The sequence below is a fragment of the Hemiscyllium ocellatum genome, chromosome 19 (genome assembly GCF_020745735.1).
Source record: "Hemiscyllium ocellatum isolate sHemOce1 chromosome 19, sHemOce1.pat.X.cur, whole genome shotgun sequence".
In the NCBI taxonomy this organism is placed as follows: Eukaryota; Metazoa; Chordata; class Chondrichthyes; order Orectolobiformes; family Hemiscylliidae; genus Hemiscyllium; species Hemiscyllium ocellatum.
In genome coordinates this window covers 51,541,968-52,046,151 of record NC_083419.1, presented here as the reverse complement: position 1 = coordinate 52,046,151, position 504,184 = coordinate 51,541,968, and the positions used below count along the sequence as shown (strand labels likewise).

Here is a 504,184-nt window from a genome sequence, read left to right as displayed (position 1 = left end):
CCGAAGGGCCTGTTTCCACACTGTAAGTAATCTGTAAAACAGGTAATGATGGCTGTTTCCTTCTTGGGCGTTAGTTAACTAGACAGGCTTTCCTCTTAATTCCAGATTATTTTTTAAATTGAATTCAGATTCCACAATCTGCTGTAGCAGGATTCAAACTTATGTCCCTGCAACATTATTTGCGTCTCTCGTGATAACACCTCTAGGCCATCACCTCTCATTCTTGTGGACTCTTGTATAGTGTTAAAGTCTTCCTGCACTCATTACTCCTGTCTCTCTTCAATTGACTTTCCTTCCAGGAGGTGCATTATAGCCAGTGGGGAGGATGAAAATGGAATGTTGACCTTTAAATAACATTATTATATGAGAAGTGTAGTTTTCCCACTTAAGTTGATTTTCCAATAAATTTAAAGCTCTAAATAATCCACCTGTACATCCCTTATTTAAAATTTAGTATCAGATTGGATTCAGCAAAACCATCTGTGCACTGACTTATTAAACCCAGTGTTGAGATACCTTTCTTCCCAAATAGAACATAGAACATAGAAAAATACAGCGCAGTACAGGCCCTTCGGCCCTCGATATTGCGCCGACCAAATCCTACCTAACCTACACTAGCCCAATAACTTCCATATGCCTATCCAATGCCTGCTTAAATGACCATAAAGAGGGAGAGTTCACCACTGCTACTGGCAGGGCATTCCATGAACTCACAACCCACTGCGTAAAGAATCTACCCCTAACATCTGTCCTATACCTACCACCCCTTAATTTAAAGCTGTGTGCCCTAGTAACAGCTGACTCCATTAAGTTCAAGAATACACTGATGCTGCCTATCCTTTTCTTACTGCTCCTCTTTGGCTGTATTTCCTCTTGGTGTTAATATTTCTTCTCCTTCTTCAGTTTGTGCTATTTCTTCATTTCACTGTTTAGCCAAGTAATGTCACAGGACTCATAGTTCCAAGTACTCTGGAGATATAGATTTAAATCCCACCATCGTCGATGATGAAGTTTCAGTTCAATAAAATCCGTAAGTGAATGTAACCAGTCCGTTATAAATACCAATCTGGTCACTAATTCCATTAAAAAAGTGCTGTTGTGGCACAGTGGTAGTTTCCCTATCTTTTAACTAGAAGGTCCACTGAATCTATGACTCTAACTCCCACTTGAAACTTATAAATATTAATAGAGAGACTTGGGTGTACTCATATAAGAAATGCAAAAGATTAGTGTACAAGTACAGTATAGCAATTAAGAAAGCAAATAGCATGTTGGTCTTTATTGCAAGGGAGGATAGGTTAAAGAAGGCATGCTACAAATTTTCAGGGTTTTTGTGTACTTTTGGTCTCTGTATTTAATGGTATTCTTACTTCAGAGATGGCAAGGTTCACTAGATTGGTCCCCAGTTTGAGGGGATCTTAAAAGAGGTGAGGTATAGTCACACTGGTTTAATTTTCCAAAATTCACAAGATTCTAGAAAGACTCCATCAGTCTGAAAAATGGCAAATATAACTTTTCTGTTCAAGGAAGGAGGTGGCAGAAAATAGGAAACTATAAGCCACTTAGCCTGATGGAAGTCATCCGGAAGGCATTGGAACTGATCATTAAAGAGGTAAGTGCTGCCTACTTTGGAAAATCCATGGTAATCAGGAAGAATCCGTATAGCTTTGTGAAGATTCGATCATGTTTAACAAATTTGTTGGAGTTCTTTGAATGTGTAACAAATACTGTGAGTAGAGAGGACCCTGTTGACAAAGTGTATTGGGATTTTCCTGAGGCATTTATCAAGGTGCCAGATAATTGTGTAAAGTAGGCAAGACCATAAGACATAGGAGTGGAAGTATGGCCATTCGGCCCATCGAGTCCACTCCGCCATTCAATCATGGCTGATGGGCATTTCAACTCCACTTGCCAGCATTCTCCCCGTAGCCCTTAATTCCTTATGACATCCTTGTGGTGTTAGGGGCAAAAACATTAGGATTGATAGAATCTGTCAGAAGACAGAGTGTATACATAACTGGATCTTTTCCTATTGTGGACGTGACAAGTATATCCTGCGGGGACCTCCACTGGGGCTTCAGCATTTAACAATTTATATCAATACCTTATTTGAGGGAGCAAAGGAATGGAAGCTGCATTTGTAAATAGCACAAAGATAAATGTGGAACTCTGTTGTGAAGAAAACATAAGCATGTTTCAGCTGGATTTAGATAGATTGAGCGAGTGGGCAAAAATCTGGCGGATGGTATGTAATGTGGAAAATGATAGTTATTCACTTTGGCAGAAAGAAAGAAAAGCAGAATACTTTTGAAACAGAGAATAGAACATAGAACATAGAACAATACAGCGCAGAACAGGCCCTTCAGCCCTCGATGTTGCACCGACTTGTGAACTAATCTAAGCCCATCCCCCTACACTATCCCATCATCATCCATATGTTTATCTAAGAACTGTTTGAATGCCCCTAATGTGGCTGAGTTAACTAAATTGACAGGCAGGGTATTTCATGTCCTTACCACTCTCTGAGTAAAGAACCTGCTTCTGACATCTGTCTTAAAACAATCACCCCTCAATTTGCAGCTACGCCCCCTGTACAGGCCGATATCAGCATCCGAGGAAAAAGACTCTCACTGTCCACCCTATCTAATCCTCTGATCATCTTGTGTGTCTCGATTAAATCCCCTCTTAGTCTTCTTCTGTCCAAAGAGAATAGACTCAAGTCTCTCAACCTTTCTTCATAAGACCTTCGCTCCAGACCAGGCAACATCCTGGTAAATCTCCTCTGCACCTTTTCCAATGCTTCCAATCCTTCCTGTAATGGGGCAACCAGAACTGTACACATTCCTCCAAGTGAAGCCCCACTAGCATTTTGTATAGTTGCAGCTTGACATCATAGCTCTGGAACTCAATCCCTCCACCAATAAAACCTAACACACTGTATGCTTTCTTAACAGCACTATCCACCTGGGTGGCAACTTTCAGAGATTTATGTACATGGACACCAAGATCCTCTGAACATCCACACTACCAAGAATCTTTCCATTGACCCAATATTCTGCCTTCCTGTTATTCTTCCCAAAGTGAATCACCTCACATTAACTGCATTGCACTCCATTTGCCATCTCTCAGCCCAATTCTGCAGTTTATCCAAGTCCTACAATCTGCAACATTCTTCCACATGAGGAGAAAGTGAGGACTGAAGATGCTGAAGATCAGAGTTTAAAAATGTGTTGCTGGAAAAGCGCAGTAGGGCAGGCAGCATCAAAGGAGCAGGAGAATCGACGTTTCGGACATAAGGAGTCCTGAAGAAGGAATTATGCCTGAAACGTCGATTCTCCTGTTCCTTTGATGCTGCCTGACCTGCTGCGCTTTTCCAGCAACACATTTTTAAGCCCACATTCTTCCACACTGTCCACCATTCAATCGATGTTAGTGTCATCTGCAAACTTACTAACCCATCCACCTATGCCTGCATCCAAGTCATTTATAAAAATAACAAACAGCAGTGATCCCAAAACAGATCCTTGTGGCACACCACTAGTAACCGGACTCCAGGCTGAATATTTTCCATCAACCACCACTCGCTGCCTTCTTACAGAAAACCAGTTCCTAATCCAAACTGCTAAATCATCCTCAATCCCATGCCTCTGCATTTTCTCCAACAGCCTACCATGTGGAACCTTATCAAAGGCTTTACTGAAGTCCATGTACACCACGTCAACTGCCCTAGCCTCATCTACATGCTTGGTCACTATGAGACATGACCTGCTCTTGATGAAACCATGTTGACTATCTGAAATCAAATTGTTACTTGCTAGATGATTATAAATTTTATCCTTTATAATCCTTTCCAAAACGTTTCCCACAATAGACATAAGGCTCACTGGTCTATAATTTACCTGGGTCATCTCTACTGCCCTTCTTGAACAAGGGCACAACATTTGCAATCCTCCAGTTCTCTGGTACTAAACCTGTAGACAATGATAACTCAAATATCGAGGCCAAAGGCTCTGCCATCTCCTACTTAGCTTCCCAGAGAATCCTCGGATAAATTCCATCTGGCCCAAGGTAGTTATCTACTTTCACACCTTCTGGAATTGATAACGCCTCCTCTTTACTAACCTCAATCCTTTCTAGTCTAATAGCCCATATCGCAGTCTTCTGCTCTACAATATTCTCCTCTTCCTGAATGTAAACAAATGAGAAATATTCATTTAGCACCTCTCTGATCTCCATAGGGTCCACACACAACTTCCCACTTCTGTCTTTGTCTGGCCCTATTCCTACCCTAGTTATCCTTTCTTTCCTCACATATCTATAGAAAATTTAAAGGTTCTCCTTTATTCTACCTGTTAAAGACTGCTCATGTCCCCTCATTGCTCTTCTTAGCTTTGTCTTTAAATCCTTCCTCGTCAATCTGTAACGCTTCATTGCCTCGTCTGAACCATCTCGCGTCAACGTCACATAAGCCTCCCTCTTCCGCTCAATAAGAGATACAATTTTTTTAGTAAACCATGGTTCCCTTACCTTATCTCTTCCTCCCTACCTGACAGGGACATACCTATCAAAGAAACGCAATATCGTTCCTTTAACCAGCTCCACATTTCGATTGTCCCCATCCCCTGCATTTTGTGACCCGATTCTGTGCCTCCTAAGTTTTGCCTAATCGCATTATAAATGCCCTCCCCCCATCTATAATTCTTGCCCTGTGGCATGTACCTATCCTTTTCCATTGCTAAAGTAAACATAACAGAATTATGGTCACTCTCTCCAAAGTGCTCACCTACCACTAAATCAAACACCTGGCCTGGTTCATTCCCTCTTGTCGGTCCTTCGACATACTGCACTCCTGCACTCTTTAGACAAAAACTGACCCATCTGACGTACTAGAGTTATAGTATTTCCAGTCAATGTTGGGGAAGTTAAAGTCCCTCATAATGCCCACACTGTTCCTTTCACTCCTACCCAGAATTGTTTAGCCAATCCTCTCCTCCACATCCCTGGAACTTTGTGGAGACCTATAACAGACTCCCAGCAGCGTGACCTCTTTTCTCCTGTTTCTAACCTCAGCCCATACCACCTCAGTAGACGAGTCCTCATCAAAAGTTTCTTCAGCCACTGTTATGCTGTCCTTGACTAACAAAACCACATCTCCCCTCTTTTACCACCTTCCTTGATCTTAATGAAAGATCTAAACCCTGGAACCTTCAACATCCATTCCTGACCCTGCTCTATCCATGTCTCCAAAATGGCTCTCTCCATTTCTCTGGAATGATTGTATAATTCTCAAGTGTTGCGGAATATAGGTGTTTTTAGTGCATAAGTCACTAAAAGTTAATATGGTAGGTACAGCAAATAATTAAGAAAGCTAATGGGATACTATCTTTTGTCACAAGAGCAATTGAACATAAAAGTAAAGACATTATGCTTCAGGTATAGAGGCACCGGAAAGATCACTTCGTAAATACAATATGCAGTTTTGATTTCCTTATTTAGGGAAGGATAATGCATTGGGGGCCTCTCAAGAGGGGGTTTGCGAAGTTGATACCTGGAATGAGTGTTTTTTTTTCTGAGGAAAAGCTGTCAGACTGGCCTTGCTTCCACTGAGGGTTGACTTGTTTGAAGTTGATAAAATTCTAAATGGCCTGGACAAGGTGACTGTGGAAAGGATGTCTTCTTTTGTTGCAGTGTCCAGAACTAGAGGACACTGTTTAGAATTTAAGGGTTGTTGTTTCTGGACAGGTTGGAGGGGAACATTTTCTTTCAGAGCATTGAGTAACTTTTCAACTCTCTGGCTGCGAAGATGATGAAGATGGGTGGGTCATTGAATATTTAAGACTGGTTAGACATGTATGTTGTTGAATGGTGGAGCAGGCTAAGACCATCAGACATAGGAGTGGAAGCAAGGTCATTCGGCCCATCGAGTGCACTCCGCCATTTGATCATGGCTGCTGGGTCTTTCAACTCCACTTACTCACACTCTCCCCATAGCCCTTAATTCCATGCGAGATCAAGAATTTATCAATCTCTGCCTTGAAGACACCCAACATCCCAGCCTCCACTGCACTCCGTGGCAATGAATTCCACAGGCCCACCACTCTCTGGCTGAAGAAATTTCCATTCTAAATTGACCCCCTCTAATTCTAAAGCTGTGCCCATGGGTCCTAGTCTCCCCGCCTAACAGAAACAACCTCCCAATGTCCGCCCTTTCTAAGCTATGCATTATCTTGTAAGTTTCGATTAGATCTCCCCTCAACCTTCTAAGCTGTAATGAATACAATCCCAGGACCCTCAACCAATCATCATATGTTAGGCCTACCTTGTAGACCCGGGTTCAATTCCCGACTCAGGCTACTGACTGTGTGGCGTTTGCACGTTCTCCCCGTGTCTGCGTGGGTTTCCTCCGGGTGCTCCGGTTTCCTCCCACAGTCCAAAGATGTGCGGGTCAGGTGAATTGGCCAAGCTAAAATTGCCCGTAGTGTTAGGTAAGGGGTAAATGTAGGGGTATGGGTGGGTTGCGCTTCGGCGGGTCGGTGTGGACTTGTTGGGCCGAAGGGCCTGTTTCCACACTGTAAGTCTAATCTAATCTAATCTTTCCAGGGACCATCCATGTGAATCTCCGCTGGATACACTCCAGTGCCAGTATATCCTTCCTGAGGTGTGGAGCCAAAACTGAACTCAGTGTTCAAAATGGGGCCTAACTGGAACTTTATAAAGTCATAGAAGCACATCGCTGCTTTTACATTCCAACCTTCTTAAGATAAATGACAGCATTTCATTTGCTTTCTTAATCACGGACCCAACCTGCAAACCAACCTGAAAAGAATCCTGGACTAGCACTCCCAGATCCCTTTGTACTTTGGCTTTATGAATTTTCTCACCATTTAAAAAATAGTTCATGCCTGTATTCTTTTTTCCAAAGTGCAAGACCTCGCACTTGTTCAGGTTGAATTTCATCAGCCATTTCCTGGACCACTCTCCAAAACTGTCTAAATCTTTCTGCAGCCTCCCCACCTCCTCAGTACTATCTGCCTATCCGCCTAACTTCATATAAACGGCGAACTTCGCCAGAATGCCACCCAGTCCCTTCATCCAGATCATTATTATATAAAGTGAGCAGCTGCGGCCCCAATACTGAATCCTGCGGGATCCCACTTGTCACCAGCTGCCATTCTGAAAAAGAAACTTTTATCCCAACTCTGTGCCTTCAGTCAGACAGCCAATCCCCAATCTATGCCAGTAGCTCACCTTGAATACCATGGGCCCTCAGCTTGCTCAGCAACCTCCTGCGAGGTACCTTAAAGGATGCCTAAAGGGGCATTTGCTTGACTGGTTGTATGGTGACACACCGAGTACATTGGGTTTATATTCTCTGGAGTCATGCTCGAGGTAGTGGAAATGTTGGAAGACAGCAGGATCTTCCCCTTCCATCCATTGCTAGTATTCTGCAGGAACTGTTTCATCTGTGATGCACTGGTGAACTCCTCCATTATTCCTAACACTACCTCATTCATCCAAGTTATATAGGGAAGTACTCAGACCATATCATACTGGCAGTGGTGTTTGACCTAAGAAACAACATCACTTACCTTCATCGTTCTTCATGTTATATCTCTTCTATCATGTTCTTGCTAACATTTGTCTTTTAAATATCTTTGAGCTCTACTCACAGCTGACCTCTCACTGAACTTTGAACTGCCAGAAAACCTGGGTATGTTATGCTCGATCTCCTTCACTGTGAATTGGAGACACCTTCCTGATGGCTTTGCCAGGTGTAGCAGGTTTAACCCATCCATCCATCCACACAACCTCTGTCGGGTACAATTTATCCTGTTCTTTCAGGAAGCCAGGTTATGATCCTGGTCTGCAACTCCTTGTGAATTCCACTTCTTTCTCTCAGTGGGTAGTTATGTCTTTTTTCATCAGGACGACAGCAGAAAGTTTATCTCCACTGCTTCCCTCTGCTGAGGCCCTTTCAAGAATGGGGATGCACAAACTCACAAAGTTGAGTTTTATTGCAATGGTTTCCTTTCGGATGGAAACAGAATTTAGGCCCACAGTGGGGAGCACCAGTGTTCAATTGGGATTAAATGTACCTTGACCCAGTACTTACTTGAAACCCTTTGGGGATCTGCCACTGATGTTACAGCAGGCTTAATTGCTCCAGCTTTTGAGAGTTTTGGAAAAAGTGAAGGAGTAAAGCAGATCCATGATTTGGGAGCTGGTTTCGAAAGTCCATGGAGGTTAGTCTTCCAGAAAGCCTTGGAATCTTCAGGAATTAGAAATTATTTATGAGGACACTGCTGCAAGTAACAACAGAATAGACAAAAGGGCACTTTTAAAGAAGTGCTATTTTTTAAAAGCATCTCATAAAGTCTCAAAGTGTGGAAGCAGGCCATTTTATAAGATATAGGAGCATTGAGTCTGCTCCACCATTTGGTACGTTTCACAACCCATTCTCCCCGTAGCCCTTGATCCCTCATTGATCAAGATCCTACGTACCTCTGTTTTAAATTCACTCAATGACTTGGCCTTCACACCCCTCTGCAGAACTGAGTTCTACAGAATCAACAATTTCTGGCTGAAGACATTCCTCTTCATCTCAGTTCTAAAGAATCATCCCTTCATTCTGAGGCCGTGCCCTCAGGTCGTAGTCTCTCCTACATGTCCACTCTATCCAGGCCTCTTAGTATTCTGTAATATCTCTGCAAATCTGAACAATTTTGTTGATTAGTTTCTTGGGTGGGGCACTCAAGGCAGAAGGTCATATGATGAAATTTCCAGCATTACATTTAGTTAAGAATTGGGAACCTTAGCTCTCTATTACAAATCAATTCATCATAGATTCTATTAAGTTAGGTTCAACTCAAGGGTTTTTACCCGAAACATCGATTATCCTGCTCCTCAGATGCTAGGTGACCTGCTATGCTTTTCCAGCACCACACTCTTGACCCTGCATTGGGTTGGATATAGTTCTTAAGGCTAAAGGGATCAGAGGGTATGGGAGAAGGGTGGAACAGGATACTGAGATGGATGATCAGTTATGATCAGATATCGGATGGCAGAGCAGGATCAAAGAGCCAAATGGTCTACTCTCACTCCTATTTGGAGAAAGTGAGGACTGCAGATGCTGGAAATCAGAGCTGAAAAATGTGTTGCTGGAAAAGCGCAGGAGGTCAGGTAAGGAGCAGGAGAATCGACGTTTCGGGCATAAGCCCTTCTTCAGGAATGAAGAGGGTGTGCCAAGCAGGCTAAGATAAAAGGTAGGGAGGAGAGACTTGGGGGAGGAGCGTTGGGACTGCGTTAGGTGGAAGGAGGTGAGGATGAGGGTGATAGGCCGGAGAGGGGGTAGGAGCAGAGAGGTTGGGAAGAAGATTTCAGGTCAAGAAGGTGGTGTTGAGTCCGAGGGTTGGGACTGAGATAAGGTGGGGGGAGGGGAAATGAGAAGGCTGGAGAAATCTGCATTCATCCCTTGTGGTTGGAGGGTTTCTGGGCGGAAGATGAGGTGCTCTTCCTCCAACCTTCGTGTTGTTATGGTCTGGCGATGGAGGAGGCCTAGGACTTGCATGTCCTTGGCGGAGTGGGAGGGGGAGTTAAAGTGTTCAGCCATGGGGCGGTTGGGTTGGTTGATGCGGGTGTCCCAGAGGTGTTCTCTGAAATGTTCCGCAAGTAGGCGGCCTGTCTCCCCAATGTAGAGGAGGCCACATCAGGTGCAGCGGATGCAGTAAATGATGTGTGTGGAGGTGCAAGTGAATTTGTGATGGATACGGAAGGATCCCTTGGGGCCTTGGAGGGAAGTGAGGGGAGAGGTGTGGGCACAAGTTTTACATTTCTTGCAGTTGCAGGGGAAGGTGCCAGGAGTGGAGGTTGGGTTGGTGGGGGGTGTGGATCTGACTAGGGAGTCACGGAGGGAATGGTCTTTCCAGAACACTGATAGGAGAGGGGAGGGGAGGGAAAAATATCCTTGGTGGTGGGGTCTGTTTGGAGGTGGCGGAAATGACGAAGGATGATACGATGTATCTGGAAGTTGGTGGGGTGGTGAGGTCCAGTGGGGTTCTGTTTTGGTGGTGATTGGAGGAGCGGAGTTCAAGGGCGGAGGAGCAGGAAGTGGAGGAAATGCGGTGGAGCGCATCATCGGTAATGTCTGAGGGGAAATTGCAGTCTTTGAAGAAAGAGGCCATCTGGGTTGTACGGTATTGGAATTGGTCCTCCTGGGAGCAGATGCGGCGGAGGCAAAGGAATTGGGAATATGGAATGGCGTTTTTACAGGGGACAGGGTGGGAGGAGGTGTAATCTAGGTCGCTGTGTGAATCAGTCGGTTTATACTAAATGTCCGTGAGTCGGTCGCCCGAGATAGAAATGGAGAGGTCTAGGAAGGGGAGGGAGGAGTCTGATATGGTCCAGGTAAATTTGAGGTCGGGGTGGAAGGCATTAGTAAAGTGGATGAACACCTCTGAGACACCCGCACCAACCAACCCAACCACTCCGTGGCTGAACATTTTAACTCCCCTCCCACTCTGCCAAGGACATGGTAACACGACGCCTGGAGGAAGAGCGCCTCATCTTCTGCCTAGAAACCCTCCAACCACAAGGGATGAATGCAGATTTCTCCAGCTTCCTCATTTCCCCTCCCCCACCTTATCTCAGTCCCAACCCTCAGACTCAGCACCGCCTTCTTGACCTGCAATCTTCTTCCCGACTTCTCCGCCCCCACCCCCTCTCAGGCCTATCACCCTCACCTTAACCTCCTCCCACCTATCGCATTCCCAACGTCCCTCCCCCAAGTTCCTCCTCCCTACCTTTTAACTTACCTGCTTGGCACACCCTCCTCATTCCTGAAGAAGGGCTTATGCCTGAAACATCGTTTCTCCTGCTCCTTGGATGCTGCCTGACCTGCTGTGCTTTTCCAGCAACACATTTTTCAGCCCTCACTCCTATTTTCCAAGTTTCGAAATTCCCATCTTGTCAATTGCTGTACTACTCACTTTCTGTCACCAGAGGGAGCTGCAGTAAGGCTTTTGCAAAAGAAATCTTCACTACATTGCAATTTATTATCAAGGTTATGTTTACTTTATTATGTGAACCATCTTTAACTTGTTCATTCTGTTGGCGTGTACGTCATGAAATTTTAATGATCTTGCACATCTCCCAGGGCATTGTTTAGGGATGGTCAACAGTTTGCAGCAGTAAAAAATGAGGTCTGCAGATGCTGGAGATCACAGCTGAAAATGTGTTGCTGGTCAAAGCACAGCAGGTTAGGCAGCATCTCAGGAATAGAGAATTCGACGTTTCGAGCATAAGCCCTTCATCAGGAATGAGAGAGAGTAGCCAAGCAGGCTAAGATAAAAGGTAGGGAGGAGGGACTAGGGGGAGGGGCGATGGAGGTGGGATAGGTGGAAGGAGGTCAAGGTGAGGGTGATAGGCCGGAGTGGGGTGGGGGCGGAGAGGTCAGGAAGAAGATGGCAGGTTAGGAGGGCGGTGCTGAGTTGAGGGAACCGACTGAGACAAGGTGGGGGGAGGGGAAATGAGGAAACTGGAGAAATCTGAATTCATACCTTGTGGTTGGAGGGTTCCCAGGCGGAAGATGAGGCTCTCCTCCTCCAGCCGTCGTGTTGTTATGTTCTGCCGGTGGAGGAGTCCAAGGACCTGCATGTCCTCGGTGGAGTGGGAGGGAGAGTTAAAGTGTTGAGCCACGGGGTGGTTGGGTTGGTTGGTCCGGGATATCAGAGAAGCAGGCAACATGTGATATTTGCTGTATGCTTCCGGCCTTCTGTGACTGATAGGGTCTGCAATGCATCGTGAACGATGTTACTATAATTATTTAAATGTTAGTTTCTTCTGACTTTGTGAGCTGTGTCCCTTTTGCTGGGGTTGTGTTGTTGGGGGGTGTGGGGGGGGGGGGAGCGTAATTCTGTTTCAGCTCTATCTCTTTAATTTCAGAAAGAAAATCCATGTGCAGTTTGGTGTTAGCAATGGAGTAACCCTTTCATATAAATATTCCTGCCTAAGCCATGTTTTCTGAATAGTGATGATGAGGAGTAGGCTTGATGGGAGTTTCTGTGCTCTATCATTTTATGAGATTCAAATACTTTTGCTACTCATGATAAATTAAAGATCCATTTTCACTGTATCTAAGTACATATGACAATAATCAAATCAAATTTCTGCTGAACCTATTTACTGATCATTCCTGGTTGGGTCAACTATTGATGGCCTGATCAGCAAGGCAATCATGTTAGTTATCTTTGATGCAGAGTAAAGGCCATTATTTTTTATTGGATTCGATGCTTTTCACATATGTTTGGAATGATTGATGATGCTCTTGGGAGCTGCCAAACTCTGCTGTCAACCTATTACATTATGAGAACCAAAGGGATGTGTGACAACAGCTTTCCGCATATCAATGCCTGAGACTTGGGAAGCTGATATGATTATTTCACCCCGTGGCAGTTCCCTGTCACTGAACATTTTAAAATATGAAGAGGAATTTCTAACATTCTTGGAGACAATATATCTTCAATCCTACCACAGGCTGATTGAGAAGAATTACTATGATAAGACTGGAAACTTTGATTCCCAAGAATAAATGGACTCAGAAGGTGAACTCCCTGAGACAAGGTAATATATGGCATGGGGAAGGCCCACCAGCACCATAGAGAACAGCAGTGAGATGGTTGTGATATACAGCTGTTATAATATCTTATAACTATGGGACATCTGGAACAACAACTTGCTCCTTATAATTTCCATATGCAACCTTTCAGAACACTCTATTCATCATGAACCAAAGGGGCTCATGACAGCTCAAAGTTTTTCATCGTTTCGGTAAAACTTTAAGTTTGCAACGAAAATATGATCAAAATCATTAGTTTATTACAAGAAATAAAAAGTATCCATAACCAAACAAAAAACGGATTCAATACTGCACTTCCCTGTAACCAATCTAGCTTTTATTTGCCCTGCTCAAGCTAGGGGCAGGATTTTGGCTCCAAGCTCTGGTGAGGAGGTAGTTTCTAATGTTGCTGGTTGACAATTCTCAAGCTATTTTCTTAGAGACGGGATCGGCGAGCAGCTTGCTCAGCTGATTGACAGATCAACGAAAGAGTCTAGGTTCCAGTCAGTCAATGCCCCATTTCTCTCCCCCTGCCTCCTCAGTGTCAGGGGCATGGCAGCTGGTTTGGGAGCAGCGTTCCAGGAAGACTATGGGGCATTGCACTACCTTGGGCCATCAGCATTACTGCAATCAGAGGCCTTTCTGGAGAAAGACTCCTCCTTCCTGATGGAAGCCAAGTTGTTTTGCCCTTCTAAATTCTTTTTCAATTGCCAAGAAAATTCTAAAAGTGGAGACTCCCTCCCTCTCTCCTCTCCCTAAAACAGGTTGTGGAAGGATTCCTCTTGGCCCTTCGGTTTTGAGAGCTTGATCATTGACCTTATTTGGACACACTCTCTGGTTGGTAATTGGTATTCTAGGTAAAATTCAGATCCGTGCTCGACCGTGTGATCGAGCCATGGTTGATGCCAATGTAATGGTCCTGACCCAATGCGCAAATTCCTGCATTAGGCTCTTCACTCTTCTTAGACCATAAGACCCTAAGACATAGGAGTGGAAGTAAGGCCATTCGGCCCATCGAGATCACTCCGCCATTCAATCATGGCTGATGGTCATTTCAACTCCACTTACCAGCATTCTCCCCATAGCCCTTAATTCCTCGTGACATCAAGAGTCTATCAATCTCCGCCTTGAAGACATTTAGCGTCCCGGCCTCCACTGCACCCTGTGGCAATGAATTCCACAGGCCCATCACTCTCTGGCTGAAGAAATGTCTCCACATTTCTGTTCTGAATTGACCCCCTCTAATTCTAAGGCTGTGTCCATGGGTCCTAGTCTCTTCTTTAAGAACAGTTCAGCCTCAAGTCCGTTCACTGTGTCTTCACAGCATTTTCTGACCACTCGAGAGTTCTGATTAAAAATTCCAAAAAGGAACCTCAGTAACAATCTGGCGTAGGCACCAGAATATAAAATCCAGCTCTGAATCAGTTAATGGTATTTTCTTCAGCTATAGCTTTGGCTGGTTCTCCAGCCTCTGTCTAAAGTGTCATCAATGTGAAGTATCAACTGTACTTGCTTTAAAGATTATTAGAAAAAGTTGAAGAAACCATGTTTAACCATGTTCTGATGTTTTGTACAAAGCATTAGGATTACTCTTTGAAATATCTCCATGGAGGTATTAAGACACCCTTTATTACATGTGTACTTTACATGGACTTTGACCAGCTAGCTCAAAGCCAGTCCCTAAAATAAGCAGACTATAGTATATATCTGTCAGCCAAGGCTCCCTGATTGACCCAGATTAGCAGCCCCAATCAGGGAACGCATACTCAGTGAGATCTATCTACCTGGCCAACCTTGTAACAATCATGATATTCTTAAAAATTGGCTCAGTGAGGGTATTTGTTCTCAGTAATTTTTATTTGAGGAATGTGACTAAGAAGCCAAACCTTTTATCAACCCTGGGCGATTGACATAGTTGCATGAATTCCCATGCTTTCCCTTTAAGAGGTTATTTTGTCCTTATTTTTTGAAGAGAGGTTGTAAGGCAGAGGTATTGAACTATCTTGGAGAAAGTAACCAACCTGTGAGATCTACTGGAATTTTTTAAGGTTGGAACAATGAAAGTAGCCTGTCTGTGGCCAGACCTCACAGACCAGGCTTCCGAGGCTTTTTTAGTTTTTAGGGTTAGTTTTAAGCAGAAGCCTTTGGGGTCTCAAAAAAGTTGGAAGTTTCAGTGAGTGTCTCCCAGCTGCTACTTTCTCTGAATTTTCTCGATGTTTCTTTCCTTCCTGGATTGGAGAACTGCGTGTGAGAATCTGTGTCTGAATTTGCCAAGAGCTGTGCTTGCGGATTGTTACTATATTGGAACCGTTAATTAGTAATAGGTACTGTAACTATTATTTGGTTATGTTTTATAATAGTTAAGTTATTCCAAAATCTTTATTTTCTTTGTATTTTAACAACAGTGTTTAAATAAATTGTGTTTTGCTTAATGTGGTGTAGTTTGACCAGTTGCATTGCATCCGGAACACACACCACATCTACCTTTAAAATAAGAAAAAGTTAGGGTGTAGGCTACCTTCTTAAAATATTTTGAGGGGGCCTGATCTGGTCCTTAACATGTGCTATTTGCTACATGTGCAACTTACTGAGTTCACAACAATATGTTTGGAAAGTGCAAAAACTTCAGGCTTGGATTTGTCTCTAGATCTAATTTAGTTTGGGAACATGGTCAGTGTGGATTGTTATGTTCAAAATGTCTGTTTCCATCCTATATGTCTCTACAATTCTATGACATAGACAATTGCTGAAAAGCATTTTTCAGGCATTTTTAATGTAATAAATCATACAGTACTTCTAAACTTAAGCAAATTTCTGTCAATCTAAATCAAAATCTCTGACCTGGCTCATACTCTGTGTGCCAGCTGGAGTATTTCACTGAAATCTGTGCATGTATTTGGAGAGATATCATCTCTTTGGGATAGGGGAAGACAAGATTTTCCAGAGAGATATCAGGGATGGGATGTGTGGAGGAACTGGAGAAAGTGAAACTGCTCCCCTTGGAGCAGAGAATGCCATGGGGAGTTTAGGGTTCAAACTGTTGAGTAGTTTTGACAGAGTGAAAGGGCGGCACGATGGCTCAGTGGTTAGCACTGCTGCCTCACAGCGCCAGGGACCTGGGTTCAATTCCCACCTCGGGCACCTGTCTCTGTGGAGTTTGCACATTCTCCCCGTGTCTGCGTGGGTTTCCTCCAGGTGCTCCGGTTTCCTCCCAAAGTACAAAGATGTGCAGGTCAGGTGAATTGGCCATGCTAAATTGCCCGTAGTGTTAGGTGCATTAGTCAGGGATAAATATAGGGGAATGGATCTGGGTGGGTTGCTCTTCGGAGTGTTGGTGTAGACTGAATGGCCTGTTTCCACACTGTAGGGAATCTAATCTTAAAAAAAAGAGAACAACTTGGCAGGAAGGGTGGTAACCAGGGTACACAGATTTAATATAATTGGCAAAATAGGCAGCAGAGAGAAGAGGAGGTACTTTTAAAACAGTGAATTATGATATGAAAGGGAGGGTGCCTGAGTTGATGGTGGCAGTGTGTTCAAAAGTAATATTTGAATGGAATTAGATTCACACAGCTATTATCAGAGCTATAGGGAAATCAGCAGGAGGCTGGGATGGATTGGATCATTTTTATTTTCAAATGATCTTTCTGTTCTGGAGGATGCTGTGAAACTCAGTGAGAACTGTTACCCTGTCAGTTTGAGATATAGAGGCATGTACACATCTTCAAGAGTTTAGAATTAAATCTCGACATTGCTGAATTGGTAACTAGCATTTGGTTTCTAACAAACCTTACCAAATACTAATAATAAGTTGATGGGAAAAAATAATAGTCTGTGTGCACTTTTCTTGCTGTACTTCAATTATACTGAATGTGATGCAATAATTTTATTTCAATATTCATTTAGTGGAATTTATTTTATTATTAAGTTACTGTATACTTTTGATTATGTTTGTCATTGAACACAGTCAACTGGAGTTATAATTGTGGTTGTGTAAATGCTTAAATGTGATACGATGCAGAGAACTTTAGGTTTGTAATCCAGAATGTACAAACCACGATTACAGTTGATGTTATCTGAGATGATGTGGACTGCAAATCTGACAAATTCTTTTTAGGATTTATAATGTCATTGAATAATTAAAACAATGCAATCTTTGGATGATGCTTTCTAAACTCTTTCCCAAAAATAGTTTCTCTTCTACTGGTAAATATAGACTGAGTATGTTTCTTCAGAAAGCACATTGACTCTTGCAATGGAATGGTTTGAGGACCGATTGCAAGGATTTACAAGCCCTAAAGCATGAAAGTGAAATGTCTCAGATTTGTTTGCTTGTGATCAAATTTCCAGGCATGCTTCTTCCCTAGAAACATGTTAGGGCAGTTTTCTGTTTCATGACTAATTCCTTTCAATGAAAAAGTGAGATGGACCGACGGCAGTAGAGAGACACAGTCAGGCACTCACTAATGCCTGAGGTGACAAGATGGACAGTCAATTATGAATGTAAATCTGATAGAAAGTGACTGGGGTTATACTCCTGTCTAGACAGAAGAAATCAAAGCTCCCTCTTGTATCATTGAAGACTCTGGTACTGAGACACAGTCACTCTCTTTGAACATCTGTGCCTGTGCCAGGGCAGTACAATCTGGCAACACCAAATTACATTGCTGATGGCACCATTCTGACCTTGCATTCCAGGGGTAAAAGCCATGTTTCTATGAAGATGCTGATTATATTTTATATTTAACGTAAATTTAGGTGCATAACCAAATAAATTTGAAAACAGATGACACAGTGTTTAAAACAATGACACTATTAAGGAATGCATTACTTGTTGTGACTTTCAACATTTGTAGTTCCAAGTTGTGTAGACCAAGAGATTAAGGTTACAAAGACTAGGGCTGCTTAACACAAGTTCATTCCTCATTCTAAATAGAAAAGCTACAGTAGAATTGACTTCTAACTCTGTAGAATTACTAACGGCAAAAAGCGAGATTTATATTTCCCACAGAGGTTAACTTTGAATTAGACAAATGTTATGAATTCACAAAAATTGTTAATTACTTAATATTAATTTGTTCTAAATCTTTTTTTGATTCATCAAATTACAGCAACACAACTTCTTTCAGTTATGGTCATTCACTCTGATCTGTGATATTTGTTTTTTTTTCCCTAACGTTTCCTATGTACTATCAAATCCATAATCCTTAAAATAATTTAAAATACAGATATTTGAACAGGGAGCTTCAGAATTCACCAGTGCTCTGGTTCAATTAGATTGAAGGCTAAATCCTCTAAAGACATTTAAATAAAAACCATTCGGTGCACATCAGCCACATTGATTGAGCCACAATGGATGCCAGAAGCCTGAACAAAAGGCCCTGCACAATTGAAATGCCTTTGAAGGTGCGCAGTACTTTCTTAAAGATGGAATGTGCACTGATCATTACTTGATTTCAACTGAAACTTGCCAGACATATGTCTGGTCACCTTGACTACAGTTTATGCAACAGATGTGCAAATAAAGTTAAATATTTATCAAGTGACAGGTTGGGCACATTTTCTTTTAATTGAATAGAAAACTTATCACAGAATCACAGAATTGTTACAGTGCAGAAGGAAGCCATTCACCCTATTATGTCTGCACTTGTTCTCCGAATCAGCAGTTCACTTAGTGCCATTCTTCCTCCACCTCCACATAGCTGCGTATACTCTTCTTTTACAGATAACAGTTTAATTCCATTTTGAATGCTTCAATTGAAACTGCCTCCACCACAGTTTTAAGCAGTGAAATCCAAATCATCACCACTCTTTCTCTGTGAAAAGGTTTCTCTTCTTGTGTGATCCTTATATTAGTGCTGTCAAAAACTTTTTTTTAAAAATGGACTTCAATCCAGCGCTGTGCATTGACTCCTTCAGCTATACTTCCCACAGGGAACCAACAGAATGCTTTTGCTTTGAAATGCTTTCATTGTTTGACAACACACACAACTGAAAAGTATGCTCAATATACTTACTTCAATAATATATTAGACTTTATGAAATGGAATATGAATCAGAGAATACAATTAAGGCATTGCTGAATTTACTCACAAATGACAACAAATAATGAATAACAATGTCCTGAGCAGAGTGACGCAAAATACATTGGGCTTACCTCAATTATCTAACACTTGCAGTTCAAGGTACAGAGTCACAAGTAGGAGCTGAATATGTTGCTGGATAAATGTGGGATACATAACCTAATGATAGGTAGGAATATTTATGGCTGGAAAAAATATTACAAGTAGTGTGCTCTGGTTGTCTTTAAGTCAATGGTATTTTTAATCTAGTTTAGTTAATTGATAATTAGCTTATGTACAAGTATAACTAGAAAAACCTCTACATTTTTAAATGATACAAAAATAAGAAATTTAGCAAAGTCAATAATTTGCGTCCAGGTGAGGGATGTTTATAATTTGAGTACAGCAACATGGTGGCTCAGTGGTTAGCACTAATACCTCACAAGACCAGGGACCCAGGTTCAATTCCAGCCTCAGATTTCTGTCTGTGTGTCTCTGGAGTTTCTTTTGGGTGCTCCAGTTTCCTCCCACAATACAAAGATATGGAGGTTAGGTGGATTGACCATGCAAGGTGCAGGGTAACAGGGATTGGGTGGGGGGCTAGGTGGATGTCCTTCGGAGGGTTGGTTTGGACCTGATGCGCTAAAATGGCCTGCTTCAGCACTATGTCCTGGGATTCTATGAAGAACTGCTCCAATACCTGACAGATGCATGTTACTATCAGCACCTTCCAAATCCACAACCACTTCCATCTAGAAGGACAGGGGTAGCAGATACATGGGAACACCACCACTTGCAAGATCCCCTCCAAAGTCACTCACCATCCTGATTTGGATATATATATCCTTCACTGTCGCTGGGTCAAAATCCTGGAATGGCCTTTCTAGCAGCAATGTGGGTGTACCTATGTCAAAAGGAACTGCAATGGTTCAAGAAGGCTCTGCATCACCTTCAAAGCAACTATGGATGGGCAATAAATGCTGGCTCAGCCTGTGATGCTCATACCCCAATAGTGAATACAAACAAGCGTTAATGCTATAAAGAAAGGAGCAAAACAAGGAAGAAAGAGAACAGCAGTGAGGCATGTGGGGCAGATAAGAAAACCAGGACAAAATCTTCCCACCCTTCAATAATATTGGTGCTGGCAAGTCACTTGGGAAAATAAGGTGATATCTGCAGAAATTAGATCCTCAATATCAATGCAGGTGTAATTCTGTAACCACATCAAGATGTGAATCTCACTAGTGAGCAGCAAGAGACCTATTTGCATCAATCTGAATGTATTACTATTCCGTCTCTACCTAATCTCACCTAACAAATTAGACTGCAACATTTCCCAACTCCCATCCCATGTACCAGATTAGCCTCAAATATCCCCAGGTTCCTACCCAACCCATCCATCCTGCTAACCTTACCACCCCAGGGCTGGTTATTTGAGGTGGACATGCCTGGAGTACTCAGGCACTGTCACCACCTTGAAGCCATGTTGCTCCAAAACATGGATAATCCCATCCCTTACATTATCTTAATTCTAGCCATGGTTTACTGTGTGCCCCTCCTTTACAAATACAGTTGCCTTCCACATTGCTATGTATCCTCCACACCCTACCCCCACAAAACCTACAGCTTCCAATCCCATTTCCTATACACCTTTCTCTACATTCCTCTACATGTATTTGGGTACGTGTGACAATATAATCTAATCTAATAGGTTCTTAAGACTCTGTCCTATGGCAGTGCCACCTCCTCTTCCCACTTTCCCCTTTCTCTCTGCAATGAGACGGATAGACTGATCATGTTCCACCCCTCACCTGCAGCTTTCTGGAGCTGAACAGAAAAATCTGCTTTGAGAAAATGTCGATGTCTATTATAAAGGATGTAATAACAGAATAGTTTGAAATATATAATATGACCAAATAGAGTCAGCATGGTTTCATGAAGGGGAAATCATACCTGACAAAGATGATGGCCTAATGGTCTTAACATTGGACTGTTACTCCAGAGAGACCCAGGTAATGTTCTGGGGTACCAATCCTGTCATGGTTATATGGTGGAATTTGAATTCAATAAAACTCTAGAATTAAAAGGCAAATGATGACCATGAAGCCTTTGCCAATTGGTTGGGTAAACCCACTGGTTCACTAATGTCCTTTAGGGAAGAAAACTGCCAACTTTACCTGGTTTGGCTGATATGTGACTCCAGAATCAGAGCAATGTGGTTGACAGCCTTCTAGGCAATTAGGTACAGGCAATAAATTCTGGCCCATGAATTAATTTTTAAAAAGGCAGAATAACTGAAGGGGAAGCAGTAGATGCAATATATTTAGAGTTACAGGAGCACTTGATAAGGTACCATGCATTAAGTTACTTACTAAGATAAGATCCCATGGCTTTAAGGGTATATTAACAAGAATAGAGGAGAGAGTTGGGGTAAGGGGAGCATTTTTGGAATGGGTACCTATAACTAGTGGAGTGCCACAGTGTGGCATCCTCAGATATTTTCAGTACATATTAATGAGTTGGATGAGGAAAGTGAATATACAATTGCCAAGTCTATGTATGACACAAAAATAAGTGGAAAGGCATATGGTGAGGATGACACAAAGAGTCTGCAGTAGGACTTGGAGAAGTAACAGGTCATACCTTTAAGAATGGGATGAGGAATTTCTTCTGTCAGATGGCAGGGAATCTGTGGAATTATTTATCTCAGAGGGTTGCAGAAGCAGGTGATTAATTATAGTCAGTGCTGAGATAGACAGATTTTTAATCAGAAAGACGGTCAAGAGCTATGGAGAAAAGACAGGAAAATGGAGTTAAGATTATCAAATCAGTCACAATCTCATTGCACAGCACGGAGGACTAGAATGGTCCAGATGGCCTACTTTTGCTCCTGTGACTGATTGTTTTATGGTCAAATAACAGTGTATTTAACTTAATGTGAGAATTTGAGGTATTGCGAAGAACAAAAGTAATGGTACTCTGTACAGTGGGAATACAGGTATTATTGCAATCTATTTCCAGGAATATGGGTTTTGTGAGCCATTCCAAACATATTATGATGTAGAACAGGACAGCAACATCTGAAAACATCTAAAAATATCAAACTATTAAACCTACATTAGAAAAAACTTGCCAGAAGTCAGTGTACATGCTCCAGTCCCTATTTACTGCTCCAAAGCATCATACAAACACCTCAGTAGAAACCAACAGCTCTTGCAAACTCAACAAGAGTATTTCCAAATGTAAAGCTTCCACAACACCCAGGCAATAAACCACATACTACAGCCAGTCTAGTATCTACTGTTAATCCTATGACATACCTAAATATGTGTGCAAATGATATGCAACCACTGGAAGAAATCATATTTCTTTAATAAGTTTTTTGATGAAATAATGGAGCAAATTGCTAAGGGTAGTGTATAGACAACTTTTAATCAAACTGTTTAGCAATGTTATTACACATCTCTGGAACAGGTAGGACTTGGAATCCAAGGCACCTGGATCAGAATCAGGGACACTACATTCTGTTTCAAAATCTTAAAGATTGATTGTGTTTATATGTACCTTCAAAAGATATTTGACCAAGTAGTGCCTTACATTCCTGTTAGAAACATTAAACCATTGATACAGCATTGCCTAAAATGTAGAAAGCTAAGTGGTAGTTTCTCTGACCGAAAGGAGCACACATTGTTATTTCCCAGAGATCAGTATTCAGGCCAATTCTCTTTTTGTTGTTAACTAGTTGGTCCATTAGTCCATTGGACCAAAGTTGTGCTGTTTATTTTTACATTGAATGAGAGCGATTAGCACTGCTGGTCAGACAGGTGTCAGGGATTGCTTACTGGGATCACCATTTACTGGGATCAGTATCTAGTGATGTTTCACTGAAAACTTCTCTAAGAATGGTGGTAGTGAAATACAAACCAGTTGAAAAATGCCAAATGATCTCCAACTCTGTAATGGGAAGATTAGGGTGTTCAGCAGCAGCAGCAGTCCTGCACAGTCCTGGGTTGTTGTTACAAAATTCTTCCACCTTCTTAATCTGTCTCTATTGTCATCCAGAAGAAGACTTTAAGCATGCTTCACTTCTTCAAATGTTGATCGAAACAAGTCCTCAATTGGAGAAGCAAATGATGCGTTCCTTTCCCAGCTTTCTGCACTTCAATCATTTCAAAATTGCTCAATTTCTTTCCTCCCGTAAACCATTCCTGCACTCAGCACTGTTGCAAATGCTGTTTAGTAATAGCTACTGCAGTGCTAAGAAATTAATGTAAAGGAAATTCCTTTTAATCAGGGGATTATGGTAGTTCGACTTTCATTGGTCTAATCAATGTAGGAACTCATGGCAATCAGTTTGGTGTTTCACCACCATTGAAGGCCTCAGTAAAGCCCTTACTCCTGTGCTCCATGGTTGTTTATTCCTTTATTCAGAGAATTATGGTAGTAGCCTAATGAGCTCAAAAGGTCATGATGATAATTTTGGTGTATCACACTCTACATCACATAGCTCCAGTTGGATTATGTCTATCTCTGTCTCTGTCTCACACACACACAAATAAAAGATGGTATACAGGATATGTTTACATGTTTACAGTTGTTACAAAACTTGGAAATATTGTAAAGAGTAGGGAGGAAATTAAATAGCCTGCAAGACAAGACAAATTGAAAAATTAGGCAGAGAAATGAAAGATGAATCTTAATGCACATAATTATGAAGTGAAACAATTTGGAAGAAAGAATAAGGAAAACAATGTAAATTAAATGATACAATTTTAAAGGGATACAGAACTATAGACACCTGGGGATATTTGCAGAAATCTTGAAGGCGGCACAACAAGTGAAGACTGTTAAAAAGGCTTGTGGTATTTTTGGCTTTTTAATAATTGAATAGAACAGAAGAATAAGGAGGTTATGCTGGACCTTTCAAACCTAGTTCAACTTGAAGTGAAGTATTGTATTTAAATCTGAGTACCACACCTGAGGAAGATCTTTTTTAGAATTAGATTACTTACAGTGTGGAAACAGGCCCTTCGGCCCAACAAGTCCACACCGACCCGCCGAAGCGCAACCCACCCATACCCCTACATTATCCCTTACCCCTTACCACTATGGGCAATTTAGAATGGCCAATTCACCTGACCCGCACATCTTTGGACTGTGGGAGGAAACCGGAGCACCCGGAGGAAACCCACGCAGACACGGGGAGAACGTGCAAACTCCACACAGTCAGTCGCCTGAGTCGGGAATTGAACCCGGGTCTCCGGGCGCTGTGAGGCAGCAGTGCTAACCACTGTGCCACCGTGCCGCCCACAAAGATGTCAAGGCCTTGGAGATGACCTACAAGAGATTTATTAGAATGAGACCAGGGCTGAATGAATTTACTCATATGAAAAAAGACCTTAACGCTGAAGTTGTTTTCCTTAGACCAAGAAGCATAGGAACATTAGAACAGAAGTAACATATCCACCTCCCCCAACTCCCCACCGTGTCAAGCCAGTTCTGCCATTCAACTAGATCACATTTACTCCATATATCTATCTTTGTCATAGATCTGCTGATATCTTTTAGCTGATAAGAATCTATCAATCTCAGTGTGAAATTCTGCAGATAGAGGAGAAGTTCCTGTATTCTTCTCACCTTCCATCTGTAAATGGACGGACTTATTTTTGAAAAGACTGCGGTAAGTTTCCCAAACCCTAGATGGCAATACGCATCATAGAGTTAAACCAGGAGTATTGTGTATTTACACATTCAAACCTGGAGTGGTCTTCACACGTCAAGCACACAAGAAAAGCACAGGAAAGGAAGGAGTTTTAATTATATGGTTATTTAAACCAAAAATGCAGTTCATAATTCATGTGCATATTAAAGTCTTGTGTGAGAGGTTACCTGAGCTCAGGATAAAAGTTCAGGTGCATCCACATGCCTGAAGACAGGAGTTGCAGAATTCTTTTAAATTGGGAGATGACACAGCAATCTGATGCCTGTATACTGGGAAACAGTCTGCTTGCCGGGAAATCAGGAAATCTTTCTAGAAACAGAAGCCTGATGCCATGCCTTGTGTTGTTTGTGTTATACAGACTGCCCAGGGTATTAAACAAACACTGATCCAAATGTTCAGTAAGGTCTAACCAAAACTCTTCAAAATGCAGTGGAGTTTCACCATGATGATGCCATGAGCCATTTTGGTTCACAAAGGGAGTTTTTATCTCTCTGATCAAATTGAACATCTTTGGAGTGAATTGTTGCTTTTCACCCTTTGCAGGCATAAGGAATTTTGGTATATCACTTCTGTTATCAATCCTAAAGTTAAAAATCACACAACACCAGGTTATAATCCAACAGGTTTAATTGGAAGCACACTAGCTTTTGGACCAACGCTCGAAGAAGCGTCGCTCCGAAAGCTAGTGTGCTTCCAATTAAACCTGTTGGACTATAACCTGGTGTTGTGTGATTTTTAACTTTGTACACCCCAGTCCAACACCGGCATCTCCAAATCGTTATAAATCCTAGCTTACAGTCAGAGGATTGGTCCACACAAGTAATAGGTGAGAAATTCCCAAAGGTGATCTGCCTTGTTTTGGCCTTCTACAATCCATGATTGGAACTTTTGCTCAATTTGCAAGTCAGGTGGTGCGTAGCCATCTTAAAAGTCCTGCAAAGTTCATTTTCAAAACAAGAAGCAAAGTACAGCTTTTGAACAATTTATAATATATTTTATGATAAAATTAGCAATGGATTTATCATTTATTGTTTGTGAAAGAAGGTTCTAAACTTCAACCAGCTTTTGTGCATATGCTAATTTCACCCATGTATCACCAAACGCTTATTTTGTGGCTGTGCCCCTTTGGCCTATACTCTTCAACCAGCATAAATATTTTTGTCCAATCTATCCTATCTGTTCCATCTTGTAAACTTCTATCATATCTCTTTTTACTTTCTAAATTCAGGCACAATAATCCTTCTTTATGTAATCTCTCCTTTTAATTTTTTAGGGTCGACCCAGTGAATCTACAAAACCCTACTTTCAAAACCAATACATCCTTCCGAGTTTGCAGAGCCCAGGACTACTCTCGATATGATGTGACCAGGGTTTTGTATAGCTAAAATGTGACTTCTAAGCTGTTGAATTCTATTCCTCTATTTATGAAAGCCAGCATTTCATTAGCATTCTTGATTATTTTCTGGAAATATTCTTGATATTTTAATTACCTGGATCTCCTCGTCCCTCTGTGTCTCCACTGTTTCCAACTTTTCACATCCACCTAACTGTTTGACTGTAAATTTGGATATGGAACTTTACATCTTATAATTTAAGTGATTAAAGGATACAATGAATAGTTGAGGCCTGCTCAGATCCTTTCAGACTACCACTTGTCACATCTGGCAAATGTCAGTAATTGCACATCATTCCACTCTCCGCTTCTATCTGCTCAACCAATTCCTAACAATATTAATATATTTTTCTTCAATTCCCTTTATTTCAAGTTTAACTATTGTCTCAAATTAGGGACTTCACGAAATGTTGTCTGATAGTCCCAAAATCAGCATCTACCCCATTATTCAGTTTGTCGATTACCTTTTCCATTCCTTCACTGTCAGTGGGTCATAAACCTGGAACTCCTTTCTTAATAGCACCATTGGTGTATCTACACCTGATTTCAAGAAGGGGTGGACCACCACCAGGGGCCTTATCATCACCTTTTCAAGGGAAAGCAAGAATGGACTATTATTACCGGCCTTGCCAGTGATGACTACATTCATCAAAGAATAAGAAGAAAATTCAATCAGATTTGTCAGGAATGACCATAGTCTTGCAAGACTAGCAAGGCTAGGAAGAGAGTTGACAGAGGAATTCAAAATCATAAATGAGTTACAATACAGTGGCAATGAATCAGCACAAGAGATTATTAATTTAAAACAATGAATAAAAAACACCAGAGGAAGCAAAAAGCCTTGTTCCAGGTATACCAGAGAAAGAGTAGTTTTGTTCTGGGATGCAGTCTTGAACGAGTAAAGGAAGCTGCGTCAATAATAATATCCTAAACAAAACTAGATAACACTTAAAAGAGAAAAATACATGCCTGTGAGGAAAAAAAAGGGTAACATAATTGTTTAGATAACTCTCTCAAATCACAGTAGGTTGAATAGCATCTGTACCATACCAAAATTCTATAACCATGTGTAATGCTCTTATTTCAAAGGAATGGAGATGGGTAGACACATGACTGATGTGAGACATATATACAAGATGCAGCCTTGACTTGATATCTCTGAACAATTCCCATTAACTGAATGATTAATTCTTCCATCATTTTGACAGATGAGTGTTCAACAATAAAAAAGGAAAAGAAAGACTGTTCTGGTTTGGTGTCATCCCACATGTGACATTAAGCCAAGTCTTGACTTGCATAACCAAGAGCAAATATGGCATATGAAGTCAATGTTGGAGTGTTCGATGGGGACAGTGGCTTCTCCATTCCCTGCTCAGGGTCTACTGTAGTTCTTTCCTCTTTATCTTAATACAATACAGTCTTTTCTGTAGGTGAGATGTGCTATATACTACAAATTGTTTGCCCAGTGATTTACTGCTGCCCTTTTCAACACTCACGGGATGCTCAGAAACACAGTACTGCCCGAGAGCCCTTGAGACAGTTTAATTTTCTCGAATAGTGTAGGCTCCACAGTTGGATTTTTTATGTTTTCGGTAATTTATCGGGACTAAATGGCACATTGGCTGCTTTAGAAAAATGAAAATGATTACTATTGCAGATGACTTATGATTTACTAACACTTTTACTGTAGCTAACAGTATCCCAGAGGGAAGTTATGAAGCCCCATGATTCAGAGTTTGAAAACACATTCACAAACATTACTTTGTCCAATCCTCATCGTTTTACAGAAATCCCCCCCCCCCCCCCACAGGTGATTTCATTTACAAGATTAATAACTCTGGTGGTATCTATAGCGGAAACCCGCCTTCAGTTTGCAAATGAGTTCCCAGAAATAAAATGACTTTTCCCCTCGAGAAGGTGAGACGGCTGGGGAGTACAGATATCTAACCTGTATTTTCAGAACAAAAATAATTGGATAGAGACTGAAGTCACCTTGGTCTCACTTTCCAATCACGAGAATGGCTACTTTCCTCTTTAAAAGCTTAAGCAGCTATTAAGATGGACAAATCGCGAGTTAAACAGTTGGAAATGTAAATAACAATTTCAACAGTTGATTGCTCGTCATTGAAAACGCGGATTGTAGGTCCGGGGGGCGGGGGAGGAAGAGGAATGAGACAAGAGGGATAAAACGCTTTCTGCCTTGTTTTATTGTACCGCCACTGGTTTAGAGGCCTTTCCCAACACGATAGGACTGATGAATGAAGCCTGATATGGCTGAGCCCTCCTGTGGCTTCCCATTTAATAAATCCGCACATTCCCCCCCCCCCCCCCCCCCCCACAGAAGAGAGCCGACGTTTCTGTGATTTTCACGCCTTTCTCCCCGGGACAACTCTTCAATCGCGCCATTCTTCCTTTGTGTGGAGGTAATGAAGTGCTCTCTCTGAAAGCGCCGGTCTCGATGGGACCCATTGGGGTGGTGATACCAAAGTCTGATACAAAGCGCTCACTCAATACATATGTATTTATATAATGTGTGTAGTTAGATGGATGATAAAACGGCGTTATAAAGAGTGTGTGGTTTATATTGTGGATTTTTTGTTTTGGTTTTGCCAGCGGGGCTATGGGAATGCAATGCACCATATATTTGAAGTTTATTTAGACGTCTTGTCGAATCCTGAATCATTCACTCAACAGATGTCTTTAGTGCAAAACTTGTTCACTGTTGTGATTCAATTTTTGCAATCGGCTAAAGGTGGCGTGTCTCCACACCCCCTTTATTCAGTTATGAGAGAAAGGCTACATTTGACGTGTATTATGGCATTAGAAAAAAAAGTATGATTTTTTTTGCTTTGCATTTGTGACTTGAGTGGTGTATCAGGGCATCAGTGAAGTTGACCAGGAGGAAAGTGCCCTGACATGCCCAGCGAAGCGACACAATGCGGGGTGGCTTCACCGTGATGGAACCCCATCCGCTTGAGTTCCAGTAGATTAAAACGTCTCTCTTCCCCAGCCTCGTCCCATCTTTCTGAAAACGTCCGTGTGTTACTGGATGGACCGTGCGTGCATTCCCATCCCCACCTGTAGCCGACCTGCACCGCCCGGCCGCCGCCGGCAGGAGGCGCACGACTTTAAGAGTGGCGGGAGTGGGAGGCGCGCTGCCGGCGTGGGAAAAGCAACATTGGGAATGGTTTGGTTCATTCATTCATTCAGCACGCATTCTTCAGCGGGTTTACACACACACACACACTCACACATTCTGTCCGCATTGTGTACACGTCGCGCAATTAAAATTAATACCTTATTACTGGTACGCCGGTTGCTATGTACATGTAACCCTTGTTTAATAAAGTCGGGACAGTGGCTTCTGGAGGGACTTGAAGCTTTTTAAAAGGCGTTCCTACACAGGGCGAGGACGGAACAAAATCACGTCCACATAAATGGCTGCATTTCTCCAACGTGTACGTTTGCCGGTGATTTCTGTTATTTTTGGTGCTGCTGGGTGTTTAGATTTAAAAACTTCATTATTGCCGCTCACTCCCCTGAAAGCATGCGGCTGTGTGCAAATGGAGAGCAAATTATATTTGGTTGAAAGGTTGGAAGGGCGGCGCGGAAGCACGGCCAGGGTTTGTGTGGATGGATGCTATTACAGCACCAGAAGACTCTTCCCCCCCCCCCCCCCCCCCCCCCGCCATCATCCCCCCCATTCCCCCCATCACCTCCCATCACCCCCCCATCACTCTCCCCCATCCCCCCTCCATCCCCCCCATCATCCCCCCGGCCCCCCATCATCCCCCATCTCCCCCCGCATCACCCATCTCGCCCCCACCCCTATTACCCCCGTCCCCGTCAGCTCTCGACACGCTCCGAGGGAAACCTGCCAGACTTGTGAAAATACACTGAAACGGCGGCTCCCTCTGATCTCCGTAAGGGTTTGCAGAGAGACAAATACACTGGTGCAATTTTCCATTTCAGTCAAATAAACAGGCTGCAGTTCCACCTGCATGTGGGAACCGCTCCAGCGACATGGATAATGAGGCTTTAATGACAGGGAAGAGCACAATCTTTATATTTGCGATTTCACTTTCCAATCACCTTGTTCATTGGCTAGGAAAGGAATTACACTCTCCATCAGACGAAGAGGAACTCAACCCCTTTTATTTTGGAAACGTAAGCACAGAGTTCCCTTTCACCTCAATGCCATGATTCCTGCTCGGTATCAGCAGTGATTGGACATGCTACTGGGCGCAGAATCTCCAGTTTGCTGTTTTCACTAAGGAAAGCTCTTCCTTCTTGCCATTCCTGATGCATGCTGGAGACGCCGACTCTCCCGCTCCTCGGATGCTTCCCGAGCGGCTGTGCTTTTCCAGCACCACACTCTCCAACTCTGCTCATGGGGAGCTCCTACTGTATTTAGGCGGCTGCTTATAAATCAGTATCCGGGCCAACTGAGGCATGTCCTTTTGCCCTCCGTTCCCCTTACCTCGTGTACACAACCCATTGTCACATTAAAATCACTGGGTAAGATGCCACAAGAATAATAGCGATACTCACTCGGTTGGACACCTTCCGTTAGTCATGCGCCTTCTCAGCCGTTACATTGTGGGGCTACTAGCTCAGCAATGAGATGGAGGGGGGATACAATTTCTTTTGGTTAAACATTAGCCTTACCTAGACCATCCCCAACAACAAGCGGTGTCCTCGCCATCGATTCAACACGCCTCTTGCCGGTATCACGTTAAACCAAATTGCTTTTGTGACCTCAATATTAGCCTCAAACTGGGCTTCCACTCTCCATCAAGAAAATACTTTCACCCTGCCTCACTCAGCTATGCCCGGGGTCAACTAAACAACTACTACTCATCTCTCTCCCAGTTCCCATAATTTAAACGTCAAACTATAAAGACTGTTTTATTCATACTCTAGGCTCAGCCTCATCCTTTTCCCTCACCATCGGGGATGATGCTATGGACATCTCGGCTATACGCTCCTCATTACTAGCACCACGCCAACATTAACACCCTCTTTCTGAACAACTCCTTTGGTTAAACGTTAATGGGGTACCTACTAATGTTCTGGCTCTCCCCGTGGCTCTGTTTCTTCATAAGAAACAGACAGTCCCCGAAAACCTCGATCCAACTCGTTTTCAAGTTCACTTTGTAGTCAACAGTTACGATTAAACACCGGGATCTTAAAATGAGACAGGGATCAGAACACCTCGCGAGTTGAGACTAACCTGCTCGCTTATCCCTCAATGGACCGTAGACTAACAGGAGATCCCTTCTGAACTTTAACAGGTCGGAGAAGAGCGCTTGATAATTTTTGCTTTGTTGACAACTGAGCTAGAACAAAAAAACAGTCCTGGGTAAGAAATTAATTTTAACTGAAATTTTAAATTCGTGACGATTGTAATTTTCACTGGTTTCTGAAAGATGAGTGATTTGGAGATGCCAGTGTTGGACTGGGGTGTACAACGTTAAAAATCACACAACACCAGGTTATAGTCCAACAGGTTTAATTGGAAGCACACTAGCTTTCCGACCTGATGAAGGAGCGTCGCTCCGAAAGCTAGTGTGCTTCCAATTAAACCTGTTAGACTATAACCTGGTGTTGTGTGATTTTTAACACTGAAAGATGAGGGAAGTCATGCTCTTGTTTCGTCACCGAATTTGGAAAGCACAATAAACTAACATAAACTAACAGCCAAACGTCCCAGTTGCGTGTGAACCTACAATCAATGGTTAATGATGTCCGCAGAGAGCACAAAATTAATGACTTTAACTCATCGCTAAGATATTTGATCTAATAGTTATCGGGGGGGGGGGGCGGAAGCAGTCGCTTTCATGTCCTGACTTTTTTCCCAAGATCCACCCCTCCCCCGACAAAAAAAAGCTGCAAATAAATCGGACACTTTGACAACTTGTTTGTATCTCTTACCAGTATCGATCTGCGTTCGAAAGTTTTCATTCATCCAAATTATTGGACATTTGACAGGAAGTTAGCAGAAAGATGAAATAGTGACTAAGATGGTAAAAAGGGCTTAGCTTCCCCCTTGCATTCACAAATACCACTTAATGCACCTACAGGGCTGTTTATGAGAGTGTTGGAACCTCATGTTATAATATTTGTTTCGGAATTTAACCATACCCCTTTGTTCTGACCCTCTAGGATAAAATCGCCCTTTGGTTGTCAGGGGAGATCGGAGTTGGACACTGGCGCCTGCCGACTCGAATTGGCTGAGCGCTGGAAATTCCTCACGGACGGATTGTGAAATCCCAGCAGTCGTCAGGCTAACGTGGAGGAATCACAGGAGGGAGAGATACTAGGAAGAGAGGAAGGTGATAGGAAGGAGGTGGATGCCAGGAGGGTGAAGTGGACAGCCTGGGTCTGTGAGCAGTGGGGAGCTGTGAGGAAATAGCTAGAGACAGATAGAGACTCCAACCAGCGACTGCCCAAACCCCCCCCCCCCACCCCACCCCCGCGCTCTCCCCTTCCCAGCCCCCTGGACGCGCGCTCCTGCGAGCCACCACTTCCCCGGACGCGCGCACAGGGCGTTTGGAGGGGCTCGTGCACGTCCAGAGTGGGAGCCTTCCTCCTTCCCCCACCCCCTCCACATTCCAGACCCCGAGCTCGCACGCGCGCGCCCTGCCAGCAGTCGCGACATGACCGTGCGAGCGCGCCCCCGCGGCGCGCCCCCCAACACCCCCCCAACCCCCCTACCGACGCTCCTGCATGAAAATGAGGCTGTCAGCTGGTCAATGTCTCAGTCCAAACGCGTCTTATGAAAGAAACACTCAGCATCGAATCATATCATTATGGGCACTGTTTGTTTTTCATGGGACTTTTGTTTGTTTTTCATCCTGTTAAATACTTGTCGTTTCTTGGGATCTGGGGCGCTCGTCGGTAAGAGTTCCGAAATATCTACCTTCTGACTGTGTGTGTGTGTGTGTGTGCAACCCGTTTCCTTTCTGAAAATGTTGCAAAAGGGAAATTTCACTCTGTTTAATTTCAGCGAGGAGGGTGTGAGTGCTTGTCAGTGGGGGAGATGTGAGGAGCTGCCAGTGAATGCAGGTTTGCAGTCTCCCTTTTTATATCGTGGGCTTTTGATGGAGTTTAACAGTTAGATCCTAGTCAATATGTCCAAATCTGTAGCTAACTACAAACCCTCCTTCTTTGGCGAGAAAATGTTTGTAACGTCCAGAGGTACCAACGCGCGTTAATTTTTACTTTTATTTCTGGTCAAGGGACAAAATAAAATACCTGAGCGAGGCACGGAACAAAGGAGTCGCATTTTAATGCTAATCTGCGACTCCTGTTCAAGTTTTTTTTGTAACAGTTTCTGCGTCATCGAGTTTAATAAAACATTATTTTTGTGGTAAACGCGCTCTGCATGTTTTGGAAACCATCTGTGGAGATTTCCTTTTGAAAGTTTGTGTGCGGTCGTTGAGAATTGTTGAATTTCTCTGCGGGTTTGGTTAATGAGAAACCTCGGACACACGATCGGCTTGACTTTTTTTAAAAAAAAGTCTTATGTCTTTAGAATCTGACAGACCTGAAAGATACGCGAATGAGTACTAAGGCATTCTACTTGACAAGGTATACCGTGTAAGAGCCTTTGCAAAAGTTGCATTAATTAAACTGAGGGGGTTAATCTTCACACAATTCTATGTCGCAATCATTAGAGGAATAATTCCCTGAAGAAACAGAGAGGATTTCTTGCTTATTGCTGAACACATCGCGGAGTGGCTCCCTCGAGCCGAAATGAAAAAAAAACCCTTTTTAGGCTCATTTAAAGTAATTCTGAAGGCGATGGCAGTGTCAAGGATCCCAGCTGTCAAGTCCCTTATGAAAATAGCACTTGATAATGAGTCAAAATATGACACGGCAGTTTTTCTTTTCCGCTTGACTGCATCCATCTTCTGCTGGAGTGCACTCTCATTTAGCTGAGACCAGGGTTTAGACTTGACTGAGTCGGCAAATTCAATTGATTTTCTTTTTTAAAAAGAAAAAGGAGAGTGGTTGTTTCCGTAAGGGCGTTGAATAATTGTCTCTGAATAAATGAGGTCGTACCCATTCAAGACTCGCGTAGCATTTTAACGCTCATTAAGTTGCTATTATTGTCATGTCATGGACCATTGTATTCTACCAAATGTAGTATCAATGAGCCCTACAGACAGATCGAGGCTATTTTGCTTTTAAAACGTCCATCGCGGCAGAATTATTGAGATATAGTACAAAACGCGCGTAGTTTGGTCCAATTTTCTGTGTTGTATCCTCGTATTTACTTTGGCCGTCAGACTCGGGGAGGAACTGTCTGTCTGTGTCCCAGACACAGATGGATCATTATACCGTGAATAAATCGAAGACTAGTCAAGTGCCAGTAAATAGAGCCGCCGTATAGTCCAGCGGCACTAGGCATGAGCTACATCAAGGCGCATGCGACAGCTTTCCGTCAACTTCCAATCCAAACCAAATCCGAAAAAGTCTCGACCGATTTTTGGTATTCTTTTCAAAACCGACTCCCAAATCTGAAGTCATTCTTTTTTTAATGGAAATACCTAGTAAGTTAGTTTCACCGTGCGCTGTAGTTTGATGTGAAAATCAATGCTCTCAAAAGTTTGAGATTTTCTAATTCCCAATAACTGCCCCGGGGTTTGGTTTAGTACGCACACCGTCTCAAAGCAGAAGTAATCCCCCCTCACCTGTCATACCCACCCAAGCCTTCACCAGACACCAGACACCCGGCAGTCAGGGCTTGAAAATGCCCGGACCGACTCTGTGGGATTGCTGGAACAAGGTCAGAAGTGGGACTGATCGAACTTTGACGTTGTGAGGCCGTAGGACTAATGATGAAAGCAGAAAACCAGGGAAAATATTCGCTAGTTTGTTACCGCCGTCTCTGGCGACGATCAAACGGATTTGAGCAGAAATAGAGTCACCATTTAACGCAACATTGCCCCTCGATTAGCTCCCCACTTCCTTCCAAAGTTCAAGGTGCGGTAGATTTGGTGAGAAAGAGGCGACCTTCGCAAGAACAGGGGTGAATTATTTCTCTCTCTCTCTCTCTCTCTCAATGACATGAAGCCCCCTCCGGGGTGGGGTTTGGCCGCTGGGTGCTGCCGCTGCAATGCTCCCCCCGCGGTTAACAATGACACCGCACTGTCACTGCCATCACTCACAATGCACACATACATATGTTGCGCCCATCCATTTGCAAGATTGGCCCCATGGGATGCTCCAACCTCGACAAGGAAGCGGACTTGGCGCATTACAGACCATGTTCCAGCCCAGCCCAGCAGACTGGGATTGTTAACCTGAGTTTGGACAAGCCAGAATCTGTACACAAGACTGTCTACTTCTGAAGGAGAGGCAGCAGAATGGGCGATTCGTCAGCAGCTTTTTTGATAATAAATTGCAGTTAAATTTAAAGTGCAGGATTGTTAGCTTTTTAAAAAAAATCGTTCCGCTTTTCACCAATTTTTGATTCAGCCCCACTGTGTTTTTTTAAAAAAAACATTCGACCTACGCAGTTTGTTTCCAAGCTGCTGTTGACTGGAAGTGTGCTCCTGGGCGAATATCTCTGGCAAATTGTGTCAGGTATATCCAAATATGTTGGAGCCCAATTCTCGTGAATGCGATGTCACAAAGTGAAGAGGTTTTGGTGACGCGGGGCACATTAATGAACGAAAATCTAAATTAGCCCAGTGTACTTGTTTATTTCTTAACGATGTTTGGTGAAGGTTTTATTTCAAGTAACTTAAAATGTCAGCTTTGACTTCCTATAGTTCCGGGCACTTCATCGGCAACCCAGGTGAACAGAGCCCAAGCCATTTGTTCACATTTGCCAGCTTGCTCCTGAGCTAGAGCGCCCCTAAGCCTTCCTGGATGATAAGGGCTGTTCCATCTGATCATTTCTTGCTGTGTATCAGCCAAACTCATCAACTAAAGGCTGTCACTGTTAGTCCGGGAAAGTATCCATTCTATCTCCCGAGAACCGAGTAAGGTATCTGACAGATGCCGGTGTTGGACTGGGGTCTACAAAGTTTAAAAATCACACAACACCAGGTTATAGTGCAACAGGTTTAATTGGAAGCACTAGCTTTCGGGGCGCCGCTCCTTCATCAGGTCGTTTCCAGGCCGTTTTATACAATCGCAGCACCAGTGTTATTCACTATTATCGGGAATGGCGCCGCCAAGCCAAAGACACATTCTATCTCTAGCACAATTGAATGAAACTCTCCTGCATATTAATATCATGATGGCGGGTTTATAAGTCACGCATCTCAAAGACTGGAATACCTTATCAAACAGTATCTTTTTGGCTGCTTACAACAAACAAGATACTGACTACCAAACCCGTTTGATCTTTCAAATACAGTAGACTCAATTCTATAATTGGACTTGATTTGCTGGATAATCCGGAGTAGTAAAGAATCACACTGATAACAATTGGAATTGTCAGTTTAATTGGCAGTATGGCAACTTGCATGTACTGAAACTATATATAGAGTCATAGGTCCAACCCATCCATGCTGACCAGATATCTCAACCCAATCTAGTCCCACCTGCCACCATCCGGCCCATATCCCTCCAAACCCTTCCTATTCATATACCCATCCAAATGCCTCTTAAATGTTGCAATTGTACCAGCCTCCACCACTTCCTCCTGCAGCTCATTCCATACACATACCATCCTCTGCGAGAAAAAGTTGCCCCTTAGGTCTCTTTTATATCTTTCCCCTCTCACCCTAAACCTATGCCCTCTAGTTCTGGACTCCCCCACCCCAGGGAAAAGACTTTGTTTATTTATCCCATCCATGCCTCTCATAATTTTGTAAACCTCTATAAGGTCACCCCTCAGCCTCCGACGCTCCAGGGAAAACAGCTTCTCCCTATAGCTCAAATCCTCCAACACTGGCACCATCCTTGTAAATCTTTTCTGAACCCTTTCAAGTTTCACAACATCTTTCCGATAGGAAGGAGACCAGAGTTGCACGCAATATTCCAACAGTGGCATAACTAATGTCCTCTACAGCCGCAACATGACCTCCCAACTCATATACTCAATACTCTGACCAATATATATAATAAAAAAACACACACACACATACCCAATTTGTAGTTAGAAATATCATGTACACGTGCTGTGCCTGTTTCAACTCCAGAAAATGTGTGACAGCCTTTCAGGGCAATGCTTTTACCAATTGGAGTCAACCTGTTTGGTTTAAAATTTAAACAAAACCTGACAGTTAACCTTCAGTCATCATTAACCCAAGCATTTATCATGGCAGCATTTCAATAATTCAAGAGTACTTGGAAATCAACAGCATCCTCCCTTCATAATATAGTATAAATTATGGTTTTCTCTTTAAATTAGTACTCTTCCAAGTTGTGCTGAGTACCAGATGAAAAATTTCGACAATAGTTATCGAAATGTATTTAGCATGGATTGTGTTACTTGGCACATTGAAAAATACAAAAGTTCTTTTTTGTTTTAAGAGGAAGAAAATTAAATCAGTATGGAAGTTTGAATGAATAGTAGGATATGCTGATACAGATGACAAATTGGGGGGAGGGTTGTGTGGAAAGTAAGAACTGGTGTAGATCAGGTGGGTCAAATGGCTCACTGCAAAGTCACCAAGAAATAACACAGGGCTAAATTTCAGCATGCTGACAGTGCAGGATACCTCAAGATCCACTCCCAACCCCAGATTGAAAATAATTTTGCGTGCTTGTAAAGAAAAAAGGTCAAGTCAGTAATGCAGAGAATATCGTGGTTAATGGTCACTAAGCAACCAATATGGATCCCTGCAATTGATCTTATCAACGTTTTTTTTAAAAAAATGTCATGTACACCAAAAATGTGACTTGTTCTTTTAATAACTAATGCTGCCATTGTGTCTTTGTAATTTGATTAAAATCTCGATGACGTATCTTTCCGATCTGGTTCTAGATGTGGATGAATGTGCAGTAGGAACAGATGACTGTCACATCGATGCAATCTGTCAAAATACGCCTAAATCCTACAAATGCATTTGCAAACCAGGCTATAAAGGAGATGGGAAGCAATGTGAAGGTAAATTGACTTCATCATGTGAACATCTTTCTATTCAAAATATCAAATAAATCCCTCTAACCTCTGGGATTGCAAATTATTTAAATTCATTGGATATAATGTAAATCCTGCTCTCCATTTCTTGTCTGCAATCATTACTTTTGAATGAACTTAACATTTTGGCTAAAGTTTTCACTTTTCTAAGCACATTTTACAACCTATTCCTTAGTCTGCTGGATGTAAAATGAAGCAATTGGCTTTGGTATCCACTGTGAAATTTTAGAATCAATCTCAGAATAGAAATGTTCTTTTCGAGGATTCTGAAGCAGCCCCTTTCGAACATGCACAAACATGATGTTCAGGTGAGGCTGTCTGGGGGAGAAAGAGAGGAAATGAAATATTTCCCTGGTGATCCAGAATAACGATTCAACTATCTCAATTCCTGAGATTCTTAGCCTTCTAGTCTAAGGATAATGCTGACAATGATCAGCAACTCAATTTCCCATCGACTGTCATGTTTCCAAAATTGCATTCTGATGTACACATTAAAAAATAACTTTTTCTGATATGATTTTCCTTGGAGATTAAAAGTTTTATGTGAAATGCCCCTCTCTATTGATCTCATTGCGTGTTCAAACTTATTTTAGGAACTTTGTGTTTTTCTCAGTGCAGTGCTTCATAAATTATTTGCTTGCACTCAATATACAGAAGAGAGTTCCAATATTTTTATAATGGAAAAGAATGCTGAATTGCATGAGAACTGGGGACATGAAAAAATGCCAAGCTGTTATGTTTTTAAAGTTGCCGAGACCAATTGATTGAGAGTTTTGAAGGAGGAGAGTGCAAGTGGCATCCCTCAGGAGTGTGGAACATTTTGCAATGCTACATATAGAAAGTGAGGACTGCAGATGCTGGAGATCAGAGCTGAAAATGTGTTGCTGGAAACAAGCCCTTCCTGAAGAAGGACTCATACCTGAAACGTTGATTCTCCTGCTCTTAGGATGCTGCCTGGCCTGCTGCGCTTTTCCAGCATCACATTTTCAGCTACATATAGAAAGTCCCTTACCGATGATAGGTGTACAGACCTGCTTTCTCCACATTGTGTTTCTTCCCTCAGCAAATTTTTTTTTTACTTCCAATTTTGCCAGATTCATTGCTCTTGTTGTTTAAAGGAGTTTTAAAAATTTTAATCAGATCTGGCTGTGATTGGGCAGATAGGAATAGATTCAGCAAAAGTAGCTCCACCAGAAGTGCTGGCCAGCAGATGAGAGGTATTGGGGAAAATGATATGGTTGACCATCTCTAAAGTTGCAGAAGGAAAAGAGGTGCAGAGGACAGAGCTTGCTGCTTTGGCTTTAGTGATTCAGTTCTGACAGTTGCAAATCTAATTGGGAGTTATGGAAATGATGGGCAAGAATTTGCAAGATTTGCATGACATGTTCAATAACTTGGGAGTATAGAAAGGTTGGAAATGGGTTTATATTTTGCAAGAACAGAGTAGTCTTTTTGAGTACCTGAGAAGGTTAAGCTATATTCAGTGCCACCTAGAATAATTTAGCTTCTTTCTAGGAAGAAGTAGGGGTTTACAATCTACTCATCTGCCTGTGGCATTAGGTGAGGAATGAGTTTGTGATGTTTGCTTAATTTCAATAGGAGCAGCATTTTTCTTCGCATTATTTTTATGCAAAACAACTCCTTTCAGCATTCTCAATGAGCAGGTTATTGACTTCAGGATGATACTTATTTAGAAACCTCCATATAAGATGTTGGAAAGCATGAAAAAACTCAGATGAATATCTGTAGTCACTGTTGTGTAGTCCATTTGAGAAAAAGTCAAGAAATTCAACCTTGCCTGAATACACGAGATTACGATCTCCAGTGGAGTCTCTGTGAGCTTTCGTTGGGGAAGAGCCACCACATCCCTCAAACAATGTCAACGAGGTATGTGGAAAAGAAGGAAGTTAACCTATCTTTGGCTAGTGGAACACCAAAAGACTGGTACAATAAGTCCTCACCCAATGTTATGGTTGCCTTCCTGAAAATCTCAAGTTCACGTGAAACATTAGTTGTCATGGGAGTCCATGTTAGATATTTGGTTCAGTTATGTGGGAAGCTTCCCTATTGTTATACTCAGAAAGGTAGCTGTATTTAAACAGAATTCAAGTCCACACTTTTCCATTAACTAACTCCATAAAAATCACTTCACTTACTACCAGCTCCTCATATTTATACACACAATTCAAACCCAGTTAACTCTTAATATCCATGTTCTGTTCCCTCATCTCATCAGTCTTCCGACAGTTTTTTCTGATCACAATAGATAGTTTCATCTATCAAAAACCTACAAATATTGAAAGATACTACTTCTAAGTTAAAACTTTTGATATTGTCGAATTCTATGTTGGTAATTGAAATTACATTTAAAGAAGTTTTAAAATGCTCCTGCCCACCATTCTCATCTCCTGGACATTAATATTGTGTTGGGAGAAAGGCAGTAAACAAGAGTAGCTTTGGAAGTAATTTCAGAAGAAACATGGCAGAGATTGTAACTTGGAGAGTGCAGTGAACAGTCTTTAAATAAATCTTGTGATACTTAATGAGTTACAGGCTCCTTCAACGGAACAACATTGAAATGAAGCAACATTAAATGAGTTCACTTTAAACAAGGATTTAGTATGTATGTCAGTTCATAGAATCCCTACAGTGTGGAAACACGCCCTTCGATCCAACAAGTTCACACTGACCCACCGAAGAGTAACCCACCCAGACCCATCCCCCTACCCTATATTTAACCCTGGCCAATGCACTACCCTACTCATCCCTGAACACAATGGGCATTTTCACATGGCCAATTCACCTAACCTGCACATCTTTGGAATGTGGGAGGAAAATGGAGCACCCAGAGGAGACCCACGCAGACATGGGGAGAATGTGCAAACTCCACACAGACAGTTGCCTGAGGTTGGAATTCCTGGTGCCGTGAGCCACCATACTGCCCACTGAATATTAGATTTTGGGGCAACCTCAATTCTATGACTGTGACCTGCACCCTAGTAGGCATATTCAGGCTGTTGGCCTGAACTTGACTTGAAGGTTTTTTAGGCATGAACGCTGAGCGGAATCCAATTGTATTTTGAGATTAATGGAACAGAACACATTAAGCACAGCTCTGATACAACTACTTGCCACACTGAGTATTAGAAAAGGAACATCATGACATAAACACTGATGTCAGCCCAGTGAACTTTCCCCAAAAGCCAGTATACTTTATTTAGATAAGGGGACCAAAACTGTTTGCAGTATCCCAGCTGTGGTCTGATTAGTGCCTTGTAGTAGTCTTAGCAAACCTTACTACATCTATATTGTAATCACTTTGAAATAAAGGACAACACTCCATTTGCCTTCCTCATTATCCAATGAACTTGGATGCTCACTTTTTCAGATGCATTCTTGAGGAACCCAAATCCTTCTCTGCTGCAGATTTTGACAATCTTTGTTCTTTTAAACAATATTCAGCTCCTCTATTCATGCCAAAGTGCACAACCTCACATTTACCCACATTTTATTCCATCTGCCGGTTTTCGCCCATTCACTTAACCTGTCTATAACCCTTTAGACTCCGTCATCCTTGCCACTGCCTTCCCACTTGTTTTTGTGTGTTCTGGAAACTTGGCTACATTTCTTAAGCCTTACCCAAGTCATGTAAAGATATTGTAAGTGATTGTGGCCCAGCACTGATCCCTGTGACACTTTACTAGTTACAAGTTGCCATCCTGAAAATGCCCACTCCCCCTTATCCAAACTCTGTCTGCAATTAGATGCCAATCCTTTCTCCATGCTAATATATCACCCACAATACCAAGGACAAATGTTTAGTAAGTAGCCCAGTGTATCCTATCTCATCAAATGCCATTTGCTAATCCCAATGCAATATATCTAGTGGATATTCTTTATCTTTCCTGCTTGTTACCTCCTCGAAGATTTGTAATACATTTGTCAGGCGTAATTTCCCTTTCATGAAGCCATGATTTTGCTTGAATATATGATGTCTTTCTAAATGCTCTACTTATCAATAGCCAAAAATAGTGGGAGCTTTCTGGCCGCTTCTTAATTGTGTGATGAATTAAAACCAGATAACCTGAAAAGCTGGTTGTTAAAGTTGCCAGCCATTCCCACTGGACACTTATCAGTCAAAGGATGCCTGTGATAAAGGGTCCACATCGGTAGCTCCAGATTAAATTAACCTGTACAAGCTTGTCATATGGTCATGTCAATGGATTGGAGTGGAGTTAGGCCATGATTTGTATCGGCAAGCCATCATTCCACATCAAGATCTCTCGTGAAACTGCAAGTATGGCGAAACCCATTTCAAAGTCAAGAGTGCTATTGATTGGAGACCAAGTAAATTTGATATTGCAAGTGGAACACGAGTCTAAAGCAAAAGGTTTACATTACAAAGTAGTGAGTATAGTGCAGGAAAAGACAGCAGATCAGGCAGCGTCCAAGGAGCAGGAGAATCAACGTTTTGGGCATAAGCCCTTCATCAGGATAAAGGGCTTATGTTTGAAAAGTCCTCCTCCTTGGATGCTGCCTGACCTGCTGTGTTTTTCCAGCACCACGCTTTCAATCTTGATCTCCAGCATCTGCAGTCCTCACTTTCTCCATCACACAGTAGTGGGAGATTCCATCACCGAGAATGTCAAGGTGAACATCATGGAACTATTTGACAAGCAGAAGTCCTCCGCTGCGGAAAAGGATGGGAACAGCTGCCTATGCAGATATCCAAGAAGCTCTGCTCGTGTAGTCCAAAGCAGCTCAAGTAGAGAACATTCCAATCTCCAGTCTAATTCCATAGGAGAGGGGAATATTCTGTTCATTCGTGGGATGTGGGCATCAGTGGCTAGGCAAGTATTTGTTGCCTGTCTGTATTTGCCCTGAAGAAGGTGATGAGCTGCCACCTTGGGCCATTGCAGTCTTTGGTGTAGAGGGGCACCTACATTTGCGATTCAATTGATCATTTTATTATATGTCCAACATGAGATCACAGCTTTTACATTGATACCAATGCTAGAAAATTAATTATCGTGGAGGAAGAGTGCATGCTGCTGCCTATTGCCAACACCAATCCCATCTCAGTCACAGCTATTTGCTATCACATGAGACAAGGAGGATTTAGTGTCTGGGTGGTTGCAGTTGATGAGCTGTGCAGGCAAAAACTAACTGAAACATATGTGGCTGAACAATGATCAGGGCAGTCTTTGGTACTGCAAAGTATACTAAAAAATGGTCCATTGATTCCTATACTGCTGAAGATAGTACTGAATGCTGCTCTGTAAAGCTCCTCCTTGAAAAACATATACTGAGATATCCAGTACCTTTTGGTTCTTCAATCAAGGTCAATTCTATGTGTCCTCATGTCAGCAATGTGTTCTTCCTCATCTTTTGGCCCCAGGATTTCCTGACCACTGCTCCTACTTTTACATGTGTATTCCAACCTTGCTTACTCCCTGAGATGGTGGATTGGGTTGGTAGTGACTCACAGTAAATTCTTACAGCCAGGAGGACCTTATCCTCCTCCTAGTTCCACAGAGATAACCTGCTCAAAGCTTTCTGGTCATCTTTTTGAGGGCTTTGTTCAAACTACTGCAGCTAGGTGGAGTGAGCATGTCACAAGTTTCCAATTTGGCAGTCAGTGCACTTGCAATTATGAGGAACACCTAGAACAGACACAAATTGTAGAGAATGCCCTCCAGGAGTTCAGAGTTAGTTAGGAAACTGGATGCATCCAATTTAGTTATCTATGGTGCTGGATCCATGGAAGCAGCTTCTAGGAACTTAAGATCAAGGGTTTCACTACAGATAAGATTTTCCCTTTGGAAATTATTCCCATGTGCAAAATCCTAATAGTAAATAAATGAGTTTTCTGACTGTCTCTTTGGAAGAATGATGGGGACTTTTTAATGATGGTAGCATTGAAGAGCAAAAGGAGACTTGTTTTGTCCTGTTCAATATGTTCCTCGTCTGGTGCTTGGGTCACACTGGTTGAATTTGGTCAGCCAAGATTTGGATGGTATTTGGTTTTTACTGCAGATTGGTATGGGCTTCATTGGTGAAGGCACTGTGAATAGAGTTGGACACTGGAATCTTTGGTATGGGGGTATGGGTAGAAGAATGTTGCCATCAATCTTTTTTGCTTCACTGGGTCTAAGATGTATTTGGTTTACAGTAGTAGAAGAACCACTACAAGTGAGTTTCAACAAGCGGAACCTTTATCTTTGTGAGATATAGTTAATTGCATGGTCACGTGTTAGTAAGATAGAAACTTTATAAAACCGAGGAGACTTTGCAAATTGCTCTTTGCTTGACAAAGTTGTAAGGTGTTTTGTCTTATTTCCCCTCAAGTTAACGTGACATCATTAAATTAAGTGCAACTTTTTTGCAGTCTTCAATAATCTTTCCAGTTCACTCATGGGATCTGGTTGTCACTGGCTGGCCAGCATTCGTTGCTTATCCCTAGTTGCCTTTAAGAAGATGGTGTTGAGCTGCCTCCTTGAACAACTGCAGTTTTGTGTAGCAAGATGCAGATTAAATTGAGGGACAGGCTTTCAGGATTTCGACCCAGTGGTACTGAAGGAATGGCGATAAATTTCCAAGTCAGATGATGAGTGGCTTGGAGGGAACGCCTCTATCTGCATGTTCCCCATGACTGCCTTTGTCCTTCTTGATGGAAGTGTTCATGGATTTGGAAAATACTTGGATTATTGATCCTTTCAGAACCATTACGTTGTACAGACTCCTGAATGAAGAACATCACACTAGTCCTAATAAAATAGGAACATCATTGATGAAACAGCTAGAAATATTATATCATCATGGGTGCTCCCGTGAACAACTATTGTAATGCTGCAATAATGCCATCAAAAACATCAAACTGGACTCGAGTGACCACGGCTGTGTTCCTTTGCAGTTGATATGTCTCCAGCCACTGGAAAGTTTATTCTTTATCACTTCAGTTTTGTTTCACACTTCAATGTCATTACTGCCATTATCAATCATTTGCTTTCATGATGTCAAGAGCACGTGCTGTCATCTCTCCTCAGTAATACCTTCACTTATCTCCATGAGGCAACATTGCAATTGTCTACTTACAAGGTTAAAATGCTGATTTTTCTTTTGTCATCTTAATATCATATTCTGATACTCAGTTAATTTTTATGTGACTTGTGTGCACTGTCTTCAAGATGTAAGCTTTGCATTGTTTCTTTGGACATGCTGTTCAAGGTATTGTCTGACTTGAGCACTGTATACTTTATGCATTACTTTGAACACTTTCTTTTCTAGTTTTGTGCATAGTCTTATTTAATTTGTGCCTGTTGCATGAGGGATGCATTGGTCACAAAACACTGAGCAGCTTTCTGGGCAAGTACAATAGAATTGAGGCTGGCCATTTCTTCAGTACAGACCCCCTCCAGGTTTGACGTGGAAGTGTGCTATCCGATTTATATGGTAGCAGTAGGTGTTTCCGCTATTGTTGAGTGCACCACTTGTGTCTATTTAGATGCTGCTACTGCAAACCTTGGTTCTAGCCTCTATTGGAGAGGGAGGTCCATCATCCGCCACTTATCTTTATCCCTGTGAAATCCTCACATCAGTTTGTGTCCCACGTAAGGATACTCATAGAAAAAATATCTTGTGCGTCTTCATTGGCCCAGGCAACTTCTGTGAATTAGAGTTCACTTCTGTTCCTTGAGGTTCAAAAGGTACTTCAAGCTAGGCTGAGGAAGCTTTGAACCTGGGTGGTGTTGATTTGGCTCCACTTGTCTTATCAAGCCTAGCTTTGTAAGAAATAGGCTGTGGTTCTTGGCAAAACATAGAAATCGAGAAGCGCACAATTTATAGCAAATATATCAAAACTCCTGGATCTATTTTAAAGTGACCAAAGGCAATTTTAACACAAAATGTGGGATGTGTGTATGAAATAATTTAAAAAAATAATCTTATGACACGCTGCCACTCGCTGATTCACTAATAGACTTTTTAAAACTTACTTTGCAGCTCCCTGGCTGACTCTTAAGTGTATGCTCCTCTTCTTTTTTGTTTTCCCCTCACAATCCAGAAGGGAAATTTTGGTATTGTCTTCAAACTTTCAGTTTGTTATAATTTGAGAAGTCTGAGGTTGTTACGAAGTCGAAAAAGTGTATGGTCACTTTGACAGAAGTGTCTTTTCTAAGCTGAGAGACTGTAACAGCACATGACTGTGATCCACTGACAGATGCGGAGAGTGCTGAAAACTGACAATATGTAACAATCAACTTGGGGTTGTGTTTTGATTTTAAGGCAACAGGATTTAAATTTAACTAATTCATTTTAATTATGCTCAGGGTACGAAAAAACAATTGAATTTGTATTTTATTGTATTGACAACATTAGACCAATGAGATGGCATGATGTTGGACATCTCAAAGGAGAGGCATTTAGAAAATTAGTCAGAGCTTACTGCCCAATGAACTGGAGAACACATGTTATCTGAAAGGGGCTCCTGAAAGAAATCTCTCAGAAGACATCATCTATTAAAGGTACCAAGAAATTTTATACAAAGGCACTTGCAGTAAAAAGTGAGAAGACAGCAGAATTGGAAGGATGAAAGGAAATAGTAGGTTTGGAAGACTGGACGTCAGACAGCGTATAAGCACTGTATGAACTTTGAGAGATTAAGTTAATTTAATGTTTAATAATTGTGTTATTGGAATGGCATTTTAATAGAGTTGGGGTCAGATAATGGTTCTTTAAGAAAAAGGGGTCTCGGATTTTTTAATAGTTTTTGTTTAGCGTTCACTGTTAGAGTTAGGAAAATAAATTGTTAGCTTTTCTTTAAACAGTGGAAATCAAGGGTTTTCTTTCACTCACTCCCAATTCTAGCAGATGGCTAGGCAAGCTTTCTGGCATGTCAGAGCTCAATCCCCTCTGCTAATTACAACAGTGATGTAACAAGGTATTAATATAAACTGTGGTGTACCAAGGTATTGATATAAACTTGGGATCTGTGATTGGAGTACTGCCTCAGGCTAAATGTCACTGTCAGTTCAGCAACAGTTATTTTGATTCAAAAAAGAGATTTCCTTAAAGCTTTTCAACTTGCACTCATCAGGAAATTTTCAAAAGGACACATGTAAAGGAAACAACATTTTATACTGTAGGAGAAAACAGTGTTGACTAATTGGCAGCTAAATATTGGCCCTTAATGATTAAATCAATGAGAATTTTGCTGCTTGAGTTATTTTTAAACCGAAGCCAGCCTGAGATTTTGGTAAATCAATCTGTTTTATTTCATTGCATCCAGTAAATATGTTTCTCTAATGATAAATCGACATTGCTACTAATCGTCTTTCGGTTTTAATAAACTTCAGATTCTTATCCTTGGGTTAGGCTTTATGTAAGGCGATCTTTTTTGTTGCAAATATTCTTATGAATTCAACATAATCTGGTCAGGTCCACTTCCACAACAATACCAATGAATCATAGTTTTTTGAAAGTTTTTGAAATTTATCCATACTGGTTTGTATCATTAGATGAACATTCTGCTTCTCTGTTCAAATATTTCCAAAGCTAACTTTTAGCAATGTGTAACTTATAACAAGGGCTAGTATTGTATCAAATCTTACTTCCTCACAAATGAATATGAACATGGCCAGCAACAACAAGCTCACCAAGTTAATTTAGGATCACTGTATATTCATAGACAGTATCAACACAGCATTGCTACTAAATGCATGTGCTGAATTTGTAAGCATGAACTAACCGTTTTCTAGAAGCTAAGATTTATACAGATAAAGCCACAATGGAGCTGAGCACACATTGTCTGCCTCAATCTTAGCAATGTCAGTGAAAACTGTGCAGATTTGGGAACCTGACATATAACAAGTTGAGATGTGTACTGACTAAGTTAGTTTGCATAGAGGCTGGCGTAAACCGTTTGCCTTGACTGAAGAGGTAGAAATAAAGTGGTTAGCAGCAATTTCTAAGTGATTTCTGAAATGATTGTAAACATCAAAATATACATTTCTAATTTGGCCAGAGGAATTAACTTCTTTTTAAAAAAAAGCATTGGCCTGTCAGTCTCAATCTTTTTCATTTGTGGAGAAAGATATGTATCAAATTCCTATTTTCATAGATTAATGGGCCAATTAAAATAGTGGAAGGAGAAAATTAACAAGCAAAGTTAAAGTCATTAAGCAGTCATATAACAATGTGCACAGTAAATTCCAGGTTACTGGTTTGGAACAGAGAAGCATTTGAAAGGATTTGTGTTTTTTCCCCATGTTTTTCAAATGTGATACTGAAAATATTCAAATATGTTGCTCCAGAACAAAACTGTCTTATAGAAACACAATTTCCACTCTATTTTAGTTCTTCATGATAAAGGCATTTAAAAGATGAAATGTTGTTTGCTGAAACAACTGGTATACGTACCAAATTCTTTTTCTGCTATTGTATTTCTGCTTTTCCTCATGAAAACTACCAAAGGAAACAAATGTGCCTTTTTGTTCCTCAGGCCTCTTGGCTTCCACGCCTGCACATATTCGCTAAAATCAATGTCTGTCCCTGTCTGATCTTGCTGGCAAAAAATTTAAACTTAAACAGTTCCCTGAGCTCATTTGCCTATTGCGTAAAATAGTGTATAACAAATGCAAAATGCATTGGCTCAGTTAAAAAGGTTGTTGTCTTTGTCTTTATCTTTGACCGTGACATGCCACATTCAGAGAATCTTGGTCTTGCTGTTGTCACGTGCAGACAAGAATTGATCTGCTAGTGTTAATTGTTAATTTTACTTTAATGCAAGTGGTGGGCGTGAGCTGAGGATTCACTTGTGAAATAAACAATCTCTTGTGACAAATGGACACCGGGGAGCAAAAATGCATTATTCTTCTTTGAATCATTTAAGGTTCCTTCCAAGACTTGGTTTGTTTTAATTGCAATACTTTTCAAATTTGTACTTGATTACCTCTGTCACTGAAGATAAGTTGAGGTAATGGTTCCTCTCCCTTTCCTTCTCCTGTTCCAGAAGAATGGGAATGATAGCCGTAGGTTAGAACTTCTATAAGTGAACGTGAGGGTTGCAAATGCTGGAGATTAGAGTCAAGATTAGAGTGGTGCTGGAAATGCACAGCATCCAATGAGCAGGAAAATCGAAGTTTTGGGATTCCTGATGTAGGGCCCCTGCCCGAAACGTTGATTTTCCTGCTCCTCGGCTGCTGCCTGACCTGCTGTGCATTTCCTGCATCATTCTAATCTTGACTGGAACTTATATGGTCTGTCTCTTGTTCTTCCTCATTGATAGATGGTGCTTTATTCAAGACGTCAGTATGTAAGTACTCCATGGTCAATGATGGTTGGGCCAGGAGTAGTTGGCATCCTGTTGTAATCACATTACAATCTGAGTGCCATTATGCAAAAAATCATTAGTTTATGTGGGCATTACCAGCAAGGTCTGTGTTTATTGTTTATCCCTAGCTACCATTAAGAAAGTAATGGGAGCCATCACTTAGAACTGCTGCTGTCTGTGTAGTGAGGTGCTCCTTCAGTCCTTTATGGTAGACTGTTCTAATAGCACTTCAAGAAAGAATTGTGGTGTATTTTAATCGGTATAGTGTGTGAATTGGATGTGAACAGGGATGATGGTGTTGCCATGTACCTGACACCCTCACTCATCTCGACAACAGACTTTGAGGGTTTGGAGAACTTTGTCAAAGATGCTTGAGTGGGTTGCTGAAGTACACCATTGGAAAAAGATATATGAAAGGTGGAAACTAGATTGTTTATATTTGGGGGGTGCTTGTGTGCCAGAGTTGCATTCCTGTAGGCCAATGGAGTAAATTTCAACACACTCCTGATCTGTACCTTGATTCAACTTTGGGATGTCAGGATGTGAGCCACTTAGAGTCATAGAGTCATAGAGATGTACAGCATGGAAACAAACCCTTTGGTCCAACCCATCCATGCTGACCAGATATCTCAACCCAATCCAGTCCCACCAGCCAGGACCTGGCTCATATCCCTCCAAACCTTTCCTATTCATATACCCATCCAAATGTCTCTTAAATGTTGCAATTGTAACAGCCTCCACCACATCCTCTGGCAGCTCATTCCATACACGTACCACCCTCTGCGTGAAAAAGTTGCCCCTTAGGTCTCTTTTATATCTTTCCCCTCTCATCCTAAACCTATGCCCTCTAGTTCTGGACTCCCCGAACCCAGGGAAAAGACTTTGTCTATTCATCCTATCCATGCCCCTTATTATTTTGTAAACCTCTAGGCGGTCACCCCTCAGCCTCTGACACTCCAGGGAAAACAGCCCCAGCCTGTTTAGCCTCCCCCAGTAGCTCAGATCCTCCAACCCTGGCAACATCCTTGTAAATCTTTTCTGAACCCTTTCAAGTTTCACAACATCTTTCTGATAGGAAGGAGACCAGAATTGCATGCAATATTCCAACAGTGGCCTAACCAATGTCCTGTACAGCCGCAACTCTTGTTGCAAGATGTCCTGTTTTTGACATGTTCTTACAGCTACAGTATTTATGTGGCTGTTTCTTGTCAATGGCAAAGTCCCCAGGATGTTGATGGTTGGGAGTTCAGCAATGGTAAGGGATGGTCAAGAGCGAATGGTTAGATCCTCTCTCGTTAAACATGATAGCGCAAATGATACTGGCTATTTAGCATCCCCAGTCTGAATATCCAGAGCTTCCTGCTTATAGGATGAACTGTTTCACTTTTTAATGATGTGCAAACAAAATGGCAGGGCTGGGGGAAGGTAGCTAGCAATGCGGTAGGTAGATGAAGGTGGGGGAAGGTGATGTGATAGGGTGGAATGCTCCACCCTCCGCTACAATCTATCACATCACCCCGACCTTTATGTACCTACCGCATTCCCAACTATCTCCTACCCGTCCAGCAACCCCCACCGCACCCCTGCCCCCCCATCCCCAACATTACTGATGAAGGGCTTATGCTTGAAACTTTGACTGTCCTGCTCCCCAGATACTGTCTGACCAGCTGAGCTTTTCCAGCACCATATCTTTTGAGTCTGATCTCCGGCATCTGCAGTCCTCACTTTTTCCCAAATGGAATGGCATTGTGCAGTCAGCAGTAAACACCCCCACTTCTGACCATTGGAGGGAACTGCTGAAGCAGCTGAAAATGGTTGAACATAGGAGGCAATGTTCAGGGTCTTGTGCAGCATGGGGCTGAAATGATTAGTCCCTATCTTCCTTTTGTGGGAGGTTCAGAACTCCACATAAGGGAGAGATTTTCCCAATTTTACCACCAAATTGCATTTTACATCAAGGCAACATTTGACAGTCATTCTCATGTTGCTGCTAGAATTGAGCTATTTTTGTCCATCTTTTCAAGAAGGCTGGAATGAAGTCTGTAATCTACTGGAGCTGAAGCTGAGTGTTTTTTTTAAGTTAGTGAATGTCACTTGACTGCACCATTGATAACAGCTTCTGTCACTTTACTGATAATAGGGATCGATCAGTTGGGTTGGTGATAGGCTCAACTGAATCTGTCCAGCTCTTTGTGAACAAGACATACCTGGACAATTTTCTACTTCAGGCACATGTCCAAGTTGTAGTTGTAGTGGAAGTGCTTGGTTAATAATGAAGTGTAATCTGGAGCTCCAGTCTTCAGTGTATGTTGTGGAGACTCGCTGTTTGGAATTTAATGGACCCCCCACCATGATCAGTTTGGAGATGGGGGAAATCTCACTGGATGAGATCTTGTGAAGTGTGGATTGCAAAGATGGCAATCTCTACCCCATCCTGCCTATTCAGGCCTTTGAGCAGGTCTTCCCCATGTTGTGGTTCTCTCTCTGCTTGGTGTGGTTTGGACTGTCAATGAAATCCTTTGGACTCACTTGTTTTGGTGCGGTGAAGCTCTTGTGACATTCTTGGTGATGGGCATTGAAAAAGTAAATTGTCTGAGGACTCAGGTGATATTTTCTTGCAAATAGAAGCTTGCACTCGCATTTAAATCATCACTTGTCTGAGCAACTTCCATTGTCACTGCAGCTCCAAGGATCAAGCTACAAAGGCTACCCATCCTTAGTGGCATACTCTCTCAGAACCCTGTCTAAAGAAGCCCCTCTCCTTCACATGCTCAGCAGATTGTGCCAGAAAGTATCTGTTCAGGATTGACTGTAGCCCACTGCCAGGATGTTGCCTGATATGGTGGATTTTAGCTGTGAAGAAAAATCAAACAGACTGGATTTGTTTTCATTGGAATACAGTAGGTTAAGTGACGACCTGATAGAAGTTTGTAAGATTCTGAATGGCATGGATAGACTGGGGGAAGTGTGAGGCTTTTTCCCAGAGTGGAGGGGTTAATTACTAGGGGACATAAGTTCAAGGTGTGGAGGTTGGGTGGTGTGGAGTGGAGTGGAGTTTAAAAGAGATGTGCGAGGCAAGTCTTTTCACATAAAAGGTGGTGAGTGCTTGGAACGCACTGTCACAGGAGGTGGTGGAAGCAGACACAATAGCCATTCTCAAGAAGCATCTGGACAAATATATGAACAGGAACGGAATAGAGGGATACAGATCCTGCAAGTGAAGGCAGTATTAGCATAAAAGGGCAAAATGTGTCAGCACAGGCTTGGAGGGCCGAATGTCCTGTTCCAATGTTGTATTATTCTTTGTAAATCGGACCTTATATAAGTATGTTAGTATAATAGAACAGAGTGCAGAATATAGTGGTACAGCTACAGAAAAGATGCTGAGAAAGATCAACTCTAATATAAGAGGTCAGTGAGCAAGTCTGATAACAGCAGGGAAGAAGCTGTTCTTGAATCTGGTATGTTTTCAAACTTTGGTACCTTTTTCCTAATGGAAGAGTGGGAGGGATCTTTGATTATGTTGGCTGCTTTCCTGAGGCAGTGGGAACATTGTAATTTCTTGCGACCTGAGCAGAGCAGTTGCCATACCAAGCTGCAATGCATCCAGATTGGGAACTATTTATGATGCATTTATAACATTGGTCAGACTCCTTGTGGATGTGTTCAATTGTGGATGTAGCCTTCTGAGGAAGTAGAGGGATTGTTGTGCTTTCCTGACTGTATCATCGATATGATGGGGCTTGGGGGCTGTAGCTATTTATACTCTGTATGCAGAACCTCTTTCCTAGTGTCACCTACTTTGTTTTTATTTATGTATGTATTATGTATATATTAATGACTGCAGGATCTGACCAGTGAAGGTATCTCTCCAGTCCAGAGTAGATGTCCTGAACCCTGGCACCAGCAGGAAACATATTCACCTGGACTCTTAGACTGTCCATGCCCTAATGATGCCAACACCACTCTTCCAAGAAGGGTTTCTCCACATATATTTCAAGTTCCCTTTTTGAGATGCCTTCAGCTCTCACTGTTTGTAGAATGATAGCTGCCAATGTTGTCGACACGCCCAATTTCTGATAGTGAACAATTCTTTCTGTTATTTTCTCCTCCGCATTTTGGACTGATTTTGTTTTGTAATCTCAATCAAGTCATGTTCTGTTTTGCAAATGGTCATAATCCCTGCTGTACTTCATGTAACAAGACCCCACCAAAATCTTGTCTTTTTCTGCAGCTCTCACGTGCTATAAAGGAGACACACAATATTCATTACATCACTTCCTGCTGAACAAAAGGTCTCCATCATTTTTCAGGGCAGTCAGCAATTCTAATGAGTCACTATCTAACTGGGCTGAGGAACAAATAATTCAATATGCTTCTGTCCAGGTTTCCTGTGTCCACATCCTATATGTTGAATTTGGGGAAAAAGAGCTAGTCTTGCAAGGTTTGACATTCAGGTTTCTTCAATATTGCTATAGGTTCATTTGTGCTGTGAGCAAATAGAGTGCTTGTATTACTGCCATTGTGAATTCACTGTTAAACTGATACAAGGTGAATAGCATAAGATTTGCACCAGGCATCCACATACCTGACTTTCACCTATCAGCAATTTTATTGAACAGACAAGCCAGATAATAATAAGAACTGTGGTTGCTGCCTGAGTAAATGTTCAATTGTTTTCAAGTATGCTGTCAACTGTGTCTGTTCTGCTGGTCGTGTCTGGCTGCTTGTGGATTTTCCAGTTAACAGTAATGATTTGAAAATGTGATTCCACACACTCTAATTTTCTGATTATATTCAACAGAGAAATAATTTTCTTAGTACTTGAATTTTATTTTTCACCTCCTAAAATTGGATTTTTTTTAAGAGGGAAGGCACAAAATAAGTTTGTCTTTTTACCTTTAAATGTAAACCTTTTACATAATTTGTCTTGGGATGTGTTCATTGTTTTTCACATGATTTAAAATGTTCTTTGATCAATATTAAGATAATTTACTATTACTCACAATAGCAATGGACTTCATTTTTAAAAAAAGGCTTTCTTTGTGAATAAATAACAACTTGCAGGATAGTTTCCCATTAACTCTAGTCTGGATTAGTCCCACACCTAAGTAAAGAAGTCACCGCTCTCTTGAATCAAGAATCATGAAATAGTACAGCACAGAAGGCAGCTGTTCAGTCCATCATACCTTTACTGTTCATTTTGAAAGAGTAAAACAATTTGTTTCAATCCCCTGTTTGTTTACTTTAGCCTTGTATTTTTTTTCCTTTTTCAAGGGAATATGCAAACTTGAATGAGTTATTTACTAATCTGACTTTGACTTCTAATATTAAGGATGCCCCATATTAAGGATTAGCATTACCATGGGAATGTACTTACAGAAAGGGGTTCAATATGGTGAACTTGTCTCTTTTATTGATGTCACCTTTCTTAACAAAAATTGTGAGCAACTTCGTAACTATGATATTTAAGCTTTGAACTCCTAACTTGAAATCTAGTCTCAATTACTTTTGTGTGGGAGATTACTTCTGAACAAAAGCTGTACCAGTCATGGCTGATTGATCTGGAGGGAGAGAACTGACGGCAGAAGTGTCTAGGCCAACTGAAGCACATTAACAGTTTCTGTGGAGACAGATATTGACAGACTGTGTGCCCTCACTCCTTCCAACCAAAGAGGATTTTTGAATTCAGTTCACTGTTAAGGAGGAAGAGAATTTTTTGTAAGTAAATGTGTTAAATACAAAACAGCAGTTGTTAAGAATCTTGCTGAGGGATTTGTTTGTGTTTTTTTGAGATTTTAGAAATTCAGTTTGGAGGCTGAAATTAATGTGTTCCTGCTGCTGACTCTTCATTAATTAGTCTCGTTTGCTGTATTGTTTGGACATGAACAGAAAATAATAACTTACGTTAGTAGGATATTTGAAAAGCAGAAATGTTGACTGTGCTTTCTTACCATGGATGCTGCCTGACCTGCTGAGTTTTTTGCAGCAATTTCTGTTTCTCCTTCCAATTCTATGACTACTGCCATCTTGAAGTACAAGGGTAGTAAATATATGGAGATATCACCACCTGCCAGTTGCCATCCAAGCCCATCACCACCCTAATTTGGAAATATGTCACCATTTCCTCTCTGTCAGTGGGTCAGAATTCTCAAACTCCATCATTAACAGCTTTGTGTGTACTCCTACATCCCAAGGCCTTCAAGCTAATTGCTCACCATTCCCTTTTCAATGTCAGTAATGAGTGAGCACTCAAATGTTGGCTCAACCAACAGCCAAGCCCATTTTAAAGATTTATTTTCATGCGAAAAAGATTGTTCATTATAGAGTAATCAGAAATATCACAACATATATGTTATCTGACTGGGGACAATTAATTGGTGTATATGAAAAATTCTCATCCTGGATGGTAATCACAATTCCATTTATCCTTTGAGAAATTTTATCAATTAATAAAATTTGAAAATTCAGTTATAAAATACTACAAATCAAAATTGTACAGTGATAGGGATTTTTAAAAAGCTCCCATTAATTCAAAACCACATGGATTTCAAATATAAAAAAGGAGTTTTAAATATTATTCTTGTAGCTTACGCAGAATAGTTGAAGGTTTAAGACTAAGATTTCATTATGCATTCTTGAAATGCCTGGACGAGAGAATCCCCTATCACAACATAGAACACAATGATAAGCACATTACGGGATCTTTCACAACAGTTCACTGTTGGAAGTATGCACATTGGTTGATAAATCACTAGCATAAACCAGCAAAATTCTATCCCTCAGCCAGATAATTTTCGGTAACGCGCCAGGAATAAAATATGCACAAAGCATGCAGCATCAGTGGTCATAAATGGAGATTATATTCTAGAAAAGAATACGTTGCAAGAAAAAAAGCAATGGAACCTCAATATATTTATCAGGATGTAATTTTAAAACCTGACTTCCAATATTGTTTTACATTCCATCTAAAGTTTAGAATGAAAAGAAGGTACATGCAACTTGGGTTTCTATGGCATCCAGGCATGTTATTTGTATGCACCAGATGGCTGAAGAACTGCATACCACCACCAAACAAACTGTTCACAACACAGACGAGGGAGCAGAAAATATGTTGAGAGGCAGGAAATAAATTTGCTCTGCAATGTATTTATTATATACAAAATGTCAAGAATGAATGAGTAAAGTACTAAATTATTCCTAAAAATGCTGAATCTTTCTTGGACATATTCTCGCTCACAGATGCCACCACATACATTATCGCAATCCAGACAGTTCAACTTCCTGGGTAATTGCCTCATCTCTGAGCCTATTTGGAGTCCACAAAATCATAACTATTTATCCCTATCATAATTCAAGTTGTTTTCATACTACTCCTTTTCAAATATCCTGTTAACTTTGCAAATTGTTAATTTCTGTTCCTGTCAGAACCAGGAGGAAAACAAAACTATTAATGAAAACATCAGCAGCAGGAACACATTAATTTCAGGTGTAAATCTAAAAAAAATCTAAAATGTCAAAAACAAAACCAAATCCTTCACGATTCTTAATAACTGCTATTTTCTATTTAACCCATTTACTTACACAAAATTCTCTTCCTCCTTATCCTCTTTGGTTGGAAGGAGTGAGGGCACACAGTCTGTCAATATCTGTCTCCACAGAAACTGTTAATGTGCTTCAGTTGACCTAGAAACTTCTGCCGTCAGTTCTCTCCCTCCAGATCAATCAGCCATGACTGGTACAGCTTTTGTTCACAGGTAATCTCCCACACAAAAGTAATTGAGACTAGATTTCAAGTTAGGAGTTCAAAGCTTAAATATCATAGTTACGAAGTTGCTCACAATTTTTGTTAAGAAAGGTGACATCAATAAAAGAGACAAGTTCACCATATTGAACCCCTTTCTGTAATTCCACTCCCATGATCATGCAAATCCTTAATTTGGAGCAGGAATTCAATTTTGGATCAGACATTTGCCTTACCCATTCAGTAACATTGATTCAAAAGTAATCCCTCTTCAGATTGGGAAGATGCTATCTAAGGAGCCTTGGTAAGTTTCTGTGGTGCATCTTGCAGATAGTACATACTGCTGCCATGTGCATTGGTGATGGTGGTGGAAACAGTGCATGTTTGTCGATGTGGTGACCTTCAAGAGGACTGCTTTGCCCTATATACAGAACATCCTCATTATCCAAATGAGATGGGCGGGGAGTATTTGTTTGGATAATGTTTTTACAGGACTTTGAGATCTTGTTTGAATAATCTGAAATTCTGATAATTGATGTTTGGATAATCAAGGTTGTTTTGTTGTATTAGGCTGCTTGTGTTGTTGGAGTTGTAGTCAACTAAACACGTGGAGGATTCCAATACACTCCTGATTTGTGTCTTATGGCATAAGGAGGGGAGTTACTCATTACATGATTCCTAGCCTCTGACCTGATTGTGAAACCACACTATTTATATGGTTAGTCCAATTCAGTTTTAGTCAGTGTTAACCCCCAGCTGTTATTAATGAGGGAATTCAGTCATGGTAATACTGTGGGCATCAAGAGACAATAGTTAAATTCTCTTTTGTTGAATATAGTTATTGCCACTTGTGTGATGCAATTATTACATGTCACTTGTCCGCCCAAACCTGGGTATTGTCTAGAAGGACAAAGCCAGCCTATACATGGGAACACCATCACCTGCAAGTTCCCTTCCAAGCCACTTGCCAACCTGACTTGAAAATATGTCACTGTTCCTTCACTGTGGTTGGATCCAAACCCAGGAATTCCCTTCCTAATGACATTGTGGGTCTCGCTACAGTGTATTGGCTGCAATGTATCAAGAAGATAGCTCACCATCACCTTCTCAAGGGCAAATAGGAATGGGCAATAATTGCTGACCAGTAGTGACACCACATCACACAAGTGAATTAAAAATAAATACATTGGTATAAGTCTGGAATTGCAGGTAGGCCAGACCAGATAAGGCTGGCACATTTCCATCCCTAATGAAGTTAGTAATCCAGATAGATTTTACAACAATCAATAATAGGTTTATGGTCATATTACTGAAACTAACTTTTGTATTCCAAACTTTATTATTTAAATTTCACCAGCCACTGTGATAGTTCCAACAAAGGGTTCAGATGGAGACTGAAGATAGTTATAGTCAAAGCAATATTTACTGTTTTTGAATGAAAAAAAATGGATTTCCCTGCAATTTTGTTTCATTTCATTTAGCCAGCTTTAACCACATCAGTGCCATGTCACACTAACACAGAGACAAACATAACACTGACCATGATATTCTCAATAGACTGAAAATATAGTACTTGTAATCATAATGAACATGAAAATTAGTTAGCAGGCGATACAAGCTTTTGACAAAGTACCATTTAGTTGAAGAACTTCAAGGGGATTGTCTTATCTGCTGCTACTACAGTGAACTTTTACTCTTGTCTGATCATTTGTAGTTGACTAATTCTAAATTTGATGTAAGTTTGGCTGTAACGTTGTTTGCAGAACACTTACCTGAGTTATTTATTTATTTGTAAAGCAGTGCCAAAGCTGAAATATTTCCACGCTTTCTTTGGCAATGCTTAGCTTTTGACAACATAGGGGTTTTTCTATGTGGCACACTGATTCGAGTGTGTGAAAGTAATCACAGGATAATTTCTCCATTTTATTTTGATTTCTTTTTCCATCACTCCCTCAGGGAAAGCATTGAACACCTGCTTTGCCAGGAGCTGTAGCCAAGATCAGAAATTCACCTTTTCTGGGAATTGTGGTGTAGGCTGGCTTCCTACTACACTGTGCCAGCTGCTGGATTTTGAAGTCTATGAAGGAATATGGGAAAACAAATAGGCCTTTGACCCATCTGTGGAGCTCAATTGCTTTCCTATTTCTGCATATTCATTGCTCCATTCCCCTATTGCTGAGGAAAAACTTTAAATTGATGCTAGGTCAATAAGTAGGAGAGTCACATCTCCCACACAAACACCTTTTTTCTTCCTTCTGAAGTGATATTTAACTATTAGTGTCATCCTAATACAAAGATCTACTTTTGTTCTATGATTTTCCCAGCAATTTCCTTTATTATTTTTGTACTTCAGTGAGATTACCCCTTGACCACTTATATCTAAAGGAGATTGAACCCAACCTACTTGATTTCTCACCATCATTAATCACTTCATCTGAGGTGAATTCCCAACAGTGTTTCTTCAAAGCCAATGTTCCTTATATCCATTATGTACTACTTCTGTCCACTTCTGGAGTGTATTTTTTGTCCTTTTGCCTTTTTGCCAGATCTTGCTCTTCAGTGTATCCCTTCTCTTAAAATTCTTTGTCTGCACACAGGATGTGCTAGTCTTTAGCTTCAATTTGAGATCCTCTCAAGGTCAAACTTCTCCTGCTCAATGCCTCCCTGTCTTGTAAATGTTATGAAGGGTTGAACACCATATGCCACTCAGAGTCTTCGAGATGTACAGTGTGGAAACAGACCCTTGGGTACAATTCGTTCATGCCAACCAGATATCCGAAATAAATCTAGTCGCATTTGCCAGCATTTGGCCCATATCGCTCTAAACCCTTCCTATTCATGTATACATCAAGATGCCTTTTAAATGCTGTAATTGTATCAGCCTCCACCACCAGCGTATTCCAAACATGCACCATCCTCTGCATGAACAAGTTGCCTCTTAGGTCCCTTTCTTAAATTTTTTCCTGTCTCACCCTAAACCTATGCCCTCTAGTTCTGGTCCCAACCCCCACATCCCCTGGGGTGGGGGGGAAGACCTTGTTTATTTGCCGTATCCATGCCCCTCATGATTTATAAACACTTATAAGGTTACTCCTCGGTTTGCGACTCTCGAGGGAAAACAGCCCCAATCTATTCAGCCTTTCCCTACAGCTCAAATCCTCCAGCTCCGGTGACATCCTTGTAAATCTTTTATGAACCCTTTCAAGTTTCACATCATTCCGTTAGGAGGGAGACCAGAATTGCACACAATATTCCAAAAGTGGCCTAACAGTGTCCTGTACAGCTGCAACATGACCTCCCAACTCCTATACTCAATGCTCTGACCAATAAAGGCAAGCATACCGAACATCTTCTTTGCTATCCTGTCTACTTGGGACTCCACTTTCAAGGAATTATGAACCTACACTCCAAGGTTAGGCAGGAATTCCTGATTTTGCAAGAATTCATGCCCATTGTGTTCAAACTCTTGTACTGTGAATGTTGCTGACGATAATGCTAAAGAGGAAAAGCTTTAGTTAGCTTTAGCTAATTTTGGCTTGAACACAGAGCTGAGTAGCTCCAGCTTCTGAATTATGTGAGCCATGGCCTTCCAATTTGGGAAAATATGGTGAGTGTGGGGCAACAAAAATTAGACTCTTGATGCAGTGGAAAATGTCCACTTTCCATTTAAGGCTTTAATGGTTAGATGAGAATCTCACTGGTGAGGGGCCTTTTTTGCACACATGAGGTTTTTAGCATTACTTAATCTTGTCTAATTTTATATGCCAGTTGCTATTTTCCCAAGTACCAGAGAGAACTCGTGACATGAAAGTCAGCAGTAACCTGGTGGTAGCAGCTCACCAATGTCTTTCCCAGGTTAGCTTTCCCGCAGCGTATGCCTCACGGGCAGCGACCCTCTACAGTCTCCATCGACAGAGGGAAACATTGACACATTTTGGACTCACTGGTGACATGGTTAAGCATTTTAGTACTACATGTTGGAGTTCGCTAACATCTTCTGCAACAATGTTGCTGCCGACCCGCTTTAAGTGCTGGGGTTGGCATCCATTGGAATAGGATGCCTCTTTAAAGGCTTATTTTCTTAGCACTCACTCACAAACATTTCTGCTTGCCTTGATTTGCCTTTTTAGGGCAAACATAGAGCAGACAGCTTCTCTTATTTGCTAGCAAAGAATAGTTGAAAGGGAGAATGTGTTGGTGAATGCATTCCTTCTACATCAATGTCATACTACCAGCATGTGCCATCAGTTTATGTGGCAAATACACTGCATATGCCTCAACCCAATGGCCATTTCTCAAAGTCTAAGGTGAACAGTCCTCATTTGAGTCACAGAAGACTACAGTCAGTCATATAACTAGTCTGTCAATGTTTGGGAAACGTGATGAGATAGGTGAGTGAGTCAGAAGTGCAGAGATAAGAAATGGTTAGTGGTTTGGGGGTGGGATTTAGTAGGGAAGATGCCATGTGCTATAGAGAGTGGTGGATGATGAACCTTTGTGGGAGGTGGCAGCAATGGCAGAGTTAGTGTGAGATAGCAGAGCAAAATGGTAGCATTTGACCTTCTTACAGCACTGCTAGAATGTGGCCAATGCACTGACTTGGGTAACCACTTCAGACCAGCCTGGCAGCACTTGAAATAGTGTACAGCTGGGTTTTAAGTATGGCACCCACAGCATGAACATTCGTTGGGCCATGTAGCAATGAACACTCCATTGTTGCTGAACACTAGAATACGTGAGAGTAGAGTATGGTGTGCATACTTAATGAAGCGAACAGTGTAAAATTGTGTGAGCAAGTTAACAAGGCTCACGGAGAGAAACCTTTGGTAAGCCTTCCCCAAAACAGACACCACCAAATTTTGGTCAAATACAGTTCTTGGTGATAATTCACATGGACTGTAAGTACTTTTTCAGGTTGTTCTTCACAGTTATAACTTTCTTTCCTGTTTGGTTTTAAATGAAATTGAAAATATGACTTATCCAACTATTTTCCACCCTCTGTCTCCACTTATTATTCACTCGACCTTTTCTACAGACAGATTGAGAATGCGCAGGCTCATGTTTGTTTCTTTTTGTTGTTGAAATTTACTAAGAGAATTCTACAATTACCATGGGATACCTTTTCCAACTTGAAGCACCTCTCTGCATCCACCAAGTTCATGTCCTGTTCTACCATTCCAAACTTTTCCCACAAGTTATATGACCCAAGTCTATGGCATCAATTAGATCGCCTGAGGTTCCTACGCAATTTGTAAATGGTAATCTTTTCAAGAAAGAGAATGACCAATTTCAACATCATCTCCAATATTCTTTTAAGCAAATTAAGTACAGGTTTCATTTGTTCAATTTGAATTCATCCTTTTAAGCACCAGGAGGTTTCATGTAAAATTATAAGGAGGGGAATAATGTTTTCATCCCATTTATAAGTAAAATGGCTCTGAGTCTGCTGTTTAATCTTCAGTCTCTGGCATTGCTTAATTTTGTACTGTTGAGACTTTCCTTTTGCTCTGCAATAAGTACATTAAAATTCGAGAACAGGTGCAAAGGTGCCTTGCAATCTAAATTGAAAATTATTTTTAAAGATGCATCTTTAAATATTTGTGTGTTAATTGGACGATAGGAAATTTGCTTTGAGCAGACACACTAATGCAGAAGGCTGGTATAAAGGATAAAGAATCTTGCTGCATGTGGGATATTCAAGGTTCTCATTTTTTGGGTGTTTAATGGTTTCTACTCTGGGCAGAAGTCAAGTGTAAGTAGCAATGAAGGAACATGTGTTCTTTTTGGAACCTGCTTTTGGGCTTGTCATCTTTTCTTGCTGTGGATGGGAGGAACTTTTCTCTGTTAATGAACTGTACATATAGTTCTGACTGTATAGCTGTTCAGATGTTTTACTCTCTGTTTCATATTTGGCTACAGTAATCCAGTGGCCACGGTACTGGATTAGGAAACTAAAAATTGAAAGTTCAAACTTCAGTTCAATAGATTTGAGCAGTTGAAGTTAGCAAACCTTTCAAATTGTGTTAACACCATGGAAGCTCTTGGATTTTTGGAAAACCAAGTGTTTCATTATTTTTGTTCAGAGAAAAGAAATGACCTTTCCTATATAGTCTGACTTACTTACAACTCTAATTCATACTGCTTGATGGATGTGAAGTAGCCTCAAGCCAATTCCTGATGAACAATAAAGGCTGCCTTGTTAATATTCTAAGGACAATCAAAAATATGCATAAAACTGGAAAACTGACAGCACTACTTGCATTGCAATGTGAATGGAGCATTAAATAGAGTAATCTTTCTTTGAAAAAGTACTTGGAGAATAATGGATGGCTAGGAATTACAGTGAATTGAGGTCAGTTGATGTCATTAAACTAAAAAGAGTTTATTATTGTCATCTAACCTCAAAGATTACATTGTCTTGAACTCATTTCCTTCTGTCTCAAATTTCTACCTTGACATCTGTTTTTCTTTGTTAATTGTCAAATGAATGTGCTTAACTTTTAGCAATTTAATGTTTTACATTTATCAATAACTAAGTATTCATTTGAATAAACATATAGATAGATGATCATTGGATACACATGTGGATGAAAATGGACTAGTGTAGGTTAGATGGGCTTCAGGTTGTTTTCACAGGTCGGCACAATGTCTATGGCCGAAGGGCCTGTACTGTGCTGTAATGTTCTATGGCCTTTCGGTAGCGCTATTACAGAATCAAAAATTAATTAAGTCCCTCAATTAATCTCTGAGATCATTGCTGAAATTAATACATCAATAAATATTTAGTGCATTTCTATAGAATTCTGTTTTATCAGAGGTGTTACTTAGCTTAAATGGATCAACATCTGTTTAAACAGCATACAGAAAAATATCTATCAAACTGGTTTGAGCCTTAATTAGCTAATACTGGCAATAATAATTCTTAGGAAGAGGCTGGTTAGTTCAATGGTTTTGCTGCCTAGTGGATGGCGTGGTTTCAGCTCTGATGCAATTGTGACCTACTTTCTTGTCCTGCTTGAGAGTGAGGGACAATGGCAAACCACCATTGACAAATTTCCAAGGATATCACCAAGGAGGGAGGGCTCTTCTAGTGCATTAATAGAGTCCCTGCCTCTGGGCCAGAAGACTGAAGTTCAAGCCTCACTTGCAGCAGAGATGTTCCATAACATCCCTGGATAAGTGAATTAAATTTACCTATGGGTCAGGAGGAAGCATCAGCAGACATTGAGCTGATGATCTCACTTCAAGGGGAACACAGGTGACATGACCATTTGGGCACTAATCAGTAGATCTGAGGTGAACAAAACATAGAGACAAGTGACATAATGGATGATAGCATGGACTTAGGATAAAAAGAGGATCGCTTTTGTTGTAATTTACTAGACAACTTCAGTGCTGTACATTCAGCTTATTCAAGATCAAATGCTTGATCCAAGCTTTATTCAGAGGAAGTTTTAGAATAGGGTGTGAAGTCATAAGAGTGATTTCTCCTCTTTTATATACTAGTCAGGTCAGTTTAGACTAAAGCCTCATTTCTGAACAAGTGCAACTCCATTCCACTTCATGGCTTGCACTGGGATCTCTCCGAAAGGGCCCCTAAAAATGCTGGGACTGACTGGTTCAATAGCCTAGTTACATTCCAGATTCTAGTAACGCTTTATATTAAACCCCTCTTGTGCTTTTAGCATTAATCCTAACATTAGTCTCCCTCCTTGCCTATTCAGTGTCCTTTGAAAATAATCTTCCCTTATTTACTTTCTTAATCCTTTTCAGATCTTTGAATTTTTCCAGTTGGACTGGCCCTAAGCTTCTCTGCTGTGATGAAAACTGTTTTAGCTTTTCAAGTGTGTCTCACATATCCCCCATCCTAGCATTCTCTAGCCATCAACTGCACATTCTGATGGCTGCAATACCTTTCTAGAATGGCATATTCAAAACTGTTCACATGTTTCCATCTATGATTTAACATACTGTCTTGACCAGATTAAGAATCATTTACTTGTTTATTTTTATAATCAAGACCTCATGCATAAAATCCAATTTTACTCACGTCATTCTCCATCTAAAATCCTGCTTTGAAAGATACGTATGTACCCTCAGATTTTTCTGTTTTCTGCATTACTTTCTGTTCTTTACCAATAGCTACCTGTTCAGATACGTTCTTGACATTGTTTCAGTTCAGACTCTTCCTTGGTTAATTATTTTCCTTCCATGAACAGCACCAAAATTGATTTGGTTAACTCTTGTTTTTGCTGTTGTTTCTAATCTTACTGGCAGGTATGATGGACCTCAACTCAAGTAAATTCCTTGGCTTCTATTTTCTTTGTTTAGCGCATGTCTGTTCATTGTTTTGTTGTGAATCCACCTATGTTTCATCATATTCTCCAACATTGGTCTTTACAGTTTGTGATGGCCCATAACCTAGCAAAAAAGAATCCAAAGCATACATACAACAAATCAAAGGATTAAGAGATAACTGGAAAAGAGAGATTAGTAAACAATTTGTCCAATAAATCATGCTATTGTTTGTTCAACATCAGTAACTAGACTTCTGTAAACAAATAAATAAAGGACTTCAGCAATTCGCTGAAAGAATGATGTGGAGGTGCCGGTGTTGGACTGGGATGGACAAAGTTAAAAATCTCACAACACCAAGTTGTAGACCAGCAGATTTATTCAAAAGTATGAGCTTTTGGAGCGCCACTCCTTTGTCAGGTAACTAGTGGGCAAGGTACATAGGACACAGAATTCATCAGTAAAAGATTTGTATTTTCAATACATTCTATTTTGTTCAAAAAGCACGCAATCTGTAGGCAGTCAGTCAATGACATTTTATAAATTCCTACTTTGGAAATAAAACAAACCTGACTCCAGGTTGGGATACAGACAGATTCTAACCTCACACCTTTACTGCACTGTCTGAGCTGAGGTGTCCCCCTTTTTTAATTATCTTGGGACTGTGACTTGAAAGAAATTCTGGGATTTAGATACTTCCCATTCTAAGCGATTGAAGACTTAACAGCAATCTAGGTTTGTCTAATACATCGCATCAGTTGTATGACACTTGAATCTGTTTCTATAAATTCTGTGTCCTATGTACTTGCCCCATAGCTATCTGATGAAGGAGGAGCAAAGCAAGCACATCGAGTAATGACTGTATTCTTAAAATTGGGAATCAAGAGAAATTAACTTGAATTATCAGAGAAATTGCAGTTGATTCTGCACATTTTGTACTGAATGATAGAGACAATTAAGACAATCTTGAGCATTGGCTAAGCCCCCCACCCCTGCTCCCCCTGCTCAGCTTAGAGGTTATCAATCCTGATCACCAATTCCTTCAACATTCTGTTCATCACAAAGGATTTCACCATCTCTTCTTCTAGGCTTTAACTTGTTCACTGCTCCTGACTGAGAATTAGAAATAATACTCTTCAGCCCAACTAATCCACACTGACCCTCCAAAGAGTAACCCACCTCGACCCATTCCCCTACCCTCTAATTCCCCCTGACTAATAACCTACACTATGGGCAATTTAGCATGGCCAATTCACACAACCTGCACATCTTTGGATTGTGGGAGGAAACCAGAGCACTCAGAGGAACCCACGCAGACGAAGCGAGAATGTGCAAACTCCACACAGACAATCGCCTGAGGCTGGAATTGAATGTAGGTCCCTAGTGCTGTGAGGCAGCAGTGCTAACCACTGAGCCACCATACTGCCAACCAACCTGAGTTCCACAGACTCTCAGGGACAGTAGATAAATAGAAAAATGAGAAAGCATTTAGGTTAGTCAGAGTAGTGGGATGACAGCAGGCAAATGCAAAACCAGCTGACATGCCACTCTAGGTGGCTGGAGGCCATACCAGTTGGTTAGAAACCATTCAGAACAGGAAAGCAATTGGCTACAAACATGAGAGGAGAGAATAAAATGTTTGTCAAATTTTTAGAGAATAATAAAAAGAGTGAATAGTGAACCTACATGTTTGGAGAGAAATTCAGAATTTTGCCAGTGAGGGCCAAGCAAGTGGGTGGCACGGTGGCACAGTGGTTAGCACTGCTGCCTCACAGCGCCTGAGACCTGGGTTCAATTCCTGACTCAGGCGACTGACTGTGTGGAGTTTGCACGTTCTCCCCGTGTCTGCGTGGGTTTCCTCCGGGTGCTCCGGTTTCCTCCCACAGTCCAAAGATGTGCGGGTCAGGTGAATTGGCCATGCTAAATTGCCCGTAGTGTTAGGTAAGGGGTAAATGTAGGGGTATGGGTGGGTTGCACTTCGACGGGTCGGTGTGGACTTGTTGGGCCGAAGGGCCTGTTTCCACACTGTAAGTAATCTAATCTAATCTAAATGATAAAGCAACTATGAGGGTTGACCAAGTTTCTTTAAATAAGACAGACTGTAACAATTTCTATAGGTATGTATATGGGAAACGAGGCGTAAAGGTAAACGTGGGCCTGCTAGAGGCAGTGACCTTGAAATTATCATGGGATATGAGGAAGTGGTGAAGATGTTTAACAAGTACTTTGCGTTTGTCTTCATGGACAAGACATGAAAAGCACTCTGGAAATATCAGGGAGACAAGGGTCTAGCGAAAATGAGGAACTTAAAGAAATCTGTATCGGAAAAAATACTACTCCTGGCATGGACCCTATGGACCAAATGATCTCCTTCAATTCGTAAAATGACTGTGAAATGTATGGCACTGTGTCGTAATGAATTGCTCTGGACCTACACATCTGCAGCTTGGAGTTTTGAAGTAGCTGCTGAGATGGGGAATATTGGTTTTGATCTTGTAGACGTCTTGAATTGTACAACACTGCTCAAGGATTGGAAGGTAACAAACAAATCCCTACTATTTCAAGAAGGAAGAGCAGAAAAAGCAGGAACTTATAGGTTCATTAACCTTATATCAAGAGTAGTCGAAATGTTGGAATGTATTGTTAGGGCACTTTGAAAATCATATCATAGTTCAGCAGAATACATCTGAATTGATTAAAGGGAAACTAACTTTGGCAAATATATTCAAGTTATCTGGGATGAAATAGGTATGGGTTAACTGATGGATGTAGTTATTTAAATTTTCAAAAAGCATTTGGGAAAAGTTTCACAAATGTTTATTATGTAAACGTTGTACTCAGAACCAGGCGCAATACAATGAGATCATAATGAATTGAATTGCAGGGATTTGCCCAAATACTTGGTGTTTAGCAGGAATTCAGGTTAACCAAGGAAGCTCCTATATAAGCCATGTTGCTTTCAAATGTGCTCTGCCAAAACAAAAATCCCAAATGCATATAGAGTATGTATGTGGAATGTCTTTATTTTCAATTGGCTCACACCTTACAATGGTCTGACCTTGTAGAGTAAATGACATTGAAACATGTTGGGTGTCAGGTCCTGAAAAACTCAATCTTTTTCTACTGATGATGTTGTCTTTGAATGACAGTCTGTCCATTTCAGTGTAGTCAAATATATTTTCCCATGTTTCTGTTCTGCAGTGTGAAATCCCAGAGCATCTCTTCAGACTCAGGCAGGGAACCAGATTAGTGAGGGCAAGCACTCATCGGACTCTTCAGGGCCGTTGGCTTCCTCAGTTGAAGAATGTGCTGCACCAATGATTGCTTCATCTGTCAGATACATTGTGGAAGTGTCCACCTTAGCATAGATGTCCAATTCTAAGAAATAGTAGCTTTTTGGTGCTATCCTGTTGGCAAGGAGCAAAGCAGAGACCCAATCTTTCCTACACTTTTTGTTGAGCATTCAGTGTTTAAATATCAAAGAGTAATCTGGTGAAAAATGGGAAGAACAGTATTGTATCATCCACCTTTAAATATCCTCAGTGTACACTTGTTCAGGATGAGAGTGAAGCCATTTTGCAATCAACTGTTACTGCCACACCCTTGCTCTTTACAACGTGGAAGATTATGCTGAACCGTGTGTTGAATTTATCTAGCAATCCATCACAGCAGATGAACTGCTTGTGGCCCAGCTCCTGTTAGGAGACTTTACTATCCTGCAGGAATGCTTCTGAGGTGGAAACACTCTCTGCCTGATCTGCCTTAAGCTACATGAGCAAAGCTGCTTCACAATGGCTCCGTGATCATATGGGATATGCAGCTGTTCTGACATTGAAAGACAGAAGATAGGAGCAGTATTAGGCCATTTGACCCCTTGAACCTGCTCCACCATTCCATATGATCGTGGCTGATCATGGAGCTCAATACCATAATTCTATCCTTCCCCATATCCCTTTACCTCCAAGAGCTGAAGCTACCTCCTCCTTGAGGTTTGGCCTCAACCACTTTCTTGATTTCCCAGCTCACCACTCTCTGGATGAAGAAACTTCTACTCATCTTAGTCTGAAAGGTTTACCCCTTGTCCTTAAACTATTACCCCTAATTCAGAATTCTCCCACCCTCAGAAATATCCTTCCTGCATCTAACCTGTCTAGTCCTTTTGGTATTTCATAGAAGCCAGCAAAGTTCGCTCTCATTCTTGGAAATTTCATTGAATACAATCCTAATTGACTCAATCTCTTCTCATAACTTAGTCCTGCCATCCAGGAATCAATCTGGCAAATGATTGCTGCGGTCCCTTTATAGGAAGAACATCCTTCCTCAGGTAAGGAAGCCAAAACTGCACACAATATTCCAAGTGTGGCCTCACCAGTGACTTGTACAATGGCAGGCAGTAAGACATCCTTGTTCCTGTACTCAAATCCTCTCCCTATGAAAGCCTCCTGTACTGCTTGCAGCATCTGCAAGCACACTTTCAGTGACTGGTGCATGAGCCCACCTAGGTCTTAAGGAACAACCGCCCTCTCTCAATTTACAGCCATTCAAGTCATAATTTGCCTTCCTATTTCTGCAACCAAAGTAGATAAACTCACATTTATTCACATCATACTTCATCTGCTATGCATTTGCCTACTTACTCAGCCTGTGCATTGCACACTGCAACATCTCTGCATCTTCCTCACAGCCCATCTTTCCAACCAGCTTTGTGTCATCTACAAATTGAGATATTGCATTTAATTCCCTCATCTAAATTGTTAGCATATAACTGAAGTCCTCATACCAATCCCTGAGGTACCCCACTAGTTGCTGCCTGCCATTCAGAAAAAGCCTCATTTATTCCTACTGTTTGTTTCCTGTTAGCTAACAAGTTTTATATTCACATCAATATGCTACCCTGAATCCCATGCCTTCAAGTTTTCACCTTAAGCTCATTCTGTTCCTTGCTGGAGCGAATAACTGCTTGTGGATCTGTTCCAAGATGTTGCCTTGTGTTCCAAAATGGTTGACAATGCCTTGTGTTCCAAAATGGTTGACAAACTCAATGACAGGATCTACTATGCATTAGCAATGTAAACTTCTCTGTAAAGTTTTGTATGGGATCAATGTACTCTTCTCTCCCTTTGACTGTATTTTTAAACCTCTGAGAGGTTGAGCCTGCTTGTGGAGTTTGAACCTCCTTTTGGAGAGATCTAGATGTCAAATGACAGCTTGCTTGGAGTGTTGCGGTTTTGCACTCCAACACGGTCTAATCTCCACCAAGGGTTTGGCACACTCAAGTGACAATCTTGCATGATTTTGGATAACTTGGACGTGGCGGTGTTGGACTGGGGTGGACAAAGTTTACGATCTCACAACACCAGGTTATAATCCAACAGGTTTATTTGGAAGCACAGGTTTATTTTGGATAATTTAGAGTTTCCAGACAGAACTTGAGTTTATCATAGGCATCATTCTATTATTTTTGCTGTTCTGACACCTTTGAATGCAACTGGAATTTCGGGTTGTTAAGAATTCAACCTGATTGCAATGTCTCTTCTAATTAGCACAGATTGTGGATTGGTTATGGAGTGAAAATAAGAGCAGGAGAAACATGGCGGATCTCTGTACCTCCATGAATCTGTCATCTCCTCAGCCTACCTGTTTATTTTGGTTGAAAGGTCTGAGCTGATGCATAGGGAGTGAAGAGACATGTTTTCTGGGCCTCTCTTTGCTGTGGTAGATCTGCTAGAAAGGAGAGTTTAAGAATGGATGAACATTATCCTTTCTGAATGAGACAGAAAAGGGAGTGGAAGTTTGTTTGTGTCTAGTGCCCTGTAGGGAGGGGAGTGTGAAGGTGGGGATCTTAATTTTTTAATCTGGTGTGATTCTTCAGCCTTGTCATCTTGTATGGCTAGAATAGATGCCCCTTCCAGGATCTCCTTGGCCCTCCTATGGGTGAAATGTTTAAAGAAGCATATGCTGGTTCAGGTGCTTTCCCTGTGTGCACTGTGGAAAAAGGACATTGTAAAAGTCCAGTGTATATTACATTTATTGGGGGAATTGAAGAGAGTATATCTGTGTTAATAAAGGAATAGGTTTTAAGTTTGCCTGTAAGTAAGTAATTACATTAAGGATGTTACTTAAAGTAGAAGTGTCTAAAGATTTTACTGCAATCTTATTTAGAAGTTGGTGGAATAAAACAGATGCCTTTTGTATCTGGCAGAATGAGGCACTTTGGGCTCTTGTCGACATACTGCAGCATGCTGAGAATTGAAGGCAAATGTGAAGAAGTTAATGGTTTTTGTTCGAACAATATATCTGAAAAATATGAACTCAGCCCTCAGCTTGCCACAGACTGATTTTTCTGAATAAAACCATTAATAAACATCAGCATTTTATTGGCGTACTTAATTATTTCATTTGAAACGTATGTGAACTTAGAAAATCTGGAAAAGACAGTGATTTTCTAAATTTAAAAACAAATTTGGTTTTATTTCAGTTGTACAATTTAGTAGTTATCTATAATTATTCATAGTCAAAATTTTTCACATTAAAAATCAAAATCGGAGCTAATCCGATCAAAGTGCTGTGCTTAAATTTGCATAATAATAGTGAAACAACAAAGTGTGATGTTGAAGTGTGGTGCCAGTATTTGAAACACAAGTGTGAAGTGTTACAAACAAATTAAGGAAGATTACACGCAGTGACTTTTGTTAGATCTGGTGTTGTGCTACTGCTGTTGCTGCAGAGCTGTAATGGGAAAAGACCACTTTATAAGGCCTCTCTGTCACAGTACTCTGGGGGGCTGCAAACTGTGCAGAACCCTTCAGGCTGTACTCTTGACATGGAATGCATTTTGTAAATATCCAAAGAATTGTAATTGTGTTGAGGTACCTCAGGGTGGAACATGCTGTATGTACAAAAGTTGAATGGTATTGTACCTTCTGTAAGTTTCAATTTGAAATATTTTGAAATGTACTTTCCAGATTTTAGGAATACATGTTGGAATGTTTTATTGCTTAGAATGGGGTTAATTTTCATTGTTTCAAGATTTCAGTATATTGATCCACTTAAAAGAATTTGGAACCACTATTTGCTTTTGACTGACTCCAAGAAAATGATGTTTTTCTTTTACAGTTATCACTTTCAACTCTTCTTAAGAAAAGACAAGATGAACCATTGATGCTAGTATCATTCTTCTTGTTATTTCAACTGTTGATTGGCCAACTTAGTTTCATTTCAAGAATAATTTGTAATTGTTTTCCTGTGAACCATTATCTTAACATTCCCCTTCAGATAGGGGTTGACCTTTCCGAGACTGAGTTACGGAGAAATCTTTTCTTTAACCATCCACAAGCCTTCATCATAATCAATGGGTACATTCAAAATGGAGGTTAGTAGAGTTTTCAACATCCAAAGGATGAAGGGAAACCAGGACAGATTGTGAAAATGGATTTGATGTAGAATTGCTAAGCAGGTCTGAGGAACTATTTCATCTGCTCTTCTATTTTCCCTTGCTGGTGTTCTTCATATTTGGAAATACAAAAGTATTGTGCTGAAACACTGTATATTGAGAAATTCTCTACATTGCAATGGTGCAGACTATTGTAACCATCTAATTGTGGGCACAAGTGGAATTGAAAACTTTGTTCAGCTAATGGTAATAAGTATGGAAGAAATAGCTCAGGCTTTTTCCAGGGGGCCTGGATTCAAGTCGCACTTGCTCCTGCAGTCTATAATAACATCTCTGAACAGGTTGATTTAGAAAATACATAGCGCGGGCCTATAGGATGGACTTAGGCCTCCAAATAAAACCATAATGAGAGGACTTAGACAATGATAAATATGTTATGGAGTCTCAGAATTTTTGTGAAATGTTTAATATAAAAATGAAACCTGTAAACCTTCCTTTTGAGCCCTGAGTTCTTCAACTAAATGAGGGGGCAAAAAAAAAACAAATAACTAACAAAAGATTTTGAACAATGTAATTGGCTTATACTTTGTTTTATTAGTACATTCTGATTAATTCAAGTGTGGATTGTACCCCATGGTTGAGACTGGTTTGATGACCTGCAGAAAACACCGTATTGTAGTGTTGGGAAATTTTTCCCTGTGCCTGATTGACAAGAAAATCTACTCCGTGTTTATATGGCAGGATTATTTTAATGGAGGACATAATTTGTTAAAAATAAGTGTTAACACTGCCATGATCTTCTATTAATGGTCACTTAACCTTGTTGACAGCTGTTTATGTGCATGGTACACAGGGCAAATGACTTGTAATTTCTTTAAGTTCATTCTATTTAAATTTTTGACTTCTACATTCAAACGTTTATCAGCTTTTTTTGTAAAACGAGAGACATTAAAAAAAAATGCCTTGCACTTGGTTATGGGAACAACCAGTTTTGTGACTGCCCCCACATCCATGAACTTCCACCCCTTTCCATTTTTTGTTTCCACAGCCGTTTACTTGCTCCTGATGTTTGCTGTGGGTTGTTTGTACTCTTGAAACCCATTTTCACTGAGACTAACAAATAACATTACTATGGTGCTTGTCATCCTCACCATCAACTACCCTATTTTTGTCTGTGATGCCTTCCAGAGTGTTCTTTGCCTTACTGAAGTATGTCTTTCTAACTGTCTTTCAGATATTGACGAATGCGACAATGATTACAATGGTGGCTGTGTTCATGAGTGCATCAACATTCCAGGCAACTACAGATGTACTTGTTACGATGGCTTTATGTTGGCACATGATGGCCATAATTGCCTGGGTGAGTAACATAATTTCTAGTTATTTTCAAAGTATGTCTGTGACATGTTTGTTGTCCAAAGCTGGGAAGTATTATTAATTTCAGCATTATTCAATGGAGCAGATACTTGGGAGTATGGAAAAAAGATCTTGCATCTGTAACTGCATCTCTCCATTGTACTTTAAGTATCAAAGATCTTAATTTGCAGGAACAGATACTTTGAATGAGGTAACCAGAATTCTCGGTCTCTTGTGCTCTAATCCAGGATTTCCGGAGTTATTCTGTGACCATTGTTGGGCTGTGGCTTAAATTATATTCTGGATAATGCATTTATTGTGAAAAAGAAATTGAGGAAATTTCCCCAAAGTTGTTGACAGAAATGAAACTGAGAGAAAACAGGTTGAAGAATCCACTTTTTAAAATGTAGCCTTAATCTGTGACCTGTACTGCCTTGGAGTGTGGTTTACTGCTGAGACTAGAGGATGGCATTACAAAATAGAGAAAAGAACAACAATATGAAAAAAATTTGGGATAGTTTTGTCAGAGAAGAGGAGATTGAAGAGGTGACATGAAGACGAAACATCAGGTCAAATCTCTTGCTCTTGGAAGTGGGAAGGGTATTTAGTTAGACTGGGTGGTACCTTGCACAATCCTGACACCTTCCTGTTTTCTCTCTCTTCACCTCCCCAACCCCAGAGTAAATTCTGTACACACAGGATCATAGTTGGTTTGCAACCAGTTAAAGCTCTTAATTGGCCAGTTAAGACCATTTAATGGTCAGTCAACTACCACTGGGGTTAATCCAGTTTTAACTGGGACTAATCCAAACTATATACATAGGAGTTGCTATGCTGTATGTAGCTTGGTTGGGGTTAGGGTTGGCAAGGAGAGGAGATCAGTGGGTGGAGATATCAAGCAGGATTGTCCAGCGGGAGCCAAAGCTTCCAACTGTGCCTTCAGTGTCATCTCTCTACAGCCCCCAGCCTTGGGTCCTCTCCAATCTTGGGGTTGTAAAGTGCTCTTCCTGCAGCAGCCTTGGTCACCTCCAAGTGCTGCTGAGTACAAGAACTTGCTGGGCACTGCTTCCAGCCCTCCTGGAGACCTGACCTGATCTACTGAAGTGGCTCCAAGAGATCAAATGAAAGAGGTGACCAGCATGATATGGTGCAAGGATCAAACTAATTCAGAGATTTTGGACAGAAGCTGGAGGAACTGTTCAGAGGTTTTTGAGAGCATTGAATGGGTTCTGAGTTAATAGGAGCAGAGATGAAGTTATTATTTAAGACTACTTGGATACGTGGCTGAAAGACAAAAGAATAAAGGGATATGGGAACATGACAGATATATAATTAGGATTATTGCTAAAAGATAAATCCTAACTGAGATTTGTTGAGCTAAATGGCCTGTTTCTGTACTATAATTTCAATGTATTTGTGAAATAGCAAACTAGAAGGTGTACACAGAAATGCTAAATAGAAAAGAATTAGGCAATACTAGTTGACCTTCTACTATTGTGGTAGTCATATAATACATTTCCTCAATCTGTTCACTTCTGTTACTGCACACCCCTGGAGCAGGTGTGACTTGAGCTGGGTCTTCTGGTTCAGACGTAGGAACATTGTCATTGCACTGTAAGTGTTCCTTTTTAGTCACATGATACAATTATAACAGTACCGATTGATCCAATTAACTGATTATCAAGTTGTTCACAAAAGTGTGAAATAAAAAAAATGTTCCAGAGATCATAAACTAAGAGCCATGGATTCAATCTTGCCTTATTACTTTTAAACATGCTGCAGTTACCACAAACCATGTTTCGATTTACTTGTATACGATATCCTGAAATTTTATATACTGTGCTCTTGGATTCTGCAATGGGCTTGAACTCAAACATTTAGTTCAGAGAAATGTAAAGCCAAGGTGTTCATTACAAATAGCTCACTTGCTATTTCCCCTTTTACCACTAGTGTGCGCTTAGATGATTGGTTTCTGGAGCTCTGCAGAATTGTAATAACAAAGTGACATTGAAAAATTGAAAATGGGACACTGCCATTAATATATGAGCAAGACTATTTTCCAAGCAGGCAGACAAGTTTGAGATGAAATATGGATATAACTGAAGTATGCCACATATCAACTCGGTTCCTTAGAAATCAAGGTTGTCATTGGTTTTCAGGAAAGCAGTGCTTACCAGGTATGAATGAGGTGGTTTGTTCCTAGCACCTCACTAGTTGTATTGGAAGTAGCGGAGTATCCCATTACAACCAGAGCAGCCAAATCCAATCATGCTATTACACAAATCTGCAGCAAGTCAGTCTTGAACCCAGGCCTCATGATTCAAAGGTAAATAACACACCCTGCTGTCAGCCAAATCCAGATACTTGCTTCAAATGAATCATCACTTTCAACTCCAGTTTGACACGTGACCTGGTGTGATTTGGAAATTAATTTTTGGCTTGAAGTTCCGAGAGACACTTCTGGGGATGAAACATCACAAAGGTTTTGTTTTTCGATCAAATGCGGTATAGTTGCAACCAGGATTACATGGACATCAAAGATTTCCAAAATGCTTCATGGAAACTTTGTATGTGTAATTTTAAGTTTTGTATTTTTATTAGCAATAAACATGAAACTGACATCTTTGAGCAAAAGCTTGCATATTCATAAGGGCTCAACTTTGTTAGACAGTGGGGTGGACATTGCAGTGTTCTTCAGTTCTGCCAGCTCGATTGTTTACTGTCATGGTAAAGCCACTGTAAACTCAGTGTTAAATAATGCTTTAAAAATGTATTACTGAGAAGAATCAGACCAAGTTTAAATAAAGTTTTTCTATTGCTGTTTTAATATTAAATAATCAGCTAGAATAAATTGACTGATCCCGCATGCCCAACAGGGTACTATGTTTAGAAAGATGTTACGGCACCAGTTCTGACTTGGACTCTTTGAGTGAAGGTACCACCGGGAGCACAGGATCAGTGAATTTACCCGCTAGCATTTTTTTAAGAAAATATGATTTGCAATGCTTCTTATGTTCATAGAATTATGCCCATATCAGAAATTCTTCAAAGGTAACTAATTTCTTACTTGAAATATTAGCCTTTCTCCCTTTTGACTTATCAATAGCTGTACTGACATGAGATGGGAATTAGATAGATCAAATTAATGATGCAAAATAGGGCCAAACCCAATCTGGCGTGACATTAATTTGATTACTATAGATATTGGGACCTACTGCAATGGAGTCCAACTTAGGATCAGCTATTGTTCACTTTGGTTGTCCATGTGTTGGGAGATCAAATTTGTCTTTTGACAACTGCTTGAGGCAAGTCAGACTTCTTCTTGTTAGATTGACAATTGCAACTAAGTACTTTAATATGTGCTCAAGAATTATTCTAATGCAGTGGTTTTGTGGATTTTTCTCTCCTAAGGTTAGCCTTATTTTTTTGGAACTTTTGTGTAGGTAACCTGTAACAAGTATTTTTTTCAGAATGAAAATTAGTTAAGAAAATCAAGATTTTTAAATATGTTTTGTTAATTTGTTGTGGTACTGAACAACAATTTCACCAAAGTTGGAAGCATCTTTGAAAATAATGTTCATGTCAATGTCAACATTCATCCTGGCTTTTTAGAAAAGTTACTGTCAGGCAGACTCTCTCTCTCCTGACCGAACCTTCCAATTTCCCTTAAATTGAAGTCCAGCATTCTCCATGTAAATTTGGTTGGGAAACAATGTTTAGCTTTGTATAACTTTAAATATAACTTATAGTTTGCATTTTGTATGTTCAAAAGATGGTTTTACTATTTTAGTTTGTCTCCATGCCTTGATAATGTTTTATTTGCCTTGCACTGAAGTAATCGGGTCTAGCTGTACATTAAAATGATTTTCTTTTTTAAAAAAAGCTTTCTTGCATATTAGCAAGGTTCCGGAGTGCGCACAACCACAAAAATTTCCAAGTCAATCAATGTGTCTAGGAATGCTAGAGGGAGATTGCTAGAATCTGAGTTTAAGAAATGTTTTCTGCACCTCTTTCTTTTAACTATTGTGAATCTCCTTCATTTCTTCCTTCTTAATTGACCCTTGCTTCTCTAGCCTATCTTCTGTGAAGACGGAACTAAACTGGTTGTCTTAACTGCTCTGCCATTTCCTATTCTTCATAATCTCCTGTTTCAGATTGTAGGGGGCCTACATTTTATCTTCTTACTTATAGAAGTTCTGAAAGGCTGTTTTTATGTTCCTAGCAAGCTTACATGCGCAGTTTATTTCCTGTTCTTAATCAACTTCTTGGTCCTCATGCTGCATTCTGAACTGTTCCTTGTCTTGGTCTTGCTACTCTTTGAGTGCAATATTCCAAAAGTGGCCCAACCAATGTCCTGTGTCGCTGTAATGTGACATTCCAGCTGCTACACTCAATGCACTGACCAATACAGGCAAGCATAGCAAACACTGCCTTCGCCATGCTTCCTCCTTGCAACTCCATTTCCAAGGAATTGTGAACTTGCATCCCAAGGTCTCTTCCATTAGCAACATTCTGCAGGACATTATGGATCATGTGTGGGCATATGGGATTAATTTAGAATGACATCATGGTCAGCATGCTCATTGTGGGCTGAAGTTCCTGTTCCCGTGTTGTACTGTACTGTTCTATGTTCTATATATAACAAGCTATTTGGAAGGCTTGTGGAATGTTAATCTATATTGCCAAGGATTTGAGTAGTGAAGTCTTCATTTGACAGATCACACCTGTATGCAGTTTCCATCTCTTTATCTTGGAAGATATTGCCGTAGAGGGAGTGCAGTGAATATTCAGCAAGCTTGATTCTGGAATGGTGAGACTGTCCTATGAAGAGAACATGAGCAAACTGGGCCTGTATTCTCTTATGTATTGAATAGTGAGGTGATCTGATTGAAATCTACAAAATACTTGACAGAAATAGACAAGTAGATGCAGGGAAGATGTTTTCCTTGTTTGAGGAGTCTAGAATCAGGGACATAACTTTAAAAGCAAGGGTGCCATTTAGGACCAAGGTGAGGCAATTTTTTTGTTTATTCCGAATCCTTGGAATTTTCCACCATAGAGTGCTGTGGAAGCTCGTTTCTTGAATATATTTAAAGTAGAAATTTATGTTTGATCAGCAATGATGTGAAGGGTCACAGGCATAATGTGGAGGGTGGGGAAGGAGTATTGAAGAGTCATTCAGCCATGGTTGTATTAAATGGCAGAGCACATTCGACTGGCTGAGTGGTCTTCTCCTGTTCTATTTATCTATCTATGTGCTACTCCAGGAATTTATTTACCACCATATTTTTGTTATAATGGTTTGCCCTGTCTATATGTAGGTTAAATTGACACATGATTACTGTAGCATCTTTGTTTCATTGCTAATTACCTAGTTAATACCATCCCTGCCTTTACCAATCCTATTTGGAGGTTGATAGATAAATCTTCCTCATGGTTCTTCCCACCTCCATTGCTGTTTGGTTCCACCAAGATTGATTGCACATTTGTGCTTTTTACATCCATATCTTTTCTCACTATTGCACCAATTTCAGTTTTCCCTTACAACACCTGCCTGTCCTTCCTAAAGTTTGAATATCCTTTGATATTCAGTTCCTAGCCTCCTCCACACCGCAGTCATGTGTCTGTGATTACAATCCTATCATATACCCATTTAGAATGCTTTGCGCTGTTAATTGATCTACCTTATTGCAAATACTTCGCACATTCAGCTGGACTCAAATGTAATACCTTGTCATTTTAACACCCCTTTTGCATTCTGGCTGTACTTACCGTTAGCCCTTGTTTCTTCTGCTTTGCACCTTTGCTGTCTCCTTTTCTACCTTTCATTTTCGTCTTTGTTTCCCTCACTCTTTTGTCTTGCCACTCAGGTTCCCATTCCCCTGCTACTCTGGTTTAATCCCTTCCTGACATAAATTGTTGATTTAGATTGCTTGGCTATCAGCTTGTCATAGTGACCTTTGCAGTACCTACTAGTCATAGCCTGACAACTGAGAATACTCTATTTATCGGTTCTGTTTTCTTTCCAACAACCAATCTTCAATATGTCAGTATGTTAGCCCCAATCCCACATGATCTAATTTCACATGCAGTGTGTGTCTGAGGATAAAACAGTATCATTAAGTATCCATCTGCAGCTGTGACCAAGAACACATGCACCAACGAGAAGCCAAGGCTGAATACCACTTTGCAAAATTTGTTGATTCAGCCTACGTTCAACTCTGCATTTCAAGCAAGCCAGAACCTAGTCCCTTACCCAACTAGATCTCCTGTCCCTCCTCCATTCAAGTCCTCCAAGAACTTGCCACTTCACTGCCCCTCTTCAGTCATTGCAGTTCCAGACTTGCTCTGCCTTTGCTGCTACTAAAGCTTCCTATGTATCCTATCCTGAGAATATCCAATCATCCAACACTCTAACCAGCTCATGTGTCAGCTGTCCCTGACCTGCTGAATATTGTCCCCTTCACCCTCTCATGAGCCCCACCAATCCCAAAGTACACTCTGAACTCAAATTCAGAGTAATCTTGAACCCAGAGCTTCCACATACAATTACTTGTTTTGTGTAGGTTTGGTTCAAATCTTCTGTGTCTCATGGCATATGAAAGAAACCATTTTATTCCCACTGCTATATGTCCAGATCATGATGGTTCCTTCTACTATTGGTTGTCTTGGGGTGGTGGGGGTGGGGGTCAGTATTGTTCTGAGATGGACTATTCTTTGACATTTTTGCCTGGTGCACCCTCAGTGTGGAATCTAAACCTACTGTGTTTCATCTGCCACTGGCCATAATAGAGCAGACCATTGGATTCCATAGGATGCAGTTCTTGCATCTTAACTAGCCAGTGCACTCCCTCTGCTAAGGCATCTCTGCTGTAGTCTTCACAGCATGGCCCACAAGTAAAACTGGATATTGCAATGGCCTCATGAAGTACTTCTGCCAAGTGGGAGGGAGAGAAACTTGTAGTTAGTGCATTTGCTTCGTACACTGTTCAAATTTCCTTTTACTTTAATAAACCAGTGAGGTCATTAAGCCTTTTGTGACACTAAGATGTTAAATGTAGAGTCAAGGAATTGGTACTTACTACTGTAGTATTATCACTTGCAACCTGGCCCTCCTGTCGCTGAACTTCACCTGGTTTCTCTGGCGTCTTTACCACTCTGCTTTGAACTGACGTGGATAGGAAATTGGTTGACTGGCAGGAAACAGGGTTGGAATATGTATACGTACTCAAGTTGGCAGGACCTGACAAGTGGCATCTTTCAGGCATCTGTGTTGGTGCCTCAATTCATGATTTTCATTAATGACTTGGATAATGACCTAAAGAGTCAAATATCCAAATTTGTAGCAGAGCTAATTTGGGCAACATGGTAGACAGTATTAATGACAACATTAGGTGAATGGGCAAAGCTGCAGCAGATGGTTTTTAGTGTAAGCAAGTGGCAGGTTATCTATTTAAGACCGATAATGGATGGATCAGGGTGTTTCTTAGAAGGTGCAAAGTTAAATACAATGGATGCCCAATGAGATTTGGGAGTTCAGGTGAATACTCTTAAAATGCCACTCACAATTACAGAAAATAGTCAAGGGGGTTCATGGAAAATGCTGAGCTTTATATCTAATGGGCTGGAGTTTAGGAATGCTGCAGTTATACAAAATCCTAGTTACTCAACACTAGTTATACAAAACCCCATTGAGATAACTGTGAACAGATCTGGACACCACACCTTATGAAGGATGCTTTGGCACTGGAGAGAGTTCAATGCAGGTTTACAAGGAAAATATCTGGACTTCAGGGGATAAGTCTATGAGAAGAGATTAGATAAATCAGGCCTTCATTTTCTAGCACAAGGAAGGTTAAGTCTTCAGGATATTAACAAGGAAAGACCGGTAGATAAGCTACTCCTAGAACAGGTTGAATATTCTAGAATCAGTGGCAATAGACTAAGAATTGTGGACAGTCCATTCAGGACGATGCTAGAAAGCATTTCTGCACACAATAGAGAAGGTTTGCCGCACTTCCTCAAAAGACAGTCAATGCTAATTCAATTAGATTGCTTACAATGTGGAAACAGGCCCTTCGGCCCAACAAGTCCACACCGACCCGCAACCTACCCATACCCCTACACCTAACACTACCAGCAATTTAGCATGGCCAGTTCACCTGACCTGCACATTTTTGGACTGTGGGGGGAAACAGGAGCACCCGGAGGAAACCCACGCAGACACGGGGAGAATGTGCAAACTCCACGCAGTCAGTCACCTGAGGCGGGAATTGAACCCGGGTCTCTGGTGCTGTGAGGCAGCAGTGCTAACCACCGTGCTGCCTATATGTTAGATTTAAAAGTGGGACACAGTTTTATTAAGCAAGGTTATCAAGGGATATGGGCCTCAGATCAGCCATGGTCTTGCTAATTGGTGGAACAGGCTAAAGGGGCTGATGGCCTACTCTTGTCCCATGTTTCTCCCCTCTGTCTCACAGATATCTCTCAGAACCAGGAGGGAAACGGGAAACTATGAGCAGTACTTTTTTCAGACATTTATCTTTCCTGAGACTTCGAATGCAAAGCTAATGTGGGGAGCATCACAGTTGCTTGAACCAACAATACCACTGGCAAAATTGCTGGCTAATGATTAGAATTGGAAGCAATAGCTAATTTCTTACTACTTAACCCAGAGGCACAATTGTAACCTTTGTACCGCAGTGCTGATCGAGATCAGTTAACTCAGAAGAGATTGTTAATCCTTGGACTTTTCTGGTGTTGCTGCCTCAGCAAATCCATGATGCTTATAGAAGATGGAATTTGCTGCTTGGCTGCTTTCTTAGCAATTATTTTTCCTGAATTAACTTCAATCAACTTCATTACTATCCATTGATGTTATGATTATAAGTGTGGCGAACAATTTTGGGATGGTTTCCTCCCTAATTAACCCAATCCCATTAAAGGAAATGGATTTTGGCTGAAAGCTGAACTGTTGTCAGTTATTGAAGTGGATCATGAGAAAATTACACTTAATTTTCAACTTGGAATATTTTGGCACCTGTCAGGCTCTAAGCACCTATATCAGCACTCCAATGTTTTTCTTGTTAATTTATGCTATTATAGGGATTAGTATATCCATTGCACTCAATTAACTTGGTCAGTCCAAAAAATACACAGTTCAGATATGGAGAAAGGAGAGAACTAAAATACAACAGTATTAATTCTCCAATCAGTGCTCACTGCAATACAAAATTATTCAAGTGTATCCAATGGTGAATTGTGCAAAACTGGTAACAGATCTGCTACCCCGGGGAAATAGAACAAAGTCCTCACGCGAGACATCCGAACCTATAATTTGTGTGGGGATTGAAAATCAGCATAAATAACATGTTCCATTGAAAGACACAATGTTGTTCAGTATTCCTGGAATTAAAAGTAACACGTGGGCCATTCAGTTTAGACAATCTAGTGTCACATCCAAATCATGGGTCCATGTCTGTTTTCCACTTGTATAACATGTGAGTCAGCATGCTAACATGCGACACAATGGGAAGCCATTTATGCTCCCTTCCTGGCAACTTAAGATTCTATTGAATTTGTGGCAACTCATTTTGACTTCAAACCCCAGAGCAGCTCGAGAGGTTACTTCAATGTATCCATCTATGCCAGGTTGGAATTGTGGAATCATTCTTTAGAAATCAAAAAGCCAACATATAAGTCATTGTATCATGCAGCGCCTAGTGTATAATCTTTAACAGCAATAAATAAATTTGTAGGAAGTGTACGGTTAAGTACTAAAGGCTGTCACGAACATACCCAAGGATTTGACTGCTGACACTGGAGTCACAAGTTGTTATGGTCATAGGCCACAATTGTGATTTTAAATTGTAACCAATGGCTCCTCCTCAAATATTCTGCTAATGATTTTTTAAAATTTAATTCACTCACAGGCATTTAGTTTATATGAGAGGTAACTTGATGTAGGTATGGTGAACATTTTGCAATGCTGATTTCAGACTTGTATCATCTCATGAAGTTGACAACATGAATTCTTTGGATTACTATTCACACCCCACAATTTTAAAAATGTCCGATTCCCTACGTTATGATTAGCTTTTATGCATAAAAATATTCTTAAACTTCCCTGTTTATAAAAAGTCAATTTTCTTTCGTAATCTGAATACAAAAGCCATTTTAGATCTGATGAAATGTGTTAAGATGCAATGTGTTAAGTTGTTTTTAGTGTTCCAGACAAGTGGCCTGAGTGGATCCAAACAGTTTATTTTAGGCCTTCATTGCATACTCAAGACTTGTATGTCAAGAGTTACTGAGCTGAGTCCTGCATCAAAGCAAAAGCAACTTGAGATAATATTTTGGTCAAAATCATGATGTTAACAGCTCCAAAGAACAAAATAAACTGCAGCCTTCCTCTTTCCACTTCATTATTATGTGAATGTAAATTAAAAAACAAAATTGATTTCCTCTGAAAGCATGGCAGACGGATATAGGTACAGGTGGCGCACGTGTATATATAGTATTCAATTTCTAATTTGAAGGTTTTTTTTCTCCTACTTGTAGCAATTTGAAGCCAATTTTATTATTAAGAAAATTTTCAAAGGATAACTGTGAGTAAAGGTGTTTTTAAGCAGTTTGGTGGAATGGGGAAAATAAAGTGCTTTTCATTGTCAAACAGGTTTTATTTTAATGTGTGTTGCAATGCTTATTTTAGAGACTATCTGGCCAAATTTGACGTGTAATTTGAGCAAGGCCCCTAGTCAGGGTTCAGCTGGTTGACATTTTGTGCTTTGTTGATGCCAGGCAGCAGAATCCCGGAGTGTTTCTCAAGAACCCTTGAATCCTACATTACAGCCATCATCCATTCATCTTTTTTGTCACAATGTTCCACTCTCTTGCCCTTTCTCTACAGTTCTACAATTAAAAAAATCTTTTCTAATGTATATATTCAATTTTGTTTTGAAAGTTACAACTGAATTCACCTCTACCACCTTTTCAAGCAACAGACTTCAGATCATGTAATTTGCTGCTTTAAAAGTTCTCTTGCCTTTCCATTTGATTATTTTTACCTTGTTATGAAACTTTACAATAATAATCGCTATTACTATTATTAGTTAGGGCCTTCGGTTTTAAAGGTGAATAGGTTTTTAGTTTTCAGTTCTATATACATGCCTTTTTTAAAATGGCCAGATTTTTAAAAACTTCTTTGTCAAACAGCATTTCCAAGAAATCAAGTTACTTGAGCTGAACGATCGTACAAGCTACCTGTTGAGATGATTGCTGGAGTGTTTCCTAAATTGAGCTTTTACAATTCAGAGATTTAGACACCAGATATGAGGAGCAGGTTCAGTTCACAAGAAAAGATTCAGACCAGCTGATGGACTGTTTATCAGGTAGTGAACTTAACTGGAAAAAGCCAAGAGATTTATTTTTCCTTAAGAGTTCAGTGAGAAAGTCAGTGAGTCAGCCTGTATCTGTGTCTGTTGGAGTGATGAATGGAATCATATCAGATGAACATGTAGAAATTCCCAGTGAGAAAATGCTTGGGACCTTGTCAGTTAAAACATTAATTGTGTGAAGTTATGAATGATAGCTTCCTGGGACTGAGTGGCTGTAAAGGATATTGCTGGGGGGAAAGACTTGCTGAATATTTTTGTTGCTTATGACTAGTCTTTGTAAACTTCCTTATATTGCTTTGCTTTTTTATTTCATATAATAATAAACCTGTGTTTTTTTGTTGAAAGTACTGGATGAATATGTTCAGTGTCTGATCTCCATGGTAATCAAATTGCAAACTCAACATATTATCAATTGAGCCAGGCTACACTCTTGTGATCTAAATTTTTAGACAACATCAGTCAAATCAAAGTAAGGTGGCAATTCTGTGTGATGGAAATTCATTGAATTCAGGAGGCATTTATGATTCTTTAAAGAAATGAGACATGGATCTATCAGACATAAAAGTAGAAGAGTTATTGTGAAGTTTGTTACATGGGCCTGCATTTCAAAATGGCTGTCACTGTTACAGAGTCATAGAGTCATACAACATGGTGACATACCCTTCAGTCCAACCAGTCCATGCCAAACTTAATTCCAAACTAAACCAGTACCACTTGCCTGTTCCTGATCCATATCCCTTCAAACCTTTCCTACTTATCTACGTGTTGTTTAAACATTGTAATTGTAATGTTTAAACACATCTACCACTTCCTCAGGAAGTTCACTCCACCCATGAACCACCCTCTGTGTTTAAAAAAAATTGACCCTGATGTCTACTTTAAATCTCTCTTCTCTCACTTTAAAAATCTACCTCCAAGTATTGAAATCCCCCATTCTAGGGAAAAGACAACTACCATCAACTCTATCTAGATATATTTTATAAACTTCTATCAGGTCACCACTCAACTTCCTATGCTCCAGTGGAAAAGGTCCCTACCTATCCAGCCTTTCTTTATAATTCAAACCTTCTATACTTCGTAAATCTCTTCTGAACCCTCTCCAGCTTGATATATCCTTCCTATAACTGGGTGACCAGAACTGGACACAGTATTCCAGAAGAGACCTCACCAATGACTCTTGCCAAGACTTTGCTGAGATTACACATTGTAAAAGTGGACTATTTGAAATATTTATCTAAGGTTCCATTGAGAGTGTTAGTGGATAAATTGGATATCAAAATAAATGCAGGATCTTGTAAGGATGAGATGATAGAAGTGGGAAACCTGAAATTGTGTCACCAGTAGAATTAGATAAGATTGTTAAAAATTGCACAACACCAGGTTGTAGTCCAACAGCTTAAATGGAAGCACTAGCTTTCGGAGTGGTGCTCCTTCATCAGGATGAAGGAGCGGCGCTCCGAAAACTAGTGCTTCCAATTAAACCTGTTGGACTATAATCTGGTGTTGTGTGATTTTTAACTTTGTACACCCCAGTCCAACACCGGCAACTCCAAATCATAGATAAGATTGAGAAGCAATGGAAAGAAAATAATTTAGACAAAAAAATGGAAAAAAAAGTTTAAATCAAAGGATAAGAAAGATAGAGAGAAGCAAGAAGGGGGAAAAGGAAATTAACTGGAAAGGGTAGAGAAAGAAACGCAATGGAAAGGGAAATGAGACTGAAAACAGCTTTACCTGAGAAACCAGATAACATGACTTAATGAGAGAGGTTTCCAATAAAGGAGGTAAGAAAAGCTAGTAGTTTAAAGAATGATTTTGATTCCAATGAGGGATTTGATTTAACTAGAAATCTAAATTTAGTGCCTAAATTTACAGTGGATGGAGTTAAAGGATGCTTTGCATTATTTGAAAAGATTGCTGTGAAGTGGAAATGGCCGAAAGGTGTTTGGACTTGAATGTGTCACAGGATACCTCGATAGGTAAGCTGTAAGTTTGTACATTAGTCAAAGGACTATGCTGACTATGAAGCTAGTAACAGTAATGCTTGATGCTTACAAACACATTCCTGAAGCTTATTAAGTAAAATTTAGAAAGAAACCTAATCAGACATTCGTTGACTTTGCAAGAGAACAAATAGTATTCTGGAATCAGTGGTTTTGATCACTGGAGATGGAAAAAAATTGAGAATGCGAGGGAAGTCATGATGATGGAATAATTCCAAAAGGCTAACTTGGGAATTCTTAAGACTGAGCACCAATTATCAAAAATCTGGGAAGCAAGAATTCTGGTAGATACAGATGGTATCCCACGTAGGGAGATGCATCTGGGAAAATGGTCATATGGGAATTAATAAAGAAGTTGGAGGTATACAAAATCTGGGAATGCTATAACTATTAGTTTTAGGGAACAAACAGAGGCGTGCCATAATTATAATGGAGAATGCTTACACTGAAAAGTGATGTAAATAAAATATGCTTGTCTAGTAATAAAACTGGGCATATTAATGTTTATTAAAGCTGGAAGCTAAACAGGAAACCTGTTGTAGTATTCAGAACATTGGAATGGTCAGAAGAGCACATCAGGAAAAGAAATGACTAGCAAAATTGTCTCTGTGCTGAAGGTGGAGCAAGTTCCCTCAACATGGGAAGTTAAAGATAGTTCAGAAGAGTCCCATTTATTATTATTGATAGAGAATCACACACTGGAGGTTCTGAATATTTTAGTTCAGATGGAAGAAGTTTCTCCTTATTCTTCCAATCAAGGAGGTGAACCAAAGATGATGATGATGACAGACACTGGGGATAGTCACTTACTGATGGCTGATACTTTTATTCTTCCAGAGGGACTAATGATGGAAGAAATATTACTTTGGAGGTTAAGATAAAGGTTGTATAGAGTTGGTTTTAAAGTGTGACTTCATAAGTGGAGAATAGTAGATGAAGTAGTGAAACAAATTCCTCTGGAAAATAGTGATTTTATGTTGGGAGATAATCGGGTTGGTTTATATAAATTAGACTCTGAGGGCAATGGATCAACCAGTGGAAATAAACAAAACTGAGGAACAGCAGAATGAACGTCCCAAAATTTTTCTTGCCTGTTATGACTTGATCTAAGACCCATGGAACTATCTCGTACTCTTTCATTCTGGGATCTGTCTTGTCCAGTATTACCATTGGCAGAGATCACAACATTATATCATAAACTTGTGTCCTCTGGTTACTGGTCCTCTTGCCAGTGGAAACAGTTTTTTTTGAATGAATTTTACAGAAACCTGCCAAGTTTTATTGAATCTCATCTTAATCTTTTCTGTTCTGAGCAATAATCCCAGTTTCTTCAGTCGTTCCAGAAAGCAGAAGTACCTAATCCATGGTGTGATTTGGTTAATCCTCTTCGTATTCTTTCTGAGTCGAAGACTAAATTCAAGTGAAAGCCTGACTGTTGCATTATAAAGACTTAGCATAACATCTCTGCCTTTATAATATTAACATACTGGAAATATTTTAGTATGTTAATTTAGCAGACACACAATATATTCGAAGAAACGGCCAAAATCTTGTCAAAGACAGCAGGTGTTAAGGAGTGCTTTAAAGTTGGTACGATAGATACTGCTAAGTTTTTAAGACGCCTGTAAGTTCACAACTGATCAAAAGGATCACCCGAGCAAGATTTCAAATTTTAAGACTTCTATTGTAATGAAGAAAGTAAGATCAGCATTATTTAACTATTATTCAGCAGTGCACTTCTGCACAAAATGAAAGAAAGTGCCCCATTTAACTTATAGAAGGATTGGAAATTTCCTTCTGTGGTTTGACATCCCTTCAATTTTCCAGGAATCATTCCGCAGCTATTTTCAGTTCTGTGTGATATGTTTTCCATGTGCCGCGACTGAATTAAAAAGAAATGTGCACTTGGGTAATGTTGCCGAAGAGCGGCATGCAGCTGAGAAACGGGAATGACCAATGACTAGATGTATAGAGGATTCCAGTAGCAATAGCATGGGAAACAGGAAGAGAGGACACTGCAAGTAGACCATTGCTGAATTAGCCATTTGCCACACTGAGTCTGCTCCACCATTTGATTTTGTCCAAAAAATGTCTCTCAACCCTATTCTCCTGCCTTCTCCCTGCAACCCTTGATCCCCTCACAAATTAAGAACCTATATATCTTTGTCTTAAATATACTCAACGACTTTGCCTCAGAAGGCTGTGGAGACCATGAGTTCCACAGATTGATCACCCTCTGGCTGAAGAAATTCATGCTCATCCTCCTTCTGAAGGGTCATCCCTTCTACCTGAGGATGTGTCCTCAGGTCCTAGCCTCTCCTACTAGTGGAAACAACATGTCCACTCTAAACAGGCTCCTCCATATTCTGGAAGTTTCAATGAGATCCACCCCCCTCATCCTTCTAAACTTCAATTACAGACCCAGAGTCTTCAATTGCTTCTCATATGAAAAGCCCTTCATTCTGGGATCATTCTTACAAAGCTCCTTTGGATCCTCCCTCCAAGGCCAGTAAATCCTTCCTTGGATACAGGGCCCAAAAATGCTCACAATATTCCAAATGCTGTCTCACCAGAATCATTTATGATATCAGCACTACATTGTAATCTAGCGTCCTCAAAATGAATGCTAATATTGTGTTTGCCTTCCTAACTGCTAACTGAATTTGCATGTTAACATTAAGAGAGTCCTGAACCTGGGCTCCCAAGCTCTTTTGTGCTTCAGATTTCTCAAAACTTTCCCCATTTAGAAAATAGTCTGTGCCTCTGTGCTTCTTACCAAAGTGCATAGCCTCACACTTTGCCGCATTGTATTCCATCTATCAGTTCTTTGCCCTCTGTCCAAGTCCCTCTGCAGCTTTCTTGCTTCCTCAACACTACCGCTCCCTCCATCTATCTTTGTGTCATCTGCAAACTTAGCAACAATTCGTCCAGATTGTAAATGTATAGCGTGGCTAGTTGTGGTCCCAACACACCCCTGCAGAAATCCACTAGTCACTGGCTTCCATACTAAAAAAGACTCCTTTACCCCATGCTTTGCCTTCTGCCAGTCAGCCAATCCTCTATCCAAGCCTTGCCCCTCATATCATGGGCTCTTATTTAGCAGCCTCCTTGGTCAAAGGCCTTTGGCAATCCAAATAGATCATGCCCGCTGGCCCTCCTTTGTCTAACTTGCTCATTACCTCCTCGAAAAATTCTAACAGATTTGTCAGGTATGATGTCTTGATGAAGCTGTGCTGACTTAGTCCTATTTATGATAGTGATTTTCTGACTGATTATATAAGAATGAGGCTGTCCAATACATATGGACAACATGGGAGAGGCATTGGAGGAGGATGGTGTGGTCAACTGTGTCAAAGCTGCAGATGGGTTTGAGCAGAACAAGAAAGAGAGACCTAACTTTCATCACAGTCACATTGAATGGCACTTGTGATTATGCTGAGAGCTATATCAATAACGTGGCAGGGGCAGAAAACTTATTGTAGGCTTCAAACGTGGAGTTTCAGGAAAGGTGGGAGGTTACAACACATTCTGGTGATTGATAGACCTTTGTTATATAGTATTAGAGCTTTGATCAGTCAAGATCTCATTATCATCCAGCATGAAAACAGACCCTTTGGGCCAACTTGTCTACTGACTATGAAGAAGGGCTCATGCCGAAACGTCGACTCTCCTGCTCCTTGGATGCTGCCTGACCTGCTGCGCTTTTCCAGCAACACATTTTCAGCTACTGACCATGTTCCCAAGCTAAACTAGTCCCATTATGTTGCATTTGGCCCATAGCCCTCCAAACCTTTCCTCTTAATGTACTTGTCCAAATGTCTTTTAAATGTCATAACTATACCACTGCCTCCGACAGTTCATTCCGCATATGAACCATGCTGTGTATTTTTTTTAAAATTGCCCCTCGTGTCCTTTCACCTTAAAAACATACCCCGGAGTTTTGAATACTCCCACCCTACGGAAACGATCCTTGTGATTCACCACTGAATGGCCTGCTCCCTGTTCCTTTGTCTCTATAATTATATTGTTCCCAGAAGATTGGGAAATCTTGTAAGACAGGGTGTCTTTTCTGTGTTTGGACCTCTTGTGCTATGATAATTATGCAAAAAGTTTGGCCAGTTCACTTGTTTACACTGCCTGTCTAAGTTTCTGTGGTAAAAGACAAATCTTTGCTTATATGTTTTAGAAATTCATAGCGTGAGCTTGAAATACTCATCTTAATGATTCAGAACTTGACAGGAATATGGCACATGGAACTGGGACTGGGACAACTGTGAAACATTCATAACGTTGCCTGCATGAGGTCTGTTCCATTTCAATTCTCAAATCTCATTGCTTTCGGGGTTGGATTTCTGCCTGGACTCTTCATGGATCGCAGAAAGGAGACGATTGCAATGCCTGATGCTACCACTGGCCAAACTGCAAACAGTCCCTGCCACAGGCTAGGTAACTGTAGGGAGGTCCCAAGATGATCAAATCCAGAGATTGGGAGGACAGGCTCAAGGTTTCTCTGGGCGAAAGTGGATACTGCAGATTAGAGTCAAGATTAAAGTGGTGCTGGAAAAGCACAGCAGGTCAGGCAGCATCTGAGGAATAAGAAATTCGATGTTTCGGGCAAAAGCCCTTCATCAGGAATGAGAGTCGCATTCCTGATGAAGGGCTTTTGCCCAAAAGGTCAATTTTCCTGCTCCTCGGATGCTGCCTGACCTGCTGTGCTCTTTCAGCACCACTCTAATCTTGACTCGAGGTTTCTCTGGGCCAAATGGAGCCCACCAGCTCCTCTTGGTTTATCATAAAAACTTTTAAGTTTTTTTTTAAAAAAGTACACATTTACCAGAACCTCTTCTAGTTTCCCTGGTTGGCCAACACTTTGTGCAACGCTAAGGAAAGGCCATTTACTGGAACAATTCTAACTCGTACCCCACTTACTCTTCTCTCTCGTCTTTCACCAAAGGCACAAGAACTCTTAAACCCCCTCCCTGCCTTTGCAAATTATTTTTTGCTGAAACTTTAATCTTCATAGATAATCGGACAATCCCTACTGTGTGGTAACAGGCCATTCAGCCCAACAGGTCCACACTGATCCTCTGAAGGGCATCCCAACCAAATCCATCCACCCGTCCTATATTTCCCATAGCTAACACACCTAACCTACACATCCCTGGGCCCTACAAGGCATATTAACATGGTCAATCTATCTAACCTGTACATCTTTGGACTGTGGGAGGAAACTGGAGCACCCAGAGGAAACCCATGCAGACACTGGACTGGGAGAATGTGCAATCTCCACACAGACAGTCGCCCAAGGGTGGAATCGAACCCAGGTCTCTGGCACTGTGAGGAAACAGTGCTAACCACTGAACCATAACTGCAAGAGAATATCATGTGAATGAATTAAGTATGTTCACTCATGCCACCAACATCATTTGTATACTCAGATATTCAAAATCTTAGCTCTTGCAAAAGTAGCATCAAAATACTAATTGATGTTTTGTTGAGTATGATAAGGTCATGTAGCTAAATATAACAAACTAAAGTAATTAATCTTTTTTAAGTCCATTGAGTTGAATTTCCTGTCTTATCTCTATTTTAGCATTGTCATTAGTAATAATAATAAGTAAAATGTGTTATTTCTCTAGAAATCTTGTTCTAATTTTGGAGCATGAGCATAATCAGGACTTGACATCACTTCTTAGTAATCTATTTCTAGAATTTAACAAAAGCAGGAATTTTGACCTTTTTAAAATTCATAGATTAATTACATGCATGCCTTTGGCTTGAACCTCCATAGAACAGCTCAAAAATGTAATATCCTTGACAGAAGCAAGGTCATTATTATTTTGCTATTACTCTACTGTAGGTATTTTCAAATATTATCAAAGTTTGATTTTAAATGTTTCCCCTTTTGTTTATTTTTCACCAGGCTTCAAGTGTCACATTTGCCCCTGCAATGACAAAAATCCATTAGTAGTGCTTGAAATAGCTGTTTGGTCAAATTTAACACACTCGTGCACCAAGTGTGTAGGTAGAGAGCAGAATATAGAGAGCAGGTCTAACTTGAGGATGATTAACTTGTAAGTGCACAAAATTATAGAATAATTGTATTTTTATGGTACAAAGGGAAGCAGTTTGTCCTGTCCTAACTGTCACAGCACTTTGCAAAAGATGTTAACCTGGTTTCTTCCATACCCCTGCAAATTTTTATTTTGATTAGATTAGATTCCCTACAGTGTGGAAACAGGCCTATCAAGTTCACACCGACCCTCCGAAGAGCAACCCACCCAGACCCATTCCCCTAACACTACGGGCAATTTGGCATGGCCAATTCACCTAACCTGCACATCTTTGGACTGTGGGAGGAAACTGCAGCACCCAGAGGAAACCCACGCGAACACAGGAAGAATGTGCAAACCCCACACAGACAGTTGCCCAAGGCAGGAATTGAACCTGGGTCCCTGGCGCTGTGAGGCAGCAGTGCTAGCCACTGTGCTGCCCAAGTGATCCATTTCTCTTTTCAAAGCCTTGGTTGAGTCTACCTGTAATATATTTTCATGGTGGTCTTATTTTATGATATGAAGAGTTGGCATGTATTAAGTGAAATTTGCTTTGAAACTTGTACTCTGTTCATAGGTATACATAAGCTCTTTGATTAATATCTGTGCTTCATGTTAGTGGATCACCTGAGAAGCATAAACATTTGAATGCATGTAATTATACAGTGCACACAGCAAAGATGCCCGGTTGCGATGAGTTTAATGCCTCCAGTTCTCTTCTGTTCCAATGATAGCACTAACTTTTCTCAGCTGATGGTGTAAACAGCCAAAAGACATTGCAGTAGGATTTTGTTCCATTGTACCCAAGGGAATAGGAAATAGAGTAGTAAGGCCTACCACAAGATCTGTGCTCTGTTAAATTAATAAGCACCTCGGCCAGCCACGTCTTGGTTACTGCAGTATCTCCAAGTAGCAGTGGATAACTCCAGAGTAGATACTTCTGAACTTGGGAGGGACAGATTAAGTGAAGGTGTGTGTTGCCGACTTTTGGTAGCATCAGAACCATGAGCTTTTTGTTAGATTTTCTTAACACATTGACATATTGAAAGAGCAAGGAAGGGAATGGACTATCTGCAGTTTCATGATAACAAGAGGAGAAAGGTTCTGATATCAAATGTTGGTTGTGAAAATGGAGCGCAATGTTTAAAAAGAAAATTCACTGGTCATGCCACTGGTTAGACCAGCATTCGTTACCCAACCAGGATTGGCTTGGAGAAAGTGGTGGTCAGCTGCAGCCTTATTCATGTGTTGTAGGTACACTCTCGATGCTGTTAGGAAGGTATTTCCAGACATTTGACCATGACACACTGAAGGAATGGTATGGTTTCAAGCCCAGATGGTGCATGGCTTAGAAGGAAGCTTGCTGCAGATGATGTTCCCATGCATCCACTGCCCTTGGTTTTCGTGCTCGGTGGTCATGGCTTTCAAAGATACTGTCAAGGAAACGTTGGTGAGTTGCTTCTTGTGGATGATACATGCTGCAGCCACTGTGTCAAGGGGATGGTAGGAATGAATGTAGTCGGTGATGGACATGGTGTCTATCGAGTGTGGCGTTTTGTCCCACATGGTGCAGAGATTTCTGAATGTTGTTGTATTTGCCCCTGTCCAGACAAGTGGAACCTATTCCAATGCATTGCTGACTCAGGAGGCTTGATTAATAAGTCTGCAGCTGACACTAAAATTGGACATGCGGTAAATCTCAGGAAGCTTTCGATTGCAAAACAACACAGATGGACTGAATAGTGGCAAATGGTATTTAATTTGAAAATATGTGAGGTGATGCAATTTGAGAGAACTAACAAGGCAAGGAAGTAACTAAAGAATGGTAATACTGTCGCAAGTATAGCAAATCAGATGGACCTTGATTTTATCTCCATAGATCCTCAAAGGCAACAGAACAGCGAGATAAGGTAAAAGGGATGGTTGCCTATTGGTCAAGACATTGAACGCAAGAGCAAGGAGATTATGATAGGGCTACATATGATTTGCTTAGGCCACAGCTGGAGTAATGTGTGCAGTTCTGTCCACCACACTATAGGAAGATGTGAGACCGCAGAAGAGATTCACCAGGATGTTGTGTAGCTGGAGCGATTTCAGCTATGAGGACAGACTAGATAGGCTGTGGTTGTTTTCCTTGGAGCAAAGGAAGTTGAGGGGGTCTGTGAGGGTCACAGACAAGATGGATGAGACAAAACTTTTCCCTTCAGCAGAGGGATAAAAAACCAGGGGATATAGATTAAAGGGGAGGGATAACAGGATTAGAGTGGATGTAAGGAAGAGTTTTGTCACCCAGAGGGTGATGAGTGTCCGAAATCCACTTACTGAAAGGATGGTAGAGGCTGGACCCCTCAACATTTAAGAATTATTCCGATGAACATTCCAGATGATAGATCTTACATGCCAATAGTCCAAGAGCTGGAAATAGAACTCGAGTAGATAGGTGTTTAATGAGCATCACAGACATGATGGACCAAAGAGCCTCTCTAGTTTCAAATAAGGAAGAAAAACATGATTGCAAACTTTACATTTCATGGCCCACACCCAACTTTTGGATCTTGGGTCAGTGCAAGCTTGTTTTTATCTGACCTGCAAAATGCACTCTTGATTTCTAGTCTATAAAGAAAATGTCGGCAATCCTGACAGCAGTTTGCCCTCTACCTAAACTTAGGGTAAAAGTCCCTGTGTTAAATGCACAGAACTCTTGTTTTAAAAAATTGCCACTTAAAATATTTTAAAAAACAGTCTTTTTATAACAAAATACATATGTAAACGTCCTTTCTTAAATCTACAAGTCTCTTTCCACTTATGAGTAAAGAGGTTGTTAGCCAATTGCTAATAAAAATTTGCTCTGCTGTTTATCTGTCTCGACTGACTGAAGAAACGTTTTGTCTGTGTGCCCATTATAAATGCCCATGTAAGCTTTTAAAAATATCTGCATGAAGACCCAAACACAACTCTGAATGTAGAACAATGAACAAAGCACATTCATAGTAACGGGTCACAATGGTACAAGCTAGCAACTGCAATAACTCTCTGCCTTCAGGCATCATCATTCTTTCTCTTCCTCTCTGTACACTCAACTTCCTCAGAAGAGCACCGATCTACAACAGCCCAATGCCTCAGCTTGGTCACTGTACTAACCTCTGTGAACATTTGGGCTGTTCAAATGGCAAGAAACATAAACTCAGGTACAGAAGATTTTTAAATGTTGGGCACTTGCTGTCCTTTTTAAGCACTCTCAGTTCATGTTGATGTACGCATCATCTTGACATAGAATCATAGAGTCATAGAAATGCATAGTGCAGAACCCCTTCGGTCCAACTTGTCCATGCTGACCAGATATTGTAAACTCATCGAGTCTCTTTTGTCACCATTTGTCCCACATCCCTCTAAACCCTTTCTATTCATATACTCATCTAGATGCCTTTTAAATATGGTAATTGTACAAGCCTCCACCACTTCCTCTGGCAGCTCCATCCTCTGAGTAACAAAGTTGCCTCTTAGGTCCCTTTTAAATCTTTTCCCCTCTCGCCTTCAACCTATACCTGCTAGTTTTGCTATACCCCTACCCCAGAGAAAGGACCCTGTCACAGAGTCATACAGCACGGAAACAGACCCTTCAGTCCAACCAGTCTATGCTGGCTATAATCCCAAACTAAACTAGTCCCACCTGCCTACACATGGCTCATATCCCTCCGAACCTCTCTTATTCATGTACTTATCCAAATGTTTTATAAGTGTTGTAACTGCACCCATATCCACCACTTCCTCTGGTTGTTCGTTGCACACACAGACCACTCTATGTGTAAAAGCAAATGCCCCTCATGTCCTCCTTCAACCCCTCTCCTCTCATCTTAAATTTATGCCTCCGTCCTAAAATATTTCTGGTGAAATGGCAGTGGAGTAGGATTTCTGAGCCCAGGATTGTCAGCTTAATCCATTTTTCTTTTAGTTTCTTCTAACTTTTTTCTATCTTTTCTCATTTTTATTTTTCTCTTTTATTTTACTTGTGTCACTGCTCAGCTGCAAGATTACATTGAAACATCCTAATCTACAGGACTGAAGAATGCCCATTTGGCCTAATGTATTAGTGTCCCAGCTTTGTGTAAGATCAATCTCAACCTAATTCCACTTCTTATCTCTCTCCTTTAAGTCAGGCATCATTCTCTGCTCCAAGTATTTAGCCACTTCTCCTATGACTAAATAAGCAATGTAAATCTGCTCATGCCATTTGCAAATTTTATTTTATGACGCTAGTAGAAAGAGCAAAGACTTGCGAGGGTGACTGTTTCTCACTAACATTGTTGTTCTGTTCCATTATGCTGCATTGACCGCTGCACTTGGAACTTTGGGTCAGTCTAGATTTGGCATCATTCTGAACCAAGTACTGAAATATGCAGACGTTGTATTTACATCTGCTGGAGCCACATTTTTAATCTTTTTGTACCCACTATAGGAAAAAAACTTAGATGGGATATCTTATGTGGGCGGCACGGTGGCACAGTGGTTAGCACTGCTGCCTCACAGTGCCTGAGACCCAGGTTCAATGCCCGACTCAGGCGACTGACTGTGTGAGTTTGCACGTTCTCCCTGTGTCTGCGTGGGTTTCCTCTGGGTGCTCCGGTTTCCTCCCACAGTCCAAAGGTGTGTGGATCAGGTGAATTGGCCATGCTAAATTGCCCATAGTGTTAGGTAAGGGGTAAATGTAGGGGTATGGGTGGGTTGCGTTTCGGCGGGTCGGTATGGACTTGTTGGGCTGAAGGGCCTGTTTCCACACTGTAAGTAATCTAATCTTTTTTGTGTAGAAATATATTTTACATTGTTGTGGAAAACATAAGCTCTCTTTGGTTGGATACTATTTCCAGCAGGTAAATTCATGGAGCTACATTTGAGGGGAATGTTTTGCCATTAAATAGTGCTACTGTGTTGTAGCCCTATTTTTTTTCCCCAGACTGCAGTTGGTGAATATATTATACAGTTTCTTAATGTTCAGTTCTCTTGAATGTAAACCCGGTTACGATTGCAGCATGAAGTCCACCTCAAACAGACTTAGCTAAAAATTCTGTCAGTGGAAGCATTATGGAATAATTGCTTGCAGGTTTTAAAGATGGGAAATGTATTTTATTAACAAGAAATGAAAACAAGCTTGACAGTTTTACATTTGTACAGTAGGCTTATTCATTGAAAGGCAAATATGTGAGTGGTTTGTGATTGTCTCCGAATGCTAACTGCCAGTTCTGCAGTTAGAATTAAAGGGCATTGAAGAGCAAGTGACTTTTCCTGTCTTGATACAAGGGTGTAGGAAGTCATTACATTAGCTTCCAGATGCTTAATGTCAACAAATTGCAACACTAATTGGTTTAAGATTGCATTGTCAATGGCTTGATTAAAGAAGGCTATTGTACTGTCTTGCTTCTCTTGATTCTAACATTTATTTTCCTTTTGCTGGAGACAGCTGCTTACAGTATGTTCATTTAAAGACCTTTGATGGAAGTTTCTTGAATTCAGACAGTTTATTTTCTTTTGATGTTATTCTTTTTGTTGTACTATCTGAGTAACATGGATTTCCCTGCTTGATGGGGACTCCTTGTTTTGAACTTGAAACTGATTTACTTTTTTGAAATGCTTCATCTTTTTTAGGTTCCAAATATCTTGTTCAGTGAAGGATTTGAACTACAGGAATTGTTCAGAACTTTCAGCTGGCAGACCATTGTTCCTTTTTGAAGTATTATTGACAGATCCTGCCTCGTGCTACTTGCTACTGTCTTTGTTTGATACACCAGCAAGAGGATATAGATTTATTTAGCTTTTTCTGGAGGTTGTTCTGGTCAATTGCTATGCATAATATTCAAAGAAAAGAGACTGGGAGGGGGAAGTTCCCTTTGAATCCAGCAATCTTTGTATTTTAGTATGGGTTAATCTGAGCCAAGTTTCCCAGGGCCTTTGACTTCAGCATACGGATGGTTTGGTAGGGGGTTCAAAGAAAGCTGCATGAAAACTGAATGTCACGACACTAGGGCAGCGAAGTAGTTAAGCTTGGTGTCAGTGAATGCATATCATGGGGCAACTTAGCATTTCTGAACAGAAATTATTCAGAGATTCCTTCTGATTGCATTTTCAATTTATTTGTGTCCATTTTGTTCCGCTAAGAAACCTCCTTGACCGCAGATACTGAAAATGTGGTTTCAGCGTCCTCCTTCATGTTTCTTGAACGTGTGTGTTACACAGTTACAAAGCTGAAGAGTATTCTTGTCTGCTTTTGTTCTTGCCACTCAGCCTGAATTTGAATTGATATTTTTGGTTAGCAAAGCACTTGTTTCCAACTGAGATAAAAATAGTGGCATATTGACATTGCCTAAAATAGTTAGGTTGTTGCGTTGAATTATTGAAACCAGGAAGGTCCCACCCTTTGACTCTGCTGAATTAACAGCTCTCTATCACGGTAATACTAGAAGCTTGAAATGAAGGAAAATCACTTGGAGGTCTTCTTCATAATGGCCATCTATGAATCACTGCTGAAGGATCAGATGTGCTCTGATATTCAAAGAGAACACACTCAATAGACTGAATGGCCTTCGTTTTATGTTTGTGGAATGAATGACAGGTTTGCAAATTTGTCAACACATGAATAAAGGTTACTTTGTCCTGACACTGCAGAGAGCACGTATGGAACTGTTGCTACTGCAACGGCACCCTTACAGCAGTGCACTTCTCCTTGCCTGATTTCCTCTCTGCTACTATATGCTTTATGGCCGAAAGCCAACGATGAAAATCTTCCAAAAATCCAGCAGAGGAAAGAAGAGGAGAAAGTGGCTAAGGAAACACAAAGTGATAATTGATGTTGTGGATCTGCTGGATCAGTCACTCAGAAACCTGGATGACTCATCCAGAGAATGAGCTTGGGTCCTATTGTATCATTTGATGAAATTTTGATCCATTTTTTAAAATCTGCAAATTTAAAAACCTGACAAAAGTACAAGTAACAATGAAGCTGTCAAAATGTTGCACAATAGGGCAGCACGGTGGCACAGTGGTTAGCACTGCTGCCTCACAGCGCCAGGGACCTGGGTTCAATTCCCACCTCAGGCGACTGACTGTGTGGAGTTTGCACATTCTCCCCGTGTCTGCGTGGGTGTGCTCCGGTTTCCTCCCACAGTCCAAAGATGTGCGGGTCAGGTGAATTGGCCATGCTAAATTGCCCGTTAGGTAAGGGGTATATGTAGGGGTATGGGTGGGTTGCACTTCAGCGGGTCGGTGTGGACTTGTTGGGCTGAAGGGCCTGTTTCCACACTGTAAGTAATCTAATCTAATCTAATAATGGCCTCATTGTGACCTGAATGATGTGTGATACCTGCCCCACACCAATATGGTTAACTCTTAACCACCACCTGATGTAGTTGAGAAAGCCACTAGATTGCATTTAACGTACTAGAGATGGGCAGTAAAGGCTGCCCTTGCCAACAATGCCCCATACACAGAGAGAGAAGAAAATATTGTGTTTGTGCATTGATCAAATTTCTTGGAGCTAACATATTTAATTTACTCAAAAGCTATTCAAAATATATTCCTTCTGAATTTGAAAACAGTGGTCATCTTTCAATAAATATTTTTTGCAAGCTTTATTAAAAAGGGAAAATCTTTCATGTCCTCAAGGTCTCCTGCAGTACTTTAACCATCAAGGAGATACTTGTGTGGTGTAGTCTTTGACACAATGCCTGAACAGTGCTAGCTAAATCCTGGATAGCAAGCTCCTACAAACAGCATTCTGATAATGATCAGATCTGTCTTGATGGTGCGAATTGGTAGAACTTGCCTACTCCGAGAAAGTACTTTGAAATTGTTCGTATTCATTTGAGAGGCAGACTGGGACTATATGATTAAAGTCCTATCTGAAAGGCTGTGCAGCATTCCCTCAGGACTGCAAGGAATGTCACCCTAGGTAAGGAACTTCTCAAGCTTTTAACTCCGAAACAACAAAATCACACCTAACCAAAGTGAATATCAAATACTTCTGAAGTCAATGCTCACCCCTCCATCTGACGTTTATAAAGCAATTGTAGTGAACTGCAGGAGTCACTCTGCCTATGACTGCTCTCAAGTCTGGCCATTTCACAAGTCTTATTTATTTGTGGACTTTATTATCTCCCATCTTTCAATCTTATTTCTAGGTGCTTTGGGGAGGGTGGGGGAGGTTCAATGGAGAAGTGACAATGAAGAAATGAAGGTTTGGCCTGGTAACTGGGGAGGAAGTTGGCTGCACAAAGCACCTAAAAATAAGATTAGAAGATGGGAGATATCAAAGTCCGCAAATAAGATTTGTGAAAGAGCCAGACTTGAGCCCAGTGTCATTGGATTACTTTAAAAATAAAGTAATTCTAGAAGTGTTCATATGTAAACTTTGTATAGTGTGGTCATAAATTGTGTTCTATGTGAATGAATACAACTCACTACCAAGCTTCATGCTTGAATTATTATCATTTAGGTTATTGGCATTTTTGCTTTAGAAGTCTGTCTGGTAAGTTGTTAATGACCTTTGAAAACAAATGAAAGGTAGTGAAGAAATGAAAGCATTCTTTTTCAGATTGGTATAACTAAGCGTGGAGGGTGAATAAATTCCTATCTTTCCATTACTTGAGATAGATTATGATAGAATGTGAAGATTGGTATGACAGGTCGGCGCAACATCGAGGGCCGAAGGGCCTGTACTGCGCTGTAATGTCATGTTCTATGTGAATGTTTGACAAGATATGATGTTTTAACTCAGTATTTACTTGACTAATGTAAAATTTTGAAAATATGTTAATTGGATCTTCAGTTAGCAAGAGCTTGTGTTGCTATTTAAAATAAAAACATTTTAGTAAATGGAATGATGTGTTCCTTTGATAGTCTAGAGGTTCTGGTGGTTCTTCCGGAGATGATGTCTTTTAAACAATAATCAGTTCTTTTTCTTCTAGAGATGCTGCTAGGCCACTCTCAGTTCCTTTCATTTTTTAAATTCTCTTTGTCTTCTCCAACTAGAGGCAGAATTAGGGTTCTTTACTCAATTTGAATAATCTTACTAAAAGAGGGATCTGATTTTTGTATCCTGCAGCCACCTTGATATGCTTCACCTCTGTAACAGCCAGGTTTATGATCATAACTTTAAGGGGAGTTTGTATGTGATAGTTGACTAGTGGTGCACAATGGTGATAATCCATGTTAACAAAGGAAGCCAAGTCCTTTATTGTCCGAGTTATCATAATGTGATTGGAAGGGTGTCTTCACCATTTTTTTTCTTATAGTGGGTTTCAGTAAATTTGTTTCTGGCCATTTTTGCACATGAGAATTCTGTAGCTGACTGTCCATTTCAATGTAACTCAATTTGGTAGTGTTGCTGTTTCAATCTCCACTTTTGGGATTCGCTGTGGAACTCGTCAGCTCCCAGATTGGGTGGTTTTAAAGTAATGATCAGCTTATTTTACAGGAATTTTATTTCAAACTCAAGTTCCAGATATTTATATCAGCAAATGAATTAAAGATTAATAATCCCTATGATACAACTTCATGACAAGATGATGTATGTGGACAATGTGTCTCAGAAGATATTTTGTTGTGCCTGAAATTGGATCAAAGATGCTAAACCCAAAGAATAGAATTGCAAGAGTACAAGTCCATATAGGTAAAAACAATGACTGCAGATGCTGGAAACCTGATTCTGGATTAGTGGTGCTGGAAGAGCACAGCAGTTCAGGCAGCATCCGAGGAGCAGTAAAATCGACGTTTTGGGCAAAAGCCCTTCATCAGGAATAAAGCCTGAAGGGTGGAGAGATAAGTGAGAGGAGGGTGGGGGTGGGGAGAAAGTAGTTGGTGAGTGGGGGAGGGGATGAAGGTGATAGATCAGGGGCGGGGGGAGGGTGGAGTGAATAGGTGGAAAAGAAGATAGGCAGGTAGGACAAGTGATGGGGACGGTGCTGAGCTGGAAGTTTGGAACTGGGGTGAGGTGGGGGAAGGGAAAATGAGGAAACTGTTGAAGACCACATTGATGCCCTGGGGTTGAAGTGTTCCGAGGTGGAAGATGAGGCGTTCTTCCACCAGGCATCTGGTGGTGAGGGAACGGTGGTGAAGGAGTCCCAGGACCTCCATGTCCTCGGCAGAGTGGGAGGGGGAGTTGAAATGTTGGGCCACAGGGCAGTGTGGTTGATTGGTGCGGGTGTCCCGGAGATGTTCCCTAAAGCACTCTGTTAGGAGGCGTCCAGTCTCCCCAATGTAGAGGAGACCGCATCGGGAGCAATGGATACAATAAATGATTTTGGTGGATGTGCAGGTAAAACTTTGGATGTGGAAGACTCCTTTAGGGCTTTGGATGGAGGTGAGGGAGGAGGTGTGGGCGCAGGTTTTGCAATTCCTGGGGTGGCAGGAGAAAGTGCCAGAATGGGAGGGGGTTGTAGGGGGGCATGGACCTGACCAGGTAGTCACGGAGGGAACGGTCTTTGCGGAAGGTGGAAAGGGGTGGGGAGGGAAATATATCCCTGGTGGTGGGGTCTTTTTGGAGGTGGCAGAAATGTAGGTGGATGATTTGGTTTATGCGAAGGTTGGTAGGGTGGAAGGTGAGCACCAGGGGCGGTAGGGTGGAAGATCAAGTCCATATATGTTGTGATTGGTTAGTGGTTGTGATGGCAGCTCTAAACATTCATGCATAATGATGCTGACAGCTAACTAGAATATAGTGCTAATCAACTGTTTATATTAAAGATAAAACTTAATTCCAATGAAAATAGCTATTGTGATTTGGCAGCTTTTACAATTTATTGGTCTTGCAGTCCACTTGATTTCAGTCTCTACATTGTAAACCACATCACTTCATGAGGGATACACTGGTGATGTAAGTTTTACTTGGGTAATGTTGTTTTTCCAAATTCCAGTACTCATACGTGCATTGCAGGGCAGTGTAAAAGCAGTAGTCCTTTCCAGTGAGTCACAAATTCTGTGCTTTATAATATGCTCTACTCAATCTATTTGATGCATTTTGAGATCTGACAGAAACATTTAAGGCCTGTAACAGCTGCAGACTTCAGTGACCTCTGGATGAAGGGGCACAGGCCTGTTCAGATGAGGTTCCATAACTGTACATTGTCCACATAAAGTTAAAGGTGCTACACCATCTAAAAGGACGAGGGTGGCAGATACATGGGAGCTTCACCAAGTTTGCCTCCCTGCCACTCGCCATTTTGACTCGGAAATATCCTACTGTTTCATCAAAGTTGCTGGGTTAAAATCCCACTTCCATCCCTATTAGTGATAGACAGTAAATGCTGGCCCAGCCAGCAGGCACCCACATTAATGAATGAATAAGGAAATTAAACTGTCTATTGCTCATTGCATTTTTCCACGGTATCATCTGATTAGTTTTATCTTGCCTCAAACCATTATATTCTCTGAATTAATGATTGAATCAATTTTGAAGCTTTGTCACTCATTTAAATTACAATATTTAACTTATTCACAAAGTTTTTCTGTAAATTAGAATGAATATATCTAAATAGAAACTGCACAGAAAATCCAGAAATATTGGCAATAAATGTGACTCTATGTACATTGTTTTAGTTTTTATAGATAACAGAAGGGGAATTTTGTTTTGCTTCAGAAGAGATCCTGAATAAATTATATTCAGAAAATTTTGAAAATTATTTTTAATTGTATTGAGGGTTGGCAGCCAGAGAAAGTAGCTTAGAGTGATATGTCCATCCAGTGGCTTTAGAAAAAAATTCCAATCATTGATCCATTGATGCGTACGAAGATTGCAGTTTGTAATATGCATATCTGGAAACCTTGATCTCTGACATGCAGATTCTTTTCTATTAGAAACTTTAGGTTAAATTTCACACAATATAAGGAAAAACTTTTCATTAGGTGGTACTACTACATTAAATCTGGATACCTGATCTCATAGAGTGTGTTTCAGAAATTTGACAATTGGTATACATGACTGCAAATTGGTCATGATCCAATTAAATGGAGCTGAGTGTCCCATTCCTGCTCCTGGTTTGTATGATTGTATGTATATGTGCTGGGCATTCATTGATACTTAACAAAGAGTTAATTCTTCAAATAACAATCCGGACAGTACGCTCTATTAAACTATTCAGCAGCTGATCTTAATCCTGTCCCTGTCAAATGTACAAATCTAGCTCGAGGCTATTGGCTAGCAATCTGTGGTAGAAACAAGAATAGGAGATTTATTATCCTTCCTTAGCTCGGCAATGCTGATGCACTGTCCCATTTTACAGCTAGGATCAACCAACTCAACTAACATTTATCTAGTAAATTAGTCATTGCATTATGGCAGTCATGCAAATTATTTACTAATTGGTCAAGGATCAATCATACCTATTTTACAAACTAAATCTGAAACTAAATATACAGTTTCATGAATTAATTTCATTACTCTGCTGACTTAATAGGATCTCCAATTTAACACAATTAAATACAATTCTATCTCTAAGCATGTTTAAAAAGGGACTCTGGCACTAATGTCGTGAAAATGACAAGACAGTAATTTCTAGTGATGGCGTAGCTGGCCTAACATATGGGTCTATGTTGCTACTACTTTCTGGGCTGATGTAGATATTTATAATTGTTGACCACTATTAACAGGGAGTGAAACTACTGAGGGATACATAAAATAACCGTCTACAATAGTATGGTAACTCTGCATGAAGAGAACATGTGCAAAAATTGCAAGGTTCTTACCAAATGAGGCTCATTCTATGTTAAACTACAAAAGCAACATTGACACTCACGTAAATTCACTTTCCTTAAAATCAATTTTAAACATCTTTTTAAAATGCATGAATAAATCAAAACTCAATAAAGAGAAATAATAACATCAGGGCTATAATCTAATTGAAGGAATTAAGACCTCATCTAATTAAAGGAATTAGATTATGTCTTAAACAATGAACAAAATCCAATGGCATATGCTAATGTCCCTCGTTCAGATGAGGAATCTGTTGTCATTTCTGTGAAAAGCAAATTTTATTATGCTTTGTGTGCTATATTATATTATAAATAAATTTCCTGGGCTGTTCAAATTATCACCAGTTCTGTTTAGCTGGTTATGCTTTGCCTTCTAATTGCTCAGGATGTTTTTTAGTTAATGACAAATTCATATATTTCGCACTGTAGGGATTCTACGAATTAATAGTTGCTGAAACTCAATTTTCAGATAAATGAGTCTGGTTCAAATTAGATAAAACTCAAGTTATTTTATTCTCTTGGATATTGGTATTTTGATGCATTTTTAAAAAAGAACTTTCCTAAGTTTACACTAAACAGTTTAAATCTCAATATCCATGAGATAGTGACAGGATTTAAGGAAAATGTTGTCATTCTGAGTTGGACAGTTTGATTAGAGACAATTATCCCTGCAGCAGGGGAGGTGTCAAGTGGAGAGGAGAGGAGAGGAGAAAATTCCTATTGATTTACTAAGGTTTCTCTTACAATCCATTTAAGCTGAATCAATTATAAGAAAATGGAAAATGCTCACATCATGGGGTGCAAAATTGATTCGTATATGTAATTGCCGTACAATGAAACTCAATTTCAGTCCTGTTTTGCAAAATCTATGAACAGGGTGACTGAAGTCGCTAAGCTCAACTATAGATTAAAACTCTGCAGCATTTGAAAGGTAGAAGAAAAGGACTAGTTGCAAGGTTGAGCGCAGGTCAGATATGCTCAATAATCCCTTTCAGTTCAAGCATTTTCTTGCCATTAAAAGGGAACCTGTCTGGTGAATGAACTAGAGGGGCTATAAACTCTGGAGCCAAAGTGGTTCACAGCTTCCCTATACTGTTCACGCAGTTTAACCCCTTTGCTACAAAGGCCTTAATCAAAATTTCAGTGCCAGTCATGCACACAAGCCCGCAAAGTGCTCGCCCGCATCACACGGGTTAAATTCCCAGTCTTGTCAGGAATTTTTTACTTGCAAGTAAGAAATTCCTGATAGCCAACATCAAACTTGTAACATCCTGACGACTTGGAAAGTTTTTTCTCTTGCATTTAGGAATGCATGAAGCTACTGATGTCAGTTTTTAAACTGGCACACTCTCTGGGCTTGAGCTTTGTCTGACAAAATTCTATAGATGAAATTCCTCTGGTCAATAATTTAACTGAAAAGGTTGGTGCGCGTATAAAATGATTATCCCATTTTTTTATTCCTTGAAAGTTTATATTAACACTATTGACAAAATAATTTCACAGTTACTAAATGGGCTACACTGTGAGCCAACAAGATCTTTGATCTCCACTATTTGTCAATAGGAATTTCTTATTTGCAAGTGAGGAATTCCTGATGACAATGGGCCTTTTGACAGATTTACTTTGTGAAACCTCTGCAAACATGTAAAATAGTTTCCATTGATTTTGCACATGAATAATTATAATGAGTAGAGCGGCATAGTAATAATTGGAAACTGCCGTTGTGTTTGCGATGAGTGACAATGATTTCATTTTAGTTTCTCTCCCAACCCCCACCATTGATGTGCTGCTTCTGTCGGAAGTTACTTTGGGCGTCAGCTATGTCTTTTGAGTGGTTTGGGATTGATAGAAAAGGCTGTGTGCAGTCTAGACTTCACATCAGCTTTGAAGAGGATGTAAAGGTTGCACACACAGTCAATTAGCAGTTTACAAAGTTAATCTGTTGCACAAACTTAGAAGATTTCAAATAGTTAATGTATGATAGTTAACCAAAGCCACGATGAAAATAAATGCAAAAGTGTCCAGTTTTCATTTTAATACTTAGTGTCATCTTTACCAACTATTTTCTTTTAAACTAAAGATTGCAAATGGTAATCTTTCATGCTTTCCCTTGTGTTGAAAAATATTCAAATGTAATGTTTGATTTGTAGGCAACAAGGACATTTTTTTTCTGTATTTTGTTGTGATGACAATTTGTTTTTACACAGGCTAAAAACAATGACTGTTTTTCTATAAATGAGTCAATATAGGAACATTTTCATGTTAAATCTTAGCTACATTAATACCCTGAAAAGTAAACACTTTGGCTGCAGTTCTCTTGTTAGTAATTACAGATTGGTCAGTGGGTTTTATAGTGTCATGTACACTATGACATGACAAGTTATCATATGTAATTGTGTGCTATAAGCTCATTATTTATACAGTTGAAATGTTGGGCATGTTCTCAGTGAATTGTATTGTGAATGGGGTGGAAATGCTGACTGTTGCTGGTACCCATCGCTCTGGTACCCATCACTCTGATCCCAGATTTAAAGCCCAGCAGTTGAGATGCTACATGCCATGTTGACCTCGCAAATCTCTGACCAGGTGGCACAGAAGAAAACTAAACTTGTTCCACATTTGAAGCAGAAAGATCTTAAGGTGGTGGCCCCCTAGAACAATGGAGAGAAAGTTCTCTTCCTAGCTGACAGGAACACCATGCTCCCTTACCAGACACAGGCTGGGCAGAGTTAGCAATATTGGTCAGGTTAGCTTTGCCTGCGGGAGTTGGGGAGGAGCCTCACATCTCCATTATCTCTAATTGTTATCTTTCTCTCACCGCAGAAAAGTCTGGGCCACAACTGGGCTGTGAGGTCCATAACAGGAGGGGATGCTGGGAAGAACCTGATTTCCTATGAGGGGAGGATAGTGGAGATGATTGAGGATAGCCAGGACTGTTCTGTACTGTCAGGGGATGGCCCGGGGCATCCCATTTAATAGGCTGCTTTGTGTAATGCTCCACTCCAATTACCACCATGCTAACTCATATCTTCTTCTGCAGGACATTAATGAAATACCACTCAAAGAATCTTCCTGAGGAAGAGAAACTATAAAAAGTTGAAAAATTATCCATTGTTGAACAAGGAAGTCAAGGATAACATAAAGGCAAAAACTAGAGCATGTCATTCTGAAAATGTTAGTGGCATTCTGGAGGACTGGGAGAACTTTAAAAGTCAGCAAATGCTTACTAAAAACAAAATGAAAAGAGCTAAGATGAACAACAATAGGAAGCTAGCAGGAAACATAAAGACTATAATTATATAAAAAGGAAGAGAATAGTAAACATAAATGTTTGTCCTTTAGAGGATGAAAATAGCAAGGCAATAATGGGAGAACTCAGAAATGATAGAGGCACTAAATCAATATTTTGCCTGTTTTCACAGTGGAATATAATTTCTTCCTAAAAACTACAGTTACTACAGAAATTGGTGAAATTACTGTAATGAGGGAGATGGTATTAAGTAAACTGATTGGATTAAAGGCAGATAAGTCCTCCAGGCCTGATGACCTGCACCCTCAGGTGTTAAAGGAGGTGGCTGCAGAGATAGTTGGTGCATTAGTTATGATTTTCCAAAATTCTCCAGCTTCTGGAAAGGTACCAGTGGATTGGAAACATGCTAATGTGACACTCACATTCAAAAAAAGTGGGAAACTATGCACCGGCCAGTTTGACCTCCAATGGGGACGTTATTGGAGGCCATCACGAAGAAGGAGATAAATGAACACTGGTGCTCAATTCAACAGTGTCAGCATGGTTTAAGGATGGATGGGCAAGTTGTACTTGACAAATTTGCTGGAGTTCTTTTGAGGATGTTGGATAATGGGGATCCGGTGGACACAGTATATCTCAACTTCCAGAAGGCATTTGACCAAGTGGCACATGTAAGACTGATCCAAAAGGTTAGATCACAGGGGGGTAAGGGTAGAGTATTGACTTGGATGGACAAAGAGTATGAGGTCAAGATAAATGGGTCCTCCTTTGGATGGTAAACTGTAACTAGTCGGGTTCCACAGGATTCAGACCTCAACTATTTTTAATCTATATAAATGATCTCCTAGCAGGATCAGACTGGAAAATATTAAAATTTGCTGACGATACAAAAATAGTTGGCAAAGCAGGCTGTGATGAGGAGATAGCATTGACAGATGTATGTGCTAGGCCAGCAGAATGGGTCAGATTCTGTCAGATCAGGTTTAATGTGTATAAAGGAGAGGTTGTCCATTTTTGGACAGAACAATAAAAAGGGCAAATTATTATTTAAATGGGAAGCAGGTTCAAAGTGTGTCAGTGCGGAGGGAACTGGGCATCTTTGTGCATGAATCACAAAGTGGGTATGCAGGTGCAGCATGTAATAAGGCAAATGGACTCCTGGTATTTATTGCAAAGGAACTGGATTGTTCTTTACTCATAAAGATGTGTTATTTACAACTATATATGGCATTTGGTGAGACCACATCTGGTGTAGTCTGTCCAGTTTTGGTCTCTTTATGTGAGGTAGGACATGGTGGCACTGGAGGTAGTTGCTAGGGGGTTCAGCAGATCGATTATAGGGATGGAGAGAGCTGTCGTGTGAGGAATGGTTGAGTAGCTTGGGCATAGATATCAATTGACAGGAGGTAGGTTCAAAATTGAGGTGACACCCTACTTCCCAGAGGGCTGTGAATCTGTGGAACTCATTGCCCCAGAGTGCAGCAGAGGCAGAATCAATCAACATATTCAAAAAAAGAAATAGATATGTTTCTGATGGGAAATGGGATAAAGTGTCATGGGGAATGGGCAGGAAAGTGAAGGTGAGACCAGGATGAGATCAGCATGATCATGTTAGATGGTGGAGCGGGGTCAAAAGGTTAAATTGCCTACTCCTGATTCCGATAAACTTTTATCCATCTTCCCCAAATAATTTCCTTTCTTCTTTGGGGCAGACACTATTAACGACCAAGGGACTCTTCCAGAAGGAAGATGCCACAGCTTGAGCCCCTCCGTGATAGCTTTGTCTCTGAGGAGGGAGCCCTCTATAAGTTGTAAGCGTTTACTTGCATCCTCCTCCAACCGATAGATTTTGACCTTGATGGTATCTCTCTATATCAGACTCAGGAGCACATCACTGACATGTCTCCATAGCTACCGGAGGAAGAAATTAGGTTCCTGATACTCCAAAGATCACCATAGACTAGGCACTTGTATAGTCCCATGCAGAAGACCTGTCCCTACTCCCTGACATAAGGGACATGCTTAACTCAGAGATAGGGACTTGGTTGGCTGTAATGGAAGATGGAGGAGTCCTTCAATGTTCTCACTGCCATGATAACTGTGGTACACAAACATCTGGCTATCTTCATGGAAACAGTTAAAAAGTGTGGGGCTGGAAAAGCACAGCAGGTCAGGCATAACCCAAGGATCGGGAGAATCAATGTTTTGTGCATAAGCCCTCCATCCATGGAAAGGATGGCGGATGCCTGAGACACCCAGGTCCAGAACAATGCTCAGTGCACACAGACTCGCACCCCATCGCTCTAGCCGCAGGTGCTCAGCATCAATAGCGAGGCAAAAGGGGAATGAGGACTTTTTGACCTCATTCTAGGTGCCCATTCATTGGTGGTGGGGATGGTGGAGGGGGATGGAGCATAGGCCGATCAGGGGAGGAGCGAAAAGATATTATCATCTCAGCAAACTCCAAAAGTGGCACACCTCTCTGACGCCTTGTTACCTGTGATTCCAACAGTTCCAGCTGAGAAGGGTGAACCTGCAACATCAGGAGACTGACTGAATGATTGTCTGTCTGTCTGTAGACCTGAGCTCTCTGGGCTGCAAGGCATAATGTCACAACCAAATCTATTGCAATGCAGGCTTACTCTACCCCAGCTGTGGAATTGAGAACTGCACCTAAGCCCAGTGGGAAGTGGGGAGAAAAGATACTGAGAGTGAATAAGTGTTATATCATTGTAAATGAGCATCCCTTATTTTCACATGCACCGTTATGATGGATGCTGTTTTATTGGTATAGAAGCTAGGCTAGGCCAGTCCCATGTCTGAGATGAGGAGCCCTTTCGACATCTCAAGCAACCCAGGTACTTTGTATTTTGACTGCAGGTAGCTTTGTATTCTGGTGATCTTTGAATCTTTTGAGGATTAATTGGAGTTTAGAAGAATGAGAGGAGATTTTATTGAACAATGCAATATTCTTATCAGGCTTAACAGAGAAATGATGGGTTGGGAAATGTTGACGTACTAAAGGATGTGATGTCCTTGCACACCAGTCACTGAAAGCAAGCAGTCAGGATGGTAAATGCTGTGTTTGCCCTCATTGCAAAGGGGATTGGAGTACGGGAGCGAGGCTATCTTGCTGCGGTTGTACAGGACCTTGGTGAGACCACACCTGGCGTATTGTGGGCAGTTTTGGTATCTACCTTTTTAAAAAATGCATATATATGTACTCGCCATGGAGGAAGCAAAGACTCACCAGACTGATTCTTGGAATGTCACGTGAGAACAATATGAGCTGACTAGACTGTTATTGAGTCGAGTTTGGAAGAATGGGAAGGGATCTCATTGAAAATTTGTAAAATATGACAGCTGAACAGACTGGCTGCATGGATGAGATTTTCCCCAGTCTCTGGAATCAAAGACAAGGGGTCACCATAAGGTGGTCATTTGGTCGATTGCCTACCCTGCCATTCAAAAAGATTGTGACTGATTTGATAATCCTCCACATTTTCCTTGTCTTTTCCCTATAACTCTTGATTCTTTGACTGATTAAAACTGTCTATCTCAAATACAAACATACTTTGCCTCTAAGGCCTTCTGCAGTAAAGGATTCACAGATTCACTACTGTCAGAAGAAGTTCCTTCCTTGTCTCTTGAATTAATCTTTACTCTGAGATTATGCCCTCTGGTCCTGGACTTACTCTGAAGGGAAAACAACCCTTTCGCATTTACTCTGTCAAGTCCCCGAAAAATCTAGCATGTTTCAATAAGGTCAGATCTCATTCTTCTAAACTTTAATAAGTATAAGTCCAATCTACTTCTCCTGATCAAGAGAGTCCCTCCATGTCCAGGATCAAACTAACGAACCTCCTTTGAAATGCCTGCAAATGCCATGAATCTTATTTAGAAGAGGGGACTAATCACTTGGGTAAACAATTTCAGACTGAGACGTGGCAAAATTTCTTCGCATGGAGGCTGGTGACGCTGGGGACTTATTTACCACATAAAGCCTCTGAAGAGGTTTACAAATGAAATCTCGTTTTCTATGTTAAAAATCATACTGCACCAGGTTGTAGTCCAACAGGTTTAATTGGAAACACTAGCTTTTGCAGCACCACTCCTTCATCAAGCTTCTATGCGCTTTCTGAGGAGTGCAGACATGGTCAAGATCAGAAAATGGTACGTGTCCACTGTCCCTTTTATGGCATTGTGGTTTGGAGAGAAGCTGCACAAAGCATTTTCTCTCGCAGTTTCAACACTGTCATAGAGGATGTTCACGCATATTGTCACAAGTCAGTTGGTAAGAATGCACCAATCATGAAGCCACGATGATATATCTGTCCAATTAAACCACCAAGATGACCAATTAACTTGACTGACTGTAGACACAACCGTTGAGTTTGCTTCATCATTCATTGAGATTGTGGCTGAGTTGATACTCCTCAATTTCCTTTCCTTCAGCAGGTCTATTGTCTGTTCTACAATGACCCTGGTGAAAGCATGAATAACATTATATCTCATTTCACAATTTCTGACAGATATGATGAACCATGTTTGAAGGGGGCTATCCAGCACACATTCGGTTTCATCATTAACAAAAAAAATCTGATTATTGTCTCCTTTTATTTTGGCGAGATCAAATGCAGACTGGGTGACCACTTTGTAGAACACCTCAGCTCTGACTGTACAAATGAGCCTGACCTCCAGGTTACATGCCATTTCAATAAACCACATTGCGCTCTTGCTAACATTTCTGCCCTGGTCCTGCTGTAATGTCCCAATGCAGTAGTGCATAAAGATTGAGGAAAAGCGCCTCATTTTCTACAAATTTCATTGTCTGACCCCGCAACATCTGTCCTCCATTCTTATCCCTCTCTCATCCCTGCTCCACCCCACCATGAGTCTGTCTCGTTTGTATCTTGTTTGCTTCACTGTCAGCAAAGACGACCCTTCTGCACTTTAATTTACATCTCCTTTCACAGCTCTATTTGTCTTTCACCCCGAAGAGCAACCTCTGTCTTTTGCACTGCACCTCTACACCATCTGGTCTTGTTGCTCCAGCTCTGTCAAAAGTATTGTAAAAAAGTCAATTTTTCAGTCTCTTTCATCTTTCATTTTTATTTCAGATTTTTAGTATCTACAGTATTTTCCTTTTATCTGTTATCTGCATTATTCTAGACAGTACTTTACTCTTAGAGGAGAAAGTGAGGTCTGCAGATGCTGGAGATCAGAACTGAAAATGTGTTGCTGGAAAAGCGCAGCAGGTCAGGCAGCATCCAAGGAACAGGAAATTCGACGTTTCGGGCATCATCTTCCTGATTCCTGAAGAAGGGTTTATGCCCGAAACGTCGAATTTCCTGTTCCTTGGATGCTCCCTGACCTGCTGCGCTTTTCCAGCAACACATTTTCAGTACTTTACCCTTAATCTCAAAAAACATGATCTGATTATTATCACAACCAGCAGCAGACTATGTGCAAATTATTTGTTGTGTTTCCTTAATTTCAACAATGAATGTAGGAAACGTGACAATTAATATTTCATTGGCTACAAAATATTTTGAGATGTCCAGTGATTGTGAAAAATGCTGAATAAATAACTCCAGTCTTTTCCGAACATATTATTAATTATTTATTGGCAATTCCTACTCGGTGTGAAACTACTGAAAACAAGGAAAATGCAGCAGTCAGACAAAACTTCTGTGTGAATTTGGCTTAATAGAAAAGCATTTCAAACTTGTCCAGATTATCAGCAAGTTGAAGTTGTATATCTTGTCAGGCACAATATTTACAAAGATGTCTGAAGAAGGGTCAAAGTTATAATATGAGGAGGTTTTGTTTATCTAGTTACGAGGATTGTTTCCAAACCAATTGTTTTAGCGTAAGAAAAGGCAAGAGCATACTTGGGGAAGGCTGAGGGGGATTGAAGCTGTGTGTCTCTAACACGGTCTCCAAACGTAGGCTGAGGGGGAAAAGATGTAAAAATAAACAGATGTGAAATGAAACTGGAATATATACTCTTCACCATCCCCCCCCCCGACTGAGTTGTAGGAATTGAAAAGAAACTGACAGGAAAAGCAATTATTGTCATCCTAATTAACACTGAAAACAGCGGGATAATTATCTGCTTAGAAATGGGATTGAAGGCAAAAAGGATAAGTATAGACCAAGATGATCAAACACTTGATCGAACACAACTTTCCTGTTGCCAGAAGACATCTGTGGGAAAACAGTCAGTTTGGGGTGAAAAGCAGAGACATGCACCTGAGTATCTGTCCTTGAAGTTTTCCTTCATTTCTTAAAGAATCATGAAGCAGTGATGGAGAATGTTTTCTCAGATAATTGAGGATGTTTGATGGACCTTACAATGAAGTGTATTGTAAATGATCTGTACAAAGATGTAATGCAGTAAATCCCCTTTTCTTACATTTGGCGTACTTTTCATGCAAAAGGTGCAGAACACACATGGGATGAAATCTCCTTTGGTTTTGTGACATGTTAGAGGAGCTCATGGTCACAATTACTTGGTGTAGGCAGTTGACCATTTGATAGCAAACTTCAGATAACTTAAACTCAAAAAACTGTGGCTGTTTTGATATGAAGCACTAATCAATTAGATAAAGAAATAAAATATGAGATGCATCATAGATGAGAATGTTTTACCGATTCCAAAGCTGTTCTCTCGAATGTAGGAGTGTGGATCCTACCATTTTGGGATGGTGGACTGATCATCCCAAATGAGCTCATTCTTGATGAAGGGCTTATGCTCCTCGGATGCTGCGTGACCGGCTGTGCTTTTCCAGCACAACCCTCGACTCTGATCTCCAGCATCTGCAGTCCTCACTTTCCCCCTGCTCATCCCAGATGTCTTGCATCTTTTGGTGGTAGTTCTCAGTAGTGACTACTTCCTGTTGCTTGTGAATGACGTCCATTTTCATTATACTCTCTATGCTACCTAGAATTCATGTTCGTATAGTATAGTCTGCCTTTAAATATAGTATCCATTGCCCATCTCGCATGCACCCCTAGCCTGCCCTGTAGTCTTGCAAACTCGTTAGAAATGAAAATCCAGTTCATGTATCGACTTTCCAAAAAAGCGATTGTACAAATGAATTTGGCAGGAGAACATAGACAAATGCAATGTGCTAACTGAATACATTGTATTGAGTTTACCATAAGGTGGAGTATATAACTTGGAAGGAACGGGGTTTACTAGTCTCTGCCAATTCCATGCTTTTGAATTTTAATTACTGCAAATTTAGCATGGGAATAAAATTCACCTTCTACAGGGAAACTTTATATGCTGTCATCACATAATATTGTCTGTGTTGAGCTTGCCATTATGTTATTGAATGGGAGCTGATATTTAAATTTGTATCTTTTTAAAGGTGTTTATTTTCTTCTTTTTCTGAATGATCTCCCTGTCTTCCAATTTTCAGATGTCAATGAATGTGATGACAACAATGGCGGCTGTCAGCAAATCTGTGTGAATACCATGGGTAGCTATGAATGCCAATGTAAAGAAGGATTCTTCCTGAGTGATAACCAGCATACCTGCATCCATCGATCCAATGGTGAGTCTGACTCTGCCAGAGTAGAGGTTTGCATCATCCACTTTGGGAAGGAGAGGGAATGTGAAATAAAAGTTGATCTTGAGATTAATGAGCCTTGTATGCTGTATCTTGTGTTAGACCTCTGACTAAGTACAGAGTAGAATCTGAGTTTTCTGAGAGAATTTTCTTGTGTCGCTGAATAATATGTGCATTTTAAAAAATATTGATGCAGGGTGATAGTTTTTTTTCTATCTTGTTTTGAGATCGCAATTGAAATTATGGAATATAATTTTTATGTTCTGAGATGTTATGAGATGCAGGTAAAATAATCTTGCTTTATTGTTGGTATGAATTGTTTACTTAACTATTTGAACAATATAATTTCAACATTTATAAAGTCAAAAATGATTTTATCTGGTGTGTTGAAAGTTTCAGGTCTTGAGTTTCAATTGTATGCTTTGATTTTCTTTGTACCAATGTGAAGACTGGAACATGGAGTCTTACTGATCAATGCACCAGTCTAGTTTCCTATACCTCTGGTCAAACAAATTTGCAACCCCTCTTCTGTACCAGTTGCTCTGAAGAGTCATGTTCTCCCTCTCCCATCTTCATTTATACTGCAAGGTGCTTTACTTTTTTTAAAACAAATATCATCAACCATGACCAGTATGTGAAGTTAAGTGAATTTTTAAGTTTTGTTTCAGTGAATGTGCTTTTTAAATGTGAAACGGCTCTTTTGAATTTTTAATTATTTTAATCAACTGGCAGTAATAATCCTGCAAGCTGTACTTCAAGTTCCCCTTAGTAAACATATCTGTATTTTTATTTGTCCCTTGATGCAAACAGGAGAGATTGCTACACTTTGGTATTTGTAAGGTAGCAATGCATTTAATAATTTTCTTTTGTAAATGATCTGTATTACTGTGGAAAAACACTGGAGTAGTCCACAGGGTGCGTGAAAAATTGTTCAAGATAATTGAACGCATTCTTAGGTTCATACATTTCCTTTGCACATTATTGTTGAAAGTATATATGATATGGCTGTGTGTCTTGTAGAAAATTGTATAATATTATCTCTTCCATTGTTCAATGTTGATAAAATAGATTTTGATGCTCTGTGTACATGAAACTAATGCATGTTGAAAACATAATGGGTAGATAAGTGAAGTGTTGTATTTTGAAGTTTACATTTAGTTCTTGATTTCAAAGTAAGCAAGAACTAAAGTCTTTCACAGGTTACTGATCTCAAATGGTAAAAGAGGACAAAGTTACTTTAGTTTCTTTCAAAAAATAATAATATTTGACACTAAAGCTACTGGTTGTAGTGGTTCTCCATTTCGAAGTGTACAAGACACATTCCACCATTATTTGGCATCAGCAGGTTTTACTGGCTGTTCTTTCTGGTTTGGATTGATATTTACCAGGGTCAGGACCAACTGCACTTGCCAGTAACAGGACCAGGCTCAGTGATTCTCCTCCAATGGGCCAGCTGTCCAGGTGAGGCTGGCAACTCCAAAGAGTCTGCTGAAGCCTCAGCGACTCAGACTCCTCGGTCAACCGAGTTAAATTTAGCAAAATCAGTTGGTCTGAGGGCAGAGCCCTCCACAGATGATGAGTCCCCACCCCAGGGAGGATTGTTGAGTGCTGGTATCCCTACCTGCAGCTTTTCCCGTGGGCTCTGGAGGATCTGCTGGTGAAATCTCGCCTCTGGCTGCCTCACAAAATTGTAATAATGTCAGCATTTCCCATTGAAGCAATCAGCTGGCTAACCCAAGTCATGCCTTATGTTGTTGAGCCTTTCCTCATTTAGATTTTTTTTGACTTGCTTCCAGATATTTGCCAATGTGGCAATGTAAATGGACCTTTAACATGCACGTGAACTGTCCTTTGTTACCCTGGCACTGATTTACTTACTTTCATATCCCTCCAAACTACACTTCATTTTGTTCAATGATGATGCCCAGTGCTGGAAACTCCCTATGAATGCAACAAAGGATGCAGGTTTATATCTTATATATTGCCATGTCACAAGTTTGCCTTATGATAAACGTTTTCCTATGTGGTATATGTGATATTCTGGGAATCAGTGGAACATATTATATCCACTTAGTTTATAAATCGTAACATTAGCAAACTATCCCTCAGGCACTTGTGAAGTAGTATTTTTCAGGACTTAGTTTGAGTTGGCTTGCTCTCAAAGAAAATATTTCAGCCTCTGCAGATTAACTTTGAATTAGTGGAGCTGGTATAATATTCAGGCCTGACCCAAAATGCTTGCTTCCAAAAACAAATGTGTCTTTGGGGAGGGGAAAGGTGGTGAAAGCAGCAGGGTACCTTTTAAATCCTGGCGTATTGATATCTGATTTAAATACATCAGGCATGCTCAGTATCATGTCAAATACTTTAACAAAGTTTAAGATTTAATTTTCAGTTGCAATTGCTACATTTTGCAACAAAAAGAAAAAAAAACAAAGAAAAATAAACTTGGCTTTTCATCCACCATATACTAAGCTCTTTTAGGTACTCATTTGAAAACCTTAAGGGACTATGGACCATGTTTTGATTACTGTGCAGTCATATTAACTCATGCTTTTAGAGGTTGTTTCACTGACAAGGAGTGATATTTTTATGAACTGACCAACTGTTTATTTAAAATTTTAATCAAAAATTACAGCAACAAATACATTATGCTGGAATTATTGTTGCTTATTTGTACAAATATGGAGAGGAATTGAGTTCAAAATCATAGGTTTGCTATTGTAGACTGTGATTTGAATAAGTTGTGTTTGCACAATAATTAGGCTCAACATCATTTTCAATGATGTAAGCAAAATACATGATTGAATAACTTCCTATCAGTCATTTTTCATATATTGTACTAGTTGTTTAAGCCAAATGTTAAATGGCTATGTTTATGTAATGAGAGTGTTTCGGTTTTCCCTTAGATAATGTTCTTTTGTATTTGTTTATTCTGTGCTTTGTTTTGTTGGAAAAAGCTCTTAAAACAAGACACAATATAACAAATTATTTTAATTCATGTTTATCTTTGGGAAGAGATCCCAAACACAGCTTTAGTCATAAACATGCATGCCTCCATATCTGATGTGTTAGACCAAATTATTTGGGTACATAAAGGGTTTACATATTAATTTCTCATTTGGTTGAGTCATTTCTACTTTCACAGGGTTGAGAACCTCAAAGTTCATGCAGTAAGAAAACTACAAGGGACAGTTATCCAAAACAAAGTTGGAAAAATGTGAAATAACAAATAAAAATCTTCAGATTTATTGATGACAAATCATGTTTGGCTAACTTGCACAAATCTTTTTTGTGAAATAATGGAAAGTGTTGCTGAGAGTAATGTGGTTGTGATTGTGGGGAGAGACTTTCAAAGGACTTTTCCAAGGTATGACTTAATAAACTTGTCAACAAAATTAAAGCTGCTAGGATTAAAGGGGCAGTGACAGTTTGGATACAAAATTGTTAATGGTAGAAAGCAAAGATTATTAGCGAAGGGTTGTTTTACTGGACTGAATGAAAATATGTTGTAGTAACTCTCAAGCCACTGTTCCTTTTGATATATGTTTATAACCTGGACACACTTGGGAAAACTTCACAAATGTCACAAAAGTTCGATTATAAGAAACAGTGTGACGTTCACTAAATTTTAGGAGCACAGGCTGGTAAAATAGTCAGACACTAGGCAGATGAAATTCAACAATAGTATGAATTGGTACCTTTTTGATGGAAATAATGAGGATGGATAATATGGGGTGGTGGGGGGGGGATGTTAATGGAAATTAAGAGTTAAAAAAGAGTTAGCAGGTTAGGTTCAGCAGGTTGTTTTGAAAGAAAGAGAAAGTGATGGTTGAATTATTCAGATTTTCACTCTGCCACAGCTAAAACACCTCCTGTCATAATCGTCAATGACATCAATGTTACTGCAACGAAGATAAACTTACCCTGACTACCCTTCTCATTCTGTTTGTAGTCTTTCATATAGTTGACTCAACTATTATCCTTTAGTGGCCCTCTATATTGTCCAGCTAGTAAATATTGTCCTTGGTTGGTTCCATTCTTACTATGTTCCTCTAGGAGAAAGTGAGGACTGCAGATGCTGGAGATCAGAGCTGAAACATGTGTCAGCTGCCTGACCTTATTATATTTCTCGACTGGCTTCTCTTTTTGCTTCTGCATCATTTACTTCTGGTATCTCCAAAATATTTGGCCCTCCAACACAAAGGATTTGCACAAGGTTTCATGTTAAGGGCCCAGTTTTGAGAGTCAAGCCAACATGGACGGAATGTTTAGTAGGTGAGTACAACACGATACAAAAGATAGTGCTTAGCAACATATTGAATGACCGAAGATCTCTTAACATTATCACATGCGATTGCATATTGTCACAAAGTATTTTACCTTTTTTTTCCCCCAAGCACCAACTGCCACTTAATATCTGAGAGGTTTTCTCCTCCCTGCTGCACCAGGGTAAATTTCCCATTACACTTCAGAACAAATTTCTTATCACTCAATCTTCAGAGCAGAAAATGGAATTCTAGTAGCAAGCTGAGCTGCAGTGATTCCTTCATTTTAAATCTGATAATCCTTTGTTTCCTCAGGTAAGGAATTTTGTCCTTACTGGCCCTTTGCTCTGTTGTTAATCCAAATCGGTCTTTATACCAGTCTTACCTGGGATAGCAGTACCTATTGTGTGTAGTCCTCCACCAAGTATTTTAGCCTGACTACTTTTACTAAACTCTGTCTGTACATTGCAGGGCCATCTGCTTTGCTCTTTGTGACCAGGTGTTAAAGCTTGTCCTGAATTTCATTAGTACGTGGCTTGAAACCTTTGTCCCCATGGTAACCAGATCATATGGGTCCTTCTTTATCTCTCTCAACTCCCTCAGCCCTTTACTCCTCCAATTATGGGGAATTGCACATCTCAGTAATCACCATATCATCAAAAACAATGCATTTAAGTACCTGGGGGCTCATCTAGTTGGTTGCATCTACAAGTTCAGGAGCAGGGGCTGCTAAAATAAGGGACAGACCTTAACATGGGTTCTGTTGGGAGAGCAAACTGAAGATTGTGTTAACAGAAGAAGTGCTGAACAAGTGAAATCAAAAATATACATTTGGAGTGTGACAGAGGCAGCTCGTGAAAAGAACGAGCCAAAGTGTCATCCAGAACTGCAAACTGTCCAACATTAAAATAAAGCAAAATCTTGCAGATGCTGGAGATCTGAAACAAACCTAGAAACTGCTGAAGAAACTCAGCAGGTCTAGCAGCACCTATGGAGAGAAAAGAGTTAGGGAAAGTAGTGGCGAGCTGCACATAGGCATAGAGTCATTTAGCACAGAAACAGACCCTTCAGTCCAACTTGTCCATGCCGACCAAGATTCCCAAACTAAACCAGACCATTTGCCTGCATTTGACCCATATTCCTTTAAATCTTTTGTATTCATGTACCTGTCCAAACATCTTTCTAGTCTCTGATGTTCTGGAGAGTGGAAGATTAAGGACTGTTCTGCCATTCATGGTAGATCTGTATCTTAATGGCATTTAACTGTCTTTACTGATAATCTTTGAACTCTCCCAAAACATTGTTGTCTGTATCATAATTTGCACTAAATAATTTCACCTACTGTTTCTTGCTCTTGGACTTGTACTGTCTTTTGGCCCATCAATTCTTAGCTTTTTAAACAAAGTTCTCATTATTTTCAAATCCTCCTCACAGTTTCTCCCCCTGTAAACACCTTGAGCTCTCCAGCCCTTTTGAGATCCCTTCATGGATCAACTTTTGGGTTCTTGCTTTTATCTGATCACTTAGTGGATGCGCCTTCAATTGCCAGGCTCTGGGAGTCATTTGCAAAACCACTCTGCTTCTCTAACCCTCATTCTTCCTTTCTTAAAATGAAGTATTGTTTATGTGGCTTTGAGCCCATTTGTGTTTACCAGCACTTGCATCTTGTTTCATACCATTACCTAATGAAAGTCCATCAATCTCAGTTGTTTAGCTGTTGTGTGATAATATTTGTATTAATCATCAGCTGAGTTAGGGTGGTGGCCACTTACAACAGGCATGTTGGTGTAAACCTGATTTGTCTGTTGTGGCTGATGGACCATACGACAGATAGCAGAAAAGGGTAAGTAGGTGAGAGGGTGAAGGGGTAAAGATATAAAAGAGACCTAAGGGGCAACTTTTTCATGCAGAGGGTGGTACGTATATGGAATGAGCTGCCAGAGGAAGTGGTGGAGGCTGGTACAATTGCAACATTTAAGAGGCATTTGGATGGGTATATGAATAGGAAGGGTTTAGAGGGATATGGGGGGGTTGCTGGCAGGTGGGACTAGATTGGGTTGGGATATCTGGTCAGCATGGACAAATTGGACCGAAGGGTCTGTTTCCGTGATGTACATCTCTATGACTCTATAAATGTCCCCAGAAGAAGAACCTGAGAACTTAAACAAATCCCACCCATAGCTGTTGAAAGATTTTTTTTATAAAAAAGGTGAGGGGCAAAAACTTGCAGTTACTGAAGCAGGATTCTATTAATCTAGCTCTAAAATAATCAGTGTGCTTGGTATGTTTTAAGTAGCAACCTTTTGAATGGACTCCAAAGTTAAAAGGAAATGGTTAGTCCTACCTTCCTAATTTGGCAACTGCCTTTGATTCACATGAAGATTGTTAGTGGTGGGAATTGTAATTCTGATTTATTAACTTGAGCTATCATGATTTTTGGAGCACCTGACAGTTTTCAGTGTGATAAATACCGTTGTAATGCAATGTGACACTAAGTGTGATGAATGTGTTGGAAGTGTTGACACAGTGTTGCCCTTTGTGGAACAGTGGTCATTCTTCAACGATAAGGCAGCCTGATGCTGAGTGTAATGGTCACACAACAAACACCCAGCTCTTGGAGTTATTTAGGTGGATTACATTGGGTGTATTATTTTTGCTCCTTGACATTATTATTCCTTAGAGGTATCAAGCAGGTTCATAGCTAGAATCTCCCATGCCAATTTTCTTGTCAATACCATAAAATTCAAAGGTGGGGTGTTGGATAGATGTTCACTAATTCATACCAGAATGTCATATGCCCTTCTCACATCCATTCACAAGGGCCGATGTCTATGAACTATGGAATGAGAAAAAAACTAAGTGCCTCTCTGCTGCAAATGTGCGACTTTAAAGAGCCCACAATCTATTCGTTAGATCATTGAACTCATTTCAACTCTTCCAATGGAGAAACATTTGAACTAATGTTAATATTTCACTTGAAAACTTGAAGGTGAGGCTTCTTGACCATTGAAGCTGTTTAACATCTGAAATTTGTTCACAAAGTATTCAGAGAGTTTAAACATTCAACCTAAGAATACATTTCACTCACATTTGAGTCCAGTGTGGTTTGTTCTTTTCTCGAACCTCTGTTAAAATGTCATCCTTTAACTTTCAAATAGTATCTCTAAACTTTCATTATAATCCTAGAACAGAGAACATTACAGCGCAGTACAGGCCATTCAGCCCTTGATATTGTGCCACCTGTGAATCCTCCTACTAGGTGGAATAGCTTTAACATAAGGGGTTCCCCATTTAATATCGCGATGAAGAAGAATTTCTTCCCTGAGGATTATTAATTGTTGGAATTCTCTCTCCCCAAACAGTAGCGTGGACTGTGTAATTAAATATATTTGAGGCTGAGTTGGATAGATTTTTGATTTAAAGAGATTTGAAGCTTATGAGGAGACAATGGAGTTAAGGTCTATGAGCAGTAGTGGTGAACTGGAATAATGATACAAGCTCAACTTGGCTGCATAGTCCACAATACTTTATGTTCTTTAAGTTGGACAATGTGCTACTTCCTGAAGAAAGCATTATACCTAGCTAAATTCACAAACCTTCCGATCTACTCCTGTCTGATTAAAAACAGGTTTATTTCAGATGGCCGACTGATCTTCATAGCCAAGATAAAACATGGGTAATTGTAAAATAAGACAGAATCGAGCAGCACTGATAGATGAAGTGGCATAGAGATGCAACTCCGTCCACTACGGTCCTGGGAGGACTCTGGATGATTGTATGAGAATTGATGCTGAGAATATTTGATATTAACCGCAGTTGAGGGATATGGGCAAAATGCAGACAAATGGAACTAGTTCAGTTTAGGAAGCCTCGTTGACAGGGACGAATTGGACTGAAGGGTGTTTCTGTGCTGTATGACTCTGACTCTATGACTCTAGAGACTTGTGGGATCTACAAGCTTTTATCCATGTGAGGGTTGACATTTGAAGGTGGCCAGTTGTCTACTCTACATCTTCAAATGTGCACATTACTGACTCCCAATCTCCTGCTGTTTCTTCCCCCATAATCTTGTGCTTACTTCTATCCAAATAATCATGCAATGCCTTCTTGAATGCCTTAATTGAACCACCATATTTCCAGGCAGTGCAATTCCGTACTTGCCATGTCAAAATGTTTTCTTTCTCGCCTCATTTCTTGGGCAAATCGGTTTCAGGACAGTAGTGAGGGAGTATGGCAATCTCTCACTGGTCTTTCAGAAAATACATTAAATACAGGTTGGTCTGCCTGTTCAAGTTTGTAAAAGATTGCAAAGGTAGTATTTCACAGAAGAGCTGGGAGTTCTCCCTGATGTCCAGGCCAATGCTTATCCTTCAATCAATATCATGGGCACAGATTGTTATGTTGCTATAAGTCAGAGCTTGTTTTGTGCAAATTAACTATCACATATGCTGCATTATGATGCTGACTATGCTTTAAAAATAATTATAAATTATGCTCAATGCTGAGCTTGGTTTGAAGTTGAGGGCATGTGCAGAGTAGGGAAATGGGCAGGAAATTGGATTGTCGACCCAATTCTAATCAGTCATGATCTTAAAGAATGATGAAACAGATGTGAGGGGCCAAATGGCTTAATCCTGTTTTTATTCTATTTGTTTTTAATGTCCATGCATCTTTGGAGTACTGATTTCTGTTGGGAAAATTGGGTTGGGAAATATATTCTTCCTACTTGAGAAGATTTGCATCTACCATGTGAAGGGTTCATTTTGTATGGCTTCAATGCCGACTTTCCCTGTGGCTTGGCTTTCTAATGTTCTACTCATGCTTAATCTTTTATGTCTAGCAAGGATCTTTGCCAGCAGCAGAATCTTGCACAATTACCCTCCAGTTACTTTGCCTGAGAATTGACATTTTGCTTCTGAGACAGAGCTGTCATCAGGTCTCTGTTAATCAGCTTCCAGTGCTGATGCTGAATGGCATTGGCAAAAGCCTGAGAGTAGGTGACCCATTGACCTCCATAATCACTATTAATACATTGCAGAGAGTCAATGGAAGAGAATAAGCTATTATGCATTCAAAAAATTCCGTGCTGTCCAACAGCACAATTGCATTTGCCAGAAATTAATGTGAACATGTTCCTCCACCTTTACATGTTTACAGTAGACAGGTAAACAGATTCATCTGATGTGGAGACTGTCGTAAAAGTGATACTTCAAAGAGCAATAATTCCACATGTCAAAAAAATTTGTTTAACTCCTAGATCTGCTGTGTAATTACTTCAGAGTTTTTTTAATCAACCTGCTTGGACATGTTATGATCTACCTCCTGAGGCAAGTAAGACCTGAACCCAAATCTTCTGAGATAGGAATAGTAATTGCTTCATAGTTAAATAAATTTAATCATGTAGTTTCACCTCTTAGCTACACACATGCAAATTCGTTCCTGCTATTCAGATACCATAGTACAAACTATTTTATATGATCTGAGCTAGTTTTAGATGAGAGAGATTTGAAATTTGAGTAATTTTATAGCCAATTACTTTACAGGAAATAGTTAAATCTGCAAAATGTCAAAGAAACTATTTATGATGATTTTATTTTGTTTGTACTGCCCAATTGCATTCCATCGAATGAACAGAATGTTTATGATTAAGGATTTATCTGGGTCAGCACCATCAAACTGTCAGCTCAGTAATGCTATTCTTTGGAACATTGAGGCCATTTGAAGAAGAATTGTGGGGGCACAAATGACTTTTGCGTCCTTTCAAAACACAAAAGCTGGAACCTCAATGAGTGGTATTTTGAAAGTTCGTAATTTTCAACCTGCTGACTCAATGTGCAGTAGGCAGACTGGTATGAAACAAACACTTTTGGCTATTTTCAGAAATGTAACAAGCTTGAGCTGCAATCCGTATGCCTTTTTAAAAAAATGTCTGCTACATGTCACAAGTAAAATTTTAGTGTTTTGTTTCAGACCAAAATTAATACTTTTTCCCCCATTTTTGTTGAGTCATGACTAAGCAAAATGCTTCAAACTGACAGAAAAGGTTTTAATTTCACTTTTTAATTTGACTAGACAATTTCTTTTTGAGTAATGCTCCAGTCACCATATTATTGGGGTAGATTTCTGATCAACAACGTTTTGGTAACAGAAATAGTGTATTGAGCTATGCATAGATGGTTATGGACTTCAGATCCAGCCTCATCTGTGTGCTCAAAGTGAGCTCAGAAAAGGGAATGCACAGAAGTGACGGGTATCACTGAACAGTCAATGGAGTAGACGTGCTACCTATACCGCATCAGCCTACGTCAACATCGCAACGTTACACAGCTAACACACTGTATGTGCTTCAAGCAAAAAGTCAGAAGAGAACAGTCCACAGTGTGGTCAAAGGGGATTCCAGTCAGTCTGGGGTACTGCCACAGTCGGTCAACAGGCTCATCTGAATCCAGTCCGGGGCGGGGCGGGGGGGTGTGTGGTTGGTGGTGATGTGGGAGTTGACCACAGTTAGTTAAGTGCCTGGTCCTACCAGAGCCTAGGAATTTAGCTTTGTAATCTGGGATTTTGGCCAAAGTCAGCCATGTAGGTCAAGTGCAACCATCCTGGAGACTGGACCATCAGGAGTTCTGGAGGTATCAATCTGGGGGATGGGCCCGTTATTTGTGCAATAAGAGAAAAAGGGAGGGTGGGGGGGGATTAAGTATGCTGAAAATGGAAGGTTGATGGTGATGCAAGAGCAGGGGAGCTGGTGAGGTGTCCTCAGTGAGTGAGTAGAGGGCAGAGAGGATTAGTAGATTGTGAGCATAAGGTGGGTAAGAGTATTTGAGTGGATGTGATGACTGCAGTTGTGAACATTGTGGTCCATGAGCCTTGGTGAAATGAGCCTGTAACAGCAGAAATGGAGTGAGTTGTGGCCTTCAGCCATGTAGCCTAGACCTCAAACAACATTCAGGAACTATCCTCTGACAGTGATAAATGCCAGGTATTTGATTCCCAATCCATGTCTAAACAATTAGATTAACTCATGTAACTTCCAAAGTGAGTCTGTCTTTTCAAAACAGGAAGTCCAAAAGTGTCCTTGTAGTGACCTTTTTGGACAAAGAAATGTATCTTCCAAAACTTTTGAGGTCAAATGAACCACTGTCTGCAATCTTCAAAACACAAATCCTCAAATTAGAACCAACAATGAAAGTTCCTTGTTATGCTTTACATCATAGAATCTCTACAATGTGGATGCAGTCCATTCAGCCCATTGAATCTACATTGTCCCTCCGAAGAGCATCCCATCCAGAAAATCCCAACCACCCTATCCTATCGCATAACCCTGCATTTCCCATGGCTATTCCAATTGGCCTGCACATCCTTGAACACTGTGGACAAATTAGCATGGCCAAGCCATCTAAACTGCACATCTTTGGAATGTAGGAGGAAATTAGAGCACCAGTAGAAAACCCACACAGATACAGGGAGAGTGTGCAAGTTCCACACAGCCAGCTGCGCAAGGATGGAATTGAACCTAGGTCCCTAGCACTGTGAGGCAGCAATGCTAACCACTGAGCCATTGTCCCATGAAGGTAAATGTGTCTGAGTTGAACCAGCTGAAACTCCATGATGTGGAATGGGTCAATGTTAGTGTGCTGTCTGTATTGGGTCGTCCAGCTCATAACTTTTGTGGAAATTGTAACTCTCCTTGGCAATATTCAACTGACAATGTTTGAGTTGGAGAATACAATGATTCAGAACAACATATTTTAGACAGAAGGACAATAATACATTGAACATTTTTGGATGACTAACTTTGATAGAATTGCTCAGCACACAGATCTACACAACTGTTCTTGCAAGATGCACTCCTTATAAGCAGTGCTCACTGCTGTCAATATTTCAACAATACTTTTCTGCTTGGAGTGAAAGATAATAAATAAGTCATACAAATTAAAGCAGAAGTGGAGGAGCGTGCTGCCCAGCAAGACTTTGGGCAGAATTGTCTTTTTCAGCTGTTGGCGAGTTTGAAGGCAGGAGGGACACTGAATCAAGCAGGGTAATGACATCCCCAAACTCAACCACCTTCCCGTCTCTGACTATGTTAAATTCTGGACAGAGAGGCCCACGGTTGACTTCCAATGGCAGGCTGGCTGTGAGACTCTTAAATGTCCATTTAACAAACTTTGAAGGGTTTTGTCATGTTGCTGTGTGGCACGGCCATCAAATGATGGTTGGTTACATCACCATTCTGATTTTTTTGCCCAGATATTCTAATTTGCTACAATTTTCTTCACTGTTCCCTGGAAAACATTTATCTCAGCCTGGGAAATGCAAATGGTAGAGAGGCAGAAACAACTGGAGAGCAATGTCAATGTGTAAATTATGTGGAACTCATCATAATTGTGGTCAAGCAGCATTAGTGTGAGACTGGGGACAAGCTAACTGCTCTTTTTCAAAAAGCACATTATCTTCTATAGCCCTTCAGTCAGAGAATAGAAATGAACGAGAAAACCATTAACTTCAGGGACAGTAGGAAACAAGTATAGGGTTACATGTTGATTCCTTGTAATTCATGATAGTCAAAGTTGTAAAATAGTTACATAGAATTGTCAAAGAGGACAAATGAAAAAGTTTAAGAGCATCATTTCAGGGTTTCCAATTGCAAAGATAACAAAATAAAAATGAAAGAATAAATAACGTTAGCATTAATTAAATGACCCTCTCCATGACCCACAAATACATTAATACTTTATTCTGGCTTTACAAGGCCTGAATAAATAAGCAACATCCTTGAGAGTCTAATTTTATAGTTCTATTTTGTTCAATGTTGCTTTAACCAAATTCAGTAACTATAAAGTACTCTCTACATTGCTATTATTTGTAAAACAGTTAAGAAAATATTCAGACATTCTGTATTATTTTTAAAAAATTCCATATAACATTCCATTAATCCATTTTACTTGTGTCTTAGCTTATGCTTGTCTGAAATGTAATGTTTTACCCAGATTTAGAACAATTTCCTCGAATCTATTCAGATTCTAAAAGTCAGAATTTGCATCATTTTAAGCTTTAATTGACAAAGCAAGTGAAGCAAACTTTTCATTGTACTTGTTGAGATATATGAACAACTTAGTGCTTAACCTCTCTCTCAGAGGTTTAAGATGTATTAAAGTGTTGAAATATCTTGCCATCATTCTCACTTTCAAAAACAATTTATCTATCAACAAGGTACTATTTCAAAGGCAATTAAGAATTATAGTTTTGAATACTGAACGTCAGAACAGGACTTATATGTCCTATAATTCTAAACCTGTGGTATAATCAAGAGCGCAAGGTCCATATCTCATCCATCAAATGATCTGATGAGAGGCGAAGCACATTCTGTATTACATAATGTTCTAAATGTTCCTCATTCTGAAGTGAGAGCGACTTTGTCCATTTGCAGTAATGGCTGGATTGTCATTTCAGACATTCTACAATCTTACTGATATCAGCTAGTCTAACTCTCAGAACAGTAGTCAGTGGGGAAGAGGGAATCTATTCCTGTGACAGTGAAGAGGTCTACTGTAAACTTCATCCATGGGCCTTTAGTGAAGTTGGGCGTCAGAGTAGCTTTTTTACAATCGCTCTTTAGTATTTGTTACAGTCTGCACTGATTGTTATAATCCTTAATCTCATGGATCATGTTTTACCCTGTAGAACACTTCTCTTACCTTCAGACTGCTCTTAATCATTGATGGCTTGCATGGATTTACCTTCGCACTTCTTTTCTTATCCTTATGGATAATGATTCTCTCTCCTTCATACTAGATGCTATCCTAAGCTATCACTTCATCATGTATACCCAATGCATTCTCATAGCAACTGGTAAATCCTTGATAGTTTCAGGCCATCTTTCATCATCATTTCTTGCAGTATTAGAGAATTGCAGCTTGATTTGAGCAAGAAACTCATCTTTCAGCTTCAGTATCTTTGTTGGATTGAGAATTTCCAGTGCATGGCAAGTTGTTGACTTTTGAGTCAAAATCTTGGAAGATTTTACACTCTGCCTTCTTATCCTAAAGTTTCTTCATGGGTAGCTCTGCTCTTAACATTATGCTTTCTATGTCTATATGCTTCCTTTACTTGTAAGTCATTCGAAATGGTATCTGTGCAAATGAAGTAACATTCTTTCTGGGTGTTATGAAGCAGATAGGAGAGAGACATTTTAAAATGGTTTATGGTCACTTTGTCCCTTCAAAAGAGGTATTGATTAAAAAAGTCACAAATAAAGATAATGGTGAGATATTTTTTCCTCAATCTGCACACTGTATCAATCAGTTAGGGCAAACAACTTGGGTGCAAAATGCAGATGGTTGTACTTTCTGCATAAGGGTTGTTCTAAGTGTCATTGGAATTGCATACTGGGATCATAGCACTTCAGCTCTGTTGAGTCATTTAGTTGTTCAATTATAGTGAAAACTGTTGCTTATTCTGAGACCCTGTGCCATTGTAAATACTTAGCATGGAGCTTGTATACAGTTTCTCATTTGATGATTAATTGGCCAAGAATTTTGCTAGATAGCTCACAAATACAATAAATTGTCACATGTCTATTATCTCATCTATTGGTCACTGCATCCCTGTATATTAAGATGTGGGGAAGTCCTTTCACTGTGTTCAAACTATGATAGACTATTCCTCCCTCTATTTACTATTCAAGACCAACCCCATCCTGTCCTGCCAACAGGTTACTCATGCACCTCGTTCCCTTCACCCAACCCCATTCCCCGCCATCTCACTGGGGCCTGACACTGGCTAGACCAGATGGGGTGAGCCCATTGCTGAGAACCTCTTACTTCGTCCATCAGCACCTCTGGCCTTAAACACGTCTCTTGGTGATAGTGCTGGTCTCTGGCTCTGAGGCAGAACTACCTCCTGAAGAGAGTTGCAAGCCCCATGACAACAGAAAAAGAAAGCAGGAGGAGTGAGTTAACTGGAGAGGGGCTCATCCCCCACATTTTGTTCTGTGATGGAGAGTGCGCCATCGGTGATGATGCAGACGATTGGTGTTATATGTGGAGACCTGCTATCCAACATGGAGAAGTGTTCTAAATCCCACTGTTATTGATTACACTTTCCTTTCTATTGTTTGTCATGCATCTGCTTCAAGCCTTGAGATTTTTGAAATACATGAGGTGAGATTGTCTCCTTCCATTGGACAATCGTTCTGAAATTAGTCCTAGATTTATCTGCAGCTATTTTTCTTCTCCTTAATGAAGTGTGCTTACTGCTGCTATGTATTACTGCTGGGCCAAGCTTCTGAAATGGTCAAGTGCCAGAATGCAAAATTAGGACTCCGGCTGACATCAGGAGGATATTAGATTCCTCAGCCTATCAAGGACGTGAACCGCTGGGAGTGCATGCTGGAGAATCTAGTTGTCCAAGTTATACATGTAATCTCAACTGATGTCCCTACTTCTATCATATATGCCACTGGAAAAAAAGGGAGAAGGTGGGAAGAAACAAGGTTAATACAGACAGGAAGGTGGCAGATTTCATTGCTGATGACTTTTGTGCCCTCTCTAGCACTACATCCACTGAAGCTCCAGCAGAAAGGAGCAAGTAAAATGAATTGCGTTCGTTTTGAATTTAGATTGTGATTTTACTGCAGATACACCTAACCTGCTAAGTACACAGTGCTGTACATCAAAAGGGACAAAACTCTGGGGATGAATTTGGCAGCATAAACATTCCACTTAAGGTTCAGAGTGGTTTGGTAGCAGAATGATCCCTTTATGTCTGCTTGTTTCCAGGCAAGAGAGGGTCTGAATTTGATAACCATTTGCTCTTGTCTGTGCCAAGAAATTTCCAAACACTCAGGCCTTCAGTAATGTAAACACAGGAGACCTCAAACTGAAATGTAGAGGTTTTTTTAATTGGAGACATTCCAAATACTGGTAGAAACATATGAAACAGTAATGACATGACTTTGCTCATATTAATTAGACTTTGGCGATATGTTTAGGTAGCTGAATGAGATTTCATACACTACCATGTGCTATGTAAGCATTCTTCATTATAGTTTTTCAAGTCTTGAAACTTTTTTAAACTATCAGTTTTAAAAACAAAGTAGCTAATTCTTCTATTTGAAAAGTATATGAATATTTAACATTTTCTTCCCAGCCAGATAATGCATGTAATTGCTGCTGTTAACTATGGAGGAACCTTTACTCCCCATTTTATGTTTTTGTGTCTAGTGCTACAGTCTGGTTTTTGTTTTCCTCCTTACACTGACATTTTTCTTATTATTTTTATCAAGTAGCCTTGTTTTCTTTCACTGAAATTTGTGGCTCAGGCAAAGCATTCCGCTGAGTCTAATTTATGACCTTTGCTCTGACTGGATGGGGATGGTGGGGATGGGGGAAGGGTATGTTTGTTTTGCTTGATACTTGTGCTTCCTTTTTATCTTTATAGATATTCCATACTCTGTCCTTTCCTTCTGTTAACCCAGAACATGCACACAGTTTATTTTCCTTTTTCTGTTTGTTTCTGTGTTTCTTTTTCAATCATACACACTTTTTTTGCTTCCATTTGTAAGAAACATAGTGTCAAAATTTCTTCTCTCAATCAGAATTTAAATGATGAATGAGGAATGGGAGGACGGAGGAGATGATCATAGCCATTAAAGTAAAAAACAAGGCCATAAGAACATGTATTTTCTGTATTCACACTCTTCCAATTTGTTTGACAGTAGAAATGAACATATATATATATAATCAGTCCTTTCAATTACTATGGAAAGTTATTCGTCTCAAGATTTTTGAAGTAATTCTGCTCCTTTTTAAATGTTTTGTTGAGGTCTGCAATATACCATAGATTCCAGAAGCTTATTAATTTATGTTACGTTGTTTTATGTCTACTTCCTTCCCCCCACCACTCCACCTTTTTAATAATTGCTACACAAGTTTGCAGATTTATCAGGGGCTGGGTAAGTTACCCACTAACCAGCCCATCCTCGGGCTTTTAAGCCTTTAAGTGCCTTTACTACCATGATATTGCTGGGTAATGGAACTCTGGCAAGATGGAAAGCATTTTCTTTTAACAAACTTAGTGCAAAGAAAGGGAACCAAAGTGGGGCAAGGGTGGGGTGGAGAGGGATGCTCTTCCTCACTTTAGGGGAAGGGAGGTCCAGTGTGCATCACAAGGGGATCCTCAATATGTTTCCCACACCCCATCCATCCACCAAAGGACTTGATACCACCCGACCTGGTCTCCAAAACCAACATCTCCAACACCTCTCGACCCCGCCCAAAAGGCCTGGGATTGATCTCGGTCTGAAAATGATTAATCTTCCTCAGTGCATTGCCAGTAGTGCCCACCTCTTGAGTTTAGGTGTTGAAGGAGCTAGGAGAACTGCCCAGCTGATTGATGTGTCCAGGAGCTTGCATGGGTGAGATTCCTTTGCACTGAAGTGCAGAAGTTCACCACTCAGGTTGTTTAGGCCACTCAGAGCGCTCTGTCACTGCAGGGGTGGTCTCATTAAAGGACTGAAACTGGAGAAACTTAGCAGACCTAGCAGCATCCATGGAGAGAAAGCAGAGTTTAATGTTTTGGGTCCGGTGACCCTTCTTCAGAACTTTCTAAAATCAAATTTTCTTTTGGGCTCGGGGAGTGTGGTGACCTGATCAGAATACACCCCACCACCTCCATAATATCCAGATCTTGGGCTAAGATGCGGTCACTTGGTCACCAAAACACACGTCCACACCAGACAAAAATTCAACTACTCGTCTACCATTTTGACTAATGCAATGGATAATCTTACTGGCAAAGGTCTGGAGGCAAGACGTTTTTTTTAAAAATGAGGAAAAAGGTAAATATTTTTTTAAAAAACCATGACCACCATTTTTACTGTCAGCAACTCACAATGAAAGGTGAATTTCACGTGCAAATCAAATTTTAAATACAGACTTTTCCATCCCAGAATATCCCGTACCTTAATTGCTGTTTGATGTCAGCTCAGTTGGCTGAACAGCTGGTTCACAATGTAGAAAGGCACCAATAATGTAGTTTCAATCCTAGACACACTGGCATTACGACAAAAGTCCTACCTTTCCCTTGCCTGACACATGGTGATCCTTGGGTTCGACTCACCAATAAACATCTCTGTCAGAGAACAAAGCAGCCCTCTGGGACTACCATGATTGTACCTTACCTTACTGTTTGAGAGTCACCCGAATATAGAATAAAATGTCCCCAAGAACCTCAGGCTCCAGACACATTCAGCATAATTTCCATTGGTTTTCACACTGGAATCAACTTTTGTCAGTTTCAATTGAGTGTATTGTGGACCATGCCTAAATAGCGGACAAACATCTATCAAAAGTGGATTTGTGTCTATTATCCTGTATTGTTTGGGCTGGTGCTATGTCAATGCCACCTGGGCTGGAAAATCTAATCTATATTTCAACCTATGTTTAAAAAGTATTCAGCTATGATCAGAAAATATAACCAATATAAAGAGGAGTGGAGTTAATTTTGCTAAATAGGAATGAAATGCAAGACAAATTATTTTTATTGGTAAATTTGGATGACTTTTTTAATGGAAGAATAGGCTTTATGACCCTGGATATTCAGTGAACGATGATCTATTAATATTTTCAAACGACTGGAGATACACAGTTGATCTCGTGAAACCATCTCTATCTCTCAGGCTCTTCCTTCATCCTTCTCCATTCCACTTACCAGCTGAGTTTAATACTCAGTGAATGTAAAATTGCACTTAAGAGCATTGTGAACTTAGTGAAACAGATCAGTTGAATTTCAAAGGCTACCCTGAAATGAATGGCTTACAGTCAGTGCAATGAAGATTTTTCAGGAGGAATGATGTTAGAGTCGATGGAGGTGGGGTGTGTTAAATGCTCCTTAGGAGAGAAGGATAGGAAGAGAGACCAGAGATTCCAATTAAAATGGCATTTGGATTTCTGTGTGCAAAGCCTGCCATGGCATGTTGAACAAATTTGAGGATTAAGTTCACAGGCCAGCATTTTGTATCTATTGTATTGGATCTGGTCCTTGTTTGAAATGGTATCACTCTATTTTGTCAGCTCCTTCTGATTCTGTTGAAGTATTTTAAATGAAGGCTCTGTGTAAGAAACCTCAATGAAATCCCACTGAAGCAAAATAACTTTGAAGTTGAGAGTTCTTCATTTATATACTTTTGCATTTAGCTGATAATGATTCACCGAGGTTGCTGTGTGTCATTCAGGGAAGGTTGTGACTGCTTCATGGGGTTTGTCATCAAATGGTTTGTAGTGTTAATGCAAGTAGATAAAGCAATAAAAATGTCAATAAGGTTTGGGATTTAAAAGTAAGGGAATGTAGAAGATTAAAGAAGTAAAGATTCAGGAAAAACATTCAGAATTATGGAGACTGTTTGTAGAGAAGGATAATTTCATCTCATTGTTAAATCATTGATGTGTGGTCAGTTTGAAATGGTAATTGAAGAAAAGGAGATTTTGGAGACAGGTCTACCTTCTGACAATTTTTGGAACAGAATATATTGCTATGCTGAATGGTTGCAGCATGTGCATTATATCTTTTAAGGGAGAGAGCAGGAAACTGGATTAATATTGAATGTTGGATCAATGAGCCAGTGCAGTTATACAGTCCCTCTTCTTTGAAATAAGCATCTAAAATCAATAAAAATCTCAATATTCCTCTGAGCTCTGTCTAGGTGCATTTTCATTTTGTGGACAAAAGCCAATGAGGCATAATATCGCACAGTGTGGCAATGTTTATTATAAAATTGCTCTGGGATGATTATGCCCTCCAAGTTTTGCTTGGGTAATTTAATCACATGGATGAAGTGAATGATCAGGGAGGACAGAGTAAAGCCAATTATGAATTCAAGGACACGAAAAAGGCATAGTATCCGCAACTTGCAACTTCTTCATAGATTATTTCAATGCTACGCCAAATGTGATTCATTACACAAGAAGCCAAATTTAAATCAGTCAAGATAGAGTCATCTCAAAACTGTAGAGCTGAAAACTGGTGATTTTCATTCTGGCACTCTTATGTGAATCGAAATTGAGCCTCTAGGTAATAGAATGACATTAAGCCAATATGCTACCCATATACCTTCAAATGCTTTCTTTCAATTGTATTGCTGAATTTCACACTGATAATATGTTGCTTGTGCTCTTATATGTGCTTGAACGGAATATTACGAAGTTGTACCCTTCATTCTAAGTCGAGAAGAAATATTTCGGAAAGCCAATTTTCGTGCTCCTTCCAGCATGTGCTGTTGAACAATATTGGCCTCACTGGCAGGCAGACAAGACTGGAAATATTTTGCACAAAACAATAGCTTGAATATCAGGAATGGCCAGGTGTTTTGAACAGTACTGTACCTGTCAGTTTATTTACTTAATTAGATTACCTACAGTGTGGAAACAGGCCCTTCAGTCCAACAAGTCCACACCGACCCTCTGAAGAGTAGCCCATGCAGACTCATTTCCCTCTGACTAATGCACCTAACACTATGGGTAATGTAGCATGGCCAATTCACCTGATCTGCACATCTTTGTGACTGTGGGAGGAGGCTGAAGCACTCTGAGGAAACCCACGCAGACAAGGGGAGAATGTGCAAACTCCACAGACAGTCGCCCGAGACTGGAATCAAACCAGGGACACTGAGGCAGCAGTGCTAACCACTGAGCCACTGTGCCACCCCAGTCTTGCATTAGGCCAATATTTACTAAGCAAAACCAAAACTTATACTTTTTATGTTTGAAGATTTATTTTGCTAATTTTTGAAAGATAACTGTTTCTTGCCTGTAAAATTGTTCAAAGCAAATACATACCCAGCATTTTTATTCTGTCCCTTTTTTACATGAGCAACAAGTTAATGTGATTGGAAAAAATATACTTTGTCGGAAAAAAAGACCCATCTGCCGAAACAAAACCGCTTGGGAATGAACAGGAATTACTCAAGCCTATATCTATTTTAAATACATCGTAGTTCCCTGTCCTTTTTCCTTTATAACTTGGCACAAAGTGGTGCTCTCTATTTCTGACCAATGCGCCTCAATATAAGGAATGTTGCATGATAATATTGCACAAGGAAAGAGACCAACATTTGTGTCACAGAACACGTGAGGTGAAAAGTAAATATTGAAAACACATTCCAGACAACAACCTCCAGACTCTCGGCTGCAACTTATTGCCACTTAGAATTATAAAAGCTTCCTGACTGAGCAAACATTTCTCTAAAATTTTCTTTTAAAAAAAGCTTAGCAAACATGGTACATAAAAATCACCCAGCACCGTACTTGGAAAATAAAAACACATAGTGTTAAATTTCAATATTTGAAGCATTCTTCTGTCTCGCCAACTATTTTTCACTTTTAACTCTGTTTGGAACTTTGAGAGATATTTAAGCAGGCAAGTTTCTTGTCCCAAGTTGTAGCTCTTAGTTGAAACCTGAACCAAATTTTACAGATACACTATTGTAAACTATATACTTTATTGACTGCCAAAATGAAAACCTAAAAATATGGCTTCAGAGAGTGACTATGTATAGTATATAATTAAATAAATAAAGGGCCCACGAGAGCTGGAGTAGAGTATTGCTTTAGTTCTGCCTCTTGGCAGCGGACCCCAGACAACCTTATACTCCTCTGAGAAGCTAAATTAAGTGTAAGCAAGTCCAGTACATTTGTATCTAATATATTGCAGAAGAAACATTAACCCATGACATTATTGAATCATGATTGTTTGATAATGCCACATTATTCTATCCTGTTACAATTATGATCTTGCTTATTAAAAAAAAATTCTGGTAAGATTCTTTGCCTTCTTGAATTCACTGCTGATATATTATAATTCAGTTGGACAATATAAATCCCTTCCTCTCTACGCGTGATTTTTTTTTCCCTCTAATGTCCAATCATGAATGGTGCCCGAACATTTTGGCATTTGTTGCATTCAGTGTTCTGAAGGAAATTGAGCAGCGATTTGTAAACACATGGACATCATAACATTCTGAGGTAGATTTTCTAAAGGATTACACTGTCCATCTTTCCCCACATTCTGTGGGGAAAAATAGCACTCTGTCTCTTTCATCTTATGTTTTAATTCTCCCAGTGCTGCTTCATCTTCAAATCACCTTACTCAAATTTCTGATATCTCTTTGCAGGCATTTTTCATTATTTGTTGCTCAAAAATAAGTGGCCCTTTAAATTTGTTTTTGTTCATTCCCAGGATATGAGTGTCACTGGTTGGCTCAGCATTTATTGCCCGTCACTACTTGTCCTTGAGAAGGTGGTGGTGAGCTGCCTTCTTGAACCGCTGCAATCCATCTGCTGTGGGTTGACCCACAAAGCCCTTTAGGGAGGGAATTCCATGATTTTGACTCAGCAACAGTGAAGGAATGGCGATATATTTCCAAGTCAGTTTGGTGAGTGGCTTGGAGGGGAACTTGCTGGTGGTGGTGTTCCCATGTATCTGCTGCCCTTGTCTGATTTAAAGACTGCAAAAACAGACTTCCTCTTTCCAGCAGTGACATTCCAAGTAGGTACAATGTTCCATGGTGCTCTGCATAGCTAATGACAGAATTCTGTTAGCAACAATGAGATTGTTGGATTTTAGTCCTGTTTTGCCACTCGCCCAGCAAAAGGAGGAGTTTTTTTCCACTGAAAGTGTAAGGACAGCACAGCTAGTGTTCCTTGATTTAGTGGAGGAAAGAAAATTGGTGAAAAACTCCATTGGTGACTAATGTCTGAAGATGGCGTTGGAAATGTGTGCATTGCATTCAACAGGATCAGTGTGGGCTTTGATGGGGCACAGTCGAGTTAACTTTTAAGCTTAAACCTGAATCACCATGGACAAAATCCAGAAGTGCAACAAAGCTACAGAATCAAAGGTGCCAATCATTCCAGGAGAAAGTGAAGTTCGGTCAGTTAGGAGGAGTTATTAGCTACAACAGTCGCAAATTGGCTGTGTAACTAATGCTAAATTCAGAAAATGCTGGAAAAACTCAGGGTCTCTGTGGAGATAAACAGTTAAGGACCGTTGTTTTCCATTGGTTTGTCTAAGTATGGTCTGTAACATACAGGACATTCATTACCACCAGAAATGAGAAAACCATCAGATGATGTCTACCTTGTAGCTAACTGGTCACCTGGTGAACCTTTCAACACAATAGCTCCTGGGGTGACAATGTTCCACCCCACCTGGAAGTGCCAACCCATCAGCGTCAGAGAGCCCGATGAGCAGTGCCATGCCTCAGGCTGGAGCATGAGGCAGCACAACAATCCTAAAGCCCAGGAGCAGTCAGTGACTGGTTGGAGACAATCACATTGTGAACATGGTGAGGGAGAGGGGTGGCTCGGAATGGGGGAGGTGGTCAATGGCAAGGGCAGGCTGGTGGCATTCAGCCACCACCCCTAACTAGCTGGCAGGTTCCATCTTGCCAGTTGAGAAGGCAGCCATTTTCCTCGTTTGCTTGGAATAGAGTCTACCAGGGCAGAGAGCACCTTACTTTGTTGTTAATTGACAACTTTACAGAAAACACATTTGACTTTAATGTTATGAACAATTTTAATGTGAATGGATGGTTTATGAAATATTATTGGGAATTTAGCATGTATAGTGTTGGGAACTGCTGACTGTGTACATCTGACTGTGTAAACCTGATACTGATCAATTGCTGATTCCTACAAGCAGTGCTTCTCTCAATTCTTTCTGCATGATCTGCCTCAATTATAGAAACAAGAAAGGGGCTCCTTTGATGCAGTGGTAGTGTCCCTATCTCTGGGCCAGGCGGCAAGAGCTAGAGTCCAACCTGATCCAGAAGTTGTCTTAACACATCTGAACGGGTTGCTTAAAAATATTTAGATACAAAGGAAGTTCAACATTTAAAGTTGTAAGAATGTACAGGTGTATAATCCGAAAAGAGTTCTGTAGCTTAAGGAAGACTCTAGGGTAGTACTATATGTTTCCTCCTACAATTTGCTGCTGTAAACATTACATGGTGAGCTGTTGAAAGGAGTTAAGGTAACAACATGATCATACTTGTGTATAAACTAATTTATCCTTTTGTTTCTCATTCATGCCTACAATGGGTGCTAATCAGTACTGAATGGATGTAAAGACATGGCTAGTTTTAGGCAATGTAAAATGATGTTTACATAATTTTATGTTGAGTTTTCCTTAAATACTTAAGAGTACTTAAGAATGAAACTTGGGGGAGAAAGGTCACGTGGATAATTGAGAGAGTTTCCTCATTTCACACTCAGCACAATACGGTCACTCATTTACCCTTCACTCAAATTGTAGCAGGCCTTTTGTTCATTCGTTCATAGGAGGTAGGTGGGTCAGCATTTGTTGCACATCCCTAATTATCCTGAACAGTTTGCTGCCCTTTGAACCACTGCAGTCCATTTGGTGTAGGTACATTCAAAGTGCTGATAGGAAGGGAACTCCAGGATGTGGAACATAGAACACCAGTAATATAGTTCCAAGGCAAGATGGTGAGTGGCTTGATGGGAACTTGCAGGTGGTGGTGTTCCCATGCATCTGATGTTCCCAGTTTGTGGGCTGCATAGGAGGTGTTGAAGGAACCTTGGAAGGTTACTAAAGATGGTATAGACTGCTGTTATTGTGTAGCTGTGGTTGAGACAGTGCATGTTGGTGGTTAAGTGAATGAATATTGGAGATCTTGGATGTAGTACCAATCAAGCACACTCCTTCTATCCTGGATAGTATTGAATTTCTGGAGTGTTGTTGGAGCTTTGTCATCCCAGGCAAGTAGACAGTATTCCTTTACACTTCTGACTTGTGCACTGTGGGTGGTGGACAGGCACAGAGGAAATAAGAGGTGTACTACTCACTGTGGGAATACCAGCATTACACCTGTGAATTATATAGTGGAGATGTTGCTTAGGGAATTGAGTAAGTAAACATTAAAAAAGATTACGCTGAAATAATCAGAAGAATTTGATGGAAATCAAAGGATAGGAAATCAAGAATGAAATAAATACAAGTTACCCAAGTTGAAACAAGTGACAGAGATCAACTGCACCAATGTCCAGTCAATTTATTATTTAGAATGGTTATTCTGTCAAAGTTTGGCACTTGTATGTTAATCTTTTAGACAAATTCTGTGCCCTGTTCAAATAACATAGCCAGCCCCCAATGGCTGTCATCTTATTATTGAGATTTGCCATTCATTTGTCTGTCTTCAGCAACAACAGAGTTATGAGTACCATTACCTATAGGACTGAGCAGTTTAGGTTTAAGTTAAAGGTCATGAGTTCAATGATGCAATTGTAACTGGCATGAAATGAGAAAATAAAACTTAACCTTCTGCCGTTGCTGAACATGTAGTTGTGAAACATGAGCTACTGATAATGGTTGGTTTCTGGTGGCTGGTTGATGTCTGATTAGAGTTTGGTTGTTGATGTTTGGCTCGCTAACTGTGAATGTGTGGGTTGGCCAGCCATCCTGGGCTGCACACTTTAGCTAGCCTATAGAAAAATAACATGCATATTGAAGAACATATTCCATGGATTTTATGTAGACAATAGGACTTCATGAAGGACAAAGTTGTGTGCAGCTCAGAAAATACTTTATCCAGAAATGCATGCTTGTAGTCTACAGACACTTTCATTAACAGAAGAAATAATGCGATGTATTATTGTAGCCATTTTTGGAGTTATTTCAGGTCGACTGTACTCATCAGATGATTGATGTCACTTAAAGTTGAGAAAGATAGATCTTACTAATGACTAGCTGGATCTGAAGAAATGATCTAATTCTCCCTGTGTTAAAAGAACCATCTGAGGAATATTGCTGTCCTCTGATTAGCCTTTTTAATAGGTTTTATCCAGATTCTAAAAAGCTGAATGTTATAAGGGTCTTCAGTAAGATATCTCCAATTGAAAAGTGGACTGACATGGGCAATTGCGTTTGGATATAGAAGGATGTATGATACAATATATTTCTCACCTCATGTGAAAGTTTATGAAAGAACTAAACATGAAATTCATGTTTGATGGAAAGCCAATCTCAACATAGATAGTTCTAGGAAAGGAAAGTAATTCTTTGGATTCTCGATTAAAAACAAGATTCATGTAATATTACAGAAAGTTGATAAGCGTGTCCATCGACATTTAAAGCAGCTTTTATCATATATTCCTGAGTAGAAAACTAGAGTTTAGCAAGATTTTTACCCTAATTCGAGAATGAACCAGAACCACTGCACTAAAGTAGCAGTACCTTTAGGGTGCAAAACACTGGAGTGAATCCAATTAATCTAAAATCTCACTGTTTGGTTCCTATATTTGTTATTGAAAGAGCTGAATAAGGAAGAAGCTGATGAGCATATGTACTGCTCAGGGATGCAGATGGCAGAGACTCGTTCATTAAACAATTACCATTTCAAACCATAAACTGAGTTTTCCAGATTCACTTTGGCAGTTATTTCAGGTACATCCATTGAAAGTAGAGTTATCCATGGATATTGTAGTCTATATGCCACAAACATGTTGGTACCTTGTTGAGTGATGAATCCAAAAGCAAGTCCCTGTTTTTCAGAAAACTGCACTGTATTAAAGGATGCAAAACAATATGGTAGAGGATGCTGTTGTGCTTGCCTTTGCTTGGGCACAGAATAGGAGTTGCTTGTTCGAAATCTTTTCTCGAACAAAGTGAAGGGCAGCAGAAGGACAGGTCTCCTTAGGTGTAGTTAGGTGATGGATGTTACAGAGTGGTTGCACACAAGCTACAGTGAATGAGAAAGCATAATGCAATCCAAACAACCGTGGTATACCATGACTGCAGGACTCTTGACAGGATTAGCCAGTAGCGACAACAAAACTGCTTCTTATAACTGAATTCCTTGACAATGGGTTGGAAAATTACATCTAATAAAGCATAAGCAACCTAAATTAGATCAGGCATCCAAACAAATTCTTGTCCGTCATCACTTTACTTTCATTTCTAAAATTGAAATTAAACAACTTGCTCAGAATTGACTTCTGCTTTCTCCATCCATGACATCAATGCAACAGGAGGCAAGGGCAATGCATTCTCAGGCAATTCCATGAACCCATCGTCATTGCTGATTAGTTTTTCCAAACTTGATAAATAATTCCTCTTCCCTGAGACTGATTTTGTTTTTTTCCCTTTTTAGCTGCCGATTATCCAAATCAGAAGCAGAGTACTGTATTGGCATGACCCATTTGTTTTACCTGCAGTGATTGAAAATAACATGCACCTTTTCACATTCATAACTCCTGACATTTTAATAATTTGACCAATTTAACCTTTATTTTGAATTGCCTTTGCTGACACCCTATTGAGAGATTTCCAAAAGAAGTCAAAAATGGCCTGTTATGTCCAGAGGATATGTAAACTATCCCTTTTCTTTCCAACAAATCAAGCAACAAGAAAGTTAAATTCTTCATTAAAAGCATTTGCTGAGGTTAAGATTGGGGTTTGTTTGGATTCTGCCTATTGGGCCTTGCTGTCTTTACAGGACTCATTGCAAATCATCTCTGAAGAAGCCCTCAGGAGACTAGAACATGAAAGATGTCAGTTATAAAGCTGTGACATCATATTGTAAAGCATGAAAATGCAAACATTGGTTTGGTTTTAAGAATTGGTTGGTTTTAAAATGTGTGACCCTTCCTTTACTTATCCAAACATGAAAGCACAGGCATGTTTTAATTGTCAGTAGTATAAGCATGTAACCAGCACTATAACACAGTCACAGTACTCTCAGAGTGCGAAATGCTGGAGTTAATCTAATTAATCCGAAATTTCCCTGAATGATTCCTATATTTATGTTATTGCAAGAGCTGAACCAGGAGGAAGCCCATGAGCATATGTACTGCTCAACATCTTTCAGGGTGCTGAGAGATACAGAGACTTGCTTACTACACAATTACCACATGAAACCATAACTGAGTTTTCCAGGGCATTTTGGCTTTTGTTCTAGCGGCATCTGTGGAGAGTTATCCATTCTCATTGTAGTCTGCGTGCTTATATCGGCATGTAACCATATGCTGTTCTGCCTTTTAAAAAGAAATGTGTTAAGTAATATCCATGAGGGTGCTGCAGAACTTCTGCTGGTGTTTTAAGGAAATTCCTTTCCAGCAATGCTCTACTCCCCAATGGCTCAGTGTTACTGAGACCCAGCAAGTCCATGTTTCAGTTACAGACTGTAAACCATGAACTCTAGTTTTCAAATGAGAAATGGAAATGTTTTGGTGTCAATTTGGTGTCCTCTTGAGTCCCTGTCAAATAAATAGAGATGTTTTCTTCCGGTAAAAATACTTTACCAGATAGATGGATGGTACAAAAAGAGCTAAAGTTATGTAGGATGGCTTTGGAATGCAATATGGTGATTATGTTGCTGGACTAGTAATCCAAATGGGGTTGGGGCAAACCTAATTTGAAATTGAAAACTTGCTGGACTGTCAGAAATACCTAATTGGTTCACTGTCTCATTAGTCCAAGTCAATTTTTGTAATCCCCCTCCTGAAGTGCGCTAGTGATCATTCAATTGTATCAATATCCAATGAGTTTTTCAGTGATACTAGGGCCAATGAGAGCTAGGCTTATTAGTGATAGTCACATGCCAAGAAAGGAAGAGATTCAAACCTGTGGATGAGGGCAGTTGCTTCTCTCTCAAGTTGAGCAAAGAGCCAATATTACATTGAAATAATATCAAGTTACAAGGTTTACTGCTTCTGCATGTTTGCAGATGGTGCTGTGTCTGCCAAGTTTTGTCCTACCTGCCTTCAACCATACATTTGGGCTTATGACAGCCATGACTCAATGTTGGCTCTCCCTGTCTGAATCACTGCCACTTTTGAAGTTTTGTATATGTGTACTCCAGTACTCTGTTGCTGCACCTCATTTAAAATTATGCCCTTTTAGTTTGTATTGCTTTTCCTCATTCTTCCAAGCAAAATGTATCATTGCCACTTGTCTACATTACATTTCAAATGCCACCTATCTGCCCATTCCACCAGCTTATCCATATCAACTTGAGGTTGTTCACTATGCTCCTCATAGGACGATACTACGTGCTTTCAGCACCACTGATTTACTCATATGCCATTGGTGGGTATTCATTTTGTGTTCCTATAAATTCAAAGAGTTGCAAATGACGTACAAATAGAAATTGACTGAAATTGCAGGTTTAGGAAGATGGGGTGAGGAGGTTCATATTTGCATTGTGTATCTCTCTAAAGAAACACCTATTAGGTGTGTGTAAAGATTAGGTTCTGGATTAATCACACGCTCCCTGACATCAGTGAGTACCTTGTGGGACTAACAGTTTACCTACTCTGACCAGCCACACGCACTGAGATGCCACAATCATTTGCAGAAGCCAGAGCTGGCAGCAACTAGACAGTGTCTTTTCTAAAACATCTAGAATAAACAGAGACTGATGCAGAACACTTCTGTGGAAAGGACAACCCAACTACCTGTACAAGGACAGCATAAAGTTTATGGCATCTACTTCATGTCAAAAAGCATCAACTAGAAAAAGAAATGAACGACTGCTCTACCATTGTCTGCATACCCTCCCATTTTTGACTTTATTGCCCTTAATTTTTATTTGTAACATAGTTTCTTGCTTCTACCTTCAGTTAAGGTGGGAAATGGGTTGAGGTGCTTTTAATGAACCTCCAAAAACGCGTTCAGATGCTTTGTTTTTATGTGATATTCCTTCTGGTGCTCTGTTCTCTGTTGTATATGTCTAACCCTTAACTGGGAGCTGGGGATAACTGTAATGAGTTGACCTGGAAAGATTGTATAAAAGGCATGCAGTTCCAATGTAAATTTGATCCATATCTGTAAATCTGACCTGATGCTTGAGATGAGTGAGAATCTGAGAGGGAAATGAGAGCGATGGAGCAACAGAGGAATGAAGTGTAGTAACAAAATGAGGGAAAGAAAACCATGCACTGGAACAGAACAAAATAAACTACACAGGAGGGAATCAAGGACTGACTTGAATTTCAGGAGAAATGGTGAGAAACAAATAATTTTAATCAGCAAGGTATTTTAAAGTGCCAGACAAATGCTTTCTCCAACTATTTAATATTGACATAGGTTTCCAGCTGATTATAATTACATTTGGATGTTCAATCAGACAATAACCAGACCTCACTGCTTCTGTTTAAAAGTGGAGTTAAATCGCAGCCAAATACATAAGCAATTGTCACAATAGCCAAGCAGTAGGTTGCTCCACGCTTAGATTTTTTGAGAACCGTGAAAATTCCAAACATACCACTGCCAAATATTCAAGATTTGTGGTTATAATGCCTCTGTCATTATGAAGAAAAGCTATGACTTATTGCAAGTCCTGTCATAAGAGATCAAGCTTTTTAATTGAAATATGGGAGCTGTTTCTTTTTGTTATTGTCTGTTCTGTTCTAATTAATCAGCTGGAAATATAATTTCTGGAATTCATCTATGATCGTTTCATTTGCCCATTTAGGTGAATTGATTTACCATCAGTTAGTCCTCATTTCAGCCAAGACTGGAAGATGAGGATGTGAATTGAAGCAAATGGAAGTCTCATTTGATATTTAATTGTGCTGAGCATATGACTTTCAAATTCCAAAATAACCACCTCTGGACACTGAAGATAGCCCATATATTTTATAAAGCAACTTTATTCAGAAGAAGGATAATAATGCTACCTGACAAGTTTGCATTACCATGTCAATTATTCATTAAGTATAATAAAAAAGACTGAAAATATATTGGTGACACTTCATGTGGCTCTGAAAAGGAGATGAAAAACATAATTTGGGAAAAATCTTTCTGGCTGAATTTTTGATAAGTTTGTATTTTTAAACCACTTGAGAGGCGTGCAGGTTTGAGAGTGGATAGACTTGCATCAACCACGTTAATGGCCCCAAATTTCCACTGGTCACATGGTCATATCTGCTTGGAATGATACATTGGGACCATTGGAAATCCCATGCTGCTGACTCCGGGGGAATTGTGCAGGAAATTGAAATTTCCTTGGTAATTTCTCTGTTTCTGGACTCCTCTGGAAATGTTCCTTTTGAAGCCAGAGATTTTGGAGGGCTCTTTCTCATTTCTGGTTAACAGTTATTCAGGTAAAGTTACCTGCCCATCTATGATGGATTTTCAAGCTTCATTCAGCCAATTGATTTGCTGTACTGTCTCTTCGTAACTTGCGTGTTTTCAAGTTTTTAATAAATTAAACTACGGAGTTAATCAATTCCTGAGGATTGATTAATATACCCTGATGTTGAGTATAACATTTTCTACATTGCTTCTCTCCCCTGCTGACAATGATGTTTCCTGGATTGTTCCCTACTGTTTTGTGACAGGAGGCCTCTGTCCAGGAAATTTCAAGACAGAGTCGATGAAAAGGTAATTATGTGTTTTTATTTTAAGTCTGATCAGACTCAGAAATGGTGTTTCTGATTCTGATCAGAGTTTTTGTTGATATGTTTCAATTAATTCTGTAATAGGGCAATCCAACATTTAGTCCTGGTGGGAGTTCTACATTTAGGGAATTCAAAATCATGTACATTTCCACAATGTCAACAGTGACAAAGGTGACAGTCAAATCGCATAGAGCAGCTCGGTGGTCATCAATTTGCAAAATTCCTGTGCTGTGTTGCTGCCATCTACTGTTAGCCAATCAATAGCAATAGTCAATTTAATTAAGATTCAAGATAATTTCATTGATTACATAAGACATAATAGGAGCAGGAGTAGGCTATTCTGCCCCATTCAATAAGATCATGGCTGTTCTGCCCCAGATCTCATCACTTTTATGAACCACCTCATAACCCTGAACTCTCCAAAATTTCTTTCATAACAAAAGGCAAAAAATGGGTTAAAGGGGTTCTCTGCCAATAGTTTTTTATTCTCTTGTCCATTGCCTTTCTCACATGGACCTATCCTACTCTTTATGAAGTTACTGACCTGCTTGCTCTCACTTATGAAGCTGCTGTGCCTCTTCTCTCTGGCAATGTTCCAATGGTCCTCCTCTGTCTCATTCTTAGATGCTGGTCACTGTCTCTAGATCCTTCTCTCACTTGCTGCTTTAGGTTGTCATCATCTTGTTCAATACAGTACAGGACAAGTCCCTTCGGCTGACTCTGTCCATGCCAATTCTCAATAAAGTTAAAAATCAGACAACACCAGGTTATAGTCCAACAGGTTTTTTGGAAGCACTAGCTTTCAGAGCACTGCTCCTTCATCTGGTAGTTGTCTATTTCTAATGAAGGAATAAAAGTTCAGAATAAGTCCTTCCACAATAATATAATAAAGAAAAAATGTTTAAGAAGTTTAAGTTTCATCACAACTTTCTTGCTTTAGTATTGCTTGTCTTTTTAAATGCTTTCTCAAACCACCCTGTTAACTTATAAATTTGAGCACGCGTCCCTGGAGTTTCTGTTCCTGCACCGCCTTAAAAGAATACTGCTTTTATTTTTATTGCTATACCCTCATTCTTCCTATTCAAGAGTTTCACATCATGCTATTATACATTAAGTTGAATCTGTTACTTATCCAGCCATTCCACACAATGACCCCCATTTGGTCTGGAGTTATCCTCCTCAATTCAGAATACGTTTAAGTTTTGGGTAATCCACAAATTTTGTAGATGCCCCCTCTTATCCAAAGTTTGGGTCCTTTATGTGGATGGCGAAGAACTAGTGTCAGTGCTGTCACTAAGCCAACTCCAATCTGTCTTGCAACTTTCCCTTTTATTCCATGGACTTCAACTATGTGAAACCTCAAAATACCTTTTGGAATTCCATAAAATCCACATCAATCACAAACCCTGATCATCCTGCTTTCTTCCTTCATCATAAAGCTTAACCATATTAGTTTAACACGAGATTAAAAATGAAGTTCTGGAAAAACTCAGTAGGTCTAGTAATAAGATTCATCTTCAGAGCTACTATTTAAATATGAGATTTAAACTTAACTTGATCTAGGCTGGCTTTCTTCAATTATGCCACTTTTCTGCAAGTTACCGCTAATTTTGTCTTGAGTTCCCAATTCTGAACGCCTACCCACTGTAAAAGTTAAACTGCCTGGTAGCTGTGAGACTAATCCCTACATCCATGTTTGCACAGGAGTATAGCGTTTGCTATCTTTCAGTTCTCAGGTACATCCTGCATATTTAAGAAGAATTAGATGATTATGGCCAGTACCTTTGTCATATCTACTCAGATAAAAGCAAAATACTGCAGATACTGGAAATCTGTAACAAACGTAAAGAATTAGAGAAACTCATCATGTCTGGCGGGCTTCTGTGTAGAGGGAAATCGAGTTAATATTTTGATTTCAAGTAAGTCTCCTCTTCAGAACGGGCAAAAATTTAGACTCGACTCAGTGTTAATTCAGTTTCTCTTGCCACAGATGCTGAGTTTTTCTAGTCTTGTCTCTGTGAAATTTCCACCCATTCTTTTGGTGTGCCCCATCTAATCCTGGTGACTTAGCAAGTTCAAACACAGCAGCTTTTCAGATACTTGGTCTTTTTAAACTTTTTAACTTATGCAATATCTCAGCTGTCTTTTTGTTTCACTTTGATTTTGGCAGCATCTTCTTTGGTAAAGGCAGATCAAAGTATTAATTTCAGATTTCAATTACATCTTCTGCCTGAATGCATAAATCCTCATTTTGGTCCATAATCAGCTTCATTTTCCCTCTTATTGCCTTTCCTTATTTGTATGTCTGTAGAAAACTTTTGGATTCCCTTTTATGTGTCTGTCTTTATTCATAATATCTCTTTTCCTCTCTCATTTACATTATCAATTCCCTTCTGAACTTGGTATTTTAAGCCTGTTCCTCACACGTAATCAACTTAACATCTCTCATGTGTTCCTTCTTCCAGCTTCCAGTTACTCTGAACTTTTTCATCAACTAGAAATTCTGGATTTTGTTGTCTTGCCTTTCTCCCCAGTGTGCCTAAACAATCTTCTGTTTAAAGAAAGCTAATTGTCCAAATGCAATTTTGTCTGCATATCCCTATTTACATAGGACAGATCTTTTCTTGCCCTGCTGAAATTACTCTTCCTTGTGGCAAGTATTTTTATGCTCTAGATTGCTGCTTGTTCTTTTCCATGGTTAACCTAAACCATGGCTAACCTAAACCTAACCTAAATCACTGTTTCCGAGATATACCCTCATTAACCCATCAAGTTAATCCATCATTTCACTAGGAACAGATCCAACAGTGTTTTCTCCATTGGGCTGGAAATGTACTGACCAAATGAAGTTGTTTTAAACAAACTTCAGAAACCCTCTCCTCTCTATCTTTTAAATTACCCTAGTCTAGATTAGGGTAATTGAAGTCCTCCATTATAAGGTAGTCTACTGCATAGGTTAGAGTGGTGCTGGAAAAGCACAGCAGGTCAGGCAGCATCCGAGGAGCAGGAAAATCAACATTTCAGACAAAAGCTCCTCATCAGATTTGTCTGTCTCTTTGAAAAACAGAATTTTGGTAACTGTGCACAGTCACCATAAAGTTTGGAGAGTCATGGGTGCTTTTATAAAATAATTAAACTTAGAATCCAATACATGAATTGCACTATAACAATAGGAAAGAAACTAAATGTTGAATTTCAGTTGGTGTTAGCCTTTAAAATGTAGTCAAGTATCCTTGACATTTATTTTGTCTTTTTTTGTGTTGGAAATCTTCACTTCAACAACTACAAATGAATGTTATGTTGAGCTTCTTGAAATTGGAAATTTCTGCATCTGTATGACATATAATGATACTTTGATGTAAGATGCTTTGGTCAGAACGACTACTTGTATCAAAACTGAGCTACATATGTTTGAGCTAGCAAAGCTAATTTCAAAGCACAAGAGAAGGTGATAATCTTTTATGTTTATTACATCAGATTTTTGGTGTCTGGACTTCCCTGGTTGATATTCTGTCACTTTAAAACAGCTTAGGTGCCATAACTTAGCCAAAAATCTATCTGTACTTGTTCAAGAATTACTAGTAGTGTTCATCTTAAATGTGTAACTTGTTTTCATGAATATATTTTGAATACAATTTTGTCTGTCATTGTAGGACATGCAATGCATTTCACTGAAAGTTATGATGATTCCTAAAGTATCCACAGTTAGTGCAAGCTCAATCTCCTGTTGTGTTCACTTGGCAATCAGGGTTGTGCCGTGTAGGAGGGAGAAGTAGATTGGGATTTCTTCATGCGGTATGTCCCCATGCCAGTTTATTTCATGTGGTGTAGTTTGTGCTAACTTTATTTACGCCGGAGGGGATGTATAATAGTCAAAACTGATTAGGATAGTTTGTTGTTGTTTTTCACCAGAGCAGACACAATGGACCAAAAGTTCATTATCTGTGTTTTAGACCTCTGACTGTATGAACTTGTTCTGGTGGTTTTTGACCGATGTTGGCAGGATGCCATGCTATTGCACAATAATGAACATTCATTGACTGTTTATTTATTTATAGGGACAGGGCCCTGTTAGAATCTTGTTCCTTTATTTTGCAGTTCCATCTGATCTGAGATCCTCCAGCTCATTTGTATAATCTCTAGCCATGAGCATAACAGCTATTAACCCTTTGCACTACAATCAAACTGCTCTTGCCAATCCTCCTTCCCTCCCTCCCCTACATGACTCAACCTTGGATTCCAAGGAAATCCTTGCACAGTTACAAGAAGGGCTATGACATTGCTGAAGAAGGGCTCATGCCCGAAACGTCGACTCTCCTGGTCCTTGGATGCTGCCTGACCTGCTACGCTTTTCCAGCAACACATTTTCAGCTATGACATGGCTGAGCAGGTTTTGAAATATTTGGGGTTGGGGAGTCCAGAACTAGAGGGCATAGGTTTAGGGTGAGAGGGGAAGGATATAAAAGAGACCTAAGGGGCAACTTTTTCACACAGGGGGTGGTATGTGTATGGAATGAGCTGCCAGAGGAAGTGGTGGAGGCTGGTACAATTGCAACATTTAAAAGGCATTTGGATAGGTATATGAATAGGAAGGATATGGGCTGGGTGCTGGCAGGTGGGACTAGATTGGGTTGGGCTATCTGGTCGGCATGGACGAGTTGGACTGAAGGGTCTGTTTCCATGCTGTACATCCCTATGACTCTATGTAGGGACATGCAAGATCAAGTGAGAGTGAGGGACAGCTCTGTATTTTCAAGTCAGTAATGTGTGTGCTTAGAGGGACTGTGCACTTTCTCATGTTCCCATGAGCTTACTGGCCTTGTCCTTCTAGCTAGTTGAGTTGCAGATCTTTGAGATGCTGTTAACTTTGATAAATTGCTGCATTGCATTTTATACGTGGTATACCCTGCTGCCATGGTGGTGACAGGAGAGAATGCTTATGAAGGCAGTGGATGGGGTTCCAAATAATTGGACCTCTCAGTCTGGAATGTTATCAAGATTCTTGAGTGTTGAAGCTTCATTCATCTAGGCAAATGGAGAGTATTCCATTAGACTCCTTTATTGTGTCTTGTGGTAGAAAGGCTTTGGGAAATCACAAACTCAGTCATGATCTATAGAATTTCCAGCCTCTGACCTTTGTTTGACACCACAATAGTAATGTGGTTAGTTCAGTTATGTTTCTGCTCTGTGTAGAGATCAGGATGATGGTGGGGATTCACCAATCATAATGCCATTAAGGAAGTTGGAGGTGGACGTTGCCTGGTACTTGAGGTGCACAAGCTATTTGCTACTTCTCAGCTGAAGCCTGATTTGTTATCTGGGTTTTGTTGCACTTGGATAGACTGTTGTTTCATCTGATAAGTTCCAAATTGGAATAAGTACTGCATAATCATCAGTGAACATCCCACCTCTGAATTTATGATGGATGGGGTTATGGTCTCTCTTGACTCTGTTCATCATTGTGGAGGAGGTTAATTTTGAAGGTGATGAATGTGGTACCAATTAAGTGGGCTGCTTTTGTTTTGAGTTGTGTGTTCTTCTGTTTTCATTCTTTCTATAAATAATTGGTTTTTCTGGATTTTTTTAAGTGACTGGTCTCAACTAATGTTTGCCTGACTTCTGGTTAACTGAGTATTTCTTTTGTTGACATGTTTAAACCTGTTTACTTTCTTTCTCCCACTATGGTATCTTCTTTTTCTAAAGATCTAGAGTCCTCAAACAAAGGAAGCATCTTACAAGCACCTACCATCTCTAAGTATTTTGTGATAGTGAGTTTTGAGAAGATTTGTGGCTCAGGCTGAGGTTCTGGATGTAGGTTTGCTCGCTGAGCTGGAAGGTTCATTTTCCGACGTTTCATCACCATACTGGGTAACATCTTCAGTGAACCTTCATCCGGAGGCTCACTGAAGATGTTACCTTGTATGGTGATGAAACATCTGAAAATGAATATTTCATGAACTTGAAATCACTCCTCAGTCATGAAAACATGAGAGGATCCAGGCTCACTTTGCCCAATCTATCTTCACAGGACAGTCCTGCTGGGAGCAAGTTTGGTGATTTTTTGTTGTGCTCCCTCTCTTGCATTATTATCACATTGATTATCTTTCTATTCGAGTGTGATACAACTGACTCCTAAAAAGAAATAAGAAATATCTATTGTGACTGACCAAGAGGGCTTAAAGAATCAAGCTGATTTGACCTTCCTCACTCGGTTTTAACAGATTTCTTTGGTCATGTTTAGCCTGATGCTGTAAAGCTTGGTGTCTGGAATCAATGTCAAGAGCTCCCAGGACTTCTGTCTCCCAACCATGTATTACCAATACAGCGGTTATTTCCTGTCAGTGGGATAGGATTTGCCTGCAGTTCCTGACAGAGCAATGTGGGATATTGACTGCAGGTTATAATGCAGTTTGTGAGTAGGTTAGTTTGCTTGACTGCTATTGGAACAACTCCTCAGGAGTTAGTGCAGAGAAGCTGCAGTGTTACTTGAGCAGGATGTGCTTTTATCATACTCAGCACCTAGGATGCTACCAGCAGCTCTGTACCCATAATCCATCTATTCACTGGACTATTTTTGTGGAAGATATTAGAGTTCAGAATTGTTGAGGAAGCTTTTATCACCCTGCAAATGTGTCTACAGATTCTGCTTGGTTACTGTAGTCTACCAACATTGAAATTCTTCCAATATTACTTGCTGCGCGATTTTTTTATTCTTTGTTAGGATGTGGTTGGCACTGACTAGGACAGCATTTGTTGCCCAGTCCTAAGTTCCCAGAGGCCTGATAAGAGCCAGCATATTGCTATGGGTCTGGAGTCTCTCACAGGACAGACCAGATTTGGATGCCAGTTTTCCTTCCCATAAATGCATTATTGAGCTAGACAGGTTTTTAAAGAGAGTGGCAATGGCCGAATGGTGATGAGGCAGCTTTTATTCCAGTTTTTTTTCTTATTGAATACAAATTTCACTATTTGCCATAGTGAACTTTGAATCCCTATTTCCAGAATTTTTTTCTAGGGATCTGGATTATTAGTCCAGGGATATTACCATTATTCCACCCCTTGCCCTTTAGAGTTCCATTCTTTAATCCAAACTCTAAGGGTGAAGAAAAGGAAACAAGAGGTTTGCGTTTCATAGCATCTTTTAGAATCTCAGGACAGCCAATGAGTTAAATTTACTGCTGTAATGTCAGACCAATACTTTGCCCTGCGAGCTCTGAGGAAATAACAGTGTTATAGTTAATTCATGGGTTTAGCAGTGACAATTGAGGCCTAGATATTGTCCAGGTCATGGCATCTGTTCTTTAGAATGGCACGATGAACCTAAGGAACAGCTGGAATTTTGGCTTGTGTCTCATACTAAAGGCTCTCTCAGAGCTTTGTTGGAGTGAGTGGGCATAACCTAGATTCTTGTGTTCAAGACAAGGCATGGAATTGAATCCCATAAGTTTAAGATTCAGAAAAGACAATGTTAGCACATGAGAAGCAGCTGATGTGTCATGTCACTTCTACCAATGGGTAGTGCTCTCGAAGCATTTGTTTTAAAGGCTGGGCTCTAGAGACTTGCACCCTATCTCCCGCAGTGTCCACATCACTTTCAGGAGGGAACTGCTTGCTCTTTTACTTCCCCTTCCTATTTGCTCTTATTCACCTCAGTTCTGTGCATCATGCCCTGAGACACTCTCAGACTGACTATCTGAATCTGCTGCAAGTTTTGGGTCTGTCTTTGATGTCTAACCACAGAATGCTGTTAGGTGAAGCCAGCTGAGTGTCTGGAGATTGGTGTGCTGTAACAGGTCCACTATGTGTCTAGACCTACATTTCATGACAAATTAAAAAGACAATGTTTGGAGAAGAGGATGTTGTTGGATTTTAAGCACAGTTGAGCAGTTGTCAATTTTAATGCAAACCCTAAACAAGACCACCTCCTCCTACATTGCCATGAATGGCTGCCAGAAATAACCATCTCCCTTTAGCCACATTTATCTTGTATGAAAATAATGTTGTTACATGCAAGGGTGACTGAGGGGACAATAGTGACATCAGCTTTTGGAGTATCAAGGCCTCAAATGAAAAGGATATTATTTGTTCGCACGTTGAGCACCTGTGGCAAGATCAACCATCTCCCCATCAGGTAGAGGACAAGACATTGACATGGCACAAACTAGAATGAGCCAGAATGGTACTGTGATGTCAACACCATTATTTGAAGATGAACCAACCCTTGATGATCGACATTGTGACTGCCTTTATTACATTTCTGAAGATTGGATCATGATTATACCCCATGCACATGTGGAACAAATCATGTCATTTGGCATGATCTTTTAATGCTTCAAAGTGTGCAGCCTGAATGCTGTGTCACACTTCGCATCAGCCCTTATCTCTTGGATTGTCAGGATAAAGTTTGGATTTGGGAGGGGAGAAGAGAGATTGAGGAGGGATGGGTTCATACTTCTGTCAAGTATTTGTGCACACAAGTGTCAGGCAATGACCACCTTTCAACAAAAGAATATCTAACCAACACCCCTTGACTTTTAATGGCATTACCATCACTGAATCCCCCCACTATCAACATCTTGGGGGTTACCATTGACCAGAAACTGAGCTGGACTACGTACATAAATACAGTGGCTGCACAGCAGGCCGGAGGTTAAAAATTCTGCTGAGGTGCTGTTATATCCTGATTCTTTAAAAGCTTGCCTACTGTCTACAAGTTGCAAGTCAGGAGTGTGATGGACTACTCCCCGCTTGCCTGGATTAGTGCGACTCCAACAACATCCAGAAGCTTGACACCATCCAGGATAAAGTGAAGCAGCCTACTTGGCACCCTTTTGAACATCTTCAACAATCAGACCTTGAATCACCATGCTCAGTCACAGCGGTACGAACCATCGACATGATAAACTGCAGCAACTTAATAAGGCTCTTTTAGACAGCACCTTCCAAATACATCTCCTCTACCACCTAGAAGGAGAAGGGCAGCAAATACATGGGGGCCTCACTGCCTGTGGGGTCTATGGGATCCCCTCCAAGTCAATCAACATTTTGGTCAATATTCTTTCACTGTGGTTTGGTTAAAATCCTGGAACTCCCTCCCTTACAGCATTATGGGTGTACCAGCATAATAAGGACTGCAGCAGTTCAAGGAGGTAGCTCACCACCCCCAACCCCCCTTTCTATAGGGTAATTAGGATGATCTGTAAATGCTGGCCTAACCAGCAATGCCTACATCCCCTAAACAACTTTTTAACAAATTCAATATAATGCACTTTCCATTAAAAAATACATATTTGGTGCCAAAAATGAGTTTTACAATGTTATTTGAGAGAGTTTTGCTCTTTTAATCTGTAATCTATTACAGAAGCTTAGCTGGTATTTGTTATAACATTGGGAAGTAAGGTATAAGTTACCAAAGCCATTGGGACTGTGGGCAGGAAACCCAGAAATGGCATTCATCATACAAGCATTAAAGGTCAGTGTCAACTTATAAGGTTTATGTTAACTCAGTGGTAGAGGTGGGGATTGTGTTCCCATTTCCTTGTGTTTGGTGGGATGGACAAATCAGTCAAGCAATTAGGAACAGAATTAATTGGGCCAAAATGTTATTTCGCCCCACTCTACCTATGTGTGAAGTAGGAGTAAAGAAAGTTGGGGGATGAGGGTGGGGAGGGGAAAGACTTTTATGTCATTTTATAAAGCTTGACTAAAGGCAAAGTGAGCTGGGTTGTTTGCAGACATTAAAACTCATCTGTGGGATTGTTATGTGTTTGTTTGTGATGCAAACTCAAATGAAAATATATCTTCCACAACCACACTGCTGTTCCCAAATAAAGAGGAACAGAAAATGAACGAACGTTTTCAGTAACTATAAGTTGGTTAATTCCTTTGACCCTGTTTCCTATCCCTATTTTTAAGGGATATTTACTTTCATGGTTTGGCAGATGTGGCACAATTATGTAAATTTCATTGACAAAGCTATTATTTTTGAAGATATCAGCAGTAGGACAGCTATAGGTCCCAGTAACAAAAGCAACATTAGGCAAACCATGAATCGACTTGAAATGTTTGCACAGGAGCAGAGATAATGTCCAGAGACTGCCTGATGTGAGAGATATGTATTCTGTAATGTAGATCAAGTCCAACACGATCCCCAGACTAGATTTTGTGACCTGTATTCGGAAAGGAATTTTCCAGGTTCTGCTCCTCCATTTGGCCCGGATTTTGCTTTTCCTAGAAGATTATATGAGCTGCATGGAGTGTGTGTGGTTTGTAATACACACAGCACACAAGTGCCTGGGACAGGCCAGGTCGAGACATTGGACTACTTCTAGGGACCATTTTCATGTGTTTGTATGATATTTAATAGAGTCGATTAAAACTGGATTTTGAATGCAAGACAAAGGAAAGTGATTTTCCTTTGTAAAAATTGGAATGAGCAATATTTGTGACAAGATACACTTGACAATAAATTAAGTAATAATCATCAATTTAAGATTTGGAGATGCTGGTGTTGGACTGGGGTGTACAAAGTTAAAAATCACACAACACCAGGTTATGGAACCACCCGATGAAAGAGTGGTGCTCCAAAAGCTAGTGTGCTTCCAATTAAACCTGTTGGACTATAACCTGGTGTTGTGTGACTTTTAACTTCATCAGTTAAAGATTGAGTAAAAGATAGGAGAGAGAGAGAGAGAGAGTGAGAATTTTTTTTTGTGTAAAGTTGTAACAAATCTTTTCACCATATGGTTGAGGCACAGTATGTTGTAAGAGAAGTTTGGATAAACAGCTGAAGTAGACGAAGTTATTGAGCAAAGGGTAGAAAGCAAATAATTGAGTTTCCTTGTGAATTATTCTAACAACGAGTTAACAGACACAATGGGCTGAATGGCCTCATGATGTATGATATAGTGCTTCTATGGTTGTACGTGGTTATGAAATGATTAGAAAATAATCTTCTTTAAATGGCAAAATAAGCTATATCTGTGCATGATGGGCGATGATGGCAGTTCTGTTTTTAATGATCGATGTTTGGTATGTAAAATAAATATTTAAAGCTCTTATATCAAGCATGCTATCTAAACTTCTGTCATCTTTTCTGATCTTTGTTTTAAAAAAATGCATATATTTCAAGAATGGCTACAAAAGCTGCTCATTTAAGTAGTTGACCTATCTCAGAACGGCCAAAGAATCTTGAAATCAAAGATACCCATCTCTCTCTTTCTGAGCCTTCTTTTGATGCAGTTCTAATAGATGAGGAACAGGTTTAAAAGTAAAATGTGGAACGAAATACATTCAAAACTTCCTTTCAGCGAAGCTTCTACTCTTTGTTGAGGCTTAAACAGATTTGCTGCAAGGATTTTAGCCGCGCTAATCTTGAACTATAGTTTCTGTCGGCTAAGAATTGGGGGAGGGGTAGAGCAGGAGGATGACTCTCCAAATAGTGAACAGTGTCTCCTGTAGAGTTTTGGGAGATTTCTAATCTTTGCTACATATGCTGACTGAATGAAGTTGTACTTTTTTGACACTCATCTATTTTATGTCCTCCAGACAAAACCCCTCTTTAGCACTGGATGACAGATGCAATCGTGCTGACTGTCATTCAGACCAGCAGCATCCTGTCTAATGTTATACCAGAATTCTGCGTCCCTCTGTATGTGTAAGCTACACACCATTAAGTTAAGATTTTTTTTCAACCTTCAAACAGTCTACTTAAAGTAATTTTTCACAATCCTGAACATTTTGAATAGCGTTTTTGTAAACATCTTACTTCATTATATAAATACTATTAAAGACCAACATCTGTCATATAAAGCAACAACACCTGTAGGGAGAAATGAAGGCATTACTGTATACTGTGGTTTAGTCTTCAATTAATTATTTTTGAATGAACAAAAACACTTACTTGGTCATTAATCTAATTTTAACCCTGAGGAGCCACGCGTTACAAAGGGAAACAACAGCAGAAATGTTAATCAGGTCTCCAGGTATTCTGAAACTGTGATATGGAGCTCAAGGAATTCCTCTGCACATTTCTCCTTTTTTGTTTTGTTTAACACTTTTTGATTTTAACTAATTTGTTTATGTCCATAAATGCTAGTTAGCATGGTACATGAGCTGCATCCTGGGGTCAATCACACATTAAGCTGATTTGGCAGATTTACTTTCTGCCTGTCACACACAATGGAGTCTGTTCTGCTCTGTTAGACGCTATTTGCTTGCAGTTTCAAATTGCTTTGATGGGGAAATATCTGTCTTCAGAAACTGATGAATGGATAACAGGCTCTTAGCTTTTCATTCCAGACTACTTAACCAGTTAAATTGAATCAAACGAAAAAGTTAAACAGCACCGGGGAGGGAGAATGGGAGTGAAGGTAAGGCAAAGAGGGCGTAGAGATAATAAGAAGTATATAAATGTAGATGCGTGTGAATGAATGAGATGGAGAGGATGAGTGAAGGATTGATGGGTGACCCTGATACCCAAGAAAGAGGGCAAGGGTTGGACAATAAAGAAAGTAAACACATAATTTCTTGGATTGCGGAGGAAAGAAAGTGAAGGAACTATGCACGAGTGAGAAGGGAAAAACAAACAAAAGAAAAAGTGAAGCTGCAAGTTTAAACAAATGAAACATTCATGGTGATAAACTCAAGATGTGCATTAAAGTTTTCTAACTTCAGTTTTGTTAATGCGAAGCGCATTCAAAGTAATACAGATTTGTCTTTAGTCGATGTCGCAATAGGAAGTAATAACGAAACATTTGTTGGAATGGAAAATCACAAATGTCTCAGCCTCACCTGGCGTATTCAAAATGTTCATTGTTATATAGAACTTCCATTTTCCTAGCTATGGAATTAGTACTAATTATATCTTTTACTCCAGCTCAGCACCAAGTTCAACAGATAATTTCATGCTCCCTATGTGCTAAATATCTTGGACCAACAATACCCCACTCTGCTTCTGGAGCATGCATAAGGAGTAAGATTGTAGTGTGCCTCAGACTCTAACAGAGACAAAATACCCCAGTACCTCCCCCTGAAACCATAAAAGGCGCAAAACCACCCAGCACACCACCGTCCCCACCCCCGACTCAACTCCTTTGAGGGCCCCAAACAGTCCTTCCAAGTGAGACAGAGGTTCACCTGCATCTCCTCCTAGTTTACTGTATCCAGTGCTCCCGATGTGGTCTTCTCCACATCAGAGAGACCAAATGTAAACTCAAATGTTTCTGAACATCTTAGCTGGGCCTGCAAGGGCCAGCCCGACTCCCAGTCATTGTCCATTTCAATTCCCCTTCCCGCTCCCTCTCCAACATGTCTATCCTCAGTCTCCTCCATTGCCTCAGCAAATTGGACGTCAAATTGGAGGAACAACACCTTATCTTTCACCTGGGCAGCCTACAGACTGGAGGACTCAACATTGAATTTTCCAATTTCAAATAACCTTTCCACCCATCCCCACCTCCTCCCTTCTGTCCCTCTGACTGACACCTCCTTCCAGCTACCATCTGGATTCATTCAACCAACCAGATCGTATCCTTCTGCCCCCACTCCTGCCCCTGCACAGTGGCACGTGGTTAGTACTGCTGCCTCACACTGCCAGAGACCTGGGTTCAATTCCCTCCTCAGGCGACTCTCTGTGTGGAGTTTGCACATTCTCCCCGTGCCTGCGTGGGTTTCCTCCGGGTGCTCCAGTTTCCTCCCACAATCCAAAAATGTGCAGGTTAGGTGAATTGGCCTGACTAAATTGCCCGTAGTGTTAGGTGAAGGGATAAATGTAGGGGAATGGATCTGGGTGGGTTGTGCTTCAGCCAGTCGGTGTGGACTTGTTGGGCCGAAGGGCTTATTTCCACACTGTAAGTAATCTAATCTAATCTTTATCTATAGCTCCACCTACCCTGATCTCCATTCCTGAAGAAGGGTTATACCCGAAACGTCAACATCTCCATTGACTGGCTTGCTGTGTTCTTCCAGCCTCCTGCTCGTCAGATTCCAATAGACCAATGGAAAAGCCCCTAACAGTATTTTGTGCAGTCTTTAGAAGATTAATAAATTCAAAAATGAACATCAAGTTTGTAGAATGATCAATGTCATACTGAATCTTCAGTGTTACGTTTCCTCAAACTAAAATGTGTTTAAACACAGGCAGATGTGTGCAAGTTATCCTGCTTCAAACTCATGACTTAGGATTATAGTAAAAGTAAAATGCTGTAGAAACCAGAAAACAAACAAAAAAAAAACATGAAAATGCTGGAAATATTTAACAGGCGTCTCATGCAGGGAGAAACAGGATTAATGCTTCAGAGCTATAATTCTTTAACCTCCTCAAAACTTTACCCTCTCCCATTCACTTCCACACTCTCATACGTTGACTTATCCATGATCCACTTTATGAACAGAACTCTCAATCTTTATTATGGCAGTAAGAAGCTATTGAATAGTCCATAACATACCCTAAAATTTACCAAAGGTGTCTTTTAATAATAATAATCAAGTACTTTTAAATTGAATACACAGTTGAAGTACAGATTAGGAGCTTATAAAATTCATAAGTAAACAGATATCAGAACTGTTATGTCAATAGATGTCCTGATTGAATACATAAAAGCAAAGGCAGAGGTTAAATATTGTTGTCATACTAGGCTATCCTTTCAATTGTGTGAAATGTGCACTATCATTACCATTAAGCTGGATGACAAACCCAAGGTCAATGAGTAATGCAGGATGGTTGGCAAGACAAAGCATCCAGTACAGCTAAAAATGAGGTGCCAACCTTGTGAAGCTAACACACAGGCTATTTGTGTGTTTATCCATGAAAGTATCTTCAATAGAACAATCACAAATGATCGTGACAAATCAACAGATAACCAGAGGAGGGAATTCCACAAACATCTTCATCGTCAATGAGAGAGTACCCCAGAATATCAGTGAAAAAAACAAAGCTTAAAATATTTAACCTATCTCCAGTTAGAAATGCAAGATCATTGATCCATTTCAGACACCTCCAGAGGTCCACTGATTAACAGATGAAGAGTATCAGCCAATTTGACTCACATCGCATGATATCAAGAAATGACTGAATTTACTGTAAACCACAAAGGCTACTGGGTCAGATGATACTCCCAAACAATGGTACTGAAGAATTCCACTCGAGGACTAGGCTTACCCTTAACCAGCAATTTTGATGCTGCTACAACATTGCACCCTGCTGCCAATGTGGAACAGATGCACAGGTATGCCCTGTTCACAGAAAGCAAGAGAAATTCAATTTATCTATTATCTCGTATATTCAGCATGTTAAAACCCCATTGGAGACTGATGTCTTTTTGTTTTACAAGAGAAATTGGTCTCCACAAAAACAATGGAAAGAAAATTGTCAGACAAGATTTCACTTTGAGACTTTTGCTGTCACAACCAACTAAATCAACATAATTCAAACATGAATTAACATGATATTTCAAAGTTAAAAATCACACACCAGGTTATGATTCAACAGGTTTATTTGAAAGTACAAACCTGATGAAGGAGCAGCACTCAGAAAGCTAGTGCTTTCAAATAAACCTGTTGGATTATAACCTGATGCTGTGTGAGTTTTAACTTTGTCCATTCCAGTCCAGCACCAGCACCTCTGCATCATGATATTTCAAAGAAAGAGGTAAATTTCATTTTAAATAGATAATAACAAAGCTGTGAATCTGTAGTTGCATTGCACCACTCTCATCACTTCCAACACTAAGCTGAGATCATGAGTGATCTCAGCTGTTCCAACTTGGCTGATGTTTTGTAGGATTTTTCACGTCCCATCCAATCATTTTGACCGCTGAGTTGCATGCCCCAGCAGGTGGATTCCATTCAAGGCTCTCAAACATAGTTGCCACTGACAAGGCACATGTTTGCACACCATTTCCTTCCTCCAATCAGAAAGATTCAATTAACATAACATTCTGAGAATCCCTTCTCCAAGCCTTTTAAATGGATGAACTTTGGAATCTGAGCAAGGGTTTTTCTAACCAGCAATCCCTTTTGCCTTCTGACTTCAGTATGTTCTCCCTTCCAACTGCATAACTCAGTTTTTGTTCTTTTCTATATTATTATTTCTTTCATATGCCAGACCATGAGATTGGGGTTGAAGATAGTGCCTCCCGGATGGCCAATTTATGGCTGTTAGCATTGTTCGAAAGCTAGCCAGTTTGGCATGGTGGCCATTCTACACGCCATGATTGAAAATATTGGTGTGAAGTGAGGACATTGAATCCATAAGCACACTGCAGTGGTCATTCCTAACAATGCCTTAATGGACAGATCTATCTGCAATAGATTAATAAGGATGATGTGATGTAGGTTTTTCCCTCCTGTTGATTCTCTCTCAGGTCTGGTGGGCCAGCTCCTCCTGTTATATGGGCTACTGCACACCATCTTGTACAAGGAGGAAATTAAAGGATCCACTTGGTTTAGTACGGTGTAGGAAAGGTAACTCCATGAAGTTAAACAAGATATTGTTTACTGCATGTAATCAACTAGTTATGAGTTATTTCGATATGATGGACATTGTTATAGAGATTTTGAGGGCAACCAGGTATTAGGTCTTCCTCCCTTTGAGATGCTATGTCTTTCTGTTCACAAGTCCACGTAACATTCACATAATTAGTGATGCTTATGGCCGTTGTCAGTGTTAGCCTTTGCAGACCCACGTACAATAGTTTCTCAAAAGCTTTTATTCTCAATGGTAATGTTATTATACACTTTTGTGTACTTAATAATTTATCATTATTCCATTTCCCCTTAAATCTCTGACTTTACAGGCAATTTAAACATTTCACTTTCTCTCAAAGTGTTCTCTTCAACTCTAGAAGAATGGTAGTTTGGTTGATGAAGTATTTGATTCACTTTGAGTGCCTGAGGTCAGTAGACCTTTTCAAATTTCTTACTTGCCCTTTACGTGACTGTGTTGGTTCCCAGATCAGCAACAGTTCCAATTTAAAATCAACTTAGTTACATTTAGTATCATCTTCATAATTCAAAATCCTTTCAGGACTTTACTCCTCCCTACCCCTAACTTCTGAACATTCTAAAACTCTTCAAGATCTCTGGACAAGATGGTGGAGTTGGTGGAATGCAACCTCCATCCAAACGCAGCTTAACTATGTCTTCAGTCTGTCACGACTATGCTGTGGATTTCTCTCAGAAGATGTGCCTGCCCCTCCACCTTAGTCTCCTTCATTCATCATCCTTCAAAAATAAGCATATTTTTCATCAAGTACTTTGGCACCTCTTATGCTATCTTACTTTTCCTTCAGTTTTGTGTCAAGATTCTTTAAATGTTAAGCTGCAATGAAGCACCTGATGCTTTCCCGTGGTGAATTCATTATATAAATGCAAGCTGTGAGCTTTTAACAAATCATTAAATGACAATTGACCCCATGCCATCCCATCTAGCAATTACTACTAGAATAGGCCTGGCAAAGGGGAAGTAATGTTTTGCGAAAAGTCACAACTTGTGAAACCTTTTGCAATCTCAAAATAAGCTTTATTTTGAAGATCAAATGAATATGTCGCAAGAATCAATTGTGTATTTTTTATTCACTTGTGGGATGTGGGCATTGCTGGCTGGCCAGTATTTATTGCCTGTCCCTAATTCTCCTTGAGAAGGCAGTGGTGAGCTGCCTTCTTGAATTGCTGCCGTCCATGGGTTGTAGGTGGATCCACTATGGCATTAGGGGAGGCTTTCCAGGATTTTGATCCAGCAACAGTGAAGGAGCGGTTATATGTTCAGGATGGTGAATGGCTTGGAGGGGGAGTTGCAGGTGATGGTTCAAACAAAATCTGAAACAAAAACAGAAATTGCAGGAAAACATCAGAAGTTGTTCAGAAGTTGTTCAGAAGAAGGGTGACTGGACCTGCTGAGATTTCTCTCTCCAGATGCTGCCAGACTTGCTGGGATTTTCCAGTAATACCTGATTTTATTGCAGGTGGTGATGTTCCTATGTATTTTGCTGTCCTTGCTCTTGGATGGAAGTTATCAGGTTGGAAAGCATTATCTAGAGATCTTTGACACATTTTTGCAGTGCATCTTGTAGATAGTACTTACTACTGCTATTGAGCATCAGTGGCAGTGGGAGGGGTTAGGGAATATAAAATATTAATTATTGTTCTACAGTATTTGAGGCAGTACTCGTATCAAGAGCTGCATTGGTAATACAGCAGAACATTTTTTGTTAATAAGTAACTGTGTATTGCCTTTAGTGTGTTGCTGCTTGACAGAAGTTTTGGTTGAGTTTGGTTTGAAAGTGAATGTAATATTGTATGACATAATAAGGAAGATAGGAGGTTTTATTAGTCAATCAGGAAGAAACGTTGGTTCTTATTGAATGGCTATAATGGCAGTGAAACTCAATTTGCCATCATTACCCCATAAAACTGACAGCAACCCCCTGGTTTTCATTCGTGCACAGTTAACCATGGAAATCCAAAGCTTGCTGTTAATGATTTTCTGCTTCTCCACAGGCTGCCCTGCTGATGTCCTTTCAGGCTGGAATACTTAGAATTCACTGAACTGACAAAACAAAGCTTCTCTCTCACGTTGTGATATTACTGTTGGAAGTCATTGGAAATAGTTATGTTTGTTAATGAAGTCCACCTTTAATGGTGTACTAAATCTTAATTTTAATAATGTCTGTAGCCCAAGAAATCTAATTTTGAGTTTGTGAACTGCTAAGTTTCTTCACTATGGTAATTCCATAACCTTTCTTTAAAAAATGACCAGTTAGGTTTTGCTATATATTTTTCTATATATAGCTTTCGATATATATATATATATATATATATATATATATATATATAAAACTCTGTCCCTGTTTTGTTGTCGATGAGAATTTGGTTTACCCTGTTTGATGGCATGGCTGTTGCTAGATGTCTGGAGATCTCCTTGACCTGGTGCCAGATTCAAATTGACGTTAGAAATGTAATTCATGTCTAGATCACTGCAAGTAGCTTTCGTTGCTGACTGCATTATCTGCACCATTGGTTTAGATTCCTTACAGTGTAGAAACAGGCCTTTCAGCCCAACAAGTCCATGCCAACCCTCCAAAGAGCAACCCACTTATTCCCCTACATTTACCCATGACAAATCCACCTAACACAATGGACAATTTAGCATGGCCAATTCACCTGACCTGCACATCTTTGGACTGTGGGAGGAAACCGGAGCACCCAGAGGAAACTCACGCAGACACAGGGAGAATGTGCAAACTCCACACAGACAGTTGCCCGAGGTGGGAATCAAACCCTGGTCCCTGGCGCTGTGAGGCTGCAGTGCTATCCACTGAGCCACTGTGCCGCACCAAATTTAATTCAACTTCCACCATGATGGGATTTGAACCCAGATGCCCCGAACATTACTATGCTCTCTAGATTGCTAGTTGAGTGGTAATACCACTAGGCCATTGCCTCATCTATTGGTATGTGTGACACTTGCACATTTTTAATGGTAACAGCTCTATGAAATCTGCTCACAAATGTATATTTTTAAAATGACAACTGAAAAGAAATGCAAAAAAAAAGATTTATCACTAAGATTTGGTTGATGCTATAAATTCCCAGAATAAATTTGCAGAATTTTCAAAAAAAAAACTCCAGTCCACCAAACAGTGATTAGAAATGACTCCAGGTATCCACCATAACACTCCTGCAGGTTCAGAGAGGAGTCTCCATGCTTGAATGCTACTGATCACCTCTGATTTTTCATTGTCATTTCTTCCTCGTTCACCTAACATCGGAGCAGTACTCAAGTGATACCTGACCAATATTTAACTACCTATCACGCACACAACATCTGATTATATCCATTGCTGTTTGTGAAAGCTGCTGTAGCTGGATTGGTGCTGCCTTTGCAATAGGTTTTAAATCTGTTCTTTCATGGATGCAGGTGTCATTGGCAAAGCCAATATTTGTTGCTTTATAGTCTTGAACTGATCTGCTTGCTATGTCATTTTAGAAGACTATTTAAAGGGGCACTATATTGTTATGAATCTGGCGTCACATGTCGTCCAGGTCGGATAAAATGGCAGGATTCCTTTCCAAAAGGACATTAGTGAAACACTTGGCTTTTACAACAGTCGATGCTACTCACTCACTATTGCTGAGACTATCTTCTCCTTTGATATGATTTCAATTTTGAATTTGGTTTCTCTGAAGACAGTTAGTGATGACCCCACCAAAAGTACTTAATTGGCTGTTGGCCACTTTATATGTCAAAGTAATCTTGAATAGCACTATACAAATGCAAGTTTTACATTTTTTTTAAGTTTGAATACTCATGGGCAGTTCGTAAAATTAAATTCAGGATTGTGGTGATTTGCTCAGCTTTACATCTCTCCTTCTCTTACACCCATTTTCCTGTTGCTTTTGTGAATGAAAATAGTACACGCATTTTAAGGAAATAATTTAACCAGTCCATAAAAAATGATACAGAAAGGAATAGCTGCATTTGAGTTCTTGCAGAGATGACATAAATAGATGTTGGATCTGTTGATTAAGGGGATCACTGTGTATGGGGTGAAAATTCAATTATTCACAACATTGAACAGCAATCTGAGCTCTCAGACAGGAGGATGCAAACAAAATCATTGTAGGGAGCATTGCAGAAACAAATATGGACATTGAGGTTGTGTTTTCCCTGTATCTTCAAGTAAGTGCTCAAGTGTCATGAACCAAATTATATTCCCACCTTGGCAAAAGAGTTGTGAGCATAGCCAAGTTTGGGAAAAAAAAGTAAAAGGCAATGTATGGTTTACAATTTGCTTACTGAATAATTATGGTTGTATCCAATATCACTCACTAGCTGTAACTAGTGCAACTCGACTTGTTCACTAAGTATCAGTAAAAGACTTTAGCAAGAGCTGCGGTTCTCAAAGCTTGGTCTATGCACCTCTGCGAGATCACAAGTATCCCCCAGGGCAGTCCAGATTGAAAATTACTGATATGCAACACCAGAGCCAAGGCTGTATGAGCCAACCAAGCCGAACATTCAGTCCTACCCCTTGAATGACAACCAGACCATATGAGGCATAGGTAGCCATTAGTGTGAGTTAAGTGGGCTGAAAACAAGAGGAGGGATTGACTGATCATGGTGGCTGAATCTCTCCAGCTTAGAACTAGAAATCACCACATTGGTGCTACTTGTACTGAGACACTATTCTTCCAATTAGTTTCATTTCATTTCTCCCCCCTGTGGCAAGTAAACAAAGGTAGAGAAAGACGGATGCGGGAGACAGTGGGGCATTCTGGTCTGTCCATGTGACCCACAGACAAATTCATTCAAGAACCACTGATCAAGAGCAATATCTGACAATTAGAGTGGGGAAGTCCTTGCATATGTTGAATTTGTAATCTAATTGTGTTTTCTTTCTCTCTCTCTTCCTCTACTGTGCTTTCTTTACAGAGGGCATGAACTGTATGAACAAAGATCATGGATGTGCACACATCTGCCGAGAGGCGCCGAAGGGTGGGGTAGCCTGTGAATGCAGGCCTGGCTTTGAGCTCGCCAAAAACCAGAGGGACTGCACATGTAGGTAGTGGTGGCTGCTGAGGAACACGTTGCCTTCTCTCTCAGTGCACGCATTTCTTTTTGCGTTTTCCTAATTTTTCCCGAAAACTGTAAATCTGTTTTTGCCCTTCAACTTTTCAGTCTTGTGCATTGTAGTTCCTTACATGTCCTGAAAGGACGGAGACAATGGAGGGAGCTGCTACACTCCAGGATCTCACCTTTATGTCTGTTATGTGAGGGATCAAACAGTGGGTGCAAATATTTTTTTTAAAAAACACACATGTTTTAACGTTTTGCCTTTTTGGAACTTTATATGTTTTATTTCCCAATTGAAACAAAAGCAATTAATGTAGCCTTTGTATACATGGAAATGGAATTAATGTAAATGCCTTAGCGAAGGTCGCAGGGAGATTTTACAAGCCCGCTGCTTTGATAAAAGCTTTTAATTGAGAAACACTATTCTCTCTGATTTGGGTCACTGACCACAGCCTGAAAATCATTTGCAGAGGACGAAGAGGGAAGGTAAGGAGAATATGTTTTTACTCAGATTGGAGGAATCCATTTGAATGGACGGTGGAAGTGAATTTCACAAATTATTTTAAAAGGTAGTTAACTGATGGTTGCAACTGAGATACAAACAACAAAAATCGGAGGTGTTGAATAGTACATCACTATTCATTCATGGGGCCAACAAAGTCATGGCAGGTTGAATGGCCTACCCCAGTGCTGTAGCTTTTCACCATTACTCATCTGCTGACTCAGCAGGTATTTGACTGGCGCCATTTCAGTTAACCAGAAGGGCAACATCAACTCTGCCAACTCTCATCACGCCCTTGTGCTGTTGCCACTGTGGTGGAATGGGACAATGCTAAATCCTGGACCATTGACATCTGATGATCCACAGCCTCCGCTCACCAGCTCTTGAGAATTTGTTGGTGGAGCTGATGAACCTCATCACAAATTCCATTATCTGCAAGTATTGATCAGCCAGCTGCAGTGGCTGGTATTGAATCCAGAATAAACAGGCACCAAGGGCTCCATCACCAACTTAGTAAGTTTATTTCTTTAAGTGGTGAATTGTACAAAGCATTATGGCAGGCCATTCAGCCAAAGGGGCTTGAGAGTTCAGGCTGATCTTAATCTTCTAATCGTTATGAATATGAAATGAGTCCTGGAAAGCAATCAGGACATGATTTTCTAGATGGTGGGGTTTCATGCTCTGCCACCCAGAGTCTAGAATGTTCCATGCTGCAAGGGGTTGTAACAGGCTGGAGGTGGGATTTACTCGGGAAAACGATCTGCCTCCGAGCTGCCAGTCAATCTGAATTTCCGGTTGCTCCACAATGCCAGGAACAGGACACCAGGAGGTTCTAAGTCTCAAAGTTGAGGAGCTGGTGAGTTTGTGTCGTCTCACAGCAGCACTGGGAATTGAAACCCAATGAAAAGAGTAGATTGTCGTATGGGTCTTCGAGGAGAGGCGGGCAGGCAGCCCTTCAGGTACGGAGGTAATGCCCAACCTGGAGAGGGATGCACCTCCTCCACCTTCCCCTGCCTGAGGCTCCAGCAGAATCACTCGCCATGCTTCCCCCTTTCCCAGAATTCTCTCTGTCACCTTTGAAACTGAGCAGGAAGCAGCCATTAAACAGCCATTTCGTTAGGGACCTACTGGAGCAATGGTGAGCGCACCAGCCCAAAGCTTCAGCTTCCCCCTATAAAGTTGCAGACAGGCTGGTAGGGGAAGGCCGCGTAGGGAACTTTATGGCTCCCCCCCAACCCACTGTTGGAGGGCTGTTAAATTCATTTCCAGAAACGAGAATGGTGGCTGACCTTTCCTACTTGCAACCTGAAGTTATTAGCCTTGTCCCTCCTGTCACTTTGATTGAATTTGTCTCCTTCAGCACTGGTCGAAATTAAAGCAGGGCCTGAAGACAATGGCTTCAGTGGCCTAATGGATAAGGCATTGGCCTTCTAAGCTAGGGATTGTGGGTTCAAGTCCTATCTGGGGTGACTTGAGCTTTCACCTCATACTTTCAAGGGTGGCATGGTGGCTCAGTGATTAGCACTGCTGCCTCACAGCACCAGGGACCCGATTTTGATTCCTGCCTCAGACGACTGTTTGTCTGTTTGGAGTTTGCACATATTCCCTGTGTCTGTGTGGGTTTCCTCTGGGTGTTCCGGCTTCCTCTCACTGATCAAAAAATGTGCAGGTCAGGTGAATTGGTCCTGCTAAATTGCCCATAGTGTTAGGTGCATTAGTCAGGAGTAAGTTTAGGGAAATGGCTGGGTGACTCTTCGGTGTGGACTTGTTGGGCCAAATGGCCTCTTTTCATTGGGTTTCAATTCCCAGTGCTGCTGTGAGACGACACAAACTCACCAGCTCCTCGACTCTGAGACTTAGAACCTCCTGGTGATCTGTTCCTGGCATTGTGGAGCAATCGGAAATTCAGATTGACTGGCAGCTCGGAGGCAGATCTTTTTCCCGAGTAAATCCCACCTCCAGCCTGTTACAACCCCTTGCAGCACGGAACATTCTAGACTCTGGGTGGCAGAGCATGAAACCCCACCATCTAGAAAATCATGTGCCGATTGCTTTCCAGGACTCATTTCATATTCATAACTATTAGAAGATTAAGATCGGCCTGAACTCTCAAGCCCCTTTGGCTGAATGGCCTGCCATAATGCTTTGTACAATTCACCACTTAAAGAAATAAACTTACTAAGTTGGTGATGGAGCCCTTGGTGCCTGTTTATTCTGTCCACACTGTAGGGAATCTAATCAAGATGTGAGTTAAGGACAGGAGTAGGTCTTATGGTCCCTCAGGCCTACTTCACTGTTTGTACAGATCATAGCTGAGCCTTAACTTCAACTCTACTTTCTTGCCCAATTTCCATATTCCTTGATTTCCTTGGGCAAATATATCTGTTGCTCTCTGTCTTAAATACATTAATGACTATCCTCTGGGATAGAGAATTAGAAAAACTTATAACCATTTAAATAAAGGCATTTTTACTACTCAGTGCAAACTGGTTATCCCCTTACCCTGAGACTATAGCCCCTAGTTCTAGTCAACCCTAGTTCAGTATATGCCCTCACATAGAATCTTGTATTTTTCAATTAGATCACTCCCTCATTCTTCTAGACTCCAGAGAGTATAGACCCTTTCTCCTCAAATAGTCATTATAGGACAACCCCCTCTTCCCAGGAATCAGTCAAGTGAACCTTTGTTGCATTGCTATAACCTAAAAATTCCTGAGGTGCAAAGACCTAACTGAGCACATGATTCGAGGTGTGACCTCACCAAGTCCCAGTCAGCTGCAAAAAGACTTCTTAACTCTTGTACGCCAACCCTCTTGCACTAAAGCGAAATACACCACTTACCCCAACAGACATCTTAGTCCCCCTGGCTTTATGAGGTAATTCCTTTGTTGTTCTTTCAAAAATGAATGTCTTCAGTTAACATGGTAAGACGTAATGGATTAGCATTGTATATTAGCTCATTTTAGGTTTGTACAATGGGCTTGTGGTTAAGGACTTGTTGTGAAAACTACATTGTAAGAAACTTATGATGTCTCCAGGTATTGTGCAGTTAAAATAAATCTTAATAGCTGTAGCAGCTCTCAATGACAGCTGGAAAATCCAAGGAATTATTTATTTTCTGAATATAATGAAAAATTACTGGATTTCACAAGGAGGATAGAAAGGAGGATGGGCAGAGTCTATCATGAAAGAAATGGGAATACAAACCTCATCTGTCTTCAAATGGATAGCCCTCTAATGATGTGCAAATAACAAGCATAGATCATGCTCCATGTTTCTCAGTTGCCCTTGGGCAATGAGGAGCCATAGTTTTTTTTCTGGATATCTAGAATTGTTACAATGCCAACTGGCGGGGAGAATACACCATATCGTTGGAGCTTTTAAGAATGAAAAGGCTGCCTCCCTTGTTTGTCCAATTCACCGCAGGGTACATCCACACAATGCTACCTGCTTAACTCTTGCCAAACTTTGTATTTGCTGCCCCACGCTACCACCCTAAAGAACTCCAAATGGATTTAGAAATCCTGTCCAAAGAACCCCAGCGCCCTGGCAACAATTCAATTATCCTGATCTTGGAATATTACCCGTAGTAAAATTACAAAGAGAATGATCCTAACTAATGTCTTGAATCATTCAAATCTTCTGTTGGTCTTTTTAAGATCAGTGCCATACTATTTTATCATCTTCTAAAGCAATCTGAGAACCTCTTGACTTGTACTTAACAATATGTTTTGTTTGAATTTAATTTCATCATTACAAAGACTTTCAAGGCTCCAATAGCATCTCACAGCAATGAACATATTAGCTGATTCCAATAGTAGTGGTATCTCTGAGATTGACCAGCATGGATTCAAATCTTATTCCAGTCCTTGAGTACATAAATAGCCTGTTTCATCATTAGTGGTGGAAAGATATCATGGCAGTGTGCAGTCTACAGAGACAAATGTAGAAGTTACTGGAAAACTCAGTACGTCTGGCAGCGTCTGTGGAGGGAAATTAGAGCACTGTTCTGAGGAAGGGTCACTAGGCCCGAAACGTTAACTTTGATTTCTCTCCACAGATGCTGCCAGACCTCCTATGTGTCTCCAGCATTCTCTGAGTTTGATCCAAATATTACACTGCACAGGCTGCCATGCGGCTGCAAGGCAGATGGGTGAAATTGAGAAAGGTGTCATTTTCCACCAATCTATTGAAAACGTAGTTAGGAAAGTAGGGTGTTTTCCTCTTGTAACAAGCACCTTGGGCACTTTTTCATTACCAACCCCTATCTCCCCACCCAACAAAAGATGTTACCTTGCCACTCAGCCCTCATCAAATAACCAGCCAAACCTGCCCACTCTTGAATCCTGCTCGTCCAGACTAGAGTGTCTCCAGAATCCATGTGCTTCTGTTCCTATGGACAGCTTAAAATCACAGCCTGGCCTTCTACTGACTTCTGGTGCTTCTAGGACTGAATGCAATTCCCCAGCTGCTCGAGGGTGGGACTTTCTCTCACTGAGGGGTGGAGGTGTCATTCTCAACCTGTTTTGACCACTAGCAGCATGCTGTTGCAGTCCAGAACCAACTCTTATGAGAGGACAAGCAATTGTACCAAACCCTGCTTTGGTAAAATACAGCTCGTTGTCACCTCCCATCTTGCTTTTATGTTTTAAATTCTATCTACAACTTGGATGTGCATTCTGCTATTGGGGCTCATCACAGGCAATGTGTTCTATGAGCTAGCTGGATTTTTAGTAGTCATAAATGGGTGGCACGGTGGTCAGCACTGCTGCCTCACAGCGCCAGAGACCTGGGTTCAATTCCCACCTCAGGCGACTGACTGTGTGGAGTTTGCACATTCTCCCCGTGTCTGCGTGGGTTTCCTTGCAATCCAAAAATGTGCAGGTTAGATGAATTGGCCATGCTAAATTGCCCATAGTGTTAGGTGATGGGGTAAATGGGGTCTGGGTGGGTTGCGCTTTGGCAGGTCGGTGTGGACTTGTTGGGCCAAAGGGCCTGTTTCCACACTGTAAATAATCTAAAAATAAGACTAGCTTGCTGTCCCCATACTGTTTTTAAGTTGGCATCTGAGAGCCTTCTGTGTCAAGTGTGGTTAGGAGGGAACCGCAGGAATCAGAAAAGGTTGCTGTCTTGAACAAGATATGATTGCAATCATGCACAAGTTGCATGATATGATAGATATTATTATTGAGACAATTCTGGCAGCCAAATAGTTGGTCTGTCTCCTTTCAGGATCAGAGCTGTTCAGCCTTTCCCCCAAGTCTTAGGATTTTAATATATTGGGTGGAGCTTCTTGCAATCTTCAACATTAACCCTTTTAGAAAAATTCACCATCCTGAAGTCTGACTTATCAGTCAGTGCTCCCTCCACTCTTGTCCTCGCTGCTAGCTCCACTTTGATTCATCACTGCTGCTGTACCCTCCGATTGTAGTGACATTCAAGATGAAGCATCGCTTCTCTTGGCAGAATACTCCTCCTTATTGAAGGCCTTAACACTCTAGACTGGAGGCTTGAAATATTTCGTATGTGAAGAAAATTAATCAAAAGTTCCATCAGCAACCTTACCAATTTAACTTAAGGACTTGCATAATAAGATGTGCAGTAGGATTGCTTTCTATCCAGTTTGGACTAGACATGCCAATGTTTTGTATATGCATACATTCCTAAAAGTGCAAGTTACACTTGTAAAGTTGTATATCTAAATTAATCAAAATTATTTTTTTTCCCTTTACCTCTGTTGTTGATTTTGTGGAGGCATTCATTAAGCTCTGTAATGAATTTGTATCAAGGGCTAAGCAAATAGCAAAAATTAAAGCATAAACTCATATCCCCTCTGCTACTATGCTTATCCAGTTTGATTGGGTGGAAAGTGATATCCCTGGGATGTTCTGGGAAATATTAGCAATCTTATAGTCCACGTGACATGCCAACTCTCTGTCACCTCACCACCTCAAGTTGGAAAAAGAAACTATTATTATTAATAATCGAGAGTGTAAATGCAATGTATCATTCATTGCTACATTGCTACATAAACAAAAGTTCTTTAGTTTATTTAACTGACAAGTAGTTTAGTCAACAATCAAAAATAAGTTTAACATCGAATGAGTGAATTATGTCATGACTCTCTTTCAATGGCAGTATAATGTATGGGAGTACAGTGTTGTAAAGTGAATGCTATAATGAAGAACCCATGTTTACATCTTTGCCTCCCTACACTTTATGTAACAGTAACCTGTAACTATGGAAATGGGGGCTGTCAGCATACCTGTGATGATGCGGATAATGGACCCGTGTGTGGCTGTCATCAGAAGTACGCTCTACATTCGGATGGAAAAACGTGCATAGGTAAGTGAAGATCTTGTACTTGTTTTAACACCTGGATTGATAGAAACGTTGTACAGCATGTGAGCAGCGCAAGACTTGGTCCATTGCTTAAATGCAGTAGAATTGACGTTTCTTGCATCAGCTACATGAACAAATGCAATAGATCATAGAATTTTGATTCTTTACTTCTTGGGTGTCTGAGTTCTGGAGAGATTTTGTGAAGGCAGCAAATAATTGGCCAATAGTGTTCCAACTCCTCAAATAGTGCTCATGTTGGAACTGGTTCATGTTGCATAATATGATAATTAAGGATCATTTTGAATTACACCACATCTTTTGAAAATTCTCAATCATGTGATTTTAATGTATTAACCCTGAATTTAAAGTAAGCTTAAAATTAAGGCTAATGGAATTTTTATGAAATGAGCTTTCTCATAAATGTAGGAAGTGCATTCCTTGCAAGCTAACTGTTACATTTGTATCTGACCATCCTTGAATTTTTATCTTGGGGTAAACTTTAACTTGAACTGAAGGGTTCTACATCAGACATAGGTTAGCATTTTTTAAAATTTCATATCTCTGTGCTTTAAGCTTGCTCATGGTGCCACTATTAGGTTACTTGAATGTCGTGATCTCACCAGCAAAAAGCTACATAACTAGTTTCTCTCTGCTCCATACCAATGTACAAGTGCATTTATTACAAAGACAAGTCCCCACTTGATAAACTCATTAGTTCTGAAGTGAAGGAAGGGTCTTACCTGAAATTTTAACCTGTAGTTCCACACTTGAAGTGGTTTCAACTCCCACTCCAGACACTTGATCCATAAAGTAGGCTTGTGTTTCAGTACAAGAGAGTATGTTGCACTGTCAGAAGTGCTGTTTTTTTTTTGCATGGTGCTTAATTAAGTCCTGTCTGCCTCCTTGGGTAGAAGCTAAACATTTCATGGCCTATTTGAATAAGGGTAATAGAGCCCTCTCCATGTCCTGCCCAAGAAGCAACATGAGAAATGGATGCAAAATGCTGGAAATCTAAAATAAACTGATCAAATTCCAGAAGTACTTGGGATAGAAGTTGCTAGATGGGCTGAGCATTTCGAGCATTTTCTGTGCTTATCCTTTTAAATCAAATGATATTATCATCTTCAGTATTGCTATGGGGTCTTACAAGCTCCTATTATCCTGCTGTGTTTCATACATCACAGCACTGTCAAAACTTGAAAGATATTTCATTAGCTGAAACCTGATTTGGGATGTCCAGAATCTGGAGAGGTTAAATCTATCTCTAATGTTTTCCATTTTGATTGCAATGTATTTTAGTTCTGAACAATAGACAGGCAAGGTCATAACAGTCATAACAGAACTTAATCCGGTTAAGGATATAATATGTAGCATTTAATGTTGGCCTTGACTGGCTCTGCTCTGCCTTCTCAAAATATTTTTATGCTCGGAGTAGAATCAGCAGTTCATACAAGCCAAAATGTACCATATGCGTATTGATATTCAATGACTTGCAATCACTTACCCGGTCTAAATTCTTTAGGATCTACTCGTTTCGGATCCAGGAATATTTAGTGTCTGATTATGAAGGTGTGATAGACAGGACAGCAGAGTAATAGTATCATTTGTTACCTGAAAGTGAAAAATTTGCCATGTTTTTTCCCTTGTGTGGAAGTCCCACCTAGCTGAGGAGTTATCAGAGCCTCACCAGATTAATGGCCATTCTCATTTATGAGCAAAGCCATTTAAGAATTTACCCATACAAATTTTGCATGGCAAGAAGGAATTTCATTGATCCGTTTCTTTAGACACAACAAGAAATCTCTAAAGATGAAAGGAAATATCTCTCTAAACCATGAACTTGAGTTGGATTTGTGCTCGAAAGAGCCTTTTATTCCAGAGAATTAACAGATCAATTATCTTTTTGCAATAGACTTGCAAAGAAGTGTCCAATTTCAGATTTGGTCATTTTGACCCCCAGAACGATGATTGCCTGCATGCCCATCACCAATGTTAATAGATATTTTAATATGGATGAGATTTCGCTTGTTGGGTTTTAATGTTATGACATCATGACTGAAGGCCCCTTTCCTACTGTCCAATGGAAATTATCAGGCCTCAGGGAAATTCAGTCCCAAGTCTTTGCTTATAGTCTGGTAGAGACCAATAATTCTAAAGTGTACTTTGTGAAATAAGAGCAGCAATTGTGAGCTACCACTAGTCAGTTCGTGGAGCCCCTTTTTAACATTTGCAGAACCATCATGTTTAACATGCTTCATTTTGGGTGGGGAAAGAAACACCCAAGACTAGAAATATTGCAGGTGATCCTATTTTAGGTATTGATCCTTAACACATTGGTGTGACATTAATTTGCCTCTGTCTTAACTGAAGCATTGCCTTGTTTAAAATAAAGAAGGAATGAGATTTGGCTCTCAGCAGTGGAAGACTAGCTTTCACTGATCATCTTTCTACCAGCTGCACACAGACTTTTGTTCCCTCATCAGAGGAGATTTCCACTTACCAGGTATCTTTTCTGGCACCGTACCTATTGCAGGAGATCTGTGAGCAGGACATGGAATAATGAGGCCATTCAACCTACCACATTGTTGATTTCTCACTGAGGGATTCTGAGACCAAACTCAGAAATATAAAATAGAAAATATAAATTACATTTAAATATTGGAGAAAAAAATGACATAAAATTTGGGAAATGGAGCTGCAATTGAAGAAATAGTCAGAAATTTTGATAATGTTATTAAATCTTAAAAACTTAATTTTCTTTTGATAATTGAAAACCCCTCTTTTGAAAATTTGTTCTTTTTGACCCAGAGGGACAGTGGGAGGTTCTGTAACCACATTTGATGGGGGAGCAATACATGTCTGACAGCAATCTTAGGATTTTCATGTATGACTGCATATAAATATACAAGTTTCTGTCAGATTTGACTTGCAATATCACTGATGCCTCACCACTATTACTGCAGTAAATGCAGTCCAATTATTGCCAACAGTAATTTTGAGTTTTTGCTGTCGAGAAAATACAAGTGCTGTTGCATTAGAAAGCTCAACATTATTGTTTCAAAAAATTATTTTTTTCAAACTTAACCGATCATATTGCAAGATCATTTCTGACAAAGCCATGTCAATTCAATACAGGCTTTGTTATTTTCCAAATAACCCAATTTAATTTTGTATTTGAATTGAGTAATTAATGAATGATATTTAACCCAAGTTAAAGAGGTTTTATAACTTCAAGAACTATGGGACATTTGCAGAAATGTAATTTCTAACTTCTTAAAGAATGCATGAGAAAATATTTCTCAGCCATGTTTTATTTTGATGTTTAGTTGATTTGAAAGTAGCTGACTTAAGTGTATTGCTAAATATAACTAATAGCAGTATGTTTCTGCAAATACAAGGCAACTCAATTGCAATGCTGGATTATTGTGAAGAATAACAACTTTTAATTACAGGTCTGATTGGACTTGAAAATCTTGGAAAGTAAGCCAGAGGCAAAATCATCAAAACATCTATATTGCCCTTAAATTTCTCAATTACAAATCAGCATTTCATAAATGGTCTGCTATTACTTTTACCACTGGCTGAAGTCCTGTGGTGAGAATAATTTTACTGAGAGAATTCACAGTGAAATGTAGTCTATCTTAAACCTCTGTAGTAACCTACTTTCCTCACCAACCACCTATTGATCTCTTGAATGGTTCTTGCATTCACTATCCCAACTGAAAAATTGTCTCAGGTCTTAATCAATGGGGGCCAAGAATTCATGTTGGGGTTGCCTATTCCTAAGTTATCTACAGGCACCAGATCTTGCACTCAATGTTTTCCAGATGCAGTTAGTAATATTATCTGTTATCCATGATTATTAGGTCGTCAAAATTACAAACTACCAAAACAAAACCAAATCACTTGTAGCCAAAATGTTCACAGCATATTTTGCGTATAAGACTCGCAGTTAAACTGATTTTGTTTTTAAAAATTGGATTAGCAAAGTTTAAAGGCAGCAGTGGAATAGCATTGGCATTGTATGTCATGTTGGAGGGGTTGAGGTTGGTGGGTGGAGGAAGAGGAATGGAGTCAATGAGAAACAAAACGAAACAGGATTGTGGATTAGATCCGCAAAACCTTTTGCAAGGTAAGATTGTTTTCTGCTTTATGCTGAATTCTATTAACAGCATTTTACATGCCCTATTATGTCTAACATATTAACTTTATGTTACCAATGTCATGTTTTGATGTGCACTCTAAGACCATTTAAATCTCTGATTTTACAGGTTTGACAGTTTTCACCAGTGTTTACCATTAGACCCTTGGCTCCTTTATAATTATCTTAGCTATACTGATAGTCTAAATCCTAAAATTTTTAATGTTAAATCTTGTGATGTGCTTTTTGGAACATGAACCATTGCATGCACCTCCTAACACGTAACATGCTTAACCCGTATGGACCGTGTTTCCGTATCTATGGAGTATTTCTCAGTCTCAAAGCTATGCAATATGTTTACCAACATTTAGAACCCAACCAGGGCATGTTCTATTAAGGGAAATGTTATGGTCATCAAACTAAATAGAGTTCCTTGAAGTTCAACAAAGGTAGGTTTTATTTCATTATGTATATTTTATAGATGATATGTCTTATCTCTCTCACTTAGCTGCTTGTATCAAATTGGCCTAAGGACATCATTTGAGCTCTGCTGCACATCATAATGTGAATAAATTAGCCGTATAATCATTTGGTGCCTTTTCTGATTACATTATTATGTATGTCTGCTGTATAAATATATTTAGAATATTACATTTCAAGTTAAGTTTATGTTTCATGGAAAAAAAAATGTTGTATTTTAATCAGATGTTGGTAAAATACAACATATTTTGTGTGTTGATTTGTCGTGGTCCATTTTGTTCTTCACAAAAGCTTGACACTTTTTGTGTGTTCTAAAATAACACTTAAGTCAGCTAAGGTCAATGGTCTTGAAGATTCCTGTTTCTTAATCATATGATCCATGTTACTTTTAACTGCCTGTGCCAACTTCTCTATATTTAGTTCCTCCTTTAGGCAAACCTTTATCTCTTCTGCTTTCTGGTGATGGTTCCTGATTGCCTGTCTTGTCTGAGCATTGTTGATTTTGATATATAAGTGACTCTTTTAAACAAAAACAACATTCTTTTACTTTAAAGAAAAGAAACACAAAATAAAGCCTCTATTGCAGCCTGATCCCATGGAGAAACTGGTTTCTTTCTATATTGAACAAAAAAATCTCAATCTTGTTAAACCTTGTAGTGGTGCCACTGAAACACTTTTCCGAACTCATCTAATTCATTAATGCTTGCCACCTGAAAGTGATGTGCAACTGTGATGTCACTGAAAGATGGCAAATGCTCTGCAAAGTCACCCTTAAAACTGCAGCCTTCTGATTTTTAATATAAAAAACTAGCCTATTTATTATTTGTCTTCCTTCTGTTCTGTTTGCATTTGCTGCATGTGTAAGCACTAGAACCTTTTGTTATAATTTCTTATCATCCTCTGATTTATTGCATAATCATTCATACAATCCTACCTAAGCTATCTATTCCCCCCACTGAATGTCTGGGAGGAACCCTGTTTCAACTTGTTCACCCCTTCCTCATATTCCTTTAATTTATTCTGTTTCATTTTGCTAATGTAATTAACAACTCTAATACAATTCTCATTAATACTCTAATATGCATCTGCTTCTTTCCCAGTCTGTCCGCTCCATGCCTACCCCTTCTCTCTGTCCGTCTGTCTCTGTCTCTCTCTCTGTGTGCGTCTCTCTCTCTCTATCTCTCTCTCTCTCTCTCTCTATCTCTCTCTTTCTGTCCCCCTCTCTAAGACCCTTGCACATGAACAAAACACTAACCGTAATGGCTGTGTTGCTAACATTTTCATGTACTGACTCCTATTGACTGCACGTCAATTCTTGCCGAGGCCAATCCTTGGAACATTGTTTCTAGTCCTGACTGTTTAGCCAGTTGTGATGTGTTCCATAGACAAGCAGGCAACCAGCACTGCCCCTGATTAATGTTTTCCTGTTTGCATGCAGACTGGAACCCTCCCTGCCACCTCCATCCAACATACACACTTTTTCTGCTTTGTGTTAATGTGGAAGATTATTGTCTTCCCATTATCCATCCATCACCGAGTCCTTGCGGTCTGTCTCTTTCCCTGTAAGATTCTCTTGATGACCAATATTAGTCTTCAAAAATCATGAATTCTTTTATCTCCATTTTTTTTTCATGACATTCTTGCATTGGAATTGCTAATGTTAACTTCTTCCCATTCATTTCCTATTTTCTATGTTGCCATTTCAAATCTTGTTATAATGCTTAGTTTCTGTGCAATTCTTTGGAAAAGAATCTTGTAGTTTTCTTTTGCAGTAGTTTTAAGATTCTACCTTTTTCCTTCCTTTTCATTTTAGATTTTCATCAGACTCCAAGCAGGATTAACCCTCTAACAAGGATTTAGTGCTTCATGGCTTACTTCTTTATTTTTGTTTTGTTTTGTTTGGTTAGTCAATGCCAAGCAGCTGTCATAGGCGGCAGAAAGATTGGGCTTCTGGTTAATCGACTGCTCCATGTTTGTCCCCTTACTTGTGTTTTAGAGAAGGATGAGGCTGCAATTGAGAGCTCTGAGTACAATGCCACGTCAGTAGCTGATGTGGACAAGCGGGTGAAACGGCGGCTGCACATGGGTAAACCTTTTCTTCCACTTCCTTTGTTGTGCTAACGCTTGTGTCTGTTTTTTTTTATATATATATATATTTCATCTTTTGTGGTAAGGTCACAAATTAAAAGGTTTCTCATCTCCACCCTATTTAACAAATCGGACTTATTTATCTTCCTGTTTCCTGTTATACCTCCCCCTCCACCAAAAAGATGTTAATTGCTGGGCTTTTAAGCAACTCAATCTAATAACTGTTATTTCCCCTCCAAATCCACCCAAACATGAAATGGAAAATTACATGAAAGACGAGTGGGTAACTGGAAAGTTTTGAACATTCAGTCTATATTATGGAAGCCAAAATAATAGTTATAAATTTTATTTTGTGCATTTTTATTGAGATGAAAAATTAGTCTAATTTGTGACCTTTCCTAAAATCACAATTTCACATGTCTGTTGTGCTTGAAACATTCAGTCATATTAGATTGATCCTTGAGGCTTATTGATACTTCTGCTTGACTGACAGAAGGACATCAATCTTACGAGTCAAGTAGATGATGGCTGCAGTATTCTTATTGTGATGATTTTTAAACCAAACATCTTTTCCCAAAATTTGAAACATAAAACCACAAGGTTAATCATGCAGCACTATATTGTGATGTGAAGCAATGAATCAGCAGTTGGTCCACCAAAACTTTTTCCATTGCAAATTTTATTAAGTCCTTGTCAATCAAGTAGTTACTTTTCATTTTGCATTTGCAACACTCAGGGTTTGATATTTGGATTTTTTTTCATCTTCCAGTCTTCACAAGCCACAACAAATAAAGGCTTTGCATGAAACTATATTCTCCTGGGGCTCTGCTGCTAGCATGGATGCATCATCGTTGTCACCATGTGAAATCAAAGCAGTAATCACAAATTAACTTTCAGCTTTCACTATTATTACAATGAAATAAAAACAACTCTGATATCACTTCCAAGTATCGACATTATGCTTTGGTAATTGTGTTGATTATGTGAAAAACAATAGTTCTGATAATCTGGATGCATTGGCTTCAGCTAAGAACTGTTCCAGTAGCTTTTGTCCATTTAAGCTCTAAAGTGTTACTTGAAATTGAGACTTGTGTGGGCAGTGCGAAAGTGCAGTGTGGCCATTGCTCCCTGAACTGGGCTGCCAGATGACAAGCTGTATCGTGGATTTTTACAGTGACCCTCTAATTTTATTATCTCCAGCCCCAGGATTTTGACAGCAGAATTAGTTAAATTCTACCATTTCACCATCCTGGTCATTGGTGAAGTTCTGTGCTTGGCTACTGTGTCATAGATATTAGCAAGGATCCTGCTTCAGGATTCCCTTTTGATCCTGGTGTGCGTTGCTTGCAATTAGTAAAAAATATTTTATTGAATTAGTTCCAGATCTCAGACATCTCTTCAAATGTTTCTTCATGTACTCTCCCTGCAGTTAGACTTCCCCAGTGTCGTGTCTTGTTCACTGCCCTCCTAACCTGAGCAACGCTGTATAGGGTAAAGACAAAGTGGCAAGTTTTACATTTTGCTGTTCTCTGTGGAATTGAAATCATAAGGGGTTTCTTGTTATGCCGAACTGTGGTGAAAACCAAATATAGCTGAATAATAAGCGACAGCAGGCTTTCTTTCCCAAGTAGTGAGATTTCTACTTCTTGCCTTCAATGTTTTCAAATACTGCAGCTTAAACTTGTAAATCTGGACATCTCCACATGCGTCGAAAAGTCTTTAATATAAATGTAACCAAATGTTTCTTGGTTAGAGATAGTAAGGACTGCAGATGCGGGAAGTCAGAGTTGATAAAAAGTGGAGTTGGTAAGATACAAGTCAGGCAGCATCAGAGGAGCAAGAAAGTTGACATTTTGGGTCCTTTCACCAGGACTCCTGATGAAGTTTCCTGACCCGAAATATTGACTTTCCTGCTCCTCCGATGCTGCTTGACCAGCTGTGCCTTTCAAGCTCCACTTTTTATTTATTCTTGGTTCGATCTTCACTATCAATCTTCAAGTTAGTGTGGTTTTCTCTCCAGGAGTAATACTTAGGTTATGCAGACTTATTGGGCAGAATCTTCCCAGCCTCTGAACTATGTGAGCATTGATGAGAATGTTAGGAAAATCTCATCCAGCAGGTTGAAATCTGCAGACACTGTTCATGCACACACCCCAGAGATCATGACGTATGGGCATTTCAACATGAGCCTTTAATAAAGCTGCACAGGATGTCATTTCTCACATTTTACAACCACTTTGCACTGTGCATAAGGACTGAAGGAGGCAGAAGATCAACATTTCAAATTCAAATTAAAGGATCATAATGCCGCATGAAATATTTAGTAAGCCTTCTGTTTGAAATCTTTGTGCTTGGTGTTGTGATATTAAATGATGTGCATATGAATTATGTTTTTGGGCAAATGCTGTTCGTTGTAGAGTGGAAACGTTAAGATGTAGGTTTGTTAATATAGCATGGCACTGGTGCTCAAACTCTAGGAGGTGCGGGGAAGTCAGTGTTACTCTTCATCTGTGTGAACCATGCCTGAAAGATTATATGATTATAATTAGAGTCTTTCTGCAATGGCCAACATGCACCTGTGGATCTGTTGGAAAGAATATCCAGTACAACAGGAGAACTTTTTTTTTCTTTCTGAACTTTGTTCTTGGAGTTGACAGCTCTGGCAAGCTTTTGTGTATTGTCTCTAGCAGTAACATTGAGAAGATTATGGCAGGATTTCTCCTGGAACAGAAGGAGTTCATCTGATGATTCTCCCAAAATTTGACTCAGCCGTGGAGGATAACTTATACGTGCTGTTGAGCCTGTAATTTTTCTCTCAAGTTTGTCTCCATTGAGGTTTCAGAGGAATTGATTACTCCGAGTAATATTGCTGATTTGCTGTATGTATTGCAAACTGCATGCCAGTAATAGACAGAGTCTAGAAACTAGCACTGATTTACATTAATGGTGATAAAATTCATTGGGTTGTCACATTTGTACTCACTGAATATCCCATCAAATACCTCTTGTAGCTGCTGAGCCTTTAAGAGGTCAGGATGTGTGTCTCATGTCATACCTAGCCTCTTCCTTACCTTTGTAACCATCATGTTGATGCAGCTAGTTCATTGTTGTGGTTCTGTTCGCCGAGCTGGAAGTTTTTGCTGCAAACGTTTCGTTCCCTGGCTAGGGAACATCATCAGTGCTATTGGAGCCTCCTGTGAAGCGCTGCTTTGATGTTTCTTCCGGTATTTATAGTGGTGACACATTGTGGCAGGATTTGATTTTTTCTGCATTCGTGGAGGAACCGGAGTTGTTCATGTGTTGCGCTTAGGCGGTTAGCGCAGGATTCCCATCTCCTGGCTTGTCTCAGCGTTTCTCGCCCGTAAGTGTTTAAAGTCTGGTTGAAGATTTGTAGCTCGGGTGTCCGTTGTTGTGGTTCTGTTCGCCGAGCTGGAAGTTTTTGCTGCAAACGTTTCGTTCCCTGGCTAGGGAACATCATCAGTGCTATTGGAGCCTCCTGTGAAGCACTGCTTTGATGTTTCTTCCGGTACTTATAGTGGTATAAATAGTTACCACTATAAATACCGGAAGAAACATCAAAGCAGCGCTTCACAGGAGGCTCCAATAGCACTGATGATGTTCCCTAGCCAGGGAACGAAACGTTTGCAGCAAAAACTTCCAGCTCGGCGAACAGAACCACAACAACGACCACCCGAGCTATAAATCTTCAACCAGACTTTAAGCAGCTAGTTCAGTTTCACTTGTGATCAATGATTTCCAAAATACTTAAGGTAGGGGACATGCTATTATAACATACTAATTTATTTACAATTCTCTTTTCTTTCTGGGAATAGCGTTTATTGTGTGACAAGCTGCATAGATTTATTTCTGTGCCTTTCCCTTTCAGCAAACTTGAGCTGACTGTGGCCTTTGAAGGATTTTTACTTCATTTCTGCTTAGCTACTGTAGTTCTTGTGCCAACTAGGTTGAGAAGAAATTTGTCATTATCTGTCATTTAAAAAAAATTGCAGTTTTATTATTCTATGAAGAAACTGAGATCTAACAGAGGAATGTGAGGACCGTCTGCCCCAAAATGCCTGCGGTCTCAGCTTTAAACCTGTACATTGCGTAGGTTTCAAGCACTTGCTCTCAACCTTGCATTTTCTTGAGATCTCAGAATGAACCAATATGGTTCACCTCAAATATTGTTGCATTGTTACTTAATGTACAATTCAATTTTTGTTCTGGTTTACATTGTTAACAAAGTAGACACACATCCTCGTATTGACTAATATTAATATTGTTCTTTGAGCTGTTTACAATTTAACATGATTTGTGTCATCTTTACTGCTTTGTTTCCAGAGCTGCATTTTGGCTCCTCCTTGTTCGTGGAAGCAATTTGAAAAATTGTTGATTTTTCTTTCACTTTGCTGACAAATATTTTACGTTCCAGGTAGTTTCTGGATTTTCCCTGGTACAGAGTCACAATCATGGAGTTAATCTTTTAATGCCTGTTTACTTTGTTGCTTAATTACTAACGTGTCAGAATAACTGTCACCTGATTTCCCATGTCTTTTACCAATTAACAACATTAGTTCCACAGGTTGCAGCTTTTGCTTAAGATTTACTTCATTTTATATTTTAGAACATCTTTCAAATACAATATTGGATAATCTGTTTGGAGGATACATTTGGACTTCGGGTATTAACATTTGGCTGTGGTTATAAAATCTATTGCCCATTTGAGTTCAACCACGTGAAGATGGATTGTTTTGTTGAGCTTATCCTGATCTTAAATCCTTAGTTGGTCCTATTTGGCATCACCATCTTGTACAAGTCTTGGACTAATTTCTTTTCCTTTTCCTTTAATGTAATGTCATTGCTTTAAACGTCCTGAATGAGTTGAGAGCAGTTTCACCTAAGTGCTGATTTCACCTGGGTGTGCAAGGGAATTTGGCAAGGTGGAAGTAAGAGGTGCTGCTTGATTTTATTTTTAATCAAGTCAATAAACTGGGTTAAATTAGGTGGACAAGCTTTGGGGAGTCAGGAGTAAGTTAGTCATTGCCAGGCATTGGTGTGTTGTGAATATTACTTACCACTTATCAGCCCAAGCCTGGATGCTGTCCAGATTTAAAATTTATAACAAGGTTTAAATGTTAAATTAAGTTATTAACTAGATGAAAACTATGAAAGATTGGTGTTTCAAACATTGAAAATGTGTTGAGCCAGATCTTTGGATCCGAAGTGGCACTATGCACTTGCTGACCGTGGTGTGGGGGTCAATGCAGCCTGCCCCCATCTGCATGGATGTTGTATTCAGTTACATTTCTATGGGTCCCAAGGCTCTCAGTGGGTTACGCCAAAGCAGATTCACTACCTTCCCCATCATAGTGCTGGTTTTTTCTTCGTAGGGAAGAAGTATGGGAGGTGACAGAATAGGAGTGGGTAATCCAGTTGAAGAGTTCTGAGAGGGAGGTGTGTAATCGATCCTGAAGCTTGCAAAGTCAGCTCGGGTGTAGGGTAGTGAAGTTTTGATGCTAGTTGAAGGTATAGGGATCTGGGTCATCAGGTTGGGGGCCGTGGGTGGTGAAGTTGAGAGTGAGGCTGTTTGGGCCAGGGCTTCAAGGATGCGAGTTGTTCGCTTAGAATGCAGTTCAGGGTGTGGGTGGTCAGGTTGAGGATAATGGGAGTGAGGGTGGTAGACAGTTCAAGGTGTGTTTGGTGTAAGATACTTTGTGTGGGTACTCTGAATGCTTGGGGTGTCGTGGTGATGAATAGTCATTTGGATGAGGGGGGTGTTTGGGGTAGATATATAGGTTTGGGGGCACGGTTGGGGTGGTGGGTTGTGTTGCTCTGTTAATCACTGAGTTAAAAATTAATATTTTGCCAGTAAGTAGCCAAGTCACTAACACTGAGATAATGTGAGGCAGATTCATAGTGGTGTTTCAGCAACAGAAATCAGCTCATCAGAATTTGAAATGTCTGCTCAGTTGTAATGCATGCACATGTTCTAGGATTTCCTTAGGGTTCCAGCATCACCAATGGAGTACATTTACTATGTTTTCACATATTCAGAAATTCTGGTTTATATGCAGTAAGACCAGGAAAACATCCAGGCATAGGCTGATAGGTGGCAAGTAACATTCAAGCCATACCAATGCCAGGCAATGACTAACTCACTTCTGAATCCCCAAAACCTGTTCACTATCTACAAGGCACAAGTTTGGAGTGTGATGAAATACACCCCTTTGCCTGGATGGGTGCACCTCCAACAACATTCAAGAAGCTTAATATCATCCAAGACAAACCAGCCTGCTTGTTTGGTACCCCACCTTGTAACATTATAGATTTAACATTCACCTCATCCACCAACTGATGTAGACTGGCAGCAGTGTATACCATCTACAAGGTACACTGCAGAAATTCATCAAAGATCCTTCAAGTGGCAGCTTCCAAAATCACAACCTCGACCACCTAAAAGACAAAGGTAGGAGATACATGGGAATGCTCACATTTGCAAATTTCCCTCCAAACCACTCCCCATCCTGGTCATTCATTGTCAAGTAAATGCCCTAGAACTTGCTTCCTAACAACATTGCAGGTGTACCTTCTCATCAAGGACCATAGTGGTTCAAGAAGTCCATTTACCACTGGCAATGAAAGACCAGTATATATGCTGCCAGAGACTGCAATACCATTCTGATAAATTAATAAGAAAGACATAAAGTACAAAATTGATTGTAGAACAGATGATTTTTAACTGTAGGATGAGAGTTCTACTGGATATCTGAGAGATCTGCAGTATGTACATGCAGCTCAAGGAAATTAAATTTCATAAATTTTGAGAGCTTTGAAAGTATCAGAGGAAGTAGGTTTATTGGAAGTTTTGTTCTGATGCATAGATGCTATTTAGGTTAAGTAGATCAAATATATTTTATAGTCAGGGTCAAGAGATCACGGATATGACTGAAGAAGATATGGAGATTAAAGAAGTAGCTTTGGGGGTGACTCAGTAAGAGATTGCTGCAGCCTAAATGGGAGAGAGCAAGAACTGCAAGAAAACTGAGCAAACTGACCACAGCATATGCTATAGAGAGCCCATCAAAGAGTGAAAAGGGATGTTGCAGTGGTTGGGGACAGTATGAAACATGGGTAAACTCTCTCTCTGAAACAGAGTTTCCTGATTTCTGTTTCCTGCCCCATCCCAATGTTAAGGACACTTTCTTTGGACTTGGAGAGGGACTTGAAAGAGGAAAGATTTGATTATTGTAATACATGCAGGTGCCAGCAATATGGATAGAATGGAGAATGAGGTTGTAATGAGGGAGGAGGAGGAGCAGCCAGAAACTGAATGATGTAGCAGAATTGTCTGAAACATGAAGGAATTGGCGTCAGGACACTAACATCATTGAATGATCTGTGTGGCTTCAATTTATGAAGCACTGACTATTACTGAGGAAAGAGGGAGCTATTCCATTGGGATGGGCTGTACATGAAACTTGTTGTAAAGAGTATCTTGTCGAATGGAATAACTAGGGATATAAATAGGGCTTTAAATAGTCAGAGCAGGTGGGGAGAGTGATGGTAGCAGGTCAGTTGAGAGGACATTTTGAAAGTTAAAAGGAAACAAGACATTCATGTAGGATAGCTATATGGACAATGATAACCAGAATGTGAAAGGGAATGAACAACTTTGAAGGGCAACAGTAAATAAGGCCATATATTATGAGCAGACCTTTGGCGAAGTTTGCCAAATCATTACAGTTCCAGACAGGTTACTCCATCTGTGAGCTCTTGAATGAGAAGGTATTCACCAGTCCCCACAATTGGTTGAAACCAGATGAATTTGAAAATAATTCCTTCCTTTGTAGACGTCTTTCTCAGATCAAATGAATTTTGGTTTGAGCAAAGCCAATTTAAATAGGCTTTCTTGAATTAACAAAATAATTTATTAATAACTACATGTGAGAAGAAAACTAATATAACACATTTGCACACAGATTGGAAATAAACATTCATCCTTGTGGACTTGTCTGTTAAAAAACAAACTTATTCCAATCATTTTTCATGAAAAGTGAATAAGACAGTATTGCAGCCTGACTGGATTACTCAGGTAGCATTGACATTGGCAGCAAAATCATTAGTTTTTGAGATTATTAATTTGCAGGCTGATTGAAGGTAATTTGTCCTGATTTGTTTTTTAATTGGTTTGCAGCTCTCTGAGCGAGTGGTTTTTAATTTACCTGCAGTGCAGGGATGCTTGCTTGCTGTTCCTGAGCTGTGAACTCTTCAACACATTAGGCACAGTCTACTTCACAGCAGCCTAATGGCAATACGGAATAGTTTTGAATTTTTACAATTTTTTTGTGTATTCCTGGATGGGGTAACTACAACAATGGAGTTGGTTCCCTGCAGAGTTTGGGGTTGGGGGTGGGAAAAGGTCAAGCTTGGTCAGCCCCTACATTATCTCAAGTTACTCTGTCTGTTTGACTTTTCTTTGACATTTCTATTCCGTAAAATCTCAGTTTTACTTTGAACACACCTTCATAAATGGCGAGTGCTTCTACAAAATAAAGCTAAAAATCACACAACACCAGGTTGAGAATCTCCACAATCACCTGATGAAGGAGCAGCACTCCAAAATCTAGTGCTTCCAAATAAGCCAGTTGGACCATAACCTAGTGTAATGTGATTTTTAACTTTGTACACCCCAGTCCAACACCGGCATCTCCAAATCATGTCTACAAAATAAAACATGTTTCAATTTTTGCAGGACACAATTTGCACCTCTTGGGTTTTTTCTGGTGTTACAGAGCCTGCAGGATTTTATGATGTCTTACAGTTTCCCTTCCAATTGTAATAACCTCTCTGATGCTGCTTTTGCATTCCTGCGCTTAAAAAACTTGATCACTGGAATGGATCGAAGAGTGTCGTGCTGGAAAAGTGCAGCAGGTCAGGCAGCATCCGAGGAGCAGGAGAGTCGCTGTTTCGGGCTAAGGCCCTTCATCAGGAAATCTCGATGAAGGGCTTATGCCCGAAATGTCAACTTTCCTGCTCCTCGGATACTGCCTGAATTGCTGCGCTCTTCCATCGCCATACTTTTCAACTCTGACTCTCCAGCATCTGCAATCCTCACTTTCTCTTCCTTGATCATTGGACTGTTTCCCGAGCCAGGATTTTTCTTTATCTTTCAGTGTTACTCTGTTCTGTTTACGGATCTCTGCTTTTTCTAAGGTAAGTTCTTCATTCGATTGCACTGAGTATAATGGGGATTCCTCAGCAGTACTGACTACGTTGGAGTCTCATTTAGGTCTGCTTCTGCATTTCTATACATACATCTTTCCACTGGCTTGTAAAGAGGTCTACAGGTACCCTTGGTTTCTTTTGTTGAATTTGACCCATTTCAGAATCTTGTTGCTCCCCCGGCTTAAAACCATAATGAAAGGCTTTTCAGACTTTTTCAAATTTATCTGGTGCCTTACTAATGTTATCTTGCAGTAATATAATTTGTTCCTATGGATTAACCTGTTGACCAGTTCAGTTTCTGACTTACTGTCCAATCCCTAGAGGAGTTTTATACCACAAGAACCCTTTCCTCCAAAGCACCCAGTCTTTAGGCAGTCTTCATTTAGAATCCAGAGCTGTTTAGGTAATTTACTTACTGTTTTAAATTTTCCTTCCCGTATTGGAAGCTATCCTGCATTTCTCAGTCTCGTACTGACTTTCTTTGCAGTCACTATCTTTCCTCACAGAGTCTCTGCCATTCAGTATTTACTTCTTAGAGTGCAAAGTCACTGAAAACAGCTTTGCTTTAAGTTTTTCCATAAGCTTGTCATTTGATTACCCCGGAACCTCAACCCCAGTCACTCAGCTTGGGTTTGATTTTCATTTCAGCACCCACCTGGGGCTCAGGCCACATGGGTTTTTATTCTAAGCTGCTCTTGCTCAAAAACCTAGTTTTCTCACTGCTGCTAGTGCACTATGAACATTGATTTTTACGCCTTTTTAAGAGTTGCTCCCCAGATCCATGCTTTTTGCTTGGGTCTTCCAATCAAACTTGCGATTGCGAGATTGGCATGCTCTTCACAGACCACCTTGCTTCTGTGATGAAGTCTTGAATGACATTTGAAAGTTGATTTTTCATTTTTGTTGTCTCCACTTGTTCTATGGAGCATCTTTGGACTCTTCAACGTTCTTTCCTGAGTTCTGCAGTTTTGGGATATTTCCAGGTTGGCCTACTAATTCTCTTCAATTTACAGTATTTGGGGTTCATCAAATTTGGCACCATGTTTTATGTTGTTTACCCCAGCTTTGGAGAAGCTATTGAGTCGTTGTCATGTTCAAACATTAACTGGCTTATTATTTTTCAGAATCTTTTTACAGCTTGACGTAATATTTTTGCAGAAGCTGTTCTTTCTTCACATCTCTCTATCATAAATTCTATTATATCATCATAATTTACATTCCTAGACATTAACCCTTGTAGCTCTAACATTACATTCCCAATACTGCCTTTGACACTGCACATTGCTGTGTTGCATATAGAAATGATGATGAAAAAAACTTGAAAGGGCTTTTACAGAATTTATTCCTGCTTCAGCACATGTTCTAATTTGACAATTAACGGAGGCTGGCATATACTTTATAAATGAGAATATTATCTCTCGTTCTTTACACATATGCACTGAAATTGTAAAGCCTTTAATCCCATGTTACATAGAATCCCGACAATGTGGAAACAGGCCATTTTGGCCCAACAAGTCCACACCAACCCTCCAAAGAGTATCCCACCCAGACCCATTCCCCTACCCTATAACTCTATATTTACCCCTGACTAATGCACCTAACCTATACATTCCTGGACACTACATGCAATTTAGCGTGGCCAATTCACCTAACATGCACATCTTTGGATTGTGGGACGAAACCAGAGCACCCGGAGGAAACCCACGCAGACACGGGAAGAATGTGCAAACTCCACACAGACAGTCGCCCGAGGCTGGAATTGAACCGGGTTCCTGACTCTGTGAGGCAGCAGTGCTAACCACTGAGTCACCATGCTGTCCATAGTGTTAGGAGGGATGGAGGAAGAGAGAAGAAACTTAACTTGATCTCAGAAAGAATCTCTTCAGTGAAATCCTTCGGATTAAAATCTTTTTAGAACACCATCAACTGGAATATGCTTCTGTTAAATTGAAAATTATTAGTTAGCCTTTTTGATACAACCAACTATTTTATGTGGACTAATAGCCACTTCAAATGAGAAAGAGAATTTTATATATGAGAAAGAGAATTTTTTTCAGAACTCTCTCCACACTTTATGCAACTATAGATATATAGATATTTAAAACTGCACACCTTGAAGGATGTTAATGCCAAGATTATGGATTTTTCATATAGAAAAAGGAGAGCAATTTTACCATACTGTTGAACCTTTGGGCCTTACATTCCCCACAGCAGTACTTAATTTTCAGTCAGACTTCCCTGACACCACAGTAGCACAGCTGTTGAGTGAAACACACAGAAAGCTGGAAGGAATAGGAATAGATGGGCATTTCTGTGGCTGCAAATGCGAACCAAGATGGTGTGTTGTGATCCTAGTGCTAGGACCCAGGGTATCACTGGCTGCAGAGCAACTTGATAGGAGAGGCCTAACATCAAGTAGTCACAGCCTACATTCTCAAACGTAGTAGTTTCTGGATTACAGTCAGTACCACGCACAGGTGAATGTAGGAAGAAGACAACTGCATGGCAGTAGCATTGGTACAAGAAAGGGCTTGGGATTCCTGGGACATTGCGACCAACTGCACAGGATGGAAAGGCTGCATTTAAGCAGAGCTGGGAGCCGTTTCCTTTATAACTATTAGCTAGTGCTATAGAGAGGGTTCAGAATAAACTAGCAGGGCTGTGGGAACTGTGAGGTAATATTAGAGAGCTCTCTTCCCTTCTTTCCTTTGATATAGGTATCACTGATTACCCTTGAATGCTAAGGCATTTTGATGGACGGTTAAAAGTTGTCTTGCCTGTACATTCACATGTAGGCCGGATCAGGCAAGGATGGCAGCTTTGCTTTCCTAAAGGATATGTTTCCCCCACCCCCATCTTCATATCTCTTCCCCATTCCCCCATCCTTGTCTTCCTGACCCTGCCAAGTGGCGTGTTAAGTAACTTGCCAGGCAGTAGCGAGTTGCTAATTAAGGAGGATAATTACTTGTGAAATAGCTTTTTTCTAGCCTAATAGCCTCACTTAATATTCAGAATTATATCTTGCCAAATTCACCAATCAAACTGCAGAAAAATAAACACGGATATCACCTTATTGATAGCTCGGATAAACCTCCAGGTTGGATAATGAATAGCAACGTCACTCAGCACTCTGTGGTCACCAGTCACATGTACACAGGCCATCAGATATGTTACAACCTTGAAGAACCTTCAGTGCTGCACCAATGCCCATCCCTCTAAGGCTGCAGCAAGGATACTGTGTTCTCGAGGACTGAGGAAGGTTACATCTCTGGGCTCTTCGCTTGCTGTCATGCACTTGGACCCTACCTGGATGCTCGCAACATTTCTGTCCTATATTGTCACACCTTATTTACACTTTGTCTCCTCAGCCTAGACACATGGTACTCCTGGCTTGCTTTGCTGATTAGTACGGACATAAAGGTAAGAAGCTTTTCATGGTTGGCTGTTGACAAGGGAGATGATCTTCACAGAGGTGGTCCCCAAACACTAAGTTCAGGTCAGCCACTGATACCAATCCAGGAGCTTGGATAGGGTCGGTTAGTCACTCAGAGTAGTCAGAGTCAAGATGTTCCTTACATAAGGAGTGAGGAGCTGAATGTCAGACAAGCTGTCTTGATTCTTTATCTGTCCTATTGGGCACTGCTTTCCTCCTGGAATGGCAGACAGCAAGGTATCAAGGGCGATGAAATTGCATGCCACGGATGTTACTTTGCAGGTGGGATGTGACCCGAGTGAGTGGGTACGCACTACAGAGGGCATGCGGTGTCAGGGGTTGGGGTGGGTGACAACGAGTGAGGGAAGATGTTGCAGGCAGCAGTGAGGGTGGTGGAGACTCAGCCTCAGTGGGAGGTTGGTAAGGCAGCAGAGGTAGAGTGAGAGATGGCAGAGAAGATAGTGACACATTGTGGAGGAGATCATTGAGCATTGCTGTGCATGCCTCTAGATGACTGAGACCACTGTAACCTGGGTGGCAACCTTGGACCAGGATGGCACAATCTTGGGGGAGTAGGAAGTCCTGCCTTTGCACCACCCCGTTGTGTAGGAACTTCGGGTACCTGCATACACTGTGGAGTGCCAATTTCTCCTGTCTACCATGCCTGGAGTCAATGGTAGGGATGATGCAGAGCAACTCTCGACTGAAGCTGCTTGCCTGAGACCACAACAAGTAAATGTGGGAGAATTCTGAGATAGTTGCTAAGTAATGAGTTATTTTGGAAGCAGCATGTTGGCAATCCTTCAAAATAAAACTCGACACAACTGGCACTTGGCCAAAGAAATAATGCAAGCTTCAGCCCAGAGGAACCATCTTACATGGAGACTAGGAGCAGAAATTCAAGGGTAGTGTTGTAACAGGGAACTCTGATTATCTTAAGATAGACCTTAATAATAGGAATTGCAAAGCGAGGCAAGAGTTTCCAGAGTGTTCAGGAGGGTTTTCAAAAATGTTTCCAACTTGAGGAAGAAAACATACCAGTCTTGCTTCTTGGGAATGAGAAATGTACTGAGTGGATGAAGTCAGCAGGAGAAGGTTGAGAGCAGTGGTTTCCAACCAGTAGGTATGTGTGTATCACAATAAGTTGAAAAGCATGCCATAAAATCTTCGGGAAGCAAGCAGCACCGATTTACCTGAGCATCAATGTCAAATCCATGTTTCCAATCTCCTTCAGAGCCTCGCTGTCAATTATTGAAAACCACATCTGCTGCCACCAGGTGCCCCGGTCAACCACAAACCTCCAGAGATGCACGTGCATATGTGCCATGGAATTGCCACAACCAGCAACTTCAATGGGTTAACAATGATTGAGCCTGATAAATTGGAATCAAGGCTGGCAGGAAATATAGTATTTGAGCAAAGCTATTTTCAAAGAAAAGTTTGTTCAGGCACAGTCAGGTTATAATGCCGTGAAGGGGAAAGTTAAGGCGGAAGTGCTATTTAAGGTGAAGGAAAAAGGAGTGCTTATTTCAGATAAGCAAAGGGAGAGTGTGAATAGAAACTGGCAGCAAGCATGATAGGGAATCTTAAAGTCATCCTTAGGCATATAAAAGCTGAAGTGATTAAAACGGAATTTGTGCATGGACATTTAGATATAGCTAAGATAGTAAATGAATAGTTTGCATGTGTATTTAGCAAGGAAAAAGGTGCTATTTGTTTCATAGTGACAAAGCTAGTTCAGACAATTGAAGGATTCAAAATTGATGAAGTATTACATAAGTTGTCCAAATGTGAAGTTAATAAAACAGAAGGACTACATAAGATGCACTCATTGGTGCCGAGGGAAGTGAGGGAATATTGAAGCATTTTCTATGATTTTCCAGTTTTCCCTTTGAGGTTGACTGAAGAATTGCAGGATGTTACATATTGGTTCTCCAAGAAAGAGTGTAAAGATAAGCTCAACAACTACAGGCCAGTTAGTGGGAAAGCTTCAAGAAACAACAACAACATTTGTACTTGGGAAAATGTGGGTTAATTAAGGAATGCCAGCATAGATTTATTAAGGGCAAATCATATTTAATTAATTTAGTTGAGTCTTATTTTTGAAGCAATAGCAGAGACGGTGATGTGGTGTATATGGGGTTCTGATATGATACAGTGCCAAAATCCTTGCTCCTGGAATAAGGGAAAAGGAGTGACATGGGTGGTTGTTATTGAGTGACAGGAAGTAGTAGTCATCGATTTCCTATGGACTGAGGGGAAAGTCTGTAGTGGGTTTCCCTGGTGTTCTACCAGAATGTTGTGCACACTGAGACCTCAGGGAACAGGGCAGAAAACCTGTAAATGTTATGAATTCTGGAACTGTTGTGAACTTGAAGTTTGTGTAAATCAATTAAAGTGGAGGAGCACTTCACTGTATAGGGTTTTTGGCTTTATAAATGGGTTAGAAGAACAAGAAGATTATGTGAAACCCGTTACATACTGATTTGACTTTGATGGAGGATTGCATCCATTTCTAGGCATCAGATTTCTGGGAAAGATGTGAAGGCATTCGAGAGAGCAAGATAGGGATAGCAAGGATTCATGATAAATTCCTGGAATGTGGAACTTCTGATAAGTAAATAATGTGGAGAAATTGGGACTGTTTTCCTTGGACAATAGAAAGTTGAGAGGAGATATGATAAAGGTACTCAAGGGGATCCGACATAGTATCTTGAGAAAATCTGGTCCCACTGGTGGAACAATCAATCATGAGAAGGCTGAGTTGACATTAAAAATGTTTGTTTTCTCAACACTGTATAATGATCCCAAAGCAGTTGTGATTACCAATGGATTAGGCTTGGATAGCTTCAGTGTGGATAGGGGCTGCCGTCAGGGATGTCCTCTTTCGCCATTGCTATTTATGCTAATAATTGAGCCACTAGCAGGTGACCCTAATATAACAGCCCCAAGGATTGGTACAGGTAAACATAAAATTACCCTTTATGCAGATTATGTTCTTCTATTTCTCAGTAATCCTCTGATGTCCGTGCCTCACTTAATCCAAGTTATTAATACATTTAGTGCATTTGCAGGCTATAAAATTAATTTTTTGAAAATTGGAGGCTATGCCAACGGGCAGTCTTGCTAGTATATCCCACCTATAAGACAGATCCCACTTTCCCTTTTGGTGGTCCCTGGAGGGTTTTTTATATTTGGGCATTTTTATCACTCCAGTATTTAGTCAGTTATACAAGGCTAACTTTGTGCATTTATTGGAAAGGGTAAGGCAGGATCTCCAGCGATGGGGAGACCTTCCAATTTCCTGGCTGGGTAGAATAGCACTAATTAAAATGAATGTCCTCCCCCATCTCCTGTACCCTATGAGAATGCTTCCAGTGATGCTGCCGAGGCTGGCACTACATAAATTATATGGCTGGCTGGGTTCCTTTATCTGGAATCATAGATAGCCCCTCATTAAGCTGAAGAAGCTACAGCGTCCACAGGCAAGGGGAGGACTGGATTTCCCAGATTTTAGGAAATATCAGTTAAGTTCCCTATTAAGCTACATAGCCGATTGGGTCTTGTCTGACCCGCAATCAATCTGGCTGGACATCGAGGCTTCTCAAGTAACATGCCCACTTATTAACCTCTTGTTTTCAGACAAGAGGAAAATCATCACGGATCAATGTAAAAACCCTATAATACTAAACACAATTAAAGCTTGGAATATAATGCGGCAAAATGAAGGCAACTCACATAAAGCATCCCCCTATGCCCCGATAGTGGGAGCATGGGGATTTCAACCGGGGTTTACAGATGTCACTTTCAAACTGTGGAGATGCTGGGGTATCTCCTGTTTAGGGGATCTGTTTAAGGAAGAGGTCCTGATGTCTTTTGAACAGCTGCATCAGAAACCGAATTACCTAATGGTGATCTCTTTCAATACTTCCAAATTCGAGATTACATACAGAAGAAGGCTACACTATTAGATAGTCTTTACGAATCAGATAGAGAATGAAGGGTGTTATGGCCAATGAGGGTATCTTTGGTCAGCACTATTTATCATTTATTACATGATGAAGTATCGGGAGATATGGACAATCTGCTTAAAACATGGGACCAGGATTTGGGACTGGAAATCTCTATAGAAATGTGGAATGACATTTGGGAAAATGCCAGAAAAATCTCCATCTGCAACTGAACTCAGGCCATTCAGTTGAAGATACTTCACAGGGCCCTTATAGCACCGGACTGATTGGCAAAATTTAAGGCAGGAGCATCTCCAATGTCTCTCAAATGTAAAATAGAGGTGGGCACTCTTTACATTGTTTATGAACCTGTCATAAGATCTGTAGGTATTGGATTAAAGTAGCAAGTGCTCTGACAGAAATCTTAGGAATGGGCTTTTGGGCTTTTCAAACTTACCTTCCCTGGATATGCACGGGAAGAAATTATTTTCTATTCTCTCTTTCTCTTTCTGTGCAAGGAAAATTATTTTGGTAAACTGGGTGGCTGAGGGCCCCCCTGGACTTTCGAATTGGCACAGATTAATCATGGAATGTATTCCCCTTGACTTCCTTACAAACATGGTGCACCGAAAGACCGAATTATTCCATAAAATATGGCAGCCCTTCTTGAATTACACAAATACAGATATTTCGCCCATCCTAACATGGGCTTTTATTTCATTGAGATAGCGAACCTGGCTGGTCTGGGGCCCCTTGGGAGAGGAATCCCGCACAAATATGGGTTTTGTTACGATTTGATGTTAACACATTCCAAGCATGTATCTCACTACTCAATTTCTGTGTTATCTGTCGCTTTATTTCCCCTGAATAATGTAAGAGACTTAATTATACACTCTCATTAGTTGTAGGTTAGGTTAGTAGTTAGTTGAGTTTTGTTTTTTTCTCTCAGTATCTCTTTTTTACTGTTTGATAGATTTTGGTTATCATTTATTTAAGATTTAAGTGTATATTAATGTTTATACTTGAGGATTTTTTAAAATTTGTAAACTTGTAAAAATATGTTAAATTTTCAATAAAAATGTCTATTAAGAAAAGAGTTTGTTTTTCACACAAACAAGCTATTAGCATCCGAAATGTACTGCCCTGAGAGTGAGTTAAGGCAGATCTGGTTGAGGCATTCAAGAGGAAATTGAATTTTCGTTAGAAAGGACATGTTGTACAGGGTAATAGGGAAGAGGTGAGGATGGTACGAGCTGAGCTAAATCAGTCAGGGAACTGACACATATATGAAAGGTCACATAATCTGATTCTCTGCTTTAATGATTCTGTGATTCAATGATTCTGTATATTAATTTGAACAAAAATGTTCTATAATATCCTGGTTCATTTGAAAACTGGTAGGGAAATTTGATCATCCTCCAGAGATTTTGTTGTTGTCCTAGGCTTTTTTTCACTGATCTATCAATACCAAATATTTTAGCTGGGCCTGCACTGTCCATAAACACTGACATTGATCATATCAGCTCAGTTCCAAAAGTACAGCTGTTTCATTGATAGGTATTAACTTAATTCTTGTAAGATCCTATCATTAGTAAGTAAAAAATGAGGTCTGCCTATCATTAGGTCAGTTATTGAATTTCCTAATGTATTCATTATATCATTTTGCATTTAAATAGCAATACAGAATCAACTTCAATAGTTACTTGAGTAAGAGGAGAGAGTTCCATCATTTTTCGTAAAAGCAATACCTAGTATAGAACCAGGCAGCAAAAAGAACGCCCTCACTTCATCGTATTTAATTTTGGCAGAAAGACATGTGGGGACCACAACTCACATCACTGGGGTATGGTGGGGAAGATTAGCCACAGTTGAACCTGAGTCGTTACCTCAGGATCCTCGCTGACAATGGTTTGTGAGTGGGATTTGCATGGTGATGTGACTGGATTGGTTCAACAGTCAAGGTGACCAATGGCCCCTTGAGTGACATCCCTGAAAGAATCCATGGAACTGTTCACAGAGTCTATATTTTCAAGTAAAGAGGCAAAAAATATTACAAACTTTAAAGAAATAGAACTCCAATTCTGTTGTAAGCCACTCGCAACATTTTCATTCTAATTTCCAAAAAAAAACACTTCATTTCTTTTAATGCTAATGTGTGACTTTTAAGGGTAAAGCAGTAAGAGCTTTCTATGTCCTCTATGTTCTAAAGTGCAAGATAATCTGAAATTTCTGAAACTCACAAATGTGTTCCATGTTAAATTTACTCCTCACAGAAACATGTGCCGTGAATAATGGAGGCTGCGATCGTACATGCAAAGACACTGCTACAGGAGTCCGATGTAGTTGTCCTGTCGGATTCACACTGCAGCCCGATGGGAAAACGTGCAAAGGTCAGTTTCTGTTTACACTGATATCCATCATAAGCCTTCAGTGGTTTAATGCAACAAAAAATGTAAATATTCAGGCATGTAAACTGCACAGAGTACAGCTGTAGTTAACTAAGAATAATATTTGAATACCTCTTGGACAGTTGAAGATCTGCTAACTGCCTAAAATGGGTGCACAAGATTGTAAAAAGAATATTTAAGAAGCTTTGCTGATTGCCAAAGTAAGTGGTCATACATAGAGGAGCTGTTTGTTAAAATTATACTGCTTATTTTTCCTTTGTATCCTGGTGGTTTAGACAAAGTTCGTGGTGAGTAAGTGCCTCCTTTGATAACATGCTGCTTTCGAAGAGGAAGCATGAATTTTCTGCATTTGATGCAGTCCATGCAACAATGGCTTTTGTGGGCAATGTATCCTGATCCTCAGTTTCCTAACACCATCATGGCTTCAGGTACATGTCCTGGCATGCCAGTGGTGGAACTGGAAAAATTGTGCGTACACGATATGGAATGAAATGCAATGAAAACAATTGAATAAGAATTCCACAAGAGGATGATGGTCAATTGGAAGGGGTTTTTAAAAGCCTCAAAGGTGTCATTGGATGTCTTAGCCATGACTGGCCTGACAGAGGACCAAGGAGAGAGGGGCAAAAAAAAGGAAGACTGTAGGCATGAGTCTGCAGGCAGATGGCAGTCATCCTGCAATAATGCTTTGTTTTCTGGAAGTGGTGCTGCATGCGATGACTGTGGAACCTAGATTCAGCTAATAGCTGTTCTGGATGACACAGAGTGCATGAGCCCTGGGTGGCATGGTTCTTGCAGGAAGCAGTACAACAGATGACACAATTTTCATGATCCACCTGTGTGTTAGCCTATAAGGCAGCTTTCACCAGGGTGTGTGTGTGTGTGTGTGTGTGTGTGTGTGTGTGTGTGTGTGTGTGTGTGTGTGTGTGTGTGTGTGTGTGTGTGTGTGTGTGTGTGTGTGTGTGTGTGTGTGTGTGTCTTACATATTGGTAGGTGCAACAACCCAACTGAGAAACACCCGCTATTTGGCAAAACTGTCTAATTTAAAAGTGTTACTTAAGATAGAATTTTATGAATTTCATTTCCTTAGCTCGTCAGCAACAATTTGTTGCACCCTCTTAGAACTAGAAAATGAGGATGTTTATGCGGCACCAGAGATAAAATAGATCATTACCGTGTCCTGAGTTATCATGTAAGCCATTGTAAAGGTAAATCTCGGTTATATTGTCTCTCATTCATTTATAAATTGAAACATACAAATGCTCTTCAATTCTGACCAATGGCTGGAGCAACTTTTCTTCTGACTGGGGGTTTCCTCAACTCCTATTTGCCCTGATGTGGAGGTTTTGTTGTTGGACTGGTGTAGGCAAAGTTTAAAAATCACACAGCACCAGGTGATAGTCCAACGGGATTATTTAACTTTTGGAGCACTGCTCCTTCATTCGGGAATTAGTGGGGCAGGTACCTAGGACACAGAATTTCTAAGTAGTTGGTAATTCACCAAGGGCCCATCTCCATAGTATGTATCTTAAACATTCTTTGAAAAGAAGAGATACGACAATGAAGATTTCATCCTGCATTCATTAGAACTAGTTTCTCACGTCCCTGCCCTAGTGAATGCAAAATGCAAAGCTTTGTCTCTTTTTTTTTAATTCATTCATGAGTTGAGGGCTAGAATGTCAGAGGTGCAAAGGGTAGATCAATCTGCGGATGGCTATGGCTGTTTATTTTAAGCTATTTTACCCAATTGTCTTCACTTTATATCAAAGATGTTTAACCAATTCTACAATGTGGAGGTGCCAGTGTTGAACTAGGGCAGGGGTGTGGAACCTGCAGCCTTAATGGTGCATGTGGCCTTCTAGGCCATTCTGTGTGGCCTTTTGAATGAATCCAAATTTTGCAGAACAAATCTTTTATTTTTTATTAATATGCAGCTGTTATACACTTATTAATTGGAGAATACAATGAACAGTTCTCTTTGAGAATCACAACATCACAATCAAATTAGCATTTCAACCTCATCTAGTTGATGACTCCAAGGCTCCTAAAGAACTACAGATGGAATTGATTGAGCTCTCAGAAGATGACATTTTAAAGTCCTTATTTGACACTAAGAAAGATCCAATTGAAATATGGAAAAATGCAATAGAATGCCCATGCCTTCGGCAACATGCACGAAAAACACTTTCTTGCTTTTCAACCACTTATTGCTGCAAATCTACATTCTCTTACTTAACCAAAATCAAGACACCCTTAAGGTCACAAATGACGGATACCCATCTCGAGGACCAGCTAAAACTGCAGACCTCCATGCTGCAACCAAATATTCAAATGCTTTCCTACAAAAAGTAGTCACAACAAAGTCATTAAAAGGTTAGTTAACTTTAGAATTAACATTTTTTTTCTTTTTTTTTAGTTAGTACATTGTAGTTAGATTTTTACAAAATAATGTGAATTTTGAAGAATATATAATTGAAGTTTCTTGGATGTGGCCTTATTAGATTACAACTAACATAATGCGGCCTTCTAACCTGAAGAGGTTCCCCACCCCTGAACTAGGGTGTACAAATTTAAAAATCACACAACACCAGGTTATAGTCCAACAGGTTTATTTGGAAGCACTAGCTTTCGGAGCACTGCTTCTTCATCAGGTGGATGTGGAGCAAGATCATAAGACACAGAATTTATAGCAAAAGATCACAGTGTCATGCAACTGAAATGATATATTGAACACACCTACATTGCTGTTAAGTCTTACCTAGGTTTGTTCAATATATTGTTTCAGTTGCATTTTATATCGTTGACTTTTACTTCTCTCTAAAATAGTCAAATCACTCAGTTGTGTTTAATCACTGCCAAAAAGTCTAGTGAATGTAAAACCTGGTGGACATTACTAGATGATCTTAGGCACTGGACACAAGCACACCAAGTCCAGCCGACAGTGCAAAGTCATTTTCCTTTTGTTTCTTGACGGAATGGCACTATTTATTGTCCATTCCTAATTACCCTCAAGAAGGTGGTGGTGAGCCGCCATCTTGAACTGCTGCTATCCATGGGCAGGAGGTGAAATTCAATGCTATTAGGAAAGGTCAGTGATGGAATCATGATGTAGTTCCAAATCAGGATGATGGGTGATTGGGAAGGAAATATGTTCACCTCTGTCTCTTGCCCCTTGTCCTTTGAGGTGATCAAGGCTGTGGATTTGGAAGTTGCTGTTGAAGGAGCCTTGGTAAGTGTATCCTGTCCATTCATACTGCTCCTAGTATGCATTGATGGAGGAGGGATTCATTGGTTTAGGCTAGTGAATGGGATGCCAGTCGAATGGATGTTTGACCTGGATTATTTTCAGTTTCTTTTCGTGTTAGATATAACTCCTTACAGTGTGGAAACAGGCCCTTCAGCCCAACAAGTCCACACCAACCCTCCGGACAGTAACCCACCCAGACCTATTTCCCTCTGACTAATGCGCCAAATGCTATGGGCAATTTAGCATGGCCAATTCACCCGACCTGCACACTTTTGGACTGTAGGATGAAACCGGAGCATCCAGAGGAAACTCCACACAGGCAATTGCTCGAGGCCGGAATTGAACCAGGGTCCCTGGTGCTGTGAGGCTGCAGTGCTAACCACTGAGCCAATGTGCCGCTGGGGCTGCACTCATTTAGGCAAGAAGAGAGTATTCCAATTATTTGTGACTTGCGCCTGTAGATTGTGGACAGGTTAGAGCTCAGCCACACTCCTCAAAATTCCAAGCCTCTGATCCGTAACTGGAGTTTTTAATACAGTTAGTGCAAGTCAGTTTCTGGTCAAGAATAATGCTGAGGATCATGAGGAATGGTTCAATCACCCAATGCTGACTGTCCTTGACATCTTCACAATCTTTAACTAGGTGACATCAAAAACCTCTCATTAAACTGAAGTCAGAATCAAGAGGGTGAGCCACCATTTTCTGGAGTCATACCAGCACAGAGGACGATAACTGTGGTTGTTTAAGTGTAGATATTCAGTGCACATTGTTCAGTTCTATTTGTAACTCCTCAGATAATGAAGCAGTCCCAACATGAAGCAAGACCTGGATAATGTTCAGGGCTCCTAGGTCAGCATGCTATGTAAGTGGTAAAGAATAGGATTGGAAACAGCTTTTATACAGTACTTTCGCATTCATTTACAGATATACATATTACATCACCACCTAACCTAACACCCCACTGGTTTCTGCCTTTTCTTATTTATAAAACCATCAATGAATTCCCAATTAATGCCCAACATCACGCACTTAAAATTAAAGATAATTAACAAGTGTCAAACAATGGCTATCTGAAACTGGTGTGAATCTAACTACCTTCCCCTAGCAGCCACAGCATTGCCATCACTGAATTCCCCACTATCAATATCATGGGCAGAAATATAACAGGTACAGCTTACATGAATGTTATGACTACAAGAACAAATCAAAAGTTAGGCATTTTGAAATAAGTAATTGTCCTGGCTCCACAAACCAGCTGCAAGGTGTCAGTCAAGATGATGATGGAATACTCCGCTCCAGTAATACTTCAGAATCTTGGTAGCATCCGAGATAAAGCTGCCTACTTGATGAGCACCTCATGAACCATGTTAAAATTTCACTGCCAATGCACAGTGGCAGCAAGTCCCCAAGGTGTTACACTCTAGAATTGTACCATTAATTATTATGGCCTCTCCCTATATCTTTTAACAAGGTGCACCACCTTTCTCATCTTCTGAGCTAAGTTCACTTATTCCTAACATACAAAATACGTTTCACACATTGGGTCATCCCAATACTGGTCTTCACTCTGCATCTGATCCAGGCTTTTGATTCTTCTCCTCGATGAACAGACATTCCTGTATTTGTGTTGTCCTGTCCAACCCAGCCATTCTCCAATTGATCTATTTAATAGAAATCTGCTGCATCTTCTGTGAGATTATAGTGGGAAGGCTGAAATTTTAATTTGATATTACCATCAAATATACTAATGGCAAAACATAATAGGAACTTCACCCAAGATTAGAATCATTTCATCGAACCAATATTGTACAGTCAATGTGTATTACTGCTAACACTCACATTCTCTTTTACTTCTGTTGATCTATTCAAGAGAAATGTCTTGAGTAGATTTGTCTAAAGGCAAAATATTTACGTTTACAGGCACGTAAGACACGCCATCAAACTTTCAAAGCGTTTTACTTCAGGAAGTTAAAGATGCAATGAGCAAACAGGAAATTGATACGATTGAAATGCCTGTTCATGAAATGTATAGACCTACCTGAGGCTTTTCTGTGATCATATACCAATTTCTATTGTACACAGCCTAGACCTTTTGTAGACGTCAGTTTCTGACAGAGATTAGACTGTGTTTAAGATTGCATTCAGTCAGCACTTGACTGAGTGTTTTTCTTTTTTTTTGTAACATTAAGTCCAGAAATTGCAGGGCTAAATGTACTTCAGCTCACCTGAAACTCAAAGCTGCTGACAAATTGCATCAGCTATCATTCTGCAGTAACATGGGAAAAATCTTCCCAGGGCTTGTCTCAGATAATCTCTTTTAGGAAGACAAGCAGAGCATAAATTTTTCAAGCTGCCTTTATGTCTGCAAAAGTCTATTCAGGGAGATTTAGGTAAGATTTAGTGCAATGAAAGATCAGATTAACATGAAGTGTTTAGAATTGCCTCAGAGACCACATGTCTTAAGGCTGTTTGAGCCCCTTATTTGAACATCATTACTTTGTATTTTTTAAGATTAAAAGAAAATCTCATATCTATGACTATATATCTATGACAAAACTAAGTGTAAATTACAAGTTGGTTGCCTGGAGGTAACCAGATGGAGGGGATCTACTCTCCATTGTAGAACCTTCTCAGTTTTTGCTCCATAAATTACTTTCAGCAGTAAATTCATTCTTTATCAGGTTTCTGTTCAAATGGTAAAGTTAAAGTGAATTTCTCCTTGTCTTGAAAAATGAATAATATTGTCCAGAATACTATTATTTTGTTTCTCGAATGCTGACAAACATTTTGTAGAAATTCAGTTCCAGTTCTAAACAAGATTACACACCTCAACCAAAACAAGTCACTCTTCACACAAGTATTTGATGGATGCTTGTCAACTTAAGTAGCTTATTTGACAGATTTTGAAGCATCTTCTGAATGTCGTTGACTGACTGGGGAATACTATTTGCCATGCTGTGAATATTTATTGCAGTTCAGGTGCATATTTGGGTTGTTTATTATCCTGTGGCATTGAAGTGGCAGTAGCCTTTCAATATTTGTAACTGGTTGGAAATAAATGACCAATGCTAGCATCTGAAGCAATGGTGTCTATTAAAAGATACAGGCCAGGCTCGACCTTCTGATGCTAGTTAGGTATTGTGAGCTCACCATTCAGTGGGTCAAACATTGAGTCACCAAGCCAGCAGTCCTTCAAGAGATTTCTCTAAAAATGAATTATGAAATGCAGCAGTATGAATTTCTCCAAGGCTAAGAAGAAGCCATAAATGTCCTTTGTATCTCTGTTAAAAATCTTTCCATCTGCCTCTTCATCCATGCCCCAAACCTTCAATTCCCATTTGTCTTCCAAACAAAGTACTTTTGTCTCAACCCCACATAAGCATTGGGTTTTCTGCTGTCGATATGAGCCACCCACCTATACTTAATGAAAAAGAAACATATATAAAAACTAGAACACATATTCCAAAACTAATGGCAGCCTGATGCTGAGACATTCAGGATTGTATCAGGATGTTTTCAAGAGCCTGTTGGACCTTTTTGTAAACTAATTCCTTTTGCTTTAGTAGGGACTCTATTTGTTTTCTTAGTGTTGATAATTAGTTGATTGCTCTGTAAATCCCTGCACATAATTTGTTCTTAAATATTATTAACTATATCAATTATATCTCATCATTCTCTGACATCAAATCATTAAGTATTGCTGAAAAAAACATTTTTGAAGCTTTCCATTTTGCACTCATCAGGAAAATTCATGAGTAATATTGTAAGGGAGAGTGCTGATTGATTAACAAGTGGACTCATTGATAGCTTTAGCAAAGAGCTAACTGTTAACTGCTAAACTTTGTATAAATTTCAAACAAGGCAGTTTGATTCTGATATGTCAAAGAATTATACTAAGAACCCCCTATTTTGCTGGGTTAAAACAGGCCTAATGTGCCTACATGCGCGTTTTGTTTGTGAAGAAGAGGGCCTCATATATTAATATATGTAGCTTCCAGTACACACAGTGCACCACACTGACAATCCTGATTTTTTTGCACATTTGATTATTTAGGACATGCTGTCCAATCTCATATTTGTTTCTGAAGTAGGATTTAGACTTTTGTAAGTGTGTGCTGCTTGGGTACAACAAATTTGTTGTGAACAGGTAAGATGGAAATCTTTGACAAAATGTGATGTTTTTTTCTTTCAGCATTAGTGCAGTTATTAAATAAGAGTAGTTGCATCTCTGTTCCAGTCTATCTAGATGAGAGATTTTACTCTTCATGAGTTTAATCAATTCATTCTGTCCCCTCTTTATTTTAAATTTATTTATCTGATCTTCACCGACACGCACTTGCTTAGTTTGAGAAATTTGTCTTTTCCACCTGTCCTGGAAATACCAGATCATAAGGCATAGGAGCAGAAATTGGGCCATTTGGCCCATTGAGTCTGCTCTACCATTTGATCATGGCTGATAGGTTTGTCAGTCTCTTTTTCCTACTTTCTCCCCTTAGCAATCAAGAACTTGTCTAAATCTCAATTTTAAATATACTCAATGACCAGACCTCCACTGCCTTCTGTGGCAATGATTTCCATAGATTCAACACTCTCTGATTAAAGAAGTTTCCCCTTATCTCTGTTCTAAAGAGGCTTCCCTTTACTCTAAGGCTGTACCCTTGGGTCCTTGTCTCTCTTGCCAATGGAAACATCTTCCCAACATCCACTCTGACCAGGCTGTTCAGTATTCTATGCAGCCCTTACTATGACCATCAGGTAAGAGTAAGAAACCCAAATGTCAGCGTTCCCTCTCATTTGCTCTGTGCTTGCTTCAATCTTTGACTGAAGTGTGCATTGAATCCTTTCAGCTGGGAGGATTCTCTTGTCCAATTAGATGCAACATTCTGCCGATTCAGTTTAGTTGGTAACGTCAGATGTCATTGCTAAGTTTGAGAGCTGTGCTTGGATTGGATGCAGGTGCCACTGTTTCATGATCCAGTTTCATTATCTGGACAGGAACATTGTCTTGAAAATTCTGCTTGGTGTGGTTTACTGAAGATTCTTCAGTTTAATTGGTTGAAGAGCTGGATTGTGTCTTGTTCTGTTCCGTGGCTGTGAAATCCCACATACATCCTTGGCTGGGCTAGAAGGACTGCACTTTGAACATAGCTCTCCCGGAACGTATGACAGTGTCCTGAAGCCTCTAGTCACTGTGGAATTATCCAGGTGAAGCCTGGCCAAGATGAGTTAGGATCCCACTCAATTCGAGCAAACTTCTTCGAGACTGTGAATGAGCCCAGGATGGTATGAAGATCATTTTTGAAACATAAGTTGGCAAAACCTAGTCAGTTTGGTGCACATTTGCATACAACTAGGACCATAAACCATAGAAGCAGCAGTAGGCCATTCAGCTCCAAGAATCTGCTCCACCATTCGATCGTGGCTGATATGTTTAATAACCCCATTCTCATGCCTTCTTCCTGTAACCCTTGATCGCTTTACTAATCAAGAGCCTATTTATCTCTGTCTTAAATGCACTCAATGACTTGGCCTCCACAGCCTTCTGAGGCCATCAGTTCCACCTCTCGGTTCTAAAGGATCATCCCTTTGTTCTGAGGCTGTGCCGCTGGATTCTAGTCTCTCCTAATGGAAAGGTCTTCTCCATGTAACCCTATCCAAGCCTCTCAGGCTTTTGTAAGTTACAATCCGATCCCCCCTCCTCCTCCTTCTAAAATCCTTTGAGGACAGTCCCAGAGTCCTCAACCGCCCCTGATATGAGAAGTCCTTCATCCTCGCGATCATTCTTGTAAACTTCCTCTGGACCTTCTCCAAAGTCAACACATGACTCACAGGGCCCAAACCTGCTCACAATGTTCCAGATGTTATATAACTAGAGCCTTAAAGCCTCAGCAGTACATCTCTGCACTTGTATTCTAGCCCTCTTGAAATGAATGCGAACTTTGCATTTGCCTTCCTAACTGCCAACTGAACCCACATGTTAACTGTGAGAAACCTAAGCGAGGACTCCCAGGTCGCCTAGTATCTCAGATTTCTGAAGCCTTTCCCTATTTAGAAAGTAGCCCACACGAGTCTTGTACCTACCAAAATAATTTACCTTTCATTAACCCACATTGTATTCCATCTGCCACTTCATTGCCTACTCTCCTAGCTTGTCCAAGTCCTTCTGCAGCCTCCCCACTTTCTTAACACTACCCGTCACTCCATTTATCTTTGTGTCATCTGCAGACCTATCAACAATGCCCTGAGTTCCTTTGCCCAGATCGTTTATGCAAGATGTGAATAGTTGCAGTCTCAACACTGACCCCTGGGGAACTCCACTAGTCACCAGCTGCTATTGTCACTCCTTAGTCCCCACTCTCCGCCAGTCAACCTATTCTCTATCCATGCCAGTACATTGGCCCTTACTTTATTTAGCAAGCTGCTGTGCGACCTTGTCAAAGATCTTCTGGAAATCCAAATAGATCACATCCCCTGGTCTCCTTTGTCTAATTTGCTCATTACCTCCTCAAAGAATTCTGATAGATTTGTCAGACATGATGTCCCCTTGCGTCAGCTGACAACCCCATCTTACCAAGAAATCCACAATCTCATCCTTAACAGGCTCTAAAATCTGACCAATGACCACCAGCCTATAATTTCCCATCTGCTTCCCTCCTTCTTAAACAGGAGCGTTGCAGTTGCCATTTTCCAAGTCCTCCAGGATCCTCCCTGATTCCAATGATTCCTGAAAGATGATTACCTCTACAATCTCCTCAGCTATTTCCTTCAGAACTCTGTGGTATAGTTCATCGGGTCCAGTTGATTTATCCACCTTCAGGCCTTTCAGCTTCCCCAGCACATTCTCCTTAGTGATGGTTGGATTCACTGTGGCAAATGATCCTTTTTCTTGATGAAAAATGATTTGTTTGACTCAGAATCAGTCAGAATGCCTTTCAGTCAGCTTTTCAGCTGCTTTTGTGCAGGGAGTGGCTGCTGGTCCTCTGCTGCGCTAGCTCGGCTCCTCTCTAACTAGCAGCATGCTCCATCATGGCTATTAGCAGTTTTTGTTGCTTGTAGTCTTCAGGCAGTTCCCAACTGCTGGTAATGCTTAGACACCACTCAGTGTGTACCGAGCGCCCCTCTGATCAAGTTAGAATATCTACTTTTGCTGATCAGGTTTTGTAAATTTCTGGGTGTTGACGGTTCAGGTGCATGTCTGAACATAAGACAGACTGACCATTTATGTGAGTGAATAATCATAAGAATCTCAAAATCAATCTCAAATGTTGTAGCAAAATAGCACAATTACTTCATAAACATGTAATAGTATTCTATAGTTTCTACTTTAATCTAACTACCTTTTTTGAGACTTGGAGAGCTTATGTTCAGTACATACCTAATTTCGTGAAGAACCCAAGATAGTGGCTGAAGAGATTTGTCCAACATTATTTGAACTAATCTGCTCAATTTGTTGCCACTGTCCTTTATTGGCAGCTGTTGTCCACTGTTGTCCAATGTTTGCATGCTATGGACTGGAAAGATTTCCTGGTCCATTAGATCAATCCCGTTAACTTGGAATGTGCAAGGAATATGGAGTAAGAAATCAGTTTTTGTCCCTGTTCTCCTGAAAAATGCACACAATTCAATCTAATTGTGGATGCCAATGGCCTCAGCATGATTTCCAGCTCATTTCAGATCCAGTTGTACATTACATAATGCATAATTGCCTGTCTCAATCATTGAAATGGAAGGTTTAAGCAGGCAAGGATTTTGTTAATTTTATTTTTAATTTGCTTTTTTCAACTATTCTTCTCAAATCACATTTAGGGTACATTTGTATTTTTTTAAAAAACTTGAACATGACTGACTGAAACTTATATAGCCGAGCATTAATTAATATGAAATGGAACTTTTCAGTTTAACGGTGAAGAAACTGAAAATCTATTTGCAAGCTGCAGAGCTCTGTATCTTTTAGGAAGTGAGCTAAAATCATTGGTTGTTGCTTTAACAAATACCAAATATCCTACATCAGCATAGCAAAATGTATAGTCAGCAGTGACTTTATTAAAATGCATTAAAGAAAATGAAAACTAGAGTTTGTGACCTGAAACCTTAAGTAATCAAATTCTGACCTTTCTTCATGTTTACACAACAGCTTTTGTGGTTTTTCTGACCTGGAGGAAATTATCTCCTGGTTAAGCTGGCATTCTGCCCTCTCTCAGATATTATCACACTCAATTAATTTGTTTGTAACTTCATGACTGAAATTTCAGTCTAGGAAGATGAGTAGAGATGAGTGTAAAACTCGATGCTTGGTCAGGAGACTGCTTCACCTTAATGACTATTATTTTGCTGGATAGTTCAACAGCATTTGTGTTTAATTTATTTGAGATTGTTGTCTTTTTAGTCATTTTCTTTCTGCAAAGGCAAGAATTTCAGCTCCAATTTTTATTATTTTGGAATAACAAATGTACTTTGTGTATCAAAATATTTTCTTCTTCTATGAGGGTGATAGGAAATTAACTTTTTACAAATTCTAAATCTCTCCTCTTGCACCCATTCCCAATTTGTTTGTGTAAATAGTCTTTTGGTGTTCTGTTTTTATTTCCCAAAAAAGAGAGGGTGGAAAATCCTATACCTTTTAATATAGTGTTGATGGCTGGTCACCATCATTGTATCACTGAAAGAGCAAGTAAGCTTTCAAGTTTTATTCCAGCACTTTGTGGGAATTTGTATGATGTACAAAATGACTGTCACATTTAGTAATGATTCATTATCTGTGAGGCACTTTGAGATGCATCTGGGTGTTATATACTAGAGCTCAATTTTTTTCACCATTGTGGTGATAGTGCTAGTAATACCTACTTATTGGTATAATTTATTGCTCTCCATCTTTTCGTCACTATTAGTTGTGGAAAGATCAGGCGGTGGATTTGATTAAGACATTTTATTCCCATCTTGTTGATAATCCAGAGTTTGCTTGAAATGTAACGTATTCCAGTCGAATATATTTGTATTTGTAACGTATATTATATATGGTAAATAACTGAATTGAAGAGATTACTTGCAGATGTGGTTATGTTTAAATTCATGTTCTCCTTTTATGAGAAATTAAACTTTCAACTTACAAAAGGAACCTTATGTTTTTGCAGAACTTTATGTTCTGTTCAGATATTTTAACAGTGGCTGTTCAGATATTTTAACAGTGATGATTTCACTGTTAAATGCACTGCTGACTGCAAATCCTCATGGCAGCTCCTCTGACCCATTTATTTATTGATTTTTGCCCTTGACTGGTTTGTGCCTAAGAGATGCTGATACTGATCTGAAGTGGAATCTCTCATGCTGACTTCTTCATTGAGAATACGAGATGCTACTTTACTAAGGATTATGATCATAATCTCTGATGCAAGCCTGTAGTCCTGATGACTTCAAAATTAGAATCAGAGCAAATTGTTTCTCCATGCATGCTTAGTAAAGCCAGCAAATGTTCTTTTTGTAGAGTGTACAACATTTATGTTCTGAACTGGGCAAGCAAAGGCTCAGAGATCCTTCTGGTATGCCTGAAAGTCAGAGCTATAAAATAAAGGAATTGGCCTCTTGGCCTGATGTCAAATGTCTATGCTTTGGAACAGAAGATTTATTTTCAAAGGTTTTTATGATGCTCCATTAAGATCCTGTTTATTTACAATGACAAGTGTAGCATAATCTCCTAATAAAGCAATCAAAGCCACTAAATTTCCCCTGGAAAAGGGATTTGAGGCCTCACTGACATGGCATCAGGTCCATCATTTTTACTACAGTCACCTCCTGCTCTAATCCATCAACCTATTTTTTGCAGGCTTACTTTCAATGCACATTTTGCCTGCATGTGAGGATTTGCACATACGCATTTAAAAATGGCCATTTCTGCTGCTTCAAGATTTCTGCTGACCTTTTGGTGATGTTGCAGTGGGTGATTGGGAGGATGAATTGTGAGAACTGTTCTCTGTGGAATTTCACAGTTGGGAAGAAGGTCATTCACCAAAGTGGGCCTGCTCCAACCTTCTCAAACTATATTTACTCAGTACATCCTAATTGCCTTAGAGAAAGTGATGGACTGGGCCTGATTGAAGTGTTCATTTGCTAAAGTTACTCCTCCGATGTTGACATATCTAGTTTCAGAATTTGTAACTAATATTTATAAAGGAACAGTGATATTTCCAAGTTGGGATGATGAAAATTTGGAAACAGTTTGGAGGTGATCTTGTTTTGATTCACATGCTACCGTTAACCTCCCAGATGACGCAGGTTTAAGAGGTGTTACCAAAAAGTCCTTGTTAAAATGATTATGTATTCCACAACTAGTGCACACCACAAGTTGGTTATACAGTTGGTGAAGGAAGTGATTGCTAAGGATATTCTACTTGAGATGGTCTTGGTCAACACTTCAGTGATGCAACTGTGGTATTTTACAAAATGACCTAAGCCTGGATGTTGTCCAGGTCTTGCTGTATGCTGGTACAGATTGCTTAATTATCTAAGGAATTGCGAATGGAGCTAGATCATGTAATCCTCAGAAAAAAATCCCATTCCTGACCTTACTGCAGAAGAAAGGTCAATAATGTAGTATCGGAAGATTTGTCCAGAGAAATTGCCTTGAGGAACTGCTCCAGTGATGTTATGGGATTGAGATCCTTTGCAACCACCAACATTTTGCATTGTGCCAGATATGTTCATGGCTAAAAAATTGCTTCCCAGTGATATTTACTGACTTCACTTTCATTCTCTCATGCATTTAATGTTAATGCTAATGTCCATGTCCTTCACTTCAACTGTGAAACATAGCTCTTCTATCCATGTTTGGAACTCGTATTCATTTCTCATTTAATCAGGATTGGTCATCTGTGTTTTCAGATGAGTGAAGACATGTTTCACATCATGAATTTTACTGGAGTATAATTCTTCTGCTCCTTATGGTTCACAATGCCTCATGGTATGCAGTTCTGAGCTCTTATACCTATTCTTAATAAATCTCTCTGAACATGCTTGTGATGCTACACAATAGAAAGAAGGGTGCTCTCAGAATGACTAGGACACCATCTTACTAGGACTCTACTCTGGTAATTTCTACCAATCTTGAATAGCTTCACTGATGGGTAATTTAGCAGGACATGATAAGGTAGATTTTCCCTCATGTTAGTTCAATCTCTACCTTCCGCAAGCCCAGTCCATCAGCTGTGTGCATCAGATCTTGGCCAGTTTAGTCAGTCGTGGTGTTAGAAAGCCACATTTGGTGATGGATGTTGAAATTGCATTTTGTTTAAGTTGCTTCTGTTACCACCTGCTTAAAAGCAGCATTCAGTATGAAAGAGAGCTGATTCATGAGCTGAGAGAAGGTGAGAAATTGAAATCCGGTTTCATTGTCCATGTTTAAGTTGACACTATCAAACTGTTTGAGATTTCAAATCAATGTTGATCAAGCCGTTCCACCAGACTGCATACTTTTCTTTCTTTACCACTGGGTAATCCTACAGATAAGACAAACCATACCCTAGAATAGTAATGGATAAGTCTAGCACATTGGGTGATGGTCATACTTTCAGAATCTTACTCTTTAAGGAACAGCCTGACAAGGATATGTAACATAGGCAACCATCATTGGCACCAGTACTTATATGTTACTAAAGTGGACATTTTAGGATCATTGGGACTTGGGTCTATTTTTGTCACAATTGCCTAGATTGTAGCCAATTTGTACATTCTGTTTTACTTTTTATATTGGTTTGATCAATTTAGGAAGTCACTTCAGAGCACAGTTAAGAATCAATGATGTTGTCATGGACCAGTCATATATGACCTATCTGGATTTTGACAGCAAGTCTCTTTCTCTTAATTGCCATTATATTCTTGTTCTTTTTTCTGGACTTATCCCTCTTGCATTCATAATTGGTATAATTGCCCCTCAAAAACAAACACCCTCAGCCCCTGTGTCCTTGAAAAATACCACCCATCTCCAATATCCCTTTTCCTTCCCGAAGTTTTCAAACTCTCTTTATTTTCAGAAGCCAAATTGAAGTATTTTTGCCATTTGAAAGAACTACATAAAAGGTAGGGAGTTAGATTGATCTTTTTAGCATAAATCAATGTATAATACAGTAGCTGTCCAGTTCTAACTAGTCTTCAGTTCATCTATGAGATGCAAATCTTCCACTGCTCTAAGATTAGCAAAAGGGGAAGCAATTAGTAAATAAATCTTAACTGTCATGATAATGAATATTCCAGTTACCTTTCTGGGATGCAAGGTAATTTGTCTATTGAAATGGGCAGCAAGTGATGGAAAACTTTATTATTTCCTCTTTTCTAGCTCTACTTTTGTGCATAAATACCAACTGGAAAGACTTGTAATGCCACTTTCATTTCCATTGCCAAGGTTGGAATAAAACTAATAATTTTACTGAGCTGTACTTTATTTTTTGTTTGACGCAGCAGCTAAAAATAATCCTTTCTCTATCATTTGTAAAGATAGGATCAAAAGCAATTCATACTGCGATCAGAATTCCTCCCTTAAATCAAGCTGCATCAGGCTAAATTCCCACAGTTCTATTCATTATGTAGCTTATTTCATAGAAATTAATATGACCTGTATAATTTATTGAAAATAATTAGAGATAATTAAAGTTTTGTTTAGTACAGGGATAAAGTAATGACCTTTTCCAATTCAATGTAGATCTGATGGTTATTGCTCATTTGAGTTCCCAAATGAAGTTTTCTTCCCTTTTTGTTACTTTCTGTTCTGAAGCCAGTGAGCCACCAATAGAGTGTCCTTTAGATGACAACTGCCATAATGTCGCTAGCTAAAGTAGCTATCCTTCATTGCCGAGGCTTGGAATGTAAACGATGCTGGAGATGAGCACTGTGACCTTGCACAATTGTAGTGCACACTGCTTTTTCAACCAAGATCAACAAGATCATACAGACCAGTGGCTAATTCCTTCCTCTTCTGTACTGTACCATGTACTAGATTGTGCATTTACTAGAAGTGAAAAGGCTCATTTTAATGGACTTGCTGTGAAATGTAGTGTAACCACATAGTAACTGCATTAACAAATTGTTAATACATAGAGTCATAGAGGTCAATAACATGGAAACAGGCCATTCAGCACAACTTGTCCATGCTGCCTAGTTTTCACAATTTAAACTAGTTCCATTTGCCTGCATTTGGTCCATATCTTTCCATACCTATCCCATCCATGTATCCATCAATATTTCTGAAATTATGAAATTGTACTCGCTCCCACCACAACCTCTGGCAGCCTGTTCCAGACGCTAACCAACCTCTTGAAGAAGTTGCCCCTCTGGACCCTTTTGTATATAGCGTGTAGGTTTGCTCGTTGAGCTGTAGGTTTGATATCCAGACGTTTCATTACCTGGCTAGGTAACATCATCAGTGGCGACCTCCAAGTGAAGCGAAGCTGGTTTCTCCTTCTTTCTATTTACATCTTTCTCCTGGATGGGGTTCCTGGGGTTTGTGGTGATGTCATTTCCTGTTCGTTTTCTGAGGGGTTGATAGATGACATCTAGATCTATGTGTTTGTTTATGGCATGTGGTTGGAGTGCCAGGCCTCTAGGAATTCTTTGGCATGCCTTTGCTTAGCCTGTCTCAGGCTAGGTGTGTTGTCCCAATCGAAATGGTGGCTTTTTTCATCCATGTGTAGGGCTACGAGGGAGAGAGGATCGTGTCTTTTTGTGGCTAGCTGGTGTTCGTGTATCCTGGTGGCTAACTTTCTTCCTGTTTGTCCTATGTAGTGTTTGTGGCAGTCCTTGCATGGAATTTTGTAGATGATGTTGGTTTTGTCCATGGGATGTACTGGGTCTTTTAAATTTGTTAGTTTTTGTTTGAGAGTGTATCTCTCTCCCTCTCACCTTTAAACCTATGGCCTCGAGTTTTAGACTACCCTACCAAGGGGCAAAGCTGTCAGCTATCTACCTTATCTATGTCTCATAATTTTATAGATGTCTATAAGGTCCCCCTCAGTCTCCTATGCTGGAGGGAAAATAAAATTCAAGCCTATCCAACCTTTCCTTATAACTCAAATATTCCAGTTCAGGTAGCATCCCAGTAATCTTTTCTGCATTCTTTCTAGTTTATTGAAATCCTTTATATAGTAGGGTGACCACAACTGCACAAAGTACTCAGAATGTGGCTTCACCACTATCTTGTACAGCTGCACGAAATGTCCCACCTCTTATACTCAATGTCTGACCAATTGGACCAAACATGATCAAGGCTTTCTTGGCCACCATGTCTACCTCTGACTCCATTTTCAAGGAGCTATGAACCTGTACTCCTAGATCTCTTTATTCTAAAACACTCCCTCGGGCCCTACCATTGACTGTGCAACTCCTGCCCTAGTTTGCCTTACCAAAATGCAACACATTGCATTTGTCTAAATTAAGCTCCATCTACCATTCCTCAGTCCATTGGCCCAGCCGATCAAGATCTTGCTGCATTCCCAGATGACCACCTTCACTTGTTCCACCAATCTTGGTGTCATCCACAGACTTACTAAATGTACCGCCCAACTTCTCGGCCAAATCATTTATATTTATCTTTTACTGCTCAATTACTGCAGTCATAAGTGTGATCTTTGATAAAGCTTGTTTTGTAATTTGTTATTTAGTTTATGCTGCTCCTAATTACCTTTTGAGAAGGTTGGGTTAAACTATCTCCATGAACTGTTTCAGTCTGTGTACTGAAGCTACATCCACAGTGCCGATAGATAGGGAGTTACATGATTTTAATACTGTAACAATGACGGATTGCCAGTGTATGTCCAAATAGCATGGTATATTGCCTGGAAGTGAAGTTAGTATTTTTTTAACATTGGTTCCTATGTATCTGCTGCTATTTTTCCCCTTCCTTTTCACTGGAAAAGAAGAGTGAGAATTCAGGTACTGTAATGAATTACATAAATAGTTACCTTGGCCTACTGAAGATTAGGAGATTTTCCTTTGGATTATAATTAGTAATGTACTTAAATGGGGAAGAGAATTGTAGGGTTATCATGAAGATTTACTCTTAAGTCTGTTGTTAAATAAAAAGGCTCAGTGGTCGACATGTTTGTGTATGAAGAGGAACAGATCACCACATCCAGGCTTTCATATAATGAATGGCTGTTTGGGTTAGTTAATCAATGACCTGAACCAGCCATAAGCCAATTCTTAGAAGACAAATGCAAAAAGAGGAAGCAAACAAGGCAAGGTTCAAACTTGGCTCCTTAGGTTTAGATTTGAGAAAACCGATTGGCATGCACTTTCTCAGATTCACTTACAAAGGATGGCAGTTTAGAAAAAGTACTGGAGACCAACTACCATCCTGAAACACCTCCAAGGAAGGAGGTACGGAAAAAAGCAGTCGACATTTTTTAAAAACCAAACACCTAGGTCACAGGCTTGTCATCAGTCTGGGAGCCATTTACTGCAGGGATTCTATGATCCTATTGTCTTGTATGGACTGCACAGATAAGTTGTTGCTTCAATATGTGTTTTAAAAGACTGTCTGACAGAATATTTACATGTTTGAGCCATGATAGACATTGCTTTCTTTGTATCGATAAACAAAGTCTGATCTGCTGACAATGTGCAACACAAAAATATGTAAAAATATTCACCATCTAGAGTTGAAGCATTAGTTTGCTTTTTCTCTCTGGGTGCTGCCTGACCTGCTGTGATCTCCTGCAGGTTGTGGTTTCCAGCAGCTGCAGGAATTTGTTCCTACCATACCTAACAATATAGTTTTCATTCTGATCAGTTGACACAGGCAGCAGTTTCTAACTCCCCATCAAAATCCAGAGCCTTCAGCTTTTTGAGTGCCTGAAGCCAGGTATAACTCTGTAGTGACAATAAACCTCTTCTAGGAATTGGGGTGGGGGAAGGAGCCTCTGCCTTCAGACCATAAGAAGGAAAGAAAGCATCACATTGTAAATAGCTTTAACCACAAAATAGACATCAGAAAATTAAAGATCGCCAGTATTATTTTAGTATTCCATAGACAATGCAAATCAGATTCTTCATACCATGTCTTCTTTGAAAGATCATTCAGGTTGTACAAGTCATACTTTAATAACAGCTCATTGCATTACAGCAGTTTTCACTGTAGCAGGGAAGTGAACAATACTAACTGCAGCATTATCTTGAGTCAGAAAGCAGAAGGTTCTTTACATTGAAAAGAAATGTTGGCTGCAAAATTCAGCCAAGTAGCATTCATATCTTGAGTGCAACAGACATAGTTTTGGGTGCAAAATGGTATTTGCCCAATGTGCATGTCCTTCTGATGCAGCGAAAACTGGATTATATTTTGGCAAGGATGTTACAGCATGGTCTATATAAGTGCTAGGGGGTTGGTTAGCTCAGTTGATTTGATGGCTGGTTTATGACATAAAGTGACCTCAACAGCACAGGTTCATTTCCGATTGCTAGAGTCGCTGTGAATGTTCCACTTTTTCGATCTCACTCCTACTGAGATATGATGACCCTCAGGTTAAGTGGCCACCAATCATGTCTGTCTAATAAGAGAGCAGCCTTATGGCCTTCTGGAATTATGGTGACTTTACCTACATGTGTGCATCAGATGCATGCAAATAGGGAGATCATGACATCAGGTAATAATGTTAAGCTATAGTGTCTTGGTGAGTTGCTGTAGTGTGTCTGGTTGATGTTATACAATGCTGCCAGTGTGTTTGATTGGTGGAGGGAGTGAATATTTAAGGTAGTAAATAGGGTACCAATCAAACAAGTTGACCAATTGTTTTTGCACGTTCCTCTCTCATCAATGAGACAACTGAAAAATGTTCCATTGAACAGGTTTTTGAATTTCAGGAGGTGTTCCTTGCTACAAAATACCAGCCTCTGATCTACCCTTATTAGCCACAGTATTGAAATAATTGGTCCAGTTCAGCTTTTGGCCTGTGGTAACCTTGAGGATGTTGAAAGCCAGTATATTTATATTCATAGTTCCATAGAAAACAAAGCAGGAGTAGGCCATTTGGCCCATTTAGCCTGCTCCAGCTTTCATTAAGAGCATGGCTGATCTATCCATTATCTCAGCTGCTCCCACCTGAATGATCCTCATAACCTTTAATTCCCCTACCAGGTAAAAATCCATCCAACTGTGTCTTAAATATATTTAATGAAGCAGTCTGTACTGCTTCCTTGGGCAGACAATTCCATAGATTCTCTACTCTCTGGGAAAAGCAGTTCCTCCTCATCTCTGCCCCTAATATACTTCCCCTAATCTTGAGATGATGTCCCCTAGTCCTAGTCTTACCCATCAGTGGAATCAGTTTGCCTCCCTCTATCTTATCTAACCCTTTCATAATTTTATATGCTTCTATAAGGTCCCCTCTCATTCTTCCAAATTCTAGCAAGTAGTGTCCTAGGCAGCTCAACCTCCCAACATAGAGTAACCCCCTCATCTCTGGAATCAACCTGGAGAACCTCCTCTGCACCACCTCCAAAGCCTGGATATCCATTCTCAAGTAAGGGGACTAGAACTGTGCACAATACTATTGGTGCAGCCTCACCAATGCCTTGTAGAATTGCAGCAGAACCTCCCTGCTCTTAAACTCAAACCGTCTAGCAATGAAAGCCAATATTCTGTTCGCCTTCCCTGATTTCCTGTTACACCTATAAATGAACTTTTGGCAATTCATGTACAAGCACTCCTATGTCCCTCTGCACAACGTGCTGCAATCTTTCACCATTTAAATAATACTCTGACCTACAACTTTTACTTCCAAAACAGATAATCTCGTATTGCACTCCATCTGTCCAATCGCATCTTAATCTCTTTGGAGTCCCTCCATATCTTCTGCACAGTTTGCCTTTACACTCAATTTAATATCTTCAGCAAACTTGGATATGTTACACTTGGTCACCTCTTCCAAATCATTTTATTTTTTTATTTATATATATATATATAAAACGAACAGTTGCATTACGAAAGATAGGCTGGAAGGTAAGAGAGGTGGGATCATGCTCTTAATTAAAGATGAGATTAGGGTGATAAGGAGAGATGATATAGGATCTAAGGAGCAAAATATTGAATCCATCTGTGTGGAGATCAGGAATAGTAAATGGAAAAAGGCACTGGTGGGAGCAGTCTACAGGCCACCCAATAATAATGCTACACTGGCACAGGCGATCAAGCAAGAAATATCTGACCCATGTAAGAATGGAACAGCAGTAGTCATGGGGGACTTTAACATGCACATTGATTGGCCAACTCAAGTTGATAGAGGCAGTCTTAAAGAGAAGTTCATAGAACTCATCTGTGATAACTTCTTGAACAGCATATTACCATTGGTTTATGTGGTTGGTGCAGTTCAATTTCTGGTCAATTGTAACCCTGAAGGCATTGATAATAGGGCATTCAGTGATTGTAATGTCATTGAATGTTGACAGCAGATGAGATTCTCTCACTGGGGATGGTCATTTCCTGTTTGGGAATATTATTTGTCACCAGTCAGATGTTCACAACTGTATAATTATCATTGTGTTAATATTACACATATTACTTATATTGTAATTTTATAAAGAAGTATGATTTGTCTTTGAGCCAAAAACATTGTATTTGTATCACTGCCAGAGGGTATGTGGCTGATTTTTGTTGATTCAGGTCATCCACACAAAAATCAGACAGACTGGTATGTTATCTCAGTAGCTGTTACAAAAGGGAGCCATTTGGAATTCATTTACCTTCTTGGACTAAAATGGGTTTTTGATGGCATGAAAATCCAAAGCTTTTGACACGTGCAAGAGACTGGAAGAAATCCCCTGCAGGGAATTCCAGCCTAATTGACCTGGCTTGTGCAACAACCATTCATTAGAGGTTAGCATAGAAACCATTTTAGGTTTGATCTGCATAAACATCTGAAATTCCAAAAAGAAAATCGTCACAAAGGCAACTAAGAGGCAACAACTTCAATAATTGCAACAATAAGAAAAAATATCTTGGCAAAACATTGAGTTTTGTTTTTCAGAAATTAACTGCAGATCTGCCAATTTAGTCCAGGCAATCTGCAAGTGCCTTAACTACAGAGTTATTAAGGTACAAGAAATCTTTCCTCCATCTGAAATATGTTGACTCTAACAGCTACCTCTGGAACCATCATAGCTGCTGACTTTTGACTTCAAGGGTTAACCTCTTCAGTAAAGTAACAAGTCACTTCCTGGTCCCAAGCCTCTGAGACTCTTCAGCATTTTCTCCTTGGAAGTATTCTTTGTGTCTTGCCTGCATTTGTTTTAATCTTGGGATCTTTATGTTTTAAATTAACAACATTATCCCTTTATAAACCAATCTTGAATTTTTTTTAAACAAATGCTTGACTGCTGGTCCATTTTAATTTGAGTCAAACAAATGTTTCGAGATGTTGGCTAAAGAAGCTATATTTCTTAAGAAAAGCTACTCAGCCTACAGGTCAACATTGACCACAACATCACAGAACGCTGCCATGGCAACCTCTGAAAAACATGCCAGATCATTGACATAGATACTACCACCACACGTGAGAACATGGCAGATGCTCATGTGACTTGGCCAATGTTGTCTACCTCCTACTGGCAACACCATGCAGATGTTGTGACAACAGATGAATGGACACCACCCAATAATCGCCAGACAGGAATATTTCTTCCCAAATGGGGAACACTTCAGCGATCAGGGACATTCAGACTCCGATCTTTGGGTAAGCATCCTCCCAAGGTGGCCTTCGAGTTACACAGCAATGCAGAATTGCCAAGCAGAAGCTGATAGCCAAATTCCATACCCATTTACACCTCAACTTGAGTTCATGTCACACTGCATGTAACTTCGCCACATTTCTGTTTTTGTAAAATCTTCCTTCTTGTCCTGTTTCACACCATCACTTGGGTAACTTGTTATGATCTCTCTACCTTAATTAGTTTGCACAGTTTTGGATTTTCTTAATTTGGTTAGACCACTAGCATGTGACTCTTATATCTATCATATTCTTCCAGCCACTTGGTTTGTCTCCAGCACCACATTATTTCTAATTTCTTGTAATTATCTCTCTGCCTCAATTAATCAGATTATAAGTCATCCCATCACATGTAAAGCTGTTGTCACTTTATTCACACCATCTGACACTCTTGATCACCAGCAGAGGCTTATTATTATTATTATGCTGACACTCCACTCACATCCTTTGTATGACCTTTTGATCTTTCTGATTATAAGTTCTGTGCCTGGGTGTCCTGTCTTCACTTTACTTGACAAAGGGGCAGTGCTGCGAAAGCTTGTGATTCCAAATAAGCCTGTTGGACTATAACCTTGTGTCATGTGACTTCTAACCTTGTCCACCCTAGTCCAGCACCTCCACATTACAATTCACAGACCATGCATCAGGTATGTCTAGAGGCTGAGAGTCAGCCTAGGTACGGATATTATCTGGGTCTTGTTACATATGGATGAAGATTGTTTGAGTATCTGAGGAGTCACAAAGTGGTTCTGAATGTTGTGCACTCATCAGCAAACATTCACACTTCTGACCTTGTGATGGTGGGAAAATGGCTGGTGAAGCAGCTGAAGGTGATTGGACCGAAGGCATTATCCTGAGGAACTCCTGCAGAGATGTCCTGGAGCTAAGATGATTGACCTCAATCCATCTCAGCCATTTTCTTTTGTGCTAGCTATGAACCAGTGGAGAGCTTACTTGCTGATTCTGAGATGTTAATGTTAGGGCTCCTTGATGCCTCATAACATCAAATGGTGCCTTGATGTCAGGGGCTGTCACTCTTGCAACACTTCCATCTATGTTCAGATGAAGACTGTCATAAGGTTGGAGCTGAGTGGTCCAAGCAGAATTCAAATGGAATATCAGTGAGCAAGTTATTGCATAATAAGTGATACTTGATAGCACTGGCAACCACTCCTTTCCATCACTTTATTCTCAATCATCAGTAAAGTCACGGGCAGTAATTAACAGGGTTGGATTTGTCGTGCATTTTGTGGTCTGAACATATCTGAGCAATTTGTTGACTGTAAGATGCAATTCAGTATGACTCTCAGGCTGTTACTTGAATAGAGTCAGCCAGCTGTCTTAATTTTGTTCCTGAGGAAGACTTTGCAGGTTTGACGGGGCTGTGTGCACTGTTACCATTTTTATGACCAAGGGCAATGCCGAGTAGTCTGTCAGGTTCACGTTGATAGATTTTTCAGCAGATGGATATGAATGAATGTCTTGCTCACACCCCTCATAATGTTTAAGGATGGGTAACGTCAGCGATGTCATGGTCAGCAATATTCTTATCCCATGTAATGGTGGAAAGTGAAGCAAGCAGCATATAATTGCTGTGGTCTGCACCAAGATGGATGGCACCAAAACATTGCCACCTCTTGTGATGGGAAAGTTCAACAACCCACCTTGCTTTGCGAGTATCAAGACATGAGCTGCACACAGTGAGGTTAACAAAACTGATCAGATGATCTCCATTTTATTTGAGGCATGGATCAGGAAAGTGGACAAAATGTCTTCGTGTAAGATGAGAAGATGTTGTTTGGATGACCCCAAAGAGTCTGATGAATGCTCACCCACTCACCAGTCTGCGTCTCTCATTGAAGCCTCGCAGAATTTCACACTGCAGCATGGAAAACCTTCCTGGTGCTTTGATGACGTTGTGAGCTTGTTTGAAGACAGCACACTCAGCCAATTTTCAAGAATGGAGTTTGTCCAGTGCCACATCCCACCGTTTCTCTGCTTTAATCGTATAAGCTCAGTCTATTGTCAAGTGGAAATAAATTGAAAAGTAAAGATGTTTTACGACACATTTACCACATCATTGTGCTTTAATTTTTTTTTAACCAAGTGTGTTTGTCAGCAAATCAGGTTACATGAGCTTCCTAAGCTAACTCAAATCTCCATTTAACATGAAGGTGGGGGTAGATACCCTGTGATTCAACTTCATGTTATTTTACTGAAGATCATATAGAGTATGAGCTACAAGGCTGAAAATGTGTTGCTGGTTAAAGCACAGCAGGTTAGGCAGCATCCAAGGAACAGGAAATTCGACGTTTCGGGCCAGAGCCCTTCATCAGGAATCAGGAATGCCTCATTCCTGATGAAGGGCTCCGGCCCGAAACGTCGAATTTCCTGTCCCTTGGATGCTGCCTAACCTGCTGTGCTTTAACCAGCAACACATTTTCAGCTCTGATCTCCAGCATTTGCAGACCTCACTTTTTACTATGAGCTACAAGGTCACAGAACAGACAGTAAAGTACCCAAGTGTAGCAAATGGGCAGGTGAGTGAATGGTACACATTTTCACCAAAAGAATGCACGATAGCTCAAGTAGAGATAGTGTTTTATTGTATTAACAATCTAATAGTTTTATTGAAAATCTATTATCAAGACGGATTGTCATTCGCAAGGCATTTATTGCATCGGAAATTGTCCCATAAAGGGATGGTTAGGGTAGATGCAGGTCAGATGTTTCCCCTGGTTTGGAGGAATCTAGAACCAAGGGGCATGATTTAAAAAGAAGCTGGATGCCATTTAAGATCAAGATGAGAATTTATTTCAGTAGGAGAGTTGTGAACCTGTGAAATTCTGTACTCCAGAGCATTGGGGAATCTCAGTCTTTGAGTATATTTAAAGTTGAAGTTGATAATCATTTGATCCTCAATGACATAAAGGGTGATGAGGTCAGTGTGGGGAAAGGTATTAAAGTGTTCTTTCAGCCACAATTATCATAAATCCTTGAGCGGGCTGGATGAACTGAATGATCTACTCTGCTCCTGTGTTCCTTTGCTGTTCTTTTGGACTTGCAGGTCCACTTCAGAAGATTAAGAGTCAATCAAGTTATTGTAAAACAAGTGTTCATATATTTCATGCTGAAAAATGATGGCAGAGCCACCTTATCTATTGAACAGTAGGTTCTTTTTCCTCAGGTAGTGTCCCCTTCGCTTTCAGAACAATTGTCATCACCCGCTTACATGTTGCCACTTATGACACCAAGCCTTAGTGTATTTACAGTAGTGCAGCTAGCGAACACTTTATAAATCATGTGATGGCACCCATGGTAGACTTCCTGTGGATATTCCCTCATGGAATACAATGGAGGAAAACCAAATACACTGTAATGAAAGCTCTGGCAGCAGCAACTGTTTGTTCCCCTGGCATTATGCAAAAGCTAGCTGAAGAAGGATTCTACTTGGATGATTCTACCAAGATTTATTTACTGAAGGTGTACCAGAACATTCTACACTTGTCTGTATACATTGAGGTCTGAATTTTAGATGGGGTAATATGAACAGCTAGGAACCTGAAATTGTGATTAATATTGATGTATTGAAAGAGGTAAAACAAAGGAAATCAGAAATCTTGTACCTGTCACATCATAAACAATGGGTGGAAACGAAACTTTGTAACAAGAAATATTTGTTGAACATAATGTAATTGGAGGTAATACATTAAGAATGTCTCCACTGTTTCACATTTTGTCTATGGACTCACAGCAGAATGTAGTAAAAGTAATTTCTTCTAACAAACACTTTTGTGTTTTGTCTGCTTACAGATATTGATGAATGTTTAGTAAATAATGGTGGATGTGATCATTTCTGTCGGAATACTGTTGGCAGCTTTGAGTGCAGTTGTCGAAAAGGCTACAAGCTTCTGACAGATGAGCGATCCTGTCAAGGTCAGTCTCCATTCACATTACATCCTGTCTGTCTTGTCTTGTTTGCTCATAGCTGTCAAAAATGAGGTGCTTTTACAAGTATTTGAGAGAATCACAATCATTGAGAACTAGTGTTCAGCATACAAAGAAAAGATTGCGTTTGTTTGTGTTCTAAGCTTCTTTAGAAAAAGAAGTTCCTCTTTGTTGTAGTGTGGACAGCATTTTATAGTCAGACACGTACGCAAGTGAGATCTCTAACACTTACATTAATGGTGTTATTTGACACTCGAGAGTAAGTTTAAACTGTTTATGTTGGCATTTCATGATAAATTGCAACAGGTTAGATTGCATGGCTGGGCAGAAAGTTGACAGCAACTGATCAGTTGCACATCACCTATTTCACTTGAATTCCCTTAACATTGACAGGCCCTGCATTAGTCAAAGAGATGTACGACATGGAAACAGAACCTTTGGTCCAACCCGTCCACACTGACCAGATATCCTAACCTAGTCCTGTATGCCAGAATTGGGCCCATATCCCTCTAAACCCTTCCTATTCATATACCCTCCAATCACCTTTTAAATGTTGTAATTGTACACCCTCCAACACTTCCTCTGGCAGCTCATTCCATACACGCACCACCCTCTGTGCGAAAATATTGCCCCTTGGTCCATTTTTAAGCTTTTCCCTCATCTTAAACCTTTAGTTTTGCTCCCCGCACCTTGGGGAAAAGACCTTGTATATTTACCCTATCCATGCCTCTCATGATTTTATAAACCTCTATAAGGTCACCCATCAGCCTCGATGCACCAGGGAAAATAGCCCCAGCCTATTCAGCCTTTCCTTATAGCTCAAAGCCTCCAACCCTCACAACATCCTTGTAAATCTTTTCAGAACCCTTTCAAGTTTCACAGCAGCCTTCCAATAGGATGGAGACCCAGAACTGAACGCAGTATTCTAAAAGTGGCCTCACCAATGTCCTGTACAGCTGTAACATGACTTCATGACTCCAATACTCAATGCACTGACCAATAAAGGCAAATATTCCAAATACCACCTTCACTATCCGATCTACCTGAGACTCCACTTTCAAGGGACTATGAACCTGAACTCCAAGGTCTCTTTGTTCAGCAGCACTCCCCAGGATCTTACCATTAAGAATATAAGTCCTGCCCTGATTTGCCTTTCCAAAGCACAGCCCCTCACATTTATTTAAACTCCATCTGCCTTTCCTCGGCCCATTAGCCAATTTTATCAAAATCTCATTATACTCTGAGATAACCTCCTTAGCTGTCTGCTACAGCCCTGATTTTGGTGTCATCTGTAAACTTCCAAACTATACCTCCTATGGACACATCCAAATATTTTTATAAAAGACGAAAAGCAGTGACGCAATACCAATCCTGTAGCACACTGCTGTTCACAGGCCTCCAGTCTGAAAAGCAACCCTACACCATCACCTTCGAAACAGTTACGTTTCCAAATGGTTAGTTCGCCCTTTATTCCTTGCTGACCAGTCTACCGTGAGGAACCTTGTCAAAACCCTTTCTAATGTCCATATAGATCGCATCTGCCCTCATCAATCCTCTTTATCTCTTCCAGTTTCAGTGATCAGGTCTCTTCCAAATGGCCTCAACTTAGATTGGGAGTGGAGATAGGGAACTCACCCTGATTTTGCCTGACCTAGCTAATATACTACATCAAACTAATATACTACAAATTTAGACTGTGTAGAAAAGATCTGTTGTTCAAATCTGTTATGTAAATCTATGAAAAATATAAGCAATGGGTGAGAACTGTATTTGGAGACAATTATTTATATGATTTTCCTTGTGAATGTCTACATTTTTTCTTAGTTAATAAACAGCATGATGCAGTAATGTTTATTATGAGACCAAATTATAGGGAGAAAAGTATTTGTGCAATGCACTCTTCTGATGCATTGACACACTGGGGTCATGGGAGCAGGCTTAGCTCCAGATTTTATTGGCTTTAGGAGTCAAACCAAAGACTAATGAATTGACCTTGTCAGTAAAATGCAATCTGAGCTCAGGGTCAAAATCACCCAGCAGTTTTATACTGACCTCTACATTGCTTCATAATTCTGAGTTAAGCAAGTTGATCAAATTCATATGTTAACATTTTCGCTCCAAATCTTTGAAATGGAATAACAAACCATTTTGACAAAATACTTTGGAGCCAAGCACCAAATATTATGGGCTCCAAGTTTGTGGTTTGATTTCTCCCTTGGTTCCAACTTTGGTTCTATTTGCTCATTGTTTGCTGATGTTGGATTTCAAAGGTTAAAATATTAGTGTCACAAGTACTAAGCATTTCAACCATAAATTCACCTCTAATACAAATTCACCGCTGGGCTTGGTTCTTGTCCACACGGAAGGGACAGGTTAGGATTAGGAAGGTGCAGGAGATTTCAAGCCCTGCTCCCAACCTCAAACCCATTGGGTGGAATCTTCTCACCTTTGCTTCTGCTGGAAGGATGGGCCCATTTTCTGACTGGCACCCGTCCAGTTGATGTGCACATTTTATTGTCTCTCCTTCTCGGTGCCTGCCTCCATGTTCCCTTGCCAATGAGGGTGGGTGAATGGGATAACAGATCTAAAGCAATAATGAACAATGTCTATATGCAGAGCCCAGCTGCAATGTTTACAGTAAAGACAAATCCAGCATTAGGGAGGAAACCAACGTGCATGGAAAATGTGAAAAGGCTGTCCGCTGGACCACAGATCCTGGAAGTCTCTGAGGCTGGTGATTCATGCAGCGAGGCACAAAGAGGAATACCTTTTCCCTGTTTGTCAGCAGAGGTACAAGTCCACCTCGCAAAGCAGGCACAGCCTCAAGTTAGTGAGATCGGCACGAGTTGAATTGTGGTGCAGAAGAGCTGGATCCAGTGCCTGGAAGTGTTCAGTGATTCAATGTTGGCTGACAGAGTTAGTGTCCTACAATGTAAAACTGCCAGCCATCACTGTCTCCCCTCCCTCGCTTTCTCCTGCACAGCTCGCTGAAGATCACACCTTGATGTCATACACACTTCTTTCTCTTCAGTTTCCTCCTTGAATCTCCAACTTGACAGTTATCATTCACACTAACTTTAAGACCTATTGCTTTCTCACTCCTGTTTTTCTGTAACCATCCTCCATTTCTCAGCAATCTGTTCATCCCTCACACTGTGAATCTGATGCCTTTAAACTGGGTAAATGGAACGTAATGTGAGAAAGAGAGAGATTATTCATTTTGGCTGGAAGAATAGAGGAACTGAATATTATTGAAATGTAGAAGGACTGTAGAAAGCTACAGCAGAGAGGGATTCGGGCTCCTTGGTGTGGAAGTCATAAAAAACTAGTGTCCACGTTCACGCACTAAGTAAAGGAAGTGAACTGTTGGCCATAATTTCATAAGAAATGATGTAGAAAAATAGGGAGGTCTTGCTCAACCTATACAAGGCACTGTCAATGCACATAAAGAACATTGTGAACCATTTTGATAGTCCTCAACAAGGAAAGACACTAGAATTGGAGGCAGTTCAGAAAGGTTTTGCCAAGATGATTCTGGGTATGGACAGACTGTTATGTGAGGAGAGGTTGAGTAGATTACATTTAGAAAAATGAAAAGCAACCTCATTGAAACATAGAAGTCTTGACAGGCTAGATGCAGAGAGGTATTTCGTCCTTGTGGGAGATTCTAGGACCAAAGGGCAAAATCTCAAGTTAGGGTGTTGCCCATTTAAAACTGAGGTAAGGATCTTTTTCTTTTTCTGATGGTAATGAATCTGTGGAATTTTTACCCAGATGGCTTGTGAGGCTAGATCATTAAGCATATTCAAGACTGAGACAGATATCTTAATCATTCTGGGAATTATCATGAAGGGACAAAGATGCTAAAGTGGTGTTGAGGATGATTAGATCAGCCATAATCTTGTTGACTGACAGAACAGACTCAATGGGCTGAATGGCCTGATTCTGCTCCTACATGTGAATAAGGTGCCTACAACATCAAGATGGGCAGAGAATGTGGTGGAGCTACAGCCATGGCCAAACTGACCTTATTGGAGGAAGAAACGCTCAAGATCTGCTGGGTGACATCTGTGCAGATAATTGGTGCTGGACAGATGGGGATGACCCGAGACATGGTGGCAACATTTGATATCATACTACCACTTGGTACTTAGTCATCACTCAAGTTAAATCAATGTCACAATAGCCTAGATTTCACAATCTGCTCAGTGCTAACCTGGAACTAAATTGACCCATGATAGCACTGACTCTCTAAACTCTGACAAGAGTGGGATTAGCACTGTCCCCCAGCACAAATGCACACCTCAGTCAATGTCTTGGATAGTGTTACAAACTGGGTGAGGAGGGGGTCAAATGATTCCCCTTTTCCCCATTCCTGATTTCAATGCAAAACTTTATTTTAAACAATATATTTACTAGTTCAATGAGTGTTTAACTATTTCCATGCTGTGTAAAAGACACAAAACAAGTTTCTTCGGTACCTAAGAGACAAAAGGGATGACTTTTTTTGTTGGAACCAAGCCAAAGAGAAAGATTTAAAAAAACTCTGCTGTTCTCACATGTGCTCTGAGATCACCTCTCCCCCTCTCAGATTGCAAAATGGAAGGATCAATGAACACTAAGTTGCTGATTTGACGAACCTCAGTGGCCCTGAATCAGTACTGAGGTGATTTCAGGATGTAACTGGAAGGTTGGTTTTTATTGGAGACAGTAGCTGCAGGTTTATTTTTTAAAATCAATGTTTGCAGCACTGGAGGGTACTAAAATAGCAGACAGGGTCTGAAACTTGTCGATCCTCTGGAAAGAGATCAGTCACCTTCAGTTTCTCATATGCTTATCTTGGTCTGCAGAGGAACAACTTGCCTAAACACACACAAAGTCAGCTGGCTTGTTGTACAACCCACTTTCTCACTAATTGCTCAGTTACCCCAAATGTAATTGTGATAGAATGGACTCCAGATACATGTCTTGTATGATGAGATGATGTCTGGAGAAATTCCTTTTGTAGGTAGAATCCTATTGTTCAGGTTTCTCTCTATTTGGCAGCGTACGCAGTAGTTGGATGTTTTGTTGATGGGTAGGAGATGCACAATGAGTGGACTTCTCAAAGTGCTTCCTCTTATTATCCTTGTCCTTCCCACCATTCCCTCACCTTGTGCCCCATGTGTTGTTCCCTGCCTCAGTGGCTGAGCTTGTTTTTACACAGGGAAAATGGGTTAGTTTTTGGTGGTATCCTCTGAGGCTGCCAAACCCAGAACATGTTCACCCCGAGTGTCTGGAGTCTATCTAGAGTCTACCTTCTAGATCTAAGGCGACAGAGTATGTATCATGGAAATGAGATGGAAATCATCAGACGTCATGGTCTTATTGTACAAAGAGAATTACTTGGTTCCTTATTTCATTTTTAGCGTTTAGCGTCATCTACAAACTTTGAAAGTTTTTTAAAAAGTTTGACACTATGTAATAGAACCAGTGCAGGCACAATGGACTGACTGTCATCCTCCTACGCTATCACAGTTCTGCGGTTCCATGTCCGTGTTTCACAGATTCTCTTTATTTGATTGAAAGCACCAGTTTATATGAACTGCACACCAATGTGGCCTCTAATGTGGGGATTCCCCCAGTGACCCTGGTCCATTTAATTCTGGAGAATGGAATGAGCTACCCAGATGAGGTGGGAAAACTGTGAATGTGGTGATTGGCTAGTCATAGGGAAGTGGTTTGCTGATATTTGGGAAGGTGGGTTTTGCGAAAGGTGTGAGGGAACTTTTTCAAAGCTGTAAGCGTGCCTTGAGGGACTATGGACTTTCAGGACATTTTCACCCCTCAAACTCTGGAAACCACTTCCACCAAGCTGGGAAAATTCTGACCGAAATCTTAGAAGATTTGTCAGTGAAAGGCAGGGAATGTTGCATTATTTGGTGTTCCAGCTTTTGGATACAATATTAAACTAAGATCTAAACTGCCATCCAGGGTCCTTGTAAATAAGCCATACCCATATTTAAAAAAAATAAGCTTTTTAACAAGCAGTGTTCTGACACTGATGCCAGATTAACTAGCTACTTATTTGCTGTTGCTTGTGGAACTATGTTGAGCACTTTTGCCTACATTATAAGATACTGCAATTCAAAAATCAACTGTAATTTGGTTAACTTTTAACATTGAACCAGGCCAATATACATTGTTTTCAATGTGTTGAACATGAATGCTTTCCTCTTTCTAGCTACATCGGACGTCTTCAATAGTAGCTCAACATACAGCAGTTTATGGTATTACATTTTTGGAAACCATTGCATTGAAATTGAGCAAATCAAACTTACCATTGTTCAGTACATTTTATTGCACAAATGTATTTTGTGAAAGTACAAAAGTTGATGTGAAATTGTAAGTCACACAAATATTTGGCATTTTTATCAGGTTGATTCATTTTTGCTGTTTTACATTTGAAAATAAACCAAAAGCCTATTGTTGAAATAATGCAACTTTGTGTGCCAAACTGTGCCTTTTGGGAAGCACGGGTTTATATATGGCTAGTGATGAGTTACAAGACAGCAATTCTGACATTCAGAATCGCATCAACCGTTAGGATAATTCCCAAGACCATTGCAAAAATGAAGACTCATTAAGGTCAACATGCGAAACATTTTGACAATGTGTAAATTGCCATCAATTTATTTCAAAATTTACTCCTCTATAGTTGAAATAGCGAATACTGTAGGAACAGTGTCCTGTAAGTGAAAGGGTGTTAAAGATAATTGAGAATGTTGTACAATGATTGTTGAGTAGAAAATTTTGTTTCGTAGTGGAATGCAACAATATTCCATACACAGTATTGTTAATATTTCATTGTACGGTATCTAATTTATGCAAATCTGAGGATTGTGAAAAAGTAACTGCATATTGTATTTATCTTTCTCATCTCTGATCAAAAAAAAGTTCTCATTTCGGATGCTGGGTCGCCCCATGAGCTCCTTGACTTGCTGCAAAATATTTATAGTAATACTGTCAGCTATTGCATAAAGTATGCCTTTATAATTTTCTTCCTTGTTTAATACTCATTTTTTTTCCTACCTTTGTTCATCTATCTTCTTTTGCTCTTTATTGATGATTACTTTCTTTTTGTTATATGGTTTACCTTTTTATTTAAAGTGCTGAAGTTACAATGCCAACGGTGGCTCACTGTTGATAATCTTAGCTCTTAATCAAAATATTGAAGGTTCAAGTACCATAGAAGACCAGAGCCTCTAATCTAGGCTGATACTTCAGTACAGTACTGAACAAATACTGCAGTGTCAGAGGTTCCATCTTTCAGATGAGATTGTAAACTGAGGGCCCGTCTGCCCTTTTGAGTGGAATTAAATGAGCCCAGAATAGTGTTCCTAAAGACAAGCAAGAGGGATCTTGGCTATGAGTGAGGGCAGGAGTTTGGAGTGGATGAGAGGGGTGGCCAGGTTGAGATAGTCTGTGTCATCTTGCTAATATACTGTACAAGATCTAGGCCTCAGGCAGCATTATAAACATAAATGTATCTGGTGGTTGTCTCATTTATTTTTGAGAGCCAGCTGGGGTGCAGTGCCACTTTTCTTATATTTTTAACAGCAACTATACTTCAAGTGAGTTTAAGTTCTGGTACAATGTTTTGAAATGCCCTGAGAATGTGATTAGTGTTATAGATATGGTGTTCTCCCTTTAAAATCTGGTATATAAATTGCTTGACCATTTCGTTGTATGTAGTTCAGAGAAAATCCTTACTGCATCAACTGCCTTAATTCAACAATATTTTCCTTTAAACTATTATTCCAAAGCATAATACAGTTAAGATATGGATATTTAAACAGCAATGAATGGATTGAATTTTCCTGTTTTTAGCCTGTTTTATCATGTAAAATTCATGGCACAGTCATAGTCCACGATGATTTTCCTCTGCCTTCTGTTCTCTCTTTTTTTAATTTACTCAGAGGTGGGTGTTGCTGGCTGACCAGCATTTTATTGCTCGTCCCATGTTGTCCTTGATAAGGTAGTCAAGATTTAGTGTGGTGCTGAAAAAGCACAACAGGTCAGGCAGCATCCGAGGAGCAGGGAAATCGATGGTTCAGGCAAAAGCCATTCATCAGGAATGAGGCTGAGAGAAACCTTGAACTGCTGCAGTCTACCTGCTGTAGGTTGATGTGCAATGCCCTAAGGGAGGGAATTCTGGGATTTTGGCCCAGTGATAGTGAAGAAACAGTGATATATTTCCAAGTGACTGGTTTGGAAGGGAACTTGCAGGTGGTGGTGTTCACATATATTGGCTGCCCTTTTCCTTCCAGATGGAAGAAGTCATGGGTTTTGAAGGAGCTGTCTGAGAATCTTTGGTGAATTTCTGCAGTGCATCTTATGGATAGTGCACACTGCTGCTACTGAACATCAGTGGTGAAGGGAGTGGATGCTTGCAGGTGCACTGCCAGTCAAGTGAGTTTCTTTGGCCTGGATGGTGTCAAGCTTCTGGTGTGTGTTGGATCAGCACCCATCCAGGCAAGAGGAGAGTATTCCATCACATTCCTGCCTAGTAGATGTTGGGCAGGCTTTGTGGAGTCATGTCTTTAATTGTGCCACCAGCATCGACGGCATCTGTCTCGTGGAGTTGTGTGGCGGGAGAGGTCGAAGCACTTGCCCTGATGGGACTTTGCAATGTTCATGCTGCTGGTGCTAAATGTCAAATCCAGTTCAGCACCACTTCAGACACTGCAAGCCAGGAACAGTCTTTTATTTTCTGGTCCTGCACCATTATCCCAAAGGAGAAGACCAAGTAGGGACATTAATACTTGGATCACTGATAGGGATCTCAAGGTGCTTGTGGACACCGGTAAATGAGATCAGGGCTCCAGAAAGATAGCCTGGGCTGAGATAGTGACCTATGTTGTCCCAGGTGAACCAGGATGCCTTGCAATGCAGGAAGAAAATTCATCATCTTCAGCACTTTGTAAATGTAATCATTTTCTCTCTGTTGCCTTGCACTCACAGGGCTGCCATTGCCATGCTTCTCACTAAGACTCAAGGATTCCAACTCTCCCACCATTGCATGCATCATGCTGCTCAGCAGCTCTCATCAACCTCATCCCTGCAAACTACTACCCTCCTGCCCTCTTTCCTTCCTGTGGACATCTCACCACTTCTCCTGCTCATACATCACCACCAATTGCTCTTCTGTACACTTGCTTCAGGCTCAGTTACTCCCTTAGTGTCACTGCCCAGGGATGTCTCGCCCAGTCTCTAGGCTGGCATGTCTGTTATTCCTGAACTGTTTGCACTTGACCTGTAGGATTGGTCATGGCCCAATTCCTAAACTGGAAAGTCAAGAATCCCCCAGACTCAAGTAAGACTAATTAGCTGATTGATCGTGGCCAACATAGTGCACTCAGGTTAGACTTAATCTTACTGCCTCATGTTGTGGTATTGGCTGGCTGTTCATAGACCCCCTTAATCCTTCTAAGAGCTGCACCCCTTGGACTTTAACTCATGGGCCTTTGACCCCCATGTAGAGTGTTTACTGCATAAGCTGCTGATACATGAAGCCATTTCTGTCGTGTGCCATATGGTAAGGTATCCAGCCCCTTGACTGTCAGTCTAGTGTTTGCAGGCTGCCTGCCTCTCACTCTGGGTTTATTAAAAAAAAAGCAGTGCCTGCCACAGAGACTGGCTGCCTTCAAATGAATCTATGCTAAAAGCCATAAAGTTTATGTGTTGCATGCAAAGTGATGTGGCAGAAAGGCATGATTTGCTCATGTCCTTGAGTTTGAAAATGAAATCCTAAAGGCTGGAATGGTGTTTGTGAGAATCCAGAAGCAGGTCTGATGATGTGGCAAGGTTTGTAGTTGCTGCTACCGACTGGCTTGGAGGGAGGGTGGAGGAGGCCACAGTTCATGGAGGGGCATTGTGATGAAGGCAGAGTTAGATGAAGGTCCAGCGAAGCAAACAGTATGCCACATTATAGCTCTATCTTCGGGAATTTGCGCCACGTAGTTTCTCCAGGGAAGAGCAAAGAATTTGAAACTGTGCAGAAATGAGGCGAGGTGTAATAATGAGATACAAATGCATGAAAATAAAGGAGTCATTTCTAAGATTCTGATTTCTCCATTTAAACCTTCAAGGGAAATAGGAATTTCCAACATTAAAATTGATTGATTGTTTTTCTTTTTTGCTGTTTTTTACCCCCATTTCCCATTATTGTCCATGCTACTATGTTTTCCTCAAAAGAAACACAAAGCATTAAGACTTCTATACATGAAAATTCTTCTCAATAATTACCTCAGCCTCCTCACCTCACCCAGCATCACTAACTACCTTTTGAAAGAGGTAACCTTTGCAGGATGAGTCTTATTTGACCTTATTTGCACTTGACCTGGAATGTCCACATCCCATGAATGAGAATAAAATTTACATCAAATCAACTTTTGTAATCTACAACAAAATTTAATTTATGTAAGGCAGCATACAAATTACTTACTTTTGAGTTATCAAATGTCTACATGTGCATGTATTTATAGAACTTAACATGCGTGTAAATAAGTAGGTTCAGATTTTGATTTTCTGTTAATATCAATATCAGTCACTGCTGAATTTTGTTAGCATTATATAATTTGTATTAAGTTATGCTTAAATATATGACGAAACCCTTCACTAGAAAGGAGAGGAGAAAAGCACCTACCTTTCCAGAAGCAACCCATTGGCCGATGAACAACACTATGACAGCAGGAAGAAAGGGACACATGTTTTGCCACTCTGATACAAGCTAACTTAACTGCTTATCCAAATACTGTTTGTTAGTCAATTGTCTGGAAAATCTTAACAAGAGACTGCTCTTCAAAACTTTCATTTAACAGCTAGAAAGGTGCAAAAACCTATTAACTCGCACTCAGAATAAACTGACCTGAGGATTTGCTGCTTGATCAGGCGATGTACCAATCATAGCCGAAGTGAACTTTTCCGATCATGGTAATTAACATGACTGATAGATGTCCCATTTTGCTTAACTTTAATCAATAATCTTCAATTTCTATGCATACTCATCTGAGCAACATTACAGACTATTAAAAAAAAAGCCAAAGTCCTCTGGAAAGGAGATAAATTGTATATTACTCTCCTAGGTACAATGATGTACTAAACGCTTTTAGCTTTCAGCCCTTGGTATGGCCAAATTCCAATGCTTCTGGAATATGGCAAGCATCACCTTCAGAATTAACCAAGTGTTTCAGTGCGGGCTATATAGATATTTAAGCTGCTGTAACATTGAGGTTCTGCAGAATACATGATGGGATGATTTAACACAGACCGAGGGGAAAAGATGGAAGTTGTAATGATCTTTTTAGAGGTATTTTATCAATAGACAAGAACTTTGTAATGCACACACAGCTATGCTTCTGACCACAGGATATTTTTAACGTATTTATATAAGCCATATCCTTCAATAGTTGCATGAAAACATCTTTTTTATCTAAATATTCAGACCTGCTCTTAGGAAAGTCTTAATTCATGGAACATAATTGCATAGTCAAAATCCACTGGCATTTAGTCTTGTGACACCAACCTTTTCCATATATATTAACACATTCAGACTGCTATAAAAATCTGAGTATCTGAAAGTGATGCTTGTTTTTCTATTCACTAAGATACACAAAGGAACTTTTAAGCAATGCCTAAGTTGACTGGGGAGGGAGTGGTCTTCATACAAACCAGAAATGGTAAGTAAGCAGTGTGTTCACACCCTGTCCAAGTCACTGCTTTGGAAAAGAAAGTTGAGTAAGTTATATTGAGTAGGCTGCAATTAATCATCACCAGTCCTGACCACTACTCTAAGCCAATTTTATACTTGCATTTTTTTAAAACTCAAGATTGGGCTTGCTATGAAAATCTACAGTTACTGACAGTGTACAGCAAAGCTAAGCTTTTATTTGTATTTTGGACTGTCTTAACAAAATACTCACTCGTAATCTACTCAGATCTGAATATCTGAGGTAATAATAGGATTTCTGTGATAATAAATATTATTTTTCTTGTTACTATGGATGACCGGTGGCATACGCTATTGTATCTTTAGGCTAAAGTGAGTACAGCAGATGCTGGAGATCAGAATCAAGATTGGAATGGTGCTGGAAAAGCACAGCAGGTCAGGCAGCATCCAAGGAGCAGGAAAATTGACGTTTTGGGTAAAAGCCCATCATCAGGAATGAGGCCTCATTCCTGATGATGGGCTTTTGTCCAAAATGTCGATTTTCCTGCTCCTCGGATGCTGCCTGACCTGCTGCACTTTTCCAGCACCACACTCATCTTGGCAATTGTATCTTTGGCAATTTTCACTTATTGGTGGATCTCCTGTGGTGTAACTTGTGTTGAGTCAAAGGATAGGAGCCTGCATTACCTCAGCGTCTGAAGTTAGAAAAAACTCTATTGATAGCCTGAAACTCACTTTCAACGCTTTCTGTTCCCACTCCAAAACATCAAATTTGAAGACAATCAAGGATCTAAAGGCAGTATATGAATGAAAGTTGTTGCAAGAAACTGAAAGCAAACCAGTTAGGTAGCATAAAAAATGATGGAAGTTTAGGCTAAAGTGAGCTCTTCAAATAACTACAATTAACTAGCTGATCTTTTATATCTTTCCCCACTCACAAAACTAGCCATGCCCATCTCCTAAACATGAATACCTCCCAATTGCATTTGTTCTTGGGGCAAGTGACCTCAAAGTAGCAACCAAATGTTTAGGTCCAAGATTAAACACTCATTACTCAGTCATCTCTGTTAAAATTTTAAAGTTTTTTTTTAAAATGAGGAAAATAATTTTCACCAAGATCTTTTTTTCTTTAAGAATTACAATGGTATGACTATAAAGTAGGTTAAAAAATAAAAAATCTTCCCGAGATTGTTGTGTTCAGTGTGCACGAATAAGTAAATGAATGGGTTAACATCTCATCCAAATGATGGCATTTCAATAGTAGAGCACTCCTTCAATACTGCCGTGATGTACTGAAGTAATTATACGCCTGAGTAGTGTCAGAAGGCTAGGTAACCATAGGAGCAAACTTCACAGCTGATGGAGAATATGATTTAGACTAATTATAATGCCGTCACTGTTGATTGAGATTGGTTAATCTAGTACATAATGAAGATCAATCCTTCTCTAACATTGGTTTTGTATTGAGTCAATGATCAGATCCATAGCTCAAACATTATTGTTAACTGTTTACGTTTGAAAAGAAACAAAAATGTTGCAATATCTTTATTAAAAGAGAAACAATCTAAGTTAATTCAATAAGCTCTCATTCTAATTAATACATTTCAGACTTGATTGTATATTTCAGAGAAAATTTATTAGTTTATGTTTCTGTTAGCAGGCATAACAAAACTGGACTATATAAGTTTCAAGTGGTTATATTAAACAGATGTGAAGGGATTTGGCAAGCACTGAAGTAGAAACAGTGTTGCCTGTGCCAACCATCTATTCGTTTATTGACCCTGAAGAAAAAGTAAATAAATAAGAAAGTTCATATTTCTGGCTGTCAGCAAAGTAATGCATTATTGAATTTCACTTTTGCAATTGCATGCTGTAGAACAGATTTACTTTTGATTTTAAACATCTAAACACTGTGCCATTGATTTTGCAATCATTTCTGCATCAACTGTACAATGATATTTGAATAAAATGATTTTACCTAATCACAAACTGATCCACCTTGGTAAACTGTAAAAGATTCATGGAGATACTATCCCATCAATGAATAAGACAGTACCCATTCCACCGTAATGATATGTTGACTGATTCTTTGCTTTTGAAGTTCATTGGCTTGAGTTACTGCAATAGCAATTGTTTCTTGACACTAAAAGAAACTCTTGACTGTGTTTGTTTAAAACCATCTGTTTTTTTGGAAAACATTGTGCATGTTGTCAAAGAAAATTGTTGTAATTGCATGAATGCTGTCAACATTGTTTATTTGTTTTCCTCTGTTTTGTGGACTGAATCCATCACGTTGCAGGAAATAAGTATAGCCTCACAAACAAGTTTGCTTTCACAACTGCCAAAACCAATATTAAAGTTGGAATTTCTGAGTTTGATCTTCAACCTTTTAGTACAGTAGGTTATTTTATCTCCTAATATCCTCAAAGCAAGCATAATTATTGAAATCTAAGCGCACAGTTGACACTGCGTAAACAAAGCAAAAAGTGCACTTAGAAGATTTATTTCAGTAACCTTAATAAAATTACAAATGTAAAGCTAAAAATGAGTTACTTTAATAAAAGTCAAAATATCTACAGTAAGAATGTAGAGTAAAGCTCAACAGTTCACATGGTGGTTATTGAAAATGAATTCAGCCCCTTACCAAACACTGAAAATCGATTTTAAAACTGAAAGAACTGCGAATACTGCAAATCAGAAAGAAAAACAAAAGTTGCTGGAAAAGCTCAGCAGACCTGGCAGCAACTGTGCAGAGAAATCAGAGTTAACGTTTCGGTTCAGGTGATGCTTCCTCGGAACTCTAAACAGACTCGAAATGTTAACGCTGAATTCTCTTCCCAGATGCTGCCAGATCTACTGAACATTGATTTGCTGCAGCTACTGGGCAAGAGTGAGATACTCATCTGTTGACTTTACATCCATTTGCATTTCTTTAAGAATTGAGCGTCTATTAAAACTCCAACTGAGCCATTTAAAGTTCTGCTATTACTCATACTAAAACACATTTACATTCACTTCCATTCAGAATGCTTTTTTGTTTATTCACTGTGAGTTAGTTTTTTGAATGGTAGCCTACAAACTTTCACCAAGTTTAAATGCAGCCCTCAACTCAGTAGGTGGATTTGCTCCTGTGGATTTCAATGAAAATAAATACCATTGTGAACTGTATGTTTTCCCTGCAATATTTAATCAAACAATGAATAAGGAATTGCCTTTTCATTCTAGCATAAGCCGGAAGAACATTTGCTCAGCTTTATAATTCTTGGGGAATCAGATGGAGAGCTGTGGCTGCTTGCTGCAAGAAACATATGGTCTGGCTGCCTCACCATTCCTGATGAAGGGCTTTTGCCCAAAACATCATTTTTTCTGCTCCTTGGACACTGACTGACCTGCTGTGCTTTTCCAGCATCACTCTAATCTTGACGGCCTCACCTTCTCTGACAATTGCCTGTGTTGGCCTGAGAAATGAAGTGGGGGTGATGTTATAGATTTTCAGCAGTCGGAAAGCTGGTAATGCAGTCTTTCCAATTTTGGGGTGCAATATAGATTTTCAACTATCAGAGTGTGGTGGCACAGATGTTCAAATATCAGGGAGATTGGTATAGATTTTCAACTATTCATAAGTAAGAGGGAAGGGTTGCAATGATTAGTTTTTAGTGAAATAGATTTCCATATATGTTGGGGGATGGAATAAATTTCCAAATATATTGAGGAGGGTGGCAGAGATTTTCAACTACCTGGGCAGGATGATGGGGTGTTGGTATGGTTTTGTACTATCAGTGATGGAGAAGTGAGTTTGTATAGATTTTGAACTCTGTGTAGGGAGGAGGATAGCATAGATTTTCAATTATTGGCGGGGGGGGGGTAGTGTGGTATGGATATTCAAGTATCAGAGGGGAAAGTATGGAGTCTCGATGTTGAACTGTCAGTGTTTGGGGTGGGGGAGGGGAGTGAGAAGAGGATGGTTTGAATTTTCAACCATCAGCTTTTTAGATGACACATAAATAACTGTCAGAGGAGGCACCTGAAAGCTTCAAGCTGACCTTCCAGTAAGGTAGCCCAACCTTACCACCCAAACTAGGTGGAAGGCCACTTAGATGTACAAACTTAAATTTTGTGTGACATCAGGCTAGTTTTCACCAGGTCTGTAATCAATGACTTGCCCACTTCATAGTTTTAAAGTGATTTTAACCATAGTAATTCCTACCATCTTACTGTAGTAAATCCTACATCCCTGCTTCCCTGACCTGTAAGTTCCACATACTTTGACACACAGAACTCCAAAATTCCTGTCTGTCCTCTGTTGCATATCCATTGATGTGTCATTTCAGCCTAAGGCCTCCTCTTGCTGATATACTTGTGTATCCTCTCCATGTCCTAACATGGGGCTATTGCCACTTTCCCCAATCTTCCTGTGGTCCATCACCCAGCTACAACAGTACCCCAATTGTCTCTAACTTGTTTCCTCTAGCCTATCATCGCTCAGCCTGCTTTCAAAATCCTCCTTGTGTCTATATTTCCCAATCCTAGCTAGAGAACTGAATCATTTTTCATGGTGGTGCTGAAAATGTGCTGCTGGTTAAAGCACAGCAGGTCAGGCAGCATCCAAGGAATAGGAAATTCGACGTTCCGGGCAGTGCCTGGTATATTCACCATATCTTTTTTCCCTTATTAAAAAACGTCCTAAAGAGAATAGACGTGCATTTATCATTGCAGCCAATGAAGAACTATTTGAAATTTACATGTCACTTTGCAACCGAGTTGTCACAAATCACAATGCAATGATTAAATTATTGCCGTGATGTTGCTTTGAGGCATAAGCATAGCCCAGAACACCAGAGCAGTTCTGACCTCCTCTTTGAAAGTAACGTCAAAGATCTTATGTATCTGCAAGGGCAGACAGAGCCTTGGTTTAACACCTTATCTACAAGACTCATTCAAACATTGTTTACGTGAGGAATTCTATATCAATGCAAGGTGGTGACAAGTCTCAGTGTATCTGGCAATTTCCCCACGATCAATTGTGTAACCTTGCTCTGGGTCTGCAGCAGGTTTTCGTGTCACAGAATCCAGAACAGTTCAGACAACTCCAGGTGTGATCGGGTCTATTGACCATAGCTCTGTGTGGCTTCAGCAGAACAGAATTCAATGCAAGCATCATGTTAATCAAAGGCATCATTCATTTGACTCAGTCCCAAGTCATTTCAGTGGTCTGAAGAACTTCCTCCTTTGTCAAATAATGTGTTCTTACCTCATTGACATGTAATAATTTTACTGTAGCCATGGTTGATTAGAGGATGTTAGTAATGAATACGAACTCAGTGTGTTCGGGATGTCCTTTGAACTACAATCTTTTAAAGTGATAGGCATAGCTTTGTTGCGCCAGAAAGTCCGTTACAACTTAGCATGCAAACCAAATTAATTATTTTTAGCTCTTTTTAAACAAACTTTTGGCTGAAGGGCCAGTTAGAATAGGCAGTGGAATTAGATATTGCTCCACGTGCTGTACATCTCGATGACTCTTTCTCACAGTTATTAAAATCTTACCACATGGATGCAACAAAAATTGGGTTGTAATTTTGTAAAAAAAATGCTGCCAGAACTAAAAGATTAGGCAGGAGCTGGATCATTTATTCAAAGCTATACCAGTTAACTCCCTTGATCAAACTAAAATTCTGCTCAGTAAATTCAGACTGAGTGGAAAATTGATACAATACGTTGTTTATGCTGAGAGCCATGCCATAATCTGACTCAGTCATCAAATAAATAGGGGAGGATTAGTCAGGTTGTACTATTCATGTGTTTGTGTTTTTCTTTCCAAATTTAATTTGTGAAAATGTAACACCTTGACCACCCCATGCCAAGACAAACCGGAGATTTTGGGGACAGAGGCGAGTGTGGTGGAAGAAATGAGAGAAATGCCCGTGCTTGGAAAGGGTGTGTGTGAGGATTTCAGGCCATGTGGTTTAGGGGCTGTTTATATTGATACATGTCGTAATGGGCATCAACCTGAGCTGGGTCTGGTTTACCGTGGCAACAATTTGAAATTCATTGAGCTTTCTCATCTCTGTGGCAAATAAGGCAGAGTTTTGGAAAGGTTCTGAGCTCAGTTTGCCACAATAATTACAAACATATTTAACTGATAAAACAACTCCAGTAATTATAACAGATCAGAGCTGCTTTTGACATTGTTGTTTGACAGTCAGAGATAAAAAGTTTTTTTTTGTTTTGGAAGCAGAGGGTTATGATTGGAAATGTACAAGTTTGAAAAGAAACCCAGACAGTAGTAACTTTCAAAATTGAATTGGAAGTATGTTTGAAGGGGGGAAAATGTTAAGGCAATGAGGATAGGTCAGTAGGTAAAGGGAGTGGAACTAACTGGGTAACATCTTCAAAGAACAGACAGAGGCACAATGTCCAAATGGCCACCTCGGCTGAAAGATTCTAAACGTTTGATATGATGCTATGACTAATAAGATTCATGTATGCAATAATAAATCAAAATTGTATCCATTCCCCTTTGCCATAACCAGAACAAAATGACTGCATTCTAAAAGTAAGTATCGAGTTAACGATGTACAAGTTCTCATTTTTCCCACTTTGCACAGTAATCAGTTCAAATGATGTTAGTTCCAAGGTAAACAGATCCATTCATTTTAATGGGAATTCTGCTCCATCCCACCTTGCTAGAATTAGTTCTATGTAGACTCTATAAATCATCAAGGGAGAGACAGCTTTTTAAATGACATCAGTTTTTGGCACAAGGTTGCATAATATTTGGGAGAAGCAAAGTGAGAGAGCCTTTATATAGTGCTTTATGAGCAATGAGGTATATCTGAAATGTAGTCAGTGTTTTGCTAGCGGGAACAGAGTTGCCAAGCCCAGTTCAGTAAAAGATAGAAATAAGTGATTCTGGAGGGGATGTGTTGGATGAGAAATAATGGCATCCGTTTTGCTATTCTGGTTTTAGCAATGTTTGCCAAAGCCGAGAAAGGGTGCAGGTAGCCAGCCCACAAGCTGGGCTCCCACTATTGCCAGCTTTGCCAGTGATAGTTCAAGTACTCCTCCCCTGCAGATTAGGTGGAGTTGGTCCGTTCTGTTTGAAGTCATGGTTCACAGCCTCTCAGATGAGTCATGGACCAAGGGTGAGCTCGTCTTGGACCATCAACCAAAAATAAAACCACCACGAAACTTTTCCATTGAAATTTATCAGCCTCCTTACCTTTCTGAAAGCTTTCAATTGCATTTGTTCAACGTAAGAGGCTTTTATCCAATTCAGACATTATGCAAATAAACACAGGTAGTGAAAAAAAGTCTTCAGTAAAACAATACGTTATTTTGTAACAACAGATCCAGCAGTTAAAGAAATATTTAACAATGTCTGCGGTATAGACATTGTCATAGGGTCATTGAGATGTACAGCACAGAAACAGACCCAACTTGTCCATGCTAATCAAATAACCTAAATTAATCTAATCCCATTTGCCAGCACTTGGTCCAAATCTCTCTAAACCCTTCTCATTCACATACCCATCCAGATGCCTTTTAAATGTTGTAATTGTACCAGCCTCCACCACTTCCTCTGGCAGCTCATTCCATACATGCACCATCTTCTGTGTGAAAATGTTGCCCTTCAGATTCCTTTTAAATCTTGCCCCTCCTCACCCAAAACCTACGCCCTCTACTTCTGGACTCCCCCATCCCAGGGAAAATACCTTATCTATTTACCCTACCCATGCCCCTCATGATTTTAAAAACCTCGATAAGTTCATCCCTCAGCCTCCGATGCTCCAGGGAAATCAATCCCAGCCTATTCAGTGTCTCCTCATAGCTCAAAACCTCCAACCCTGGCAGCATCCTTGTAAATCTTTTTGCTTGCTGAACTTGCATTTATTATAGTTGGAGCTCAGCTCCAAGTTTATCTGGCAATTTGATCAGCAAAAGCAAATTGAAGAAATGGCTGGATAATATGAAGAATGGTTGGTTGAGCTCGAAGAATGCCTAATGCAATTCCATCTGACAAGCAAGTTTATCAAGCTTCAGGGAAGAGCGAAAACTTTGGTTTGTTTGATCGCCATTACCTTGGAAGCACAGATTGCACAGAATCTTAAAATTGTAGACTGTCATTCGGAGCTCTGACACAGCATCCACTGTGCCCCAAACCCCACTCCACCCCAGCCCTGTCCTAAGCCAGCCCACTCCACCCCAGCCCTGTCCTAAGCCAGCCCACTCCACCCCAGCCCTGCCTGCAAAACCCCACTCCACCCCAGCCCTGCCCTAAGCCAGCCCACTCCACCCCAACTCACTCCACCCCAGCCCTGCCTGCAAACCTCACTCCACCCCAGCCCTGTGTGTGTTCTTTTCTATACCAGTATTTAGTAGCAATTGACTGATCATAAGGTACAGGGCTTTTGCTTTGTGGGGCAAATTGAATAACATGTTTGCCTTCATTGCTCAGTCCTTCGAGTATAGGAGTTGGAAAGTCAGGTTGAGGTTGTACAGAGCATTGGTGAGGCCTCCTCTGGAATATTTTGTCCTGTTCTGGTCACCCAGTTAAAGGAAGGATATTATTAAGCTGGTGCGAGGCAGAAGAGATTTGCCAGGTTGTTGCCAGCTATGGAAGGTTTGAGTTATAAGGAAAGGCTGGATAGGCTGAGACTATTTTCCACTGGAACATAGCAGATTGAGAGGCAACACTATAAAATAATGAGTGTATACATAGGGTTAATGGTAGTTGTCTTTTTTCTAGGATTGACGATTTCAAGACCAGGGGCTATGTTTTTAAGGTGAGAATAGAGAGAATTTAAAAAAATTAAGGGCAAATATTTTACACAGAATGGGGTTCGCAAGGGGGAATGGACTTCCTGGGGAAGTGATGGATGTTTTTGTAGAATTACAATGTTTAAAAGGCATATGAATAAATACAGGAATAAGAAAGTTTGGAAGGATATGGGACAGGAGCAGGCAGGCTGGTTTAGTTTGGGATTTTGTTCAGCATGGATTGGTTAGACCGAAGGGTCTGTTTCCATGACAAAACTATAAAAGACCACCAACTCCTTGTGAAGATCCTTCACCTTGTTCAGAAATAAAAGCAAATAAGAACCTTATGAGACACCAGAGATGTTATGTAAGTGCCAAAAGTGTATTTACACCATTTTAAATTTAGCTGATATGAACTTTTATAGTAGCAAGTTGCCATCCAGTGATATTTTGAACCTACTTCGTGCAATGTAATGCGATGCGTTTTGTTTTTTTAGAATGTGGTTTCAATTCAATTTTAATGATAGACAAACAAGCCTCTGGCGGGCTGTGTAAACTAACACCGGCTTCTATGTGTGGTAAGAGTAAAGGCATTCAATGTGGAGCTTTTCAGATGTGGTTTCTGTTTGTTTCAGTAGTATGGTGGAATTAAGAGGCAACAAACCCATGTTTTCCAAAACGCATTTGAGTACTTGTGCAGAAATGTTGACAACCCATCATAAGGCAAATTACAAGACGTTTCTATTGAGAATGTATCTGATGTGGTTGCCCCATTTTCCTCTTTTTCTTCATTCTCCATTTTCTCCTTTCAGCCTCCCACCTCCTAAAGATGGTGATATATTTTGTTAGTAGTGAAGCACCAAGTGGATTTTCCATTTGTATGCGCAAATGGGTGGAAATGTCACAATTCAGAATATTGAAGTTAAGCCAGTGCCCTGACAAACTTCTACCATTTAACCAAGGGCCAAATGGCCTATTCTTGTTCCTATCTTCTGTTTCAAACCAACAAAACAAGAAATAGATTACCTGATCATTAGCTCATTCCTGTTTATGTGGACTTCATGTGCAGAAATTGACTCTGTTTTTGTCTGTATGGAAACTTTACAGTGTTCAACCCATCAAGGCCGCACTGACACTTCAAAGTGCATCCCTGCCCCAAACCCACACCCCCAAACACTATCTCTGTAACTCTGCATTTTTCATGACTAGTCTGCACATTTGTTGACTGTGCGCAGACATGGGGAGAATATGCAAACTCCACACATAATCGCCCGAGACTGGAATCAATCCTGGTTCTGTGAGACAGCAGTGCCAGCCACTGTGCCACCCCAATGGTTAACAACATTGTAATTCCTGCCTGATAAACCGAAGTGAGGCAGCAACAGTTCTGGATGCACACTCAACCACACGAGAGATTTTGAAGCATCTACAACTGATCCTCACATAGGCAATAGGATGGAGGTTTTTTCCTATCTGAATGACGATATGAAATCCAGATTTGTGAAGCTATCTATTTAGCATCACCATTGAATGAGAGTCAGTACTGGGACTGGTAATAGATGTATCATGAAAGTTTTACAATGAAGTCAACAATGGCTGCATCTTCAGAGAGGTCAAACAATGCATTTTAACCTTAGGTTTCTATCATTGATTTCTGTTATACAGACACTGAGAGAAACTGTGATCAGTTCAGGTAACTTTCCAAATATTTGGCCAGAGCCAAAAACTATTGCAATCCATATCAATGACCTGAATGGGGGACCAATGTTAAGATAGCTAAAAATGTCAATGAGACTCATAGATAGGAAGCACCTTGTTAGGTGCAGATATAAAGTCTGCAAAGGGATACAGACAAGTTAAGCGAATGAGTAAACATTTGGCGACTGGAGTGTTTTGTGGGGAAAATATGAATATTGTCCACTTTGACATGAAGAATGGAAAAACAGCATGCTATTGAAATGAAGAGAGACCTGCTAAACATAATGATGCAGAAGTACCCTGGTACCTGAATCACCATTCATATCCAACTATAGCAAGTCATTGGGAAGGCAAATGGAATGTTGTTCTACTACAACGAGAATGGAATATGAAAGCAGGCAAATTTTATTACAGCTCTATTGGATCCTGGCAAGACCACATCTGGAATACTGTATACACACTTTTGGTCTGCTTATGTGAAAAAAGCTCTAATTGCTTTCGAAGCAGTTCAGAGAAGGTTCACTTTACTGTTTTCCTGGGAAGCTGGGCATTTCTTGGAAAGCAAAGTCAACCAGGTTGGGGCTATACCCAGTGGAATTAAGAAGAATGAAATTTGATCTCAGTGAAATGTAAGGTCATGAGAGAACTAATAGGCTAGATATTGAAAGGATGTTTCCTTTTGAGGTGAAGACTAGAATTAGGAGACAGTTGAAAAATAAGCCCTTTTTAAAAAGCAGATGGGATTTTCTTTTTCTGAGAATTATTTTATGTAAAATTCTATTCCTCAGAAAGAAATGGAAGGCAGATCATGAATTTATTCAAGGCAGAATTGGAGAGATTTTTCATGGACAAGTAAGTTAAGGGTTATAGGAGACAAGCAAAAGTAATGGAGTTGAGAGCACAACCAGAGGAACCAGAACCTTATTGAAGTGTGGAGAAGGCTCAAAGGATGGAATGATGTACGGATCCCCAAGTTGTATGTTCCTGTACTTGATTGTCTCTTACGTTTTAATGTATCATTAATGGAATGTGGACATCTCTGGTCAGGCCAGCATTTTACTGCCCATCCCTAATTGCCCAAAAGGCAGTTAAGAGTCAGCAACATTGTTGTGGATCTGGAGTCGTGTGTAGACCAGATCAGATGAGGATGGCAGTTTCCTTCCCTAAAGGACATAAGTGAACCAGGTGGGTTTTTTTCTGAAAATCGACAGTGTTTGCCCCTATTTAACAAGCTTCCCTTCTTGTGTCTTTCAGTTAACCTCTAGCCACTTCTGTTTTTTTGTGTCTCCCCATTGCAAATTGCACCTAACGTTCAATAAAGCGTATTTCTACACGTATGGAGGGAAGTTTTGTCATCATCCCATGCAATGAATTATGAACAGGTTGCATAGTTTTGTAATAATTAAGCATGTAATTTTGTATTCTGTTAAATACAAAGTGAATGTGTTTACTTTTGGAAGGAGTTGCAAAGGCAGAAGATGAATGAACAAAGCAGGCTTTTTTTTCTCTTTAAGTCCACACCATCAATCCCATTTATTTGCATGAATCAGTATGCTTGTTGAGGCTATATTATTAAAGCATTATGCGCGTTACTGGATTTTACTTCTAATGTATACTATAATGGAAGAAAAAGAGACTTCAACATCAAAAACTACTTTTTGTCCTAAATGTAACCCTTGGTTAAACTTAGGTTTAACCCTTGGTTAAACTCTCCTTAAGCATTAGCCATTTATTTAATGTTACTACTGTATGACCTCAATTGGTTTCCATATTTAAACATGAACACGATTTATTTTTAAATTCTCATATCTTTCATGTTTAAATATAGTCTAGATTTAAAGTTGTTATTCAATCATATTAAAAGCAAGGAATGAGCTCCCATTGCTTCTACAAATTAAATAAGCCTTCACATTAGATTCATACTTCAAAATTGCATTTCTCAAGGTTATATTCTCATTAAATTCGAAAATACAGCAGTCTAGATGATAACAATGCTGCCAGTCTTCACAGTTGTTAACCCATTGAAATTGACAACATCTTTAGGAGCTCTCTCAATTGCAGAGTAATGTGGAAATCCATGAATTGTTATGAATTGCTGGACTCCCAGATTATAGTCCTTAAAAACTCAGTACACGGATGATAAATTTCATTTTATCATTATTATGCTATGCAGCACCAGTTGAGAAAGTTGCACTTTGTTGAATGAGACGGAACTGAACTGCTAACAGTATACTAACTTGATAATTTTATTGCTTAAAAATCTTACTGAGCCAGAAAAGCAATCTTTATATTTGTGGAATGTCAAATGTCAAACATTAATTTTCAACAATGTGTGTAGTTTTAAAACATATTTAAAATCTTATTTATGTTGCTATTTTAACCTGTCTAATTCCAATCAATATTTTTCTGAAAATTTACATTGAAGCCAAGACATAAAATGCTATTGACTTCCTGATTTCATGTTTGTAATAATGCCTCGAGGTAGAATATAGAAACATTGAATATTTGCAGGACAATTTGAGATTGTACTATCCGTTTTTTTCTGTGTCAGGCAATTAAAAGCTATCCAGCTTAATCTCAGTTTCAAACCATTGGTCCATCACATTGTAATTTATCATGTTACAATTGAATATCCAAGTAATCTTTTAAACACAGTGAGGACTTTGCTTCAACTACCCTTTCAGGCTCCTGAAATGGTTTATCTTAAATGTCCATACAACCTTTGTATACAACTCCCTGGGGGAGTTGATTAATTTTTGAGAAGATTCATGAATTTCTTGTAGTGGATTTAAAGGGTTACACAATAAGATTTTAAGATTTAAGATTTTTATTGTAACCAACATGCTAAAAATGACACTCACTTAACAATTGCTTAATAAACAATCAAAATGCTAAATTATGAAAATATATCACATATTAGTTTCTTAACAGGACCAATAGCTTTACTGCACATTTGTGCATATCAGGATGCTCTCTATAGAATTACAGTCTTTATAGGTCTCAGTCCAAAGCTGCATCCAGTTCCAATGAGCTCATCTGAGCCCATTTTCTTTAGAGTTGTAACACCCATAAATCATTGAGGGCCCTTTCCCTCAATTTTGTGAAAAATCCCAAATTAACTGTAGCACACAGATCACTCTGAAGATTTCTTCCTCTGGATGTTCCAAGACTAATCTTTCAAAATCCTGTAATTTTCACAGATTCCATTTCTTCCACCTGGAAGCTTTTCCCTCCTTCATTCTGCCTGGTATCCAAAAGCCCGACTGACTGCAGGAGCTGTTGACTACCTTCTTGCACTGTCTAAGACTCATGCTCTCATTTTCTGTCTTGCTCTCTTTAGAACTCGTGTGAGCTCACTCTCTAGGACTCGTTTTCTCTCTCTCTCTCTCTCTCTCTAGAACGTGCATGTTTGTGTTCTGCTCTCGCTGTCTCTCTGGGACTTTTCCTCTCACTTGCTCTTTCTGTGACTCTTGTGCACATGTGGAATCTCTTTCTAGAATTCACAGTTTTTTTTTCTCTTGCTCTCTCACCCTTTCTCAGAAACTCTGACTTTCTCCAGGGCTCTCTGTCTTCCTCTGAGACAGTTGATGCTTTGAGGCTAAACATAATTTGCATTATGTGGTAGACTACCAGGTTCTATTATTCCTACTTGACTAAAAGTAATGGTTCTGTACAATGTCATTTAATCTTAAGAATATCGGTGCTCCATCATGCAGTGGTAGGTCACATGTATAGCCAAGTCTGACATTTTTATATTGCATTTCCTTAGGAAGTGTTTACCTTGTAGTTTCCAATGAAGTTTGGACCCAATGCAAGATTTTTAATCAGAGAGCTCGTCAAAGGATGTGTTGGGCAAGGTTATTATTGGAGCACAGAATGAGTGGGGAACAAGAAATGAGAGTTCCCAATTCTCAAATTGAGAGTGCATTTTTGGTGAACTGTAACATTGTTAAGAGTGCTCCAATTTAAAATTTTCAAGAAATTAAAAAATCCCGTGGGATGAGATGAGGAAGAAGATTGAAGATCAAATTTGAGGTGTTGTTTTCAGAAGAAGTGAGACTGTGGCCAGTTTGCAGTTCTTTCCAATGGTGAACACATCCATCACTTTTGGGAAGGGGTCTAAACAGGACTGTACATTTACAGGGCAAATTTCATTAGCACTGGGTCAAGGGGGAAGCACATTTCCAGGCCAGGAGACTATATTGATGATTGTAATTGGGAAGCATGATCAACAAGAGAACAGTGAGTCCAGTCAGTGAATGTGCTCAGCGAGAACACGAATCGTGCTGAATGATGATAGTAACAGATTGAGGCGCAGCAAAACAAAAGAGGCTGAGAGTGGGAAACCATGTTTGTGATCAAGTCTGAGTAGATCGGAGCAATTAGGACATGAGCGAGGAGCAGCCTGTATTATTGCAATAGGGCAGAGGGAATCTTGGGAAAGTCCAGAGTGGGAGGCCATATGGCAATATAGACAGAATTGGGCAGTAGGTAGGCAGTTGTGATGAGCCTGAGTAAAAGATGCCACGATTGATACCAGAGTAGATATTTAATATGTCTATTCAGGATATTATGACACACAGCTCAGCAGATGGGACATGAGTCCAGGCCTTCTGACCCAGAGGAGGGAACACTATTACTGTGTCATAAGAGCTCCTTCACTTTGTTGTAGCCCTTCATGTTGGCTCTGTTGATATTGGAGTAAGCAGGCGTAAACTATTGGAGTGAAAAATTAGTTTGCAACTTAATTTTTAATTAGGTGATTTGGAGCCAGGGTAGAGATGACTTTTTTTTTAGCTTGGTCAGAGGAATAAAGAATGCGAAAGTGCCCTCTAGTGACCGTAGGTATGATGTTATACATAGTGCTATCACTGAAAAGTAAACTTATTGGGCAGACTCTTGATGTCTTTTAGAGTTGATTAAGCAAGTATCATTTTCCTCTTTGTTGTAGATTTCCTACAATTATAAGGGAACTAATTAAAAATAAAAGCTGCTTTCTAAATGGATAATAATACTTATCCATATAATATTTGGTTATTAGTTTTTCTTCCCCACTCCCCCCACCCATCGTACCCTCTGTTTAATCCCATGATGTGTGTTTCAATAATTAGTGTAATTGGTTTACATAGCACAAAGAAAATCCACAGGAACTGGGAGCAGGGTTTTACCTTAATATTAGCTTCTTCCCCCTTGGGCAACTTTATTGGGAGCAGCTGCTAGCAGACAAAGCAGTGCAGTATCAGCAGTCTGTTTCTTATGGGCATTAACACCCACACCACTCACTGAGGGAGTTTGCTCTGTAATTAACTCCAGACGCAGTTTGTCATTAATATTTTATTCTGTTCCTCTAGCTTTGTAAATTGATGGATATCTTGAGCAAAGCAGTACAGAGCTGATTTATTGGTTGCTGCAGGGGCAATTGACCAGAAAGTGCTAAGTAGTCGGTTTTATAGACTGAAATCTCTTCATATATAAATTACTAGCCATTGAGAATTTGATTGCGTAAACATGCTCTTTATGTTGCTTTGATTTACAGCACAAAATGTAATTTCTTTCAAATGTCTTTGATAGCAATGTTAAGCTTCCCCTGCTTTTGTGTTCGTTAAACTGCGAGACAGCAGTGCTGGGAAATAGAAAAGCTTTTGAAGCCGGGTACTGAGTGTGGACAAAATACTCCCAAGTCAGCTATAACACGACCAGATGCAAAGTAACACTCCCAAAATACTTCAATAAATGTGCTTCAACCTAATAGTAGTGCATCAGTGTGATTTCTGTTTCCAGTTATATTCCATGTCTGAATGTGTTTGCCAAATTAGTGCCAATCTGTGCTGAAATCTGAACACTGTAATGATAACAAGCAACTCAAACTACAAGCAAGCTGCAAGTGGAAGTGAGAGTAGATCTTAACTGTCTAGTAGGAAATCAGGAAGGCCTATCTTTCAAACGGATCATCTTTCCACAGACTATTGCATTGGTGAAAATTCCCTAAAGATGTATTCATTCCACCAATCTCCTCTGGATTCAAGCCTGGAATCAAGGCATGAAAGAACAATGTTAACTTGTGACTTACCTCCCAGTCATTGAATACTCACAATGGAAGCATTTTAAAAAATAGGTTGACCCCAGTGCATTAAGCACAACATCGAATGGAAATTTTATTGGAGTTGGTTCTACTCCAATGTTTATTGAAAATGTGCAGAGAGCTTAAACTTAAACCAACCTGTTTCTTTTCAAATATATTAATTTGTAGGATGTGAGCATAATTGGCAAGCTAACATTTAAGATCATAAGAAATAGAACCATTTGGTCCCTCAGGCCTGCTCTTTTTCCGTAAGATCACAGCTCGCCTGCTTACAACTTTGCCAATTCCCTATCTGCTCTTTTGACTCTCTTTGTCAGACGAAAAGCTATCCAGCTCAGCCTTGAAGATATTCAATGACTCAGCCTCCATTGCTGTCTGTGGAAGAGAATTCCATCATGTAACAACCCTCTGAGAGAAAGCATTTTTCTATTTCCATCTTAAATGAGACTCCTGCCTTATTTGTAAATTCTGCCCCCATTAGTTTTTTGAAACCACCTCTAAGCATTTGGCCTGTCAGGTTCACTCAGAATCTTGTATGTTTCAATAAGATCACCTCCCTTTTTAAATTCCAGTGAGTATGAGGATAACCTGCTCAATCTTGTGTAAAATGAGAACACCTTCAGCCCAGAAATCTGCAGGCTAAGCATTCTCTGAATTATTTCAAATGCAATTATTTCCTTCCTGGGTAAGACGACTAAAATGACATATGCTACTCTGGACATGGTCTCAGTAAAGCCCCGTATAACTGCAGCAATGTTTCCCTTCTTTTAAACTCTATTTCCTTTGTAATAAGAGCTAATATTATATTCGTGTCCCCAATCACTTGCTGTACCTGCATGTTAACTTACTGTGATTCATCTAACAGGATATTTTCTGTTGTTCAGATTCCTACAATCTCTCTCCTTTTTAAATTCTTTTCAAATAATATTCTGTTTTTTGATTCTTCTTGCCAGTGGAGGAGCCCATATTTTGCCACACTTTACTTGACTGAATTTTGCCCACTTACTTAAAGCATCTGTATCCTTTATATACTTATGCACGCTTCACAACTTGCTTTCTTACAAATATATTTGTATCATCATTAAATTTAGAATTAGAGGGCATAGGTTTAGCATGAGAGGGGAAAGATCTAAAAGAGACCTAAGGGGCAACTTTTTCACTCATAGGGTGGTACGTGTATGGAATGAACTGCCAGAGGAAGTGGTGGAGGCTGGTACAATTGCAACATTTAAGAGGCATTTGGGTGGGTAAATGAATAGGAAGGGTTTAGAGGTATATGGGCCGGGTGCTGGCAGGTGGGACTAGATTGGGTTGGGATATCTGGTTGGCATGGATGGGTTGGACCGAAGGGTCTGTTTCCATGCTATACATCTCTATGACTCTATGACACCAAAATTGGAAGTGTAGCAAACAGCGAAGAGGGTTACCTCCGATTACAATGGGATCTTGATCAGCTGGGCCAACGAGCTGAAGAGTGGCAGATGGAGCTTAGTTTAGACAAATGTGAGGTGCTGCATTTGGAAAAGCAAATCAAGGTAAGACTTATATAGTAAGGTCCTGGGGAGTGTTGCCAAACAAAGAGACCTTGGGTTGCAAGTTCATAGTTCCTTGAAAGTGGAGCTACAACAAGACAGGGTAATGGAGAAGCTGTTTGCTACACTTGGCTTTATTGGTCAGAGCATTAAGTATAGGAGTTAGAATGTCCAGTTGTGACTGTACATTACAGTTGCTTAGGCTACGTTTGGAATGCTACATTCAATTCTGGTCTTCCTGCTGTAGGAAAATGTTAAACTTAGTGTGCCGAAAAGATTTACAAGGATGTTGTGAGGGCTGGTGGATTTGAGCCAAAGCAAGAGGCTGAATAGGCTGGGGCTGTTTTCCCTGGAATGGCAAAGCTGAGGGGTGACCATATAAAGGTTTATAAAATCATGAGGGGCATGGATAAAGTGATTCGCCAAGGTCTTTTTTCCCAGGGCAAGGGAGGCCTAAACTGGAGGGCATAGGTTTAGGGTGAGAGGGGGAAGATAGAAAAGTGACCTAAGGAGCAATGTTTTCATACAGGATGGTGTATATGGAACGAGCTGCCAGAGGAAGTGGTGGAGGTGGCTACAATTTAACAGGTATCTAGATGGGTACATGAATAGGAAGAATTTAGAGGGATATAGGCGAAATGCTGGCAAAAGGAACTAGATTAATTTAGGATATCATATTGGCATGAGAGAACTGGACTGAAGGGTCTGATTCTGTGCTATACAACTCTATATTTTACAAAAATTTATAATGCAGTCCTTACATCCAGATCTTAAATATAGATTGTAAATAGTTGAAGTTTCAGCACTGATCCACTGGTGGTGGAGTGGTACTCTGTTACTTTTTGCCATTCTGAAAGCACTCCATTTATCCCTCTTGTCTGCTTTGTGTTAGCTAACCAAATCTTTATCCATTCTAATATGTTGCCAATTTATTTGGTGCAGCAATCATTGATGTCAGTATTCCCTTCAGTAATCCAAATAAGCTACATGTTCTAGTACCCTTCATTCAGTCAACTACAATTTTCCTTTCACCAAACCATGATATCTCTGCCCGACTGCAATTTCATTCTCTTCTGTTATTACCTGCTAAGTTATGGAATTGGGAATATTTCCTCTGACAGATGCTTGGCTAACTGGTCTAAAGTTTCTTGATTTCTGTCTTCAACTTATCTGTGATAGAACTATTAGATTTCTGGTTTTCCAATCTATGGGGACCCTTCCAGAATTGAGGAATTATAACCACTGCATCCATTATCTCTGCAGCAATATCTTTTAAGACCCGAGGATGCAAGCTATCTTGATGATTTATCTTTAGTTGTCCTCAAAGAGATGGTAGTGAGCAGATACCTTGAGTTTCTGAAGTCCCACCCTGGTGAGGATGGCCTATTGTGCTGTCAGGAAGGGAATGGCAGAATTCTGCCACAGCAAAATTGAAGGGCTGACAATATAGTTCCAGTGCAGGATCAGGAGTGGCAAAGCCATCAAAAATGTGAAAATAACTGTTTGAATTTTAAAATTGGGAATTGCTTAACCAGGAGCTACTGTAGGTCAGGGACAAAATGTGATAGGTGAATGATACCTAGTGTGAGTTTGGACATGAGTGGCAGAGATTTGGACCACCTCAAACTGAGATTGTGGTAATTTAGCTAGGGGTGCATTTGAATAGTCAAACCTGGAGATATTAAAGGTCTAGATGAGGGTTTCATTAGATAAAGTAAGTTGGAATTTGGTAATGTTATAAAAGTGGAAACATGTGCCCTTAACATATGTGATTCAAAGCTCATCTAAGGGTTAAATATGGTATCAGGGTGAATTGTCCAGTTAGTTATCAGACCCACCGGGTGCCTCAACTGTATGTAAACATAATCCTGTAGGAGAACAAATGCCTTGGGTTTGTGTGCTGGATGGAGTCAAACTCTGATGTTTGGTTTCTTCATATGCTGCTGTGCAACGGGACCTGGGTGTCCTTGTACATGAATCACAGAAGGTTGGTCTGCAGGTACAACAGGTAATTAGGAAGCAAATGGAATTTTGTCTTTCATTGTCTCAGGAGTTGAGTTTAAAAGCAGGGAGGTGATGTTGCAGCTATATAGGGTACTGGAGTACTGCCTGCAGTTTTAACTTCTTACTTAAGAAAGGATGTACTGGCATTAGAGGTTCACTAGGTTGATTCTGGGCAATTGAAGACTTTGTTTTATGAGGAAAGACGGAGTAGACTGGAATTATATTCATTGGAATTTAGAAGAATAAGGGGAATCTTATAGAAACACATAGTTATGAAGGGAATAGATAAGATGGAAGTAGAGAGGATGTTTCCACTGGCAGGCAAAGCTAGGACAAGAGGGCATAGCCTCAAAATTAAGTGGAGCAGATTTAGGACTGATTTGAGAAGGAACCTCTTCACACAGAGGGTTGTGAATCTATGGAATTCCCTGCCCAGTGAAGTAATTGAGACTTCCTCAGTAAATATTTTTAAAGCTAACATAGATAATGTTTTGAACAGTGAAGGAATTAAGGGTTATGCTGAAAGGGTGAGTAAGTGGATCTGAGGCCATGAAAAGATCAGTCATGATCTTATTGAGTGGCAGAGCAAGCTCGAAGGGCCAGATGGCCTACTCCTGCTCCTAGATTTTGTGTTATATGTGCTACTGTACAAAGCTGAACTGCTTTATTAACTGTGTATAAGGATATTTTATGAATAATGTATATTTTTAAAATAAAAATATCATGACAGAACCAACTATACATCTTTCAAGGGGAAATGAGGGGTTTGAGGCATCATAAATTACTTTTTTCTTTGGAACACTTGGACAACGTCACAATAATCCCAGGAGGTAATGAGAAACGTTACAAAAATAGATATGCATTTCAAACAGACAACAACACAGACACAAAATATTGCAATCAATATCATGATCTAGAAAATCTATTTGTTTAATATTTTGATCTGGGTTATCTTGTGCATTGACTTGATGTACATTTGTTAAATAATTCATTTTACTTGAATTTAAAATCGACATGTACAGTTATTAGACTGGAGAAAACCGAAACTGTCAGAATTCTCTAGTTTCAGCTGGGGAAATAACTGGCTATGGTTTATATGAGGCAAAATTCAAAGATGTCCTGGAATGTTACAAATTGGATATGACAAGTTCTGGAAGATGCTTGCAGAAGGGAAAGAAAAAAAGTTGATGCTTTCTGTGAATCTTTCATGAGAATGAAGGTTTGCACCAAAATACCAACTTTTATTTCAGACGATAATCAACCCATTACACCTTATCACCACACTTTTATCTTTCAAAAGGTGATTTGAAAATTACAAAGTACTGCATTATTTGCAGGAAGGAATTCCATGCAATTGGACCAATCAGAAGAATGCCCATAGTCATCGGCTCTGTGTATAGTTTTGTTTGAGTGTCTTGTCTGCATTTTCAATCAGAAGGACTTCCCATACTATGTCATATTCAATTATTGTTCAAATTTCACAGAGTCACAATATTATTCCAATCCAGATGGAAGCCATTTGATCTATTGTGTCTGCACTGGCTCTTAGCATTTGGGGAGAGCCAATCTCCCACATTTCCCCATAACCCTGCACATTGTTTCAATTCAAACAATTACCAAATGTTCTCTTAAATGCCTCAATTAAATGTGCCTCCACAAACCTTCAAAGGCAGTGCAGCCCAGACTCTAACTACTCGTTGCATAAAGACATTTTTTTATCACCTTGCATTTGCTTCTTATACAAAAAAACTTAAAACTGTGCACTTTGACCTTCCGTCTTTTTGATTCAGAACAGTCATTCCCTATCCATTCTGCCCAGACTCCACATGATCTTGAACACTTCTGTCAGATCTCTTCCAAGAAAAGCAGGCCAATTTTTCTAATCAGTCCTCATAGCTGAGCTTCTTATCCCTGGGACTATTCTTGTAAACGTCTTCTCCACTCTTTTCCATGCATTCTCATCCTTCCTGTAGTACAGAGTGCCATATATCCCAGCTCAGGTCTAACCAGTGTCTTATGTTTATCATCATCTCCCTGCTGTTGGATTTTATCCCCTGGGTAATCAAAGCTGAGAACACTGTATACTTTATTAACAGTTGTCTTTACCTGTTCTGCCATCTTTAATGATTTGCGTACACATAAACCCAGGTCTCTGTGTTCTTTCACACCCTCTAGAATAGCACCCTTGATTTTATGCCATCTCTCCATGTTCATTAGTACACATCTTGCACTTCTCTGCACTGAACTTCATCTACCACCTTGCAGCCCACTCCTCCAATATGCCAAAGTCTGTTTGGAGTTCTACACTGTCCCCCTTACAGGTTATAATTCTGCCAGGTTTTGTATCATCCACAAACTTTGAAACTATTCCCTGCACAACAAAATTTAGATCATTTATATATAAATTAGCAAAAGCAAAGTGTCCCAATATTGACCGCTGGGGAAGTCTGCTACAAACCTTCTTTCAAACCTAAAAAACACTTATTAACCATTACTCGCTGTTTCCTATCCCTCAGTCAGTTTTGTGCTCACATTTTACTTTTACATTGCTTTTATTCCATGACTTATAACATTCACCAGAATGTATGTGGAACTGTAGTGAACAGCCTTTTGTTAATCAATAAAAATCACATCAACAGCATGACCCTCACCCTTGACAGGAGAAGTGAAACACACGGAGAAGTGATCCTGCGTAGCTGTCTGTCCCAGCAGTGACCCTGCGTAGCTGTCTGTTCCAGCAGCGGCCCTGCACAGCTGTCTGTCCCAGCAGTGACCCTGCACAGCTGTCTATCCCAGCAGTGATCCTGCACAGCTGTCTGTCCAAGGAGTAAACCTGCACAGCTGTCTGTCCCAGCAGTGATCCTGCGTAGCTGTCTATCCCAGCAGTGATCCTGCACAGCTGTCTGTCCAAGGAGTAAACCTGCACAGCTGTCTGTCCCAGCAGTGATCCTGCGTAGCTGTCTATCCCAGCAGTGACCCTGCACAGCTGTCTGGCCCAGCAGTGACCCTGCACAGCTGACTGCATCTGCTGTTTAGTTTCAAGTCTGTAACTACAACACTTAAATGGCTTTTGGCTGGTTACATGAATAGGAAGGGTTTAGAAGGATATGACCCAAATGCTAGCAAATGGGACTAGATTAATTTAGGATATCAAGTTGGACTGAATTCTCTGTTTCCATGCTGTATGACTCTATGGCCCTCTCTATTACCTCTTCAAAAATCCTCTCACATAATAGTTTGACGTGAGTTTTTCTGAATGAGTCCATGTATTTTTCCAAATCAATCTTACTGTTCCAAGTGAGTATTAATTTGACTATTTTCTCACAATTCATTAATTGTTTTCTTCAGTGAGCAGCTGAAGATGGTAATAGTGGTAAGTGTGAAACTAACAAGGTTCCATTGGGCTCCCTCCTTTGGGGTTTGAACTTTTTGTATGCAATATTTGAAAAAACTAAGTTTACAAATTCACTTGATAAAGGTCAGTGAATCACCAACACCTGTATAATATTACTCATGTTGACCTTTAATGCTTTCCAATTTTATTGTTCCAACTAATGTTCTCCTTATTTTGTGACTAGCTTCATATAGAACATTAAAAGTGCAGCTGTGAATATTCTAAATATCAACAATTTTCTTCTCATTGTTACACTATTTGAAAATTGAGCAGGTATTATTCCTATGTTCTCATTATCATTGCAATATATCTGATGGGGCATTTTCATGGTAATTATTTTTCTCCTCCAATTTTAGATATCGACGAGTGTTCCTTTGAAAGGACGTGTGACCACATATGCATCAACTACCCAGGAAGCTTTGAATGCTTGTGTCATAAAGGTTATACTTTATATGGACTGACACATTGTGGAGGTCAGTACGATGAGTGCCATTATAATACACATGGACTGAAACTGCAATGATTAGTATTAGGTGCTATCCAATGTTAGTTAATATTGCTGTATCCTTTGAAATATTGTGGTAAATGGAGGACCGTAGAGAAAATCATCAGTACAAAGTTTCAAAGTGTGGTGATAAGCAACTTGAAGAAAGTGTCAATGCAGAAGGAAACAGGGTTGGCAGGATGTACAGAGAATGGGGTGTTAACAGATACAAAAAAAATCAACGTTGCTCTTTTTCAGTGTTCAGTGCTAGTGAAAGAGCAGGGTGATGAAGTTTAGGTCAATATTCATAAGAACCCTACTGATTCCATGATGGGCCCATTGGAGAAGACAGATAAGGGAAGAAAGGTGAATGAGTCAAGTCTGGTTCAGTGGTTGGTGAGACAGAAGGCAGAAGAATATGGATTGTAAAGGGTTATGGAGAACCAAATATTAATGGGAAAAATTAAAGGGATATGGCCAGAATCAAGAAATATAGAACAGAGAAAGGACTTGGCATAGTTAGAATACATAGCCAGCTACACTTTGAGCAGTTGCAATTTATTTTTCTATTAAATTTATTTCCGTGTTAGGCATTAAAATTATTTTCTGATAGTCCAGTTTCCAGTAAATGTATAGTGATGTGCAGCTTGTTTCTTGCCATTGTGTAATACCTGGCTGATTTATTTAATTCTCATACCTAGATGCTTGTTTACTGTCACAGTATTTGTTTGTGACATGAATTCTGTACAAGGAATATATTAGTTTGTTTTCCTAGAGTAAATACATTATGTACAAATCATTAAATGGAACGGTTTCCTTTCAGCCCAGATTTTCATTCTAGTCACTGAAATTTATCTTGGCAGATATCGATGAGTGCAGCATTAATAATGGGAGCTGTGATTATGGTTGTGTTAATACAATGGGAAGTTACGAATGTGTGTGCCCTCCTGGGAAGAAGTTGCATTGGAACAAGAAGGATTGTGCTGGTAAGTAACGTTTTTAAAAACAACAGGATAAGATGGGAGCCACTTTAAAGTAAGTTTGATCAGATTCAACATTAAAAAGGAATGAAAGAAGAATTCAATTCCCTACTGTGTGGGAACAGGCTCTTTGAGTCTCCCACCCAGACCCATTCCCCTATATTTACCCCTGACCCTTGCACTTAACCTATACATCCCTGAACACTATGGGCAATTTAACACAGCCAATACACCTAACCTGCACATCTTTTGGATTTTGGGAGGAAACCGGAGCACCTGAAGGAAACCCACGCAGACACAGGGACAATATGCAAACTCCACACAGACAGTTCAGAAAAGATATACAAGGATATTGTGAGGTTTTCAGCTATAGGGAGATGCTGAATAGGCTGAGGCTATTTTCCCTGGAGCATTGGAGACTGAGGGATGACCTTATAGAAGTTTATGAAATCATGAGGGGCATGGATGGAGTGAATAGTCAAGGTCTTTTTCCTGGGGTGGGGGAATCCAGAACTAGAGGACAGAGGTTTAAGGTGAGAGGGGAAAGAGACCTGAGGGACAACTTGCTCAAGCAGAGGGTGGTATGTGTATGAATGAGCAGCCAGAGGAAGTGGTGAACGCTAGGATGATTATAACATTAAAAGGCATCTGGATGGGTATATGAATAGGAAAACTTTAGAGGGATATGGGCCAACTGCTGGCAAATGGGACTAGATTTAGTTACGATATCCTTTCAGCATGGATGAATTGGACCAAAGGGTCTGTTTTAATGCTGTACAGCTCTATGAATGTATGACTTTAAGTGTGATGGAATGCTCCCACTTCTTTAATGGGTAACCCCATCACTGTTCCACCACCTGCAAGCTCCCCTCCAAACCACTCACTATCATAACTTGGAAATGTTTCAAGTGTTCCTGTGTCAAAATCCTGGAGCTCTCTCCTTAACAGTGTACCTACACCAAATGGACTGCAGTGGCTCAAAAGGGCAGCTCACCACTATCTTCTCAAGGGTGCCTAGGAAATGGGCAATAAATACTGACTCAGCCCCAGCTATGCCCACATGAAAAAAATCCATTCATGCCTCCTCTCCTCACTGTCTCTGAAATCGTCTAGAGTCCCACTATCTGCCAAGTTCTCCACACTTTACTATTTTGACCACATGACCAATCCAGAATTCTTTTGCTCCACTGCTCGGGCCATTGCCTCCAGCTGTCAAACACTAAGCTGTCAATTTCCCTCCCTTTACTATTCCAGCTCTCTTGCCACCTTGAAACGTTCATTCACACCTAACTGTTTGACCAAGGTCTCTTCATCTGTCCTAACATCACTTCATATGGTTCAATGCTATTTTCTTTTAACAAAGCTCTTGTGAATGGCCTTTGGATGTAGATGTTGTTGTTTGTGTACACAACCTGAAGACAGATTTAAAAATTCTTGTGATCCAAGTCATTAAATTAGGTAACTTTCAACAAGTAATGCTCCAGCTCTAATTTGTTCTGATTTTATTTTGTTTTTAGTCATCTTTTGAGATCAAGCACCATATATTTAGTTTGGGAAGTATCCTGCCTACTTAATCTCATGTTGTTTTTCACTAATTGTCAGACACCGTTGTTGACTTGGATGCCAAAAATCAAGTCCCTCAAAATCCTAGAACTGCATGCATAGAACAGAAGATTGCCAATATTTTAAAATAGCATACAACTAGAATGTAGCCTACAGCAGTTCAAGAAGGCTGCTCATCTCCACCTTCTCAAGGACAACTCGGGACAGACAATAAATGAATTTTAAAAATCTTCAATCCCTCATTTGCTGACCTCTATACTGCTGAGTGATGTAGCATATATTGTTTCTGAATATTTAAAACAGCTATAAAACTCTCAACCTACTCTGGTAACTGATGTGACTTTTTTGTAGCTTTTTTGTATGTAATCAATGACTCACTCTCCCTCAGAGGCAGTGAAATGTGTCCGAAATGCAAAGATTGCTCGCAAAGTCCAGCTGATCTGCAGTAAGAGTGGAGGAATGGAGAGCTGCTCCCTGTCCTGTCCATCCAAAGCACTCTTTGTAGCAGGTCAGTGCTCTGCTTTTAGTATTTGTGCTGTCATCATATCAGGGTGGTATAAATGAAAAGTGTTTAAAATACTTTTGGTGCGGTGGGGGTAAAAAAAAAGAACCTATATGTAAATTGATATTTAATAAATAGTTTTAGAGGCAGCAATATTTACAACAAGAATGTGTCTGACTAAACAGCACATGTGTGAATAGATTGCGTTTACTGGAATATTTGGTTCACTAGTTTTGAAAATGCAATGTATTCAACAGAAATAAAATACAATGTATTCAATAGTTGCTATTTTATTCCTGGTTCCATGCACCTATTAATTTTTGACTATTGTTAGTGGCCACAACTGTTAATAATGGTGCAATTCTATGTGTTGCCAAAAATAGATTGTAGTGTGAAAAATTGATCAAAGTGAGATAAAGCAAAATATATCAACTATAAACAAGCTAACTCGAATCACATCAAACCCCAACTCATCTGATCTTCAGTGCCCTCCACACAGGATAGGATTGTTCACTAGAATAAAGCAGATTCTTTTCCTACTGAGCAATATGTGCCTATGAATCCTCTATCCCATCACCAGGTAGAAACTATTTGACCTGCAATCCTTTCTCTTTCCCACTGCCTTTTGATTTCCCATTCCAACTTTTTCGCTGTTAATCCCTTCCAACTTTGACTGCTTGTAATTATTCTCCATTGATAACTAGCTGTTCCATGTTTGAGTAACTTTACTTCCATACATCTGTGTTTCCCCATCCTCAGTACTTCCAATTTGTGACATTTACGTAAGGTATTTAAAAAAGAATCAAATATTACTTAACTGCATTTGTACTATAACTAGTTGCAGCCCCACTTCAGTGGAGCGTTAATAGCAATTTTCCCTTGATTAGAAAACTCTGAATTCACAAATGGTTTGTAATGTCCTTTTGCTCATCATTCCCTTGTCAAAATGTGATTTTATTAAATGCCTGAACGTCTCTGAGAAGAATTTAAGATGAGATTAAAAATATGTTCTGAAATGCTGCCAATCAAGTGATGATGGAGGCTACTGCACTTGTGTTCATATGGACAGAAAAACATATATTTATTTGGGGAACAAAAAAAGAGAATGATACACAGCATGCTGCATATAAATATTGGCCAGGCTTTTTTTTTCAACCTCATTGTATCCCTTATTTTCATCCATTTTAAACCATTAGTTATTTTTTCAAATATTTAATGGGATTGTTGCTGTGCTGAAGCTTCTCACCCCATTGGAAGTCAAAGTTACATGATAGGCCTGAGCTGAACATTTTTTAAAGGAGTCACATCTTGGTTTGCAGTACATCCTCTGGGAAATGTTTCATCTGAAAGTTTTCCTTACCTTTGGAGGGAATGGTTTATACTGGATTTCAGGGCAGGGCTGCCATCTATTGTAGGGGTTGAGGGAGTAGGTTCAGAACATAGTGGTCCTTTGCATCAGATCTATGCTCGAAACGTCGAATTCTCTATTCCTGAGATGCTGCCTAACCTGCTGTGCTTTGACCAGCAACACATTTGCAGCTTTGCATCAGATCTGCCACTTCAGGGTGCAAGTTGGAGTTGGACTCCAGGGCAATAAAGTGCCAAGGCAGAATGTACTTTTTAATATATAATTTTCTGTGACTTTGTCCCAGTGGTTTTCTTTAATATTAGCCCTTCTGGCGCTCACATGCATTCTGTGTGCCCCATGTATGCCAATCTGCATCTTTGACCTGCCCCCAGTGACCTCATGCCCTCCATGCCAACCCATGCCCTCACCTAACTTCAAAGATTCCTAAAACCTTTCAAGTTTACTAGTGCTCCCCCCCAACAGCAGATTTTCCTTTCCATCCTCCATACCAATGTCCTTCACATTCACCACACAGACCTTAGGGTCCATGTTGAGATAAAATAAAAGAATTGTTTAATATTATTACATCTTTTGCTAAAGCAGGAAAGAAGCAATAATGAAAGCCCAATCAAAACTTTTAAATTCCCTCAAGGAGTTCATTCCTTATTTAAAGAAACAAACAGACTTGTATTCCTAACCTCACATCAAGGACTGCTCATCCTTTCACAACCTCTTTGAGGTGTAATCAAACTATGAACTTGGAATGCCTTCGAGAGATAATTATATAATGATTCCCTTTCAGGTAATGTCAACACACAACTATTTTATTGACCAGACCAGATTCTTTCAGTTCTCATTGACACTGCCTAGTTTTGAAAATTTTGCAGGAGTTGAAGATTTAAATAACTTCACAGTTAATGTTTTTTAAACCTCTCACTGTCACAGGCAAGCTTTATAAACATTTGAAGTGATAGATACTTAAATAACTTCACAGCTTAACAGTTCTACAGACTTCCAAGAACATTTGAGACTACTAGAGAAAATGGTTACTTTCACAGTATGGGTTAAGGCCCTTGCTATAATAACACCTTGGTCTATTCAAGCCCAACGTTGGAATTTTGTAACCTTTCTGAGTTTGGGTTTTCTTCATAGGAGTCATGTCCAGCCTTCTTTTCCCTACCTGTGCAAAAGGGAGTGGAACGTCCAAATTGAGGTTCTGCCCAAACTGGGTCCTGCAAAACTTTGCATCTCTTTGAAAATCTGGGCCAACCTCTCCAACTGAAGTAGGAATTCACCCCGCTGATTTGAATCAGCCATGTATTCATAAATCATTAACGATTCTACTGGTAGCCAGCTTGCTTTTGTTTTAACAGAATAACCAAAAAATGTAATTTGCTCATCTGTGGTATGTCAGTTACATTACCAGCCAAGTCATCCATATATTAGAAGCTACATGAATGCAGCGGAATATTAGTATACATCACTGTATAAACATATTTGATAAAAATTCAACATGTTTGCTGACTTGCCGCACTTGAGTGGAACTTTAAATGGGATTGAAATACTATCAAACTTCTTCATTAAACTTGTTGAGATTATCAAGGTAATTAAAGGGGCTCATGATCTTTGCAGGTTGCAATAAAGATTGCAACAAGATCAAATCAAAACATGAACATCTTACTAATAAAAAATATTCTGCTACATTTTACATTTACTTCAAGTAGATGGTATTTTCTGGTATTGTGGCAGGTTTCCCAAGAGTTTATGATTAATAATCAATAGTGTCTTGTTCAGTCATGTATTTAAAATTATCTTGTACAAACAGAGGCTGTTTGGCTTAATTGTCTGTACCAGTTGTTTGAAAGAGTTTTCTATTGGTCTGACTCCCCTGTTCTTGCATCATGGCTCTGCAATGTTTTCCATTTAAAAGTATATCCAATTCCACTTTGACAGTGACCATTGAATCTGTTTCTAACGCTCTTTCCAACAATGCAATTCCAATTATACAACTTGAATTAAAAATTAAAGTTTGCCTGCTGGGGCAATGGTGCAGTGTGAGGATGTTGACCCAACCAAGTGAAATTGAGAATGGAAATAGGGTATGATTGTTGAATAAAAGCAATAAAACCATTGGTTGTAGTCGAAAAGTGGAAAAGTACAGCAGGTCAGGCAGCATCCGTGGAGCAGGAGAATCAACATTTTTGGCATAAGCCTTTCATCAGGAATGTGGAGGGGGTGGGGGTGGTAGGTGGGAAGGTGATAGACGCAGGTGGGAGGTGATTGTGATGGGTTGGAGGGGAGGGTGGAGCAGATCAGTGGGAAGGAAGATGGGCAGGTAGAAAAGGTCAAGAGTGTGGTGCCCAGGTGGGGAGAGGGGAGATTTGGAAATTGGTGAAGTTGATGTTGGTGCCATTTGGTTGAAGGATCCCAAAGTGGAAGATGAGGCTTTCTTCCTCTGGTTGGCAGGTGGATTTGATTTGGTGGTGGAGGAGCCCCAGGACTTGCCTGTCCTTAGGGAAGTGGGAGGGGAAGTTGAAGTGGCCAACCACAGGGCGGTGGGTTGTTTTGTGCGTGTGTCCCAGAGATGTTCCCTGAAATGCTCCATGAATTGGTGTTCTGTCTCCCAGATGTAGAGGAGACCACATCAAGAGCAACGGACACAGTAGGTAAGGTGGGTGGATGTGCAGGAAAATGTCTCTGGTTGTGAAAAGATCCTTTGGGGCCTTGGATGGAGATGAGGGAGGAAGTGTGGGCACTGGTTTTACACCTCTTGTGGTGGCAAGGGAAGGTGGAGAGTGAGTTGGTAGTAGTAGTGGCTTAATTTTCAGTATTCTTCTTCATTACAGTAGTGAAATCTCTGAATTGACATCAACTTCCAATCATTGTACAAAACTTTTTATATACCCCCTCCAAAGGATGTGCCTTAATGTAGGTTCAATTATCTTTTATTTGCAACATCATTACCTCTGAACACCCCCTCTGTCTCTGTTTATGTTTGTGGAACATCACATTATGATATTCTAGGTTTCCAATTTTTATTTAAGTGTTGTTTATGTTTTAATTTCTATATTTAATACCAGGTGAATATCCCAATTTTTATTTAACTCTTTGTAAAAATATCTAAAAGACTGAAAGATTACTTCCTCATTTATCTGAGAGAATCCTTCAAAGTGATTGACTGTTCAGTCTACAGGAAGACATTACTGTTGATGTATGCTGAAGATGCTTAGAGTTGGCCTACATCCCCCATGATGTATTAACTGTGGCTCAGTCAGCAGCATTCTCTATCTGAGTTTCTCAGTCCTGGAAGCATATCTCACTTCAATAAAAACCAAAGACAACACTCCAACACAACATTAAGGCAGTGCCGGATTATTGGAGGTGCTATTTTTCAAATGAGATGGTAAATTGAGACTTCTATCTGCTGCTTAGATGGACTTAAAAGATCTTATATATTTTGAAGAACAACAAAGGATTTATCTAAAGTACCGCAGTCAATATTTATCCCCTCATCACCATTACAAAACAAATTTTACTTGTAGAATTTCTGGTTTCTGTATTTTCAATATTACAACACCTGAGATGTCCTATAGTCATGAAAAACAACATCAATACAAGTTGCTTTTCCTAAGATTCAGAATCAAATTAATTTTGGAAAAACTGGAATAGAGCACAAAAATCCCTCTGCCTTCTTGAGCAGCTGAATTTGAGGTCAAGAGCAGATTTGACTGATAGGTTAGTGGTTATTAATGTAAAGGCATCCAAAGGGGCTCCATGTTGCAGCTAGTGTAAACTAAATGTAACTGCCACTCATTATTAGGACCCAGGCAAAATCACAATGAAAATATTGGTGGATAAGTTATAATTGGTTACGGTAATATGGGAAGTCCACTCTCCTTATCTTGCAGTACCATCTGGAAAGTCAACAAGTGAATCTATATCAGAGGCAATGGAAAGGTAACAAAATTATGTCATTCTTCTCGTGAACAATTAGACCAAGTGTCACCTTGAGGTCCCTTCTTGTTGGAGAATTATGTAAGGCAACATTTTATGGGTTACATTGGACAGAACAGTTGTATGGCAAATAGCAAGTAAACTTACTAAATCAGAAAGGTAAATAAAGTTCAAGTTTCATTTATTCATTTGCTTCAACAAAGTGCTTTTCATTATTTTTCAAGTTTTTCCCTAACCTAGAACTTCTTTCTTCATTCAGATTCTGAAAACAGCTATACGTTTAGCTGTGGAGTTCCAATACAGCCAACAAAATCCTCACAAAAGCGAAATGCAAGCCTATCTAACTGTGCAGGTAAGCATCTCAAACCAGACTGGTCTAAAAGAAAAAATCCTAGGGGTCCTCTGAGAAACTAAAATTTCATTCATCAATCTCAATTAACCTTATGTGCTCCTCTGAATAGGCTGAAATAATTCTGTTTCTCAGTCCTAGCCTATCAGCTTCAAGAGATTGAAATGGAAACTTTTGTACTTTTATTTGGTTTTAGGACTGGAAAACAATTACCACAGAATTAAAGTGGCCTGTATTATCTCCATTATACCTCAGCCTTTTTGACGAGAGTAAAAATGCACTTGTCTCAGTATTAGCTGCAAAATGTTACACGTCCTCTGTATTGGCACCAAAGCTTCACTGTTCCCGATTCCCAAATATTTGGAGCTTGATGTTCAAAGAATGCTGGTTCCTTAGTTCCCTCCCCTACCTTCATTTTATCAATATGCAAAGCTCTTCTGAAATCCTTAATGACTATTCTAATTGTTTATACAGTTGTGTGTTAATTCATGACACTGAAACAATAAATTTGATTAAAACAGTGTTTACATGATGCATGGATAGGCTTAATCCTTTAACAGCTACCAGGAGCATGAGAGATCTGGAGCGTTTATATTTGACCTGTTGTGATTCTACATTCTCACTCTGTGGTAGAAGTTAGTTCTGTCTGGGGACCGTTGGTATTCAGAAGCATGGCTGGAAATTGAAATTGCTCCAGCTTAGATAATGTAATGGCCCCAGACGCAGTGAGAACGTTTGAGTGAACTTTAATGAGAAAGTAGGTTTTAAACAATGTGAAAAGCATGCTGAAGAGGTTTGGAGTGGAATCTGTAGCATTTCCTCCACTATGAGTTTACTAATTTTATAGTGATATAGAATAAGTAACACGATGTGCTACATACAAACGCTTGAGAAATTCAAATGCCTGAGCAAGCCAAAGTCAATTTTTCACATACAGATGTAATGCTGCCTCAGCTAGAGGATCTATACTGTTGAGGAACGATTGGATAAGTTGGGGTTGTTTTCCTGAGAGCAAAAAATGTAGAAGGGACCCTGATAGTGATCTATAAGACTGAATGCACAGGTTAGTTAGATGGGAAGGCACATTTACTATTAGTAGAGAGGTCAATAACCAGGGGGCATAGATTTAAAGTAAGAGATGGAATACAAAGAGGAAAGTTGATGAGACATTTTGTTCACTCAGAGGGTGGTGGCAGTGCTGATCCCTCTGCCTGAAAGGGAGGTTCAATCGGAAACGCTTTCAAATTTCCAGTACTACTTCGATATTCACATGTTGTCATAGTCTCCATGCTATGGATTATAAGATAGGTAACCTTACCTTATTGGCAAAACTCTGGGGAGTGTTGCTGAACAGAGACCTAAGGAATGCAGATTCCTTGAAAGTGGAGTAGACAGGATTGTGAAGGAGGAGTTTGGTACATTTGCCTTTATTGGTCAGTGCATTGAGTATAGGAGTTGGTAGGTCATGTTGCAGTTGTACAGGACATTGGTTAGGCCATCTTTAGAATACTGTGTTAAATTCTAGTCTCCCTGCTATAGGAAAGATGTCATTAAACTTGAAAGGGTTCAGAAAAGATATGTAAGGATGTTGCCGGAGTTGGCGGTTTTGAACTACAGTGAGAGGCTGAATAGGCTGGGGCTGTTTTCCCCAGACTGTCAGAGGCTGAGGGGTGACCTTCTAGAAGTTTATAAAATCATGAGAGGCACGAATAGGGTAAACAGACAAGGTCTTTTCCCCAGGGTAGGGGAGTCCAAAACTAGAGGGCACAGGTTTAAGGTAAGAGAGGAAAGATTTAAAAGAGACCTAAGGGGCAACAGAGGGTGGTGTGTATATGGAATGAGGTGCCAGAGGAAATGAATATGAAGGGCTTAGAGAGATATGAGCCAAGTGCTGGAAAATGGGACAAGATTAATTTAGGATATCTGGTCCGCATGGACGAGTTGGACTGAAGAGTCAGTTTCCATGCTGTACATCTCTATGACAGTAGTTAGATTTTTGTTGATAAGCTGTACAATGGGCTGAATGGCCTCTTCTGTACTGTAAATATCTATGATTCTACATTAGTGTAACCTAACAGGTCAGACAAGTTTACAATATAGAGACTGATCACAGGTAGGCAATCTGTATGTTTTGTCAGTGGGTGTTGCTATGGCTCTTTAGCATCCCACTTCCATGTTGCCAAGACAGTCAGAGGGGGTGGCATACTGAAGCCCTCAAAGGAAGGAATTCCAGTGAAATGGACATCAGCAGGGGTCAAGATAGCTGAACTTGTACTTTGATCCAAGTAGTTTTGTCAGTCAGAGGAATGGAAAGGTTGTCCCCAAAATTCATACTAAATATTGTGTACTTGTTGTCTGTAGCCTCTTGGTGTATAGTTATGGCAAATTTCTATTGTAACATTGCTATACACCATGCAGTTCAAAGGGAGCTCTCTGACTTGACCAGCAGTTTCCAGCATGAGAGTCCTCAGGGATTTTGCTGCATGAGTCAGTCCTCTCATTCTGGGCAACACCTCAATGTTTCATCCGAGCAACCAACAGAGGTCACCAACACCCCCAACCGTTTGCATCACCTCATAGTCACCATCCACAAGTGTTTACATTTCAGTCCTTCACACACAACCTATTATGCTGTCAGTTCCACTTTCTCTCCTTCTGGGGAGAGGCAGAAAACCGGCGGATGGAGCCTCCTCAGCAGGTTCAAAAAGTTGCAGATGTCTTCTGAGGCATTGATACCCACACATGCCTAATGCGCTGACCCTCTGCCTGCAGACCCTCTGTTGGCCGGCAGTGGGGAGCTCACTCCTCTCTTGCTCGCTCTCTGAGGTGACTTTTTAGATCGCTAGAGAGGAACTTAATGGCACAGGTACCATGATCTGTTATACTGGCTGGTTTCTCTGATGGAGTGTATGATTCTATTTGTTCCTGACTTACACAGATTGTCACAGATATTCTTTGTACTTTTACTCCTCTGCTGCTGAGGCCGTATTCCCCAAGAATTAGTAGATCGTGTTGAAAGCCATAATTCCTACTTTCATCTCCATTCACATTCTCAAGCACATTACTTCTCATGTTTCTATGCATGGGAGTTAAGAAATAGACTGATGTTGCTAAATGTTGTGTTGACACATGCACAATGCTGTGGAACAACAAAACTTTATACTAATCACACAATTCAATCAAAGCATGTTAATTTAAACTTGTGGCCTCATGGTACTGAAAACATGCATTCTTTGTTTCAGATCCTTTAGCACCACCAATAAAACAAAAAGCTAGATTCAAGATTAAGGATGCTAAATGCCACCTGCGACCACGTAATAAGGAAAAGATTAAGGATAGTTTGAAACAATCTATATCAGGTAATAGAGTCTTGTATTAATTGTGGTAAAGTCATGCCTGCGCTCTCAAGTCGAACAATCTTTAGTCATATGCAGTAATGCATTGATCCTGGTTTATAATTTAAGATATCTCTGTCATTGAGATTCTACAAGGTCAATTCTAAGAGTTGATAAGTTCAGTTAGCGTGGCATCTTCACCAGGAACTCTGGCCATGGCAAGTGATGCTATAGCCCTGTTATAATCTTCCACTACGGGCTTGCTACTCAGCCCTGCTGGCTTTTGACTGTATCTAGAACAGGTGGTGGGGAAGCTTCAGTCTGCATGTATAATCTGAACCTGGCCCACTGGCCCCAGGCAGCATCCTGGAGCAAGTGCCGCATCAACTCTCAGCAGCACTGCACATCACAGGGAGCAGCTTAAGAATGTGGAAAGCATATCTGTAGAGGGAGTGTGATAATGCTGGCAGTGAGGAGTGAAGAGTGAGAAAAAGCACACAAGAGAAAAAGCAGAGAAACACCAACAGAGGTCTATCTCAGAAGGTCTACCAGAAAAATGGCTTCTTAATACAAAAAGAACATTGTATTTCTTATGAAAAATTGACAAATGACTCATTTTTGAGTGGAGGTGAAATGCAGGATTATGTGCCTGATTTATAGAAAAGCAGTCTCTGTCATGAGAAAAGCCAATCTGGAACAGCATTACAGCACAAAGCCCATTAAACATGAAGACTTTCAAGGGCGCATGTGTGCTGATAAAGTCAGTGAATATGAAAGGAATTTGGATGTGCAGCTTTTACATTTCACAAGGCAGAGAAAGGCAATGGACTGTGCTACTCAGGCCAGTTATATAATGAATGAACTCAATGCAAAAAACTGTAGACCTGTTTCAGAGGGAGTTTGTGAAGGAGTGCATTATTGTGAGTGCCGCCGTACTGGCTACATTACTACATTATTTCAGGGAGTTTGCTTGTTTCATGATGCATGACATTGAAAAATACGGAAGATCAGGAGCTGATTTGGGGGTTTTGCCTACTGATGAGACAACAGACATAATGAGTACAGGCCAACGGATCACCTTCATGAGTAGAATCACAGCAGATTGTGAGGTTAGGGAGATTTGCTTTCTTTGCATGATGCCACAAAAGGGAAGGATATTTTTGAGAAAGTCACAAAAGCTTCAGTTATCATGTGAAAAATTAAGTGGTCTTATTTGATGGTACACTGTTCGATCTCTGAAGAGATTAATTGCTCCAAGATAGAAATGGGTCACATCGACCTTGATCCCTGTGTGTTAATTGTATGCCAGTGCTTCATTCATCGGGAGAATTTGTACGTACAGTCCCTGAGGCTGGGCAACATCATGGCAAAAATAATATCGAGCGTGAACTTTTTAAAGTACAACTTTAAACAGCCTTCTGTTTTAAGAGTTACTGAAAGATCCCAAATCAGTGTGGTGATTTAGTTCACTATTGTGCAATGCGATAGTTTAAGTGGTTTGATAGGAGAGGAACAATGTGAAAACATCCATGGAGAGGAATAGCAACTCTGTTGCTGAGCTGAGAGATTAGAAATATTATATTGCAAGTATATTACAGAGGAGGAAGTGCTGGATGTCTTAAAATGCATAAAAATGGATAAATCTCCAGGACCTGATCACGTGTACCCTAGAACTCTGTGGGAAGCTAGGGAAGTGATTGCGGGGCCTCTTAGTGAGATATATGTATCATAAATAGTCACAGGTAAGGTGATGGAAGACTGGAGGTTGGCTAATGTGGTGCCACTGTTTAAGAAAGGTGGTAAGGACAAGCCAGGGAACTATAGACCAATGAGCCTCATGTTGGTGGTGGGCAAGTTGTTGGAGGGAATCCTGAGGGACAGGATGTACATATATTTGGAAAGGCAAGGACTGATTAGGAATAGTCAACATGGCTTGATGTGTGGGAAATCATGTCTCATAAACTTGCTTGAGTTTTTTGAAGAAGTAACAAAGAGGATTGATGAGGGCAGAACAGTAGATGTGATCTATATGGACTTCAATAAGGCATTTGACAAAATTCCCTGTGGGAGACTGGTGAGCAAGGTTAGATCTCATGGAATACAGGGAGAACTCGCCATTTGAATACAGACCTGGCTCAAAGGTAGAAGACAGAGGGTGGTGGTGGAGGGTTGTTTTTCAGACTGGAAGCCTGTGACCAATAGAGTGCCACAAGGATTGGAGCAGAGTCCACTACTTTTCATCATTTACATAAATGATTTGGATGTGAGCATAAGAGGTACAGTTAGTAAGTTTGCAGATGACACCAAAATTGGAGGTGTAGTGAACAGTGAAGAAGGTTACCTCAGATTACAACAGGATCTTGGTCAGATGGGCCAATGGGCTGAGAAGTGGCAGATGGAGTTTAATTCAGATAAATGCGAGGTGCTGCATTTTGGGAAAGCAAAGCTAAGCATGACCTATACACTTAATGGTAAGGTCCTCAGGAGTGTTCCTGAATAAAGAGACCTTGGAGTGCAAGTTCATAGCTCCTTGAAAGTGGAGTCACAGGTAGATTGGCTAGTGAAGGCGGCGTTTGGTATGCTTTCCTTTATTGGTCAGAGTATTGAGTGTCAGAGTTGAGAGGTCATGTTGCGGCTGTCCAAGACATTGGTTAGGCCACTGTTGGAATATTTCGTGCAATTCTGGTCTTCTTCCTATCAGAAAGATGTTGTGAAACTTGAAAGGGTTCCGAAAAGATTTACAAGGATGTTGCCAGGGTTGGAGGATTTGAGCTATAAGGAGAGGTTGAAAAGGCTGGGCCTGTTTTCCCTGGAGTGTTGGAGGCTGAGGGGTGACCTTCTAGAAGTTTATAAAATCATGAGAGGCGTGGATAGGATAAATAGACACAGTCTTTTCCCTGGGGTGGGGAGTCCAGAACTAGAGGGCATAGGTTTAGGGTGAGAGGGAAAAGATATAGAAGAGACCTAAGGGGCAACTTTTTCACTCAAAGGATGGAATTTGTATGGAATGAGCTGCCAGAGGATGTGGTGGAGGCTAGTACAATTGCAACATTTAAGAGGCATTTGGATGGGTATATGAATAGGAAGGGTTTGGAGGGATATGGGCCGGGTGCTAGCAGGTGGCACTAGATTGGGTTGGGATATCTGGTCAGCATGGACAGGTTGGACCGAAGGGTCTGTTTCCATGCTGTACATCTCTATGACTCTATAACTCCAAATGGCTGTGTCTTGGCATCTGTGGTCAACATTATGCAGCAACTGTCTGAGGAGAAAGTGAGGACTGCAGGTGCTGGATATCAGAGTCAAAGAGTGTGGCACTGCAAAAGCGCAGCATCTGAGGAGCATAAACCCTTCATCAGGAATGCTGCCTGACCGGCTGTGTGTTACCCAGTACCAATACCTGTCTGAACTCAAAGTCAAATTGCGAGAGTCTAACTGGCTACTAATTTCAAATTTTGCTTCTGAAGTATTGTTCACAATTTTAAAACCTAAAAATGAGAGAGTTGGAATTAAGTAACTTTTGCCAAGCAGTTCAACATTGAAGTTGCTGATGTATATGAAAACCTTCAACATGAAGTCCTAGAAGTACAAAGACACAATGAACCAAAAGCCAATTGCAATAACCTGCCTCTGATGGACCTCTGCAGACTCTGTGTAGGTGCTGCTGACTTTCCAAACTTGAGGACACATATACAGAGAGTTGTAACACTATTCGGAATGACATTCTGCCATGGGCAGCTCTTTTCAAAGCTCTCTCTGGCAAAGAACTGTCTGCATTAGCAGCAGTTAGAACTTTGAACAACAATTGAGTAGCAATATCTTCATTGCCAGCAGATATAGGAAGACTTCAGCCTCACAAAAAAACAATAGGTGAGTTCAGCACTTTAGTTCTCTCCCTGAAAAAGTAAATTCAGAAGCTTTTCTTTCTATGTGCAGTCCTTGTTTGATTTTGATTGCATGTCATCATATCCCACTAGGAAAAAGCTTCCCCAAACTTATTCTAGAGTTTCCTCAGTGATGGTGTTTTCCTTAGATTATAGCTTGAAGCACTGTTCCACTGTTCCTTCCAATTAGGAGAAAGTGAGGACTGCAGATGCTAGAGATCACAGTCAAAAAGTGTGGCACTGGATAAGCACAGCAAGTCAGTTAGCATCTGAGGAGCAGGAGAATTGACGTTTCAGGCATAAGGCCTTCATCAAAAATGGGATAAGGGCTGGGGAAGGGTGCTGAGAGATAAATAGGAAGGGGTTGTGGGTCTGGGGGGTGGGCAGGTAGCTGGTAAAACGATAAGTATATGCAGGTAGTGGTGATGGTGGAGCAGATAAGTGGGGGAAGGAAGATGAACTGGTAGGACAGTTCAAGAAGGTGATGCCGAGTTGGAGGGTTGGATCTGGGATGAGGTGGGAGGAGGGGAGATGAGGAAACTGATGAAATGGATGTTGCTGCCATGTGGTTGCAGGGTCCCAAGGCAGAAGATGAGGCATTCTTCCTCCAGGTGTTAGGTGGATAGAATTTGGCGGTGGAGGAAGCCCAGGACTTGCACGTCCTTGGGAGAGTGAGGGGTGGGGGTTGGGGGGTGGGGGAGTGAGGGGTGGGGGTTGGGGGGTGGGGTTGAAGTGGCCGGCCACAGGGCGGTGGGGACATCTGGATATTCTGGCAGAGATATAGCCAGTAGTCATTGGCACACCACCTAGCAGTCTATTGGGCTTTACTTCAGGCAGCTGAGAGCATTCAGAGTCGTCTTACCCATCTCTCTCGTAATTTAACTGGCTTTGACAAGGCTCTATCACTGCAATGTTAGCCTTGAACCAGTCAGCATTTTCTGCTGTGAAAAATGATACCCCCTGAAAAGCCTTTTCTATTTCTGCTGAAAGGAGGGATGATGCAAAGATAGAATAAAATATTCTTTATTGTCACATGTACTCAAGTGCAGGAGTACAGTGAAAAGTTTTACAATAAGACCATAAGACATAGGAGTGGAAGTAAGGCCATTCGGCCCATCGAGTCCACTCCGCCATTCAATCATGGCTGATGGGCATTTCAACTCCACTTACCAGCGTTCTCCCCGTAGCCCTTAATTCCTTGAGACAACAAGAATCTATCAATCTCTGCCTTGAAGACATTTAGCGTCCCGGCCTCCACTGCACTCCGTGGCAATGAATTCCACAGGCCCACCACCCTCTGGCTGAAGAAATGTCTCCGCATTTCTGTTCTGAATTGACCCCCTCTAATTCTAAGGCTGTGTCCACGGGACCTAGTCTCCTCACCTAATGGAAACAATTTCCTAGCGTCCACCCTTTCCAAGCCATGTATTATCTTGTACTTCTCTATTAAGTCTCCCCTTAATCTTCTAAACTCCAATGAATACAATCCCAGGATCCTCAGCCGTTCCTCATATGTTAGACCATTCCAGGGCTCATCCGTGTGAGTCTCCGCTGGACATGTTCCAGTGCCAGTATGTCCTTCCTGAGGTGTGGGGACCAAAACTGGACACAGTACTCCAAATGAGGCCTAACCAGAGCTTTATAAAGTCTCAGTAGCACATCTCTGCTTTTATATTCCAACCCTCTTGAGATAAGTGACAACATTGCATTCGCTTTCTTAATCACGGACTCAACCTGCATGTTTACCTTTAGAGAATCCTCGACTAGCACTCCCAGATCCCTTTGTACTTTGGCTTTACTAATTTTCTCATGATTTAGAAAGTAGTCTATGCTTTTATTCTTTTTGCCAAAGTGCAAGACCTCGCATTTGCTCACATTGAATTCCATCAGCCATTTCCTGGACCACTCTCCCAAACTGTCTAGATCCTTCTGTAGCCTCCCCACTTCCTCAGTACTACCTGCCTGTCCACCTAACTTTGTATCATCTGCAAACTTCGCTAGAATGCCCCCAGTCCCTTCATCCAAATCATTAATATATAATGCGAACAGCTGTGGCCCCAACACTGAACCCTACGGGACACCGCTCGTCACCGGCTGCCATTCCGAAAAAGAACCTTTTATCCCAACTCTCTGCCTTCTGTCAGACAGCCAATCCTCAATCCATCCCAGCAGCTCACCTCGAACACCATGGGCCCTCACCTTGCTCAGCAGCCTCCCGTGTGGCACCTTAACAAAGGCCTTTTGGAAGTCTAGATAGACCACATCCACTGGGTTTCCCTGGTCTAACCTACTTGTCACCTCTTCAAAGAATTCCAACAGGTTTGTCAGGCATGACCTCCCCTTACTAAATCCATGTTGACTTGTTCTAATCAGACTCTGCTCTTCCAAGAATTTAGAAACCTCATCCTTAATGATGGATTCTAGAATTTTACCAACAACCGAGGTTAAGCTAATTGGCCTATAATTTTCCATCTTTTGTCTTGATCCTTTCTTGAACAAGGGGGTTACAACAGCCATCTTCCAATCATCTGGGACCTTTCCTGACTCCAGTGACTCTTGAAAGATCTCAACCAATGCCTCCACTATTTCCTCAGCCACCTCTCTCAGAACTCTAGGGTGTATCCCATCGGGGCCAGGAGATTTATCAACTTTAAGACTTTTTAACTTTTCTAGCACTATCTCTTTTGTAATCGCAACCATACTCAACTCAGCCCCCGACTCCCTTTAATTGTTGGGATATTACTCATGTCTTCCACTGTGAAAACTGACGCAAAGTACTTGTTAAGTTCTCCTGCTATTTCCTTATCTCCCATCACTAGGCTTCCTGCATCAGTCTGAAGTGGCCCAATGTCTACTTTTGCCTGTCGTTTGTTTCTTATGTACTGAAAGAAACTTTTGCCATCATTTCTAATATTACTGGCTAACCTACCTTCATATTTGATCCTCTCATTTCTTATTACACTCTTTGTTATCCTCTGTTTGTTTTTGTAGTCTTCCCAATCTTCTGATTTCCCAGTGTTCTTGGCCACTTTATAGGATCTCTCTTTTTCTTTAATACATTTCCTGACTTCCTTTGTCAGCCATGGTTGTCTAATCCCTCCCCGAATAATCTTTCTTTTCTTGGGGATGAACCTCTGTACAGTGTCCTCAATTATACCCACAAACTCCTGACATTTTTGCTCTACTGTCTTCCCTGCTAGCCTCTGCTTCCAGTCTATTTTTGTCAGTTCCTCTCTCATGCCCTCATAATTACCTTTATTTAACTGTAACACCATTACATTCGATTTTGCCTTCTCTCTTTCAAACTCCAGACTGAACTCTATCATATTATGATCGCTACTTCCTAAGGGTTCCCTTATTTTAAAATCTTTTATAGAGTCTGGTTCATTACAAAGCACTAGGTCCAGAATAGCCTGCTCCCTTGTGGGCTCCATGACAAGCTGTTCCAAAAAGCCATCCTGTAAGCATTCCATGAATTCCCTTTCTTCGAATCCACTAGCAACATTATTTACCCAGTCCACCTGCATATTGAAGTCTCCCATGATCAATGTGACCTTCCCTTTCTGACATGCCTTCTCTATTTCCCAGTACATGTTGCGTCCCTGGTCCTGACTACTGTTAGGAGGTCTGTACACAACTCCAATTATGGTTTTTTTGCCTTTGTGGTTCCTCAATTCCACCCACACAGACTCCATATCATCCGACGCTATGTCATTCAGTGCCATAGATTTAATTTTGTTCTTAACTAACAAGGCAACCCCACCCCCTCTGCCCACCTTCCTGTCTTTTCTTGGAGGTTTAACTGCCAGTCCTGACTCCCCTGTAACCAAGTCTCTGTGATGCCTACCACATCATAATCATTCACTATTATCTGTGCCACTCGTTCATCGGCTTTGTTATGAATTCAGATAAAGTGCCTTAATGCTAATTTTCTTATCGTTAGAGATATTGGAAGTCATATGATGTCCTAAGTTATCCTTGCTTTTTTCTGCATTCCCAGTCTGCCTCAATTTTAAATCCGCCTGGACACATGCTATCCTGCTGTTTATCTTTCCATTTAACGCCATCCTCCCTGTCGCTTTCACTTTCCCTTCCCCCCAACTCAGAAGTTTAAAGTCCTACTGACCACCCTATTTATCCTCTTCGCTAGAACATTGGTACCGGATCGGTTCAGGTGGAGACCGTCCCAACGGTACAGATGCCCCTGGTTCCAAAACTGATGCCAATGCCCCATGAAGTGGAATCCCTCTTTCCCACACCAATCCCTTAGCCACGTGTTTACTTGCCTAATTTTCTTGTCCCTATGCCAATTGGCACGTGGCTTGGGCAGTAATCCGGAGATTATGACCCTTGAGGACCTGTACTTCAATTTCCTGCCTAGTGCTTCGTAATCCCCAAACAGGTCCTCCACCCTAGTCTTGCCTATGTTGTTAGTACCAATATGGACCACAACAACTGGATCCTCCCACTCCCGCTCAACTGGATCCTCCCCCTCCCCTCCCCCAATGTTGCCTCATGGCCCCATCTTAGGTACAAATCTTAGATATAAAAGAGAAATAAAAAGAAAAGTAGTTGTGTTACTTTATAGTGTTTAAAGAATAAGTTAGAAATAAGACATAGTTAAGGATTTAACATTACAGTCAGATAAAAAAAAATTCAAATAAACATTACATTGCAGTAGCTGAGTGTTTCTGGGGTTTCCACACATGGTCAGACGATCTGCAGCAGATCCCAGTCCAACAACTGTCCCCAGTTTATTCCGTATTGGCTCTCAGCTGCTCCAAGGTAAGTTCCAGGACTACCTCCCCCGTGCCGGTCACTGTTCCATTCCCCTAATGCAGAAATGAGGGACAAAAAAAAAGAGGACAAAATGAAAAGAAAGGCAAAGAGCAGATGGAGCAGAGGACCTCCACCTGGAGAGTCTTACTCTGCCACCACCTTGCCTAGATTAGGACCCATCACAAGAGCAAGGGGGACCACAATTGTAACATCTATTGAGGCATCTCCCCTCTGTGATCATGGAAAATGTGTTTGCCCACTTGGCCCTGATCAGAAATTCTGGCAGAGTGTACTTCCTTAAATCCCAGTGTCATTTCAGAATGGGAAGATGTACAAATGATCTGATCCACTCAATCCATCAACTGCAAGAGAAATGCTATTTCAAAGCAGACTATGATATGTTGCCCTCATCAATTCTTGAAGGTGGCTGTCTCAGCTCGCACGATCAATCTATGTAGCATGCTGGAGAAAGCTAGCTGCCCACTGAAACTGCCCAATACGATTTCCTCTTACCAGAGCAACGTGATGCGTTAGGATATTTAAGAGATGGCAACATTTAACCCTTTGAGACTTACTATCTTGTCAAATTGGGTTAAGTTCTGGCATTTTTCTTAACTATCGTTTCCTCCTTGCTGCTGTCATACACGTTCTTTTCATCCACAAAGGGTCTTGACCCTGACTAAAATATCAAAGCTTCCCTTCATACTTCCTTCAATTGAGTCGACTTCAAGTTTAATATGGGTGGGCTAGCATCTGGAGTGTTGTGCTCTCGGTTTAGAAGTCTCCTTATTTAGATGATACTTCTGGAGTGTTTCATCTTGTCTCTGTCTTTTCTCCACTTGGTTATCCCAGAAGTTCAAGTCATTTTGATATTGTTTTGGCTGACAGGGCTTTAAACCATTTTAGCCAGCATCTCGGATATAAACTGAATTGTTCTGAACAAGATCCTGCAGCCAGCTTGTCAATTAATCTGCTTGAAAACAGAACTGTTTAACTAATTTCTCATTTACCTCTTTGCTGTACTTTTATTTACCTCCTCGACCACTTGGTCACGTCACCTGTTTCTGGAAGTAAGCTGTCTTTTTTTTTGTTAAAACAAGAAATCAACTTCCAGAGAAATCATTTAATGGATCTTCTCCACATTATAAAATGTAGGTCTTTCCTCCAAAAGCACATGGACCAAGATGTGTGAGTTGCTAGAGGCATGAGCTGATAATGGCATCTTGTGTGCAACAGAGCAATGATAAGTTGGTGAACAGAGTCTTAATGAGACTCAAGAATTAAGAAGGAGAATGATTTGAAATGGTAAATTCATTACTGATCAGGAATAGGAAGAGAAATAAAGAGAGGAAAAGAAAAATGAGACTACAAGAGAAACAAGTTCTGATCTCCGATAATTTACTGCCTGAAAGAGTGTGATTACATACTTTCTAATTGTTCAGTTTCTGGACCAGAGAGATTGACTGGCAGTGATTAACAATCATCACATAACAATTAGTGTCTCTTTAACAATAAGTCTTAAATTGAATTTAGTTCCATGGCTGTGGTGAATTTAATGAGCAATTAACCTAAATACACAGAAGCTCGGTAAGGTCATGAGCTTAAAGACAATAAAACATTTTGTGAAGCTTCTTTCCAGCTGCCACACATTATCTATGAATTTAGGGTATGCCTTTGCCATCAGAAATTTGTACCCCCGCCCAACCTCACCCCACCCCACCCAGATCTATACATAAAAACCAATATGTATCATTCAAATAGTTACCTTTCTGGCCCACATTGACCCACCAGCTGCATTATAAACATTAGAATATGTTATGTCACACTACTCGAGCAAGTGAAACTTCTGCATCATGGTTACACCAACTACCACTGCACTGCAAGATTTGAAATTATTATAATTTTGAATACAATAAGTACCGTTCATTCAAATCAGTACACCAAAATAGTTTTTTGACGTTTGAAATGTGGACTGCACATTTTTATACAATATGCTAACCATATTCTGAATTTAAATGAATCAATTTATAAACATTGCACTTAATAGTGTATCATTACAACTATAATGTGGGCCAGTTAGCTCAGTTGGTTGATCAGCTGGGTTGTGACACAGAGTGATGCCAACGGCATGGGTTCAATTTTCACACCAACTGAGATTACCGTGAAGGATCCTCCTTCTCAACTTCTCCCCTTGCATGAGGCGTGGTGACCCTCAGATTTAACCACCACCAATTGTGCCTCTGTAAGAGAGTAGCCCTGTCATCTGGTAAGACTAGAACGACTTTACCTTTATTGTAACCATTGTTAAAAATCATCAACATTCAATTTAAAACCTGTACTTGTTCTGTTAATTAGTCCAGTATTTTAAGATGTACTTTTCATAAATTTATTTTATACATTTTCTTTTTCGCTGTAATTTAATTATTAAGCTGAGGTTTTGTTTTACTCACTGAGATGTGAATGATATATGATAGTGACTTACCAGTATTTCAGTCAGGCAATTGTGATGAAGTGTTTCTAAGCAGTTACAGAACCAAAGATTCAGTTACTGGCTTTTGTAATTATTAGTTTCTGCCTGATATTTTCCTTTATCTTGTTTCCCTGCTAAACAAAATCTTCCCCTATCCAGTGGTATTAGCATAGTACCAAATACATGTTTGCTTTCAGGTAAAATGACAATATTTATTTGTATTATTCTTCCAAATGGATTTTTCAAAATTTCTGATGAGAAATGATCCTTTTCTCACAAACTGTGAAATCAGCTTTATTAGCAAAAACTACAGACTCATACTATGAAAGAACAAAATTATTTGTCAGCAGAAGCATTTAACTCAATGGCTACCATGTGCCTGACTCCAGCCAGCTATTAAGCCATTATCCATATCGCTGCCTGTGTTGTTCATAATGCTGTTTTCCTATAACCTTGAATTCTCTCAGTTCGCCAATTTGTCAGAGTAATATCAAATAATTGAAGCTGAGAGATCAGAAAATATAAGGCAGCAGCAAATTATTATTCATTTGAAAATATGTATCATCCATTGTTTGGCAATTGGAAATCATTCATTTCTTAACTATCTTTGTTGCTATACCTTCTGCCAGAGTCAATAAGTAAGGTATCATCCTGTCTATGCCAAGCTGTTTACATTGCATTGACAGGACGTAGTGCACATAAATATCACCAGGTTATAGTTTATTATGGAGCAGCAAAACATCCAGGAAATGTGAATAAGTATCTATGGTGAACTTAAATTGTACTGAAAACTCATCTGAGCTCAGATGTTGCAGCCAAGAAGCATGCTCCGAGGTTGTCATGAAAGCAATAATGACTTTGGTTTTAAATAAATTTGAGACCAATGATGGTAGTTTCACTCTCCCTTCACCATGCCAGGCAGTTTTTACTAATGTATATTTCATGGCAAATTGTGGAAGAATACAATACTTTATATATGTGTGTGGCTGGCAAATGATGAATTTACTTACGTTTTTCGCTGACTGAGCAAAAATGAAATACTATAGAATTTTACTTAAAGATGACGGAACTAGAGATGGCTTGTGATAGGGATCAAATTGAACCTTACAGAATGAGAGCCTAGTCTGTGTGAGAACAGTTTAAAGCATTCTTAGATTACTTTCTAGTTGCTATGAACCAACAATGCAAAAGTACTACTGCCATGAAATGGGAGTTATGATCAGAAAGACCACAAGTATGGCAACAATAGGAAGTATGCACAGCACTTTAGATATTGAGTAATATATTGTGGTAGTACAGAGCTTTACTCTGTACCTAGCTGAGCTAAACCCTGAAGCTAATTTTAGTTGCCTGAGATCCCCATTCCAGTATCATATTCAGTAAAGGATGAAGAAAACAAAGATTTGTAGTCTGTAGTCATAGCTTTAATCTTACATAAACATGAAAAAAATTCACCAATATTCTTTTCAAAAGTTTCAAGTATATATACTAGTATAAATTCAGGAAAAAAGTTTAATTTATTGCTAATATGGAACATATTTAACTTGTACATTTGGATTCGGTTACAAATCAAACATCATCATACATGACATTATATCTGAATCCAATGTGATATTTGATTTATGTAAATAGATTTTAGATTTCACATCATTGCTTCTTCAGAGACCTTTTGCTCTTAAAAACAATCTATGAAAAGACTGTGATAAGTTCACTGACATCAATATTATAAACCTGGCTTTGGTTTATCAATTTAAAGTATGCATTGCCTCTTTATTACATTTTGTCATGAACATGCTGTTGCTTTTTGTTTTGCATTACCTCCTTTCGTTATCACTTCAATTCCCTTTTGCACAAAAGGAGGCCACTTCCCATGCACAGATAACTGTCACGTGACCTTTGTGAATCTAAAGTGCGATTCTTCCAAAAAGAGGAGGCGTGGGCGCAAGTCACCGTCGAAGGAGGTGTCACACATTACAGCGGAGTTCGAGGTCGAGATGAAGTCTGAGGAAGTGACAGGTTAGTAATTGCTTAAACTGGTCAGCTTTTTCAGCAGTGGGTGATGCTGCCAGGCTCCATTGGCTCAAGGTGTAAATATTGTTAAATATGATGAAGAAAGCCAGCTCAGATATAGACTTTATTCAAAGTATTTCCTTATTTATGCAGCAAAATTATGAATTTAAGAAGCATTAGTTCTCAGCCAAGGAGACCCAGTAGTTTATTCCCCCCCCCCCCCCCCCCCCCCCCAGTGGAAGGAACATATGCTTGAGAATTTATTTTGGATTTTCACCCCTCTTAAGGAGAGAAAATAACTTTGGTTGGGGTAGGTAGTGTATATAATGTGAAGCACAAAGATGTCTGCTGTTATATAGGGCAGAACAGATGAATCACAGGATTTTTCAGCGGTCCATCAGTATTCATAGGTTTTGTTCTACCAGCTCTAGCAAGGTACTGACTGTATGAGCCAATGTCCAATAGCTCAGGAGCATCTCCAGTTTAAGTTGTACGTCCCTTGCTGTCAAACTGCTCAAAGACTCCTGGAGAGTTCCTTATAACGGATACTTTTGTGACATAACAGAAGGACATCCATTAGAGAAACTTTCAAATAAATGTAAAATCAATTAAAATGAAAGAATTGCTCTTAGGCTTAATTTCCCTTTTAAGGAAGAATGCCTACAAGCTGAAACAAAAACAGAAATTGCTGGAAAAGCTCAGCAGGTCTGGCAGCATCTGCAGCAGGAAAACAGTGACTCAAAAGATTCTGAGTTCTAAGGAAGGGTCACCGGACCCGAAATGTTACCTCTGATTTCTCTCCACAGGTGCTACCAGACCTGCTGACCTTTTCCAGCAACTTCTGTTTTTGTTTCAGATTTACAGCATCTGCAGTTCTTTCAGTTTTTATCTACAAGCTGTACGTTTTTTTTTAAAAAAAGGAAGGCAATAAATTGACATTTTTCGTACATCATTGCCATAAAATACAAAAAGCACATGTAAAAGATACAGAAGTTTGAATCTGGTTGCTGCAAGTAAATTGGAAATATATTTTGGCGATTATATCTTTCTAAACTCAAGGTCACTAAAATCCTGCTGCTCTATTGGTTTGCACTGATTTCTAACCACCTGTCAGCATTGTTCTTGGTGACCTGCAGTCGACTTTAATACTCTCATTTTTATTTTCAAATCCTGCATGAAAATATAAGTGAGGACTATCAGATCAGCCACAATCCTACTGAATGATGGTGCTGGCTCAAAGGGTTGAATGACCTCTTCCTGTTCCTAATCTTATGCCTTCACCTCTCCATAACTTATGTAAATCTCCTCCAGGCCTGGAATCCTTCAAAATCTCAGTGTACCTCTAATTTCTTCTATAAGGCAATACTTTTCCTATGCTCCCTCTTCACCACACATGGATTCTGTTCTTCTCCCTAAATGTATTTCATTCCACAGCCTCACATTTGCGCGAGTATTATCAGGTTTACATATCTCTGAGATTTCCAATTATATTCATTTTGTCTGTTTTGCTGTATGCACGTGGTTGAAATATTTAAGGCAAAAAAAATATAATTCTGTGTAACCTGATTTTCCACAAAAATCTTTGCACAATATGTCTCATTTTGCTTACACATAACAAGCTAGTCTAGTGAAACATTCAGAACACTGGCTGGACATGAAGATTTGTAATTTATAACAATCAATGAAACTTAAATTGGAAACAAAGTGTACAGCGATGGATTTGTCTGATGCCTGTCGACCAAGAGACTAATCTTTGTGTTCCTCCTTAACATTTTGTTAAGGATGGAAAGTGCATCATGGAAAATGGGGTCTCGTGTGTGATCACCAGATGGTTCACTGTACTCCGGAAAGCAGTCACTCACAAACCTTTCAAAGTGCTATTTAAAAGCTATCTGCAGGTTTTTTTTTAAAGAAGAGCACTCTTTTCAAATGTCAAAATCTTGAGATGACGAGATAGAGCTCCTAGATTTCAGCCTGGAGCAGGCACCATAATGATACCTTTCTCCACTGAAAGGCCAAGCTTTGAGGAACAAGTTCCGCTCAAGAGTAATTTTGTTCATTGCATGAGCCTCTCTCCCCACTCATTTCTGTCACATTAAATCGTCGATCAAACCGTTTCTCTTTGCTTCCTCCCAGCTGCTCTGGTGACCTTATACTCCTTTGTCCTAAAGGCCCTACCTCGAGCCCGGTCTTTTACATTTTTCCTTTTGCAAACATGTGTGAAGTGGACAGCAAAGAGAAGTTTCATGTTTTCTGCTCTTTTCCTCATTGCCTGCAGTAAAATGTAATTTGCATGGTGAATTTAAACCTAAGTGGATTTTCAGTTAAGTCTAACCATGCTGCAAGACTTTTTGTTTGGACCTGTTCCAATGAATTAATGCAAGGAGTTTTGTCCATCACAGATTTAGTTCTGTGGCCTGTTTGATTCTGTCACAGCAAAGACAGTTCATAGAATCCCACAGGTGGAGGAGAATGGAATCGTAGAATGATTATAGCCCAAAGGAGGCTAGTCAGGCCATTGTGTCTGAGTGAGTTCTGCAAGGGTAACTTAGCCAGCCCTATTCCCTACATTGCTTACTGTACCCACCAATAATGCCAGGCCCTCCAGTTTTTTCCATGTAACTGAAAGCGTCCATCCCCAGAACGATTCTTGGAAACCATTTTTTTCACATGATTGGGGTTAACTTGCAGTTTTTTTCAAAAGTTCTTTAAGGAAACCACTGAACAGGTTTCACAATCAAATCTGTCCACAAGGCAGCAGTTAATTGAGGCTTATATTATTCAATTAGCTAATCATATTTTTGCTCATATTTTAACACTGCAATATTATTTATTCAGGATTATTGCATATCAAAGATTCATGAGACTATTTAGAAAGATAAAATCAATGCTGTCGGTGTCAAAGGAGTATCAGTTTTCACAGGGAAATGAACTCGGTCCATGTAATCAGAGTGTAATCTATTCACAAGTTCACAAAGAAGTGGAGGGTGAAAAGTCCCAGCAAAATGAACACTTTGGTCCTTAATGCCTCAGGGCTGTGGTGGTCAGCCCACCTTCTTCAACTGTTAAATTATCTGGAGTTCACATTATCTTAACGTTATATATTAACCTATTTCCTGTGCTGCACAACTATATCATGGTAATTGGCAAATATGTGTCGTCTGTTCATGTTTTGCTCGACAATCACTTGCTCAACAGATTGACATAACCTATTGGATACGTTACTGTTAGCACATGGAGATTACCTTCACATTTGGTGAAATATAAGCTTAGCTGTTGTATATCCAGTGTCTTACTATACTTCAGAGCAAGGCTGCTGCTTTGCTAGAACTGCAGGTCATATTGCTGTTTTGCATGATTTAGTCCAATTACCATGAATAGGAGCAATAATGTTTCTTTTTAGTTTTAGTTTCCTTTTACAGCAGCGTTCCCTAAACAATGATGAGCTATGAATTTGATCCAGGCTGGTTGAAACAGGCATGTGTTAATAGATCTATCTGGCCAATTAAAGTCAGTATAAAACCCAATTTCAATTAAATTAAAGCACAGATTACAACTGATGTATATTTCTGAGAAACAATTTAGTGTCCTGCAAAGTGGCTCATTCACTCTTTGTGCTTCTAAATTCACCTTTGACCAAAATAGAGCTAATTGGCAAAAAAAAAGAGGTTTAGGACAGGAAAATTCAGCTAACATTTAGTTTGTTTTTAGAAAATATAGAAAATGAGAAAGAAGGAGAATATGAAAAAAGTGTAGTCTTGAAAATAAATTTTGATTTAGAAATAAAATACGCTCATTTGAAACGATACCTGCCTATTCATTACATAAACTCATTGTGAACTGCTAACCAATTGTATAGGATTTATAGGCTCTGCATTTTTGTTTGACAGGGTAATTAGAGTCCTAAGCAGGGATGTCCAAATGGATTTCAATTGATCACTCAGAGAAATGGTTCAGTTAGTAACACAGATCTCTAACTCCCTCTATTGGCAAAGTAGGAAACTATATAAACACAGAAAAGATAAAAGTGTGAAAACTCAATGTTGAGGAAAGCCAGACTTTATCGTGCAGTGCATTGGTCTAAGATGTCATGCTCCTTTATCTTTATAACAACTGAACTAATTTGTGTAGAGCACAGAGCAATGAGATCATGACAAAATAATCTAAAATTTTATATCGCTATCGATCATTTGAAAAGACATGTCCATCCATGTCAAGAAATAGCTAACCTAAGTAAAAGATTTTGTGATTTCAGCATTCTTATATATACCCTAAGAGGTGTGGGATTCTTCACAAGAAAGTATAAGCTAAAATGTGTGGTTGCACTGATGTAAAGTGTTTGCTGGTATGGAGTATGCAGACCATTTATTTGGGAATACAAGCTGGAAGAACTCACCAAGCTCGTGTGGAACTTCCCAGATACAAACTCTTGGAAAACCACAATGGAGCAGTCCTTGATTTTTACTCTTTAATTTTAATGCATAGAAACTACTGGCTGCCTGCAGATGCTAGGAGTTCAGAATACCAAAACTGCGTCATTTTGCTTGATGTTTGACAGCCCATGTTCATCAGAATCGATCTTGTTTAAATGTTGCAATAAAATACAAGTTGTGGAGAACACCCAGTGACAATTTGCTGCATTGATATCTGGAATGAAGGAGATGATTTGAGAAACATTGACTATTAATGCTTGAAAAATTTGGCTCATTCAAATGTTCACTCACAGAATTGTATACTGATTTTTAATGTTATATACACAGCTTGATCCAAATATTAAAGAATTAGTTAAGTGGACTGTTTTCAGATGACCTCCCTCAGTGATGGGGTAGTAGGCACACAATTGTTTTAATATAAGTCCTGTGCAATGATCCTCCAAAGTCATTGAACAATTCCCACAGGATTTCAATATCATAATCTGCTTGTTGAACAGGACCACAAAATTAGTCCCAGTGGCTGGTGAGTGATGCCAACAGCATGGATTCAATTCCTGCACTGGCTCAGATTGCTATGAAGGTCCCTTTCACCCAACTTCTCCCTTGCCTGGAGTGTGGCGAGCCTCTGGTTAAACTGCCATCTCTCTCTAATCAGACAGGTGCTCTAAGGTCCTCTGGATCTGGTGACTTTACTTATTTTACCCATCTTGACATGTTCCAACTAGCGATCATCAAAGGGGCTGTTTCAGGCATTTTTAAGTATGTCAGATGGCCATTTTGTTTCTATCTTACATGGTACTAGGAAGTGCATAATTGCTGATTTCCTACTCTAGCTGACTCATCGTCTACCTTAGAGTGTTTCAGGTTCTTGCATCCATTCTAGAAAATAGAACAGTAGAGCACAGGAATGGTCCATTTGATCCATGATGTTGTGCAGAAAATGATGCCAAACTACACTATTTACTTTGCCTGCCCTTGGTCCATATCCCTCCATTCCTTGAATACAGCATATTCATGTCCTATCTACTAGTCCCTCAAACATCCCTATCATATCTGACACCATCATCACTCCTGGCAGCCCTTTCCAGACTCCTACCACTCTATGTAAAAAATTACTTGCCCCTCACATCTGCCTTGAACCTTCCCCCATTCACCTTACATGCATGCTTCCATTTCAACTCTGGGAAAGAGATTCTGACTGTCAATCCTATCTAGTGAATATCATAATTTTATAGACTTCTATCAAATCTCCCATCAGCCTTCGGTGCTCCACAGAAAACAACTCAAATTTGTCTAGCCTCTCTTTATAGCTTCTGTCTAGCCACAAACTAATCTCTACTGCTTCAACTCTGGTCGCTTATCATTGCCGGGTTTGAGTTGTGACACCTTCGATGGTGATGCTTTAAGTCCCTGTGCTCTGGAATTCCCTCTCTAAACCCCTCTGCCTCTGTTCCTTTCCTTCTTTAAACCACTCCTTAAAATCTTTCTTTGTCCCTGTTATTGGTCATCTGCCTTAATATCTCCCACTTGATCTCAGATTTATTTGAGAACACTCATGAGAAGCAACTTGCAGACTTCGCCCCATTAAAGACAGAACATTGTTGTTGTAATTGGTCCCAGCCATCAAGGTGGCTGTAAGTACTTTGGTGATCCAATGGACAGCTTGGTCACACGTTCCCACTACTCTGGACTGGCAGTACCACCATCATTTTTAGATTACTTACAGTGTGGAAACAGGCCCTTCAGCCCGACAAGTCCACACCGACCAGCCGAAGCGCGGCCCACCCATACCCCTACATTTACCCCTTATCTAACATTACAGGCATGCTAAATTGGCGGGTTATGGCCAATTCACCTGACCCGCACATCTTTGGACTGTGGGAGGAAACCGGAGCACCCGGAGGAAACCCACGCAGACACAGTCAGTTGCCTGAGGTGGGAATTGAACCCGGGTCTCTGGCACTGTGAGGCAGCAGTGCTAACCACTGTGCCACCGTGCCGCCCACTAACAACTGAGAACAGAAACATGACAATTTTACATGACAAACATTCAACATTCAGCTCATTATACTTATGGGCTGGGTGTTATGTGCACTGGGTCTAGCTAGTCTGTGAGATCCCATCCATGGAAAGGCCAGCTGCTGTACTGTCACTTCACAGTCGATAGGTCCCACTGATATAAAGGCTGGAGGTGGGAATTCTGCTTTTTCGGTACAGGAGGTGCTGCCATAGAAAGTCACTGACCTACCAAAAGGCCAGTAGCCCTAACATTCCAGCAGTGCCTGATGGGATTGACGACCATGTCTCGGGCCAAGGGCAGTCCCCAAGAGAGACTGTCGCTGGAGACAGACAGCAGAGGAAGCGGGCAAGGAGGTTGGGAATCTGCTTTGAGAGCTGGGGAGGAGGGAAAATGTGATCTTGAGGGTGCGATTTCCAGGCACAGGGAACACATGAAGGAGGATCCTGTTCCCAACATCAGTCCATGTAGCAGAAGCTGCTATGGGAATGTAAATTCCAGCCATTGAGGAAGAAACTATTCCCTCAGCCCTGTTCCCTTGCTCCTTCCACATGCCATTGAAATGTTTCTTTAAAAGTGTTTCACCAATTTCCTTTGAAAGGCAGTTTGAACTTGAACAGAATTGGATGGAATGCACAGTCTACCTTGACTGCGCTGATCTTAATGCTCCACACAAGATTACTTCAAGATCACTTCACCCCGCCTGCAGTTACCAGTGATGCATTCAAATTTCTGCTGAACCTCTATAATCGGTCTTTGGGTGCTGTGCAAGATTAGGTTGGTAAATCATTCCTAACAAAAGGATACTGTAAATCTGAGCAGTCATTTGGTGGAAACTCCAGGTTAGAGGTATGGTGTTCCCATGGAGAAAGAGGAAGCTTTGAAGAAAGCTCTTGGCTTCTCTTTCACACCGACACCTGGAGTCACAAACCCTCTCTGCTTATCCTTTCAGTGTGGGAATGTGACCTCTGGTTTAGCTGGTTTCAGGATTGTTTATTAGTTTAATTGCAGTTATTATTTTAGGGTTGACCAATTGATAAATGGATAAATAAACTGTCTGAGAATAGGTGGTGTTCAAGTTTGCCTATTCATTAACGAAGGATTCTGCATTGCCTTTCTCTTCAGAGTCTTGCAACATGGAATGTGTGCGCAAGAGGATGGAGCAAAAGCTGCAGACAGCAATTAAGACACTAAGGAAGTCCATTAATAAACAACAGTTCTATATTCAGTTCTCTGGGACAGAATACGAAGTTGCCCAGAAACCAGCAAAAATACACGAAAATCAGGAGACGTGCAGCACAGGCCAGGTGCTCCAGGATGGCAAGTGTAGTAAGTATTATTCCAAGATCGTACTGATCATTCTGAACAGCTTCCAATCCAACCAAGAAGCACTGTGAAAATCTACTGTTTAAAATAGTTTATCCAGATGAATGCATTCATGGTAGGGCTTTGTATCTGATATTTTTGATGAGTGCTGAATTGCACTTGTGTATTTTTAATAAATTCAGGTCTGCTGTTTTGATGTTAAGACATCTGATGGAAATCTTGTGGATTTGCCTAGGTCATCTTCAGTGGAAGATCAATCGAATCCCATTTTAAACCCTTTGTATGCAGTTTTGCCCTCCATTTCGCCATTGCTGGAGCATTGTTTTTTTTCCACAGTGGAAGGAGGCCTTACAAAAGTCTTTTGAGAATTTCAAAATGAAGAGTGATTAAGGCACTTTGTGCAATTATTGGTTTTAAACCATTCTCCTTATTTTGGATTTTAAGTTCCCTTACTTTCATCATGACTGTTGACCAGATTAGAATGATAACCAATGGAGGCTGAAACCATCCAATAGTGTCATGGAAGAGACTGCAGGATCAAGTCCAGCAACGTCCTGATGCTATCAGCCACATCTTCTATAAAAGGGCCCCTGCTAATTATATCCCAATTCTGCAGAGGTGGGAGGAGGAATGAGTTCGGGATCCTTTCTCCGGAGAAAGGGCTGGGGTCAACAAAGTTGATTGATGGCCAGGAGCAAAAATGTTCATCTGTGGCACACTGGCCCAGTTTTAATGATGAAGGTAAGGCTCTCAACCTTCCCAACCATCCCCGCATGCCTCCTTAATGTCACTTCCTATCCGCTCATATTCCCATGACCCTTAAAATTTCCAAAGCCACCTCCACTCCCCTTTTTATGCTTATTCACCCTCATACCCCCAACCATGTCTCTAACCTGACAGCTCAGGATCAGGCCACACTCGAGATTTTTTTAAAGGGATCCCAAGTCAGACCGGCTTTCGAGTTACTGATGATGAAGAATTTAGATAACGTTAAACCCACTGGAATAAATTAGAGTTGCTTTGATGAGCCACATGAAAGCAAAACAAATACTACATTATGACAATTTTAATCATAAATTGATTTTTTTTTTAAACCCAGCAGGGAGCCTCATTCAAACACAGGCAAATAACCACTAGTCCCCCAAACCGAATAGTGCCTTCTGAAGAAGGGTCACTGGACCCGCAATGTTAACTGTTTTCTCTCCACAGATGCTGCCTGACCTGCTGAGTTTCTCCAACAATGTTTGTTTGTGTTTTGGATTTCCAATATCCACAGTTCTTTGATTTTGTGTGATTTGTTCGTCAGTGATTCCTGGGATTGTTCTGGCTCACACTGCAAGGATATCTTTTGCTTGTAACAGGATGATCGATCGTGAAACATGGTGTCTATAATGCACAGACTCACTCAGATGTTTGTCTTCTTGTTCCAGTCAGCTGTGAAACAGGCCGCTACTACAGTGGGGAGCACAAGCAGTGTCTCCTGTGTCCTCCAGGAACCTACCAAGACACAAAAGGACAGCTATCCTGTGAGCCGTGTCCGAGCAACGACGGGCAGGGAATAGCTGGAGCTCGGAACGTGTCTGAATGTGGAGGTGAGTTCCTGTCTAATTGCACTTTGTTGTTACATCAGGAAACCTGAAGCAAATTAACGATGACTTCATAAAACTCTGAGTGAGACTGCCTTGAGATTGTTATGGGGTAAAGTGGTTTCTTCAGAGTATCCAAATCCATTTTAATTATGTTGGTAACTAGCAGTCAGGAGACTTGTACAGCTTCTCCTTGGAAATTGGATTTTAACCCAAATCCCAAAAAAGGAATAGTATCACATAAGTTGCCATTACAAAGTTGTAACTTCCACTGAACTTCATGCATATATAGGCCTGAATATTCCTTCATGCATATATAGGCGAACAGGAAAATCGGGTGGGCATAAATTGGGACAGAAATCTGATCTATTGTGAAGGATGGTTAGTGAATTGGGAGGACATCACAATTTCACAAAATAATTAAACCTGTTGAAAGTGCAATTAACATTTCCGACAGTTTTCACAAGCTTGTGGTTAAGCTCTGAGGCACCTGAGCCTCGCCAGTTATAACAAGACATTATGGACCAGGCCAGATTCCCCCTCAAATATTTTAAGAAGGTAGCCCAGATCCTAGCTTTTTCTTATTTTAATGGCAGATGTGAAGTGGATATTCCAGGTGTGATACAGCTGGTCAAACCACTTGGCTTTAAGCAAAACAGAATTTATTTTAACACTACCATTTTGAAACATGGACAAAAGAAAGCAGAATTTAGAGTAGCTATTGGAAAACTTAACCAACCCAATACAGCAACTTAATTAATGAATTATTCCAATACAGTAACAACCTGTAAACCCACCCCTTGGCAAAAAGGTAAAATCAGATATCAAGTCCTACAGACAGGAGGGACCAACATTAGTGGGCGGCACGGTGGCACAGCAGTTAGCACTGCTGCCTCACAGCGCCAGAGACCTGGGTTCAATTCCCGACTCAGGCGACTGACTGTGTGGAGTTTGCACATTCTCCCCGTGTCTGCGTGGGTTTCCTCCGGGTGCTCCGGTTTCCTCCCACAGTCACAAAGATGTGCAGGTCAGGTGAATTGGCCATGTTAAACTGCCCAGAGTGTTAGGTAAGGGGTAAATGTAGGGGTATGGGTGGGTTGCGCTTCGGCAGGTCGGTGTGGACTTGTTGGGCCGAAGGGCCTGTTTCTACACTGTAAGTAATCTAATCTAATCCAGAGAGAGATTTCAGAGACAATCAGAGGAATTCTTTGCTGAAGCTTGCAACTCATCTGAACTTGCACATCTTGTGACTGCTACAGCCTTACAAAACCAGAAAGCCTGAACTGAGAGAACTGACCACTCCACTTGCATTGTTAAACTGTTTAAGGAAAGAAAAACCCAAAGGCCTCTTAAATCTGGACTCATTGGCACTTCTGTCTTTATGATGTCTCTTCAAAAAAAAACCCAGGATAAAGTAACCTTTTTAAAGTAACAGCATCATTGCAAAGATGACAAATAGAAGTTCAATTTTGGCTCCAAACATTGGCCATCCTGATCAATGGCAAGCCTCATCAGAGAGGGTGCCTGTGGTGTTACAGGTCGCAGTGACATAGAATGTCTGTGCTTCAGGATGGCTTCATGGGTTCACTGGAGATCAGTGTGGGATCTCACAAATTGCAGCTCATTGCTGTATCAAGTTCATCATCAGTGTCATGTTAAAGGCAGCCAGTCATTGTGTGGGCTTTAGCAGTGACCTGGAGAGTCAGGCCGAGGGGCTGTAGCATTTAGGGTCTCCAGTTCGCAAAGTAATAGCAAGCCTCTCACTGACCAACTTGCGCTCATCACCAATAGGAAAGGAGCCCCTAGATGTAACAGATTTGACATCAAAAAGGGGTAGCAGGTACACACCCAAGTTGAATGTTCAAACAGGTAGTGGATACTGTGGTGCTAATTCCCAAAACTTTCCTCGATTCAGGGAAGGTTCCATCAGGCTGGAAAGTAGCAATCATAACCTCCTCATTCAACAAAGACAGCAATAAAATGATAAAACTATAGGTGAGTTAGCCTGTTGTCTGTTGTGGGAATGTGTTGGAATTGATCATTAGAAATATTGTAGCTGCACACTTAGAAAATCTCAAGGTAAACAGTGAGAGTTTGAATGGTCTTGTGAAAGGCAAAGCACATCAAAGCAATTTATTAGACTTACTTGAAGGAGCAACAGGTGATAAAGTGGATCCTGTTCATTTACTTTCATTGGACTTCCAGAATTGTAACTGTTAAGGTGCCATGTCAACGGTTGTGGCAGAAAACAAAAGTTTATGACATGGGGGTGACATATTAGTAGCAAACAAGAAAATTAGCTGGCTGGCAGGAAACCGACTATGCCTCAATTGGGCTTTGACTGATTGGCAGAATGTCATGGCAGAGTTCCACAAGGGTCTGTGCTGAGGCCTCAGATTTTTCCACTTTACACCAGGGAGGAGAGAGAAGCCTTGCTAGCTAAATAATCTGGTAAATAGAAAGATGATGAGAAAGTGTGATTTTCATGCCTTCAAAATTATTACTTGTGTAAAAGACTTTTACACAAGTATTCCTTTGGTAAAAATGTAGATTTGACTTTCACACAAGTATGCTGGTACACGTGCAATGTCTGTGTTACACAGACACAGCCTGATTTCCATCATGGTGACATGAATGGCATCTGGATGCAGTCACTCAGAAGCAGCCGTGTGGGGGAGTGATCACCTGAGGTAGGACGGGGCCACTAGCCCATACACTGCCATTCTTGCCACATTCTGCAGCCTGCCCAAGTTCTAGGAGTTGGGTTGGAATTGTTTCTCTGGTTAGGCAATCCCAGACCTCACCATATGTCAGCCCAAAGGCTAACATGTTGTGAAGCACCTCTTGTGATGGATAAGGTCTTTTGCCCTCTTTCACCATGCAAGCAAATTTCCAGGGATGACCCCATTGTTGTTGCGATTTTCATCCAGGATTTCTTGGGCTGACAAATAGGCCTGTTTTTGTCCCAGGGATAGAGGCCTCCTGCCTTGCCTAAGCAGCCTGGAGGCAATCCTGTAAGGGAGGCATTACTAAAACCATGCAGACGCCAGATTTTTAGCCTCTGCCATTGTTGCACCTTGTTATTGCCCCTCCATCTTCATTACTGCTGCAACTGAGCCAGGCAAACAACAGCTGGAACACATCCAATTCCAGAAGCAAAACCATTGGAAAAACTGAACAATTCCACCCTTCATTTTTCTTTTATTATAAATTTGCTACTACCAGTAATGGTTTGTACTTGTCTTTAATTTGTTTCAGGCCAGTGCTCTCAAGGATATTTCTCCTCCGATGGATTCAGACCCTGTAGGTCATGTCCGTTTGGCACCTTCCAACCAGAGCCAGGTCGGACTCAGTGTTTCCACTGTGGAGGTGGATTGATGACAAAATATGAAGCAGCAGTTTCATTTCAAGATTGTGAAACAAAAGGTAACTTTAGCCATTTTCATCCACCGTATGAAAAGAGTGCCAGACTGCACAGTCTCCTCCTGTTACCATCACACTTCAAGGATGGGTGGGAAAGGACAAACTGTGAGGAGGGGGCAGAAATGCTTCAGTGCTTGAGTGAGTGGGCAATTGCATGACAGATGAAATATAATGGGGATAACTGTGAGATTATCCATATTTATACAAAAAACATCATCTGAACGGTGATAGGAGGAGGTGCAATGAGACCTGGGTGTCCTAAATCAAGCAGACACAGCAGGCAGTGAAATAGCAAGAGGATTTAAGAACAGGAGTAAGAACATCTTGTACAGAGCCTTGGTGCGACCACATCTACATTATTGTGTACATTTTGATCCCTTTACCTGTACTATTGAGGGAGTGTGACAAAGGTTTATTGGGATGATGAGATTGATGTATGAGGAGAGTTTGAATCAAGTCGGACTATATTCTGTGGAGTTTAGAAGAATGATGGTGGGGGGGGAATCTGATAGAAACCTTTACATTTCTGACAGGACTAGACAGGGTAAATGCAGGAAGGATGTTCCTAATGACTAGGGATTCAGGAACCAGGGGTCACAGTTTAAGGATATGGGCTAGGCCATTACAGACTGAGGTGAGGAGAAATTTTTCACCCAGACAGCAATGAGCCTACAAGATTCTCTGGCACAGAGAAGGCCATAATATTGAATGCTTTCAAGAAGGAGTTAGATATTGTTCCTAGTACTCAAGGGATCAAAAGGTAGGAGGAGAAAGCCAGGAAAAGGGTACTTAGTCAGATGATCAGCCATGGTCATATTGAATGGCGGAGCAGGCATGACCTATTCTTGCTCTAATTTTCTATAAGTCAGTGTTTGTTTTCTCATTTGTATTTCATCAACTATAACATAATCTATAAACCAGCATAATTGGTATTAATGTATTTAAAATGCTGCATTAAAAATCTACATTACTTTCAATCCATACCCTCATTCTTTTTACTTTTTAGAGAGGGAGAAACTGTTCACAATCTACAGCCACTCATGATCTTGAAAACCTCTATCAAATCTTTTCTTGGCTGCATTCTCTCCAAGGAGAACAGTCCCAACTCTTTCAATATGTCCTTGTAACTGAAGTTTTTCATTGCTGGAGCCATTCTTGTAAATGCACGCTGTCTGAAGTGTTTACTTCTTTCCTATAATGTGGCACCGAGCTAAGGTTCGCAACAAGAGTCTTGTACAAGTTCATCAACTCCTTGCTCTTGTACCCTATGCTTCTATTCATAAAACTAACGATTTTGAATGCTTTATTAACTGCTCTTTCCACCTGTCCTGCTACCTTATAATAATCTGTGCACATATCCACCTGGTCCCTCTGCTGGTGTTGGACTGGGGTGGACAAAGTTAAAAAGTTAAAAGGTTTGAAAGTTAAAAGGCTACTGATATACAGTTTTGTACCTGACGAAGGAGCAGTGTTCCAAAAGCTTGTGCTTTCAAATAAACCTATTGGACTATAACCTGGTGTTCTATGATTTTTATTCCTGGGCGACATCCTGATTTGTAAAGACAGAGGTCTTGACATTCAATTTTCCCCTCATCTGGCAGATGTTATTTCCACATTAAAAGGTGTTAAATAAATGCAACTTATATTGTATAGAGCAGCTTGAATCCCTCAGTCAAGAATACTCTATGGTACTGTTCACATGTGTTATGTACCGTCAGAACAGGAAATTTTTAATGCCAGCCTAATTATTTCCTGGCTCAACTACTGAACTTTTTTGTCCTTTAAAAAATACTGAGTGATATGTTGTGTATAGCCATTTTTGTGAGCGTATATGATTTATTGCTTTGAGAAAATAGTTTTACTATTCATAAACCTTTCCACAGTTCATTGTTCTCCTGGTCACTATTACAACTCCACCACACACAGATGCATAAGATGTCCAGTGGCAACTTATCAGCCTGAGTTTGGTCAAAACTACTGCATTACCTGTCCTGGAAACACAACCACAGATTTTGATGGCTCCACAAATGTCACTCAATGTAAAAGTAAGTAATTGCCGATGTACTCGAGAACAGTATCCTCTGGTTTTGGTTCAGTGCAATAAAACAGCAATAGTCACAAGTCGAAGACTGGAACATTTGGAGCAATTCTCAGAAGCAACATTGTGCATTTAGTTTTGTCCTTGTTTACGAGAAATTGTTTCTGTTTGGGGAAAGGCAGTAATTGCTGCAATAGCAGTTACCTGATGTCTAATACTACACAATACTGGGGGGAAAGAAGTCAGTTATAAAGGGTCCCCACTTTATCAGGGGGCACCACGGAGCCCCACATAGCTGCAGTGGCTTTTTCAACCTTCTTAGAAACTGACTTTTGAATCAACATGCATTAAGTCATCGAGACCAACTGATCACATCCTTTTGTTACTGATATAGTGGCCTCTTCAGATAGTCACAGAATACTTTGTGCAGATGGTGCTTCGTCTGGGAGGTAAGGGTCACCACCAGTGTCCCTGCTGACTGCACCTGTGGGAAGTGCACCCAATTCCAGCTCCTCAAAAACCGTGTTAGGGAGCTGAAGCTGGAACTGGATGAACTTCAGATCATTCGGGAGGTGGAGGGGGTTATTGAAAGGAGTTACAGGGAGGTAGTCGCACCTCAGGTAAAAGAAGAAGGTAGCTGGGTTACTGTCAGGGAACCAGCAGGCAGTGCAGAGATCCCCTGCGGCTGCTCCCCTCAACAACAAATATACCATTTTGCATAATGTTGGGGGGGTGGGGGCCGTCGACAACTTATCAGAGCTAAGCCATGGGGAACAGAGTCTATCCCTGGTGCTCAGAAGGAGAGGAGCAGAGCATTAGTCCTTGGGGACTCCATAGTTGGGGGAACAGTTAGGAGATTCTGTGGGAATGAGAGAGACTCACGTTTAATGTGTTGCCATCCAGGTGCTAGGGTTTATGATGTCTTGGATTGTGTTTCCAGGATCCATGAGAGGGAGCGGCCCCAAGTCGTGGTCCACATAGGCACCAACGACATGGGTAGGAAGAGAGATGTGAATTTAAAGCAGAAATTTAGGGAACTAGGGCAGAAGCTTAGAGCTAGAACAAACAGTTTGCTGCCTGTGCCACATGCTAGTGAGGCGAGGAGTAGGGAAGAGAAAGGAGTTGAACACATGGCTACAAGGATGGTGGTGGAGGGAGGGTTTTGGATTCCTGGATAATTGGGGCTCATTCTGGGGTAGGTGGGACCTCTACAACAAGATGGTCTACACCTGAACCAGAATTGCACCAATATCCTGGGGGGATATTTGCTAATACTCTTCATGTGGGTTTAAACTAATTCAGCAGGAGGATGCGTACCAAAATTGTAGTTCCAGTATACAGGAGGTTGAGAGTAATGAGGTACAAAATAAGGTTTCAAGGTCACAAGAGGGCACTGGCAAGCAAGAAGTTGGTTTAAAGTGTGACTACTTCAATACCAGGAGCATCCGGAATAAGGTGGGTGAACTTGCAGCATCGGTTGGTACCTGGGATTTCGATGTTGTGGCCATTTCAGAGACATGGATAGAGCAGGGACAGGAAAGGTTGTTGCAGGTTTCAGGATTGAGATGTTTCAGTAAAAACATGGGGTGGGAAGTGTGACATTGTTAGTGAAGGACAGTATTATGGCTGCAGAAAGGACATCTAGGAACTCATCTACTGAGGTTAGAAACAGGAAAGGAGAGGTCACCCTGTTGGGAGTTTTCTATAGGGTCCGAATACTTTGAGATGTGAAGGAAAGAATAGCAAGGATGATTCTCGATAGGAATGAGAGTGACAGAGTAGTTGTTATGGGGAAACTTTAACTTTCCAAATATTGACTGGGAATACTGTAGTTTGAGTACTTTAGATGGGTCAGATTTTGTCCAATGCTTGCAGGAGGGTTTCCTGACACAGTATGTAGACAGGCCAACAAGGTGCCAGGCCACATTGGATTTGGTACTGGGTAATGAACATGGCTAGGTGTTAGATTTAGAGGTAGGTAAGCACTCTGGTGATAGTGACCACAATTCAGTTATATTTACTTTAGCAATAGAAAGGGATAGGTATATACTGCAGGGCAAGAGTTAGAGCTGGAGGAAAGGCAATTATAATAAGATTAGGCAAGATTAAAGATGCATATGATGGGGAAGGAAACTGCAGGGTATTGGCACAATTGAAATGTGGAGCTTATTCATGGAACAGCTACTGTGTGTCCTTGATAAGTATGTACCTGTCAGGCAGGGAGCTGTGGTTTATTAAACACGTTGAAGCTCTTGTCAAGAGGTAAAAGAAGACTTATGTCAGCATGAGACTTGAAGGCTCAGTTAGGGTGCTTGAGAGTTACAGGTTAGCTAGGAAAGACCTAAAGACAGAGCTAAGAAGAGCCAGGAGGGGACATGAGAAGTTGTTGGCAGATAGGATAGAGGAAAACCCTAAAGCTTTCTATTGGTATATCAGGAATAAAAGAATGAATAGAGTAAGATTAAGGCCAATCAAAGATGGTAGTGGGAAGTTGTGCATGGAGTCAGAAGAGATAGAGGAAGCACAAAATAAATATTTTTCGTCAGTATTTATACTGGAAAAAAATGATGTTGTCAAGGAGAATGCTGAAAATGGATAAGTCCCCTGGGCCAGATGGGATTTATCCTGGGATTCTCTGGGAAGCCAGGGAGGACATTGCAGAGCCTTTGGCTTTGATTTTTATATCATCACTGTCAACAGGAGTAGTGCCAGAAGACTGGAAGATAGCAAATGTTGTTCTCTTGTTTAAGAAGGGGAGTCGGGCCAACCCTGGTAATTATAGGCCAGTGAGCCTTACTGGGTAAGGTGTTGGAAAAGGTTATAAGAGATAGGATTTATAATTATCTGGAAAGGAATAATTTTATTAGGGATAGTCAACACAGTTTTGTGAAGGGTAGGTCATGCCTAACTATCCTTATTGAGGATTTATAATCATCTAGAAGGGCCTGCACTGCACTGTAATGTTCTATGTTCTATGGCTCTGAGCTCTCCTCTTGCTATTGCCAACAATCTGAAAGTAAAAAGTTTGTTACCGAATATATTACCGTGACTTGACTGCAGGGTTTGGGAAACCTCTGATGTGGGTCTTTCCTGCTGGACCAGCCTGTACCCCCAGAAGCTCAATGTTATTCACCATTCTCCCTCTTCCTCCTGATTGCCTTCAAGCTTTACATTGCCACAGTAAGGGGAGGGGGAGAACTAACTGGCATCAATGAATCCACCCCACTCACCTTGTACCCTGGCATCCGGTGAAACTCCTTATCTGGCACTGACCGCAGTGACTCAACTAGACAGAAGAGCTGAGGGCTCTCTGATTGGCAACTCTTGGTGATGGCACATCTTGGAGGGACAGAAACTAAGACTTTGGACAACTAATTCGCTGAGACACACAAGATTTCCCTCTCAACCTCCCAGCTCGTGTGGGGCTACTTAATTCAAGTTAAATCCTGGCTGTATGGTCAAGCTCATGGATTGTTTAGAGATGATTACCTGATCTGTATCCAGTGTTGGAGGAGACCACACTGAGACTGTGAATGCAATATACCAAATTGGAAACAGGAGTAGCAGATTATTGATCTATTTGCAAGGATGTCCATCTAAACAGAAGCAAAGATCTCAAAGGAGAGGTAATATATCTCTTGGGTTAGTATGGGAAGATCCCATGGGTAAGGAAAGTGAGCTTTGGTGTGAACAGGAGCATTAGTACTAGCTACCTTAATTTTTACAAAGTGACTCAAGTTTGAGTCAAATGATTGACACTTGGAATATTTCACAAAGGTGACTTTAAATGATGTATGTATTGTTTTGGAACTTTTCTATAAAGATCAGCAGTGTGGTGGTGATCTTGGAGACTACACAGGATTCATTGAATCTCCCAACTATCCTGGAGACTATCCTTCTAATGTGGAATGTATTTGGAATATAAATCCACCACCAAAGAGGAGAATACTCATTGTCGTGCCAGAGATTTTCTTACCAATGGAGGATGAGTGTGGAGATGTTTTAGTGATGAGAAAGAGTTGTAAGTAACCGCATATTCCAAATATTACAATCGCTATGCATCCAAGTTTATAGTGCACTTTTGAAAAATAATTGTTATTTGTGGATATTTTCACACATACATTGTCCACACAAAGCCATACAACAAATTCAATTTGTTGCTCTCCTTCTTTCACGTCATATCTTTGTTCTGTTAACATTGGTTTGATTCATTTTATTCCCAGTTTCTGTACTTATTCATGCCTGTTTCTTTCCTCCTTTTACTGACCATTTTCTTTTCACAAAAATAAACCAGATAAGAAATAAAAGCACCATATCATCGCAATATTGAGAAAGAATGAATGTAGGATGGTTTAAATTAAGAGGTCTATTGCAAAATATTTCATGTTCATTACCAGTGTGGGAGGGTGGGGGAATGTGTATCTGAAACCCATTGACCTCCTGTCTCACCATAATTAGTTTCTGGGCAGGAATGCCCATTGTTGACCTCCTTGCATTTCAAATTGTGGCCCTTAAATCACTAATTAGTCACTAGAAGGGCCTCCTGTTGCTATCACTAGGATTAACCCAGTGGCAGCTTAGTGTGGGTGGAATCTCTCGATCAGTGCCTGATCCTGAGAATGGTCATCAGGGAGATGACAGCCGACCCCTGCTCTTGTTTCTGTTCTGCCCCATAACCCCACTCTATGAACACCTCCCTCCCATATTATTTATCTGTGGCCTGAGCCCTCAGTAATCCTGGAACTTCATAGGGGTGATTTAGGGGAAAGGGAGGAGTGTCCTTCTGGTAGCAGCCATCTTGCTCTGGGTACAGGAGCTGCTTGTCTCTTATTGGCCGTAGCTCTGGCGAGGTGGGATTTCTGCCTCAGAGGCCCTGATTCCAGGGGAAGAGTTGCAGTAGTCCCAACATTGCCTGATTGGCATGTGCATTGGTGAGTCTTTCTCACTATCTCTCCGTCTGGCAGGCCAGATCCCAATGCTAAGACAAGATTCTGCCAATCCAGTCTGTTCCTCTCTCCACAGAAGCTCTGATCTTCAACTATTTTCTGTTTTGATTCAATATCTTACTCATACTAAACTCCATGAAAGCTTCATCCTAGTATAATGAGTAAATTTGAATATTAAAACTTTAAGTTGCTCAAGGTTTCTAGCTATACTCCTTAATGTGAATAAAAATGAATCAGAATTTATATCTAAAGTTTATTGCACCATTGTGTTTAACCCATGCAAATAATTGGTAAGAAAGATAAAGGATGTATGTATTACTGCAGCGATCATTCTGCATCGGCCAAAAGGTAAAAGCTTAAAATGTTAATCAAAAATTCGAATTTCAATCTGTGCTCCCAAACAGAGAAGGTGAGATCATAAATACTGACAAGATTGTGAAGAGAGATTTATTGCAGAGAAAGATTCTTTTCCAAAAACATTTGGATGTGAAGTAAGTTGGGTAGTTCGCCCATGTATCTGAAAGGTCAGCCCTTTTGAACCTGGCACAGAGTTTGGGATGCTACAACCTGTGCCTTCAACTCCATAATGTGGGGGAGTAACCTGCCTTAAATTTGAATAAAGAAAAATCAATTAGACTTGTTAACAACTCAATTGACTCGATAATAATTCTACTGACCTGATTAAACATGCTGCTCACTCCATACCACAGCAAGGGCGGACAATTGGGCCAGTGTGAGTGGGCTGCTTTTCATGCCCAACATGGGAAAAAGTTGAAAAGAAGTGGGTACATGTTGTTCATGGTGCCATGCTCTATAAGATGTCAAACCCTTTCTTGCCTAACCCTGACCATGTCCACACCTCCACCTCCCAGGGCAATTGGACAGTGCAGTCCTTACTCTTTGATGGCCAATCAATATTAAACATTTCCAACTCCTTCAAAGTAAGGGGTTGCTGGGATTTCAAACCTCACTAATACCTGAATGGGCGTGGCATAATTTTGATGGACAGAAACTCACCGAGGGACACAATTTATTCATCTGTGTCCTTGGTGCATGCCAAATGGAATTCTGAACCTCACTGCTTAAAGTAAACAATGTATGCACTGAAATTAGTCAAGTCTTTGAAAGTTTCTATTTTATATTATATTATTTATCATGTTATTTGCAGCTTCACCAACATCAATTACAACATATGAAACATGCCAGACTTATGAGCGACCAATAGCATTTACCTCAAGATCTCGAAAACTTTGGATTCAGTTCAAAGCTAATGAGGGGAACAGTGCCAAAGGATTTCAAGTTCCATATGTTACCTATGATGGTAAGGAAATATGGACATAATATTTAAATATGTCCTATCTTCCTGTTCTTGTGATTGAACTAAATTTATTTTGTACTTTGAGACCAAATAACTTGTTAAGCCATTAATTGTCAACATATTTTCCAAAATACATGGCATCCTTTAAAATAGGCGAGAGCAATCAATCTGATGTACGACCTCTTTTGTACAATTAGGCAAGCATCAAGGTGATTGCTAACAGCACTTATTTGTCTATCTCCTTTTAAAGAATATATACTGATGCATCCTCAACATGTCAGTGCCTTGGAAGGGCAGTACATTACACCACTACATTATGACATCTGCTCTAAATACTGCTATATAAGAATAAAAATGGAGTTTCTTTAAATGATAGAAATCAAGATAGTGCTGCATACTACCACAGTTATGGTTTGTGTGGTATTGATACAGGCAATATATTCAACAAAGTAGTTCATTATCTCAGTTTACTTCTGCAGTGCCTCCAATTGATCAGGCTGTGCTGGAATTGGTTTCAAACACTGGACTCCTTCCCATTTATCTCTTCACCCCCAAGGCTCCCAGCCTCATTCCTAATGAAGGGCTTTTGCCCAAAACATCGATTTTCCTGCTCCTTGGATGCTGCCTGACCTGCTGTGCTTTTCCAGCACCACTCTAACCTTGATCCTGAAATTTTTGCCAGTAGAGGATGATAATTACTGCATTTTTAAGAACAACAACAGTCTCGTCTCCTCTGTGACTGAGACATTAAACGCTGCCTTAAATGTTGCCATTTACCCCAATCTTTCTGGTCTGCCTGCTGACAGCTCCTTTTCATTTGGTAAACTTAAGGTCTTTCAGTCTTGGTGCTCCTCTTTCTGTTTGCATTCCTTTGCTTGGCTTTCTCTTTAGGATTGCTCGGTTGTAATTGCAGTGTTAGATGGAGGAAAACGGATATTGTAGAATCCCTACAGTGTAGAAAAAGGCTATTAGGCCCATCAAGACTGCACTGAAAAGCATCCCAATTAGATCCACCTCCACACCCCCGTCCTCACCCCATAACTTCACATTTACCATGACACCTATCATGCACATCCCTGGACATTACAGGGCAATCAACCAAATCTATGTATCTTTGGATTACGGGGGGAAACCAGAGCACTTGTGGGAAACCAACGCAGACATTACCATGAAAATATGCAGAACCCACACGATCACCCAAGACTAGAATTGAGCAGCAGTGCCTAATCACTATGCCACGATGCTGCCCATGGGATATATTCTCATGACACAACATTCAAGGCTAAAGATAATTGATCATATGACTGTTATCTAATCTGATTATTTTTACCTTGAGTGGGTAGGTAATTTATTTAAATTTTATTTAATTCTTGTGGGCACAGAACCAGAGGTCCTACTGTTGGAGTTTGTTCAGTGTCTTTGTGGGCCACACCACCAAATATGGTCTTTTGTTCAATTGCTCTCTCTGATGAGTTAGCTGATGTCAGCCAGTTTCACAGCAATATTGAATCAAAGTCTATCCATAAAAGATATTAAAGGATGCAATGCTTTGGTTCTTTTTAAACTTAGAAGCATAATTAATGAAGAAATAAACTTTTAAGTATTTGTTGAAAATGTATTTATGCGAATTGAAATAGAAAGTTGCTCTTTAATTCTTCCTTCTTGAACAGAGGACTATCAGCAGTTAATAGAAGATATTGTCAGAGATGGGCGTTTGTATGCTTCAGAAAACCACCAAGAAATTCTTAAAGTAAGCTTGTTATTAAGACAAAAAATTATACTTATTCTTATGATGTGCAGCAGAATTTAAGTTATCAATTCTAACGAGAATGTTTTTCTTAATTGTCTTTTTAATGTAGGACAAGAAATTGATCAAAGCACTCTTTGATGTATTGGCACATCCTCAAAATTACTTCAAGTATACAGCACAAGAATCTAAAGAAATGTTTCCCAGATCATTTATAAAGTTGCTACGGTCCAAAGTGTCCAGATTTTTAAGGCCGTACAAATAGTTTTGATGGTGGTGATGTTTAAAATGCTATTTTATTGCATTCTTGAAAGAAGAGGCATCCCTCTCTTCAACACTGGTGTCCTTTTTTTTTCCTTAAAAGTTCTGTTTAATCATCTTCAATTTTTATTCTAAACATGTTTTTCCATTCTTCCTCAGTGAAGATCCTATCCTCAAATTATATAATGTTGTAAAAGCAGTTATCCTGCTCTGAGTTGATAATATTTCTATGAAAGCAGGAAGAATTTAGGAAGTTATACATGCATTTAACTTTGGCTGTAAATTTGTGCACTGCAAATTGCTTTCTGCCCTTTCTGATATGTTCGAAGAACAGGTAATTCTAATAGAAAATGACCTCTATGAAAAATATTTTCATTTTCAGTCTCTTCTACAGGAAAGAAAGGCAATCCTGTAGAACAAAAACATTCTTTTCAGTATGTTGGAAAATTGCAGAAATTGGCAACTACCTGCAAAAGTATCAAATGATGCAATAGCAGTAAAGGACAAGGATGATGTAAGTAATATTTGGAATTTAATTGCACTTGACTTTTGTATTTGAAACAATTTTAGAGGAAAAAAATCTAAATTGTATTTTCCTTGCATATTATTCTTATCTAAAAGTACTATTTGAATTGTGTAGATTCATAACTGACCTTCAGAAATGAATCAGAATTGCAACAACTAACTATTCTGATTTCATGTGTTGAGCAGTCAGAGAAGAGAATATAATCTGATGCAGGGACACAATCTTTATTCTTTTTATATATATAAAAAAAGTTTTTCTTTAAAAGAAAACAATGTTTTCCTAAATTTACACAATTTTTAATGTTTACTTTTATTATTTCTTGAGTGGAGGAGGAAAAATTATTCCCCATATTTTCCATTAACCCAATATGTTGATTAATGCAGAAATATTGTGCTTGAGTGGTCAGTAAACCTTCCCCTTAAAGAAAATCAGTCTCAGCTCTTTTTGGTACAGCCATATTGGTTGTTTTTAGCTGAATAGATGAAATGGTGATGATAATTGGATACACACTGTTTCTTTTTCAAACATGCATTCTCTTGTGTATTTATGCTACTGATTTCATGCTGTAATGGTAGCAAAGCTACTGGCTGATATACTAACTGGAATAGGCAGGTGTTCCTGTTAATCTGAAGTTTCATTATCTGTACAGAACTGGAAGTGTTTCTTTTGTTGTTTTTTCTCCCATTCTTAGGTTACTGGGTCTGATTGATACTTTACCTAAGCTAAAAAAAAATTGTAGATGCTGCTTTATAAGCATTATTACCAATATGTAAATTATGTATAAATGTTGGCAATGTTTTCCATACAAAATTAAGTTAATATTTACCATGGTTGATAGAGGAAAAGAAAGTTAAAGTACAACTGTATAAACTGCAATAAGATTTTGTTACTTTATATACTTGGCTATGGTCATAGGCTTACAGTAAGCGCTCCACACAGTTGTGTTAATACTGCCAATTTTATCATTGTAAATGTAACCTATATAGCTCTACCCATTTTACTTGGTCTTATCTTGTCTCTGTATTTAGTTTTATTTTCTGCTAGACCTCGAAAGGAGGCACATAATGGATGTTTGTTTAATCATTTTCATAATAAACCACAAAGGTTCCTTTTAAAAAGAGAAATTGTGTTTTTATTGGAAATTGGAGGACCTGAATTGTACATAAACTCAATGTGGAATTTGTTTTATCCATACTGAATAAGTTGGTTACAGTGCTGAGTTCTTATATGGTAAACTTTGCTATGGCATCTAGTCAATACCTTTAGGAAATATACATTTATCACATCAACAGGGTCCCTTCATCCACAGCGCTTGTTACTTCCTTAAAAAACACGAACAAATTAGTCAAACACTACTTTGCCTGATTGCACTGACCAGTGTTTTTGTGATAGTATATAAAAGCTTTCTGTCCTGTTGCAAAAACAATCGCAATGCTAATTTTCTCAGAGTTAAGGACTATATCCTGTTAACTTCTTTATTTATCAATAACAGATTGATCATATTCTAAGATAAGCTATTATCACTGTTGCACAATCAATTCAAAAAATTCCCAGGATTTTATTGTAAAATAATTTTTATTGAATTATTTTGTCCATTTTAAAATAATAGATGACTAGTTATGGTAGTGGTAATGGCACATTCATTCAAAATGGTTTACTTCAAGTGTTTTATTTGTAGCGTGTTACTAGTAAATCTCCCTAAGAAATGTTCCTAGCAATGCATAGGTTTCAGTGTGATTGTAAAATTAAATAATACAGATTCATTTATATATAACATTTCTAATATTCCTTAGGCTTTGCTCATTTCTTGGCCAAAGTTTTTCTTTTATAAACCAACAGTGTTAAAAATTTAGATTCCAAAATATTGAAACTGAATAAAATGTCACCCAGTATAGTATTGGATGGACAAAATCAGTGAGAAGGTTGACCATCTAGCAAACCACTTTAGCTTAGAGCTGTTACCATATCACTGTAAATCTGTTTTATCTCTCTATTCAATAAAAATATAAGTAGACATTTATCAGAGGAATGCGCGCAGAAATTCATTGTATGAGATTGTTCCTTGTAGATGCTTGTCATAATAAGACGACAGATAGTAAAACTCTTCCTCAGTTATGTTGATCCCATACTGCCGCAAGACCTACGACAAAGCAAAGAGAACACGCCTGCAGTTGAAATTCATAATTGAGGAAACTACACTCGCTGATATTAATACAGCTGTGTAACATACTTAGTTTTGTTTTAGAAAAAATCATTTGCTCCATTCATATTACCTCAAAAATGGTAAGCTGACAGACAGGACTTTACTGAGGAATAGTGTTGTCCTGTTATAAGAGTCATATACATGACCAAGGTAAAACATTACTGTCAGAAACAAAATTTCTAGAAAAATTTAGCAGGTCTAGCAACATCTGTGGAGAGAAAGCAGACATAACTTTTCAGGTCCAGTGACCCTTCTTCTGTTAAGTTGATTTCTCTCCACAGATGCCGCCAGACCTACTTGTGTTTTTTCAAGCAATTTCTGATTTTGTTTGATTTCCAGCATTTGCAGTTTATTTTTGTAAAACGTTACTATACTTTTATAATACTGCATTATGCGGTTTGTGCATGACAAAAAGAGAACAGAGGGCATTTGCTGGCAGTTGGGAAGTGATAAATGGAAAGTGAAGATGGATTAACTTTAATTGACCAGCTATTGTATTATTGGTTTTATGATATACTGACACCACAGTTAATACACTTGTAAAAAGGTAAAACATCCCAAGTTTGTCATGTGCCCACTTTCATGACATATAGTAGTACAGTATTGACTTTCTTTAAAGAAAGGTAAGGATGGACTATTTTATCAGAATTCACGTAAGTTATAATCAGAATACAAACCTGTCGAAATTGAAAAAGTGAGATGTACCCACTCCCAATATCATCATAGACTTTGAAAGTACGGCGCATTAGCTTCCAACATTTTGCTATACATGGCTGGATACGCATCATTAAGTCAGTAAATATCTCATGTTCTGTTCCTGGACTCATCTGTAAGACAGAAAATGTTCTATAACCAAATTCAGACAAGACTTTGTGGTTGGTTCTAACAGAAAAGAGAAAGTAAACTTTAGGAGAAGTGAAGCAACAGAGTAGCCAGATGCACCTGAGGAAATATGTTTATACTGTTGACAACCCATCACTTGCTTCCTAAATTGCTAAAATGATCAATTCTTCCAGCTAAATGCCTCTCCCTTCCGTTCTATAAGAAACTAAAACTGTGCATTATCCACCCATTTAACTTCAAGTGCACATCTGGATGAAAACAGAGATGGAAGTAGAGGAAAATAAATGAAGGATTTATAGCTGAAAGCTAAAGAGCTGTGAGAGAGATGCAGAATGGAATTGTTTCCTGGTCAAGAAGCCAAGTGTACAAGTCCATTGGATTTTCCAGTTACAACTTGTACAGTGCTTTATTTGTAATGCAAAAGATTAATATGATTCTGCTCGGAACAAATCAATTGCACCACTGAAGAACAGCTTTTGTTGTCATGACCAATCTTATGTAGATGCTTGTGTGAGTGCAAGAGAAGGAGAGATTGAGGACAATATTGGCTACTACATCTACACTGAGGCCTCAAAATTTGGCAATCACTAGCACTGAATCTGCCACAATTCCATAAAACTATAAAGTTACTCAGTCTTCATAGCATAATTAATGAAAATAACTAAGAAAACATGAGCCTACCCATAAAAAGTACATAATTCTTTACTGTCTGAAAAGTTTGTTTTATTGTTCATTATACGTACTGGGATCTTTGGATGTGGGATTCTCATTCTCTCCAGTGGGTTCTCGTCTAATGGCCCCAGTGACAGGACGAGTCGCTGAAGAAATTCATTGTATGCAAAACGTCCAGTGTTCTTGATATCATATTTTTTTGCCAGCTGCTGGAATTCTTCTGGTTTAACTATCAAGCAAAACTTCTTCATTATATCTGGAAATTAAACATTTGAAGAGTCAAAAGTTTATATATTTCTCAAACATTTAAGTACAAAGACAATTTTCACTCAGGTTAGTTTACTGAGCCAAGAGTAAAATTGAAATAAAATTTATGTGAATACAGCCCAGGCTACATTCAAACCTACTTAAGATTATTTCAGGATATATAAAATTTAAGAATATCTAAATAAACCTAATCATACTATAGGAAGGATGTGGAAGCTTTAGAACGAGTGCAGAGGAGGTTTACCAGGATGTTGCCTGGAATGGTAGGAAAATCTTATGAGGAAAGGCTGAGGCACTTGGGGCTGTTCTCATTGGAGAAGAGAAGGTTTAGGGGAGATCTGATAGAAGTGTATAAGATGATTAGGGGTTTAGATAGGGTAGATACTAAGAACCTTTTACCGCTAATGGAGTCAGGTGTTACTAGGGGACATAGCTTTAAATTAAGGGGTGGTAGGTATAGGACAGATGTTAGGGGTAGATTCTTCACACAGCGGGTTGTGAGTTCATGGAATGCCCTGCCCGTATCAGTGGTGAACTTTCCTTCTTTATGGTCATTTAAGCGGGCATTGGATAGGCATTTGGAAGTTATTGGGCTAGTATAGGTTAGGTAGGATTCGGTCGGCGCAACATCGAGGGCCGAAGGGCCTGTACTGCGCTGTATCCTTCTATGTTCAATGTTCTATGTTCTATGATGATCCTAACAAGACAGCCAAATAAATAATGTGATATAGTCTAAGAAATTTGGAAAGTAGAAAAATGGCTTCTAACAAGCAGGCAGACCCCAGTATACCTGATTGTTGTCACATTTTCAATGTAGTTAAAAGGAAGGGCAGAATGTTTTCATAATGTAAACTGTTGAGACTTTACATATTTTGTGGATACTTTCAATGATGTAATCATATAGGGTTTGAATAATATGGTCTACATCTGGATATGCCATAATCAGATGAGAAGTCCATTCAGATCCAACTCAATATTGAGGACAATTTGTTGCATCTTTTAAATATTATTGACAAACCTATATTATGACACACTGCTGGAGCAGGTGGGATTTGAACTTAGGTTTTCTGGCCCAGAGATAGGGACACTATTGGAATACTGTTGCATACTTGGTGTGCATTGACTGGCACCCAGCTCAGAGTTGGACTGGCTTGAACCAGACTGCATCTCAGCTTGCTTTCTCTTTCAGTTCTCTCACTTCGCACCTACCCATGTGCTGGCCTTGTCTCGCCAGTTAGTCCAGTCACACCCAGACAGCTTGTTTTACTGGTCAGTTATCCTCAGTAAAGGGGTCATACATCTTACAGCATGGCTGTGTGCTATATCAACCTCCTACATGCTCCATCTTCTGGCAGCTCACATAGTAAACATACTGCACATTGTGTGGTAAACAAGAAGCCATGTCTGAAAGTCAGGGTAGGAGTCTTCAGCTCAGTCCATAGAGGTACCTGTCAAGAGCAGGCTCCTGGACTGGTCAGCCAACTCAGGGAATCCATGTCTCTGCAGTTCAGGAAGTGGATCCCATTCAGTCTAACTCTCTTGGACAGTCTGGGGGATAGCACTCATCCAGGGCTGTCTGGAAAGGTCCCTTAAAGAGGTTGGGCCAGTAAGTTTCTGTAAACAGACTTGACAAACCAAGGAGAAGGGGGAAGAGGTGGCAATTCGTGAAACTGATTCCCACAACAGAGAAGGGAGTTTCATTTCAGTTGGGTAATGTGAAGGAGGCATAATTATTGTGATTAATAATAAGTTAGCACATAGAATCCCCACAGGGTGGAAGCAGGTCCATTGAGTCCATAACAACCCTCCAAACAGCATCCCACCCAATCCCTCTAACTCTGCATTTCCCATAGCTCATCCACTTAGCCTGCACCTCGCTTGCACGATGGGCAATTAAGCCTGGTCAAACCACCTAACTTGCACAATTTTGGGCTGTGGGAGGAAACCCACGCAGATATGGGGAGAATATGCAAATTCCACTCTGTAGTTAGAATCAAACGTAAGTCCCTGGAGCTGTGAGGCTGCTGTACTAATGATAGAGTCACTGTCCTGTCTATCATTGTTATTTAAAATAAATAAAAAAGGATGGCAAACCCTTAAAAGCTTTGGCGTCAATTTCACCCCTGTTCTCAGTGTCCTTCTCTTTGCACTCCTTCTCTATCGCCTTCCAGATTTTGGAAACATCTTTCTTCAGCCTCTGCTCAATTTCCTCACAGTTCACTGATGGTGTCATGGAGGCTCGTTGTTGAGCCAACTCCTGCAAAACACAAAATAAAGTATTAACAAGCTGCAAGGACAGAGACTTATTTCACAGTGACAAATTCCTTGTTTCAGAACAAAAGATCAGAGATTTGGCAAATAAAAGTTGTTGCAACAGCTTAGAGGTCACGACATAATTGGAAAATACATACTGTACATGAAAGATGGTTCACAGGCTTGTTTTCATCTATCATTTCAACATTTTCAACAAGTCAGGTATGAGGCATAAGAGTTAAAGCTAGACATTTTAAAAAAAAAGAGGAAGGACTGGGAGTTTTAAATTATGCTTTTCAGTTTTGAGCATAATTATTTAGGAGTCAAACGCATCCTTCTCTATTTGTAATGTTTGCAGTTTCTTTGCTCAAGATGGGCGATGCTTGGACTAGAGAATTGCTCACCATTGCATTTGTAACTCAGTGACAATATTAGGCATTAGACACAGATGCTGAAGAATTCCCTCTATGATACCTCAACAAAGCGGTGCAACCTCATCTCAGAAACTGAGCAATAAAATCAGAAAATGCTCAAAACACTAAAAGTACCCAGCAATGTCAGTGGAGAAAGGCAAGTAAAGTTAATTTTCAGAATTGGGGAGCAAGCATCTCAGTTAATTCACACTTATTTGAATATAGATTAATAAGACAACTTCATTATTTGTAAATGACTTCTATCAATATTTTGCTGGCTGTTAAGATTCATTTCTAATGCAATGGACGATGTACAAAAGTTGCAACATGGCTTTTCTCAAAATATTCTCAAAGGCTGTAGCCACCTTTTGCTGGGAAGTAGGTCAAAATGACCAAGAAATAGTTGCAGTTGGGCTGAGGAGTGGAGGTCCTCAGAAAGGGTAAACAGGAGACAATAGCGCAAGATGCAGTGTTTTAGGAGGGCTTTCAAGAGTCAGGTTGTGTCAAGGAGATGCAGAGACCAAATGGAACAATAAGGAAAAAGGATGAGGGTTACAAGGGTTGGAGTGTCAGTGGAGAGTTAGCAGGAGCAGTGGGGGAGGTGGACGGGTTGGTTCAATTGTAGAGTTACCCACGAGTTGGACAGGATTCTAATCAGTCTTACATTTCCTAGGTAACCATCCACGTAATAAAGTCTATCTCTCCCAAGTTTCTTTATCGAGGTCAGAGTTGAACACATTCATGCAGTATCTCAGACATCTGGGTTATGGCCCATTGAAACTTCCTGGGAAATTCCTGTACAGTCAGTGTAATGGGAGTTTCACCGGGTCCCAACACATGTGGTTTTGGGGGTATTTGGATTATTCAGAGACCAGAAAATTTGGGTTAATTAAATAAAGAGCTAATTGAGGAACAAATTAAGTATTATTTAAAAGGAAAACAAACAATGGGCCAGAAATTGCTGGGAAAATAATGATGCATTGATAGTATTCACCTTTGTTAATTTGTACAAGATCTAGCATTGGAGCAGAGAAATTAATTTCATGAACACAATGAGATTAAAAAGCACAAGCAACACTTCTGGTCCAATGCTTTTGAGCAGAATGATAAACAACTAGGCAGTACCTTTCTATCACTGTGGATGGAAGATGAAGTTTTGGGGCGTCGAGCTTCAGAAGGAGGCCTGCTCCCAGATCCAGGTGTGGATGGTTTAGTCAGTGATGTATTTCCCTTCGGTTGTGATTCCCCCGACTGCTGTCCAGTGAACTGATTCAGAAATTTATGATAATCCAGATTTCCAAATTCATTGACTGGCAAATGGTTCCATAGGTTTTCAAACTGTAAGAAAGTATAAATTTGAATCAAACACGCAAGTTACTTTTTTCAATAAATGTTTCACAAAGTATCTGGAGTGCAAAATGTGAAATTAAAGATAATTATAAATTGATCAAAAGTTAACCATGAGCTACATGAAGTTTACTTAATGAAGGATATTCACATATGTGAATTGAAGACTCCTACTGGTTAGCGTCTTATCATTGCAAATGGAAAGGATCTATTTAGGGTTGGATGTAACCAAAATCAGCTTAGTTCAATTTCAGGGAGCTTCATGGAGAGTTTCTCTCATGCCCTTTGCCTCAGCTCACCTTATTATTTCTGCACCATGCCTTCATTGTGCTATTGTGCCCTCACAGCAGCACACCACTTGCCACTGCCAGGGCCTCCTGAAAATCCTAGCATCCATGCTATACTTAAAGCACAACAGTACACCAGCTTGTGTGCTGTCAGTCAGGAGGTGGCCTTCATATTTCTTTTGTGTAAAGAATTGCCCCAGAGATGGCCGAGAAAGGGACGTTAGGACTCTGCTTCACTTCCAGGAGATCCTGGTCTGTGGGATGTTGCAGAAACGACCAAGTACCAGACTCTGCTAGTCTGGTCTCAAGTTGCTACTGGGTCAGTGCTATTTCTATAGTTTGGAGAAATGCACACAATGCCACAAAGGGTGAATGACCTTCTGCACTCCAGGGGCAGTGACACCACCTTCTCTCTTCTATCTCACACAAAGGCTCATGGGAATAAAGGACACTTGTAGGAGATACTAAAAGTTCAGGACACCAAAAGCCCTAGAAGCATATAAAAAGGAAATCAAAGAGGGAGCATGATTAAATAGGTAATATAAAGGAAAATCCAAAAGCACATTATTAGCATATTAGAGGTAAGAGGATAACCAAAAAAAAGAGAGGGGAGGCTATTAGGAAAATAAGTTGCCAATTGTGTGTGGAGCTGAAAGATGTAGATGAGGTTTTAAATTAGTAGTTCGCATTCATGACAGATCACAATGTAGATTTAGAAATCAGGGAGGGGTCTTTGATTTACTTGAACAAACTGCAATTGAGAGGTAGGAGGCAAAAGCAGTTTTAATGGGTTTAATTTTTAATAAATCCCCAGCTGAATTTTATCACAGCCTGCTATGGGAGGTAGAAGGGAGATTGCAGGGGGCCTGACATTAATTTTCAAAACCTCTCTGGCCACAGAAGAGGGGGCAGAGGACTGGAGAGCAGATAGTGTGAGAAAATTATTCAGGAAAAGTGGTAAGGAGAAACCAGGGAAGTGCAGCTGAGTGAGTCTAACATGTGTGGGAGGAAAAAATTCTGAGAGACAGAGTTAATCTTCATTTGGACAGATCGGGAATAATCAAGGGTAGTCAGCGTGGTCTTGTGGGAGACATCATGTCAAAGTGTTGATTTGAGTTTTTGAAACAGGTGACGAGATGTGTGAATCCGGGTTGTGCAGTGTGTATTGTCAACATAGATTTCGGTAAGGCCTTTTACAAGCTCTCATCTGGGAGAATGAGCAAGAAGGTGTCAGCCCAAAGGATTCACAATAAATTGAAAAATTGGATCCAAAATTGGCTTTGTGGCCAGAGGGTGATGAATGACACTTGTCCTTATGACTGCAAGCCTGTGTCTCATGGCATCCCACAGGTTTCGATGGTGAGTCCCTTGATGTTTGTGAAGTAATATTAATGCTGCAAATGTGTTGCTGGTCAAAGCACAGCAGGCCAGGCAGCATCTCAGGAATAGAGAATTCGACGTTTCGAGCATAAGCCCTTCATCAGGAATGAGAGAGAGAGAGCCAAGCAGGCTAAGATAAAAGGTAGGGAGGAGGGACTAGGGGGAGGGGCGATGGAGGTGGGATAGGTGGAAGGAGGTCAAGGTGAATGGTCTATAAACAAATGTTGGATGTTTGATCGCAAATTCGTAGATAACATGAAAATTGGTGGTTTGCTAAGAATGAGGAGGAAAGCCTAGGACTACACAATGATGTACACAGCTTGGTCAGATGGGGACCTTAGGACAAAGGATCAGAGGGACATTGGTGTAACGACCGAATAAATGGATAAGGTGGTTAAGGCTGCATATAAGATACTTGCCTTTACTGGTCAAGAGATTAAAAGTCAAGGTTATGATATACCTGCACAGGGTGTCCATTAGACAACAGTTGGAGTACTGTGTGTAATTGTAAGAAGCATCCAGGAGGGTTTCCTACAGTAGTATGTAAATGGTCCAACTTGGGAAAGGGGCATACTGGACCTGGTGTTGAGGAATGAGCCCAGCCAGGTGGTTGAAGTTTCAGTAGGGGATTACTTTGGAAATAGCGATCACAATTCCGTAAACTTTAGAATATTCATGGACAAAGACGAGAGTGGTCATAAAGGAAGGGTGCTAAATAGAGGGAGGCCAACTATACCAAAATTCAGCAGAAATTCAGCAGAGGGTGATACGTGTTTGGAATGAGCTGCCAGAGGAAGTGATGGAGGCTAGTATAATTGAAACATTTAAAAGGCATCTGGATGGGTATATGAATAGAAAGTGTTTGGAGAGCTATGGGCCAGATGCTGGCAGGTGGGACAAGATTGGGTTGGGATATCTGGTCGACATGGATGGGTTGGACCGAAGGGTCTGTTTCCATGCTGTACTTCTCTATGACTATGTCAAGAACCCACTTTATTCCAATTTTAACATTTTCTCTACTGACTTGCTATTGACATATTCAGAGTTGTTTAATTCAAATTTTCACATTAATTAAAAATGCAAGAAAATCCTTCTTTACACTGTTTTATTAAAAATAGTCAAGGAATACTATTCATTAATCCATTTTCCCCAAGAAAGTAAAGACTTCAAAGTAAAAGGAATGGAAAGAACAACATCCAATCATAAATTCTATCACTCAAAAACACACCTGTTCATCTGTGAGGCTCATGAAATGTTTGAAAAATATTTCCTTAAAGTGCTTCTTAGAAACAACTTTTATATTTGCATAATCAACCTCTTCAAACTCTTGAGTAATGATGTAGAGGCATGAGTTAACCACCTCTCGGATGTGGGACATAATTTCAACCATTGTTAACTGTTGAGATGACTTAGGTCTGCTGGCTTGATCTTGTCCTTCTGGTTTCTCTGCAGCCTGCATTACAAAATAAGTTTTATTTATTATAAGTTATACAATCAACTGCAGACAACACAAGTAAATCAAAATGCATGTATTTTCACACATGTAGCTCTGTGTGTACTCGCCTTGTGATTCAATTTGATGATGATTTCATATCAGAGGTCCTTCACCAACTGACCGATGGAATGACATTGCTCTGTTTTCATTGACTAATCTACTATGCAAGACTCGGTTCAGAAGCTAAAAACTGCAATATTGTGTGTATTACAACAAAAGTAAATTCTTCTGAAATTCTCTCATCCACCCAAAAATGGCCTACTAGCCATCGAAAAATGACAGTGGTTGGTCACCGATTTTATTGAAGAATGCATAATTAAACATGTCCATTCAGTTATAGAATTGTCCCCACATTGAGAGAACAATAATTATTTTATTGTCAACATAAAAAGGATTAATTTAGCAAGTCAATGGTGATTGTCAATAGTGATGTTAATAGGTGTTTCTGCAGGCAATGTAGACATTATAACTTGGATGTCAGCTCACATCACTGAGCCCAGTGCTAACAATCCTTGTCCTACTCCTTTGCTCTCACAACTCTTTAACACCCAAACATGATTCAACTGCATTGTGCAGAACAACTGCAGTTAATTAGTCATTCTGACACCATCATAGATTTAGAAATGCTTTAACCTAAATATTCACGCTAATCTAAAAACTATACTCACCATTATTTTATATTGGTAAGAAAGGTTAACACTTCCTAATTATTTAAATAAATACTGTGCTTCATTAAATCACACAGAAATGGAAAACAATGATGAAATTATATTATCTCTCACATTATGAAAACAACCAGACAACAAAGAAGCTAAATTATGAAATCCGTTAGAAAGAAATTTTAGAAAAATTCAAATCATGATGCATTTTGGAATGTGATGTGCTGGAATCTGGTCAAGATTTAAAACGTTCTAAGATTGTTTATCTGATATCACCATTGTACTACTACAGCAATGGGATCAAATGGAACCTGTGAGGTCAGACAGTGAAGGGGTTGAAAATATGTGTGGGAGCATAGACTGGCTGAACATGGTAAAAATGAAAATCTGTGAATACCAGAAATCTTGAAATATAGGAAGAAAAACTTAATAAATAAACAGCCTACCTTTAGTTTTTCAAAATAGAAAAACCAGATTGACTTTTAGTTTGAAACCATGGGCACAATTTTTTCCATGGCTTCGGGACCCTATTGTCGGGCTCAAATGGGAAGTCAGAAACCAGCAATTTGTGGGGTATATCTGTGATTTAAAGAACCTGAGAGCACAGGAGCAGGCCCTTCAGCCCTCCAACTCTGCACTGATCAGATCCTCTATCTAAACCTGCCACCTACTTTCTAAGGATCTGTATCTTTGCTCCCTGCCCATTCACGTATCTGTCTAGATACATCTTAAATGACACTATCGTTCCCGCTCCTACCACCTCCGGTGGCAATGCATTCTAGGCACCCACCAACCTCTGCGTGAAGAATTTTCCCCATATATCTCCCCTAAACTTTTCCCTCTCACTTTGAACTCGTGACCCCTAGTAACTGAGTCTTCTACTTTGGGATAAGGTTTCTTGCTATCTACTCTCTCTACACCTCTCACAATTTTGTAGGCCTCCATCAGGTCCCCCCTCAACCTCCTTTCCAATAAAAATAATCCTAATCTACTCAACCTCTCCTCATAGCTAGCACCCTTGATACCATCCTGGTGAACCTCCTCTGCACCCTCACTAAAGCATCCACATCCTTTTGGTAATGTGGCAATTAGAACTGTACGCAGTATTCCAAATGTAGCCGAACCAAAGTCTTATACAATTGTAACATACCTGCCAACTCTTGTACTCAATACCCAATCCGATGAAGGAAAGCGTGCCGTATGCCTACTTGACCACTCTACTGACCTGTGTTGCCACATTCTGGAAACACTGGACCCAGATCTCTCTATATATCAATTTTCCCCAGGACTTTTCCATTTACGGTATAGCTCACTCTTGAATTTCAACCTCCAAAATGCATCACCTCGCATTTGTCCAGATTGAACTCCATCTGCCATTTCTCTGCCCAACTCTTCAACCTATCTATATATTGCTGTATTCTCTGACAGTCCCCTTCACCATCTGCTATTCCACCAATCTTAGTGTCATCTGCAAACCTGCTCATGAGGCAACCTACACCTTCCTCCAAATCATTTATGTGCATCACAAACAACAATGGTCCCAGCACAGGTCCCTGTGGAACACCACTGGTCACAGATCTCCATTTTGAGTAGCTTTCTTCCATTACTACTCTCTTCTCCTGTTGCCCAACCAGTTCTCGATCCATCTAGCTAGAATACCCTGGACCCCATGTGACTTCACCTTTTCTATCAGCCTACTATGGGGAACTTTATCAAATGCCTTGCTAAAGTCCATGTTTATGACATCTACATCTCTTCCCTCATCAATCAACTTTGTGATTTCCTCAAAGAATTTGCTCCACAATGGCCAAGAATTGCTCAAAGGGTAGATTGGACCTTCCTTGGAACTGGAGACATGCCAGATTATATACAGCAGCATATACATGAGGGATAAGTCATCCCAACATGGAGATACCTTCTCTCCAAACTTTTGACAATCTCTCAGGATTCAAACCATAATATTGGGAACACCAGATCATGCATAGAGGCAGTCTACGGCTCAACTGAAAGCAGGAAGGAAGGAGGGGTCTTGTAGTGCTGCCACCAGTTAGTCTGAGGCTTGTTGCTCGGTTTCCAAATGCCTCCAGGGAACTGGAGGACGATGGGGAAAAAAAGAGAGACATTCATTGACCCTTAAGGTGCTCAATCGCTTGCCTGCCACCCGTCAATTGAGTAGCCGTGTCACCCTCTCCACATCCACATCCCCCTTTGTACCTCCTGAGGTAGGGTGGAACTGAACGACTAGCATGGCATTGGCAGTGTGAACATCCTAGGCACCATCCACCACCTCCCCCCTTCCCCCGCCACCACCCCGTCCAACTCTGCCTCCATCGGATCCTAAAACTCCATGCCTCTATCAGAATATAGGACAAAGGAAAGACAGAAAACCTATGTGTAAAATGTTGCAAATCAATGAGATATGGTGAATACAATGTTGAAAGACAAGCATAAGACAAAGTAACAACTATGATCGAAAATAAAAGTTACTTGGTTTAACAGCAAATTAGCTTTTCATTTCATTGAGCACATTGCCTGTTATTTGACTCCATTCGTTCTTTTGTGTAGTCTCAAGAAAGATATTCAGTTTTATAACGCATTCCACTATTGCCAGGCATGTCAAAAATGTTTTACTATCAACAAAGTACCTTTGGAATGAAGTCACTGGTAATGTAGAAAATGTGACATACAATTTGCACAAGACAAGGTTTGATAAACAGCAATGAAATAAATTAACAGATTTTTTAAAAACACAAACAATGTAGATTTGTGGAGTAAACGTAGGCCATGACTGAATAAGAACACATCTGTCCATTTTTACATTCACATGAGACTGAAACGCCAATGGTACAATGCTTCTCCAAGATTGACACTGAGGCATTGACCAATATGACCCAGTCTTTGGAGTGGATACCTCAATCCACAATTACCTGATTATAATAGTAAAAAGTTTAATGTTGTTAAAATGCATCAAGGTTTGTCACTGGGCCATTAACAAATAAAGTTAGACTCAGAGCCATTTAACAAGATATTAGAAAAGGTGATCAAAACTTTGGACAAAAAGTTCGGTCTTAAAGCGCATCTTAACAAATGATTAAAAAGTATAGAAAGGCTGATGATGGAGATGCAAATGCTAGGGAGAGGTGAGAACATTACTACTGAGCTTTGGCTAACAATAAATCCTCTGATCTGACACTTTAACAGTAAATTTTTTAATTCACTCATGGCATGAGAGTATCACTAGCTAAGCCAGCATTTATTGCCCATCTGTAGTTGCCCCCAAAAAGTTGGTTGTGAGCTGTTTTCTTGAACCACTGCAGTCCACATGCTGTGGGTAGACACACAATGCTCTTACAGAAGGAATTCCAAGATTTTGACCCAGTGACAGTGAAGGTACGGCAATATATTTCCAATTCATAAAGTGCATGGCTTGGAGGGAACCTGCAGATGGTGGCTTGCCACTGTACCTGCAGCCCTTGTCCTTTCAGATAGAACTGTTGTGGGTTTGGATGTGGTTGTCTAAGGATCTTTAGCAAATTTCCGCAGTGCATCTTGTAGATAGTACACAGTGCTGCTACAGAGTGTCAGTTGTGGAGGAAGAGAATGCTTGCAGATGTGCCAATCAAGCTTTGTCCAGATAGTATCAAGCTAGGAGTGTTGTTGGGGTGAACTCATCCGGCAAGTGTGGATTATTCCATCATACTCCTGACTTGTACCTTTCGGTGGTGGGCAGACTTTGGGGAGTCAGGTGGTGTTACTCACTACTTGATTCTGACTTGCTGTAGGAGGTACAGTAATTTTATGGTTAGTCCAGCACAGTTTCTAGTCAATGGGTTTTTTTCAGCCTTTATTATATTCATTAAGGAATCAAAGTTATTCAATACTGCCATCTCTAGCAAAATGAACTATCAGCATTTGGGTTCTTTGATGAATAACAGCAGCCATATTTCTGCATTAAACTTCTTGGAGCAACCTTGCCATTGCTCAAATGAAATCATCATTATTATTCCAGAATATCACAATATTTATTTTATCAATTAGTGAAATCTATATAAAATATCATTAGCAAAGCTTCACACATAAACTTTGCTGATTGAATTTCTTCCCTAAAGGAGGATGTGAACCCATCTTTTACGCCAGAATTTAATCAAAGAATGCTAAGTAGTTCTGGAATATAGCCTAAATCTTCACCCACTAACAACCATAGGAAGTGCACTGTGACAAATATTGCAGTGTTAGTGTGATTTAATAAAGTTACTGCTCGCTTCTCCAAAACGCATACATTCTAACAACGTGGAAATGGTACATTTGAGTTGAAGACTGTGAAAACTTCAATCAAAACCTCAGCAACAGCTGTTGACCTCCAACACAATGGGAAACATTAATAGGAGGGTCTCTTGAGTAGCCAGAATGTAAAGCTGTAATCTAAACATCCCATTAATCATTATTTGTAAAACTGTTGTTAACCTAGGCTTAGTGATTCATACGACTTTATAAACCAGAATATTCTTCTATTCTCAGATGTCAAGGTACATTCTAATGGAAATATGTCCCTGTTAAAATTGAAGGAACTGTTGTCATTATGATAATACACAGTAGAAGCTGATAGATATTTGAAACTTAACTTTAAATAAAACACATGCTTCTAAAATCCTTGAATAATTAAGGTACAATTCAGCACTTAAATAAAAGACAAGTTATATGATTGTGAATATGAAAGACTTCATTAGTTAGTATTTCTTTCTAAAGTTTTGGAACATTCATCTTAAACATTTTATAAAATGCGATACAGCTGTGCAACACAATGGAGGTTTATATTTGCTTGTCAGGAGAAAGGACTACACATTGAGGAATAAACATTAAATGCAAATTATGCCGACCTTATAATTGTAGATATTGTAGCTCTGTAGAAAGTCAAGCCAGTCTACCATGTAGTCTGAATCTAATTTCAATTTGCTGAGAAGGTAATTGAACTCCTTGTCTGTTAGTCTGAAGCATACATTATGAAGTACCTGGCGGAATGCTAATGAATTGATCTTTCCATTCCCATATTTATCAAATGATTTGAAGGCCTAAGGAAACAAAATTTAAAAAAAACAATGTTTCTCACATTCATTTTTATTCTATAAAAACATCTTCCAAGTCCCTTTGATGCATCAATGCACAACACAGCAAGTCATTAAGTCAAACAGACCAATAAAGTTTCAGATTTCAGCAACTGGGTTAGTTGATATGGTAAGATAACCTTAATGGTCTTGACTAGGGAAAAAATAATACAGGACTCCTGCTATCATTATCAAGAACAACTGAAGTGGTACACGTGTGGACCTCAGACAAAGTTAATATTGTTTTCTATGAACCAGGCCTACCTCCCTAGTTAAGTACTTGTTAGAACGCTTGCATAAAGGATTGTGACAAACACAAGATCCTCCTGGTGCCTGCTAAGCCATAACCTATTGCAATGATCCTAGAAGAAGGAAGGTAACGTATGAATGAACAACAAAATGTTTTAATTGTATAGGGGCATTGTATTAGTAGCAGGTCTGGTTCTATTTTGAAACATTAATTTAAGAGCATGGGAATGTGACAGGCAGTTAAATTAGTTTTTAAACTTCTTTAGCAATGAGCATGCACAGATATGATGGACAGAATTTCAGCACTGCAAATTTCTCTCATTTAGCTGTTCAAGCCATTGAGAATTGTGGGTTCTTGAGGCAATTTAAAAATTCATTAGTGTGTGAACATTCTGTAGGCTGGTAAGGCTTGACATGGATAGATGCATACTTATAATTTCCCATTTATCCAAGTTTCTAACAGTATTTGTTTCGAGGATGGTGATAGTTGAGAAGCTAGTTGTTCTCTACAGGGGAAGAATGGAAAGAAATAATCGGGAGAAATAAAAATGCAGGTGGTGCATCTCATGCACCTCATATGCTCATCACAAATCTAATTTGAATGCCAGTAACGGGCTAAGCAGTGACAGGCTGTATTGCTGTAAAAATAAAACAAAACAGCTGTCAGAGAATCTGCTTTGTGTACTGAACTTTCAACAGAATTATTTTAATGATGCAGGCTCCACTGGCTCCTTGATATCACTTTTATATAGGAGTGCTCTGATGAGCATAGCTGGTTGCCCTAAGTGGAATGCTCTGCCCCAGAGGGCAGTGGAGGCCCAGTCTCTGGATTCATTTAAGAAAGAGTTGGATAGACCAATCCTCGATCCCCTTCACCGTCAGGACCAACCACCTGAAGGTGCTGGGTATTTGGTTCGGGGGGCTGGGGCGTGTGCCAAGTCTTGGGAGGAGCGTATCAGTAAAGTGAGACAGAAACTGGGCAGATGGAAGCTGCGGTCGCTCTCCACCACGGGAAAAAAACCTGGTCATCAGGTGTGAGGCACTGTCATTGCTGTTGTACGTGGCACAGGTCTGGCCTATTCCTAGAACCTGCGCCGCTGCAGTCACCCGGGCCATCTTCCAGTTTATATGGAGTTCAAAGATGGACCGGGTCCGAAGGGACTCGCTATACAAAGATCTGGGCAACGGGGGAAAAAATACACCCAATGCCACCCTCACCCTGCTGGCCACCTTTGTGTGTGGCTGCATCAAGCTGTGCGTGGATCCCCGGTACGCAAACACCAAGTGTCACTACATACTGAGGTTCTACCTGTCCCCGGTGTTGCGAAGGATGGGCCTGGCCTCGCTGCCGCGGAACGTTCCGAGTAGTTGGACCGTTCCGTACCACCTGTCCTTCGTGGAGAAATTTATGAAGGGAAACACGTTTGACCACAAGTCCATCAGGAAGTGGTCAGCACGTAGTGTCCTCGAGACCCTTCGGGAAAAGGAGAGGGCGGATCCGATCGAGTGGTTCCCTGAGCAGACTGTCAAAGCCATTTGGCAGAATGTCTCATCGCCAGAACTGTCCAACAAGCACCAAGACATGGCTTGGCTGATGGTGAGAAGGGCTCTGCCTGTGAGATCCTTTATGCATGCCCGGACTCTCAGCCGCACTGCACGCTGCCCTCGAAGCGGCTGCGGGGTGGAAGAGACTGTCACACACCGCTTTGAGGAATGCAGTGGTGTTTGTCGAGGTTCGTCCCGAGCAGCGCCGTGACGCGGGACTCCGTTCTCTACGGCCTGTTCCCCAGGACGCACACTGAGACGAACATCAACTGTGCCTGGAGGATCATCAACTCGGTGAAGGACGCTCTCTGGGTGGTCCGAAACCTGTTGATCTTCCAGCTGAAGGAGTTGACTCCGACTGAGTGTTGCAGACTGGCACATTCCAAGGTCCAGGACTACGTGTTGAGGGACGCGCTGAAGCTTGGGGCAGCTGCCGCCAAGGCGCGGTGGGGAAAGACCGTGTAACATCTGCCTGCCTAAAGAAGAACAGGGGGCCCATACAGTCGTTTGGGCTCTGCTGACACCTCAGCTAAATATATGGGCATATGAGTGAGAAAGGCACAGACCTGTATATAACAATGATAATTTCTGATCTGTGTATGTAAATGTTGACATATGTATGGCATGACCAAATGTACAGACCATCAAATTATTTTATGATTATTTAACGAATAAAGTATATTTTTGAAATTAAAAAAAAAGAGTTGGATAGAGCTCTTAAGGATAGTGGAGTCAAGGGTTATGGAGATAAGGCAGGAACAGGATATTGATTAGCCATGATCATATTGAGTGGTGGTGCAGGCTCAAAGGGCAGAATGGCCTACTCCTGCATCTATTGTCTATTGTCTAATTTGTGGAAACTGCATAATTAATGATTTATATCTTTGTGCTGTATTGATCAGTTTCATTGGTCTCAGACTGAAAATCAGGCACTAGAATAATTATTCTTTTGTGTCCAACTTCACTATACAGCTTATCAGATGCCCAGGTAATGAGTAAAATGACTTTAATGTGAGACACCTTTATAAGCAATCAAGGCAATTTATTTAACATTTCATTTTCCAAGGAAACTAGTAAATCTTCTATCGCCTTGCAACAAGCGAGTCAGGTTCCAAAGGTAGACTTCATATGAAGTAGGATTAAAGGACAGAAGATAATTATTTCAGGGTACACAAAATAACACAGTGGTAATCCAATAGGCAGTGTGTGCTGCGAGTTCTCTGATTATTTAATATTTTTATCTTGATTTATCCGATTGTAGATGAAGATGTTTGAGAAAGCACCTTTTCCTGACATGTGAATGTCCTTTGGTCTCTGCCATAATCAATTCCTTGCTTTTTTCATTTTTGCATGAGAACGAACTTATGTCTGTTTGTCAGTCTGTCTGATGCATGTCTATCAACATTTTATTAATGTTTATGCATCACTTAAAATTCTATGTATGTGTCTCGATTGTGGGGCTTTCTTATCTGATTTCAGCATCGGTGCTTTGAAGTCTGTCAATCTTTCTCTATCATTAATTATGTTGTATTCTGGCTAAAATCTTTGTTTCTCTGCTCTATAATTGCCTCATACTCTTTACACCTTCTCAACATCTTCAATTCTGCTGCTTCCCCCCTTCTATCCCAAACTCTCTGCAACCCTTATAAGTTGTCTCTCGAGGTCATAGATGTGATGCAGGTAACCTCACAGCAGTGATCTAATCTCCCTCTTGATGTATAATGTCAGGGTTGTGGAAGGTTATGACTAATTCTACATAGATTTCTGCTTTAAAGATCAATGTATGCATCTCTGCACTTTCGCTCCATCTTGTCTAAAAATTGCATACTGCACAGCTCAATTGCCCCATTAATTGTACCTCTGAGATAGTTAGCAATTGGCCACTCAACATGTATGGCTTTTAGTGAATGTCAACACAACATAGTCTCTAAAGGATAAAAAGTAAACCAGCTTGTTGTCTTAAACAAGGGTGATCAGATAAAATGAGTTACCATGTAACGTTTGTTTGTACAATTAAAAAGAATTTTATCCTTCAGCGAGGTAATTAGGACAGCTTCTGTAAGGAAATAATACTTCAATAATAATTTTTGGATATTGATTGATGTTAATGCACAATATTGTGATAATCTGAACAACACCTTGTTGACTGAAATGTTCTTTATGCAAAATTTTAAAATGACTCACCTCCAACAATGCATTTGAGGATTTGGCGACTTCTCCTTTTAGTTTAGTGAGCATTTTCTCTGGAGATTGTATTTGAAAATTTTCACGTGGAATAAATGTAAGTTTTGGGCCACGCTTCAGTGACTTATCTTCAATATCCTCAATGGCTCTCAAGAAATCAGCGTAAGAAAATTTGCAATTGTGCATCGGGATTTCCAAACTGAAGTGGGATGTGTGAACCAAGAGCAAATATAAACAGATGGCAATTCCATTTTGACACAACAAGACTTGAGGATTGCACGCTACAAAAATTGCATCTGTCTTTGGTTAGTACATTGATCAATACGTTCACCTTATTTTTTATAAATCTTCTCTATACACTGCGTTATACAGCTTCCCACATACTGAAGTGTTAAATGTTCCCACAAATGAAAATTCCACATTTTTATATATATATTTTATGTTTAGATACATGTTTTCTGCTTATCTTTATTTTAGTTTTGTCTTGATAAAATCGTATATTTACTTTTTCTGAAATTTAAATTAACAGCAAAGGCTTCGTGAGCCTGCATGCTTGTGTATTTTAATGTGACTGGTTACTTATCTGTTTGATGACATCACTGCTGCTACATGCGATGAATATGGTACCTGATTTAAACTGCTCTAGTCAAGCAACAACCTGACCTAATCATAGTGATTGCGCATAAGGAATGATTCTATGTCCCAGACATTCTACCCATCGTTGTCCTCAGAGCAGGAAGAGTCCTTTATTGGCCACTTATGACAGTGAACAACCTACCTTTCCCACCACTGGAAAAATGGAATGACAGAAAGCGCCAACCCAGAAATTCGAATGCATTTCCATATAATTTCCCAGCCTTCCCATCTCCCAGCCTGAACATTCCAGCCAATGTGACCACTCATTACAGTATCAAGAAGAAGATTAATGCATTGTCCTTCCATTCTGGTGGGTAATAAGCAATAAAGCCATCTACGGGAAACCAGTTTCTAAGCTCCCTTATAAAAAGCCACTTGTATAAGACCAGTTTTCCAAAGGGATGAGAGGCTTAGTAAATTGGATCTATGTATGCTACAATTTAGAAGGAAGACAAGTGATCAGAGAGGCTAGATATGATAGACACTGAAGAATGTTTTCCCTACATGGGAAATCTACAAAACAGCGGTACAATCTTAGGGTAAGGGGCTATTCATTTAGGACTGAGACGAGGAATAATGTTTTCACTAAGAGGTAGTGAATTTGTCATTTTCTATCCCAAAAGGGTTGTGGATACTCCATTGTTGAGTATAAGACTGAGGTAAAAAAATCTTCGGTCTCTCAGGGAATCAAGACAGTTACAGTCTGGGGAAACATGTTAAAGACAGATCAGCTGTGTTAAGACGTGCTGAACAGCTGAGCAGGCTGATGTAATTTACATCTGCTTGTATTTCACATGGTATTGCATTTTTATATTGAATAAGTTAACTAAATTCTCAAATAGATAATTGCCAAGAATGACAACCCAGTAGAAAAGACACATTGTGATCTTACTGGGTGCCTGATAACCAAGTGTAATGTCTGTTCATACCTGACCAAGAGCTGTTTAAGTTGTTCTTCACCCAGGTGGTAGTTATGATCCTTCAGCACCCTTTGAAAATCATTTACTGACACACAGCCATCATTCCTTTTATCTAGTTTGTCAAAGGCCTCATGAAAGCCTTTATGGTGGTTCCTGAATTTAGCTCTTACAGATCAACAGAAAGCAGCATAGATTAATGTATTACAGTCAAGTTCAATATACTGCCTATTAACAGATATATTCCATAATAATAAAAGTCCAGTTACTAACAGAAGTTTTGTAATAATTTCTGACAATAATAATTCAGTTTTCTTTTACCAGCATGCACTGTTGAACCAAAGTACTGTTTAGTTTGACAAAGGATATTTCTCCTTTTAGTTCTCTTTAGAAACAAATCATACTGTCTTTTATTCGAAAGCTTTATTCTCCTATGAACAACAGACAATTAAATACTAGAAAAATGGTCATAAAGTCATTCAGCATGGAAACAAATCCTTTGGACTAACTTGTCATTGCCAACCATGCTCCCAAATGAAACTGGTCCCATTTGCCTGTATTTGGCCCATATCACTCCAAACCTTTCCTTTTCATGTAGCTATCCAAATGTCTTTGAAAATGTTGTAACTGTACCCACATTCACCACATCTTTCTACACATGAACCACTCTTTCCAAAGAAGCAACAATAGGTGGCATAAGGTACTGGCATGATCTATCTTCAAACCCAACAATTCTAAGTTGCAACAGTAATCAATAGGAACCAAAGATTAAAATGTATAGGATCCTACTTACTTAAGCTGCTTTTTCAGCTCAGTGATATTAAGATTTCCTGTCTGAAGTTTCTGTTGGATTCCATCGGTGTGGAATTGCTGTTGCTTGTTGGACTGATCCATTAATCTGCCTCGGCTCTCTGGAACGATTTGTTTACTGTCTGTCTGGACCGGTCTTGCAAATCTATTCCTAAGCTTCTTCAGGAACTCAAGGTGGGTGGTAAAGCCTTTCTTATCTGAATCATACCTGAAAATGCACATGTAAGAAAATTCAAAGCATGTTCTTCAGGCATAACATTCCTTCCAATTGTTGCAGTAATAAAAGGCAGACACCCAAATGAGGCTTTGGAATGGAGAATTAACTGGTTAGTTGATCTGAAAAATGAAATTTTGGCCTGATTTTCTATAAGGGTTCTCCCATTGCCTTCCCTAAGTTTGAGCACAACAATGCTAATACTATTTTGCCAGAAATCTTGGGGATCTCCTGTGAAGTTACACTATAATAGCAAGATAATTCATTCTTTCGATTAAATTTGTGTTCGCTTGTCATCCTTTATCCATTGTTATCATTCATGGTCATTTTGTTGCATGCTATTGTTTGATTTGGACCACAATTCAGCATCTCATTTAATGTGGTAAATGGATGTTGAAGTCATATGTTCATTCTATTAAAAGTCACTATTCCACAAGTTAGCCCAGAACCATGTTGAATGTCTGTTAAGATATAGATCAATTGGAAATCCTAGTCACCAGACAAACCCATCAATCTCTTCCATTTGGAGAGATGGCTTCCAATCAGTATTATTTTATTTACAAAGCTTTGAACATATTCAGTTGTAGTAGAAACTGCTATGGAGCAGTCAGATCAGTCATTTAAATATTTAAATAACCAGCTAGTTATAACCTTAATGCAAGATTCTGGGTTGAACAGCCAGTGCTATGGCTTCTGAAGCTGTGTGGGACATGCCACAGTTAACAAGGTGAGAACAAACGTCACTAATCAATGAAATCGATAGGCCAGAAAGACTTTAAAGACTGAAAGTGCATGGCTTCCACTCTGCCTTTGAAAAAGGACTGTGCTCACAGGATTTGCTTCAAGAGCATGTTTTCACTGTTTTTCAGGTAATTTTGTCCTTTAAATATTTCCTTCCCTGCAACACAGGAGCAGCCTATGCAATTATTTCATGGAACAATGATTAGGAAGAAGAGAAGCTGTCACATAAATCCCAACTGACCCAGCAGCAGCAAAACTAACAGCACCAGACAGCTGCTCCACAGGACAGAAGGTATTGACGTAGATTTCTAACATGATGGAGGTGACACCCTACCACAGGGTATACAACTTCCCAACATGACAGAACCACAGTACTGTATAAGACCCAGACTTTCATGGCAGGTTAGTACTGATATCAACAAATTCTGCAACAAAAGGGACAGGAATGCACATACAAGGCCAACCATCAAAGTCATCACTGCCACAAAATTCTTCACACAGCCCTGCACTGGGTACTTTGCAGTGATTTAGAGCTGACATGTGGAGGATTGTAACCTAGGGTCCACAAGTGTATCTTACAGGTGACTGAGGCCATGTTTGCCAAGGCACTGATATGGTACTGTTGTTGTCATGTTGAAAAGTACACATCAAAGTAGACAAAATAACCTGGAAAGCAGCAAAAGCATGCTCTCCAATTAGGTCCTGTGAGCACAAGCCTTTCGTAAAGACAGAGTTGCAATTTGGGCTGGTCAGACACAGAACGTTTGTATTTGCAACACTAACTAGCTTTTCACTGATACAGGTTGGTGTATAATTCTGGCCACCCTTCTGTATGAAGAATGTTGTCAAACGTCAGAGGATGCAGAAAAGATTTACAGGGAGGTTGCTGGGACTGGAGGGTTTGAGTTAAAGAGCGAGGCTGATTAATCTGGACCTTCTTTCTCTGGGGCGTTGATGGCTGAGGGGAGATTTATAAAATCATGAGGGGTATGAATAAGGTGAATAAAGAAAGTTTTTCTTCTAGGGTGGGAAAGTCCAAAACCAGAGGGCATAGGCTTAAGGTGTGAGAGAAAAGATTTAAAAAGGACCTGAGGGATAATTTTTTCATGCAGAGAGTGGTGCGCAAATGGAATGAGCTGCCAGAGGAAGTGGAGGAGGTGGGTACAGTTACAACATTTAAAAGCATCTGGATGTGTACATGAATAGGAAGGGTTTCCAGCGATACGGGCCAAATGCTGGCAAATGAAGTTAGGTCAGATTGGGACACCTGATTGGCACGGCCGAGATGGACCAAGAAGTGTGCTTCTGTGCTATATAACTCTATGAGGCACCCCTAAGTAGAGTCAGCAGTGGCCCCTTGGAGACACTAGCTATCTTCTAAAAGTGAAGTTGATGACAAATATGAAGACCCCCTACCTCTGATGCAATGGAAAGACACAATTGAAAGCACATGAGCACAAAGATACCCATAGAGCAAGGATAGGGCTGATAGAGAAGTAACCTCAAGTGCTTGGACAGGTCTATCAGTACCATTCAGTTTGTACCAGCAAAAGGTTTCATAAAAGATAGGAATACACATGATACAACAAGGATGACTGGAGCTGCAGTGTAGGAAAGGAAACATTACCTGCCCTCCAGAGCTGAATGCAGGATAAGAAAGATGCATGCTGAGGAAGCTTGTAGCTGTTCACTGAATTACCGGAGAAGCCTATGGCAGACTGGTTCAGATAACACAGCTGTGTAAAAAGTTATGGCACAGAAGAGTTGCCCACTTCACCAGTCCACACCACCAATTCCCCAGTGCAAATACGGTCAGGAAATGCTCAATGTGTAACACCTCCATTGCTTGTTTTCCATTACATTCCTACCATTCTACTGACCGATTATGTCCATTTGGAAAATGGGAGGCAACTGTGGAGAATGGACAATGGAAACTTGAAATAAGGTGCATGTTTCAGCTACACTTCACAATACATTGACACAATAATGTTAAACAAAATGAACCCTCTTGGACAACACAAAGACTCTTAGTTCTACACGTGGTCTCAGCCAAGTTAGAAGCAGTTTGCTTGTTCCCCTACACTAACAGCTGAAGTGCTTGAGGCTTCCATTCTCTGGGTTTTGTGACTCTGGAGGATCAATAACAAATACTGCCTGCTGTGTAGCTGTGCAGATGTGGTTGTCTGGACATATGGGGTTCTGACTGAAGCATAAGGAGGCAAGAGTGGATGAGAAGTAGGAGGGCCTTGAGCAAACCCCCTTTCCATGTGCCATTTTTTGGACCTACAATGGAAGTTGGTCTGAGGCAGTAATGTGCAGAAGAATGGTAGGCAGGTCAGGGTCAGCACCTCAAACCATGATGAAGTTTAGTATTTTTGTCTTACTGAGATCAATAAACCTCTTGCAATATTGTTTCTTAGTTCAAGGTACCAGATTCTAGTTGCTCATGTCCTGCACCACTTCCATCAGCTTTATTTGAAAAGCATGGCCTCCTTCTCCTATCTGAAACAGCACCTTGCTGCAGTCTCTCACAGCATGCAAATAGGACTACCACAAATGTGTGGCATGGGCTTTCAGTGGAGAAAGAAGGCAGCAGGGGACAGAGGTTATTATGATCAGCCAATTCCTATCAGGTTTCTATTATTGTGGCTACTGAAGCATGAACAGTTAATGCAAAATTCAACTGCAGTGACTTTTACTGAGATTCCTTTAACAAAAAATCCTTGGTGGCTGCTTGAGAATCTAGGGGAGATACAGCTGTCATGGCTGCTTTAAACAGCAGTAAAGCACATACCTGTAATGATTGGGTTCCAGTTATTTAAGGAAAACATTGCCCATTTAATATTAAAACAACACATATTGCCACTTTCCAACTTGTATGCTTGATTGTACAAAATAAGCTTTCCTACTTTCCCTGAATATGATTCAGAACAAAATAAAGCCAAGGGTGATATTCAGCATCAACACGGATGCTGAATACATGAATGAGACATTACAAGGGAAATGTTGATCACAAAGGTTGGCATTAATGTGAGTATGCAAGAAACTTACAGAATATTGTCATGCCTGGACAGAGTGGATGTGGAGGAGATGTTTTGACTAGGAGAGACTAGGATCTGAGGGCACAGTCTTAGAGAGAAGGGACGATCCTTTAGGACTGAGATGAGGAGAAATTTTTTCAGCAGAGGGTGGCGAATCTGTGTAACTCATTGCCACAGAGGGCTGAGGAGGTCATCATTGAATGCATTGAAGGCAGAAATCGATAGATTTTTGATTGGCAAAGGGTTCAAGGGGTTATGGGGAGAAGATAGGAGTTAAGAAACAGACCAGCCATGATGGAATGGTGGAGGAGACCCAGTGGGCCGATTAGCCTAATTCTGCTTCTATATGTAATTGTTGTATGGGAGGAGGTGAAGAGGAGAAGATGGAGGATGAAGAGAAGAGAATCTTTTATAAGGGAATTCTAGTGCATGCAGCAAGATGGCTGAAGGTCATTTACTATAAACATTAACAGTTTCTCTCTGCGTAGATGCTGCCAGATCGACTGAACATTTCTACCATGCTTTAACTTTCATTTCTTGCTTTCTACTTTGTAACAGACATGTACATTGGTGTCAAGTGAGGTTTGGTGACTCAGCTCAGACACAACAAATGACCATTTCATAAAGACATTTGGCAATTGCTGCATCAGTGCAACTATTCAGCAGCAGCAGCATCCCCCTTCAGAAGGAATGGGGAGGAAATGAGAAAGAGGAAGAAATAAAAATTCTTACCAAGACCAAAGTTTTTCAAATTGTTCTGCTGAAATTGGCAAACAGAGCTGATACAAAAGGTCCCTCATATCTTTCTTTTCCACAATAAGGTTACCATCTGAGTCAATACGTTTAAAAGCCTTATAAAAAAAACAAAATACATTTTTTCGTCATTTCACAATTATTGTAAAGGGTTGATCCATTCAGTATTGATTATAAGGAATGGATATCTAATGTTTTAATTAGGTTATCCCCAATATATCCAAAATAGTCCAAACCAGTGCAGAGGATTGAGGAATTTCAATAAACACTGCCACCGGTCCTTGTGAAATAAACCAGGTGGAGAAACAAACATTCATACGCAGAGACACAGTGCTACACCTGTTGAGATCCTGGCCCCATCTGTGTGTGGCCATTTTAGCATCTGGACAATGAGGTCAATCACTCTTCCTTCTGCAGCGAGTGGCAGGGGTGGGAAACAGGCACAGTAGCACCCCTGGTGCCTAGTGCATTATTTTCCATCTCCCAGCAATGCAGCAGCAACTGGAAAGGGTTGAGTAGTGAGCAAGTGCGGCGAAGGCAGACAAGGCATGGTAGCACAAGGTGACCACCACCGGGAAGGAGCAGCTCCCTCTCATCTGTTCCAGCCTCCACCATCACCTCCCCCATCCCCTTTATTCCAGGCATGACTGTGCCTCCTCGTCACGGCCAGCTTATGTTAGGGGCCCCACCTGCATATGTGTAGGGGCTATTGTGGTATCATGGATAATTACTCCAGACAAAATTACATTCTCCCAAATTGGATTTCTGCAATCTTCTGCATTTTTTTTTAAATACCGTGCTGGAAGTTATTCCCACCCAAAAATGGACATGCCCTACATCAAATTAATGACAATTGTGAACTTAGGCTAATTTCTTCATTTGCTGTCTTTTTCACAGACTGCTATAGTTAAGATTTTTATGGGCAGATAGTTTCCAGAATCTTATATTATTTTAATTTACCAGTGTTCTTTGTACACTGATGTCACGAGTGAATGGTTCAGTATAGAACTTTAAAAGTAACGTTTATATATTTAAAATCGGATTATTCACAAGCGGAGGATGAGACATCCCTGTTAAAATGCTTTTTCGTTTTCTTCTGTTTTTGACCGAAACAATAAAATTGAACCAAATTAATGATCCTCCAAAATAACAATTATATCTTTTAAAATACAGCACAAATTCTTAAAATTACATTCGCTGTTCCTGCCCAATTTCAGTGGTAAATGGGAAATCTTAGTGATAAACAAATCAGTTTAAGCAGCAACCTGGGCAAAACAGAACTTCTTAAAATGAGCAAAATTTAGAAGCAAATGAGTTAAAGGTTATTGCAGCATCATTTTACACTTGTCTTATCACCTCACCTGAGACAGTTCATGCCATCCTGTTTTGGCTTTAGCAGCTAAGAAGTCATGGACCTGCTCACAGGCAAGCAACGAACAATCTTTGTCATATATTGAGCTGCAACTAAATGAAAGTCGTTTCATTAAAAACATGCTTCCATGTTTTCTCAATTACATTCAAAGCTGAGCAATATTTTCCTAACTACTTTTGAATAATTCAATAACATTACAGATGGATGAACAACCAAGACAGTTACTGCATTAAATCTTTGTAATTATATATTAAACAATAGGGGAAAAAAAGAAAAGAACTTTGGTGCCGCTGTTATTTCAGTTGGCAAATTCCCCACCCATTGTGAAATTAAGCATTATCAACCAGAAAGTGTCAGATTTAATATCTAATCGATGCTGAGTTGGTTGAGCAGATGGTGCTACAGTCATGATGCTCTAAGTGATTTGATTTCCCCCAATCAGGAAAAGGAGAATCTACAAATTCAAGGCTACCTGATTCTAATCATAGCCACTGATCCCTGCTGGGCTGAGTTTGTATGCATGTTGAGCAAAGACAGGTCAACCAAGGAGAAATGTTCCTCACACTACACAATCAAAGCTCTAGCTCACTTTGCCTCTAAAGAATAGTTGTTGGAGGCAGGTATTCTCTTAAGAATGGGAACAAAAATGAGATAAAATTTATTTTTTAAGGAGAGGGACAATATAGCATGAGGTTATAAATACATACAAGAAATCAGAAAGGCTATGACAGCAAACGTACGTTGTGCAGTGTCACTGCAGAAATCAACAAACAAATTATATGATATAGATGGTGCAACTAGAGTCATTCAAATAACAAAATGCAGATAATGAAATACAACTGCCGTAAAATGTAAATACAGGTGAATGTTAAAGATAGGCACTGAATTCCCATGGTCTGTTTTTCCAGCAGTAAGCTTAGAGACAGGAATGGTACATAACTAGATAGAGTGGTAACATATCTCAACCTCACCATCTTCCCGACTCCACCAGAATTAAGTTTTGGGTGGTAAGGCTCATTATCATCCCCTCGACCATGACCCCCCCCCCCCCCCCCCACCCCCATCAGCAAACTGTCATCTCCCAGACCATACAGAACCTTATCACCTCAGGAGATCTCCCACTCACAGCTTCCAACATCATAGTCCGGGAACCCCGCCCTGCCCGATTCTACTTCCTTCCCAAGATCCACAAGCCTGACCACCCTGGCCGACCCATTGTCTCAGCATGTCCTGCCCCACCGGACCCATCTCCACCTACCTTGACACTGTCCTATTCCCCCTAGTCCAGGAACTCCCCACATATATTCAAGACATCACCCACGCCCTCCACCTCCTCCAAGACTTCCTTTTCCCAGCTCACAACGTCTCATCTTCACCATGGATATCCAATCTCTCAACACTTCCATCCGCCATGACCAAGCCCTCCGTTTCTTCCTCTCCTGATGTCCCCAACAGTACCCTTCCACCGACACTCTCATTTGTTTGGCTGAACTGGTCCTCACCCTTTACAATTTCTCCTTCTAATTTTCCCACTTCCTCCAGACCAAAGGGGCAGCCATGGGAAGCCGTATGGGCCCCAGCTATGCCTGTCTCTTTGTTGGCTACGTAGAACAGTCTATCTTCCGTAGTTACACTGGCACCACTCCCCACCTCTTCCTCCGCTACATTGATGACTGCATTGGTGCCACCTCGTGCTCCCGCGAGGAGGTTGAGCAATTCATCAACTTCACCAACACATTCCACCCTGACCTTAAATTGACCTGGACTTTCTCTGACACCTCCCTCCCCTTTCTGTACCTCTCCATTTCCATTAATGATGACCGACTTGACACTGACATTTATTACAAACCCGACTCCCACAGCTCCCTGGATTACACCTCTTCCCACACTACCTCCTGCAAAAATGCCATCCAGTATTCCCAATTCTCCGCCTCGATCATATCTGCTCCCAGGAGGACCAGTTCCACTACAGAACACACCAGATGGTCTCCTTCTTTAGAGACCACAATTTGCCCTTCCCACGTGGTTAAAGATGCCCTCCAGCGCATCTTGTCTGCATCCCGCACCTCCGCCCTCAGATCCCACCCCTCCAACCGTATCAAGGACAGAACCCCCCTGGTGCTCACCTTCGACCCTACCAACCTTCACATAAACTACATTATCCGAAGACATTTCTGTCACCTCCAAACGGACCCCACCACCAGGGATATATTTCCCTCCCCACCCATTTCCGCTTTCCGTAAAGATTGTTCTCTCTGTGACTACCTGGTCAGGTCCACGACCCCAACAACCCACCCTCCCATCCTGGCACCTTCCCCTGCCACCACAGGAATTGCAAAACCTGCATCCACACCTCCTCCCACACCTCCATCCAACGCCCCAAAGGAGCCTTCCACATCCAAAGTTTTACCAGCACATCCACCAATATCATTTATTGTATCCGTTGCTCCCAATGTGGTCTCCTCTACAATGGGGAGACTGGATGCCTCCGAGCAGACCGCTTTCGGGAATATCTCCGGGACACCCGCACCAATCAACCCCACCGCCCTGTGGCCCAACATTTCAACTCCCCCTCCCACTCTGCTGAGGACATGCAGGTCCTGGGCCGCCTCCACCGCCGCTCCTTCACCACCCGCGCCTGGAGAAAGAATGCCTCATCTTCCTCCTCAGAACACTTCAACCCCATGGAATCGATGTGGATTTCACTAGTTTCCTCATTTCTCCTTCCCCCACCTCACGCCAGCTCCAGCCTTCAGCTCAACACCACCCTCATGACCTGTCCTACCTCCCTATCTTCCTTTCCACCTATCCACTCCACTCTCCTCTCTGACCTATCACCTTCATCCCCACCCACATTCACCCATCGTACTCTTTGCTACCTTCCCCCACCCTCCTCTCTGACCTATCACCTCCATCCCCATCCCCACTCACCTATTGTACTTTGTGCTACTTTAACCCCACTCCCACCCCCCTCTCATTTATCTCTCCACTCTGCAGGCACTCTGCCTCTATTCCTGATGAAGGGCTTTTGCCCGTACCATCAATTTTCCTGCTCCTCAGAGGCCGCCTGACCTGTTGTGCTTTTCCAGCATCACTCTAATCTAGACTCTGGTTTCCAGCATCTGCAGTCCTTGTCTTGAACCTCATTATCAACCTGACCATCCTGCCACTAAATGAACCCAATTATAGAGTCATAGAGATGTACAGCATGGAAACAGACCCTTCGATCCAACCTGTCCATGCCAACCAGATATCCCAACCCAATCTAGTCCCAACTGCCAGCACCTGACCATATCCCTCCAAACCCTTCCTATTCATATACCCATCCAAATACCTCTTAAATGTTGCAATTGTACTAGCCTCCACCACATCCTCTGGCAGCTTATTCAATACACATACCACCCTCTGCGTGAAAAAATTACCTCTTAGGTCTCTTTTATATCTTTCTCCTCTCACTCTAAACCTCCGCCCCCTAGTTCTGGACTTCCTGATTCCAGCGAAAAGGCTTTGTATATTTATCCTATCTATGCCCCTCATAATTTTGTAAACCTCTATAAGGTCACCCTTCCGACGTTCCAGGGGAAACAGCCCCAGCCTGTTCAGCCTCACCTAGCTCAGATCCTCCAACCCTGGCAACATCCTTGCAAATCTTTTCTGAACCCTTTCAAGTTTCACAACATCTTTCCGATAGGAAGGAGACCAGAATTGCATGTAATATTCCAACAGTGGCCTTACCAATGTCCGTACAGCCGCAACATGTCCTCCCAATCCTGTACTCAATACTCTGACCAATAAAGGAAAGCATACCAAACGCCGCCTTCACTATCCTATCTACCTGCGACTCCACTTTCAAGGAGCTATGAACCTGCACTCCAAGGTCTCTTTGTTCAGCAACACTCCCTAGGACCTTACCATTAAAGATGTATACGTTGTACTAAGATTTGCTTTCCCAAAATGCAGCACCTCGCATTTATCTGAATTAAACTCCATCTGCCACTTCTCGGCCCATTGGCCCATCTGGTCCAGATCCTGTTGTAATCTGAAGTAACCCTCTTAGCTGTCCACTACACCTCCAATTTTTGTCATCTGCAAACTTACTAACTGTACCTCTTATGCTCGCATCTAAATCATTTATGTAAATGACAAAAAGTAGAGGGCCCAGCACCGATCCTTGTGGCACTCCACTGGTCACAGGCCTCCATTCTGAAAAACAACCCTCCACCACCACCCTCTGTCTTCTACCTTTGCGCCAGTTCTGTATCCAAATGGCGAGTTCTGCCTATATTCCATGAGGTCTAACCTTGCTAATCAGTCTCCCTTGTCGAATGCCTTACTGAAGTCCATATAGATCACATCTACTGCTTTGCCCTCATCAATCTTCTTTGTTACTTCTACAAAAAACTCAAATCAAGTTTGAGAGACATGATTTCCCACGTACATAACCGTGTTGACTATCCCGAATCAGTCTTTGCCTTTCCAAATACATGTACATTCTGTCCCTCAGGATTCCCTCCAACAACTTGCCCACCACCGAGGTCAGGCTCACTGGTCTATAGTTCCCTGGCTTGTCTTTACCGCCCTTCTTAAACAGTGGCACCACGTTTGCCAACCTCCAGTGTTCCGGCACCTCACCTGTGACTATCGATGATACAAATATCTCAGCAAGACGCCCAGCAATCATTTTTCTAGCTTCCCACAGAGTTCTCGGGTACACCTGACCATGTACTAGGGATTTATCCATTTTTAACCGTTTCAAGACATCGAGCACTTCCTCCTCTGTAATCTGGACATTTGCAAGATGTCACCATCTATTTCCCTACAGTCTACATCTTCCATATCATTTTCCACAGTAAATACTGATGCAAAATATTCATTTAGTATCTTCCCCCATTTTCTGTGGCTCCACACAAAGGCTGCCTTGGTGATCTTTGAGGGGCTCTCTTCTCTCCCTAGCTACCCTTTTGTCCTTAATATATTTGTAAAGGGGGAATCTAAGATGGCGGCGATCTGAGAAGATCACACTGCAGAGCTTCGCATCGCAGCAGGAGCAGGACGGTCCTTTAACCCACCCAACCGAGGTCATCAGGATTTCTTGGGGCGTTGGAAAGATTGTGGAGCCACAAGAAACATTTAAAAGTTGACTTAACTGTATTTTCAGCTGTCCAGAAATGCCTAAAAAGGGAGGAGGAGCATCTGAGGCCGGGCCTGCAGCTCAGCCTGCAGCAGCCTCGGAGCCGATTACTCTCCAAGACCCGGTGAACCAGCTCTCGAAATCTCGTGAGATATTGGGGAAACAGATTGAAGAGAAGCTGGCTCCAGTCTCTCTCATGCTGCAGAAGCATGAGCAGCAGCTGGGAGACCTGGAGAAGAGGACGGATGAGGTGGAGCACAGGGTCACAGTGGTGGAAGTTGATTCAAGGAAGAGATCCAAGCCCTGAAGATGCAGGTTTGTAATTTGCATAACCAAGAGGATGATCTTAAAAACAGGGGCAGGAGAAAAAAGCATTCGGATCATCGGTCTGCCTGGGGGTAAGGAAGGTGAGCGGCCTGCGGAATTTGTTGAAGATTGGCTTCCAAAATTCCTTGACTTGGAGACTGGCATGAGAGGATTGAAGATAGAGAGGGCTCACCGGGTCGCAGCATGGAGGTCGGGTCTGGGTCAATGCCCTCGTCCTTTCCTGGTGCGGTCCATCATTCCCAGGATAAAGAGAGAGTCATGGAGGCTTCCAGACTCAGGGGAAGGATTCAAAGGCCCTAATTTACAAGGGGTCTAAGATCATGTTTTTTCAGGACTTTTCAGCGGCGGTGATCCAGAAACGAAAATCGTATGATGGTGTCAAGAGAAGATTGAAAGAGCTTGGGATTCAGTACTCCCTGAGATATCCAGCAATGCTTCGGATCACCTTAGATCGATCCATGCATCTCTTTGACACATTGAAGAAGGCAAGAGACTTTGTGGACAAACTAACCTAATTTAAACAATTGTAGTATGTATAAATATTGTTGCTTGGGTATGCGTTTATCATTCTGTAAAAGAAATGGAGGAAATCCAGTTGGAGCTTTGTTTTTTACCTCTATTGATAATAATTTGGTTCAAACTATGTCTGGCGGTGGTTAAGATGTACATTTTAAATTTCTAAATTAGAACATACCAAAGGATGGGTGGGGTATTTATTCCCCCCTTTTTTATGAAAGAATTTTTTTTATTCGTATTGATATTCTATGGGGCATTTATTCTTTTTATCTTGTGCTTGCGATGCAGCTCTAGCTGGGAGAAGTGGAGGTGGTTGAGATGGTTAGATGCCTATTTATGGGCAGTTTGGGACAGGTAGTTGCCTCCTCCGGGCAGGGGGTGAGTTTCCCTACTCAGCGCTGTTGGCACTTTATATGTTGGTTTGTTTTCTGGTTTTTGTTGTTTTTTATTTTTAATAATTTCGTATGTTTGTTAAATGTAGTGGTTTTAGTTTATGTAGACAATAGACAATAGGTGCAGGAGTAGGCCATTCTGCTTTTCGAGCCTGCACCACCATTCAATATGATCATGGCTGATCATCCTTAATCAGTATCCTGTTCCTGCCTTATCTCCATAACCCTTGACTCCACTATCCTTGAGAGCTTGATCCAACTCTTTCTAAATGAATCCAGAGACTGGGCCTCCACTGCCCTCTGGGGTAGAACATTCACACAGCCACCACTCTCTGGGTGAAGAAGTCTCTCCTCAACTCTGTCCTAAATGGCCTACCCCTTATTTTTAAGCTGTGTCCTCTGGTTCGGCACTCACCCATCAGAGGAAACATGTTTCCTGCCTCCAGAGTGTCCAATCCTTTAATAATCTTATATGTCTCGATCAGATCCCCTCTCAGTCTTCTAAACTCAAGGGTATACAAGCCCAGTCGCTCCAGTCTTTCAGTGTAAGGTAGTCCCGCCATTCCAGGAATTGACCTCGTGAACCTACGCTGCACTCCCTCAATAGCCAGAATGTCTTTCCTCAAATTTGGAGACCAGAACTGCACACAGTACTCCAGGTGTGGTCTCACCAGGGCCCTGTACAACTACAGAAGAACCTCTTTGCTTCTATACTCAATCCCTCTTGTTATGAAGGCCAGCATGCCATTAGCCTTCTTCACTACCTGCTGTACCTGCATGCTTACCTTCATTGACTGGTGTACAAGAACACCCAAATCTCTCTGCCCCTTTACCTAAATTGATTCCATTGAGGTAGTAATCTGCCTTCCTGTTCTTGCCACCAAAGTGGATAACCATACATTTATCCACATTAAACTGCATCTGCCATGCATCTGACCACTCACCTAACCTGTCCACGTCACCCTGTAATCTCGTAACATCCTCCTCACATTTCACCCTGCCACCCAGCTTAGTATCATCAGCAAATTTGCTAATGTTATTGCTAATACCATCTTCTATATTATTAACATATGTTATAAAACGTTGCGGTCCCAGTACGGATCCCTGCGGTACCCCACTGGTCACTGTCTGCCATTCCGAAATGGAGCTGTTTATCACTACTCTTTGTTTCCTGTCAGCCAACCAACTTTCAATCCAAGTTAGTACTTTGCCCTCAATACCATGCACTCTAATTTTGCTCACTAACCTCCTACGTGGGACTTTATCAAAAGCTTTCTGAAAGCCCTGGTACACTACATTCCCTCGTCCATCTTCAGAGTTACATCCTCAAAAAATTCAAGAAGATTAGTCAAGCATAAGTTCCCCTTCATAAATCCATGCTGACTCTGACCTATCCTGTAACTACTATCCAGATGTGTCATAATTTCATCCTTTATAATAGACTCCAACATCTTTCCCACCACTGAGGTCAGACTAACTGGTCTATAATTTCCTGCTTTCTCTCTCCCACCTTCCTTAAAAAGTGGTACAACATTAGCAGGAATTGATCCCGAATCTATCGAACTCTGGAAAATAATCACCAACGCATCCACGATTTCTCGAGCCACCTCCTTCAGTACCCTGGGATGAAGACCATCAGGCCCCAGGGACTTATCAACCTTCAGACCTAACAGTCTCTCCAACACCAATTCCTGGCAAATATAAATTCCCTTCAGTTCAGGTCCTTCAACTACCGTTACTTCAGGGAGATTGCTTGTGTCTTCCCCAGTGAACACAGATCTGAAGTACCAATTCAATTCTTCTGCCACTTCTTTGTTCCCTGTAATATATTCCCCTGTTTCTGTCTTCAAGGGCCCAGTTTTAGTCTTAACCATTTTTTTGCTTTTTACATACCTAAAAAAGCTTTTACTATCCTCCTTTATACCTTTGGCCAGTTTACCTTCATACCTCATTTTTTTCTCTGTGTATTTCCTTCTTAGGAATCCTCTGTTGTTCTTTAAAAGCTTCCCAGTCCTCCATTTTCCCACTTATCTTTGCTATGTTATACTTTTTCTCTTTTAACTTTATATGTTACTTAACTTCCCTCATCAGCCAAGGCCACCCATGCCTCCTCCTTGGATCTTTCTTCCTTTTTGGAATGAACTGATCCTGCATCTTCTGCATTATACACAGAAATATCTGCCATTGTTCCTCACTGTCATCCCTGCTAAGGTACTGCACCATTGAACGTTGGCCAGCTCCTCCCTCATAGCTCCATAGTTCCTTTTATTCAACAGAAATATTGTCACTTCCGATGTACCCTCTCCCTCTCAAATTGCAGATTGAAGCTTATTGTATTATGGTCACTACTTCCCAATGGCTTCTTCACTTCGAGGTTCCTGATCGATTCTGGTTTGTTGCACAATACCAGATGCAGAATTGTCTTCTCCCTGGTCGGCTCCAGCACCAGCTGTTCTAAGAATCCATCTCGGAGGCACTCCACAAAGTCTCTTTCTTGAGGTCCAATACCATCCTGATTCTCCCAGTCTATCTGCATGTTGAAATCCCTCATAACATAACAACTGGAGTAACATCTTTGCGACAGGCTAATTTCAGCAACTGATTCAACTTACATCCGACATCCAGACTACTGTTTGGGGGCCTGTAGATAACTCCCAAGAGGGTCTTTTTGCCCTTAGTATTTCCCAGCTCCATCCACACTGACTCTACATCCCCTGATTCTAGGTCCCCCCGCGCAAGGGACTGAATATCATCCCTTACCAACATGGCCACCCCACCCCCTCTGCCCATTAGTCTGACCTTACAATAGCATGTGTAGCCTTGAATATTTATTTCCCAGGCCCTACCCACTTGAAGCCACGTCTCAGTTAGAGGTGTGACATTAGAGGTGTGACATTCATCCCTAGAAAAAGGACAAGACGCTGATCAGGTCATAATGTGACCAGAGATATTTCAGATACTCAAAGAAGAGTATAAAAATAAACCAAGCAACTACAGATCGGTCAGTTTTTCCTTATGATGGAGAGGATTCTAGAAATGATAATTCCCAGACAAAATTAATATTTGCTTGGGAAAATGTACATTAATTAAGGAAAACCAGCACAGCTTTACTAAAGGCAAATTGTGTTTAATTAACTTTAAACAAGGAAATGTTGATGATAAGAGTAACGTTGTTGATGTGGTGTACATGGACTTCCAAAAGACAGTTGGTAAAATGCTGCTCAACAGGTTTATGGACAAACATAAAGCTCATGGCATCAAAGGGAGAAAATGCAGCAAAGTGAATATGAGGAGAGTCAGATCAGCCATTGAATGGAGCTCAATATTTAATATTCAGCTCAAGGAGCCGTATGGTCTACTCCCGTTTCTTATGATCTTATTAACAGCATGGATACAATGTTGGTTGAGTGACAAGAAACAAAGCTGCAGTCAACTGGTATTTTTCTGGGCTGATGAAAGTGTGACGATACTATCATTTTAAGAGGTGTAATTTTGTCATGGCTATTTTTTAAAATGAAGAAAGGTTGGGACATAGGTGATGAGCAGTCTGCTCCAAAGCCAAAGTTTGTGAGACTTTGGGGTTTCTTTCAAGTTGTAACAACAGAGGCAGCACAGGTGGGTGGGGTCAAGCTCCCATAGAACCAGAATTTTAGTTTGAGCTTTCAGCAGTAGCTGGGGTCTGCTGCTCAAATTGCATGTGAGACAATCTATTTCATTGCATTTGCCAAAGATGTCTTTTGCAGGATGTTATTATATTCGGACAGTTGCAATTTAGTAGCTAAATAATCTATTATTCTCTTAAGTTTTCCCACAGAGTTAAGTTATTCCAATTCTTCATTCTTTTGTTTGTATTTTAACTATAGTGTAAGAATAAAGTATGTTTTGCTTCAAGGCTGGTCGCCTGACCAAATGGAACACAATGCCTTACACTTGCCTTTAAAAATAAGAAAAAGCTAGGGTCTAGACTATCTTCTCAATAAGGGGCATGGTCTGGTCCATAACAGAAGGTTTCTAGTAGGGTTCCCCAGAGACTGGGACACCTTTTTCTAATGCATATCAATCATCTAGACACTTGGTGTACAGGGCATCATTTAAAAATTTGTGAATAATACAAAACTTGCAAGCATAAAGAAACCTGAGATAAGGATAATGTGGAACTTCAAAAGGACAACTTGATAAAACGGACAGACAAATATTGATGAAATGTAATGCTAAGTAGTATGAAGTGATTCATTTTGGTCAAAAGAATGCAGAAGAGGTGCAATCTAACAGAAAGAATACAGTTCCAAAAGAGAAGGCTGGATGGAGCAGATACCTGGGTGTATCTATGCATAATTCACTGAAGGTTTCAGGGCAGGGAGAGAGAGTGTGGTGAATAAACCATACAACATGCTAGCCCTTATTAATAGGGTCACTGAGTATAAAAGTGAGGAAATTATGTTAAACTTGTACAAGATTCTGCTTTGGCCTCAACTGGAATGTTGTGCCCAGTTCTGGAGCCACACTTTTAGAAATATATAAAAGGCATCACAGAGAGTGCAGAAAAGATTAATAAGAATGATTCCAGCAATGAGAAATTTCAGCTGTGTAGTTAGATTGGAGAAGTTGAGACTGGGTTAACAAGAAACCTGATAGAGGTATTCAAAATCATGGAAGGTCAGGTCTAAGTAGATATAAAATACGTTTCCATAGTTGAAAGAGCAAGAACAAGAGGGCACACTTTTCAGGGAATTGGCAAAATAAACAAGGGCAACTTAAGAATAATCTTTTTCATGTAGCACAAAGTTAGGATCTGGAATGAAATGCCTCAGGTAGGGTGTTAGAGGCAGGTTCAGTTGAGGCATTCAAGAGGGTAATGGATTGTTAACTGTAAAGGAAGAAATGGGCTATGGGGAGAAAATACGGGAGTGGCAGTAGCTAAATTGCTCATACAGAGAACTGGCACAGATAAGCCAAAAGGCCTTCTTCTGTGCTGTAATAATTCTGTGATATCTATATATGTGTGTGTGTGTGGGAAACAGATGTCTACAGTAGTGGCTTCCATGCATGCTTTTGTCTGAAGTTCAGATTTAAAGAGTTTGAGTGCACTTTATTTGGAAAGCATGTTTACCAAAACCAGCAGCAATCTTTCCACAATAGTGATTGCGATTTCTGAAATATGACTTGTTTTGGCAAATATTGCTAATAATTCTGCTTTGTTAGATGCATGTTAGGTGCATGAGTCCGGGGTAAATAGTGGGTAGGGGAATGGGTTTGGGTGGGTTTCTCTTTGGAGGGGCAGTGTGGACTTGTTGGGCCGAAGGGCCTGTTTCCACACTGTAGAGAATCTAATCTAATCTAATCACGATCCAACATTATTCCATTTAACATAAGATTTCAGACACTCAAACCTCTGATACCGAAATCAAATAATTTTCCTATCCTAGCAAAAGTAACATAATAACAAAACGTGTATTAATAAACTCAGCAGAATCATACCAGACAATATTACACATATTTAATTATGCCCAGTACAATGGCAGTTAGCAGGGGCAGAATATGCCGAAACTTCACAGAGAATGGTCTATGAATGCTCTTGACATAAATGACTCAGGGGAGAGACAAATTACTTTAATTAGAGTTGATATGTTAATAGCAAATATCTTACAAAAGTGACTTAATGCTATGTGGAGAGGTAACAACTGCAGGTAAATACCAACTCCCTCACCCTCAGGACTGCAGGCTAATGTTCCAAGTAGTTTAATGACCTGACCAGGACAGAAAGGACAGTATTGACTGCACTCCCCTTTTTACCTTGGACACCATGTGAACTTGTGCATTCTTTACTCACTAAGATTAACATCTACATAATAAAAGCTTCAAAATGCACTTTAAAAATAATTAACAAATACTTAAGATTATATTTTGTATGCACATCACTAAATTCCTTTCCATCATTTCACAAAAATAATCTCTCATTCCGACTGTGCTATGTAATATACATACTCCACTTTGACTGCCAGCCACCATCAAATCCATTGAGTCTTTTGCAGAACAAATGGGTACACTGTATCTTTAACAGGACAAATGAGGAAGCTGCAAACCTGAAAGTCTTCACTCCTCTCAGAAGCAGGTCATGAAACTCACAGAGACTTTGCTTTGACTGTGTGAGGTATTTGTTGGCAGCTGCTGTGTTGGCACTGGGTTAGTGACTACATACTTTACAGATTGTCTCTGTAGGTTTGGTGAGCTGACAAAGGGGGAATAAATGGAAAGGAGGCAGAACTATTTCAAAACATCCATAACAATAAGATCCCTACCCCAAAATTCATCAGCCAACTTGAAATGTCTCAAGATGCTTCACCGTGGCATAAGATGACCATAAGTTTATAGCCAACTTGGAAACTGAGCAGTGCTTTTGTGTGGCAGATTTGTGCAGATTAAAAGAGAATACACCTGCAGAACATACAAGCTACAGCATACTGACCCATCAACACAGCTTCAACCCACCTCACTAATAGCAACTGCAAGTGTCGACTGGTGGCATGGTAAAGAGAAGTGCAGTCTGACCAGGGCAGGAGACCATGTATCAGACCAGGCCAGGCTGGACCCAGATAACAATCCAGGGCAGTGCTGTGACCCTAGTGAAATGGGATGGATGTATATCATGCAAGAAGAAGGTCAATAATCTTTTGTCCACACAAAGGTAAGTGCCACCATTTTCTCTCTTATATTTCCCACTTATAGGGCCACCACTCTCTCAAACTGTGTCACTTCACACTTATCTTACCAAAGCTTGGGGACTAAAAGCTTTACAATTGCGACCATCATATTCACTCAATGACTCTCATCCACCTAATTCTCCCAGGCTGCTAATTCTTTCTGCCCTCTGTGCTTCCTATTCATTCACTGATGACATTTCACCAACTCTCCTGCTCATCTGTCACCGCGAACTGCTGGTTCATTATGCTAAATCGGTCCTTTCATCTCAAAGCAACAAATATTGCATTTGAAAAACAGCATTCCAACTGTCCTACCTGCAAAGGCCTGGCTAATTGCAGCTCAACTACAGGATTAACCATGGCCTAATTCCCAGTCTATAAGGAAATGGGGGCCCAGACTGACCATGGTCAGTTCCCTTGACCGGAATTAACCAAACCACTTGATTAATTATTGTGGCACCCCCTGACTGTCGCACCTTTAACCCATAAAAGACTGTTCCCCTTTTACTTTCACAGTGTTTGCTTGAAGCACTTTTTGAAATTCACTCATGGGATGTGGGCATCACTGGCTGGTCCAGCATTTGTTGCCAATCCCTAGTTGCCCTAAGGTTTAGATGAGCTGCCTTCTAGAACTACTGTACTTTTGTTGTAGGTACACACACAATACTATTGAGGAGGGAGTTCTAGCATTTTGGCCCAATAACACTGAAGGAATCCAATTTGGAGATCAAGATAGTGTGTGACTTGGAAGGGAACATGCAGCTGATGGTGCTTCCATAAACCAATTGTCCCTATCCTTCTAGATTGCAGTAGTGGTGGGTTTGGAAGGTGTTGTCGAAGGATCCTTGGTGAATTTCTGCAGTGCATCTTGTAAATGGCACACATTGCTGCTTTTATGCATCAGTGGTTAAAGTAGTGTCATTTTGTGAACGTGGTGTCATATTGCTGACTTGTGCCTCGTATATTTTCAGCAGGCTTTGTGGAGTCAGGTGAGTTCCTTGCTGCAGTATGCCTAGCCTCTGACTTGCTCTTGTGACAGTGCTATTTGTATGGGTAGCCCAGTGGTAACTCCCAAGGACAATGATAGTGCAACGATAATGATGCCATTGAATATTAAAAGGATATTGGCAGATTCTTTGGTTGAGATGGTTAATATTTGGCACTTGCGTGACATGAAGATGATTTGCCACTTGTTAGCACAAACCTGGATACTGTCCTGGTCTTAGTGCATTTGAACATGGGCTGCTTCAGTATCTGAGAAGTTGTGAATGGTGCTGCATATTGTGCAGTATCAGCAAATATCCTGACTTCTGACAGAGATTGAAGCAGCTGAAGATGGTTGGGCTTAGGACACTACTCTGCAGAATTCTTGCAGAGATGTCCTGAAGCTGAATAACCGGCCTTCAACTACTACACCATCTTCCTTTGTGCGAGGTATGATATTGAGTGTATTTATTGCAGATGTGACATTGACATAGCAGGATGCAGCAGAGTGACATGTTGACAGTCTTGACTGCTTACTGCTACCCACTGTGACAGCTGCCTTGTTCTCCCTTTGTGTTAAAAAGTAATGCAAGCCAAAGAGGCTGGCAATCTGTAATTGAGCACTGAAGATCCTTTGCCCTAAAAAAAGAGTGAGGTCAGCAGTGTCCAAGTAAGTGCAAAGTGAGGGAGTGCTAAGAAAGCAAACTATAAGATGCATCCTGTGTAAATATAAGATGTATAAAGTGACCTAACAGAAGCACGGAAGTCGTAGGTGCCACTGTTGAAAGGCTGAAGTATTGTGAGATTTGGTTCAAGAGCAGGAATTATAATGTGTCAAGGCTGGTGGCTTGCTGAATGATAATATTTATAGAACATGCAGGAACATTGTGCTGGAGACACAATAGGATGAAGACAGAGATAAACAAAATCAGTAAAATCTCCCACCCCTGCCAGATACTTGGACTAATTTACATACCCAGAATTTATACAATCTAGTTTCTCAGGAGCAGAAGATTGGAGGTGTAATACAAATAAGGGGAGTTGAGCTAGTAGGAGAGTGTGCAAAGGTCATAAAGTAGGCAATGCTCAATTGTAACAATTAAGAATCAATATTTAAGGTTTGAGTGAAATAAGTCACAAACTTTTTTCTCAACATCACAATTCTGATTTTCCCATTTTCGATGTATTCTCCCAACATTCAAAGCATCGCTTACACCCACACCAGAGAAGCGAAATTTCTATCCTTTTGTACAATTCCTGTATTTATCCTAGTGTGAGTCTGACATTGTCTCAAGTATTAGCAAATTAGCAATTTAGTGTAATTTTATTATTAATTTGTTAATACCTTTTCCTACTAAAGGTCAAGTTGCCATACCAAATGATAAGGCTCATCTCTCATTACAGAGAGATGGCGACTGATGGTAATTTAACCTAAAAGTCACCATGCCTCAGGCAAGAGGAGAGTCCTTCATAGTAACCCTAGCCAGTGCAGGAATTGAACCCACACTATAGACATCACTCTGCATCAGAAACCAGCCCTCCAGCCAACTGAGCTAAATGACCTCTTAATTGAATGATGCTTCATATTTTCAAACAAAAGCAGACTCTTCCTTTCTGCAAAGTTGCAGATCATTCACTTCAGCTTCTTGCTCAGCATCCTCCCTCCCCTTCCTTTCCAAGTACACCTCTATACCGTCCCTATCCATCTCACCTCTGTCGAATTTTATTAAAATACTTTGCTCAACCATTCAGTACTCAGTTGTGGAAAAAGCTCCAGCTAGAAGCATCAATATATTTTTCCACAACAGACACTGACTGACCCATTATGTTACCTTTCCAGTGTTCTTTGTTTCCGTCTCAGATTATAATTTTGGTCGCTTTTTGCCCTTTGTTTGTGCTCATGAAAATAGTTTATTTCAAGACAACTACAAAGGAATAAACACAAACAGCAAAATAAGTTTCAAAATGAAAGCCGAGTACTAACTTGTAAACAGATGTATTCCAGCGGGGGCTCTGTTTGGACTCGATCATATTTAACACCTTAAAGAAATCAAGATAGGATAGTTTTGCCTCAGGTATCAGTCCCACCATCCCTAAAAAGCGATGATACTCTGTTGTTGAAAGCAAGCAGTTGTCAAACAGAGTACGAAAGTCGTACATTGTAATTAGTCCATCATGATTACGGTCCAATCGATCAAATACAGAATGCAAATCCTTTCAAAGAGAATTCAATAGGTCATTAATAGACTTATCCAGTACTGCCAACATTATTTTAAAGTATCTTTAACAAAGAAAATTAAAACAAATTGTAATATCCACTGAAAACACTTAAATATAACTAAGCAGCCTTACCAAAATTGTACTTTTCAGTTTATCCGTGATGTAATTAAAACAGTCATCTGCAATCATGCGTTTCATTTTGGAATCACCTGTATCACTGTAGCACTGCTTTACTGATCTGTAATCTGTAAACCATGTGACAAAATATTTGACATTTGATTTAATAACAGTTTATCCTATTTCTCCTTTTTTTAGCTCCTGTTTCCCCTTTCTTTTTCTCATGCCCAAATCTTTATTTATTTATTCACAGGTGCTTTGTATCACTGGCTAGGTCAGTTCTTATTGCTCCTTCCTAGTTATGCTGGATAAGGTGTTCATATGTTGCCATCTTGAACTACTACAGTCTTTGAGAGATACAGGTACTGAGTGCTCTTGGGGAGAGATTGCCAGGATTTTGACACAGTAACAGAGAAGGAACAGCAACACAATTCTTTATCAGAATGTCATGTGGCAGAGAGGGAAACCTGCAGTCAGGGTTGTTAGCCTTGTCCTTCTAGCTCGAAGAGGTCATGGATTTGGAAAGTGCTAACAGAGGTACCTTGCTGAGTTACTGTGATACTATGGAAGACATTATGCATTGCCACTACTGTATATTGGTGCTAAATATTCAAATTAGGGATAAAATGTTAGTCAAGTGAGCTGCTTTGTCCTCTATAGTGTCGCGTTTTTTGAGTGTTGTTGGTGCTGCACTCATCTAGGCAAGTGGAGAGTATTCAATTACACACTTGACTTAGGCCTTATTTGACAATGAACAGGCATTGGGAAGACAGATGTGAGTTACTGGCTGCAGAACTCCTAGCCTCTGACCTGCTCTTGTAGCCAGTATGCTTATAGTAGTCCAATCAGTTTCTGAGCAATAGTAACCCCCAGGATGTCGATAGTGGCGGGGTTCCACCAGAAATGAAACTAGTGACTTGTTCTTTGGCAGATCCCAGCTTTGAGCAGTTATGAATAATTGAACAAGACAGATGTTGCAGTAGGCCTCATTCTCAGGCACTGATATTCCCCATTTTCCTGTGGGAAGTAATGGTCCACAGATAGGATCTACCTGCAATAGCAACTGCAGAGATACAGAAATAGTAGGAAGGAAAAAGTAGTAGTATGAATCATGAATTTGTTGTAGCAGGTTGGACCTGCACGTTTAAGAATCCTGCAGTTTCAGAACATAACTTCAACTCATTTTTACACTTGACTGCAGAATTTTTAGGTTAAAGCTAATAAATAGTCAGTTAGCAGTGAAGAACTTGTACCAGATACTCGGTGATGTGCAGGTATGTGCTGATTGATCAAGGCATTTCCCTTTGAAATGAACCAAGGAATGATTGGATGACTTATCAAATTCTCCAGGCCAATAACTTGACCAGAGTCCACTTAACAACAAATCAGCACTGTCCTCTCACAGTATAAACTGTCACAACACCTCGGCGTAGTGCACTGAAAATTAAGCAGCACTATTGCCAGAGTCATGACAAATGTGACGGATGACTCAATGCAACTATTAAAGTCCCAGGCAGGCGCTAAATTTCTTTAGTAACAACAAAAAAAAACACAACATTAAAAACAACAGTGAAAAGAAAGGATTTTGAATTTATATACCTTGAATTTTACCCCTATTAAAACTTCCATACACAGACACATAAAAAAAGAAACAAAACAATTATTTTGAACCTAAGTTAAAAACAAATTCAAGAAACACAGTTCTGTACCATCAATCCATAATCATAAAACCAGATAGGTTGTTCTCACAATCCTCAACTCTTCAATGATGTCTCAACATTATTTGCACACCTAGAGTTCACTGGTTGGATCTGGGGTCTTTCTTGGTTCTTTAGTTTTAGAATTATTTCCTTCAGCACTTTCAAATGCATTTTTTTCCTGTGCTTTCAAAAGGAGATTGGAGAAAGCAACTTTACAGAAAAGAGGAATAGAGAAACAATGATTTAGTTAGCTTCCGGAGATCTCTCTGCTTCTCTCTGTTTCATTCTCCTTGCAGAGAATGTGTTAAGCTGCATACTGACCAGACAGAGAATTGCTGCTAGGCTGGGCTCTTCTGACCACAAAATAAATAGTACCTCTTAGTCTGGACTCTGTGTGCCCAGAAAGTAATGTTGTTTCATATGAACCACTTAGCTTCACTTGTTATTTTAAACTGTAAACAACATCTTGTATTTTCCCTTCTTTTTCTAGCAGTCTCCATTTTTTCTCAGTCCGCAGTAAAATAAATCTCTTACAAACAGTCTTCCTTTTACATTAGTGTTCCTTGGCAGTTACCGTCAAAAGTGCAAGATGATAAACTTTGACAAAGCATACTAAAACCAGTACTTCAAAAAGGATTTGACTCATACTAATAAATACTGTAGTTATTATGTTCATAGTGAATTTCCCTGTAATACATAACTATGCAGAGCAGAGGAAAATCACCTAAACAATGTATTCAAAAAGAATGGATACCCAATGACCACAGTCCACCGATTTCTCAGCAACAACCCCAAACAAGCAGACAAAACACGTCAGAAACCCTAGCCACTCTCCCTACATCAAAGACATCTTGGAAATGACTGCCAGACTATGCAGACTCCTTGGCATCATGGTAGCCCACAAACCCATCAACACACTAAAACAGCAGCTAATGAACTTGAAAGCCCCTATACAGACAACAAGCAAAACTAATGTCATTTACAAAATACCGTGCAAGAACTGTAACAAATGCTACATTGGACAAACAGCAGAAAACTAGCCTCCAGGATACATGAACATCAACTAGCCACAAATGAAAAGACCCTCTCTCACTAGTATCCTTACATACAGATAATGAAAGACACCACTTCGACTGGGAGAACACATCCTTCCTAGGAAAAGCCAAACAGAGACACGCATGAGAATTCCTAGAAGCATGGCATTCCAACCGGAACTCTATCAACAAACACATTGACTTGGACCCCATTTACCATCCCCTGAGAAAAAAAAACAGGAAATGACATCACCAACCCAAATAAACCCAAACATACAAATAGAAAGCAAGAAACATCAGCAGTTCCTCGTCTGGAGACTCACTGAAGATGTTACCTATTATGGCGACAAAACGTCTGAAAATGAACTTTCCAGCTCAGCGAGAAAACCTACATCCAATACATAATATGAAGACAACATATCCCCTAAAAAGGACTCTATCCAGTTCAGCTATATTCAAATTATACACTCCTTTAAATTGGTTAAAATGCCTAGATGTGCAGGATGACATCAAGGCTGAGAAGAATAGGAATAAAGACAAGGTAATCAAAGCATGGTTAGGCAGTATCAAATTCAGGTTTAAAAGTCTAAGTAGTAGGAAGGGAAGCTTGGATAAAACAACAAATTTCACAGTGTTAATTTTCTGAAAGGGAAATAACTTAGAAACTTGAGGCCTCCTGTTCTGGAACAACTGAGACTATACTTGCTGCTGTGATGATGAAAATCAAGATTTAACAGCAACAGTAAATGTTTACAATCTTAATTGCCATGTGAATGAATGCTTAATAGTCAGGTTACCTTTAAAGCGTTGTGAAAAGTCGGAGAAACTAAATTCTTGATTCTTGAACCCCAGCATGTCAGCCAGAATGTCAAACTGATGATCATCCATGATTATTTCACAATCATGCAACACCTAAAGACCAAGGAATCCAACATAATGCAACAAAATAAATTTTAATAAAATATTATTTACACAGCTCTCTATATGGTAAAATACCAAATTAATAGCTGTTCTCCAAGTCTTAATTAACTTTCACTCAGAAGATTACTTGGCAATAAAATCCAAACAATAAGGGTACTACTTAGAATAACCTTTTTTCCCTCTATTACTGCCTGCTATCACCTTCTCTCTCCCTGAGTTATGAGCAAATGACACTTTTGGGCTATGGATTCCTCCTAATGTATTCCATAAATAGTTGGTAGCAAGTTTTTTGATTCTGTGGGTGAGTTTTGAGAGTAAAGGTTATGTAGAGAAAACAATGTGGCATAAGTTTATCTTCCTGGGTCAGAGTGATTTATATACATTCTTTTTGATCTTGGAAATTTCCCTCCTATAGAAGGGCCATGATACAGGGTTCAAACTTAAATTCAATAGCAGTGGGAAAAAGCACTGTAAAACTGACTATAACATTTACAAAGTAGTTAAGCTGTCATTTCTAAAATTATCAAGCTTACTTGTTAACTTCTTTTCCCAACTGACGATAAATGTGCGTAAAATCTAGCTCCAATAAGCTTATAAAATAAAACAAACTTTAACGTTCTGTGCATTCCTGCATAGCCCGCACTCTGACAATTATTATTTGTAAAGGAGGATACCAAAAATCTTCAAGAAGCAGAACAATTTTTAAGTTTCTGTGAAGTCTATCAACAGCTTGCAAGTGGTACTGTTTCTTTTTAAAATGGACGTTGTTATTAATTTAGATAAACTGACCTGACCACCAGCATCTAATCATCTAACACTAATCAATAGTGGAGAAGGATTTGGCCCCATTTTTACTCCCTCAACATTTCAGCAAAATTGCATGGCTGAAATAGGAAACTGTGTGAAGACTCAAAAGGACATTGTTTTTAGTATCTGACACAGAAAATTGTAGATTAAATGTAATGTTACTACGCCACAGTACAATTCCATAAAGCACCCCACACATTGTAACTTTTGATGATGGGACAAGAAGAAAATGATGTTCCAAGATTGTATTGTCAATTGAGGGGAACCAAATTTATTCCACTGGACACTATTAAATAACATAAATTCAGTGTTTATGATGTTCAGTCCCAATACCTTCACGGGAAGTGGATGTAATTTGTAAACCTTTAAGCCCCCGGGGGATGAACACGTAAAACCGGAAACCTTGGCAGTGGTACATGCTCACCAACAGATAACTGCAGCTCTTAACTTGACAATAAAATTGCATTTGTGGCCAGTTCTTGCTCCAGCTGGGATTCTTCCTGCAGTTAGGCTGTGTGGGTAGGTCAACACCTGGTGTCCAAAACTACCTCGTAAAATTTAGCAGCAGGACATTTTTTATTCATTTGTGGAATGTGGGCATCGTTGGCTGTGCCAATATTTATTGCCTATCCCTAGTTGCCCTTGAGAAGATGGTAGTGAGCTGCTTTCTTGAACTGCTGCAGTCCATGTGCAGTAGGTAGCCTGCAATGGGAGTTAGTTCAAGAATTTTAACTCAGGACTATGTAGGTGTCTCCTGTCTGGACACAGTGTCTATCGGGGGCTTTCTCAACATCCTCCTCCCATTTCCCCTCTCTCTCTGCTCTGTCCACACGAGTATCTGACAATCTTTTAGTCCCCTGCTTGCCTAATCTAGGTGAGGCCACAGTTACATCTTATTCAGGGCTCCAACCATGGCATGGTCTCTTTAGTACTTCATGCAATCACATCAGTTCTCCTGGTGCATCTGGATAGATTTCAAAAGGTGAGCTTTCCTCTCAGATGTAGGAAGAGGTTCCCTCTCAAACTCAAGAGCCACTAAATAGCTGTGGAGTGAACCAGCCAAGTACTGTCAAGCTCCCCCCTCAGCTTTTATGTTCAGCTATCATTAACATTAAATTTTTTTAAAAACATTCATTATTGATGGGATAATTATGTTTATACCAAAACTACCATTAGTTTTCAGAAACTAAAAGAGAAAATGCTGTAAAATCTCAGCAGGTCTGGCAGCATCTGTAAGGAGAGAAAAGAGCTGACGTTTCAAGTCTAACTGACCCTTTTACATTTATGGGATTAGAGACTGGAGCATTTCACCTGGTACTGATATACTGACATAGTGAGAGGAAATCACAGGTCCTCCACTCCTTTTCAATATTTAGATGCCCTGCTGAACGTGCACAAGAGGACCATGAATAAAGAGAGGACCACATTTTGTTTTGATGGCCCCAGTGTTAGTTTTTTTTAAAAATCAACTTTCACATCCCAGGCTAATTTTGATTAAATCCACTTGGCCAATGGACTCTGTGGCAGTGGATTTCCATGCAATTAAGCAGAACAAGGCTTAATCTCTGGCAATAGAAGATGGGTAGGACTAGTGGATATTGCATCAGCAATGAGAAAAAAAGTGTGCTGTGACAAAATTACTTCTCCCATGTGTGTGATATATTCCTTAGTTCCATGGTGTGGGAGTTTATGTCAATACTTCAGGCAAAAGAGAATCCTAAAAAAATAGAACAAATGAATAGGCCAAAGCATCATAAGGAATTACTGCAGTTAAAGTTGCTTGAGGTAAATATTTTACTGGTTTCAAATATTTTTAAAAATCACCTTCTTGAATCCTTCCTTGTTGATTTTTCCATTGGATTGGTTCTTGTGGGTCAGGAAACTTTTTCTAATGACACTGTCGCAGTTCATAATACGTTGCCACAGCTCTGATTTCACCTCATTCACTGTCATCATACTGCCTCGTATAAGGTTTTCATTTCCTTGCTTTGCTAATCTGATAGAAACATTTGGTAAGTTATTCATGGAAATAATTAGCAATTAGAATGCCATGAGAACTTAGAGTACTGGAGATTGACACCACTGGTCCAATATTTATTTGAAATCAATGCAGATTTTGGGATGAATTTAAATAATAAATCATTATTATCAAGTACTGGTGAAAAGGTGAGCTTGCCTTTTTTTGTCTTGTTGTTGAAGCACATCAGTGCCAACGATTTTAGGAATGTCATGCACCCCAAGACTTTCCAGAAATTGTTGGTATGACACATGTAAGTTGTTGTTCTGTTGTTGCTGGCATAATCTGAAAGATTTAGAGACTATTTTTCAGATATTTGTGCAACTATATTCAATCTTATATATTTTAAAAGGTGCACATTCACAATATTCTGATGATATTAATATTCTGATGATATTAGGCCTGTCACTTACACTGTAAGCCTAACAGTTTGTGATTGAAGTACAAAGAAGCTCAACCTATATTACATGACAAGTGCACTCTGCTTTGCAAAAAGAATGCTCTACTCTTAATCATCTCCTACCTAACCGACACAATCCAAACCTTCCACTTTCCATGGTGCCAAGGTGAAGAGTAATTTAATGAAAGTGTTAATTCCTACAAGTGTGCTGCTTTGTTCAATGATTTGGAAATGCAAATACATATACAGCTAAAATTCTATTTCAGCTTTGGAAGGGAGACATGATCTGGCTGACTCTGCCATGACTTAAAAGCAATTTTCAACTATCTGTAGCTGGCTAGTTTCTCAACAGTCAGAGTACCTTGAGGTGACTATCATGAGGATCTCAAATAATTTTAGTAGGTTCAGTGGTTTTGCATCACTCATGCTGCACCCACAGAGGAACTAGCTCACTGAAAAATTATCACAGTGTAATGATCACATAAATGTGACCTGAGTTTGCACAAGGTTGATTTTTAAAAAGATTTTCATGCTTAATAAAAGCACTTATCAAATGAAGAGTCTATAAATATAAATGAGTGTATACAAGAAGTTGATTTAAGAGAAAAACCCGTAAGTTAAGAGGTATGAATAACTTGTGTCTGGAATATAAGACTTGAATTTGTGTATTGTAAAGAGTAAATTCATGAATTGGACAGGTAGCGCTAAGAAAATCCCTCACACAAACTAGAGTTGTGGTAGGCATCAGCACATCAAAGTATTGCATTATGATCCCAGTTAAAAGAATACCGGACAAGGTGGAAATTTGTTAGTCTATCAAACTAAATCCTATCATTGTTTAGAGAACATATAGAAGAATTAAGAATAAAGAAAAATGGGATAGAAATCCTGGGTTAAATATAAACACAAAAAGAAGCTTTCCAATATAAACTTGAACAAAACAAGAAATAATGACTAAATAGGTACACTGAACAAGAGAAGGTTCTAAACAAGTCAAGTTTGTAGTGTACACTTAAGTCACTAAACTTAACCAATCTTAAAGTGGCACTCACCCCCATAGGACAAATAAACTCAAGTTCTGGAAGGTGTATCCTTTTCAGTCTAAGTCTGGCTGCGCAGGTCACAGCTGAAGTATACAGTAAAACCTTACCAAATACAACCCCCTGGTACAAGTAAAGAAATTGCTGACTTTTTGTCAAGTCCCAAGTTTCCAGTGGATTGACTTTTGTTGAGTGCAAAGAATGAATGCACCCTTACCAACTCCCCAACTCTCAACATGATTTGGCAACTTTATCAAAGTGAAATTTGATTTTCTGTCATTTCATTCTGATCTTGTCACTCACTCCTATTACAATTTGTGGGTTTGATGGATTTCTAGCTCTTGGAAGAATAGTTTTGAAGTGGCACAGCAGTAGTGACACACAAAGATAATCCTCTTTAGCAGGATAAAAAGTTCCTACAGAGCTACCTGACCATATCCAATTCTCGAAGAGTTTATTTTTCTTCTCTCTAAATATACACACTGAGATATTTGATTAAACACACCAGACTAGTTGTTTGCAGACTTCAGGTCAGCTTTCTTTTCACTGACTTATATTTTTACTGAAACCCACCCATATCCATTTAGAACACAGCTCTGCCCTCAGCAATTTTCTCCATATCAAGCACACATCTTTCTTACTTCTCGGCTAAATCAAAAGCCAAAGCATTATTTCAAAATACAGAAAAGGCACAATAAAACAAACTCAAAAGTTTAAAAATAACTCCAATTCGCCTTAAATTGAAACTAAGTGTTTTTATCAAAAATCAGCTCAGAATCAACTTCGGGGATTTTCATGGGAGTTTTCCTTCTCGGAGCTCAAGCAAGTTTTCTCACACTATTCTCCTCATCTTGCCTCATTAGCAATGCACCATGCCTCGATGGTGCCCAACACTACTGTGCATTTACCAGAGATGAAAGTACAGGTGATTGCTGGAACATTCTGGATTTCCTGGTGCCATTTTTTAAAATGCATTTGTGCACCAAGCCAAGTGCTGTCAGTCAGCTGCTGCCATTCATGCTTCCCGTGTGTAAAAATTTGCCCCAGAGATGACTAAGAAAGGGAAATTAGCCCACTACTTCACCAACTCCAGGCCTTAGTTTGTGGAGTGATGCAGAGGAGGGTCATCCACTTTCCTCGGGTATGTCAGAGGAGACAATGGCATTATGCCCTGCCTGCCTGGTCTGAAGCTGCCACTCAGAGCAGTGTAGTGTCCATAGTCTGGAAAAATACTCAGCAATATCACAAGAAGCTTAAATAATTTTATGTGCTCTGCAAGTGGGAAGTGCTACTATCTTCTCTTTGCTACTTCACACTCTCTACTAATGAACCCAACTCCCAACAAGACTCTCAGTCTACTACACTCACAACAGTTTGCAACATCTTCCTTCACTCACCGTCAACCCCACTGGCATTGATCTTCCCCATGCTTTCACCCAGCCTCTTTACTTAAACGTCCATCTCCCCACTTGTACCTAAGCCTTCAGCATAAAGCGCTGTCATTCTAAACATAGTCATGCCACTGTCACCACCACCCCCCCCACTCCTACAATAATCAATAACCTCCCCACTCCTACAATAATCCTAGACTTTCTACAGTCTATCATCTCCCACTTTTATATATTGAGTGTCTCCATTTCACAATTATTATCACCTCTGTATCCCAGCATGCTGCCTCCAATTCCCACAATTGACTTCCCCTGCCTCCCTCTATTAAAGCCACTGATAAAATCCAGACACTCAGGAATTAGTGTGGCCCACATTCACTTATCAACATGGAGAGACAGACCTGACTAATGAATGACGAGACTCCTGATTGTGCTGCTCCATAATGGACTAACTACAAATCCCCGGTGTGGTTGAATTAGACCTGCAGGTCTGACTATGGCAGACTGTAGAGTTACAAACCCCCAGACCTTTGATGTTAAGCAACCGATTGATTGGGTCCAAGCCCCTGGACTGATATCAGATGCTGGCCTTGACTAACTGTGCTGGTACCCCCTGACTGAAGGCCATCTGTAGAATTTGAGACCTGCCCACTTGGTTGAAGCACAGATAGTGTGTTTACCAGGTAGGCTGCTGGCACTCACCTTGACTGATCACTGCTAACAACCATAACATGCTGCCTGGCTTTGTGTCTGCTCTAAACACCAAGGCAAGACAGTACTAACTTTTAAGTTCTGAATGAGGCAGCAAAACACAAAAAGACAAGGCAACGCAAGTTACAGACAATACAACCATCCAAGTAGGAGCAAAGTAAACAAGTGAGGAGTCCCAAGTTTCTATGTGCTCGAACACATTAGGTGGGTGCTACGTAAAATATCCTGGCAACAGAATTACAATGAAAGGTGTTAGCAAGCACCAAATTGCAGTATTGAAATGCAGAACTATATTTTAGGTGGGCTAAAGATGTGCTCTGATGAAGCAATGAGGCTGGAATATGACAGATGCCAACTTCTGTGGAACAGCAGCTGCAAGAATTGGAGAAATATCCCTGAGATGTTGCGATTACAGTCCAAGATGGAGGCCTGGAAGAGCAAGCAGCTAATTAGATCTGCTCAATCCAGTCTCCTCTATATTGAGGAAATTAAGCGTAGTCTGGGTGACTGCTTTGCAGAACATGTATGTTCTATCTGCAAAAAAGACCCTGAACTTCCAGTTGCATGCCATTTCAACACACCACTTTGTTCTCTGGCCAATATCTCTTGTCTTAGGCTTGCTGCAGTGCCCCAGTGAAACTCAGTGCAAGCTGGAAGAACAGCATCTCATTTTTCCACTTGGGAACTCTATAGCCTTGTAGACCCAATAGGGAGTTCAATAGTTTTAGCGCTTGAGGCACCTTCACGTGTGCTTACCCCAACTCCCACACACCAGGCCTTGTTATCATGTAGTCTGCTATTACATAGCACCCATCGTTAGCCACTAATAACTATTTATTCTCCTGTTATCAACTGCTTTGTCTGTCCATCTATTCTTTTCTCTCGTTGGGCTCTATCTCAGTCTATTGTTCACTCCATAACCTCCCCCACCCCCTCCCCGCCCCAGTTTATATTCTGCTAAAAAAAATCTTCCTAGCTACCATCAGTTTTGAGGAAAGGTAACTGAGCCCAAAACCTTAACTCTGATTTTCTCCACACATCCTGCCCGACCTATAGGGCCTTTCCAGTAACTTCTGTTTTTGCTTATAATTTCCAACACTGGCCATTTTTTCACTTCTTTTTCTTAAGATCTGCTCAGTACCCACTTGAATTCATGTCAAGAATTCTCACCATTTAGTTTCAAACTAGGGCAAGGGAAAATGCATATCAATGAGGTGAGATTCAATATTAATGGTATGCTAATATATGAAAATAGGTCTCTCTCCAGCAAAATACTCATCTCACTGTTCAATAATTGGGTGCAGAATTGAACTTTTCTACCCCCAATGTTGAGAATTTCATTTCTGCCAATCTTGCTGCATTTTCCCCAATTGACTCACTCTGGCTTGTGCCATTCAGGGCATGTGAAGGTTCTACTCCAAAACCCTACAGTCTAATCTGACAGCTTCTTTACCATTCGTGGAATTGAGTACCCAGTCACATTCAATTCCTATTCAGACTACTGGGAGTTAGCCACGCTCACTTCAACAACTATCAATAGATGAAACAGTACAATGTTGAAAGCATGCTTCAAATGTCAAATCATTTCAAATATTGGAAGGAGTGACAATGATCCTCAGTTTATGAATGAAGAATTCAGAAACTTCATGAATGAATGGGAAATTTAGCACAACATATCATCTCCACACTATCCCAGACTTGGCAGATGGTGAACATTGCCAAACAGGACAATTAAAGCTCAATCCAATATAGCACAACATATACAAAACAAACAAGGAGAGCCATATTTACTGAAGGCATGTAAAGTAGTCTAGTCCACTGACTAATGTCCACTTTCTAGTAGACTACTTTTCCAACAGCTGAAAATCAACAGGAAAAATGGTAACAGGAGTGAGTTCCAAGATCAAGATCAGGTGACAGAAAATCTAAACAAAAAATCAGAAAGAACTGCAGATGCAAAAATCAGAAACGAAAACAGAAATTGCTGGAAAAACACAGCAAGTCTGGAAACATCTGTGGAGAGAAAACAATTAACGTTTCAGGCCCAGTGACCCTTCTTCAGACCAGTAAACCTAATTTCAGTTTCATAAAGTTGCCAACTCATTGTCAAAGCTATGAGGAATTGGGAAGGGAGCATTATGCACATCACACTTCGTAAAAATCAACACAATTAGTTATTCGGGACTTCCTAGAGAAGCTGCCACCTTGACTGTATATTGTGAAAGTGAACAACCAGATCAATTTTCACAATTACTGAGTAACTATGTGCAAGCATAAGAGGTACAGTTAGTAAGTTTGCAGCTGAGGTGTAGTGGACAGCAAAGAGGGTTACCTCAGATTACAGCAGGATCTGGACCAGATGGGCCAGTTGGCTAAGAAGTGGCAGATGGAGTTTAATTCAGATAAATGTGAGGTGCTGCATTTTGGGAAAGCAAATCTTAGCAGGACTTATACACTTAATGGTAAGGTCCTAGGGAGTGTTGCTGAACAAAGAGACCTTGGAGTGCAGGTTCATAGCTCCTTGAAAGTGGAGTCGCAGGTAGATAGGATAGTGAAGAAGGCGTTTGGCATGCTTTCCTTTATTGGTCAGATTATTGAGTACAGGAGTTGGGAGGTCATGTTGCGGCTGTACAGGACATTGATTAGGCCACTGTTGGAATAGGTCTCCTTCCTATCGGAAAGATATTGTGAAACTTGAAAGGGTTCAGAAAAGATTTACAAGGATGTTGCCAGATTTGGAGGATTTGAGCTACAGGGAGAGGCTGAACAGGCTGGGGCTGTTTTCCCTAGAGTGTCGGAGGCTGAGGGGTGACCTTATAGAGGTTTACAAAATTATGAGGGGCATGGACAGGATAAATAGACAAAGTATTTTCCCTGGGGTCAGGGAGTCCAGAACTAGAGGGCATAGGTTTAGGGTGAGAGGGGAAAGATATAAAAGAGACCTAAGGGGCAACTTTTTCACACAGAGGGTGGTACGTGTATGGAATGAACTTCCAGAGGATGTGGTGGAGGTTAGTATAATTGCAACATTTAAGAGGCATTTGGATGGATATATGAATAGGAAGGGTTTGGAGGGATATTGGCAGGGTGCTGGCAGGTGGGACTAGATTGAGTTGGGATATCTGGTCGGCATGGACAGGTTGGACCAAAGGGTCTGTTTCCATGCTGTACATCTCTATGACTCTAACTGGAGAAGCTGCTTCATTGCAGACTACAGTTGTTGAGGCAAACTTAATTAATTGAGCAAGGAACTGAAACATCAGTGCCATAATTCAACCATTTATTGATTCCAAGAGCTTTACAGCATGGAAGGTTTTCCAACATATGTAATGAATTAGCTGCAACACTCACTATAGCAACATTTCCAAGGACTGCAATACTAAAGAATGAGCAATCACCAGATAATCAGCCAAATACACGTCACACAGATACCATAAAAAACCTGAATGATAACTTACAAAAATATCTTTACCACTTCAAAATGGTCTGAGTATATTTAGCTAACATTGCAATTACTTACTTCTCAAAGTGTTGATCAGAAATTGAGAGACAGTAGGTTTCTAGGATCTTTCGCAATGCAGCAAGGGATATTGTGCCAGTCTTTTCAGGATCACTCTTCATCAAAGCCTTTTGCATTTCTTTCCAATTTTGATTAATTTTGTTACGGAGAATATCTTCCACCTGGTTGAAATGTTGAGCATAAAATATATGAAGACAAAAGTTTGATAGTGCTGTTAGACTCAAACCGTACCATCACATACATCATCCTTCTGAACTTCATAACTTTGATTCCTGAATTAATGTTAGTCAAAAGGTTGACACAGAGCACGTTAGTAGCCGCTTTGTTATTTTTTTGCCCTGTGTTTTTATTGGCTCCACAGGAAATCCACAAAAGAAATTTGACTAGTACTTTGTGTATCTAAAAGATGAAATGGACTTTGCCTCAGTACTTCATCTTTCAATTATATAAAACCTTATTAATACCATATTAATGTTTGAGCTGAGACTGTGTGCTCAAGTCCAAAAACAATACTGCAAAACCACAAGCTGCTAACTAGGAGGGAATTTGCTGCTTGTAATGATCCTGGATTCATCACCTTTTCCTGTGTTCCACTGCTGTCAAATAATTAGCTGCTTGTAAAATAATAAGAGTCAGGTATGGGATTTAACATATGTTTACTTCAGTAAAGATTTGTCTGCAGAATAAACTTAATGTGGGAAAGGAGCTGGAGAGCCAAACCAACTGGACTGTTGTTCAAAGGAGCCCTCAGAGACTCAATGGGACAAATGACCACCATACATTATTACTCTGTAATTCAATGAAAAATATTCTAATACAGAATAAACTAAAGATCAAATTGTTTGAGACAGCAAAATATGTAGACAATATTGATAAAAAGGAACTGTTCTGCTGGTGGAAGAGTTGAATAGCCAAGATTTAAAGGTGATTGCCAAAGAGCCAATAGTGACATGAGATCGAAGCTTTTTCCACAGTGACTGGTTAGGGTCTGGAATGTACAGCCTGGCAGTGTGGTGGAGGCATGTTCAACAGATTTCTGAAGGGGGCTTAAATAAGCACAAGACAACAAACTATTTGTACAGTGACAGGAAAAAGGGAGAAAAGTGGGACTGGTGGAGTTGCGATTCTAGAGATTGGCTCAGACAAATCAGTCAAAAGACATCTTCAGTGGTACAACTTTTCAATGATTCTAAGAACTCCAATCAATTTTAACAGCAGCAGGAGTTATCTGCCTGAAGGTAGGTCTGACATATGTTGCTACAACCTCCAACATGGGTAGGGCAACGAGGCAGACCCTGAATCTACCCCAATCAAAATAGGGACTAAACCCTGTGCTATTGGCACCAATCTGATATTCATCAACTATCCAGACATTACAGCCAACCAGCTCCCTAAGGATTCTGAGCAGCCGAGGCAACACATGCTGCTCCATGCATGTTGTAGTCCTGACCTCAGAGCTGATTTTAGGCCTTTTCATTCATGCTCTGCTTGGCCCTCGATTTATTGCTTCTACGTCTGATCTGTGACTTTCCAACTTGACCTCAGAGCTGATACCGGTTTCGAATTGCAGTAACACAGCTGTCCTGTGAAAGTTGCTGAGTGGGTCCAAGCTTCGGTTCTGACTCATCTGCATTTCTGCGAAAGCAGCAGTTGTCAGCTTATGGCAAAAGTGCCTTCTACAAATTTGCAGTTTTAGTTTCATTCAAACATCCTATTTGTGGATGATTATGTGACATAACACCTGCTTCTCACAACAAAACACAGATCTATCAAATACTTCCATGGTTACATGCTGGAGCTATTTTTAGGCAATTAAATGTTTGAATGCGTGACTGACTCGCAACACAATTTTACCCTTCTTGCTCTGAGAATCTCCTTATTAGTAAACAAAGTTTGACATGGTAAAAACAATGACTGCAAATGCTGGACATGTTCACTCAGAAATTTGACATTTGAAATCTCACTCAGTTAAATTTGTACTAGGACTTTTTTAATATAAAATCACATCAATGTACAATAGAATTAAGACATATCGTCGGATCACATATCATTAAATATAAAAACATAATGGATTTTATGAAAAATTACTACATTTATATAGTCATGCCCACAGGATGTCCCAAATGTGGTCCTTTGAAAGTGTAGTTACTGTTGTGACATAGCAAATGCAGTAGCCAATTTGCGCATAGCTATCCCCCATAAACATTGCAATAACAAACAAAAAATCTATTTTTTTGTTGCTAATTGAGAGATGAATATGGTCAGATGTCTAGGCATTTGATTCTTCTTCAAAATATTGATATGTGATCTTTTATGTCTGTCAGAAAGGATTGATGGGACTGTGGTTTAATATTTCATCCAAATGACAGCATCTCCAATAATGCAACACCTCCTCAGTTGTGCTCTGGTGTGTAATCTTTTGACTCAGATCAAGTGTGCAGCCAAGAAAGCCACAGCAGACACTGATGACACAGATATTGAGACCCACATGCATAATTTGTAAAAACAAAATAATACAGTACATTTGACAAAAATAATTAGGTAGCATTAACTTACAGTCTTCCACACCGCTTCCTCAGGGGTATCTTGTTTAACTGTTGTAGCTCCATTCATATACCTTCCATTAATCTAGTCAGGAAAACAGAAAATATATAATTGTTCTGTCAAACTACAGACTATAGACTTATGGAATATTTCCAGGACAACATTTTGGAGGTTTTATGATCTCAGCTGATGTTACTATGAGACAATTCAGATCCCAGACTGAAATCTGGCTTAAGTTTTTTTTTGTCTTAATGAGGTGGTCTTTCACTGAAACATAAATATGAAAATGCTGCAGCTATGCAAAAGAAATTACATGGAATAAATGAAAGAGAGTCATACGGTATGGAAACAGACCCTTCGGTCCAACTAGTCCCTGCCGACCAAGTTTCCCAAACTAAACTAGCCCCACTTTCCTGCATTTGGCGCATTTCCCTCTAAACCTTTTCTATTCATGAACCTGTCCAAATGTCTTTTAAATGTTATTACTGTACCTGCATCTATCACTTCCTCTGGTAGTTCATTCCACATATGAACCATTCTCTGCATGGAAACGTTGCCCTTCAGGTCTCTTAAATCGTTCTCCTCTCACCTTAAAAATATGCCAGCTAGTTTTGAACTCTCCTACCCTAGGGAAAAGACATTTGCTATTCAACTTATCTATGACCCCATAAACCTCTATAAAGGTCACCCTTCAACCTCTTTAGCTCCAGTGAAAAGAATCCCAGCCTATCCTTATAACGTAAACCCTCCAGCCCTGGCAGCATCCTGGTAAATCTTTTCTGACACCCTCCAATTTAATAACGTCTGATTTACATATAACATTAGTTTAAAGATTCTGAAATTCACAACAAAATATATCCAATTAATTCCAACAGCACTTCTTTACAGTACTCACGCTGGAGAGAATTCCCTTCTCTATCACATCTATGGAACTTACACAACTGAAATTGAATTTTGAGTTCTGAGAATCTGATAGTCTTTTCCCTGAGTTTCCATACAACTGAACTTAGACTTTCTCAGCTTGCAATAATCCCTTCAGGGTTTCTGCAAAACACTTCTGGTCTGCAAATTTCAAACTAAACTCCTTACATTGGGTAACCTATTTCTTAACAGTTCTAAATTATCTCCTGTCTTTAGGAGAAACTTTTACACATCCAGTGTAAACCATAACTTCTGCTAACTGAAATCAAAAATCTTTCTTCAAGCTACCCAAATACAAAAATGAAAGCACCATTCCAGATCTTGCCAACTGGATGCATTATACTGTTTACTTTGGGACAGTTTTTATGAGTGAATAATGTAAATAAATTCCCACTAGCCCCTAAGAATGATCCCTTATACAGTGTTTTTTTTTTATTTAACAAAACATGGCTTCAGAAAACCTTATAATTTAAATGTTAAACCCTTTCTCATACACAGACCAAATTCCATGTGCCATTTGTTCAAAATTGAATTTTAAAATGGTCTTTACATATTTGACATACCTTACATGACATAATAAGAAAGATAGCAGGGCAGAGGGAAGCAAACAAAGGAGGTAAAAACAGAGGAGCGAACAAAGAAAGAAAGTGGTGATTATAGTTATTCAGTTGTGCAGCCATGTCTCTGTGGAAAAAAAAATAACATTTTATTGAAGCTTTTATCAAGCATTGCACTCATCAGGGTTTGCAAGAAATATCAATGTGAAAGGAAAACAACAAACCTACTGTATGAGAAGACAGCACTGATTGGTGGACTGTAGTTGACAGAATACCAGTAAATGGTGATTGATAGTTAACTGCTAAGCTTTGTTCAAATTTTCAACCAGGCAATTTAATTGAGGAGTCAAGACATTGTCCTGAGAATGGCAGTCATCTTTTGTTTTAAGAATTTAAACAGATGCAGCATAAATAAGGGCCTGTATATTAACATGTATAGTTTCTAACAAATGCAAGTTCACCATACTTTCAGCCCAACTAAAAAGGATCAGTCAAATGAGACTCATTTCTTTGATGCCCTGGGCTTTCTACCGCCTTTCACAAACTATCTTCACAGTCTTACAAAAACACTTATTATTTTATATTGTTATGAGGATGTAAGCTCTGAAGGATTGTAGAAAAAGGAATTCAGTTCATGTTCTGAGGACATATTTTGAAGAGGTTCTTTTGCAGTGGAGCCTGCTAAGTATAAGCTGATTGGTTGGGAAAACTTGCGAAGACCTAACTGAGTTGGAAAGAATCCTGCTAAAAACAAGCTGAATTGTAAGAAAGCTGATATGAACAAGCTGCCTAGCTGATCTCTCTCATTTTTAAACAGAAAACCCTCTACATGAGTTTAGGGTGAAACCTAACTATTCTTTTGATAACATGATTGAATAAGTACCTCAAGATTACATTTCCTGAGTAAGCTGTGTCTGGAAGACTTCAGAGATAACCATGCATAATTACTGAATTGACCACAGGTGCTAGTGTAAAAAACAATTTCACTTTTTGGACTGAATAAAAATTAAAAAGGAAAAATATGCTGCTTTAAACCAAGAAACCTGTTGAAAAAGATATTGCAGTTTTTTTTAAAAATGAGTTAATGGAATCCCGGAGTTATATCTATAAATGTTACCTTACTCAAATGGTTGGAGAGGACTATATTCAGGGCAGTTTTGCCCAGGAAAACTCTTTTGATTGAAAAAACAATCAATCAATCAGGACCAGTACTCAAGAGTGCTCAGCACAGTTACAACCATATGATTGGGTCCTGGGCAAGTGGTACAGCATTGTGTTTGAACAATACAGGAAAAATAGAGGTTCAACAGTTTCCTCATTTCCCCTTCCCCCACCTCACCCTAGTTCCAAACTTCCAGCTCAGCACTGTCCCCATGACTTGTCCGGACTTGTCCTACCTGCCTATCTCCTTTTCCACCTATCCACTCCACCCTCTCCTCCCTGACCTATCACCTTCATCCCCTCCCCCACTCACTCATTGTACTCTATGCTACTTTCTCCCCACCCCCACCCTCCTCTAGCTTATCTCTCCACGCTTCAGGCTCACTGTCTTTATTCCTGATGAAGGGCTTTTGCCCAAAACGTTGATTTCGCTGCACTTTGGATGCTGCCTGAACTGCTGTGCTCTTCCAGCACCACTAATCCACAATATAGGAAAAATGTCTAGCCCGCAAAAAAAAAGCACCTAATTCTCCTGCGTAAACCTCTCGGTAGCTATTCTCACTGGGTCGGGTACGTTTTGGCACCACCTTTTTGGCGCCGATCATTTGGCGCTCATTACTTTGGCACTGAGCTGTTTTGGCGCCAATTCAGAATAAAAAAAGAGTCTTGTTTGGTTAAAGAAGAGAGGATGACTAACGACCCAATGTAATTTTCTTAACTAACAAGAGTTGATAGTCAAAGCTCTAATGACCCGCTGTAGATTCAAATCTTGTTTTGTAATCATTTTCTCATTTAAACAATTGTTAATAGTCATCCACTGCCTTGACGATACTTAAGCCCTTCTGTCTTCACATTGGAAAGCCGTAATACAATTTTCTTTCTATTTTCTTGTACAGCCCATACCAGAAATGGCTGAAAACATTCCAAGCAAGAGAGACAAACCAAATTTTTCACACGATGGTTATCTGTATGTGTTTGATAAATGTAGCAAAATGTAGAAATTCATTTTTATAATGAATAGGTGAAAAAATAATGAATTTAAAAAAATTAGATTTAGTTCTTACAATGAAACGAATTTCTTACGGGCTCTACAAGACTTTTTTTTAAATTCTGAATTGGCACCAAAACAGTTTAGAGCCAAAACGGCGGGGCCAAATGATTGGCGCTAAAAGGGTGGCGCCAAATAGTCCCATTTTCACTCATCATTCTCCTGTATACATTTCTCTACAAATTCTCTTGTTGAAAATCTAAATTCAGAATCTCGGAAAATATGAATCCTGAAGCAGTGAATGAAAGCTTATAATTTGGAGTATCTACAACCTTGCAGCATTAGAAAAGAATCGGAAGGAAACTGAAGAAAAACCACTCATCAACAACTATGATCCAAATTGGGGCTAGAATTGTGCTTCTGATATTTTTGTTCCTTTCCCGCCTGTAATATTTATGTGTTGTTTTCTCTCTTTCTGCATCTGTTTGTATAAGAAATTTTAAAAAAGGGATAGAGATTAAGCTAAAGAAGTTTAAGTTAGCATTTCACATTTATTTTTGCCATTAGTTAAAAACTGTTTGACTGCAATAAATAGTGAGTCATTTAGTTAATGAAAAGCAGTGATTGCTACTCTTTTAATCTGAATTAGACAGGTAAAAGTAGACAATCTTGTGGCTTAATCAAATTTTCACATTTGTGATAACTCCGAGAATTAGTAGGACTTGATTTCCAGCACACTATTTCACACAGTCATGAAACCAGACTGTCAAAACAACAAACTGTGAAAAATCTTACACTCTATGTGCTTGGAAGATGGCAAGCGAAACCCGCTATTTAAAAAGGGAGGGTAGAGAACAAAACAGATCTACAGATTAACTGGCCTAACATCAGTAGTGGAGAAGTTACTAGAGTTTGAATATTCTCCAGAATAATTGGAGAACATTAACAGTTGTGAATAAAGACAGAGTAAAACCAAAATCTGTAGATGTTGGAAATCTGAAACAAAAAAAAAGAAATTGCTGGAGAAACTCAGCAGATCTGACAGCATCTGTGGAGAGTGAGCAGAGTCAACATTTTGGGTCCAGTGACCATTCATCAGAACCATTGATTCTGTTTCCTCTCCACAGATACTGCCTGACCTGCTGAGTTTCTCCAGCAATTTCCATTCTTTTGTTGCACAAAGCCAGAATGGATTTATAAATCAGATTTAACAAATCTATTAGGAGCTTTTGAGTATGTAACTAGTAGAATAAATTATGCTAAAACAGTTGATGGGTGAAGCTAGCTGTTTCAACCTGCCACTATTCAGTAAAAATATGAGTGGTGTTCACCACTAACAGAATGCTATCATCAAGCCAAAAACACACACTGCCTATCATTCAAATTAATAAACTTGGAGATGAATTTCAGTGCCACTGTGATGCGAGATATGTAGGTCATACATTCCAAGAACTGACTGATCGTATCAAACAACATGTTCACAACAAACAAGGCACTGATCACATCCAAATGACCCATGCCTGCAAAACTCTCAGACCATTCTCTGGGTCATTTTTCAAGGCAATGATTTGAACAACCAGAATTCATCTGTCTAATTTAAAATTTAAACAAAGCTTGGCAGTTAATTGTCAGTCTTAAGTGCTGCATTTTCCATGGCAATACCTCTATGATTCAGGGCACACTTGTCAATTAATCAATACTTTCCTCTCACAGTATAAATGTTGTTTCCCCTTTATATTAGTATTTCTTATAAATTGTCCTGAGAGTGCAAAGCAAAATGCTTAAAAATGGCTTTCTTCATCGATACTAAAGTGGAGATTAGTGTATATACTCAGATTGGCAAACGCTATCCTCCAAGGAATTGCTTTGGGGACTTAATGTTTCATTCTATTTATTGACAATCTGGTAGATACATTGATTTCTATTCCTTTAAGTTTACAAATAACATTAAAGTAAGTGGCATGTTAATTAATGTAGGTGGAATCAGAAAGCTGCAGAAAGACAATGTCAGATTGAGTTAATTGTTCAAAGCTATGGCCGACTGAGCTAATGTGTGTTAGTGAAAGGTCATCACTTTGAACCTAAGAAAGATAAAGCAGACTCTTTAATAATAGCAAAAAACTATGGATTGTAGAGGCAGCGAACATGTTTCAGATATGAACACACAAATCATTAAAAGTTAATAAACAGGAGCTAAACATAATCAAAAAGCTAGTGGAAAGTTGGCCAATGTCTCATGGTTGAAAAATGTGGTGCTCCAGCATCTGCAGTCCTCACTTTCTCCAATGTCTCATGGTGGTAATTATGCTTCAGTGTATAGAATCTCAATTGAATATAGTCTTTGGTGGATACTCCAATTCAGGAAGGAGATATTGATCTTGGAGAGGGTGTTTTGCAAGAATGATACTGGGGTTTAGAAGGTTAAAGTAAGAGGACTGAGAGGTGATCAGTAACATTTACACAAGTACTGGTACTTTGCAGGCACATTGTGACTGTGTCGATAATTCTCTGAATTATGTAAGCTTTGTTCTGTTAGAAACTTAATGCAAAACTCTCAAATGCTGTACAGTTATTGCTTATTCCAGATACTTGATTTTAGAGAGTGTGTTTTAATGATCCAGGACTTTCAGGGATTTTGATGTAAGGTTGTCAGGATTGTTGTTCCTTCCCCTTTGAATCTGACTACAACTTCAAGATTAGTGGAAGTGCTGAATAACTTGGAAAATCCAGAAATTGAGTTTAGTGGTTCATTGCTGTATCACAGATACACTGTCAATCATGTGAAATCAATAATGTAAGAACAGAAAGTGCTGGAGAAACCTAGCAGCATATGTAGCAAGAGAAACAGAGTTAACGTTACTAATCCAGTATGACTCTTTGGAACATATTATTCCAAATCAATTGATCTGGTGAGAACTTTCCATTTTTCTGCTCTCATACTGATATTATAAACCTTGTTAAGAAGTTAATTCTTGTTCAAGAAGATATAACTGGTCTTTTAACAGCAAGCTGAGTGACGACTACTGCTGAATAAGTGATCTGGCCCTAAGTAAAATGTTTATGTTTGCAAAATATTGTTAAGCATTGCGTTTAAAATGAATTATCAGATTTTTGAAAATATTTTTAAAATTTAAATTTGTGTATGATGGCACCTCTCCTACTCTAACCTATCATGCATATCCCAGTTTTACTTCATGTTTCCCAAAATTTTGAACCAGAGATTTGATTTTAGCATTTTTTTTCATTTCCTAGTTGACTCTCTGTTATGAATTACAGTATCGTTCCAGTGCAGGAGGGGGCCATTTAACCTATTGTGTATGCACCGGCGCTCTGAACATTTTACCTTCATGCCAATCTCCTATCTTTTCCTTGCAACTCTGCACATTTTTCTAGTTAAATAATCACCCTAAAACCTCAACATCTGAATTGAGCCTGACACCACCACACTTACAGGAGAAATGAGGACTGCAGATGCTGGAGACCAGAGTTGAAAAATGTGGTGCTGGAAAAACACAGCAGGCAGCATCCGAGGAGCAGAAGAATTGACATTTCAGGCATAAGCCTTCTTCAGGAAGGAACCACCACACTTACAGGCAGGACATTCTAGACCCTGACAACTCACTGTGTGGAAAAAAAAATTCTTACCTTGAGTTTGTTTCTTTTCCAAAATACTTTAAACTGTGCTCTCTGGCTCTCAATCTGTTTATGAATCTAAACAATTTCTTCCTATCCACTCTGCCCAGGTTCCTCAAGATTTTGAAAATTTCTATCAAATCTCCTCTTATCCTTCTCCTCTCCATGAAAACCAGTCCCAACTTCTCCAATCTTTTCTCATAACTGAGTGTACAATGCCTGCACCATTCTGGTAAGCATCTTCTGCACTCTTGCTAATGTATGCACACCCTTGCCTTACACAACACTCTAGCAGAGGTCTAACCAGTGTCAGTATAACCGTAATTTTCATCATAATCTCCCTGCTCATCCAACTTAAACTCTAATTTATCAAGCCTAGAATACTGTATGGTTAATTTACACATGTGCTGCCACCTTCAGTGACTTAGGTTTATGTACAGTCAGGTGTCTCTGCTCCTGCACACTCTTTAGAATAGTACAATTTATTCTTTATTGGCATGAGCTGTTTGGTCAAGTTGATAATATCCCTGCAACTTAATAATGGGAATCCCCAATAAAAACGTTACAATCAATTACATGTCAAGGAGGTTTGAGTTCTTGCTACAGAGATGATGAAAACTTCCAATGTAGCTTTCTTTGCAGTCAGCAGCGACCATTCTTATTTTGTTACTGACCACAATATCAAGACCATGTGGTCTTTTTCACGTGGTCTTTGTGACCTAGGGCAGGCATGATGAATATTTATGCATATTAGAAATGGAACAAGAAATCTTTAAAATGTCTTTAAATTAGGTATAATCATCCTCCATTCTCACTAGAGGATCTATCAAAAAAAACTTATAAAAAGTTCAATAGCCTCTTCCCACAGGCCAGTGATAATACTGAGCTTTACTGCCCTCTCCCTATTCTCCTCACACATGCACATCATTGTTCAGTTAGATCAAGATAAATAATTTTAGATACCTTTTCTTCATCTGTTTCACTTAAATCGAGGATATGATTATAGTGAACAACCCCACTATGCTCTGGGTCCAGCAACAGCATAAGATCCTTAATCTGTTTATCAGTTAGTCGTAAAGGAACACTCTGCAGAATTCGACGCAGTTCTTGTCTAGTGATTATACCTTTGTGATTCTGAGGAAAAACAGATGTTCTTGATTGTAAATGCATTGAGCAATAATTTAAAATAAGGAACAATGACAGTCTCCAAAACTCAGATCTAAAACAAGCTCTGATTTTCTGTTCCAAGGTAGTGAATGATTGAAATATATTCTAATACCCGATTGTATTGGTCATTAAGTACAAGCAAACAACAGTAACTTACATCATCAAAACTTCTCAATACCTTCTTTAGTGCAGGGTATCTCTCCTGTAAGTATTTGTGTAGCTTCCGTAAAAGGTCTCTACTTTTGCTGTTGTCAATTATCTTTCCAACAGGATCTACACTGTGACAGAAGAAACATCAGTGCTCGAATTGATATAAATGTATGTTGAAAACTGAAGACAAAGTAATAAACCAAGAATTTGCTTGAATATTTCAAACAATATTTTAAACTAAGAAATCAGCACAACAAGCATCAGCCTTTCGAACAATTACTTTATTCAACAGAAAATAATATTTATAATAACAATATTTTAAAAATAAAAATCAATTAAACATGGAAAAAAATTACAAACTTACTGAAACTTTGTTTCATGATTTTCTGATTTACAAGGAGCTGACTTTGGAGCATCTGTAATACCAGGCATGGTTTCGTCCTGCAAGGAGCTACACAAAATTTAACGTTAACTCTTTTCTCTCCACAGATGCTGCCAGACCTGCTGATTTTCTCTGGCGATTTCTGTTTTTGTTTTGTTTCAGATCTCCACCATCCACAGTTCTTTTATTTTAAATGAAAGTTATCTTATGTATGACACTTTTGAGGGCAGCAAATTGAGAAAACCCTTATCTTCTGACGCAAACATAAAACAGGCTATGATGGCATTAGGTAATCCTGCCTTCAAGATTAAGGAAGGCGAGTGGCTGCAGAATTCAGAAACCCATCTACCATTTTAAAATCAATGAACAAGTCCTAGGATTAGCTACTGAGCACATGTGTGTGAAGCTGTGTCATAATGATACCAAATCACATGATATTTGAGCCTGAATTTGTAGGGTTTCATCAATTCCTTGTGTAATGTTTAATGAAGCCTGATAATGGTCATTCTGATTAATGTAAACCTGGTAGCAGCAGCTTTTAAAAGACTGATGAAACCAGATGCATCTGGTTAGCAATGGTGAGAGGTGGAGCCCAGAAACAGCACATTGCAAAGAGTGAAAAACGAGGTCAGCCCAGAACTCCAGCCCTAGAAACAGATGGAAAATCTGAAGAGAAACTCAGCTATGATAGGAATCATGGATTGATAGACTTGTAGTCTCACCCAGGCACTGAATCACAAAGATGCAAAGACCACACAAAGATATTCTGGCCTACAGTCCATTGTTCCCATGTTTACCCTACCCTTTCATATCTCTCTATCTGAGCTCTATCTCCACCTATCCACCCAGCACTCCCCTTCTCCTCCCCACACTGTGGCTTCAGCTTAAATACCAGTTTTTCCGAGCTGCTAACAATTCTGATTAAGAGGCACTGGAATGAAAACATTAACTGTGCTCTCTTCCCAAAGATGCTGCCAGACCTGCTAAATTTCTCCAGCAAGTTTGCCTTTTATTTCAGTACGGACAGTGATACTCCTTACTTTCTGATCAAATTCCAGAAATATTCTTAACTGCGAGTAGTTGCCAAATCACTCCAAACCAAGAATGCTGTTGCAATGAGGTTCATTTGATCTGCTAAGAACACTGTTGTGGCTGTCAGGTCACAGTCGCCACTGATTGTCCAATGGGGGAGTTACCCATCCATGATCATAGCCAGGCATTTTTCAAATTAAAGATTTTCACCTGACCTTCAGAGGCTGCTTCAATTGTGAAGTTTCTCTCTCCCACTGTAGCCCTCTGATAATGGGTTGCCCATGTGTTTTTTGTTTGCCCGACACATCAAGGGTGAGAACGCCTATATGAACCCACTTTTATGGTTCACAAGATAGAAAATCCTACCCAAATAATTTACCAGCATATTTAAATGCCAGTCCGATGCAAAATGGTCAAACTGTTGTCAAATGCTACCATAAATTCAAATATTCTAGGTGCTGGACAAAAATATGTAAATCATCTAGTGGGTGGCACGGTGGCACAATGGTTAGCACTGCTGCCTCACAGCGCCAGAGACCCGGGTTCAATTCCCGACTCAGGCGACTGACTGTGTGGAGTTTGCACATTCTCCCTGTGTCTGCGTGGGTTTCCTCCGGGTGCTCCGGTTTCCTCCCACAGTCCAAAGATACGCGAGTTAGGTGAATTGGCCATGCTAAATTGCCCGTAGTGTTAGGTAAGGGGTAAATGTCGGGCTATGGGTGGGTTGCGCTTTGGCGGGTCAGTGTGGACTTGTTGGGCCGAAGGGCCTGTTTCCACACCGTAAGTAATCTAATCTAATCTTTGCTACAACCCATCCTATTCACACAAAACCATAATCTTGTTCAATTCTTTTCCAAATTTTCTCAAAAGCATTAAGCAAACTAAAACTAGCATAGTGTAGTCAAGGAAAGTTGCAAAATTGTAAAACAACTTGATATTACAATTATTTTCTACTACCTTTAGAAACAAGCAACTGGCATTTAACTGGCATTAGCTAGTACAGGAAAAATAGCAATCAATAATCTTACAATCCTAAAGTCTTGTCACTGTGCTGCGTTGGGATGGCCCATCTATTCTCCATAGGTGACGATTCTGTCAAACTGAGTAAAAATGGTTTCCATGCTATTTTGCCAGTAGGTTTAATATTGAACCTGAAACAAAAGACAAAATGCACAACAACAAAAGGAAATCTTGAATTTAAACTCATTAAAACTATCGATTCTACAAATCAGATAAATTAGGCACCTCAAGGATTTTACCTCAACCATATACTTTCTTGTAACAACATAAACAGATAAAATATGTATTGTTTTAAAGTAATCAAGTAAAACATTTAGAATATTTGTTTAACCATATCATCTGAATTCTTCAAGTAGGACTCAATCAAATTCCACAAGTAACTCATCTATTGCTCCAAAAGTACATGTAATGATACCTCGTTGATTATTAAACCAGTTTATTTTTGGAAGAAGTCATTTAGGGGCTAGGTGAAACAGTTAGATGGGAATGATAGACTACTGTTTGTCCTTCTCTGTGTCAAGACATCATTGGTCAGGCAGCATGTGGTGTCTATTAACATTCTTCAAGTTTTCGTAACTGGTGAATATCAAAGTCTTTTTGAAGCCACAAAACAATATGCGACTTTATTTTCACAATCAATTCATTCAATTATATTAATCAATGTATTTTAGTTAATTATCTGTGCACCTTGGAAAAAGTGTTCATTTGATAAATTCAGCCAAATGACCATATCAAAGTAGGCAAGTGTAATAAAATTTTAAAATATATTACTATCATTTGGAAATTTAGATTCTAAAGCAGAGGTAAACAGTTTTTGTTACTCAGTTTTAGAAAAGGTAATTTTTTTTGAAAAGTTGGAAACCTTTTCATAGCTGTATGTCAAGCAGTTTTTTTCCAAGATATCATGTGACTTAAGCTAAATGAATAGATAAGCTATCTGGTGAGATAATTGCTTGAAATGTACTTATTTAAGATTTATTAGCCAGAGCATGATAGGGGCCACAAACATTCCTTGTTCAGGACATTTAGTTTTGGCTCTGTCCAATCAAGTACACATGTGGGGAAAAACCCCTGAGTTTTCATTTAGAGTACAGTGAGTTAATTTGTGTCTGTCTCAGGATTGACAGTAAATGAGCAGATTACATCTGGCAAATGTGCAGAAATTTCACAAAAAGAGATGTTTGCACCCTCAGTATTTAGGTAGGATATTAAGTGAAAACAGAAGTGATATTTCATTGGGGTTGAATGTGTGTAAAAGATATTGCTGAGGAAAAGGGCTGAATGTTTTACTGTGCTGTTTATAAGATCTTTCCAAATTGTCTTATATATATAGTTGTACTTTACATAATAAACTTATGGCTAAAAAGCACACTGGCAGCCTCTTGTAAATGTATTGTGGGACTGACCACTATGGCAGCCAAATTGAAAAACTAAAGCTTATGATCTATTAAGCCAGGTTTCACCCTGGGATCTGATTTGCCTAGTATTATCACAACACAAGTGGGTTCAAGCCAATCCAGACGAAGAAAGGAAACTTACATTGTCTGTTCACTGCAAGCATCATTGAGAGACTGATCAGTCTAATTGCAAATGAGCATGTACCCAGAAACAAAAATGAGAAGTCTGAATTTAGCAAAGATCATCAGAGGCAAGACAAGCAAGAAACCCATTTGATTATGTTAGTAATAGTCCCAGATCTAGACGATTAATGCCTAGGCATTATCTCCATACTGGAATACAACTGGGAGCAGATTTTATACATTAACAGGCTGTCGCCAGCAATGAAAGGGTCACTAGGTGAACAGTCAAATTGTACTATCCATGCTACTCTCCTGTCTTGGTTCATTTATCAGGAATGCAGTCAGAGATTGCATTTGGTGCTCCTCTAGTGTGTGTGTCTGTGTGAGAGAGACCTGATTATCTGTGACAATAGCCATCTAATTCCATCAGAGTACACACTGTCGTTCCCTGCAGCTGTTCTGCACCCACTGACTCACATTACATCTATAGCAAAAAAGTACTATTTTATGACTCACTCAGGTAATTAATTTCAAGAAAAAAATGTCACAGTGAGAGTCTTAGAGATTCACAGCACAGAAAAAGGCTCTTCAGACCATCGAGTCTGTGCTGGAAACCACCTCCAGTAGGTTCTCAATCTAATTCCATTTTCCAGCACTTAGCCTATAGCCTTGTATGCCTCCCCATCACAAGTGTACAACTAAACACTTCTAAAATGTTATGAGTGTTTCTGGCTTGATACACCGCCCATACTGACAGTGTGTTCTAGATTCCCCACCCTCATGATGAATGCATTTTTCATGCCCACTCTAAACCTCCTTGCCTTATCTTAAATCAATGCCCCTTGCTCAATGAATCCTTCTCCATGGGAAAGGTTTCTTCCAGTCTAATCCTCCCATAATTTCATGCATCTCAATCTGTTCTCCCCTCAGTCTCCTCTGCTCCAAGGAAAATAACTCCAATCTATCTGATCTCTCTCCTCCCAACTAAAACACTCCATCCTTGGCAACACTCATGTAAATCTCCTCTGTACTCTCCCAAATGCAATCACATCATTCTTATAATATGGATTCCAGAACTGCAGACGATACTCTAACCGACTTTTATTCAGTTCCAGTATAATGTCCCTGCCCTTAAATTCGAAGCCTTAGCTAATAAAGGCAAGGATCCCATATGCATTCTTAACCACTTTATCTATTTATCCCGCTACCTCAATGGGCATGAACACCAAAATCCCTCTGATCCTTGGTGCTTCCGAGGGTCCTACCATTTATCGTGTAATGGTGGATGAATAATGGTTATTGATAAGGAGGACTTTGTTTTGAGAAAAAGTAGTAATTGATGGTACAATGGTTTCACTTACAGCAACATTAAAGCTAGGATTGAAAATACAAACAATTCATAGAATATTAGGTCAGGTGGGATCAAAACTAATGCTGTGAATGACAAGTATGAAGGTATGATTACGTACAGCGTAATTGTAAATGATATTGTAGTTGGACTAGTGCTTTCTTTGATGTTTCTCAGTAAAGCATTCTCCCCATAACTGGGGAGATTTCAGCCATTAGTTTGGCTTTACTAAGGTATCATAATTCCTTTGCAATGTTTTACAGAACATTATTGCTAAAACAAAGTGAAGAAAATCAAAATCAAGACCAACAAATAATGCTTAGAATCCTCACAAAACATTTCTAAACATAATCAAAATAAAATTTAAGGCATGTTCCCCCTCATCTCACCTATCCATCAGGCCATCAAAGATTTCATTGCTCAGAGGAAACACAAAATTGTTGAAAATTGCTTTGAGGTCTTCCACTGAGATTAAACCACTTTTGGTCACATCAAAAGCTGCAAATGCCTGCAACAAACCCTGATAGTTGGTTCGCACCTGGGAATAGAAGAGGAGCAGGCTGCTAACTCTACTTTTTAAAATCAATCAACATCACAGAACATTTCAAACTAGACATGGAAACTGGTGGGCATTGAACATAACAACAAAAAAAAGACGAGGAGTAGTCTGTACAGGCTGTCATTCAACAAGATCACGTTAGATCTTTGAACTCAATTCCACTTCCTTACCAAATTTTCCCCACAGTACAAATATCTATCAGCTTTGAATATACTCGGCAATCGAGCATCCTAGCCCAACGTGGCAGAAAATTCCAAAGATTAATAAATGATATAGGTAACAAATTCTTCCTTATCTCAGATTTAAACAATCAGCCTCTACCTCGAGAATATGTCTTCCCCTATGCACCTTTATCTAGATTCTTCATCCAGAATGAACAAACTCTCAGTATCTATCCTGTCAAGCTTTCTCATAATCTTATGAGTTTCAATGAGTTCACCTTTATTCTTCTATTCCAGAGATTGGTCCATCTATCCAACCTCTCATTAGAAAACAGTTCTCTCATTCCAGAAATCAATCTTGTGTGTTTGTGGATTTGCATGACTGCTTTTGCCATATCTGAATTTCCTATCTGTGACTTGTGGGAATTGGACATAAAACCATTAATTTGCTTTTATGTGGATGGTCTAAGTGCAGATTAATTAGCAAACTCTCAGCAATGATTTAGGCCTAAAGTAGAAACTTGATCAGAAAACAAACAATTGAGAGTAACACAAATAATATGGAACAGATCATAAAATATCTTGCGACTTGGACTGTTTACAAAATTATGAGAAGAACAAATACTCTTTAAAATTTTTAACTCATATTACAAAACACAAACTATTAAATTTGGGGGTATCTGTACATCTTCCTAAGTGCAGTAAAATAACAAAGAATGGCTAGCGCATAAAATAAAGTCTGTCTTCAACACTGCACCCTAGACATATCCTCCTTCACACTGTCTTTCATATTTCCTGAAGATGACTTGTACTGAAGAGTTGTCACTAATGCCACTTACCCTCCGGTCCTCTGAGTACTTCTAACAAAAGTTGCACTGGGAGCATTAGCAAGTTATCAAATATGCAGCCACACACTCAAATCTTTCTTAATGTCTCTACAAATTCACACCTTCAGATTATTTCAAAACAAATGAGGGGACCAAATTTTACTGAAAATCAGCTGTCAATTTCAGGATGTTATGTTTCACAAGGATTTACCTCGAGTTATTTCACACAATTCTTGCTGCTCATCCCAATAAGTATGGACAATGCCTCTACAGAATCGCATTCAAGTCATCGTGAGTTCAGCAGTGGCGGATGTGCTTTCTGCTGTAGGACCTTCTAAGATTTGCATGTCCAAATGCATATCAGATGCTGCCAGCCAGGAGTAGCCATTTAAAGCAGATGTAGTGGAACAGAAATGGAAAAGAAAATCTTCTGACAGCACATAGGTGGCACAAGTGACACTTCTTTGGAAACAGAAGTGCACATTCGTAACTGCATGGCCTCTTTACACAATCACCCGACTGACCAACCATCATGTAATTACAACTACAAGCATAGAGCTAGGGGAGATGCCTGTCCTTAGTATCATTCCATGATGGAATCCTGTCTGAAGGAGTGCTATTCTTTATCTCACAACCAATATGGCATTAAATCATGTCATTTTTGAATGTTGATAAATCACGCTTTGTAAAACTTTAAACAGTTTTTAATGGTAATCAACAAGAAAAGCAAAGGAATAACGAACAAAAAAAAGTTGTATCTGCTTCTGGGACTAAACAGGACTGTTCGCTTTTTGAACAAGAACAAATTCACAATCTCTGAAAGGTGACGCCACTCAACTTAGATCTGTTCGAGGTGAATATTTATTAAGTGCTGTCTAGCCTGTCATGCCCGATGCTGCTTCATTCTGTCATGGTGAAGGTGATATTCCTCCTGTTCAATGACCTCATTCTTCTTCCTCTCCAGCTGTTCGGTATCCATTAGACCCCCTCTTTGCCTTCATCAGTTCTGCACAGCACGGCATGCAAGGCTTTTCCAGTACACTGTCTTTCACCCTTACACCTGCTCCACAATGGCTCTGCTGGAAGAATTGACTACACTGTATCTGCAATCAGCCTCATCTGGGGGGGGGGGCTGCATAATAGAGTCATCAGCTCTGGGTGTGGAAGGTAGTCTTGACCTCAGAGTAGTCATCCAACCCTTGAAATGGAGGAGCAACTGGTAGTTCTCAAGGCAGCTTCCAGAGTAGCTAAGGCAGATATCTAAAAACAATGGTCACAGAAGACCTGTACATTGACCAAGTGAAACATTTTCTTTTGAAGTTGGCTGCATAACAATAAGCCCCTCTCAATACAATGTATATACAATTTACAGTGCCTTACACTTGGAGAAAGCCAACTATGTTGGCTTACTGAAGAGAACAGAGAGACAGGATCTAAGCTGGTAGAGATTTGACCAACCCTAAACTGTCCATTTGCCTTCCAATCAATCACAGCTGTTGGCAGGAAAAGGCCTCTGTAATGGAAAACTGATAGAACAACCATAATCTCAGTCATAGTCCAACCAACATCTTGTCACCAACCAAAGCTCCATCAATACAGAAGACCTTGGTTCCAGTTCATCTGCAACTTTAATTTTCTATACTGCTTCTTCCTGCAGCTGTTTAAATTATGCTTGCCACAAGTGTCAGGTTAGATTAGATTAGATTAGATTACTTACAGTGTGGAAACAGGCCCTTCGGCCCAACAAGTCCACACCGACCCGCCGAAGCGCAACCCACCCATACCCCTACATTTACCCCTTATCTAACACTACAGGCAATTTAGCATGGCCAATTCACCTGACCCGCACATCTTTGGACTGTGGGAGGAAACCGGAGCACCCAGAGGAAACCCACGCTTTCTAAAACATATAGCAGTCATGGAAAACATTGATGGAATCAGAGTCATACAGCATGGTAACAGACTCTTCCGACAAACTCATTCATGCTGACCAGCTTTCCTAAACTGAACTAGTCTCATTTATCTGCAGTTAGCCCTTATGCGTCTAAATCTTGCCTATCCATTTACCTGTCCAAATGTCTTTTAAATGGTATAATTGTACCCACCTCTACCACTTCCTCTGGCAGTTCATTCCACAAATAAACCATTCTCTGTGTGAAAGGGGTGCCCTTTAGGTCCCTTTTAAATCTTTCCTCTCTTACCTTAAATCAATTCCCTCTCGTTTTGAACTCCTCTATCCTGGGGAAAAAGACCCTGCCTATTCACCTTATCTATGCTCCTCATGAGTTTATATCTCTCTCCAAGGTCACCCCTCAGCCTTCTATGGGGAAGAGGTCCTGGGCTTTTCCAACGAGCAGCGAAATAGTTGGATGCTGCCTGAACTGCTGTGCTCTACCAGCACCACTGATCCAGAATCTGGTTTCCAGCATCTGCAGTCATTTTTTACCTGGGGTTTTCCAGCCTTGCTTAAAAGTGAAAACTTCCAGTCTCCATAGCATTCGTGTAAATTTGTGTTACACACTTTCCAGTTTAATAACATCCTTCCTATAGCAGATTCTAAAACAGTTCCTTCTCACTTCAGTTCACAATTTTAAAAAGCATGGAACAAAAAAATGCATAGATTTTACAACAATTCAAAGGTGAGTGGAAACCAGATTAGTGTCCATTATGGCCTGTATGATCTTGATGGTCTTTGTTAATGTGACCCACAAGTGACTCTGGCTTTCTGTATCTGCATCTTTACTGCAAACATTAAATATGAATGTTCCACATAACATACATACTCAAAACACTACAGACACTATAACCAGCAAACAAGAATTAAAGTTCCCTCACTTAGAGGATGGTCAGTCTTATAAACTTTACTGATTGTTTTTACTTCTATTTCTAAAGACACAGAGATGACATCATTTGTTTTGAGAGTTATAATTTCCTTTGAGTTTATGTAAAACGTGACTATGAGTCACTCTTCCTTGGTCTTCACTGCAGAGCATTGACAGTAAACCTAGTTGTAATTCTAATTCAGATATTCTCCCTTGTAAATTGGAATAGTAAATTCTGGAAAGATAAACGCCAGGGACTGATTTCAAAGGTGCAATCTAACCTCATGTGTAACCTCAAGTAAATAAATGATAAAGGTGTGTTAAGATAATGGAAAATAATCCAACACAAAATAACAAATCCAAAATATGATACACAAACCAGAAGGCTAAGCAAGTTATATTTCTTTCTGCCATGTATGTTGATTTGTTTCCCATATTCCATCCGAAAATCTGATTTTACTTTTATTTCCACATACTAACATCAATACAAACGTCCACCATACTACAGTATCAGCACAGTGGCTGAGCTTAAAAATATCCCAAAGCTTTATAACCGTCATACTCATAGTCAGTTACAAGTTGCTGGTGCTTGCTGCACTGATACAGAACTGGATTTTGCAGTTGGGTAGACTTGACAGACTTTTGAAAATGACAACTGGAATCCATTCCCAATGCCCCAATTTTCAACAAGGCAGGAGAACAATGTGTGCTGGTGCAGGTTCTAATTCCACACTTTGCAGTCCCAACCTGGTCAGTTTCAGTGTAGGGATTGGTATCACTTGCTTTGCCGAATCATCATGGGGTCAGGCCCAGCTTTTCAACAAATAGCAAATAGTGACCCTTCGAGGGGTGGCGAAACAGTCTGGATGAGGGAACCTTTTGAACGGACCATGAAAGTTGGGTTGAGGAAGTTATTGGCATGGAAGATATGAGAAGCCATTGGGCTGTGTGGGAGCATGAGATTGCATGGAGTGGGCGAGGTAATATGTGGGGGAGTGAAGTGCGAGGGCTGGAGTGCCGACTTCTCTTTTACTGCTTTTATTACAAAGGAACAAAGTCCAGTGCACTAGAGTAGGATTTTAAGTTATCTCTGTACCTGCCAGTAATTGTGCCTCTGAGCATTTCCTGAGAGTGGTGTGCCCAACGCCAGTATGCGTCCTCCCCTCCAAAATGAAAACCGCACCTTAACAGGCACTTTCTCTCATGGTGTGTGAGGGAAGGTGGCCACACCCAAAATGTTTGAAGTAAACTCTCAAATTCAGCTACTTGCTATGTTTATTAAAACATATCAGAATAGATACACAAATGTACCTTTTTTCGTAAAGCCAAATCAATTTCTTCCATGGATAATCTTTCTAAGTTTATGGCAGACTCTTCCATCATTGGTCGATGAAAACCTGGCTGTTTCTCTTGCTCTCGAGGAGAAGCTTCCCAGTTCATTGCTTTGTGAAATCATAATTCAACAAACATAAATTTTTGATGTAATTATTTGCTTGATCCCCTTTTTACTGTCAAACATGAGTCAATTTTGTGTTCTTCACATGAAGGATAAACAATACGAAATGAAATGACCAAATTTCTCTGCATTCAACATCTGCATTTAGCATCAGCAGTTCCCATTTTCTCATAAAAACGCTGGTATATTGGTCTTTGGCCAGCCTCATGTCTTCCCCATCTGCAAATGTCAGCTATTCTAAATCTTTGCTGTCCATATCCAAACCCACACTAATTCCAGTTCATTATCATCTGTGTTATCTGACTTACACTAACATCTGGCCCACAAAGTGCCCATTTTAGAATTTTCATTCTATGCCTCACACAACTTTGATAATCTCCTCCAGCTCTACAACACTCTGAAACCTCTGCACTCATCCAACTTTCTGTAGGTACGACTTCCTTTGCCCCATCACTCATGATCATACCTGGAACCGTCCATCTCTAAGCTCTGGAGTTATTTCCCCAAATCCCTGGATTTCTCTTTCTGCTGTGAAATTGAGCCTTAAAGGTTACCTCTTTGATCAAGCTTTTAGTTATCCACCCTAATTCTTTTTTTTTTGCCTCAACGTCATTTTTTCCTCCTGTAAAAAGCCTTGTGATGTTTTACCAAATTAAAAATGTCATATAGGTGTTAGTATAAGCCAACTTAAACAATTTCCTTTAGCTTCTTCCCAGAGGTGACAGCTTACACTTTTGTATGTATTCATGGACAGCAGCTCCATCACTTTACTATCAAGAACTATTCAAATTTTCTTTTTCTAAATAAACAGAAATGCAGTCATGTCAAAGGAACAGTCATATTACTTTTATGTAGATTAAATCCTTGTAAAGGTTTCCTGGATTGTCTCTCTATGCTATCAAAAACTTTCTCAAAGACTTTCTCATTTACATAGTATTTCTTAACTGAACTCTTGGAGCATATTTGAATGATCCTTTTAGCAAAAAAGTCTTGTACAAAATCTAAAATGGGATCAGAAAGAACATGTTGACACATGGGGTATAGGAGAAAATGAGGTCTGCAGATGCTGGAGATCAGAGCTGAAAATGTGTTGCTGGAAAAGCGCAGCAGGTCAGGCAGCATCCAAGGAACAGGAGATTCGACGTTTCGGGCATAAGCCCTTCCTGAAGAAGGGCTTATGCCCGAAACGTCGAATCTCCTGTTCCTTGAATGCTGCTTGACCTGCTGCGCTTTTCCAGCAACACATTTTCAGTACATGGGGTATAGGAGACAAATCAACATAATAAGATACAACAACAACTACGGATGCTGAAGATCTGAAACAAACAAAAACAGAAAGTGCTGGAGAAACTCAGAAGGGTGTTTTGAGAAGGTTTGTAGCTCAGGTTGAGGTTCAGGTTCTAAGTTTACTCGCTGAGCTGGTAGGTTTGTTTTCAGACATTTTGTCTCCATGCTTGCTAATATCATTAGTGAGCCTCTGTTGAAGCACTGGCATTCTGTCCCACTTCCTATTTATGTGTCTTGGTCTGTTAAGGTAGGTGATATAATTTTCGGTTCTTTTTCTCAGAGGTTGGTAAATGGGGTCCAAATCGATGTGTTTATTGATGGTGCTCCGGTTCGAATGCTAGGCCTCTAGGAATTCCATCCATTTCTGTCCTTGGATGGATGTGTTGTCCGAGTCACAGTGGTGTCCTTCTTCATCTGTGTATAAGAATACTAGTGATAGCTGGTCATGTCTTTTGGTGGCTAATTGCTGCTTATCCTGTTGACTAGTTTTCTATCTGTCTGTCTGATATCATGTTTGTTACAGTCTTTGCAGGGCATTTTGTATATGGCACTCGATTTTCTGGTTGTTGGTACAGAGTCCTTTAGGTTCATCAGAAGCTGTTTCAGTATGTTGGTAGATTTGTGGGCTACCATAATGCCAAGAGGTCGGAGCAGTCCAGGAGACATCTCAGAGGTGTCTTTGATGTATGCTAATGTGGCTAGAGTCTCTGAATGTTGATTGGGTTTGTTGTTTAAGAATCGGCAGACTGTTTATCGGGTAACAGGTTATTCTTGGATACACTGTATAGGTATTGTTCTTCTGCTGTTCATAGTTCCTGGGTGCTGCAGTGTGTTGTGGCCCATTTAAATAATGACCTGATGCAGGGTGTTGAGAGTGTTGGGATGATTGCTCCTGTAGTTGAATGTTTGGTCTGTGTGTGTTACTTTCCTGTAGGCGCTGGTCTGTAGTTCTCGATTGACTGTTTGTTCCACTTTGACATCTAGCAAGGGGAGTCTGATCCTCTTCCTCTTTGGTGAAATTAATGCCAGTAAGGATGTTGTTAATGAAATTGTAGGTTTCCTGTAATTTGTTCCGCTTCATGATGACAAAGGTATCGTCCACATAGCAGACCCAAATTTTGGGTAGATTGTGGAGAGGACGGTTTTTTCTAGTTTCTGCATCATAGCTTGTACTAAGAATCCTGATATTGGTGATCTCATGGGTGTTCCATTAATTTGTTTGTAGATCTTGTCATTGAAGGTGAAGTAGGTAATAAGGCACAGGTCTATCAGCTTGAGGATGCTGTCCTTGCTGATGGGGTTGGTGCTGTCTGGTGTTTGTATCCTTGGTTCGTGTAGGAGTGAGGTAAGTGTTTCTTTGGCCAATTTATGCTAATTGATGTGAATAGAGCAGTTATGTCGAAGGAGACCATGACTTTGTCCTCTTCTATCTTGGTGTCTTTGATGATGCTCAGGAATTCTTGGGAAGAGCAAATGGAGTGGCATGAGCCTTCTCCCAGGTATTTCAGTTTACGGTGAAGTTCCTTTGCCAGTCTGTATGATGGTGTGCCAGGAAGTGAGACTATGGCTCTCAGGAGGCCCCTTAGTTTGGGTTCCTTAGATAATCTGTAGAAATGGGGTGTGTTGGATCCTTTAGGTTTCATTCTTTGGAGATCTGTCTTGTTAATTTCACCTGATTTGTGGAGATTCTTCAGTTAGCTGTCTCATGATACAGTTTTCTAGCTGCAGAGTCAGGTCCATTGCCATCTGTTGGTAGTTATCAGTATCTGCAAGTAGTCAGTTCACCTTTTCAAAGTACTGTTCTGTTTCGGATGAAAGTCATGCACCCTTTGTCTGCCAGTAGGATTACAATATTTCTGTCTTTTCTGAGTCATTCTAGGGCTTTCCTTTGCTGTGTGTTGAGGGTGCTCCCTTCTTTCTTCCTGCTCAGTATTGGTGCTACTCTCTGTCTGATTGTCTGCTGGGTTTCTTCTGTGCATGCATCATCTTTCAGGGTTGATTCCAATGCTGCTAGGAAGTCCTTTTTTCTGCACCTCTGTAGTTGTTGTTCATTCCGATTACTAGGACAGCTTTTTCTGTGTCTGCTCATGGCCGGTCTGATAGGTTCTTAATCCAAGCTTCTGAATTGTCTGTGTTGTTCTTTTGTGTGAGATTGACCAATTCTCCTTGTAGGGATAGTTTATTTTTTGTCTTGGTCTGCTGTTGTTTGATGCTAATGGCTTGTTCTAACAGGTTTGTCCATTCCTGGTCAGTCACGTTGGTGTACAAACATTTTTGGCATGAAGTGCCCTGTTCATAAAAATATCTATACAGTGAATTCAAGAACAACAGGTACCTGATAAACATAGTCCGTCGATTCTTCAACAAACCCAAACAAGAAGACAACACGCTCAGAGATTCTAGCCACACTCCTTATATCAAAGACATCTCGGAGATGACTACCAGACTACTCTGATCTTTTGGCATCACGGTAGTCCACAAACAGCTACTGATGAACCAAAAGGACCCTGTACCAACAACCAGCAAATCAAATGTCACATACAAAATACCCTGCAAAGACTGTAACACTACATTGGACAGACAGGCAGAAAACTAGCCACCAAAAAACATAGCCAGCTATCACTAGCATCCTTATACACAGATGAAGAAGGACACCACCTCGCTTGGGACAACACATCCATCCTAGGACAGGCTAAACAGAGACACGCACGGAAATTCCTAGAAGACTGGCATTCAAATTGGAACTCCATCAATTTGGACCCCGCTTACTAAACTCTGAGAAAAAGAACCGAAAATGATATCACCTACTTTAACAGACCAAGACACATGAATAGAAAGTGGAACACAACGCCAGCACTTCACTGGAGGCTCACTGATGATGTTACCTAGCATAGTGGCGAAACGTCTGAGAACAAACCTACCAGTTCAGCAAGCAAACTTACAACCTGAAACTCAACTACAAATCATAATCTCGAGACTCCTTAATGACATAACATTTCTAGGAAGCCTCAGCCAAGGATTCTCTGTAGCTAGCACCTGGATGTAAAACTAATCAAGCCCATTCCACCTCAGCCCTTCTAGGACTGAAACCCTAGTCCATGCCTTACGTTAATATTAGATTTGATTATTCCAAATCAGCTTTGGCCATCTTGCCAATTGCTAGCCTTCGTGAACTTGAGGCTGTCCAAAACTCTGCTGCCTACTTCTGAACTTGCACCATATTTTATTTGCCAATGTGCTTTGTGTTTTTTATGGGCAGAACCTTGTTGATGCAGCTGGAGAGCTGACAAGATAACCAAGCCATTTCTTCCTGGAAGGCCTGTCAAAGTATATGACAATCAGGGAGTGATGAGGCCACCAGCGGGGATTTCCCTGGAATCACGAGTCTGGAGGTGGAAGTCCTATGTGGTGAAAGCTGTCTCATGTTCAGTAGCATCTCATAGGGAGGCTGTGGTTTCTGCGAGATAATTTTCAGGACCACTAAGGACCCAGGACTGATGTAAGTGATACATGGGAGTGGAGGTATGTGGTTTCTCAGGTTGTGGGTAACAGAGCGAGCTGTTTCCAGTGGTACTCTTCCCACCATGAGTCCTGTCACTTGATCATGTACAGAATGATTTTGATCCCTAATTGGGCCCTTAAGGACCTCATTGGCAATGCAGCAGGAAGGCTAAGCATATGCCCTGTAGACAGGGGAGATGAGAAAGCAGCGGGGGATTGGACATGCCAAAACCCTGCCTAATTATGTTTCTTTCTTGCCTCCAAGCATGTTAGGTCCAGGTGCCAAAGCTTCTGCCATTATTTTCAATTTCCGCCATGGTATCAATCCTCCCCCTCTCTGTTGTATCTTCCAGTGCCAGAACCTTCAGAGATCATTGTGATTTTACAATTTTGTTCCCTTGAGCATCTTCATTTCTCTTGTTCTTCTTGGCATCTCAGCTACCAAAGCTCTCAACTGTGAAACTCCCTTCGTAAACTTTGCTACCCCACTCTCTCTTTCCTTCCTACTTTGAGAGTCATTAAAGCCATCTCTTTGGTTAAGACTATTGCCATCAGCATTAATAACTGCTTGCACTGTTTACTGGTGTCAAACTTTATTTGATAATGTTGCTGTGAGGCACCTTGGGAAGTTATATTATACTAGTTCATGGTATAAATACAATTCATTGGTAAGTCAACTCTTCTATAACATGATGGTTGCGTTCTTGTGCAACCCCGTGTTATAGAAAAATCACACTTTAGAAACTCTGCTTAAAGTGCTAGCGATGTCATCATGTTACAGCCAGCACACATTTTAAAGCTTCGCACTTTAGAAACAAACAGTGTCCCCAATTTGTCAATCACATTAGAGCGAATTCGCGTTGATGAAATGCACCTTATAACAGAACGACCTGTGTATATATAGGGAGATCACGGGTTCATATGTATAATCCATTTTTATTCATACTTAGTCTGGTGAGTTACCAGGCATCATCAGAACACAGTGATAAAGCTTCTAATAGCTTTGCTGGAGTTGTGCTCTCAATAGGATTTTCACAATCATCTGCCAAAACTTGGGCAAATTACAAATGTACATGATTACTAACTTAATAGTGAACATCATTATTAGTTTGAGTTCCTACCTTGTGCCACACTTTCTGAAACATGTTTCTTATAGGGTTCAACATAAATGCCCAGTTTTTGTAGGAATTCCTTGTAATTCACTGTTCCAGTTCTGGACAGTTGATGTCGAGAACAAAGCCTGATGGAAATAAATAGCTTGATCAGAGAAATTAACCAAAAATAATAATTGAGCAGAACTTAGCGGTAGCAATGGGAACCCAACCAACGAATCGAACAACCAATGACAGTCCCACAGCACCATTCCAGAGGAGACTCAATGATATTTCAGTGCAATAAAGGCAAAATGCTGTGGATACTGGACATCTGAAACAAACACAGAGAATGGTGGCAGGTCTGGCAGCATCTGAGCAGAAGGAGACAGAGTGAACACTGAGTCCAGTACATCTATTAAAAGTATTTAAAAATACCTTTCTCCAACACCTTTCGGTTCTGAAGAAGAGTCATATTGGACTTGAAATGTTCATTCCGTTTCTCTCTCCACAAACGTTGTCAGGTCTGCTGCGTTTCTCCAGCATTCTCTGTTATTATTTGATATTTCAGTGCAATTAGATATTTGCATGGACAGCATCAGGCCTCCCATGAAACAAAAAGCTCTGGAAATCTTGCTCCCAAAAGCTTTCAAACAATCAGAGGCCTCTGACAGTCCAGTAATAGCAGGAACAATGGCCAGGGTAAGGACCTAGACAGCAGATCCCATAGAACGTTACAGCGCAGTACAGGCCCTTCAGCCCTCGATGTTGCGCCAACCTGTGAAATTAATCTGATGCCCATCTAACCTACACCATCCCATTATTATCCATATGTATGTCCAAGGTCCATTTAAATACCCTTAATGTCAGCGAGTCAACTACTGTCACAGGTAGGCTGTTCCATGCCCCTACTACTCTGAGTAAAGAATCTACCCCTAATATCTGTCCTAATCTATCCCCCCTCAATTTAAAGTTATGACCCTTCGTGTTAGCCTTCACTATCCGAGGAAAAAGGCTCTCACTATCCACCCTATCTCACCCTCTGAATATCTTATATGTCTCAAATTAAGTCACCTCTCAATCTGCTTCTCTCCAATGAATACAGCCTCAGTTCCCTCAGCCTTTCCTCGTAAGACCTTCCTTCCATACCAAACAACATCCAAGTAAATCTCCTCTGAACCTTTTCCAAAGCTTCCACATCCTTCCTATAATGCAGTGACCAGAACTGTACACAATACTCCAGGGTGCAGCTTTACCAGTGTCTTGTACAGCTGAAGCATGACCTTGTGGCTCTGAAGCTCAATTCCCCGACCAATAAACACCAACACACCATATGTCTATCAACCTGAGTGGCAACTTTCAGGGATCTATGCACCTGGACACTGAGATCTCTCTGTTCATCTACACTACCAAGAATTTTACCATTAGCCCAGTACTCTGCATTCCTGTTACTTCTTCCGAAGTGAATTACCTCACACTTTTCTGTATTAAAACCAATTTGTCACTTCTCAGCCCAGCTCTGCATCTTATCTATGTCCCACAAAATCCTTCAGTACTATCCACAACTCTGGCTGCCTGAGTGTCATCCGCAAATTAACTAACCCATCCTTCTATGCTCACATCCAGATCATTTATGAAAATGACAAACAGTAGTGGCCCCAAAACAGATCCTTGCAGTATACCACTGGTAGCTGAGCTCCAGGATGACATTTCCCATCAACCACTACACTGTCTTCTTTCTGCTAGCCAATTTCTGATCCAACCGCTAAATCACCTTCAATCCCTAAACTCTGCATTATGTGCAATAGCCTACTGTGTGGCACCTTACCAAACGCCTTACTGAAGTCCATATACATCACATCAACTGCTTTACCTTCATCCACCTGTTTTGTCACCTTCTCAAATAACTCATTAAGATTAGTTAGGCATGACCTAGCCTTCACAAAACCGGGTTGACTATCTCTAATCAAATTATTTCGTTTCAAATGATTATAAATCCTATCTCTTATAACCTTTTCCAACACCTTACCCACTACTGAAGTAAGGCTCACTGGTCTAAAATTACCAGGGTTGGCCTGACTCCCCTTCTTAAACAAGGGAACAACATTTGCTATCCTCTTCTGGCAATACTCCCGTCGACAATGATGATATAAAGATCAACACCAAAGGCTCTGCAATCTCCTCCCTGGCTTCCCAGAGTATCCCAGGATAAATCCCATCCAGCCTAGGGATCTTATCTATTTTAAGATCTTCCAAAATTGCTAAAACCTCCTCTTTGTCAACCGCAATCCCATCTAATCTAGTAGCCTGTATCTCTGTATTCTCACTAACATTGCCCTTTTCCAATATGAATAATGATGAAAAATATTCATTAAGCACTTCTCCTATGTCCTCAGATTCTACACACAACTTGCCACTACTGTCTTTGTTTAGTCCTAATCTTACTCTAGTCATTCTTTTATTCCTGATATACCTATAGAAGGCCTTAGGGTTTTCCTTGATCCAATCCGCCAACAACTTCTCATGTCCCCTCCTGGTTCTTCTTAGCCATCTCTTTAGATCTTTTCTGGCAAATTTATAACTCTCAAGCCCCCTAACTAAGCCTTCACGCTTCATCGTCACATAAGCCGCCTTCTTTCTCTTGACAAGAGCTTCAACTTCTTTAGTAAACCATGGCTCGCTCTCTCGACGAATATCTCCCTGCCTGGTAGATATATATTTATCAAAAACTCGCAGTAGCTGTTTCTTGAATAAGCTCCACATTTCCAGTTTATCCATCCCCTGCAGTTTCCTTTCCCATCCTATGCATCCTAAATCTTGCCTAATCACATCACAATTGCCTTTCTCCCAGTTATACCTCTTTCATTGAGGTATATACCTATTCCTGCCTATTGTTATTGTAAACATAACCAAATTGTGTTCATTATTGCCAAAGTGCTCACCTACCTCCAAATCTAACACCTGCCAGGTTCATTCCCCAGTATCGAATCCAATACAGCATTGCCCCTTGTTGGCCTGTCTACATACTGTGTCAGTAAACCCTTCTGCACACATTTAACAAAAACTGACCAATCTAAAGTACTTGAACTATAGTATTCCCAGTCAATATTGGGAAAGTTAAAGTTCCCCATAACAAATGCCCTGTTACTCTTGCTCCTATCGAGAATCATCTTTGCCATCCTTTCCCCTACATCCCTGGAATAATTTGGAGGCCTATAGAAAACTCCCAACAGGGTGCCCTCTCCTTTCCTGTTTCTAACCTCAGCCCAAACTACCTCAGTGGATGAGTCCTCTAATGTAATGTCAGCTGCTGTATTAACAATGCCTTAACAATGCCACACCTCCCTCCCCCAACCCCCTCCTTTTACCATCTTCTCTGTTCTTCCTATACATCTAAATCCCAGAATCTGCAACAACCATTCCAATCCCTCCTGCAACCATGTCTCTGAACTGGCCACAACATCGAAATCCCAGGTACCAACCTATGCTGCAAGTTCACCCAACTTATTCTGGACGCTCCTGGCATTGAAGTACACACATTTCAAACCAACATATGATTGCCGATGCCCTCTCACAACCTTGTAAACCTATTGCTGACTTCACTACCCTCTAGCTCCTATACACTGGAAGTACAATTCAGGTTCCCATCCCACTGGTGCATTAATTTAAATCCCGCCCGAAGAGCATGAGCAAATACCACCCCCCACCCCCACCCGCCCCGGATATTGGTACCCCTTTGGGTTCAGGTGAAGACCATCCTGTTTGTAGAGGTCCCACCTTCCCCAGAAAGAGCTCCAATTATCGAAGAATCCAAAACCCTCCCTCCGCACCATCCTTGTGGCCACGTGTTCAGCTCCGCGCTCTCCCTGTTCCTCGCTTCATTAGCACGTGGCACAGGCAACAAACTCAACAACTCTGTTTGATCTAGCTCTAAGCTTCCATCTAGCTCCCTGAATTTCTGCCTTAGACCCCACCTTTCTTCTTACCTATGTTGTTAATGCCTGTGAGAACCACGATTTGGGGCTGCTCCCCCTCCCCCTCAAGGATCACAAAAACATGATCAGAGACATCATGAACCCTGGCACCTGGGCGGCAACACACCAATTGTGAGTCTCTCTCATTCCCACAAAACCTCCTATCTGTCTGCTAACTATAGAGTCCCCAGTGACTCAAGCTTTGCTGCTCTTCCCCCTTCCCCTCTAAGCTGGATCCTTCAAAGTTAGAGAAGTGCATAGACAGAGGTTCTCTGAGATGGTGATTAAGGTTAGATTGGGGTAGGATATACACTGACCAGCAGATGGGAGAGGATGTACGAGCTGGAGAGCCTTGTTTAGGAGCAAGGGCCGATGGCGTTGGCTTGGTGGTTGAGGTTGCATCAATCAAGGAATGGGAGTATCTTTTGGGAAAATTTAACAGCAAGGACAAGGGTTAGCTTCCCATTACCATGTACTTTAATTATAGACAAAGCACATCCCTAGATGCGGGTTCCTTTGCCCATTGGTGAATAGCAGCAGCAACACGTTGAGGTCTTTAAGGGATAACTTAAAGCTCTGTGTTGGCCTCTAGACGATAATGCTACCCAACAGCCTTCCTATCTATAATGAATCAAAGGGAAGTGGAAAGACAACAAACCTCTATCACACACTCTGCTCTGGGAGGGCATTAAATTTCACCCCTTTGGATCAGTCATGGTTCAATGGTGTCACTCTCACTTCAAGTTAGAGTGTTTTAGATTCATGTCCAGAAACCAGAGCATATAACCTAGCTTGACATTTCAGTGTAGTAGCCACAATGTCACAGGTGCCAAACTTTGGAGTGAAAAACTGATGCCCCCTCATGCTGTGTACAACTTTGGTACCTTGCTCATATTCTCCATTAACTTTTATTTATCAAAGGAAAATGCATTCTGTATCAATGATGATATTTGCAGGGTAACTTTCATTCACTGAATCAAATGGGAGTTGGCACTATCAACAACAATTATTTAATGCTAGGCTATTCTGGGATTATTGAAAGCAATTAACCAGTCTCATATTATTATCAGCATTCATTACTCTTATGTTGAAATATATAAAACTGATTATTATGCTGCTTCGTAATCACTGTTGACTACATACTTGACCTTTCAACTTGTTTTGCCAGTTTAGGCACATTTTCAGACTGTCGTCCATGTAAGTAAGTATATTTTAGAAAAAGAGGTCATTTAGTGATTGAATACTACTATAGTAGATTGATAAAGAGCATTAAGAGATTATAGGAACAGCCAAAAGTCACCCAGAAACATCAAAAGCATGCATCTGGTTATGCTGACCTTTCAAATTGAGAATCTGTCATTCGAAAGCAGTAGCTCTCAAGAACTCGTCGAACATCATAGCACCGAATGTGCTCATCCTTGTTATAATCAAACAACTTAAAGGCTCTGATGAGGTTTTTTAAATTATTTGAAATCTAAGTTAGAGAAAGAACAAGAGTTTTCAAAAAACAGTAATTTAGCACAAAAACTGAAGACTTGGGATGAATGCTGTCAGTGAGAGCCAGGGAGTGGGCATGTAAAATAAAGCCGCTGGCCAGCCCTCTGCCTTCCTGCCCACACCTGAATAGTCCTGTTTCCCCATTGTGTGCAATATGAGGGGATGGGAGGAAGCCTGGTAAGGCACCAAGCAGCTTGCTTGATACGTAATACATAATTAATATTAACAAAAAATTGTAGTCTTAGCCCTATTTAGGACCTTGAGTATGGAATTATCCAGAACTTAGGGTTTTAATTAGCATCAGGACACTTACCCCAAGCTAATACATCCAGTTTATTCCTCCACCTGAGGCTCTCTAACCCACACTATCCTCTCACCTCTGAATACAACTCTGCGAGCAGAAAGAATTACTGTATCAATTTGGACAGTACAACGTTGGTATTTCTGAATGAAATGGCCAATCTAATGTGATGTTATCGCGATTATTTATTCATAACGAAAATTTAGAGAAGTCTGCAGCCAAGCACACAGCTAAATATTTCTCTCTAAAATATTTGTTCACTTGTGAGCAAGGCCTTTGCCAATGATGACTTCATTGCGATGAAGCATTGTTGTTTTAGGAGCAGGGACTCAAATTTGTTATGGGGCTACCACAAGGAACATGGTGGAAAAAAAGCCTTGTAATCAGTCTGGGGATACCAATATAATATGCAGTTCAAATGCTGGTTTGAGTGTTAGAGACCACCACATACTTTTCCTATTTGGGTCTATAAACTGAAGTGGAAGTTGAACGACTGTACAGACAAAATACCAACAGAGTTTCACAACTTAGAAAGATCAATTAATGCACATTTTAAGCTGTGCAAGACAACGTTACTTTTGGAAGAAATTAGGGGTATGATCTGAGTCAGAGTAATACCATGGGATTTTGAGGGTAAGAAAATTCTTTCTATGATACCCTCTGATCAAGTTGCAGTTTGCTATGAAGTTTTAAGTGCAAGAGCAACCAGAGGTATCCAGAGTCTACAAACCGAAAACAACTCTCCCCTTCTCCCCATGTGGGTTAAAACGCAGAACATAAAGAAAATTTAATAGGAGTTTTAAGGAAAAAAATATGTCTAGGTCCACCAGCTCAATTTTAAAAGTGAAAAGCAGAACAATCAATTCTTTACAGACAACGGCATGTCAGGGACAATTTAATCCACACTTGAAATCTTGACTTTTGATCTTTGGAATTTTCTTTTCCCTGCCTGTTCTTTCTTCTATTCATAATATTTCTGAATTTTGTCATCTGAAATCATGAATGAGTGAGTGTAATGTTGGGGTTTTAAAGAGATAAATTTCAAATCACATAATAGTAGAATAGGAATCCTCTCTTTTTTTCTACCATTTGCTCATGTGTGTTATGATAATGGAGTTATTCTCTGTTAATGATGAAACCTGGTGTGAATTACTTTTGTCCTGTCAGATGAATTGGTTATCTTGCTGGTCTGAGTGGGGTTTTATGCATTTTATGACAACTTGAGGAAGAAGGATTCCTGTTTATTGGTGCACTCTTCTCAATAGAGTCATGACAAGTGGGAAGCAAATAACCACTACAGAATTTTAAGCAATTACGTTTTAAAATCATTAGCTTTGTCTGAGTCCGATGAAGAAGTGCATAATGAGTTATAAACATGTCATGGCAACTGAGACCTTTGTGGGCATATGTGTCAACCCCAACTCCATGTATTTGAGGAGTCCTTTTGTTAAGGGTGAAGGGCATTGCAAAAATGAAACTATTCAGCCTATAATTCTGTGCTTCATAATTCATTATTATTTCACAATTGATTTACCCCAAAGAATCGGGTACAGGAGGGCATGCCTTTCTGACATATAGGTCACTAAGACGAAATTTCCCCTTATCTTCGGTAAAAGTAATACTTCTTAGGCATGGTTTTTCTTCATTCAGAAGTATACAATGCCCTTTTAAGATCATGGATGGAATCTAACATTAAAAGGCAGCTGATTAATTTTTAGGTTTTGTCACATAACAGGGGACTTTTCACCTTTTCTTTGAGATGATTCTCGATCTCTTTTATTGTCATATTGCACTTGGTCATAACAGAACTGCTCCTGGAGAATGAAAAAAGGAGAACAGAAAAACAATCAGTTGCTACTGTGAAATAAACTCAGCACAGAGGCTGTGTGAAAATATAAAGCACTACTGCAAGTGACTTCTATGATAAACGTTTCTTATAGCTTACAACAGAGGGTCAACAGTATCTAGAGCAGATATGTACTGCACTGTGTGGCAGTGATTCAGAAACAGGACTTTTAAAACAATTAAATTAAATTGAATTGAATTAAATCATGTTGTTATGACGGATCTTTTTAAAATTTAGAGGAAAACAAAATAATTTAGTGTAAAAATAATTAAATAAATCAGTTGCAGAACATTTATCTAATAAAAATACTGAGAAGTAGACAAGGTCTGTTCCCTGGAGTGGAGGAGTCAGAACAAGAGGGCATAGGTGTAGGTTGGGAAGTTTTAAAAGGGACCTAAGGGGCAACGTTTTCGTGCAGAGGGTGGTGCGTGAATAGAATGAGCTGCCAGAGGAAGTGGTAGAGGCTGGTACAATTACAACATTTAAAAAGCATCTGAATGGATATATGAATAGGAAAGGTTCAGCGGGATATGGGCAAGTGCTGGCAAATGGGACCAAATTAATTTAGGATATCTGGTCAGTATGGGAGAGTTGGACTGAAGGGTCTGTGTCTATGCTGTACATCTCTATGACTCTATAATTGTTGGATAGACTTAATGATCTTATAAACTGCAGATTGTCTTTACCATCTACCTCAGTTCCAGATAAGTGAATCTTAAGAGCAAAGTTGCTTCCTGTGAATGTTCAACTTTATAGTCTAATTAATAAATTGTTGAATGCGGAATGCCACTCACAAAGAATGTTTTGAGAGAATTTGAAAATCAGTTTTTGTCCCCCCACAAGGATCTAGGTGTTGTTTCTTCATATCTTTTGTGTGCAACATTCATTTTCATTGCACTGGGTACGTTGGGCAGCTGATTGCCTATTTGAGATGTATTTCTATCCCGAGATAGATTTCCTTGGCCAGAATGTACTCTGTGATCAAACAACCTGCTTACAGTCGCTATCCAGTCTCATAAATGAATTGGCACTCTGCCCCAGGGTCTGCCCTGACCAGGCATTAGTGACGGGACGGGAATAATTAGCTAGAGAAATTTGTTTTTAAAAGTTGTCGTATGTGCATAGACCTTCATTTTATTTCCACAGGTTCAATACATTGTTGCAATTACCTGCAGACCCTTACTGAAGAGTTAAATAAAAAATTCAGTCCACACTATGCCTTGAGTGAGAGGCTGAAAACTGGAAGTTATTAATTCAATTTAAGCTGTAAAAAAATCAATACGTTTCCAAGGGTAAATGTTGGAGGACGTTTTCCCCTGTGGGAGAATTTTTAACTGGGAGGCACAGTTTCAAAGTAAGGGCCTTCCCATTTAAGAGATAAGGAAGAAATTTCTTCTCTCAAAAATCCTTAAGCTTATGAGGCATTCACTAGCACAGAAAGTTGTGGAAGCTACATCACTGAACACATTCAAGCCTCAGTTAGACAACTTTTGATCTCCAAGGATGTTAAAGGTTATTTGGGGGTGTGGAGTGTAGATGTAGGCAGTAAAGTGCAGTTAAAGCCACAATCAGATAACCAAATGCTCTTAAGATTCAGTTACTTTTATATGAAAACAATGCTTTTATTTCATTGTTCTAAGTATCACTAGATAAAGCCATAGATCAGCAAAATATGGAAATGCAGAGCTGGTCAATTGGCATCTGTAAAGAGAAAAGGCAAGTTACAATATTTTGGTTAGGTACAATCCATCAGAGTGAAGGGTACACATCTAAAATACCTTAAATCATCTTTTGCATTTTACAGATTTTGAGTGTTATTTCTTTCCAAAATTTTGTTTTTCTTTATTTTGGAATCTCAAGTTTTTTTTTCCATTTTATTTAGGTGCTTACCTGCTAAGTGTACTTCTTACTCGAGATCCATCAGATATACAGAACTGGTCCAGAAATACATTGTAAGGAACTGTTTCATCACTACTGATGGGAAGCTTAAAAAGACAAGGCATACATTTTATAATGGAATCAGATATTACGAGGGGACATAGCTTTAAATTAAGGGGTGGTAGGTATAGGACTGATGTTAGGGGTAGATTCTTTACTCAGCGAGTCGTGAGTTCATGGAATGCCCTGCCAGTAACAGTGGTGGTCTCTCCCTCTTTCTGGGCATTTAAACGGGCATTGGATAGGCATATGAAGGATAGTGGGCTAGTGTAGGTTAGGTGGGCTTGGATCGGCACAACATTGAGGGCCAAAGGGCCTGTACTGCGCTGTATTTTTCTATTTTTTCTATGATCTATAAGATGTACCAAACACAAATGTTCCAATGTGAGGAAAAGCACCTGCTCATGCCAATTATCTCAAAAGGATGCTAGAAGTTTGGTGATCAGAAGCCCATTTTTAACTTCGCAATCGTCTGACAGCTCATTATTTTAAAAGTTAACACATCCCTGTAATAGTTCTGAACATATCTATTTTCACTTCAATCTTCGAGAATCGAAGAAGCTAGAATTGAACCCAGGTCCCTGACACTGTGAGGCAGCAGTGTTAACACCAAGCTACCATGCCACCCAATGTTATGCAATCCATTCTTGGCAGTATTGTACTGAGAAGTCCAATGTGATTGCCCATATATAAACAAACACAATTCAATTTCATCATCTTGTACATGAAATACTATAATTCTCAAGAACCACCTTGTAATGAGAATTCTAATAGATGCAGAAATGGATGTTTTACTTTCTGATGTGGTCAATACCCCCAATGCTTATGCATATGCAGCTGTCTTCAAATGAAGCACCTTAATTATTAATTTCAATATTGAAGATTAGGAATTTCATAACTCTAAATGTTCACATTTTTCATTGGAGCACTGGGTTTATCTTATATAACTTGTGTAAAACAATTAAGTTGTAATGGGATACAGTGCGAAATGTAGTTGGAATTTCTGGATGGATATGGATTGAAGCCACATGACTGAACAGTATGGTTTGGGCTCTTCATAAATGTGGTCAAAGGGATGCCATGTTGCTAGATATCATCAAATCCCTTATGAAACAAAAGCAATTTTTAAAAGAAGTGTGGGATTAATTGCATGGCTCTTTTGACAAGGTGACTGGCTTCCTTCTGTGTGGTATTATTTTATGATTCTAATCCCTGAATAAGAGAAGAGGAAGAGATTGAATCTGGATAAGGTGAATTGGCGAAAGGGAGGAAAAGGAATCCAGCTGTAAACACAGTTCGAGGGAGTTAGCAGGAAGAAAATTAAAGAATTACAAGGGGGTATATCTAGCTACAACATGCAAAACGGAAATTGGCAGAGATATTAAAAACTGGTCGATGGGGACGTTATTACGGTTAGGACCCCCACAATGCTCCATGGAATGCAAGTGACACTTTGAAACTGGTTGCCTTGACATTTTCCCTCCTCTGACTCCACCTCAAGCATGTTTTAAGGACGCAACCTTGACTCCAGCCTGTCCTTACCATGAAGAGGCAAAGGCAGGTACTGCCAGTCAGGGATCACACCATCAGGAAATGGTCTAGTTACAAATTCTTGGTTCAAAGTTGGAAATCCAGCCCAACACTTCAGATCCATGCCTTCATCAGAACTCCCTATGCTCTCCACAGATACTGCATGACTTCCATTTGTAATACTTAACTTTAGATTTCACTGACTCTCAAATATAGGAGTAATCCTTAACACTGTGGCTGACTGGTGATCAAATAATTCAAAATTAGGTTTGAAAGAGGAAACAAAGTTTTCTGGAGGCAATTTTTCTTACTGGTAATTTCAAAACGATGGTGCTCATTGGGAAACAGTTTCAAATGGAAATAATTATTAAAGAAGGAATTTCAGTGAACTTCACAGTTATGACCAAGTTCACAATTGTTGCATTTTAGTCAGGATGACAGAATTCCTTGCAGATAATAATCACCGAAGCAACAGCTCTGAAGACATTGGAGATGATTAAACTGAATCAACAGTTTAATCTTATACAAATCACACATAAGCTGGAAATTCATTCATTGGTAGGGTAAATGCACCTTAAGAAAACTTTCTCTAAAATGTTGGGCAGTAAATACGCAAGTTCTAAACATCTCATCCATAACGGACATAAGTAATTACAGAATTTGGAACATGAAATTGCTGAAGAGTGATAAAGATCAAAAATGATAATAGTCATAGTAAAATTCTCAGCTGCTTTAAATTCAAGCATCAAACACATTTTTAATGTTCAATTACCCTTGCAAGTAGATCCTGGAACTGTTTTGGATTAAGTGGCAACAGATACTTTTCAATCACTCTTAGGAATTCGTCTTTGGTGACCGTTAGGTTTCGATGTACATCATAAGCATAGAAAGCTCTCCTCAAGTCAGCTTCTTTCTCTTTTGCTCTCTCAGCAAGAATATGTTCAATTTTTGTAATAGAATATCTTAGATCTGGCTCAGAGAATAATGATCCTAAGAAACAAATATCGCACTAAATTTAAATAACTGGGACAATACAAAAGAACAGCAGTGTAACATTTAATCTGCTTCAAACAAAACAACATACAAACATATGCTGACAAACAATAAGTAGTTTATAAAAGTGCCATCATCAAAAGGGGAAGCAGCATTGGCAATTATTTTATTTATCAACTCATTATAATTAATTAAAACAAACAGAAAATCAAGACAATAGTGTAACAAAGACATAACAAATGACAAATGTTTTAGTACCTCCCTCCTCATAAGAAAGGAAAAGAACTACTGATAATCTCTGATAGAAAGTGCGAAGTTCAAACAGTGGGAAATCAGACAGTGTAGTCAGTCAGACAATAGATTTCCATCTCAAACAGGAGTGTTATCTCAAATCCAGCCCAGATTAATAGGAACAAATTCTTATTTGTCTGTTGATTTAACTTAGTCAATAATGTGATTAGAGCACTAATGTGTCTGTAATTCAATTAATGAATAGTCTTATTCACTCACATAAGCTACAAGATGACTGATGTCAAAATGGGAGAATTGATGTCACATTTTGCAAACGTTGGTGATTTGTTTTATAAACAACTATTGACTGAATTGTCCATTAACCAGCAATATTACCATTAAAAATGCTGTTAAGAAAAGTCAATTTACTATTTTAATGCTATTGTTTTCCACATTGCTTTACCTGAAGATGATTGCAGTGAAGATCGGCTGTTGAAGTTACGTGATGAGCTCCTTCCTGATGTTGACTGAGGTCTTGGAGTTAGTGGCATTCCACGAGACTCCAGACAAAGAGATCCCAAGTCTGGGGAAGAGCCAACCATCTTCTTTCAGTACTGTACCAATAATCTGAAAGGCCAAGATTTAAGGTTCAACATGGTAAAAGAATAAACAAAGAGAATGCTGGAGAAACTCAGCAGGTCTGGCAACATCAGTTGAGTGAGAAACAGATTTGATATTTCTCGTCGAGAACAGCTTTTTCAGTTCTGAAACAGTATTTTGCCTTTGCTTGAATGGTAAGATAATAAGCTGCAAATAATCATATTTTTACTTTGTACAGAAGTGCAAATTCTAGCTCATTGACTCTATTCTATGTTCATCATGACTTACCTCCTGTTGTGTTTCCTCAATCTTAATTGGATAAAAAAGATTATCGCTAACCACCAGCATCCAAACAATCAGGGCACCTGCTTCTGCCAGTGCAAGGGGTTGGTTATTGATCTCAGTCAGCACCTAGGTTTTGGTTACCTGTCACACCCCAGTAACAAGACATCCAGCCCCACTAATGCCAGGTGTTGGTTACCTGTCCCTTCAATACCCAGGCTTTGGTTACATATCCCCCAGTTACCTGTCCCTGCCTGATGCTGGTTACCTATCCCCTGGTGACCAGTTGTGGGCTACCTGTCATCCCAGTCCCCAGCAGCTCATTACCTGTCCCTTCCCCCAGTGCGCAGCGGTTCATTAACTGACACCACTCCCCCAGCAGCTGGTAACCTGTCTTGCCCCACACAGTGCCCAGCAGCTCATTACCTGACATCACTTACCAGTGCCTAGATACTGGTTACCTGTCTCCCCACCAACCTCGCCTCCATCCCCACATTTATCTCTCAGCCTCGTCTCCCCTCCACATTCCTGATGAAGGGCTTATGCCTGAAATGCTCCTGCTCCTCGGATGCCCCCTGACCTGCTGTGCTTTTTCAGCGCCACCCTTTTCGACTCTGACTCTCAAGCATCTGCAGTCCTCCCTTTCTCCTGTCTCCCCCAATTATGTTGGTTACCTGGGTACAGCAACCCCTATCCATGCCCAGGTGCTGCTTATCTGTGTACAGCACCCTCCCATGCCCAGGTGTTCTTTGCCTGTGTATAGCACCCTCCTATGCTCAGGTGTTGCTTACCTGTGTACAGTTTCCCATCTCCCATGCCCAGGTGCTGGTTATCTGTGTACAGCGCACCACCCCACCATGCCCAGGTGTTGCTTACCTATGCACAGCTTCCCACCACTTTGGCGAGATGTTGGTTACCTGTGCACAGCGCACCACTCCACCTTGCCCAGGTGTTGGTTACCTATACACAGCACCACCCCCCACCTTGCCCAGGTGTTGCTTACCTGTGTACAGCTTCCCACCCTCATGCCCAGGTATTGGTTACTTGTCCTCCCACAGTATTCAGCAGCTGGTTACCTGACTCCCCACCACTGCAGTACCCAACAGCTGGTTACTTTTTCCCATCCCCTCCAGTGAACAGATACCAGTGACCCATTTCCCTGCTCCAATGCCCAGCGGCTGGTTACTGATCCCACATTCCAGTGCCCCAGTTACCTGTCTCCACACTGTGCCCAGATGCTGGTTACCTGTCTCCCTGTGCCCTCCTGCAGTGCCTAGGTAATGGTTACCTGTCTCCCCATGCCATCCCACACAGTGCCCAAGTGCCAGTTACCTGTCTCCCATGTGTCCTCCCCCACTGTTGCCCAGGTGCTGTTACCTGTCTCCTCTGTGCCTTCCACACCCACTACCCAGATTCTGGGTACCTGTCTCCCTGTCCCCTCCTCCAGTGCCCAGGTGCCAGTTATCTGTCTCCCCATGTCTTCCTGCAGTGCCCAGGTGCTAGTTACCTGTCTCCTCCATGTCGCCCTACTCCATTTCCCAGCTACTGGTTACCAGTCTCCTCTGTGACCCCACACCCTCATTGCCCAGGTGCTGGTTACCTGTCTCCCCTATGACTCCACACTCTCATTGCACAGGTGCTGGTTACCTGTCTCCCCTGCAACCCCTTCCGGTGCTCAGGTGCTGAATACCTGTCACCCCTGTGACTCCCACCGTGCACAGTTGCTAGTTACCTGTCCCTCCTGTCCCCCACCCTACCCAGTATCCAGGTTCTGGTTATCTGTCCCCCCTGTGTCCCCCTCCACCAGTACACAGATGCTGGTTACCTGTCTCCCCATTCACCCCCACCCAGTACCCAGGTGCCAGTTACCTATCTTCCCCCATGCCCCACCACCATTGACCAGGTGCCGGTTACCTATCTCACCTGTGCCCACCTCCAGTGTCCAGGGGCCAATTACCTGTCTCCCCAGAATTCCACACGCAATACCCAGATGCCACTTAATTGTCTCCCCAGTGCCCCCACATTGCCCAGGAGTTGGTTACCTGTCTCCCCTGTGTCCCCACATTGCCCAGGTGCTGGTTACCTGTCTCCCCTGTGTCCCCACATTGCCCAGGTGCTGGTTACCTGTCTCCCCTGTGCCCCCCACATTGCCCAGGTGCTGGGTTACCTGTCTCCCCTGTGCCCCCCACATTGCCCAGGTGTCGGTTATCTGCCTCCCCAGTGCCGCCACATTGCCCAGGAGTCGGTTACCTGTCTCCCCAGTGCCCCCACATTGCCCAGGTGTCGGTTATCTGTCTCCCCAGTGCCCCCACATTGCCCAGGTGTTGGTTACCTGTCTTCCCCAGTGCCCCCACATTGCCCAGGTGTTGGTTACCTGTCTTCCCCTGTGCCCCCCACATTGCCCAGGTGCTGGTTACCTGTCTTCCCCAGTGCCCCCACATTGCCCAGGTGCTGGTTACCTGTCTTCCCCAGTGCCCCCACATTGCCCAGGTGTTGGTTACCTGTCTTCCCCTGTGCCCCCCACATTGCCCAGGTGCTGGTTACCTGTCTTCCCCTGTGCCCCCCACATTGCCCAGGTGTTGGTTACCTGTCTTCCCCAGTGCCCCCACATTGCCTAGGTGTTGGTTACCTGTCTTCCCCTGTGCCCCCCACATTGCCCAGGTGCTGGTTACCTGTCTTCCCCTGTGCCCCCCACATTGCCCAGGTGTTGGTTACCTGTCTTCCCCAGTGCCCCCACATTGCCCAGGTGTTGGTTACCTGTCTTCCCCAGTGCCCCCACATTGCCCAGATGCTGGTTACCTGTCTCCCCTGTGTCCCCACATTGCCCAGGTGCTGGTTACCTGTCTCCCCTGTGTCCCCACATTGCCCAGGTGCTGGTTACCTGTCTCCCCTGTGCCCCCCACATTGCCCAGGTGCTGGGTTACCTGTCTCCCCTGTGCCCCCCACATTGCCCAGGTGTCGGTTATCTGCCTCCCCAGTGCCGCCACATTGCCCAGGAGTCGGTTACCTGTCTCCCCAGTGCCCCCACATTGCCCAGGTGTCGGTTATCTGTCTCCCCAGTGCCCCCACATTGCCCAGGTGTTGGTTACCTGTCTTCCCCAGTGCCCCCACATTGCCCAGGTGTTGGTTACCTGTCTTCCCCTGTGCCCCCCACATTGCCCAGGTGCTGGTTACCTGTCTTCCCCAGTGCCCCCACATTGCCCAGATGCTGGTTACCTGTCTTCCCCAGTGCCCCCACATTGCCCAGGTGCTGGTTACCTGTCTTCCCCAGTGCCCCCACATTGCCCAGGTGTTGGTTACCTGTCTTCCCCTGTGCCCCCCACATTGCCCAGGTGTTGGTTACCTGTCTTCCCCAGTGCCCCCACATTGCCCAGGTGTTGGTTACCTGTCTTCCCCTGTGCCCCCCACATTGCCCAGGTGCTGGTTACCTGTCTTCCCCTGTGCCCCCCACATTGCCCAGGTGTTGGTTACCTGTCTTCCCCAGTGCCCCCACATTGCCCAGATGCTGGTTACCTGTCTTCCCCAGTGCCCCCACATTGCCCAGGTGCTGGTTACCTGTCTTCCCCAGTGCCCCCACATTGCCCAGGTGTTGGTTACCTGTCTTCCCCTGTGCCCCCCACATTGCCCAGGTGCTGGTTACCTGTCTTCCCCTGTGCCCCCCACATTGCCCAGGTGTTGGTTACCTGTCTTCCCCAGTGCCCCCACATTGCCCAGGTGTTGGTTACCTGTCTTCCCCTGTGCCCCCCACATTGCCCAGGTGTTGGTTACCTGTCTTCCCCAGTGCCCCCACATTGCCTAGGTGTTGGTTACCTGTCTTCCCCTGTGCCCCCCACATTGCCCAGGTGCTGGTTACCTGTCTTCCCCTGTGCCCCCCACATTGCCCAGGTGTTGGTTACCTGTCTTCCCCAGTGCCCCCACATTGCCCAGATGCTGGTTACCTGTCTTCCCCAGTGCCCCCACATTGCCCAGATGCTGGTTACCTGTCTTCCCCAGTGCCCCCACATTGCCCAGGTGTTGGTTACCTGTCTTCCCCAGTGCCCCCACATTGCCCAGGTGTTGGTTACCTGTCTTCCCCTGTGCCCCCCACATTGCCCAGGTGTTGGTTACCTGTCTCCCCAGTGCCCAGGTGCTGGTTACCTGTCTCCCCAGTGCCCAGGTGTTGGTTACCTGTATGAGTGTATCTCTGTCTCTGTCTGTCCCTCTCTCCTGTAACACCGACGCGCTCAGTTGCTGAGTATTTTCGTTGCTAGTCGGAATCCTAAACGCGGTCCTCATTGGCCCACTCATGGTGACCTCAGAGCAAGACGGTTGCTGATTGGCGAATCCCGGGGCGGGGGTGGAGCCAATCCGCGGAGAGGGCGGAGTTTCTGCAACCTGTCCATCACGAGCAGCCTGGAACTGATCAGTGAGAGTTAACCCTGCTCTCGTCCCACCCTGCAAACCAGGGGTCCCTGTGCATGGATCCAATTCACTTTTTAGTCTACCCTTTGTTTTCTGTCCCTGTGTCCTTCCCTTTTTCAGAATTTATCATCATGCCCAAAGGCATCTTTCTCTGCCAGGGAGAGAGCTGGCTACTCCCACAGCACCGCCACTGGGGCTTTCTGCCTGGGTTCTGGCATTTCCAACATCTGCACTTGTTTTCCAGATCCACATTGACTTTGTTTCAGTAAATTACAACAAATCTATGGTAACCGATTGCAAATCGACGAGAAGCGACTCAATAAATTTTGCTAAATTACGTGGTGCTTATTAGAAATGCAGTTTCTGTTCACCTCAAACTAAAGTGCACACTGATTCGAGTTGAATTCTACCTGAGGGATTAATGCAGTCATCACCATTTACAGTGATGCGAGTCGCAAAACGTGCCAGAACAACGATCGTTTAAAATGAGCTCTGCTTTGTGATTTTATGCATTTCTGTGTTACCTGATTTCTTGTTATTCAGTTACATGTTGTCAATGAAATTTGAGTTGAAATCTATATCTAAATAATGGACTTTTGTGAAACAGTTTCATTGTTAAGGCAAATGGTTCAAATTTCTCCCTTCATGATTGTTTCATAATTATAGTTATGAACACAGAGAAAAAGGTTAAGAAGCTTACATTGTGAGAACAAGTTAAACAAGATCCCTTCAGTTTCGAGGTTTAAAGAATGATGTAAATTAAATACTCTAAGCAATTAAGGAATTAGCACAGGTCAGTCTTGCTCTAATTAAATAGCAAGACAGATTCAATGACGCTAAATAGTCTGGTCCTGTGTCTCTGTATAAAACATTGAGCGATTGGAAATGACCAAAAATTCAACCGAAGAGCTTTGTTGGGATGTGCAATGTTTGTTTGTAAATGACATCCCCTTGGCAAAGTCCTCATTCTGATTGAAATAATTGTACTACCATTGTTATTCACTTGGGGGAGCTGTCATAATAGTAGGAGCCGTGACTTGGAGGGTTCCACAGGGGTCAGTCAGTGCTGAGACCGAAAAAACTTAGAGAGGGGAACTGAATGTCCTGTTGACAACGGCCGAAAAGGCAGTTTGCAAGAGATATACCAACAGGGATATTGATAGCTAAATTAAATGGGCAAAAAGTTGGAAAACAGAGAGTAATGTGGAAAAATGTTAAGCTCATTTTGGGAGAACAAAACAATAGTATTTAAATGGAGAAAAACTGCAGAAAGTTGGAATACAAAAGGGATTTAGGAGTACTTGTAAATAAAGCATACAGGTACAGCAGGTAATCAGGAAGACTAATAGAATGTTGGCCCTTATTTCAAAGGGGATTGAAGTGTAAAAGTAGGGAAGTCTTACTGCAACTTTACAAGGTGTTGGTGAGAAAGTACAGACTTGAGACGGCTCAGGGAATCCCTTGTGAACTCAACCTGGTTTGTCCTGGAGATCATACTTTTGGTAGTCTGGAATAAAAAAAACCTCTTACAGACAGTTTAATTCAATTTTAGTCATCCCCTTTATTTACTAATAGCATCACTCTTACAACATAATGCTGATATCTATAAACCAGGCTAACTGGATTCTGATAACCCAGGAGAGTAAGATGCTGCTCCTCCTTCAAGAAGCCTGGCAGGCTACTCTGCCGAACTATCACAAACAGGTTACCTTTATACAAAAGTTTACAACAGCATTGCATGTTCAGAACTAGACAGATAACAGATAACAGTGAATGACAACAGTTCAGGAGAGAAGTTCATTGATACAGAGTTTCGTTTCGATTCTCTATTTCAGAATCAAACACATTAATGTTCTTAATTGCCTTACCCTCCCTGTCTGTGTATTTTCTAGTGGGCAGCAAATGTGTTTCATAATTCAACATTACATTTTAGTCTAAATATTTAAGGACAAGTCTTAAGGCTATAGACTTTCACATTCCCTCCTGTTGTCATTTAATGACAATTACATAGCTTATACAAGTATAGTTAGTCCACTTAGTTGACTTGTATTCTCAATAAGTCAATTGCCTCCTCTGGTGAGTCATCATCTGGAGGAGCAGAGTCTGAAGGATACTGGATTTCGGCATGGAAGTTCGGGCATGGAGGTACAGAGGTAGACAAGGGTCGATTAACTAGATTCCTCTTTGGCTTAGGTGAAAAGCTATGTACAGTCCATTTAATGCATTAGCGGACGATAATGTATATTCCTCGGATGAGACCAAGGACTATCAGTACGTCCCACACGACCCATCCACACACGACCATAGCCAGCAAGTAGCACTCTATCCACATGAATTGGATGACAGTGGGGCAGGTATCTTCCCTGCATCTTGATCAGTTTTGTTGATAACATCTGTGTTATCCAAAATGTCTTTCGAGAAATCATCGACGTAGGTGCAACATTGAGGGCCTGAACAAGCAATTGCTTCTTTAGCAAGGAGGAAATCTAGCACTAGCTGATTCTGAAGCATCATCGTCCAAGTCTCCTGTAACTCTTTATTCACCAGCTTCAAAGAGTGGGCAGTTGAGTTGGCAGGTTTTTTGATGTCATACGCAAGGTCATTTATCTGATCTAGGGCCATGTCAACATCCCAGTCAGGAATAAGACCTCCCGGAAACCTGGACCACCAGGTTTGTAAATGGAAGAAGTTGCGTAAGTCCCGTTTTAGTTTTCCTCGACTTTGTGTTCCGTACTTTTCATTCATCATCTACTTTGAGTACATACATGGTGGAGGGTAAAAAGTGGTAAGGTGTGTCCTAGGGCACAATGTCCATACCAGTCATTGGGTAAATATGGGTAGACTTTGTTTTTGTATAGCAAATGAAGGCTGAAAGGAGTTCCAAGAGTGCACTTCTGTGACCGAATGCTGTGTCCACTCAGAGCAAGAGCTGAATCTTGTAAACAGTGGGTGCTATCAACATTCGGTTGTCCAAGTGTATTAATGGATGGAGAGCAGGAGTACGACCAGTGTCTTTGATAATATTTTTGCATAGTTTTTGTTTCACTTGCCCCATGTTGTGGGTACCTGAAGGTCTTTCAATGCACCATTCTAACAGCGGAACAATGTTAACGTTGAATCCTTTAGGTTTGTTAGTACACTTCATACAGCAACGTGCTTCTTCTACTGAATGGGTTTTTCCATTACAAATGAGGGATTGCATAAGTGGATGAGTCCTATTTATAGCTGAAAATGTGTTGCTGGAAAAGCACAGCAGGTCAGGCAGCATCCAAGGAACAGGAAATTCGACGTTTCGGGCATAAGCCCTTCATCAGGAATGTTCCTTGGATGCTGCCTGACCTGCTGCGCTTTTCCAGCAACACATTTTCAGCTCTGATCTCCAGCATCTGCAGACTTCACTTTCTCCTCGAGTCCTATTTATATACATTACATCAGAATAATGGAAGAGTAAGCAGATAACACATGGATCAGGGGGTTTAGCTTGAATAAAAGAAACCATTAATAACAGAAGGAGGATTGGGAGTGCATAGTATTTTCGGTCTTTCTTCATCTTTCTAGCTTCTCTTGTTAATTACAGCAGTTACCGAATACAGGAAACGGGTAAAAGTATTTCTGTCAATGGCGGTAGGTCAGATGGGAGAAGATTCCGTCGAGAAGGTATAGGTGGTCAGTCTCATGGCAATAGGTGCCTTAGGGTTTGGTGATTTCGGTACTATGTGCTCAATACTGCAATCTGTACGGTTCATTTTGAGAGGGGAACAGACAAACATTTCAAAGTAACAGTTTTCGGTTGATGGAGCGGATGAGGTTATGAAATTGTGCCATCTCATGATGACTGGCATAGAAGGGTTGCGAGGATGACTATAAGGTCGAGAGTGATGTTTGGATACACAACGTGAGTAGTTTAAATGAGTTTCAGCTGGGCAGTTGTATTCATAACTTCCAATGGTATTAGTATAGGTTTCATTTATACAGTCACATTGGAGTTTTAGCCAGTCTGATATACCACAGATGGGTTAGTTACATTTGGGCGCATGTACTTGGGTTAGGTTTTCATCGGATGCCTGTATCAGTACTAACACGAAGACTGTGAGGGGGATACAAGCTTGCAATGTCCTTTGTAGACCCATGTTGAACATTCTTCTACCTCTACTGCAGTTTCAGTTGTCAAAAGAACTTGATAAGGATCTTTCCAGTGGGGGCTCAATTTTTCATGATTAAAGTCTTTCAATAGTACATAGTTACCAGGAATAAAGTCTTTAAACGTTGGGCCTCTTTCTTCTTTCTTCCCTGGTACTTGATAGGCTTCTTTGACCTGTTGATGATAAGACTGCAATGCTTTGGTTAGCTTAATCAGGTACCTGTGCATCTCTTCTGCCATGACATGCACATCAACAGGGTGTCGGGCAGTTAATGGTGCAGACCAGGGAGTCCTCAGGGGCTTTCCATCTATGAGTTCAGCCACTGAGAATCCCGTCTTTTTCTGTGTCATGGTTCTCATAATAAAAAGGGCAATTGGGAGTACTTGCAGCCAATTAAGGCCTGTTTCTTCTACCAACTTGCTTAACTGACCTTTTAAGGTACCACTGATTCTTTCTACAATTCCTGTTGCTTGGGGATGGTTGGAACAATGGAATTTTTGATTCATATTCAAACTCTTACATAGTGCCTTGTTTAGCTCCGCACAGAAGTGGGAGCCATTATCTGATTACTGTTACTGGTATTCCAAATTTGAATATGATCTCCCTGAGTAGAATTTTACAAGTAGTTGTTGCTGTGCAGTCAGTACAGGGATAAGCTTCGGTCCATTTACTAAATACATTGATTATCACTAAGCAATACTTATAACAGTGGCATCTAGTTAACTCTATAAAATCTAACTGGATAGGATCAAAAGGTGCACTTGGCAAGGGAGTTTCACCTGGCGGACACTTTACTCCTTTTCCAGGATAATGCTTTTGACAAATTAGGCAATTTGCAGCTGCTTGTTTTGCTTTTTCTTGCAGGTCTAGATTCCACCAAGTTTGGAGAATTCTGTCATTCCCTCCTTACTGACATGCATATGTGTATGAACATAATCAACTAGAATAGGCAGACGTAAGTCGGGCAGCCATGTCTATCCTACTAGCGTAACCCAAAGCTGATTGTATTTATTTACATAACAACATGGTTCATCCATCTTTGTCTTTCCTCATCAGAGGTGCCCCCGACGGGTTTGTATTTGCTCGAGGCCAGGCATAGTCAGGGTGTGAGAAGAGGAAACAGGAAGGTCTTTCTTTGGTTTCCTATTCGTCATTTAAGTAACCATGTCTTTTTGCTCTGATTTGGAGATGCCAGTGTTGGACTGGAGTGTGCAAAGTTAAAAATCATACAACACCAGGTTATAGTCCAACAGGTTTAATTGGAAGCACACCAGACAGACAAAGATCCACATGCACACATATATTTTGTGGGGTGAATTTGTACTTGCAGAGTTACATTGCACTTTGCTCAAAAACTGCATACATTCATGTAGAACTCTGAGCTCAAAAACTGCATGAATTTATGTAAAATTCTGTTATCTCACTTTTTAGATCAGAATCAATCTAAACATCAGGTCATAGACAGAGAACACAGGGGGCTAACACCTTCAACATGTTGTCTAGCTATCACCATTGTTAGCAGCTAACCTGAGAATGCAACTTTAAAAAAAAGGGTTTTGTGATTTACACATGAAAAAAGTGAAACTATCACTGTATTCTAACAGAAGAAAGGCTTAACAGACAATCAATTTTTCAATGTATAATTTCAGTTACATCACACTGCAAATTTTTGCGATAAATTCTGTGTTACGATCGAGCCCTCCACAATCACCTGATGAAGGAGCGTCGCTCCAAAAGCTAGTGTGCTTCCAATTAAACCTGTTGGACTATAACCTGGTGTTGTGTGATTTTTAACTTTTTGTTGTGAAGCTGCTTTCTTAGCAGCTGCGTCAGCAACGTTGTTGCCTTTAGTGATATCGGAAGCATCAGAGGAGTGAGCAGAACATTTGATAATTGTCAATTGAGAGGGAAGTTGAATAACACTGAGGAGATTAGCAACACAGGCAGCATTGAGGATAGGGGTTCCTGATGAGGTCAGGAAGCCACGCTGCTGCCAGAGTTTACCAAAATCATAGCCACATCCAAAAGCGTAGTGGGAATCAGTATAGATATTAGCTGACTTTCCTTCAACAAGTATGTAGGAACAGGTGAGAGCAAGGAGTTCAGCTTGTTGGATGAAACAGGATGAGTCAACAGAATAAGCTTCTGTTATATGGGACAGAGTGACGATCGTATAACCTGACATGGGTTTGCCCTCTGGAGAGACAGAAGAAGAACCATCGACATAAAGTAAGGTCCAGGTAAACAACAGCCTGATCCGTAACATCAGGACGTGGTTTAGTTACAAGGTCATTTATGACAAGATAACCATGGGGAGGATCAGGCAGTTCAAGAAGTTCCTCCTGCAGGAATGTAGCAGGGCTAATGTTAGAGCAGTATTTAAAGGAGAGAAGCAGATCCTGAAATAATGAAATCTCATAGTGACTTAGACAAGCCACAGTTAGGTGTTGAGTACGTTTAGAAGTAAGCAAGGATACCGCAGAGTGCTACCATAGTATAAATGGCAGGGAGAATCTGGATGCAGGAAGGCATACTATGTTCAACAGGGTCAACCTTAGTAGAATAATAGGCAACTGGGCACCAAGAGGAGCCATATTCTGGGCGTAGGTTTGCTTGCTGAGCCTGGAAAGTTCATTTCCAGACATTTGGTCACCTTACTAGGTAACATCTTCAGTGGGCCTCAGGCGAAGCCACATCAGGGTGAGTGCAAGGACTGATATTAAGGTCCCAAAACTTTGATTGCAATTCATCAATGTCTTTGGAACTTATTCATTTAGGGGCAGTGGAAACCAAAGGAGTCTCTTTGGTGTTCACTCCACTTTTTAATTTTAATTGACTCCTCGTGCGGTTGGCAACGGGTTCGTGGTCAGCCAAATCCTTATTCAGCTGAACTGAATGGCATGGGCTTCGGCACATTTGTCATCGGAGTAAGAGAGGGTGTTCAGGTGGGGACCTGGCAGGACGGGAGGCGTAAAATATTTCCTCTTCTGAATCTGGATCCTGTCCCTCATGCACAGATGGATCAGGATTCTTCAATACTGGGTCTTTGGGAGAGGGGAGGGTGGGGTGCAAGGAGCAATCTTTGTGTCAGTTTAGTCCTGCACAGCTGCAGCTGAAGTCTGTTGTTTATTCACCAGTTTTCCTTTTCTTTGGGGCCCCTGACGTTTCAGCGTAGGTTCTGAATCTTTGCTTCCCTTTTTTTAAATTTTCTCCCTAGCCTATTCCAACTCTGCTTCTAAATCATGTGCTTCACATTTGCGTTTTAGTTCTGTCCAATCTAGTTCAGATCCTTCCTCAGTTAATGAATTAATTCCCCATTTTAATACAGTTTTATCTCCATGATGATGGCATGGGTTTTTCCCATTTTTCTGCAGCTATCTTTTTCCACACTGATATGACTTCTTTCTGCTTACTTCCCTTGCTTTTTTCCCCAAATCCCTTGTTCAATTTTAATGAGCAGAGTTAAATCATGTGCGTCTCCTAGAGGCCAATCTTTAGTCTGCTGAGCAGCTGCGGCCAATATTCTCCTTAATTGTTTCTCATAATCAGGATACAGACTTGTTATTTCTGTTAGGGGACATTTGTCTTCCATCTTATCGAGGATTGCACCCCTATTGATCCTACTTACTTTAAATCTTCACAAAACTACTGATCTACAGGAACTCCAACACCAATTACTACAGGAGCCCGAACCCCACAAAACACAGGAGCTCCAACCCCACAAAACACAGGGGCTCCAACCCCTCAAAACACAGGGGCTCCTGCCCACAAAACACAGGGGCTCCAACCCCACAAAACACAGGGGCTCCAACCCCTCAAAACACAGGGGCTCCAACCCCACAAAACACAGGGGCTCCAACCCCACAAAACACAGGGGCTCCAACCAGACAAAACACAGGGGCTCCAACCCCACAAAACACAGGGGCTCCAACCAGACAAAACACAGGGGCTCCAACCCCACAAAACACAGGGGCTCCAACCCCACAAAACACAGGGGCTCCAACCCCACAAAACACAGGGGCTCCAACCCCTCAAAACACAGGGGCTCCAACCCCACAAAACACAGGGGCTCCAACCCCACAAAACACAGGGGCTACAACCCCACAAAACACAGGGGCTCCAACCCCACAAAACACAGGGGCTCCAACCAGACAAAACACAGGGGCTCCAACCAGACAAAACACAGGGGCTCCAACCCCTCAAAACACAGGGGCTCCAACCAGACAAAACACAGGGGCTCCAACCCCACAAAACACAGGGGCTCCAACCAGACAAAACACAGGGGCTCCAACCAGACAAAACACAGGGGCTCCAACCCCACAAAACACAGGGGGCTCCAACCAGACAAAACACAGGGGCTCCAACCCCACAAAACACAGGGGCTCCAACCAGACAAAACACAGGGGCTCCAACCAGACAAAATACAGGGGCTCCAACCCCACAAAACACAGGGGCTCCAACCCCTCAAAACACAGGGGCTCCAACCCCTCAAAACACAGGGGCTCCAATCCCTCAAAACACAGGGGGCTCCAACCCCACAAAACACAGGGGCTACAACCCCACAAAACACAGGGGCTCCAACCAGACAAAACACAGGGGCTCCAACCCCTCAAAACACAGGGGCTCCAACCCCACAAAACACAGGGGCTCCAACCCCACAAAACACAGGGGCTCCAACCAGACAAAACACAGGGGCTCCAACCCCACAAAACACAGGGGCTCCAACCCCACAAAACACAGGGGCTACAACCCCACAAAACACAGGGGGCTCCAACCAGACAAAACACAGGGGCTCCAACCCCACAAAACACAGGGGCTCCAACCCCACAAAACACATGGGCTCCAACCCCACAAAACACAGGGGCTACAACCCCACAAAACACAGGGGCTCCTGCCCACAAAACACAGGGGCTCCAACCCCACAAGTCTCAGTTTTTAGTACCTATTTAAACAATCTCATTTAGGGTTCCGTCAGGGTACTGTGAAAGTGAAATGGGGGAAGCAGCACACAAGGATGCAGACCAAGTAAAGTCAAGGGATATTCTTACCTTATAGGCCCATTGGTTTAGAGTCTGACCCTTAGGTGAAGCACCTCTTTTCCAGTTTCACTCAAATGTATCCCTTGTTGGAACCCTGCTTGCTGTGCCAATTTGATAAAGTACAGATTTGAGATGGTACAGGGAATCCCTTGTGAACTCAACCTGTAAGTCGCTCTTGGTTCATCCTGGAGATCATACTTTTGGTAGTCTGGAACAAAAAACCTCTTACAGACAGATTAGTTTAATTTTAGTCATCCCCTTTATTTACTAATAGCATCACTGTTACAACATAATGCTGATATCTATAAGTCAGGCTAACTGGATTCTGATAACCCAGGATATTGCTCTTCCTTCAAGAGCCCTGGCAGGCTACTCTGCTGAACTATCACAAACAGGATACCTTTATCCAAAAGTTTCCAAAAGCTCTGCATGTTCTGAACTAGACAGAAAACAGTGAAGAACTATAGTTCAGGAGAGAGGTTAATTGATACAGAGTTTCGTTTCAAGGTCAGAATCAAACACTTATTAATTTCACAAAGGATTAGCTGTGAATGTTATCACTTGGTGTCCTGTTTACACAGATTCACTGATGTTAAGGCAAATGTTCTTAATTACCTTAACCCTTTCTGCCTGTGTATTTTCTATTGTACAGCAAATCTGAACAATTCAATATTACATTTTAGTCTAAATGTTTAAGGACAAGTTTTAAAACTACAGACTTTCTCATTGATGAGATCACATCTGGAGTACCATGAGCAGTTTTGGTCCTCTTATTTAAGAAAAGATGTTATGTTATTAGAGGCAGTTGAGAGAAGTTTCACTAGGATGATCCCCAGTAGGGAAGCATTGGCTTGTGAGCAAAGCACTCGCTTTTGGGAGACAAAAGTGAGGACTGCAAATGCTGGTGATCAGAGTCGAACGCGTGGTGCTGGAAAGATACAGCAAGTTAGGCAGGATCCGAGGAGCAGAAGAATCGACATTTTGGGCAAAAGTCCTTCATCAGGAATGTGGCTGTGAACCGAGGGGGTGATGAGATAAGTGGTGGTGGTGGTGGTGGTTGGGAGGGGGAGGGGGATGTGGTGGTGGTGTTGGGGCAGGGGAAAGAAAGATAGCTGAGAATGCAATAAGTAGATACAGGTGGGGGTAATGATGATAGGTCAGAGTTTGGGATCTTATTGAAACATTTACAATTCTGAAAAGGGTAAATGTTGAGTGGATGTTTTCCCTCATAGGAGAATATAGGACCAGAAGACACAGTCTCAGAATTAAGTGGCACCAATTTAAGACTGAGATGAGGATGAATTTCTGCTGAGGGTTAACAGAGTCCTTGGAACTCCTTACTACAGAGAGGTGTGGGGGCCAGAGTCCTTATGTATGTTTAAGGCTGACATAGACAGATGGATTCTTGATCAGAAGGGGAATCAAGGATTTTAGGGAAAGGGCAGGGAAGTGGACATGAGGAGTGTCAGATCAGCCGTAATCCTATTGGGTGGTGGAGATGAATGGCCTACTCCTGTTCCTGTCTTATAGAGCTCATAAATAGACTGATCCAATTTGGAATTATTGATGGGCTGTTGGATATTCAATCTGTTTCTCCCCCACCCCACCAATTTTTATTCAGCACCTTGTTGGGAGATACCGAAGGGACCACAATAATATTCAGCATTGCTTCCTGGGTTATTCTATCTTATAAAAGCAATAACCTAAGATCAAATAGGTTAAGTGTAAGAAAATGTGCTTTCATATTTACTGTAACAAAAAGATCAAAGAACAGATTCAACAAAGTTTAGAGTAAATCAGCAAAATAAGTTTTGTTAGTGTAATGCCTACAATTTCAGTGTCATACAAAAATATGAACAATTTATATAAATACACCATTTCGCTCTGATTATTGGTAATTTAATTATATTATTTGCCAACTTTTAAAAATATTTAATCAACACAGCAGACCATGCACAATTTGTTTATCATGTCACATACAGTGCAGGCTTTTGCTCTCTCAGTGATACCATTTGAATGGACTGGATTCTCCTGCTTGGCAAAACAACACCTATCTTCTGAACTGAATTCCATGTTCTTTTGAGCTAGAAGTTTTAAATGTACTGTTGTGAAGTCAAAATGAAATTAACTGCCTTTAACGTGTTTGCTCTGCCTGTCACAAATCCATCGTGCAAACATTTTATCCACGAACACAAAGGTTCTCCCAAGTACATGCACAGGCTTTCTTGCAACTGATACATCTAGGTCACTGTTCTAAATTCACTTTTTGATCTTTTTAAAACAAAACCTTCACATCCATCTGTCTCTACTTTGAAATCTCAGTCCAAAATATATTATACATTGTTAAACTCTTAAAGATATGGTATGTAAATCAGAATTTTGGACAACTTATGAAGTCGATGGGAAACAATTGGTAGAATAAGACAGGAGTAGTGAATTTTCTTTTAATTTTAGGTAAAAAGTGCTTATTAATGAAATGTTCAACAAACTCTTCATGCCATCCTCACAAATTATAAGTTAAGATATTTTGTTTAGCATTTGTAAAACAAACACTTGAGCATTAGAGCCAACAAATTATATAAATATATATATATCCACCATTCAGTAAGTTATTGCAGGAAAATTAAATGAGAATTCTTTAATGTCCTGTCCTGCCTTTGCATGCTGTTTGGTGAGAAACCAGAGGCTAAGTGGGATACATTGATTGTAGCTGGGTGTTCTCTTTATGCATTTGAATAGAGCACAATTAAGAAGCAATACAAACATTTTATTTATATATACATACACCATGTAGCAACTATTGCAGATTGTTAAATAGAGGAGTGAACTATTAAGTTGAAATAGAAAGTTGATGAACACTCAAGGGATTGATTTCAAACCAGGGAGTAGACTCACTCATTATTTTCAAATACTCAAGTATAAATAATGATTGTACGCAATGTGTTCTAATCCTGATATATGCAGACTTACAGTATTTAATCCTCATTCATGCATAATCTCTTATTATACATAATGTACAACATGTATTCAGGTTAGTTCATATTACTATAATCTTTGAAAGTTTAATTCTCACGTACACAATTGTCCAGGTTCTTGATATAAAATTTGATCTTAAATATTATTAACGTAGGTTAAAAAGAACATCAACTTTCCATTAAAAGAATATTTTGTAGCTTCTAAGCTAATTAAAGGTGAAAATAGATAAATTAATTTATCCCAAACTATTCTTCAAATCTAGAAGAAAGTGAGGACTGCAATTGAGGACTGACTTACCAGGAATAAGCAATGGGGCACAGGTCTCTGGCACAGAGTCTGTCCTTGTTGCTTAAAAGGGAAGGGGGAAGAGGAGCAGAGCAGTAGTCATTGGGGATTCCATAGTTACGGAGACAGATACGAGGTTCTGTAGGAACGAGAGAGACTCACGGTTGGTGTGTTGTCTCCCAGGTGCCATGGTTCATGATGTCTCTGATCGTGTTTTCAGGGTCCTTGAGGGGGAGGGAGAACAGCCCCAAGGCATTATCCAAATAGGCACCAATGACATATGTAGGAAGAGAGGTGGGGGATTTAAGGCAAAAATTCAGGGAGCTAGGGTGGAAGCTTAGAGTTAGGACAAACAGAGTTGTTAAATGCAGTCAACACGACTTTGTGAGGGGCAGGTCATGCCTCACAAACCTTATCGAATTCTTTGAGGATGTGACTAGAAAGGTTGATGAGGGCCAAGCTGTGGATGTGGTGTATATGGACTTCAGCAAGGCATTTGATAAGGTTCCCCTTGGTAGGCTCATTCAGAAGGTCAGGAAGAATGGGATACAGGGGAACTTAGTTGTCTGGATACAGAATTGGCTGGCCAACAGAAGACAGCGAGTGGTAGTAGAAGGGAAATATTCTGCCTGGAAGTCAGTTGTGAGTGGTGTTCCACAGGGCTCTGTCCTTGGGCTCTACTGTTTATAATTTTTATTAATGACTTGGATGAGGGGATTGAAGGATGGGTCAGCAAGTTTTCAGACGACACAAAGGTTGGAGGTGTAGTTGACAGTATAGAGGGCTGTTGTAGGCTGCAGCAGGACATTGACAGGATGCAGAGGTGGGCTGAGAGGTGGCACATGGAGTTCAACCTGGATAAATGTGAGGTGATATATTTTGGAAGGTCGAATTTGAAAGCTGAGTACAAGATTAAAGACCGGATTCTTGGCAGTATGGAGGAACAGAGGGGTCTTGGTGTGCAGGTACATAGATCCGTTAAAATGCCCACCCAAGTGGACAGGGTTGTTAAGAAAGCGTATGGTGTTTTGGCTTTCATTAACAGGGGGTTTGAGTTTAAGAGCCGTGAGATCTTGCTGCAGCTCTATAAAACTTTGGTTAGACCGCACTTGGAATACTGTGTCCAGTTCTGGTCGCCCTATTGTAGGAAAGATGTTGATACTTTGGAGAGGGTTCAGAGGAGGTTTACCATGATGCTGCCTGGAATGGAGGGCTTATCTTATGAAGAGAGGTTGACTGAGCTCGGACTTTCTTCATTGGAGAAAAGAAGGAGGAGAGGGGACCTAATTGACGTATACAAGATAATGAGAGGCATAGATAGAGTCGATAGCCAGAGACTATTTCCCAGGGCAGAAATGGCTTACACAAGGGGTCATAGTTTTAAGCTGGTTGGAGGAAAGTATAGAGGGGATGTCAGAGGCGGGTTCTTTACACAGAGAGTTGTGAGAGCATGGAATGCGTCGCCAGCAGCAGTTGTGGAAGCGAGGTCATTGGGGACATTTAAAAGACTGCTGGACATACATATGGTCACAGAAATTTGAGGGTGCATACATGAGGATCAACGATCGGCACAACATCGTGGGCTGAAGGGCCTGTTCAGTGCTGTACTGTTCTATGTTATCTCTAGTTTGTTGCCCATACCACGTGCTAGCAAGGCGAGGAATAGGGAGACAGAGGAGTTGAACACGTGGATACAGTGGTGATGCAGGAGGAAGTGTTTTGGATTCCTGAATAATTGGGGCTCATTCTGCGGGAGGTGGGACCTCTACAAACAGGATGGTCTTCACTTGAACCAGAGGGGTACCAATATCCTGGGGGGGGGGAAATTTACAAATGCTCTTTTGGTGGGTTCAAACTAATTTAGCAGGGGGATGGGAACCCAAATTGTAGTTCGATTATACAGGAGGGTTGAGAGTAGTGAGGTCCGAAATAAGGTTTCAAGATCGCAAGAGGACACCGGCAAGCAAGAAGTTGGTTTAAAGTGTGACTACTTCAACACCAGGAGCATCCGGAATAAGGTGGGTGAACTTGCAGCATGGATTGGTACCTGGGATTTCGATATTTTGGCCATTTTGGAGACATGGGTAGAGTAGGGACAGGAAAGGTTGTTGTAGGTTATGGGATTTAGATGTCAGGAAGAACAGAGAGGATAGTAAAAGTGTGGCGGCGGGTGGGGGGAGGGGGCAGTGTGGCAGTATTACGGTTGCAGAAAGGACATTTGAAGCATTTGAGGACTCATCTACCAAGGTAGTATGGGCTGAGTTTAGAAACAGGAAAGGAGAGGTCATCCATTTGGGAATTTTCTATAGGCCTCCAAATTGTTCCAGAGATGTTGAGAAAAGGATAGCGAAGATGATTCTCAATAGAAGCTAGAGTAACAGAGTAGTTGTTCTGGGGGACTTTAACTTTCCAAATATTGACTGGGAATATTATCGTTCAAGCACTTTAGATGGATCAGTTTTTGTCCAATGTGCTGACACAGATTTTGTCCTGACACAGTATGCAGTCCAACAAGGGGGGAGGCCACATTAATATTGGTACTGAGCCTGGCTGGGTGTCGGTTTTGGAGGTAGGTGAGCACTTCGGTGATAGTGACCACAATTAGGTTATGTTTACTTTAAGTGATGGAAAGGGATAGGTATATACTGCAAGACAAGAGTTACAGCTGGGGGTAAGGCAATTACAATTCAATTAGGCAAGGTTTAGGATGCAAAGCATGGGGAAGGAAACTATAGGGGATGGGCACAATTGAAACATGAAGCTTATTCACGGAACAGCTACTGTGTGTCCTTGATAAGTCTGTACCTGTCAGGCAGGGAGGAAATGGTCGAGCGAGGGAGCCATGGTTTACTAAGGAAGTTGAACCTCTTGTCAAGAGAGGGAAGAAGGTTTATGTTAGGCTGAGACATGAAGGCTCAGTTAGGATGCTTGAGAGTTACAAGTTCGCCAGTAAAGACCTAAAGAGAGAGCTAAGAAGAGCCAGGAGGGCACATGAGAAGTCATTGGTGGACAGGATCAAGGAAAACCCTAAGGCTTTCTTTAGGTATATCAGGAATAAAAGAATGATGAGGAAAAGATTAGGGTCGATCAAGGATAGTAGTGGGAAGTTGTGCGTGGAGTCGGAGGAGATAGAGGAAGGGCTAAATGAATTTTTTTTGTCAGTATTCGCACTAGAAGAAAAACAATGTTGTCTTTGAGATAAGGCAACTGTTGTCACTGAGATTCCAGCTACTAGACTAGATAAGATTAAGGTTCACAAGGAGGAGGTGTTAGCAATTCTGGAAAGTATAAAAATAAATATGGCCTGTGGGCTGGATGGAAATTATCCTATGATTCACTGGGAAGCCAGAGAGGAGATTGCCGAGTCTTTGGCCTTGATCTTTATGCCATCATTGTCTACAGGAATAACGTCAGAAGATTGGAGGTTAGCAAATGTTGTTACGTTGTTCAAGAAAGGGAGATGAGCCAACCCTGTTAATTATAGACCAGTGAGCCTTACTTCGGTTGTGGGTAAAGTATTGGAAAAGGTTGTAAGAAATAATTTTTATAATCATCTAGAAAGGAATAAATTGATTAGGGATAGTCAGCATGGTTTTATGAAGGGTAGGTCATGCCTCAGAAACCTTATTGAGTCTTTGAGAAGGTGACCAAACAGGTAGATGAAGGTAAAGCGATTAGTTGTGGTCTGTATGGATTTCAGTAAGGCATTTGATAAGATTCCCCACCGGACGCTATTGCAGAAAATATGGAGGCATGGGATTGAGGGTGATTTAATTGTTTGGATCAGAAATTGACTAGCTGAAAGAAGACAGAGGGCGTTGGTCGGTGGGAAATGTTCTTCCTGGAGTTCAGTTACTAGTGGTGTACTGCAAGGATCTGTTTTGGGGCCACTGCTGTTTGTCATTTTCATAAACAACCTGGATGATGGGTTAATAAATTTGCGGATGACACTAAGGTTGGTAGAGTTGTAGATAGTGGAGAAGAACGTTGCAGGTTACAGAGGGACATAGATAAGCTGCAGAGCTGGACTGAGAGATGGCAAATGGAGTTTAATGCGGAAAAATGTGAGGTGATTCACATTGGAAGGAACAACAAGAATGCAGAGTACTGGACTAATGGTAAGATTCGTGGCAGTGTAGAAGAGCAGAGAGATCTCAGTGTCCACGTACATAGATCCATGAATGTTGCCACCCAGTTTGATAGTGTTGTTAAGAAGGCATATGGTGTGTTAGCTTTTATTAGTAGATGGATTGAGTTTCAGAGCCATGAGGTCATGCTGCAGCTGTACAAAACTAGTACGGCCACACCTGGAGTACTGCGTACAGTTCTGGTCACCCCATTAGAGGAAGGATATGAAAACTTTGGAAAGAGTTCAGAGGAGATTTACTCAGATGTTGCCTGGTATGGAGGGAAGGTCTCGTGTGGAAAGGCTGAGGGAATTGAGGCTGTCTTTGTTGGAGAGAAGAAGCTTGAGAGGTAGCTTTATTGAGACCTATAAGATAATCAGAGGGTTAGATAGGATGGACAGTGAGAGCCTTTTTCCTAGGATGGTGATGGCTAGCAGGAGGGGCATAGCATCAAATTGAGGGGTGATTGATACAGGACAGATGTCAGAGGCAGCTTCTTTACTCAAAGAATAGTAGCGGCGTGGAATGCCTTGCCTGCAACAGTAGTAAACCCGCCAACTTTAAGGGCATTTAAATCATCATTGGATAGTCACATGGACAAAATGGAATTGTGTGTGTTAGATGGGCTTCAGATTGGTTTCACAAGTCATAAGACCATAAGACACAGGAGTGGAAGGAAGGCCATTTGGCCCATTGAGTCCACTCCACCTTTCAATCATGGCTGATGGGCATTTCAATGCCACTTACCCGCACTCTCCCCATAGCCCTTAATTCCTTGCGAGATCAAGGATTTCTTGATCTCTGCTTTGACGTTTAACATCCCGGCCTCCACTGCGCTCCGTGGCAATGAATTCCACAGGCCCACCACTCTCTGGCTGAAGAAATGTCTCATTTCCATTCTAAACTGACCCCCTCTAAGTCTAAGGCTGTGCCCATGTGTCCTAGTATCCCTGCCTGACAGAAACAAATTCCCAGCATCCACCCTTTCTAGGCCATGCATTATCTTGTAAGTTTCTATTAGATCTCCCCTCAACCTTCTAAACTGTAATGAATACAATCCCAGGATCCTCAGCCATTCATCATATGTTAGGCCAACCATTCCAGGGATCATCTGTGTGAATCTCCGCTGGACATGCTCCATGCCAATATGTCCTTCCTGAGGTGTGGGGCCGAGAATTGGACACAGTATTCTCAATGGGGCCTAACTAGAGCTTTATAAAGTCTCAGTAGCACATTGCTGCTTCTACATTCCAACCCTCTTGAGATAAATGATAACATTATATTTGCTTTCTTAACCATGGACTCAACCTGCAAGTCAACCTTTAGAGAATCCTGGTCTAGCACTCCCAGATTTCTTTGTATTTTGGCTTTATGAATTTTCTCACTGTTTAGAAAATACTCCATGCCTGTATTCTTTTTTCCCAAAAGTGGAAGACTTTGCATTTGCTCACGTTGAATTTCATCAGCCATTTCTTGGACCACCCTCCTATACTGTCTCAATCTTTCTGCAGCCTCCCTACCTCCTCAGAATACCTGCCTATCCACTAACTTTGTATCATCAGCGAACTTCACCAGAATGCCCCAGTCCCCTCATCCAGATCATTAATATATAAAGTGAACAGCTGCCGCCCCAACACTGAACCCTGCAGGACACCACTTGTCACTACATACCTTTCTGAAAAAGAACCTCTTATCTGTCAGACAGCCAAGCCTCAATCCATGCAAGTTACTCACCTCGAACTCAGCAGCCTCCTGTGAGGTACCTTATCAAAGGCCTTGTGGAAATCTAGGGAGATAATATAAAGTTCGGTGCAACATGGAGGGCCGAAGGGTACAGTGCTGTAATGTTCTATGTTCTAAATGCTGGAGATCAGAGCCAAAACGTGTGGTGCTGGAAAATCATAGCTGGTCAGGCAGCATCCGAGGAGCAAGAGAGCTGACGTTTCAAGCATAAGCTCATCAGGATTGAAGAACACCACACCTTTTGACTCTATTCTTCAAAACTGACCTCTTTACTCTACCACTTCTATCGACTTTATGATTACTATGTAGCACCACTTAATGAATTCATCAATCTGTTTTCAGAGGAACAGGAGTTAGGCCACTCAACTCCTTAAGCCAGTAAACTGGATAATGGTTGATTTGGATCATATCACCATGGTTGCATATCCCTGAACAAAAAAATAATTTTGATCAAAATCCAATTTTGCATGTTTTGAGAAAGAAATTACAATAAAACACACAATCACCGATCTCAAGAACAGCATGTCCTAACTGAGACCCTGCATGAATCACACCTTCTCTGTGGATTCCAAGGAAGTTAAATAATATTTTGCTTTTAGAAGTACAGGATGCCAAATAATTAAGGAAATGTAGCCATCTTGCCATGCAGGTTCCCAGGGTCTATTACCATAATTGCCACAAAGAGCTTTTTCCATCCTATTCAATTACATGACCAATTATTTATTTTGGGATCAAGACTGAGGAATTGCCGCTAAAAGATATTAGCAAGCAGACATCTTCCTTCAATTTTGACAAAGATGTTGAGCCATTTAAAATAAATAGATTTTTGCTTGCACTAAGACAGGTGATCAACAGATCCCCCATAGTAATTTCTAAGCTAGAAATGAAACAGCCTGAAACAAGAGTTAAGAAACAAGTATATTGTTTTGCTCATTATTCAATTCCACAATATACATGATTCATCAATATAGCTTTGTTATCCAGCTTCTCATATGTAGTAGAATACTCATCAGAAAATATTTACATATATATAGGTTCATAATCAAATTCCTGGAAAATATGTCCAGTAATTTTTCAAAGATTAATCGTTTCTAGAGGCTACAACTTTTAACTCCCAACTAGAAAATAAATATCACACATGATAAGCAGTATACTTATACAATTGTTACTACACACATGACTGAAACCTGCAGAGTAATTTCTATATATCCTCAAAGAAGGTAGATTTTAACATACACAACATTCAGGTGTAGTGTTCAGTGACTGTTATAGCTTCTTTCAGTATTTATCCACATATTTCATCAGTTGTGAGTGGCAAGGACAGAAGTGACTCATGATGATATAGAATACATTTATACATCTATCTTGAGGTTAAGTACATTTTTAAGTTCCTTGCTTATTGGGTTTACAGTTTCCTCACTCTCCTTCACATATTTGTGGAATCTCTTTGTAAAATTAGAAATGCTGAAAAACCCATGCCAAGCTTCGAAACACAGTGCAGGACTCCAGAAATATCACAACTTTTAGCTTTTATGGATATGCTGATTAAATAACATTCTCTCAGTTAGTGGAGTTTTCCGGCATTCATATAACAATGAACTCATAACAGAATTCTTAATGGTAACTGTTCACTGTACAATGAAAAGAAATATTTTTCATTGGTTTGCTTTTCCCCACTGACGACCTGATTTAGCATAGTCTTGTTCCTGCAACATTAGCTTCTAATAGCCACAGTTTTTATAATGTCCTAGCACTTTGTAACATGTAATAACATGCACCACAAGTGAAAACAGTGTTTTAGAGGCAGAAATGTCATTTTCTTGTCAGCCTACAGACATAAACACAAATGTCAAAGTTACTGGGCACAACACATTATAATTAACTGTAGCTGAAGCATTATCAATGGATCGCTGGCAATTACTTTGTATAAACAGAGATTAAAACTAGAGATTGACTGCATATAGATACAACAGTATCTGAGGCTCATTTTCTCAAGATTTTTGAAACCAAACACTGGAAAATATTACAAATTATTTATCATGGTTTGAATTTATTAGATTTCTTCTATTTATGGTTTCCTTTCAGTTGCACGATCATAACAGTAAAGAACAAGGCAAAAACAGATACATGCATAAGTATCAAAATCAGAAATTGCTGGAAAAGCTCAGCAGGTCTGGCAGCATCTGTGCAGAGAAACCAGAGTTAACATTTCTGGTCTATTGACCTTTCTTCAGAATTGGTGGTAGTGAGGAAAAAGTTGAGTCTTATGTGGAAGATAGGGTGGGGGGAGGCAGTAAGGAGTAGCATGATAGGTGGAGATAGAGTACAAAGGCAGAGAATGTTTAGAGGTTGATTAGTAAGGCTTGATTGTCTTGATGAGCAAACATACAGAATTAAAGGAAAGTTGAATCATTGGGCCAATTTAAATTCTATCACTGAATGGGTTGAATAAGTTTAAAATCTCACTTTACTATGTTACGTGCCCTATTTTGATCCAGTCAAAATGACTGAAACTTCATTGTACATATAAAAAGGCATTTTGTTACAATGTTTTCAATCAAGCATAAATTCCTACTCAAATCTAGGCATTCTTTCATCATCACAAAGCAATGAAATATTGGAATTATGAAGTGACAAGGGGAGAGCAAACTAAGAGCGATGCATGGGTGAGCAAGGAGCTGGTAGAGGGATGACGAAGGTGGGTACTGGTAGGTAAGGCAGGTTAAGACAGGACAGTAGGTTTATGTTGGAGTAGCGTGGGTGTAATAGGTGATTAAGGGAAAGGATACTTATGCCAAAAGGGTGTGTATCAGGCTAGATTTCATGGTTAATCAGAAGTCTACAGTGATGTCCAGTGGAAATTGACAACAAATTGTACTTGAAAATATACCTAACTTCTGTGGGAACTGCTTGTAAAGCACACATTAGTAAACCTAGGAGAGAAGAAAGTTGATTTGATTTCAAATAATGTTATGCAGAATTCCAAGTCAAGGAAGGAACACAGCATCTATGATTTAATGATAAAAATGCTACTTTCAGATTCAAAATGAGGGTGGAACCTAAAAATATTCTACCAAATTTCAGATGGACTTTGTTTAGGGAGAGCTAAGTTTAGAAATATGTTAAATACAAGGATGTATTTAAATGATTAAAAATGTGGAAGAAACTTGGGCAAGTTTAAGTGTTTTAAAGATCTGAATCTAGTTCATCCCTAACATAAATTGGGAAAAAAATACCAAAGTAAAACTCCAGCTGCCACCACCATATTTACCTTCATTACAATAAAAGTCAAAAGGGATTTTCATTGACTGCAAATTTTGTTTAAAGCGTCAAAGAATCAGAAGGCTCTCGAGTAAATGTTTGTTTTTCTTTCAGCTACAAACCAAATTCCTTGTTCCACCTGAAAACTTTCATAGGTCTATCATGTTGTGAATTGCCCAGAAAAACAAAAGAACAATAAAAATTGACAGAAAAATAGGAAGAAATTGCAATACTGAGGAAAAGTTCATAAACAATGTTTATCAGCAAACAAGAACAGACAAGTCAGAAATAAGCAAATGTACTCTGAGATGATAGTAGGCCACATTCAAATAAATATTTTCATTTGCAATATAGTTAAACATACAACAGGGAGTCATTAGTTAGACCACCTGTTTTTGGAGCTTTCTTACATCAACTAGGGCATTAGAACCTAACATTGACAGGGACTCTGATTTGAACCATTCCTCTCAGTCTTCAAGTACAAAATCAAGTTTATTTAAAAAAGGACCAAAATGTGGTCATTCATCTCTGTTGTGCTGGGAAATATTCAGAAAGCTCATTGTAATGCTAATGTGAAGGCAGTAAATATTGCCCATCAGTCATTGATACAGGAACTAGAGCAGGAGCCTAAAATTAGCTAAACAGCTACACTCCAGCCATAATTGTCATTTTCTTCATCAAACCAGCCCCAGCTGAGAAGGTAACTTGCTTTCATATTATGAAGGTTTTCAAGTTTAAGAAAGAATTACAAATTTTTTGATGTATCCTCTTTTCTAAATCCATGTGGCACAAACCCAGTTTAGATATTTTCCTATTTACAGATTATAACGGAAGAACTGGAAATCAGCATCGATCAATGTTAATATTCCTTTTGCCTCAATTGAACAATTGAATCCACTCTTAAAACTAAGAGACTAATTCCCAAATAATAGCAGAAATTGCAAAGAAAATCAAATAACAGTGCAGAGTTAAAATGACACAATTTTTTTCAGATACAATACAATTACTTGAAGAAAATGAAAGCATGTGCACTTGCAAATTAATTGTTTCAAAGATAAACGACTGCTGAAGGTAAGTCTATCAAAGTGCAATTTTTCACTTCTGGTAGAGTATCAACCTTTGTTCATACATGTCACTGGGAAAACCAAGAACTGATTACTTTTCCTGGAATGCTTGACCTGAAATGCATTCACTGGATTAACTGTTTTCAGTATGGGACTGGACACATCAGTAAACTTTGACCAGAGTAATAGAGGGGGGAGGAAAAAAGAACGCTTCATTCATAAGTAGATGTTGAAACCATAAAATATGATGTTGAAGAATTTTGCATGGATATATCCGGGTTTTAAAAAAAGAAGTTTGTGACCAAAAAGAAAATTCTGTGACTCAAAATAAGCACAGGTGATTCAGCATGTTCCTACCGATGGTTCAATCCGGGAAAAGCAGGTAATTCTAATCTGGTAATTAGAATATTGCGGAAATTTTATAGCCTCCTAAGGTTACATCCTCAGTACCAATGCAAGATTCAAGATTGCAGACGCCATTTTTCCCATTTACTGGAACTGCAACTGCAACTGCAACCAGTTTAGACAGTGCCAATGGTAATACAGAGAGCTTGATTATTAAATCACAGCCCCCTTCAGGCCTAACCTGGATCCTGAAAAAACACTCAACTGTATCATTAATTCAAAAAAATCGTACACAATGAAAACCTTGCACTTCTTTCACATAAACTTCTTTGAGCAACAAAACAAAAACCCAAGAGGAGAATACACTCAAGCTCACAAGAGTGGCAGCATGTCAGCAGGTAAGGATAGAGGCAGGTGTAAAGCAGTATTCTAACATTTATGTAAAGTTACACTGTTCTTGAAAAAGCATCCAGATAATTGGCAATTACTTACAAAAAAAAACAAAATAGCCATTCTGTGCCTCCAAAGATATTTATTTAAGAGCTTCGGGGGATTTGTGCCTCTGGCTTCCAAGTAGGACCAATCCAAAGTCCTGAGACCCCTTTGCATATTTTGGAAGAGTCATGATTTCAAGTTTTAAAAAGGCCATAATGTCTGGACAGTTATTTCTTTTGGGATACCAGTGAATGGGTTCCGTTACATGTTATTCAATAATCAACCCTCTGTAGCAATAAGCGCTGAGCTCTGGGATATCAGGAGTAGGATTTCTCATTTCATTAAAACTGCCTACCATGCCATGAATGCGGCTCTGTTGCTAAAAGCGCATCACCGGATAGTACAGGATATTTTCAATATCAAGTCAATGATGAATAAAGTCATTGTTAATTGGTTGTAAAAGATAAGTAACATTTCAGCCAATTAATTTATTCACGTCCTTAACCTTGGACATGGAAGAAACTAGTAGGTAGGGTTGGAGAGTCAGAATTAAAATGGAGATTATGAAAATAGCTACTGTAGTAATTAGGAGAGAAGGCAGAACTCAACTTTAAAGATTTGTTTTGTTTTACCTGGAATGTCAGGATTATATATATTACATGGGTTCCCAAAGTGGGAGCCAAGAACCCAAGTGGGACCATGAGCTGAAATTTTGTGGTCACAAACTCTGATGCAGCATGGCTACATTGAAGCTCTGACCAAGTTATAATAATTGAGCTCACTCTCTAACAACATCTCCCCACCCTCCATCAGTTCTCACTGAGTGGTGGATAATTTTGTCTCAAAATAGGGTGACAGTGGGAAAGTTTGGGAATCATTGATATGTACTTTATCACATCGACAAAGTTAATTTTAATATCTCAATAAGAAAGTATTTTTATCACTAAATTGTGAAAAAGATTTCTAAAGTGTATTATCTTCAATGATTGTTTTTATAAATTTAGTGTAGCTTTTTGTGTAATATCTTTTTAGGTAGTCATAGAGATGTACAGCATGGAAACAAACCCTTCGGTCCAACCCGTCCATGCCGACCAGATATCCCAACCCAACCTAGTCCCACATACCAGCACCCGGCCCATATCCCTCCAAACATTTCCTGTTCATTTAAGAGGCATTTGGATGGGTATATGTTGCAATTGTACCAGCCTCCACCACTTCCTCTGGCAGCTCATTCCATTAGTCCTGGGAGGCTGATTTCCTTCCAGTCTAGTTCGATGTGTTCTGTGATGGCTGATAAATGCAATGCACATCTGCATATTCTGACACGTAGGGTAAGTGGTGCTTGAGGGGTTAGATTGGTGGGATTTTTGGAGGGTTGGGCACTCCTTCCAACACCTCACCTTTTGATTCTACATAATGCAATGGAGTTTGTGTTTAGTGCCTTCCTGAATGAGTTCCCTCCATTCAGGTTGGTCTCAAGACAGCTTTCCTAATGGGGTTTTTTGTTCTAATCTACAAATGCTTCAAGGACATCCCTAAAGCCTTTCCACTGCCTTCTTGGGAGTCTCCTGCTGCAAATGAATAAAGCAAAAGCAGTTGTTTCAGGAGGACAGGGGCAGGTATACAAATAATAGGGGAACTAGTTTTGAGTGAACAACATCTTAATGCTGAGCAGTCTTTTTTAAAATTTATTCATTTGTGGGACTTGGGTGTTGCTGGCTGGCCAACATTGATAGCCCACACCAGTTTGCCTTTGAGAAGGAAGGTGGTGGTGAGTTGCCTTCGTGAATTGCTGCACTCCAACTGCTGTGGGTTGACCCACACTGCTAGGAGGGAGGCAATTCCAGGATTTTGACCCAATGACTGTGAAGGAATGGCAATACATTTCCAAGTCAGGATGGTGAGTGGCTTGCAGGTGGTGGTGTTCCCAAGCATCTGCTGCCCTAGTCCTTCTAGGTGGAAGTAGTCGTGGGTTTGGAAGGTGCTGTCTAAGATACTTTGGTGAATTTCTGCCGTACATCTTGTGGATAGTACACACTACTGAGCTCTGGTAATGGAGGGATTGTTCGTAATGTGGTGGCAATCAAGCAGGTTGCTTTGTCCTGGATGGTGTCAAGCTCCTAGAGTGTTGTTGGAGCTGCACCCATCGAGGCAAGTGAGGAGTATTCCATCACACTCCTGACTTGTGCCTTGTAGATGGTGGATAGACTTCAGGGTGTCAGAAGGTGAGTTACTCGCTGCAGTATCCCTAGTCTCTGACCTGCTCTTGTAGCCATTGTGTTTATGTGGTTGGCTTGGTAACAAGTTGCTGCTTTTAGTATGCTTTTCCTACTGCTGGATTTGGAGAATCTTGAGAAGACAAGGATTTTGCTGGTACTTCTCCAGTCCTTTGATGTGCCTGCTGCATGTTGTCCAAACCTCATATACTCTTTTCCTCCAGTGCCGAAGGTTGAACTGACACATTGGAGACAAAGATGAATTTGGTCAACTAGGTCTTCCTTCTTTGAGAGAACGTTCTCAATAGACAGGAATTCTCTAAGCTGTGAGAAATGATTTGCTTACTGCTTATTTTATAAAATACACTATGTAACAAATGCAAAATGATTTCTTAGAATACTCTCAAACAATGGAAAATTATCTACCAGTATTTTATTCTGGTTCAAAAATGTTATTGCAATTTTCAAAAGGATGAATACCAAACAGGCAAACTGTCCACAGTACAGAGAGTGGATGATAGGACCAAATTCCTGGATTTGTTTTTTCTTGGGACAGTTGCTGAGGGTTGGTGGAATGCAACTAGATCTTTGTTGCTTCCAGCTTTTTTCAACTTTTTGACCAATTGCATTAAACAGCCACATCAGTATGCTGTGGATTAGGTTTTGGTACATCACTGATTGACCTAACTAGAACTTGGGCTTTGTTAAACCCAACGTTAGCCAGTGTCAACAGAGGATTGTGTAACTCATTCAGCATTTTATCCACAGTCATCCTTTTATTAATAATTTGGAGCACAGCCTTAATCTTGTTTATTTTTTGCTGAAACTGATAGAACATTTACCTCAATTCACCACACCATCACTTCTGCAAATCCAAATGCATTAGATTCAGCAATATCTGAACAAAGTAAAAATGAATTAATTCTTAGCTGGATTGAGCTTTGGGGCTTGATCCTATCTAACCAGCCAGGAATGTAACATTTAGTGATTTGGAGAAGAACAAAACAACATATTTTGCAGCACTAATTTTCCTTATTTATAATTTTGGTTTCTTTTGCATGTTTGTACTTAAGTATGCATGTATATATTTGCATATTTTCAAATAGTTCTCATTTTGTAGTACATAGTAATTGTCTTTACCATTAAAGCTATCACAGTTTATATTTAAGTTGCTTTCATAGATTATATACCTTGCAATTCTGCTAAGAGGCAGCCTACTAGTTAAAGATGGTGAAGTTGAGGAAACTGCTACTATAGATATAGAATACCCAATACCCATCATTAAAGAGCTGCCATAATACACGTAACAGCAAAGATTAACCAGTGATTGATGAACAAATGAGAAGAAGCACTTCTAGCTATTGTTGAGAATACTGGCAAGCATGCACATTGATTCTTTAAAGGCTGAAATCAAAGCTGAGGTCAGATTTTCCCATCTTCTGTTTGAAGACAGCATCAAATTTCTCATTCATTGATACAGTGAAGATGTCCTTCCACAGGCCAACCCGTCCTGAAATAAACAACAAAAAATGTATTTCCATAAGTTTGCGGTTAGGGTTATGTTCATTTTGATCAATGATGTAAGATGCAACCTGAACATTCAGTAATCATTGTTAGCTGTCATTTGTCTCACTCGGATAATTCTGATTTTCTTTTTCCAATGTTCAGACTCATTAAAAGACATAGTCCACTTCGGTTCTGATTAGCAAGTATGAATTTTAAAGGCAGGAACCAATTATAAAAGATGATATTTAACAGCATCATTTAAAATATGGTAATAGATTCATTGGTATGGTACTACAACTTTACCAGTCTTCAGTATAATATTGAAAATTAGTAAAATAGTATAAAGTTATACTAGTCAGTATAACTGCACAATTAATATTATAAACAAAGCTATTACAATAATCAAATTATATGGGTATCCAACAAAACAGTATTAATGACTGTTGTACAATAGTAGCTAATAGCACCATATTCATTAGTGGTTCACTAATCAATAAGAACATAATTTTATATTAGTTATTCTATTGGAGTATTCTGCAAATATATGCTATTCGCACTAAAGATAGACTATTATTCCATCATGGTAAAATATTAGTTAGGAAAGCTGTGGTATTACACCAGAATTGGGAGCAATTAAACAGTAAAATAATCTTAGATTAATAAGTTGATGTTATTGCAATAATAAGGAAAATACATAACTACACTAATCAAAGCTGTACTATTAGAATTTGCAATTGTATTTTGTGATAAGAATTAAGTAGTAACAACTTTATGCTAGTCAATAGATATGCTGTTTTGGAAAATGTAGGGGGTGATGGATTCTCAGGGGAACATAGCACGAACAGTCAAGTTTCTGGTATGGAGACTGGCTCTAATGCAACGAGGGGTACGTCGGGTTCCAAGAGATCAATGGTGTTAGGGGATTCTCTAGTTCGAGGTACAGACTGATGTTTGTGGCCAGCAGCGAGAAAGCAGAATGGTGTGTTGCTTCGCTGGTGCCAGGATCAAGGATGTCTCAGAGTGGGTGCAGAATGTTCTCACGGGGGAAAGGGGCCAGCAAGAGGTCATTGCCCACATTGGAACCAACAACATAGGAAGGGAAAAAGGTTGAGATTCTAAAGGGAAATTACAGAGAGCTAGGCAGAAATTTAAAAAAGGAGGTCCTCGAGAGTAGTAACATCTGGATTATTCTCAGTGCTACAAGCTAGTGAGGGCAGGAATAGGAGAATAGAACAGATGAATGGATGGCTGAGGAGCTGGTGTATGGGGAAAGGATTCAAATTTTTGGATCATTGGAATCTCTTTTGGGGTAGAAGTGACCTGTACAAGAAGGACAGATTGCACCTAAATTGGAAGGAGACTAATATACTGGCAGGGGGATTTGCTAGAGCTGGTCGGGAGGATTTAAACCAGTAAGGTGGGGGGGCGGGAGATAGTGAGGCAAGAGATCAACCTGAGACTGATACAGTTGAGAACAGAAGCGAGTCAAACAAACAAAAACAAACCAGGGCAGGCAGGGACAAGGTAGGACTAATAAATTAAACTGCATTTATTTCAATGCAAGGGGCCTAACACGGAAGGCAGATGAACTCAGGGCATGGTTAGGAACATGGGACTGGGATATCATAGCAATTACAGAAACATGGCTCAGGGATGGGCAGGACTGGCAGCTTAATGTTCCAGGATACAAATGCTACAGGAAGGATAGAAAGGGAGGTAAGATAGGAGGGGGAGCGGAGTTTTTGATAAGGGATAGCATTACAGCTGTGCTGAGGGAGGATATTCCTGAAAATACATCCAAGGAGGTTATTTGGGTGGAACGGAGAAATAAGAAAGAGATGTTCACCTTATTGGGATTGTATTATAGACCCCCTAATAGTCAGAGGGAAATTGAGAAATAAACTTGTAAGGAGATCTCAGCTATCTGTAAGAATAATAGGGTGGTTATAGTAGGGGATTTTAACTTTACAAACATAGACTAGGACTGCCATAGTGTTAAGGGTTTAGATGGAGAGGAATTTCTTAAGTGTATACAAGACAATTTTCTGATTCAGTATGTGGATGTACCTACTACAGGGTGCAAAACTTGACCTACTCTTGGGAAATAAGGCAGGGCAGGTGACTGAGGTGTCAGTGGGGGAGCACTTTGGGGCCAGTGACCATATTCTATTAGATTGAAGATAATGATGGAAAAGGATAGACCAGATCTAAAAATTGAAGTTCTAAAATGGAGAAAGGCCAATTTTGACACTATTAGGCAAGAACTTTCGAAAGCTGACTGGAGGCAGATGTTCGCAGGTAAAGGGCCAACTGGAAAATGGGAAGCCTTCAGAAATGAGATAACAAGAATCCAGAGAAAGTATATTCCTGTCAGGGTGAAAGGGAAGGCTGGTAGGTATAGGGAATGCTGGATGACTAAAGAAATTGAGGGTTTAGTTAAGAAAAAGAAGGAAGCATATGTCAGGGAGAGACTCAGTGAATCCTTAGAAGAGTATAAAGGCAGGAGGAGTATACTTAAGAGGGAACTCAAGAGGGCAAAACGGGGACATGAGGTAGCTTTGGCAAATAGAATTAAGGAGAATCCAAAGGGTCTTTACAAATACATCGAGGACAAAAAGGGTAACTAGGAAGAAAATAGGGCCCCTCAAAGATCAGCAAGGCAGCCTTTGTGTGGAGCCACAGAAAGTGGGGGAAGATACTAAATGAGTATTTATTGTGGAAAAGGATATGGAAGATATAGACTGTAGGGAAATAGATGGTGTCATCTTGCAAAATGTTCAGATTACAGAGGAGGAAGTGCTGGATGTCTTGAAACGGTTAAAAGTGGATAAATCCCCAGGACCTGATCAGGTGTACCCGAGAACTCTGTGGGAAGCTAGAGAAGGGATTGCTGGGCCTCTTGCTGAGATAATTGTATCATCGATAGTCACAGGAGAGGTGCCAGAAGACTGGAGGTTGGCTAACATGGTGCCACTGTTTAAGAAGAGTGGTAACGACAATTCAGGGAACTATAGACCAGTGAGCCTGCGTCGGTGGTGGGCAAGTTGTTGGGGGGAATCCTGAGGGACAGGATGTACATGTATTTGAAAAGGCAAGGACTGATTCGGTATAGTCAACATGGCTTTATGCGTGGGATATATTGTCTCACGAACTTGATTGAGCTTTTTGAAGAAGTAACAAAGAAGATTGATGAGGGCAGAGCGGTAGATGTGATCCATACGGACTTCAGTAAGGCGTCCAACAATGTTCCCCGTGGGAGACTGATTTGCAAGTTTAGATCTCACAGAATACGGGGAGAACTAACCATTTGGATACAGAACTGGCTCAAAGGTAGAAGACAGAGGGTGGTGGTGGAGGGTTGTTTTTCAGACTGGAGGCCTGTGACCAGTGGAGTGCCACAAGGATTGGTGCTGGACCCCCTACTTTTTGTCATTTACATAAGTGATTTGGATGTGAGCGAGCATAAGAGATACAGTTAGTAAGTTTGCAGATGACACCAAAATTGGAGGTGTAGTGGACAGTGAAGAGGGTTACCTCGGATTACAACAGGATCTTGACCAGTTGGGCCAATGGGCCGAGAAGTGGCGGATGGAGTTTAATTCAGATAAATGCAAGGTTCTGCATTTTGGGAAAGCAAATCTTAGCAGGACTTATACACTTAATGGTAAGGTCCCAGGGAGTGTTGCTGAATAAAGAGACCTTGGAGTGCAGGTCCATAGATCCTTGAAAGTGGAGTCGCAGGTAGTTCGGATAGTGAAGAAAGCATTTGGTATGCTTTCCTTTATTGGTCAGAGTATTGAGTACAGGAGTTGGAAGGTCATGTTGCGACTGTTCAGGACATCGGTTAGGCCACTGTTGGAATATTGCGTGCAATTCTGGTCTCCTTCCTATCGGAAAGATGTTGTGAAACTTGAAAGGCTTCAGAAAAGATTTACAAGGACGTTGCCCTGGTTGGAGGATTTGAGCTATAGGGAGAGGCTTAACCGGCTGGGGCTGCTTTCCCTGGAGCATCGGAGGCTGAGGGGTGACCTTATAGAGGTTTACAAAATTATGAGGGGCATGGATAGGGTAAATAGGCAAAGTCTTTTCCCTGGGGTCAGGGATTTCAGAACTAGAGGGCATAGGTTTATGGTGAGAGGGGAAAGATATAAAAGAGATCTACAGGACAACTTTTTCATGCAGAGAGTGGTACATGTATGGAATGAGCTGCCAGAGGAAGTGGTGGAGGCCCGTACAATTGCAACATTTAAGAGGCAGTTGGATGGATATATGAATAGGAAGGGTTTGGAGAGATATGGACCGGGTGCTGGCAGGTGGGACTAGACTGGGTTGGGATAACTGGTTGGCATGGACAGGTTGGACCGAAGGGTCTGTTTCCGTGCTGTACATCTCTATGACTCTATTACTCTATGAGTACATTTAAGCGCTTTGGCTGAAGTGCCTGAAAATGTAAAGAAAAGACGTAACAAGTAGCTTGATAGGCTGCTGCAGCTTGAAATATTAGTGAAAACATTAGATTAAAAATCAAAGCCACAGTGTGAAAATTGTACTGCAGCACCTAATGTGCAATTACAGGATGGTAAATTTTTTTTGGGTGTTTGCTTCTTTGCATATTTTCCAAATTGGTCAAAAGGTCCAAGTATACTTACATACATAAGTATAATCCAGGCAAAAAAAATGCCAAACCAAAGCAGATACAGTATGAGAAGTTGCGATTATTAAAAATTTGATCAAAGATTAGTTTTAAGGAGGGCTGTACAGGCAAGATGATAGCAAGTTTTGAGAAGGATTGTAGCTCAGGTTGAGGTTTTGGATGTAGGTTTGCTCGCTGGGCTGAAAGGTTCATTTCCAGATGTTTTGTTACCTTAATAGGTAACATCTTCAATGGACCTCATGCAAAGCAATGCTGAAAAATACCTGCTTTCTGTTTATATGATTGGGTTTCTTTGGGTTGGTGATGTCATTTCCTGTGGTGATGTTATTTCCTGCGGTGAAGTCACTTCTTGTTCCTTTTCTCAGCGGGTGGTAGATGGGGTCTAACTCGATGTGTTTCTCGTGTGTGTCTTTGTTTGGCTTGTCGTAAGATGGATGTATTGTCCCAGCCGAAGTGGTGTCCTTCCTCATCCGTATGTGAGGATACTAGTGAGAGAGGGTCATGTCTTTTTGTGGCTAGGGGAGATGATTATGGAAAAAGGGGGAAAAGTTCCAAAGATTATGGTATAGAAAGCTGAAGTCACAGCCACTAATGGTAGATGGAAGGAGTTGGGATAAGCAACAGGCCAGAGTGGAAATTGTACTGAGTTTTAATATTTGTGAAGATTGCAAGGCTAGGGAGGGGGTGAGGACATTAAAATTATTTTAAAGAAGATGGTGAGAATTTTAACTTTAAGATATTAAGGCAATGGTTCCCAAACCTTTCAGTGTCAACGCACACTTCAATGAGACAGTTGGAAGACACACACACCATGGTGATATCAGCAGATACTGCACACTTCTCACTTTGTCAAGGCGCAGCACATCAGTTTGAAAACTACTGTTTTATGGAAGTGGTAGCCAATTTAATTCAACAAATGTGGGGATAGCAATAGTGCATAGGCAGCAGAGTTTTGTATGAGCTGAAGTTTGTGGAGAGTGATGATGGATGAGTAGTCAACAGAATATCAGGATAGTCAAGTCCAGAGATGATGGAGGCTTCGGAAGCTGATGGGCCAATGCAGATGCAGAGCAAGTCAGCAATCTTTGTGGAAGAGCAGATATCAAGTTAGAAATTCAAATTGTCAGTGAACAGGATGTCCAAATTGATCAGCTTCAACCTGAGACCTTGTACTGGAAGAGGATGGTGCATTTGATAGTGTCTAAGGTTGCAGGCAAGTTGAGAAAAGTTCAGAGGGAGGGAGTGTGGGAGTGGAAAAGTACTTCTGTTCTCAAAGGAAATGGGTGTTCATGATGGTGGTTTGCAATGAGATGAGGAAGCTCATTACCATACCAAATACGGTGGAGGCTAGAAATAGATGTTGAATGATCAAACGTTTAATACAAATCGAATCAAAGCAGCAGGAGGTGGGTCCTATGTGGTCAGATCTCTATGTTCATGTTTGCTGTGATCTGCCTTCATTGCTCCCAAAACAAAGCTTTTCACTGGACTTGGGTACAAGTGACTACAATAAATCCAAAAAAGAAAATTCAAGATGAACTAAAAGCCAACTAATACTTCTACCATTCATTTAAACACACCTTATGTCCAGAAATGTACTTGAATATGATGCAATGATTCTCAGGGGATCATTTGTAATTTTTGACAAGTTTGTATTTTATAATAAAATCAATCCTGCATTGGTTAGAATTATTTCATATTTTAAAAGGAAACTTAACTCTCGCCTAAACCGATTCCTTTTTTTCTACCACAAGGTATTTTCTCCCCTATTTTCATAATTTGTACAATTTAAGGGAGGAACCAAGCCCAAAGATCAGAATGCCATTGACAGATGCTAGAAGACAGGATGAAATCAGGAATAAAACAGAAATTGCCAGAGAAACTCAGCTGATCTGAGGAAGGGTTACTGGACCCAAAATGTTAATTCTGCTTTTTCTCCACAGGTGCTGCCAGACCTGCTGAGTTTTTCCAGCAATTTCTGTTTCAGACTTCCAGCATCCACAGTTCTTTGTTTTATTTTAACAATATATCAGGAAATGGTTTGAGTTTTAAAATTTCCCATACTGTAGAAGGAAAACTGATAGACCCTAGAGTTCAAAGATCTTGGGCTCCTGGATAAGAAGGAGTTACAACAGGAGTTTCAGTGGTGAGATTCTTCTTCCACAAGGTGGGGATGCAACAACAAAGAAAAGTACATGTACCTCCACAGTTACCAGGAATAAGAGGTGAAATTTCGTAACAGCAACAACCATGGAATATTAATCAAGTCAGTAAGGTTATAACAGAAAGGTTGAACAGTGGAGAGTAAAGTTGTACACAGTCATGTTGAGTGATAAATGTAAAATAGCAGTATTTTTCCATATATCCTATCCCAAAATGAAAATTAGATGTTAGCTAATATAGCACCAATGTTGGAACAATATTTAAATATTATGCATAATGAAGAATTCTTATTGGGATGTGTTTCGCAAACTTAGACCTACAAAGACAAGAATGGACCACTGATGGTAAGTGAAGAAAGCTGTTAGTTGGTTTTTGGATGATATGATGTAATATCCGTTGACTGTGTTGGTGACATGCAGGACCCAGTACCATGTCGAAGATCTGATTATACAATTGGCAAAAGATCCAGTGGGTCTTATCATACAGTGCATCATAGCTTTTTAGCCAGTTTTGTCACCAGTTGGCAAGACCCACACAGAGTCACCAAGCATTTTGAACAATTGATGGAAAGTTAAAAAGTGTAAAGTGGTGAAACGTCAAAAGGAAAACACGATAGCTGTGAAGATAACTGTGAACACAGCTTTGTTCAAATGGCAACACCAACAGAAACTCGAGAACACAATGGTCGCTTCTTTCGAGTTGCAAGTGTTAAACCCCATTGGCTTTGGAGACATCCGTTGTAATGACCAAGTCAGAATTTTAGGAAGTTCACAACTTACAAAAGCACCAGTGACACAAACACACTAAAGCAATTCAGGGGATTATGCAATGGGCTCGGACTTTCATGATAATGACTACTATGAGTTAATAGCAATTTTCATAATTTTAGAAATCATCAAAAATGTTTGACAGCTATTGGAGAGATGGGAGGTGTCACCTTCCTCAGGGAAATAGGAATGTGAGCAAATTTCCACAAAGACAAAACAGGAAGCAATAATCTAGAAATGGCAAACAATAAAAATAATCATCCAAGGACACTAAAGAGGAAAAAAAGGTCTCAGACAAGCAGAGGGACCAAAGAATTGGCAACTACAACAAGAAAAATAAAATCACTATTAAAAACTCCAGAGTAATAAAGTGTTTTGTTAAGATAATCAAAATCAGAACTGGAGGAACTTAAAGCAAATTTGTCTAATTTGTCAAATTAAAACAGGGCCGATACTAAGGAGTTAATGGATTAAATGGAGTATCTCTACAAAAGAATTGCCATAAGTGCCATGAGTCAAATGACCTCTTCCTCTGTTGCATCGTTCTATAAAGCACACAATTTTCTTCTAAAATCAGAGATAAATGTGGTGAAGCAAATGTAGTAAGAGTGATACAAGGAATTATTTTTTATTGCAATTTATTCTTTAACCAAAAGCATAAGACAAAAGTAAACGTAATCATTGTTGATTAATAAAGAACAGTGGTACCCACCTTGCTGCAATGTACATATGTGCGAGTTTAGATGAAAAGCCATAAAACAGAAGAATGGGCAATGGGATAGGGCTAGTCTACCCTCTCACCAATTACACTAGGTCTTCAGTTCAATGAGTCGACATGCTAAAAACAAAAAAGGGAAGAAACTAAAATGCTTCAAACATAAACAAAATGTTAAAATAAAAACTGAAAAATCAAAGCAAACAAACGTGCAGCACTTCAATGAATTACTTTTCATTCCAAATCTTCCTTTGGGTAATTGTATTTTTGTTCCAGATATCAAATGAAAACATGAGAAAAGCATTTTTAAAAAAGTTGAACAATTAACAAAATGAAAACAGACACTTAAATTGAATAAAGATTTGTACACCTCGTGTCTTTCACAGTCTCGCGCGCACACACACGCACACACACACACACACGCACAAAATGGGTGCTGGGGAAAAATAAGAAAAAAAAACAGGAGTGTCAGATATCCTGTTCACTCAGAGCTGGTTCTGAGCGAGCTAAATAAAAAAGAATGAAAGCAGACACTTGAACGACAACGATGATTATTATTTAATAATGAGCTGGTACAATTTAGCAAAAATCACCAAAAAAAAATTGACGCTCATTTTAACACAACAGACTGTATGAAATTCCAAAAAGACAGGTGAACCTGATAAGCATAGAACAGCTAAGGGCCAGACTTGAATGTTTTCATTGATAATCTGTATTAAAATGGAGTAGTATCCTTTAAAAGTTCACATGGAAAATTCAGATTCTGAATTCCAATGGCTGCAGGGAGCAAGATGGCATCTACTGCCCCAACTGATCAATAGCAAATCTATACGCTTTCCTTACCTGCACTTGGAAACTCACAATCATACTGTGTTCTCTTTAAAATGTCTAAAGTGCAAGATATTTCAACAACACCTTTGTCATAACTATGAGGCAGAGGTCAGAAAAATATTGCAAAAGGAGGAGTTTGGTAATCAAAAAGTTGGAATTCTGCAAAAGGTTAAATAGTGTTACTGTGTGCTTCTCTTGTGACCTGTCACAACTGGTTCCCGAGTGTCTGGAACAGACAGATCCCAAATGTGCTCCTTTGACTAAAGAAATATAAAGCCAAGATGGAGTGAAGACTATGGGGATTATTCCACAGAAATTACTCACATTTATAACACATTGAAGAAGCATATACTTCACCTTACAACATTTTGTGATGTTTCTAACAGTAGAAAGTGCATAATCTGTTTTCTACAAATTCTGAGAAAAATCCTATGGAAAGCATCCATATTTATCTCCCTCTGTCTTTATAAGCTGGAGAATCACAAATGCAATGATGTATGTTAATATAACCAGAGTTAAGTATGCATACTGTGGAATAATTTTAATTTTAAAAAACAGAGTCCTACTTTATTATATATTCCCTTGTTTATGATAATCGTATGTAATATGACAATTGCTTCACAGTTGCTTCCATTGTTTCGTTACAAACCAAAAGAATCTGATCTTCTACTTTTCTCAGTACTCACCTCTTCCAATGGGAAGTGCTTCTGCATTACAGTATTGGTCCACAAGCTGATGGCAGTGTTCAATTATAGATTCCATTTGAGTCCTGTCATATGACACTCCTAAGAACCGCACTAAGAGCTCTACAGTACCTGCAAGATTCTTGCAACAAGAGGGGAAAAAAAAACAAATCTTAACTGGGGATCATGATGAAAATTGCTGCTAAATTATTCTCCAAATTACTCCAAATGTGGCATCAATATTTCAAGTGTCAACCCAATATTTCAATTGATAAAAATCAGTTGTTGAAATAAAATATCCAGTTTCTGTTGTTACATAGAACATAACAGAGCAGTACAGGCCCTTCGGCCCTCAATGTTGCGCCGACCTGTCATAACAATCTGAAGCCCTCTAACCTACACTATTCCATGTACATCTATATGCTTTTCCAATGACAACTTAAATGTACTTAAAGTTAGTAAATCAACTATCGTTGCAGGCAAAGCATTCCACACCCTTACTACTCTACTTGTTGTTTGTTGAGTGTAATCATCTGATGTCATCCTTCCTATTAATTTGTAGATTTTAAATGGTTCCAAAAGTACATTTTAATGCTAGATTGAGAACTTTTGTACAATACCAACTTGATGGATATTATATGATATGCATATGGAAGACAGGTTGATTATCTTCCTATGAAGGGACATAATCTGTTTAGCGCTATATGACTTTCCCCTATCACTCACTCAATCACTTCTCTCCAGGCCAAATCATTTTTACACATCCAAGAAAACAGAAACAAGTCTTTAACCGTTCCATTCCTGACCAAGTTTGGAAGCAAGTGTTCCAGTCTTTCCTTCAGATACATCAACCCCAAGCATTTCCCTTTCCTAATCCCTTGCCTCTACACCTCCATTTTAAAACTCACTGCCTGGACTCACCTTCCAGTACCTCCATCTTTGATATTGTAACTACTGTTTACCATATCCAAAGGAAATGGCTTGAGACTTTATGATAAATATTAATGCAAATTTTTGTTGATGAAAATGATTTTCTCTCTTTCTCTAGTTGTAAGGTATCTTATCTTTACTCAGCATGTTCTTACAGTTTCTAAATTGAAGGAAAAGTGAAATCTAAATGCGGTCATTCTAAACTGCTTCATTCTGATGATTTAACATAATATATTATTGCTCCCAGACACCCAACCTCTATAATTCCAAGAAAACTTTAATCTTCAATTGTCTTCAGCTCATCAAGCAAGCAAATCAGAACTCCATTACCTTAATTTTTTATAAACAGATAGGCATAGACATTGGTAGCAGTGTAATGTTCATACCTCTCAAGGAGAGGATAATAAGCAACCTTCTTGAACCTTGATTGAGTGAGGTGTGATCAGTTGTAGATCTCGAATTTGATGCAATGACTTGCTGTGCAACATGGAAGGGAACCTATTGGTTGAGATTCCTTGTGTCTGCTTCTCATGACCTTTGAGGTGGTAGAGGTGATAGATTCAGGAGGTGGAGCTCTCAAGATGTCTTGACAAGTGTTGCAGTGCATCTTGTAGAAGACACATGCTGCAGCCATTGTGTGCAGGTGACAGAGGGAGTGAATGACTATGGTGATAAATTAGGTATGCAGCAAGCAGACTGCTTTCTCCTGGATGGTATCAACATTCTTGAGTGTTATTGGAGTTACACTTATCCTGCCTTTATGGTAATGGAAAGGTTTTGAGGAATCAGAAGATGAACCATTTGCCCATGGAATGCTCAAGCTTTAACCTACTTTTATTTCCTTTGCAAAACCTTATGCTAGGAATTCCTGTTTATTTAGGCCACCATGGTGTGCTCTTCCCTCATGGACAGGAGAGAAATAAGATAGAAGATAAGCCAGTCACTTGCTATTGTATAGTTCCTGGTAAGGAAGTAGTTTCCTTGGAAATAACAAATTACGGAATCTTGATTGTACGATCAGATACCATTCACAGCTTCACTGTCACGTTAGAAAGCTACATCAATTCTTACTTATGGAGCGTCCTGCCCATTAAAATTGCTTTTGAAGCTAACAATTCACGATTAGCTGATGGTTGGGGTATATGTAGCATTTGCTTAGGCCAAGAATGATACTGTTAAGTTTATGCATTGACTTGCTAAATAAAACAGGTTTATGTTCCAACATGTTTTAAAGATTTATCACAGAGGACAAAAAGATAAAGAAAACATATTTATTGAAAGAATTAAAAATAATACAAATAATCAGGTGAAAACACTGCAGACCAATGCATTGTAATCTTGACAGAGTAATATTATAGGATGAACCTCTGCTAGAGCAGAATATAAATTACTGATGCACTTGGTGACTGCCACCTCACCACCAGAATGGTTTCATTTCGAACGAGGTGTGCAGCTAATTCCACCCGCCACCCCCATCTCATAACCCATCTCTCTTCAAAAGAGATTGTTTCATGCTGGAAAATGTTAGTAATTTTTCAGAACATTGTCTATATCAACTATCTGTGGTGCTGGTATGGAAGGATAGTTCTTTTTTAATAATCCAGCAACAAACCCCAAATAGGCTTCATGGATAATTAGAATTCCAGTCAGATTCTCTAAGGATATCTTTTGAAATCTTTGGCGTTGTGATATTGGTCAAGTTGAAACCCACCACCATAGTGTTCTGTTCAATAAATGGACGGATGTTTTTTGCAGTCAACATTCCTCCCAAATAAAAGGTTTGCAGACATGATTTTGAATAGAATTAACTAAGGAGAAAACGTGGACACATTTGAGAAAAGGTTCTAAATTTAAAAATAGACAGAGAAAGGAAAAAAGGAACACAAATGTGTTCAAACAAACTCAATGATACATGTAAATGAAATTGAGGATTTTCTTTGCAGCAATCTGATTAGGTGACTCTAAATCGAAGTCACAGTTTTCAGAGCACATTAGTTCTGAAGCATAAAACGGAAAAAAAAATTCCTAAAACCAGAAACACAATTTCTATGTCTTAGGGATGTTTGCTCCGATAACAGTTCTGCTTCATCATAGAAAAATCTGTAATCATATAGAATCTTTTAAAAAGAACAAAGGAACACAAAAAGGCCATTCAACCTCAAACCTGCTGCACCATTCCCAATCATGGCTTGGTCATCTACCCCCATGTCATTTTCCTGCACTACCCCCATATCACTTTATGTCATTAGTATCCACATATCTACTGATGTCAAGTGGATGTATTCAATGAGCAGGCTTCCGCGGACATTTTGGGTCAATCATTCCAAAGATTCACTGCTTTCTGCATGAAGAACTTCTTCTTCATCTCAGTCCGAAATGGCTTGCCCTTATTCTGAAACACTGTCCCTTGGTTCCAGAAACCCTCTATTCAGGGAAAGCATTCCTTCTGCATCCACTCTAAGAACTTAAGTTTCAATGACATTACCTATCATTCTTCTTATTTTTTAAACAATGCAGGTCCAATCTCCACAAATCATTCCTTCTAGGACAATCTGTAATTCCAGCAACCTCTAATGCATTTTCATAAGGGACAAAAACCGCACACAATACCCAGGTGCCATCTTACCAAAGGTTTGAGACAATTGAAGCAGGATATTCCTGCACTCAAATCCTCTTGCAGTAAAAGGCCCCATGCCACTTGCCTTACTAATTGCTTGCTTTACTTGCAATTAATTTAATTGCATTGAAAATTGCTTTAATTTTCAATGATCTATAAACAAGGACACTCAGGTCCCTTTGTAAGTCAACACTTTCCAAGGTTTCATCATTAAGAAACTGTCTGCAACTCCTATCCTCCAAAGGGTAAGTTTGCATTCTGCCACAGTCTATTCCATTTTCCATGTTTTTGTCCAGTCACTCAGCCTTTAAAATCCCATTGAAGTCTCTTTACATCATCCTCATAACATACGTTCCCATCTAGTTGGGTGTCACATGCAAACTTAGAAATGTTACATTTTGCCTTGACATCAAAAGCATTGATATAGATTGTGAACAGCTGAGGTCCAAACACTTAGCTTGTGGTACTCCAGTAGTCATAATCTGCAATCCTACTCTCTGCTTTACGTTGTTGACCAATCCTTAATCCATTCTAGTATATTGCCCCCCACCATCCCCCCAGTCTCATGGGCTTGATACTGATACTATTGTATTAAGTCCCAGTATGGGAATAATAAAAAGCCTTCTAAATGCACCACATTCACTGTTTCTCATTTGTCACCTTGACTGAAAACATCCTGAAAAAAAACTAACAGGTTTGTCAAATATCATTTTCTCTTCATAAATCAAAGTTGATTGCCCAATCAGATAATTATTTTCTAAGTATCCAGTTATTCCATATTTTTAACAGATTCCAACATCATCCCGATTACTAACGTCAGGTTTCAGATCTGGGACAGGACTGTAGTTCTAATTCTTTCTTAAATTGTTAGATTAAACTTGGAAACTTCCAATTTTGAGACATTGTTCCAGAATCCACAGAATTCTGAAAGATGATCACTGTCTCTCCAGCCAATTCTTTCACCTCTCTGCACCAAGGTTATGTGGCAGTGACCTGTATCATGTGTAAAAGGCATTGGCATTCAATTTTTTCATTTATCCTATGCATATTCAATATTAAACATAAACAACATTTAACCAAGCAAATGGTAAGCGAAAATTTATTGTATTCCAATCCATAAGAAAGTATTTGTTTTACACACGTTGCGTGCCACTGTCACGTGGTAGAGAGAGAATTGTCTCCAGGTAAGATTGCTGCCATTTTCTGAGCAGCTTTTCACTGTATTTTGTAATGAACTAGACAGATAGACAGACAAGCAAACAAATAAACAATTAGATAGATAGATAGATAGATAGATAAATAAATAAATAAATAAATAAATAAAAGCTTGTTGGGAAGAAAAGTAACACACAAAGAACTTAATGACCATCGTACTAAGATATAGGAGCAGATGTAGACCATTCAGCCTATAGTCAGCTCCACCATTCAATAAGATCACAGTTACTCGTCAAATCTATTTTCCTGCCTTTTTCCTATAACCCTCAAGTCTCTTGCTGATTAAAAACCTGTCTACATCAGCCTGAAATATACTTAACAACCCAGCCTCATCAGCCCTCTATAGTAAAGAATTTCACACATCTCATGCTAACTGTGTTCTTGTAGAGTTTATGACTCTATGACTAAACCCAAGTCTCTCTGAATATCAACATTTACAAGTTTTACACCTCTTAAAAAAAACAAACATTCGCTTCTTCAATTCATAACACCAAAGTTATTTCAATAGATTGTTATGTTAGTGAAAGGTGGACATGATTTAAAAAGGTCTTTTGTCTTATTCAATTTTTAAAATCACTTTACTCATCTGGTTCAAATACATTCTATCCCAGACAAAGGAGTGATCCACACAAGACTTACTTTAAGCAGATCTTCATACAATAGGAAGAGGACATTGGAATCCATACGATGCTCCCAGAATTCTTGAACATGTTCAAACCATGAACCATAACCCACTGTAAGGATGACAGACATGTTAACAACTTAGAAACTCCTTCATTAGCATATGAAATATTTGAGAATCTTCTAGGTTATTCTGCACAAAAGAATCAGAAATGGAAAACTCAATATGGTGGTTTATTTCAAAACTGTTATGAAGAAAGAAATGTTCTTATTGATCCAACTTTGATTTCACTCTGTAGCATTGAACATTCAACATTGCAGACTTAGAGATCTCAGCATTAATTTGAGATAGAAAGATAAAGTCATAATTGTTCTAGACTGAATAAAGAAGTCAGCAATATATTTTAAATCCGTACAGGGTTTTCTCTTTTAATATGAGTAAACAATTATAGTTTAAAACCTCTGGGAGCTGCCTATGAATCCTCCCTTAAAATTATGCCATTCTTCATTATCATTAAAGAATGCAATGTCTGTACATCAAATTACTCTGCTTGTTATTTTTCCATGGAGGTATTTATCCACATGTCGGTGTGTTCAATGATGGAACTGTCAGAGAAATTAGTCATGCTCCCTGCATTTTTATCTGTGCTTTTTCCAAGCTTATAATTTCCAGGTTACTCCACAAATTTAGGAACTGATTGTGCAACATTGCAGCAAATTCTGCGCAGACCTCTTGCAAAATTGGCTAAGGCCCAAGCAGTATATTTACAAAGTGACCAATAACACGACCTGATTTTTAAAGGTATTTTTTCTAAAGTGTTTTAGTATTTGCATGGGCCTCATTGAACTCTCATTTCAGGCAATTTTGTTAAAAAAAATCCCACAATTAAATTTACAGTATTTTTGGACAGTTCCTGCAGATCTATTTATATATTTAAAATGGATACTTTTGAGATTCCAACTAGTGAGCAGAGCATGTTGACTTTTGAAGCTGAGGCTGACAGATTTCCACGTTAATTGTTTATTTGATTGTTTTGACTTCGGTCTCTCTTGTGTTATTATTGCATTATAGACCTGCGAGTCTGACTTTGGTTGTGGGTAATTTGTTGGATGTGATTATATAAGATAGGATTTATGAACATTTAGAGAGGCAAAAATTGATTAAGTTTAGTCAGCACAATTTTGTGCAAGGAAAATTGATTGAGTTTTTTGAGAAAGTTACCAAAAAGACCAATGAGGACAGAGCAGTAGACATAGTTTACCGAAACTTTTGACAAGGTTCTGCATGGTGGACTAATTAGGAAAGTTAGGTCACTTGGGATTCAGGGTCAGCTTGCGAGTTGAATACATCATTCGCTTAATGGCAAGTGACAGAGTGTTGTGGTGGAGGGTTGCTTTTCAGTTTCGAGGCCTGTGACCAGCAGTGTCCCACTAGGATTAATTCTGGTTCCCCTTTTCTTTGTCATTTATATAAAATGTTGGATGAGAATATAGAGAGCATTGTTAGTGAGTTTGTGGACAACACCAAAATTGGTGGCATTGTGGACAGTGAAAAATGTTTTCTAAGATTACAAAGGGATCTTGATCAAATGGGTCAATGGGCTGAAGAGTGGCAGATGGAGTTCAATCTGGATAAATGTGAGATATTGCATTTTGGTACCACAAACAAGGACAGAGCTTATACAGTTAATGGTAGGGCCTTGGATAGTGTTGTAGAACAGAGAGAGACCTAGGGGTGCAGGTACATAATTCTTTGATGTTTGCATGACATAGAGACAGAGTGGTTAAAAAAGACGTTTGGCACACTTGCCTTCATTGCTCAGTCCTTTGAGTATAGGAGTTGGGAAATCAAATTGAGGTTGTATAAGACATTGGTGAGGTCTCTTCTGGAATACTGTGTCCAGTTCTGATTGCCCAGTTATCAGAAGGATATTATTAAGCGGCAGAGGGTTCAGAACAGATTTACCAGGATTTTGCCAGGATGGAAGGTTTGAGTCGTAAATAAAGGTTGGATGGGCTGGGATTTTTTTCAACAGAGTGTAGAAGGTTGACAGGTGACTTTATTGAAGTTTATAAAATAATGAGGAGTATAGATAGAGTTAATGGGAGTTATGTTTTCCCAAGGAGGGGGAGGGGGTTGGTGTGTGGGCGTGCGGCAGGGTGGGTTTCAGGACTAGCAGGCACATTTTTTAAGGTGAGAGGAGATAGCTTTAAAAAAGGCATGAGGAACAAATCTTTTACACAAAGATTGGTTCGCATGTGGAATAAATGTCCTGAGGAAGTAGTGGCTGCAGGTAGAATTACAACATTTAAAAAACAAGTTGAGGGAAACGGGCCGGGAAAAGGCAATTGGGACTTTTTAGTTTGGGATTATGTTCAGCATGGACTAGTTGGACCAAAAGGTCTGTTTCCATTCTGTATGACTCGAAGACTATGACTCTATTGGTCTGTGTTGGGTGTCATTATCTCCTTTTTTATAAGACTCCTTTTACACTTATCAACCACAGCTCTGTTGCCACCAATAGTTGAAAACTTCAGTTGTAACCATTACCTTGGGCACCTCAGTGAGCATGCCAATGTCTGTCATCCAGCTCAGGTACAGCCTGAGCTGCTTGCAAACATCCACTGGACCTACTGTTCCTTCAAAAAGCACAAGGACAGTTATTGCTAGAAGGGATTCCCTTCCCCCTCCCAATTCTGTGATGTATCATTTTGCAAATATGGCTGGCTGTTAATACCTGCCATAATACCTCTTAACCAACTAAGATGTAACAGTGAGAAAGAACATGATGCATATCCAAGCATATGACAATAGAATTAAGCTTCAGCACAAAATTCTTCAATTCCCCTACTTCATACAAGTAAACAGTATTAAATGTTCATATTTAGTGGGTAAAAAAAATTGGAATTAAACCTAAGATAAATGTACCTTTAGCAAGTTTGTTAGTATCTTGGTGTATTTAAGTTCCTACTTTTATTGAAGTCAGAACCATAAGAGAATAGATGAAGAACCAAAGTTTAGGACAATTATAATGACTTTTTAGAGCTTGTTCTGTTTATTTTCATCACAAAGGTTGATTGTAAACGAACAGAAAATCCAAGCTAGCATGTCTGTGAATTGCAAGTTTAAGGTTTAAAGTCTGGTTGAAGATTTGTAGCTCGGGTGTCCGTTGTTGTGGTTCTGGTTAAGGTTAAGGTTTTAGTTGGTAACTCAGTCGATTTACGCATTATGCAGTTGCCTGATTGACTCCACTTTTGAAAATCTTTTTTTGTACAGGCTGAAGCAACTTAATGAAATCGTTCTGATACTTACACTTATCATTCATGAACCGCCGGCAGAATTCCTGGAATGTTCCCCTGTAGCTCATTGTACGTAACGAACGATGAAATTGATAGTAAGACACCACCAAATCTTTGGGATTTCTGGCCATGCATATAACCTGTGGTGAGAAACTTGTACAACAACTATGCACACAATTTGGTCAACACTAAAAAATAATTTGTAACATGCCAGATCAGTAATATAGGAGAGAGTGAGGACTGCAGATGCTGGGGATTAGAGTCGAGAGTGTGGTGCTGGAAAATGGAGATGAAGGTGAAAGTGGCAGATGGAGTTTAATTTAGATAAATGTGAGATGTTGCATTTTGGTAAGGCAAACCAAGAAAGGACTTCTACAGTTAATGGTTGGGTCCTGAGGAGTGTTGCTGAAAAAAAAAAGACCTAGGGCGCAGGTGCATAGTTCTTTGAAAAAGTGAAGTCACAGGTAGTCAGGTTGGTGAAGGTTGTGTTTGACATGCTTGCCTTCATTGGTCAGAACATTGAGTTTAGGAGTTAGAATGTCATGTTATGGTTTTACAGGATATTGGTGATGGCACATTTAGAATACTACGTACAATTCTGGTCACCTTATATAGGAAGTATGTTGTTAAATTTGTGAGGGTGCAGAAAAGATTTACAAAGATGTTTTTTGGGACCGGAGGGTTTGAATTATAGGGAGAGATGGAGTAGACTGGGGCTTTTTTATATGGAGCATCAGTGGTTGAGCAGTGACATTATAGAATTTTATCAAATCATGAGGGGCATGGTTAGGGTGAAGAGCAAAGGTCTTTTTCCTAGGGTGGCAGAGTCAAAAATCAGAGGGCATAGGTTTATGCTGACAGTGGAAAGATTTACAAAAGGACCTGAGGGGCAACTTTTTCATGCAGAGGGTGGTGCATGTCTAGAATGAGCTGCCAGAGGAAGTGGTGGAGGCTGATACGATTACAGCATTTAAAACCTATCTGGATGGGTATATGGATAGGAAGGTTTTAAGAGGAAGATGAGCAAAATACTGGCAAATGGGATGAGGTCAGATTGGGATGCCTGGTCGGCAAGGACAAGGGGGACTAAAAGGTCTGTTTCCATGCTGTGTGACTCCAGGACTACTTGCTTGATTAAGTGAGCGCAGGGTCCATGTATTGTAAGGCCCATGGTAAATTATGATACGTCATTTCCTGATCTAGATGTTTTCCAATCAATCAGACAAGAGGTTTTAGTACATAGGTAAGACTTGAACCTGGAACTCTTGTTCAGAGATAGGGACACAACCACTGCGCCACAAGCGCCCTCAGTTCGTGGTCTAATTCCCTCTACTGTGCCCTCCGTTACAACAGGTGTGTACCAACAGGAGTAGATTGCTAGCCTCAAGGTAAAAAAATTTGGAACAATTTTAAATCCCTCTCAGTGAATAGCAGAAGCAGGTATTCTATCTTCTAAAGCACTCTTGTGCAGTCTTTTCATATGAGAGCCCACTTTTCAATTTTCAGTTCAGAAGGCAAAAGTTTGGCACAACAGTCAACGTGAATTTCAAAAAGAAAAATTTCAGAGTAATAAATTGACGATTTAGATGAATGAAGAACGAATAAACATAGCCATTAAATAAGGTGCCAATCAGCACATCCAACTAATAAAACCTTTTCTTGTCATCTCAGTTAAGAAACAGAGTTAGAAAACAGACTGCCTCGTTCTGAGCCCCTAATCACCAGGGAAGAGATCAGGGACCAGTGTGTAAGGAGTTGAGTTTAACTAACACTGAACCTGTTTTAGCTTCTGATAGCACACACTCTGAACTGGTTTCAGAAGTTCATATGAAAAGGGCGGGGATTGAAAATTGGTTATTTTTCAATCCAAGCTTTCCTCTTCCCTCAGGCTGCTTTGTGGATAGGATTTAGAAAGGAAGATGAAGGAAAGGCTGTGTTTGTGTCTGATTCTCTCCTTCCTCAGTCTCCCACATGCAAATACACACTCTTTTCTGTCACTGTTTCAAACACATGCACATTTTTTTCTCACACACACACACACACACACTTTCCCTCCCACTCAAATTTCCTCACCATCTCTCTCACTCTAACTTACTCATACACAGTCTGTCTCGCTCATGCTCTCTTTTTCTCTCTCTCTCTCTCTCTCTCTTTCTCTCTGGCCCTTATCTTGCTCTCGCTTGTTCTCATGCACTCTCACCGGCTCCCAGACAACACATACACCCATTTATACTCTCGGGAGACTCACTCCACCATCTTAAATGCAGTCCCATCTTAAATGAAGTGATTCTTTCTTCCCACACCAAGTTCCCAGCCTCATCACTGACAAAGCTCACTGCTCTAAGCCAGGCACCTACTCATCCAACCAGCAAGTGTCCTGCAGCAGCCCATTGGGAACAGGGTGTCAGATCTGCATCAATGCCACTCCTACTCCATACCCAAATATAAGCATCTGTCCCCACCCTGATCCACTGCTATATGTAAAGGAGAAAGTGCAGGAAACATTCAAGAGAAGAATGACCCATGGATGTATATCCAAACTGAGTTCAGTTCCAACATTTATAATTCAAATCAATTTCTGAAGAGTTTCAGCAAACTGTTACTGAAGATGCTTGATGCAGATGTTTTACCTTTGACTGTCCATTGTGCAGGTCCGTGGGCAGGAAACGATACGGCAGGTGGCATTTAATGAGGCGAGGGGATGTCAGTTCCTAAAGAAAAAGATAAAGTCAACCTGCAGCAATTTACCTTTCTAAAATGAATAGGTTTCTTCAGCTTTTCTCTCCATTGGGTTCTGTCCCTTCATCCACAGTATTTCCAACCCAGGGGATGAACATGGAACAAGCATCCAAGCATTGGGGTGTTTTACAGAGCTGATAGCAATAAAGGAAAAGAAGTTGCCATTCAACCAAGCCTAACCCACCCTCCAACCAGATCATTACTAATCATCTGCCTCAATGCCACAATCTTGGACTATCACCCTTGAAGTCTATAGTCTCTGGAAAGGTATTGTTTTGTTTTGAACATGCTCAATGTTTGACCTTCCACGGCCTTCTAGGCTCAAGGATTTCAAAGATTCCTCCTCATCTCAATCTTAAGTGGCCTCCACCTTACTCTGACATTATATCCCTTGCTTCCACACTCATTAGCCAGGTAAAACATCCAGTGTACATGTACCTGATAAAAACATTATAGAATGCAGGGAAATAGATGGTGACATCTTGAAAATGTCCATATTACAGAGGAGGAAATGCTGGATGTTTTGAAATACATAAAAGTGAATAAATCCCCAGGACCTGATCAGGTGTACCCTAGAACTCTGTGGGAAGCTAGGGAAGTGATTGCTGGGCCTCTTACTGAGATATTTGTATCATAGATAGTCACAGGTGAGGTGCCAGAAGACTGGAGGTTGGCTAACATGGTGCCATTATTTAAAAAAGGAGGTAAGGACAAGCCAGGGAACTATAGACCAATGAGCCTGATGTCAGTGGTGGGCAAGCTGTTGGAGGAAATCCTGAGGGACAGGATGTACATGTATTTGAAAAGGCAAGGACTGATTAGGAATAGTCACCATGGCTTGATGTGTGGGAAATCATGTCTCACAAACTTGATTGAGTTTATTTGAAGAAATAACAAAAAGAGGATTGATGAGGACAGAGCAGTGGATGTGATCTATATGGACTTCAGTAAGGCATTCGACAAGGTTCCCCATGGGAGACTGGTGAGCAAGGACAGATCTCGGAATACAGGGAGAACTCGCCATTTGGGTACAGAACTGGCTCAAAGTAGAAGTCAGAGGGTGACGGTAGAGGGTTATTTTTCAGACTGGAGGCCTGTGACCAGTGGAGTGCCACAAGGATCGGTGCTGGGTCCTCTACTTTTCATCATTTATATAAATGATTTGGATGTGAACATAAGAAGTACAGTTAGTAAGTTAGCAGATGACACCAAAATTGGAGGTGTTGTGGAGAGCAAAGAAGATTATGGGCCAATGGGCTGAGAACTGACAGATGGAGTTTAATTCAGATAAATGTGACATGCTGCATTTTGGGAAAGCAAATCTTAGCAGGACTTATACACTTAATGGTAAGGTCCGAGGGAGTGTTGCTGAACAAAGAGACCTTGGAGTGCAGGTTCATAGCTCCTTGAAAGTGGAGTCGCAGGTAGACAGGATAGTGAAGGCGGCGTTTGGTATTCTTTCTTTTATTGGTCAGAGTATTGAGTACAGGAGTTGGGAGGTCATGTGGCAGCTGTACAGGACATTGGTTAGACCACTGTTGGAATATTGCGCTCAATTCTGATCTCCTTCCTATTGGAAGGGTGAAACGTGAAAGGGGTCAGAAAAGATTTACAAAGATGTTGCCAGGGTTGGAAGATTTGAGCAACAGGGAGAGTTTGAATAGGCTAGGGCTGCTTTCCCTGGAGCGTCAGAGGCTGAGGGGTGACCTTACACAGAGGTTTATAAAATCATGAGGGGCATGGATAGGATAAATAGACAAGGTCTTTTCCCTGGGTTCGGGGAGTCCAGAACTAGAAGGTATAGGTTTAGGGTGAGAGGGGAAAGATATATTTAAAAAAAGACTTAAGTGGCAACTTTTTCACTCAGAGGGTGGTACGTGTATGGAATGAGCTGCCAGAGGAAGTGGTGGAGGCTAATCCAAATGCCTTTTAAATATTGCAATTTTATGGATACATGAATAGGAAGGGTTTGGAGGGATATGGGCCAGGTGCTGGCAGATGGGACTAGATTGGGTTGGGATATCTGGTTGGCATGGACGAGTTGGACCGACGGATCTGTTTCCATGCTGTACATCTCTAGGACTCTATGACTCTAAATTTTGCAAACTTCAATGAAATCAAGCCTAGTTTCCTCAAACTCTCCTCATAAGAAAATTCCACTAGTCTTGGTGAACCTCTCTTGCACTCCCTCTATAGCAAGTATATAAGGGGACCAAAACTGTATAAAATATTGTGCCATGTCTCAATTGCAGCAAGACATTTTTATTCCTGGATTCAAATCCCTTTTTAATAAAGGCCGGTGTATCAATTACCTTCCTTATTGATCTTTGTAGCTGCAAAGTACATTTTAATGACTCATGAGCAAGGACTCCCAGGTCTCTTCGGACACTAACACTGCCTAAGCTCTCACCATTTAAGAAATATTCTGCCTTTCTGCTTTTTCTACCAAAGTAGATAACATTACTTATTCACATTATATTCTATTTGCCATGTTCATGTCCATTTACTTAGTGTGTCCAAGTCTGAGTGAAGCCTCCTTGCAACTTCCTCACAACTTACATTTTGTCTCACCAACAAATGCGAGATATTACAATTGGTCTCCACAACCATATCATTTGTATAAACTGTGAATAGTTCTCAACCTAGCACTGATCTTTGTGTTACTCCACTAGAAACAGCCTACCATCTTGAGAATAACATCCATTCTCTGCTTTCTGTCCATGACCAATTCTCAATCCATACTAGCATATTACCCCCAATTCCACACACTCCAGTTTTATTTCCTAACTACCTGTGTGGGACCTTATCAAAAGACTTCTGAAAATCTAAATATGCCACATCCACTGTGTCTCCTTTGTCTATGCTATGAGTCAAATCCCAAGAAATTCCAACAGGTTTGTCAAACACAATTTTCCTTTCATAAATCCATGTTGACTCAGCCTAATTTTACCATTACTTCTAAGTGTCCAGTTCTGCAGCTTTTAGAACAGATTATAACATTTTCCCCATTACTGACCGCAAGCTAATGGGTATGCAGTTCTCCATTTTCCCTCCCTTCTTAAATAGCAGGATTATATTTGCTACTATTGAATCTGCAGAAATCTTTCCAGAATTTATAATGGTTCTTTTTCAGAATTCTAATGTCTCCACTATCTTTATAGCCATGTCCTTCAACACTTTAAGATATTGTACATCTAGTCCAGGAGAATTATAATGTTTAATCCAGTTATTTTTTTTTCCAAATCATAGCTCTTTAATAATGTTTTCAGTTTGTCAATTTGTTGCCCTGTATTCCAGGCTCCCTTTCAGTATTTTTCTCCATGAAGACAGACACATGTAATTGCTTAGATTCTCCATCCATTTTCCTATTCTCCACTATAAATTCACTCATATACACCAGGAATAGGCTCACATTTATCCTGATCAGCCTTTATTTTTTCACGGACTTAACTAAGTTTTTATAGCCTTCCTTTTGGTTTCTCACTAGCTGGCATTTCATTTTCTCTTTCACCTTGTTTTATCCTCGCCTTGTTCATCCTTTGGTGGGTTCTAAATAACTCCCACCCTGCCTTGGAAAAGGTGAGAAGTAGTATCAGGCAAAGATCATTCACACGGCACCAAAAGGGGAAAAGAAAAAGGCAGTGTGGAGTGGAGAAAGTGGGATGGAGGAAGGAGAGAGAAAAAAAAGAATGGGGTATACAAAGATTAAAAAAAGGGTTTTTGCACGACCAAAAGGAGTTAGAGAATGACAAGATTTGAAATTGCTGTACACGCGATTCAACCTGATCCATGCCACATACTGGAACGAAATGAAACACATTCAATTCAAGTACTCTTACCTTAATGATGTCAAGGCCAGGCTGAGGGTATTCCAGCACAGGCACTTGCTCATCAATATTCATTATTCCAATCTCATCTGGGTCAGCATCTTGGCTCACTAGATACACCAGCTCCTGAAGTAGACTTGTTCCTGTCAACAAACCATGGCAAGTAAACATCCACATTTTTGAGTTCAGTTTAAGCATGTAATTCTATTCAGTGCGTGCCTTGCTACTTCTCGTTACCTGGTGCAACTTTTAATGTTGAAGGTGTTCTTATTTAAGCCATCAAAATATTAACAGGAAAAGACAGCACAGTGGCTCAGAAGTTAGTACAGCTGCTGCACAGCATCAGAGATCCAGTTCGATTCCAGCATTGGGCGACTATTGTGTCTCCCAGTGCCTGCATGGGTTTCCTCTGGTGCTACGGTTTCCTCCCACAGTCCAAAGAGGTGCAGGTTAGTGGGTTAGTTATGGGAAATACAGGGTTACAGGGAAAGGGTTGGTGGGGGAGTGCGGGGAGGGCACTGATTCTAGGCGGGATACTCTTCGGAGGGTCAGTGCAGAGTCAATTGGCCCAATGGACTCTCTCTGTGCTGTAGAGATTCTACGACACAGACAGACAGACAGAGTTGATAAACCATTTACACTGATTGGGGATTCTAGAACTGAGGCAGGGTCTGAAGATTAGGGCCAGATCACTCAGGACAGATATTAGGAAGCATTTCCACACACAAAGATTGGTAGATATTTGGAACTCTTCCACAAACAGCAGTGAATGCTGGATGCATTATTAACTTTAAATCTGAGATAGAGAAACCTTTGTTAGGCAAAACATCGAGGGATATGGGCCAAAGGGCAGACACAGAGGAACCTTGATTATACAAACGAGATGGGCCGGCACTATTTCGTTCGGATAATTGATTATTCGGTTAATTGATTCAATTCATTCCCTCTGGGGCTCGGAATTTTCTGTTAAGCCCACTCCCCGTTTAGGAAACTGGGCAGCAGCATCAATTGTTAAAGTTCACTTGAGAATGTGACTTTTGAATGTTCTGCAATTTACATATGAAAGAACTGAAACCAACAGGTTCATTCTAAAAGACGAGAGACTTAACAAACAATTCAGGTTTTCTTCAACATACAATTTCAGTTACATCACACTGTAAACTTTTGCTATAAATTCTGTGTCTTACAATCTTATACTCCAACCACCTAATGAAGGAGCAGCACTGAAATCTAGTGCTTCCAAATAGACTTGTTGGACTATAACCTGGAGTTGTGTGATTTTTAACTTTGTACACCCCAGTCCAACATCGGCATCTCCAAATCAGGACCACAGGTCAGTTAGGATTTTATTGAATGATGGAACAGGCTCAAGGGGCTGAATGGCCTACTCCTGTTCTTCAAAGGCCCTCACCAATGCTGCCCTTTAGCCAGTCACGAGCAATTGTTTCTAAATGATTAACTGATGATCCCTCTCCTTAAGTCCTTCCATTTTAGATGACAACACAGCTGCCTGGATTTTCATCAAGTCAGGGGTGAAGTTTTAAAAAATTGGGCAGTTCCTGATTCCAGGATTCTGATACCATTCCCAAGCTTTTCCATGTTCATTAGGATCTTCAAGAATTCAGGTTGCAACCTTGCATTTGCAACTGGCCGGCTTCATTGCGGATATCACCATGTCCTTGCCTTCTGCAATTCTGACATAGTCAAGCCAGGTTTTAAAGGACTCCGTTCATTGCACCGCAGAGGTGTCATGAACTAAAGTTTGCAGGAGAGAACTTTTTGAAAGTCAAGTTCATGGGATGTGTGCTGTCAGACCACTGCCAATCTTTCAGCACCATCCCTCACTCCTCTACCCATCCTCCTGGATACTGGTTGTTGAACAGTATTTGACCAATTTCAATCCCAACCCTAGACAAAACATCACTGGCCTCATGATTCAGAAACAAAACTGGAACATGGCCCCTTGGGTGAAAGGTTTTGATGTGTCTGACATATCAATGACTCAGTTGAAGAAACAGAATAGAAAGTACCCACTTTCACTTTATATAAAGCTGGATTGGAAAGCAAGTCACGAGGAAGATAAAAAGTCTGGTCCAAAAGGATATGGACAGGTTAAGTGAGAGAGAAAAACAAGACAGAAATGTGCAGTTATCATTTTCGGTTGGTTAAATGATCTACATTTATATTTTAAGGGTGAGAGGCTTTAGAGTGTTAATATACAGAGGAACCAGTCTATCCTTATGTACAAATCATAGAACATTTAGGCATTTTATTATGTTAAATGTTATTACAGAAGAATTGGATTATAAGAGTAGAGAGGTCTTACTCTTTAGCTGGTTTCCTCACCAAAGAAAGGATATACTTGTCTTGGAGCGAATGCAATGAAAATTCACTGGCACGATTCCTGAGATGGGTGTATTGTGGAGAAAGAGGAGATTAGGCCTTTGAGTTTAAGTTTAAAAAAGCGAAAGAGATCATCTTACTAAAACATAAAGTCATTGAAGGACTTAACAAGATAGGTGCCAACAGGCTGAAATCTGGAATTAAAGATCAAAACATAAAGCTTCAGCTATTGAGAACCAAGATGAATGTTGTAAATGTTGGCATTTTCTTACTTCAAAATGCTGTGGATGTTCATTCACTGTCTATATTAAAAAAAAAATTCAATGGACTTTTGGACGCATAGACATCAAGTGATAGAGAGAAGGTGTGGGAAGACCAAAATCTCAAAGAACAGCAGAGCAGGACCTAGGAGCCATCGGCCGTACCCCTGCTCCTGGCAGAGAAACGGTATAAGGTAGTTCTAAATTCAGAGCTATCCTCGGCTCAGTGTTAGGCTTGGAGTTGGAGGGTTGAAATTCCAATGCTTTGGTTTGGTGGTTTATTCATTTTAGTAACAGGAAATGTAGCAAAGCCAAATTATTGCAGTTGAGTTGAACCTTCATGAGTATCAAAGAATCATTTGGGAATATAAACCCACATTTTTTGACGTGGAAAAAGAGCAGTCAGCAATCATTACAGTGAGAGCCTCCTGGGTTCTCTACATGTTTACTGTCTGTTACATAGAAAGAACCAGCTGCTCAGCCTCTGCTGTCATCTGTAAAATGAATAACTTCTCAAATTATTAATATCAAAACAAGTCCTTTTTGTCTCTTTTGATTTAAGAGTTACAAAAAGGTTCTTCATCTTGTCTTGTGGACAAGCATTTGACAGGAATATTTTGGGTATTTCTTATTATTAGAATAGATGGTTGCCATCATTTCAGGATGTGCGGCAATGTGAATGAACTCATTACTCACACAATCCTATGAGAGTTTATTTGGATAGCTCCTGAAAGCAGGTACAGGGATTGCTCTGTGAGATAAACCTCTGGTTATTCAATGTAATGCAGGTAGAACACCAACTTGATATTGCCTTCTGCTAATGCTCGTCAAGTTATTTGTCAAACATTCAAATGCCTGAGCTTACCCTCACATGCTTAATGCTTGTGCAAAATTCAGGCACAGCTCAGAGATGATTTGCCTGTTATACAACTATATCAGCCATATTCTACAGTTTACATGACAATCAATAACATATTTCCCTCTTTCTTGTGGAACAAGGTGACCAACAACCAGAAGCAGCTACAAATAAGTGGAAATGGACAGGCGTCTCTGCAAGTCCTAACTCCATGGTGCTGACCATAGTTGGAATGTCTACTGCCATGGCCAAGGGCATGGTGAGGGGCACAGACGAAACAAAGGTGATAGTATCATCATACCGAACCCTCCTACTCATTTCCCACTTCCTGCTCATCCCACTTACTGTGACGTACAAGCTGGAGATGGTTTAGGGTGCATTTAGTATGACCGCTGCCATTAAATGGATCAAAGAGCATGCACAGGACCACAGCCTCAGGATCAAGAGAGGACTGAGATGGGGAGAAATTTCTTCTCTCAAAAGACCGAGAATCTTGGAAATTCTTTGTCCAATGATGGCCCATCATTAAGTATATTTAAGGCTGAGATAGACTTTTTTTGGTCCTGCAAGGAAACTAGGGACATAGGGAACGAGGCGTTGAAGCCAAAGATCAGCTTTGATTACATGGAGTGGGGAGCAGGGCTGACAGGCTGTGTGCTCTACTCCCAATGCTAGTTCTTCTGTCTTTACAGCATGGATATTCAGCAAAAAGAAAAACCTCCTTCAGCACCTGACACACCACTCCTTGTTGGCGTTTGGAACTCAAAACATCTACAGAATGTAGATGCTATAGAATCTTAGTAACAGCCAGAAGAAATCAACTAGTAATTAAACTGCACAAAATTTGTCAAGAGTCATTCCTGCTGTTGAAGCTGTGCAAAGTTAAAACTGGGCAATAGCTAGAGGGATGAGCTCCAAAATAGCACAACAAGCATCGAATCAGTTGCAAAACTATGGGGAGGACATAAGAGGTGAGTTGATATCTCTCAGAGAGAGAGAGAAAATTCAATCTTTCAATTTTTCTTGCACGTTGCTCACTGTTTTTGAGAAGAGCTGGCAGGTGCCCAGGTTAGCAACAATAGGTATGTAATGAGTAGGCAGGGAGTATCTGAAATGAGCTGGAGGGGAAAAAAAAATAATAGTTGTACTATAAGAGTCTGAAGCAGATAATAGAATCCCTCATGGAAGAACTTTCGTGATAGAAATGATAAGTCTTTTTTTCAATGTTATATCTCAAATAATACTTTTCTACTGAAGGAATACTGGAAGTGCAGCACAATACCGAAGTACTAACATACATCATTTGCACCAACTCTGCTGACTTTATGTTCTTTATTGGAAGTTAAAGGCTCAGTCTGGCTCTAAGGATGGAGGCAAGTGGAAAAGACAATATAGCCACTGATAGAGTACTGGACACACAGCAGTTGTCCATATTTTTTGGCTGAGTTTCATGTGGAATAGCATAAAATAGTATTCTGATCTGTGTTGCAAGGATACATTAAGAGTATTGAATTAAGTGTATTATGATGTCCCCCATGCCAGCAAGCAGACTTCCAGTTTAAAAATAGAAAGAATGATAGTGAATTTGCTGAACACATTCCCTTGTCCCAATGAATTACCAGAAACATTTCTATCGTGTCCTTGAGCTGGAATGCACATTCACATTGTATTTTATTGCATGGTTTTATGAATACATGTAGAATTAAGTGTAATGTATTATCAAAAATGTCAAGTTTAAAAACACTGCCACCAACGTATGAATTACAACATTCTTACTTTTGTCCAGAAATGGCGATTTTTCTCATCTCATTGTAGTGTTTTGTTCTTGCTTGCATTCCTCAGTTCTCGGATATTGATTCAATTCTTGTTCATAGCCCATATACTACTCAGGCACAATATCCCTGTCCACTGAAATTCCTATCTCAATGCCTTACCTTCTGTCATCCTTCTGAAAATGTTTCTTTCCACCTAATCTCTTGGCCTGACCTGACAATTCCTTCTAACGATTCTTTTTCTTTCGTCACACTGTATAGTGCTCTAAGACAGGTTTCCAACATGAAAATGTTACATAAAACTACAATGCTGTCACTTTGACCAGAACCTGACAAATACAGAAAAAATGTTTTGCAAATTATAAAATAACACATCAGGCTCTTTACAATTTTTGTCTTGTTCTGCTATGTTTGTCTATTAAATAATGAAAATATTCTTTGAGAAAAATGGATTGTGTGATGTAAGGAGTGTGATGTACACATTTTAAAAATTTTATTTACTTTCAAGATAAAAATTTGAACGAGTGGCGTGTGAATTTTGAACTGTGTGTGTGAATGAGTTCAATGCTGAACAGGTCATGATTTTTTTTAAAACAGTATGAGAGAGGGAGTGCTTGTGGTAATAACAGAGTTAAAAAAATCACAACACCAGGCTATAATCCAACAGGTTTAATTGGACGCACACTAGCTTTTGGGTAGTTTCTATCATGCCCTTGAGCTGGAATGCACATCGAGCTGTGAATGTGCATTCCAGCTCAAGGACATGATAGAAACCACCTGATGACGGAGCGGTGCTCTGAAAGCTAGTGAGCTTCCAATTAAACCAGTTGGGCTATAACCTGGTGTTGTGTGATTTTTAAACTTTGTACACCCTAGTCCAACACCGGCATCTCTAACTCATGGCTATAATAGGGATTTGTTTGCATCAAGTGTCTTATATGTGGGCAGAGTAAACATTGAGGAGCAATAGGTTGCTTTGGCTTTAGAGGAATCAGGAATTATTTTCTTCTTGGAAAAAGACCAATAGCTTGAAAATTCTTTTTCCTCAGTTCACAAAACTTGAAGTTAGATATATGAACCAGATTCTCCCAGAGGAAGGAGTTATTTTGGACCTGTGAGGAAATAAGGTTTACCTCAGGTGTTAGGATTTAAAATTTAAATATTGCAGACTAGAAATTGTTGGTTTGAATCCCGAATGAGGTTATTCGAAGTCCAGGAAATCTGAGCTCAATTGTGTGGCTAACCAAGGAAGGGGCTACCAAATGCTCAAGACTAGGAATTATTCAAAAAAAAAGTAAATTTAGAACTACAGATGTGATAAAGAAGTTAATTTCTTTATGTTTGAGGTACAGTAACATGTTGGTGTTAGGATAAATGGAATTGTATTTTTACTGCGGGTTTTCAAATCGTATCATATGTCAGTATCTTGGTTTACTGATTTTATTATTAAAACCAAATTGGGATCAGTTTAGCTCAGTTGGCTGGACAGTTGATGTGTGATGCCAACAGCAAGGGTTCAATTCCTATCACTGGTTGAGGTTACTGCGAAGGCCTCACTTTCTCAACCTCTCCCCTCATCGGAGGTATGACGACCTCAGGTTAAACCACCACCAGCCATCTCTTTCTCTAATGAGAAAGCAGCCTTATAGTCTGGTGAGACTATGGCAACCTCATATGGGCCTCTCAGAAAAACGGACCATAAAATTATAGAATTTTATATTTGAATTTTTACAAAAAAAGTGATATATGCTGACTTATTGACTCTCAGTCAGAAAGGAAGGGATGTGGCATTTCAGTTAATTTCTGGAAGCTTAAACCAGGAGGACTAGCAATATTTCAGGCAAAGTTCAACTTCACAGTTATTCTCTTGTGACCTCTGCTGTGAAGAATGTATAGGACACTTAAATAGACAGATCATAATTAGCTAAAACATCCATTATCAGTAAAGACAGATTTTCTACTGGCATGAATTATCTAGGTTCAGGTGAAGAAATTACTGAAGAGGCTACAATGTCTGTGCAGCAATGCAAGATTTTACTTAGCCTAAGTTGTTGCATTCAGAAAATGATACTTGGGAAGGAAGGGGAATGGAAAAGTGGAATTTTATTGCTGCTTAATTTTTTTTGTTCTGTCACATTTGTATTATCTGCAGTCACAGAATAAAAAAGATTGTGATAAGTTGATAAAGTGAAAATTCTGAAGTGCCGATCCCCAATTATTATGCCATGTATAAATCCTAGGTGCAAAATACAATCTCAATGTTTATACCTGGACTGGAAAATCGACAGAAGCTATTGCCTTTAATAGGCCTTGCAGGCAGTTTTTATGGCATCACCCTGAGAGGATACTATGAGCTTTACACACATTCCCAATACGGACATTCAGCACAAGAGTGAATTTTAAACAAATAACGACCAAGGATATAAATAACTGGAGTCAAAGATCAGAAAGAAAATGCAGTACTGCAGTAGGTCCATTAGCCAGTGCATTACATCACTCTTTCGAACCAGCCAATTCTTCATAAGGGGGTGGGTGGGGGAGGGGAAATCTGTTTAGAAAATAAATTCAATTCATAAAAGAATGGACCAAACACCATTCATTTTTCTTTGTTTATTTGATTGGAGATTAGTTATGAATCTCAATGTGAAAAATTATTTCTTTCCCAATCCAACATACATTTGAAGGGAAATCTGATTATTCCTAGGGCACTTTAGTACCTGCCCTTCTGTGGAAGACAGGATACTAAACCTTCAGTCCTGGTCTGTGGGATTCCAATTTATTCCTGATGCATAACCCTTTCTGACAGAAAGCATTAACTCTTTGCCCACCAACTCATATTGTACTCCTATGAAATAAGCAACAACAATAAAAACCTCACTTAATTAACTGGTATAAAGTGAAGTAAATATAATACTATACCAGCACAAATTCCCTGCTACATAGACGAAAGACTGTGCCTTTGTGTTATAGCATATTCAGTATGTCAATTGCTTCTTGCTTTAACCTTCGGGAAGATTAAAATTGTCTTTTTTTCTGCTTTGTTTGATTTTTGAATATTCTACAAGTGACAATTTTTGGGTTTCTGTAAATGAGCCTCCAAACCAGTTTGAGTTTTAGATTATGAAGCTGAATTTGAGATACAGTACGTCACAGTCAGAGCCCTCTCTAATCCATAGAGCAAGCTTCACAGTTCATATCTGGCCAATGGAAGCAAGTTAAAAATGCAGCCACCGGTCTCTTGTACATGAAAAAAAAATCAAATTATCCAGTAATTCCCATAAAACAAAAAGTAATAGAGAGCAGGGAGGGGTTTTCGCCGCAGAGTAATTTTAATCAACTAGTTACTTCAAAATTAAAAGGGGTGTGTTGTGTTCAAAACATTAGAATTAGATAGATAATGTATTTTATTGTCTGTTTGGTTTTATAGCACTTTCAAAATCAGGGACTCTGAACAAGCTTTGAAACGGAAGCAATGATTTCAACGGATTGAGAGAAAAAAAAGTGACATTGCTAGGGGAATGAAGCTCTCACCCTCCTCCATTGCCAAGGTCTGAGCAGGACTTACACAGTTAATGGTAGGGACCTTGTCAGCATTGTTGACCAGAGAGAGCTGGGCATTCAGGTACATGGTTTCCTGAAAGTAATATCTTAGGTAGAGTGGTAAACAAGGCAAATGGCACACTTGCCTTCATTGGTCAATGCATTGAGTATAGGGGTTGGGACATCATGTTGAGGCTGTACAAGACAATTGGTGAGGCTACTTCTGGAATACTGCATACAGTTCTGGTTGCGTTGTTACAGGAAGAATGTTATTCATTGGGAAGGGTGCAAAAAAAAAGATTTGTAAAGATGTTACCAAGACTGAAGAGTTGAGTTATAAGAGGAGGCTAACAAGCTAGGACTTTTCTCCCTGGGGCACTGGAGGTTGAAGGGTACCTCAGCAAGGGTTATAAAATCATGAGAGGCATAGATAAAGTGAATAACAAAAGGTCTTTTCTTCAGGGTAGGGGTGTTCAAAACTAGAGGTTCTAGGTTAAGCAGAGAGAGGGGAAAGATTTAAAAACGGCTTGAGGGACAACATTTTCACACAGAGGATGATGTGTAAATGAAATGCTTGAGGAAATGTAGATGAGGCACAGTTACAACATTTAAAATACATCTGGACATGACGGAAAGGAAAAAAAAGAGGGATATGGGCCAAATGCAGGCAAATGAGGCTAGTTTAGTTTCGGAAACCTGGTCAGCATTTACGAGCTGGGCTGAAGGGTTCATTTCTGTACTGTATGACTCTGAGACCAACCTACCCTTACACCCTCATCTGCACTGCTCTTACCCTTCTGGATTGATCTGCTCAATAGAACCAGCTGAGTAAATGGAAACATATGCACACTTAGGTAGACAGAGGATACGAACTGGACTCTAGAATACTCAAACTGCATGGTCAATTCTCACAATTTTGAAAACTCACTGAATAAAATCTATCCCCTAAGCCAAGTCTGATTACCATCAAGCTAAGCGACTGTTACCTGATGACAGAGTACTTTCCTGTTTGAAGCAGCCAAAGCCTTGAAATTTCGCACATTTATATAAATCAGAGGTGTGCTTATCAATGCTTTACTTTTTTTGAACTTGCCAACTTGCAGAGAATAACGGGTTTCGAGGCATTCTTAAAATGGAAATCAGGAGGGCAAAAAGGGGATAGGAGATATACTTCTCTGCCAAGGCTAATTCAAAGACATTCTAAAAGTTCATTAGGAGCAAAAGAGCAACTAGCGAGAGAACAGGACTCTTTAAAGATCAAAAAGGTTATTTATGTGTTGAATCACAGGCGAAATTCTAAATGAATATTTCATGTCAGTGTTTTTACTATGGAGAAAGAAATGGAGGCTATAGAACTCTGGGAAATAAGTGTTAATGAGGACTGTTTTCAAGACATCAAGAGGAGGAGTAAACGGAGGTCTTAAAATACATAACGGTGGACAAATCTCCAACATCTTCTCAAGTTTATCCCAGGGCATTCTGGGAAATTATGGAAGGAATTGTGGAGTCTCTAGCAGAGCTATTTGTATCACCTATAGTCACAGGTGAGGTGCCAGAGCACTAGAGGGTGCCAAATGTGCCTTTTTTAAAGAAAGGCTGCAAGGAGAAGCCTGGGAACTACAGACCGATGAGTCTAACATCAGTAGTGGCTAAGTTCTTGGAGGGGATTCTGAGAGATAAGATTTACAAGCATTTGGAGAGACAAGGACTGATTAGGGATAGTCACCTTGCCTTTGTGCATGGGGAAATCTCACAAATTGATTGTTTTGAGGATGTAACTAAAAAGATTGATGAAGGCAGAGTGGTGTCTTTAGTAAAGCCTTTGACCAAGGCTCCGCATGGTAGACTAATAAGTAAAGTTACATCACATCAGGTTCAGGGAGAGCTCATCAGTTGTATACAAAATTGGCTTAACTGTAGGAGATAGAGAGTGGTAGTGGAGGGTTGATTTTTGAACTGGAGACCTGTCACCAATGGTGTTCCGCGTGGAATAGTGTTGAGTCCATTTTTTTCGTCATTTGTATAAATTATTTGGATGAGAATTCATGAGGAATTGTTAGTAAGTGTGCAGATGGCACCAAAATTGGTGGTAGTGAAGAAGATACTGTAAGATTACAGAGGGATTTTGATCAATTGGGCCAATGAGCTGAGAAGTAGCAGATGGAGTTTAATTCTAATAAATGTAAGGTATTAGATTTTGGTAAAACAAGCAAGGATAGGACTTATACAGTTAATGGTGGGACCATGGGTACTGTCGTCTAACAGAAACATCTCAGGGATTGGGTATATAGTTCTTTGAAAATTGTATCACAGGTAGACAGGGTAGCTAAGGCGGCAATTGGCACACTTGCCTTCATTGCTCAGAGCATTGAGTATCAGAGTTGAGACATCATGTTGAGGTTGTATAGGATGTTGATGAGGCTGTTTTTGGAATACTGTGTGCAGTTCTGGTTGCCCTGCTCTCGGAAAGATATTATTAAATTGGAGAGGATTCAGAAAAAATTTGCCAGGATATTGCTGGAACTAAAAGGTTTGGGTTAGAGGGAGAGGGTGCATAGACTGTCTTTTTTCCCCTGGAACATAGGAAGTTGAGGGATGACTTTAGAGGTTTATAAAATCATAAGGGGCATTGATAAGATGACTAACAACACAGTCTTTTCCCTAGGGTGGGAGAGATCAAAACTAGGATACACAGTTTAGTTTGTGAAATTTCGTCAGTATGGATGTGTTGGATCGAAGGGTCTGTTTCCATGTTGCATGACTCTATGACAAATGCTTCGGCCTTATATTTTGCCCTGATGTGCTGTGCTCATTGAGGATGGAGATATTTGTGGATCCTTCTACTCCTATTAGCCAGTCAACTATCCACCACCATTCACTATTATTGTATGGGCAGATTTATCAATTTGTGGCATTTACTTATTTAGTGATGCTGTGGACAATGAAAACAACCAACCATTTTCGGGACCTAACTGTTAAAACACTTGTTTCTTGAGAAGTCTTTTACAAACTCCATTCTAAGATCTTTCGGTAGAAATACATATTCTTTCCAAGTGGTTACAGAGGAACCTCAATTATCTGGCATTCAATTATCCGGCAAGATCACAAGGTCCCAATGCTCGGCTAAACTATGTTATCTGGCATTTGATTATCTGGAATTCGATTAACAGAACAAAATACTGCCCACCCATGTTATTCAGATAATAGAGGTTCCTAGGTATTTCAATTGTTCTAACAAAAGCATAACATCAAAGTCTCTAGTTACAATAAAAGAAATCTGCTTGGGAAGATATAAATCTTGCAATTTGGCATTGTTTTTCTGTTTGAGTTTAACTCAATAATGTTAATTGTTGTTAAAGCAAATATAACATTTTGATCATGGATGAAATCTTGTTAAAGCTTCAAGGCTCTCACCTCTTTTCCAAACCACAAGCCAATCAGCCAATGTCAAGGTCACTGCCTAGAATCAAGACCGTGAGGTCAGACACTTCATGTACTGAGAAATGACAGCCTACCAGAAGGATATGCTCAGCAGCACCATGGGGAGAGGCAATGGATGCTGCTTGGAAGACATGAACTAAGTCCCAGGAGTGGGGAGCAACAGAGGCCGCAGGTGAATAAGGTGGCATAGATGGAATCCACAGGGTGCGGGTTGCAGGAAGGTCAGCAGAAAAGGCTTTTTACTGTCAGTACCAATGTCCCCATCCCTTACTTGATATCCAGACCCTTGATGAGGCACTGAATGATTTTGATCAAGGGACCTCAAAACCTCCGTACCTACCAGAGCCAACTGATCGCATGGTTCTACCTGGCATTCATGCCATTAGCAATGCTTAAGGGCTGCCACTGGCAGCAGATAACAAGGATGATTGTAGGCCTTTCCACCCTCAGAGGGAAAAGGTGGTGGAACTCAGGTACACCACATCCCTCTCTAATTTAAACTCACTTCTTTCCTCCAAGCCTACCAACACCAAGAATAGAGGATTCTGCCCTGTACATTTGAAGATATGTTCAATCCTATGAGAATTTTCTCAGAAACTGTAATTTACTTAATTTGTACCCTCATATTTTGTGAAATATTCCAAATCTTCAAAGTCATTTGCAGGGCAGGCAGGAGGTTCAGGAGTGGAAGAGAGTGAAATCCTTCCATTTACTGTTTTTAACCAACTGGTTAATACTTTCATTCAACATTCACTTGCACTTTTTCACAATAACATTAATGTATTTATGTTGTCGCCCAATTATCTCTCACCCAGTTAGTGAAAATTGTGCACAACGAAATATCAACCCTTTAAAAAAAAAGCATATCAAAAAAGTATCATTTTTCAAGCTACCCTCACATTTTCTATCAGAGTGATAAAGGATTAAAGTGTAGCATTATTATAAACGGAAAGTTAATCTCCTTTGAAAAACATGGGATTAAAAAGTAGCCAATCAAGCCCACTCCTCATATAAATGAGCCATTATATTCTCTCTTCGACCTATTTAATTTTCTACAGAAATATTCATAAATATTCTCCAAGCCTGGAGTCTAAATTATACAAAACTCCATTGTTATTTGTTCATAAACAGGTCTTTATTGTTCAAATTTAGTTTTATGCCTCCAACAGACAAAACGGCCTTCCCTATTGGAACACAATCATATTCCCAACTCTATATCTTCTTCAAAACTACACAAACAGTTCACTCATCCACACTGGAATCTGTCATTGTATAAGTATCAGCATGTTGTAAGAGATAATATTGGGAGTGAGCGATACAGTTACCTCAGTTGGATGGACATCTGGTTTGTGATGCGGAGTCACCAATAGCACAGGTTCAATTCCTGCACTGGTTGAGATTAACCACCTTCTTAACCTCTTCCCCCTGCCAGAGAGGTGGTGATTCTCAGGTTAAATCACTACCAGTCATCTCCCTCTAATGAGACAGTAGCCATATGTTCCTCTGGAATCATGGCACTTTTACTAAGTATTGGTTGTGAAATCCATGGAGAAAGTGAGAATTGCACATGTTGAAGACTGATGGTCAAAAAGTATAGCACTGAAAAAGCACAGCAGTCAGGCAGTATCTGAAGAACAGGAGAGCCGACGTTTTGGGCATAAGCCATTCATCAGGAATGTGGAAGGGAAAGAGCACTGAGATATAAATAAGGGGTGGTGGAAGATAGCCGGGAAGGTGATCGGTTTGAGAAATACTCATTGGTCACTACAGTTTCTAATGACCTAATACTATCCATTATTCCCCATGAAATCACTCACCCTGATGAAAAAACATCTACTGAAAGACATAAATAAGGAAAAAAAAAGCCATGGGATGAACGTTGGGCAAATAATATGATAGCAGGTATTTTAGATTAGATTAGATTACTTACAGTGTGGAAACAGGCCCTTCGGCCCAACAAGTCCACACCGACCTGCCGAAGCGCAACCCACCCATACCCCTACATTTACCTCTTACCTAACACTATGGGCAATTTAGCATGGCCAATTCACCTGGCCCGCACATCTTTGGACTGTGGGAGGAAACCGGAACACCCAGAGGAAACCCACGCAGACACGGGGAGAACGTGCAAACTCCACACAGTCAGTCGCCTGAGGTGGGGATTGAACCCGGGTCTCTGGCGCTGTGAGGCAGCAGTGCTAACCACTGTGCCACCCGTGCCGCCCACCATGAATATTTTGTATTAATGGGAAAGATGTGCTGTTGCCCAAAAATCACCAAAGCAAGTTAGGGAATGAGTGAAGTGTGTATACAATGGGATTGCACCCAAGTATACAGTTTAGTTCATTGTTCTGTGCAGTACCACAATCTAACTTGTCTAAGTATTGTGGTAATTTCCCACTTTTAACAGTCTGAATGATTCCTTCTGGTGCAAATACCAATTGTAACCCATGGAAAATTGCTCAGTAGCATTTTCTCACATATTTAGTATCAGAATAATGCTAATTATCCCTGACTAAAGGCAAAATTTGGATGTTTTCAGGCTCAGGAATACTCACAGGAGAGGAGGGGAGGGGCCGGTGAAAGGTTGTGGCAAAAAGGAGAGTGTATAATTGGAAAAAAGGAAGAGGGGAACTTGCAGTTATATAATATCTTTCATGACCTCAGAATTTTCTTCATGACCACAAAGGTAACAAAGTAATATTAAATATGCTGCTGAAATGTAGGAAAAGTAACAATCAATTTGGTTTCTATAAAGATTTTACAAGCAACGCCACATTTGATAAGGTGATTTGTTTCTGTAATGCTGGTTGAGTGATAAATATTGTCTAGAACATTATTCTTCGAATCATGCCATGGGGATCATGTGCACACATCTGAGGCAGCACACCGAAATACAACACCAGTGTGTCAATGCAGCATTCTCTTTGTACTGCAATGAAGGAAAAGTCTGGATTATATGTTCAATTCTTGGAGCGTGCTAACCAGCTTCTAACTCAGGGACACTGAGGCAAAACTGACACTTAGAAACAGATCATGGAGGCATGATGTCAAATTTTGGGATATTTCAAAGGCAATGATTTTCCTAGGATCTCTACCAGAAAGACTGGAAAAGATTCATGACTATAAGGTGTACAGAATTAACAAGAGTGTGTATTAAATAATGCCATAATGTCAAAAAATATCCAAAATTGGTCATAATGTGAGGAGCAATGAAACAGACGCAAGTCAAAAAAAAAAATCAGAGGAGATAAATATTGGTTTGGAACATGGATTCTATCTTTACATTTCTCACCAAACCTACAAAGTGGCTCGAGTATTATCTGTCTTTATCCCAGGTTTCTGGCATCCACGATTCTTTCAAAACAGCAAGAACTAAGTTTGGAGGTGACAGAAGTACAGATCAGTGTTACATTGGCTGATGGACAGACCTGGATGAAGAAGCAGGTACTGTTATAGAGGTGGTCATTCTGATAGGGATTATGTAGGAGCAGAAACTGAGTCTGGAGATAAGGTTCTAAAGAATCTGAGAAAATTGGAGCATGGAATCCAAAACAGAAGTACATACTTTGTGGTGGGGCAGTGGGGCCAAGATAGTTGTTTGACTGTAGGAAAATGAGATATATCCATTAGATAAACCAAGATCCTGGGTTAATAATATGTTGCCAAAATGCATACAATCATTACTGTATATTATGGCATACATCATATAATGCACCTAATTCAAAAGGATAATGCACAGAAACATGAATGTTTTGCTGAAATCAATACAATCCTTTTTTTTAAAAAATCAAAGGAACAATCAATATCTTGACTCTTCTTTGAAATCCCTTTAGAACACATGGATTTCAATCTAGGAACTGTACATTCAGTCAATATCTTATCCATTACGTCCTATTACAAATAAAGTACAGCACAGACTTGACAACAAAAAAGAAAACTACATTCCATGTGTTTGAAATGCTACTATCCAAAACAAGTGTAAGTTTGTATAAGGGAAACGGTCCTCAAAATGCATGTTTCTTAATTGTAAAGCTATCCTGCTAAACTATTCACCCGGTTTCCCCAAAACTTATAGCTTATATAAAGATATATATGAAAAGAATATACTTAGGAGCAGGCACCACTGATTTCTGAAAGAAGATTGTTAATTATAAATTTGGATGGGCAAGATACAGTGGATACAGCACTATGGACTTGCAAACATTATCCCATTATAGATGATTGGAGAATATTAAGAGGCATTGAATTAAAACAGGCTAGAAAATTGAAACTAAGAGAGAGGAGATAAGAACAACTTCCATGTACATGTTATTCCCTACGTTAAGCTGTCGCCTTAGTGAACTAATAAGCTTTTATTATCCATTTCCATTAAGGGCTGTTTTGAATTTCTAGCTTAATTGGGTTTTTGTTCCCTTTGAAAATGTTAGTTAATTTTTGCTAGTTTCCTATTTTAGCATGAGTACAATTTGATGAAATACTCTAGAACGTAAAGACGTATAAAATTATTAAAACAGGCACATTTTTATGCTAACTTGAAACTTGACTTTGAAAGCTTTTTCTCAATGATTCAAGGTTTATAAGGATTTTATATTATGGAAAATTTATTCCTAGTTTTTAAAAAGTGCATGTTGTATTTATCAAGATGTTAATTAGATGCTAGCACTAGGAAATGGAACGCATTATTGTTTCAGACTCCCATTGCTTAAATTGAACAGTTCTAAGTCAAGAATAATACAAGTCCCCACACAGTAATGTTTCCTTTGTCTTAAATTGTGAAGAGCCAACTGTGAAGAAATACCCAATATGTTTCCTTTCCTATTAGCATACCAATATCTCCTGTGGTTGCATTAAATAAAATTATCAATTGAGGATAGTACCCTGTTGTGAGCAAATACCCAATTGACACTACCCAATCTGATTTACCTTACACAAATTAGACAGAAGGCTTGTATCCTATAAATCAGTACTAGATCCTAAATTTTCAAAAATGACCATTGCACCATCCACTGCCTGTTGCATTTTAGATTTCCATTTTCCACCATTTACTTTGATACTGGCAGAGCAAAAATAATGGAAAATAAAAAAAAAAGGACACAATCACCAGGATTTTTAATCTGTTGAATTCAGCTAATTTCACATTTGGATTCATTGTGTACGAGATCCAACAAAATATGCTGATTCCTGTAATAGATGATTCCTCATTTCAAGAAAGCAAAGAATCACAAAATCACAGAATATGGAAACAGGCCCTTCAGCCCAACAAATTCACACTGATCCGCAAAGAATATCCCACTCAAACACATTTCCCTGCATTTACCCCTGACTAATGCACCTAACCTACACATCCCTGAATACTATGGACAATTTAGTATGACTAATTCACCTAACCTGCACATCTAAAGATGGTGTGAGGAAACCAGAGCACCCGGAGAAACCCATGCAGGCATGAGGAGAACGTGCAAACTCCACACTGACAGTTGACCGAGGCTGGAATTGAACCTGGGCCCCTAGCACTGTGAGGCAGCAGTGCTAACCACTGAGCCACCTTTTCCATTAGAAGAGTAATGCTTTCAATAAAATCACCAAGAAAAGAATTTGATATGAACATCTTCATTGTTAACAGTGATTTCCTGCTTATGCTATTGAAAATGTCATTTTGAAAGGTGTTTTTGTGCACTGAGACAAACCCATATCATGTATGCTTTGTCTCTTTTGGGCAATGTCATTAACGAAGAGAGTGTCCAGATGTGTATGTGCTTTTAATATTCAAACCAATGAAGTAACCTCAGAGTATGAAGCAAATGGTACGGTTTCTCCAACCAATGGGCCCATTAAGCTTGAGAAACATTCTTAAGGCACGGCTTGTGAATAAACTGAAGTTTAAAAATGTGTTGCTGGGACAGCGCAGCAGGTCAGGCAGCATCAAAGGAGAAGGAGAATCGATGTTTCGGGCATAAGCCCTTCTTCAGGATTCCTGAAGAAGGGCTTATGTCCGAAACGTCAATTCTCCTGCTCCTTTGATGCTGCCTGACCTGCTGCGCTTTTCCAGCAACACATTTTTAAGCTCTGATCTCCAGCATCTGCAGTCCTCACTTTCTCCAAGTTGAATAAACTGAAGTGCTTATTTTGTGTGCAGCAACTAGACTCATCTAAGTTATACATTTCCACTTTTATTTTAAACAGAGGATTGAGGCAATTTCCATGTGGCTAATGGGACAAAACATTTGATAGGGTCTCAAGGCAGAAATAATACACGGAAACTAGACAAAGTGAAATATAATAACCAATAAAAGTAGCATGGATCAACTTAGGAAACAGTGAATTGCAAAGGGAAGATGTCATACTAAATTGGAATGACAGATATTGCTAGACAGTGTGATCCATCTTACTTTCTGGAATGTTAATTTTCAGTGTGACAATTTAAGAAGATACAACATTATATTATGCTGCTTATTTACACACGAGCAAGAAAGTGATTTTATCCCAAACGCCAGGATGTACAATGGTGTATATCTGAAATCTCAATGCCCTGAAACCTTAGACTAACAGGAAAATAGCCTTCATTAATTCACTTGTCAATGGTTACAAACTGATAAAAAGATACCTTGAAAATTCAACCAAAACAACCTGAAAGGTTTGTAAGGCTGTTATTTTAAAGGCCACACTAACAGAGAAATTGTACAAGTGTTATGACTTAAATATCATTTTCAAACCATGACAATTTTTACCTTAACAAATCATTACCATACATATTATATTAGAAAGCTCATCAATCATTTTTATGTGATTTGCTGTGGATGGGGGATGGTGAGGAGGAGTTTTAAGCCCCCTTTGCAACACATATGCAGAGAGGCAGGGAGAGGGATACTGAGCATGAAGAGATATGGATCATAAGAACAGCAATACACTCAAACATGTTCTGCCATTCATTAGCTCGGTACCTTAACATAAATCTACCCACCTTTGTTCTCTAACCCTTAACAGCAAAATTCCATCAATCTTACTTTTGACATTCTCAAATCAACCAAGCCTCATCAGTTCCAGATCTACACTATTTTTGCATGATCTTGACATCACTCCTGAGCAACCCAGTTTGAGTTTTTAAGGTTATTCCCCCCCCCCACTTATTATTTTCCCTGCTGGTAGAGACCACAATATGCTCCACTCCACTTGCCAAATCCTTAAACCATCTTAAACTCCTCAATTAGATCATCACTTAATCTTCAATATTGAAGGAGTACAAGCCTAAATTACAAATACTGGCCTTGTATTTAATCCTTTAAAAATCTATATCAGACTGGTTAATCTGTTCTGTCTCCCTTCCCTAGTGTGCCCTGTACTGAATGCAATCCTCCAGAATATAACCAGGATTTTATACAGTTGTGTCTTAACTTTGTATTTCTTGCCCCCTCAAAATAAAGGTTCATGTTCATTCAACTTCATAATTAAATTTCATTCTCTAGTTGTTGTTGATGATATCCGAACAGGAGCTTTGTATTTCTTGGCTTGTTCATAGTTCCTAGTATATTGTTTACAAAAGAAAGATTGATCATTCTTTAGACCAAATGGATGATCTCTCAGTTCCCAACACTGACTCCAATCTGTCAGTTTTACTCAATCACTTAATCTGTTAATGCCCCTTTGCAACTTTGTTTCAATCTACACCATTCATTGTGCTACCTAGCAGTGGCACCAGCAAACTTGGATAGAGACTATTTTTTCATTAATCCATTGATTAATTCATTGATAAATATACTGAAAAACCTCAGGCCCAGTGCAGATTCCTGAGACATCATTACTTATACCCTGTCAATTGAGAAACACACCTATTATTCTAACCACATTTTTTTATTATTATTCATTCACAGAATGAGGGCATCGCTGTCGAGGCCAGCATTTATTGCCCATTCCTGATTGACTGTCAAATGCCCTCTGGCCAATCACATTGCTGTGGGTCTGGAATCCCATGCAGGCAAGATCAGGTAAGGATAGTAGTTTCCTTCCCAAAAGGACATTAGTGAACCAGATGAGTTTTTTTACAACTATTGACAATGGATTTGTGGTCATCATGAGATTTTTTTTAAAATTCAGATTTTTTTTAGTGAATTACCATCTGCCGTGGTGGAATTTGAACCCTGCTTCCCAGAACATGATCTGGGTCTCTGGATTAACAGTCCAGTGATGATACCACTACGTCATTGCCAACCCTGTATGCCGTGGTAATACAAAAAATGATGGATACCGAACACGTGAAATAATAACATTGTTCAGATGAAGAGTCACTGGACTTGAAACAGGAACTGTTTTCTTCACAGACAAGCTGCCCTATCTGCTCCATTTCTTCAGCAACTTCTGTTCTGGGGTTGAGGAGAAACAGGATATTTGCGAGTAGCGAGGTATGTGGGGTAACATAGGTTTTGGGGCTACCCCATGTAGATTTTGATGAAGTGATGCACAGGAATTGGTGCGAGTGGCAGGGTGATGATATTGCTACATTGTGTGGATTTAAGGAAGGGCCACTGGTTTTTGTATTGCAAGAGGGGAGTTGTTTTGGAAGAAATACATAGAGGGGTGCTGGAGGGAGGGGTCACTGTATGTGCGTGTAGGGATGGAAGGAGGAAATGGATGGCTTTGGTGGGCTAGCGGTGTGGGGTTAGATATAGTGAGAGTGGAGGGGGATATGGGGAATGAGAAGGCTGAGGGGGAATGAGAGGATGGAGGGGGCAATGCAAGGGCAGGGAGTAATGCGAGGGTAGAGAGAGGGATGGAGAACGCAAAGGTGGAGGGTAATGAGAGAATGCAGGGGAATGTGGAGGGTGATGGGGAACACGAGGGTTGGGGAGCTGGGGGGAATGAGAGGGTTGGGAGGGAATGGAGGAATGGGGGGAAGGCAGAGGGGGTGTGGGGGAATGCAGGGTTGAGGGGATGCAGGTAATGCAAGGGTGGTGGCAATTGGGGGAACACAAGGGTGGGAGGAATGTGAAAGGGTAATGCAGGGTGGAGGGGGATGGGGGAACACGAGGGCAGGGGTGGGGATGGCGGAACATGAGGGTTGGGGTAAGTGTGGAGGAGGGGATGAGGGAATGAGAAAGTGGGGTGGATGGGGGGGGAAATGATAGTGTGGAGGAGGGGGATGGATGGATAGCGAGCGTGGGAGGGTGATGCGAGGGTCGCGAGGTTATGGGGGGAAATGGAGGGTGGGAGGGGGAATGTGAGCGTAAATGGGGTGAACGCCAGGGTGAGGGAGGATGGGGGGGATGCAGGCAGATGAGAGGGTCAAATATGATATGCAAGGTGGGGGGGAAATTCAGCGAGGGTGGAGGCTGGGGAACACAAGGGTGGAGGGGAACGTGCGGTTGGAGGGGGGGGTTGGGGGAATGAGAGATTGGAGGGAAGATGGGGAGAATGAGAGGGTGGAGGGCAGTATGGCGGGATTTGGGGAATGCGAAGACAGATGTGGGGAACACGAGGGCATGGGGCAGTTGCGAGGATAGTGTGGGGAACACAAGGGTGGATAGGGGAATTCGGGGAACGTGAGGGCAGAGGGACGGATGCAGGGAATGTGAGGGCAGAAGTGGTAACATGAGGAACGCAAGGGTAGGGGCGATGTGGGGGAATGCGAGGGTGGTGGGGGGGCCCACAAGCAAATGCAAGGGTGGACAGGGGCAATGGGGAGAATGTAAGGGTGGAGGAGGATGTGGGTGTGAGCGCCAGGGAGGAGTGTGTTTGGGAGAATCATCACAGAGAAGGGGATGTGGGGGTTGAGGGGGTAGGTATGAAATATGAGGGTGAAGTTGGTGAGGGGTGGAATGTGGGGGTGGAAATGGTGCGGAGGCAGTACAAGGGCATGGAGTCAGATGAGAAAATGTAGGGTTGGAGTCGATGAAGGCTTAATTTGGGTGTCGGGTCAGTGGGGATAATGTGGGGGTGGAGTGGGTAATGTGGGAGTGGAGTCGGTGAGGGGGGCATGTGGGGGGATGGAGATAAGGGAAGCAATGTGAGGTTACAGGTTTGTGAGGTAAGTTTGGGGGTAGAGGGGTGAAGAATGTTGTGGTGGGGGCAGATATGTGTGGTGGGGGTAGCCGGGATAATGTGTGTGTTCTATCCCTGGGTGATGTGTGTGTGTGTGTGTGTGTGTTTGGGGAGGGGGTGATCTATCTGCGGGTGATGTGCGTGTGTGTTTGGGGAGGGGGGTGATCTATCCCTGGGTGATGTCTGTGTGTGTGTTTGGGGAGGGGGTGATCTATCCCTGGGTGATGTCTGTGGGTGTGTGGGTGTGTTTGGGGAGGGGGTGATCTATCCCTGGGTGATGTCTGTGGGTGTGTGTGTGTGTGTGTTTGGGGAGGGGGTGATCTATCCCTGGGTGATGTGTGTGTGTGTGGGAGGGGATGATCTATCCCTGGGTGATGTGTGTGTTTGGGGAGGGGGTGATCTATCCCCGGGTGTTGTGTATTTGTGTGGGGAGGGGGTGATCTACCCCTGGGTGATATGTGTGTGTTTGAGGAGGGGGTGATCTACCCCTGGGTGATGTGTGTGTGTGTGTGTGTGTGTGTGGAAGGGGGTGATCTACCCCCGGGTAGGGGAGTCGGTGATGTGCTGCTGTCGCCTGGCGGCGGTGTCTGTGCACCGTGCTCAATGCGGCTCAGGGTTGGTACCCAGTGCAGGATGTGACTGGATCCCGGGCTGGGGGTTGCCTCTCCCCTCCCCGGGGTTTGCAGGAATCGGAGCGGGCTGAGGTAGAGAGAGGGATCCTACCGGATTTGGGGTAGGTGACGATCCAGATGTCGCTCTGCCTGACCGGGAAGTTGGCGATCTCCTCCATCTTCCCCCTGCAGAAGGGAGGCAGCCGCACTCCATTGTACTCGAAGTATTTGCTGTCGAACTCTCCCGGGGTGCCGGGGGTCTCTGCCTCACTCTCTGCCATCCTCCCGGGGGGGAGCAGGTGGAAGGGACACGGCCTCAGCACACAACCGCTCTCCTCCGCTCCGGTTCCGGCGTGTTGCCCAGCCCCCGAGCCCCGCAGCGGCTGCAGCCTCCTCCCCGTGTGAGCAGCTTTTAAAGGCGCAGGCACCAGCTCTCAATGCGCCGACAATTAAACCCCCCCCACACACACTGCTCACCCACATCGCTCCCATTCCAACCACCAACTCCTCCCTCAACAGTTCTCAACAAAAACAAAATAAAAGCCCTGAACTTAAAATGCAGCAACTACACCGACCTTTCTAATACCAAGGTAAAAACAATGACTGCAGATGCTGGACACCAGAGTCTGGATTAGTGGTGCTGGGATGCTGCCTGAACTTTCTCATACCAAGCCAGTCAACCCCATTCGGAGGTAAGGGTCACCGGACCCGAAATGTTAACTCTATTTCTCTCCACAGATGCCGCCTGTTTTTGTTCTAGTCTGCTCCTTCTTAGGTTTAGATTTTTTTTAAAAAACATTGTTGCAGACATAGATGTAGCATAGTACTGGGATCCGTGTGTTCACTGATTCACATTGACTGGGAACTTGTGAAATCATGCAACACGATGCAAGTCCATTCAGCCCATTCTGCCTATACTGGCTCATTGAGAGGGCTATTCAATTGGTTCCAATCCCCTGCTTTTTCTCATGCCCAGTAGATTTTTTAAAAAATCAAGTCTTTATTAAGTTCCCTTTCGAAAGTCGCTATTGAATCTGATTTCAGACAACGCATTCTCCACCAAGTCAACCCACTCATGGCCCCTCTGCTTCTTCTGTGAACTACTCTGATTCTGTTCTTTTGGGGTTTTTTTGTGATATTTCCCTATTAATTCCAGCAAGATCAGTCATCATTTTCATCAACTCTATCAAATCTTCATTTAAGCTCCCTGCTTTAAAAAGAACACCAGCTTCTTCATTCTCTCCACAGATCCTGAATCCTATCATGTCTGTTATCCTTCTGATGCACCCTCCTGGAGGGACTGACATCCTTCCACACATGAGATGCCCAGAATCAAATGCAATGCTCCAGCTAAGGCCCAATCAGTGATTTATAAAGGTTTAAAATAACACTATGATTTATACTTAGCAAACCTTCTCAACTTGACTTGATCTGATTTATTATTGTCATGTGTACGAGATACAGTGAAAAGTATTGTTTTGCATGCTAAGACAAGAAATACCTTACATAAGGTGATAGGACAGAATGCAGAATATAGTGTTATAGCTACAGAGAAGATGCAGAGATTGATGAACGCTAATATATGAGAGATCCATTCATAAGTCTGATGACAGCTGGGAAGAAGCTGTTCTTAAATTTGTTGGTACATGTTTCAAACTTTTGTATCTTCTGCCCGATGGAAGACGGTGGAAGACAGTATAACCAGAGTGAGAGGGGTCTTTGATTATGTCTATCACCTTCAAAGATTTATTTGAATACACAGGCTTCTCTGGTTCTGTAGCCTCTATCTAATTCTCTATTTAGTGTGTAAATAGTGTGTAAATTTAGTGTGTAAGAGAGACGGTTTGCACCTTAATAGGTTATGGACCAGCATTCTGGCAGGCAGGTTTTCTACTGTAACACCGCTACATTTAAACTAAGTAGCGGGGGGAGGGGACAAACTGGATGTATTAAAAGGAAATTGAAGGGAAAGTTAGAACAAGCGAAGTCAAGAAAGACAACTGTATCAATGAGGCAGAAAACTCAGAAAGGGACCATGCTGTAAGGTTGGGTGAAGTAGGGGTTGATGGGAAGGGTGAGAGCAGTAACAAATTAAAAATATTATATATGAATGCATGAAGCATTAGACATAAGATGGATGAGCTTGAGGCTCTTTTGGAAATGGGCAGATACGATATTGTGGGGATAACTGAGATGTGGCTTCAAGTGGACAGGGCCTGGGAAATGAATCTTCAAGTCTGTAGAGTCAGTGTGGATAGAGCTGCGAAATACTAAGGGTAAAAAGACCCTCTTGGGAGTCATCTACAGGCCCCCAAACAGTAGAGTGGATGTCGGATGTAAAATGAATCAGGAGGTGAAATTGGCCTGTCGCAAAGATGTTACTACAGTTGTTATGGGGGACTTTAACATGCAGGTAGACTGGGAGAATCAGGATGGTATTGGACCTCAAGAAAGAGACTTTGTGGAGTGCCTCAGAGATGGATTCTTAGAGCAGCTGGTGCTGGAGCCGACCAGGGAGAAGGCAATTCTGGATCTGGTATTGTGCAACAAACCAGAATTGGTCAGAGACCTTGAAGTGAAGAAGCCATTGGGAAGTAGTGACCATAATACATTAAGCTTCAATCTGCATTTTGAGAGGGAGAGAGTACAGTTGGAAGTGACAGTATTTCTGTTGAATAAAGGGAACTATGGAGCTATGAGGGAGGAGCTGGCCAAAGTTCAATGATGCAATACCTTAGCAGGGATGAGCATGGAGGAACAATGGCGGATATTTCTGTGTATAATGCAGAAGTTGCAGAATCAATTCATTCCTAAAAGGAAGACAGATCCCAGGAGGAGGCATGGGTGACTGTGGCTGATGAGGGAAGTTAAGAAACATATAAAGTTAAAAGAGAAAAAGTATAACATAGCAAAGATAAGTGGGAAAACAGAGGACTGGGAAGCTTTGAAAGAGCAACAGAGGATTACTAAGAAGGAAATACGCAAAGGAAAAATGAGGTACGAAGGTAAACTGGCCAATAATATAAAGGAGGATAGTAAAAGCTTTTTTAAGTATGTGCAAGGCAAAAAAATGGTTAGGACTAAAATTAGGTCCTTGAAGACAGAAACAGGAGAATATATTACGGGGAACAAAGAAATGGCAGAAGAATTAAATGGGTACTTCAGGTCTGTGTTCACTGGGGAAGACACAAGCAATGTCCCTGAGGTAACAGTGGTTGAAGGACCTGAACTTAAGGGAATCTATATTTGCCAGGATTTGGTGTTGGCGAGACTGTTAGGTCTGAAGGTTGATAAGTCTCCGGGGCCTGATGGTCTACATCCCAGGGTACTGAAGGAGGTGGCTCGGGAAATCGTGGATGCGTTGGTGATTATTTTCCAGAGTTCGATAGATTCGGGGTCGGTTCCTGAGGATTGGAAGGTGGCTAATGTTATACCAATTTTTAAGAAAGGTGGGAGAGAGAAAGCAGGAAATTATAGACCAGTCAGTCTGACCTCAGTGGTGGGAAAGATGCTGGAGTCTTTTATAAAGGATGAAATTACGGCACATCTGGATAGTATTAACAGGATAGGACAGAGTCAGCATGGATTTATGAAGGGGAAATCATGCTTGACTAATCTTCTTGAATTTTTTGAGGATGTAACTCTGATGATGGACAAGGGAGATCCAGTAGATGTAGTGTACCTGGACTTTCAGAAAGCTATTGATAAAGTCCCACACAGGAGGTTAGTGAGTAAAATTAGGGCGCATGGTATTGGGGGCAAAGTACTAGATTGGAATGAAAATTGGTTAGCTGATAGGAAACAAAGGGTAGTGATAAACGGCTCCATTTCGGAATGGCAGGCAGTGACCAGTGGGGTACTGCAGGGATCCGTGCTGGGATCGCAGCTTTTTACAATATATGTTAATGATATAGAAGATGGTATCAGCAATAACATTAGCAAATTTGCTGATGGTACAAAGCTGGGTGGCAGGGTGAAATGTGATGAGGATGTTAGGAAATTACAGGGTGACCTGGACAAGTTAGGTGAGTGGGCAGATGCATGGCAGATGTAGTTTAATGTGGATAAATGTATGGTTATCCACTTTGGTGGCAAGAACAGGAAGGCAGATTACTACCTCAATGGAATCAATTTAGGTAAAGGCGCAGTACAGAGAGATCTGCGTATTCTTGTACACCAGTCAATGAAGGCAAGCATGCAGGTACAGCAGGTAGTGAAGAAGGCTAATAGCAAGCTGACCTTCATAACAAGAGGAATTGAATATAGAAGCAAAGAGGTACTTCTGCAGCTATACAGGGCCCTGGTGAGACCACACCTGGAGTACTGTGTGCAGTTCTGGTCTCCAAATTTGAGGAAAGACATTCTGGCTATTGAGGGAGTGCAGCGTAGGTTCACGGGGTCAATTCCTGGAATGGCGGGATTACCTTACACTGAAAGACTGAAGCGACTGGGCTTGTATACCCTTGAGTTTAGAAGACTGAGAGGGGATCTGATTGAGACATATAAGATTATTAAAGGATTGGACACTCTGGAGGCAGGAAACATGTTTCCGCTGATGGGTGAGTGCCGAACCAGAGGAGACAGCTTAAAAATACGGGGTAGACCATTTAGGACAGAGATGAGGAGAAACTTCTTCACCCAGAGAGTGGTGGCTGTGTGGAATGCTCTGCCCCAGAGGGCAGTGGAGGCCCAGTCTCTGGATTCATTTAAGAAAGAGTTGGATAGAGCTCTCAAGGACAGTGGAATCAAGGGTTATGAAGATAAGGCAGGAAGAGGATACTAATTAGGAATGATCAGCCATGATCATATTGAACGGCGGTGCAGGATCGAAGGGCTGAATGGCCTACTCCTGCACCTATTGTCTGTTGTATTAAATTTAATCTACCAATTTTCTGCACATTTCAATGTTCATCAGTGTTCCCCTCAAGTCTACTACAATTTTTCTGATGTTTATTTCAGGCCCAAATTACATATCATCTACATTGTAATTATGACTTGTATGCTAATCTGGGTCTTTTTTTTAATTTATTCATAAGGTGTGGATATTGCTGGCTGAGCTCATGTTTATTGTCTAGTTGCCCTTCAGAACGTGGTGGTGAGCTGCTTTCTTGAAACACTGCAGTATATTTGATGCAGGTAGACCCACAATATTAGATATATTAAATATCAAAAAAGGGAGTTGTCCTACTGCTGAGCTGTCAGAACCCCAAAGGTATAATTCCCTCAAACGTGAATAACTGCTCATTAATGAATTGTACGAGGGAAGTGAATGTACTATCATCAAGTTTATCAATTGCACAAAAATAGTTAAGAAGGCAAGTAATGAGGGTGACAAAATGAGGCTACAAAGGCATGTAGACAGAAAAAGTGTATGGAGAAAACTTGACAAATGGAATATGATGTAAGAAAATATGAGGTTATGCCTTTTGTCAAGAAGAGCAGCAAAGCTGAATCTTCTTTAAATGGAGAAAGACTGCAGTAAACTGCCCCGCAGAGGGATCTACAGATCCTCATGAATGGTTCATAAAAATGGTAAACATTCATCTTTAGCAGGTAACAGGAAAGGCAAACAGAAAGTTGGCCTTTATTTCAAAAGGAATTGTCAAAGATTGTGTCATTTTATTTTTTGTCCTTGTAGACTAAAATGAGAAATAACTGTTTCAAAATTGTCTTTAAAAGATTGTTGTATGTTTTGAAAAGCAATTAACCTAATGCTCATGGCAAACATCATTTACACAACAGCTTGAACAAGATAAGGTTGCAGACAAACTGGAGCTGAAGGGGTTCTATATTCAAATGAAGCTTTGCTTTGCAACAGGAATTTGATTGTTCTATGGATTAGTGACCAGTTATTGATTACAAAGGCCTTTTTGTCTGCCAGAAAGAAGTATTCAGATCTCCACCAGCTCAGGAGCTTGACTGCAAGAGGCACAGGGTGGCTGCTTCATGTCTAAAAGATCTCTAATTAATCTATTAAAAGTCCCAGTTTACAGCATCTGCTAAAGAGGCTTAAAGTGGGTTGTATTGCAGACCATAAGACATAGGACTGGAAACAAGGGCATTCGGCCCATTGAATCCACTCCACCATTTAATTATGGCTGATGGGCATTTCACCTCCATTTATCCAGACTCTCCCCATTGCACTTAATTCATTGCAAGATCAAGCATTTATCAACCTCTGCCTTGAAAATTCTCTGGCTGAAGAAATGTCTCCTTACTTCTGTTCTAGATTGACCTCCTCTGATTCTAAGGCTGTGCCCACAGGTCCTAGTCTCACACCTAACAGAAACAACTTTCCAGCATCTACCCTTTCTAAGCCATGCATTATCTTGTAAGTTTCGATTAGATCTCTCCTCAACCTTCTAAACTCTAATGAATACAATCCCAGGATCCTCAGCTGTTCATTGTATGTTAGGCCTACCATTCCAAGGATCATCCATTGAGTCTCCGCTGGACACGCTCCAGTGCCAGTACGTCCGTCCTGAGGTGTGGGGTCCAAAATTGGACACAGTATTCTAAATGGTGCCTAACTAGCATTTTATAAAGTCTCAGAAGAACTTCACTGCTTTTATGTTCCAACCCTCTTGAGATAAATGACAACATTACATTTGTTTTCTTAATCACGGACTCAACCTGCAATTCAACCTTTGGAGAATCCTGGACTAGCACTCCCAGATCCCTTTGTACTTGGGCTTTATGAATTTTCTCACTGTTTAGAAAATACCCCATGCCTGTATTCTTTTTTCCAATGTGCAAGACCTCACATTTGCTCACGTTGAATTTCATCAGCCATTTGCTGGACCACTCTCCGAAACTGCCTAAATCTTTCTGCAGCCTCCCCACCTCCTCAGTACTACCTGCCTGTCCACCTAACTTCATGTCATTGTCTGGTCAAACTTCACCAGAATGCCCCCAGTCCCTTCACCCAGATCATTAATATATAAAGTGAACACCTGCGGCTCCAACACTGAATCCTGCAGGACACCACTTGTCACTAGCTGCCATTCTGAGAAAGAACCTTTTATCCCAACTCTCTGCCTTCTGTCAGACAGCCAATCCTCAATTCATGCCAGTAACTCACCTCGAACACCATGGGTCCTCACCTTACTCAGCAACCTCCCATGAGGCACCTTATCAAAGGCCTTTTGGAAGCCTAGATAGATAATATCTATTGGGTTTCTTGGTCTAACCTACTTGTTACCTCTTCAAAGAATTCTAACAGGTTTGTCAGGCATGACCTCCCTTTACTAAATCCATGCTAACTTGTTCTAATCTGACTCTGCACTTCCAAGAAATTAGAAATCTCATCCTTAACGATGAACCCCCTGCAACTATGTCTCTGTGATGCCTACCACATCATAGTCATTCACAATGATTTGTGCCATTAAGTCATCGACTTTGTTACTAATACTACGAGTATTCAGGTAAAATGCCTTAATGCTAATTTTCTTATCCTCATGATTTCCAACATCTCTACTAATATGTCTTAAATTATCCTTCCTTTTTGCTTCATTTCTAGTCTGCCTTGAACTTAAATCCTGCACACATGCTAACCTGCTGCTTATCTTTCTACTTGACTCCACACTCCATATTGCTTTCCCTTTCCCTTCCTCTCAATCACAAGTTTAAAGTCCTAGTGACCACCCTATTTATCCTTTTCACTGGAACACTGGTTCCAGATCAGTTCAGGTGAAGACTGTCCCATCGGTACAGATCCCCCGGTTCTAAAACTGATGCCAATGTCCCATGAAAAGAAATCCCTCCTTCCTATACCAATCTCTTCACCGCATGTTTACTCCCCTAATTTTCTTATCCCTGTACTAATTAGCATGTGGCTTGGGCAGTAATCCAGAGATTATGACCCTCGAGGACCTGTTCTTCAATTTACTTGTTGGTGCTCGATAATCCCCAAACAGGTCCTCTTTCCTAAACTTGCCTATGTTGTTACTGCCAGAATTGTTAGAGAAAAGAGAAAGAGCCAGTTCCTGAGCTGGTGGAGATCTGATCTCTTCTATATATCATGTTCCCAGCCCCAAGCTGTTAAGTTAGTGAAAACCACATACATGGTTGTTAGTAGGCAAAAGACCTCTTGCAAACCAGTAGAAGCATTCAGAAAGGTAATATTGGGAAGAAAAGGAGAATACTTCCACACTTTTTTTTATAATGTTTAACTTTTCTGCCAACTCTAGGAACAGCGAAGTTTCATTTCCAGCACACAAACATTAGTCATGACAGAATGGAATAAAAAACAGGGACGTCTAAGACCGCACCAAGAAGTTTTGAGCCCCTTATCTAAGGAAAGATATACTAGCATTGGAGGCCATCCAGAGTTGATTCACTAGGTTGATCCTGAGTATGGAGGGAAATTCTTATGTGTTGAAGTTGAGTAGGTTGGACATGTTTAGAAAAATGACAGATGGCCTTATTGAAACATGTCAGCACCTTAGATAGCTTGACAGGACAGATACGGAGAGGTGATTTCCCATTGTGGGTGAGTCAAGGATGAGAGGGCATAATCTCAGAGTAAAAGGTTGCTCATGTAAGACAAAGAGATGAGGATTTTTTTCTCCCAGAGAGTCTGGAATTCTTTATTGATGAGAGCTATCAAGGTTCAGTTGTTAAGAATATTGAAAACTGAGATAGACAGAGTTTTTAAAATTAAATCTGGCGCCGGATATGGTTGACCCCTTGCGAGCTCCTGCATGCAGATCTAAGTTTCCTATTTCCTACAATTGTTCTACACACTTTAAACTTAATAGCGTACTTTTAAAAATTACTAATAACTATGTTTTATCTAAACTCGCAGGTTTGAAGCTCTTCCAATAAGGTTTGCCTGTCACTGTGTTTTTGTTTTTGCTGTTACCTATTATGTACTTATCTATGTTACTTAACTCTGTGATCTGCCTGTGTTGTTTGCTAGACAAAGCTTTTCACTGTGCCTCGGTACACATGACAATAAATTCAGTTCAATTCAGTTGTGAACATAGCCCAGACCATCATACAAACCTGCCTCTCAACCATTGACTTGATCTATAGTTCTCACAGCCTCAGGAAAGCAACCCAACATAATCAAAGACCTCTCCACATCAGTTATACTCTCTTCCATCAAGCAGAAGATATAAAAGTTTGTACACATGTACTAACAGATTCAAGAACAGTTTGTGGGCGGCACGGTGGCACAGTGGTTAGCACTGCTGCCTCACAGCGCCTGTAGACCCGGGTTCAATTCCCGACTCAGGCGACTGACTGTGTGGAGTTTGCACGTTCTCCCCGTGTCTGCGTGGGTTTCCTCCGGGTGCTCCGGTTTCCTCCCACAGTCACAAAGATGTGCGGGTCAGGTGAATTGGCCAAGCTAAATTGCCCCTAGTGTTAGGTAAGGGGTAAATGTAAGGGTATGGGTGGGTTGCGCTTCGGCGGGTCGGTGTGGACTTGTTGGGCCGAAGGGCCTGTTTCCACACTGTAAGTCTAGTCTAAACAGCTTCTCCCCACTGTTATCAGACTTTTGAATGGACCTCTTAAAGGTTAATGTTGATCCCTCTCTCTGCACCTTCTCAGCAGCTGTAACACTGTATCCTGCATTCTGTTCTGTTATTCTGATGCACTTGTTTTGTACAATCTGCCTGTAAAGCACTGAAGACAACGCATTTCACCATATCTCAGCACATATGGCAGTAATAAATGAAATCAAATCAATCCCAAATGGCTCTCAACAGGACTGAAATGGTACACTCTGAAACCAAGTTTTCTAACTGCAGTGTTAATCAAAATCCTCCAATTATCTACCATCTTCTCAATTGGACATTGTCATATAAGCATGCAACGCCAACCACTTCCAAAATGTGGATG

General features: G+C 40.4%; 3 protein-coding genes across 3 annotated transcripts; 1 reads left to right on the top strand and 2 right to left on the bottom strand.

The window, feature by feature from the left end:
- Positions 1-32,602: 32,602 nt before the first annotated feature.
- Positions 32,603-313,816, top strand: scube1 (signal peptide, CUB domain, EGF-like 1). The gene is made up of 23 exons (XM_060839924.1): positions 32,603-32,690; positions 37,741-37,863; positions 73,892-74,017; positions 116,881-117,015; positions 170,148-170,273; positions 177,019-177,135; positions 183,750-183,839; positions 202,723-202,839; positions 229,657-229,779; positions 265,328-265,444; positions 266,319-266,441; positions 268,387-268,506; positions 274,062-274,154; positions 277,394-277,510; positions 290,477-290,635; positions 298,205-298,408; positions 299,836-299,997; positions 303,250-303,417; positions 305,298-305,459; positions 309,276-309,473; positions 311,567-311,719; positions 313,387-313,466; positions 313,576-313,816. Exons 1-23 carry the CDS (start codon positions 32,603-32,605, stop codon positions 313,726-313,728), a joined length of 3,054 nt encoding a protein of 1,017 aa, XP_060695907.1. The 3' UTR covers positions 313,729-313,816.
- Positions 313,817-316,169: 2,353 nt separating this feature from the next.
- On the bottom strand, positions 316,170-419,079 carry efcab6 (EF-hand calcium binding domain 6). Its single transcript, XM_060839546.1, has 33 exons — positions 419,046-419,079; positions 414,460-414,623; positions 413,545-413,762; positions 411,195-411,289; positions 409,206-409,272; positions 406,998-407,134; positions 401,717-401,835; positions 395,663-395,793; positions 390,372-390,520; positions 387,123-387,245; positions 385,045-385,131; positions 384,688-384,808; positions 384,327-384,497; positions 376,116-376,187; positions 373,560-373,720; positions 366,660-366,785; positions 366,308-366,479; positions 363,553-363,667; positions 360,037-360,149; positions 359,669-359,898; positions 359,517-359,609; positions 343,623-343,725; positions 342,241-342,359; positions 337,496-337,720; positions 336,678-336,870; positions 335,150-335,449; positions 330,947-331,138; positions 325,144-325,368; positions 322,027-322,239; positions 320,330-320,492; positions 318,040-318,224; positions 317,131-317,280; positions 316,170-316,390 (listed from the first exon to the last, which is right to left on the bottom strand). Exons 2-33 carry the CDS (start codon positions 414,596-414,598, stop codon positions 316,271-316,273), a joined length of 4,827 nt encoding a protein of 1,608 aa, XP_060695529.1. The 5' UTR covers positions 414,599-414,623; positions 419,046-419,079; the 3' UTR covers positions 316,170-316,270.
- Positions 419,080-446,239: 27,160 nt separating this feature from the next.
- On the bottom strand, positions 446,240-494,692 carry sult4a1 (sulfotransferase family 4A, member 1). The gene is made up of 7 exons (XM_060839466.1): positions 494,451-494,692; positions 471,493-471,623; positions 467,545-467,625; positions 464,928-465,054; positions 461,633-461,727; positions 456,235-456,373; positions 446,240-446,422 (listed from the first exon to the last, which is right to left on the bottom strand). The coding sequence occupies exons 1-7, from the start codon at positions 494,617-494,619 to the stop codon at positions 446,310-446,312; spliced, it is 855 nt and encodes a 284-aa protein (XP_060695449.1). The 5' UTR covers positions 494,620-494,692; the 3' UTR covers positions 446,240-446,309.
- Between the last annotated feature and the right edge of the window lie 9,492 nt (positions 494,693-504,184).

Bases quoted from the DNA above. Each gene is read 5' to 3' on its own strand.
- scube1 (XM_060839924.1), top strand. From the start codon at position 32,603: ATGGGCACTGTTTGTTTTTCATGGGACTTTTGTTTGTTTTTCATCCTG. The intron at 268,507-274,061 runs GTCAGTGCTCTG...TTCTTCATTCAG, and splicing joins CAAAGCACTCTTTGTAGCAG to ATTCTGAAAACAGCTATACG. The intron at 274,155-277,393 runs GTAAGCATCTCA...TCTTTGTTTCAG, and splicing joins AAGCCTATCTAACTGTGCAG to ATCCTTTAGCACCACCAATA.
- efcab6 (XM_060839546.1), bottom strand. From the start codon at position 414,598: ATGGTTGGCTCTTCCCCAGACTTGGGATCTCTTTGTCTGGAGTCTCGT. The intron at 387,246-390,371 runs GTGAGATGAGGG...CTTTTGTTTCAG, and splicing joins TTTGATGGCCTGATGGATAG to GTTCAATATTAAACCTACTG. The intron at 359,899-360,036 runs GTAAGGCTGCTT...TCTCTTTGAAAG, and splicing joins AACTGAAAAGTACAATTTTG to GATTTGCATTCTGTATTTGA.
- sult4a1 (XM_060839466.1), bottom strand. From the start codon at position 494,619: ATGGCAGAGAGTGAGGCAGAGACCCCCGGCACCCCGGGAGAGTTCGAC. The intron at 467,626-471,492 runs GTAAGAGTACTT...CTTTTTCTTTAG, and splicing joins CTGGCCTTGACATCATTAAG to GAACTGACATCCCCTCGCCT. The intron at 446,423-456,234 runs GTGAGTACTGAG...TGTTTATTTCAG, and splicing joins AGCACTTCCCATTGGAAGAG to GACGGGTTGGCCTGTGGAAG.